The 455,334-nt window shown below is 39.6% G+C and overlaps 52 protein-coding genes, 1 non-coding gene and 1 pseudogene across 107 annotated transcripts; 23 read left to right on the forward strand and 31 right to left on the reverse strand.

Annotated features, from left to right (window-relative positions):
• The first annotated feature begins 1,122 nt into the window (after positions 1–1,122).
• On the forward strand, positions 1,123–16,357 carry LOC133848191 (monocarboxylate transporter 12). The gene is made up of 9 exons (XM_062283644.1): positions 1,123–1,560; positions 8,167–8,532; positions 10,150–10,269; positions 10,331–10,923; positions 10,981–11,166; positions 11,228–11,353; positions 14,509–14,839; positions 15,197–15,397; positions 15,489–16,357. Exons 2-9 carry the CDS (start codon positions 8,382–8,384, stop codon positions 15,650–15,652), a joined length of 1,872 nt encoding a protein of 623 aa, XP_062139628.1. The 5' UTR covers positions 1,123–1,560; positions 8,167–8,381; the 3' UTR covers positions 15,653–16,357.
• On the reverse strand, positions 10,602–13,729 carry LOC133848196 (putative fatty acyl-CoA reductase CG8306). Its single transcript, XM_062283649.1, has 7 exons — positions 13,178–13,729; positions 12,978–13,066; positions 12,784–12,893; positions 12,518–12,719; positions 12,084–12,452; positions 11,874–12,023; positions 10,602–11,658 (listed from the first exon to the last, which is right to left on the reverse strand). The coding sequence occupies exons 1-7, from the start codon at positions 13,667–13,669 to the stop codon at positions 11,577–11,579; spliced, it is 1,494 nt and encodes a 497-aa protein (XP_062139633.1). The 5' UTR covers positions 13,670–13,729; the 3' UTR covers positions 10,602–11,576.
• A 310-nt stretch (positions 16,358–16,667) lies between the features above and the next one.
• LOC133848197 (SET domain-containing protein SmydA-8) lies at positions 16,668–22,179 on the reverse strand. Its single transcript, XM_062283650.1, has 2 exons — positions 20,873–22,179; positions 16,668–17,338 (listed from the first exon to the last, which is right to left on the reverse strand). Exons 1-2 carry the CDS (start codon positions 21,866–21,868, stop codon positions 16,901–16,903), a joined length of 1,434 nt encoding a protein of 477 aa, XP_062139634.1. The 5' UTR covers positions 21,869–22,179; the 3' UTR covers positions 16,668–16,900.
• A 1,176-nt stretch (positions 22,180–23,355) lies between these two features.
• Positions 23,356–27,667, forward strand: LOC133847739 (uncharacterized; annotated as a pseudogene).
• A 389-nt stretch (positions 27,668–28,056) lies between these two features.
• On the reverse strand, positions 28,057–47,205 carry LOC133848187 (vinculin). 2 transcript variants are annotated; one of them, XM_062283640.1, is made up of 6 exons: positions 46,956–47,205; positions 43,855–44,062; positions 29,911–32,101; positions 29,716–29,846; positions 29,244–29,642; positions 28,057–29,166 (listed from the first exon to the last, which is right to left on the reverse strand). In XM_062283640.1, the coding sequence occupies exons 3-6, from the start codon at positions 32,051–32,053 to the stop codon at positions 29,059–29,061; spliced, it is 2,781 nt and encodes a 926-aa protein (XP_062139624.1). In that variant the 5' UTR covers positions 32,054–32,101; positions 43,855–44,062; positions 46,956–47,205; the 3' UTR covers positions 28,057–29,058. The 2 variants fall into 2 exon arrangements, with proteins under 2 accessions (XP_062139624.1, XP_062139623.1); XM_062283639.1 differs by lacking the exon at positions 46,956–47,205 and adding an exon at positions 46,833–46,946.
• Positions 47,206–48,004: 799 nt separating this feature from the next.
• On the forward strand, positions 48,005–57,543 carry LOC133848185 (serine/threonine-protein kinase Tao). 4 transcript variants are annotated; one of them, XM_062283634.1, is made up of 13 exons: positions 48,019–48,350; positions 50,202–50,590; positions 50,655–51,159; positions 51,228–51,584; positions 51,755–52,363; positions 53,991–54,164; positions 54,235–54,597; positions 54,658–54,780; positions 54,840–54,956; positions 55,030–55,203; positions 55,276–55,497; positions 55,570–55,688; positions 55,759–57,543. In XM_062283634.1, exons 2-13 carry the CDS (start codon positions 50,361–50,363, stop codon positions 55,880–55,882), a joined length of 3,117 nt encoding a protein of 1,038 aa, XP_062139618.1. In that variant the 5' UTR covers positions 48,019–48,350; positions 50,202–50,360; the 3' UTR covers positions 55,883–57,543. The 4 variants fall into 4 exon arrangements, with proteins under 4 accessions (XP_062139619.1, XP_062139618.1, XP_062139617.1 ...); XM_062283633.1 differs by having other exon boundaries at positions 48,019–48,335; XM_062283636.1 differs by lacking the exons at positions 48,019–48,350; positions 50,202–50,590; positions 50,655–51,159; positions 51,228–51,584; positions 51,755–52,363 and adding an exon at positions 53,667–53,882 and having other exon boundaries at positions 55,759–57,099.
• Positions 57,544–58,583: 1,040 nt separating this feature from the next.
• LOC133848193 (vacuolar protein sorting-associated protein 33A-like) lies at positions 58,584–61,088 on the reverse strand. Its single transcript, XM_062283645.1, has 2 exons — positions 59,619–61,088; positions 58,584–59,509 (listed from the first exon to the last, which is right to left on the reverse strand). Exons 1-2 carry the CDS (start codon positions 61,053–61,055, stop codon positions 59,096–59,098), a joined length of 1,851 nt encoding a protein of 616 aa, XP_062139629.1. The 5' UTR covers positions 61,056–61,088; the 3' UTR covers positions 58,584–59,095.
• Positions 61,089–69,596: 8,508 nt separating this feature from the next.
• LOC133848190 (vacuolar protein sorting-associated protein 33A-like) lies at positions 69,597–72,300 on the reverse strand. The gene is given in 3 exon segments (XM_062283643.1): positions 69,597–70,337; positions 70,339–70,520; positions 70,630–72,300. Coding segments are annotated over 3 exon segments (1,944 nt in total). The 5' UTR covers positions 72,070–72,300; the 3' UTR covers positions 69,597–70,015.
• Positions 72,301–72,754: 454 nt separating this feature from the next.
• Positions 72,755–75,743, forward strand: LOC133848195 (DNA-binding protein K10). Its single transcript, XM_062283647.1, has 2 exons — positions 72,755–74,141; positions 74,768–75,743. The coding sequence occupies exons 1-2, from the start codon at positions 72,903–72,905 to the stop codon at positions 75,026–75,028; spliced, it is 1,500 nt and encodes a 499-aa protein (XP_062139631.1). The 5' UTR covers positions 72,755–72,902; the 3' UTR covers positions 75,029–75,743.
• A 1,668-nt stretch (positions 75,744–77,411) lies between these two features.
• Positions 77,412–79,002, forward strand: LOC133848198 (odorant receptor 2a). The gene is made up of 2 exons (XM_062283651.1): positions 77,412–78,696; positions 78,767–79,002. Exons 1-2 carry the CDS (start codon positions 77,452–77,454, stop codon positions 78,815–78,817), a joined length of 1,296 nt encoding a protein of 431 aa, XP_062139635.1. The 5' UTR covers positions 77,412–77,451; the 3' UTR covers positions 78,818–79,002.
• Positions 79,003–79,685: 683 nt separating this feature from the next.
• On the reverse strand, positions 79,686–82,036 carry LOC133848189 (protein crooked neck). Its single transcript, XM_062283642.1, has 2 exons — positions 81,879–82,036; positions 79,686–81,816 (listed from the first exon to the last, which is right to left on the reverse strand). The coding sequence occupies exons 1-2, from the start codon at positions 81,912–81,914 to the stop codon at positions 79,744–79,746; spliced, it is 2,109 nt and encodes a 702-aa protein (XP_062139626.1). The 5' UTR covers positions 81,915–82,036; the 3' UTR covers positions 79,686–79,743.
• Positions 82,037–82,258: 222 nt separating this feature from the next.
• On the reverse strand, positions 82,259–83,864 carry LOC133848206 (alpha-tocopherol transfer protein-like). 3 transcript variants are annotated; one of them, XM_062283683.1, is made up of 6 exons: positions 83,603–83,864; positions 83,224–83,383; positions 83,074–83,155; positions 82,718–83,020; positions 82,525–82,661; positions 82,259–82,463 (listed from the first exon to the last, which is right to left on the reverse strand). In XM_062283683.1, the coding sequence occupies exons 1-6, from the start codon at positions 83,709–83,711 to the stop codon at positions 82,385–82,387; spliced, it is 870 nt and encodes a 289-aa protein (XP_062139667.1). In that variant the 5' UTR covers positions 83,712–83,864; the 3' UTR covers positions 82,259–82,384. The 3 variants fall into 3 exon arrangements, with proteins under 3 accessions (XP_062139667.1, XP_062139668.1, XP_062139670.1); XM_062283684.1 differs by having other exon boundaries at positions 82,260–82,463; positions 83,546–83,639; XM_062283686.1 differs by lacking the exon at positions 83,603–83,864 and adding an exon at positions 83,478–83,495 and having other exon boundaries at positions 82,260–82,463.
• A 4,152-nt stretch (positions 83,865–88,016) lies between these two features.
• LOC133848212 (alpha-tocopherol transfer protein-like) lies at positions 88,017–90,775 on the reverse strand. Its single transcript, XM_062283694.1, has 6 exons — positions 90,530–90,775; positions 89,909–90,068; positions 89,024–89,105; positions 88,610–88,963; positions 88,412–88,548; positions 88,017–88,342 (listed from the first exon to the last, which is right to left on the reverse strand). Exons 1-6 carry the CDS (start codon positions 90,627–90,629, stop codon positions 88,273–88,275), a joined length of 903 nt encoding a protein of 300 aa, XP_062139678.1. The 5' UTR covers positions 90,630–90,775; the 3' UTR covers positions 88,017–88,272.
• Positions 90,776–92,247: 1,472 nt separating this feature from the next.
• Positions 92,248–101,012, reverse strand: LOC133848188 (UNC93-like protein). The gene is made up of 5 exons (XM_062283641.1): positions 100,349–101,012; positions 98,420–99,271; positions 97,175–97,714; positions 94,768–96,160; positions 92,248–93,347 (listed from the first exon to the last, which is right to left on the reverse strand). The coding sequence occupies exons 2-5, from the start codon at positions 98,564–98,566 to the stop codon at positions 92,980–92,982; spliced, it is 2,448 nt and encodes an 815-aa protein (XP_062139625.1). The 5' UTR covers positions 98,567–99,271; positions 100,349–101,012; the 3' UTR covers positions 92,248–92,979.
• A 424-nt stretch (positions 101,013–101,436) lies between these two features.
• Positions 101,437–104,760, reverse strand: LOC133848199 (protein prenyltransferase alpha subunit repeat-containing protein 1). The gene is made up of 3 exons (XM_062283652.1): positions 103,906–104,760; positions 103,451–103,839; positions 101,437–102,723 (listed from the first exon to the last, which is right to left on the reverse strand). The coding sequence occupies exons 1-3, from the start codon at positions 103,998–104,000 to the stop codon at positions 101,957–101,959; spliced, it is 1,251 nt and encodes a 416-aa protein (XP_062139636.1). The 5' UTR covers positions 104,001–104,760; the 3' UTR covers positions 101,437–101,956.
• Positions 104,761–105,106: 346 nt separating this feature from the next.
• Positions 105,107–107,253, forward strand: LOC133848194 (U3 small nucleolar RNA-associated protein 15 homolog). Its single transcript, XM_062283646.1, has 2 exons — positions 105,107–105,295; positions 105,378–107,253. Exons 1-2 carry the CDS (start codon positions 105,206–105,208, stop codon positions 106,902–106,904), a joined length of 1,617 nt encoding a protein of 538 aa, XP_062139630.1. The 5' UTR covers positions 105,107–105,205; the 3' UTR covers positions 106,905–107,253.
• A 1,359-nt stretch (positions 107,254–108,612) lies between these two features.
• Positions 108,613–115,306, reverse strand: LOC133848201 (ubiquitin-conjugating enzyme E2 Q2). Of its 5 annotated transcripts, none has more exons than XM_062283655.1 (9): positions 115,214–115,306; positions 111,903–112,737; positions 110,861–110,977; positions 109,939–110,232; positions 109,787–109,861; positions 109,294–109,585; positions 109,080–109,228; positions 108,933–109,011; positions 108,613–108,866 (listed from the first exon to the last, which is right to left on the reverse strand). In XM_062283655.1, the coding sequence occupies exons 2-9, from the start codon at positions 112,062–112,064 to the stop codon at positions 108,835–108,837; spliced, it is 1,200 nt and encodes a 399-aa protein (XP_062139639.1). In that variant the 5' UTR covers positions 112,065–112,737; positions 115,214–115,306; the 3' UTR covers positions 108,613–108,834. The 5 variants fall into 5 exon arrangements, with proteins under 5 accessions (XP_062139639.1, XP_062139638.1, XP_062139640.1 ...); XM_062283654.1 differs by having other exon boundaries at positions 114,858–115,296; XM_062283656.1 differs by lacking the exon at positions 115,214–115,306 and adding an exon at positions 113,920–114,097.
• A 427-nt stretch (positions 115,307–115,733) lies between these two features.
• Positions 115,734–120,275, reverse strand: LOC133848186 (hypoxia up-regulated protein 1). The gene is made up of 3 exons (XM_062283638.1): positions 120,064–120,275; positions 119,464–119,824; positions 115,734–119,051 (listed from the first exon to the last, which is right to left on the reverse strand). Exons 2-3 carry the CDS (start codon positions 119,808–119,810, stop codon positions 116,510–116,512), a joined length of 2,889 nt encoding a protein of 962 aa, XP_062139622.1. The 5' UTR covers positions 119,811–119,824; positions 120,064–120,275; the 3' UTR covers positions 115,734–116,509.
• A 1,014-nt stretch (positions 120,276–121,289) lies between these two features.
• Positions 121,290–123,523, reverse strand: LOC133848204 (leucine-rich repeat and immunoglobulin-like domain-containing nogo receptor-interacting protein 1). 24 transcript variants are annotated; one of them, XM_062283674.1, is made up of 7 exons: positions 123,093–123,523; positions 123,021–123,044; positions 122,757–122,924; positions 122,493–122,708; positions 122,109–122,252; positions 121,869–121,988; positions 121,290–121,796 (listed from the first exon to the last, which is right to left on the reverse strand). In XM_062283674.1, the coding sequence occupies exons 1-7, from the start codon at positions 123,102–123,104 to the stop codon at positions 121,590–121,592; spliced, it is 891 nt and encodes a 296-aa protein (XP_062139658.1). In that variant the 5' UTR covers positions 123,105–123,523; the 3' UTR covers positions 121,290–121,589. The 24 variants fall into 24 exon arrangements, 21 of the variants coding, with proteins under 21 accessions (XP_062139658.1, XP_062139661.1, XP_062139657.1 ...); XM_062283677.1 differs by lacking the exon at positions 123,021–123,044 and having other exon boundaries at positions 123,141–123,523; XM_062283673.1 differs by having other exon boundaries at positions 122,757–123,044; positions 123,141–123,523.
• A 5,770-nt stretch (positions 123,524–129,293) lies between these two features.
• Positions 129,294–141,865, reverse strand: LOC133849130 (signal transducer and activator of transcription B). The gene is made up of 2 exons (XM_062285023.1): positions 140,543–141,865; positions 129,294–131,924 (listed from the first exon to the last, which is right to left on the reverse strand). The coding sequence occupies exons 1-2, from the start codon at positions 140,872–140,874 to the stop codon at positions 131,015–131,017; spliced, it is 1,242 nt and encodes a 413-aa protein (XP_062141007.1). The 5' UTR covers positions 140,875–141,865; the 3' UTR covers positions 129,294–131,014.
• Positions 141,866–172,916: 31,051 nt separating this feature from the next.
• On the reverse strand, positions 172,917–174,919 carry LOC133849132 (uncharacterized). The gene is made up of 3 exons (XM_062285025.1): positions 174,357–174,919; positions 174,180–174,227; positions 172,917–173,569 (listed from the first exon to the last, which is right to left on the reverse strand). The coding sequence occupies exons 1-3, from the start codon at positions 174,723–174,725 to the stop codon at positions 173,048–173,050; spliced, it is 939 nt and encodes a 312-aa protein (XP_062141009.1). The 5' UTR covers positions 174,726–174,919; the 3' UTR covers positions 172,917–173,047.
• An 8,043-nt stretch (positions 174,920–182,962) lies between these two features.
• On the reverse strand, positions 182,963–188,133 carry LOC133849137 (uncharacterized). The gene is made up of 3 exons (XM_062285032.1): positions 186,314–188,133; positions 183,483–183,690; positions 182,963–183,419 (listed from the first exon to the last, which is right to left on the reverse strand). Exons 2-3 carry the CDS (start codon positions 183,688–183,690, stop codon positions 183,277–183,279), a joined length of 351 nt encoding a protein of 116 aa, XP_062141016.1. The 5' UTR covers positions 186,314–188,133; the 3' UTR covers positions 182,963–183,276.
• A 5,890-nt stretch (positions 188,134–194,023) lies between these two features.
• Positions 194,024–205,822, forward strand: LOC133849124 (apoptosis-inducing factor 3-like). 5 transcript variants are annotated; one of them, XM_062285014.1, is made up of 4 exons: positions 194,024–194,149; positions 196,919–196,990; positions 197,059–197,200; positions 203,861–205,822. In XM_062285014.1, exons 3-4 carry the CDS (start codon positions 197,131–197,133, stop codon positions 205,552–205,554), a joined length of 1,764 nt encoding a protein of 587 aa, XP_062140998.1. In that variant the 5' UTR covers positions 194,024–194,149; positions 196,919–196,990; positions 197,059–197,130; the 3' UTR covers positions 205,555–205,822. The 5 variants fall into 5 exon arrangements, with proteins under 5 accessions (XP_062140998.1, XP_062140996.1, XP_062140997.1 ...); XM_062285012.1 differs by having other exon boundaries at positions 197,064–197,200; XM_062285013.1 differs by lacking the exon at positions 194,024–194,149 and adding an exon at positions 196,250–196,408.
• Positions 201,364–202,685, reverse strand: LOC133849093 (uncharacterized). The gene has a single exon (XM_062284967.1). The coding sequence runs from the start codon at positions 202,449–202,451 to the stop codon at positions 201,630–201,632; it is 822 nt and encodes a 273-aa protein (XP_062140951.1). The 5' UTR covers positions 202,452–202,685; the 3' UTR covers positions 201,364–201,629.
• A 213-nt stretch (positions 205,823–206,035) lies between the features above and the next one.
• LOC133849133 (uncharacterized) lies at positions 206,036–207,711 on the forward strand. 3 transcript variants are annotated; one of them, XM_062285026.1, is made up of 4 exons: positions 206,039–206,268; positions 206,320–206,664; positions 207,155–207,288; positions 207,349–207,711. In XM_062285026.1, exons 1-4 carry the CDS (start codon positions 206,122–206,124, stop codon positions 207,566–207,568), a joined length of 846 nt encoding a protein of 281 aa, XP_062141010.1. In that variant the 5' UTR covers positions 206,039–206,121; the 3' UTR covers positions 207,569–207,711. The 3 variants fall into 3 exon arrangements, with proteins under 3 accessions (XP_062141012.1, XP_062141010.1, XP_062141011.1); XM_062285027.1 differs by having other exon boundaries at positions 206,126–206,268; positions 206,333–206,664; XM_062285028.1 differs by lacking the exons at positions 207,155–207,288; positions 207,349–207,711 and adding an exon at positions 206,876–206,988 and having other exon boundaries at positions 206,036–206,268.
• A 491-nt stretch (positions 207,712–208,202) lies between these two features.
• LOC133849125 (vacuolar protein sorting-associated protein 26) lies at positions 208,203–210,592 on the forward strand. The gene is made up of 2 exons (XM_062285017.1): positions 208,203–208,569; positions 208,877–210,592. The coding sequence occupies exons 1-2, from the start codon at positions 208,423–208,425 to the stop codon at positions 210,350–210,352; spliced, it is 1,623 nt and encodes a 540-aa protein (XP_062141001.1). The 5' UTR covers positions 208,203–208,422; the 3' UTR covers positions 210,353–210,592.
• Positions 210,593–210,817: 225 nt separating this feature from the next.
• On the reverse strand, positions 210,818–212,408 carry LOC133849138 (large ribosomal subunit protein mL63). The gene is made up of 2 exons (XM_062285033.1): positions 212,139–212,408; positions 210,818–212,068 (listed from the first exon to the last, which is right to left on the reverse strand). Exons 1-2 carry the CDS (start codon positions 212,307–212,309, stop codon positions 211,919–211,921), a joined length of 321 nt encoding a protein of 106 aa, XP_062141017.1. The 5' UTR covers positions 212,310–212,408; the 3' UTR covers positions 210,818–211,918.
• A 355-nt stretch (positions 212,409–212,763) lies between these two features.
• LOC133849128 (required for meiotic nuclear division protein 1 homolog) lies at positions 212,764–214,296 on the reverse strand. The gene has a single exon (XM_062285021.1). It carries the CDS (start codon positions 214,156–214,158, stop codon positions 212,842–212,844), a length of 1,317 nt encoding a protein of 438 aa, XP_062141005.1. The 5' UTR covers positions 214,159–214,296; the 3' UTR covers positions 212,764–212,841.
• A 520-nt stretch (positions 214,297–214,816) lies between these two features.
• Positions 214,817–218,842, forward strand: LOC133847976 (anaphase-promoting complex subunit 7). Its single transcript, XM_062283333.1, has 4 exons — positions 214,817–215,002; positions 215,132–215,627; positions 215,688–216,636; positions 217,998–218,842. The coding sequence occupies exons 1-4, from the start codon at positions 214,931–214,933 to the stop codon at positions 218,530–218,532; spliced, it is 2,052 nt and encodes a 683-aa protein (XP_062139317.1). The 5' UTR covers positions 214,817–214,930; the 3' UTR covers positions 218,533–218,842.
• Positions 218,843–218,994: 152 nt separating this feature from the next.
• Positions 218,995–219,067, forward strand: Trnar-ccu (transfer RNA arginine (anticodon CCU)). Its single transcript has one exon. It is a non-coding gene; the product is annotated as a tRNA-Arg (tRNA).
• A 309-nt stretch (positions 219,068–219,376) lies between these two features.
• Positions 219,377–303,794, forward strand: LOC133849121 (GAS2-like protein pickled eggs). Its single transcript, XM_062285009.1, has 11 exons — positions 219,377–219,849; positions 226,091–226,128; positions 251,074–251,157; positions 265,816–266,271; positions 289,678–289,874; positions 293,003–293,121; positions 293,217–293,545; positions 298,406–298,513; positions 298,616–298,830; positions 299,932–300,551; positions 300,913–303,794. The coding sequence occupies exons 4-11, from the start codon at positions 266,104–266,106 to the stop codon at positions 302,196–302,198; spliced, it is 3,042 nt and encodes a 1,013-aa protein (XP_062140993.1). The 5' UTR covers positions 219,377–219,849; positions 226,091–226,128; positions 251,074–251,157; positions 265,816–266,103; the 3' UTR covers positions 302,199–303,794.
• Positions 303,795–306,813: 3,019 nt separating this feature from the next.
• Positions 306,814–307,957, reverse strand: LOC133848902 (calcyclin-binding protein). The gene is made up of 3 exons (XM_062284636.1): positions 307,798–307,957; positions 307,543–307,724; positions 306,814–307,468 (listed from the first exon to the last, which is right to left on the reverse strand). The coding sequence occupies exons 1-3, from the start codon at positions 307,810–307,812 to the stop codon at positions 306,931–306,933; spliced, it is 735 nt and encodes a 244-aa protein (XP_062140620.1). The 5' UTR covers positions 307,813–307,957; the 3' UTR covers positions 306,814–306,930.
• A 259-nt stretch (positions 307,958–308,216) lies between these two features.
• LOC133848900 (protein swallow) lies at positions 308,217–310,792 on the forward strand. Of its 2 annotated transcripts, XM_062284633.1 has the most exons (4): positions 308,217–308,565; positions 308,622–309,049; positions 309,080–309,590; positions 309,656–310,792. In XM_062284633.1, exons 1-4 carry the CDS (start codon positions 308,298–308,300, stop codon positions 310,174–310,176), a joined length of 1,728 nt encoding a protein of 575 aa, XP_062140617.1. In that variant the 5' UTR covers positions 308,217–308,297; the 3' UTR covers positions 310,177–310,792. The 2 variants fall into 2 exon arrangements, with proteins under 2 accessions (XP_062140617.1, XP_062140616.1); XM_062284632.1 differs by having other exon boundaries at positions 308,622–309,590.
• Positions 310,793–311,108: 316 nt separating this feature from the next.
• Positions 311,109–316,227, forward strand: LOC133848899 (cell division cycle 7-related protein kinase). The gene is made up of 3 exons (XM_062284631.1): positions 311,109–311,678; positions 311,990–312,212; positions 314,015–316,227. Exons 1-3 carry the CDS (start codon positions 311,222–311,224, stop codon positions 315,582–315,584), a joined length of 2,250 nt encoding a protein of 749 aa, XP_062140615.1. The 5' UTR covers positions 311,109–311,221; the 3' UTR covers positions 315,585–316,227.
• A 108-nt stretch (positions 316,228–316,335) lies between these two features.
• LOC133848904 (zinc finger protein 593 homolog) lies at positions 316,336–317,392 on the reverse strand. Of its 2 annotated transcripts, none has more exons than XM_062284643.1 (2): positions 317,243–317,392; positions 316,336–317,175 (listed from the first exon to the last, which is right to left on the reverse strand). In XM_062284643.1, exon 2 carries the CDS (start codon positions 317,006–317,008, stop codon positions 316,466–316,468), a length of 543 nt encoding a protein of 180 aa, XP_062140627.1. In that variant the 5' UTR covers positions 317,009–317,175; positions 317,243–317,392; the 3' UTR covers positions 316,336–316,465. The 2 variants fall into 2 exon arrangements, with proteins under 2 accessions (XP_062140627.1, XP_062140628.1); XM_062284644.1 differs by having other exon boundaries at positions 316,336–317,191; positions 317,243–317,341.
• Positions 317,393–317,628: 236 nt separating this feature from the next.
• Positions 317,629–325,103, forward strand: LOC133848903 (high affinity copper uptake protein 1). Of its 6 annotated transcripts, none has more exons than XM_062284637.1 (7): positions 317,629–317,770; positions 318,300–318,409; positions 322,671–322,768; positions 322,824–322,975; positions 323,045–323,292; positions 324,022–324,051; positions 324,780–325,103. In XM_062284637.1, the coding sequence occupies exons 3-7, from the start codon at positions 322,717–322,719 to the stop codon at positions 324,979–324,981; spliced, it is 684 nt and encodes a 227-aa protein (XP_062140621.1). In that variant the 5' UTR covers positions 317,629–317,770; positions 318,300–318,409; positions 322,671–322,716; the 3' UTR covers positions 324,982–325,103. The 6 variants fall into 6 exon arrangements, with proteins under 6 accessions (XP_062140621.1, XP_062140622.1, XP_062140626.1 ...); XM_062284638.1 differs by having other exon boundaries at positions 322,679–322,768; XM_062284639.1 differs by lacking the exon at positions 317,629–317,770 and adding an exon at positions 317,800–317,974.
• Positions 325,104–330,375: 5,272 nt separating this feature from the next.
• On the reverse strand, positions 330,376–333,138 carry LOC133848901 (luc7-like protein 3). Its single transcript, XM_062284635.1, has 4 exons — positions 332,792–333,138; positions 331,537–332,567; positions 331,043–331,119; positions 330,376–330,955 (listed from the first exon to the last, which is right to left on the reverse strand). The coding sequence occupies exons 1-4, from the start codon at positions 332,891–332,893 to the stop codon at positions 330,813–330,815; spliced, it is 1,353 nt and encodes a 450-aa protein (XP_062140619.1). The 5' UTR covers positions 332,894–333,138; the 3' UTR covers positions 330,376–330,812.
• Positions 333,139–333,700: 562 nt separating this feature from the next.
• On the forward strand, positions 333,701–336,751 carry LOC133849122 (DNA replication licensing factor Mcm6). The gene has a single exon (XM_062285010.1). The coding sequence runs from the start codon at positions 333,798–333,800 to the stop codon at positions 336,261–336,263; it is 2,466 nt and encodes an 821-aa protein (XP_062140994.1). The 5' UTR covers positions 333,701–333,797; the 3' UTR covers positions 336,264–336,751.
• Positions 336,459–337,346, reverse strand: LOC133849135 (NADH dehydrogenase [ubiquinone] 1 beta subcomplex subunit 8, mitochondrial). Its single transcript, XM_062285029.1, has 3 exons — positions 337,204–337,346; positions 336,901–337,130; positions 336,459–336,838 (listed from the first exon to the last, which is right to left on the reverse strand). The coding sequence occupies exons 1-3, from the start codon at positions 337,286–337,288 to the stop codon at positions 336,626–336,628; spliced, it is 528 nt and encodes a 175-aa protein (XP_062141013.1). The 5' UTR covers positions 337,289–337,346; the 3' UTR covers positions 336,459–336,625.
• Positions 337,347–337,665: 319 nt separating this feature from the next.
• Positions 337,666–341,797, forward strand: LOC133849127 (fumarate hydratase, mitochondrial). 2 transcript variants are annotated; one of them, XM_062285019.1, is made up of 5 exons: positions 337,666–337,865; positions 340,133–340,270; positions 340,332–340,532; positions 340,590–341,394; positions 341,454–341,797. In XM_062285019.1, exons 1-5 carry the CDS (start codon positions 337,776–337,778, stop codon positions 341,714–341,716), a joined length of 1,497 nt encoding a protein of 498 aa, XP_062141003.1. In that variant the 5' UTR covers positions 337,666–337,775; the 3' UTR covers positions 341,717–341,797. The 2 variants fall into 2 exon arrangements, with proteins under 2 accessions (XP_062141003.1, XP_062141004.1); XM_062285020.1 differs by lacking the exon at positions 337,666–337,865 and adding an exon at positions 339,926–340,059.
• A 79-nt stretch (positions 341,798–341,876) lies between these two features.
• Positions 341,877–343,848, forward strand: LOC133849126 (probable fumarate hydratase, mitochondrial). Its single transcript, XM_062285018.1, has 5 exons — positions 341,877–342,112; positions 342,178–342,321; positions 342,384–342,587; positions 342,640–343,444; positions 343,511–343,848. The coding sequence occupies exons 1-5, from the start codon at positions 342,011–342,013 to the stop codon at positions 343,768–343,770; spliced, it is 1,515 nt and encodes a 504-aa protein (XP_062141002.1). The 5' UTR covers positions 341,877–342,010; the 3' UTR covers positions 343,771–343,848.
• A 929-nt stretch (positions 343,849–344,777) lies between these two features.
• Positions 344,778–347,711, forward strand: LOC133849123 (serine/threonine-protein kinase Pink1, mitochondrial). The gene is made up of 4 exons (XM_062285011.1): positions 344,778–345,000; positions 345,081–345,381; positions 345,454–347,259; positions 347,327–347,711. The coding sequence occupies exons 2-4, from the start codon at positions 345,220–345,222 to the stop codon at positions 347,519–347,521; spliced, it is 2,163 nt and encodes a 720-aa protein (XP_062140995.1). The 5' UTR covers positions 344,778–345,000; positions 345,081–345,219; the 3' UTR covers positions 347,522–347,711.
• Positions 347,465–348,479, reverse strand: LOC133849136 (uncharacterized). Its single transcript, XM_062285031.1, has 2 exons — positions 348,236–348,479; positions 347,465–348,167 (listed from the first exon to the last, which is right to left on the reverse strand). The coding sequence occupies exons 1-2, from the start codon at positions 348,462–348,464 to the stop codon at positions 347,896–347,898; spliced, it is 501 nt and encodes a 166-aa protein (XP_062141015.1). The 5' UTR covers positions 348,465–348,479; the 3' UTR covers positions 347,465–347,895.
• Positions 348,480–348,917: 438 nt separating this feature from the next.
• LOC133849129 (diphthine methyltransferase) lies at positions 348,918–350,250 on the reverse strand. Its single transcript, XM_062285022.1, has one exon. The coding sequence runs from the start codon at positions 350,248–350,250 to the stop codon at positions 349,000–349,002; it is 1,251 nt and encodes a 416-aa protein (XP_062141006.1). The 3' UTR covers positions 348,918–348,999.
• Positions 350,251–350,780: 530 nt separating this feature from the next.
• Positions 350,781–357,017, reverse strand: LOC133849120 (neurogenic protein mastermind). Of its 3 annotated transcripts, XM_062285008.1 has the most exons (4): positions 356,727–357,016; positions 354,722–356,155; positions 353,945–354,451; positions 350,781–352,895 (listed from the first exon to the last, which is right to left on the reverse strand). In XM_062285008.1, the coding sequence occupies exons 2-4, from the start codon at positions 355,646–355,648 to the stop codon at positions 351,384–351,386; spliced, it is 2,946 nt and encodes a 981-aa protein (XP_062140992.1). In that variant the 5' UTR covers positions 355,649–356,155; positions 356,727–357,016; the 3' UTR covers positions 350,781–351,383. The 3 variants fall into 3 exon arrangements, with proteins under 3 accessions (XP_062140992.1, XP_062140990.1, XP_062140989.1); XM_062285006.1 differs by having other exon boundaries at positions 353,945–356,155; positions 356,763–357,017; XM_062285005.1 differs by having other exon boundaries at positions 353,945–356,155; positions 356,727–357,017.
• A 1,196-nt stretch (positions 357,018–358,213) lies between these two features.
• LOC133849131 (protein kinase 4) lies at positions 358,214–361,735 on the reverse strand. Its single transcript, XM_062285024.1, has one exon. It carries the CDS (start codon positions 361,247–361,249, stop codon positions 360,212–360,214), a length of 1,038 nt encoding a protein of 345 aa, XP_062141008.1. The 5' UTR covers positions 361,250–361,735; the 3' UTR covers positions 358,214–360,211.
• Positions 361,736–363,131: 1,396 nt separating this feature from the next.
• On the forward strand, positions 363,132–388,125 carry LOC133847119 (putative uncharacterized protein DDB_G0271606). Its single transcript, XM_062281920.1, has 10 exons — positions 363,132–363,908; positions 373,017–373,756; positions 379,405–379,560; positions 379,709–380,625; positions 380,702–380,800; positions 382,063–382,176; positions 382,256–383,134; positions 384,271–384,330; positions 384,407–385,753; positions 385,848–388,125. Exons 2-9 carry the CDS (start codon positions 373,625–373,627, stop codon positions 385,488–385,490), a joined length of 3,441 nt encoding a protein of 1,146 aa, XP_062137904.1. The 5' UTR covers positions 363,132–363,908; positions 373,017–373,624; the 3' UTR covers positions 385,491–385,753; positions 385,848–388,125.
• Positions 388,126–390,186: 2,061 nt separating this feature from the next.
• LOC133848932 (uncharacterized) lies at positions 390,187–392,077 on the forward strand. Its single transcript, XM_062284682.1, has 2 exons — positions 390,187–391,608; positions 391,774–392,077. The coding sequence occupies exons 1-2, from the start codon at positions 391,293–391,295 to the stop codon at positions 391,953–391,955; spliced, it is 498 nt and encodes a 165-aa protein (XP_062140666.1). The 5' UTR covers positions 390,187–391,292; the 3' UTR covers positions 391,956–392,077.
• Positions 392,078–401,250: 9,173 nt separating this feature from the next.
• LOC133849320 (uncharacterized oxidoreductase SAR2567) lies at positions 401,251–425,024 on the forward strand. Of its 3 annotated transcripts, none has more exons than XM_062285317.1 (4): positions 401,251–401,442; positions 401,854–401,953; positions 423,942–424,714; positions 424,801–425,024. In XM_062285317.1, the coding sequence occupies exons 3-4, from the start codon at positions 423,952–423,954 to the stop codon at positions 425,019–425,021; spliced, it is 984 nt and encodes a 327-aa protein (XP_062141301.1). In that variant the 5' UTR covers positions 401,251–401,442; positions 401,854–401,953; positions 423,942–423,951; the 3' UTR covers positions 425,022–425,024. The 3 variants fall into 3 exon arrangements, with proteins under 3 accessions (XP_062141301.1, XP_062141300.1, XP_062141299.1); XM_062285316.1 differs by having other exon boundaries at positions 401,251–401,428; positions 401,826–401,953; XM_062285315.1 differs by having other exon boundaries at positions 401,251–401,428.
• A 36-nt stretch (positions 425,025–425,060) lies between these two features.
• LOC133849319 (molybdenum cofactor synthesis protein cinnamon) lies at positions 425,061–429,018 on the reverse strand. Its single transcript, XM_062285314.1, has 7 exons — positions 428,841–429,018; positions 427,988–428,769; positions 427,479–427,927; positions 427,259–427,417; positions 427,036–427,198; positions 425,838–425,939; positions 425,061–425,748 (listed from the first exon to the last, which is right to left on the reverse strand). The coding sequence occupies exons 1-7, from the start codon at positions 428,869–428,871 to the stop codon at positions 425,605–425,607; spliced, it is 1,830 nt and encodes a 609-aa protein (XP_062141298.1). The 5' UTR covers positions 428,872–429,018; the 3' UTR covers positions 425,061–425,604.
• A 159-nt stretch (positions 429,019–429,177) lies between these two features.
• Positions 429,178–429,894, reverse strand: LOC133849321 (cytochrome c oxidase assembly factor 6 homolog). Its single transcript, XM_062285318.1, has 2 exons — positions 429,810–429,894; positions 429,178–429,732 (listed from the first exon to the last, which is right to left on the reverse strand). Exon 2 carries the CDS (start codon positions 429,596–429,598, stop codon positions 429,299–429,301), a length of 300 nt encoding a protein of 99 aa, XP_062141302.1. The 5' UTR covers positions 429,599–429,732; positions 429,810–429,894; the 3' UTR covers positions 429,178–429,298.
• Positions 429,895–430,954: 1,060 nt separating this feature from the next.
• On the reverse strand, positions 430,955–445,326 carry LOC133849318 (mucin-5AC). 4 transcript variants are annotated; one of them, XM_062285310.1, is made up of 11 exons: positions 445,196–445,326; positions 442,316–443,898; positions 438,310–440,475; positions 436,924–437,174; positions 436,432–436,856; positions 435,341–435,582; positions 435,082–435,272; positions 433,863–434,024; positions 433,260–433,797; positions 432,824–433,197; positions 430,955–432,755 (listed from the first exon to the last, which is right to left on the reverse strand). In XM_062285310.1, the coding sequence occupies exons 2-11, from the start codon at positions 443,708–443,710 to the stop codon at positions 432,554–432,556; spliced, it is 5,946 nt and encodes a 1,981-aa protein (XP_062141294.1). In that variant the 5' UTR covers positions 443,711–443,898; positions 445,196–445,326; the 3' UTR covers positions 430,955–432,553. The 4 variants fall into 4 exon arrangements, with proteins under 4 accessions (XP_062141294.1, XP_062141295.1, XP_062141296.1 ...); XM_062285311.1 differs by having other exon boundaries at positions 445,122–445,317; XM_062285312.1 differs by having other exon boundaries at positions 445,072–445,317.
• Positions 445,327–448,209: 2,883 nt separating this feature from the next.
• LOC133848262 (uncharacterized) lies at positions 448,210–450,368 on the reverse strand. Its single transcript, XM_062283756.1, has 2 exons — positions 450,061–450,368; positions 448,210–450,003 (listed from the first exon to the last, which is right to left on the reverse strand). Exons 1-2 carry the CDS (start codon positions 450,135–450,137, stop codon positions 448,314–448,316), a joined length of 1,767 nt encoding a protein of 588 aa, XP_062139740.1. The 5' UTR covers positions 450,138–450,368; the 3' UTR covers positions 448,210–448,313.
• Positions 450,369–451,185: 817 nt separating this feature from the next.
• On the forward strand, positions 451,186–452,850 carry LOC133848521 (beta-1,3-galactosyltransferase brn). Its single transcript, XM_062284138.1, has 2 exons — positions 451,186–451,620; positions 451,679–452,850. Exons 1-2 carry the CDS (start codon positions 451,341–451,343, stop codon positions 452,587–452,589), a joined length of 1,191 nt encoding a protein of 396 aa, XP_062140122.1. The 5' UTR covers positions 451,186–451,340; the 3' UTR covers positions 452,590–452,850.
• Positions 452,851–455,334: the final 2,484 nt, after the last annotated feature.

The following is a 455,334-nucleotide window of genomic DNA, read 5'->3' on the forward strand; positions in this document are numbered from 1 at the left end:
AAGCACACTCCACTGTAGCTTGTTTAATGTTAATCGTTTGTTCATTAATTTTCTTACATTTTTATTCAATTTACAAATATTTTGTAAATATTGTATGCGAAATAATAGATCGGAATAATAGATCGAAATGAGAGATTGCAGCTTTAATTTGAAAAATCAATTTCAAATGTAAGGTCCTATATTGTTTAGTATTTATTTGGCGGATCAGCTTAGGGAGTTAATTTAGAAAAATGCTAAAACAAAGAGTAAAATGCAAATTAAAGTTAGATAGTTGTATTTATATCGCTTTGTCTATAAATTAAATTTTACAAAAATTTGGCATTTCAACATATTTGTTAATTAATAATACTTAACGCAAATTCCAATTAGCTTCACACTCCTTAACTCTTCAACCCTCCCCAGCAGCAGTTAGCGTTGCCGTCTCCGAAATAGAAATAAATAAAACTAACAAAAAACAAGTAAGACTGTGGTCGACTGTGAGATACTCGCTGCTTTGTATTAATAAAAGCAAAAATATGTCGGTATTACTCCTAAAATGTATCAAACTAATATACCAAAAAATAGTACAAGTTACCAAAAGGTTCGTTTAGTATATCAATATACCAGTAGGTACAAAATGTACCAGAAAGTAAGCTAAAGCAACTAAGACCCGACACAACTGGCATTTACTGTCAATGTAAAAACGTTTCTTCAATAATGATGATATATACTGAAAATATATATATCAAAAATCACCCTATTAAATTCTTTTTAATTTGATAGGCCGAAAGTGGGCACAGCAAAAATCAACAGACAGACGTGGCTATATCGTTTCTAAAAGTTATAATACCCTTTTACCCAATGGGTACTGGGTATAAAAAAAAAGAAGAAATTTTGTTACGAACAGCAGAAATTTGAATAGATTTGAGAATCGCTGTGATAAGACTCTCTAATTCACAACGCTCGCAGTGATAAGAAACGTGAGAGCGAGAGCGAGAGCGAAAGAGAGAGAGAGAGAGAGAGTGCGAGTGCGCGAGCGAGAGAGTGCTGTGATAGCAAGAGAAAAAGAGAACGAACTGTTGATTTATGTGGCGTCGCGCCTCGATTTCGTTAGTCGGCGAAACAATTATTAAATGCTCGCTCACTCACAGCGGCAACGGCTGTGTTCACTCCACAAAACCGAACCGACGAATTCCTTCTCTCGTCGAAATTTAAAATACAATTTAATAATCCAGCTAGTCAAACAGTGTCTTCAATAACCGTTATAAGCTTCTGTCGCGCTAAATAAAATATATATAAATATATTTCGATATTTTCGTGTGGCGTTTCTTATTATTTTTTTTTCTGTTGTTCTGCATTATTTAAAAAGCGGTGCATCTGCAAAGCACATTGAGTGGCAAAAGTGAAGTGAAGCATCTATAAAAAGGACACAATACAATCAATGAATAAATAATACAAAAACCAAAATCAATATTTAACTTCAATACAAAAAAAAAGTGCAAGCACAAAACATAAATAATTGAAACAAACATAAGAACGTGTAAATAGAACTTTCAGCTTTAGAAAAAAACTGAAAAACAGGTAAGCAATGAAGCGAACTACACAAATTTGAATTTGAAAAGTGCCAAACGATATTTATTTATATTTTTGAAAATTCTGTCGAGTGTCCAAAAATAAGCGACACAAATAGAGCAATAAAGTGGGGAGAAGAAACTGACATGCGGAATTCACATTGACTGACATGTGGACTGCAAATGATTGCCGCTGGGTGTATTTTGTTATTTTATATAGTAAATGCAGTGCTTGATACGTTTTATCGATATTGCAAATAATGAAGAGGTGTGCGACAAAGCGAATAGCGTAAGCTCTTTCAAATGCTCATGCTGATGGCAATGAACTTGCTAGAACAAAGCAAACAAAATCCGTATATTAAGAAAGATAGAGTCTCTATATGTTATGTGTATATAGCTTGCTTTCCTATAGCTTATATAGATAAAAGTGATGTGAGAATAATCTAATTTGTCAATTAAAAAAAAACAACAACAACAAAAACAAAAATACATGCTTTAAAAATAAGCATGGGGAAATATTAATATCTGGCAATTCTTTAAACTTCTTTAAGAATAAAACAAATAAATTGGAATATCAGACAAAAATGTGCAAAAATAATTATCATATATTTGTAAATTTTTCGAAATATATTTTGCACTTTTTAATGACAACACAACAAGTTGATTAATGCCAAAATAATTATACTTGTCAATTCTTAAAGCGTCATAAACAAACTTAAATAAATAAATATAATATTCCAATAAAATTCGAGTTGTTTTAAACATATATTATTAAAGAGTTGTTAAGTGAAAACTGTTGACTAAGTTGATTAACTTTTATTCATATTTGTTAGTTTCGTAGCGAACACAAAAAGTTATGCACAGAAAACACACAGCCTTAATGTTAACCCGATTAATGCAGAACAATAACATTATTAATCCAATAAGTTGATGTTTTTCATGACCCAAAGTGACCATAACCTCATTTCGGTGAACTTAACCTCACTTATAGAGACTAATTGCATTGATGGCAGTGGGTCAATAGGCTGGCCAAAAGGATGCCAAGAGCAACAGGTGAAATGAGGGCGAGAGTAAAGAAGTGTGAGAAAGAAAGAGAGAGCGAGAAAGAGAGTGAAAGAAAGAAAGATGTCACATTGCGTTAAATCAAAAGCAAGGCCAAAGTAATTAAATTGTGTGACCGCAAATTTCGACTGCATTATTGAGACAGACATGTAAATTAATAAAATGCTAATTATTGCTATCTGTAGTAATGAACAAAGTGCAAATGCGACAGCGACAGCGACAATAACAACAACGGCGACAGAGATAGCGCGATGCGAGTGCAAGCGAGATAGCAGCGAAGACAAAGGCGATTGAAGCGCAATTAGTCGCCATGCTCTTTATTCTAGTTCTTTATTCCGATCATAAAAATGTCATTCATTTGCAAGCATTTGCATATCCATGAGCACAATTTTCACCGTTTCCTGCATTTTCCAACGCATTCAACAAAATGCGTCGGGCAAGGTGAGAAAACTCTAGAGAAAGAAAATGTAAGAGCGAGAGCTAATTTTACAGCAATCTGACAACAGTGCTGCACTTCTATCACAGAAAACTCTCTCTCTCTCTCTCTCTCTCGCTTTCTCTATCTCAGTCTAACTGTCTCTTGGTAATACTCACGACATTGACATTTTGCTAATTTGTTTTTGCGAGTTCAATGACATTGTCAATAAAATTGAACAACGCAAAAGCTGCCAAAAGCTGCAGCAAACAAACTGCAACACTTCCCACCCCTCGCTGCCTTCACCCTAACCTCTCTCTATTTTCTCTCTCACTCTTGCTTTCTTCCCTTCCTCTCGCCTACTTCATTGCTCACCTGTTGCTCTTGACTATTCGGCACTTAAGCTTTACTCGTTTGTTAGTTGTGTGCATTTTGCATTTGGGGTAGGTCAGTGTTGCACTCGGCATTAAACTTCAGCCTCTCCCTCTCTCTCTCCCTCTCGCCACTCTCTTCTTACCCCTTCCACGCCTTGATAATAGTTAAAAGCTGAGCGTTGCTAACTGCGAAGCTGTTATCGACGGACTCCAAGAAATAGCCAAAGAGCAAAGAGCAGAGACTGCTTTATTGTTAGACGGAGATAGCGACAAAGGCTGTCGTCCGGCTATCAGAATATATTATGTGTATATTACTTATTACTTATTACTTATAAAAGCAGTCTATTTACTTAGTCGCGCTCAGATAAACTGCATATCGATCTGAACTCCACTCGAGCATTTCTAAGATATAATTATGCATTTCTATTGTAACAAATTCCCAGACTTTAAAAATAAAAAAAAATAAACGTATTCGTTTTAAATTTATCACTTTTGTGAAACAGTTTACTAAAGATTTCTTTACTTAATTGTAAAGAAACAATTTAATTTTTATTGAATACTCTTCGCTTGTTTAAATTCTTTAAATGCTAAGGCTTTACAATAAATTCAAACGTAGACATAGATTTCCTGATGATGAAATTAAATCTAATAATCTAATGAATCTGACGAGCCGCACTCAATTATGAGATGACGCTACACGCGATCTAAGAGCTGCTCTTTTTTTTTTGTTTGTTTGCGGAACTTTTGATCATCATTTCGAGTGGGCGTTAAAAGTGCGCGATAAATGATATTACGAGCTTATGTTATATAGTTATAGTATACAACTATCATATGGTAGTTGTGACAGGCGAGTAGGTTTCTCAGATCTCAATATCTTTCAATGAGTGGGCGATGAAAAAGAGACAGCAACGCAGATGGAGACGAAGACTGAGCTCTCAATTAGTGCACGCTGCGTATGCGCAATGTTTTTGTTGGTTGCGTTGAGATTAGGAGCATCATAATCAAGTCTATCAACATAGAACCTACTTATACATAAGCATATATATTCATACATATACTGTACAGTATATTTGCAATGTCCGAGCGTCAAAGTCATGGTCAAAAGTTTGCTCTGATTTCATTTTTGACACAGATCACAGAGCAAGTGACAAAGATGATTAAATGGAGAGGGAGGTGAGTGAAGGGAGAGGGAGACAGTGAGAGAAAGAGAAAGAGAGAGTGAGGGGAGGGAATTTTAATAGTCGCTGATTATACAAAAGTTGCGCGCCGCCGCATGAAGAGTCACGTGACTCGAAAGTCCTCAATCTTAAGCCGTAAGGCATAAGACATGTGCCGTAAGGCGTAACGTGCAAGCCGTAAGGCGTAAGGCGTAAGTCCTAAGACGTGACTGTGATAGTTACACGTGAGTCACTTGTTGATTGCAAGCGTCATTTCCTGTTGTTGTTTGTTGTTGTTTTAGACGCTTTGTTCTTGTTGTTGCTGTCGCCGACGCCCCTAAACTCATTCTCTAATCGCGTTGCCTTTGTTGCGCTACCGCTTAAAGTTTAACGTTGTTATTGTTGCAGCTTTTGTCCACGCCTGCATGTGTGTGTGTGTGTGTGTGTCTCATGCGAACAGTTGCTGATAGCCTGAGAGGGGAGGACAGCACTTTTGTTCCCATTTCAATTTTCCATTTACATTGTGGTTCATCCGATTGCGCTGCTGCTGCGCCTCTCTCTCTCTCTCTCTCTCTCTGTATCTCACTCACTCCCTATCTGTCTTTCTCTATCTCTCTGAAACACTCTGTCTCTCTCTTTCGTTGTCTACCCTTTGCAACTGCATCTTTTTTTTGTGTTTTATCGTGTCGTCATTATTATCAACGTTTTGCTTTGTTGCAACTTTTTGCGTATTGTTTTCACTTGACGGCAGCAACATACACACACACACACACACACACACACACACATACACATACACACACACACCTATATGTAAGTAATGCAAGGTATGCTGAAGCATGCAAACTATGTCTGCATAACACTTTAAACTCGCTGACGACAACTAAATATTTGCAAACAACTGCGAGTCTAATCGACTTGCCGAGACCCTTTAAATACTTGCAATTGAAATTCTATTAGAAATCTTTCGAGCCTCCAATTACATAAATACCATACCATTTATTTTTTATGTGAACTCTACTTGAACTTTTTTCGTTAAGTTTGTAATAATTTGTCTTTATTTGTTTGGTTTAAGGTTTGAAATTACCCTGTAGAAGGTGCTTAGTTCAAAAATATCCCACGGCCTTGTGATTCAAATATTGTGTTGCACTTTGCTACGCAAGTTGACAGCAAAGTCTAAACCAATTGTTAAGCTCAACTCAGCTAAGCGGACAAATAAAGAATAGGATGCAAATGCAGTTAAGACGACAGTTAGACATTAAGATGACAAGTCAACTAAGTTGACACTAGAACTAAAGTAACAAAGCAAATAATAGTTGAAGATATTCTCAGCAAGTTGACAGTCTTACCTCAGCAAGTTGACAGCTCTTTAGATATTAAGTTGACAATTCAGCTAAGTTGACACTACAACTAAAGTAACAAAGCAATTAATAGTTTATTCTTAGCAAGTTGGCAGCCTCAGCAAAGCATTAAGTTGACAAGTCAGCCAAGTTGACACTAGAACTAAAATAACCAAGCAATTAACAGTTTATTCTTAGCAAGTTGGCAGCCTTAGCAAAGCAAGTTGGTAGCTCTTCAAACATTAAGTTGACAAGTCAGCTAAGTTGTACCTACAACTAAAGTAACCAAGCAATTAACAGTTTATTCTTAGCAAGTTGGCAGCCTTAGCTCAGCAAGTTGGTAGCTCTTAAAACATTAAGTTGGCAAGTCAGCCAAGTTGTCACTACAACTAAAGTAACAAAGCAGTTAATTGTTGAAGATATTCTCACCAAGTTGTCAGCCTTAGCTCAGCAAGTTGGCAGCTCTTTGTGCTTGGTGAATATCACGAGATCTGTGTACGCATGAACATGGCTTGACTTTGGCTCCGTTTACGATTGTTTTTCAACAATTCCCAATGCCCATAATAATATTATTATTGTACTCATATATGTATATATGAATATTCTATATACGTGTTTGTGAAGATGTTTGTATATATGCTTTTTATTGCCTGAATACGAGGGGGGTCCATATATTCACATACTCGTCGTTATTGTCGTCTCGGATTGTCGGCTGATAATCCAAATGAGTTTCATTAAATATAATGAAACTGTTTTCACTTTGCACATTTCGCTGATCGCTGCGGAAAGTCGGGGAGGGGAGGAGCAGCATGGAGGATTGTGTCACGCCCTCCTCGGATTCTTCAATCTCCATTTCCCATTCTCTCCCCCCGCTCGGATTGTCTGCGCCCGCGCAGTTCAAAAAGTCGCTGATAAGAAGTGAGGAAAACAACAAACTACTCGTATTCATGTTATTCATATTCATATTTATATTCATTCCATCCATCAGTCTCCTTCTCCTTCCACTTCCACTTCTCCTCGTAACGCAGATTGACAACGTTACGTCTGTTCTCCCCCTCATCCCCTGCACCGACCTGCTGCTGTTGTCGTCTGATTGACAGGACGGTTCAAAAGGTGGCGCCGCAACTTGATAACCGCTTCGATTCGGTTCTCGTTTCCCATCAGCACGAATCAAATAATTGCAATCCACGTCCAAGTCCAAGTGCAAGTCCACATCAACATCCACATCAACATCAACTGAAATTGCCATTCACAATGCACTTATCACTTTTACCTCGCACTCGCTTTGCAAAGCGGGTATATTGATTACCGACAAAGTGCTGCAACACTTTTGTTGTAGATATTCTTTTCTACTTTAAATTCTTTCAAAATAATAATTCCTTTTTAATTTTTTGTAATTTTTTATAAGTTTCTCAGAATATTATATATCTATGCGAGAATATATTTTATTTGATTTTACTTTTTACCTTCACAAGTATTTGTTTCTCTTTATTCACATCTGATTTCAGTATAAGTTCTACCACCTAATGTTTCTTTATGTTGCACTAATTTAATAATACAACAGCAAAACTTCATTATTTTTAACTTTTTTAATCATATTGCCTTCTATATGATTATTTTCATATAATATTTATATAACATATGACTTCGACATCACCACCCCTATAAAGGTTTTGTAACACGTTTTCTACAATGCTTTTACATTTTTTATTTAGTATTACCATCTCAATATAAATATTACATACATATACATATATTATTTATATGTATATGACTTATGCCGGCAAGACTCACTCCATATACAGAGTCATATATTCTATATTTCATTTGTGAAATCATTCGATTCAACATAAAAAAATTTACATAATTAAAATCAAATTGTTTATGTAAAAATGTAAAAAAAAGTATAGTATTTTATTTCGCAATTCGAAAAATGCAATATTTGAAATACGTCTTGTTTTACTTGATCAACTTTCAGTTTTGTTTTGATTACGAATGCTGTTGAGAATATAGTTCATGAACCTTTTATAATGCCAACGTTCGGGAGAATCACATAACACATACTTTACACTTATACTTTACATAATCTACAAGGATTTGTCATTCCTAATTAATTAGAGGTTGCAATAGATATTTTGCATTATTAACAATTTAGAAGCCAAGTGCTTTCGTAATTGAATTAAGAACTGACAGTGGCAGCTGCTTTATTGATGTTTCACTGTAGCCATGTTGTGCTAATTGCTTGTCTCAAATGTAATCCCATTTCAGCTGTTGCCGTCCTCCCACGCTCGAAGTTCTACGTGCAACATGTTGCAGCACTCCAAGCCGTCGCGCAGCTAAAACAATCTTCACACCGCAAGCACAAAAAAACCGAAGAAGGAGTGAGAGAGAGAGAAAGAGATTGACAAGTGATGTAAGAGAGAGAGAGAGAAAGAGAGTGAGAGATAGAAAAACCGCACAGCACATTCCACAAGAACAACAAAATGGTGCACGGTCCACCGGCGAGAAGAAAATCCCAGCAGGCGGAAAATGGAAATGCAAACTGTGAAATGGAAATGGACGCGATGCCAACGCCTCCCGATGGCGGATGGGGCTGGGTTGTCGTCTTTGGCTCCTTCATGATCCACATTGTCAGTAAGTGTTCTGTGCATTCTCTCAGTCAATCAATTAACCAGACATTGTCACTTGACCTGGACACACGCGCACCGTGGTGCAAACACCATTTGTCATGGCAATAAACACGAGTGACAACGATAAGCCAGAAATCCTTGAGATATCTAATCTAAGCTATAGGGTTCTTTATATACACATATATAGAAAGACCTCAAGCAGATAATGCTGTGCTATATTCCATATCGATTGAGGAACACAATAAAAAACTGTGCCCATAAATAAGTGAATACGTTTCGCTGTATACTGTTGTCGAGTTAATAATATAGCACTTCGGAATGTTAGGAATTTCATTTTATTCTTCCTATATACATATATTTTATACCTAGTTGACTTTAGTAGCACCGTACATTTAAAATTTTTATCAAATAGTTCTTATTAAAAAGAATAAAAATCTTGAACAGATTTTGAAATTCCCCCAATTGCTGCAAGGAAAATACACCTTGAACATGCTCTAAAAAAACACTTGCAATGCTTGCTTTCAATGTTGGCGATGACGCATATCTATCAAATCGGTAAACAAGTATAATCTAATATACTAATGGAACTCTATCAAAGACTAAACTGATCTGATTAGAGCACTAAAGACTCTCTTGATATAGTATATATTATATGTTAAGTGAATGAGATAAAGTGTTTGTGTGTGTTCAAAGAGCGATTATTTGTGTACGATAAACATCGAGAGTCGAGAGAATTTGATGGCGTTATCATCAACTGGCAACCACTGTGCACACAACTCTGCTGGATTTTGATTTGATTTGAAGTAGCGCCTGTTGCTGTCTTTTGTGAGCTTCTTTGCCGCCGCCTGGCAACCGAAGTCGACTACTGCTGTAGCTCTAGCTGCATTCATAAATTAATAAAAAACAAAACCAACACCTTGGACGGCTTATGGCATATGGACATGTGCTTAGCACTCCCCATTCTCCCTTCCTTCTCACGTGGTCATAAAAGAGCGTGCGAATCAAATCATTGTTTTCTGCGCCAGCAATAAGTCATAAATTCGTTGCCCAACTACTAAATTTACGACTGCTAGACGGCAAAAAACCATGCAAAACGATATGAAGAGCGACGAGGAGAAAGAGGTGCCCACTAAAATGTAATGGGTTAATACATAATAATTAATTGGCTAATTGGCCAAGTGGTCGACTAGCCTAATCTTATCAAATAGCGGCTAATTGCCCCCGCGTCCCCATAAGAAGCTCCCGAGTGTCGGGGCCTATAACTGGGTTAGTTTTTTTTTAGCCATATAAATGCCAGGCCAACCACAGAGTAGGTAGCTGATAAACAACACAACCACGTTTTTCAATACTCTTATTAATTGCCAACTAAACTGATTTATGACATTAGATTTCGTTTCGATTCGATTTGTGTTGCATACTTTCGAGCGCAGCGGAAAAATTGAAGTTTGGCAACGTCGCCTACATAAATTGGCTGAAAATGTGTTTGAAATTGATTTTAACGCGCATGAAAAGGTTGTTCAGCAACAAGTTAATAAAGTAAAACATAATTAGGTTGTTATTAATGAAATTATTGATTGTGAAACGAGATTACCCCATTTGTTATAACTTCTTTTATCCACAGCCGATGGCATGACATACTCTTTTGGCATCTTCTACAACGAGTTTCTCACGTACTTCAATGAGGGCAAGGGCTACACGGCCTGGATAGCCTCCATAATGGTGGGCGTGACCTTCTCCTCGGGTAAGTGAACTTCAACCCTTGCCTCTCCACACATACTTATCCACTTTAATGCATTTGGTAGGACCCATCAGCTCTTCGTTTGTGAATCGATACGGTTGTCGCACGGTGACAATTGCGGGCGCTCTTCTTGCGGCTGGTTGCATCATTGCCAGCGTGTTTGCTCAAAATGTTGCCACATTGATCATCACAATTGGCGTAGGCACTGGCCTGGGATTCGGTCTCATCTATTTGCCGGCCATTGTGAGTGTGACGCAATACTTTGAATCGAAGCGTTCCCTGGCCACAGGCATTGCGGTCTGTGGCTCTGGCTTTGGCACGTTTGTGTTTGCCCCGCTGACGGAAACGCTGATCGCTGGCTATGGGTGGCGTGGAGCCATGCTCATCATTGGCGGCTTGATGCTCAACTGCATCATCTTTGGTGCCATGTTTCGACCCTTGGAGGCGCCTCAGCCCAAGGCCGCAAAGTTGGGCAACAAATCGAGCATCAAGGATCAGAATGTAACGCCCGCTGAGCTGGAACCGCTCAAGGCAAAACCCGTCACAGATCAGTATCTGCAGCTGCCGCAACGTAACGATGCACCAACAATTGGCGGAGGCGCTGGCAACGGACTCTGTCGGTCCAATAGCGTAGGACACAACCTCAAGCCGGGACTGGTAAGTTGAGCAACAGTTGTCGACTTACAAAAGAGATTTAATCCGATATCCGCACAGAACAACAACTCGAATGGATTGCTCAACGGACAGGCGGTGAACAATAGCACAACGTTGGTGAAGAGCAACAGCAACGATGACATCACCAGGACCTTTGCCAGCCAGCCGCAGTTGATGCCGCTGCGTGATTCGCATCGTGAGCACAGCGCCAGCGGCACAATGTATCGACCCGATGCCCTCTATCAGGTATGTGAGAATCTTGTGAATCCCCGCCAGTCTCATTCTGTATGATTTCCAATAATTTCAGGGCTCGCTGCACAATATTCCCGAGTACACCAGTTCACGCAATGATCTGTCCCGTTCGCGTTCCGGTTCCGGGGTCATCAAGCGCTATGGATCGCTGCGTCAGAGTCATCCGTTGGGTCAGAGTCAGGTCAGTTTTTGATACATTTTATTTTATTTGCATACAAAATATTGTTTGGCAGCTTAGCGACTAGGAACAAAAAAAAAACCAAAAAATTTGCGCAATTCCTTCGATAAACCGAAGCCGATATCTCCCATACAAAGTACTATATCAGATAAAGCCTCAGATAGATCTAAGAATATCTATCCCAGCGATTTGGGTAGCATAAATAACCCTGTAGTCGACCGAGCAGCTAAACGAGGTAGGAATACCAGAGCCAGCAACAGAGCTTATAGAGCAGATAGAGGCGCACGGCAATATTGATGTATTCCTTGCTGATAGAGAAGAATTACAGAGGGAAAAAATATCATAATAAGGGAATATAATTAAGCAATATATGCTATATAAAGTGAAAGTGTTGAAAAGAAAAGACTAAAGAAGAGAAACTGTAGCGTTTTAATTGAATTAATCTGAGGACAAAAAGAAACCTATCCTCTAGCTAAGGAAGCAGTAGAAAGAAAACCTCAGGAACGAGGGGAGAGCTACTTACATGCGCAAAATGATCTGAGCCCGTGGCAGCGACTGTGGACTCTCGCCTAGTAAATCGTGTCGAATGCTGAGTATCATGTTCTTGCAAGCGGTGATTAGACGTTCCTCCGAATGCGCATAACGATATTCATCGTACAGACAAAATTCCGTGCTGCAAACGAAAAAGAATTAAGAGAACCCATCAAATGCATCTTCACTGCAGTTAGCTTACTTTCGATTTACGTCTAGAACGGTGTCGATATCAGTGCAACCGGGACTGTCGTAGTTGTTGAACATGAAGGGTTTCATCACCTCCAGCGTTTGATAGGACTTGCGCGCGATACGCATGAGCGCTGGCGGACGTCCGAAGAGCCTCAGCAGCATGTCCACAAGCAAAGCTGGTATAATTTGTTTGGTGAACACTAGGAATTTATAGACTAAACGATTGTCCGTGTAATGACAGCCGGGAGCCAATAGGTTCATCAAGAAGGCGCCCTTGTGCCACAGATCGATGACGTCCATGTTCTCAGCCATGTGGAGGAAAGTATGCGGAATATGTGTGCGGGAGGAGCTCTGATAGACGATCAAATCCTTCGGAGCGCTTTAGGAAAATCAAAACACAGAACTAAGCTTGGCACAGAACTCAACTACCATTAGCAATATTACCCATTGCGATAGGCCTCACAGCCAGCATAGGCGTAGTAGCACAAACCCTTGATTCCCATGTCCTGGGGCGTAATGTCCAGATGCACATCCTTGCGTATGTAGACGGTCTTCAGCACTCCGGCGCCCACCAGCGAGAAAAGTCCCATGGCGCCCATCAATGAGGGTGCATATCCCGGCAACGGATCACGCACAGCAAACAACACTAACCGAAGGCAAAACATGTTTTAGTTAGTCAATAGGGAAGATAAGGGAAATCAGAAACTCACATATTGAGGGACGATAGACAATCACGGGCAGTCGAGTATGGTAGTCATTGATTAGGGACTCGGCGAGGTTCTTGGTAAACGTGTATGTATTGGGGAAACCCACGGTCAGTCTGCAAAGAGAGCCAGAGAGGGAGAGGAAGTCGTTAGTTTAGCTTGAGGATGAGGTAGAGAAAGTGGAAACTGGAAACACTTACTTGGAGGTGAGGGCATCTAGCACGTCGTCATCCTTGATCTCGTCCAACAGACGCAAACACACACGCCAGTCCATGGGCGAGGAATAGTACTGTGTGAAGAAGAGATTAAGGATTAGATAGAGAACATTTATCTCGCTACCCGATTCCCTGACTGACTACTTAACTGACTAGCTGAATGATTACCGGACAGACTGACTTACCCTGGGCTCCACACGCTCCAGGTACGGATTGCTGAAGAACGTAGAGACGTGCACAAAAATGCGCAGCTGGTGCAGTTGTTCGGCAAACTTTAGGGCCTCCAAGGTGCCGCCCACGTTGAGTCGCAATGCGATGCGCAGCGGCTCATCGAAGCGCACTGTGGCCGCACAGTGGAACACAATCGAGACATTCGAGAGCAGCTGGCGATGCTCGGACGAAATGCCCAACTGGGGCAGCGAGACATCGCCTGGTATGGCAACAAGTTTGTCTACCTCGTGAGGCTTTTGAAGGCGCAGCACCTGAAAGATGTTGGCCTGTCGCAGTTTGTCCAAACGCTGCTCGGCGTTCAGCTGCTTCTTGGGGCGGAGCAGCACATAGATACGCTTCACATTGCAGGAGCGTAGCAGCTTCTCGATCAGCGCCTTGCCCACCACACCTGAGCCGCCGGTAACGAAGATTTCGCAGCCCTCGTAGAATCCATCCACAACGCCCATGGTAGTCGTAGTCGGGTAGTCGATAGCAGTCGCAGTTCCACGCAATTCCACGTCCAACTGAAGACTAAGCTTCTAAGCAGACGCGCAGCGGACCCTAAGCCATTTGCCATTTGAAGTGACCTCTCCCCAAAAAGAAATTATGCATTATTCACAATCCGCTAGACGCAAAAGCGAACGCAGACGCGTACGCAATCAGAATTGTATTCACTAGTTCAGTGGTCAACAAAACTAGAATGCGATACTTACAAACAAGTTCACCTGTTCACATGCAAATCGCGCGAACACTTTCGATTACACAATACTCTGCGCATAAATGACGCTTTCTTACAATGACAGCAACATTATAGTTTAGCATAAAAAGCGACCGTTCACCCTTGATAGGAATCGGGGAAAATAAAACGTTCTACTTTGTCGTAAATTAGTTCAAGATGGAAGAACAAGTGGAGAACAACAAGTGAAGTAAAACAAGTGGAAAGGAAAAAGTAAAGAGTAAAAAGTGAAGAAGATCAAGTGAAGAAGCATAAGTAGAGTAGATCAGGTGGAAAAGATCGAGGGGTAAAGATCAAGTGGAGAAGATCGAGTCGTAAAGGCCAAATGGAAACGAACAACTGAAAACTAAAGCAGAAAATCAGAAAAACATTATAGCAACTTAATAACTATTACTTATTAACTAGTTAGTGCTGCATTTAATGTTATGTAAATTCGATAAACTGTGTTCAGGTTTAGTTTTAGAACCAACAATGTTGCCTTTGCTCACTTGCAAGTGCGCTTTACGGTCTATGCTCATATCTGAAATACCTTGCCCCAAATATTGAACTAGTTCTTTTTGCTATCCACAGGAGTTGACAAAATGCTGCGGTTGCATCACATGCTCCAAGGAGACACGCGACACCTTCGCCGAAATGATGAACTTCTCGCTGCTGAAGGACGCCGTGTTTGTCATTTTCTCCATCTCGAACTTTTGCACCAGTATCGGCTTCAACGTGCCCTATCTTTATGTCGCTGCCCACTGCGAAACCTTGGGCATCAACAAACAGCAGGCAAGCTTCCTCATCGCCACCATCGGCGTGGCGAATACAGTGGGTCGAATCATCCTCGGCTACATTGCGGACAAGCCGTGGGTTAATCGCCTGCTCGTCTACAACGTCTGCCTTACTGCCTGTGGCATAGGTAAGTCAAGCTTTGTCCCTGCTAGATGGCGCCAGCCTCGGAGAGTTTCGGTCGCTTAATTCAATTCCTGTGCTCAGACTAAGTGAGATTAAGTCTCTTAAAACACTCAGATTAAATTTCAGTGCTTTTTTCGCTTGCATATTTATTATGAATTCTATAGTTTTGGGAAATGTACTTTTTGTTTTCATAACTTCTAAAAGCTTCACAGTCAAGCATTCGCCATTACATGGCGCTAATAAATCACTTGAATATTAAGCATGAACATACTTTGTTAACGGTTTAAAATGTGTTTATTTTTAATGACAAATTTATGTTTTGATTATTTCTGAATAATGAGAATGAAATTTCGTATTGCAGCTACCGCGATGGTGCCACTGTGCACGGACTACAACTCGTTGTTGGTCTACTGTTCGGTGTTCGGTTTCACGATCGGTGCCTACGTGGGTCTCACATCGGTGATCCTCGTCGATCTGCTCGGCCTGGAGAAGCTGACCAATGCCTTTGGTCTGCTGCTGCTGTTCCAGGGCATCGCCAGCTTCATCGGTCCCCCAATTGGCGGTAAGGGAACAACTCCCATCGAAACGCAATGATGGCACATTAATCATTCTCTCTCTGTCTCTCTCTCTCTCTCTCTCTGCTCATTCGGCAGGCTGGATGTACGATATCACAAACACGTATTCACCGGCTTTCCTCATGGCCGGCATAATGATTGCGATCAGTGGCCTGGTCATGTTTGGCATTCCGCCGCTGCAACGCTGTCAGTCGCGCCAGCTTGAACGCAAGCTCAACTCGGAGCAGCTGGCGCTCAGTTAGTTGCGCTGCTCGCCGGCAGGGGACGCATGTAGACTCTAGCGGGTTACAGGATGTGGGGAGCGCACAAAACCATGACGCTCAACTCCAATTATATTGACTTTTCTTACCGATTATTACTAATTGTTAACTATGCTAGTTATTTACGTCATATTTTTTTCATTTTTTATCTTAAGAGAAATATTGTAAATGTTTTTTTTTTTTTAATAATTGCGAGAAAAAAGCTGCAATGCATAACAAAAAAAGATATATACATTGAAATAGTGATAAATGTACTCGTATGTAAGTAGGCAGAAAAACATATATGTATTCTATATAGCAGTAGCCATAATTTATTTATAAACAACAAGAAAAACAAGGAGTGGAAGAAAAGACGAAACAGGAACAAAATCAAAGCAAGCAAAAATTATGCTCCTCTTTCGTTAGCTGTGTTGTGAACACACACATATTTACGACTAGCTCTGACATTATTATGCTTATGGCCTTATATACCGATCTGGCGCTGATCTAGTACAGACATACACATATACATATATACAAACCATATATATACGGATATATATATATATTCATTCCATATAAGGTCCGTGTGTTGATTTTTTTATTTGTTTTAGTTCTAAGCATATTGACTTTTATTTGTACTCTTATTATATTTGTTATGACATTAAAGATGAGAACCCAAGAAGAACACCAACAACCAAATTTTATACTTTTACCACAAAACATTTATGTACTTTAAAATTTTGGGAGAGTGGAAATTCTATATTACTTTTTAGTTGATCTTTTAAACAGCTTTAGCTTTTGGCAGCGCTTTAAGATTGCCTTTAACTTTCAGCTTTGGAATAATGGTTTCCAAAACTTGTAAAATATAAAGCAAATTTTAGATGTTTAGCCTTCTTCTTATTAATTTATATTTAGTTAACTTACTTTATTCCATGTCTATCCATAATATCTTGTTCTTTTATGTAGATACTGAAAACAATGCAATTTTTTTCGGATTTCAAAAAAATACTTTCAATTTCGAATTCACTTTCAATAGCTTTATTTTTATTATAATATTTCTAATGAGAAAAAAAAAAGCAATTTTTACTAGCTACAACAATTGATTTGGCCAAAAACAGCTGAACCCGCCAGCATTAACACACACACACACACACGCACACATGGACACAGCAAGACAATCACACGCACACACATTCACACACAGCTGGGGTCATTCACCTTGGTTGTTTTGATTGTTTTTGGCATCGCTCACTGTATCTCCTCGGTGATGAGCTTCTTCAGCGTGCACTCGCCGGCGCCCAGCTTATGCAGAATGGCAAGGATCTCCTCGCGATAGCGATCCTTGTGAGCCAACTCCTCGGGCGCATACTCTTCAGCACCGAGGCGCGTCATGCGCCAGATCACATTCAACTTGGCCTCGATCAGCACATAATTCGAGGGCGGACAGAAGCGCGGGCACAGCTCGTTGATGAAGTGAATCATGTCACGCACACTGCACGTGTTGATCCGATTGTTGATCGTGTTGAGGGCAAAGTCCTGATACCGCGCCATCTTCGCATGCGGAAAGACATTCTCGCAGCTGAGACAACGCCAGTCCGGTTGCAGTGTCTTCGTCTGCACGGGTATCACGAGTCCCTTGCAGCCCTGTTCCCGGCAGAACAGCGCCGACAAATACGTGCCATTCTCCTGCAAAATGTACAGAGACTGCATTAGTGGAAAGTCTTCGAAAGAGGCAAACGAACGACCATGCAGTCGATAACTCAAAAGCTGGAAAAGAGATTGGCAAAAATATAAAAAATAATAAGAACAATTCATGCTTAAATCTTTGACATTATCAACTACGAGTCATTGAAAATGATCTGCCTCAAATCTGTTCAAATTGTAGAAATAAATAGTAGAAACAATCCATGCTTAAATCTTTGACAATATTCACTCCTGAATTATTTAAAATGTTCTGCGAGAATTGAAAAAAATAATATAGTTAGATAATATGTTGAAGAAATCTTCCTCAATAGACAATAGATATATAAAATATATATACATTTTCAAATATATCAAGTCAGTTAAAATGTATTTAAATTTCGAAGAAAATCCATTCACATAAAGCAACAAAAGTCTGCTGCATCAAAGAATTAATTTCGCATTAATAAAAGCAAAGAATACGAATCACAATGCGAAATTCCCTTGAGAAATCAAACATTTTGCACTGACTGACTGACAAGTGTTGCACAGTCGAGCACGCCCACACACAACAGCAGGGAACAAAAAGTAGAATAAGAACTTGAAAAGCTCGCGCAATGAAATGAAACTTTTGTTAAAAGCATTCGAATCGATAAACGATTATTAATTCAACGCTAACTATACGCAGTTCGTATGAAATGGCCACAATGGGATGCTATACCCTGTGCAGAATGCCACGAAAGGGTATGCACACCTCAATGTGGCGATACGTTTCCTTGTGTATTCATATAAACACTTTAATTTAAATCATGAAGACTAAAGCTATTAAATTTAAGGTAAATAAAATTTAAAGTTGTTGATGTTATTCATGAATAGATCACAAATCAGTTAGAACCTTTTATTTGCTTTGGTCACACTTAATTTGATTTTCATTCTCTAATTAAGTAGGGACATGACAATTACAAAAGTCAGAACAATCACTTTTAAATAGTTAAGTTATAAACTTGATAGTTTCTTTACACATCAGTTGTAGCTGCTTTTGGTCACACTTAATTTTCTTTTTTTTTTTTGCATTATCTAAATAAAAATTTTCAAATTTTGCATTCAAAAAAATATGTATAAGATAGCTCTGCCACATATAAAAAGTTAGTGAAAAAAACTTGCTTGTTTTCTAAGCAATGATTTGAAATTGGCATTTGCTTTGGTCACACTTAATTATATTTTCATTTTCAAATTAAGTGCAGCAAGTAAATTGAAGTTGTACAAAATATGAAAGCTAAAACTAATTTAATTAAATAGATTTATTTAAATAGATATGGAAACCTTGCTACTTCTTGTGATACCTGCATTTGCTTTGGTCACACTTAATTATGTTATCAATTTGAATTATAGGCAACTTGATTTTTGCTTAACATATCGTGTATTTGTCTGTCTACATATTTTGTACAGAGCGAAGTGCAAATAATTGTCAAGTGTAGGGTATGCAACTAGTCGACTACCTCAACTAATCTGTTGCGCATTAAGAGACCGCTCTTCTGCACCTGTGGCGGCATGCTCGTATACTCGCATACTTATACATAGTAAGCATGTGTGTGTGTGTGTGTGTGTGTGTGTGTGTGGGACGAAGCTGCTGCTGTTGTTGTTTCGGCAGCGGCGCCATTTGCATAACCCGCCCGCGTCCGCATTGGTGTCGCCTAGAGACGCCAAGCGGCGTCAGTCGAGGGGGTGGTCGATGGTTGAGAGATGCAGGGAGCCGGGTGCGGGGGGAGGCAGGTGAAACTGTCATACGACTATCAAATGCGACTGGGAACTAGGGACTGTGCAACAACGACCACGGACATTGCGACATTGCGACAATGCGTGGTGGCAAGAGGGGCGACACACACACACACACACGAAAATGACACCCCTGCCTCCCAGTCTCCCTCCTCCCACCTCTTGCACACACACACACACACACACACACACAAAGAGCAATATCACCTCTCCCCCCTTCGCACCTTCCTCGCACTTTTCTCATTCCCCGCGGCAGCTGTCTTGGTGTCCGGGTTCGGGTCTCTGGCTCTGGGTCTGGGTCTGGTCATGTTGCACTAATGAGCTCACGCTCATGTTCATGCCCCTCTTGTGAGGAGAGGCGGTGAGGGTGAGGAGGAGGAGGAGGAGGGCTATTCTGTTCTGCATCATCAGAGCAAGTTCATGCAAAAATCATGCAACTAATCTAATTAAGCGCATTTTTGTCATGTCTCTGCCAAATGCTATTATTCATCTAATCCAACAGATATATACAGCACATATAGATAGATAGATACATCGTATATAATGCTCCGAGCATAGATATATATGTATGTATACTAAGCACTTAGATAGCTATCTAAAGATTGAGATACAAACACAGATACAACTACAGTTTGGGATACGGATAAAACACACACACTCACACACTCACACACACACACACACACACACACATACGGTGTGACAGCTGTAGACTCTTTCGAATCTATTCAAAGATCTTTTCCCTCGAGTGACAAAGACAATTCAGAAAACATTTCAGAAATTCCAATAATTGTTTTATGTCTGGCGAATTTGTTGTTGTTCTTGTTGTTAATGTTGTTTTTGTTTTTGTTAGTGTTATTGTTATTGATGCTGTGCTTATCATAATGCCCAGGGCAGTAATGTTTTTGATCTTTAATGGAACCGACGCACACTTCTGGGAGATCAACCAAGTTAAGTCCGAGTAATCTCTCTATTCATGATTTCTTAAGAATTCAAATTTACATTGGAAAATGTGGCCACCTGCCTTCTCTAATATTACCCAAGAAACTGCTCTGTCAAGAAGTTAATTAATGAGCGTATCAAAATATGCAATAAAATCCCAAAATAATCAGCAACTATTCCGTTCTCTGCCCTCTCTTCTATCGGTATCAATATTTACCGCACTAAAGTGTATTCTGTGAAGTCTGCCATAGACTTCTTGAACATTTGTACCAGATTCAATTTGCTGCTTATATCCGATCATTGAGCAGAAGTTTTTCTTTACAATACTTCAACTTGCACCACAAATAACATTTTTGATTAGGGAATTATTTGGCTACTTCTTAAGTAGCTTCCTGAATCTTATGATTTTTGTATGGTACTTCAAAATAATTTTTTAAATTAATTAAAAGATCAAATAGGGAATCATAACCTAGCAAAACTATTTAAGAGGATCTTCAACCCCCTCATTTCAAAATAATTCCCCAATCTTATCAAAAAATCCTTAGGTCTTAACTTAAGTAGAAGAATATAATGATAATGATAACAAAATCCTTCAGTTAATCAAAAGACGCTTCCGCCTAAACTTAATAATAAAATATGTATTCTTCGCTTTGCAATGACATTTCCTATATTAAAGATGATCTTTAGTACCTTTAAAAGGTTCCTTACATTACTATAAAATGCATACATCACAAAAGAAGATTCTTCAAACGTTCTTTAAGATAAAGATTAAGAGGAAAAAGGTGTGGAAGGAAGAGAAGGGAAGTGAAGCGTTACACTCACAGAGTTGTCGTTGCATCTGTCGCAGTTGCACACAAAGTACTTGGTCATCTTGAGGAAGATGCCGCGCGTGAGATTGCTCCAGAGGATCTTCGTGTACGTGGTTGTGATCTCGCCGCCCTTGGGAATATCCCTCGCTGCTCTCACCACCGCCAGCCGTCCGTTCTCAAAGTAATGGCTGGCATTCGGGGTGCACTCGTGATTCATGATCGCCGTCAGCGGGAAGAGGCCACGGAGCAGTGTCTCGTGCTTGTCGACGCGACACGGCGCCTCAAAGGCATTCGTATTGAGGACGCCGACAACGCGGAAGAGCTGATCCATGAACGGTTTGTCGGTGGTGGGGAATTTGCGAAAGCATTGCGCCGCCTTGATGATCTCCTGGCGATAGCCACGCTCCGCATTCGCCTGCATGGCATCGACCAGCGCCCGCTGCTCCTTGCTGAGGTAAAACACGCGCACCGCGGTCAAAATGCGCAGCGACAGCGGATTGACGACATCGCCCAGCGGCTCCTTTGTTGCCACGTCCTGAGGATCACTCTCTGCGGATGGCGGCTCCTTGGCTGGTGGCTGATCTTCGCTCGCTGTCAGATCCTTGGGCATCCAGCGCTGAAAGTGTTCGCACTCATTCCGATGCGCAGCGGAGTCGACGCATTCACCGCAAACGGGCAGCGTGCAGTGATGTGGACAGAGGAAGTGTTTGCTGGCCAGCAGACGATGGCAGCAGACGCATGTGTTCAGCTGCGAACCCTTGCGCGCTGTGGGACCCACGACGAGGGCACGCTCCCGAAAGATTAGCTCGCCGGCGGCAATGTCGCGTGTGGCAAAGACGCCGCGTCCCGCCACCGGCGAGGGGGCGAGCATCCAGTTGGGCTGCTCCTCGCGCAGATCGCCCAGATGCACATCGATGAGGCGGGCCAGCTGATCGGGCGTTGTGCTCCGACTGGGCGCCATGTGGGCGACCATTGCAGCCGTTGTATTCATGCGTTCAGCACTCGCCATGCTGCTAATGCTGCTGCTGTGTGTAGGAGAGCACTCTGTTTGTCACTCTCTTTCTCTCACTCTTGCACACGCACACGCACCGAACTGTTCACTTACTTGCTCTCGCTCTCGCTCACGCTCACGCAGGATCGTTACAACAATTACAGGCGATTGTCAACACAAGAAAAAAAAACAAACGTAAACAGGCGAATGGCAAAACGACAGCAGCACGCAGAAGAACGACCAAACGAAAAACGAAAAACGAGACGAGGCGACGCGACGACGACGACGCAACGCAGCGCGCGGCAAGTTTGCGAGTGATGAAGCAGGCGACAAAAGACCAGGCGAAGGCGACTGCCGCGACAACGCCAACGACGACGGCGACGACGAGACCTCAGCGGCAGCGCAGTCGCGAGCGACGCCGTTAGCAGCGACTGCGACGCCCTCAGAGAGCATTAAACGCAGCGCGCAACTAAAAAACACAAATTAGATGGCGGCCGCAATGGGCAACAACAACAAACATTTATGATGTTCCAAGGCGCCACACACAAGCACACACACACACACACACACTTTTACACTATGGCCACACACAAAGCACACACTTTGGCGCTTTGGTCACACTCAGCACAATACTCATTTGTACACTGAAATACAGTCGCACACACGCACACACACTTAGAACACTCAGCCTCGCTCACACTCTCTCACACACTCATGTGTGTGTGTGTGTGTGTAAAGCGGCTTTTGCTTTCGCCTTTTGCTTTTGACTCTTATTCAATTTGCTGTTGCATTCAATTGGATTGGCTACAACAATGCGTGCAGGCCAGCAATCCGCCTGCCCTCCTCCTTCCCCCTCTCTATTCGTACAAGTGCTCTTCCTTCATCACCATCATCATCTTCTTCGCTCACACACACGCTGTGGTTCTCTCTCTCGCTCCCTCGCTCGCTCGCTTGCCTAGAGCTCGCTTTGCCTTGCCTTGCGTTGCGCTGTCTTGCTTTGCTTTGCTGTCGTCTTTTGCCTTTTGCCTGTCACTTCGATTTGTCATTTCAATTTGTAGCCTTCCCCCCGCTACACCTTGCACTGCCTATTCCCCTCTCGCCCACAGTTCCCCCACTCGCTGTCTTTCTTTGCCTGCGGTTATGAGCCGCCTATAAATACACATAACAAAACAGCAGCAACAGCAACAACAACTCTGGGCAAGAATCACGCGCGCCACGTGGCAACAAGCAGTAACAACAACGCAACTTGTACGGCTTCCCACCTCCCACCTCCCATCTCCCACCTTCCATCTCTCTCTCCCTCTTATACAACACTCCGCTTTCGCTCTGCACTTTAAAGCTGCGAATGTTGCTCAGATTTCGTAGCAAAAACTGCAGCTCACATTAAGGCAGCGCGTGAGAGAAAGTGATAGAGAGAGAGCGAGAGCGAGAGGGGGAATATGGGGATGGGGGAAGAGAACTGCTCCAGGTGACGACTGCGTGTTGACGCTTCATAAATTGGGAGCATGAAGCGACAAAGCCGATTGCGTGACGACGACGACGACGACGGCGACGATGGCCAACTGACAATGCCAATGCCAAAAATGCCATCATCACAACAGCAGCTGCTGAAGGCGCCGCCTGTGTCGACTGTGTCGACTGTGACACGTGACCAGGTCGCACAGGTGACTGGCGCACGTTGTCACCAATGTTGCCATTGAACACGCATGCCACGCCAAACACAACACACAACGCACGCCACGGCACGCATTGCGTATACGCAACGTGACAAGAAATTGAGACTTTGCCCAGCAGGCAAATATCCTGTAAACAAACATTACGTATACGCATACTTAGAGCAAAATGTGTAGCGAAGTAAATCTTAATTCAAAATAATAATTATATATTTAAAAAGAAATGGTTTACGAATATTAAATTTATCTATCTTTATCGCTCAGAAAAAAAAGTTTGTTAGAGCTTCACTTCTAAGCATCAATTTCGAGTACTACATAAATTACTTTCTGATCTTGACATTCTATCAAAATATTCAAATTAATTGTTTAAATTTGTAGGCAATTTTGTTTAATTATAGTTATTTTAGTTATTTTAGTTTCACATACAATTTTTCAAATATATATCAAAAATTATTTACCAATTCTTTATTTATACAAAAATATACAAATTTCATTCAAATAATAATTTGATTAAAAGTTTTATTGAATCATCAAACCTTTGTAAAATGTTTATAATCTAAACTCAGCAGCAGTCCTACAAAAATATCTATCAAAATACTTAATAACCCCTAAAATATTGCTACACTTCCTATACTGTTATACCCTCTATCGTTATATTTAGTATACAGAAGGCCCCAACCGTAAATCAGATGAGGATTTCTTTTATGACTTCACCACATTAACTTACCCCAAACCTCACCCCTTAATAACTGCCTAGTTGCCCTCTTTAACGCAACTCAAAATCAATTGAAAAACGCTTTTAAGCAATTTTCCAAATGCCCCAAAGCAATGAAAAGCAAAGATGAAAACGCACAAGAAATGTTTCTCTGAGCGCCCTGAAGATTTTGCACAACATTTATTTCTATTTAAAACGGCAATAGAAGAAAACATGAAAATAGCAAAGAGAAAAAAAACAACAAGAAAAACTGAAAGAAAGACGAAAATGAAACGAACTGAGAATCGGACGTCAAATGAGTTTCGCGTTTGTTTTAGCCTAACCCAAAACTGCTTACAGCGCCCCCCTGGCGTCCCAAATGTGCGTGCATGTTTTCGGCCATATGTGTGCGTGCGTGCGTGTGTGTGTGTGTGTGTGTGTGCGTGTGTATTTGTACTTGAACTAGTTTGGGCCTCCATTAGCTCTAACTGGCAATTTGCCCAGGCCCATAGGAATATGCATTATGACAGCGAAGCGCTGTCAAAGAGACAGAGAATGAACAGATGGCTGAGCAGGTGGCGGGGAGGTGGCGGAGGGGGATGGGACAGGCAGGAAGACAGGCGGCGAAGCGGACAAGCGAGAAGACAAGAACGGAACGGAGGAAGGCGGTTGGATTAGGCGCATTCATTGAAAGCAAACGTAGACCCGTGAGAGGCGAGCGAGCGAGCGAATGAGATGAAAGCCATGCCATTTAGCCATGCAACAAGTTGTCATTCAGAGCACTCATTCACTCACTCATTCGCATATTCATCCATTCATTCAGACATTCAGTCATTCACTCAGCTTTGCGGATTTATTTTGCTCTGTCGCCAAAGGGGATTATGATTTATGTTAAAGATAGAATGTTGTTTTTTAAACAAATATCTCTATGTAGTATATGAAATATTACTGATTACCTATATATATAATATCTTAATACTAATTAAGTTTAGTGGAGGTATCGCATAGTCGAGCATTCCGCGTTGTAACTTGCGATTTGCATTCTTTGTGGCGACCCACAATGCCAATTGAGTGTGTGAATAGCTCACGAGTGCAATATGAATATTTGAGCTGAATTATATTCGTAATTACCCAACGGAGTAGCCGATAAAAAATAAGAAAGGTATTTCAAATCGGGGGCAAGAAAAAAAAACAAATAGAAAATAGGAAAATCGTATTCAAGAACATGTCTGTATGCTTTTATGAATAACTCGAGAAACAATTAAAAAAAAACAATTGCAAGTGAATATAGTTGTTCTGTGGACTTGTATTCACTCGCCGAAATCGAGCACTTAAGAGGTAGCTTAATCATTCGACAAATTCATTTGAAAACACAATAACCACATCAATATGCATTCGGTTGCTCAAATCACATTCGACAAAACGTTTCATTCAATGAATCGCATTCAAAAAATGCTTAATATGTTCGTAGTCTTACCATAGTACTCATAGTAGTTAAGTTGGCTGCGCCTGGAAACGCGACTTATTAAGTTGGCTGCGCCTTGAAACGCGACTTATTAAGTTGGCTGCGCCTGCAGCTCAAACAATTTCAAATGCGTATTTTCATTCATTAGTTGGCCACTCATAAATATATAAATGGACAGACAGACAGAGAGAGAGACAGACAGTCAGGTGAATAACCTGCTGTTAAGTAATTGGCCGCGTGTTGAAACGATCAGCTTCGATTCATTGATGAGCAGAGTGCGAGCATCAGTATCTTGTGGCCCAGATGCAAATATAGACAGATAGATGGGGCGAGTGTGTGTCTATTTTGGTGAGATTGCAACACACCGAAATAGAGAGATACAGATACAGATCGAGATCGAGAGAGATGGACTGACTCACCGTCGGATCCTGGCATCGGGGACACTGGCACATGAAGTGCTTCGTCATGCCGAGAAACATTTTCCGCGCCAGCGTCGACCACAACAGCTTCGTGTAGGACATGGTGATCTCGCTGCCCGCGGCAATGTTCTCGGTGGCGCACACAACGATCGTCTCGCCATCCTCAAAGTGATGTGCCGCATTCGGGGTGCACTGATGATTGAGCATGCCAGCCAACGGGAACAAGGCGCGCGCCACAATCTCCTGACCATCCACCTGGCAGCGGCTCTCGAAGGCATTCGTGTTGAAGGCACAGACGGTGCGATAGAAGTACTCCAGCATCTCGGGATCGTGAGGAAAGTGCTCGAAACACTCGGCGGCACGTTGCACCTCACGCATGTAGTAACGATCGGCGTTCGCCTGCATGGCGTAGAGAAGCTTGCGCTGCGACTCGTTGAGGAAAAAGCAACGCACCACGCTCAGTATGCGCAGGGCACGCGGATCAATGTGTTGCACATCCTTTGGCTGCCACTTGCGAAACAGCTGACACTCGAGCGCATGTCGCGGCGACTCGACGCACTCGCCACACACGGGCAGGCCACAACCGGAGGAGCACAGCGCCTCGGCATCCGTATCGCCAGCGGGCAGATGATAGCAATTGATGCAAGTGCGCAGATTGCGACCCCGATGCGCTGTCGGACCCACGAGCAGTGTGTGCTCCCGGAACAGTTGCTCGCCCTTGGCGATGCGACGCACTGCGAAGATGCCACGCCCCGAGATCGGAGAGTCTGCGACTTGCCAGGCGGGCGAGGTGGGACGCAGCGGGCCCAGATGATCGTCGATTAGGGTGGCCAACTCCTGTGTAGAGGCGCTGATTTCCATTTGCGGCACATCCTCCGTCAGCACTTGCAATTGCGACATTACCGATTAAGCAATCGTCTCTCAGCTTCCCAATATGTGTGTGTTTGGCGGAAACTGTTGCGCCCGATTGACGCTGCTCGGCTAACTAATTAGCGATTGCTCGCCGCTCGAGCAACGCGCTGCCATGGAGGCTGCGGGCAGCCTGTGGGCTGTGGGCTGTGGGCGGGGCAGCAACGGCAATGGCAACAGAGCAAACCACAAGCCGCAACAGCTGCCGTCGCATGCAGTCAACGAGCCTACATATGTATGTAGTCTATTATTAGTTACAAGTTTCGCGTAGTTCGCAGCACTCGGCAGCAGACGTCATGCGCTCGCCTCTCCAATTTCCCAGCACTTGTCCAGCCACGAAGCGCGAGGGCCATGGAGCGAGCAATTGGATGACCATCGTTTGCCATCGTTAGCTTTTTCAGCTGCTGCTCTCAGTTGCGTTTACTTATTAAGTTGCAGCCAGCAAGAATGCTACACTTTTTCTGGCTTAGCTGCGCACACTTTTCAAGTTTCAGCCTGTAAGTATGCTACACTTTTTCTCATACACCTGCGAATATTTCTATTGCATCTCGAAAGTATGCTACACTTTTTTTACACTTTCATTCTACATGTTCACTGCACTAACTTCTTTACTATATTATTTTCTAAATTGCTTTAAATAACTTTAAGCAATACTACTGAATTAAAGCACATGAAATAAATTCAAAATAAAGTGTGTTCAGTCATCACATCTTAAGCTTCTCTCCTATGTTGCGTATACGCCAAGTGTACAAACTTAATTGGGTAACAACATAACAAAAAAAAAAAATACTTCTATCATAAGATAATTAAATTTTATTGGCAATTTAAAAGGCTTTCTAGTTCGCAGTCGACTTGCGTCATTTTAATCATCTTGAACACATCTTACATTAAATTATTAGTTTAGTTTGTATTCCTTTTAAAATCAAATCGTATGATTTACTATATATATTAAGTATATTAACATATACTCGCATCTCGTATATAATATGTATGTATGCAATACAATAGTTAACACTTGATATAGTTTTTTATTTCAATTATTTTAGTTTTTCTTTTTTTTCTTGAACATGACACACAACGCGTTGATCATTTTAGGCTTAGTTTGTTAAGTGGGGGAGGAGCGACGCGGCGGGAGCGGAGGCGGGGGCAACTACTTCTAGTTATAAACTATGCAAGTACAATGTGAATAAGGCACTCATTATTCAAAAATATAATATAGTTGTAGATGTTATTCGAACTTGTTTTCAGTAGTTAGTCGAAAGTTGAATGAACAAAAAAGTTGTGTATTACTTTTCCAACAAAGTTTGTTTGTTGTTTTCAGGGGGATGCAGGACGTAAGGTAGGTGTTCAATTTTAGCTTTGTAAATGCTTCTTCTTCTTAGGCTTCTGCTTCTCTTGGTGGTGTTTGTGTTTCTCATATTCAGCTAGCCGCTTTTGGGGGCAGCTAGTCAAGTTGTCATAGTTGTCGGCTTATCGCGAGGTGCTTCCCTCGAGTGCTTTGCTCGCTTCTCAAGTTCTCAAGTTTCTCAATTGCTTTCTCTACATTTTGTATTCTCTATATACATTGCACCTTCCTCTGCGAGTGTGTGTTTCTGTGTATGTGTGTGTGTGTGTGTGTGTGTTTCTGTATGTACATTTATTTATTGCACGCTTAAACATTAACTTTATAAATATAAATATAGAATTACAAAAAAAAAGAAGACATATTTAGTACATATGAATAATAACGAAAAGGGAGTTCAGAGTCTGCAAAAGTTATTCAAAGTGTTATGCACACAAGACACTGTGGCGTAAGTATTTTCAAGTACTCAACATATATTCAGAGTGCACAGCACAGCGGGAAAAACATTGATGCAACAGCTCCGGGAGCATTTTGTTGTTTCGCAAGCGATTAAAAATAGTTTTGAAATTCACGTTTTTCTTCGAGTTTAAGATTAGTTTATGTTACACGAAAGGCACGAACGAACGAACGAGTGGGAGAGGGAAAGTGGGGGGGAAAGAGGCTTTAGCTTTGGCAGCTGGCTAGAAAAGATCCCTGGTGCTGGATTCTAGTACTGATACCAGGGCTGGCGACGCACCCATTGCAGTCGATTGCTGGTCTGATCCGAGCGAATCTTGATGCTAGCTCCCTCCGCAGCGCGCACCGTCTCCTTCACCTATAAACAACAAAAAGTGGGAAATTGTAGAGAGATTAGAGATTGTTAGCTAGGGAAAAGCTATGCTCGGTGCTTACGCTCTGCATCAGATTCTGGGCATTGCCCACCAACATCTCGGTGGCCTCGCGATCCTCATCGGATCCCTGGGCGCCCAGCATCGTTGCCTTCACCGTCGACAGAATCTTGAGCTGTGTGCCAATGGTGGGAATGCGTTCGCACACCTGCAACAGATTCGTGCGGATGCGTCGATCCGTGCACTGACGTGCCAGCTCCTTGGCCAGCCGCGTCACATCCTCCGATGCCTCGGCGATCTTCTTGGCCGTCGCAATCAGCTCGCGTTTGCTGCCCCGCGACTCCGAGAGCACCAGCTCACTGAGCCGGGCCATGAGGATGGCCATGCGCTTGGCCGCCGCAATGATCTCGTTGTCCTTGGACGACCACTGACGCACCTCCTGATGCAGTCCACGCGCCGCTATCTGCAAGACAACCGCATATAGCATATAGTACAAAGAGTCCCAAAGGGAAGCAATTTCAAGTTAAGTTACTTACCAGAATCGGCTGGTTGGCATGCGGCATAGTGCGGAACACGCCCTCGTCCTCGTCGTCCGTCTCCGGTGGCGGAGGACGCACCGGGGCAAGACCCTCGCGTGGCAGTGGTGGACGTGGTGGCGCACGTTCAGCTAAAGCAAACCAAGGAATCACATTAGGGACAACTTGGAATTGAGAGAAATGCCCAAAACTTACCATTCTGATTGGACAGATGGAGAGCGCTGAGCTCAGGGATCGGCGGTGGCAGCGAGGTGGGCAATGGTGGCGGCTGTGGCGGCGCAATGGCATCGCGCACTTCGCGCACATCGCCCAGCAGACGCTGGAATGACTTCTTCCAGGCCGCCGCTGCTGCCGGATCGGCAATGTTGGTGGCCACCAATTTGGCATCGCCAACCATGGCGGGCAACGATCTCTCCAGGTTATTGGCGGCGGCATTAAGACGTTCGGTGAACACTGGATCCTCCGAATTGTCCGCCTCCTGCTTGGCGACGAGCAACACCCGATTGATCAAACGCGCAATATTCGAGGTGTTGTCCACCATCTTCTGTGGCTGCCGCCCGTGGATGGCATCCTCGCAGAGCTTGGCATACACCTGCATATGCTCCTCGGAGGTCTTGATAAAGTCAGCCGGATCGGTGGCCTGATCGCAGAGCGTACGCATGCGCAACACCGTGTCGGCATACTGTTGTTTCAGGTTCTGCAGATGCTCGTCGGCCGCCTTGCTGGCGGGATAATTCATGCGGATGCGTCCCGCATTGATCAGTTGTGGCGTCAGCGAATCCACCTGGGCCGCCGATGAGAGCAGGATTTCGGCAATCTTCTTGTTGCCACAGGCGCCACCGGCAGCTACCATGCGCGATGTCTTCGATGCCCGATCGCTGAACGCTTGCAGATTATTCGATTTCTGATTAAAGTTCTGCTCGCGTCCCGGCGTTCCCTCGGGCAGCATCACAGCCTCGGTGAACTGCTTGAGCGGTGTGCTAACGTCCATAAAGTCCTGCACGATGCGATTCACCAGAGCGTTCTGTATGGCCGCCTTCAGTTCGTAGAGCTTTTGGGTCAATTGCTTGGCCGCCTGCTTGGCAGCGGGACCACTGCCCGCCGCCTGACGCTTGAGACGCTCCACTTCATCGCACAGCTGCATGATCTCGGCCTTCTGATGGCCCGGACAACCCTCGGCCACCTTGCGACCCTCCTCGACAATCAGATTGATGGCACGCTCGCCCAGCCCGCCATCGTTGAGCTCCGGATGCTGCAGCCACTTGACCGCCTGCTCCAATCGTCCCTGAATGGTGTGCGCCGTCTGCTGCACCCCCGCCTTGTCCACACCGGAGACAGCTTGGCGCACCAGGCCTTGCAGCTCCCCGAGACGTCCTCGGATGCCAGTGGCCAGGGCGAGAGCTTGGGGCGAGTTGCCTTTGCCGTCTTGGCGGAGTTCGCACAGATTGTTGGCCATGGCGCTTATCTCGTCCGCGAGCTTGCGTATGGGATACGAGTCCTGGGGCAGGCAACGCTCCGAGATCTCGTTGGCATTGTCGATGACCTGACGCAGCGCCTTCTCGCCGACGCCGCCGCGCAGCGCATACGGATTCGATAGCCATTCGCTGGCCAATTCCATTTTGTTGCTAATCGCATTGCTGAGCTTCTTCAGCACGGTGAGATTGTCCAGTTCGCTGGTGTCCTCGTCGTAGGTGGTCAACTGCAGCACCCGAATGATCTCCTGCAGCTCGTCGCTCATACGAGCGGCGAGGTAATTGCGATTCTCGGCCGCCTCCTCGGCTCCCTTGCCCTGTTGCTCGACAATGTGTATGTAGACCTTCATGCTGCAGATGAGGATGGGTGCCAGGGTCTTGACCTGTTCGAGGCAACGCACCAGTATCTCGCTGTGCACCTGATGCGTCAGCTCCTTCTCACGGGCGCCAACCTCGCGGGACACTTTGCTCAGGCAGGGCGAGAGATCCTTGAGGAATTGCACCAGCTGCTCCATGGTGCCAATGACTTCGGCAACGGCGAGATAGTCGAGGACACGCTTGCACTCCTGGATGATCTTGCGCACCTCGCTCTCGTCGAAGCAGAGCAGCAGCGAGGAGGTGCCCTGCAGTATGCCGCGGCTTCCCTCAATTAGCTTCTTGCGCGCTGGTCCCGAATAGGGATCGGCACGCAACATATCCGAAGCCTCCTCGAGCAACTGCGAGGCAGTCTCCACGCGATGCAATGCCGACGGCATGTCCTGCCTCAGTATCTTGTCATCCGAACTGTTGATCGTCTCCCTGCCCACCTTCACCAGGTTCGCCACCGCCGCCGAGACCACTTGAACGGGCCGGCTGAGATCGGGCATGGCGTTGCCATCCTCGGCCTCCTCGTGTAAGATGACCAAGCGAGATACCTAATTGAATACATAAGAATCGATTTAATAACGTTCCAAAGTGATAGTTACCCATTAGCTAACTAATCTAAGCTCAAAAATATTCTCTAGACAGAGATTAATAATACTATGGATACAAATGTGAAGGGTCTAATAGGGTCTAATAGAACCTAATCAATATAACTTTATTGTGTTGATAATAAAGTTGGTTTTGATTTTCCTTCCCGCAAAAAAAAGCAAAATCTTTTAGCATTTGTTTCAACGAACTACAGGGTCTAATAAAATCTAATGTAGATATATAAGGTTGGCAATAAAGTCTTGCGGTATTTTTATTGAATTTTCAATAGTTCATAAAATTGGTTATAATAATGCGATTTAAGTCAAATATGCACCGTTTTGTTCGATGACGAGTTCCCAACGCGATGACAACTTCATAATGCCCCTATTATAGAAGCTCGCTTCCCTATTGGCAAAAAACTCGGAGATCCAATACCGCAAGACTTTTTTGCCAACCTTATATTTTATATTATTAGAAATCTTGTTCAAAGACAGTACAAATAAAATGAATGAACGAGTTCAGGACAGTTGAATATAAATAAAATTTAGGATTAACTATTTATTCAATAATGTAGAGTTTTTAAACGAATGTTTAGCTTTTCAAACTAATTTTAATAAAAGGTCCAGGGAATGTACGATCCGAAGAGTTCGCTTTAGATTAAAGTTAAGCATGTAAATGACTTAACTTAAAACATTCTCAATTTTAAATAGTGATTTGCAACTAACTATTTAGTTCACATTTGATTAAGTTGTAGTTAAACTGAGCTCTTTTCACAGTGCAGCAAGTGTCATTGGGGCAGAGCCAAAAGTGGCAAGCGTTAGACGCTCGTTCGTTATCGACACAGCCATAAAAGAGACGCCACAAAGTTGGCGATGGAGAGGAGGAGATACAGTTAAACCGGCAGTCGGACAAACAGACAGATCGTCGATAGCATTGCGAATGACATCGCGTGGGCATCAACACTTGGCATCGACTTTTAGACCTGCTAGTTTTTTTTTTTCTGTTTATCTTGGACTTGGACTTGTTGAGATCAACACCTGCTCTACAACTGGCGGCAAACTGTAGCGTAGCTTGACTTGCTGTTATTTTTAGGCATGAACAGTTCAATGCTTTGTGCCCCCGCAAAATCGGATCGTTGTCTATCTCTCTCCCTGACTTTCCACAAGCTTACAGCAGGTCTCATTGATAAGCGACTTGAGTAACGGAAGCTTCAAGAGTAGTGAAGAATGAGGAAGCTGTAGAATATCTTAAATTCGTGAAAGCTAAAGATAAATCAATTAAAATAATTAAAATTTCTCTACATTAACCTCATTGATTCACAAGTTTTTTTGTTGCCCGCAAGAATATTGTTTTGGCTCCCCAAATGGGAGAAGAGCACATTCAACACAATTTATGTGGCATTTCGATATATTTTTTGGCCATTCTCTTGATGAATTAATTATGTAATTAATTTGATGTGCCCCCGCCCCATCCTCCAAAGTTTCCCTTTTGCATTTTCCATGGCTGTTTGTTTCTTGCTCCATCAGAGCAGAGCGCGAATCTCTTGGGACATTTGCCGACTGACCAATTTGCCAGCGTATCTAATTTTAACCAACCCATCTCATTATTTCAGATCGCAGAGTGTGTGTGTCTGTGTGTGTGTGTGTCTGTGTATCAATGTGTTGATTGATGTGCTGAATGATCATTTTTAATTCGTTTTTGTTTTTGCCTGCCATTCAAGCCATCTAGCCACCTAGCCACCATATTCGACAATAGTTGGTGGAAGAATTCTTTAGCTTTTTTAAGTTTAATTGAATTAACACATGCACGTCAGTGCAGTTTTGGTTTGGTTTTCATAATGTTCATTTATTCTAAGTAAAATATTCTCTTACCCTAAGTACATAAGTTCAGCGCGCACTGCGCTGCCGGTTCGGCCGGCAGCGGCGCGGCTGCATTATATATTACTTATATGTATATACTTATATGTCAATGGACAAGCATGCTTTTGTCTTACATAAATTCTTTAGAGTGAGAGAGTGTATTATGCACTTATGCATAGGGCACTGGCGGTCAGCGTGCATATGCTGACTTAGCCGAATTCGCACAAGCGGCGGATCATGTTACGCGCTCACTTGATTTTGTTATTGTTTATTATGATTTGTATGTGGCTGCACAAAGTGTTGCCGCCACATAAGTGCCAAACACAGTGTACACTCGATACAAATGGTAATCACAGTGTACACCCGATATGTATGACATATGTGCATATTACATCTCCCTCCTTTTGAAAATAACGTAATATAATGAAGTTATTTTAATTTATTGTTTTAAAATGTTTACAAATTTAAAATTGAAATTTTAAAAGGATTTTACTTTATCGTTTTTTTTTTAATTGAAATTGAAATATAAAATTTGATTTTTTAGTTTAAAACGCGATTATATATTTTTAATGTAAATAATAAAGTAATTATATATATATTTTTTTTGTGTTTTGGTTGATCAGGCCAAGTTCTTTTTTTTTTAAATTTTTTTTAATTGAAAATTTTTAACCTATCCTTATGGACCTTTTGGGTTTTATTTTTCTCGCCTTTAATTACTACGTTATCTCTGTCTTCTATTTTAACTACTGTATAGGGTCCTAAATATACTGGGTCCAATTTATGGCCAGTTTCGTTTTTTAATATAACTTTATCTCCTATTTGTAGTTCGAAATCTACAGCCTTTTTGTCATAAATTTCTTTATTCTTAGTTTTGTATTTGTCGAGCATTATTCTCGCTCTTTTATAGGCTGATTCTAACCTAAACTTAACTTCTTTAGCGTAATCATCTATGTTATATAAAGGATCTATTCTATTTATAGTACTAAAATCATTTGGTAAATTGTGCAATTTTCCAAAAACTAACTCATATGGACAATAGTTATGTGCCATAGAGGGGGTCGTGTTGAAACAGTATACGAAATATTGAATCCATACGTCCCAATCAGTTTTATCAGCTGATATATAAGATCGTATATATTCATTGAAAGTTCTGTGACTTCTTTCGACTGTTCCAACGGTCTGGTGGTGGTGTGCAGTAGATGTTATGTTATTAATCTTTAAGTATTTGCACAAGTCATTTATAATTGAATTCTTATATTCCGTTCCCATGTCCGAAATGAACGTCTTCATTGGACCGTACTTGAGAATAAAAGATTCAAATATTGCTTTTGCTATTGTTGTTGCACTTTTGTTTGCAACTGGTATAGCTACTAAGTATTTAGTCAAGTCACATATAAGCGTGACTGCATATTCATTTCCATGCTCTGACTTTGGTAATGGACCAATTGTATCCACTATAACTCTGTCAAAAGCTTGTACTGGTGTTTCAGTAATTGTTAGCGGGGTCTTATTATGTTTAACTGTTTTTGATTTTTGGCATTTTTGACATTTCTGGATGTGCTGTGTTATATCACGAGTCATACCTTTCCAGTAATAATGTCTTTTGACCTTGGCCAAGGTTTTTGTAATGCCTGTGTGACCTCCTTGTATTGGATCGTCATGTAGTGTAGACAGTATAGCTTCTTTCTCTTTATTTGTATTTATTGTAGTCACCGGGTTGAGTAGCGCTACTCTTAATGTATTCAATTTTTCATTGCCCATTATTTTGAAATTATCTATTGAAATTTTCTCAAAGATATTTTCCCACGGTGCTATTTTTAATTGGCTTATTTGTAATATACCGGCTTCTTTCTCGAGCCTTGGAAATAGTTGACCTAAATCAATATTTCCATTTGTATATATGTCACCAATATCTATTCTTGCAATAATTTTCTTACCATGTTTAAAGAAACATAGCGAATCTTTTATATGCAAGGTCACTACTTTTCGTATTTCGTCATTGTTTATGACGTTGTATACGTTGGGCTGAGAAGCTTTTTCTGTAGATTGCCTTGGCAATTCTACTTTTTCATTTTCTGCGCAGAAATTCTGTCTACTTTGGTACCTGGTAGTGACTTTCAGGATTTTATTTTGTATGTCTTTAAATTCTTGGATGGTTATTCTTGATAACGCATCGGCTACAAAGTTGTCCTTTCCTTCAGATATTCCACAGTGAAATTATATTCTTCCAGCTCAAGTCGCATGCGCGTTAGCTTGGAGCTTGGATTAGTCATTGAAAACAGGTAAGTTAGAGGTCTATGATCAGTCTTGACAGTGAAGTGTCTACCATAAATATATGGTCTGAAATAAGTTATTGCCCAATGAATTGCTGTCAATTCTTGTTCTGTTGTACTTTTATTACTTTCACCCTTAGTAAACGATTTTGATGCATAAGCTACTGGAAGTTGGAGGCCATTTTTGTTTTGAGTTAAAACTGCTCCACACGCTTGCTTACTTGCATCCGTTATTATGCAAAATTCTTTGCTGAAGTCTGGGTATTGTAATAAATTCGGATTTACTAGTGCCGATTTGAGATGTTCGAAGGCATTCTGGCAATCAGTTGACCATTCGAATTTAACATCTTTTTACATAATCTTGTTATGTGACGAGCATAGTCGGCAAAATTTTTGATAAAGCGTCTATAGTAATTGCAAAATGCAACAAATCTTCTAGCGCTGTCCGCATCATGAGGGACTGGGTAATTTTTAATGACGTCGTATTTTTTGTCGTCTGGCAAGATTCCTTTATCTGTGCATTTATGTCCCAGAAAGGTGACTTCATGCATGAAAAATGAGCATTTTTCAGGATGTAACTTAAGGTTGTATTCCTGCATTTCTCAAAAACATCAGTTAAGTTTTTAAGCATATGGTTTTCGGAACAACCTATAACTATTAAGTCATCCATATAAAGGAATGCTTGTGAAGGTTCTAATCCAGAGAATGCAATAGTCATCATTCTCTGAAATGAATTAGGCGCTATTTTTAAACCGAAAGGTAATCGTGTGAAACGATACGAGCCATTGCTCGTTGAAAATGACGTTATATCTCTTGAACCTTTTCAAGTTCAATTTGATGAAAGCCAGACATTAAGTCCAGACATGAGAAATATTTCGCTCTTCCTAGTTGATCCAAAATATCATCAATTCTAGGTAGCGGGAATTTATCCGACAACAGTTTTTTATTAATTTGACGATAGTCAATTACTAATCGCCATTTTTCGTATCAGATCCGGGAAGTGATTTCTTCGGAACTAATAAAAGTGGGCTGTTATATGCTGATACAGACGGTTCTACTATTTTATTATTTATTAATTTTTGTACCTGTATATTGATTTCGTCTTTCTGACTATGTGGACTTCTATAATTCTTTATGTATACTGGTTCATCATCTTTCAATCTTAACTTTTGCTTGTAGAAATTGTTGGTAGTGATTGATTCGGTTTCGAGTCCGAATACGTCACTAAACTGGGTGCATAAATTGGTCAATTCCTTTTGAATTGTGGTGGGAAATTTTTAGCTAATTGAGATAAGACAGTTTTTTCTCTATTTTCTTGATTTTCGTGAACTATGTCATAGTTCGAAAGTGGTTCATATTTTAGGCTATGAATATTTACTATTTGATCATTACTGGTTGTATTCAGTAATCGGACAAATGCATTTTTGGTTGTTGCGACAGTGTTCGCAACATAAATGCCATGTTGAATTTCCTGATTGGGTATTAATATAGCTTCTTCATCTGATGACAGATGAATCTTTCGGACAACTTGGGATCTTGCTGGTAGAACAATGGAATTATTACCAGAACTGTATGTTATTGGAACATAAATTGGGAAATTCAAATTATTTGGTCTCATTATGAGCCAATCTTCATTTGGTTTGAAGTCTAACTGGCAATTGAATTTTTTGATAAAGTCAATGCCTATTATTCCATCACAAGGTATTGCGAAGTGCAAATTTACTAAGTGAAAATCGTGTGGAATTATGTATTTACCTGTCTGTATCTCTATTGAAATCAGTCCGTTTGACTGTATTATATCTTGGCTTATGCCTTGGATATTGATTTTTTTGTTCATTTGGATATCATGAAAGATATCAGAATTTTCTTTTAACAGTGATATGTCTGCACCAGTATCTATTAAAACACAAGCTTTTTATTAGTTTTACATTGTAGAAATCTACAAATATATTTAAATTAAGATTGATGGTATGAACCGTATGTCCTATTGCTGAACATCTGAAGGTTGAGAGTTTCCCGAATTATTCTGGGCAACTCTAACATTGTTTGTATAGTTATTGTGGCCTCTATTCGAGTTGCCACGGCCTCTAGAGTTTCCTCTATTTTGGCCTCGTCCATTATTGTTATAATTGGAACCGTTGTAGTTGTTGTAATTGTAATTACGACTACGCGAGTTTCCTCTGAAACCTCCACGTCCGCGGTTTCCACCACGCTGTGAAGAATTTCTAAAATAAAGGACTGTATTTTGCTGTCCAGTTGCTTCTGTGCAACTGTTTACAAATTTCGATACAGCTTCATTCATGGTGTTGAAGGTGCCAGCCTGCATGATAAGTTTTACCTTATCAATTGCGCAATTCTTTGTCATTGCCTTAACTGCAGACTGTGTAGAATAACTTCTGGCTAACGCAAGTGGTAGGCCGTCCGTTATGTACGCACTTTCTAAAGCTTTTGTCATCTGCTCAACCTCTGCTGTGTATTGGTTAGCAGTTTTGTTGCGTTGCTGTAGATTCATCAGTTTAGCTGATAATACTTCTACAGTTTCGCCTTTGACATTGCTCTGTAGTCCGGAAATGATTTCTGATATAGTTGTTTCATTTCCGACTAAATTTCTGGCAACACCTTTTAGCTTGGTCTTTATCATTGACACAGCTAATTGTTCGTGTTCGCCTTTTATTGCATCGACAATGTTTAACGCATCAAGAAAACTTGTTAAGTTTTCCGCTTTACCATCGAAAAATGGTATAAGCTTTGATGCTGTATTAATGAATTCAATATTGGATTGTGCCATTGTGACTGTTTTGATTTCTATTACACTTGAATGTGTATCAGAATCAGAATCTACAGTTGACATTAGAATGGCTGGGATGGTAAGATTTGCCAAGTCTTGTTCTTGGACTTGTATATCCTCCTCTGTACTAGCCTCAAATTTTACTGGGGTATTCAGAATAGATGGCACAGTTAGATTAAGATTATGTTTCTCCTTTATACTTTGGAGATTATTTCTTAATCTTGTCAATAACCTTGACGTTTCTGACCAATGTTGATCGGTTAATACGTCTTTATGATTATAGATTAATATTCGTGCTTCATTAAAGCAGTCGATTAGGGTTATTGCGTGTCTATCTACTGTATCTCTGTGAGTTGGTCTATTCTGAGTTAAGCATTTGTATGCTTTTTCAAATCTGATTTTTATATTATGGATTCGTTCAGAAAGTTCTGACCATTCCATAATATGGGCTAGTAAGTGGTTCCTATACGAGGTTTAGTATTTGAATACCTCGTAGTTAATTTCCTCAGATTTCTCGTTAAATACCGTCATAATTTCGATGCCAGGTATTAACTTTAATAATTGAGCCTTTTCTTTATTAGATAGGCCAATAAATGGGGAGAAATCTAGGTCATATGTCCTTATATATATACTTTCGAAATTACATATATACGTGGGACTATATGACACGATGAAATTAACTCTTTTGATTAAGTCTGGGTCTCTTAACAAGACTTTCTTTAAACTTCTCTTTGCTAATTTACTCATAGCTTTTTTTTTGGAGTATTTTTATTTTACTTCATCAATTGACACGAGAGTGTCTGTACATATGGCCGAGAGTCTCTTAAAACTCCGACTCATATTTCAAAATACTACCTATTAAGATTGTGTGTTTTGCTCTAGTGAGATTATTTTTCTTGATCAGATATATATATATATAATTCAATTTTTCAATTCATTTTTCTTTATTAATAATCATTAATCATTCTACGATTTTCTTCATTTTTGTTCGTTCGCTTAATTATATTTCATTATATTTAACTTCATTTATAGTTATAATATGTGCCTTGCTTTTTTTTAAATTCTGTCCAAGTCGTTTGCTTGGCTCGCGTATCTTTTCTTTAAGCATTTATTATGAAGTTTATACAGTTTGTAAAAGCAATTGGCACACATTATTATGACAATTATTAATAACATTATATTGACGAATTCCAAATCTATGTTATTTGGTTCGACTTTATTTATTACGTTAGCAGTGGAATCCACTGTCTTAACGTCTACTAACCCCATATTAGTTGGATTAATTTCTTTTAATTCAACTATGTTTTTATATGGGTCTTCTTCAGAATATTTACTTATTCTATTTGTCTCTATAGACATTAATTTTTTCTTAAGAATTTTGTCTTTAATAAAAATTCTGTTTCTGAATGCTATTGTTACATTTGAAAATTCTCATTTAGTTATGTTTAACAATTTCCTACCTAATTTTTCGTACAGCTATACGGGCTGCACTACTATCGAGCAAAAAGGTGTTTCGCACGATTATATAATTTGTTTTTATCTTAATTAATTATATTATGTTATATTATATTCATTAGTTGATTCCTGCACTCTTTGTAGTGCTGCCAGCTTCTGTGCCCTCTGTGGCACTGTCGGTTCCTCGGCCAGCTTGACGTGCGTGGCGTTGCCGGTGCTGGGTTGGCACAGGCTTGTTGCTTCCTCTATTCGCTTGTTGTTTCTTCTCTTTGATTGTTGTTGGCCAGCGTGATGCGCGTGGCGTTGCCGGTGCTGGGCTGGCACAGGCTGCTATTTCTTCTACTTCTTCGTAGGGGCACCGGTGCTGGCTGCACAGGTGAACTCACATTGCGGTGAGCTTAGTGGTCCCTCGCAGTCGTTTGGGCATGTCTTCATCAGGGCTGGTATCTTCTTTGCTGGCGGTGGTTGAGATTTGTTATTGATTTGTCGTTAACAACTTTGATATTTTTGATATTCACTGAGTGAGTATGTGGTGTAGGGTTTTCTTTTATCTTTTCAGCTATTGCTGATAAAGGTCAAGCATGGTCTGTAGCCTTGCTGTTGCCTTCCACGGTGTCGGCCTCAGGTGAAATTTTTTAACCCGGCCACTGCGACCCATAACACTCACTACACTCTACTCACTCAGATTTTCTTTAATTTTTGTTCCAGTTGTTGTTAGCGCATCGCCGGTTGCGTTTCGTTGTTTGCTTATGTTGTCTTCGTTATTTGAGATAGAGATCCTGGAGTCCTGGTCTTTCCTAGACCCACGTCACGGTCGCCATGTTATATTCGACAATAGTTGGTGGAAGAATTCTTTAGCTTTTTTAAGTTTAATTGAATTAACACATGCACGTCAGTGCAGTTTTGGTTTGGTTTTCATAATGTTCATTTATTCTAAGTAAAATATTCTCTTACCCTAAGTACATAAGTTCAGCGCGCACTGCGCTGCCGGTTCGGCCGGCAGCGGCGCGGCTGCATTATATATTACTTATATGTATATACTTATATGTCAATGGACAAGCATGCTTTTGTCTTACATAAATTCTTTAGAGTGAGAGAGTGTATTATGCACTTATGCATAGGGCACTGGCGGTCAGCGTGCATATGCTGACTTAGCCGAATTCGCACAAGCGGCGGATCATGTTACGCGCTCACTTGATTTTGTTATTGTTTATTATGATTTGTATGTGGCTGCACAAAGTGTTGCCGCCACATAAGTGCCAAACACAGTGTACACTCGATACAAATGGTAATCACAGTGTACACCCGATATGTATGACATATGTGCATATTACAGCAGCAACCTCCCCCTCTTTGCTCCCCTCTTTGCTCCACCCCATTAGGGGGCGATGACTAATGCTTTGGGTTTGCTTTTTTGGCACAATTTTCCCTCAACTATAATCTTCAGTCATCCGCATCAGCACCTAGACTACATCTCCTACACCTCCTACAAAGACTACACCTACACCTTTTTCCCGTCCTCCTCTCTATCTCTCTTTCTCACCCCCTTCTCTTTCGCTTTTCTCTCTCTCGCAATGATTTCATTTTCATGCCTTTCGTTCGACTCGTAAATGTTTTTTATTTTGTATTTCGTATTTTGTATATTTTTGTTCGCCTTTTTCTTCACGTTTATGTGTGTGTGTGTGTGTGTGTGTGTGTTTTATACAGTTATTTTTGGACCATGAATCTCTAGACTTGATACCCTTTCAATGGGGTATTTAAATTTAAGCGCAACATGTGTTTCAAATTGACAGCTGACATGTGACTTCATTGCTTTACTTTTGGTGCTGCTGACAGTTTAAAAATGATCGATAGATTCGATAAATTAACCAATCGATAAGGTTAGTAAGAAAAAAATACTCAAAAATGTTAGTAAAAAATAAATACTCAAGCAAATAGCAAAATTTAAAAACATGTTTTGATAAACTGCAAATATTTAAATACTATATATGAAATAATTTAATAAATTATAGAAAATTTAAATTAATATTATAAATTAATACATTCAAAAAAAAGTACAAACGAAAAAATGAAGTTAAAAAAAATTTATAATAAAAATGCTGAATTATGTTTTAGAAATATTAAGTAAAATAGTTGTAATAATAGTTCTGAATTTCTTATTAATTCTGTCCTTCAAATGTAATAATCTTGAAGATCAGAAGACCATTTAAAATTAATCCCATGCTTCTATAGGGTATTACATTGTCACGACTAAATTGCTTTTAATACTATGTTTTCGTCAAATCGTTTTTCATTCTGTTCTTTTTTCTTTTTTGATTTTTGGTTTGTTTTCATTTGTTGTTTTATTAAATTAAAATTTTGCTTGTCCTCAGGTTCAGCAGGCCAGTCCAATATCATATCTTGTTTGCCTTTGACTCTGCTTTTTGTTCTTCAGCTCTTTCTACATATCGTATAGTATTATGATTATTATTATTTCCCACCTTAGCTATTTTTAGAGACCCGCAGCAACATTTGTTAAGTAACAACAACAACAAGTTTTGTTTTTGTGATCATAAATTCGAAAATGGGTTCTAAATGTCGTCTATATATAAAGCATAAAGTATATAGTATAGTTTGTCGCCTTGTAAAGACTATAACCATAATATAATACATATAGCAACTACACATGACCCACAGCTGGGAGAAGCTGCCTGTCATATTGTGTTTATTTTTACTCTCGTCAGGTAGCAAAAATTATTATGATGCACGAAAATAAATCAAATCAACGAGTCGAGTAAACTAAACGAGCCAAAAACGTATACACAAAATACAACTAAAACTTGGTTTATGCCATGAACACTTTATCATGTCAGAGAAATAAACCGGAAATCGAAGGAATAAACCGGACTTTCAAAAAAAAAAGAAGGTAACAACCAGCAATAACTGTACTAAATTCATAATAAATCAAGTTTTATATTCGATATTAAAGTGAATGTCTTTTTTTATTTAAAATTTAGTACACATCAGAATTCTATTATTATTTCGAAGTAATCGCTACAACTTTGTGATAAGCTTCCTCGCATAAACAGCGTCAACAGCAGTCAACTACTTAACTGCCTCATAAAAATACTTAAATAATACGTTAACTACTGGGAAAGGGGGGTGGGGGAAGGGGACGACTAGGTTTACAGTTGTTTGAGATTTACCTTCTTGGGCGCCAATATGCACAGTAGTTATAGCTATAAAAGACATAACACTAGTACTTAAGGCATCAACAATTTCTTTATCAACTACCCACATTTCCCCAGCTTCATCTCTTCTCTCACTTTCACTCTCACGCACTCATGCTGTCTCGCTCTTACCTGCTGGGCAACAGGATCTAAAATGCTTTCGATGGTTTTTTGTGTGGAAGACGGGCATTTTATTGTCTCAGCTTCAGCTTCTCCTAGACTGAGTGTGTGTGTGTGTGGGTGTGTCTGTGTGTGTGCGAAGTGTGCCTGTGTGTGTGTCACAGTTTTGGCGTGTGTGTGTGTGTGTGTGTTTCTCCTTTACTCCAATGCGTTGAGAATGCTGTAATGAGCAATTAAATATAGATATTAGTACCAAAGTATGTAAATTCCAGCAGTTGCTTAAACAACAAACAAGTTTTCGAGCTACAGAAAAGTGGAATATGTCTGTGTGTGTGTAAGTATATGTACATATGTGTGTGTTATCTCTACATGCTGCTGATTGAGGTCGCAGATAATGCCACCTGTAGGAACATGGAAACATCCAAGAGTATCTCCCACTGTATCCAAAGCTGATAGCAAATGACTGACAAAGTCGAAACAGTCGAGATTGCTCGACCATTTGCTACCCGTTCACATTCCTTATGGGAGAATATTATTGATTAAGCTAAGAAAACTAGTGGCAGATTAATATTTCAAATTAAAATTGTATAACTGAATCCTACTGCTTGGATTTTAGTTTGAAGAAATCATAACACAAAAAAGAGAACACTCCAAAAATGATTAATCTGATCGTGACAATCATAAAAAACAATACTGATATATAAATTTTATATATGCAAACACCAATCGAGTTACTAATTTATAATACCCCGTATTATCGCAGTCATCAAAATACTGGAATCTCTTAAAGAGATTCTTCAATACAATTCAATTCAATTCATTTCAATTTCAATTTCAATTTGGGGCGGCGTCTGCTTTAATAATTCTTTTCCAAATTCGTCTGTGCTTTCGGTGCCTTGTGCTTTGGCTGTTTCATTAATGATGACGCACACTGTGAGGTCATTGCGAGACAATTCAGTCTCAGTGTTGTCGCTGTCGCTGTCGCTGTGTTTAGTAAGCAACGAGGGGGAGCAACGAGGGGGAAGCGGAAAACGGACTACGTTAGACACAACACTGATGACGCACTGTTTACAAGCCTTAAATGGTCAGTGTATGTATATGTGAGTGTGCGTGTGATTTTGTTTTTGTGTGTTGTGTGAGTGTGAGTGTGAATGCGGCACTTTTGCGATAGGTCGACTTCCGCACCCTTTGCTAAATACCACGTAATTGGCAATGATTTACAGTGAAAGTGAGAAATGGAAAAGCATCATGAGAAACGGCATTGAAAACACAAGTTCCGTTTGCTACGCGGACAGGTGGGTGGCCTCTCTCTCTCTCTCTCTCTCTCTCTAGGTGTGTGTGTGGGGGGGGGTGTATATGTGTGGGTGTGCCATAGCCACATCAAAGCAAAAGCAAAGCACCAAACTGGCGCCAAGGCGTTTTCAAGCACCTTGCTAAACCGAAAATACTTGAGAATTATGCTTGAAAACGCAACGGAAAATCGTTCGCATTACACGGCCGATCGCATGCACTGCGAGAAAAACAATTATACGTTTCAAATATTCTTACAATATTGTTCTGAGCTGTACATATGAATGCAGTCAAGCTTTTGGAGCAATGTCTGACTATAATGTGTGTGTATTAATTTCGATATTTGCTTAGAAAGAAATAGGAAGAATGTGTGCACATTCATTTTGTATTGATATCAATAATGTATGTATGTATTGGTATTTGCACAAATATAGAAATGTGTGCAAACTCATTTTGTATTGATTGACCGCCACTTATGGCCTTAGTAAGCGATTGATTTCTAAAATGCTCAAATATAAAACAGAAATAAACAAAACAAAGCAACAACACACAAAATACAAATATTATTGTGGCGGCGGCGTGTTGTTTTTAATTTTTGTGTGGGACGCGGGGTTTATTGACTGGCTGCGTCCATTTATGGTCAACAAATTGTTGCAACTAATAATATGCCGCACACACACACACACACACACACACACACACACTGGAACGCGCACACACACGCACGTTGTGCATACCAAATCGATAGCGTAACAGGTTATTTTTCGTTGAATTGTCAACGAGGCTCATCTTGAATTAATCGCTCGATATGTATAAATTGCATTAAGCTGTGTTATCGATAAGCAACAGCTGTTCCAAGCGAAGCTGCAGCAATGCTGCCCATAACAAAAACAATCCGCCGTCGATCTACGCAGAGCATAGGGTGAGGAGAGGTTTGTGTGTTGCGGTTGTTGTGGTTTCTTTTTGTTATTTTGTCGTCGTTAATTGTACATTTGCTTTGCATTGCATTTTGATTGCTGCTAATGTGCAGAGAACAATGAAATCATAAATTGAAAACAGCAGCAACAACAATTCCCCGTTGAATTGACAGAGTGCCCCACTGTGGCATATTTAGAGCTGCTGCTGCTGCTTCTGGAATTGAAATTGGAATTGGAGCAGCGATCGCAGCGCGCGCAAAACGATACAAAAAATATACATATGTACATATATCCACATTAAAGTGTTCATTTGAACGCATATTATTTAATTTAGGGCAGGCGGCAGCGCCAAAGCTTTAACGTCTTGCCTCATACACATTGGCAGCACTTTTTTTTGATTATGTACACACACACAGACACATGGCCATATAAATACACATATATACTGCAAATATGTGCGTGAGTTATGTTCACATGGCTCTTTTGCATTACTTCATGCATATTTCACTGATTATCGTGTTTGGGGCTTTTGCGTTTCTTAGCACGTAGCAGCAAACATACACACATAGCAAACCAAAAAAAAGAACAACAAAAAATATCGAGCAAGAGAAGAAGCTCTAAACACAAACACGAAGCCTGATGACAAATGCAATTTAATGCGATTTTTGACAACTGAACGATTCATAAGCTTCTCCACACACGCATATACATACATATGTATATGTATATACATTTGTGTATAAGCAGTGAGCACACATGTTGTGTGTATTGCCCGTTATTTACTTTAAACTTTTGCCTTTTTTCCGTTTCGCTTTTTTGCTCTCGCTCTCTCGCAGCGCCTTTTACTTGCTTGCCCGACAGTTCTTTAAATACTAAAAAAATGATTGTGGCCCACAATCTATCTACCTTGCTTTGCTTGGCGCTGCTTTGCTTGCGCCGACGGCGGCGTTGCGACGCTTTTGTTCTGCGGTACGTGCCTAGACTCTTCTTCTTCTGCTGCTGGTACAACTGCTTCTTCTTATATTGCTCTCCATCTCGCCATCACTTCGCTGGCGCTCCAACATTCTCTCTTGTTCTCTCCGGGGGCTTTTAGCACTTGCATGTGTGCGTATGTATAGCGTGTGAATAGGCATTTTTTTTATTATGCCCTCTGCACCGACCCTCCCTACATCTTTATAATCTTGTTTTGTAGCTATTTTTGCACAGAACATTTCGACTGTCAAAACTCTAGTAAAAAGAAGCAACACCCAAAAAACTTACTAATGTATATTAGCAAAGTTTTAAGCTGTTAAAATTAAATCGTATATGTAAAATACGGTTTTCATACACAATTACAAACGTCTTTCTTGTGCCATAAGAGTGAGGATCGTTAAGCGGGAAAAAACAGTGTGACTGCATGTAAAGTTTAGAGATTCATTATTTGTCTATAATATACCAAATATACTGTTTTCCTTATTTCTAGTTGGTCACACTTTATCAGTATATTCCAAAAATGCGCCATCTATTGAACGCTTTTTTCGCCCTTGCTTTTTTCATGCTGATCAAAACTGGTTGTAATAGCATTTTGAAGATCTTTATAATATTTTAATACGTTAACAACGTAATATTAATAATCAAATACTTTTAAGGTTATTAAAAAACTTTGTTATAACTAAATTTTGTTTTTTTTTTATATAAATCGATTTATTTATGTAAAAAAATAAAAGCAGCCAATCTAATAAACTACAATTTGGTTACACTTTATACAAGATATGTTCAACATTTAAGGTCACACTTGTGAAAACGAAGGCAAACTATGGAAGGTAACAGCTGTTAATGCTCACAGTACTGATAAACAACATTTTAAAGCATTTGAACAAATTTGGTATTTTCAGTATTTCGGACTGCCAACTTGTTGCAAAAAATGAAAAAAGTGTGCAAAATGAAATTGCACAACACTTGACTCGCAATACATATATACTTATACATATATACGTAACTCATACAAATTAATTGAAGGAAAATTGGGAAAACGAAATGCAATGAGCAAAGTGAATATAATTGATCATATTTCGCTGTAACTTTAAACGGTATGCATTGCCAGTGTAAATATGTAAAACGCAACGCGTGTGCAGTGCAAGGCGATACATAGCAAAGCAAACAATACCCAGCAGCAGCAGCAAGCAGGCAGAGGCAGAGCAGCAGCAGAAAGCAGAGGCCGATCTGACGTGAAAGAAAAACGACGCATGCAGATGAAAAATGCCGCAGCCGTGTTGATAAATTAGCGAAAAGTGTTTAATTGCAAAAGTAAGCGGCATAAATGTAAGGAAAACATAATTTTCCATCGTTTTATCACATTTTCCACATGCATTTTGTTGCTGGCGCAGGCAGGCGAATGTCTAAATGTATGCGTGCGTGCGTGTGTGTTTGTTCCGTGCCTGAGTCTGTGTCTGTGTGCGTATTTTTGTGTGCGGGTGTGAGTAGATGAGTGCGCCGCAGCCGCTCAGCGAGAAAGAGCACGCACCATAGTTGTCTACATATAACTTCTGTTGTGTGTGTGTGTGTGCAATGTGCAAGCAAAACAATTTTATAATTGTACAAATTTGCCTTAAGACTCAAGTGACCCATATTACATAAAAAAAAAACACACACACATACAAATAAAACAACAAACGGCAAAATCAATTCGCATTTCTAAGGGCCACAAAAATTGCAAGCCGTCAAACAGCAACAAAAACAGCGACCCGCTGCTAACAGCGACGACAACGTCGACGTTGACTTCGCTGCCGTCGATGACGACGATGTCGCACTAGCAGCAGCGTCGTCGTCGTCGTGCGATTCGCCGTTTTGTATGTGTTTGTCCGCACCCAAAAAAAAAAAAGAAACGAGAAAAACGAAAAGAAATAGCACATACTACAAAACAAAAAGCAAAGAATATATCGCAGCAAATAAACATAAATGAAATCTAATTAATTAATGGAAAATTAAGAGGCGAGCATAATAAGACAAAAAGCCGTCAAATTAAATGAAAAAGCAACGTTACACAAAACTCAATTGAATGGGCTGCTGCTGTCGTCGCGGCGGCGCTGCGACGTAGACTGCGGCAGCGGCTGAGGAGTAAAGAGACAAAAAGACGGGGCGAATGCAAAACAACAACCGACACCGAACGTACATGCACACACACACATATGTTCACACTTACACACATGCATACACTCTTATTTATATGCGACTGTGAGCGAGAACGAGACATGGCTGCCTCTGTATGTGTGTGTGTGTATGAAAAATAGGCGTGTTACCGTTTTGCTTTTAAACAAAAAAAAAATCAGAATTCCAAACAAATCAAATACATAGTTTTAACAATTAGCACAACGGTTTGCCAATTTGTGTTAACCTAAAAAGTTCATTCAACAATCATTCAACAGTGACAAAAAGACGGCGCACAATGGAAAAAAATGCCAAGTGCTGCAACCCTTTTTTTTTCTGCTAGTTCTGTTGTTTTTTTTTTTCGTCTGCATGCGGTAGCCGCTAATAATTTCATGCCCATTATGAATTACGCAGGCACACATACATACATAAGTGTACATAGAGAAACATGCATAAACTATGCAATACATACAAACACGACAACATAAATATAAGGGGGAGAGAGTCATAAATATGCACGTGTGTTGATCGCTCGTCTGTCTCTGGTGGACAAAACAAAAGCTAAAGCTCGAACTCTGAATTTGAAGCTCGCGACACATGAATAAGAAGATTGCCCACAGATTTGTGTGTGTGTGTGAGTGTGTGGAGTCATGCGACGACTCTCTTTGGCATTCAAATATGCGTAGCTGGATGATGCACCGTTATTTTGGATCTCTCTCGCGGATTTGGTGAAAATAGTGCCAAAAGAGCGAAGCAAAAACATACACTCGCACACACAAAAGAACAATAAAAATAACACACATATTTTGTGATAAGCGGCTGCTCGTGTCGAATACTGAATGAGATACCGACTATGCATGTGTGTATGTGTGTGTGTGTGTGTGTGAATCATTTGATAGATCCGAAGGCGGCATACCAAAAAATAAAGTGTAAACTCCTTTTATCACTACAAAAATCATAGCAAGTGTGTACACACTGGCCAATGCACTCGCTAACTCACAGCTTTCAAATACTTTCGTTTTGCAGGATAGGGAAACATTGAACAAGAGGAATCATCAGAAGAAGACGAACAACAAAGCCAAACAAACGCGTTGTATTTACAACTAAAGAACAAGACAAGAATTAAAGCGAGCAGGAGAACAAGAGAGTGCTGGTGGTAAGGGAGGCATAACATGAATAACAGAGATGCCATCGGCACGTCCTGGTAGTCTCAAAGATCCGGAAATAGCCGATCTATTCAACAAACATGATCCGGAGAAAATCTTTGAGGATTTGCGTGAAATTGGCCATGGCTCCTTTGGGGCCGTCTACTATGCTCGCTGCAATCTCAACAAGGAGATTGTGGCCATCAAGAAGATGTCCTACACCGGCAAGCAGAGCCAAGAGAAATGGCAGGACATCCTCAAGGAGATACGGTAAGATAAACATGAGATCATTTCATTGAATTACAATTAACTTACTTTGGTTTTGCTTGGCCAGGTTCTTGCGTCAATTGAATCATCCGAATACGATTGAATACAAGGGTTGCTATCTCCGAGAATCTACAGCCTGGCTGGTGATGGAATACTGTGTGGGTTCCGCCTCCGACATCATTGAGGTACACAAGAAGCCATTGCACGAGGATGAGATCGCTGCCATTTGCCTGGGCGTGCTCAGTGGATTGAGTTATCTGCACTCCCTTGGGCGCATTCATCGCGACATCAAAGCGGGCAACATATTGTTGACGGACAACGGTGTCGTGAAACTGGCGGATTTTGGTAGTGCAGCCATCAAATGCCCAGCAAATAGTTTCGTCGGCACACCATATTGGATGGCGCCAGAGGTGATACTGGCCATGGATGAGGGTCAATACGATGGCAAAGTGGATGTCTGGTCGCTGGGCATTACGTGCATTGAGTTGGCCGAACGCAAGCCTCCATACTTCAATATGAATGCCATGTCCGCACTTTATCACATTGCCCAGAACGAATCGCCCACGTTGCCCGTAATTATCAAACATTTATCACTTTATGACAGTTGTATTCTAATCGAATCCCAATTGAAATTGTGCAGAAAAACGACTGGTCGGATACGTTCTACAATTTTGTGGACCTCTGCCTAAAGAAGACGCCAGCGGAGCGACCCTCATCGGCCAAACTGTTGCAGCATGCGTATGTGACGCGTCCGCGATCGGAGACGGTGCTGCTCGAGCTGATTGCACGCACCAAATCGGCGGTGCGTGAGCTGGACAACCTCAACTATCGCAAAATGAAGAAGATACTCATGGTGGACACATGCGAAACGGAGAGCGCTGTCGGCGACACCGATGATCAGCAGGACGACCATGCCGGAGGCGACAGCAGCAAGAGCAATAGTATTACTTCCGAACACTCCATACACTCCGTGGGTGTATCGGCGGCCAGTAGTCAGGTGAGGATGGACAGGGCATGTATAGAGAGAGATCCGATCTATCTGCACGTTTAAATTGCTGCAATGTTGAAGTAGATCATTTGGCCAGTTAACATTCATTGTATAGCTTGCTTTTATTTACAAACTGAATATTGAAAGCTAATCAAAAGAACTTGGTTGCGTCTCCACAGAGCTCCTCGTCGAATTCCATACCGGCTGCAGCGCAAAATCACCACCATATCGGAGCGCATCACCATCAGGCTGCCGCTGTGGCCGCCGCCATGCATCATCAGCGCGAGCTGCAGCAGCAACAGCATCAGCATCTGGGCAACTGGTCCAATGCCCAGCAGCAGTCGCAGTCTGTTGTGGCCGGTGGAGGAGGCGGCGGCGCCGTTTCGCGCAACTCGTCGCGACATCGCAATCTGCCGCCGTTGCCCAACATCATGCACAGCATGAACAACAATGTGACGCCTACGAATTCGGCATCTGTGGTGCCGGCGCCAGCTCCAGCGCCGTCCTCCATGTCCGTGATGCCGCCCCATTTGGGCGTCGCCCTCGGCCATGGCACCGTGGGAGGCGGTAGCAGCAGCGGCGGTTCGCCGGCAGGCGGAGATCATCGCTTGCCGGGATTGGGACCGCGCTATCTATCAACGCCAGCCGCACAGGCGGCGGTGTATGCGGCCACATCGGCATCCTCGCAGGCGGCCATCTCCAATGCGGTCAACGATCATGGACCCAACAATTTTGCCACCATACGGACCACCAGCATTGTGACCAAGCAGCAGAAGGAGCACATGCAGGTGCGTTTAAATATTTTTCGTATTTTTTTAAACATGCAGTGTGGTGCACTCAAAAATGTTGTCTGTTGTGCCCACTGTAGTAGTTACAAGAACAACAACAACTACAAAAATTCATTGCGTGTGTCTGTTTTAGTATATTTTAGAATTTCGTATTTAAGCTGTAGTTTAGTATTTAGTTAAGGGCTGCTTTGCATTCACACAACATTGATGCATCGATATCGCTGTTAAAGATCGCTCGAAATCAAAATCTATCGATAATCAACTCTCGCTCTTTCATCGCTGTCATCGTCACTCTTTCGTGAATGCTCTGTGTGTACTCATGTCCTTTCCAGCAGCTCCCCCCTCGTCATACCACCCACCAACCATTCCCTGTTGCCCGTTTTTTTTGCTTTCCTTGATCGTTGCTCTCGCTCGCTCGCTCGTTCGTTCGTTTCGTACACGTTCCTCGTTCTAACTATTGCTCTCTGTCTCTCTACTACTACATGCAATTCTCTCTCTCTTTGTTGTTGTTTTTATTGTATATCCCGCATAACAAATATAGGCGCGCTATAACTTCTGTTCACATCTGCTGTGTGGTGGCGGCAGCGACGCGAGCGGGAGTGGAAAGGGGAACGGGGGCTGTAGCTCTTATTGCTGTTGTTGTTACTGCTGCTGTTGCTTCTTCAGCGAGCCGGAAGCTGCTGCTGATCTTGATGACCATGATGACGGTGGCGACTTCTTCCACAAGAAGCACACAAAGCAAATCCACAGCCAAAGCCAAAGCCAACATCAACACAAACTAAACCATTTCCCCTGTGTGATTTCCTAAAAACCAATCAAGATAAAAAGAAAAGACAATTGCAGAAAATACAATAGAAATTAATAGTATTAATGTGCATGCACATGCGTGTGTGTGTGTGTGTGACGAGTCCATGACAATAAAATGCGAAATAAATAAATTTAAGTAAACAAATTAAAAAACAAAAACACAAATTGTTGAATTGTTTGCAAATGAAGTGAGTGCATCACACGCACCACACATCCAAGCACTTAAACCCACTTGCACTCACACATGCACACTTTCACCCAAACAGCAGAGCACACACAGACACACAGAAATACGCCCCCTCTTTCGCACTCGATGCACCGTTGTGTCGTTCTCTTTAACTCCCATCCACGCACACTACTCACTCTCTTTTCCTTTTGCACTGCGCTTGCACACGCACACATACACACACGCAGCTTGAGCTTGAGCTTCACTTTGAGCTTTGACATCTGTCCGCCATTTGTCGTGTCGCATTTTGTATTTTGCGCTATGCGAAAATTGTTCAAGTTTTATTTGTTGGTTTAGTGTTTAGTGTTTCATTGTTGTTATCACTATGTTCCTTGTTTCCTAGTTATTATTATTGTTTTAAGCAAAAATATTACAAACCGGAAACATTCTTGATAGTATAGTCTAATCTAAAATATGCATTTCTTTGCTCGTTGCCTTTGCTCCAGTTTGGAGGTTAAGGCCGATTGGGCGCTTAACGAAAGTTTTGTAAGTTAAATGTTTATGTTGAATGTTGTTTACTATTAATGTTAATGCACCACACACACTTTGTTAACTTGCTTATGTTTGAACTGTACAAATGGCTTTGAAATGCAGGAGGAGATGCACGAACAAATGTCGGGATACAAGCGGATGCGACGTGAGCATCAGGCGACGCTCCTGAAGCTCGAGGAGAAGTGCAAGGTGGAGATGGAAACGCACAAATCGGCGCTGGACAAGGAGTATGATAATCTATTGCATAATTTCACCAGAGAACTGGATCGTCTCGGGGTAAGTTTTGAAGAAAAACTGTTTTTGTATACTATAATTAATCCTTTATCATGTTGGTATCATGTGACAGGCCAAGCATCAGCAGGACTTGGAGCGACGCTCGAAGCAGACGACAACGGCCGAGAAGAAACTACATAAAGAGATTACGTTGAAGCAGGAGGGAGATCGCAAGGCGTACGATTTGAATCGCAAAAAGGAATACAAAGCGAACAAGGAGCGCTGGAAACGTGAACTCTCGATGGACGAGTCGACGCCAAAGCGACAGCGTGATTTAACCTTGCAATCGCAAAAGGATAATCTAAAGCAGCACGAGGCACAGGAGGAGCAACGCATGCTGCAGGCCCAAAAGCAATACATTGAGCTCGAGATGCGCAAATTCAAGCGAAGACGCATGATTCTGTTGCACGATCTGGAGAATCAGCTTTTGCGCGATGTAAGTGACGATTTAGCTATCTTAATACAACCATTGCACTCATTATATGCTTTTTTGCAGGAGCTGAGCAAGAAACAACATCAGCTGGAACAGGCGCATGGCATGCTGTTGAAACACCACGAAAAGACACAGGAGCTGGAGTATCGCCAACAGAAGAGCGTGCATCAGTTGCGCGAGGAACAGGTGCGCATTCTTATTATCCCTATAATTCTCTCATAACTAATTCGATGTGTATTTCGCAGATAAACAAGCAACACGACACGGAGTTGCACAATCAAAAAGACTATATGGATCGCATCAAGAAGGAGCTGGTGCGCAAGCATGCGCTCGAGCTAAGACAACAGCCCAAGAGCCTTAAGGTAACGATACAAAGATAGAGTTCGGATCACAAATAACTATGCTAATACATAAATTATTGCTTGTGCTTTGCAGCAAAAGGAGCTGCAGATACGTAAACAGTTTCGCGAGACGTGCAAAACGCAAACGAAACAATATAAACGCTACAAGGCGCAAGTGCTGCAAACGACACCCAAAGAACAGCAGAAGGAGGTTATCAAGCAGCTTAAGGAGGAGAAGCATCGCAAGCTCACGCTGCTGGGTGAACAGGTGCGTCTGCCCGTCTACTTATTAACTTGTCATATAAAATTAAACTAATCTGTGTATCGTTTTTCTTCACAGTATGAACAAAGCATTTCCGACATGCTCCAAAGTCAAAGTTATAAACTGGACGAGAGTCAAGTGATCGAGTGCCAACGTACCAATGAGCAATTGGAATACGAACTGGATATGCTCACAGCCTATCAGAACAAGAACAAGAAGCAGGCGCAGGAGCAGCGCGATCGTGAGCGTCGCGAGCTCGAGAATCGTGTTAGCGTGCGGCGTGGCCTCTTGGAGAATAAGGTAGACAGACATCTGAATCATTGATATACCATTTCATTCCATATTAATATCTATCGTATCTGCCTCCATTAGATGGATGGCGAACTGCAGCAATTCAATCTGGAACGTGCCGAGCGATTGCGTATGAAACACGAGAAGCATTCGAAAGAATTGGAAGCTTTTGATAATGAATCAATAGCCTTAGGTTTCAGGTTAGTTTCAATATATATTATACACTGTAATTTGTCAATTAATAATAACTGTTTCATATTCATTCCACAGCACTTTATCACTAACTGAGGTATCACGCGAGACCTATCCGGATGAGGAGGGTAGTCTGTCTGGTTCCATGATTAGTTTAGCCCATAGCAATAGTTCAACAAGTTTTCCGGCTGGTTCGCTATAGCATAGACAACAACAACAGCAACCGCAACCATATAGTAATATGAACTATTATAATTTTAATGGAAATTTTAAAGCAAACACTACATCAACAACAACAAATGCAACTGCAACAGCAACAACAACAACAACATCAACAACAAATAAAGCCCGACATAAGCAACTATAACAAGAATTAATAATAGCAATAATAATACTAAATAATACATACATAATGACATCATATTCAATCTAAAAAAGCTATGCGACTTTTGCAGCAGCATTCAGCAGGACAACAAAAGAAATTTATATAAATCATTGCAACACAAGTATTTTCTAATCGTTAAAAATAACAACAAGATCAACCACAACAATGACGCTGCAATAATTTTGTATTGAACTAAAAGACGAAATCAATTCAACCAACCACACATAACAAATTTAACACAATTTAATACAAAACAAATATTACAACAAACAAAACAAAAAAGATGAATACATCATTTAAATGTAAGCCTTTATTGTCATACATAAACGAAAAACAAAACAAATCGCAATAATATAACAACAACAAACATACAGGCAGCAACAAAATTATCGAGAGACAAACACACAAAAATGATAAGAAAATGTTTAAGTTTTTATTTAGAAATTTTGATATTACCATAACAATTAAATTAATTTCTTTGTTATTATCGCGAATTGCAAAAATGTTTGAAATGTGTGTTGTTTTTATCTTTTGTTGCTCGCAATTCCTAACAACAACAACAACAAATATAACAAGCACGAAAAGAGAAGGCATGAAAATCTCCAACGGGAGCAGCAGGATATACACGAATTCGTGTATTCCCTAAAGGATCGACCCGACTGTAATCGCAGCGAAGAAAATGATAAAATAAATAAAAAAAGAGAATGAAAGAAACTCCTCCATTCCGACGAGGCAACAAGAGGAGGAGAAAAGGGGAAGGATAAAGGATAATTGCTTAGCGCCATTTTTGCATGTTGTTGAATTCAAATTTTGCAATTTTCAATTTTTTATGTTACGTTTTCGTTCGTTCAGACTTGCTATACATAACAAAAAAAAAAAAAAGAAAAAAAACACAATTAAGTAAACAAAAAACTGAGAAATAAAAGAAAAGATAAATAACTAAAAGTAAGCCTATTATAGACTTAATTAATGCAAATTGCAAAATGCTTAGTCAAAAACAATAAAAATTGTATAGAGAATTAAATGCATATAAATGTTTAATTAATTACAATTTATGTTTATGTGAGAAGTTCTTTTTTTTTTGTTGTCGTATACATAATACAAATAAAAAATAAAAATACAAAATAATTATACACACACACAACACTTACACTTACACTTACACATACACACACACAATCCCCCGGATCTTAAGATATAAAATTTAACATTTGTAGCAATAAAATTTTTAGTAAACAAAAAATGATAACAAATGATAAAAAGCGAAAAACAAAACAAACAAAAAAAGAAAAGAAAACAATTTTTCCGTTAGCAATTAATGAATAATTTTATCTATCAATCGATAAAGACGTGAGCGAATGGTTTAGATATGTATGAGAAAGAAAAAAAAACAAAAGAAACAAACATAAAGAAAATAAAACTGACATTGGGGTGGCACTAATATGATATAATATATGAGAATATGATAATTATGAGAATATTATTATGATTTTGAATGTGTATTAGTATTATTCTAGTTACTTTTACATGGATTTATTAACAACAACTGCAACAGAAACAACAACAATCACTGAAATTAACAAATTCAAAGAACATTAACCTCCTTGTAACATGGGTTAGACAGAGACAGAGACAGCAACAGTTCGCTGATGAGTGAGAGTGGGAGCGAGAGCGCGATGAGAAGGAAGAAGCAGTTGGATAAATATGGGAAAATGCAAGAGGGGAACAGAAAACAAAACAGAACATACATATGTAATATTTTTTATGTTTATAAAATTGTTTTTTTTTTTTTTTTATATAATTATTATTATTATTATTGATAAATTGTATTTTTGAAGTGGACAAAACGAATAACAATTTAATTGATACACACGTCAATAAAATAAAACAAAATAAAAAATACAACATACAAAAAAACGAAAGCAAACATGACTACGCACATGCATTTTTAATAACATCGATGAAGATCAAATATCTCTGGAGGAATACTGGGCCATAGGAAATCGTCAATCTATTAATTCATATCGCTGGAGGAATCAAAACTGGTCATCTATGGGTAAGGATTAAGAATCTAATCTATATAGGATTTATATGAAATATCATATAATTGATGTTTTTCTACGTGAATGTCTACATATGTATAAGTTTTTTCTTCTCACTTCTATATCCGTCACAAAGAAAACCTTGGGGTTTCTATGTCTGAGCTGGACTTTGAATTTACATTTATTGAACTCAATAAACTTATGCATAGTGTTTATATATAGCATATAGGTTTAACAATACAATTCTTCAAAAAGTATACAAAGATATACTTAAGTGTGTTTCAGTTTGTGTAGTTTTTAATTCTTTGTTGTATGCAATAAGCTGACCGCGGAATGTTTTTGCCAAGCAATTCCCTAAGGAGTATTCACTCTATCTTTCTCTGTCGTTCTCTCGATGTCTTTCTTACTTTACAAGTGTATAAAGATTATATAAATATATATGTATATATATGTTTTTAGATGTAATTTGTGTGTGGGGGATTTCATGGTTATATTTATGTAGTATCTGTAATAACATCTAGAGAGGTTGTATCTACAAATCGCGAGTTGCAAGAGCCCCATTCAAACTGTACACATATAAAATATATAGTATGACATATATGGTATTTAGGAGTTATCATCTATAATCTGGATATACATAAATAGTTGATTAATAATAAGAATTATTATATGCCGTTATCGAATCTTCGCGTTGTGTATAGAAAAATAACATTTATACACACAGAATATATCTATTTATATATGTTTGTGTGTATATATATATATATATAATTTAGAGCAGACATCTTCTATGTGTGGTGGTCTACTCTGGCATCGGTTGCTTTACTGTCGTCATCGGCTTGGGTTTGTAGCCAGCACTGCGCTGTTTGGGCTGCTTTGGCTGGCACATTTTTGGTCATGGCTTCAACGGGATGGAGGCGTTGCGACCCCGCGACATGCCGCAGCTGACGGACAAGCGATGCGCCTCCAGGCGACTGAGGCGCTGCCTTCACGATCCCATCACGCTCTCGAGGAACGTGCGCTTATTGATGATCTTCGTTGTCGCAATCAGAAACTGCACATTGTTGTCCTCCTGCGCCGCCAAGAATCGCAGCGCCGCAATCTCCGCAAACGTGCAGCCGCCCACGAAGAGCACGAGCACCACACGTCGCGCATGCAATAGCGATGTCTCGCTGGGCGTGCCGCCGCCTCCATGACGTCCCCCGATGCCAATTAGAGGCACTTGGAAGTCCTCGAACGTCGGGCCGGGCAGATTGTTGATCTGGCTCTTGAGCGACTGCCAGCCAAGCGGCTTCAGCGAGTGCTCGACGAGGCGAGCGGTCAACGGAGCATAGAAGCTGTGCACGTAGCTGATGTCCTTGGGATTCACCTCGACGCTGTCGTCCACGGTCAGGTGAAGTGTCTGCAAAAAGGTTGAAATGTTTTAGCTGAAGTCTACAAAAGTCTAATAAGAGTGGCAACTGCACGAATCTAAACACGGACTGTGGATGCTATAATCCCTGGATAATCACCTTGCGCAGCACGGCGTAAGCACGCAATTTGGTCTGGGCATGCAGCAGACCCGCCTTCTCTAAATTGCTGATGGTCAGCAGCACCTCCAGCCCATAGACGTGGGCCAGTTCGCGCTTGTAATGGTTGAGCACGCGCTCCTTGAAACCGGAGGCGGCGGCACACTGCAGACAAATCAGGCGCAGCACATTGTGTAGCTCCGAGTGGCGAGCAATGAGATCCTCAATGTACGAGCTCGGCTTGTCGATGTCCGCACACACCATGAACTCCTGCTCGGCGGCGAGGTCATCGTTGAAGGCATAGCTCTTCAGTTGCTCATCGATCAGACCCGCGATGGCTGTGTGATCCGAGGGGGCACGCTTCTGTTCTGTCAACTGTTCCAAACGATCGTAAAAGCTGCTGAGATTTATCTTTTGCTGCTGGGAATTCGAATTCAACTGCTCCCGGATTTCCTTCACCTTGCGCACGAGCAGCATGCGGACCTCGTTAAAGTTCTTGTTGCGCAACTCCGCATACAGCTCCTCGCCCGAGTGCAGCATCAGCGTCTTGCGCTGTCCTCTGTCCGACAGCAAGCGTTCCGACTCCTCAGCAGCACGGACAGCAGTCGCAGCTGTGGACGACGAATTGACTGCATTGTAGGAGGGAAAATGCTCAGCGGGGAGCGTCAGTTGATTCTGTCGTATGCCATAGAACTCATCAATCAGTCCCTCGTATGTTAATTGGGTGGCCAGCGGCGACAGAAGATCGATGCCACGATCCAACAGAATGAGCTGATCGATGGCGCCCTTATCGCCGTTGTACAGTGACTTCTCATCGATGGCCAGCTGCTTGGCATGATCCCACACCAGCTGCGCCTGCACACCCTTGCCATAGATCTTGGGTATGCGTCCGTAGAGACGCTGCAGTTGCACCAATCCAATGGCCGCCTGATACAGCGCTGTGGTGTCGCCATCGATGCTGACATCACGATATGCATGCAGCATTTCCATGCTCACCACATCCGCATCGAGGGGCAGAAAGTTCCAGGGCAACTCCTCAAGCCGTCCAAATGCGCCCATCACCTCTTTGTTCTCCAGATGCTTGATGCACAGACACGAGCGCCGTGGCATGAAGAGAATGTGAAATTGCCGGCCATGTTGACTGTTGGTTTTCACATGCGCAACCAGCTGATCCATGAGCGCCACCTGTGGCCGCACAATGTACACAATGTTGCTTAGCTTCTTGGGGAAACGCATCTCCGGCTTAAGGGGCAACAAATCAATAGAGCGCTCTGTAAAGAGATTCAGTTTGGTCACCAGACCGAGTGGCCCAATCATTGCCTCGTCCAGCACAATCACTTTGGAGCCATGGATGGCGTCGAGCTGTTGCACCAGCTCGCGGCATGCGGACTCCTGCAGCAGTTGCAGATTGACGCGGTCACTCTTCAAGTGAGGAAACATAATTTGCTATGTTTGTTTTGTTGTTGTTTACACTGTTTGATGTTCCTTTTACTTTTCTATTCGCTTTTTGTGGGTGGGTGGCAAACTCTCCAGTTCTAGCTGTAACTGCAACTTGCTACGTCCACGTACCGACCGAGCGCTCACTCATTACTGTGCCCAAGCAAATAGCTGATAAGCAACTATAACAAGAATTAATACTAGCATAATATTCAATCTAAAAAAAGCTATGCTGCTTTTGCACCAGCATTCAGCAGGACTTCTAAAGAAATTTATATTAATCATTGCAACACAAGTGTTGAGGCTAGCGTATTGTAGGTGAGTGGCACATGCTTTTCGCTCACCAACAATGGGCTCGAGCGTAAGAAAGCACTCAAGTTCTAGTGTTCTCAACTTCTCTCTCTCCCACAACTCTCCACCGCAGAGCGCCGCTCGGCACTAGATCAGCGAAATGCCGTCGGCATTTTGCTAGGTCAGTGTCAAATTTCGTTTCTTGAACAGCGGTCACTTAATCTACCCCCTGTGCGATTTTCTTTGTATGATAATAACCCGCAAGTTTAAATATATATATTGTGATAAAAACGCGAGTGTTTTATTTCTCAACGGGAAAAGCTTATGTCGGGATTTTCAGCGCAACCGCATTCACTGGTCCTTCGAGCTGGATCTGAACCAGCGACCTATGGACCTTCCGGGATTTATTCACGACTATTTACATCCAGAACCCGAGACTGTCGGAAGTTCAGAAACTTTTCAATCTCAACTCCAAGATCAGCGGTGAAGCCCATGCCATTGTGTCAAAGTCTCCTTTGACAAAAGATGGGTTTCAGTCGGCGTGGTCCAGCTTGACTGAGTGTTTCGAGATCAAACGGGTTCAGCTATTCAGGAGCTGCAGAACACCATTCAAGGGTGCCTGACAGCCTTAGAGCACTCGAAGATTAACATAGAGAATTGGGATTGAATCCTGGTTTTCTTGTGTTCTTCGAAGCTCCCCAAGTTGACCCTTTCTCTCTGGGAACACTCGATCCAAAACAAGAGCGACATTCTAACGTGGGTTGACATGTACGCTTTTCTTCTAGAGCGGTATCGTACCCTATAAGCGATAGCGGAAGTGTCATCCAGCACGAACGCTCCGACGGTTTCACGAGCCTCACGCCTCTTTTGAGAGTAGGGTGACTTCGAAAACCCAGTCCTGCAAATTGGGTTCCCGGGAGAATTATCCGATTCGCTAGTGCCCTCGTTTTCTTCAGATGGGTGTCAACGATAGGGTCAATCACATTAAGCAATAAAAGCTGTGTTCGAATTGATTCGCACGAGGCCATATCTTGGCCGAGTGCACAAGTGCGCACAGCTGCTGTACATGCAAGGGTCGTCATCATCGAGTGAACCCGACGCCGACAGTCACAACCCCCACTCCATCTCCGATACAGTCCACTCCTTCCCAGTCAGCTAACGTCCAGTCATTCCTGGCAGTTAACACACAAGGTGTTCTGCTGAGCACAGCTGTTATTCACGTCTGCCATCTCGGCGTCCGCTATACAGCTCGGCCTCTGATCGATTCCGGATCAGAGGCCATCTTCCTTTCTGAGAGAATGTTCAAGCACTTGAGGATGTCATATACATCCGTGCAAGCCCACGTCTCTGGGCTGACTCAAGCTGTGACAGCCCAGCCCCGGAAGTATTGCCAATTCTTAATTGGCTCCCCTGTCAGACCAGATTTGCACATTGAGGCGTCGGCGTACGTCCTTCCCCAGTAAGCGGAGAATCTGCTCTCATGCACCATCCCACAAGCAATCCTCGATAATCTGCCAAGCATCCAGCTGGCAGACCCCAAGTTTTTTGAGAGTTCGCAGATTGATGTGTTCCTAGGCGCTGATATCCTCCCGTCCATTCTGCTCGGCGGCTCTCATCCTAACGTTTGTGGGACCCTCCTTGGCTAAGAGACCATTTTCGGTTGGATCCTGACTGGCCCTGTGTTGAGCGAACTCCGCCATTAGAGGAACTCCTCTCCAAATATTGGGAGGTGGAGGACCTTCCGGCTAGCCCATCGAAAGAGTCTGACCTTGTCTGTGAGGCTAATTTCAACGCCACGACCGTGCGAACCTCAACTGGTCGCTATATGGTCACGCTCCCATTTTGCGATCCTGGTCACATTGACCTGGGTCCCTCGAGAACTACCGCTCTCGCTCAGTTCCTGAGAAACGAGAGCCGTTAAAGAGAAACGACTCTCTGAAGGAACAATAAAGCACCGCAAAGCTTCGCGTTGTTTTTAACGCCTCCAGCCCGACATCAAACGGGAAGAGTCTGAACGACATCCTTCACACTGGGCCGATCCTTCAATCTAACCTAACCATTCAAATCCTGAATTGGAGGTTCTTCCAATTCGTTTTCAATGTCGACATCACCAAGATGTATCGGCAAATCCTTGTAGACTCCAAACACACCCGGTTTCAAAGGTTGCTCTTCCGTACGCGAGACGAAAAGTTGTGCGACTTTTAACTCAACACAGTCACCTTCACCTGAGCTTCGAACAGCGCTCGAAAGTGCTGGGTTCCCCTTGCGTAAGTGGACCTCGATCTCGAAAGATGTGCTGAAGAGCATCCCTAAGGAACACTTGCTCAGTGCAGACTTCCTCGAAATCGATGTCGCAGATCGCCAAGCCGTTCGACCCAGCAGGTTGGCTTGCTCCCGTGATCATTTGGGCCAAGATTTTCATGCAGGAAAGCTCTCCTGCTGGCAGATTTGTCCGCCACCCTCCTTCCACACCTTCCCACACCCGAGACTGAGACGTACCTGAGGACAGATTCCACAATAGTTCTAGCGTGGCTGGATAAGCAGCCATGCAAGTGGACCTCTTTCGTGGCTAACCGAGTGGCTAAGATTCACTCGGTGAATGGCACTTGGCAACTTGTTCGTTCCGAACATAATCCAGCCGATTTGGCGACGCGCGGCGTCTCGCCGCAAGAGCTATTGGCCAGTCGCCTTTGGTGGCAGGGGCCTGAGTGGCTAACGCACTCACCAGCGCAGTGGCCTTCACCAGTCATCGGACTCGATACTGAATTGGAGGGTCGAGCGGTGAAGGTCCAAGCAGCGCAAGTCCTGTGTGAGGTTCGATCGAGCGCTCAGGGTGTTTGCGTATGTGCGGAGGTTTGCCCAGCGTTGCCGCCATCCCAAAATCTCGTTTCCAGAGACGCTCAGCTCTCAAGAGCTTGCTGAAGCTCAGAAGAAGCTGGTAGTACAGGCTCAGAATCGGGTATACACGAAAGAGTGTGCTTCGTTTAAACGGGTCAAGTGATATTCTGAGCTTGAATCCGTTCCTTGACAAGCAAGGGGTTCTGCGTTCCTGTGGACGCGTAAGAGCGTCCACCTCCTTATCGTACGACGAACGGCATCCCGTAATACTCCCGTTCAATTGCGTGTTTTCGCGCCTCCTGGTTTCCTTCACGCATCAAGCCATCCTCCATGGAGGCAACCAATTGGTGATGCGGCTGGTCCGAACCAAGTACTGGATTCCCAAGCTAAGGAGTTTGGTGAAGAGAGTAATTGGAGCATGCAAGTCCTGTGTGATACATCGCCGCAAGCTCCAGTGGCAGCTGATGGGCGATCTTCCAATTGCTCGGTCGACCTTTTCGTGATAATTTACCAACACCGGAGTAGACTTCGCCGGTCCCTTCGAGATTACGAAGGGTTATGTATGTGTCTTTGTGTGCTTCAGCACCAAAGCAATCCATCTTGAGCGACCATGGATCTGACAGCGGAGAAGTTCTTGGAAGCTTTTTCCCGGTTGGTGGCACGGCGTGGGTGCGCTCTTCACATTTACTCTGACAACAACGGTCGGAGCCTCCTTAATTTTGTCCAAAGATCTTATGGAGAGCACCCGCAATCTGGTCCTCACCAAACACAGCCATTAAGGTCCTGCATGACATTTCAACCCACCTGGTGCCCCTCATATGGGGGTCTCTGGGAAGCAGACGTCAAGAGTTTCAAGACGCATTTCTACAAAACGGTTTCCTCCGTAAAATATACGTACGAGGACCTCTCAACCCTCCTGGCGAAGATTGAAGCGTGCCTCAATTCGCGGCCTCTGTCTCCCATGTCAGAGGATGTAAGCGACTTGGTGGCCCTCAGTCCCGGTCTTTTCCTGATCGGGGGTCTGCTACTCTCCATGGCGGAGCCAGAATCAAGAGAGGATGTGGAGTCCATCCGCAATCGCTAGCAACGGCTCAAGGCTCTCCATCAGCATATCTGAGTGCGATGGAAGAATGAGTATTTGAAGGAGTTGCATAAGCGGAATAAGTGGCAGTCACCCTCACGCGACCTCTAAATCGGTGACATGGTGATTATCAGAGAGGAGAATATCCCACCACAAGAATGGCGCCTTGGTCGTGTGCCCGGGCGCAGACGAAAGGGTCCGCGTGGTGGACATTAAGACATGTCGTGGTGTTTTCCGTCGACCAGTTGCAAAGCTGATCCTCCTTCCACTCTTCTCTCTACTGCCATCCACTATCCTGTGGTTTCTCATCCGGCTTAGACCGGGCCATATTCATTAAATCCATTGTTTTCTTCTTTTTCTATTCCTTTCTTTTTTCTTTTTTTTCTCTTTTCTTGTTCTTCCTTTTCATCCCATTACAGTTCACCATGGCGTCCTCCAGAAGCTCATCCTGATCCCTCTCCGATGAGGTGTGCTTGAGAAGGCTTTTCTCACCAGCACGCCCCATTTCGCCTCCAACAGCCGTCTCTCCGCCGAGACAAATCGCCCCGATGGAGACAGAGCCCACCGGTTACTCCGCGTGGGGTTTCCCTGCCTCGCCAGGTCACCCTCCAGCGGGGCGGGTATGTGCCTTCCGGCACAGACTCGTTCCGCTGTAGGGTGTGCCGCGGTGTCCACGCACTGCGCAAGTGTCCGCGGTTTGCCCAGCTGACGCCAGAGAAGCGGCTCCAGGCAGTACTTGTCAATAAGTACTGTCCCAACTGCTTGGCTCATCAGCAGTCCGGGGGCACTTGCCGCAGCGGTGGACGGTGCGCCAACCCAGGGGCCGACGCGACAACCGGCACCCTCCCGAGGAAGACCACCAATCTCGACCCAGATCAACAGGCCCACTGCCCCACACACCAGGCCCATGTCTAGCCCTGCCATGACGTTGACGGCACTACTTCAGTGCAAGGGAGTGAGCATTCTCCCCACCGCGGCGGTCTGGCTAGACACGGGGAAGACGGCCTTCGAAGCACGAGTGCTCTTGGATCCGTGCTGTCCAGTAAGCCCCATAAGCAAGTCGATGGCAGTGGCCATGGGCCTCTCAATCACTCGCGTGGGCGCTGAAGGAGTTTGCACGGCGACGTTGCGCTCCAAGACGTCACCCATGAGCAAGGAGGTCGTCTTGAAGACGGATCCACAGTTGCGGACATCGACGGCCACCAGGACTGTCACGCCGTCCTAGCCCAGTTTTTTCAGCAACCTCGTGTTGGCTGACAAGGACTGGTTCCGCTCGGCATCGGTCTCTGCGGTCTTCGGGGCTGACGTGTACCCGGAAATAGTGTTGCCGGGTATCCTCCCTAGCCAACGCGGACTTTCTATGGCGCATAATTCCCCACTGGGGTCTTGCAATCCCAATATTGCAAGGGGGGAGAATGTTGAGGCACACTCTCCGCTCCACCGACCGAAAAGCACTCAATGCTTTTCGCTCACCAACAATGCGTTAGAGCGTAAGAAAGCACTCAAGTTCCAGTGCTCTCAACTTCTCTCTCTCCCACAACTCTCCACCACAGAGCGCGGCTCGGCACTAGATCAGCGAAATGCTATCGACATTTTGATAGGTCAGTCTCAAATTTCGTTTCTTGAACAGCGGTCACTTAATCTACCCCCCTGTGCGATTTTCTTTATATGGGTAATTCCAAAACGGAATAAACTGAAACAATTTTGAAAATGAGAAAAGTTTATTTTTATAGCTCTAGATAAGTACTTTAATTAGAGCTAAGAATGGTTTTTGAATTTTTTTTCTGTTTTGTTTTCTGTTGTGATAATTGCAAAAATTAACCAATTCGTACTCAAAACCAAAAAATTAACGAAATTATATATTTTATCGGAAAACAGATCAAGTTCCTAAAATCAATCTTAGCTCTAAATATAGTGCTTATCTAGAGCTTTAAGAAATAAAGTGAATGTTTATTCACTTATTTTTAACATTGTTTCAGTTTATGTTATTTTCACTGCAGTGCACTGTAAAGTCTCGTACGGGACAAATTTCGCCATGGAATTACCCATATGATAATAACCCGCACGTTTAAATATATATATTGTGATGTAAACGCGAGTATTTTTATTTCTCAACGGGAAAAGCTTTTGTCGGGATTTTCAGCGTCACCACATGCAACAATTATTTTCTAATCTTTAAAAATAACAACAAGATCAACCACAAAAATGACGCTGCAATAATTTTGTATTAAACTAAAAGACGAAATCAATTCAACAAACCACACATAACACATTTAACAGAATTTAATACAAAACAAATATTACAACAAGCAAAAAAAAAGCAAGCAAGTTAGAAAGCTACAGTCGAGCCTACTTGAAACAAACTTGATCTTCGTGCAAACATAACAAATGCTGTCGAGAAAAAAAATATAGCTCTATCTCTTATTGAGTCTGAGATCTAGGTCTTCATACGGACAGACACACAGACGGACATGGCTAGATCGTCTCGGCTGTTGACGCTGATCAAGAATATATATACTTTATAGGGTCGGAGATGCCTCCTTCTACCTGTTACATACATTTCCTGTCGGCACAAAGTTATAATACCCTTCTACCCTATGGGAAGCGGGTATAAAAAGAGAATGAAAGAAACTCCTCCATTCCGACGAGACAACAAGAGGAGGAGAAAAGAGAAAGGATAATTCCTTAGCGCCATTTTTGCATGTTGTTGAATTCAAATTTTGCAATTTTCTATTTTTTATGTTACGTTTCGTTCGTTCAGACTTGCTATACATAACAAAAAAACAAAAAGAAAAGAAGGGAATAAACCCAATTAAGTAAACAAAAAACTGAAATATAAAAGAAAAGATAAATAACTAAAAGTAAGCCTGTAGACTTAATTAATGCAAATTGCAAAATGCTTAGTCAAAAACAATAAAAATTGTATAGAGAATTAAATGCATATAAATGTTTAATTAATTACAATTTATGTTTATGTGAGAAGTTCTTTTTCTTTGTTGTCGTATACATAATACAAATAAAAAATAAAAATACAAAATAATTATAAACACACACAACACTTACACTTACACATACACACACACACAATCCCCGGGATCTTAAGATATAAAATTTAACATTTGTAGCAATAAAATTTTTAGTAAACAAAAAATGATAACAAATGATAAAAAGCAAAAAACAAAACAAACAAAAACAAAAAAAGAAAAGAAAACAATTTTTCCGTTAGCAATTAATGAATAATTTTATCTATCAATCGATAAAGACGTGAGCGAATGGTTTAGATATGTATGAAAAAAAAAAAACAAAAGAAACAAACATAAAGAAAATAAAACTGACATTGGGGTGGCACTAATATGATATAATATATGAGAATATGATAATTATGAGAATATTATAATGATTTTGAATGTGTATTAGTATTATTCTAGTTACTTTTACATGGATTTATTAACAACAACTGCAACAGAAACAACAAAAACAACAACAAACAATCACTGAAATTAACTAATTCAAAGAACATTAACCTCCTTGTAACATGGGTTAGACAGAGACAGCAACAGTTCGCTGATGAGTGAGAGTGGGAGCGAGAGCGCGATGGGAAGGAAGAAGCAGTTGGATAAATATGGGAAAATGCAAGAGGGGAACAGAAAACAAAACAGAACATACATATGTAATATTTTTTATGTTTATAAAATTGTTTTTTTTTTTATATAATTATTATTATTATTACATGACTACGCACATGCATTTTTAATAACATCGATGAAGATCAAATATCTCTGGAGGAATACTGGGCCATAGGAAATCGTCAATCTATTAATTCATATCGCTGGAGGAATCAAAACTGGCCATCTATGGGTAAGGATTAAGAATCTAATCTATATAGGATTTATATGAAATATCATATAATTGATGTTTTTCTATCAAGTATAAACTAGAATGTCTACATATGTATGTATAAGTTTTTTCTTCTCACTTCTATATCCGTCACAAAGAAAACCTTGGGGTTTCTATGTCTGAGCTGGACTTTGAATTTACATTTATTGAACTCAATAAACTTATGCATAGTGTATATATATAGCATATAGGTTTAACAATACAATTCTTCAAAAAGTATACAAAGATATACTTAAGTGTGTTTCAGTTTGTGTAGTTTTTAATTCTTTGTTGTATGCAATAAGCTGACCGCGGAATGTTTTTGCCAAGCAATTCCCTAAGGAGTATTCACTCTATCTTTCTCTGTCGTTCTCTCGATGTCTTTCTTACTTTACAAGTGTATAAAGATTATATAAATATATATGTATATATATGTTTTAGATGTAATTTGTGTGTGGGGGATTTCATGGTTATATTTATGTAGTATCTGTAATAACATCTAGAGAGGTTGTATCTACAAATCGCGAGTTGCAAGAGCCCCATTCAAACTGTACACATATAAAATATATAGTATGACATATATGATATATAGGAGTTATCATCTATAATCTGGATATACATAAATAGTTGATTAATAATAAGAATTATTATATGCCGTTATCGAATCTTCGCGTTGTGTATAGAAAAATAACATTTATACACACAGAATATATCTATTTATATATGTTTGTGTGTATATATATATATATATAATTTAGAGCAGACATCTTCTATGTGTGGTGGTCTACTCTGGCATCGGTTGCTTTACTGTCGTCATCGGCTTGGGTTTGTAGCCAGCACTGCGCTGTTTGGGCTGCTTTGGCTGGCACATTTTTGGTCATGGCTTCAACGGGATGGAGGCGTTGCGACCCCGCGACATGCCGCAGCTGACGGACAAGCGATGCGCCTCCAGGCGACTGAGGCGCTGCCTTCACGATCCCATCACGCTCTCGAGGAACGTGCGCTTATTGATGATCTTCGTTGTCGCAATCAGAAACTGCACATTGTTGTCCTCCTGCGCCGCCAAGAATCGCAGCGCCGCAATCTCCGCAAACGTGCAGCCGCCCACGAAGAGCACGAGCACCACACGTCGCGCATGCAATAGCGATGTCTCGCTGGGCGTGCCGCCGCCTCCATGACGTCCCCCGATGCCAATTAGAGGCGCGGAAGTCCTCGAACGTCGGGCCGGGCAGATTGTTGATCTGGCTCTTGAGCGACTGCCAGCCAAGCGGCTTCAGCGAGTGCTCGACGAGGCGAGCGGTCAACGGAGCATAGAAGCTGTGCACGTAGCTGATGTCCTTGGGATTCACCTCGACGCTGTCGTCCACGGTCAGGTGAAGTGTCTGCAAAAAGGTTGAAATGTTTTAGCTGAAGTCTACAAAAGTCTAATAAGAGTGGCAACTGCACGAATCTAAACACGGACTGTGGATGCTATAATCCCTGGATAATCACCTTGCGCAGCACGGCGTAAGCACGCGATTCGGTCTGGGCATGCAGCAGACCCGCCTTCTCCAAATTACTGATGGTCAGCAGCACCTCCAGCCCATAGACGTGGGCCAGTTCGCGCTTGTAATGGTTGAGCACACGCTCCTTGAAACCGGAGGCGGCGGCGCACTGCAGACAAATCAGGCGCAGCACATTGTGCAGCTCCGAGTGGCGAGCAATGAGATCCTCAATGTACGAGCTCGACTTGTCGATGTCCGCACACACCATGAACTCCTGCTCGGCGGCGAGGTCATCGTTGAAGGCATAGCTCTTCAGTTGCTCATCGATCAGACCCGCGATGGCTGTGTGATCCGAGGTGGCACGCTTCTGTTCCAGCATCTGTGGCATACGCTCGACAAAGCTCTTGATCTCCTGCACCGATTGCTGCTGGGAATTCAAATTCATCTGCTCCTGGATTTCCTTCACCTTGCGCACGAGCAGCATGCGCACCTCGTTAAAGTTCTTGTTGCGCAACTCCGCATACAACTCCTCGCCCGAGTGCAGCATCAGCGTCTTCCGCTGTCCTCTGTCCGACAGCAAGCGTTCCGACTCCTCAGCAGCACGGACAGCAGTCGCAGCTGTGGACGACGAATTGACTGCATTGTAGGAGGGAAAATGCTCAGCGGGGAGCGTCAGTTGATTCTGTCGTATGCCATAGAACTCATCAATCAGTCCCTCGTATGTTAATTGGGTGGCCAGCGGCGACAGAAGATCGATGCCACGATCCAACAGAATGAGCTGATCGATGGCGCCCTTATCGCCGTTGTACAGTGACTTCTCATCGATGGCCAGCTGCTTGGCATGATCCCACACCAGCTGCGCCTGCACACCCTTGCCATAGATCTTGGGTATGCGTCCGTAGAGACGCTGCAGTTGCACCAATCCAATGGCCGCCTGATACAGTGCAGTGGTGTCGCCATCGATGCTGACATCACGATATGCATGCAGCATTTCCATGCTCACCACATCCGCATCGAGGGGCAGAAAGTTCCAGGGCAACTCCTCAAGCCGTCCAAATGCGCCCATCACCTCTTTGTTCTCCAGCTGCTTGATGCACAGACACGAGCGCCGTGGCACGAAGAGAATGTGAAATTGCCGGCCATGTTGACTGTTGGTTTTCACATGCGCAACCAGCTGATCCATGAGTGCCACCTGTGGCCGCACAATGTACACAATGTTGCTTAGCTCCTTGGGGAAACGCATCTCCGGCTTAAGGGGCAACAAATCAATAGAGCGCTCCCTGAAGAGATTCGGTTTGGTCACCAGACCGAGTGGCCCAATCATTGCCTCGTCCAGCACAATCACTTTGGAGCCATGTATGGCGTCGAGCTGTTGCACCAGCTCGCGGCATGCGGACTCCTGCAGCAGTTGCAGATTGACGCGGTCACTCTTCAAGTGAGGAAACATAATTTGCTATGTTTGTTTTGTTGTTGTTTACACTGTTTATCTGCGAGCGAGCGACTTTGCAGCCGTCGTTGTGGATGGCGAGATGTTCCTTTTGCTTTTCTATTCGCTTTTTCTGGGTGGGTGGCAAACTCTCCAGTTCTAGCTGTAACTGCAACTTGCAACGCCCACGTACCGACCGAGCGCTCACTCATTACTGTGGCCAAGCAAAACAGCTGATTTGGGCCTGCGCAGAAAACAGTGTGTGCATACCAGCAAGTGAGCAATTAATTTTAATACAATTTGCAAATGATCCTTAAAAATATTAGTATCGAATTTGCCATAAATACCGTTAAATTTCCTATTTAATGCTATTCATTCCATGTGTATAGTGCAATAAAAATGATGTACAATAGACAATGGATAAGCAAAACAGCTGATATGATTCTGCGCATAAAACAGTGTGTGCATATCACCAATTTATTGTGTTATAATTTTTGTTTGCAATATTTGACTGATGTAATTATGCAACTGTGCTGCTGTTGACTACGCATATGTATTAGCAATTTAATAATTTGCATTGTCATATATCGTTAATTCAGCAAAATAAAACAAGTGCCCAGCTTATTTAAAATCGGCGCTCAAACTTGCAAGTTGTTGTCCAATTTTAGTACATTATTGCGTGACAACGTGTGTGCACACTGGCTGACGACTAGAACTAGCAGCTAGCAACACAACAACATTGAAAGCGTGTGATAGAATTTTGTGTGTGGTGTGTGTTTTTTTTTCCATCCATTTCTGACAGTCGGTCGGGTGCGTAGTGTTTAAAGTACAAAACTCTCGCAATTGCATTTGAGATGGCATCGAAGGGCGGCAATCAGCAATTCCAAGGTAACAACCGTGGCATGCAGCGCCAGCGACAGCAGCAACAACAGCAGCAGCGTGCCAACGTTCGTGCGGCTATTGCACCTTATCGTATGCCTTTCCGTCCGCACGGCCCGGGCCAGGGCCATGCACAGGGACAGGGGCAGGGTCAGGCACAGATGTACACGTCCTGCCAGATGCCCAGTGATCCGCTCTACGTTGACTTCAATGGTCCGCCACCGGAGCCAGTTCCACCGCCGCCGACAACCGCAGCAGGAAATGCGGGAGGCGCAACTTTGGCTGCGGGTGGCAAGAAGAAGGCGATGAAGGGTAAACAGCTGAAGGGCAACAATAACAACAAACAGCAACAGTTGCAGCAACAACAACAGCAACAGGGACACAATTCGCAGTTTGCACATCAAATGCCCCCTATGATGATGCAAGGCGGCGATAACGGCTGGCATCCGCATCAGCAGCGTTTCCACACACCGCTCAATGGCAGTCGGTTCAATGCACCGCATCGCAATCGCGCCCAGGGACCAGCAAATGGACGCTCCGCCCGCCATATGATGGGCGGCGGCGGCGTCGGCGGACCAATGGGCGGTCCTCGACGGGGCCCGGGACCAGTTAATGGCGGTGGTAATGGACCAATGCCACCATTTCCACCGATGCCACCATTCCAAGGACCAATGCCGCCCATGCACTGCCCCATGCCACACATGGGTGGGCCACCGCCACCACCGCCGCCACCATTTATGCGTCGCAATGGTCGCGGTCTGCCCAATCATCCACATCATCCGCACCATCATCATCATCCGCCCATGGCGCTGCCCTTGATGGGGCCACACATGATGGGCGGGCCACGCGGCATGCGTCCGTTGCGTGGCATGCCACCGAGTGGCATTCCGGGTGCACCGTTCAACATGGCGCATATGAATGGCAGGAAGATCACCAAACCGAATGCACAGCTGGTAAAGCAGGCGGTGCGGGGGAAGAGCAGTATCAAGACATTGGAGGATCTGGTTAATCAATATCCCATCGATAAGCCGTGGGTCAACGATGAGATACGTGCCGTCCACGGGGAGAAACTGGATATTGAGAACCGGCTGAAGGGCAACAAGGACGATGAGCTCTTTGCCAAGTTCAAAGTGCAACGCGATCGTTTTGTCGCGCTCTATGAGGCGGCGCGGGAGAGTTACCTAAAGCGAGAAGCCGCCTCGGTGATGGCCAAGGTAAGCTAGCCACTGCACATCTATTAATCCTCTTTAGCGGTGTTGCTAGATTTCATTAACATCAACCCAATATCGATCAATATTGCGCTACGAATTCTTTGCGTTCCCATCTCTAACTGTCTTTTTCCCGATAACACAATACACACAGATCTTCACATAAACACAAAGACACATTCATTCACAATTTGTTTTAGGCTGTCCACTTTCATTTGAAGTTCCGTTTTACGCTTTTTCCTTTATTTTTACCCATTTTGTCTTAACCGATTATCGATAAATGTGATAAATTTGTTCATCTCTGACGCCTTGATCGTTGATTGTTGTTTGTTGATCGCTAGTTAACTCTGTTTCCAACTCTTAAGTAAATATATCCTTTAAGCGATTTCTGACGAATTAAAATATTTGTAACGTAGCTGTCCATTTGTCAATAACAGTGCAAATTTTTGATTGATCGATACTTTATCGAAATCCTGTAAATGATTTTTGCCTAAATTGTTGCTGATCGATAACATTAATGTTATTGGCTCTTGCATTCCATTGATTACAAAAAAAATTAAAAGTGAAATGTTTAAAGATTTTATTGTTTGTTTGGCATACACAAGATACATCCTTACATTATTCTTTTGCAGGATGCCACAGACAAAGATAAAGACAATGAGAAAAAAGCAGATTTAAATCAGAACGCCGTCGCGACTAAGATCGAAAAGTCAGAGCTGTCGAAAGAGACAGAGACAGACAAAGAGAAAGAGAAAGAAACAGAAACTGATCATGAAACTGAAAACGATAATGAGAATGAGAATGAGAATGAGAAAGAGAAAGAGAGCGATGGGTCAAGTCCAATAACTACCATAAGAATTACAACAATATTCAATAAATACAATAACTATTAGCGCCAGCAACAATAATTCAAATAAATCAAATAACAACACAAAACAAAGGATTGAAGAAAGAAACTACAACTGCAAAGCATGTGAAAAAGAATAGTTCATAAATAAATGCAATTTGTTAACTGCAAATGCAACAGACAACAAATCAGAAGTTAAGAACACTACAATTAAAAAACACAAACACAATGCAAAAACACATGTTTCAAATAAAGCAAAACACAAATTAAAAAAAAAAATAATACACTACCACACACACACAACATAGAAGGATAACGAATATGAAAAATTGCAAAATTCGATTTATAATGATAATTATTATAAGAGAATGTCAGCCAAATAGATTTTTGTGTCGTACTCTTTGATTTTGCGACTGAGAACTGAGCTTAATTAAACCAATTACAAAAATTACATGATAACAAATAAATCAAATAGTTGTACATTTTTGCGACAAGAGAGAAAGAAAACTAACTATTGCCTCCATTATTAAATATTAAACATAATTACGCTAATTACGATAATATTAATAATTAATGAATTATTTATTTTAAACTTAAATGCTGCTATGCAATTCAAATCAATTTAAATTCATTGTTGATTGTATCTTTAGCTACGTAACGTTGCACTTAACGTAACGTAACGTTGTCACGTAACGTCACGTATTGTATTTGTCTGTTAAATATTAAGTGAACAAAATAAGAATTGAAAAACAAAAAAATAAGTCCTCAACAATGCCAGTTTGTATCCTAGTTAATATGTATTTCACACACTGCTAAAGTGCATTTCCCCTTCTTGATATTTATCTATCTACACATATGTAAATGTTGTGTATATATATCCTTTAAAACACTTTAATTATTTCCGGGGAAATACACTTTATTTTGCAAATTGTTCGCATTTCGTGACACCAACGAAAACAGTAAAAAAAAAGGAATACAATGAAAATGAATAGAAATAGAAAGTGAATTAATTTCCGTTTAATTGTATTTTTAAATTAATTCTTAAAAATTACAAATTAAGATATGAGTTAACACTAAATTCTGATTGTTCCCACTGTGCGCATCGACTTTTTTTTTTGGTGTTTTCTCTTTCAAATCCTCCCCCAACCCCGCTCTCTATTTAAGTCTCCTACATTTACTTGTTCTTCGTTATGCTTATAAAACATATTTGTATGTTTTTCGTTATTGTGTTATTATATTCCCCTACGTTCCCACGTCCTTTCCCTAAATTAGCTTTAGCTTTCCGCAATAATTTCAAACATAAACAAAAAAACAAAACAAAAAAAAATGCTTATTAGCTTCAATCATTTTTGGCAATTCCTAAATGTAAATATTTATTGAGATTGAGATTATTGTATAAATTCAATTGAAAACAAAAGAAAAAAAAAACGAAAAAGCCACAAACAAACATATACACACACTTGTATTTAGCGATATATAAATATACACACAACATACAACAAATTAAACACATATTACACAAATGCATTATTCATCTTTGTTGTTGATACATACTTCTCATCTCAGCACAAGCGCAAGCGGGTATTCAGGGCACTTTATCCCATTGGGTATTTTTTGCTGCCTCTCACTCTCACTGTCCGTCCTGGCGTCCGTCTGTTTACAGTTTGAAAGCCACCGTTAAGATAATTAGTACAGTTGCGTGTTTTTATCCAGCAAGAAAGGAAAACACTCGAAAATCAATGTACAGCTAGTTAGTTAAATTGCCTAAATTGCGTAGCGTTTATTGGTCTCATTATACCCGGGCACTCAGTGGACAGCAGAAGTGCATATTAGTGTGATAGCATAGTGTGATTGCTAACCTAAATCGAAATATGCAAACTATGGTTTCAATAGACAATTCTTTGTGCTGACCTGACTGATTAAAAAAAAACAACAAGAAAGCTAAAACACTGAAATTTGCACACAGCTTAGCTGTAGGAATTCGATCTCGGAGGAATTGAAGTTGCGACGCTGCTACGAAAACTCTTGTTGTGCTGCGGGTATTCGATAGTCGAGTGTAGCCTAAGGACTTTTTCGTTATTACGCATATGAAGTACTGCTGTCAATTGCAATTGTTGTCAACACCCACAACACACGCCTAACACAAAGACACACCCGTAAACACACACACCCAGAGAGATAGTTGTGTATCATATCAAATAATTGGCACAAGTTTGATAAGTTCGTCCTTTAGTGGCGCATCGGACATGCAAATCGTCCAGCGATTAGATTGGTCTCAGCTTGATCCCTTCACACACACCCACACACCTAAACACACACACACTGCAAACTTGATCAACTCGTGAGAAATAAAAACGACAAATTTCTATAAAATGAAAATCCACTGCAGATGTTTTCAATTGGGGAGGGGGGGCAGCTCAGCGGCAGCTATAAAAACCACTTGCTGCAACTGGGGCAAGGCAACAAGAGATGCAACGTCGTCGCATACAAGAGCTGATGAGCGAGCTCGAAGCTGAGGCACAACGCGAACTCGAGATGCAACGCATTGGGGCTGCAGCACTTCAGGAACTTGAGGACAACATCGTGGCGCAGTCAGAGCCGAACTTGCCGGACATCAACTCGGAGCTGGACACGCACAGTGCGGTCAGCTATCATTGGCGTGTGTGGCAACTGATGGGTTTGATACGGCCACCAGGTGCGTCACGTTTGGGATTCGTGTTGCGCTCGCTGATCATCAATGTGCTGGTCACGCTGCTGTTTCCCATCACGCTGCTGGCCAAGCTCTTCTACACGTATTCGTTGCGTGAACTCTGCGAGAATCTTACCATCACCATCACGGACATTGTGGCGAATCTGAAGTTCATCAATGTGTTCCACGTGCGTCGCCAGCTGCACGAGATCAAACAACTGCTGGCGGTGCTCGATGGACGTGCTCTCGCCGTGAATAACGCCGATGAGTTGGCTGTGCTCCGTCAGGCGGTGCACACGGCTCGTCTTAGTTTTCGCACCTTTGGGGGCATCTTTGTGTTTGGCACCACGTTGAGCTGCCTGCGTGTGGCCATCGCCAAGGAGCGCCAGCTGCTGTATCCGGCATGGTTCGGCATCGATTGGCAGTACTCGAATGTCGCCTATGTGCTCATCTATGTGTATCAGCTCTTCGGTCTGATTGTCCAGGCCATTCAGGACTGTGCCAACGACTCGTATCCGCCGGCATATCTCTGCATACTCACCGGTCACATGCGTGCCCTGGAGTTGCGTGTGCGTCGCATTGGTTATCATGTTCCACATCAGCATGTCGCGTACTTTGAGCTCACCGCCTGCATTGAGGATTATGTGAATATTCTGCGGCTGCATGCCATCATCCAGCAGATACTCTCAGTCGCCTGTTTCGCTCAGTTCATGTGCTCCGCTGCCGTTCAGTGCACGGTGGCGATGCACTTTCTGTATGTGGCGGATTCCCATGATTTGAGTGCCATGATCCTGTCGCTGGTGTTCTTCAGCGCTGTCACCTTGGAGGTGTTCATCATCTGCTACTTTGGCGATCGCATGCGCACCCAGAGCGAGGCCCTCCTTAATGCCTTCTACGCCTGCAACTGGATGGATCAGAATACGCGCTTCAAGCGCAACCTCATCATCACCCTGATGCGCACTCAGCGACCGTCGTACATTCTCGCTGGTGGCTACATCGCCGTCACCCTGGAGACCTTTGTGCAGGTACAGTTGTGTTGTCCCGTTTCCGTATTCCCAATTCAAATTCAAAGTTTTCTATTTACGTGTCTCGCAGGTCAACCGACTCACTTATTCAGTATTTACGCTGCTGCTGCGCGCCAAGTAAACACCGGGAACTATTTATGTTAGTCATGGCTGCCTGAGGAACGTTCCAGCTTCAGTCTATATGATGACTTCACTTCTGCACATGTCACAAATTGGGATTGCAACCAAAAGTATTCAATTACTCACTGAATACACACAAATCTCGCTTAGCGGTCACCTCGCCTTACACTTAATTGCCACTTTTAACAGCAGATTATTTAGCTAGAAAACATGATATGGAATTGCCAATATGTTCAACAGACTAAATATCACATTAGACTAACATGTTAAAGAGTCGTCGAGAGGAAATTCATTTCAAATAAGAAAAAGGTGCAAAACAGTTAACATTTTGAAGCAACATATGCAATGTTAACAATTTGAAAATTGCTAAGCCGTAAATGCAGTAAGAGGCTCGAAACCTTCCTCGGAGATTCTCAAATAGTTAACTTGGTAAAGGGTACTGAAAAATCAGAAGAGTTTTTGCTTTCGCGATAAAGGAGCAATATTAAAGCTTTATTGTGCTCTCTTTTCGCCCTAATTCTATGAACTTCATTGATCCTCTTTTAAGTACAGCCAACTGCTCCAATAGGAACATGAATTTGTTTGCTGCTCAATTTCGAGATTGGTAAACTCCCTGGTCGTCAATTCTCAAGTTGTTAAGCTAATATAGAGTTGATTATCTTGGCTGTTCTTTTACTTTCAGCAGCCTTAGGAACTGCCCCTGCTGCCCCTGTGGTGGACGCCTGGACCGAATCTATTTTGCTTTGGGCCTAGAAGTTGGCAAAGGTTTTTTGGTGGCCAATGCACTCAGCATATAATAAACAGATACTAACGTCGAAGAGTATTCGCTACGCATTACAATCCACAGTAAAAGGACGACAAGAGAACGGTTTAATTTTTTTGCAATTCTTTATTCTAATTTTGTGGATACGAGCTGGAGTTTTAATTCTACGTTGGAATAGGAGGCGGCTGTAATGACGTCGACTGAACCGTGTCAGCTGTTTGTTGTTCTCCGCTGGGCTCTTGTTCGTCACCATTCTCCGGCTCGTTGTCCTTTTTCTTCTTCCACATCTTTGCGGCGGCAAGCAGCTTGAGATTTGGACGTGCCATCTCATCCTCTGGAAAGATGTAATCAAAGACCTCCTCCCAGCCCTCCTCGACGCCATCCTCGGAGACAATCTTCTGGCGGCGCTTAATGCGTCGCGGCATCTTATCGAGCACCTTCTGCAAGGCGTGCGTATCGTTGATGTCTCGCTCAAAGTCTCGCCACGCCTCCAGCAGGACGACACGCGACTCCTTGTCGCCCAGCTGTCGCATCATCTCGTTGGCACGCTCGTAAATGCGTCGAGCCAGCTTCGCACTCAGTTCCGGATCATCGCCGCCGTGACTGATGCTCATCTCGAACTTAGCAAACGACATCCAGACCTTCACATGCTGTGTGCGTTCCAGCAGACGTTCGTAGAGCTGACGCGCCAGTTCGGTTTCGCCCAGTGCCACCTCGAAATCGATGTACGCCTTCCACAGCAGCTCGGGCATATCGAGACGCACCTGCTGCACGGCCAGCTCATAAATGGCCCGAGCACGTTCCGTGTCGCCGAGCAGATTCTCCAGTTCGGCAAACTTCATCCAGGTGACACAGTTCTCCGGCCCAAACTCCAAGAACTTCTCGTACAGCAAGCGACAGCGTTCGAACTCACGCAGCTGTATCTCCAGATCGATATAGCCGCGAAAGAGTTTATCCCGCGGACACATGCCAATCGCCATGCCCAGCGCCTTGCGAGCCGCCTGCAGTTGCTTGCAACGGAGCTCGAACTGAGCGTAGAGCAGCCACAGTTTGCTGAACGTGAACTGCTTGTGTGGCAAGAGCTCCAAGCATGTCTTGTAGATTTGCCTGGTGCGCTCAACGTCCTCCGCCTCGAGTTCCTCGTACAGCGCATAGTTGATCCACATGTAAATGTAGCGACGCCAATAGTTCTTCTCATTCGCCGGCGGCACATTCGCAATCGCTCGCTCGTAGGTCTCGCGTATCTGGTCGCGATCACCCTCGGATTCGATGAGGCGGAGGTAATCGAACCAGGCATCGTAGTTGGTGGGATTGGCGGCCACCTCCTGTTCGTATTGATGCTTGCGCTTTGACACAATCACATCCTCGATGCCCGCCCGATCGCCGTACTTCTTCTCGTGTATGGTGTAGGCCTTGAACAGATCCGGCGTCCGATCCTTGGGCAGATGATCCAGCGCATACTTGTATATGGTGCGCGCCCGATCATGCTCCTTTTGCCCCTCCTCAAAACGTGCAAACGCTATAAACAGCCGCTCCTCGATGTAATCGTCGCCAAAGAATTCCACCGCGCGTTCAAAGACACGTCGAGCGCCATGGATGAAGCCATGCGTTTCCTCGAAGCGTGCGAACTTGATCCAGTTCTTCACGTCGGGATGCACGTATACAAAGCGCTCGTAGATCTCCCGTGCCCGATCGATCTCCTTATAGCGCAACTCAAAGTTCACATACGTCTGCCACGCCTGCTCCTCGGGTTGCCATTCCATCCAACGCTCGAATACCTGTCGTGCTCCCGCCACATTTTCCAGCATCTCCTCCATGTAGGTGTACTTGTACCAGAACTGATTGACCCGCGGCATTATGGTCACAGCGCGATCCCACAGATTGCGAGCATGGTTCACCTGTTTGTTCTTCATTTCCATTTCAGCGTATTTCAGCCACAGCGTCACATTGCGATGCTCGTTGTCCAGCGCACGCTCCCAGATGGAGCGGGCACGATGAATCTCCTGCTGTTGCTCCTCCCATTGTGCGTATTTGATCCAGTGACTGACGACCATGCGATTCTTGCGCAGATTATCCTCAAATGTTTTGCGTTTGCGCTGCTGGTAATCGGCTAATTCTGCTGGATCGGAAATCTTTTGTTTCGGCGGCGGTGGCAGAATCTCCAAGTCACGCTCCTTCGCCTCGCGCAGCAACTGTTCTGCCGTAATTTGCACCTCGGCTGGCGCCTTATTCTTCACCTGCATCACGAATAACACGTTTAAACTTTTTCTATTTTTTGCATAGGACCTGATTTACTTACCTTGGCCACCTTGGGCATTTTCTGTGGACGATCCATTGTTGCTTAGTGTTTGCTACTTTTATTTATTAATTGATTGGCGAGATGGCTCCTACAGATTTATATGTACAGCATATCAATTCGAATTCTAGCGGAGACCAAAATTCAACAATCCAATGCACAAAAACCAAAACACAAGACCCAAAGATGCTTAAACGTTTCTGCTTCCAACTACCTTGCCACTCACAATGAAACGGCGACAATAAGTGTGACCATTTTGCACTAATCACGAATACAATCGATATCGAAACGGTTGTAACCGCTTAAAATCTTTTTTCAAATTTCCATAACAATTAAAGACAAACTGTGATTTTTAATCAAATGTAACAAATATATAGACACATATGTTTATTAAATACATATAAAAAAAATAACTACACAATTAGAAACAAAGTACGACGCCATAAAAAAAATATATAATAAAATAAACGCTGTCAGTTGAGATTCCTATGGGGATCATTTTGGCTGAGCTAAAACAATTTCCACGACCTGCCACTGCGCTTCTCCTGCTTCTCGACATGCCAATGATTCGGATTCATCAAATACTCCCTGAAATCAATACAAACGAATTTGTCAACCGAGCTAATCATGAGCAGTAATTTTCGCACACCTTTTGTCGGCCAAATCCTGTTGGGTTTGTGCACGTAAAGTTGCCAACGGTCCGGCCAATCCGCCGTATTCCTCGGGCAACATTTGGCGCGGCACAAAGCTGTACAGCGTGTCAATGCTGGACGTGTGAAAGCGTATCTATAAAAGGATTGCATGTGGATGATTTGAGCACGGAACTGAAGTGGAAGACGCACCAATTTGAAGACTTCTTCGCTGATGAACGGTTTCACTACGCTAACGATGCGATCCAGATACGTAGGACAGTTGACCATGTGTATGGCCTTGAGGCGCACAGGAAATGCCAGCTGCAGGAACTTGACATATGCGCGCAGTGTGCTAATTGTAAGTCGTGAGATGTGCCGCATTGTGGTGCCCTTCATATCGAAGATTTGCACCTCGCCCACCGACAACACTTCCGGCTGTGCGGCATCGTCGGGCGTAATGAAGCGACAGTCGGTGACCATGAAGAAGGCACGTGTATCCTCCGTGTGATGCATCTGCAAAACATGGCTTACTTGACAGCAAATGAGGCATGCAACAATCCGCTCACCTTGGAAGGTTCAAAGTCACGAAAGCAATAGAGCGAGACCTTGTATTTGTCCGGCGTCAAGCCGGGCAGCGGTAGAATATCTCTGTAAATGGTTGCGACAAGTTGATTTAATTGCTATTCTAGTAATTAGTGCATAGTTAATTGAGTTACGCATAGTCAAAGGTGCGACGACTGTCGGCATCGAGTGGATCCCGTTGGATGAACAGATGCGGATGCTTGTTGCGCAGCGCATAGTTCACCTCGATGAGTTGCTTGGTGTCCTCCACATTGCCGTACATGCACTGATAGAAGCGACGCAGCAGCAGCGGCTCTGCATAACAAGAAATAGAAAGAAAGCGTTGCCCATCAAAACATTGTACTATGTGCATATAATATATGCGCTTGCTTCTTTGCCTACAAACGACCTCATTAAAATATTATTGGCGACGCTTGCAGCATTTCAACAAGTTGTCGCCGCCGAATTTTGCATTACATCAGCACGCTTCTTCTCTTCTCTTTTATTCTCTTTTGTTTGTGTGTGTTTGTTTACCGATTTCCTGCGGCAAATTCTCGTTGTTTTGAAACCATTCGAGCAGCTCGGCCAAATCATGATCGCGTCTCAGCTGATTTGCACTTTCACTATCGTCGTTTGTGCTCATTGCAGTTAATCGTTAATCGTAATCGAAAATAACCGGCAGCTGGTATTTACGACGCTTATCGAAATTCAAACTTTGTTTTTATTTTGTCGGTTTTTATCTGACAATCGATTGCGTGCGCAACAAGAACCGTTGTGTTTGAAGTCTGCTCAGCAACTGGCAGGCTTGCGAGTGCCGAGCTTATTTGATTCATTGTATGTGAAATGTGTCTGTGAGTGATTATTGATTATTGATATTATCAATGCGTATACTTCAGTATGACTGTGTGTGCGTGTGTGTGCGTATTTAAATGCTAGAGTACACTTTCTGTTTGGCAATTAAACACGTAATTGTTTAATTGCTTTCCGGCCATACATTTGGTCGCGTTAATAGTGCCTAAATTTGTGCGATTACACAGCTTCTGCGCAGCCATCTAATCACCAGCTCGTGCACAGAATTCTACAATTCTTTCCAGACAGCCCGAAAAAAACAAAACAAAAATTCAAAATATTTGTGATCAACTGCGACCGAAATCAAAAGCGAAACCATTTGCCACAATTATGAATGACAATAAAATGTGATTAAACTTTGTTTATGGTCAACACTGCGTATGTTACACTAAATAGCAAACATTAGAGCCATTATCACGATCATCTACAACCGATTAGAGAGCTTGAACATCGACACGCAATATCAATATATCAACATCAATTGAATGGCCCCAAGGAGTGAGTTGATGAGTCTCCAGCTTCCTGAATCATTACTCGAGAAGGCAGTCGAAGGAGCAGCGAATGAACAAACCGTAACGTGCTTAAACCGAAGATAAACAATTGCTGCTGCAATCGAAAATTATCCAGCTTGGGCAGCTCAGAGAGCAACTTCGATGTGACTATCAACAGCGACAGAACACAGCCCCAAATGCTGCCAGTTCTTTTAACAGTTGCCAATACTGCTCCCCGCACCAGACCGAAGACAAGCATAGACGACACGATACCAGTTCTCAGCAGGCGTATTTCATTTTGCGCCACGTTCACATTCACATTCTCAAATGAATGCCACAACCAGAGAACAATCAGGAGGCAGATTAGCAGCAACTTTAACCACAAACCATTTTGACATCGTGGCACAGCATGCGAACAAAAGAATCCCAGTAAACCGAGACTCAGCATCAGACTTGTGCCATTTATAATCATCATCAGCAGATCCTCACGTAGCTGGGCGAAACGCATGCCGAGCACAGACAGCAGCAGACCACCGAATATGGACCTCAAGCTGAGCTTATCGTTACGATATTCTGAGTTTAACTGGCACAGAAAGTTGAAGCGTCGCACCAACTTGACAGAGATCAGCAGCATCTCCAGATGCTTCAGCTGCTCGGTATATGGCTGCAGTAGATTTCCTAACCTTGGCATCGCAATCTCCAGCAGTCAATGATTAAGAAACAACATAAATTTTGATCAAAAATGTAAAAGGGTAAAAACTAAAACATAAAATTACAAATTTTTTACATTACACCAAAAAATCGGAAATTGCAAAGCTTAGAATACTAGATGAGAGTGGAGAACACACATTTAAAATTCACCTTTTTCGATTTCTTTTTTTTTGTTAAATCATTGTCATACACCAATATGTTACTAGGCTTTATTATATTCTATTCAACAAAAAACGATCAGAATAAGTATAAGCATACACAAAACAAAGCATAATAATTTACATATTTAAATAAACAATATGAATACCGAATAAAAACTTTGCTTTATTTGGCCACTTGAAGACTAGTAACGTAAGTATTGAATTTTGAAATTTCCATGCTTTACATTTACTTACTACTTCAAAAAAATGAATATTTGAAATATTCTACCAGGCCAGCAAGTACCCACGCAGAAAACCACTTACTTAGGATCCACATACGATCCTTCATGCGGGCGATCTTCTCTGAGACGACCACGGAGTTCTTAGTATTTCTCTACTCCTGAATTTGCCTGTGGTTGTTGTCTTTGCCGATGTAGTTGTTGTTTTTATAGTAGTCGATGGAGTTGTTGTTGTACTCGATGCAGCTGCTGTTGACCATGGCAGTTAAAAAATTAATATTTGAAATATTCTACCAGGCCAACAGAAGTGGGTAGCAAGTAGCCACGCAGAAAGCCACTTACTTAGGATCCACATACCATCCACAAAATAGCCGACAAACTTTGAGAGAACCTGAGTTCTCAGCAGTGCTGCCAACTTTTGACCAGCAAAAAAAGCTGTTTTTGACGGAATGAATGGAGAAAAAAGCTCAAAAAAAATATTAAAAAATCCACAAAAAAAGCTAAAAACAAATGTATAAAAAAAAAGAGAAAAAAATGTCTTCAAAAATGACAATTTATTAAGTTCATTTTTGTTTAAAAGATAAAGATTTGCATTATTTTATCGTTATCTCCTTAGTCTGTCTCATTTGCGTATGACATATTAGTGCCTATCATCTGCAGATATTTTATAGGCACTTCATAGTCGACGCAGCATTTTTCCATCCGTCACAATCCGATTCTCTATATTACAATAAAAATGAATAGAGTATATCTTTTGCTTGAAATTAATACTTTAACTTATGCTTAGAATGCATTCCTTAAATTGGATTTAATTAGGTTAACCTGGCAAATAGCCAGAAATCGCGTATGACCAGGGCAAACACAACTGTGGATTGCCACAGTTGCCAACTCAAAAAATCTCCGGTTTTCACCAGAATCTTTAAAGACCAAAATTTGTTTGTGTTGCTGATGTTGGCCCACTTGATCAAATTGAAATGGAAACACTAAGCGAGTGATGAAATTAGCGTATTTCGAGAAAACAATCGATACGCCAACACATTTTTGATTGTTTATAAGTGACTATCGTAAATCTGCCACTTTTTCATATTTTGTACTTTTTGTACTTTTGTGTTAACAACACAAAAAAAGTTGGGAAAAAGCCAACAGAATTTCTAAAAAAGCTAGAATTCCCGCTTTTCACAATTCCCGCAATTCACAAATTTTTCCCGCATTTAGCCTTCAAAAAAAGCCAGTTTTGACGGGAAAAAATCCAAATTGGCAGCACTGGTTCTCAGCTTCTTTACAACTAAATTTGAAGTGGTTGTTGTTGTTGTTGCTGATGTAGTTGTTGTTGTAGTGGTCGATATAGTTCTTGTTGTAGTGGTCAATGAAGTTGTTGTTATTGTTGTTAGCGTTTGATTAAAATGTTTCAATTCAATATATGAAATACCAGGCGAACATCAGTAAGCGGAAAGACCGAAAATAACTTGCTTACTGACTGGCGCCAACTTTCAAAATACAATGAAATTTTTTTTTTCAACCTGAAAGTATGCCACACAAAATAGATTGCTTCTGACTTGCTTGCTGCTTTTCACAAATTTTTATTGCATACTTTCAGAATGTACAAATGTTATGGTGTTTGCAGTAGCAAACCATAGATGGCGCTGCAAATGATTTTTTCTAAATTTGCTTGCTGCTGATTTATGTTTGCCTGGTATTTCACTTGCTGAATTGACACTTTTTAATCTTTCCTGGCAGCATCAAATAACCAACAACAACAACAACTGCATCGACCATTACAACAACAACAACTACATCAGCAGCAACAACAACAACAACAACCACAGGTAAATTTAGGAGTAGAGAGAAGGTCGTCTCAGAGAAGGCCGACCGCATAGAGGATCGTATGTGGATCCTAAGCAAGTGACATTCTGCGTGGCTACTTGCTGCCTACTTCTGTTGTCCTGGTAGAATATTTAAAATGTTCAATTTTAACTGGCATGGTCAACAACAACGCCATCGACTACAACAACAACTACATCGACTACTACAACAACTGCATCGACCACATTAACAACAACAATTACATCAGCAACAACAACAACCACAGGTAAATTCAGGAGTAGAGAGATACTAAGAGCTCGGTGGTCATCTCAGAGAAGATCGCCCGCATGAAGGATCGTATGTGGATCCTAAGCAAGTGACTTTCTTCGTGGCTACTTGCTGCGTAATTCTGTTGACCTGGTAGAATATTTCAAATATTAACTTTTTTTGAAGTAGTAAGTAAACGTAAAGCATGGAAATTTCAAAATTCATTACTTACGTTACATGTCTTTAAGTGCTTTTTATATTATTTATTTAAATATATAAATTATTTAAATTCAAAAATTAAATTCCAATATCCAAAGCCTATTGATAAATAGCATATTGCAATATGATAATGAATGAATTGTTAATCCTTGAATGCCAATCGATATGGACATATTTGAACTGAAAAATACGGCTTCCTTCGAAATATCCATTGACATCCTTCCGAGTTATAGCTACAATCAACATGTCCTGGATAAATATTATATTTCCGCTATGTTTTCCATAGTTTAATTCTTTATTGTTCTTAGTGAATGTATATCAAATAATGCACAGTCAAAAAAAAAAAAGACTTATAAATGTATACCCTTTTACAATTTGAAATATCATAGGTTCTAAATTTCCCCCTGACAACGTTCGTTGTTTCCCACTCTCTCAAATTAATAATCACAATTTTGGCAATAGAGATAAATGATACTATTGGGGTATTAGAACCACGACCAACGACTTTTGGTCGCCGATGTGATGCGCCAGTATTTATCATCCCTGAGATACGGGCTGCAATCGAAAACAAATAATTTCATTATACTATTCAAAGGTGAGGGCTTAAAGGTCAATTCGACTTACGTCTTTTCTTTCATGTTTTGTATCCATTGGGCTTTTAGCTCGGTCATGGAACCAGCTTTTCCGCCATATTCATTTGGCAGCATATCCCTGGGTATTTTCTCATAAAGACTGTCCAAGCCCTCGGTGTGATAGTGCATCTACAGAAAAGAGAAATAATGGCTACAGTTGGGGTTTGAATACAGATCGATGAGACTTTACCAACTGAAGAATCTCTTCGCGAATAAAAGGCTTCATCATGGCCATCATGCGATCGAGAAACGACGGACAGTTGATAATGTGCACAGCTTTGAGTCTCGATGGATATGCTTCCTGTAGAAATTTCATCTGGACGCGCAGCACAAAGATGGAAACATATGCCAGATGTCGCATCGTATAGCCATTGATGTCGACAATGTGTATATCGCCATCGGCGATATCGGCATCAGCTTGATCGCTCATTCGTTGCACTTCATCCGCATCCAAATTCGTGTCAATGTCCAGGGGAATGTCTGGTTCCGTAAAGCGCGTGTCACTCACCATAAAGAACACTTTGGCCTCCTGCTCCGTGTTGCGCTGCACAAAGAGAGATATCATTAAGTATGATATTAAAACCTGTAATTATTACTATATTACCGAGCGGGGATCGTAGTCAACCATGCGGAAGAATAGCAGCTTGTGGCGTTCCGGTGTTACGCCCGGCAGTAAAACCAGATCGCTGCAAAACGTTGAGGATTAGTTAGAGATTACTTGTGTACTTTCGAATAGTCATGATTAAGTCTGTCCATTAGCTATCTTTATGCCTCGGTAGAGCGTACTAAAACTTTATTGATCCACATTCCCCTCTGCCTTAAGTTTCTGTCTTTCGAATTACCCACTTTGTGTTATTCTCTATGAAAAATACTAAAATTATTTTCAAAATATAGGCTTACAAATTCTTTTTCGTTGTTACATCAATACCTTATAATCTTTTTGTAATGGAATATATTTTTCTTTGTCGCCTTGGAACGATTAAAAGTGAAAGAAGTTTACCCACAATTTAATATAAATATGTTTGCAATTAAATAAACTTTTTTACATTTGGAAATAACGTTGAAATAAATTCAATTTGATGTGATTATCTTGGAATCCAACAATCGCCTAAAAACATTATTATTATAATTATATTGCTATACAAGAACAATTATTTGCTTTCTGCCTCTTATCAAAACGAAATAATATTGTGGCATATGTTTTATTTCAGTTTTAAAGCGTTATAATCTCGTATTCGACACCAGTGAAATCGTAATATGAAAAAAAATATGTAATTCATTCAGAAAAACAATTCTAGAATTACTTCGAACTCATGCTGTTAATCAATTATTTGCATAACATATTTCACGTTTCCTCGTTAATACTATATTTAAAAGCCATAACAAGTTCGATTGAAATGATTGCACTGCAACTTTAGCTAGCAAGTTATTTTTTTTTACTAGAACGATATCTAAGATTTGAGCTATATGTATAATAAAGACTACTTACGATGCTTTCAACGCCTGCGCTGTTTTCTCGTCGTCCAAATCGCGATCTATGTAGATATTTGTATTTTTATTGCGTAGATTGTAGTTGAGCTCAATGAGAGCTTTCGTCTTCTTCACATCATAGTCCATGCACTTGAGAAATCGTCGCAACACAATGGGATCTACAATAGTTAGTGGGTTATGATGACAATGATTAGAATTTTATGAAATTTAAAAAATATACATATATTTATATGGTATATCAATTAAAGTTGTCTAGCCGTGTATTGTAATCGTATATGAGTCAAATGTGTTGATTTATCTTTACAATCCTCAATGCCAGAGCTGATAAAATAGTTATCAGCTATCATTTTGAAGTTCCCAGTTCGATTACGCTCCATAAGTAGCTATAATATTGCCTAGAAACTAAATATAAACGTAATTTACAACGCACTTGCTAGACTAGCTGCGCACTATGTACATATACTATACGTATAGAAAGTATCTATTAATTGCTTCCCCAACCTATCCCATTAAAATTCTTGAAAGCTCAAGATATAATACATACATTCATATGTATGTACATAATTGTTATGATTAGAACGACAACAAAAGTGACTATGATCAGAGAGAGTTTACTTACGTATTTTTTCGGGTAAGTTTGGATTGGCTTCGAACCATTCCCGCACTTCAGTTTGCACAGCTTCCAATGCTTGACCCTTTGGTGGTGTTGCCATCTTCATCCAGTTCCAGTTCTCGTTCCAGTTCACTTCCCGCGCTTCTCCACAAAGTAGCTGCTTAGACCTGTTGAGAGGCGCAATGCGACTCGGTTCGTCTACCCTGCGCAACTGTGTCCATAATTCGCGCCGTTCAATTGATAAAGCACCAAAAAGCTTATTTACTGCATATCAACTAAACACGCAAATACACTTGTTCTATCTCTCTCTCTCCCTTATAGCTTTTAAGTTGCCGGCACGCGAGTGTGAATGGCATTGAGAGTGGGAGTGTGAACAGCGAGTGCGAGTGCGAGCGAGAGCGGGAAAGCAAGGTGTCAAGCGTGTCTAATAAGCTGTGTTTAGAAATTAAGACGAGGCGCAGCTTTGTGCTCTCGCTCTCTTACTGTTTGGGAGAGATCGAAATAGAGAGTGAGAGGCTGTGTTGAGTGTGAGTGTAAAGCTGTCTGCTATGACGTCACATGTCAAGTTGAAAGCTCAATTTAATTGCAGAATTGCAAACAAGTTCAATGTGGATAATCGGTTTATTCAATTTGTACACATATAAAGTATTTATTTATTTATAAATTATTTATGTGTATTTGTGTGTCTCTGTGTCTGTATTTGTATGTGTGTGTGTGTGTGTGAGTGGAATGTGATTAGCATTTTGCTGTTTAATTTCAAAAAGTAACTATTTATCTCATATTTAAGATTTAATTTTTAACTCGGTTTTTTCTTACTATTGTATTTTCAACATTTCGATCTTATATATTTGTGTCTGTCTGGTGTTCGAATTCTAACAAAAAAAAACATAACGAACTGTTTTTGCATACATATATCCATATATATATATATATATATATCTCTGCCTTTGGTAATATAGTTTTTATATGTATATATTAGTTAATATCTGATCGATTTGCGAAAGCTGTTGCTTGTAAAGTTTCAGTTACAAAATTGTTTTAAAAATTTATTTCGATTTTTTTGTTTTTCACTTGTATTTTAATTTCATTTATCAGCAGCATAAAATGTTAACATTGTTCTTAGATCTTAGGATTTTTCACCTTTATCATTTTCAATATGTTTATCATATTTGTGTGTGTATGTGTGTATTATGGAGAGGGGACGGGGAAGGAAACTTTGGAGACTTCTCTTCCTTCGATCGACTGGCTATGGATTCTTACTTCTGCTTTAACAAACGAAACCTAAGGACATTTGACAACACTGCTAAACTGTATTCGCACATTCACATTAGAGTATAGTACGTATATCATGAAAATTGTTAGTAGAACGATGTGACATCCAAAACACATGCATAGATCGTACATTTCTAGGAGCTAACAACAAAATTTTGTTCACAGCTTTTTCAGAGCTTTTAAGTTTTTCGTTTTCGTTTCCGATTTCATTTTTTTTTTTTTTTTTTGGTTTTTTTGTTTTCCTTTTTTGGCTGTCCGTATTCAGTCATGGGGCTCAATGTCGAGGGAGGGACATTGAGATAACAATACAATTGAATATCATTTTTGGATCTAGGATCTAGAGACATGCATAGGGTTATATCTAAAAATGTGTATGTATGAGTGTGTTTTTGGTTGAGTGTAGAATATTACGTTTAGATTTACATCGAGGAATACGTTTTTGATGGCACAAAGTTGTCGCTTAATCATACATATACATCTACGAGTATAATCCATTTTAAGCTAAGGCTAATTTAAACACATGCTATCCAAACGCATGCCATAACATTAAGGAGAGCATCCTTACTCTCTCTTTCATTCTCTCTACCTCTACCTCTCCCTCTTTCGTCTTTTAGTTTTTCTCTTGTCAAAATTTCGATTTGCAAACGTAGGCAAAAGGATTCTGGAACAACATTAATGGCACTGGTATTATGAATATGTTTCTTTGCTCTTCTTCTACTTCTTTTCTCTTGTTGTTGTTGTTGTTGTTGTTGTTATACCTTTCAATCTTTCAATTTCCAAATGATCTGTTTGATCTCAGTGAACTCTCAACATCAAATTTGTAGACAATGCTTCTCTAGATACATCTGAAGATGCAGTTAACTTGTTCTTTTGCTGATTAGCATTACATACATAGAATAACAGTTACATTAAGAATTACAGTTACAAAGTACATACATACAGTATGGTAGACAGCTATGGACTTGGATCTATCTCTAAGCATGGACTAACTGCTGCAAATCCTTGACAACAACAAAAAAAAACAATACTGACTGTAATTTCGCCTTCGCTCTTTCTCTTTTTGTCTCTTCTCCCTCTCTCGCTCCCTGGAATACTGTGCGTGCTTTTCGAATTCGAATTCCATTTCACATGGTATGGGTGCGGGCCACAGTGCCCCGCCGCCGGGACTAGCTGAAGTAGCTGCGTCATAAGCTGATCAACGTCGCCTTGCGCTGCGCCTCCAAGCGCATCTCGAGCATCGCATACGGCGGCACACTGATCACCAGCAGCACCACCAACGCTATGATCTTCATCGATTCGCAGAGAAATCCGTGAGCCGCAAATGTGACGCCCAATCCAAGGAATCGCAGTGCTTGCAGCGGCGCCGTCACCTCCGTCACATGCTCGTGCTGCACGTGATTGAGGGTGACCAGCGAGAGCAAGAGCGTCTCCCACATCCCGTTGCAGGCGCCCCACGATGCGGCTATCACATAGAAGAGTGCGCTGTCGTCGCTCGACGGCTTCCAGCTGGACAGCGCCAGCAGCAGACACGAGTGAAAGAAGAAGCCAGCCACTGTAAGTAAAAGAGAAAAGAATTAGTGACTGTGTGTATGTAGAGCAAGTAAGAATTAGAGGCTGAAAATATGTAGAACAAGTAAGAAAGCTACCCGCTACACATTTTGAATAAAAACAAAATATTGTGGTATTATTTTCAAAAATACCAAAAATACTACAAAAATACTGACCATATACCAAATCGTAACACGTTCAAAATATACCATAGACGGCACAATATACCAGATTTTCAGCCAAAGCAACTAAGACCCCTAGTAAGTAGGCGTTTTTGCCCATACAAAAGTATTTCTTTAATAACTTCGACAATTTTTATCTGATCGCAACCAAAATCACAAAATCAGGAATCACAATTACTATAGTTATAGTTATTATTGTATATACCAAACTTCGCGACTCTAGCTTTAAAATTACGCTTGTTATTCGATCTTTGTTGATTTGCGGAGGCGGAAATGGGCGTGGTAAAATTTTGAAACAAACTTGATCTGCGTGCAAACCTAACAAATGCTGTCGAAAAAAAATATAGCTCTATCTCTTATAGTCTCTGAGATCCAGTGTTTTATATGGACAGTCGGACAGATCGGATAGATCGTCTCGGCTGTTGACGCTGATCAAGAATATATATACTTTATAGGGTCGGAGATGCCTCCTTCTACCTGTTACATACATTTCCTGTCGGCATAAAGTTATTATACCCCTTATCCTAAGGGTAGCGGGTATAAAAATATGTTGCTAACTGCTTGAAAATTTCTTTCTCTAAAGTATATACATATGTATAAACAACGCAAATATTACTAACTGAAGTGATGGCTTGAACTGTTGTTGGATCAAAATTGAAAATAACTAAACAAACTGAGGCAGATTAAATACTAATTTAATGGGGATCTATTTATCATAACGGCGCAATTGAAACGTCAAGCAAAGGTCTCTTAAACGGAACAGACGAAACTGAACTGCCATACAACAGTCCAAGTGCATTTGCCCCAAAAAGTATGCTAATTTTTTTTTGCTTAAAAAATGTACTGAGCCTTTGAAGCACTTTTTCTCATTTTTTTTTTAGATCAGAAGGAATGGGGGTAAATTAATGCAATTAAGATATGTTATAAAACATATATTTAACGGTACAAAAAATTGTTTTTTCATAAAAATAAACAAAATGGCAGTGCTGTAAATTTCAAAGTCGTAATTTCGCTATAAACTAGTGTAGTTTCTTGCCAACTAAAAATTACCCAAACAACTTTAAAAAAAACCGTACGACCGTCGAAATTTCGAACGAAAATGCTGAAAATCGTTTGAATTATAGTGGATGTCAATTTCAAGAACCGTGTTTCGAGTAAAACGCATTTAAAGTATAGATTTCTCATTACTTGTGACGCTCCCCTTAAATTTACTTATTTCGACGATAGATTTTTTGTACTCACAGATGACGACAATGCGCTTGGTGTGTCGCAGCAGCATGCTCAGCGTGCAGGAGACAATGAGCTGCATCAATCCCATGCCGATGAGAGCACCGGCGATCATGCCAATGCCCAAGGAGCAGGAGACAAAGGCGCGCAAGAAATCGCCCAGCATGTAGCTCTGTTCGGTGCCCACAAAATAGGCCAAGGGTCCGGCAAAGAGCAACGTATCAGTGACATCCTTGGCGGCGCGCTCCTGTCTACCGCTAGTGGCTAGTCCCTGTCGACCCTGGATCAGAGAGAGGAGCAGCGCAATCAGCGAGAGCAGCACATAGAGCCAGAGCAGCGATTGGCCGCCAGCTCGACTGCCGCTCTCAATGAAGCCGGCATAAATCGAAGACGACGACGATGTCGTGCTGCTGTTGCTCTCCAGCTGTGTCGTCCAGCTGAGCTGAGACTGCTGCAGCGGACACATGTCGGCGCCACAGATGCGTTCGCCATGCTCGTTGCGATTGTAAAAGTCCTCAAACTGTGGCAGATTGGTCGGCAATGTGGCATTCCCCAGCTGTTGCTGCTGCTTCTCCTCGTTGGCCGACGAGCAGCTCCAATCGTTGGCATTGCAGGCCAACAACAACGAGGCCAACAACGCACCCAAAATGAGGCCCAGATCCTGCGAGGCACGAAACCAGCGAGCCAAACGCCGCACCTTCTGATCCCGATTGCAGAACATCTTGTGCTCCTCGTGCAGCGCATCCGCTGGCGTCCCCGACGACGCCGCCGTCAACGTCTGAGCCGCACCCAAGGCGCACTCGTGTTGCGAGCAACTCAACCGGCCGCCATAGTGGACAATCAAGGCGGCCTTGCAACTGTTCGCCGCACTCAAAGTGAGGCCGAGCAGCAAGTACGCCGGCAACAGCGTGTAGATCGAAGCATAAAGATGTGACAGCAGAAACAGTGTGACGGCCACACAATTGCCGGCCAGCAGTGGAGCGTAACCATATCGTCGAATGAGTCGAGTGCTGGGCAAGCACATCGCTGCCGCCAGCAGAAAGAGTGCACTCAACAGCAGCGATCCAATGTTGGGTCCAATCTGCAGCCACTGCTCGCGATGATGCCACACCGAACTGGAGCCCTGCAGCGCCATCACCGGCAGCAGCACAGCACTCATCAAGCCATGGGCGATGGTCAGGCAGGTGAATTGACGCCACACCTTTTGACGCACATGGGCGGGCACCTTGTGGCGGCAGTTGCGATTGTTCAGCGTGATCAGGCGACGTATCGAGGTCGCCCCAATCGAGCTGTTGATCGATTCGCGACGTCGCGATGCCGCCAGCGCCGCCTGCACCTGATACGACGACACAGGATTGATGCGATGCGAACGCGTCGAGATCGGCGATGGTGAGTAAGCGGTCAAATGCTGCAAGTAAACGAAAAACCAAGTTAAAGTTAGAGCGTGTTATTTGTGTACTCTTAGCAAGGGAGAGAAAGAGAGGCAGAGAAGGAGCAGACAGAGGGAAGCCTTGTTTTTCCTGTTGCCCCTAGTTAAGCAATAATGCACTTCTATCTATGGATTCCTATGCGACACAATTGTAAGCCTCTTAAAAGTTATCTCATAAGAATACTAAACTTATTCAATTAAGTTTCTTTAATAGAGAGCGGCATTGATGAAACGCTCACATTCCCGATATATTTCTAGGGCTATGTTTATTACTAGCAAACAAAAAAAACCTAAACACATTACTTCACTACGCCGAAAACAAAGCTTGCTTCTTAGACCACAACTTTCATAGCATACTTTTTGGGGCCAAATAAAAAGTTAAGATTATATGAGTGCCGCAGGAAATTGACTATAGACAATACAAATTTAAAACCATTTCTACTTTTAGCCAGTCAGGATTAAATAAATACCTAATGTCACATTTGAGAGCTTAAATTATGAAATATTTTAAAAGTAAACTAAACCCAAACGTGGCAATCATTCAATGCATTGCTTCTAGCATACAAATAAACTAATTTTATAACAAATAAGCTTTGGCTGTGTGTGTATTCTAATCCAAATCCAAATGCAGTTGCATTTATTTAGCCTTGAGCCAATCGCAACAAATGTCGATTGTGAGTCTCGAGAGAGAGAAATGCGTCTTTGTTTAAGTTTTAATTAGATATTGTGCAACTACTGTGGAAATTAATCCGATAGCTTCGACGCTTCGACATTTGCGTATCTCGCCCGCTACCCTCACATCGCACTTTAATACAATTCCAAGCATTTCAAGTTGCTGATTGAGTGACATTGAGCTAAATTGAAGCTGAAGCACTGTGAGTTCTATAAATAAATGACGAGTGTTGTTGCCGCTGGCTCTGTCTCCTTCTCCCTCTCCGTCTCCCTCTCCATCTCTGTTTGTGGCTGTTTACATTTTCCCAGTTGCCCACTCACCTCCATCATTTGCTCATCCCAGATATTCTGGCCTCCACCCGAGCTGCGCGTCCTTGTTCGCAGCACGCGATGTCGTGTGGTCAGCGAGTGTCGATGTTGTTGCTGATGCTGTTGCTGCTGCTGCTGCTGTTGTTGCTGTTGCTGCTGCTGCGCATGATGATGCGAATGCTGATGTTGATGCTGATGCTGATACGTGTGTGAATGGAACGGATGCGGATACTTTTTGCCAGCCATTCCCAGCATGGCAAGGCCAGTCAGTGTTGTCATTGTTGTTGCCGATGCGGTTGTCGCCACTGTTGTCGTTGCCGTTGCGGTTGTTGTTGTTGCCGTCGCTGCTGCTGCTGCTGCTGTCGAAGTCGATTGATTCTTGGTACCATGACCACTACTCAGCTCACCATTGCCATTACCACCAGCTCCTCCTCCCAGTCCGTTAACAGCCGTCGTATTTGTGCCCGTCGTTGTCGTGGTGGTCAGACTTAGAGAACCGCCGCCACCGCCGATGCCTAGACCAGCCATGATATAGGCGTTATACGACGATTGCTGCAACAGAAAGTAACAAAAGTTATTCAGCGCATATATTATACAAAGTGCGATTCAATTGAAATCATTATTTGGATAGCGTATTGCACTTAGTACACTTATTTAGGCCAAGTTTAATTTAGCTTTCTGTGCAACTGACAGGCAAATTGGCATATAAATAAACCCACAAATTCATATTGATTAGAATTGCAAATATTGTCAAATTTAAGATCTTTTAAGAGCATCATTTTGTTACCCCATCATCTTCAGCATCATTTTGTAATGATTCCAACTAATAACGATCCAAATCATATCGATTATGAAATGAAAACAATAATTTAATAATTCAAATATAAATAAAACAAAATAAATATATGTACAAAATAATAACTAAAATAATGTCATATTTCAAATTAAAATAAAACAAAATAAATAGACATAATAAAACTCAAATAATTTCGTAATTAAAATATAAATAAAACATAATGAAAAGAATAATAAATATACCATTGATATTCCTAATATAACTTTAATAAATTAATAATTTCAATAAAAAAAATAATAATAAATAACTTGCAAAAGGTTCACAACGACTCCTAGTTTGACTTGTAAAATGCACTCACATTCGAAACTGAAGAAATAATCGGTGATCGACAGTACTGCACTTATCGATAACAGCGATTTTCTATCGCCTACACATAGATTAAGAAGAAGAGTCACACTCACCTTTCGCTGTTGCGCAAACATTGAGAGACGCTCGCGCTCGCGACTCGTGTCCATGACACGTTGCTCCAACAACAGTTCATACTCCCTTCGCTTCTCCCGCTTGCGTTCCGCCTCCTCGAGTTCATGCAAATTTGGTAGGCTGCCCATTTTGTCTCCTTGCTTGTTGTTGTCGTGTTATATCCTATTTGCCAAATTGCGCAAGTTTCAATGACCTTTCTATGAATATTTCGCTCAGCTCAGCTCCGTTGTTGTTGTTGTTGTATTTGTAGTTATGGTTCTATTTGGTGCTGTTGCTGTTGTTGTTGTTGTCTCTGTTGCTTCAGTTTGTCTACTTTGCATGCCGGAAACGAAAAGCAGAGAACGGCCATGACTTAAAATTCAATTTTGCAATTTCCATGCATATGCATACACAGACACAATCACATGCATACAGATGCAATTCTATGTTGTTGCTGTGAAGTTAACTGTTGGCGCTTTTGTTCGTCGTCAACTTCGCTGCCATCGTCATCGACATCGTTATCGTCATTGTGGCTCTTGCTGTCGCCGCCATTTTATTGCCGCTGCACTCGGCCCAAATGCAAACTCTATTCACGTATACGTATACGTATGCGTATGTGTGCGTGCATATGAATATGCATGAGTGTTGTTGTCTCTGTTGTTGTTGTTGTTGTTATTTGGCGTACTCCGCGAACGAGTTCATTGCACTCAGCAGTGAGCTGCCAACTACAGCAGCAGAGCAGGGGCTGCAAAACTGTTGATGATGAGGGAGGGGGGGGATATGCACCAGTTGCTGTCTCTGTTTATCGATATGTTACATAGACTGTAGAGTAGTTGATGCTGTTGCCGTGTTCTCTGTAATGCAATGTAGATTATGTTAAGTTAATACATATGTATGTACCATAGACATATTTTCATATACATATGTATGTATGTATATGTAAGTAGAACAATTTGCGTCAAAGTAAGTCAAGAATGAATGCGATAGCGAAACGACGACAGCTTGACTTCCGCGCATAAATGCAAACAAACAAACTTATTGCGTTGATTTGCATACTGCCATACACTAACACACACGCACTATGCATATACATACATGCATAATAAACATGTTTGTGTGTATTTATTTATGAGCTGCTGCATAAATAGTTTATAGGCCAATGCCAATGTGATAGTCCTCCCCTTGCTCTCTCCCTCATCCTCTTTCAATGGCTTGCTTGCCTATTCAAATACACACGCACACACTCGAAGGCGTTCAGAAAAAATCATCAGGTGTGTCCATTGCCTGTGCACACACATATGTACAGGCACGCTTATATGTACATACGCACACATTGAAAACTCTCATGAGAAGCAAAACGCAAAAAGCTCAATGCAAGAGGACGGACGAACGGACAGACTAAGAGGCAGACAGACGACTAGGGGGCGTCGGCGCTGGCAATTGTGCGTAGTTAACTGTAAATGCAGCCATCTTAAAAACTCATCTCTATTTAATTTGCATTTATTGCTGGAATTGCCAACTGTCAAAGATTTTTCAGGAAATTTAAATGGGAAGACGACCTTCGGACAATAAGACACAACTTGACTTGCCCCGCGTCCTCCCCCTCCTTCATCATACAACCGAAGGCTGTGCGAGTTACTCAGGCGTAGTTAACTGATTGGCCGCCACTCCACCTCATTTCTCTTTCTCTCTCACGTATCATAAATATATTAAAGCAGAGAACGAAAAACTAATATTTTAAAAGCCAAACCACACACACACACACACATACACACCAGGCACTTGCACTGATAGCACACATACAAAATGGCACACACATATTTTACACAAGCCTACGCGTATGCATGTGTGCGTGGTTTTCTATTGGTGTGTGTGCGCCATGTTTATTTGCATTACATTTCGAAAAAGTTATGTTTTATTTCAGCGCTTACCTTCTTGTTGATGTATTAATTTATACAGCCGAGATAAAATTTTAAATAAAATGTATTGCAATCACTATTTTTGACACGAAACGCGCTTAGAAGAGACTGCTGAAAGAAATGTCCGTTCTCGTTTTGTGTCTGGCTGTTTCTGTTTTACTGTTTTCCTTTTTTTTTTTTTTTTGCTTGATGCTTTCGCCTCGTCGTCTCGTTGTTTCCTTCTAATACTCTTCTCTCGCTCTCTACCAGTGCTGCTGCCTCTTCTTCTTCTAATTTGACTAGTACTGCTTCTTCTTCTTCTGCCTCTGCTTCTAAGTCTTCGTCTTCAGCCTCACGCAAACACTGAACCAAAGCCAAACCCTCTGCTGCTGCTGCTGCTGTGACTTTCACTGCTGCTGCTTCTTCTTCAACTGCTGGATGCTGCTTTTACTGCTGCTTCTGCTGCTATTGTTGTTGTTGTTGTTGTTGCCATCGCAGCTGACATGCGCAGTGATTGATGTTGATGCCATGCCCATGTAAGCAGCCATCGCCCACCCCGTCCCTCGCCCATCTATTTAATGAAGCTGCTGCTTTGTGGTTCCATTGAGAAAATTGAATTTCCTTGGTATGAAACATGAGCTTACGGCTCTGAAATCCTCTTTTCAAATCAATCAATATTTTCCAACACACATTTTAAACTCAATTTCCAGAATATCGACAAAAAAAAACTGCAATTCAATTACGAAAATTTCATTAATTGTAAATGAAATGTAGCAAACATTACTGTAAAATCCTAAATTCAATTGCGCGCATTTTTTAAATTACGCAGTAATAATTATCATAAAAATGAAAAAGCTTCAAAACGTATTTGAATATCTGTTAAATTGAAATTGAATAATAAAAATAAAATTTTTAAATGTAAATTAAAACTTTGAAACAATTGAAATTGAAATTGAAATACGCAAAATTAATGGAACAAAATTATATGAATGATATTTGGTAAAGGAAAATAAATTAACAATTTAAATTGATGTGAAATAAATAAAAAAATGTTTGGAATATTAAAACCAATAATTGGAAATTTTGAATCTGAAAAAATGTGTATACAAAAATCAAATGAATAAAAAAATGAACCATCAGTAAATTATGAATAAATCTTTGAGAACTTTTCCACCACACATGAAATATTTGAAAACAGAACTAAAACACAGAGGATTAGCACATTAGTTTGCTATTTACTGAATTTATTAAAAACTATTTGCAAAATTGGCTAACAGACATGCACTACACATGATTATTGAATTGAAATAGAGCATCAAAGATCTACTAAACAATTAAAAAATACAACTAACAAGAGCAATATTCAAATATTTAAACGTACGTCGAGATATATGTACTATATAGTATTTAAACTGAATTGTCTATTTGATCTCGATTCAAATGCAATTGTCATTAATATGTATCGAGTTTGCAATTACTTTGTTTTGTTGCTTTTTGGAATTCAGAATTGGACTAAAATGAGTTGTGCTTTGAGCTGAATCTTAATAAGAGAGGGGATAACAAGATAGTTCCATATATGATGTCGCTGCTTGGCTTTACGGCACATGTTGAACAAATATTTTGTTTAGACGTCGCTAACATTTAGCTAGTGTCCTCCTCCTCCTGCTCCTGCTCCTGTTCCGGCTCTTCCGTCTCCGCCTGCTGCTGTCCAAAATTCAAATGAATCTGACACCAGCGCTTATGCTTCTCCCCCAACCGACTCTCCACACGTCGCACAGCGATCAGAAATGGATGCGCCTCGTAATCGGATTGCGGCGGCAAAGGAGGTAGATACAACGATGACGACGACGATGTCATGCCACTGCGAGCGACGCCGATCAGCAGACGCACCGACTGCTCCACAATGAACTTGAGGGCGGCGCGTCGATGCAGCTCAAAGCAATCGCGATGCCCATAAATCGTTCGCTGCTCCACACACAGACGCACATCGCTGGCGGCCACATTGCAGCAGTAGAGAAACGATCGCAAGCGTTGCGCGCTCACGCTGCTGCGCTTGAAATCCGGCAACAGCAGTTGCAACACTGCCTCCTCGGCACTCTCGTCAGCATCCGCAGCAGTTAGTTCGTACTCGGCGAGCAGCTGTAGCAAGCAACTCGGCTGCTCCTCGGCCGCATGGTAGCCCAGCTCGTAGGCACGCAAGAGCAGCGCCTGGCGATAGTGATAGCTGCTGTAGTCGCTGATGTGCTTGCGCATGAACTTCTCGGTGCGCATCAGCTCCGATTGCAGCAAACACGGCGCATTCTGCAGCACCCACTGGCGATGCGACCAGGCGTGATAGTTGCTGGCACAGCGATCCGCGGCACGCTCACAAATGCTGATCTCATGCGGCCAGTCGATGGCATCTGCACCTGCAATCGACGCAAAAAAGTATGCTATGAATTTTTCATGTTTGATTTGAAGCAAATGGGAATGCAAATACTTGTTCGACCATGAGATACCCTGCATATCAACTAAACTTACTATTAACACTAAGTTTTACTTTATGAAACTTACGTTTTATGAGAGGGTTTAAATTGGTATTAAAAAACCAAAAAAAAATAAATATTACTGCTAGTTAAAATCGGAAATAATCTAAACGTAATTTTGAAACGTGTGTTGCGATTTTTGGTATAGTATATACAATAATGACTATAATTTTGATCTGCGATCAGACAAATGTAGAAATTATTTCAGAAAGTTTCTTATTAAGCTTTGGTTTTGACCATCTGGTATGTATTTTGTACTCTATGGTATATATTTTGAATGTAGTACCTATATAAATATACCAAGTATGGATTTGGTATAATATAATTTGGTATATTATAAACTGTTCGCATATGCATTTGAAGTATTAATATCAATGTTCTTGTGCTTGTAAAGGATAAGATAAGTCAACTCTCAGCAAGTCAATTAAATTGCAAATATTTATCTGACTACAAGGAGTACAAAATTCGAAAATAGTTATTATTGCAAATAAACTTGAGCTAAAGAAATCGTATCAACAAACTTGGAAAGCATAGATCTTATAGTTCCTAAGCAACAGACACTTAAATGAACAGACGGACAGACGGATTAAGAGACAAAGAAGCAACGTACTTTGAAAGGAGTAGAGCCAACGACGATAGGCGAATGCCTCGTTGGACTTGGGCTTCATGGAGAGCACCAGAGCGGAGAACTGCAGCTCCTTGTTGATGGTCAGACGATTCTTCTGGACCAGCTGGCGACGAATGTGCCAGAACGTCGTCACATCCGGATTGATGAGAAGCGCCACATTCAGGTACTTGGCCAGGGCATCGCTCTGCTGTTGCTGCTGGAGCGTGCGCAGCTGTTGTTGCGTCGTCTGGCGACGATGCGTGATGAGCGTACGATGGGCATGATCGTACACATGGCGGGCACACCACGATTCCAGGCCCAGATTATGCTCCACATGCACCACCGGTGACTTGTTGCAATTAGTCTCTTTGGGTATTATTTCGAACGAGGAGCTGCAATCAATAAGGCGATAATGAATACAAATGTAGAACTGGGTTGTATGACGACTTTTTACTCACAGATCGGCATCCTTGAGAAAAACGGCATTAATGTCACGTATGATCTTCTCGCAGAGCACTTTCTTCTCATTGTTGAACTCCACATTGATCTCCATAGTTTTGGTTTTCCTTCTTCACCAGCTGCCGAACGACGATCGATTGATCGTTGATCGTTGATGTTCCTGTTGCTGTTGATGATATGATGATGGTGTTGTTTTGTTTCTTTTGGCTCGATTCAATTGTATTAGGCACATTTATTACTGCCAATTGATAATTGTGGTCTGTCAATTGTGGCACATCGCTCTCTTCATTTCGTTCATCACATAGCAGCCTAAGGCAGTCGCATCATTCTCCGTCTCGTTCTTTCGCTCTCCGGTTAATTAAAAGATTCACTTTGGCGATTTAATCGGTGGTCAGCGCAGCAGGAGGAGGGAGCAGCAGGGGGGGAAGGTGATGGTCACACTCAGTGGCTGAAATATGTCGCCAACAGTAGCACCATTCAAAACGAGAGCACAGCACAGAACAGCGCACAGCAGCCGGACAGTGCTGATAAATTTCAATTAAAATTGAATCTATTTGTTGATTACAGCTGTTGTTGTTGTTGTTGTTTCGCTACCGCTCACAATGTTGTTGTTCCTCTTGTTATTGCTATTGTTATTTTTGTTGTTGTCGTTTGTGCGGACATGCGCCACATTTATTTAGTCAATCACGCATCGCCCGCTGCCGCCGCTTCTGCTGTTGCTACTGTGCACTGTTGTTTGCGGCATCAATTCACATAAAGCGCTAACGAAACACGTTAAACAAATTAGTTTGTAAATAAATGTGCCAGCCTCCTGTTGTTGTTTTCGTTCGTCGCTGCTCTAACATCGATACTTCATGTCTACCATCGATTACAGCCGCTTAACATAGCTCTGTTAAACTCTAGTAAGCCGCATAGCATAACTGTTAAAAGTAAACATACCGTCTGTTAATGTGCATGAAAAATACTGAAAGTACCAAATGGCAGTTTAATTTGAACTTTGCGACCACACTTTGGCACAGATTTTTTTTATTTTTTCAACTTTTCTGTTACGCAAAAGAATCTCACATAATATTTCAAATAATAAAAGTTATATAAATAAACACTTGTAATTCATTATATTATTTGGCTGCAAAACAACATCGATGGTCCCCATACAAAAATTCGATATTTTTAAAAACTAACAGAAACATCGATACATCGCAAAACGCCCGCGATGTTTCTCCATCACTATTTCGTTCCTTCGCACGTGTGCGCGCGTTGTTTCGTTGACGCCGCAATTATTATTAATAATTAGGAAATATGAGCCACTTTCAGGCCACAAACGTGCGACGGTTTCAACAGAAAGCCCAAGTTGTCACACCCGACTCAATATACTGGGATCGGTTAGGGGTAAGTGTGATATTGAGGAGTTTCCACATGTAAAGCTGTCTAAATATTGTTCTTTATTTATCAAAAACCAAAAATACAACAGAAAGAAGAGCTTCTGAAGGAACATTCCACCATTGACTATGTGGACTTCAGTCCTAGTGATCCCGATAACTTTGTGCTAACGTGTTCGGTGCGTGTGCAAATCTACAATCTGGTCACCAAGCTGGTGGTCAAGAATCTGTCACGTTTCCAAAAGACCGCCTATGGAGCATCGTTTCGTCAAGACGGCCGCTTGCTGGCTGCCGGCGACGAGGAGGGACACGTCAAGCTCTTCGACACGACCAGCCGTAACATCTTGCGTCTATTCAAGGGTCACACAGCGCCGGTACATCGGACATTCTTCACCGCCGACAAATTGCAGTTGGCCAGCTTTGCGGATGACAAATCGGTGCGACTGTGGGATGTGGCCAACGAGAAGGTGGTGAAGACCTATGACGATGTGCACACAGATTACATACGCGCCGGTGCGATGCATCCGCAAGCCAGTCATCTCTTTGTTTCCGGCGGCTACGATGGCAAAATCAATGTCTACGACACACGCACTGCGGACGCGATCACGAGCACCTTGGATCACGGCAGTCCCGTTGAATCGATGCTGTTCCTGCCCAATGGCTCCATCTTCATCACCGCCGGCGGCACACAGGTGCGTGTCTGGGACATGATCAGCGGCTGCCGTCTGCTCACCACGATGTCACAGCACCACAAAACTGTCACGTGTTTGCGTCTGGGTTCGGATGGCAAACGCTTGTTCTCGGGCGGTTTAGATCGCCATGTTAAGATCTATGATGTGAGCACGTACAAAACGGTCCATACGATAACCTATCCCAATGCCGTTGTCAGTCTGGGTGTGGCCGCCAAGGATCAAGCAGTTGTTGTGGGCATGGTCGATGGTCTGGTGTCCATACGTCGCATGGTCGATGACAGCAGCAAGTCCAGCCAGCTGACGACCAACAAGTTTGCCCAGCGGCGGAGACAACGGCTCAAACAACGCATGGCGCCGCCCAACAACACCGAGCCAGCGGATCATGTGGTGCGCCATGGTCGACAGCGCTTGGCACAGCAACTCTTTGATAAACATTTGCGACAATTCAATTATATTCAGGCACTCGACGCGGTGCTCATACCCCTGTACATTGACCAGCAACCGGAGATGGTTGTGGCGCTAATCAATGAGCTGTTGCATCGCAAGGGTTTGCAGCAGGCGCTGGTCAATCGGTCAGAGGAGTCGACCATACGATTCATCAAATTCCTGTCCATGCACATTGGCGAGGTGCGTTACATGCGTGTCCTATTAAATGCGGCCTCCAATGTGCTGGATGTGTTTGAGAAAACAAATTTTGGCTACAGCAACAATTTATTCAATGCCCTCGTGGAGCTGCGTCGCGTGATGAGGGCAGAGATTGATTTAACCACCGATTTGTTGCAGCTGAAAGGTGCACTCGAGATGATCATCGGCGGAGCGTTGGACAACAATGAGGCAACAGAGACGAAGATCAGCTATGTGCAATCAAAGACGACCAAAATGCTGCCGTCCAAGGCTGCCGCGAACTATGTGGTAGTTGTCGATTAATCGATCGCAATGCGATCGCTGATCGATGATAGTGGATCTAGATTTGGTGGCGCGCTCCTCGCTTGAAGAACTCGATCTATTGACCAGGCCCCAAGGCGACCAAAAAGCATTTTGGGAGCCAAGTCACGATGTCCGAGAGCTGTTGCTGGTGTTTTAATAATCGTTGTGATCGATACGTTTAGTTGTAAGAACATTTCTACAAAACTTGGCATCTTTTGCGATTTACAATACGACTTGCAAATTGTACAAAATTCACATAGTTTGTTTTAATAATATAAGAAAAAAAAATGATAAAACAATATTAATGATAATAAAAAAAAAAACAGCAAGTTTTACGCTTATGTTAAAAGTTTTTCGTATTTTTTTTGTTTGTTTTGTTTTCATCAACTTTATACGTTACGTTGTTTTGCTTTTCTGTTTATTGTATTTATCATTTATGGTACGATTATTTGGAAAGACGAATTTACAGTTAGAATTTGCTTATGCTCATCTCCTTTTTCTTGATCTTGTTGTTGTTTTCGTTTCGTTAAACTTTTCTAATTGTATATATGCTACATTATGTATACATAGATATATACTATATATTTATATATATACTCTATGTATTTGTATAACTACATCCTCGCATTTAGCATTTTCCTTAAAGTCTAGAGAGAAAAAATAAAGTTATATGCGTTTTTGTTTTGCATTTGTTGCACAACTTAGAAAAATATTAGTTAATATTTATATATATATATAATAATAATAATATGTATATGTATATGTTCGATTAAACTAATTTTACAAATAGGTATGTATGTATGTGGCTCTGAAGGTATGCGTATATATATATATTATATGGGATTGTGTACTGTGTGTGTGTGTGTGTTTGTCAGCTGTATGCCTGTGTTTGTGTGTGTGAATGTGTGTGTGTGTTGCATTTGTCAACGCTCCAAGCGAGAAGGAGAAGAAACTAAACGAAAAACATTTGCAGGCGGGTGATGTAAAATAGTGAACACACCACAACACAACACAAAAATGACAGCGACAACAGCTGCCATAATCGTTTACAATTTTCATTTTCATCTTCATTTACATGTTACATTTACAACTGCTATCGCTATTGCTATTTTCATATATCGTCGATGTGTTAGCATGAATGATGATCGATATGCTAGCGATCGATTAGACAACGCTTCACGTTCTCTCACACAATATTCTCTTTCTCTTTTGGGGATAGTAATTGTTAAATTATTCATTATTCTTGCTAGCTGTACAATGTTATCTTTTACACTTACAAACATACATATATTTTTATATATGTATATGTATATAATTATCATATATTTAATTCTATGCGTTTTCAGCTTAACTCTAGTGGGGACTGCCGAGGGAATTGGTGAGGGGTTGGGGGGAGAAAAGTACATGCAGAATTATTAACAAAATGATGCCAGGTTAAATGGATGCGGTGGCGGCGGCGGTAACGGCGGACACAAAATAATACAAAGGATACGCATTAAAAAAAAACATCACACACAGGATATTCGTGGTCTTATACTTGCATCTTAAGTATACCCTACATATATATCTATCTGTCTGTCTCTGTTTGTAGTGCATACACAACACAAAACTATAGAACACTAGAAAATCGCAAGTAATCAAAAAGAAATAGCGGGTTGTCGATTTGTTGCTGCTGTTGATCCGTTTCGTTTTCTTTTTGCTGCTGATGTTGGTGTTGGTGTTGGTGTTGGATAATATGTGTAGTTAGCCAAGTTGTTGTGTGTTCTCTATAGTCTAGAGTTGGTTGTGTGTGTTCAAGAAACTGCCTTTTGATTGCATGTATGCTGCTGCGACGATGACGACATTTGGCAAAAACATCCACATCCACATCCATAATCCACATCCATGACCGTTTGCTCCTTTAACTTTAAGCCATACAACCCTACGAATCTTAACCATCCTCCTTGGGCGGCGTAAACCAACCTGCAAAGTAAACAATACATTTTTTTAATAACACTATAAAGATTGAGAGCAGAGCGTTAAGCGAACCGTTCTTCTCGTGGATCTGCACCAGGGATTTGAAGCTTTGCTGGGCCCGTGCTAAACTGTATTGTCCCTGGTTGAGCGCCTGATGATGTAGATAAATGTTATTAGTTTGGTGTCTATAATAGGCTTGTAACATTCAATCATTCGTACCTTGGTAGCACCAAATTGTATGCGCGCCTTGCCTTTGACCAGCGTTGCAGCAATTTGCATGATCACGGCCTCCACTGTGTAGGCGGAACTCCAGCCTTGTTTCGTCAGCAGTTCCATGCAAATGGCGCCGCCAATGAGCACATAGCCACCTAGGAAAATGCAGCATAAGGTAAGTATTTCAAATGTTATTTGTATAGGAAGAAGTGAGACGCACCTGAGATGATTGGATGCACAACACGCACAAAGGGTGGCTCAAAGGGATACGTCTCCTTGAACAGTATGTTGAGCAATATGCTGTCCTTGCCCTCCTTCTCCTTCAGCTGCAAAAGATCGCTGTGCAGCGGACTATCGGGATCAACGGACTTGAGGCGTATATTCCACTCGTAAATGGAATCGTTGACGAGCTCAATCGAGTACATGTTCTTCTTGAATGCATCGGACCGATAAATATCACGCAGTTCTTTCATCAGACGATCTGTTGCCTGCACGGAACCAGAAACTGAACCCTGTTTGTTTTGTTTTGTTTTTTGTTCATCGCAAACACCAATTCAACAGAGAAAGCGAGACAGTAGCATGAAAGAGAAATAGAGATATGCATTGTGTGTGAGTGAAATAACAAAACAAGTTCTTGATAATAAAAGTTCCTAAATTGGAAATCCAATAGTTTCCCAACTAGGAAAGCATCGTCGACAGCACTTTGTACTTACTTTTAAATAGTCTTGTCTTTGACTTTGACGCAGTCTTTCTAAAGTCGCTAAATGTTCCACCTCCATGTCGTCTTTCTGTAAATACCGAATCGAATATATATAGGCAATCAATCATATAATTGAATAGCATAGAAATGATATGTGATACTCACTTTGTTTGTACTCCGTACATCATCCATTTCCAGTGGCAGATCCTCGTCGCCTTCGCTCTCCTGTTCGCTCTCACCGATGGGATCCTCGATCTCATCCTGATCCGAATCGGTTTCCTCGTTACCATGTGGACCCGGTCCAACGCCTCCGCCTCCACCACCGCCGCCGCCGGAACGATCCAAGCGCAGGGGTGATGCGGAGGGTGGCGGTGTTTGCAGCGGCAGCGTTAAATTATCGATATCGGGTGGCAGTGGAACATTGTGTAAACGGCATAGCTCACGCAGCAATATGCCAACCTGTAAGGCAATAGACGGACAATGACATTAGCATTCGAGATACGACATTACTAACATTACATCATTAATATACAATCAAAATTAGGCCAACAATGGTTAAACTTTTCGATAATTAAGTTCGTTAACTGCAAAATTAATTCAAAGCCTAATTATCAATCATCGTCTGCGTATATTGAGTATTGCTTAATTAACAATTAAGAAAACCCTACAATTAAATATCTCAGCGTAAAGCTGTGGTTTCCCCCTAATTTGTAATTTAGCTATAACTACCCAATGACATAACTATAATTCATCACTTATATATTTACTTCATTTTTAGGAAAAGAAAATTACTTAGTCAAGCCAAATTAAAAATAAAATTACTTGTCAGTTTATAGCGTATTCGTAATACAAATCCCACAAAGTATTAGGAAACTGTATACTCGAGAACTAGGAATGTTGTCACCAAATTTTACTTCCCTAGCTACTTTAGACTTACGAGATCTAGGAGATTATGCGATGGGACAGACAGACAGACTAATCAATATATCGACAAGTTTTAATGCCTGTTTCTCCTCAACTATTCCTATAGGAATACCCTTTGAAGAGTGGGGAAGTGGGGGAGTGTACATTCATATGTATTGCTTACCTGATTAATCACGTGATTATCACGACCATTTGTGTTGCTAAGGATTTGCACGGCATTTGTAACACTCGTCTCCTCGCTCTCGGCAAACCAAACTGGCGGCGATGATGGATACGTTTCCTATAACGACAAAAAAAAAACAACCACATAATAATGAGATGCAAGATCAAGTACATCAAGAGAAAACATCAGCATCAAAGAGGGAACGGTGGAAAGGTGGGGAGGGGGGAACAGCGACAACAAAAGCAGCGTCAATGAAATTACGCATATAACCTTTAATTAGATCGTTGAACCAAACGACAGAGTTGACTTGAGAGCAGCCGGAACACAGCCGCTAACTTGGCAAGTTGTTGGCAACTTGGAACGGACACACACACACACATTAACACATACAAGAGACAGCACAGGGGCAATGAATCATAAATTATTGAAGCACGCTGCCCCCTAAAATAAGAATCAAACACAGCAACAACAGCAATGGCAAGAAGAAGAGATGCAGCCATTGACAGCGTGAGAGAGAGAGAGGGCAACAAAATAAAGGTGCAAAATGTACAACGAAAAGTGGGATCAACAAAATAAGAAAAAAAATCAAATTGCGTGAAAGCTGCACAATACTTTTAGGTTAGAGGGAAAGGGACAGATAACAGACAGCGACTAAGCTGCGGCTTAGCTGACAAAGTCAAGAGCAGAGTAGAAAGAGAGCTTTCGCCGAGGATTAATGTAGCAGAAAGGTTGGCAAGGCAGCTTTTAAGCACAAACAGTGGAAATTTACCAGCACTATTTATGTTGTTTCTGTTCTTGTCGCTCGCTCGCAGGAAGCATTCAACAACGTACGATGGTATCGATAAACGATATGCGATACGATCGTCTAATTGGTGGTGCAAACAACTCGATATATGTATATACAAACATAAACAACGTCGTTGCTCGTTAATCGCATTGCATTGCAGTTGGCAACAAAGCTGAACTGATAAGGCAAATGGTATTGGGGCAGGTAGGAGAATGAGGCAGATAAGTAGTTAGGAGAAGCAGCAGCTTTACTTACCGTTATGTTCGCATGGATGTCGTAACGCTTGCCATTCTTATCGATGAACCTGCAGAGCAGCTCGTCTACGCTGGAATTGAGTATCTGAAAGCGTTCGTGATTCTTCGGAAAGATTTTCTCCAGTGTTTTGATCTCCTGCTTGAGTGTGTTAAGGCACGCCATATTGGCGGGCGAAAAGGCAACGTGACGACCGACGCAAGTCAGTCACGGATTCGTCGCCTCCGCTTTCGTTCGTTGCGCTTGATGTTTTGTTATTGCACACTCGCACACACTCGAGACTGACTTACACTTACACAGCAAATGCAAGCGCCGTTGTCGTCGCTGTGTCTAAGTTTTGTTTCAGAATATTGCTTGTTTTTATTGTTGTTGTGGTGTAGCCCTTTCTCTCTTGCTCGCTCTTGTATTTGTCTTGTGCGTTTGCTGCTGTTGTTCGACGATAGATGGCGTTATAGAAAGCTGCGCTTTGCCAGTTGTTCTTCGATTATTCTTGTTTATTGTGGTTTGTTGTTGTTGTTTGGAGGTAGATTGTATTATAATTTCCTCAAGAGCTCAGCAAATGGCAGCAATATCATCATCACCATCATGTTATCATCATTTCACACACGCGTTGTTGCCAATATTATCCTGTTGTTGTTGTTATTCCTTGTCTTTGCTTTTACTGCACTTCACTACACTTCTTTTTCTTCAGCGCCCCCTCCGCACAGCATGCGCTCAGCTTCGGCCGCGAACGCTTTTATGCTTTTGCTTTGCGATTAGTGCTTTGACTTTGAGCAATGTCCTCTCTCTCTCTCTTTCTCGCTCTCCCTCAGGTGTCCTTTGATTGGTGGGGCGCACTCTATATATTTGAAAACGATAAAAGCACGTGGTTTATTTAAGTTTAATCGTTGCAAAAAACACATACTCTGTACACATATGCAATCACTTTTAGTTTTGTGAAACTCTACTTAACAAAAACATAAACAAAAAAAAAAAAAAAAAAATTTGCAAATGGAAACAAAACTTTTACTATGCTCGACGTTTTGTTTCATTAGCATTTTGATGTTTGGCAAACAGTTCGCTTTGTTTTTTATTGTTCGGACTTGCGCATCTTTTAATTTTCATACTGCTACCAGCTTGTTTTTATTTTGTATTTTTTTCTATTTGAATTTTACCGATTTTATGCTGTCTTCCATTTCAATTACAATTTCGTTGTAAAACGATTTTGCAAATCGCACAAAGAAATCGTACAACAACAACAGAGAAAAAAAACAAGAAGTCTGTAAATGCTGTCAGCTGTAGCGGCGACAGTAGAACAAAAGTCATTTGCAGCAAACGAAACGTAGCCAAAGTTGCGACTCTCTCTCAACTTCACCATAGGAAAGAAAAGACAACAACACAATGCAAACAACGCTGAACTGTGCTTTCCTTTTTTGGCGCCTCCGGCGCCACTGTGCACTCTGCTCAGGTTGTGTGTGTGAGTGAGTACGAGAGAGAGCCGAGAGGCCGCCAGCTTTGACAGCTGCTGGACTGACAACTGAAGGCGAATTCAATGTAAAATCTACATGCACTCACACACTCATATGTACGCACAAATAAACACACATTCACACACTTATAACGCTGGAAGCATGGAAGTTTACTGTGACTGTCAACGCTTTAATAATTTTTAATGTTTATCTATGAGCACACACACACACATGCATTGCACGTAGCAGTAAATTGACTTTTTACTGTCGCTGCATCGCCGCCATTCTTCTGCACTTTGTTTTATTCAATTTACCTTGTCCTGCACTTTACACACATTCAAAACAGAAAGAGAGGCGAGATGAAAAATGCCAAAGCCAAAGAGCAGCTCCTTTGTTTCCCCGTATTTACCCCACACGCACACACACAGACACGCACATTCACTGTTAACTCGTTCGCAATATGAGTTCTAAATGTGACCAGCACATAACAAAAAAATCAAAGAAAACAAAAACAAGTGCAAATAAAAGAAAATTGTAAAGACAACAATAAACACACGCACTCACGCACGCACATTATGATAAAAAGAAACGGAGTCAGTCGCACGCCGCCCGCTTGGCACCTTTACGACAACGACATCGACTTCGACATCATCAACATCGTCGTCGATCATCGACCAGCAGTTTAAGTGCAGCGCTGCCTCTCTTTCACGCTCACTCGCTCTCTTATTCACACACTCCGTCGTCTCCGTCCGTCGACTTGAAGCTGCGAAATTTTTCTGAAAAATCACTTTCGCCAGACAGGCGCCGTCGCCGTGCAAGCGACACACACACGCATACGTATGTACGTAGTACGTACGTAAAAAAAAAGTATAAGTATGTATGTACGTGCCGAAAGCAGTCGCAACAGAATCAGTCAGCAGAGCCAGCAATGACAATCGAAAGAAGTTATCGGTGCGCTTGCGTTGCCTATCGAAAGGAAATTCGCACTCTGCACTATCCCACACACACACATGCATATTTATGGCATAAACATACACACACACACGCACGCATATGTACATGCAGATGAACGTATGTGTGTATGTAAACGTTGGATCCACTAACGAATTGTGCTTGGCTGGTCATTCGCTCCCTCTCACTCACTCACTACAAACAGACGACACCACAGCAAGAAGTTGGTAGATTCATCATTGTTTTCAGCACAAAATTCCCACTGTTTTTTATTTCTTTTTCTTTTTGAAGCCTAACGAAATGGCTGTTTTGGCTGCTGTGCTGTTTTTCTCTTTTTTTCCATCTCGGCTGCGAGCAAAATCAATTGCTTGCTATACTACATACATACATTTGCACGAAAACCGAACGTACATAATATGTATGTATGGATGTACGTACATACACACATGTTTTCGTTACCCTCCAAACATTACAATAGATCACACAAAACATCTACGAAAGTGTCCGTGTGTGTATGGTATGCAGACACGCACTCATTTACACCTATGCAGGCATTTACCTGAGCACAATATGTATATATTTTAAGCTGTTTGTATGTGTGCATATGTATATATTTGAAAGTTTGCAAGATTGCACTAATTCGCCTTCGCCATATTTTTTGTGGCAATGGCTCTTTTTGTTTGGCTGTGTGTGTGTGTTTCGTCGTCGTCGCAGCAGTTGTTTCACTTGTATTTGTGTGCGGACGCGAATTGCCTTTTTTTGTATTTGTATTTGTTATTGTTCTTGGTTGGTTTTAGTCCGCACGCTTTTTTCTTCGCAGTTCGCGTGTTGTATAATTGTTGTTGGTAGTTGTTGCGCACACACATTCAAAATATACAGATAGATATGGCGTTAACTAAAATTATTATATGCTACCGAATCTTAGCAATCACGTAGGCGTGTAAAAGTCTCCGGAATTATAATCTATGTACATCGTCTTCCGCGAACGTCTGACGATATTTCTTGCTAAAAGCAGTGTGACCGCATCACGATTACCACACAAATGCCAAGCGATACAAATGCCAAGTGAAGCCAAAACAAAAAAAAATAAAAACTTTAGCATCTCAGTTGAATTAAATATTGATAGAACCTAAAAATGAAAAGAAATATAATAAATTATATATCGATAGACACGACGAGTGCAGTGTTGATGCCATTAATAATTGCTATCATTATGTGCTATCGGAATTCGGCACAGCAGTAACATCAGCTGGTATCGCTGCTCCACTCTCACACACACACATTTATGGCGGAGACTGCTTACTAAAATGTCCTTATCAAAATGGATGAAATAAAACATTTACTAATAATTTATAATAATAAACTACTTTGTTTTGTTTAATTTATTTTTGAGCTTTTCCCAGTATTTTACGCTTTGTTTTTCGTTTTTTCATAATGATACAATTATTATGTTTTTTGTTTTTGTATTGTGTTTTACATTCTGTAATGCTGATTGGCTATTCAAAGGGAATTTGTTGTTGGTAGTGGTGTGGGGGAGGATCACATAAAATAAATGTCCTATATTTATGTATGTACTATTTGTTTGATTAGGAAGGGGTGGGGAGTACTTCAAGTCTTTGTATTTTATTTAAGTTTATTTAGATAATATATCCAGGCATATTAAATCGAAGAACTTAAAGCACAACGGAATGAAACTTGAATATTAAATGTTATGTTTTCGTTTTGTGTTTTCATTAAATTTTCTTTTTAGATTTATATGTAGCACAATTGAATGCCTCGCCATTAGCTAGTTTGAACAAAATAATTTACAAAAAAATGCTAGAATCGCTTAAGTTTTGTTTTTTTTTTTTTTCTTTTTGTGTTTGTTTGTTGGGCACGTCAAGCAATGGGCATCCCCGCCCCGTACCCCTTCTGTGATCATCCTATCAGTCCACCTTCTGCTATCGATTGTCAAACCCCGCTCCCCCTTCCCTGGTTGTAGAAAAAAAGAAGTCATCGAGTGTGATCGATGGCACATCGATGCCCAAATGCAAGCGTGCTCCACAATCAAATTATGTCCCCGCCCACTGACTGTAAACATGTGCAAAGTGTATGTGTGTGAGTGTGTTCCTTCTAGCTCTCCTACGCTCTTCCTCTATCTCTATATCTCTCTCTCTCTTTCCCTCTTTCGATCTGTTGCCAATGATGTGCTGAAGTGTTTTTGTCATGCATTTAAAGTTCACTGTGTGGCGTATTTGCATCCACCGTAGGCGTGGCAGTCACTGTCTCCTTCTCCTGCTCCTCCTTCTTCTCATCCTCCTCGGCTACTGTTGCCTCCTCCGCCGTGTTGGGCGCCTCAGCCTGCTCAGCATTCTCCGACGTCGCCGCCTCCTCCGTTCGCTCCTCCTCAGCATTGCTGCCATTTCCGCTGCCTGAAGACGCCTCAGCTTCCTCGCCGCCCGCCGTTGTTGTTGTCTCCTTGGGTTTCTTGGCTTCGGGTTTGGCCTTAGGCTTCCAGTTCTTGATCTTATTCATCAGATACTTGACCTCACGATCCAGGACCGACATCTTATCGGTGATATCCTTGACGGTCAAACGGACATCGTCACTGCGACTTAGCTTCTTTTGGGCAGCCACCTCGGTTTTTAGCCACGCGTTCGTTTCATCAATCACCTTGGTCAATGTATCAATCTCCACTTGCGTGTAGACATCCTTGTCGGGATTCGTTTCCTTGGTGAGATTGCGGGCCGAAGTCATAAACTTCTCGGCACCCTCAATCATGCCCTTAAGTGCCTTGATGGCATCCGGTCGCTCCTCATGCTCCCAGTGACGGGCCAAGAACACATTCGAAAGCTTCTGCAGTTTGGCCAGCTTATTCTCGTAGAGCTCCGGCTTGGGATTCTCCACATCCTCGTATAGCCAATCCGCCAGTTTGGCGCACTCGGCCAACAATTTCTCCTTCTCCTCGGCGGTGGCGCAGTCGGCATATGGAGCCTCTTCGAGCTTCTGTTGCACTTCACCAATATGGGATTCGAGGGCATTGAATGCGGACTCGAGACGTATGCGTTGCTCCTCCACCTTGTTGATGGCCAGCAGCTTGGCCAGCGAACTGTCGTAACCCGCACCGCTCAATGGAGCTGTAAACTTGAGCTCTGATGTATGCACCACCGGTGTCTTAATCGTCACCAGTTTAACTGTCTCATTTTTAGCCTCCGCTGTCGTCGTCGTTGGCTCCTCTGTTTTGCTGCCTGTCGCCGCCTCCTCATCGGACTTCTTGGGCTTTGCGGACTCCTCGCTGTTGGGCGCCTCCTCCTCAGCGGTTGGCTGTTCGCCTTGCTGGGTTTCGCTATCGGCAGTCTTCTCGGCCTCCTTGGTGAACAGTTTGCTGATGGTGCTGCCCAACTTGGCCAGCGTGCTGTCCTCGTCGAGTTCCTCGTCCAGCTTCTGCTTGTCGTAGACATACTCAACGCCCGTGCAACGGAAGATGCCCGATTCGTCCAGGTAGAAGTACGCCTTGATGCCCTTGTTGTCGACGATGTCCTTCTTGGACTTCTCCAGCAGCTCCTTCACCTGCTGCAGCTGCACACGCGTCACATTCAGGCTGCCAAGCGCGGCCACTTCGGCGGCACTGTAACGTTCCAGATCGCCATAGTTCACATAGAATTCAAAGTCATCCGTATGCTTGTTGAAGGTGATGACCTTCTTCTGGGGATAGGGATTCATTTGAGCGAAAAGCACACGCTTCACATGCTTAACGGCGCCTCCATCTCCGGGATCACGCTCAAAGGCCACTTGCAGGGGGAAGACAACCGCATCCTTAACGATAAACTTTTGCACCTTGAAGCCACTGGAGAGATCGGCTGCCTTGTAAACGGCACCCATTGTGGCGGACTCATCGGCATTCAGATTCTTGCCCAGCTCCTGTTTGATCAGCGCCTTGATGGTCTCCTGAACACGTGGCACACGTGTGCCGCCGCCGAACAGAATCACCTGATTGATCACATCCAATGACAGATTCGAGGAGGCCAAAGCATCCTCCAGGGGTTTTGTGGTGCGTGGCCACAGATCGGCGCACAACTCTTCGAGTTTCTCGCGTGAAACCGGCAGCTTAAAGTCATGATCCTCGAGCAGATTCTCGATCTGTGCATAATGATCGTTGTTGGCCGACAGCACGTTCTTAAGGCGTCCCGCCTCCTTGAATAGTTTAGCCAGGGCTCGCGGACTCGTTGTCACATCGGTCTTGGTCTTCTTCAGCGCATTAAATTCGCTGGCCAAATAGTCGCGCAAACGCAACTGAATCTCTAGGCCACCAAGAGTGCGATCGTAGCCAACGCCCAGCACTTGCACCACCGGATTCGTTTCCTTGGTCTGCTTATCCTTCACCACCTGATAGCTGACAACGGCCGCCGACGTTTTGTAGGCACCCATGTCATAGAACAGGAAATACTGAGCCGTCTCGTTGATCTCGCCACGATGAAAGACACCATAGTTGAGAGCAACGGCAGCGTAGTCATTGATTAGCTGCAGCACCTTCAGGTTCGCCAGCTGAGCGGCGACGAGAAGCGCTTCACGTTCCGCCTGGCCAAAGTAGCCGGGTACGGTGAGGACGCATTCGGTTATCTGCTGTTCGGTCGATTCCTGAGCGTATTCCTTGGCCTTGGCCAGCAGTTGGGCGATCAACTCCTCCACGCTGAACTCCTCGGTGTCGCTCTTCTTGAACACAACCGTGTTGCGCTCCTTGTCACCCACAATCGTGTAGTAGGGAAAACGTTTTCTGAAATTAAAAATTCAAATTACATTAACACGTAAAAGCTTAATTTCAAATTACTACCATAACTCCGTAGGTTAAGCGTTAATTTGGAATTTAATGATAAATAATAAACTATCTAATGTAATCGATCACTAACGCACTTTAAAGCCAAAACGGGTCGAATAAAAGGACAAATTACAAATTACAGTGAGCTGCGCTGTTAAGTTAACATGCGACATTGCAGGCTGCAATTACAGTGTGTGTGTTTAACAGCACCATGTAAATGCGTGCACTGTACATTAACATAAGTGTTAGCGTTAGCATAACATTAACGTAACGTCACACAGCAACTTAACATGACGTGGCCCAGTCTCGCTCGCACACAAACACACGCACACATATGTGCATATATAGCACACTTTATTCTCGCGCTCACCTGTATAGATCAACAATGGGATTGTCAATGGTCTTGCCCAGCAGATCGAGCAGATAACCATAAGCTGCCGTCGGGTCACGAATACCAATCGTTTGAGCATCCTCGCCAATGGTCCGAACGCCATCACGGAATGCAATGATTGCCGGCGTTTTGCGTTTCGATTCACGATTCAAAGCGATTTCCATTGGGACGCCGGGCGATACGACGCCCACTTTAAACCATTCGGTACCCAGATCCACGCTCATCACAGCTGCCGACTGGACAAAAGTTGTGTGCGGCTGGAATGCCATGATGCACAGCATCAGCAGCACACCGCCGAAGCCTAGTTGCAACTTTTGCTGCAACATTTTAACAAGTCACTCTGTGTGAGCGAGAGCGAAAGAGACAGGCAGAAACGGAAATGACAAAAAATTAGTTAAAATGTGGGTGAAATAAAAGAATCCACAATTTGGCAAGAGAGAGAGCAATAACCTTTTAACACAGCACATTTGATTTTCTGCCAACGCAAGCAAAGAACCAAAGCAGCTGGTAGAAAAGCGGCAACCCTTCACTTTCCCCCCTCCACAATCATTCACTAAGGTAATTGTAATTCGTACTTACGTGTCGTATTCAGTTAGTTAGTTGGTATGCGCGTTGTTCGCAACAATGAGTATTTGATGCCACACACTTGGCTTCTGTTATTTTATTTCAGCAATTCTGTGATAATTAACAACATCTACAATTTACTAATGCCGAAACTGCTGCGAGTTTAAGTAGCCGCTGCTTGCTCTGCTGCTTTCAGTCAGATGTTGGGGGAAAGAAAACGTAGAAGAAGCAGAAAGCGTTGACGTGTAGAGGTGGAGAATAGAGATGGCACAAACATCGATGGCAAAAATAGTGCTTTTTTTAAGGCTCCATTATTTGTCGGCGTGTGTCAACAAACAACAATTTTTTTATGCAGCTGAATAACATACATAAATATAAAGAAATTATTCTTTCAGCTGCGTTACATTATTCTTCAATTTTTATTAATTTTTTTCACACTTAAAAAAAACCATTGTAATTACCAACACATGGTTACACTCCTTATGGTATTTTGGTATATTTCCAATACGCGTTAATTTCAACAGCATGATAGTTAATATCGATATACCTAAATCTTAAACCACTAACCATTTAATACGTAAACGCTGATTGGTGTATGCCGAAAAAAACGGCAGGTGGCGCCACCATTAACAGTGCCCTTTAATGTTAGCTAACATTTAAGTTGAAATCCGTTAAATTTGAAGCGAATTAAACTCCTTACACAGCAAATTTTTTAATTTTGCAAATCAAGTCATAGTTTGACCTTAAGAGTAAAAGTCAATAGCAAATTTTATTGACCCACATACTTCTGGCATACTGTCCATTCAGCATGCACCTCAATTAACGACGATATTAAACATACATGGACTTTTCTTACCAACACAACTTGTCTGCGCCTCAAATGCTGACATATGTCAAAATATATTATTACGATACTCTACAATAAAAGCATTATCGCTGGGCAATATTGTAAAACTGGATGAGTTAATGTATTAAACAGAAAACTTCAGCAAAATAATGGAGAATATTTTTTAATATTCTTGTATAGATTAAAGCTTACCGATTTGTGTGGTTGTAGAGTTTACGATAATCGGATTCGCTTAGTTTTACGGTTTGCGGAATTAGAGCACCCGCGATTTCATCACAAGACCGCCAACTCAATGGAATAAAAAAAAACGACATTTTGACTTTCGCAATTTGACAACGTTAAGAATTTGTTTTTTTGCTGACTGAAGGGTTCCGACCTCATAAAAGATCTATCCAACCGCATGCTCTTGCATAGTTTCGACCAACCCACCGATAACTGAGCATGCACGGAACGCGTCTTTTAACTTTTGCGGCCATCAGCTGCCTCGTGGCATTTGCTTCCTCCTCCGAGTACTTCGTCGAGAGCAACGAGGTACTCGAGGATCTTAATATCCCGGAGAGCAACGTCGAGGATCGCATCTCACGCTCGTCCCAGGCTATTCCCTCGCAGGCCTATGGACCTCCAGTCATCTACAACTCTCAGTCCAGCTACTCACCTCCAGCAGCAGCGCCAAGTTATTCAGCTCCAGCTTCATCTAGCTACTCTGCACCTGCATCATCAAGCTATTCAGCGCCCAAGGCAACATCTTACTCTGCTCCAGCCGCTTCAAGCTATTCAGCACCTGCAGCTTCAAGCTATTCAGCTTCAGCTGCACCAAGCTATTCACCACCTGCAGCTCCAAGCTATTCAGCGCCCAAGGCAACATCTTACTCGGCTCCAGTTGCTCCAAGTTATTCAGCACCTGCAGCTCCAAGCTATTCAGCTCCAGCTGCTCCAAGCTATTCAGCGCCTAAGGCATCATCTTACTCGGCACCTGCTGCTCCAAGTTATTCAGCTCCAGCTGCACCAAGCTATTCAGCACCTGCAGCTCCAAGCTATTCAGCACCTGCCGCTCCAAGCTATTCAGCTCCAGCTGCTCCAAGCTATTCAGCGCCTAAGGCATCATCTTACTCGGCACCTGCTGCTCCAAGTTATTCAGCTCCAGCTGCACCAAGCTATTCAGCACCTGCAGCTTCAAGCTATTCAGCTTCAGCTGCACCAAGCAATTCACCACCTGCAGCTCCAAGCTATTCAGCGCCCAAGGCAACATCTTACTCGGCTCCAGTTGCTCCAAGTTATTCAGCACCTGCAGCTCCAAGCTATTCCGCTCCAGCTGCTCCAAGCTATTCAGCACCTGCTGCTCCAAGCTATTCAGCACCTGCAGCTCAAAGTTATTCAGCGCCTAAGGCATCATCTTACTCGGCTCCAGCTTCTCCAAGTTATTCAGCACCTGCCGCTCCAAGTTATTCAGCACCTGCTGCTCCAAGTTATTCAGCTCCAGCTGCACCAAGCTATTCCGCTCCAGCTGCTCCAAGCTATTCAGCTCCTGCTGCTCCAAGCTATTCAGCGCCTAAGGCATCATCTTACTCGGCTCCAGCTGCTCCAAGTTATTCAGCACCAGCAGCTCCAAGCTATTCAGCTCCAGCTGCTCCAAGCTATTCAGCACCTGCAGCTCCAAGCTATTCAGCTCCAGCGGCTCCAAGTTATTCAGCACCAGCAGCTCCAAGTTATTCAGCACCTGCTGCTCCAAGTTATTCAGCTCCAGCTGCACCAAGCTATTCCGCTCCAGCTGCTCCAAGCTATTCAGCTCCTGCTGCTCCAAGCTATTCAGCGCCTAAGGCATCATCTTACTCGGCTCCAGCTGCTCCAAGTTATTCAGCACCAGCAGCTCCAAGCTATTCAGCTCCAGCTGCTTCAAGTTATTCAGCACCCAAGGCATCATCTTACTCGGCTCCAGCTGCTCCAAGTTATTCAGCACCAGCAGCCCCAAGCTATTCAGCACCTGCAGCTCCAAGCTATTCAGCTCCAGCGGCTCCAAGTTATTCAGCACCTGCTGCTCCAAGCTATTCCGCTCCAGCTGCTCCAAGTTATTCAGCACCCAAGGCATCATCTTACTCGGCTCCAGCTGCTCCAAGTTATTCAGCACCAGCAGCCCCAAGCTATTCAGCACCTGCAGCTCCAAACTATTCAGCTCCAGCTGCTTCAAGTTATTCAGCACCCAAGGCATCATCTTACTCGGCTCCAGCTGCTCCAAGCTATTCAGCACCTGCTGCTCCAAGCTATTCAGCACCTAAGGCACCATCTTACTCTGCGCCTGCTGCTGCAAGCTATTCAGCACCAGCTGCGCCAAGCTATTCAGCGCCTAAGTCTTCTGGATATTCAGCCCCGTCCGTTACAAGCTATTCAGCGCCCCAATCCTCGGGATACGCTCGTATGCTTAATGCACTGTTGGGCTCACCTCAGGCGTCCAGTTACGGAGGATCATCATCCGGTGGTGGTTACAGTGGATCTTCAGTTGCGGCGCCACCGTGTCCAACCAGTTATTTGTTCAGCTGCGACAGCGTATTCCAGCCAGCGCCATGCAGCCAAGGATCAGCAGCATATTGAACACCAAATCGATAACAGACAAATAAAACTTTTAACTAAATGCCGTTGTTTGATTTTTTAAATTTATCGATGCCACAAGAGTTGCAGAAGTGAGTAAGAAAGAGCTTCTAAGCTATCGATAAAATCGATAACTTTGTATTTGAGAATGCCAAAATAATTAAACGATTCTTCTTTTTGGTTGGTATCAATTTTATTTTTGCAAATGTTCTTATGTCGTTTTACTAAGAATTATCACACTAAAAGCAACTCATAATAAATACGTACAATTATATATATGTGGTGTATATATGTTTTGTTGTATATATAGTTTGATATACTACATATAAATACCTGCACCTGCACACACATGCACGTGCATGTTCAAACGTGTATATGTGCAATACATATTCATATATGGTATATAAGAATGTATTTTTTTGTTCGGTTTTATTATGCACTTTTTATTTCATTCTTTTTACTTATTTTCCTCATTTTTGTTGCTGTATTTTACAAATAATTTCTTATAATAAGTATGTTTGTTCATTATTCTCATTTTATTTTTGTTTGCGGTCTATATATTCCATTAAAAAGCACTTATGTATCCTTAAATGTCATCGTTATTATGCTACAACTACGATGTGTATATATATTTGTTGTATATGTATGTATGTATGTATGCGTGTATGTATGTATGTATGTATTTGTTGTATATAGTATGTATGTTTGTATGTATGCACTTAGCCTAGCATGTAAGTTTGTTTGTATGTATGTATGAGTGAGTATTCATTGCGCTTCTTTCTACATACTAAACGTAAACGTAATCATCAAAAAGGAAGTAAGAAAAACGTTTCTTTCTACGATATACACGATAGTTACACGGCATCGATAGCTGCTGATATCGACGTTATCGATGATAACATCTAATAAGCAAGTGTTTGTTTGTTTATATGTATGTGTTTGTGTTGTTTTAATTGGTTTATTTCCCGGTTTACTTAATAAAACTCAAGTAAATTTACGCAGAGAAAAACGTCATAAAACTGGTCCATAGATTAAGAGGTATTATTTTAGTGTTGTGTATGTGTGTGTGTGTGTCAAAAACATAGTTTCAAAAAGGAAGCAAATTAGCTGGAAGCTTGGAATATTAATTTGGTATTATTTTTTATTATTTATTTTTGTTTGTTTTGGAAATGGAATGCTTAATTGGAAGATACGGGCATTGAAATAATAAAAACAAAACAAGTAAAGCATAGAAATCAAAATAAAACTACAGATTGAAGCGAGCGTTAAGATCGTTTCGATTAATCGATATCGATTATCATTGGCAGCATCTAAGAGCTAATTAGCGAACACACAACAAACTTGTTGTTTATTTTTGAATTTCATTTTATTCCGTTTTGTTAAAGGTTCAAGCTCATCATCGTGTCGTTGAACGACAGTCGACATTGGCAATGCCAAACAATGCTCCCCTTCCTCTTCCACCCACCTCTGTCTGTCTCGCTCGCACTCGCGCCAACCACGCAAACTGAAACTCACCGACTTCCCTCACCTTATTGGCTTGCCGAAAAAAAACAAAACAAAACAAAATTTGAAGCAAGCTTTGAAATTTGGCATTCAAAACAAAACGAAATGCAATCAGTCAACGGAACAATTTGTATTGTTGTTGCCTTCTCGCTCTCACGCGCACTCACTATCTCTTCCTCTCCCTGTCTGCCATTCACTCTACTGTTGCTGTTGCGTTGGTATGTGAGCATATGGCACAGTGCTTTGCATTTGTATATGTATGTACAGTATGTCAAGAAACTCTTTACACACTGAAAAAAACACATATTTTTTGACTTTGCATGCAAAAATAACGCCTTTAGTTATTATTTTTCAATTTTTTTTTAATGCAGATCTATTATTTAGCAAATTTCAAATTAGTATGTACAAAAATAAAAACAATATAACGAAAGGGAAAATTTTAAATCAACAAAATATTAGTTTACACATTTTTGACACTGTCAAGAAAGTGTTTACACACTTTAGTTTTCGATTCTGCTTTGTTCTATTTTTCGGAAAAACTGTACTTTATTGTTATCTATGCTTCTGCACTATTCGCTATTTTTGCATTCCTTTTCATTCAATTGCGAAATCTTGCTACGCACTTGTCAAAAAGCTGATTTTTAAATTATTTAACATGTCTGGAGCTGGTTTGACTTTTGACGTTACCCAATTGACTTATTATAGTCACAAAATTGGAAAATCTGTAGCTTAGCTAGTGGAGCTTATTGGGGTATCCCAAAAAATAACTTATAATGCTCCAAATCGAGCCGAAAATGAAGACAAACTGCAAGCAAAGTGTGGAAATGGTCGAAAAATGGATATTGACGAGCGGGCAGACCGCCTTATTATTGGCATGGTTCGTCAAAACCCCAAATTTTGATCAGAACCCATGCCAAGGAGTTGGAAGAAGGGTGTGACACGGTCAATTCACATGAAACCGTCCGCTAACTAATTCTGAGGAGCAAACACTTTTCAACCGTTGAAACGGTTGCGCGTAAGAAGCCGCTGCTTTCGAAAGTAAATGTTGAAAACGCTTAAATTTTGGCTTTTAACATGAGGATCACGCCGGACAACTATTGGGATGACGTCGTACTCTATGTCCAAACCAAAAAAATGCTATACTACAATGATGGACCAACTAGAGTATGACGCAAGTCGTTAACAGCCTTACATCAGCGCAACATCATTCTGACAGTAAAATTGGGAAAATAGTATTTGTTCCGCAGAATTAGTTAGCGGACGGTTTCATGTGAATTGACCGTGTCACACCCTTCTTCCAACTCCTTGGCATGGGTTCTGATCAAAATTTGGGGGTTTTGACGAACCATGCCCATAATAAGGCGGTCTGCCCGCTCGTCAATATCCATTTTCGACCATTTCCACACTTTGCTTGCAGTTTGTCTTCATTTTCGGCTCGATTTGGAGCATTATAAGTTATTTTTTGGGATACCCCAATAAGCTCCACTAGCTAAGCTACAGATTTTCCAATTTTGTGACTATAATAAGTCAATTGGGTAACGTCAAAAGTCAAACCAGCTCCAGACATGTTAAATAATTTAAAAATCAGCTTTTTGACAAGTGCGTAGCAAGATTTCGCAATTGAATGAAAAGGAATGCAAAAATAGCGAATAGTGCAGAAGCATAGATAACAATAAAGTACAGTTTTTCCGAAAAATAGAACAAAGCAGAATCGAAAACTAAAGTGTGTAAACACTTTCTTGACAGTGTCAAAAATGTGTAAACTAATATTTTGTTGATTTAAAATTTTCCCTTTCGTTATATTGTTTTTATTTTTGTACATACTAATTTGAAATTTGCTAAATAATAGATCTGCATTAAAAAAAAATTGAAAAATAATAACTAAAGGCGTTATTTTTGCATGCAAAGTCAAAAAATATGTGTTTTTTTCAGTGTGTAAAGAGTTTCTTGACATACTGTATGTGTGTGTGTGCGTGTGTGTTTGACCCCCAAAAATACAGCAGTGGAGACATAACCCTGAGCTGGGTCGCAAAACCACGCAGAGTTCAGTTCAGCTAAGCAAATCGCCGAAAATATTATTTCTATAGCACACGGGGATGATCTCATGAGAGAGCAACAGAAAATTAAAAAAAAAAAGAGTAACAACACTTGAACAAGGTTATGAAAGCTGCTTACGCATGCACTATAGTTACACTCTCACACACACATACATATGTACATATACACACACAAAAATGTGCGACGGCGCTGCCAACTTAGTCGAAGCTCAAGTCAAGGTTTGCTCACAAAGTGTAATGGAAATTCCAGCAGATAGAATTGATCATTATTTTTGGTTGCTAAAGAATTGAAAACTGAAACAAAGAAAACGTACATACGTAGCTAATAAAAAATAATAATGAAAAATAAAATAATGGTTTTTGCATTTTTTGTATATAATTTATTTTGTAGCTCTGAACGCTTAGTAGAATTGCTCCTAGGCATAAAGTATATATGTATATTAACTAAAATGGAAATATAATTGTCATAAGCATTTATAATAATAATCATAATAATAATAATAATCATAATAATAATAATAATCATCATAATAATAATATATGTAGTACGTCTAAAATTTTTCTAGTTAAACACGAAAAATAAAATAATACAATAAAAAAAATAGGACAAAAAAAAAAACGTTAATAGATTTAATGGTAAAGGAAAGACTCCAATAATTGTCTTTTCCACTATGATCATCTTTTCACATTCTCAAAATTTGTATAGTGGGAAAGAAGCCTTTATGATGATGTACGGCATTTTTTTTTGCAGTTTTGTTAACGATACAATTGTTTAAAATTTAAGCTTAAAACTTAAGCAATGAGCTTTGTTTTTGCCACTAATAATAATCATTGTTTTTACGTTTTTTGTTTCTTTTTTTTTTTGGCAATCAAAACAATACTAAATAATAATAATCATATCAATAATAATGCGAATAATGTGTATGGTATATACTAGATTGTATGTGTGTGTGTGTGTGTGTGTAAAGTTTAACTAGGCTAGAAGACTTCTTTGGAACGACGCTCCGCCAAAGTATCATCATAAAAAATACAATAATAATAATGATAATGATAGTTACATATTAATAATAATTAGTTGGTAATATTTGCCAACAGGCATCAAGTTTGTGTTGGTTTTTTTTTTGTTTTTTTTTTTTTTGTTTTGTTTTCTTTTCTTTGTTCTCTTATATTCTCTTTTGAGGCGTTTTTTTGGCGCTGCAGCTGAAAAAACGGGATAACAACAAAATGAAACCGAAAAACAACCAAAACAAAAACACAAACGAAAGCTTACAAATTTGATAGAGAAATGCGCGAATGCGAAAAATATATATATAAAAATCAATGAAAGCTGCGAGCGAAAGTTGCATACTAGAGACGTGCGAGAGAGAGAGACAGAGAGAGGGAAAATGAGAGAGGCACTCTCTTATTGCTCTTTTTGAAGCTCGGCTTGCAACTTTTGCTTATTTTGTTGTTGTTGTTGTTCGTTCGTTTGTTCTTCGCTTCGTATATACCCGCTACGCTATGTGGGGTAGAAATATGTTAATAACGTGCTAAACGATAATCTCAATAGCATGATTCAATTATACAAGGTAGTCTTGTCGGCAAAAGCTGGTACCCTAGTAATCTTGACAATGAGTGCGAGTGAAAGAATCTCAGCACAGCAGTGTGAGCGAGACGACAATGAAATGCGCATTAACCCTTAGACGATGATGTTAATATTTACATATTTTGAAGTTAATATAAATGTCTCCTTGACATATTTTTAAAATGTAAATTGTTTATGAACAATATTAATAATATATGTATATGAGAATTCTCCAATTCTCTAAATGTTTTTATTCTATCCGTGTCTACGGCATACATTACAAAATGTCATTTTGCATAAGGGTTAATTGCGCTAAAAACGACGACGAGACTACCTTCTATAATTGTATCATGCTCAATGGTTTCTGCAAAAAGTTTGTTACGAATCGGACAATGTTAACTGGAAAGTTATTTAAGATTTGGTCACATTTGTGTATTCTCTACAAATAGGTGGCGGGTATTTCACAGTCGAGCACACTCGACTGTAGCTTTCTTATTTCTCGTTTTTCTGTTTCTCTGATTACTAATACTAAATGCTGTTGATAATATATATGTATATGTACATAGATCATCATTTTGTTGTTGTTGTTTTTGTTGAATTCTTTTCATTTTGTTTGATTTTGTTGTTTTGTTTTTGTTGTTTGTTGTATTTATAACTCTTAAGCAAAAAACTTAAATTTCTATCACAGCCATTTCTTTTTTTTTTTCGAAGAAAAAAATTGTTTTTGTTTTTGTAGTATTTTTTTTTTTGCATTTTTTTGTTTTGTTGTTTGCCTTAAATTGATGTTTGTTTGTTTGTTGTTGCTTTCCCATTTATGTTCAATTTGTTTTTAAATACTATATTTTTATTTGTTTACATAATTCTCTTTTGAATGCACTTTTGTTGATTTTCTTTCTTTCTTTCATCATTTTTTTTGTTTTTGTTTCTTTGTTTGCGTCAATATTTTAAAAAATTCTAATTGCACTTTTTGTATGTTTTTATTTTGCTTTTTTCTTTAATTGCTATTTAATTCATTTTGTTGTTGTTTGTTACAAATGTTTGTTTTGTTCTTGTTCTTGTTGTTGTTGTTGTGCACAGTAGTTCAAAAAGTTTGTAGCAAATTAGAAAATTTCTTGTTTTGTATATAAAAAGGAAAATGAAACCGTTATCCTTGCCTACATTCGCTTCCAGTTATCGAAAAAAAAGAGTGTGCCCGTTTTGTTAAAACTAAAAACAAAAATCTCTCTATTTAATAGGTGCGACGTGACCTACGATCACAGTTTGTTTTTTTTTTTTTTGTTTGTTGGATTGTATTTTTCATGTTTTTTTCTTTCTTTTCATTTTGATGCTTCACTGGAATTCGAATTGGAATTTGCTTGGAAGCGAATGCGGGACGAGTCAAATAAAGTGTATCATCATCATCATATCCCCATCATAAAAAACTCCTCTTCGATTTTTGCGTTTGCTTTTTGTGACTAGCAGAATTGGAAAAAGAAAAAAAAAAAAAAAATTCTGTCTGAAAGTGAAAAGAAACGTGGAAAATTCTTTAGCGGCAGGAACTGATTTTCTTTTCGATATATATTGTTTTCTTTTTTGTTGACATTTTTTTCTTCACTTTTGTTTTGTTTTGGATTTGGATTTGGAAGCACAGCAACAAGCAAATGACAGTGTTTGTAATCGATAAACGTTGCCTATCGATCGGGAAGAAGCGAGCGCACACGACGCGAGTATTAAAGCCTGGAATGTGCAAAATTGGAAGTTGAGTCGCGGGCGCTTTTCCCTCTTCCCCTTCTTCACCCTACAAACTGAAAGTGCTCTGTTGCTGTCTTTGTCTGGCGCTCTCACTGTTTTTGTATTTTTTTTTTGTTTTGTTTTGTTTTTGATATTGATTGGTTTTTGTTTTTTTTTGACTACAAATTCTTTGATTTTTGTTATTGTGTTTTCCTCTCGCTTACATGCTAATAAATATATATGTGTATAAAAAAAATACAATACAATAGAATTAAACAAAGCAACAAACAAAGTTTGTACACAATTTGCGAGACGCGTTTTGCAGCAAGTCGGCTATATCTCGCTATATATACTATATAGAGTATATACGATCTATATAGCTGGGTAATACTGACCGACCTGTGTTGTATTTGTTTTTTTGCTTTTCAACTGTACTTTTTACTTTAAACGTTTTTTACGTTTTTACCCCCCGCATGTTCCCTGCCCGCTTGAGTCTAGACTAAAACTATAGGCTTAGATGCTAGAACTTACGACTAAAAAACTTAACCTAAAAACTCTTTGCTCTTTGTCTTGTTTTGAAATTGTTGTAAATTTTTGTTTGTTTTGTTTTATTATTGGTTGTTGGTTTTTCTTTTTTGTGGAGCATGTTGCACCTGTGCTACCTGCTTTACTGCCTTACTGCATTACTGCTTACTGATACTTTCATGTCTCCAGCGAGGTGACCACAAGATTGTGAAACACGCTCGCCGATTCGCTCATCATGGCCGCCTGTCCACATGAATCGCTGCTGGCGCCGCTCGGCGGACTTGGCGTCCCCAGACGCAGTGCATCCATGATCACCTCAAAGTCCTTTTGATTCTGATTCATATCGAAATCGACCAGATCAAGATGATCACTTGCCACCCCACCAACGTTGCTGCTCAGCTTGATGCGTTTGCTGCTGCTGATGTTGTTGCCGCTGCCGTCTAGCAAATTGGTGGCGCCAGCGCCTGCTCCTCCACCGCCGACCACCATGTTCATGCCCATGCCGACAACATCGAGCGGACAATCCTCGATCGCCGAGATGAGACGCTGCGGCGGCATATAGAACTGTGAGAGAGCCTCGCGGACCAAACGATCGCTTTCGTCCTCGCTGCTGTTGCTGCGCAATCGCTTGCGGGCAGCGGAAAGCGCCGCCTTTTCCAGCTGCTCGGCGCCTTGGGTAATTTCCGGATCAATTAACGGCATTGGGGCATTGATGGCGCTCAGTTCGCGATCGAGTATCTCCAGATCGTTGACCAGATTGCTGTTCGATAGATGGCGCTTGCGTGCCGCTGTCGACGAGACAGAACACACTGAGGACGCTGAGGAGGATGACGAGGAGGAGGAGGAGGAGTTGTTCGTATTGCAGTTGGGACGATGTGGCGACTGATGATTCTCAATGGAGCAGATGGTGCGTTGTTGTTGTTGTTGCAGCTGCTGTTGTTGTTGTTGTCCTGTTGTGGCATTCGCGACATTATTATCGCCATATAACGACTTGTTGTTGTTGTTGTTCATGTTGGGCTTGGCGTCGTCCATGTTGGGCTGGAAGAGATTCTCACGCGCCAATTCCGTCGTGCTGCTGTTTTCGGTTCTGCGAGCGAGCGAGAAAGAGAGAGAAAGTGGTAGGGAAAGTTAGTTACGTGTGGAAAAAACTGTATAAAAAAGGTAAATACGAGAAAAACCTGTGCGACAATCGAACACAACTCACACACACACACTCATGTGTGTGTATATTTGTAATGCTACTTGCCCCCCTCTTCACCCTTCGATAAACACCAAATTGATTATCATAACAAGTAATTAACCACAGCCGAAATATCTTACAGATTAATTAATAGATTTAAACTATCTATAAATATTAAGAAAAAAAAATGAAAGTGACTGTAAAAGTTAAAATTTGTTGTAAAATCTTTGCACAGTACTAAATTAATGAGTACGAGTTATCGATAAGCAATAAGCAATGGCAATTATCGATAACATATTGCTTGCTTTATTTTATCGTTGTCAGTTTTGAAGGCAGTTTCGCTCTGTTGCTGTGCTGAATTGTTTTGTCTGTCTGTCTGTCTGTCCGTGGGTCGCACTTTAATTAACTGGGCCAACTGTGCGCACCGTTATACGATGTACGATGTACGTTGTCGGCGGCAGCGGCAGCGGCGACCAGCAGCGAAATAAGTTTCAAGCTAATTTCTCTTTCAATAAAAGCAGCGACTGACACGCCTGCGCCGCCTCCCCCTTGGGGCACCGCCCCAGGCGGCAACAGCAGCAGCAGCAGCAGCACATTCAACCACCTTGCGACTTCAGTCAGTCAGTCAGTCAGTCAAGACAGTTGGTCGACAGTCAATATGGCAAACTGTTTGAAGAAGCAAAGCAACAACAGCAGCAGAGAAGAAAAAGCTGAACAGCAAAAAAAAAAAAAAAATGTGAATTAAGTCAGCGAAGGCAGAAGAAGACAAAAGCCATCAAGAGTGGGACGACGACGTCAACGGCAACGGCAACGACGACGGCGACAGCGACGCATTAAAATGCGCAGCTAAGCATGTCAATGTTCACTATTAAAGCAGAAAAAAAAGCAGCACACACACACACACACACACACACAAACAAACACACGCACGCAAACATACGCACACACAATAAGCGACAAGAAGAAGAATGGCACAGAGCACAACAGAGAAGCAAGGTGCATGAGGAGAGCACACACACACACACACACAGTGCAAAGAGGGGAGAAGAGCAGAGAAAGGGGAGCGCGAAAAAAATAAAAAGCGAAAGTACGTAGAGGAATCTGTACAAAAACAATAACAAAACACACAAAAAACATAACGAAGAAATACAACACAACGAAATGAAACGCCGAAGAAGCGGCAAAAAAAAAACACAAATCGCGCTCTGAAGCTTTATAGAAACCAAAACCAAAAACCAGAAAGCGTACAACAACAAACGGTAACTCAAAGCACAAGCAGCGTTATGTGCGGTGTGGGATGGGGGGCTAGGGGAGAGTGGAGAGGGGAGGAGGCGAACAAAGTATGTTAGTCAAGTTGTTGTTGCTGTGTGTTGCTATTATTGCTTGTTGACTGTTAACTTGAACATTGTTGAACGAACCAGGGAAATGGGAGCAAGTAAAAAGGGTAAAACGCAGCGCGTCAGGCAACCAAAAACAAAAACCAAAAACATAGTAAATGAAAAACTGACCAAAAAGCATAGAGCGCAGCGAACAGTCATTGCACAAGTGGCAAAATGACCCCAAAATAAAAATAAGAGTTACCAACTGCAAAAGTTGCGAGCGCATTATGTAAAATATAAACACACAGACATACATGCATACATAATTATGTCAATCCTGTAGCAAAGTTTGCAATTTCTTAGTCATTAAAGCTTTACTTTTCACTTTGCCTACTTTGACAACAACGATGACATCAAAGAGAGCGCGCGACGTTGCTTGCCACTCTCACTTACACACACACACTCGCACTCTCGCAATGCTTTTAAGTTATTCTTTGACAACAGCAATTAATAGTAATAAAGCTTTTGTCAATGTTTTGGGACGCCATCAAACTGACATTGAGCAAAGCATCAAGCAGCGCAATGTGACTGCAAGTGTGTGTGTGTGTGTGTGTACGTATCTCTCTTCTGTTGTGTTTGTGTTTGTATTTGCATTTGTATGGCATGGCATGCGACCGATAAGCAAACGGTACATTGTCCACTCTCCAATGGCAAACGTGTGTGACGACGAAGGTGAAGAGTGGAGAGTGAGAGAATTGGCTAAGCTGAAGCGTTGCTGTTGTTGCTGCGATTTGATTTTTTTTTTTTTTGCTCTTTGTCTTATCTGTGTTTTCGTTTTGCGCACGTTTTCGATGGTCCGTGGCCGCCGTTGTTGTATGGCGAAATATGTCGTCGACTCTTTCTCTCTGTCTCTCCCCACGACCCACTGTATGGTTTGTTTGTGTGTTTGTCTCCCTCCCCCACATCTAGATTGCCGATTGCTTATGGAAATTGGAGCATATTATGCGCTTCACCTGTGCCGTGCTCTTCACTTCACATACATCTAGTTTTTTTTCGGTTTTTTTCCTCCTCTGGATCAGTATTGTTTCGAGTTCAAGGCTGTTTTTGATTTCATAATTTGCGTTACGAGAAATATGGCCCAAAAACTTGCAAGTAAACTAAAGTGATAGAGGAGGAGAGGCTCATAAAAGGAGGAGAGATTTAGGAAAATAGAAAACTGCACTGCACTGCGCTACACTGCAAGTGGAATAAAGAAGCAGCAACAAAAATGTTAAATAAAATAATGAGTAGGAAGCAAACAGAGAGGTTGTGCTTGACTGTCAAATACCCGGCGGAGTATGCAAATTACCAATATGGCCAAAGCAACCGAAAAATGTCTTGAAATATGTTACTATTAGATTATTAAGGAATAGAATTAAGTTCAAAATCAAGGAAATATTGCGAAACAATTAAGAAATTCATAATTGGAAAATCATGAACTAATGAAATTTCAATTTGGATTTCAAAGTTAGATCACAACACTTTAAAATGTTGGCTATTTTCTTGTTCCCCATACATTTATAATACCCTTTTGGAGCTTATAACGTGCAGAAGAAAAAAAAAAATGTCGCACAATCGAACAAGTGCAAGCGCCAAAGAAGGGGGCAAACAAGGGACACAAAAGTAGAAGCAGTAGAAAGACATAAAGGGGGCCACCACAGCACAGCACACAGAGAGAGAGAGAGAGAGAGAGAGAGCGTGAGAGCGGGGAAGAGGAAGAGGGATGGTTGGCTAGCAGGCGGCATAAAGTCGCGAATGTAGGACGCGCACTTCTCGCTTTTCGCTGTTGGGGGTTCGACGACGACGACGACGCTTCGCTTGCTTCAGAGCCGCAGGAGGCGGCGTATGTCGGAGACAACTTCATTTGATGTGCAAGCACAGCAAACACACACAGCCATCTCCCTCTACCTCTTCCTCTTACACTAGCCAACCTCTAGCCCATCTGCCATGGTGTTGACTTGGGTTGGTTGTGGCGGCTTCGCTTCGTTTCGCTTCGCTTCGTGTGATATGCGCGTTGCTTTGCCCCATGCAAATTCAATTGAAAGCTGTTTTTTTTCTTCTTCTTTTTTAAAGAGCACTCGTTGCGGTTCTTCAACCACACACACACAGTCTACGCGGTGGCTATCTCGCTCTCGCTTTCTTATCTGCCTTTAATTGTTAAATATGTGACTGATAAGCAATTACACAAATAGCAACAACTATTCTCACAAAAATAAGTAAAAAACAAAAAATTATACACACGCGTGTGTTTAACAAGTAGAAGAAGAAGAAGAATATAATAAAACTGTTTAATCATCGATGCGAAATTTCTAGGGTTATAACTGACTGATCATAAATTTGATTAACACGATTACAAAATGCAAGTTATTTGCTAATACTTTGTGTTCTTATCACGAAATAACTATTCTTTTATTTCATTCATTTTATTTTCAAGTAAACCATAAAATTATTAATTTTCTGCATTTAATCTAACATTTCCCCCTGATTTCCCCTCATTCATATAAAACTATTTTCATAATAACAAGTTTAAATACAAATGATTTCTTTGCAGTTCATTTATTCTTTATTGACTTTAAAGCTCTCCCTCTCTTTCTCTCCTCTCTCTCTCTCACACACTTGCAGCTGCATCAGCATATGCTTCAATCAAGTAATTGTATAATCTAATTGTTCTAGATATTTTAAATGCGCGCCCAGACAACAACAAGAATAATACACACACACACGCGTACAGAGAGACTAAATGCAAATGGCACACGACCATCGTCGTCTCCCCTTTGTGCACACACACACACAGAGACACTCACACATTCAATCACTCGCCATCTCCCTCTGAAGTAGGCGGCAATCGCTGCTCGCTGCTTGCTGCTTTTGCTTTGCTTGTGGTGCAATCGTCGTTACCGAATAGATGTGAGATGCGCAACACACAAAAGCAGCAGCCTCAGCAGCAGCCGCGACAACGAATGACAACTACAACAACAACAACAACAACAACAAGAAGAAGAGAAGCAGCAACAGCACGTACGAATAACAACAAAAGGCAATAGAAACACACAGCCAAGATAACAGAAACACAGAAAAAACTATAAAAACGTCGTCGTAGTCGCGAATTATTACGACGCCGCAGCAGCAACAGCAACAGCAAAAAAAAAATAATAATAATACTAAACGAAACGAAACAAAACGAAAATGGGGCGGCGGTGGGTTACAAAATGTGTGCAAAGAGCTAAAGAGGTGGAAGAGACGCAATAGATGGGGGTGGACGAGGGGAATGTAATAGTAGATAATATTAGGATGCAGTAAGCAATTGAATAAGCGTTATGCTCTTGATGCTGTTTTGTTTTCGTCGCACAAAATTCAACTCGTCACCGATAAATGCAAATCGATAACGAGTTTGTTGCCAATTTCTTGCATATTCAGAATGCACACATACATATGTACATATAGAAATACGCTCTAATGAGTGACAAAGTCACCGCGCTGCTTATTGTTCATAAATTTCTCCTTTATGCATTTATCGTTGTGTTTTAATTAATTTATCGATTGGCGTTGCCGCCGCATGAAAACTTCAAAGTAATAAGCACACACACAAACGTATAAGGCTTATGCAGGCGTTTGCGACGTCAAGAGAAAACATGTCAAACAAAGCAAAGCGAAACACAAAAACAAAAAAAACAAAAACGGAAACGCAGCGCACGAAACGACGCCAACAGCAACGTCGGCAGCGCAGCAGCGAGCCGATGGCAGCCAAAGAAGAAGCGAATCAAAAGCCAAAAGCAAAAACTGCTATTGCGATGAATTAAGTTTTTGGGTGCGCGCAAAACACGAAAAAAAAACTTCAACCGTGTCTTAGTATGTCTGTAACGGCATTTCGTTTGTCTGCTCTCCTTGCAAGTGAAACACAACAGAGGAAAGAGGAAACAGCAGCAGAAGCGAAAAAAAAAGAAAGGCAAAGCGTGGACAATGTCCAAACGACGTTAGACACACACACACACACAAAAGCATAGACAACACACATAGACAAATGACAGATGACAGTTGAACGCGTTATCTAAATATGGCAGCGCAAGGGGAGAAGGGGAGCTCTGCTTACTTGCTAGTTCCACGTAAACGCAACATGCGTACGTAGCACATTGAAAAATTTATGTATGTTGTGTGTATGTACATATGTATATACAAAACAAAAAATAAGAGGCAAAAACACAAATCAAATAGCAGCTGAAGCAGCAGCCGCCGCTTCGTTGATTACAAATTAACGGTAAAACAAATGGCAAAGTCAGAGAGAGAGCGAGAGAAGCGAAGAAATACAATTAAATAGACTGACTGCAAGCAGCAAGCACAAACCAGCAACAACAATAATAAATTCTCAGCAGCTACCTAAAGCAGCGCACAGTGTGCCAAACTATTTAACGGTCGGTCAACAACTACAACAGCGAACAAAGTAGTAGCTTTGAATTCACTACGATTACAAAATTTCACAATTTTCTGCAATTAATTAAGGTGAATAAATTGTATTCACAATTTGCTGCTATTGCTGATAAGCATTGAAATTATTAGATACAAATACGTAAGGCAAGCCTCCCAAACACCCCCTTCTTCCACTACCACTCGCTCTCTCTCACGATCCACGAGCTCGTAGGGACTCGGCTGCTACACACTTCGGCAAACCGAACACAAACGAAAGCGCAAGAGAGCGAGAGCACAAAAATTGCATTGACAAAAACATTGCAATAAGGCAGCATAGAAAAAGCAACAACAACAAAGCTGCGGCTGCTGCTGTCGATGATGATCAGCGGCCAATACATTCTCTCACCAATACAAGCAAACACTTAAAGAGAGCGAAAGAGCGATTACATGATACCGATAGCCCATTCGGACTTTTGCCCATTGAATAACCATATAATTATTGCATGCGATTTTTGCAAACACAACAACAAACCCAAATACACAATTACTAAAAAACACACACACACACACACACACACACACACACACACACACACACACACACACACACGCGCGCTTCTTCGACGATTATTTATCACGAGGATTCACAATTTGCAATATCCGAAAAGAGAGAGAGAAAAAAAAGCAGCTCTTGTGTTAAAATTATAATAACTCTAGCAGCAACTTCGCAAGGCTAAAAATAATTATAAACGTAAAGTATGCGAGTGTGTGTGTGTGTGTCAGTGCGAGCAATGTTTGTATATGTGTTTGCAAAGTCTGAAGGTTTTAGTTACGTTGCGTCTTGTTGCCGTTGTTGTTGTTGGCATGTGCTGGCTTCAACTTTGTGGTATTACTGTGTGTGTGTGTGTGTTGTATGAACATGTGGCGTATACGAAATGCTTGACGAGGAGAGGGGGTAAGAGCGTGGAGAGCGACTCTAGAGGTGCACAACACACACAGCAACAACAACAACAACAGCAACAAACATTGCTGGCTATCTCAGTGCTGTTGCTGTTGTTGTTGTTATGGTTGCTTTTTGTTGCAAGTGGAACGTGATTATTTCAACGAGCGCAACGTTTTTTAGCACACACAAACACACACACATAGATAGATACATAAAAACACACACACACACATATGTTTATTTCTACAGCTCTTTGCTTTGATTTCTTTTGGTTTTCGCTGCCTCTGCCTCTGCCTGCGTCGCTATCTCTTTAATCGCCCCGTCTCCCGTCTGTATCTCTGCTCACACAACACAGCGAAGGTTGTTCCCCAACTGTATTTTGCTGCTGCTGTTGTTGTTGTTGTTGTTGCCGTTTTATGGTTGTTTAATTTTTTTGTGTTCCTGTCTTTTTTGATTTGGTTTGCTGATTGACGCGTCAATAACTTGATTATTGACTCGCCATTCACACACACACATACACACACCCCACACACTCAACCATTTATCGCATTGTCTGACGATAATTTGCAATCGATTTCATCTGCCATTTGTAATCGAAATCTCGCTGCGAACTGCATTTTAATATTTATCGCACCCCGTTTTGTTGTTGTTGTTGTTGTTTCGTTTGACAAAATGCGCCTCTTACTTTTCCTCTTCTTTCCACACGCCCTTCTTTCACAAACATTTTCGTCGCTGCCTCGCTGCCCGTCTGTCTCTCTGTCTGTCTGTCTGTCTTTCAGTCTCAGTATTTCTGTCTGTCTACCTTTTTTTCTTGTTGTTGCTGCTGTCTCTTTAGTTTCGCTTTGTATTTTGTATCGTTGCTGTTGTTTAATGTCTCTTGAGTATCTCTGCTTTGCTTTGCTTTGCGCTTGGCCTGATTGAACAACACAACTAAACTAAACTATGTTAATAAGTCGTTATATCCAGTGTACACTGTAGTTGTACTTGCAGTTGCCTCCTTGTCTGTCTTTTTGACCACAACATCCTCAACGGAAATATCCGTTTATAAACCTCAAGTTTATTTTCATTCGTTTCCTTTTTTTTTTGGACTACGATATATGAAAACTAAAATTGATTTAATGATTATTTTAAATTCAGTTTTTCTCTGATATTTACATATGCAACTATTAAAATAAATATTGCACTTTTAAAATTAGATCACAATGTTTATTTTTGTACCTTTTTTTTATTATTATACACTTAATATATTTATTTTGAATATTATAAAATAAATGTCATATAATTCATTTTCATTTACTGATTTGTATTTCGCAAATGATTTGGAACTTGCCGTCTTTCTCTCAAACTTGCAATTTGTATTTCGTCATTTTATATTTGACCCCCTCTCTCCCCCTCTTCTACAGCGACAACACAATACTCCACCTAGACAAAGAACTCTGCGATTGTCTGCTGCGCTTTTTCTCTTTGCTTCAAATAAACCTCTCTCGCTTGTTTTTCTCTCTTACATTGATCACAGCGTAGGCTGCTGATGATGACGTATATTTGATGTGAACGCATAATTGTGTGCTCTCTTTTGGGATCACGCACTTTGCCCTTTCTGCATGTGTGTGTGTGTGTGTGTGTGTCGGTTTTGTCGTACTGCCCCCGCAACAACATTTGAAGGTTGCGCACACACACGCACAATTTTTAAAGGGCAATGCGTGGGCAAATTAACAAGAGACGGACAGAGACACGTGCGCTCTCTCACTCCTACATACACACACAGACTTAATGCAGTATATTTATTTTTGGTATATTTCATAAAATGACTGATGACTTACTTTGGCAGATTTTGAACGTAGCGCAATTGCTTCTCACGTCGCAGCTCGTCGGTGAGACGGCAATAGGTGTTGTTGATGCAAACGCTGCGTCGCAGATTCGTCTCTGAGTCCTTAATTCGCTCCAGTTTGTGAGCGCACAGTTGCAGGATGCGTTTGCGCTCCTCGCGCTGACGCAGCTTTGGCGAGATCATTGGAACGCGTGACCGATGGTGATGATAACCAATGGGTGGCGAGCAGCGCGGCGGTCCAAACATGTCCGAGTCATCGTCGCTGCCGCTGCCACTGCCAGCGCCGCTGCCGCCGTTCGAATTTGTATTTGTTGGCAAGGTCATTGTGCGAGCGAGCGTCTCTTTCAATGTGTGTGTGTGTGTGTGTGAAATAACTTTTGGAGTTGTCTTGCTGCTTCTTCTTGTATTGCTTCTTCACAGCTTCGCTTGGTCTGCTGCTGCTTCTTCTTCTTTCTGCTGCTGCAATTGCTCAAACTGCACACCAACAACCACACAAGGTAAACTACAAATCGTTCATATGCTCGTCTCCTCTCTCTCACACTGCTTTACTCTCTTAGCGTGTTCGCTCTCTTAGTTTGCAATGCAATTTTTAGGAAGCAAACTTTTGCAATGACTTCTTATGCATGTGTGTGTTTGTTTGTGTGTGCGCTGCTCCTCCTCTGCTGCTGCGCTGCTGCTGTGTAAGATTTCACTTTGCTTTTGCATTCACGTTTGTCTTTCTTTTGTTTTTGTTTCTTGCGTGAGTTCAAAATTCAAAATAATCCAGGACTTTTGAATTTAGAACAATTTTATTTTTTCATAACAAAAAAAATCACACACACTTTTACTTGTTGTTTACTACAATTGCAACAAAAAAACAAAAAAAAAATAAAACTGTTTCCAGGGGCAGCAGAAAATTGGATAATTGCTTCTTCTTCTTGATTTTCACCTTTTCCCCAGCTGATTGTTTTTTGTGTTTGATTTGTAGTTGTAAGTTAATTTTATTTGGAACGCGCGGTGGGCAGCAATGCAACTGTTTTTGTTATGTTTTTTAAGGACACAAACAAAGTCTTGTTTTAGCAAAATTATTGTTTTTTTTATTTTTATATTTGTTGTAAGCGCGCCTGTTGAAGTTTTGTTGCGAGTTTTTTAGCGTAAAGAGAATGCAAAGAGAAGAGCGCGACGACGTGGAGTGTTTTTTTTTACTCTGTATATTATTTGCCGTTACTGTTTTGTGTTACTAGGCCGAACGTTTTTCAGTTTGTCGTTTGTTTCGCCGCTCTGCCGCTTTGCACGTCCGCACAGTTCTCGCGTTCGAAGTGAACTGACAAACTGACAACTGAAAACTGAATGAAATCGCAGCAAGCACCAGCAGAGCGCTGACAACAGCGACGTCGGCAGCGAGCACAGATGTTCGAACTAACTTCGGTTCGGCAACGCTCGCTGCCCGGCGGCATCTTACTCACACACACATACACATACATAGTACGTACAAACGGAAGTAGCTAGCTAACAGCATGCAGCAGCGGTAGACGTCGGCTTAGCCGAGCGCCACAGTCAGTTAAAGAGCGCACTACACTAAAGAGAATAACATACATACATAGTATGTAGATACAAAGAGAGTGAACGAATGCGAGAGCGCGCGAGTGGTGAGAGAGCGCATTGCATGGCGTACGTGCGTGCTGACGCTGTCTATGTAGTGGGGCGCGTGTCTGTGTTTCTCAGGCATCCCAATGGGCAGGCAAGTGGCTTCTAAAGCCAGACAAACGCCAGACTATCGTGTTCAAAAGTTTTGCATGGACAAACTGTGCGACTAGAGTTTAGTTTGCGCATCACCATCGCATTTACAGGCGATAGTTTTCAATTTTCTATTTTGTCTTCTGGGTTGTAAGATTTTGGCACTCTATGCTGTATATGTGTGGGGAGCATTTTCTTAGATTGTGTGTGTGTGTGCGTGTTTTTATTGTTGTTGTTGTTTGTCTGCTGTGCCATTTGTAACGGAAGCAAAATGCAAACACACGCGCCGCTGGGTCGTGAAGAGCCAAAGGGTGGGTGGGTGTACGAAGGGGCAGCGGACGACGCCGGACAGCTTGCAAAATTTAAGAGGCTCTTGCTATGTTGTCTGTCGACAACGTCAAAGTCGCCATAGCTTGGCACGCGCTTTGGCACTCGCTGCGGCCAATGAGCATAAATTTTATAGTTTTCTTTTTGAATATAGTATATACATACATCTGTTTATATGAATGTGTGCGTGTATTTTTTTTTTCTTAGTTGAGCTTTGTTTGTGTTTTTTTATTATGTAAAAAGTAACTGGCCTTAAGCGTTAGTAGCAACATTTATTAAGTTGCCGCTGTCAGAGAAATGGCCGCCATCATTAGAGTAATTGTTGTTGTCGTTGTTGTTGTTATTGACTCTATCAGCATTTTTGGCAACTGCATGTGCATTACATATGTATGTGTGTGTTTGTGTTCCTTTTGACCATCGCTTCGTGTTTGTGTGCGTGTGTTTTTATTGGTCAGTCAAGCGCACTCTCTCACACACACACACATACTCAAACGCAAGCCATGCAAATGAGAGTGATCTTTGCGATAATTACGATGTCTTTATTTTTCTCGCTTGCACTCATTGTGCTAAACACATTGGCGTATTGTTCGCACTAAATGCTCATGACTCAAATGTTTACACCACATTTAACTGTGCATTGAGTGAGCGGGCGGGCGAGTGGGAGAGAGATGAGTAGCTTCGCGCTGGAAGTAAAAACCCCCGTCAGCCACCCACCCAACACCTGATTCGCAGTTCGAGTGAATTTTTGTATAGCCTAAAAATAAAATGCACAAATACATATATTGCTGTATATTGACTTAACCTAGAAGAGGGTTTTCCTTTGGGCAACAAAAAAAAAAAAAAAAAATATAAAGAACACGGCTAACCTCATTTCGCATGGCGCAAAAAAACAAAATATATATGGCTTTTTGTTGTTGCCTCGACCTTGTGGGCATGTGTATTATTATCAGACTTTTACTTGGCCTGTTTATTTGCAGAAGTAATCATCACTAGAACGCTACAAAATGCCGCCGCCATATTATTCGCTTTCAGTTCAATGTCACACACACACACACACAGAGCGCAAGACAGAGACAGTGTGATGGTGCGTTAGTATCCTTTTACATTGCACATTGACCTTTAGTGGCCTTCGAAATGCCCCTGGCCTCAATCGTTCGTTCCCTCTCCCTCGCTCTTTCACTCACTCGCGCGCCATCTGCATTGCTTTTGTTTTGTGTTCGTTTGGCACGTAACACACACACACTAACAAATGCAACGGACTTGCTGCATTCTTCAAGATAAATTCAAATTACGTAATTAAGCAGGGCTAACAATTAAGTATTTATTGCTTTCAATTTGCTTGCTGAGCGATAAGTCTGAAAAAACCACCCAAAAAAACAACCAAAAAACAACGAAACTGAAACGTCGTCTCTTACACGCACACAAGCCTACGCTTCACACACACGCGTACACAGAAACAGACAAGCAGAGGCCTGACGCACGCTGAGCCGTCAGCAGCAGCAGCAGCAGCGACTACCTGCGGCGACTTGGCGCAAAACGAAATCACCGCGCTGTATTTCAAGATGGTGTTTCGTTCTTTGGCGCGTGATTAGTGTGCGAGGGGGTGAAGAGGGGGATGGCCATGCATGCCTTGCTTTTGACAGCAGCAACAACGCACACACACACACACACACTAACAGCAGCAACAACAAACAAAAGGTAACGTAACGAAAACGAAAACAAAAGGCAACAAAACTACAACTACAACTACAGCAACAACAACAGCACACTAGAAACAAGTGTAACTCATACGAATATGCAGTCAGCGTTGGTGTCGCGACGTCTGCATTTCACACAAATTCGCCAGCAAAAACAACAAGCAAAAGCGACAAACCTCAAAGGTAGACACGCCGCCCATGCACCGTAGTTGCATACACTCACACACAATCACACGCACAAGCAAATGGGCGCGCGCTTAAGCATCGCAACAACAATTTAATTATCAATAACATATTTAAGTTTTGTTTGTCTCTTGCTCTACACTTTATCAACGTACACATACGTATGTATGTATGTATGTACGTGTGTATGTGTGTTGTATATTTTTTTTGCGCGCGCGCTCTCTTTTGCTGCTTGCTGTGCGCTCTTTGCATTTGCCAAAACAGCCGCAGTCGCAGCGACGCAGACACAAACACCGTGTGTCATGAATTACATTTTACTAAAACTTATTAATAAATTTCCTCTCAGTTTACTATTTTTGTTGTTTTATTAGTTGTTATATTTGTTTATTATTAGCAATAATAAATAATAAGTAATCACTAATAAATCATAAAATATGAATATTTTGTTATTAATACTAATACTAATCATTCGTAGCGCACACAAATCATATGCGACTCACTGTGCGCCGTGTGAATGAACGTATAAAAAGTGAGAGCGCGTCGCCGTCGCCGTCACCGTCGCGCTCATAAACGAAAATCAATGACTCCCAATGCGCGCCGCCGACGCCGATTCCGATTCCGACTGTTGAGCGTTCTCCCCTGCCTCTTCTCCTGTTCATGATCCTACTCCAGTCTGCTGATGCTCCACCGCTACAACCATTGGCTAGCTACAAACGTACAAACAAACGCGTTGCTGGCTGCTGTAGTTGTAGCTGAGCTGCTGCTGCTTGTTGTTGGCGGTTACTATTTGTTGCTGTGTGGCTGTGTGGTGCCTTCTTCTTGTTGTTCTTGTTCTTATTCTTGTTGTTTGGCAGGCCAAAGCAGCGTAGTGATAAATGCGTCAGCGTCAGCAGTTTTCGATGGCACTGCATGCGTATGTACGCGTGTGTGTGTGTGTACGTTTTGTTGTTGTTGCTGTGTGCATTAAAAATGAGTTGTATTTGGAGCTAAGTATTTAAAGTCAATGCTGCCCACACACATACATACATACATATGTATGTATGTACATACACACTGGGGACAGCGCAGTTGTCGTTATTGTTATTGTTGTTGCCATTTTACAGCGACGTCTGTGGCTGCGGGCGACGCTGCTTTTTACAGTGTGGCCTGCCCTTCACAAAAAGTGGTTGTAGTTGTTATTGTTGTCACTTTGCCTACATTTCATATGTATGTATGTATGTACATAGTATGAGCATATTACTATGCATGTGTGTGCGTGTTTGTATTTGTATATTATACACATAAATTTTCGGTCATGTTTGCAATACACAGCGAATCTATTGCAAAGCCAAAAGGCGCAACAACAAAAAAGGGTAATGCAAAGAGGGACCCAGGGACCGGCGAAAGCATATTCCCATACATACTCCACCCCTCCCCCAACAACACTCGACACTCTACACTTCCCTTTTAGACTTTTTCCTCTCGCTCTCTCTCGCTCTTCGGCAACTCTCTTTGCGTTTGACGCTCTTCGTGTTTATGCTTTCAACATTGATACGTGCCAGATAGATACACACACACACACACATCCATATAGAGCATAGCAGAGCAAAACGGCTGCAGAGGGACACGGACAGCTGGCTAAGTTTGTAATTAATTGCGGCCTTGCCACACACATACACACGCAACTCTCTTTTACTCTCCTTCTCTGTCTTCCCCTCACCGTCAACTACAATAACATAACCATAGAAAGACTGCGACGTGAGAAAGCCACAGTCAAAGCGCTTCTTGTCTTTGTCCATTTGTCCGCCTCAAGTCGCGTAGAGAAAGCACGCTAGTTACAGTTGACTCCCTCAATCCACAGTCCCCCTTCCCATAAACACATTCAATAATTGAGCAAACAGTTGCTTAAGAGCGTTTGCTCTCTGGCTCTCTCTCTCTCTCTCTCTCGTTGCTCGTCGCATCTCAGCGTGATCATCTACTAATTAATTGTGCACAAAATTCTTTGTTCCATCGAAACCAGAAAGTGCCATAAAAAGCAACAAAATAATATTATCACACTCACGCTTTTGTATTTATGATGCTTACTGATGCTCTCTTTGCTCTTTGCGCTAAAAGTGCACTTAAAACCCCAATAGTGCCTCCCCCTTGCCAATATCATAAATCTTTTTTGTTTCTAGATCACCTCTAGCACTTCCTTCGTTCCATGCGCTTTAGTGCATATGCTGCTGCTGCTTCAGCTGTCTGTCGTTCCTGAGGTCTCTCTTTATGTGTGTGCTTGTATGTGTGTTTACCTCTCACTCAAGCCTGTGTTGTCAATGCCGTATTTTTGGAGTCAAATCTGGCCTTTTCTAGCACGATCGATTGCTGGCAGTACTGAAAAATGGCGAACACTGAAATTTATGTTAATTTCGAAAGCATTATTTTATATTCTTTTTTTAGGTGTGCTTAAAAATACTAGCTGTTATAAACACTCCAGGTTGGCTTCTCTTTTTTTGCAGTATTTTGGCTTTTTTCAATAGGTACTTTTTTGTACGTTCGCAACACTGCTCAACCTATGTACATATATACATACATACGTACATATGTATGTATGTATATCGCATAATCGCAACGTATTGTCAAGACTGCGACTGACTCAACAAACACACACACATACATATGTACATAATTACTGTTGTTGTTCGGTCTTTTGCTATTTGTTATTGTTTTGCTTTGACACGCTTTGATTTTGATTTGCTTTTTGCTTGTAGCGTAAGCGCAAAACGTAAGAACGCTCGTTCGCGTAAAGTAGGTGTGTGTGTGTGTGTGCCTTTAACTTAATAAATATGGTTCAAGGCACAAATAATGCGATTTCGTAATCTTAATAAGCAGATGCGTGTGTTTGTATATTTACTTGTTAATCAATCAGCTTGTTCCATTTCCACTACGTTTCGTTTCGCTGGAATTTTGATCATTGCTAAATTCACAATTCGAGTTCCCTTGTTCCAAATTGATTGTCAAGTTTGTTTGGCGACAATTTCAAATCATTCCGGAATTAAACATACATACATACATACATACATACGAAAATACATACACATGTATGTATGAACGTACATATGTATATACATTTATATATGGATGGGTGTATGTACGTGTGGATGGGTTATGTTGTGTGTGTACACATGTTGAAAAGATTTCCATTTTCATTTATTGTGTTATTGCTTTTACTGTCGTGGTCGCTGCTTGCGTTGCGTTGCGTCGCGTCGCGTCGCGTCGCTGACTTCGCGGTTGCTTCTGTTATTGTAATTTCTGTTTGCCGTTTGCGTAGTTTAAACCTGTTGGCTCTAGTTGTTGTTTTTATTGTCGATGTTGGCATCGAATATGCTACGTTATGTTACATTGCGTATATACATACAAGCACATATGTGTGTACATACTTAATGCATATTCATGCAATAGATGAAGCTATTTGGCATAGCATACTTATTGGCTTACAGGGTGCGTTTATAGCAAAAATAATTGCACCAACCAGATAAAGCGCATTAACTATAGCCACGGCAACAACAACAGTCAATGCGAGAAAAGCAAACACAAAAGAAAAAGAAAACGCAGCAGCTACAGCAACAGCAAACGGTAAACAAATAGCAACAGCAAACACAAAAGCAAAAGCAAAAACAACGAACGCAGAAAAGGCAGTAAATGCAAATGTCATAGAAAAAGCAACTATGCAAAAGCAAAAACAAACGCAGAAGAAATATAAGCAGCTACAATTATAGCAAGCAAAAGCAACAACTACAGCAACAGCAGCTAATGTTAAAGCGAAAGAAACAACTACAACACTACGACAGCAAAAGCAGAAGCAAAAGCAACAATAACGAACGCAAATGAAAAAGCAACAACTACAGCAACAGCAGGCGCTAAGCAAAAAAAAAAAGAAAGAAAAATGAAAGAAGCAGCAATAACATAAAACCGAAACAATTTCGGGAGACGCACACACATACATACATACTTACATGCATATGTACACAATCGACGTCAAGAGCTGAGCTTGCTGTTGTATTTTTGTGTGCCAGCATTGATTTCCATACATACACAATCACACATACAGACAGAATGTACGTCGCATAGACAAAATATCAAATTTGGCAATTTTGGGCAGCGCAATTGATAAGCACTTGTGACGTCATTTGCAGGGAGCAGGTGAGCTGTTGTTGTTGTTGTTGCCAAATGGTGGGTGGAAAGGGGAGGGAGTAGAAGAGCAAACGCAAATGATTGAAAACAAAAAGCAAACCAGTTTTTCAAAACACGCACATGGGTTAAGCGAGCGTTGCCAGACAAAAGCAAAACCAAAGACAAATGGTGTGAGGTAGAGGGAAGGGAGAGGGAGTGAAGCTATTAACATTAACATAATTATGTTGGGTTTAGCTTAAGTTGTACACACTCACACACATACATATACAAACACGCATAGATAGCTTGCTCATTGGAGCAAAGACAAATTGATTTAATTACATTTCAAATATGTTAACAAGCTACACACAAGCAACACAACAACCACAAATAAAAACTGTAGCGATAACGAATAACGAAAAATGCACACGAAATGGAATTTCCGAAAATCATAAACATAGTCGACCGCAACAAGAAGCTACTCTACACAACAGACAGCGCTGCCGACGTCAACGATAGCGTCGCCGTCAACGTTGACGTCGATGCCTATGCCCGAGCGTCGACCTGTATTCGCGCGCGCTTTTTACGTTTGCTTTGTTTGTATGCAGGCACATACATACACACATTGTATGTATGTATGGATGCTTGTACCTGCGCCAGGCCGTGACTGCCTGTGTGTGTGTGTGTGTGTGCACTGTGTCTGAATGTGCATATGTTGCCATTTAGCTTGGCCACTGAGACTGACGTTTGTTTTTTTTTTTGTATTTTGTATTTTGTGCCTGACCATTGTTGCTGTTGTCATGCCACAGAGAGTGTGAAGAAGCAGCAGTAGCGGGAGCAGCGACAGCGACAGCGCCAACATCAACGTCAACAGCTGGCGGCTGTCGGACAGGCCAAAGCGGCTTTATGACCATAAAAGCCATAAAAAAGCATGAAGAGCAACCAACAACAACACGAACAACAAAGCAGTAAACTCCGAAGAGAGCGCCAACAACAACAACAACTACACTCATTGCGCACAAAATGAGCGTGCGAGAGAAGTAGCTACATGCGGAGAGCAACGAGTGAGAGTGAGAGAGCGAGTAAGCAAGAGAGAGAGAGGAGAGCGACGACGTTAGCGTTGACAATTTTATTCGATTTGCCTGCCTGTTGTTGTTGTTGTTGCTAGTCTCTCATCTTCTGTGCTCTGCTTGGTGTTTTGTTCTTGTAGAAGGGTTGTGGGTGAGTAAGTGTGTGTATATTAAATGCGGGGAGCCATAACGGGCAAGGTTGTAAGCATGTGGCGTCGCTTCTTGTGCGTACGCGTGTACAATAAATAGCTGTGTGTATGTATGAGTGTGTGCTTGCGTTTATTTCGAACATTTTCGCTGGCGTTGTTTTTGGGTTTCCATTATACTTTGTTTTTTTTTTTGTTTTGTGTTGCTTTTATTGCCACTTGCGTGTGCTGCCATTTAGCGCATTTAATTTAATAATTAAGTCGCTGATGAAGTCGCGAGCGCTCTTCAACGCCCATACAAGCACATACACACAGATACATCTGTATGTATGTATGTATGTATGTACGTCACACTGGCGCTCCACTTGTGAGTTCCACACAACACCACCTGGCGGGCAATGCGTGCGTATCAATGATTGAGTGAGTGATTGCAAATGAGTTAGAGAGAGAGAGAGGTGGGGGAGAGAACAACATACGATCAAGTCTGCAATAGACAATGTGTAAAAGGGATAAATGCAGATTACGTCAAACTGTCGCTCGTTATCAGCTGACGTCACAGCGACTGCTGCTGCTGTTGATGATGTATTGGAAACGCGTCGCGTGCCAAAAGCGTAATCTCTCAATAACAACAATAAATACATTTAGCAAACCAAATGAAATAAAAATCTAATCTCGCCTTAAGTATTGTTTTTCTTTCTTTTTGTGGATTTCAAAATGGCTGCCATTTAAACCGATTTGCAGCTTGCAGTTTTTTTTATATCGATAACTTTATTGGTGTTTGGTCTCATTGTGTTGTTGATCTTGCTGCAGCCATTTTGCTCATCGATAAGACACGTTGTTTTGGTGGCTTGGGCATTAATTTTATATTTTTTGCATGTGTAGCTCGCAGTTAAAAGTTTAGAAAACATTTCATTGTCGTACAATGGCCTAAATACCAACAAAAAAACAAAACCAAACCAAACCAAACCGAAGCAACCAAAAATTGTTAAATAAATATTACCTTGAAACGAGTATTTTATACAAGGGGCTAATGGCCGAAATATTGTTGATGTTTTTTGCAGTTTTGTGATGTTGTTGTTGGCATGGATGTGACATTGATATAACTGCTGAGTCAAAATGTTGGGTCATTCGCCTATCCGCAGTTCGGAGTCTAACGTGCTTAAAGTTTTCAGGGCTGCCAGTTTTTGGCATTTGCATTTAATTATATTGCAGATCTACCAGCACAAAAACAAAGCAGACGACAACAACAACTTTAACGATTATCACACACACACACACAGGCAAATTGGCGGATCAATTCAGGGGCGAATTACCAAACACTTTCCCATTGGACGCACACACACACCAACAATTATCTTGTCACCCATCTCGCTGCTTATTTTGCAAGGTACACACACGCACACAAGCATACACGCGCATAAACCAGCAGACACACAATCGCACGCACACATAAATACAGACAGACAGGGAGACAGTGGTGGGAGACAGACAGACAGATTGAAACGCACGTTCACCCACATGCACCACCCCATCACTACTACTATTACTACTACTACTGCTGCTCCTCCACTGTTTTTTTTTTCGCTCACACGTGTGTGCGTCGTCCTCGGCAGTACCCCCCACGTACCACCCCACAAGCCAACAGGCAAACCCGTTGGGCCATCCACACTTAAAATCATCAACACTCAACACTAACCGAAACAGAGCGCAACCGTTTGTGCTCTCTCGCACGCGCTCTCTCTCTTGTTCACTTCGTGTGTACTTCGATTTTGGCTTTGGCTTCTCTTTGCTTTGCTTTGCTTTGCCTTGTGGTTTCAGTTTGTGTGTGTGTCCAATACACTTTGGCAGGCAAGCGGCCATATCAGCTGCTTAATGTACTTACGACGTGTTTTGGGTGTGTATGCATGTAAGTTGCCCTCTTGGCTTGCCTACAAAAAGGGTTCGTTAAAAGAGAGCGCCTAAAACACATGGAGAGAGCGAGCATGAGTAAGTGTATGCGAGTTTCGGTGTGCTATAGTATTTGTTATGGTATTTACTGGTTGTTGTTGCTTTTTATTGCGGTTTTGCATTTAGAAATTGATGATGATGCCTCTTTGTGTGTTTGGTGTGAGTATATGAATGAGTGTGCGTGCGTATGTGTGTGTGTTTGTGTGGGAACATTTTCCTTTTAAATTGAAAGTGTAACACGAAATGTGCGTATGTATTTGTGTGTGTGATACGCAAGTGGCCTGTGTCCGTCCCCCTTCCCCTCACCAGAGCAAACGATGCCTGGCGGCGTGAAAAAACATTTTATGGTCTTCTGTTTAGCTTTTGAGTGGCTTTAAATGCGTTCTTCGACTGATTTTTATTTGCCTCGTGTCCCTTACACATACGCACTGACACATACACAAATGCTCAACTATGTATGAAGCATTCTTAGCATATTTTCGATTGATATGTATCTTTGCTTGCAATGCTGCCGGAGCAAAAGGCAGGTACGCAACATACATACATATATACACTCACTCACAGTTATGTATGTATGTATGTATGCTTGTATGGCTGGGATAGTGTATTTTATTTTATTTGATTACATTTCATTTTCGAATGTGTTTCTCTTTATTTTATGCACTTTCAAAGTTTGCTGCGCGTGTTATTGCTGTTGTTGTCGCTCTTGCTGTTAATATTATTATTGCAATACGTGTTAACTTGTATGACAACAGCAACAGCAACAACAACAATAACAATAACGACGACGACCGCAACGTTGAGCGTTGAGATGAGCAAGAAAATGCCGGAAGTTAACGACGCAGTCAATAACTACGTCAGCGTCGCTGATGGCATCGCTTACGCTACGCTAACTGGCTGACGTCGACGTTGACGTTGACGCTGGCGCTGACTGCGACAGGCGTGTGTTGTGTTGTGATGCTGTCGCCTTTGCCGTCACCTTCGACGTCGCCGTCGCCAATGAAAGCGTTGACATTGTTTTTTGTGCTTTTTTGTTGTTTTCGATTTTCGTTTTCACTGTTCTGCTTATTGTTGTTGTTGTTGTTGTTCTTGTTGCTGCTGCGAAAAAACAGCTACAATGAGCAACAATTATTGTTGCGGCGCATTTCGAATTCAAATTGAATAAATGGAGACGAAAATGAAAGACGAAAAACAAAAAACACGCGATAGCATTCTTTTTGTTTATTGTTTTTATTACGAACAAAAACAATTTATGCATATCACAACAAAATATATTGTATCTACATGATGAACAACATGACACCCTCCCCCTCACCATGACCATATTTTATTTAATCCTCTCTCTCTCTGTCCACCTCAAGAGCAAAGTATTTTCAGTAAATTGAAACCAAGATCAACTCAGTTAAGAGAGCTGCTTAATGTTTGTCAGCTTATCCTCGATACACACACACGCAACGCATGCTTACGTGCAAACGTAAGTTATTACGTTTTACGTAACGGCGGCCGTATCCCGGATGCAAATAACTGCCAGCTGCAAAATTTTGCGCTTTGTTCACGTAAAACAGACAACACACTAACATACGCACATATGTACATAAATATATATATACATATATACATAATTATATGCATGTACTATTTTGTCTATTTGTTTGTTTGTCTTTGCATTTGGGTCAGAACCTGTTGACATAAAACATTTAACACACTTAAATGGGTTAAAATGCTAAACACAATTTCATCAACAACAAAAAAAAACTACAACAACTAATAACATTAAGCAGCAAATAGGCGAAGACAACAACAGTGTAGCAATGAGCGAGAGCGAGAAGGGGAGACAGTGAAAAAACCCAAAGCGAAACAAAGAAGTGGAAAAAAATTATGCCTTTGGCATGAAGAAGTTTAAATACTCCTGTAAAACTATGAAAATTATACACACACGCACACATCCATACATACACACATATTTAGCTATAAGCTAACATAACATAACAAAAACAACAAAGCAAAACCGCTAAATTACAACAACAAAACCAACAACAACAACAACAGCTACAAACATCAACAACTCATTCGTGTGACGATTATCTTGAAATGAGACCATAGCACACACACACTCACACAAAGTTAAACGGCCGCGCGGAACAATGACGACGACGACGACGACGTTAGCGTCGCTGCCAACAACAAGTCCAAGTCCCACAAGTCATTGCGCTGAGCAACACAGCAAACAAGGGCGGAAGCAAGAGAAAAACCAAAAACCAACAACAAAAAAAGCCTAGCTAAAAGAGAACGAAACGCACAAAACAAAGAGCTGTTGTAGTAGTGTATGTATTACGCTCTAGCAACGTCGGCAGCGACGCCGAGGTCAGCATACAAACACACACACACACACACAGACAAACGCACACGTATAAAATATACTACACATAATACAAATGAGCGAACATTTTTCAGCCGCGTGCTGTCGGCGGCCCCCAATGAGAGAGAGTGGCCACAAGAGCAAAGTAGCAGCATGGTGGGAGAGGGGGTGGCCCTGTTACTTGAATTGGGACGCCCGCTTGCAGCGCTTTGCTTGATGCTTAGCTTCCATTTGATTATTATTTCTTTGCTTTTGTTTTTTTGTGCTTGTTTTATTTGTATTTGGTTTTCATTTTGTGTTTGTGAATTTTTATGCTGCCTGCGTTGCTGCTGTCCTTAGGTCCAAAGAGAGCGCCCTTCACTCGCCAGTCAATTTGAGCCCGTCTCTTCAAGCGAATGGCTGTGTGTGTGTATGTGTGTGTGCTTGTGCAATTATACTGGTTTGTTGTGCATAGCCGACAACGAAGCCGACAATCAAATGCTGCTCTGTGTCTTTGCATGCGCTCTGCCTGCCAGTCTCCGTCTGTCACCCTCTCTCTTTGTCTGCCAGCCTTTCTGTCTGTCTGTTTGTCTGCCTCCGTGTGTGTGTCTGTGTGTGTGTAAGAGTGCAACGATATTGCTTTTAGCATTGCTGGCTCTGCTTCCTCTGTCCACTCTGGCTATGTCATCACCTATGCCCCCATTCCCCTCCCCGTCCCCTGCTTATCTTTCTGTTAGTCTAGCACTCAACTCACCTTATTCCGCCTTTCCTCCCCCTCTCCATTACTTTTTGCACGTTGGTTGTTGTTGTTGTTGTTGTTGGTTCGTGTTCGTTTTGGAAATTTGCTGAGACGCTTCGTTGCCATTGGTATTTGTATTTGTATTGGTATTGAGTTACTTTTCTGGGCTAATCCCGTCGATACAAGACAACAACAAAAAAATAAGTAAAATAACTTTCTAAGGTTTCTGCGGCCCTTTGAAGTAATCACATTGACCATTTTTGCTTCATAATTAATAATCAACGCGTTTGTGTATCTATCACGCACATACATACGTACACCATAGAAACCAGCGTCTGTGTAAGTGTGTGTGGATGGCGTCAACATTGCCAGCGAAGTCTTGCCAACGGGAGGAGGAGGATGTTAAAGACATTTTGTAGGGTGGCCAGACAATTAAGCAATGATTTATTTGGTGCAGCGTTGCCGGATTACGCTAGTGACAGCTGCATACAGGTATGCACACATACACATACACGCGCACTCTCAGCTGTTTGGCCAAACAACTTTGATCACAACTTAAGACAGACAGCATGATCCTACAAGTCGGAAGTCAAAAGCTTCACCCCATCCACCCCCCACACGACAAAAATACAAGCGCAGACAGACAACAACAATTTAACAAGCGGGCAGAGCAAAGAGCAGAGAGCAAAGCAATGGCAGCGCTGTCACTTAAGTAAAGAGCGTCGTCAAAGAGAGCGTCGCATTTGACGAAGTGTGTTGTGTGAGCGCGTCTAAGAGCGCTCTGACTGCGTTTTTTTTTGGGGAGGCTGAGTGAGGACGCTGTGTGATTGTGAAGTGAGTCTCTTGGCGGCGTCGTCGTCATAAATTTCAAATGCTATCAGCTGTTAAAAATTCATATATGTAATATGTATGAATGCGTGCGTGTGTGTGTGTGTGTGCGTACATCTGCTATTGTTGCGGCTGCTGCAACTTCACTTGCAATGCGGGAAAGCCGCAATGCAATCGCACGCTCTTACTCTTAACATGTGTGTGTGCTCGTACGCGCGAGTGTGTGTATGTGTGTGTTTATGCTCTCAGTACAAAGTGTCGTTGCCGTTGCAGTCTTTGTGGGGGGAGAGAGAGAACGTTTACAAACTAAATGGGGAGGGGTGGGATGCGATGAAACCAATTAAACTACAAAACGCATTTTTATTCTCTGCTACGGCGACGCCAACGCAATCGTCACTTCTTATCGCTGCTTGGGCATCATTTCACAGTTTCAGGGGCAGCAGCGACTTCGACGTCTACGTCTACGTCGATGCCGACGTCGACAGCGGTAGCCCAATTTTAATTGGAAATTATTTGGAAGGTATACAAATTGATGCCGCAGCAACTGCGTCTTAATGGAGAGTTTTGTGCCCTTTTCAGATTGCCATAGATAATAACGGACAACGATTAACAGTTCTCTCTTCCCAATTTCCTCTCTCTCTCTCACTCTATCTCTCTCACTACTTTACACTCTGCACATGTGTTTTGCGTTTATCCCACCCCCCTGCTTCATCACCACACACACACACTCTTTGGGACATTAGATAAGCGCGTCCACTTTTGACAACGGTTATTTGAAGGCGTAAGCAGTTCAACTTTATCAAATGTTTAGTGCGTGGAGGAAAGTGAGAGGGATGTGTGTATGTATGTATTCATGTGTGTGAGTGTGGGGAAGGGAATGGGGAGGGGAGACCTGAAATTCCTTGGCTCAAAACAAATTGTTTTTGTTTCTATTCCACATTGGGGCAACTATAATTAGAAAATCATTTTCTATCGCATTTTCTCACTGTATATCAACACGTAAGCGTGTGTGTGTGTGCGTGTGAGATGGAGAAAGAGCGAATGTGTGGAAGAGAGGAAGGGCGGTAGAGTGTTAGCGTGAGTGCGCTTGGATATTTTTGTTTTTTTTTGGTGTTTTTGGATGTTATCTATTATGGATTTTTAAATGAGCATTTCTGGGAATCAAAGAAACAAACCAAGAAAGATATAAGGCGTTTTTCAACACTGAGCAAGAGTAGTAAACGAAAGTGACTTCTTATAATAATAAAGTTATTGATGTCAGTAAATTTAATTGTAATAAGCAGTTATATGTACATATGTATTGGGACAGTTAAGAAACTTAACCTTTGCCAATCTATATCTCTATATCTCACCTCAAAAAAAACGTCAGCTAAGTAAAAAGATATTAAAATTGTTTAGGTTGAGGTGGCCACAATTTAGCTACAGTCATTAAATAGGAATGACGTAAAGCGAGAATCGCTTTACAGATAGTATTGGAAAGGGGAATTACTTACTTACTACTGGAAAAGCCATAAGATGGTTCTATAATTGTGGTGAGTAATCGGGAATTTTGTTCCCAAAAAAGAAAAAGAAAAGCAAATTTATGTGCATTTTAGAAGGCAATGAAAAAAACCAACAATTTGTTAAACAAAAATATAAATTATAAATTAGTATTAATTACAAATACCAAAGAAGTACTTCATTTAGAAACATTTCAAATCGAAAAGAGAAGCTATTAAAAATGGAAAATCTATTAGCATAAAGATATTTCCCTTGCGATTTCAGTTCACATTGCAAATGTTGAAAAGCGTGACAGAAGTTGAGGAACAAAGAAAAGGGATGTTTACTATATAGAGAGAGTATTTGGTAAAATTTCGCAGTTGTTCTATAGGTTTAATGCATGGATTAGATTTGCTTTTGGGGATAATTACGTGCGCTTCAGGGAAATCGATGACATTATATGGAAGACTGCTCGATGTTTCTGTTTTGTGTTTCTGGGTTCAGAGCGAGGGCAATGCTCCCTTAACTAAGCAGTACACGTTTCATTTCTTCTTCATTTTGGTTTGTCGCTCTTTCGTTGAATTCGAATTGTATTTCGTTTTTTTGGGGGGTATGTAGAGCGATTTTAACATGTGCTCGTCACAAATTTGTCTTCTAAATTCTCAAGTTGTGTTTTTTTTTTTTCGGTGTGTCTTGTCTTCAAACAATCTCCAAAATCTTCTAAGAAGCCCCTCAGGTAAGCCTACCCCGAATACAGAGCCTAAAAATAGAATGAAGCGAAGAATTGACGCCACTTGGGCACAAACACAGCTCGCATCACGTTTTCGTTTCCGCATTGTTATCGCCGCGTTACATATTTATCGACGCACATCGATAGATAATGCATAAATAATCAAAAAAGACCGAGAGATGCTACGTGTTTAGCACAATGTAAAGCCAACAATGCGCGATTTGCATGTGAGTCGCAAAAGAAATCGCCCACTTACGATTCGACAATGCAATAAAATGGGGTTGATATACCATAGCATAACACACGTAACATTCATGGAATATCGCTGCCACTTCAACTAATTAGTAGACCTACTTTTGTACCCAGGGATGAGGGCTGTCCATCATAAGTCAGAGGGGTAGTGAAGCATTTAAATATAATGATGCGTAATTGTCTATTTTGATGATATTCTGAAAGTTTTATCGTCCGGGTGTCTGTCTGTCCGCCCGTATGAACTACAACAACTCGATGTCCACTGCTGGGAGCGTTACCAAATTTGTTAATAGCATTCCTAAGGATTAAATGTATTTTAAAACTAGTTGTGGAAATTTGCTACATAAAACGAAATGTCCAGGAATAGTCTATGAAGGGTGTTATAACTTTGTGCTTGCAGGAAATGTATGTTAAAAACAGAAGAAGTCATCTCCGACCCTGTCCGTCTGACTGTCTGTCCGTCTGTATGAAGACCTAGATTTCTGAAACTATAAGAGATAGAGCTATAGTTTTTTTTCGATAGCATTTGTTATGTTTGCACGCAATTGAAGTTTGAATTGAATTGAAATCGACAACAATTTTGAAGCTAAAGCGAAGATTTTAGGTACATACTATAATAACTATAATATTTATGATTACTAAAATATTGTTAAATTTGGTGAAGATATAATTTTGTATGGAAAAAATCGCCTACCTATCTGACAATTTGGTATATTTGGAATTTAGTACTATAATAATATACCAACTATAGCACATGTTATATTTTATTATTTTTGCAGTAAATTTTTGGTATATTCGTGGTATCTGGTTTTATTGAAAATATTTAACTGGACTGTAACTTTCTAAATTGTTTTCTTTCTAATATTCAATAATATTCTACAACCATTACGTCACTTAGTTAGCACTTAAAGTAATTAAAGTGTGATACATGAAAGGAAACTAGCAAAAATAGTCGAATCTACATACATGCATATGTATCTATAAAATGTCGATTGTAATTTGCAATAATGCTGTAAACCCTTTTTTTGTGATACGTATGTAACTTAATTAGTCCTTTAAGTAATACATAAAAAGAAATAACCAAGATCGTAATCGTATATAAACTATCGATGTATGTATCTATGAGTTTTTGTTTCTAATTTTTAATAATATTCTAAAACCTTTCTTTTGTGATACGTAATTTAGTTAGTCCTTAAAGTAATTAAAGTTAAAGAATAGTCTATGGGCTATCGATGTATCTATAAGTTTTCTTCATCCAATTTTCTAAATATATAATATTCTAAAACTGTGATGCGTAATTTAATTAGTCCTTAAAGAACAGTCTATGGATTATCGATGTACTATATCTATAAGTTTTTCTTCTTCCAATTTTCAATAATATTCTAAAACTGTGATACGTAACTTAGTTAGTGCTTAAAGTAATAAATTTAAATTGTATTGTTATATTTTTCTTCCTCTTGAATATTTGTATAAACTTGTATTATACCCAAGTTGAAAGCTGTATATATGTTAATTGCTGGATGAAAGACATAATACGCTACTCGGGATTTATTTCAATTAATTTTGGACTTTGTGTATTGCGTATTATGCTTTACCTTGTTGTTGTGGCAAGAGTGCCAAAATGGGCGTAATGAAAGCGAAAAGCCCCGTAAATGATTCGGCGGACTGGCAACACCCACGAGGAGAGCGCCGTGCTGCCCACTCCACTCTTCCCCTGGCCTGTCCACTCGTCGCTTTGCTTGAACGGTTTTTCTCACACAACTTTGCGAAAATGCGGCCACCCGTTGGGAGTTTTTTATACCCGCTACCCATAGGGTAGAAGGGTATTATAACTTTGTGCCGGCAGGAAATGTATGTAACAGGTAGAAGGAGGCATCTCCGACCCTATAAAGTATATATATTCTTGATCAGCGTCAACAGCCGAGACGATATAGCCATGTCCGTCTGTCCGTCTGTCCGTCTGTCCGTCCGTCCGTCCGTCCGTATGAACACCTAGATCTCAGAGACTATAAGAGATAGAGCTATAATTTTTTTTCGACAGCATTTGTTATGTTTGCACGCAGATCAAGTTTGTTTCAAATTTTTGCCACGCCCACTTCCGCCCCCGCAAATCAAAAAAATCGAATAACAAGTGTAATTTTAAAGCTAGAGCTACGAATTTTGGTATATACAATAACTACTGTAATAGTTATGATTCCTGAAAATTTGGTTGCGATCAGATAAAAATTGTGGAAGTTATTAAGGAAATACTTTTGTATGGGAAAAACGCCTACTTACTAGGGGTCTGAGTTGCTTTGGCCGACAATCTGGCACATTGTGCCGTCTATGGTATACTTTGAATGGTGTACTATATCGATATACCAAATATACCATTTGGTATATTTTTATACCCGCTACCCATAGGGTAGAAGGGTATTATAACTTTGTGCCGGCAGGAAATGTATGTAACAGGTAGAAGGAGGCATCTCCGACCCTATAAAGTATATATATTCTTGATCAGCGTCAACAGCCGAGTCGATATAGCCATGTCCGTCTGTCCGTCTGTCCGTCTGTCCGTCTGTCCGTCTGTGTGTCTGTCCGTCTGTCCGTCTGTCCGTCCGTCCGTATGAAACACTGGATCTCAGAGACTATAAGAGATAGAGCTATAATTTTTTTTCGACAGCATTTGTTATGTTTGCACGCAGATCAAGTTTGTTTCAAATTTTGCCACGCCCACTTCCGCCCCCGCAAATCAAAAAAATCGAATAACAAGCGTAATTTTAAAGCTAGAGTCACGAATTTTGGTATATGCAATAATTACTGTAATAATTATGATTCCTGAAAATTTGGTTGCGATCAGATAAAAATTGTGGAAGTTATTAAAGAAATACTTTCGTATGGGCAAAAACTCCTACTTACTAGGGGTCTGAGTTGCTTTGGCCGACAATCTGGTACATTGTGCCGTCTATGGTATATTTTGAATGCGGTACTATATCGATATACCACATATACCATTTGGTATATTTTTTAGTATTTTTTTTAGTATTTTCGGTATATTTTGAAAATGATACCGCAATATTTTGCCTTTATTTAAAATGGGTAGCGGGTATCTCACAGTCGAGCACACTCGACTGTAACTTTCTTACTTGTTAGTATTTTTTTAGTATTTTCGGTATATTTTGAAAATGATACCGCAATATTTTGCCTTTATTAAAAATGGGTAGCGGGTATCTCACAGTCGAGCACACTCGACTGTAACTTTCTTACTTGTTTTTTTTTGTAGTTGTTGTTGTTGTTTGTCATGCTGTGAGAGGGTTGTTTTTGCGTGGGGGGTGCATTGGAGTGTGGAGGGGAGTGTGCAGAATCAACACATACTTATTTTGAATTCGTTGTAATTACTTCGAATCAAGCAACAAGCAACGATGATGTTGTCGTGGCAACTTCTCTCAGCTCGCATCGCATCGCATTTGAGAAAGCAAAACAGGAAAGACACAAAGAAATAACAAAATAGGTATAGTTACGGGTATAATGATAGTAAAAGCCAGAGGGGTGGGGGATACGGCTTAGGCTCAGGCTCAGGCTCATTCTCAGGGGTAGGGGCAGGTGTGTGTGTGTGTGTGTGTGTGTGTGTGTGTGTGTGTGTGTGGTGTAAGTACCAGCAGGTAAGTGCAGGTAAAACTCAAAATGAGGCTACTGTAAAACCCGAAATCTCTTCCATTTGCCAGCTGAGTCAAGGGTCGTCCAAGAAAGAATGTGATTGAGACAGAGACAGAGACAGAGAGGAGAGTGGGAGAGAGAGAGAGATTGGGCAGTAATAGTTTTGGGTAGAATGTAATCTGCCAACTCGCACAGATAAGTAATGGATTTCCTTAAAACACATTACAACCGATTACGGCAAGTTTTCGCATTCAAATTGACTTTCTTTATTTCGAAAAGGAAATCTAATAAATAAATGAAATATTTCTTATTTCTTCGTTTTATTTTTAATTCCAAATGGAACCAAATCAAGTCTAATTCTAAGAGAAACTTCATATTGTTATAGTATTGAAAAGAGCATTAAAGGTTAAAGTAAATGTAAAATAATATACATATTTAATTGATTTGAATTTTACTAAACAATCGATTAAGGAACATTTTCGCTTTGAAATTGACTTTCTTTATTTCGAAAAGGAAATGTTATATCAATATTCGAAAATTTTCTTAATTCTTTATTTTATTTTTAATTCTAAATGAAACTAAATCAATTCTAATTCTAAGAGAAACTACATATTGTTGCTGTATTCAATATAACTTCAATGATTAAAGTAAAACGAAAAATATTCTAAAATTTAATATTTATATTTCCTTCAGCGTGATTACAAATTATATATTAATGTATATTATATAATTATATATTTATATTATAAATAAAGAAGTTATATTATTTTGTACTAAACGTAATGTAGTTGAACTAATTTAAAAATAATTTGAATTTAAATTTAAAATGAAAATAAAAAAATCAAAATACTTTAAATTTAATATATTTCTTTTATATTTTCTTCAGCGAAATTATTCTGAGTTATCATCTCTATGGAGAATATTATATATTAATGTCTATTATAATAATTATCATTAAATCAAATAAAGAAGTTATATTATTTTGTGCTTAACGTAGAGTAGTTGAACTAATTTTTCAATAATTTGAATTTAAATTTAAAATGAAAAAAAAAAATCAAAATACTTTAAAGTTAATGTATTCCATTTATATTTTCTTCAGTGTGATTATTCTAGATTCGTTTTTATTTCGAAAAAAAAGATATATTGATGTCTATTATAATAATATTATAATAATTAACACTAAATTAACTAAAGAAATTATATTATTTTGTACTACACGTAAAATAGTTAGTAAATAGTAAAAATGCAATATTTTGTTATCCAAATTTGTATTTTATTTATTTCTTCAGAATGTCTATATTAGAGTCATTCCTATATGGAAGTTGATATATTAATAAACACCTGATTCTGAATTTATGTATTGTGTGTATTTTATATAAATAACAGTTTCTTTTTTTAAAGCCTACAAAGCGTCAACTTAACTCTGGATTGGCAACTGCACGATTAGCTGTAGAAGTGTGTTTCTGGGTTAGTTTTAGACCTGACATACTCTATAGACATACATACATACATATATGCGTGTCCATATGCCTGCAGAGTTGTGCTCGCAAGTAGAGCTTCATTTTAACGCCTTTTCAACTCAAAATCAGCATCCAAATCAAAATCAGGCAACTTCTTGGCTGCATTTCAGTTGGACAGATGCTGTAAGCAAATTGAAATGCGCACAATTGAAAGGGATGCAACGCTGAGATACCCTGGAATACATAAAAAATTACTACAATTTGTTTTAATTTTCCTTTCTTCCTTTTTTTCCTTTGATAAATATAAAATTCAAATAAACAAGTTCAACTTTCTTTTATGTATCTCAAATCATTTTTCATAGCTTAATGTCATATTAAAATAAATATTCAAGCAGACAAAAGAATGAAATGAAAATTTTAATATTTTTTTAAATAGTTCCGATCAAGAGAGAAATTTATTTGAGGAGCATAATACGAGTATTGAAGGGAAACAACATATACGAAAGTCGCAATGTTTTCTACACTGCAAAAAAAAATATATATATATATACCAAGTTATATACACCAGTTATATATACCAACAAATTCTTAGAACTAAGAACATTAGACCAAAAATTCGAAATTTAATTTTGAAAATTCTGTAATCTATTGAAATTCCTATAAAGTTTTAGATTTCAGTGTTTTCATTCATAGCTTAGTTATTCGAGCTGTCGAGCAAACTATTCTTGTAGTTTATGAAAGGAGGTCCTGAGTTTAAATGCTGCGCGAATCGATGATAAAGATTTTGTAAGTAAAGAAAAGTGATTAACGTACTACTGAATAACTGAATGGCGCTAATTAAAAATCATAAAATGGTTAAATAATAAATATGTAAAAAAATACAAAACAATAAAATATAATTTACAATTTTTTTGCTCTTTAAATACGATTTTTGGTCTTAAAACTATATCATTAAATGGTAAAATAATAAATTGTTAAAAAAAGAAAACAAAACAATAAAATAAAATATGCAATTTAAAACTATAAAAATCATAAAATGGCAAAATAGTAAATTGGTAAAAAAAAAAACAAAACAATAAAATATAATATACATTTTTTTTTGCTATTTTAATAAGAATTTTGTGCCTTAAAACTGTAAAATTTGATCTTTTTAATAATATTGTAAATGTTATTGCGTTTTAGCATTGGGAATGTTTATGTTCTTGACGCACTTTCAATACTATCGATAGTGAGCGTCATCGATACTCGACGATAGTTAATTTTCAGCCATCGATAGTGTCGACCAAAAGATCAAAATCTTGATTTTATAGCTGTGTAAACGTAAAATCTACTGTCAATAAATCAAACTTTTTGCTGGCTTAGTCATGCATACCCCACCACTGATTGTGTGGCTGCAATTTACAGGGTATGCGAAAAAAATAGTTTCGCTGTGCGCTGAGCTCAGTTCGTTTGCCTGCTGTCCTGAGTTCACTGGTTCCTGGGACTCCTTTGTTGCAGCAGCAGCAGCAGTTGTTGTTGTTGTTGTTAGTGTTGTTGCAGCAGTTGTCGTTGTAGTTGTTGTTGTTGTTACTGGTTGCCTTTTGTGCTTGAGATGTCTCCTCGTCTCCCGTCTCGTTTTGCTGCTGCAAAGCATTTTCGTCTCATTTTATTGTTTTCTAGTTGCGTTTGCAACCCCCCACTTCACTACCCTCCCCTCCCCTCCCCTTCCCCTCTGGTTGGTTGCATCCCCTCCACGGTATGCGGGGCAATGATGATGACGATGTTGATGATGCTTGTCTTTTGTTGTTGTTGTTGTTGTTAGTTCATGACGATTTGTACATTGTTGTGCTTTGACTTTGCCTCTGACTGACTGACTGAATGAATGACTGACTGACTGCTTGACTGCCTGGGCGCTGATTGACAAGCAACGGCTGCCGCTTTTTGCTTTTTTGCTGTTTGCTGTCAGTAGATTTTCAGAGTTTACCTTTCGGAAATCGAATTGCAATGCAAACTCATTCAAAAATATATTCTATATGATGATGAAATGAATTAAAAACTTTGATGGAAATGAAGACATGTGACACACACACACACACACACACACTCACACACAAGTAACATAAATACAACAAAACAGAGACATTCCATAATCTCAGTTGACAAAGGGCAAATGACACACACTCGACTCTATACTGGAATCCAAATGAAATATCATTGTACTTTGTACGAGAATATTTTTATAATGGGCGTGGCAAGATTGTAAAACACGCTCTTCATTTGCCTATGATATGATATCATAGCCATCAAGTTGTCAGCAAATTGAAATAGCTGCAACTTAGTTGGGATCATATGTGAAGCACTTCAATCCTGAGAGATTACTTTGAAAAGAAAGATTACATAAATAATCTAAACAACGAAATGTCGAAATTTTCGAATCTAAAAGACATTTTCTACATTCAATATCAATGAAAGCAAGCCAAGCCAATAAATGTATAAATAAAAGTCATTATTATTGATAATTTCTTAAATTTAATTAAAAAAAAAAATTATCACTTCCGTTATTATATAAGAATTGAAAAGAATAAAATTCTATTATACCTAAAGAGATAATTAAAAAAAAAAGTTTAATTAATTAACATATTATATTATAAGAATTGAAAGCAAAAAATTATATTATTATATTATACCTTATGAGGGAATTTAAGAAAAAATTTATGAAAAAAATAATAAATAAAAAAATGCAAGATATTTATTAACATATTTTATATGCCTAGTAATATAAAAGAAACTAATGCCAACTTATGAAAAAAAATGTAAGTTTAATTTTAACACAAAAAAAGAATAATAAAAGAGCTATTCACAAATGTAATGTTAATAAGAATTCAAATAAGTATCATCTTGACTTAATAACATAATATTACATTTTACAGTTTGTTAGTTATAATAATAATAATAAAAATAAGCGAAGAATACATTACATTTAAAATATATGTTTAAAGAAAATGAAATGAAAGAAAATCTTTTTAAAAATAAATTAATTACTAAATAAAATTAAACACTAAATATCAAAACTAAATAATCAATAAAGAATCATATTGAATACATTGGAAATCTATAAAATAAAATAGATAAAAATGCTGAACGAATTATATAAAAGCCAAATAAAATATTAAAATCATAAAAAAAGTAAAATAAAACCAAATTTATTGAATTTTAAAGAAAAACACATTTCTTAAAGCAAATCATATAAATAATCAACAAAATATTGCTAAAAAAAATACGCAATATAATTGAAAATCTTAAATCAAGAAAAATAAAAGCAATTTCATTGAATTTGAAAGAAACACGTATTTCCTAAAGTAAATAATAGGAATAATCAATAAAATATTGTACTGAATAGAAGAATTCAAATAATATAAGATTAATCAATATTCAAAGAATGAATTGAATTGATGATGTATTTGATCAGTGACAACCAAGCGCAAATGATAATAAATTTGTTAGATAACATGCGTGAACAAAAGAAGCAATAAAATCAACGAAAAGTGAAAACCGAAAACAGAAAATAGAAAATGAGAATTGATCTAGTTTTGAAAAAACAATCCAATTAACATACAATATTCTGGCGGAATCTTTGCGTTCGTTCTCATTCTCGATTCCCACACGTTTCCTAAACAAGTACGATGTGTGTATGTGTATGTGTGTGTGTGTAATGAATACCCCTACTCATACGCTACGCTTTTCATGTCACACACACACTCACACACTGAAGCACGCACATTTGTTATTCCATTTAAATGGTAAAAAGATTGATGTAATTATTAAATGCCGTAACCCCTGCGCTTCCCACACTCCCCACTCCACGCCACACACACACACTCACACACTTGACACTCGAAAACTCTACACTTACCTTGCTTGCTTGCTGTTAGCCATCCCTTAAGGCTAGGTAAATCTCAAATTTTGACTTTTATTCATCAAAAATGTTTGTCGCCAGCATTCGGAACACACACACACACATGCACCACGCTGTGTGCTCTCCATTCGTCTCTCCTCTCCATCACCACTGCTCTGCTCTCAGCTACTCACCACTTCGTTGTGTGTGCTCCTTGTCTCCACCCCATCATCAACATCATCGTTCGGCCCACACGCCGCAGTTGTGCTGTTGCTCTCCCCACACTTACATTTTGCATTTTTTTTCTCCATTTCTGCTGTGTCTCGCTCGCTCGCGCTTATTGCCTTGCTTGCTGTCTTACCGCCCCCCCCGCCCAACGTTCCCCATACAGCAACGATGACGACGCCGTCGACTCATCGTTCGTTTGCCTTGTTCTTGCTGCCTGCTGCTTGCCTGCCGTTTTTTTTTTTTTTTTTGTAAAACGAGTTCTTTAAACCTTAAACAGAATTCAAGACACGTCAAATTGATTTTCATCTATTTTATTTACACAAAAAAAAAAAAGAAAAGACGGAGTGGAAGAAAAAGAAAAAAAAAAAGAAACTAAAGCGAATTACATGGAAAGCAAAGAGGGAACAAATGTCAGGCGACACATTTCGTGTACCTTCTCAAATGTTGACTGCCTGGCATGCGTGTGTGTGTGTGCGAGTGTGTGTGTGTGTGTGTGCACATCCCTCTCTGCTCGACTTGTACCGAAAACGTGCTTACATTTTTAGCTACACACAGGCGCACGTTCATCTAGTTTGCATGTATTGAATAACTGCAACTGTAATACAGTTCGTTTCCCTTTCATTCCCATATTGACTGGCCAGTGCCACGCCTCACGCCCCCGCCCCCGCCTCTACCACCGCCTGCGCTGCTGTTAAACGTAACTCAAATCAATCAGCACAGCACAATCGTCGTCTCTTATCGCTCACTCCTCGACCAGCTCTTCCTCTTCTTCTTCGTCTTCTCCCTCCACCCCTCGAAAGTCGCTAATCCCGCCAACATATGTTCGCAATGAAACCCAGGCGAGCAACAACCCTTACCACACATTCACACACACACACATACACTTGAGATAAACTTCCACTAAACCATTCCCATTTCGATTTCAATTTCGATTTCTATTTCCACTTCTCCACTTAATCCACAGATAAGAGCTCTATGAAACCAGTTTAAGATTCAAAATCAAGTTCAATATCAACTCGCTCATATTATGCGGACAATTCACTCTACATATAACCTTTCATTGAACTTCTCTTAATCCCTGTCATTATCCGATTTGGAAAGATACAAAAAAAAAAATGCCAATTCAACTCGTTCAATAGATATGCCACTTAAATGCACTTTAAAGCTTATTGTAATCTGCAATTTAATGGCAATCTATTGCAATTGTAATAACATTTAATTTGTTCTGCCTTCAACTAATATTATTTAGCTTTATTTCTTTATTATTACTTGCATAAAATATAAATTATTTAGTTTTATTTCACTTCTATGAAATGCAAATTTTGTGATTATTATTTTAGAGTATTTATCGCTAAAATAAAATTAATTTTTTCTTTTTAAAATAATGTAAATATTGTTTAATATAATATAATAATAATATTTCACAATCTTCCATTTTGTTTATATATAATTTTTATCAGAATGTAATGTAATGTTATTTATATTTATAAATAGTAAATTCTGGTGTTTAATATAAATATCTTTGCTTCTTCAGCTGCACAAATTAGTTAAATGGGAATAAATAAATGTACTATGTTATGCCAGGTTATTATTCTTTAAGTATAGTATATAAAAAATGGGGTTAGTATATTCTTTTCTTAGTTCAGTAAAAAATTTCGAATTCTACAATAATGCCACGTAGATATAATTAAAACTTGAGTTAATGGAGTCAATGCTCTATATATAACTTACCTTCTTCAGTTTTCATTTTAAGCTAATTAAATTTGTTATTATAAACTAACTAACGAGAAATAAATAAATTAATATTTAATATGTAATAAGAATATATTCATTTTTTTAAAACAAAAGAAATATTTGAATGTTTTTTTGTATTTCAGTAAAAACATGTATTACAAAGTTATAATATAATATAATTAAAGTCAAAGATTTTAATAACTAGTGTTTTAAATACTTTATAAATTAACTTCCTACCATATTTATAATGTGATGAAAAATCTTAATTGATTCAAAGTTTTTATTATTAAATTTAAAGAGGTTTTCGTAAATACTTTTTGTGTACAAAATTGTGTGTTAAGTTTCATAAATTTATATAATTTTGTTGAAGCATATCATTTTTTTCTTTATATTTTCTCTTCTTTTCCTATTATTCTACGTAGCATATTTGTAGTATAAAAAAATTTCTTGACTTATTCAAGGTTTGTATTCTTTGAATTAAAGAGGTTTTCGTAAATACTTGTTCCTGTACAAAAATCTTATGATATGCTTCATACTTTGTTATTTTTTTGAATAATCTTTTTAAGCATGTCATTTTTTCTTTTCCTTTTGTAATATTATATAAAGAAATATCTTGACTGATTCAAAGTTGTTATTATTTAATTTCAAGAACTTTTCGTAAATACTTTTTCGTATAAAAATCTTAGAAAAAACATGTACAAATGAAACAAAATATAAGATTTGTACTATAAACGAAATAAAAGAAAAAACTTGCATGAAACGTAATAGTTTTGAAATTAATGTGTTTAAGAGTAATGGAGCTAAAACTAAGACTAGTTAGATTTTTATTTTTCATTTCTTTTCGTATTATTCTATTATTATTTTTTTTAATTTATGAACCATTCCTGCTTTCCGCTCAACTTCTCAATCTCATTACAAATCTAGGACACATATTATACATATGCACATGGGGAGCATTTGGTAATCGGGCACTACTTGCACCCTAGTGTTAAGTGGTCCATTGAGTGGCAACAGCAGTTGCCGCAAGTGGAGCAACAACGCGATGCGATGCGAAGCTGGGCGCAAAAAAAAGGAAAAATGAAGAAAAAGGTTCAGCTCAGTGCATTGGCCTCCTCGCTGGGGTTGTGCGTATCACACTAAATGCTTGCTGCGAGTGTGTGTGTGTGTGTGACAACAACAACAGCGAGTACAAAAGACGGCAGGTGTGTGAGCCGAAATGCAGCTAAGTAAACTGCTTTGGTATGTTTTGTTGTTGTTGTTGTTGTTGTGTGTTTTGTTTGCATTGCAACAGCTCTGGTTCTGGCTTTGGCTCTGGCTCTCGCTCTGCCCCATGCCACATGCCCCATGCAGGCAGGCAGCAAGCAGCTACTCGACAACCAACTCGCATCCGACATATTTGATAATGAACCTTTAATAACCGTCAAGACTGAAGCAAGCGAAGCCCATCGCAACTGAAGCTGAGACTGCGGCTGCGGCTGCGGCTGAGTTCGCGCTGTACGCGTCTGTGTTTGTGTGTGTGTGTGTTTTTGACTCAGGCACAATCCCAAAACCGAGGGGTTAACTTCGTAGCCAGGGCAGCCCCTATGACAACGACACACTTACACACACGCACACGCACACGCACACGCGAGCGAACACACACACACACACAGGCGCACATATTGAGAAATTTCGCAGGAAAGGCAACCAAAGAAGCCGAAGCCGAAACCGAAGCCGAAGGCCTAAAACGTTTGCCGAAGCCAGACGGTGGTTGTGTCTCTTCATACATGCACACATACATACGTACACATACCATATCTATATTTACTTATATGTATGTATGTGTGGCAACTTTAGCTGGCTCTTTTTCTTTGCCACGCCTTTTGTTGCCCAGTTTTTGCGACAATGATGTCGCCTCCCCATTGCCAGAGGGTTGCGTGGGGGAGGAGGAGGGGGGGTGAGGAGGGTGCTTTCTGTCTAGCTAGACGTGCATTGTAACCTATCGAACAATTATCAGTTAAGCTGTCCCATTGAGAGCCACACAACGCCACATACAGCATGCCACATGCCACATGCCACACGTTGTACTCATAATCCCAGCTAGTTTTCAATTAAACGCGCAATTTTCGTTCATGTTGTCTGTTGAGATGATTGAAGCCAAACACTACACGGATCTTCCCTGTGGAGTTGGTATTATCTTTTTATTCTTCTATATAGCACAGAGGATTCAAAAGGGTCACTTTCGTACATATAACAAAAACAGTTTGCAATAATAACCAATAATAATACTGAATAACTTCTTACAGCTGTCAACATTGAAATAGCAGTGCAATAGAAAGAAAGCTACATAACATTTTTTTTTCATATTCCTTTTTGTTAAAAATGAATGGTTTTAGTTTTTGTAAAATGAAATATAGAGATAGGAAAGAAGCAAAAACTCAGTTGGATTTGTTCAGTTTTTCTGCTATTTTAATATTTTGCAATAATAACCAAAAATAATACTAAATAATTACTTATGACTTCAATATTGAGTAGCTGATTACTCTATATAAGAAATCTTGACTGTCTAGATCAGCTAGATGATATAATATCGGGAGTGAAGAGGAATAAAATGGAAGCTCAAATTCTGAATAAAAGCAAAACAGTGTGGTATTCATTTTAAAATATACTAAATTAATATACCAAATGTTATATTTGGTATATTGATATAATACTACATTCAAAATATACCATAGAGTGCAAAATATACCAGATTGTTAGCCAAAGCAATTAAAACAATTAACTAGGCGAAGTTTCCCATGCAAAAGTATATCTTGAATAATTCTAAAATTTTCGTCTGATCGCAACCAAATTTCCAGAAATCATAAAAACTATATATATTATTGCATGTACCACAATTCGCAAGTCTAGCTTTAAAATTACACTTGTTATTAGATTTTGATCAATTTGCTGGTGCGGAAGTGGGCGTGACAAATATTTACAACAAATTTGATATGCGTGCAAACATAACAAATGCTGTCGAAATACAATTATAGCTCTATCTCTTATAGTCTCTGAGATCTAGGTGTTCATACGGACAGACAGGCAGACGAAGAAGAAGAATATACATATGTATATACTTTATAGGGTCGGTAATGACTTCTTCTGCCTGTCACATACATTTCATAAAGGCACAAAGTTATAATACCCTTCCACCCAAATTTATACCCGCTAGCTAGGTATAAAAATAACGAAGTTCTTACAAATTGTTCCTATTTACATACTTTTGTTTAAGTCCTATAGCAGAAATTTGATACTATATCAGACTTTTCAGCAGCAGTCAGCTACATAAATATTTTCATCGATAAATTTACAAACATCTAAGGGTCGCAATAAAATCTGCATTTTCGATGACAGTTCATATCGCTAACGAATATTCACCAAATTTTGTGAAATTTATAAAAAAAGTACCGAACAAGCAACAAAATTCTTTATTCTATTGAGTTATTGCATGAAATCTTTTCAATTGTGACAGTAAATTATATATAACTAATTTCTAAGCAGATTTTTTAGACTAGTCTTTAAAGTGCATGACAGATATAACGGATAAATAAAAACCTGCATTTGTTATGACAGTTCTTCTGTTCAATAGTTGTTCTGTATAAACCCAATTTTCTGGAACATATATAAGATAGCACCATCTTTTATATAAGACATCTTTTATACTTGCTTGTTCTATAAACTCAAGTAATGATAAGTAAAATGTGTATATAAGGTATACATATATTGCATATCACAAGCTAAGCACACTTACCGATTAGTTTCAGAGGCTGACAGCTCGGTTCTAAAAAGTGTGCGGGTCAACAAAACATATGTGCATATCGATAAGTCCCCAAGGGTTAAGTCCCAGTTTTTGTTTTTTTTTTTGGTTTTTGTTTATCACTACCTTAATGATATTCCTTTAGTTTTAACACATGTCATTTATTATCCACTTAAAATCGAAATGTTGTGCTTAAGTAAGTATTTAAATATCCGCCGCATCGGACAACTTGGATACATCGCCATTTTCATAGCATCCCATGTCCGCCTTATAGAGTATGCGATTAATATGAAACTGCACCGTATTGCGGGTATTCTCGGAATATTTGCCAAACTTATTGCCCAGATATTGTAGGAAAAATGCATCATCCGGATTGGAACAACTCGCTGCAATCGCTCCACAATTCGGCACCGTTGTCGTTGCGGTCGCCGTTGAGGATACCGATGAGTTCGGGTTGGGCATGGGAAGCGCACTTGTGTTCGATGAGGAGGAAGTATTTGCCGGGGTCTCGGAACTGTGTTGCGTTAAATTGGTGATGATGAAGGCATTCTCCTCGGCATGACTGTCCTGATATGTGATCGATTCGCAGGAATCGTTCAAGTGACTGTCGCGCAGCTCAGTTTTGGTCAGAAAAACGCTCTCGAATTGTCCATTGGGCGTTGGATCCTCGGCGTCCTCGTCTTCGTCGTCATCGAAGCCATTGGAACAGGTCTCCGACATGGGCATCTGCAAGATTTTGGGTAGGCATTAGTAATTGTGAAACGGAATCAGAGCTTATGCTTAAGGGAATTCTTTCTTCTTCTTGGGTTTCCCCATTTAAATCATTATGGGAATTCTTTAAAACAATTCATATTGATGTTAAGCGTAATCTGATTTTAATTTGTAGTGAGAAAAAAAAAAAAAAAACAACAGCTCAGCGGGGTTGCTTTCATGCATCTATAATGATCCATTTAGGGGTTGATAAGGGTTTTTTCAAGTGAAGAGATGTTTTTTTTTTGTAATTTATTTATTTTTATGACTACAATTTCAGAAGTTGCTTGGGAAATGGTTTTGTTAGTAGGAAATGCAAATGAATAAAACACCAAAAATTCGGTTGGAAAGAAATCCAATCTAAGTTTCTAAACAACGAACCCATTAATTGGTAGTTAAACGTAAATCTGCAGAATAAAATATAAAGGGTTTCTCAAGATTATTGATAAAGCTGATCTATACTGCAGTGAAAACTGGGGGATGTCCACTTAAAAGAGGCGAAATTGTTCAGGAAACATACTAAGAGGAATTAACCGGCTAAAGGAGGTGTCCATTAAAGGAGTTTAGCATAGTATGTTGTTGTTACCTGTTGCGGTTGTTGGCCAGGTTCATCAAGTCGGAATGTCAATTTTTCCTGTAGTTGAAAAAGAATCGTGAATTAGCTGATAAGGTTCGACAAATGTGGAACATAACCTCGAAAACAAGAGTACGGTTCAACCTCTCTCGCTCTCTTTCTCTCTCTCCCTCGCTCTATCACACTTACTGATTTGATGAACAATTTATGCGGTTCCGTTTCGAATTTGAACATGGATGACAACGGACCACCGGCTGCTGCTGCTGCTGCTGTGGAAGTCGACGTCGACGTCGCCGCCGTCGTCGTTGACGTTGCTGTTGTCGAATCGGTTGCTGCTTTTGAACCGGTTTGATGCGGCGGATTGGCGGATCGACGTCGCTGCCTTTCGATCATCACCTCGCCGTACGTGGCCGGGTGCTTGCGCTTCAGATGTCGCATCAGGTTCTCCGAATGGCGACCGGCCATATCGAAATAGCAAATTTTGCATGTGCTCTTGCGTATATCATCGTTATAGATGAAATGATTGTTAACGGGATTCTTGTATTTGCGCTGCGACATCTCGATAAATGAATCGAAACCGAAACCAAATACATACGTTCAATAATCAAATATAAATAATAGTTATTGTAATAACAATAATAACAAGAAACAATAACAACAACAAGAGCAACAACAACAACAAGAACAACAACAACTAGCTTGAACAAGAGCAAAGCGTGCGTCGTATTTGAGTATCGTTCGTTTACTGAACAACAGAGACGCACCGTACCAGTTGGGAGCGAACGAGAGAGCGCTAGTAGTAGCCAGACTCAGTCAGTGAAGTGAGCGAACGTAAAAAAAAAAAACGAAACGAAAACAACTACAAAAAACCAGAGCAGAAACCAATTTATGAACCGGTGCCAGGCAATCGCAATCACAGTTAGCCTCGCAGCCACAGTATATTGCTCGCTCGCTCGCACGCACTTGGCTTGTCGCTCTACAATTCTGCAATGAGCGCGTTGCGTTCAGAGAGAGAGCGGTTCACAGCCAGACACAACGGTTCGAACTTCGAAGAGGAACAACACACACACACTCACACGTACACATTGCAAAAACAGCAACAGAAACACAATCGCAGACACACACACACAAACAGACGCTGGCAGACAGAAATCGAAATACAGGCGCATTGCCTAAGCTCACACACACACACACATATATATAGAGCCATAAGAAGCGCACACGAGGCAATATGACGCCGACGTCGACGTCGACGAAAGCAGCGACGCGCTGAACCGGTTTGAAACGGTTTGTGTGTTGTGGCGAGCCATCGTTGCTGCTGTTGTTTTTGTTGTAGTTGCCTTGCCTCGCTTTGCTTTGCTTGCTCTTCTGTCTGTCTGTCTGTCGGTGTGTCTACCTGCTTCTCGTGTTGTTGTTATTGTTGCTCTTTGTCTGCCGCTGTCGACTGCGCTGCCGCTTAACACGTTGCGGCATCTGAGGGTCATTTGTGTATGTTTCGTTCTGTTGCTGCTGCTGCCGTTGTTGTTGTTGTTAAACAGTCTTATTAAACCAAACAAAATAAACGAAACAAGTCCAATTTGATATGCGACAAACCAGGATCAACATGCAAATACCCTGCTAATTACTTTACACGGTTTGCATATATGCGAATTCAGTTTAGTATAAAGTATATTCAATGCCCTAATTTTAGTACTAAATAATATACCAAACTGCAGTAATATTTGTATGCAAATGAGACTCGTATTTTTATATAGCAAAAGTTAAGTCTTATTGCAGTAAAACAATATTAAGCTGTATTTGCTGAGAGTGATCTTTAGTATAATAGTATTACCTTTTTTAACTCTAGCTGCTTTGTTATACTGAACCCACTAACTAAAGGTCAGTCATGCCCACACAACTGTTCAACTTTACAGGGTATAAGCGAAAAGCACACTAAAAAATTAAATAAATGAAAACAGCTGGGACAGTTGAAGTCAAAGCATTATGGTTCAGCTTTAGCTTATGAAAGCAGGTGGGCAGCAATGGCAAGAAGAAGCAGCTAGCAAAAGAAAAGGAGGGTGAGTTTTGAGGGCAGGCACAGAAGCACAGAAGCTGACTGAGTGTGTGTGTTATATGTGTGTGTGCGAGCGAGAGGGATGGGTTTGCTGTGTTTTGAGGTGGCAAGTTAGCGGGGTTGGGCGTGATAATTCCAGCTAGCATTTCATTACGCGGGCTTTTGTTGGTTTTGCTTGCGGTAGCCGCGGGACTTATTGCGGCCAAGCGCGACACCAGAAGGGGTAGAACTATTGAATGTTATCGATAACAGCGTGGCAAGGGGAAGAACGCAACACAATAGCAGTAGAAAATAAACCCCTCTTAATTAATTGGCAAATAATGAGAAGTTAATATAATTATAGAATGAATTCAGTAAAAGGATATTTTCATGCGCTACTTATTAACATTAATTTTGAGTGAAATGTGCTGTAAATATTTGTTTATTTAAATGCATTTACCATCTGTTGAAAAATCCAGCGGAGCAACTGCAGAGACATCTTTAGTGTACGATGGTCAACGACGAAAGATATAGAGATTAAGAAAAAGTGAGACCATGTAAGGCCAAACATCAATCGATATTCGATATATAATATATACTGATTTAATATATTAGTGATGAGATGTTGCAATAACATATGTACTATATATATATACTGTTTTTGCATCCAGTTTGATGCTACATTTCCAAACCATCGATAACGAATAGCTTTCTCAAATGATTCTGGGAAAACTTATTTGTTTAAGTGATTTTAAAGTTTTTGTTTATTTTCCTTTTTTTTTTTTGTTTTTGGGGAAGTGTTGTTTATTTGAAATTTCTCAATTTAGGGGGGGGATATTCATAAACACTATAATGCTGGGGAAATGACAGCAGCTGAGGGGGGAAGGAAACTGATTGAATGATACACGAATTAGATAGATAGATATCGAAATTGTGGCATGGCGCACATCCGATTAATGCGATGGTTACCATAGAATTAATCATAGGAAATTGAAATCTCTCGCACATCATATTCAAATCAAATCAAATGTCTGAGCAGCAACAACACCAAGCAAAGGAAACACACGGATGGGGGAATGAGCACTGCGACACACTTAGTGAGTGTATGTGCTTGTGTGTGTGTGTGTGTGTGTATGTGTGTGTGTGTGTGTATGTGTGTGTGTGTGTGGGGAGGGGAGGAAGAGGCGGGATGTGACCACGCCCAGCTGTAAAGCTTTGAAGTTAGTCGCTCAGTCGTCGCCGGTTTGCCAAATGCTTTTGTGGAGTGTCACTTCATCTCTTTCTTGTATACCCGGCAATCACAAAGGGTATACACATTTGCTGGCCATTCTTACTTGGCTGTCTGTCTGTCCGTCCTAGTTTACTAAAGATAAGTAACTAAGTAAAGATAAGTAACACAAATAAATCTAATTTAGGGGTAAAATTATAATTAGAGTAAAAGCTCCCTTAATGGAAATTTCTATACAGCGGATACCTCCATCAGGCGGACATTTGTTATGGGTTTCCTACGTAGTTCACTCTTTTGAGCAAACACCCCCCTGAACGGACAACAAGATAAGTAACTTTGCGATTGCAGTCTTTTAGATAGACAAAAAATGGTAATTTAAGGGTACAAATAATGATTGGAGTCAAAATTTCCATAATTAACAACCCTATTCAGCGGATACCTCCATCAGGCGGACAATTGTTATGGGTTTCCCACATAGTTCACTCTTTTAAGCGTACGCCCTTTTGAATGGACAGGACGATATGTAATTATAAGAGTTCAATCTTTCGCAATAATAATGTATTTTAGGCTAAAAATTAAATAAGAGTAAGAACTTCCCTAATGGACAGTTCTATTCAGCCGATATCTTCATTAGACGGACACTTGTTATGGGCTTCATACATATTTGACTCTTGACAAAAAGACAGGTAACCATAACAGTACACTCTTTCAGATACACAAAAATAAGTAATTAAAGGGTAACAATATGATAAGATTAAAAATTCCCTTAGGGGACTGCTCTATTCAAGGGATACCTTCATAAGGCGGACACTTGTGATTCTTTTAAATGTACATTGAGAGTTCAGGAAGAGATTGCTGACTGCATATAATGTTGTTGGGTATTAGATAGTCGAGCACAGTTGTCAGCCTCCCATTTACTTGTTGTTTTGCCAATGGGGTCGGTTTCGGTTCAGCACGGTTCGGTTCGGTTCAGTTTGACGGCAAGGCGACAGGGAGCAGCGGGGGGTGCTTGGGATTGTCCTTGTACGACTTCTGTTGCTTCAGCGCCATCCCTAACTCGCTCTGTGTGAGTGTGAGTGTTTGTATTTAGTGTGTGTGTGTGGGTGTGGGTGTGGGTGGTTGTGCTGTGTGGGTTGTCTGGGTTCAGCGCGCAAACAAACACACGCTCACTCACTCACGTAGTGCTAAATTTTTGCAAGTATTTGGCTAATGTTCATGGGCTCGTTTCATCAATGTCACTTTCGACGACGAAACCGCTTTCCACCTTCCCACTCCAGTTACTAGCTCTTGAACTCGCACTCAGCTTGTCCGGCTTTATCTTTGACTGACTTTACCAACAAAAAAAATCATGAATTGAAAAACAGAAGAAACCCAAAAATTTGGCTACACCAACCGAAAGTTGTACAATCTCATATCATATATAGTCGCTCGATTCGGCTCAGAGGCTGAGAGATTTGCAGGCGGACATTGAGGAATATGTTGCATTGATGTGTTACCCTCGGCGTGACAAACATTGTAATACTCCTCAGCAAAGGGCATTAAAAAGAATAAGCACAAACTTCTCGACACCAGGCAAACAACTTCGTCGTACTCCTTCCTTCCTTCCTTCCATCCAACCATCTATCCATCTATCTTTGCAAACGCAACTCCTCTGACTCCAGTCGACAGTCGACAGTCGACAACAGGGACTGCCCACTCTATCCCCCAGTCCTGCCGTCAGCTCAGTTGCAATTTCCGCATAAACACAAAGACAAGGCAAACACACACACACGTACAGAGGCAAACAAAGACAGACAGCAAGCGATGTGTGTGTGTGTGTGCGGCGTCGTCCTTTTGTTGACGTAGACTGAGAGAGAGGGAGAGGGAGAGAGAGAGAGGGAAACGAAGACCATGTCAGTCGCCCCCTTTCTTTGTATTGCGAAATGATTCGGGGTGCGCTCTTATTACAGCCTGTATACCCTTTTAGATGGGCGGGCACGAGAGAGAGGAACCAGAAGAAAGCGAGCGAGAGAGAGAGAAAGAGAGAGAGGGGGAATCATGAGCAGTGCTTGGGTCTATCAACTACTACTTTGCCTGCAAGTTGAGCGCAATTGTTAAGGCACAAATTTGTGCTGGCTGTCTGGCAGCCCCAGAGAGACAATTGGCAGTCCCTTATTAAAAAGTGGCCAGTCCCGTTGCAGCACATTTTAGCCATCTACATATCATTCTAATTAGCATTTGTTTCATTTGAATTGTATGGCTGAAAGCGTGAGTGGTTGGCATTCGAATTTGTCATTACATAGTTACTATATTAAAATACTTTACGCAAAAAACGAAAAAGTTCTTAGTACTAAGAATTTTGGTCTCAAAAGTGGTCTCAAAAGATGAAAATCTTAATGTTAGAAAACTTGATCTTGATTTTAAGCACATTTGATATAGGACCCAAGTTCTTATATATTGAAGATCGAAAATTTTATTATAAGATAATATTTATGATATTTTATTGTTTTTTAATTTAACTACTTTTTTATTATTTTAGTATTTTATGATTTAATGAGCATATTCAGTTATTCAGTGGTATGTTGATCACTTTATTATCAATACCTTCTCTCTTAGACTACGATTAAGAATGGTTCGTGACAGCTCGACTAACAAAGCTATGAATGAAAACATTTAAAGTTAGAATAAGAGTTTCGATGGAATACAAAATGTTGTAAACTAAATATAGAATTTTTGGTCTTATTTTCAAAATTTGGCATTTTTTAGACTAATGTTCTTAGTTTTAAGAATTTGTTCTTAAAGTTAACTTATTTTTTGAACACAATTCTTAACTTATGAATCTCAAGACAAAGGTTCTTAATTTTAAAACTTGATATTTTTTTCAGTGTAGATATATTTATTTAATCTAAGCCTTTGACTTTACTAAACTATTGTTTTAAAGTGTGATCATTATTCCCTTTCATTTAAATAAATCTCAACCAACAAACATTTTCAATAAGTAAAATAAAAATAAAAAATACACAGAGTGAAAAAAATCTCCAAAGAAAAGTAAGAGAAAAACGAAGTTTGTTTTAGTTTCTTAATATTTTGGAATTGCCTTCCTTTAAAATTAGAACCTATGACCTCTTGATTTTAGAATAAACCTTCTTGGTTCAATTTTGGCATCAAATAATCTTAATATATGTATGTGTATGTAATCCTCATATTTGAGTTGAGGTTTGGTTTATTTTTTTATATTTGCTATCCCTGTGTACGGTAAGGTAAGGTACTTTCAATATGCTGTACAGATTATCCAATTAATAAGTAAAAGATTGAAAAAAAAACAAGCTTGATTCAAGATTTTATTCTTGATTTTAGCACGTTATTTCTTTATGTGTAGTAAAGTGTAAAAGTTATTTATTTATATAATTTATCCTACCTCATTGAAGAAGAATGCACTGTAGAATATTTTACAAACATTGAGTTAGGCAAATAGACAAATAGTGCGTAAATTATTAATTGGCACTGGAAAGATATCGAAAGATTAAGGTGACAGCATTCCTTTAAATACTTTTAGTTAAATGTAATCGCCGAGGCGATGACTCTGCATTTGTTGATTGTAAAATATATAGATGCAAACATATGTATAGTGGTCGTTTTTATTTTGGAGGTTTGAGTCTTGAGGGTTGAGGTTTGAGGGTCAACTCCCATGAGTCGTAGTTGATTTGCACCATCATTAAAATCATCTGAAATTGCCGCCTGTGACATAATTTGCAGTCATGTGACCCCATTCAACGGTGTCCAATGTCCAGAGTCCTTTCTCAAAGGTTTCACTGCACACACAAGTGCGAGTGTGAGTGCGTGGTGGATGGGGAGGGTGATGGGGAGGGGGAGGTGTAGCATCCACCCCCAACCATGTTGTAAAAAAAAGGTCAACGTTGCGTATTTTATGAATAGATTGAAACCGCCCTCTCGTCCCATCAAACGCCCATCCCAAATGGCAATGATGTTAAATGCCGTTCTCTCTCTTTTCCTCCCCCCTCGCTCTCTCTCTCTCTCTCTTTCTCTCTCACTCTCTCTCTCCTACTCGACAACTTTTTTTGTAGGTTAAAAAGCTAAAGCACTTTAATGAACAGCCGAGTGTGAGCGAGCGAGCGAGAGAGAGAGCGAAATGGAGATAGATTGCAAAGAAGAAAAAAAAAGATGGGGACGGTGTTCGTTTTAAAGGACACTACAATTTCAATACTTGACTATTTGAGGCCCATATTTGTTCGCCTTGTGTCATAGATACCCTGTAGTTTTCAAATATGTGCAAAATTAGTCTGAAATTCTTGAACGAAGTCATTCAAAAGGGAACAAATTGAATTATGTTAACAATAACAATTTTACACTTTTCATATACAAAAAGGCATGCACAATTTATTACAGGGTATAGCTTAAGCAGCTACTCACTTTTTTACTCTGCTTTTTTTCAACATTTAATCGAAACTTGTAGCTTTGTCCACTTTTTGGCCACAATATCATATTTCAAAGTATCTTTTAGGCAATTTCACTCATTTTGCGAAAACTTTTTGATTAGGTAAAAATCGAAACTTGTTTTGCATTATTTTTGAACTCCTTGTATTTAGTATATAGTTTTTTTTTTATATAGTTTAAAGAGGTTTTAATTATGACATCTAATCTTTGAAGCAATTTCACTCATTTAACACTCATTTCGCTTAATTTAAAGGAAAGGAAGCCAGATCTATGGCAAAGATGTGTGGGTGAGAGAGATGGCACTGAGTAAATCAGCAAGATTATGAGAGATGAGACTAAACGAAACTGGATAAAACTCAAGTACTTATCAAGTGGCATAGATTGCATTAATGGCCTGCGCTCGCTATAAATAAACCCTGTACGTAGGGTGCAAAAAAAAAAAAACAAGTAAGAAAGCTTCAGTCGAGTGTGCTCAACTTTGAGATTCCCGCTACCCGTTTTGAATAAAAGCAAAACGGTGCAGTATTAATTTTAAAATATACTACTATAAACCGAAAGGCTACATTTGGTATATTGATATAGTACTACATTTAAAATATACCATAGAGTGCAGGATATACCATACAAAAGTATAAATAAATTCTACAATTTTTGTCTGATCGCAACGAAATTTTCAAGAATCATAAAAAGTGTAGTTAGTGTTGTATATACTAAAAATCACAAATCTAACTTTAAAATTACACTTGGTATTAGGTTTTTATCATTTTGTGGAGGTGGCAAAGGGCGTGGCAAAGATTTGAAACAAATTTGATCTGCGTAAAATTATAACGAGTATTGTCGAAAAAAATTATATATTTATCTCTTATAGTCTCGGAGATTTAGGTGTTCATATAGACGGACGAACAGACAGACGGACGTAAAGACTCGACTGTTGTCACTGATCACGAATATATTGTATACACTTTATATGGTTGGAGGTGCTTTCTTCTGCCTGTCACAAAGTTATAATACCCTTCTATCCTATGGGTATCGGGTATAAAAAGCGGGGTTGCACCTCCTCCTCTCGCATCTCTGGTTGGTCAGTCACAACTCGCATTGCTCTCATAATTGTATAAATTTTTATTAGTGCATAGCTTAAATTAGTACAATATACTTAATGTAGTGCGGGGCGTAGTGGGGATAAGTGCCACGTTTGGCATATGTGGCATATACATACATACAAAATCATACAAATAGTTATACATATATATATATAAAGATATATATAGATTAGGATTCAATGGAACAGTATTGTGGAATTGTATAGGTAGCTAGGTAAAGGCGGTAAAGTGTATCTCTCTCTCTCTCTCTCTCTCTCTCTCTTTCTCTCTCATTCTCTCTCACATCATTGTTGAGGGTCATTTCGGTGGCGTTTCCTAATCGGGCGCACAGAATTGATTTAAGTCTTCCTTAGTGCAGCGATGAATACAGCACATGTGGACGGAGCCTTCCTGTCGGGGATTGTGTAAGAACTGCCCGGAACTGAAGCGTTTCGCTCGCGACGGTCCAAAACTGTTTGCTGCAGAACCAAGAATTCAATTAATCATCACGATCGATATATCGACTTTTAGATATCACTTACGATAGAGCTGGGCGAGCGAGAGTGTGCGACCATTGCATATTAATTGTATGGCTTCGTTCAGATTATCGCTGCACAGCTTCATCAGCCTCTCATTATGCGGAGGTGCCATGGTGACAGGCACAGCTGCCACCTGGGACACGCTCAATGCCACGCACACCAATGTGGCAAGCAGCGCCAACAGACAAGATTTGGGCAGAGCGGAAATCATCTGCAAACGACAAGAAAAAAATGTCCTTTAATAATTATGTCTTCCTCTAACCCAGCTAATATAACATAAATACTAGATTTATCATATTTGGTGAGCGAATTTCTTGGGAACACAAAAGTTTACCCCCCAACTTGGTTGAATTTAAATTTCTGGCATGAATTCTGAATTTCTTATTATTATAACACTTTTTTTCAAACTAACTTAACTCAGCTCCTCTAAATCTTGAATGTATCAAATTTGGTGAGCAAATTTCTTGACACGATCTTTGAGTGTCTATCCCACACCTCTTACCTTTAACTGAGTTTTTGTCAATCTTAAATCGAAATTTCTGTTAGTATAACACTTTCTTAAAATAACCTTCAACTCAGCTGTTCTAAATCTTAAATATATAAAATTTGTGAGCAAATTGCTAGACATCACAAAGCTTCTCTCACGATTTCTATCTCTCTATCCCACACCTCTTACCTTTAACTTAACTTTTCTAAATCTCAAATTAGAATTTATGTTACCATAACACTTCTTTTAACTAACCTCTAGTCTAAATCATAAATCTATATAATTTTTGAGCGAATTTCTAGAGAAAACAAAATTTCCTCCACGATTTCTGTTTGTCTATTCAACATCTCTTACCTTTAACGTAGCTTTTCTTAATCTTAAATCGGAATTTCCGTTGTTATAACGCTTTTTTCAAACTAACCTCTAAATCAGCTCCTCCATATCTTAAATCAATCACATTTTGTTTAGCCAATTTTGTAATTAACCTAAATTTTCCTCTCTTCCTTTGTCTGTCTGTCCATAAGTTTATACACCTCTATCTCAGTAGCCCAATATCCGAAATCTATCAAATTTGCTAGTGAAAACAGAAAAGTTTCCCCACAATCTTTTGACGGTCTGTCTGTCGGTCTGTCCGTTAATTTCAGCACCTCTAACTCAGTTACCATAACATATATATTATTGCTATCAAAATGCGAGCAATACTAAATAGCGGGTTTGTTGTTTTTAATAGACCCCTGCACGAAGTCGAGTATTAGAGGAGCTAACCGTCTTTCAGCTGACTGTTCTCAGCATGTCACTCGTCTCGGAGGCGTCTCTTATCAATATCAAATATTATTGTGTTTTCCGATTTTGTTTTTGTTTGCGTCGCACGCGTCGCTTTGGTCGCGGCCCAGGAAATATTTACATAAACTTCAATGTTTAAAAATAAACCCGAGCTTATCATTTGGAACATGAATTTAATAAAGACCAAATCGACAAAACAAAAAGTGCGTTAGTGTTTGTTTATTCTTGTGCGGCTGCTGTTTGTGTTGTTGTTGTTGTTGTTGTTATTGTTGTTGTTGAGAGAACTACTACTATAAACATCTCAAAAGCAACGCCTATGTGGTTCAATGTTGTTTGTTTCACAGCATATCAACGAGTCCGGAGCTAGGTTATGTGTGTGTGTGTATGTGTGTGAAATGTCTCGAGTGACGAATGTCAGATAGAGGAGCATAGGATTGTGTTTCATGGGGAATTCACCATTCGGAGATATTCAAAACACAAAAATAACTTTGGTCTCTGATAATGTCGAGAGCTAAATATAGTTGTATATGTAGGATTCATCTGAAATGAAAAGCTTTTGCCTGATAACGAAACCTCGTTAGATCATGCAGTGTAAGCTTTACATCCACGTGGCTATTTCTTTGTCGACAGATTTTCCCAACTAATTTTGATCTATTGGAACAGTTAACTATTCTAATATGTATAATTTTTTTAGAGTGATGATCAGTAGAGTATTTGTTTTTAAAAGAAATAGAATGACAACCAAGAAACTTGTGTATGTTGATCTTCTAGAACATTAGATATTATTTAATTTTATATTAAAATTCATTTCATTTTATATTAAATATTTTTTAAATAAAGTAAATAAAAAGATAAACAAGAAATTTATGTTGATCTTTAAAAACTATAGATATTATTTCAATTTCAATTTAAAATAAATAGAGAGATAACCAAGAAATTTCTGTTGATCTTCAAGAACTATGGATTATATTTTATATGAAAGTTCTTCAAATAAAATAAATAGAACGATAGCCAAGAAATGTATGATGATTTTTAAAACCTATAGATATTATTTCAATTTCCTTTAGGGCTCTTAAAATAAAGAACTTATATTTCTTTTTAACTCTATATAATGCATAAGTTTAAGTTATTCATTTTTATAATTAGTATTTCTATCAAATTTGTACTTAGAGGTTTAGGATGCAGTTGATTACGCGAATAGTATAATTTTAGCTATTTCACAGAATGAATCGATATTCGTTTATTCTCTAAAATATACATTTAAAAACTCCATCTAACGTTTGTTTCAACTTCCTTGTTTTGTGTTCCTTAAACTGCTTCGATATTCTTCTATTTTGTAAACCCTTTAAAACCCCGATTTAACGTTTATTTTAACTTCCTTTTTTTGTGTTCTTCAATCTTTTGTTACTCATTTATTTGATACTTTATTGTAGCATACTTTCGATAGCACGTTCACTTGAATTGAGAACGCTCCAGAAGTATGCAATAGACAAAAGGTGAAAATTCCCCAAAAAAAGAACAAAAAAAAGCGTAATATATAATCAATTATATAAGCTGGACTTACTGTTGCATGCCTTGGTTTGATGGTTGTTGAGGGAAAGACTCCGGTAACGATCTCAATGCTGATCCTGTGCACAAGGTTTTGAATTCTAAACTTATCACGTTGCTTAAGGAACTTTCTTTAAAGTTTTGTGCTAAATGTTTAATTTGTTTTTTTTTTTTTGGTTTTTGTTTTTCGCTTTTTCGCAATCACACACAGTTTCAGAAATCACAATATTTTGTCACAAAAAAAAAAAAAATTAAGATTAAAAACAAGGGATAACAAATTGTCCTCGTACGTGCAAACAAAAAGAAATTATAATGGGAATTGACTACTATATAGTAAATTGGTTGTGCAGCTAATTGGTGTCGATGATGATGCCGATGAAGATGAAGACAGGCGAGGAGTCGGGAACGTTGTGCGGGAGAGTCTTTGGTGTACAACGAGTTTTAATATTCGACACACGCGATGTTTGGCGATTTTCTTGCATTATTCGTTGTTGTGTTGGTGTTCTTTTATATTGTTGGTTTCTGTTTGATCCTAAGTTCGAACGAACACACGATCGAGGACTTAAGATGGCGACGGCGCGGTCGGAGCGCACGACCTAACGATGCGGCTGGTTGACTTGGATTTGGAACGCGCTTTGATGATCAGGCTCGGGCCCGTTGATCAATCGTCAACTCTGCGCTGTGCGCACGCTCTCTCTCTCTCTTTCTCTCGCCCACACTCTCTCTCGCGCACACACTTGCACTCGACTCTCTCTCTCTATCTCTCTCGCAGTTCAATCCAATCGCTTGGGCTTGCTTGCTGACTAAGCTTGGCAAATTTTTGCCAGCGTTTTTCTTTTTCCCCCTTTATTTGCTGTCTTGCTGGTTTGTTTTGTTTGTTGTTGTTGTTGTTGTTATTGCCCTTGCACCCGTTAGTGACTGTTCAATCAGGCCGGCAATCGATGATCACGCCTTTGGCTTTTTGTATCAACTTGTCGCTATCGTTATCGGCAAATATCAAAAGCACTCAAAGAGTCAGCTGTGCTTCGTTCACTTATTACGAAATCTATTTCGCTCTCAGCAGCTTACGCTCTCGTCTTTTGAATGCGCTCTCTTGTCCACTTTCGCTCTCTCTCTTTCTCTCTCTGTCTTGGTGTTCGTTGGGGCGTTTGCTCTCACCCTTTAATGCTATTGATGCAGTCGTTGTTGTTGCTTAGATGGGCTTGCCTGTTGATGCTTCTCGTATGTTTGCCAGTGTTTGTGCCGAGATGCTGCTGCTTCTTCTGCTTCTGCTGCTTCTTCTGCTTCTGCTGGGCAACGGCATCAGAATTGTATTTTTAGCGAACAGTGCGCTATAATTAGACTCCAGATTCCGACTCAGACACAGATACAGATGCAGACAGACGGGTGAAGGCGACAACGACGACAACAGTGGGGAGAGGAAGACTGAAGCTGTTGTTGCGTCTGCTGGGCGTCTTGTTCTTATCTCATTTACACGCACACACACTAACGAACTCAAGGCACTTACAAGAAGTTTATTTGTTTATTTGCTGTTGTCGGTTTCGAGTTCGGTTTCGGTTTCGGTTTCGGTTTCTAGTGGCGGCGGGGGTGGGGTGTCTGATTGGTTTGCTTGACTTTTGTTTGCTTTCGTTGTTGCGTTTGCTTATTTTTTTTGTTTAGCAAGCCTGGCGTTTCCTGTATGCAATATGTGTCTTTCTTTGATATCATCAGTTTTGATATTTATTAATATTTTTTTTTTGTTTTAATTCGTTTTTCATTACAATTGAATTTCACACGCAAACGATTTTTTAATTTGCAGTTGCAGTTAATGCTAGTTGTTTTTTTTTGTTATTATAGTTTAAGCAGTCAGCTTGTTGCTCGTTGTTTCACAGCCAAATTGAAAAAGAATTCTCAGTGTGTTGCAAGCGCCGCACGAAGCTTTCGCAAGTCGATCTCAAAAGCTGATACACAAAACGCACTCACACACACACACATACACACAGGCGCGCATTGCATGCAGGCTTAATACATAATTCGCCTGTGGATATGTGTGTGAGTACGCACAGTGTGTCCAAGCATATGAAACCGTTAAACATTCGGTTGCTTTAGTCATTGCCCAGCGGCCATCTTTAAAACTGCCAAAACGTTGCATGACTTGTCAAAAAAATATTTGCATTGAAGTATGGCGAGTAATATATGTATCTACATATATATTTTTACTTTTGTTCTATCGAAAAACTCATATACATAAAATATATAATAATAATATAATATATATAAAACAAAATAAATATTAATAAACGTACTTGCTTACCTTTCTTTTATAGCAAATATCGAGTCTCCGTTACGCATAGAAAGTCAGCAGCAACTGGCCACTGTGGCCACACACACACCCGCGCGTGTTTTGTGCTATATTCAGCATTAATAACTATAACAATGACAATATTAATAATAATATTTGCTGTTGAACAAAGTACACAGGCGCGCATACCGACAGCAAGTGCATTTCATATACTTGTTTATATACATACATATGTATGTATGTTATCTGTTTAAGTAAACGACAAGAGCAGCAACGATGCAAACAAAAAGAAACAACAACTAGAGTGAATCCATCAGTGTACGACAATAGCGTCGTACTCACTTGCTCCAACACACGCACACAGGCAACACATGACGATCTCACCCTCGCTTTGTAACCTGCTCACTCTGATTGTCCTTATTCGTTGTGTGCGCGCGTGTGTGTGTGTGTGTGGTTCTGTTATTTCTCTGACATCTGGCATGCAATTAGCAGTCGATAAAAGGCGACAGTCTGTTATGCGACAACAGGTGTTATCGACTCTGTTATCGATATACATTGTATTTGCATGTTATTTAAAAACAATTCAAGTCACTGCGCTGATAAGCGCCTTATCAGCATTCGCTACTATTGTTGTTATGGTTGCCGATTAATTATTATTATTATTGTTTGATTTGTATTTAAAGCGGGGTTTCCCTCGATACTCTATTAATTAGCCCAAAACTGGCTACAAATAAAATGAAGTCAAGATCGTTTGCTGATTTCTGTGGAGTCTGTGTATTGTATTTAGTAGTCGGGTCCTTGGCTTGTTGTGGATCATCTATTACGCGCTCACACATATGCATATGTATGTACATGTATTTGTGAATTGCGTATGTGTATGCGTACTACTCCTGATAATGTTAAAACGCTGTGCGCTTTGGCTGATAAGACATGTTGTTGATGTTTTGGTTGCTTGGACTACACACAGCTGTTGTTGCTGTTGTTGTTTGTTGCAGCCAGCCGTGAACGAAAAACGGAAACGACGACAACGACAACAACTGCAAGCGTCGACGCCTGGTGGGCGTAACGGCAGAGCGCGAACGTAAACAACGGCAACGTGAATTCAACGTGATCTAGTTTCTATTAAAATAATAATAACAACAACGCGCGCGTCCAATCGTCGACTCTCCTATTTTTAGCACAATCTGTTAATATGCGAGAGCGAGCCTCGCAGCCTCAACATATGTTGCTCTCTCTCCGCATTACATTTCGTTTTGTTTCCATGGAATTCTGTGTCTGTGTGTGTGTGTGAGATAAGCGTGGGTTGTACTACGACTTTTAGGGTGACTGCGCGGGGGGTTGGCTGATGTACTGCATTGTGTACGCAATACGGTACAAAGTCTGACACGATGATGAGCAAGACTTTTATTTTGGAAAGCTTTTGCACACTTCTGCTTGTGATCTGCCGTTATTGAGGTCAAAGCTGCGCTCACAAAGCTCAAAGTGAAGCTTAGCTCAATTAGTGCTAATTTTGACCTAAATACTTTGCGTGCTATTCATCGAATATTTCGATAAATGGTACAAAACTTTCCTTTCAGCCGAGCAGCAGACAAAGAAACAGACAGTAAAAGAGGCTGGGTGGCAAAGGGAGGGAAGGGGGTGGCAAAGGGAGAGAGTGAGAGAGAAAGAGAGAGGGAGAGGGCATGCTGATAAGGTCGCGGCACTTGTGGGCGTGGCTACCCCAGTTGAGTCTACAATGATGATGATGATGACTGTTCGACTTCGTCTTCGACTTCGGCTTCGTCTTCGGCTCGTTTCGTCTCGACTCGTCTTCGTGCAAATATTGTTTACTTGTGCTAAAATTGGATCTTCATTGATTGACATGCGCGACAAATGGGCGCCAAGAACAAAAACAACAACAACAAGAGTGAAACGCAGACTCAGACGCAGATTATTGACCCAGAAGCGTGCGCAGGGCGCGATACCAGGCCAGGCCAGGCCTAGATGAGAGTCCACTCCCCGGTCCGGTCCAGTCGAGTCCAGATCCCAGCCAGACATTATAATAATAACAACAACTCGAAATGTAAACAAATAACAAACATTATATACTGAACTTTGCTTTCTTCATTTAACTTCAAACTGCGTTCTTTCGCAAAAAAATTCTGGTCACACTTTACATGATTATAAATGTTAACATGTTTTTTGTAGTAGGCCCTGCTTTTGGAATTACCTTAAAAAGGCTTTGTTTGAGTTGCCTTATCATTTACCGCCAGTTGAATGCTAGACATTAAACTTCAATCGAGTTTTTTTTTTTTCGAGCGAGAATTGAGAGAAGCGTAGAATTTCAAAATAAAATCTCAAAAACTATCTGAAAGAAAAAGTAATATATTCAAAATGTTGCGTAAGTCTTTTGATATGTAGCAAGTTGTAAAGCTATCATTCATTCTATCCTTGTCATATTCGTAATCGCTTTCAGTTCCATATCCAATAAACCAAGATGATTCAGACGAAGATAAGGAAGAAGGCAATTATTTATTTATTGATGTAGATATTCATGGTAATTATATAATTACTATAAATGGAGAGGAAGTAGAGTTAAACTCTGATGAGGAGCTAGAAGAAAATGAAGATGGAGAAGACAACTCTTAATATAATAAAATCAAAAATAAAAATAATAACATAAAATATAATAATAATAAAATGAAGATGGAGATGAAGAAGCCGATTCTTAAAATAATAAAATCAAAATAAAAAAAATAACATAAATAATCAACAATAAAAAATTAAAATAACAATTAAATGAAGATGGAGATGATGAGGCGGATCTTTAAAATAATAAAATCAAAATAAAAATAATAACATAAATAATCAACAATAAAAAATAATATCAATAAAATGAAGATGGAGATGAAGATGAAGAGGCGGATTTTTAAAATAATAATATTAAAATAAAAATAGCATAAATAATTATCAATAACAAATAATAATAATAAGAAGACAAGATGGAGATGAAGAAGCGGATCTTTAAAATAATAAAATCAAAATAAAAATAATAGCATAAATAATCAACAATAACAAATAATAATAATAAAATGAAGATGGAGATGATGAGGCGGATCTTTCAAATAATAAAATCATAAAAATAATAACATAAATAATCAACAATAACAAATAATAACAATAAAATGAAGATGGAGATGATGAGGCGGATTTTTAAAATAATAAAATCAAAATAAAAATACTAACATAAATAATCAACAATAACAAATAATAATAATAAGATGTATAATTTTTATTTCATTGCTTCATTTGAAAGAAAATTATTAAAATAAAATAACGAAAATAATAATATTATTAATAAATACACAAAATTATAAATGTTTTGTTTTTCCTTTTTAAATTCTTGTGCTTCATTTTAGCGATTATCTTGTGCGAAAAAAAAAAAAAACCAATTCGGAATTCGTAAAATTATCGCGAGTGTCAATAAACTGCGCAGCGACCAAGTTGACCTCTGACAACAACAACAACAACAACAGCAAAAACGATAAAAACAACAACAACCAAAAATGAAGCTTTAACGGCATCAGTTGTCGCGTCGTTGACATCCCCCCATCCCCATCGATGGCATTGCGACTCCTTCTTAAACAGCGACGCCGACGCCGACAGCGACTGCGGCTGCGGCTGCTGACCGACCTTAACCGAGCGTCACCAGCGGCCATAGACACACATTCCGTTCATGACACACACACACACACACACGCACACATACACGCAGGCGACACACACATAAGTTGGGAGTTGTGTGAGACAGACAGACAGAGAGAGAGTATTTTGGGCCGCCCAATTGCAATGGGCACACTGAACTGTGAACTGACTCTCTGAGCAGTGCATTGGCAGCACCGGCCCTTTGCACAGTGGTGCCAAATGCTACAAAATTGTCATGTTATCTCTTTATTCTTTTCCACATGGCAAACTGAAGATGCTACTATATTTTATATAAGTACTAAATAATTTATGTGTAATGTTGTTAAATAAAAGGATTAAATAAAAAATCAAAAACGTTTTCTTAGCTTAATTTGTGTTATTGGTTCTACAATTTTGTTGGTAAGATATTAAAGAATTGCTTTGTAATAGGTAAATAAGTTGATTCTGAATATTTTAATTAAAGTCGATTATATTAATTTAGAGCATTTCTAAGCATTCAATGTTTGACAGCTAAGCTTGAATTGAATTTAAAATGAAATGTTTCTTAACAGCCACAAAAAAGCTGCTGCAGAGTTTTATGCTTAATAAATTTGATTTGCAATACGATATGAAATTGAGCAAAGCTTGCACTCAATTGAGTTTGCGCTCGAAAATTGCGAAGGTGCCACAGTGCGACAACGTTCAAAGGCCTTCAACGTCAAGGTCAATGTTTGGCACACAAAAAAAAAAAGAAGCACAGCAACAACAACAAAATACGACGAAAGTTACGTTTTTATTTTCGTTGTTGTTGTTGTTGTTGTTGCTTGCGAGGCTCGTTTCGTTTAGGAAGGAGGAGAGTTTGAGGTAAATTGTGATTTGGAAACTGTGAGAATTAGGCACTTGAACTATTGAGGACGTCGCACTGTCTGGCCGAGATGTGACCTTGGCCACACGCACCCAAAAAACCGTTTGGCCATTGCACTCCACAACAAATGAAGGCAGCAGTATTAACAACAACAACAACAACAAAAGGAGCATCATCATCATAATCATCGTGTGTTATGCGTGCGCCTGTGTGACCTTTGAACTTGGTGCAGTGCTCTGCTCATCAAATGGAATTGAAATTGGAAATCGCAGAAGTCAACATCTGTAATCGGCACACGGCAATCACTTGAACGACGCGTGGAAGCCGCAGTTGTAAACAAACAACAATAACAACAATATATGTACATACATATATTATAAATACATAATATAAACAAAATACCTACAATATATGTATATACTGTGTACTTAGATTAGAATTGAATTCTATCGCAAGCATTAATCAGTTATTAATTGAATCAATATAGTAAACACATGCTGAAGCACACGCTGACCTTTGAGAATATATTTTTATACTATATACATATAATATATGCAAAGAGTAATACATAATATATTTACAAATAATAATGCCAATCAAATCATTAATTAATAATAATAACAATATTAATTAGACAACATTAAAACGTGCCACGAGCACACATACTGACCCTGTTCCATAAAAATCTATAGACTATACAATTGAGAAGTTGTTACAAAACAAATGCGTTAAATTTCAATTTCAAATGTTGGCGCCCAACACAAAGCAGCGCCATCTGCTGGCAATTGTGTTGTACCGTAACAGCGCTGTTATTAAAGCATAACATACTCAACGGGCAACCGTTAACTGCGCAACTATCGATAAAAAGTGTGGCCTTAAATGGAATTTGTATTGTACTTCACCGGTATATTTTAAAATCCAACTTGCGGTCACGCTGAGTCACCAACTACAAAAAAAACTATTGTAAATAAACAATGCCGGCAGAGCACCAAATTGACATAACAACACAATTCAAAGAGCAGCTAAATTCCGGAGCGCAAAATGTACGTATTAAAAACGTTTTTAAACGTTCGAAATTGTGCCTAATTATTAAGATAGATTACTGTGTGTGTGTGTGTGTGTGTGTGTGAGTGTGCGAGAGTGTATCAATTTCATTGACTAATGAGAATTTCACATTTCCATATGCCAATAAGCCTCCTTATCGGCGACGTGCTAGCGAGTGCACAGGCCGTAGCTAAAAAAACAGTAGTTAGTCAATAGGAGACGAACAAACTTAAGGCACTTCGACATCGACACATGTATGTACATGTGTATGTTTGTTTGTTCAAGTGCTGCGCTTACATGTGTTAATGTGTGTGTGCGCGTATAGTGAATACTCAGAAGTTCAGCTGTCCGTGTCCTAGTTAATTTGGTAAAAAGAAACTCGACAATTGCCGTTGATTTTGTATCTTCAATCTAACTAATTGTTTTGCTTGTTCATTGTCGCTATCGTTTCGCTATAAATAATTATTACTTGAAATTTGATTTTGTTTTTTTTTTTCGTATTCTTATGGTTTTGGTATAAGTAAAAGATCAGGTTAATGTGGGCAATTGCTTTCAGTGCTGTGCTAACAACTAACTGGTTATGCATTTAAGCTCAAAAAATTCAGAGGTCGTTTTTCCTTTTTTTTTTTGTGTTGCTTTGTGTTCTTACTTTGTAACCTGTTGCTTGCTGTTGTATTGTGTTGTGTTCTTGTGATTACTCTCTGGGTACTTGACAATTGCTGAATGGTGTGGAGCCTTACGCGTGTCGTGACACGAGCTGAGTGTTGCATGTATCAGCAGCATTTGTGCAGTGTTGCCAATTCTTCTGTTCATAAAATAGCGAAAGTAACATATGAAAAACGCTAGAAACCGCCAGAAAATAAGGATGATAGCCAAAATATAAAGCTACGTTAGTAAAACAATATTTTTATTAAGTATTTTTGAGTAGTAAATTTCATCAATCATGCCCTATTCTGGTGCACTTTGTTCTGCAAAAATTGTTCCCTCACAACAATCCCAAATGGTCAATGGGGCTGACCAATGAATGCGTCGTTTTTTTAGAGACAGTCGGAACAAACGTTATTTTGTTCGACTGTGAAAACGCAGATGACGAAGACTTTTAGTTGTTTGTCTTGGCATGTGCTTGCAAATCACAAAGTTTCGCATTAATGGTACATTTGCAATATTTTCATTTTAGATCATCGGCTGCATCTAGAGCTAACCAATTCTTAAAGAAGGAGTTATAAGTCTTGGGCATTTTAACTGCCACACACGATCGTTTTGGAAATTGTGAAATACACAGATGGTCATGTATATCTAGTATAAAACTAGTAAAAACTATAAATCGATAAAAATGCAAAGATCTTTTGGCATATCGATGTTTTTTACCATTGCAATGCAAAAATACTGAAAGGTTTTAAAGTGTGGCATACTAAAACATAAAAATACACAAAAGTACCAGATATTTTTAAAAAACTAAAGTTCCATCAGTTTTGTTTTGAAAATAGCTATATTTCCCGCTAGCCGCTAGTTTTCAATTTATCCCGCATTTTGCTTTTGAAAACCGTCAGATGTAGCGGGGAAATAGCTAAATTGGCAACGCTGCATTTGTGCCCGGCTTAATAATGAGCACTGCAACCTGTTGATTGCACTACGCTCAGTTGACAATTGCTGAATGCTGCGGTGCTGAGCATGTGTCGTGACACGAGCAGAATGTTTGCAAATTCAAAATCCATACGCAGTATAAAATTATAAAAGTGTACAAAAACGTTAATGTGACGGGGCGTGGTTAATAATGTTGGCCACATGTTGCGAGTTGCTGGCATGCTCATTACTATTACTATTATTATTATTATTATTATGATTGGTATTGTTGCGGTTGTTCGCGAGCGTCGACAAGGTCAAAACGATTCGTTAGTCACACACAGGTTAGCTGCTTGCATAGGCTCCAATTTTGACCAAACATACAAAAGCATACATATACATACATATGTGCATGTGGGTATGGGTGTGTCTGTGTTTGTGTATTAAGGCGCAGGCAATACACAGATGTAAGCAGTTTTTGCCGCCATCGCCGCCGCCGCGACGTTGTTACTATCGAAGTTAGTTTGAAGCATACTCGATTCGCAGCTCATGAACGTCGGACGTGTGTTCGTCGCTGTTCTCTGCACAATCCGATCCAAGTGACTTGGCCGTTTTAACCCTAAAGTCTCTCAACGCGTCCGTCATTCAATAGTTTAATCTTAGCTGTTGCATGCTGTCGTCGTCTGTCGCGCCGGGTTTGTTTTTGTTTTTTTGTTTTGTGTTTGGGTTTCTCCCATTGTGTGTGAATCACACACACACACTCATAACAATCAGAACTTGAGAGCGTCAAGCGCATTCCAAGTGTGTGGACGAGAACGAACGTGTGTGCGTGTGTGTGAGACTATAAGAGAACGAAGACTCCGAGAGAGAGAGAGAGAGAGAAAATTGGCAAATATGGCGTAATCCCATGGAAAAGCAAAAAGCCAGCACATAATACAACAAACTTAAATTGCAATGTGACGACTTTTGCATGCCCTAACTTTTTTTTTTGTGTCTTTACTAATTTGGGTATAATGCTAATTTCGGTTAATTAGCACAGTGTGTGTTGTTGTCTGAGCGTGCAAAATAAATAAATACATTTTTGTGATGAATCATTGCGATCTTTTTTTGTGTGTGTGTGTGTGTGTGATGTTTTGTGTTGTGTTGTGTCGGTGTGTTAATAAATGCTCTCAATTAAATTTAACATTTTTTGTTATTAATTTCAGGTTGCGCTCGAAAAATTGTTCAGTTTTAACATTGTTTAAGCAATTTCAAGTTTTACGCGGTTCACACGCTAGGTACGTATCTCTGCTTCAAATTTATTTTTCACTCTTTTGGTTTAAAATATGCTTATCTTGATTTGTAGTATAGAACGCGACAATTGTTAGTGCAACAAAATACTCATAGACATCTACTAATACAACAACAAATACACAACATGGGTTCGATGCTCTGCAAAGAATACAAGACAACGGGAAAAGTAACCCCAAAGCCGGAACAGGCAACAGGTAATTAAAATAATACAAAATTCTAAAAAAGAGTTGGGAAACTTTTCAAATTAAAATATGAACGATTTAGTTCAAATATGAACGAACTCTTTGAAATAAGAACGAACTAGTTCAATCTGAAAGTTGCGCAACTCTTTGGTTGTCTATATTTCAAGGTCGTTGTGGTCTGTATAGGGCTTCTTTGTTTTTCTAAAATATTTCAATTTATATGATATTACTATTATTACATTAAAGTATATTTGATTTTAATATTCTATCACAAATTTCAAACAAACAGTAAAAGTAATTGGTGAGTTTTCTAACAATGACAGCTTTCTGATTATTAGGGTGACCATGTTACAGCTCATTTGAGCGTAAGATCTCAGCCAACGATTGTGAAAATAATTAAACTAATTACAGTTATTTCTGGAATTTCTGCTTGTGACAGACGGAGGCTTTCTCCAAGTCAACTGGAGAGTGGGGGTTTTGCCTTTCCAATTGTACATACTACTTTATTTATTAAAGACGGTTTATCGGCGAGGTTGATTGTAAATCAATAATTACAATTTCCATTTTTCAAAATTCTTTAGTACAACAAACATTTTCGTGTGCTGTTGAGCTATAATCATTTAGTTTAACCTCAATTCGTGGTCTAATCGAGAAAGAAAGAGTGTGCAGGCAGAATGCAAAGAGCGATAGCGTGCGAGAATAAGCGATAGCATGCGAGAAAGAGCGTGTGGAGAAATAGGCGAAGAGAATGAGTGATTGAGTGCAGAGAAAACGGGCGAAAACGTAAAGCTAAAGCTCTCTCTTTTTCTTTTTATGCGGCCATACGACATTAGGTTTTGACTTATTCGCTTGTTTCACGTTCAGTTTACACTCTGAACTTAGCTGACACGGTCTCTATTTTGTTTTTTATTTCGTGTGTCTATCATAGACAGCAATCAAAAGCAACTGGAGACATTCCCACAAATATCCATATCCATAAAACATACTTAAAACTGCGTCATATCAGTGTCAAGCAAATCTGAAATCTTTTCAAAGTAATTTCGAGTGGATTTTTTTGTTGTTTTCTTTCAAAGGTAAGCAAGCCCAAAAAACACATATTTGCTGATTGTTTTTTTTCGCTTTTATTACAATTGTTTAAGTGTGTCCGTGACAAGGCCAACAGGTTCGTTGTATGTGTGTTGTGTGAGTGTGTGTGTGTGTGTATGTGAGTGTGTGTGCATTTGCAATAGCAGTAAATCGTAGCAAATTCACACACATTTACATTGGTTAACATCCAAATTAACAACTAATTAGATTGTACACCGGTTTCAGTCAGCATCAAAACTCACAATTACTTTGAAGTCAATTCAAGTATTATTTTTGTGGAACCTATCGAGGGTCTGAATCACATAAGATCTTTCGCTCTTTCTCGTTCTCTCTCTCTCTCTCTCTCGTTCTCTTTATCAAGATTTAGCTTCGTCACTAGCTCTGACGTCATAACAGTTTCTCGAAGTTTTTTCTTTTATCATGAGTTTGCGGTTTTCATATTTTGATATCTGGTGCATATGCCAAATGTTATTAAATGTTGCGTAGTTTTCATTTTTATCGCTTTTCTTTGGTCAGTCTTAAGTAACGTTGTTAAAGTGACTTAAGCAATTATTTTATAGTTTGTGGTTAAGCTAAGTTTGTGGTTTAAAGTTTATGAATTCTTTGAAATGTGGGAACTTTAATTATTTCTAAAATATTAAAAAATACAACAACTTTAAAGGTTTGTTTTGCATTGTTTGAAGTTTTTTGTTCATTATTTGATGATTTTTAGCAAAATTTTAGTTTAGTCAATATAACTTTATAATTATTTTACAGTTTTTATAATATTATGCTATATTTTATTTCTAAATTTGATCGAATAAATAAGTTATTACACTTTATTCGATTTGAAAATAAAATGTGGCATATCATAAGAACTGTGAAATAATTATAGTCTTATTGGCGCATCTAAAAATTTACTACAAAATTATTAATTCATTAACAATAATATTAAGACAGATAAATTTTCAAATGTAATATTCTTATATTTATTTTATTTAGTTTTCACAAAATAATAAATAAATAAAAAAAAAAATAATCTTTCTCAAGATACTTTATGATAATATAATTTCAAAAATTAAAATTTGAAATTAAAAATTAATCTTTCTCAAGATTGTTTTAAAAAACTAAATATAACATTTTTGTGAATCCAAATTTTTTTCTATGTTAAAACTATTTTTTACACTTCTTGGTTTCAACTTGATATTTTTATTGCGATTTGTTTCCTTATTTGCTGAATTTAGCCTTTTATTCCCCACTGGCAGCTCAATCTGCCAGCAATCTAATTGAAGTATTGACATTTTGATAGATATCTGATTACCCATTGGCCCCAATAAGTGCCCTCTTTTAGTTCTTTTAGTTCTTGCCCAACCCACTTGCTGAATGACGCATCTAATTGTTAAAGGCGCTCGAGTCGAGTTTCCTTGCTAGCACATTGATTAGTTTTGTTGTTTTGGCCACATTCAAAATCAATAACTGAAACAGGTTCAAATCGGTTTCCAAAGGCAACAACGTAACGCGAGTTATAAATAGTTAGAAAGTGCTAGTAAATACTTTATTATAGTTGGACATGTGTCCACACTTTTCCCAGTGATGTTTGTATTCATGACATGCATGTTTTCATTATTGTGTTCCTTAGGCTTATCAACAGTTATCGCTAGAGTGATTGAGCACTTCAAACTTGCATATCATTTTTTTTTGTTTTGTATTTATCAATAAAATCCCTTATCACAAAAGCTATGTCACTGACATTCAGCCGGAAAATTCCACGATAAGGTCTTGTTTCACTCGAATTTAAGAGATGCTTATATAATGCATGCAACTAGTTAAAGTCGAAGTCAAAGAGAATGTTGCAAGGTTTAAATAGGAATATTTGCTTATTTTTTCAAAAGTTTACAGTACATTGATTTAAGCATAGGATTAAAAAAAAATAGGAATAAATAATTGCATGTTAGGAAATTGTGGCTAAATTGGCTGTCGGGTTTTCAGGGGGATTTTTTCTCTGCCAATATTTCAACAGTTTACATCCATTAATTTCAAGTTTTTTTTTTAAACCAAAGTACATTTACTTAAGAAGTACAAAAAAATGAATAGATCTTGAGAAATTGTGGCTGAATGGGATGTCGGGTTTTCATTTAGGAAATTGTGGCTGAATTGGCTGTTGGGTTTTCAAGAGTTCTTTTCTTTGTTATACTCAACTGTTTCTATAACGAATAAAATAGTTTAACAGTTTTACATCCATTCATTTTATGGTTTTTTTTACCAAAGTACATTTATTTAAGAAGTACAAAGAAAAAAACAAGTAAGAAAGCTACAGTCGAGTGTACTCGAATGTTAGATACCCGCTACCCATTTTGAATAAAAGCAATATATTTTGCGGTATTATTCTCAAAATATACTGAATATACTGCAAAAATACTAAAAATATACCAAATGATATATGTGGTATATCGATATAGTACCGCATTCAAAATATACCATAGACGGTACAATGTACCAGATTGTCAGCCAAAGGAACTCAGACCCCTAGTAAGTAGGCGTTTTTGCCCATACAAAAGTATTTCTTTAATAACTTCGACGATTTATATGATCGCAGCCTAATTTTCAGTAATCATAACTACTATAGTTATTATTATATACCAAAATTCGCAACTTTAGCTTTAAATTTACGCTTGTTATTCGATTGTTTTGATTTGAAACAAACTTGATCTGCGTGCAATCATAACAAATGCTGTCGAAAAAAAAATTATAACTCTATCTCTCGTAGTCTCTGAGATCTAGGTGTTCATACGGACAGACGGACAGACACACAGACGGACATGGCTAGATCGTCTCGGCTGTTGACGCTGATCAAGAATATATATACTTTATAGGGTCGGAGATGCCTCCTTCTACCTGTTACATACATTTCCTGTCGGCACAAAGTTATAATACCCTTCTACTCTATGGGTAGCGGGTATAATAAATAAGTAGATGTTGGGAAATTGTGGCTGAATTGGCTGATGAGTTTTCAACGGTTCTTTTTTCTGGTAATATTTCAACAGTTTACTTCAAGTATTTTGAAGTTTTTTCCAAAAGTCCATTTATTTAAACGACTAGACAAAAAGAGAATAAATAATTGGATGTTAGGAAATTGTGGTTGAATTGGTTGTTGTCTTTTCAGTTAGGAAATTGTGGCTGAACTTAATGTTGGGGTTTCAGGAGTTCATTTCTCTGTTATATTCATGTGTTTCTATAACGAATAAAATAGTTGAACAGCTTACATCCATTAATTTAAAGTTTTTTGTTAACGAAAGAACATTTATTTAATAAGTACAAAAAAAAAGAATAAATAAGTAGATGTTGGGAAATTGTGGCTGACTTGGCTGTTGGGTTTTCAGGGGTTCTTGTCGCTCTTCTTTCCCGCTGCCAGCTGCTCGAGTCTCGTGATGGCATCGTCGAGAAATTGTCGTTGCAACTGCAGCTGAGGCAGCAGCTCTTCGGCACTGAGTAGCTGCACTTTCTGCTGCGGTTTGCTCGACTGTCCACGCAAAAAGCTCAACGATGCCGATGAGAAAGTGGAAGTGGAAGATGATGCACTGGGTCGCAGCATGGCGAGCAGTCGCTTGATTAGCGATGGGGTAGCATTGGAGGCGGCTGCGGATTGCGCAATGCTGCCGCTGGGGAACTCGGGCATCGCCAGCAACGGTGTCCAGAAGTAGGAGCTGACTGCTGTGGGCGTTGTGGGCGTGTCGTCGCGTTGTGCCTCGCCAGGTGGCAGCTTGGCAGCAGTGTGATTGCCTTGCGACATCGTGGCATCCAGTTGCTGCAGCTGCTGCTTGAGTTCGTCCAACTTGTGCTGCAGATACTCAAAGTCGGCGGCCAAATGGATGGCCAACTGTTGGGCATCCTGTTCGTGTTGCGCCTTCCCCTCCAGCGTCTCGATCTGCAGCTGCACCTCCTGCTGGCGTTGCTGCAGCTCCTCCAGCAGCAGCGGCGTCTCTGGTCGGAAATTCTCCATGTAGAGTCGTGCTATCTCCGATTGCAGCAGCTGGCGATGCACTCGCAATGCGCTTAGCTTCAGTTCCAGCTGTTGCTCGGGGCTGGTCACACTGCCACTGACACTTCCACTGGCATTTCCATCACTTCCAGCTGCCACCAGATGGTGGAGCATGACCAGCACGATCAGCGCAACAAGTTCTCGACGCGACCACGACATCTTTTCAACTGATCTCGTCAGCACGTCAGCTCATCAACAGCTGCCCCCGTCTCCTTCTTAAGGGCTTGGCCGTCGTCACTTTCTTTCCAGTCAACCGCTAGTGTTGTCAGCCGAAAAGATAGATAGCTAAGTTTTGTTGGCCGAAAAATGGCTAAAGCCGAAAACATTAAAGATAGATAGCTACATTTTAGTGGCCGAAAAATTGCTAAAGTTTGAAGTTGATGAGAATTCTTTTCTACGTTGCTTCTTTAACTTTCGTCTTTTTCTATATATATTTCATAAACTAATTTATTAAATTAAAAATAAGTGCAACTGTAAAATGAAAAATTGTATCTTAAAATTTTAATTCTAATCTAAAATTTCTTGCTTTAACGTTAATCGTTTATATATATTTCTCAAACTAAGTTATTCAATTCAAAATTAGTAAAACTATATAAATTAAAATTTCTAAATTATTAAATTTTCATCAAAATACCATTTCTTTTATTATTGAAAATTTGTATATTATTTGAAAGTATTATTTATTAAAAGTTAAGTAGCTATGTTGCTTATTGAACTTTCATCTTTTTCTATAAACTAATAAATAAATAATAAATTCAAAATAAGTAAAACTATAAAATTAACATTTGAATTCTAATCTAAAAATCCTTGCTTCTAAGTTGCTTCTTTGACTTTCATCTTTTTCAATATATTTCTCAAACTAAATTATTAATTTCAAATTTGGTAGAACTCTAAAATAAAAATTTGTGTATTTTTATATAAAAATTCTGCGTTGCTTCTTTAACGTTGATTTTTTTATATACAATATTTCTAATACTTAGTTATTCAATTCAAAATTAGTAAAACTATAAAATTATTTTTTTTTAAATTTAACTTTCATCTTTTTCCAAATATTTATCAAACTAAATTATGTATTTCAAAATTAGTAAAATTAATATTTTTTAAATTATTCAATTATTATTTCATCAAAATACCATTTCTTATATTATTGAAATTTTGTAGTTTATTTTAAATTATATAAAATTGGATTTCTTAATAGTTAGTTATCTAATTAGCATAACTTCTTTATAGCCGTCCATTTGTATTTCTAAAACTAATATTCACAGAGTTTGGTTTTAAACAAAAGATCGTATTTTAATAAAGAACAGAAAAAACAGCTGTTGTGGCAACACTGAGCACTAAAAGTTGATGCTCAAGCTGAAGTTTGGGCTGAAGCACAGCAGGCGACACTTTCTAAGTTTATCTTCTAAACGAATTTCGATTGCCATTAAACGGGAAAAATTTTTATGTGTTTGTTTTAAATTTAGAAAGAGAGAGAGTGAGAGTGAGAGAGAGGGAGGGAGTTTTTAGACAAGAGTGGAAGAAAAAAGTGCTTAAGACAATGTCTAACAAACGAAATGTCGTTGCAGGTGCCGTTGGTTCTTATCAGTCGAAGTGCAGCACGGAGAAGATGTCGCCGCCATCAAATGTGGAAGATGTTGAATACACGGCGCCCGTTGCCGTTTGCAAGACCACCGATCTTGCCGATAACGAGATGAAGCAGCTGGAATTCGACGAGGACACCAACATATTGCTGGTGAAGCAGAATGGACGCTTCCAGGCGGTCGGTGCCAAGTGCACGCATTACGGAGCTCCGATGCATACGGGCGCCTTGGGTCAGGGACGTGTGCGTTGTCCCTGGCATGGGGCCTGCTTCAATCTGGAGACGGGCGACATTGAGGATTTCCCCGGACTCGATTCGTTGCCCTGCTACAAGGTCGATGTGAGCGATGGTCAGGTGTTGGTGCGTGCCAAGCACACTGATTTGGCCAAAAGCAAACGCTTCAAGAACATGGTCAAGCGGGATCCCAGCGACGAGCGTTGCTTCATCGTTGTGGGCGGCGGTCCGTCGGGTGCCGTTTGTGTGGAGGCATTGCGTCAGGAGGGCTACACGGGCCGATTGATCTTTGTGTGTCGCGAGGACGTCTTGCCCTATGATCGTGTCAAAGTGTCGAAGGCAATGGGCCTGAAGATTGAGGCGTTGCAATTCCGTGACGAACAATTCTACAAGGATCACGACATTGAGTTGTGGTTGGGCGTTAGCGCTGATCAATTGGTCACGGCCAGCAAGGAACTGCATTGCTCCAATGGCTATGTGGTCAAGTACGATAAGATCTACATTGCTACCGGTTGTTCGGCCTTTAAGCCCCCGATTCCTGGCGCTGATTTGCAGAATGTGATGACGGTGCGTGATTTTGCCGATGGCCAAAAGATTGTCGCTTCCATCACACCAGAGACGCGTGTTGTTTGCCTCGGCTCCAGTTTCATTGCCCTCGAGGCGGCCGCATTCCTCGTCTCGAAGACGGCCAGCGTGACGGTCGTGGGACGTGAAAATGTGCCACTGAAAGCAGCGTTTGGCGAACAGATCGGTGCACGCATGCTCAAGCTGTTCGAGGACAACAAAGTTCACATGCAAATGGAGAGCGGCATCACGGAGATTATTGGCAACGACGATGGCAAAGTCGTGGAGGTTCAACTCACGGATGGCTCCCGATTGCCGTGTGATCTCTTGATCATGGGCACCGGCTCAACGCTCAACACACAGTTCATGGCCAAGTCTGGAGTGAGGCTGAACAAGAACGGTTCGGTGGATGTCACCGATTTCATGGAGAGCAATGTGCCCGATGTCTATGTGGGCGGTGATATTGCCAATGCTCACATTTATGGCTTGTCGCAGTCGCGTGTCAATATCGGACATTATCAGTTGGCGCAATATCATGCTCGCATCGCTGCGATCAATATGTGCGGTAGTGTCAAGAAGGCTGAATCGGTGCCGTTCTTCTTTACGATGGTCTTCGGCAAGGGCATACGCTATGCCGGACATGGCGCCTACACCGATGTCGTCATCGATGGCAGCCTCGAGGATTTGTCCTTCATCGCGTATTTCATCAATCATGCGGACACTGTCACTGCGGTGGCATCGTGTGGTCGTGATCCGATTGTCGCCCAATTCGCCGAACTCTTGTCGCAGGGCAAGTGCTTGGGACGCAATCACATTGCGAACCCGGAGAATCGTCAGGCGTGGACGGCGATGCTCAAAGAGCCGCTGCCCAAAGTGCGCTAGGATAACTACAACTACTTTGCTCACTATATAAATACATATATATATATATACTTATTGTTACAATTTGTTAAACCGTACGGGATCAAAAGCGACACATCCATCCCAGATTAGGGAGGGCGTCAACAGTATTTTTGTATTATCTCCACCCAACAAATTATTTGCTCTATTTTCGAATTCAATGTCATGAGTGTGTGTTGTAATGTATTAACTCTGCTTGTACCAAAGCAAATTGAGATTTGTACAATAAATACGTTGCATTTTCTTAAAAGCTTGTGTCATTTTTGTTTTTTAATTATAAGATTTCACGTTTAGCGGTCACTCGGAAGCTTATTTGTCCGCTTAACGCAAAAAAAAAAAGCTAGAAAACTTGTAGAAAACCGAAATATAATTCACTTTTCACTTAGCGGCCACTTTTGTTCGCTTCCACTTGAGGCCGTTAAGTGAGAAATGCTTGTTAAATAGAAATTGGAATGGAAATTGAGTCGAATCAAGAAACTTCCGATGACTGCATGCAAAACATGTCAAAATTCCAAATTTTGAAAAACAATTCTCAATCCACATACCAAGATGACGACTAATCAATTGAAATTAGCTGAACAAGAGCCTCAAGAAATGCAACTCAGACTTGTTCTATGCCATAGACTTGCTGCTTGGCGTGCCCTCAACGAGGATTACCAACAAGTGCAGACAATAGCTCTGGAATTTCGACAATGGGTACGTTTCATCAGAAAATTATGCCTTTATATAGGGAATTTTCTCAATTAGTTTGAAATGGCAGCTGAGAAAATTGAATGTTTTGAGCAAGTGCTAAAACAACGCAAGGAAATGCGCGATGATCACATTCAAAGTCTAACTAATGCCGGCGAAATCTCTAGAAATTGGAGCATGAAATACTTTCAGTTACAGCGGAAGCGCAAAGAGCTGCGTTGCCTCAGAGATGAGCTCTTGAAAGCCAAAGAAACGTTGCGAAATCGACAATTGCAGCTTGAGCTTGTTAAAAAGCAACTGCTGCAACAGACAATCGATTCGCACCGTGCTATGCACAGTCTAAAAAGGTGTAAAGCCATGAATGCACATTTGCGGGAACGCAATCTAAAGCTCGAAACGGTGGTAAGTACCAATGATCGCACCCGCTACTACCAAAAAAGTAGAAGGCAGTGAATACAACAGGCAGAAGTCTCTGTTAAGAGAAATTATGTTGATTGCATCGCTTTAACACACAACTGCGCTGTTAGCGCCCATATAATAGGCAGAAGACGGCCTGTTAAACTAGTTACGATCGAGTCACTCTCTGTTAACACAGCTTACGTTAATTGCATAGCTTTAACAGACAACTGCGCTGTTAACATTGTTAGCTCTGCAAATAACAGTTTTGACAATGTAACCAGTAGAGAACAGCTAATTGGAATTTTGTCCCTTACGATCGGAATCCTGCAGGCAAGTCGCTATTAATAGAGATTATGTTAAATACATTGCGTTAACAGACAACTGTCATGTTAACACTGCAATCCCTGCAACTAACAGTTTTGACTATGTAAACACAAGAGAGTAGCGATTTGTTCTTATTCTTTTGTATATCTTCTCCTATAATTATTTGTAGTCTTTGGAGGTCATGGAGTTGTATAGATGTCGTGCTCTGATGTTGGCCAATCAAACAATGGATATGGAACAGGAATTGATTGCGGCGCAGAGCAAATCGCAAGTCATTTCGGATGCTACCACGCATCTGCAATCGTAATCCAAAAATGTAATGTTCTACATCGAATAATTCATAACTATTCACTTTGTCAACAGTAACATTAAGCAAATACAATTGCGAGAAAGTCGACTTATTGAACAACTGGCAAAGTATTCAAAGCTGGAGCTAGAGCTGAAGCAAAAGGCTGTTGGAAGACTGATTTCGAATGTCCTGTACTATTTACGCTTCTTGTGGGAATGTGTTTCTAGTTTGTCGCATTATCCGCAGTTAAAAGGCTCATATTACAAGTTCCAGAGCGCTTTGGCATTTTTATAAATTAAATTTTGAATTGGCGCGCAACAGCAGCACGATTTGTTGCACGGAATGCAAGGCGACAGAAATATTAATATTGTAATAGAATTTGATAATACTTATGCAAATGTCCCATATTGACTATAAACCATTATTTATTGTATGCAGTTTATTATTTTTGCATATTTCACCAAAAATTTAAAATATTGTGACGTCACAATTGCTCAGTTGCATTGTCGTTGTCATCAAACCGGCATTTATGTGTCATCGGCGATATATGTACATATATTGACATGTAGACACGGCGTGTGACCATAATAGTAGTAATAGTATACTTTGTGGTAAGATAAAAAAAGAAATACCAATGAATGTACACTGCCCCTATATTTCAATGTGGTAAGTGGTATTTTTCGTTGCAGCAAAGCAGTATATTTTCAAAATCGCACTTACGTGTATATGGTGTTTTCGCTAAGCGATGAATCGTTGTCGATATATTTGAGAAAAAAGTTATTATTCCACACAACAGCAGCAGCCAGCACACACACAGACACGCGAACACGTACACACACACATATAAAAACGCCCAATAAATTACAAGTTGCAGAACCATACAAGCGACAAGTAACTAGCAGCATTAATATAGGCAAGCAAGCAGTAAAAAATATATAAATATAAAAAAAAAACAGTTTTATAACGTATTCATATTGTACTCAAACTGGCAGGACGCTGCGCCGATCGTAACAACAACATAAAGAGCAATAACATTCCACATTACAAAATTATTTCGACTGCTGCTGGCCAGTGTAACTCAACATAACACATACGAAAAAAAGGAAAAAGAAAACTAAATTGTGAATCACAAACAATCATTAGCAATAATGAATTTCTTGGGTTTTGGCCAATCAGCCGAAATTGAGATAGTTTTCGATGGTGCGGAAAGCCGGAAAACAGCCGAGGTCAAGGGCGAGGATGGCAAAGTGGAGAAGATGCTGCTCTTCTATGACGGCGAAACAGTATCCGGCAAGGTACGTGCAAGTGCAAGTCCAGAGGGGGCGGTCACACTGTGTGCTACAATGACCGTCAATGAGAGCGTCAGCGGGCGGAGGCTGCGAAGAATGCGATAACAAAAGCGTATATCGGCAATCGTTTCCGTTGCCGTTGCTTCCTTCTTTCGTTCGCTGTTCGTTGTTGTTATTGTTCTTGTGCCACCCCTCCAGCGACAATTAACAATCAACAACTCCCCACCCGCACCCGCACTCACAACCACATCGACACATACAATTGCAATATTTGTTTGTTTATCGGTATTTTTGTGTGCTTATCGATTTGCAGGTAAATGTAACGCTTAAGAAGCCGGGCAGCAAACTGGAACATCAGGGCATCAAGATCGAGTTCATTGGCCAAATTGAATTGTTCTACGATCGCGGCAATCATCACGAGTTCAAATGCCTATCCAAAGCACTGGCCCGACCCGGCGATCTCATACAGAACAACAGCTATCCGTTCGATTTCCCCAATGTGGAGAAACAATTCGAAGTCTATGCCGGCTCCAATGTGCGTCTGCGTTATTTTCTGCGCGCGACAATTGTGCGACGGATTAGCGACATCACCCGAGAGGTGGACATTGCGGTGCACACGTTGTGCAGCTATCCGGAAATGAATAATCCCATCAAAATGGAGGTGGGCATCGAGGATTGTCTGCACATCGAATTCGAATACAACAAGAGCAAATATCACTTGAAGGACACGATCATTGGGAAAATCTATTTTCTGCTCGTACGCATCAAGATCAAACACATGGAGATTGCGATCATAAAACGTGAATCCACCGGCACCGGACCGAATGTCTTCAACGAGAACGAAACAATTGCCAAATATGAGATTATGGACGGAGCACCGGTGAAGGGTGAAAGTATTCCGATACGTGTATTCCTCGCTGGCTATAATCTCACGCCCACGATGCGGGACATTAACAAGAAGTTTTCGGTTAAGTATTTCTTGAATCTGGTTCTCATGGACACCGAGGATCGTCGCTATTTCAAGCAACAGGAGATTACATTGTGGCGCAAAGCGGACATCCCACGCTATCATGTTGCCCAGCAACAACAGCAGCAGCAGCAACACCAGCAGCACCAACAGCAACAACAGCATCTGCATCAGCAGTCGCATCATCAGCAACACCAACATGTGCCGTTGCATGCGCCGCCGCACTTGGTCAGCGGTCCAGCGGCGCCCACAGTGGCCCACTCGCTGATCGCCGAGCAAGCTGCTCAGGCTGCAGCAGCGGCCGCTGCTGCCGGTGACAGCAAGCTGGCAACAACAACAACAACAACAGGTACAGCAGACGGCGCCGGTGAGTCCAAGATGGGTCTGTTTACACGCGAGAGTCCGAATCAGGAGTTTAGCCAACAGCAGCTCGATTCACCGCTGCCCAACTCACCATCGACACCGCCACCGATGTCGTCGTTGTCAGCTGTTGATGATGACGATAATGGCGAAAGGGAACGTGGCATTGGCGATGGTGCTGCAGCGGCCACAACGAGCGCCTCGCCTGTGGCCATGTTGTCCAGCACGCCGCCGCCATTACCAAGTGCTGGAGGAGGCGGAGGCGGAGGAGTAACTGGAGCGGCGAGCGATGATGCAGTTGCAGCTGCTGGCGAGGAGCGACAACTGCTTGCTGAGGATGAGGAGGAGGAGGAACTGACGGATGTTGCGTTGCCATCGCCGCCAGCGCCATCACCAGCGCCCACTGCAGCAGCAGCAGCAGCCAAGAAGACGACGAATGTGGCGCCGTTGAGTGCGGATTAAAAATCGCGTTTATCAAACAACAGCAAGATCAACAACAACTACATATATTTAACAACAACACAGCAACAACAGCAAAATATGCATATATATTTTTTTTAAAACACAACAGCGTTAATTTACAAATTGTTACGATAATGTTTTTATTGAGGTTATGCGCGCACATACAAAAAAAAAGAAAAAAAACAAAAAAGAAAAGGAAAATCACTTTACAGAATGCGTTTCTGTTTTCGAGAACACCCCCACAAAAAGAAAAAGAAAAGAAGCAGCGCTTAAATACTCTCCCTCTCTCGCTCGCACACACCTATAAGCTTAGCTCTATTTCGGCAAATTGTAATCACGAGAAATTATTATATTATATATACAGATATATATATATATATAACGCTATTGAGTATTTGTTGTGATCCCAACTCATTCCTTTCCCTTTTCTCCTCATCCCCAAAACGCTACTTTTTGGAAAATTGAATTTTTCAATTTTGTTTAGCGAAAAGCATAAAACAATTCAAGAACAAAATGCTTTCTAAAAGTAAATAAAAACAAAAATAATAATGAAAATAAAGCAAATCGCAGCGTAGGCATAACTAAAATTAAATAAAAATTAGAGAATATATTATATATAAAAAAAACAAAAACAAAACAAAATAGAAAACAAGAAAATACAAAAAGAAAACGAAGCTGCCCGGAGTTGTTCTGAGTGCGCCTAGAAAAAAACATGTTACATGCATAATATATATACGATATGTATATATGTATATGACCGATCTGCATATATATATGTGTGTGTATATATTTGCTTGCATATGTACATAACATAATTCATATTAATATACAACAACAAACAAATATACATATATAATACAAATATATATATTATATATTAAATTTATCAAATTAATAAAAACGAATTGAAAATGACGTCATCAATAAGGAGTTACTGGTTTCGTAGCAGGGTCACACTTAAAACAAAAGCTTAACACCATGAAACTGAGTGAAAACAAGAGAGAGAGAGAGAGAGAAGGAAGAAAGAGAGAGTTGACTCTGTTGATTCTCAGTTTAGAATTTGATTGGAAAGGAATTATCCTCTCTTGGCATTAATAAAGTTGTACAATTTTGTTACAAATGCGAAATACAATGTATCTTTTAATAAACCCCGAAATATTTATAGTCTACATTAAATCATCATTCGAAAAACTAATATTTCTTTAACTGATCATTAGGAAGTATAAGGTGACAGCAAAAGAAATAGAAATCGCTAATAGTACAGACAAGTTTTAAAAACAATTGATCATCAAATAATAATATTCATTAATTCAACTCAACATTTGAAATACTAATTGGATCAACAACGAAATTTATCAATATAAACGTATAAAGAAATACATATGTATAGGATTTAAAGAAGCAAATAGAACAATTCTAGAGATAATATAATATTATCCGCTCGAATTCCAAACTTCTCGAGCAGCAAAAAAACAATAGTAGACAGAAGATTCCACAAAATTACATAAGTAATAGTTATGTGTAACTGTGATTTATTCTAAAAATGTAAATTGTGTTGAACAAGTTCTAATCCCACGCCTCCTTGACCTTCAGCTGATTGAGACGCTCCTCGATCGTCACATGTGGCTTCATCTTGCTCAACGTTTGTGCCTCCGTCCACTTGGTGACCAATTTCTCGTGCTTCTGCAGCTCCTTGGCATGGCCCGCTGATTGTTCCTACACACGAATGAATAATAAACACTCCTTCACTGATTGATTAATGGTAGTATTACTTAAGGTGATTTACCTGTGTAAGATAGGGATGCCGCAACAGAAACATGATCTGCTCCTGGCGTTCATATTCACGGGTCAGTGTCTCCATGGCACGTTTGCTCACTGGTTTGACAAGACGCCGCTTGCCACGGAATATGTGACCCGGCACCGTCTTTTTAAAGAAATTCACTATAGTTAAATGCATTGTGTGGGTGCAAAATTTTTATTGAAGATTTTTTGGTTTTTGCTCGCGAGCGCACGTTCAATGTTGTTGCACAAGTCTCCCCACCAAAACAGCTGATAGTTACTGCTGCTACTGTTGTTATCGATTGTGCAGGCAACTAGTTCGATAACAGTTGCAATCATTTGTTGGTATTACATGCACTACTCATTGTCTTGCTTCTACTCAAAAAAAAAATCCAAATAATGTTCTCCGTGGATCAACGGCAATTTTGAAGTACTATACCAGACAAACATCCGACGGTTACTCCTATCATTGATGGAGCTGACCACTACCTAGATAACTTAGGTGTTATCGATGAAGCAGCTGTTGCGCCGGCTCACATCGCTACAACAATGCAAACGACAATCGATAACTTTAATATTGAGCGCTCAATTCAAACAGACCCAAAAAGTGAACAATTAATGTTGTAAAAGTATATATATATATATGTATATATATATACAAATGTATTCATATAACAAACTTATACACTGCAAATACAAAAACATACTAGCTAAGCGCTATCTTGGGAAATGGGATAAGCAGTCACCGCTTCGTTCTGATGAAATGCACCATCGACAAAATGTAATATCTCGAATCCCACCTCGACCATAATCAGTATAATGATCATCCACTCCAGGCGTATGTGATGGGCATCGTTCAAATTATGTGACACCAACTCCGCCAGCTCCACGCAATGATTGATCTTCTCGTTCATCACCTTGGTGCGACGCGAAATGCTAAAATATGAGCACACCTGCAAATACAATCCCTCCAGTTCCTCGCGATCCCAATAGAAATCGGGTGCATCCAAAAGATCCGATGACAAGTTAATGGAATGCCGCAAGGCAAACAATTCGCCCGTTTTGCGCAACATGGCCGCACGTGAAATGCGCAAACGTCGTCCACGCTTCAGATCTTCGGTAAGATACTCCATAGAATCGATATAGCGATCCAATGTGGCTTCCCACAGACCCAGCTTAATCGACTGGGCGATCGCATTGGAGAATGTGTATTTGTAGAGGAAATTATCGCTGTCCGGCGTCACATAGAATTTGCCATTCTGAAAGAAGGCACGCGATGCCACATCCAAATCGCCGGACGAATCCACTACCGGATCACCTTCGACATCGACAGCTGTCGATGCTATGTACGTGTATGGCATCATTTCACTTTCTCCATGGACCAAAGCGCTCACATACGATTCTCGTTCGAAGCTGCGTAGGAAATTGAGCACATTATTCGTTTCGATGTCGGTGCAATTCCAAAACACCACAGATCCTTCACGGAAAAAGAATATTTCACGTGGCTGTTCGCCTGTCGGATATTTCGCTGTGACAAACAGAACATTCTGTTCGACGCCCAAATTGTCGGTGGAGAAGAAACGTTTCGTTTCGTATAGATTCTGTTGGCGCAGTGCCGCATGCAACTCCTCCAGATTGTATTCATCGGCCGTCGTATATCCGCGTGTCTTGAGAAATCCCAGTGCTGACAACTCATCGATGGCCAAACGCTTCTTGCGCAACGCTCGTGTGCGACTTGGCGATAGTGCCGTCTCCAACGGTTCGTCCACCTGTGGCAGCGTCTTTACGCGTCCTTTAAGCGGCGCTTTGGCTACAGACTCGGTGGGGCCAGTTGCTGCTGGTGATTCGGTTGTCTCCTTGATTATACTCGAGGCGAAGAACCGTTTGTTTATTTGCATGCTACCAATTGTTGTTGCTGTTGCTGTTCTTGTTGTTGTCCAGTTCAAGTTGCGTTGTAGTTGTAGTTGTGTGTGTGTTCGCAGAGTGCGTAGACTGTTGCAGAGCGTTAGACGTGTCGCCAGCATCATTATGAGTTTCTTTATTTACTTATACGTTTTGTTTTGCGCAATAATTAAAATTAAATACAAAAGCACTACCTAATTGCCATAACTCTGAATTCGATAACGAGTTGTTTATCGACTTGCAAGACATGAGCCGGCTACTTGGAATTGAATCAAAATAACGCAGTGTTCACTGAACTAGTTCGAAATATGAAATGCAGGAGTTTCGAATTGAAAAATATAATCTTTTTGCTATTCGATAAATGTTTAGGTCATACTATTTATCGAATTGCCATATTGAGAAATTTTCCGTTGCCCATATTTTTCGGTTCGTGCCAATGGAAACCCCAAAACGGGACTTTGAAAAACGTAAAAAACTGATTGCAGTGGAAATGGACTATTAGTTCACATGGCAATCTTAGACATTGCAAATGTAACAATTCAAATTCAACTGCTACAAATCGGTATTCCGATATTAGTATTTGTTTATTATTTGCTTGAATTTATTTTTGTATGCGCATTCATGTAGAAAGCTCTTAACAAAACTAAATAACCAACGTCTCGAGTGGCAGTTGAAACACAAATAAAAAAAACACCGCAATTGCACTCAGTCGATTTCTCGATAAAATACCAAACGCAACGCGATAGCAGGGCCATTAACAATCACGTTATCGATATTGTGGTGGACTCAACAGTCCTTTTGTGCAGCGGCGGCGGCTGGTTGTTGTCTGTGGCGACAACGCACAAACATATATATATACATATATATATATAAGCACAGCGGACAAGTAAAGCAATTATGGAGAACGTACTATTTGCCAATGTGCAAAACCTGTATGATAATGGGCTCTACGAGTGCACAATACCCGTGGTAAGTAAGCATTCAAAATACACAGCCTTGAGCAAAGGAGGAAAAAAAGTTTTCACTCACACACACTAACGTATGTGCATGTAACTGTGCAATTGCAATTGTAACACACACACACACGCTCACGGACAGGCAAGCCTGCTGGCTACGGTACTGAAGAACGATCGCAATGTGGCAACACTGGAAATGGAGTACCAAACGATGCTGTATTTGAGCAGTGCCAATTACAAGGAGCGCAACTATCGGATCGCCTGCAGTCAGCTGGAGGCCGTGCTGAAGCAACGCAAGACAATGTGGCGCCACAAGAGCTACCATCTATCGGACATCGAAAGATCCTACACACAGTTCCAGGATGCAGAGCTCCGTTATCGCATAGCGAAATGTTATCGCGAGATGGGTGACAACCAAATGGCGATCAGTGTACTGCAGGCGACCAAAAGTCGGACACCAAAGTTAAATATGCTGATGGCCAAGCTGCAGCTGCATCATGCACGCTACTTGACCAAAACGGAAAAAGCCGCCGCCTACAAGGATGTGTTGCGTGATTGTCCCATGTCCTTGACGGCCATCGAGGCGCTTATCGAACTGGGCATCGAAGGCAGCGAGGTGCATTCCATGGTGGTGAATGGTGAGTTGAGGTTTTTGTTTTCTACTCCTGTCGTAATGGACGCATTTAATTTGTTTGCAGCTTCCAACATGTCCAAGCCCATCGAATGGCTGAGCAGCTGGATCAAGGCACACGCCCAAATGTATGGCTGCAAGCATCTGGAGGCGGCCAAGACATTTCAGCAGCTCAATGAGACGACATTGCTGCACCATAACTATCATCTGTTGACCAACATTGGCAAGTGTCTCTACTACTATGGCAACTTTATACAGGCGGAACTGTGTCTGGAAACGGCCGCCCGGAATAATGTATACAATATGAACGCGATATGCCTGCTCGCCGTTGTCTATGAGTACAATGGCAAAAAGAATGTGGAGCAGGAGACATTGATTGCACCAATTAGGACACGCAGCACCGGTGAATTCAAGTCGCCGCATTGGTTCCTCTTGGCCCAATTGGCCTACGCCAATTCCAAGTATGAGCGTGCCCTGACCTACACGGATCGCGCTCTCGATATCGATCCGCGCAACATAGAAGCACTGCTGTTGCGTGGCAAACTCTTTGGCGGCCTCGGAAACAACGAGGAGGCAATTCAGGCGTTCCGCAGCGCCCAATGTATGGCGCCGTATCGCTTTGAGATCTACAAGGGGCTGTTGGCCTGCTACATCAGACAGAAGCGCATAAAGGAGGCACACAATATGTGTGCGCTTGCAGTGCGCTATTTTAGCACCTCACCGCGCAGCTACACCATGTTTGGTGGCACACTCTTTCACTCCAGCAATCCGCAGGTGAAGAAGAGCGCCAAGAAATTCGTAGAGAAGGCCCTGCAAATCGATGAGCACTATGCCCCGGGCATTGCACTGATGGCGGGCATCTTTCAGCATGAGGGAGCCGCACAGGAGGCGATTGGTTTGCTCCGCAAGCATGTCACCAATTATCCGCATCCAAAGCTATTTGCCATGCTCGCCGAGCTGTTGAGCAGCGAAAAGGATCTCGATGGTGCCCTGCACTTTTACATGAAGGCACTCAGGTTCGTCTTAAAAATCATATTTTCATAGTTTTGTTCTAAGGCGGTGTAAGAGCTGGAAGTCTGCAATTTTCCCACAACAACTACTGACTAATTGGCTTACAAAACAATTGTTAGGTTTATATATACTCACAGTATAAACTGAGCAAGAGCTGGAAGACTGAAAAAATCAGACTATTCTTTATTATTGTTGTAGTACCGACTGATCAACTTTGTGATTACCTGACTTAGAATTAGAAGCGCACAGTGTAAACTGGGTAAGAGCTAGGAGGCTACAATTTTGCAACTTTGTTTTTGTGTAAGGCGGTGTAAGAGCTGGAAGGCTGCAATTTATAACAACAACTACTGACTGATAAACCGACTTACTGTTTATTACGTTTATAAACGCACAATGAAAACTGGGTAAGAGCTAGAAGGCTGAAATTTTTAGTGTAAACTGTTAGAGCTGGAAGGCTAAAATTAACATCTAACAATATTTTTGGGTTTCATTGTTATTGTTGATTTACCGACTGATCAACGGACTTGCTAACTAATTGTTAGATTTATAAGCGCACATTATAAACTGAGTTAAAGCTGAACGGCTGCAATTTCTAACTGGATGAAAGCAGAAGGCTGCGTATTTAACACAACAATATCTTTGGGGGTCATTGTAATTGTTTCGTTTCCGACTTATCAATAGTGTGACTGGTAAAATTATGTGTGCACATTTTAAATTGGATAAGAGCTGGGTGGCTGCAATTTTTAGTGTAAACTGTAAGAGCTGGAAGGCTGCGTTTTTAGCACAACAATACCTTTGGGTTTCATTGCTATTGCTCGACTGCTGATTATTGTTTAACTAACTTACTAAATAATTGTGAGGTTTATAAGCGCACAATGCAAGCAGGGTAGGAGCTGGAAGGCTACAACTTTGCAGACAGCAGTACCGAAAGTTTCATTGCTGAATTCGTGACTGAACACTGACTGTTTGTTTTATAAATGCCCACTCTAAGTGATGTATGAGTGAGGAGGCTGTCTGTTTGCATTATAAATTCCCAGTTTAAGGTAAAGTAAGACTGAGAAGGCTGAACATTGTTAGGCAGTTTTTAGAATTTCAATTGCAGCTTATTTCAACCACCAAATCAGTATACTGGCCAAACTAAGAGAGGCATTTAATTTATTTAAACGCAGGATATTAGTTTTAAAGTTTTAACATAAAACATATTACATATTTCGTGATGCTTATAATTTGCTAGGCTTGCCTTTAATGAATGGGTAATCATGATTACTGAGTAGTTATAGTTAAATGACAAAATTGGAGCATAGCTTAAGGATAATGAAGACTTGTTGTGCACTTCTTATAAATCTCTTTCTTTTCCTTTTACCAGAATGGAGCCCACTTTCCGACGCGCCTTGGACGGCTTCGACGCACTGACGAAGGTGGCACGCAGCGCCAACGCCGCCACCGCCACCGCCAATGCGGCCGCCAACAAGCCAAGCGAGACAAGCGCCGCCAGCTGCGTCAGCGGGAGTGGAAGTGGGAGTGGCAACATCAGTGTTACGGCGAGTACAAGCAGCAGCAGTTCCAGCAATCAAAATGCAAACAATGTGACGAGCAGCGGTGGTCAGAGTTCTGGCAGCGGAATGAATACGTCGGCGGCATCGACGGCATCGACGGCGACGACGACAACAGCAGCAACATCAGGGTCAGCTTCGGCGACGGCGACGACGACGACGACGGCGTCAGGAACAATGGCAACGCCATGTGGGACACCGAATCATGAGTGGCTGCTCGACTGCGAAGAGATGTCCAATGATGCGCTAGAGTTGTCATCGCCGGCGGTGGCCCAAGAGGATGGCGATTTCGATACGTTCTCCGATGATCCCTTTTGGCAGGACATCGATGTGGATATAACAAATTAATTTCGTCGTTTTTCATCATCATTTATATTATTTTTTTTCTTATTTATAATTGTATAAGCTAGAATTGCATTCATTCCGCGCAAAACAAAAACAAATTCCTCATGAATCTCCTTTTCGCCAACTTTTAACATATTCTCCCCATTCCTTCTCGCCAAGTGCGCGCAAAAGAGAAAAAAAATCCACACACAGAAAACGATTTGCAAAATCCGTTTTGAAAAATGTTCCATATTTATGCATTAAGTTCTCGCGATTGTTACAGCCTTTTACGGTATTATGAAAAAAATTGAATAAACATTGAATTCAAACTGAATTTTTTGTTTCATCTGAAGTTCTTCCCTCTCTCTCTTTTCTTCCATGAGAACAACAACATTATTTGCACAGTTGGTAGAATTTTTGGTGTTTTTGTTGTTACTCACGCACTTGCCTTAGTTTATCAACGCCTTTTGTCACTGGCATAGACAAGCCCCAGTGGCCTAATGGATAAGGCATCGGCCTCCTAAGCCGGGGATTGTGGGTTCGAGTCCCATCTGGGGTAAAGAGTTGTAATATTTTGTCTTTTTTTTTTTTACTTTTTTTAATTTTGAACAAGTTTTAAATTTAATAATTTTTTTGCATTTAAACTTAAATACAATAATTAAATTAAATTTATAAATAAATCTCAAATACATTGCAATCGTTTGTACATTGCCGTTAAGTGAGGAGCTGATCATTGGCATCTAACATTAACAGCGCACTGTTAGCTAACATGCAGTGTGCGGTGTGACCAGCGTGTCGCTTTTGCTTTGGCATTTTCCGTTAATTGCTGGGCTGGTCGCATAACTACGCTGCTCGCGCGCCAAAAACATCAGTTGTTTATCAATCGCGTGCACCGTTGCATGTGCGTTGCCGCTAAACGCAATTTACCGACGGCCTTTTTCTGTTACAATTTTTGAGTTGTTTTCTTTTTTTGAAATATTTTTTGTTTGTTCTTGTGATCTGTGAACGAAATTTATTCTAACAATACAAATAATATTAACAATATCGACAGTCGAAACATACGAATAGCATCAAGAAAATAAAACGGTGAAAAATTACTGTGCTTGTTTTCGAATTAGCATCAAAATAATTTACAAGCTGCGAATTAGAATTGAGCTAAACAATACATGTTATTGGCATTTATTAATGCCTATCAATGAATTAATTAATTCAAACACTGAGCTAATTTCGCGTGTGTTCTGTGTGTGAGTGTTTTTTTTTTATTGTGTGAAATTTGCATTTGATTTGCATAAAATTGACATTCAGCGGTTTCGATTTTTGCTGAAAAACTAAAGCAGAAAGGTGAGTTGAAAATATGAAAAAATAAATATTAACTGGAAGTTAAATCAATTCAATTTTTAACCTACTCACAAAATTATAACAAACATAAATTGCATTAAAATTGTCAGTGAGACTTTAAAAATGGCGCGACACTATAACGGTTTTTATCTTAGTTTCCCCCATCTTCTGTTTCTTCTTCTGCTGCCGTTGCCAAAATGTGCCGTTACACATGTTCCATGTTCAATTTGATTGCACTGAATATTGTTTGTTGTGTTGTTTGCTGTCACACTCTCTCGATAAGCTAAACAGCAGCATCGCATCAGAGCAACAAAAGCAATTCTCGTACATGTGTACAAAATATGCTTTGGCGCAAAAAAAATAACAGAGTTTCTTGTACGACGCACACGTTTGCAGCCCCCCTCTCACCCTCTTTGTTCTCTACTCTGCTCCCCCTTCCGACTGATGATACTACTTATTTACTCGTATTTACTATATGCCTTTGTTTGACTGACTATCTGTAGGTCACTTGACTGTATCAACAACACTAGAGCTCGAGCTCCATTTATCGGTTTAGTTCTCTTGCACTCTCTATCACACTTTCGAGCTTCACTTGTTCCTACTCTTTCTTACACGCACTTGTTGATTAGAAAGATCTGAACTGTGAACAAAAAAACATTGAAATCGCTTAAACTCTTTTTACATCAAGTAAAGCTTGATTCAATTCAAATAAAACACTTGGTTTTAAATTAACTAAGTGCAATCAGTTTATTAACAACTCATAAAATATAATTTTACTAAAATAAAATATTTATCTATGGTAATATAAAGGAAGAGACGCTAGAAACGTATTAAAGTGGCCATAATATTGTTGACAAAAAATTTGTTGAAAAAAATCTTCAATTGAAAAACTCTATAAAAAGCTTGCACTAATTTCAGCTTTAAGTAGCATTAACCTTGCGCAGTGTTCCCCGAATATTTATAGCTCTTTAAACTTGTATTTTGTTTATGTCGAAATTATCAACAAAATGACAAAAATTAACATTTTTTTTTTTTGCACAGTCAACAATTCACAGTTGGTTGTGGGTCACTGTGCGGCCAGGAAGTGCAATAGCACCCACACCTTACTCATATACACACAAACACATAGTCACAAACATACACACACAGTCAGACTAATACAACACGGGCATAACTCATACAGCTGCTAATTAAAAACAGCAATCAGCGAATGACAAATGACACAGAAAAAAGCAATCAAAACGTAATGAAACAGGATACATTTTGATAAGAGAGACGACACCCGACAATAACAGAAAAAAATACAAATGTTTAATTTGCATGGCCCTTTTATGCGGGTGTGAGCATGTGTGTGTGTGTCCACAAACATTACAAACAATTGACAGCTGTTTACGCCTGTTGCAATCACAATGGTCTCCACAGTCCACAAGAGCCAAGGATGGTGTCAAGCGCGAGCGTGAGAGTGAGAGAGCGACAGTCTGAGAGCGGCTTTTGCTGATGAGTTTGTCATCATCGCATAAAGTTGAAGCTGCTGCTGTTTTAATTCCGCCTTACATTTCTTTCACAACGTAACGGCGAATGCAACAACTACTGATAAGCTAAAGGGCTGCGGGGCATTCTCATTCACACGCACACACATACTTACTGTCTCTCTCTCCAAAAGCAAAGACTGATAAATAGACACGCACTCGCACAAACACACACACGCACACGCGAGCCCTGCGAACTGAACTGAGCTGAGCCAAAGAGTCTGAGTCAGTGCTCTCTCTTTGGCATACATATGTTTCTATGTCGCCTTTGTGAACGCATGCGCCTGTTTCATTCCCACCCACTCGCTCTCCCCACATCCATTTACAACTATTTCACCCAAAAAACAACAACACAGATAGCGTTTTATGGATTACATTTTAATATTCAAGCAAGAACAAGTCCATTGCACTGTGGTTTGTAATTGAACAACAAATGGAAAATGACTAATCGAGTGTTGTTTTGCGATATGTTGTAAATGTATAAATAGATTTATGATTTATTTTTTTACTAATACTATTAGAAAATATATAATATGAAAGGCCATTAAATGTATTATCTAATATACCAAAGTAAAATTAAAAATAATTGCAATTGTAGTGTTAGAAATTTGCAAATTCAGTTGAAAAAGAATTACAGCAGCCATTTTAAAATTGGTTTTAGTTGTCCCACTGTCTGCATTCGCACTATTTGTCTTCAGGACTTGCGCGGAAGCTGCTATTTGTGAACTCACTCTCTCTCTCTCTTTATTCACTCTTGAGCCGAAGTTGGAAACGAAGCTAGGCACGAAGCAAAACCGAGAGTCAACCCTTGCTGCCCTGCCCTGTGTTCTCTATGTAGTCTGTGTGCAGTCATATGGTCGCAAAAATCTAATTGGAATTGGAAATCGTAGTTGGCAGTTGTTGTCGCAGTTTCGTTTCGTCCTGTGGTCGCTGCTCTCTGCCGACGTTGTCGCTGTTTTCGCGATTTGTCTGCGGCTTTGCACAGACGTCGCCAGCGTCCAGCAGCAACGTCAGCGTCGTCGTTGCCGTTTCTTGTGCCGTTTGTTTGTGTTTTTTGCACTTTTTTTTCGTGTGTTGTTTTTTGTTTTTTGGGGGGTGGGGAGCCAAAGAAATACTACCAACAACATTTAGCACAATAATAACGTGCTTCCTAGTCGATAGACGATTTTTCTCTCTCCAAAACTGTTGTTGTTGTGTATGTGTGTGTGTGTTTTTTTGCATTGTGTTAATCGCGATTTTTTTCGGCGTTTGCGTCGCGTGCAGTAAACTAAGCGCAGAATTTAAACGTAAGTTTTCGATATTTCTTATTGTTGTTGTTGTTGTTGTTATTGCGGTTGTAGTTGTAGCTGTAGCTGTATTTTTTTTGTTATAGGGTGGCAACCATCGATTTGCGTGTCGCGCAGTCAAACAAATCAAATGGGAAAACGCGATTCGATTGTGTATATAAAACAATTCGATTGTCTATTTTGGGTGCTAAAATTATTGTTATTATTGCCCATTATCCATTTACCAGGCCACCCAATAACTGTCTGTCTGTCCGTCTGCCAGTCTGTCAATCTAGCAGTCTGTCAGTTTGACAGACAGAGACTATACTATGTGCCACTCTCTTTCTTTCTCTCTTTCCCATCGGAATTTTGTGCTTGTGCAAAATGCACCAACTTTTACAATGCAGTAAAAACTATCGTAACTTATAAAGTATTGACATCGAAGAAACGTTTGCGATTATAAGCCATAAATGCCTCTTGGGGTTTCCAATATTTCTTTGTTCAGTATATTACACTTGTAGTGATAACACTACAGTTGCTGCTATAATATGGTATAATGTTTTTATACCCGCTGCCCATAGGGTAGAAGGGTATTATAACTTTGTGCCGGCAGGAAATGTATGTAACAATTAGAAGGAGGCATCTCTGACCCTATAAAGTATATATATTCATGAGCAGCGTCAACAGCCGAGATGATCTAGCCATGTCCGTCTGTCCGTATGAACTCCTAGATCTCAGAGACTATAAGAGATAGAGTTATAATTTTTTTTCGACAGCATTTGTTATGTTTACACGCAGATCAAGTTTGTTTCAAACTGTTGCCACGCCCACTTCCGCCCCCGCAAATCAAAAAAATCGAATAACAAGCGTAATTTTAAAGCTATAGTTGCGAATTTTGGTATATACAATAATAATTTTAGTAGTTATAGTAGTAGTAGTAGTCGAGTACACTAGATTGAAGGGGCGTAATAATACCGATAATAATAATAAAGTGCCAATGCAGTTATATACAATTTTACTTATTATTGTACGATAATCGTAAATGCACACTATGAGTAAATAGCGCTTTGTTTGTTTGTTCGATTTGCAATTTATCTAAAAGTTGTCAAGGTTCTGTGCCAACATTCCCGAATAAATTCCATATGGAAATCGCCATCAAATATTTATACTATAAACAAGATAGCTTAGAAATAGTCCAATAACTCTTTAGGTAAAACAAGGATGTCGAGGGGAGTTTGGGGAGCCTTGGGGAAAATTGCCATGAGTCATATGCTGCTGCTTAGCATGCAATGTTGTTGTTTGCAAAAGGAGCGAGAGCATGGAGAGGGGAGGGTGAAGGCCAAACGGCGATTGAGTCATGTCAGCTGTTCAAAGTCGGGCGGCGACCTTGATGACCGCATGCGCAGGCATTTCTGAACAATTTTGTCAGGCCTATAACGCACCCACACATCGAAGAGCACTTCACAAACACACACTCCACTCACAAATCATAAAAACTGGTAGCAAAACAACAAATCGAGCATGCTCGACTGACAAATATGCGCTAGTCAAAATACAAACTTGAATAAAACTTAAAGTTCTATTATATATCTTTCAAAATATCTCATTTAAGAATGAAGGTTCTAAAAACAACGACCAAGTTGATCGCTAACAAAAACTCTCAGCTATACCCTAACATTTCTGTAGCTAGCGGAAATATCCGCTATACAAAATACAATAATAGTACACACAAAACTTAAAGTACAACCTTATATCTTTGAAAATATCTCGGTTTAGATACTTGATCTTTCTTGATCATTCAATAAAAAAGGTTCTAGAAACAACGATAAAGTTGATTACTAATAAAGAATCTCAGCTATACCCAAACATATCTTTAGCTACCGGGTATAAGCACACACATGGCACCTCCATGGCTCTGGCTGACGTAGCAAGGACTAGGCGTGAAAGGTCAACTTTTAATGCACGCCAGGGGCTCGCACAAATTATGAAAATGTTATGACAATGACCTTGCCACAGGCACGACTCTCATGCTACCTGATGCTCGCAACCTCAAGGAGCGACAATCAACCGTTGAAATCATCAAACAGTTTTAACACTATTTCAATGGAAATGCAGCGCTCATTGGAAGCCAAAGGTGTCAAGGCGGCGTGGCTGGAATGCGCAAAAGTTCTCAATGAGTGCTATACTAAATCAGCTTTGTGCCTAGGAATATTACTATGTTCAAACTCTTAATGCGAAATTGGTAGCATATTCCATGAATGCTTGGAAATTCCATTACATAACTGATTTTTCACTTTCCATTAACTGGAAGTAGTTGCTATTCCCACAGCGTCTTTTTCTATCTTTTTTGTATACTGCTAGAATGAATAGCTCAGCTGGAAGTGATTTGCAATCACTTTTAATTTGATTTCCTTTGCGTAAAGTCGCATTATTCTACTGGAAGAAGCTTTATTCCACTGACAGTTGCCATATATTAATATGTTACCACTGGAAGTAGCTTAATTATACTGCAAGTCGAGTGAAGCTTTGTACAATTTGCAATCAATATGAACTTAATATTTCTCTTATATTTAAGACTATGCTTTGCTTGTTTCAATCGCTCTACTGGAAGCATCATTGGCTAACTTCCAGCCTGGAAGTAAGCTGAAGAGCTTTTAAGTTGTAGTTAACTGCAAGACACTTCTTTTGGATTCCTGGAAATCGGGAGGACTTGGGTCTAACTTCCTCTTCTTGTGATCGTCTTTTTTTTTGCGTTTTGTTTTTTTTTTTTTTTTGCATTTTGGATGGGTTTGATGGATCGGTCTCTTTTCATTCGGTTGTTGTTCTGCATGTATTTGCTGTGCTTTTTGCCATTTCCGCTTGTCAAACATTTGTCGGCTTTTAGCTTATTACCAACGAGTGTGGCGAGAGTCTGTGTGTTTGATATTTGCAAAACAAACCTACACGAAGCTGACGAGTTGTATCGGTTTTACTCGTATCTGTCCGTCTATACATTTAAATATGTACATATATGTTTTATATATATGTATATATACATATATATAATGCCAATCTGTCTGTCTGTCCCACGGCGTATTCATCATGAGTTGTCGTCTCGTATTCGTAGTTTTCGCGCATTTCATCGCATATTTACGTAGGCCATTCGAGCCAAGTTAACGCCTTTATTTATTGACTTATTTGTTTAGAGCACCTCGCACTGTGTACTATACAAATGTGCGTGTGTGTGTATGTGTGTGTGTGTGTGTGCGGTGTGCGTGTGTAACGTTCAATGACAAAAAGCAAATAAAACTCCATTTACCGTTTTCCACTTACAGACTCATTTCTGATGATGTCACACAATGCCTTCGCATACTTTTTGCACAAATAACAACAATAGTTGCTAATAAACGCAATATATTCTCACACTTTCTTACACGTTCTTAATCTTCCCTCTCTTTCTTTCTTTTCCAGGGCGATTCCAAAAAGCCATAAACTCCAAGCACTGAACGGTAAGTTTAAGAAATGTTTAAACTAAAGTTTATTTAAAATATTATATAAAATTAATTAAAAAATAAATGAATTTAGAAATTTAGTTAAACTAAACATAATTTCAAAGTATGCAGGATGTTATAAATGTATTTGAAATATGATAATATTTAAAATCAATCTATCAAAAGATTTCTTTCTCAGCTGAAATCGTATAACATCGTTAATCTCAGAAATTAGAGATTTCGTTAAACTATACTTATATTTTCTAAATTAAATAATAAATATAAATAAATTATAAATTTATTTGATAAATAGAATGTTGCTTTTTAGATAATATTTTCAATAATTCTATCAAACGATTTCTTTGTTAGCTAATTTCAATATTTTCTAAAGTAAATTCAAAATTTATTTGCAAAATTTAAGATTTGCTTTTATAGACCTTATTTCCAATCAATCTATCAAAAGACTTCTTTCCCAGTTGAATTCGTATAACTTTGTTAATCACAGACCTGAAATTAGAAATTTGGTGAAACTAAACTTATAAAGTTTTTTTTTTCAAATATTCTCTTAATGAAATGATCATTTTATTTGCATCCAACTTAATTTCAATTTCGAAATTTATTTGAAAAATTTCAGATTGCTTTTATAGATATTGTTTCCCATCAATATATCAAAAGTCTTTCTCAGCTTATTTCAATATTTTCTAGGGGAACTTAAAAATTTATTTGAAACATTTAATATCGTAACTATCAAAAGACTTCTTCTGAAATCGTATAACTTTACTAATCTCCGACTTGTCGCTGACTAAGCTGCACACACGGCTTTATCTTATCCGCTATTTAGACTATTCGTAATACTCCCGGTTCATAGTTGCTTTTTTGGGGGTTTCATTCATAAAATATTGACGCTGGTAAACAACGTGGTTCGTAATAGTTTTAACCCAAAAAGTGAGACGCTCTATGTTGTCGTAGTGCTTATCGCACCCCCCCAGCACGATATAGGCATATAGATATACAATCCATCGGAGAGACGGACTCGTCATTGAGTGATTCTCTTGTGTGTTGGCAATATACATACGAGTAGGTATAAAAACGCCTCCACACTAATCACTTGACTTCTGGCGAAAATCACGCTGAATCATCAGAGAGAGAGAGAGAGAGAGAGACGAAGAGAATCCAAGCGACAAAAATACCAGAGCATTTCGTCATATAGCTGAATCGTGTGCAATATATATCTATATGGTATATATCTGTCTCGTCTGTTTGTGTCGTAGGTCAAGAATTTTCGGCGTTGCGCCAACAATTTTGTGACGCATCGAAAACACTTTAAAACGGTTTGGTTTCGATTTCGTTTCAATTTGATGTCGATTTCGACTTCGATTTCATTTCGATTTCTTGTCGCTTTTCCTGTTGTTGTGCTTATCATAACTTGGCTCAATTGTTATTCAAACGAGGCAACAATAAAGCAAACGACAAATTGGGCACAACGAAGCGACGTGGCAATAAATGAATGCATCGATCGAAAGAGACGTTAAAGGTGAACACCAACAAAAATATAAAAAAAACACAATCGATAGATAGATAGATAGATAGAAAAAAACAATAAACAATAAATGACAATCCCAACGATCCAAACAATCCATCGATTCTCCAAACGAATTTTGATTTGATTTGACTGATGCCAAAGCGAATGATTCGAAGTGATTCGAACGATTGCTCAATCGCCTGGCAAACGATTTGTCGTCGTTTGTCATTTGTTTTTTTCCTCAACCATTTTCCTAGCCATATTTCAATATTTATTAATATCTATGGCACGATTGGACAAACTCAATTGATGTATTTGTCTCTGTATGTGCCTGTGTCTGTGTGTGTCAAGTGCTTAGCCAAGGGTTGCGGCCAAGGCGACGATAATGATGCATCGATTTTGTATTTTCCGAGATCTTCCAAGTTAGATAATATTACATCGACAACGACAACGACAACGAAAACGAAAACGATTGCAACGAGTGCGAGACTTGGACTACAAGTTGTCTTCTTGAACATGTCAATTGAGGCAGATCATTGACAAAAGATAGCTCTAAGAGGGGACAGCAAAAACGAAAGGGACACAATGAGGTTTAATGAAAAAGAAAGTGACTTTTGATTACGACAGATCTTAAAATCATTATGGTTTAGGCAATCGTACAATAATTTAGAACAACTTTCCGCGATCTATTGTAATTAGAAATAATTTCCATATTCAATTTTAAACAAAAAATGTTGTTTGAACATAGAATATGCCTTCAATGAAGAAGAAAATGACTCTTGGCTTCTACAGATCTTAAAATTAATATGGTTTAGGAAATCGTACAGAAATTTAGAAAAACTTTAATGTCCAAGTATTCGCGATCATAAAAAGATGTTTTGTTGGCTTTCTTTTTTTTTTAATTTAAATTTTAATTATTAGTAATAAATTCTATACTCAATACAAAATAACAAAATTTGGATTTGGATTTTTTTCAAATTTTAATTTTAATACAATGAGAAGCCTAAAATTGAATCATATCATTAAATAACCATTAATGTTTTTTTATGGCTATTTTAATACAATGTGAAGCTTAAAATTGAATCATTAAACTACATAAAAATAAATTTTTTTTTGACAAATGCTGGCTTTGAATCATTTATTATTTACTATTTTTGTATAATCGTATTCAACTCAAGTTAAATCCTTTAACTGAAGGGCGCTTTCTTTAATTTTGATTAATATATCTAACAAAATTCCAATTGTTAAGAAGTTGCAATAAATTTGTCGATCAGTGATCCTCAGTTTGTTGTTTGTCATTAGCGTCTTTCGTTTTTTTTTCAAGGTCTTACTCCAAAGCTGAGTGTCAAATATTGATCGCTAAAGCAAAGAAAAGGATTTCTTTAATTTTGATTATTGTTCCTAACAAAGTTCAGTTCACAACTTGCAATAAATTTGAGGATCAGTGATCCTCAGTTTGCATAGCTCATTTATCTTTAGCGCTAATCGAGCTGGTGTTTGTCATGAGTGATTTTCACGCTTTTTAAAGTTCTTACTCCGAAATTGAGTGTCATATATTGATCGCTAAAGCGAAGAAGATCACTGAAGATTGTGATCCATTTGGCTTCAGCTGCAGTTGATCGGTTGATTGAATTAATATGCCTGGAATGTCCATGAGATTCCTGGAGCTTTGTCTTAGTCATTGAATCTGGCAAATGGCGAGAGATTGAAGCGTGAAGATTGCCCTTGTAGCTTCTTTTTTTTGCAGCAGCAGCAACAGCAACAGCAGCAGATGACGAGTAGTCAGTCCGTTGTTGTCTTGTGGCAGCTGCCACATTGTGTTGCTGCCACGTTAGTCTTTGTCGTCGTTGTTTTCTTTCTTTCGTTTTTTTTCACTTCATTTCAATTAATTGCGCAGACGCATCTTCGTTTGGCTTCCCAGCACAAAAAAAAATTGATGGCATCATCGTTATCATTATCATTATGACTGTGATTATGATTACGTTGACGATGATGATAATGATGATGATCATCCAGCGAATTCCCAGCATATTGTAAATTTAGTTGTTCGCGCACACAATTTGCCAGCGATGAGGGGCGTCTTGTTGTCGTTGTAGTTGTTGTTGTGTTGTGGTCATGGACCCGCATTGTTGTTGCCATTTTTATTTGTTTATTAATTGCTCACCACTCTTGGGTTATACACACAGATCTGCAGATCACACTGATCACACACAGATCGCAGATCGCGGATCGCGGATCGCATGTTGCCCATCGCCATTCCCATTCCCATTCCCATTTACCATTTGAGTTCGGTTGATGGATGCCTCCTCATAATATGTGGGCTGTGGGTGAAATAAAATCATTCAGTTGCCTCACTCACAAAACACTCAAACAATGGCGAGATGACAAAGTTTCACTTGAAGTGAAAAGCAAGTTGAATGTCGAGTCAGCGTCATAAAGCTCATAAAGGATGTAGTTGCTAAAAACAATTCAATGCACACTCTCTAGTAGTTATAAAACTATGCTGTGAAAGAAATATGCAAATAATATTCAATTAATAAGTATGGTTTGTTTATAAGAAAACTTGAAAACGAAAAAAAGCTTTTTCGGTATTTCAATATTGAATTACAAATAGCTTTTGAGATAAATTTCATGTTAAGTATGCACAAGTAAAGAAAAGACGTGCTAAAACTTAGAATATTATCTTGAATCCAGATTGTTTGATGTCAAAATTGAACCAAGAAGGTTTATTCTTAAATCAAGTTCAAAAATATTTAAAAAAATCTGTATATCTAATATGTACAGTTCTCGAAAGAGATTACCTTCCTTTAATTTTTTTTCTCCTATCCTAACTCTTTGTGGATCTACAATCTTATAGATTGTGTTTATAGATTTCGCTATCTCATTGCTGATCAAAAGAATTGCTTTTGTTGATCTCTCAAAGTTTTTCTTTTGCATTTAAACTTGACAATAGGAATAGGAAAGTTCTTTTTTTAATATATAAATAAAAAGTTATTTCCAATGTCAACAATCTTTAGTTTTGTTTTCCCATCGTAGCTGTTTGACGATCTCTCATCTTTATAGATCGTTTTTATAGATCTTGCCGTGATCTTTTTAGGGATCTCATTTAAATATAGTTGCTGCTTTGGGCTATTTTTTTGGAGACACCCCTTGGCGCTCTCAAGTTAAGTTGTGGTGGCAAAGTGATCAAGCTGTTGATCTGCAGCTCAAGATCAGAGCTCTGAGATCTGAGATCACTTGATGATTGTTTTGTAAGTAGTCAATTTGAGTTACCTGCGGCTTTTCAACTTCACACAGTCAGCAAGCAAGCAAGCCAGCCACAACAACTTCAAGTTGGGCGCATTGTTGAGGCAATTGTCAAATTAACACTCTATGGGGCCTAATCATTTAAACCGCTCAATGCTGGGCGTGGCATCGGGGAGTGGCTGGGGGGGAGTTTCGATTAAATGCCTCGCCACGATTGTTGCCTATTAAATAAAATCAACTGCGATGCGGGCGGCTGGCGGCTCTAATCAAAAGCATATTTATGCGATATGAACAAGTCGTATCTCTGTGTGTGTAAGTGTGAGTGTGATCAGTGTGTGTGTGTGTGTGTGTGTGTGTGTGTCTGTGTGTGTGTTCCTATTACAAACTCGTTAGTGGGTCAGGGGTAGCAAACGACAACGGCGCGTACTTAAATTTCATTACATTTAATAACGTTTAGTCATCAACGGATTTTTTTCTTGTTGTTGTTGTTGTTTTTGTTTTTTTTTTTAAATACCCTGTAAGCAGCATAAGTGTGAGAAAAGCAGTTATTATGTGCGGGTTGTGCGCATTAAACTGTATAATTTATGCCAAATTCAATTTTATAATAGATCTTTCAGCTGCAAAACTTGTTGTTGTAGATATTTTAAACCCTTAAGTAAAGTTAAACTTCTTATAATCAAATAATAATAAAAGAAGATTGTTAACTCTTGCTAATTTTCTAACTGTACTTAGTTGTATTAAACAGTTCCTTAATTATTCTCAAACTTTCATGCAAATCAATCACTAAATACAAAAGTTATAGGCAAAATTATATAAGGAAAACAATCGGTGCAATCTCTTTATAACGCTTGAACATCAAACTGACTAATTTATGCCAAATTCATTTTTATAATAATTCCTTTCAGCTGCTTGTTGTTATAGCTGTTATTATTTTGATTTCTATACAGATTAGATTATATGAAAAAGGAAGATTTTCAACTCTTGCTAATTTTCTTCTTGCACTTTGTTATATTAAGCAGTTCTTTAACTATTCTCAAAGTTTCATGACTATCGATTAGTAATTACCAAAGTTATATAAGGAAAAGGATTTAAGCCATCGCTTTATAACGCTGCTTGCTGTTGTAGCTGTTATTATTTCTACTCCTATACACTTTAAAATATAAGAAACATAAATATTTTAAACTCTTGCTAATTTTCTTTCTGTACTTAGCTATATTAAACAGTTCTTTAACTATTCTAAAAGTTTCATGACTATCGATTGGTAAATACCAAAGTAATAGGCAAAGTTATATAAGGAAAAGTAATATAAGCAAAGTTATAAAGGAAAAGGGTGTATAAGGAAATCGATTTCCACACTCACGGAATATGTAAATTTATTGTACTAAATTTAACTTAACTGAGTTCAGGGTATGCTGTAGTCGAGCAGCCTTTTCTAAATGCCTTTTTGCTGGGTGGTTGCACTCTGTAAGCGAGTGGTAAGCTCATTGAACATAATGAAACACCATCAAATGCCATGCGAATGAATGATGAATGAATGAATACATTGCCTCAATATGAATGACTGCGAGAGCGAGATGGAGACACTAAGCGAAAATTGTGCAAAAGCTGATGAATTATGATGGAACCCCACAGAAAAAGCCAAAAAACAAAACCAAACCGAAAAAAAAACCGAACCGGACGAACCTGATGAATAAAAGGTGAAGACAAATTAGGCGGCTTACATCATGATCTTGCCGACGACTCAAAAAGCGGAGTTTTTGAGAGTTGTGCGAAAATAACGACGCCAGCAACAACAAAAACAACAACAACAGCAGCGACAACTTGAGACAACAACTTTGAACAACAAACAACCAAATTGCGCCAAAGGCGCGCAATTAAGAATTTTGTGCTTTTTTTTTTGGCTAAAGTTTCGTTGGGTGGGCGATCGGTTTGGTTTGGGGTTACTCAACGACAACGATCAAGAAGAACAGCCAAGCTGAAGTAGGAGCAGAAGAGGGAGTGGGGGGGGGGGGAAAGACAGACAGCAACTAAATACATGGCCTCAAGTGTCTTGCTCATTAAGTTGTTCAGTTTCGCTCGGACGCCAAAAAATGATGAAGGCAATAGAGTTGAGAGTCTAACAGACGCTTGAATACGCTGACAACTGACAAAGTTAAATAGAACTAAGAAAAAGAGAAGTTGATACAATAAAGAAAAACACAATAGCAGCAATCATAATTTTATTTCTCTTTTGATTGAACAGAACTAAGAAAAATAACTTGGCACTATAAAGAAAAAAAAAAAAATTATCAAAAATAGTAGCAAGGTATCATATTTTTATTTTTCTTTTTATCTTGCAAATGTTTCTTTTGCACTAAATTTACAGTAAGCTTGAAAATACCAAAATAATCCTTTGATTTTTAGTTAAAGTGTTTCGTAGAGTATTGTATATCTATTTTGAAAGAATGTGGTTTTTATTTTTAAAGAATTTGTTAAGCTTATCGATGGATGCTAAATAACTCTCTAAACATTGCTGAATATCAAAATATTTTAACTATTTATTTATTTATTTATTTTTACATTTTTAACATATAATTCGTGTTTTTAGAGAGCTGGCTACTATATTAATGTTTTTCTTTATAGAATGTAATTTTTATACCCGCTACCCATAGGGTAGAAGGGTATTATAACTTTGTGCCGGCAGGAAATGTATGTAACAGGTAGAAGGAGGCATCTCCGACCCTATAAAGTATATATATTCTTGATCAGCGTCAACAGCTGAGACGATCTAGCCATGTCCGTCTGTCCGTCTGTGTGTCTGTCCGTCTGTCCGTCTGTCCGTCCGTCCGTATGAACACCTAGATCTCAGAGACTATAAGAGATAGAGCTATAATTTTTTTCGACAGCATTTGTTATGTTTGCACGCAGATCAAGTTTGTTTCAAATTTTTGCCACGCCCACTTCCGCCCCCGTAAATCAAATAAATCGAATAACAAGCGTAATTGTAAAGCTAGAATTGCGAATTTTGGTATATACAATAATAACTATAGTATTTATGATTCCTGAAAATTTGGTTGCGATCAGATAAAAATTGTGGAAGTTATTAAAGAAATACTTTTGTATGGGCAAAAACGCCTACTTACTAGGGGTCTGAGTTGCTTTGGCTGACAATCTGGTATTTTGAGCCGTATATGGTATATTTTGAATGCGGTACTATATCGATATACCAAACATACCATTTGGTATATTTTTAGTATTTTTTAAGTATTTTCGGTATATTTTGAAAATGATACCGCAATTTTTTGCCTTTATTAAAAATGGGTAGCGGGTATCTCACAGTCGAGCACACTCGACTGTAACTTTCTTACTTGTTATTTGTAGTTTGAATTACCATCGACTTTTTTCGATGTGCGGAAAAACTTTTAACAGTTATTTATAGTTAGTATTTTTTATAGAGTGCTGGCAACCATGAATATGTATTTTTACAGAATATAGTTTTTATTTTGAAAGAATTTATAAAGTTTGAAGATAGATTGAATTACACATAAGTACCTTTCGATTTGCTGAATGACTCTTGACACAAGTTTATTTTAAATTTATTTATTTATTTTTAACATTTTTCATTTTAACTCTTAAATTTTTTTCTTTTTAATAGAGTTTTGGTATTAGAATGTAATCTTTATTTTTGAAGAATTTATCAAATTTTTAGCTAGATTGAATTTATCATAGGTTTTTTTTTGGATGAGTGGAATAATTTTCAACGCTGTATTACTGAACAGAAATTTCATATAGTAACTAATCAATAGTTATTGCTTATGATCACATTTCCTAGCTGCGTTTTGCCAAAGTCTTCAGTTCACAATAGTACAAAGCGATTCTTCAAATGGTTAGCAAAGCGTGCTAAAAATAGACAACTAGCTGTCGATATAAGATACTGCTGTCCCCCTTCCCCCTACACAATTGAGTGCTGCAGGGTATGCAAATGTGAGAAGAAACAAAACACACAAATAAAACAAAACAAAGTGAGAAGACAGAAGACAGAAGACAGACGAAATAAAACTTGTCAAAAGTCTCGCAAGCGACACACGCCGGAACACAGTTGCCGTCACATTGAAAGACGCCAACAGCAACAACAAAAACTAAAGAAGAAGAATAAGAAGAAGCAGCAGCAGCAATAACAACAATAGCTACAACAACAATGGCAACAAGTTTGAAATTGTAAACGCTAACTAAGAATCATTATGTCAATGTCATTTCTGTTGTTGTTGTTGTTTGCGATGCGGCTCTTTTTGGGCTCGCCTCTATTTACCCCGCTCCGCTCTCCGCCCCCATCGTTGCTCTCCCCCCGCTCTCTCTCTCTCTCTCTGTTGCTCTCTTCGTGCTCCTCTCAACTGTATCCAGCTGCTTGTCTGTCAGTTTGTATTTATCTAATTTGTTGTGTGTTGTTTGAATTACCTCATAGTAGTTTCATCTTCTTCTTCTTGCTTGCACTTCACACTCTTCAATTGCCCATGTGTGTGTGTGTGTGTGCGTGTGTGCGTTAACTTCAGCTTCAGTTCAAAGCCAACTTCCATTCTATTCTTGCAGCTTTTGCCAGCTACAATTACGATCTGACATTGTTTTTCTTTTTTTGTTTTTGCTTTTTTCATCTTGATGATCATTTTTCAGCATATTACTGCTTCTTCTTCTTCTTCTTCTTGCTAATTTTCCGGCATATCTTGGTGAATGTCAAGTGCAACAACAACAACAACAACGACATCAACAAAACAATAAGAGTTGAACCACCATCTCATAAATGAAACGAGCTCAAGAGCACTTGACCGGGTTTTAACTTACAACAGAATACGAGCGACTCAGATCCATACGAAAGTGTGTGAGAAAGAGAGAGAGAGAGAGGGGAGCAACCCTCGCTGTTAATCCCTGGGGGATCAATCCATTGTGTCCAACACGATCCCAAGTCTATTAAAAGACTCTTGATATGAATAAACTGCAGCAAGCAGAGACAGCTTAGGGAAAACAAGTGTCAAGTGAGTAAACTCGACTTGCAGTGACGCCGAAATAAAGTTGGAAAATGTAGAAGACAAATCTTGGGTTATGAAAATCTGGATTTAGCCAGTTCATAACATAGCTTCAGTTTATTTTTTGTCTGTTATATATTGAAATGGAAAATGAAAAGCAGTGTTAATTCATTAATGCATTCAAATCTAGTATTTTTCAGACTTGGGTTCTAAAAATCTGGAATTATCCAGTTATAGACATCGCTTCAGTTGGGTTATATTATTAATTTGCGAATGCATTTAAATTCATTTAAGCGTCTTCATAAAGTCTTGATGTTTTAATAGAAATTAAAATTAAATAATTTTTAATTTTGATTATTTTATTTGGTATGATCGAAAATGTAAATACAAAAATAAAAATTATGCAAAATTGAGGCATAAGATAATTTCGTTGATCTGATGTAACTTCCATTCATTGCTGCCATATTCTGATCACACTTTTGTTGCCTCAGCAACGTTGAGTGTCAAGTGTCAAGTGCTTTGTTGCCTGCGACCTTCAGGGAATCCTCTCGAGCTCTACCTGAGTCCATAACACATATAGTATTTAGTTGTAGACAACACCTTAATCGCTTGCTCGACGTCTTAGCCCGTTCAGCTGGTCGTAAAAAAAGGTGAAGCGTCAACATCTGTATTTTATATAGTTTGTAGTATGTGTGGCACGCCCACTTAGCCCAGTTTATGTGTTTTGTTTTTTTTTTACGTTCATTTTTATATTTTTTTTTGTGGAAGCTTAAGCCACAACAGTGGCTCTTAATTGAGCCAAAAGCTTAGGCTGGCCGAACAAATGCACGAGTTAAACTCTTTATGGCTGTTTTATTGGGCTCCCAAGTGGATTTGCATAGACTGCTCGCACTCACATACTCACATACTCACACTCTCACACACACTCAAATCCACTCATAAGGCTATCGCAATTTTGGCTAAAACTTTCCATTTTCAATAACGAGCGTTTACCAAAGATGGCCCATAGAAAAACCATCAAATGGTTATCAAATGCGCCTCGTTTTTGTTTATGGCATTTGAAGTTGTTATCTTGTAACGGAATAGAGTCGGAAAATGTTCAGTTTAAACCAACTAACGAGGCTGTTGCATTGACTAAAAGAATTCTGAGATACTTTGTTCATATGTGAGATGAATTTAATAAACAAGATGGAGTATTAATTCATAATATATATAAAGTATCTGAAAGTGAGAGAAGAATTTACTAAAGTAAAACTTGTAGTAAAACACAAAGAATAAAGCAAAATATTAATATATAATATTATTAATATTAATATATAAAATTATATAAAGACTATTGGCAATATCTAAAAGTTAATTATAAAATGCTTTTTCCAAATATGAGATGAATTTCATAAAACAAACAATTTTACTAGAGTACAGACATTAAAGCTTAATATTAGTTTAAAATATATAGATTATCTGAAATATCTGTAAAGTGAATTTTAAGATACTTTGTTATATTAGTTTATAATATATAGAGTTCTGAAATATCTGTACTAGAATACAAAGATTAAATATGAATATAAGCTTATAGATAGATTATCTGAAATATCTGAGAAATAAATTCTAAAATACTTTGTAGTAGAATTCAAAGATGAAAGCTGAACTATCTGAAAGTGAATTCGAAACTATTGTGTTTTAATGTGCGAGGAATTTCATAAAGTTAATTTTGTAGTAGAAAACAATCAATAAAAGAAAGTATTAATATATAGCAAAATACATATATATAGACTATCTTTGCTTAAGGAAAAGGATTTTCATAAAGTAAAACTTATAGAAAAAAGTAAAGTATTTATATGAAATATCTGTGAAAGTGAGTTTAAATGTGGGAAGAATTCCATAAAAGGGTTATAATTGAATATGAAGATTAAATCTGAATAAAACCCACTAAAAAGAATAGAAAAATCATAGTTGATAGGTTGCTAAATACATATCGGATATCTATAAACCTATATGCTTATATGGGAGACAAGTTGAATGTGTTTTAATCAGTATTGTCTTAAGGGCTTTAGATACGCTGGAATAAACAGTAGCTGGCTTCTATTGTTTTTGGTGAAGAGTAGGAAAAGTGAGTGTGAATGTGAATGTGAGTGTGAGAGTGAGTATACTATGAGTACTCGCATATTCAGTGTCTAATCGCAGGTCGTATCAATCAAGCCACAAGGCAAATAGCATTGGAATTTGAACTGAATGTAAACAGCGAATGCTCGTGGCTGCTTTTTTTCTTATCTTATCTATGCTGTTTGGTAAGCTGTGAGAGTGTGTGTGTGTGTGTGTGTGTGTGTTGGTATTGATGTTGTTGTTTTCCATATGCCGATGACGACATGTGCTGGATCACATGCAACAACAACAATGGAAAAATGGAAAACGTTTAACGCATTTGTCTTTTCCGGGCTGTTTATTAAGTTGGCTTCTCTCCCCTGTCTGTCTGTCTGTCTGTCTATAATTCTTCGCACTCTATCGACTCTTGCGGCTTTCCCAATATGTTTGCTACTTGAACCACTTGTGGCCCAATGCGTGTCCATAAAGTTGTCTAAACTGTTTTTGTATAGAATCGAGATACATCTCTCTTGCTCTCGCTTTGCTTTGCTTTGCTTTTGGTTCTTTGGTATTTCGATGTATGGTATTTTTGTATTTTTATTTTTATTATGTTTATGCTTTGGTGGAGAGCAATTAGCACGCTTTCAGCACATACCACACACAACATTTGGGTCAAGGTTATTAGCCCAAAACCCAACCCAATCCAACTCAACTCGACAGAAACTTGCAACCAATTGGTATCGAGTCGAACCCAACCCAAGCATCGACAAACAACCCAACCCAATGCATCATCTGCATCTGCTTCAGCTTCAGCTTCAGCATCTGCATCGATTGGGTGGGTGTTGTGCTGTAAATACACTGACTGCCAGACTGACTGATTGACTGACTGCCAGACTGACTGACTGTCTGTCTAGCTGGTTGAGAGTAAACTCCACACACCACTTGAGGCATCTGTCAATGTTGCCTCCAACTTTAACTTCAACTGCAACTGCAACTGCAACACCCTTAATCTCTCTCCATCGCAACTTCATTTCTCATCAGTCAGTCACTCGACTCGACTGTGGGCTAGGCCAATGCAGATCATTGCGATCGAGAAATAGGCTAAACTCCGGGAACTAGGACAACAAACAACAACAACTGTTACAACTTAATGAGATGACTAATTGAATGCATAATTTTCATTAATAAGCGATTACACGATCACTTTGCAAACACTGGGCTAGGCCAATGCAAGATCACTGCTTTCAGTTCATCAGCCTCAGAAATAGGCTAAACTCCGGGAACTAGGACAACAAACAACTACAACAACTACAACAACTACAACTGCTACAACTTAATGAGATGACTAATTGAATGCATAATTTCATTAACAAGCGATTACACGATCACTTGGCAAACAATCTGAATGATCTTTCAAACACACTCATTACCCATTGATTTAATGTAATGACTAGAACTGCGCTTGCTACATTAAGTTCTCATTTTTATTTGTGTCAATTGCGATGCACAGTTAGTGATCCAGAAAGTGTCAATTGATCACTTAACAGATCTATGAATTGATTAAGCGATCGCTATGTTGATCTATTAGTAATCAGCGTATTACAAATCGATTGTGCGATCGCGAAATGTGGCACAAGAATTGATGAATTCATGCAGAATTTAATTGATGATCACTTTAATTGGATGATCGTCAAGCTGTTGATCATCTGCTGTGATATATTTGTGGTGTAAACTGTTCCAAAAGAAACCGATTGATTAATCGATTAATTGGTTGACGATAGTTTAATAAAAACAACTCATGATCAGCTTAAGTTCAGCCAGATCAGAGTGTTATAAATTGATGAACCCCATCACCCCGATAACTTCAAATTTTCAGCACTAATGATAATTAATTGTTGAGTCTAGCAAAACAGTTCATTAGAATAGCCCTAGATTGATCAGTATGCGATTAGTATACGAGTGAAATCAGCTGGCGAAACGCTTAATCATAGTCTTTACTCGGTTTTAATCTGTAGCTGGAAATCAAATCCGGATTTTGCACGAGTTCTACAAAAAAAAAAAATAAATAAGCGAAAGAGTTGGCAGCATACGTTTAGCTCTCACTGTTGTGTGCGTATTGGGGAAATTTTGCCTTGAACCCGAACGAACCCCTAATTGCGACTCCCCACACTTAACATTCACTTCTTTCTACCCCTTTGGTATTTTTTTTTCTGTTTTGTGTATGCATTTCTTGCCTCGAAATTGAAATTGAAGAGGCTGCAGCTGTATTTTGCTCCCCCCAATTTGCTGTTGGCTACCGCTTCCCTTCCCTTTTCCACTGGCTTTTCCACAGTACAGCACAGCAGCAGCAGCAGCAGCAGGCTTTCATCTTTTGTGCAACGACTTCTTTCACATCTAGTCTGGGCATGGTTCTGCATGTTGACGTTAATTAGAACGATGCACCATGCGTGGCTGCAGCTATGGATCGCTCGTATTTCAAAAATCTTTTGTGGGGGAAGAAGTCGACGCAGAAGAAGAAGAAGAAGAAGAAGAAGCAGCACGAGAAGAAGGGGTTATACCGAAAGGGGGCTTCGCTGTTGGGTCTCGGTGCGTGTTCCTCATTTGCTTTGCCGGGATTAACAACAGCAACAGCAACAGCAACGGCAACGGCAACGGCACACGTGTCCGTGCGTTTCTCCGTTTGCGTCCGCATCGAGCGCTTATTTATTACCTTTCAGCACCCAGCACCGAATTTGTATTTTTCTTTTGCCTTTCGCGTTCATTTCATTATTTTCATTTTTATGCTTTTCCTTTCCTTTTTCCGCCTTTTCAATTTTAATGAATCTGCGTTTTTGCCATGCTTTGAATTCTTTTCTCTGGTGTTCTCCAACCCCTTTTTTTCCTTCGGGTTCCTTCGAGTTTTGTGTCACATATTCCCGGTCGGAAAATCACTTTGGTGGAAAATGTACAATATTTTTGTGGCCATTGCATTTTATTGGTTTTTAGCTAGTGCTGCACACGTGTCTCCCCAACTCTCCCCCTTTCCTATTCCCTTTCCCTTTGTCTTTCCCCTCTTTCGGGGTTACGAACTCAACCAAGTGGAAGCACATTTGTCGTCGTCGTCGTCGTCGTCGTCTCGTTATTCGTGTCTCGACTGCAATTCCAATTTCAATTGCGATTGCATTTATTTCATTTAAACTACTTGCCACACTGTGGCACCTCCCTCCACCTTCTCCTCCCCAACGTCTTTGCCCTGCCCCAAGCTGGCGTGTAATCTCCCCTTTTGTGGTCTGACATTTGGGGTGGCTTTACTTTAATACGCCATCACATTTACACATTCACATCCACATCGGTAAATTCCCAATTTCAACACACCGGATATCATCGTTTAAGCCTCGTTCGAATCGAGATCTTGGCCAAGACTTTGACTTGATCATTAGCATTAGCATTAGCATTGGCATTGATTGATCAGCTGAACTCATCACTGTAATTAAGCATAATTAACGTGGCACGTGCAGCATATTAACATTTTCTTCATATTTCATATTTCATATTTTCGGTCTCGAATCCAAACCATGTGAACTCAACTCCGCGATCATCAAATTAGCTGAAACTTGGCACAGAGATATCTTAGCGTCGAAAAGTGAAGATCAATAATATGTTAAAGTATTTCAGATTATAGCAAAGTTTGTAAAAATACGATTTATATATGATACAGTGCATAGATTCGGTTAGTTCTAACACAGCTAACAAATCAGAGAATGTAGAGCATAGAAAGCGATGAGCAGATGGATATTTATTTTGATACAAATTAAGGAATTTCAATTGAACATTAATTCAACACATTTCAGAATTCAAACTATGTGAACTCAACTCGGCGATCAACAAATTAGCTGAAACTTGGCACAGAGATGTCTTAGAGTCGAAAAGTGAAGATCAGTAATATGTTGAAGTATTTCACACTATAGTAAAGTTGTAAAGCTACGTTTTATATATAATATAGTGCACAGATTCGGTTAGTTCTAACACAGCTAACAAATCAGAGAATGTAGAGCATAGAAAGCGATGAACAGATGGATATTTATTTTGATACAAATTAAGGAATTTCAATTGAACATTAATGCAACACATTTCCGAATTCAAACTATGTGAACTCAGATTAGCTGAAACTTTGTCTAAAGCTGTCTTAGAGTCTAAAAATGGAAATCGATTATATAATATCTTCAAGTATTCAGATACCATTTGTATATGATAATGTCAATAGATTGGGTTAGTTCTAGAGATGAAAAAAGAAACAGATGGATGTTTATTTTGATAAAAACGTACTAAAAATTAAAGAATATCATTTCAGCATTCTTTGAGCACCTCCCATAGAGTTAGAAAATCGTGTTGTACACAAATTTGCTCTCTAGCTGAGATATCTAATAGAGTTGTTAATGAATATATCTTAAATACGTTAGCTCTAGAAAGCTTTAATCACCTGCTGCTGCTGTTGTTGCTGCTGTTGTTGTTTTTCCTATTGCTAGTCATTAAAGTTCACATTCTTAAGTGTCGTGTGTTAGTTTTGAAATACAGTGTATTTTTAATTGCCATTTATGCGTCTGCACAAAAGTATCTCACTTGCATCTTGAGATGCATTTTTGCTCGGCTTTGGCATGAGATTATATATTTAGCAGCTGTCTGTTCTTTCCGTTCTGTGTGCTCTGTATTCTGTGCTGTTTTTTTTTTTTTTGTGGTGCTCAAACTGATTGACTTATGGATTTTAATAGTTCATTAGTTGCAGTCGCATTTGATTTGACAACTGTCTCTCCATCTCCATCTCCATCTCCCTCTATCTCTTTCTCTTTCTCTGTCTGTCAACAGCTTGTTACCGTTAGACGCGACTAAAATTGACTTGTCAAGGCATCCGAGTTGCAGACGCAGTCGCAGTCGTAGTCACAGATACAGATACAGAAACAGATACAAATGTATAGATATAGATACAGCTACATAGCTGCAAGACGCCCATTTCCATGTCTGTCTAGTCTCTATCTCTTTCTATGTATATTGTGTGTATGTGTGTGTGTGTGTGTGTGATTGCAACTGTGTGTGTGGCCAAGTCGATGGCCCTGAATGCAAAGTGGCATTTGGCTTAAATCATTTGAAAAGTTCAATTTAGTCACTGAAACTTGCCGCCTGCCAACGACAACTTGGTGCGTTGTTTGTTTGCTGTTGCTGTTGTTGATGTTGTCTGTTGTTGTTGTTGTCTGCGTTGTTAGTGTTGCTTTTGTGGCTGCATTAATTAACGAAAACCAACAACACAACGCAACCACGAGTGGCCAAGCTGCTCGCCAGCTACACTCAGCGAAAACAGCGGTCAACAAAAGAGCATAAAATATTCTATTCAATAGAAAAGGAAATAAATGAAAAAAGTTTGAGTGTTAAAGTGTTCGCTCTGTGTAGAGATACATTAAGTATCTTGCAGATACATATGCTACTATAGTTGGCAGATAGTGCGAATGCACTTCTTGTGGCCAGTTTTGCGGAGGAGATTTATTTAATTATGTGGACACATGTTGCATGCAACCTCATTAGTTGCCCAAAAAAAAATAATACACACTCTCAAGAATAACTACTGCAATTTTAACCGTTGTTGTTGTTGTCGTTGTTGCCACAACAAGTTGCCGCCAATGTCGAAGTTGCAAGTAAAACAAATCGGTAGCCAAATGCCTTTGACAAATGCCGACAACAGACGCCCCCGTTTGCTCCATGAGTGTGAGTTTGGCTACATGAATGAGTATGGGTACGAGTATGAATATGAGTAGTAGTATGAGTATGAGTGTGAGTGTGTGTGAGTATGAGTGTGAGTGTGAGTACCCACGCCCCCCAAGCGCAGAGACCCGACGCGACTTGACTCGAACTTAACGCAATGCAACTCAACTCAACTCAACTCGATTCGATGCGATTCGTTTCAAGTTGCAAAAGCGAAACTCAAAGTGCATTAAGCACACACACACACACACATATACTCATTTAATGCCACACAGATTTATGCTGTTATCACACATATGTGCACATTTATATACATATTTATTATACATACACATTTTTTTATTATTGTCATGAAAATGCAAGCGTTACTTTTTTTTTTCTCTTTTGCGTTTGCGCATAAAATTTGCATAAATAATTCGATTGCAGTGGCGGAGTAAGTGAATAAGTGCATGCGGGTAATATTCACTATCACTAAATGAATACACTCACAGGACTCGAGGGGTGAACGCAGTGCACAAAGGTTTCTCGTCTGCGGATGCTGCGCGGAAAGTTCATTAAAAGTATGACAGAAAAGGGAGAGGGAAAGGGGGATGAGGGAGAAATATGCAGAGCAAAGGGCACCTTGGAGTCTCATAATGTGGCAGGCAAGACCGAGAGTTTGTCTTGAATAAATGTCTGAATGAGCTGAATACACACATATGTACGTGTATTTATAAAAAGTATCTTTTTTAAAAGCATCTGCATAAAAGTATCTCTCGCAGAAAAGATGTCGCAAAATTGTTGCATTTAATTGCAATTTTTCATGAAATTTATTTTTAATTAGAAAATGAGTATTCATTTAAATTATTTTAGTAAAATTTCTGTTTCAATTGAAAAGAAATTGAGCTAAAAAAATTGCTCTACTTTAATATTGCTCTATTGCTCATATCAAATTTTAATAAAAATGTGTACCAAGAAATTAATGCAAAAGATTACATTTAATTGCAATTTTAATGGAATTTCTTTTTGATTTTGTTAGTTAAATTTATTTTTTAAATTGCAAGTGAGATGCTTAAGTTAAATTTTAATAGAATTTATTATTAGATTTAAAAGTAATTAATATATACTATATACTATAAATACACAGTTTTTTCTGTCAGATTATGTTACAAATTTTTGATTTAATAAGTTAGAAAGCTACAGTCGAATGTGCTTAACTAAAATATACCTAATTAATGTACCACAAAAATATACCAAAATCTATATTTGGAATTTTTTTTATTTCAAATATACCATAGCAAATACATACCGTGCAAAATATACCAGATTATACCAGACAAGTAGGCTTAACAATACATTTTACTAAACTTGCGATTGTACTGTGCTATTAAAGTCAAATTTGTAGTTAAATTTCTATCAAATTCTGAAGAAATATATGCCATGAAAATGAAAGAAGGTTGCATTTAATTACAATTTTAACATTATTTAAAGATTGTGAAGAGCTACAAAATATTTCATCACCTCTTATTTCTTATTTCATATCTAACTCTTTTATTTTTTAATGGATTAATTCGTCTGCCTTTCCTCTCTTGAACAATTACAATTACTTTTTTCTCTCATTAAGTTCATTCTTTATTATGGTTTTAAAGTTATAAAATTATATTTTTGAAAAACCAAAAATGTATTTGAATTAAGATTTAATTTCAGTTCATTTCGTGTGCTGAAGTCTAATTCTTATTTACTTTGTATCGCATTAACTTTGTCAATTCCCTTTTCATTTCGCTCTCTCTCTCTCTCCAAATGCATTTCTGTATTATCGTTTAGTTACTTTTCTATCACACACACACACTCAATACACACACACACAGTTAATTGCCCTCAATTCTGTGGGCCACCTCGTTTTCCCACACTCTCAAGACAGGCGTTTTGCAACACTGGCGAAATTCCTCGGCTGTCGCCTTCGTTACGCCTCGTTTTGGGGACGTTTGGGCGTTGCGAATTCCTTTTGTAATTTATCGCTGCGCAATTCGTTTGGGCTTTGGTCATTCATTCGTTACACAGTAACAACTGTGCTACGTATGCGATGTGTGTGTGTGTGTGTGTGTGTGTGTGTGTGTGTGTGTGTGTGTGTGTGCGCGCTGTGGGGTGGAATAGATTGTTATACTGCAGATTGAGGAAATCGTTGTTGATGTTGGGGGAGGAGAGAGAGAGATCGGTGTCGTTAGTCGTTAATATTTATCTATGCATGCGCGGCGAGTTCTCGCTGTTTGCGGCAATTAATCGGCGAGCATTTTCCCTCCAACTTGCATTATCATCAATATTTAACCCGTTCTCAGTTGCGTCCCCCCAAACTTCGCTCTCACTGATATATTAATGCAATTGGCGCCGTTGTCGTTCTTCTCCACCTCCACCTCCGCCTCCTCCTTTTATTCCTGTCGTTGCCAATTGGCAATGATATATGACGGAACAATTACATATATGTATATTTGCATATAGTATCTGTATCTGCATCTGAATACACACTCGCATAGCATGCAGCGGCGATCGATGACCAAATGGGCGTTGGTTGACAAATATGGTTAAAGCCGCGATATGCATGCGAATGCGATTCGCGATTCGCGACTCGAGATATTCGTGATATGCGAATGGGGAATGTGGCGAGAAGACGACGCGGAAATCACATGACAATGAAATGTTGCCGGCGATCATCGATATCGATAACACGCGTCACTGCCTATCGATAGGCATTGCGATCCTAACGATCACCAATCAATAGTTAGCAAACTTAATAAAAATGTCATTTAAGAAATAAAATAACATAAAAAGTAAGAAGAAGTGAATGCGTTGATACATAAATTAAAAATATAAAATAAAACTATTTTTTTCGTGCTCGATTTTTCATTATTGAGTAATTGAACCAGTGCAGCAATAAAGTATTAAAAGAAAATTCAAATTATTTTATGTGTAATGCAGAACAACAGTTAAAAAATGAATTTACTTCGAACGAGCTAAATTAATAAGTTGATCAATTAATAAAAACAAAACAATAAGTAATATTTATTAAAAACAAGTGAAAAAGCTACAGTAGAGTGTGCTCCACTGCAAGACACTCGCTATCTATGGCGAATAAAAGCAAAAGAGTGCGGTATTAATATATACCAAATTAATATATCGTAAATATACCAACACACGAAATTATTATTATTATTATTTTAAAATATAATAAATTCAATATACGGTATATTGATACAGTATTCAAAATATACCATGTATTGTAAAATATACCATAGCATGCGAAATATACCAGATTGTCAGCCAAATCTGTAATTTTTCTGAGAATTTTTCCAGTTGAAGTGCATAATAAAGTAAATGCATTAATTCTACAATAAATGAACATTTCTTTAAATAATAATTTGAATAGCAAAGATGGAACATATTGTTTACCCGAAGAATTTCTCTTAGACAGTAAAAATCTCAAATGTGTGTTTAACAAAATTTGTGCGTTAATAATCAAGAGGTTTGTTTTTGTCCAATCTTACATAATTTAGTACTTGTTAAACGATCATGTCAAACGATTTGAGTGACAGATACACGAAACAAGTCATTATGCAAATGAGAATCCAGAATCCAAAACAACTTATTTGATATTTGAATGTTGAATGAATGCATCTGTTGCCCAATGCGACAAAATGGGATCGTAAAGCTTGTTATATGGCCCAATAACAACGAAAGCGGGCAAAAAGCTAAATTCAAATCCAAATACAAATCCAAATCCGAAGTCAAACAAATTAAACTTTCTACGATGCGTGTAAAAGATGGCTGTAAAGCCTTCAACATGATTTAATTGCTGCGAGACAAACTTGTAAAATGTAAATGTGGAGTTGAAGTTTAAGTTGGAGTTGGTCAATCCAATCGATAGCCTGCTGAGTTGAAATTGATTTGGATTTCGATTTGGTTTTGGTTTTGGTTTTCCGACTTAGGTATGGGTTGTTCATTATAATGCCATTGGCATGTTTATTATGTTTATTAGGTTTGTTGCTTTTCTTGAACCTTTAATTGATCAGCGCACGCTGTCTTGACCATTTGGCCATTTGGCCACTTGAAAACTTGACCTGGTCATTTGACATGCCATTGACTTGGCATTCACACACTTGGTTTTTCTTCATTTTTTTTTTTTTTTTTGATTACCCATGTGATCATTATCGCTAATGATTCAACTCAAACTGAACTGCAGACTGATGTTTGCTCTGTCCTCGAACAAAAACAAAAAAAAGCCCTTCCCAACAACTAAGCAAAATGTGTCGCTCTTTTCGGTAATTGCCCTTTAAAGCGTCATCAATTAATTACTCAAACAGCAATAACAAATAACAAATATCGAAATCGAAAGTTAATTTTTATTTAATTTACGATCATTTGAGTGCGCGCACATGCGCAACACTTGTGATCACAGTTGGACACAGAGTCCAACTCGGTAGACGCCTAAGGTCAGTCTCCGTCTGTCTGTCCGTCTGTCCGTCCGTCCGTCTGTCTGATCGGACCATCCCACCACTTGCTTAACTTTTGTTGATTTTTCTTCTATTTCGTTTGTCGACAAAAGTTTACAAAACAAAAAGCCGCAAAACATAACGAATTAATTGTTCTAAAGCCAAAGCGACCAAATTTGTCATTTTGCTGCAGATGAAAGACCTTTTAAAGCGAGACCCCCAAAAAGCAAGTCCGAGACCCCAGCGCCAAGACCTTTAGCAGCTTTGGCAAGGTCACACTCATATATTTCAGTCTCCAACTCGTTGACTTATTTATTTGACTACAAACAAAAAACTTGATCTACTTTGAACTTATTGCCTGGGAAGTAGTTCAAAATTGTTTATGGCTTTGACTTTGACAATTTATCAATACAATTTCTTAGAGTTCTTGCCATATTTTCTATTTAATTTCTCAGCAAATTACGATCACTTTTTTTTTGGTTTTTGTTAGTCTTTCTTCACTTTTTTGCCTCTTCATTAGCTGTTAATACGCCATCATATTAGTTCATTCATTCAGTCATTTATATGTTTTTTGTGGGTCAGCGCATTTGTGGATTTTGTGGTTGATCTTTTGCTCTCTCTTTGTCTTTGCATCTGCAATTCGTTCAAATCGAATTCTGCGATCAATTACCTGTTCCCCAAATCATTCTGCAAGTGTCGAAATTACCTTTTAGAGTAGAAGGAGGCGGAGGATGAGGATGAGGGAAAAAAGGCATTCAATTAGGGCAAGAGGTCAGTTGCGGTTGTTGCGGTTGCGTTTGCCAAAGGGAAGCAGACAAAGAGAGAGAGAGAGAGAGAAGGAGAAACTAAGAGAGAGATCACATTAAAGCGAGTAATGATGATGATCAATGAAACTAATAAACAACAACAACAGCAACAATCGACAGACGGCAGTCGACAAGCAAGACGGCAACAACAACAACAACGCCAACAAGACTCATGCCGGAAATTGTAGAACGTGTTTATGCCACAATTTCAAGTTGTTGAGCCACGCACAATGCGTCAGACGGCGACCAACGAGACATGCGTGCCAAACAGCAACAGCCAGAGAGAGAGAGAGAGAGACAGAGAGAGAGAAACACAGCTACAGATACAGATAGAGTCGCAATTGCAGATACATCCTATGGTGGCATGCCACATGCAGCCAAGGCAGCCAAGGCAGCCAGTCATTCAGTCAAGACGTCAGCTGCCGTTGCACAGTAGCCAAGAGCAACCTTTGAGTGCCACAACAAACGGTGGGCGTAGCGGAAATTTCAGCAGCCAAAAGTGTGGGGAAGAGTATGGGGAAAGGGGTGCAGAGAGAGGGGGGAGAGGGAGGGCGGGAGTTGCTAATCGACGGAGCAACTATGCGCTGTGATTAGCTTTTTTATTGATAATCGCTTGGCACGTGCGAAAAGATACATTTGTATCTTTGTATCTTAGCAGCTTGCTGAGCTGCGTTGAGCTAGTGATCCTCCAACGTGCGAGACACATACACACACACACACAGCGACTCATACACACACACACAGTCATAGCACTCGGTGATTGTGGCTTCGCTCACGCATCAGCTTCATTCATAAATTCTTCATTCAGATTTGGTACGCAGCTCGTTCGTTCAGTCTGCACATCACGTGCGTGCTATCAACTTGGTGGGCAACAGCAAAAGGTAGCAAACCAGGCAAACAAGACCGTAAGCGGGGTGTCGAGGGGGAGCAGGCAAAAGGGGAGCCAAGCCAAGCGACGTGTCTTGTCTTGTTTTGTTCTGTCTGCTGGCCAGTTGATTGACCCGATTTGCTGTCAGCTCTTCACACTGCGAGAAATTACTACCCAAAAACAGAGTTAGTTATTGCTATAAGGAAAGCAAAGATATTTTCCTAACAAGTAGCAATATTGAAATAACGAAGCATAAATGCAATTAGTTGAAATGAAGATCAAACAGTAAATATTAAATAAGCAATGTCATAAAACAAAACTGAAACTTTCGAGAGATAATTGTGAAGAATATTACAAACATAAAAATACCGAATGATATACCATACAGAAATGCTATATAGTATTAACTAAATACCAATACCAAATGACTTAGTATAGGGAAATTTAAAATACCAAAAAAATATAATATATGGAAATATAATATACCAATTCCAATAAAAAAATAAACATGTAGAAAAAAATACCACTAAGACAAATATAGCATACAAAAATTATATATGGGATTAAATAAATACAAATACTTAGAATATAAAAATACTAAAAGAATATACGGAATGTTATATAATGTTTATATTTATGGTAATAAATAACTACCAATAAGAATAGTATTCACAAATTATTAAATACCAAAAGACGTAGTATATGGAAATTTATAATACCAAAACAAAAAGTAGATATGTATAAAAAAAACAATTTTAATTTATTTTAGACTTATTTAGATTTTAGCTAAAATATCAAATAAATATATAATATTTATAAAGAGCAAATTAGAATTCAATAGCAAAAATCAGTCAAGCAAATTTCAGCTAGATTTCGAGTATAAGCTTTCATTTGTTTGTCGATCACATTGATATTTTCTCGCAGTGTACTCGTGCGTTACATTTATTTACGAGTGGCACGACTGTGGTGCATGTGCTCTGCACTTCACTCCACTTTCCGCAGCAGAGGGGAGTCGCCTCATCGGCTGTCAACGCCCCCGAAAAAAAAGAGAGAAAACAATCGAAAAGAAAAACGTCATTTGAAATGCGAGTGCGTTTTTTCAGCTTGACATATCGCTGCATCAATTGGATTGATTCAAGTGCCAAGTGTGCAGTGCATATTAATTAAAGAAATCGAAGTGGACAAATCAACCAAATAAATTAATCGATATATTCACTAATTCTTTCTCTTTCTCTCTGTTTCTTTGCAGTTGTGCTTCTTCATTTTACTTGCAGCAATATGCGCAACAAGTGCAACAACAACAACAACGACCTATACTGGAAACTGTCGTAAAGTAAGTTGACGAAATTTCTTATTTCTTAATTAAAAAACTTGAAGCAAATTAATCGATCCATTGCAATTGAAACTGTCTAATAACTGAGTGCATATTAAATGTGGGTTAGGCAAGATCTTGTTTATTAATAGCGAATTTTCTATTCGAATTCTTAATTCAATTAATTGACGAATTTATCGATTCACGATAAACGGGACTGACTACCTATATAAGTATTTTATAAAATGAGTACCTCAGTACCTGTCTTACGCTTGATCGATAACTTGATCGATAGTATATTATTCTCAAGTATCTATTATTTATTGAGAGTATTGTAATACTCCGCATTTCCCCATTTTCCATGACTTCTTTGCACATATCTATCGTTTATCGATATTATCGTTATAGTTATTCTCACATGTCTGTCACTTATCGATAGTAGTGTGATAACACTCGCACATGTTTATCGTTTATCGATAGTATTGTTGTAGTTATTCTGACATGCATGTCTCTTATCGATAGTATTGCAATGATACTGTGCACATATCTATCGTTTATCGATAGTATCGTTATAGTTATTCTGACATGCATGTCTCTTATCGATAGTATTGCAATGATACTGTGCTCATGTCTATCGTTTATCGATAGTATCGTTATAGTTATTATCACATGCCTGTCACTTATCGATAGTATTGCGATGACACTGAATACGTTGCTTGTTGAGTGCTCAGCCCTTGGTGGCGCTTCCCTGACCTGCTTGCAGAGAGATTCGCTTGGCTTCTTCGCTTGCTTTTGCCACCAGCTGCTTGCAACTGACCTCGTTACACTTGCAGCCAACAACAGCTGCAACTGTCTGTCTGTCTGCCTGTCTGTGCTGTTTGTTTGTTTGTCTTGCTCTCCTGTCTGTCTGTCTGTCTGACCGTCCGACTGTTTGACTGTCTGATTGTCTGTCATTCTGCAATCAGTCCGTAAATGGTTAATTAACAACAGCGCATAACTCTCACCTGATATTGAGTATACGCCGTGTGGTTGTTGGTTTTTGCTGCTTCGTTGTTGGTTGTTGGCTAATGCAACAATGCCAATTATGTGCATGTCCATGTCCAGTCTCAAGTCTCCACTTCAGTCTTAATCTCATGTTGTCGCTTTTGCTCTGCTCCAAAGAATTAGCAAAAGGCTGTGGCTGCTGCTGCTTCTTCTTCTTGCTGTTGTTTTAGTTCTTGTTGCTCTTGTTGTTCTTGCTGTTATTGTTGTTGTCATTTGATAGCGAACAATTGTGTCACACCTCTGGACCTGGTTCCAGTTACACATAAAGCTGCTGCTTCTTGCCACTTGTCCAATGTCATTTGTCATAGATTGTTGTGTCTCCCTCATGCTGTCTCTTTCACACTTTACTCTTTCCGTCTCTTTCTGTTGTGCACTTGAAATTGCTTCTACTTCTGCCTTTAAGTGCTCCACTTAAGTCGCTGTCGCTGTCGCTGTCGAAGTCGAAGTCACAGTCGCCCATCCCTGCAGCCTCAGCCTCAACCCCAAGGCTCTATCTGTCTTTGTCTTTATCTCGCTCTGTCTCTCTCACTCAGCATCTTGTCTAGCTCACCTAGATCTGACGGTGTCTGTAATTGAGATTGAGTTGCAGCTTAAGATTGTCAGCGACACACACGCTCCTCTCTGCATAAGGCAAAATTCGCTCATGAGGAAAATGTCACGCTTCGTCCAACACTCGACTTGTATATGCGAGTGTGTGTGTGTGTGTGCGTGTGTGTACATATCTTCCATATGGCCACATCTTTCCATTTATGCCAATTGCTGTGCTGTAACACTAGCCCATATATCATGTTTTTGCTTTTGCGCTCAGAAACTCATTTCAAGAGAACTAAACGCAGACAGAACTACAAAACTTGTAACTAACAGATAAATTCGACTTACAACTAACAGCAATTATTGAGAAAAGATGTTTAAGGTAGATGTATATAGAACAGATATAGGGCTGAGCAGACACTATCTATTTCATCAAAGTCAATTGAAACACAACTTTTTTGAGAAAACATGAAAGAAAAAGCTTTTAAAAAGTTGATTGAAAATAAACAAAAATTTAGAAATTGATTATTATGTTTTTTTACATAAAAAGTAAACAATTTATTTTATATTATTATACATAACTTTATGTTATTTATAATTTTATAATTTTTGTATCATTAAATATAAAAACTTAATAAAAAAAAAACAAACATAACAAAGCTATGCCTATTTATGTATTACTTGCTATTCTATATATCTTCTTATTTACGAATGTGAATTTAGTCTTTTGTAACTTCACTTCTTTAAACGAATCTATCTATGGTTTATAGATAGTACTGAAATGTCTTTTCTCAGGTGTTTATCGTTTATCGATAGTATTGAAATGATTATTCTTAGGTGTTTAACTTTGATTAATAGTATTTTAATGGCTTTTCTCATTAATATATTCTTATTTATACATTCGTTTAATATACTTTATATATTCTTATTTATATGTGTGACTTAAGTCTTTAAGTACAAATTCTCTTTAAGAAAATACGCAAACTTCTTGCTGCAAAGCCAACAACAAAAGAATCTTTTGAATTTGCAAAAACTATTCATGTTATTAATGCTTCAATCGAATAAGACTTCAAATGGTCTTCTACCTGATCAAATGCCAAGGCAAAAGCAAAGGCGAAATCAAACTTCAGAAATGTGAAAAATCCTTGAGTATATACATACATATATTCAAAGAGATTCCTAACTCGAATTCTTTGCTGCACAAATAAATCTTAAAATAGATATTGCGATATTGTTATTTAACTCGTGTTGCTGTTGTTGTTTGTTGCCTCAACTTGACGCACAAAGGCAACAAAAGAAGATTGCGCTTCTTTATTTAGACTGGCTTTCCGGGGAATCTGTAGATCAAGCCAAAGATATTAATGCTTCTTGAAGTTGTGTTCTTTTTTTTTTGCCATAAATCGCATAAATCTCTTTAGCATACGAGTGGAGTATAAATATATAAATTAAGTACGTATCGAATTGAGTTCTGCATAAGTCTGAGGCGATGAGGCTGTAAAATGATTCCTGGAAGCAACAATCCTAGTGCGATCAAACGTGAGAGAGTGAGTGAGTGAGAGCAATAAACTGAACGGCATTAAGCCTGATTAGGTTCACGCGCCGCAAAAGTCGAAAGGCCAAAATCAAAAAAACAGAAAGAAACTGAAGAAAGGAAAGGCAAATCTTCAGAGTTGAGAAAAGTTGAAGAGCGAACGAACAAAAAACGGCCAAAGTCAAAGACGAAGATGAAGTCGAAGTCCAAGTCGAAGTCAAAGTCAAGCCAAAGAAAACAAAAGTAAACCTGTACAAGTTCAAGGTCAAGTGCGGGTCTGTCTCGCATACAACGGCAACGGCAACAGCAACAGCTACAGATACAGATACAAAGCTGCAGATACAATGTTGTTTGAGATGCGCAGCTGCGTCCAAGCGAAGCAACCAGGCCAAAATACACAGATACAAACAAAGCGAGACTTGAGGCAGCGCAGACAAAGCTCAGAACAGTAAATAACGAGTATGCTCGACTCTTTCAAACTGCGTTAGTCAAATTTTTTGTATATGTTTATATGATTAAAGAGAAAATGGTTTCAGTTGAAAAGTGTTTTGATTTTAGAATTTTCAAATACGATAAATATAAATTATTCATTTTTGAAAAGTATTTGATCTATATATATTTGCACTCTTAACATATTCAATATTTCTTTGACAATAATTTCTTTTGAAAAGTATTTTATACTTACATATACATATTCGAGTATTTAAATAATTATTTATCCTTTCTAACTATATTTAATATTTATTACTTACGCAATTATTTCATATTAAAAGTAATTATATTCTTATTTACTTATAATAATAATAAGTAATTACCTAAGAAACCAAGAAGTCATACAAATTGCACATTAAAATATTCTAAAATCAAAATGACAACATCGTAATTTATTAGTTTAATAAATGAATACTTTAAAGTTTTGCCCACAAACTTTGCCACTCACTTAGCACACTTTGTTTTACTGCGCCTTTGCTGGTTGGTAACAAAAAAAAGTATCTCTTGCATTTTGCCGCCTGACAGCGGCGTCTTGGGTCAGTTCTTCTTTCACTCGCATTATGTTGAAGGTATTTTGCAGTCTTGATAAATTGATTGTCTGCCATATACTCGTAACATATAAGGTATAAAGCATTTGAAGTCCGATTCTTTAGGCGCACTTCAAATGCTATCAATGCAAAGTTGACTGCTTAGCACGACTCCTACAAGAAGTCATTTATTTTTTGTTGTTTTTTGTTTTTTGTTTTTTGTTGTTTGCTGCTTGTTGTGCCACCCAGGCAGCGAGGCATGCAACAACAAGCGGCTGCTTGTCGATTATTTATCGCGCGAATAATGCGAACGACAGCTACAGTTTACAGATACAGCTGCAGCTACAGATGCAGATACAGATACAAATACAAATGCAGATACAGATGCAGAGTTAAAAGAAAACGCATGCAGCTAAGTCCTGTTTGTTTATGTGTTTGCTCGCTTCGATTGTTCATTAAACGCAAGAGACAAAAACCCAAAAAAAATATAATAAATGTTGCTTGAGAAATGCCTTTGGCAATTAAAGAACTCGTAATACACTTGCCACTGACCAAAAAAACGCAGAGCTTGAAAATATGTTTTTGAAATATAAATTTATATTTAGTATTTATTGCTTTTATAAATTTCATTTAATATAATTTTTTTTTTTTTATTTTATTTTTTCAGTTTTCATATTATTTAAAATGTATGAATTTCATCTGTTTGTAGTTAAAAATATTTTCATTTTTCACCTACTACAATATTTTATAGTTGAGTTTGTGTTTCTAACTTTATTTTTGGCGTGTAGGAATTTTTGACCATATTTTGTATGTATAATATATATATATACTACATATATAATTCTTTTTCTTTTTGTATAAAATTTTACTTTATGGTCAAAATAATTAAACTTGCTTTGAATTTACTTTTATCGTTATGAGTTTCTATATGCTTTTATCTGTTCAATAATTGAGTTTAAATTTAATTTTATCGTGGAGCATATCTATCAGTTTTTATATTATATTTTTTGAGCATTCTATTTTGATGTTATTTCAGTTTCTTTATTTTTTAAGCATTCTTATTCTTACTTCAATTTATTTTCGATTTTCTCTTTCTTGAAAATTAAATTCATTTAAATTCACCATTTCAGAAATTTGAGTTTTTATTATTCCGAATTATTACTTGAAATAATTTTAGTTTCATTTTTTTAGCTTCTCTCTCTTGAAAATTAATGTAATATTTGAAACAAACGTCTAGAAATTTGGTATTTTAAAATAGTTTTGTTTCTCAAAATTAAAGTTTACATTTAAATTTTTTTTTAGTTTCTCTCTCTTGAACATTAAAGTAATATTTGAAATGAACGTCTAGAAAATGGATTTTTTATTACTCGTAATTTTTGCTTTACTTTAAATTATTGGAGTTTCGTTTTTTTTTTTCATTTTTATCTCTCTATCTATCTTTCAAATTAAAGTAATATATCAAATGAACTTCTGGAAGCTCGATTTTTTATTAGACGTAATCTTTTTGCATTGTAGTTGAACATGAAATAATAATTAAGTAGATGACAGCGTTGTGAATTGTGTTTGATTTAAGATCGCAGATCGTAGATAACAGTTAGAATCGCGTGGATTCGTTGATTGTTGATCGTTGATCGTTGATGTTGTGTCGCACATTAGTATGCACTGAAGATGCTATTAGGGCAATCAATGTGCGACTTTAATTAGCTGTTAGCCAACTGGCATTGTGTATGCCACAAACGGCGGCAGTTTCTCCACAAGTTCTCCAGTTCTCCCGCTCTCCAGCTCTTCAGGTCTTTGGTCTCTGGTCTCAATGCTCGATTCGATTCGATACGATTCTCAATTCCTCTGGCGAGGTCTTTTGATTCAACCCACACTGCGACTGCGCAAATGAGTTGACTTGGGTTCGAGTTCGGCTTCGAGTTCGACTTCGAGTTGGACTTCGACTTCGACTTGGCCTGCGCCATTTGGCATTCACACAGCTTTTGTTGTTGTTGTCGCTGTTGTTGTTGTTTCGTTGTTTGCTTCTTTGGTTGTTGTTGTTGTCATTTAAAGTCTAATCAAAACATTTGAAGTTACTTAAGAAACCTACGCAGCTTAAGTTGCGTTTCTTGTTTCGAATTCTTAACTTGTCGCTGTCACACACACACACACACACACACACACACTCACACACACATACGTATGAGTGTGGCTTATTGTAAGCAAAGTGTGTGCGACATTTTCGTGTTGTTGTTCTTAAGTTTCGACAACAAAATGCAAACAAAAAGACTTAGACAAGCTTTTATTTTGTATTTATTGTAAACGAAGGTTATTGAAATACACATGAATGTGAATGTGACTGTGAATGTGAATGTGACTGTGACTGTGAATGATGTTGTCGTTGGAACATGCAACACACGCTGTGACTCAATTTTACAGCAGCTGCAACACACAACACTCTTCCCTCTCTCTCTCTCTCTCTCTCAGTCCTTCTCTTTCTGTCTTTGTCTGTCTGGCATTGTGCCCAATGGACTTTTAGCCAAGGTCGTCGTCCTGAGACCTCATGATGAGTCAAAGTCGCCGCCGCAACAAATGAAATTGTCAACTAATTTTCTTAGCCAGCAAAACTAAAGTAAAAAAAACTAAAAAACACAGCTGGAGATCCTTTGTCTGCGGCGCCGACGTCGCGTGGGCGTCGTCTATTGATTTTCCTTTTAGCCACGCAGTGCATTTACCCTGGAAATCAAATAAGGCAAGAATGAAGTGACGACATTTATGGCAACACTTCATAATACGTGCAATGCTCATCATGAAGTTTCTCTCTCTCTCTCTCTCTCGATTCCCATCACTTCTCACCCAAATGAAGTTGTTCATAATGTTGAGAATGACGATGACAATGCTCGTGAAATGCATAAAAAACAAAATAACAACGAAACAACGACGCACTAAGCCGACTAAGGGAAAAGCCAAGATAAAGTGCATAGAAGTCAACGCGACTGTTACAGACCCTGTAAAAATGCAATCGATCACTTGAAAGCATTTATTCAGAGACTGAGACTGAGTTGTAATGTTTCTTTAGGTCTATTAATGCAATGCAGTAAATAAAATAGCTATTGATTACTATCGATAAACTAAATGAATCGATTTACTTTCGAACTTTCACCACGTTTCGATCCAATTATTATTGCAAAGTATTGAAAACTTGCATATTTGTAACACACTTAAAGCAAATGCTGTCTAGAATTAGAAAACGATACATAAAAGTTATCGATTGTATTGACTACTATCGATTAACAGCTAAACTTTGGTCCACTTGTTAGAGTTTTGGAAATATCATTCATTCTACACATTCAAGACTTTTTTATTTGCAACACAGTTAAAGCAAATGTAGTCTAGAATTAGCAAATGATAAATAAAAGATATCGATAGTGTTAACTACTATCGATTGATAGGTAAACTTTTGCCAATTATTATTATTGTTTTGAATAATTCATTGTAACATATTTAAGACTTGCGTATTTGTAACAAAATGAATGCAAATGCAGTCTTGAATTAGCAAACTATAAATAAAAGTTATCGATAGTGTTGACTACTATCGATCAAATAAAAGAGTCGACTAAGTGAATCATGTTATTATTGGTTTGATGAGCAACATATTCACGACTTTGTTCCTCACAAATGACATTAATTCAATTCTAATTAAATTGCGTGTTAGTCACGAACACCCGCTGAATCCATATGTAGTCCAGGGTATGGGGGAAAAGAGCAACAGCCGCAACACATAGTGAACGCATCCATCACAGGGCTTTAAATGCCACACTCGCTGTGTGAGTGTGTGTGTCTGTGTGTCTGTGTGTGGATGCATTTGTTGTGCGAGTGTCGACTGAAGTGCTGCACAAAAGACAAGGCATTGCTGCAGTCAAGGGAGCGGCAAGGGGAGCAGCCAACACCGTCAGACAGAGAGAGAGAGGGAGAGGAGATGGAGAGGAGGAGATGCACTTGGAGACGGGGTAAGCAGCACGCTGGGGGGTGCAGAGCAGTTTAGCTGTTGTTGGTTCAATGGATAAATGGATAGATAATAACTTGTGAAAATAACTCTTGCACTTGACGATGTCAGCCACGTATACCCTGTAAATGCGGTGCACAGCAGTGGGTAGCTGCGAGTTAAATGAAAGTTGAAATAAAGATCATATGTAAAAAAAGCAAAAATATATCGTTGCCATTTTGGCTATTTATTTATCATTTGTTTTACGATTATTTTACAATTTGTACTACAATTGCACTTAGTTGCGAATTTAATTCGTTTAGTGGAAACATGCTAAATGTTGAAAAAAATAACTATTTATTATATTACTTGCATGACATTATGTTTATGTGTTGCTTGACTTAAATACTCTTACATATATCTCACTTAACGGCCACACTTTACTAATGGTCATTGTATGTTATCTTGATCAACGGTCCACAATTAATGATATTTATTTTAGTTTATTATTTAATTTTCGTTTTGTTATTTATTTATACCAAAACTCACTTAGTGGCACATCATTATTCACTGAGTAAACAAAAATATATTGTTGCTTTCATTAAAGCCATTTTGGCTTTTAATTTATTATTTATTTTGGGATTATTTTACATTTATTACAAAATTTACACTTACCTGCAGTTTATCACGTTTAACGGCAATATGCTAAAAAAAAATAAGTAAAAAAATGTTGTTGGCTGCATTAAACGTAATTTTGCTTAGCATCCTATTTTGTCAACTTCCTTCCTTAGGCCGTTAAGCGAGGTATGCGAGTAATTATTTTATACTACAGCAAGTGTTTGTTGGTCGATGACACCTCGTTGTTTTTGCGTGGCATTTACATTGATTTCACCGCGTGAACAGAGGACAAAGCGGCTGTGGGGATCTGTCAAAATCATGGTCCATGGGTTGTCGTCTGCTCTCTTTGCTCCGTTTGCAGCCTCAACAACTTTCCGTTACCCCTTCCTTATCCAATCCCTTTCATATTGCATGCAACCTAAAATGAAAAGCAAAAACAAAAGGGGGAAAAAAAAGCCTCGACACTGAAATCTGACAGATGCGAAGAAGTGCAACAAATGCTTCAAATTCGTGCTCCACATGTGTTGAGCAGATATGCACATAGATAGAGAGAGAGAGCGAGAGAGAGAGAGAGAGAGAGGGGAGGGCTAAGGGAGTGAGATGTATGAATATGGGATTGGAAATGGGAATGTCTCTGTTGCCATTGATGTCATTTTGGCTTGAAACAAAATCGTTTCGATTGTCGCTTCAAGTGTCATTCAAACTTGAGTTTGGAAATTGAAATTGGAAATGGAGTTGAATTGAAGTTGGAGATGGAGAAGGAGTAGAAATTGAAGCGTTTGGCAGGAGTTGTAGTTGGCGCTTCAAGTTCAAGGGTTGAGCAGAGAAAGAGAGAGGGAGAGAGAGAGGGGAAAGAGATAGAGAGCAGGCAGTCCTTTGCCTCCCATCGAAATGACAGCTCAACAAGCCGACGATGTAACAACAATAACTACATGTGTATATATTTTTGAATATACATATATAGATATACAATATAGTAAAGTATTACGATTGCAGCAACCTGTCCCATCGATCAAACGGCAATTGTTAATTGCAAGAGTCAACATCTATTTTTTGTGTGATACGAGCAAACGAATTGAAAGTGCTTTTGTTGCTCTCGTTTGGTGTTGTTGTTATGATTGTTGTTGTTGTTGCTGGCACTCTTTCTGTCTGTCATTTGGCAATTCACACTTAACAACCTTTCTGAAGCAGCCCATCGAGAGACAGGCACTCGTATAGTACATGCATACCACCAATTTCGTAAAGACTTCGCCGTCATTTGATAATGAAAAACCGTTCGACGACACAACACAGCACAACACTCGTAATACTACAACAAAACAATATTTAAAAAGTCGCAACAACAAGGCAAACAAACATTGCACACATCGTATCATATCATACCATATCATATACAAAAAGACTCGCTCAACATTGAGGCCTAATAATTTCATTAGCGTTATTGTTTTCTGCCTCTATCATTTATTAACACATTTTCCCAAAAAACATTTCATTTCATTTCATTAAACGCAACTCAACTACTTGAAGTTGCGAAACGCAAAACAACTTCAACAGTTACAGAACAGCACTTGAGTTCTTCCGATTTACTGTTGCCTAATCATTGTTATTATTGCACAATTCAAACAATTTACTTTTCACAAGCTTAATGCCAACTTTTAACAGTACTTATGTGAGAGTATTATTATTGAAAAGCACTAAAAAACACTATAAAAATAACAGAAACTATATTTGGTATATTTATATACCACTACATTCAAAAAATATTATATAGAGTAAAGAAAACAGTATTACCATTGAAACACACTAAATGAATATACATACGTAAAAATATATCAGAAACTGCATTCAAAATATACTATAGAGTACTTAGTGAAAAACAAGAACGAAGGCAGTATTATTAAAACATAGCAAATGAATATTCCTAAAAATACTGTAAAAATATCAGACACTACATTTGGTATATTTAAGTATATACTACTACGTTCAAAATATACTATACAGTACTTAGTGAAAAACAAAAAGTAAGCAGTATTACTATTGAAACACACCAAATGAATATTCGTAAAAGTACAGCAAAAATATCATTTGGTATATCTATATACTACAACTTTCAACATATACTATATATTGTCTACCAATGAAATTGAGCGGGCTATAAAAATTGATTTATTCGAAAGTTGTTTCGCTTTTAATTATTTGATTTGACAAATACTAAAAATTTGAGCTCTTATATAAGCGTAGTGTTATATTATTGCAAAAGTCACAAAAGACAAATTCGAAATAACAATTACCAAATTTGCAAGGCAAAAACACAAAAATTCAATTACGATATGGAGAGGGAACCCAGTTAAAGGGGTTGCTGAGGGGATCGGAGATGGAGATGGAGACGGAGACGGGTAACTGGCGATTGGCCTTATAAGCATAAGCATTTGGCTGGTTGACGATGGTGCATCCTATGCACAATTTGGTTTTTAATTAAATTCACTTTCAAAAATACCGCTAATCATTAAAACCGAAAATTCAAATACGAAATACGTAAAGAGGAAAGAAATGAAATGAAATGAAATGAGGCAGAAGAAGAAGAAGAAGAAACACATGCAAATAAATAATCATAATATGGTCAAATTTGCATATTTGTTTCACTGTTTTCACTCACTCAATGGGTGGGATTGATTCCATCCATCCATCTATCCATCTATCGATCTCATCGATCACAATTTATAAAGTCATTCACTGATCGATGCCAAAAATACAAAACAACAACAATAGCGAATAGCGAATAGCGAACAACAAAATTTGCGAAACATTGAGGAATCGAAATCGTAATCGAAAATCGAACACTAAATTGCTTATACGACCCGCAAGTTGTGCGACTTATGCGATCCATCTATCCATCTCATCATCGAACCCATCAACACTTCCTCCTCTCCCCTCCCCTCTCCCTCTCCCGCTCTCTCACTCTTGCACCGCGGGGCGTTGTGTTTTGCTACAATTTCCAATCAAAAGTTGCACAAAACAAAATAACTTATCAAAACTATTAGTCCACCACCCAGAGCACACGTTTTTTTCTTTCCTCCATTTTTTTTGCTTACGCAGCACATGCATGTGGCAATCCTAACTTCCATCTGATCCAATCGAATCCCAATCCCAAATCCAATTCCAATCCCCATGATCAATACCACTAATTAGGCAATAGAGTTGTGGCTATATAACGCGCTGCAAAGCGAAGCGAGGGTTGTCCAATTAGTTGGCCTATTTACAGGATATTAAAGCGCAAATGATTTGGCGCAATTTTCAATTTTGTATTCAACTTGAATTACGAGTAGTACATCTGCTAATGCTGATATAATATTTAGTATGGGATGCGATAACATCCAGGGTTTTGCCCCAAGTTGCCTAATATTATGGTGCTCTATAACTTATTTAGAATTGTTACACATTTAGTTTACCTTTACTTTTTCTCAGCTCTGGAATATTTCTGACTCTGCCAACACTCTTTTAAACCTTTTAGTTTTGGAATTTACCGCACTCTTTAAAAAATAAAAAGAAGTGTATTTACGCTTCGTTGTGCACACACAAATTGCATACTACATTTAGCTTTCCTTTATTGCTTCGCATTAAGTTGCGAACTGCGAGTTAAGTAAACCGAGCAAAGCTGGAGCTTAATTAAGACCACGTCGTCGTCGTCGTCGTTGCCGTTTCATCGGATTGGATTGCCGGGAACGTTACATAAATGGCAAAAGCAAAAACAACAGCAACTAACGGCGGCGTATTTAAATGCTCTCAACGCTTAGCTACCCTGTAAACCAAGATTGTTGTGGGGAATTCAAGAACTTTCAGGTCATCACTCGACAATTTTTTTAGAATAATTACATAAAATCACATATGCAACCTAATGACTGAAAACGAAGTAGATATGTTATAGAAATAGTAATGCAAAGAAAAAAGACAGGTAGGTATATTATAGAAAAAGTTGGTAAAAAGAAATTCTATAAAAGAATGTATAGTAAATTCTTTTATAGAATTTCTTTTCTTTTTAAGCAAGAAAAATATAAGAATCAATAGTATTCTCACATATCAAACTATTAAAAGAATTTTTATTGGAACAATTTTGTTAATTATTCGTATTCTTTTCGCTTAAATTATTAAATAAATTTAAATTAATTTTTCTATGGACTATCTTATTATGACGTATAATAATATAAAATTCGATGTTAGTTTTTTAGAATTGTCGTATTTTATTCATAAAATGTCTTTTTACTAACTTTTTCTATAACATATCTACCCCACTTTCACTCATTATAGAGCATTAAGATTGCATATGTGATTGTTTTTCTTTTCTTTACATTTTTTTTTTTTGGCAAAATCGAAATAAGCTTTTCAATTTTATTGTTGGGCTTTGTTGGTGCGAGAAAGTTGCGTTGTAGATCGAGAAGTTTTAATGGCTAAAGAAAGTTTGAATTGAGGATTATATGGAAGTGAGACGTGATGGCGCAAACGTAGGAGAACGAAAAAGAAAAGGTAAAAAAAGAGCAAAGAAGATTATTAGAATTGAAGGATAAATCAAGCAGAAGAACATAATATAATATATGTAATGTGAAAGATGAATCAGAACTGTAGAAGAGAGTTCTACGCCCCCAACAAGGTCATTCGAATGGGATTCGAACTGAGATTCGACTCGACGAATTCGAATTCGAGTTTGCCTCGAAGTGAGCGTGCAACACAATAACAACACAGCTCGGAGGTTATGCAAGTTGTTTTTTGCAACAGCAACAACACTTTGATAAATAGATAAGCGATAAGTTTTATGAGCATCGTAGCCTTGGATACCTCGACTGCCATCCCATAAATATTGTATTTTATATGGTACTACAATAAATGTGCAGAGATTTGCCTCGCACTCAAAACTGACAACAACAACAGCGACAACAGCGACAGCGACAACACATTGCATGTTGCAGCCACAATTCGATGCGGTGGCATTAATCTTGCGACTGCCCAGTTGACTCTGCTCCTTGTTCACGGCAAGTTCACAGTTCAATTGAGCTTACCGCTAATTAGCTCTGCAGCTAAGAGTGAAGTGTAGGCGGGGAGGGAGGAGAAGAAGTATGACTACTAGTTGCCGCTGGCATTGCCATTAACCTGGCGCCCAACAGCAACCGTTGTTGCTGCTGTCGCTGTTGCTGTCGTTGCTGTTGCTGGCGGCTTTTAAAGTAACCGACTGCCACTTTTATGTTTTATTTATTGATTTTATTTCTATAATCTTTGTTGTTGTTATTGCTGTTGCTGTTGCTATTGTAGTTGGTTGCTGTTGCTCTTGTTGTTGTTGTTGCTGTTGCTGTTGTGGCTTTGTGTCCCATAATTATGTCAGCTGCAGTGCCAAAGTCATAAAGTTGCGCCGTCTTTCAATGCACATTCATTCATTTGTTCAGCAAAGAAACGTACTTAGCCCGACAACAACAGCAACAACAGCAACAACAACAACAACAGGAACAGAGAGCAATCCATTAAGTGCAAATATGTATACGGAATGCAGATTTAATGGGAAATGTGCATATTGAAATTTATGATTCCACTTTTAACTTGCTGTCGCCGCCCCCTCTTTACATACCCTTCTCTTTTCCACCCTATCTCCTTTCGTTTTTCCCCCCCTCAATGTTTATACTTCACTTTACTGCACTTTTTAGTTGTTATATCTTAATCAAATTCCGAAACGTGCAGTTCATTTGTTATGGCTGCCGATTCTCATTTGCAGCTGGAATACACGTTCGCTTTACGTTCCATTTCATTCCATTCCAGTTCGTTATATTGACAATGTAACGATTATTTTGTAATGCATGAAAGAGAACCCGGTTTTTTTTGCATTCATAACGTTTCTTGAGAAATAATAAGATATTTATAATACACATTACTGCATTATTTTTCATAGCCTTGCTAATTTTGAATTTCATTGTTTTATTTGCAATTTGCAGAACTGATTAAAGACGAGCTTGCGATTGCGGCAACAACAACAGCATAAACTACAAACAAGAGAAACGATGTACGAGTTTTTGCTGTTACCCGAGCCATAAGTAACGAGAGATTTTAATTCAAAGAATCCCTATATCCAATATAACGAGAAGAGCAAAACATATAACAACGATTTAACGAGAGAACGAAATAGAAGAGAAAGAGAGAGAGAAATACAGCAAGCAAGCGATCGAATAGAAACGCGATTAACGAGTAAAGTGTAACGAGTAACGAGTGACGAGTGAGGCGCCATGGCAATGCTCGAGGCGCGGCCTTACAGGCCATTCAAATCCAGCGAGGAGTATCTGGAGGCTATGAAAGAGGATCTTGCCGAATGGCTGAGCACACTGTATCCCGATCTCAGGATCAATGCGGAAAACTTTATGGATCGCCTCGACACGGGCGTCGCCCTCTGCAAGGTAAGTCAGTCAATCATCAATCATCACAGACACATAGACAATCAATCGCATAATCAATCAAAGCAAACGTTTTGTTTGCGCAATTGCAAGCAGTTCTTTTACGATCTGCAGCAGTCATAAAAACGAAAACACACACAAAAACAAAAACCTAAAAAAAAAAAAGCTCTGGCACACATTTGCAGCAGATGCTGCAGCTGCAGTTATTTCCCGGGGGGAAATTCCCCAGCGCCTAAATATCTACGCTATATCCGACTACCTTTTGGGGATTGTGTGCCTTCGAGTTCATAAAACAAATTCACACATGGCATCGATCGTTGTTGTTGTTTGGTGGGCGTCTAATGCGATAGTTGCTAGAGATGACAGCAATAGCGATAGTAAGCTGATAACAACGAGATGTTTTTGTGTAGAAGTTTGAAGTTTAAAAGGTTTTCGGAAAACCCTATTATTGTGTTTCTGACATTCTTTTTCTTTAACGGCTTATTAAATTCTTGTGCGAGTTGAAACGAATACCGATAGTTAGCTGACAAATAGCGATGGTAAACTGATAATAACGAGATGTTTTCGTGTACAAGCTTGTGCGTTTATAAAGTTTGTACAAGTACACTTGTCGTCATAAAACATATTGTGTTTCTTCAAATTTACATAAAAAACAAATTTGGTGGCAGTCTAATGCGATTGTTGCTAGAGATGACAGTAATAGCGATAGTAAGCTGATAATAACGAGAAGTTTGATGTTTAATTAAGGTTTTTGGGGCTACATTTTTCCACATTACATGATTCTTATTCGAGTTGAAACGAATACCGATAGTTAGCTGACAAGTATGCTCCTTGAATTATTTTTGATCATTTTCATCACTTTTGATTGATAAATTTCTTTTCATAGTATTTTAAAAAAGCGTTGTAATTATCTTTATCAAAAGTTTGATCAACTCATACCCTTTCTTGGTGTTATAGAGTATTTAAATTGAGCATGCAGATGAGCAGCATTTGAAATTGCCATCTCTATTAGCTGCTGCATCTGTTTACCTCGATTGCTGTTGTGGCTGCTGCCTCGCTGCATTGATGTTTGTTTGGTTAGGTGTTAAAAGCGCTGGCGATTTACGGATTTAGGTGCATTCGACTTTTATGGCTCCCCCCCTAAAAACTCACGACGAGGCGCACAATCAGTCAGTCAGTCAGTAAGTAAGGCAGTCAGTCAAGCAGTCAGTCAGTCAGTCAGTCGACTGTTTGTTGTGGACTAAATGCAGTCAAAAGCATGCTCCACTGCATCGCGGCACATTATCAAAGCCATCCGGCTTTGGGCCTAAGCCTCTCTGTGCATTGGTGAAGAGCATGGGAAGCGAGGTTGAGTCCGCTTGAGTTGGGCACATCCTGACAGTCGCTTTCGTTATGCATTTGCATTATCCTCCTTTTCGTCGTCGTTGTTGTCGTTGTCGTCATCGCCTTTGGGGCAGGTCAAAGCTCCTTACTAGCCCACAATCACACCTACCTGGCAAGCAACCAGCAACGAGCAACCTGCAATCTGGCCACCAACAGCTCCATTGGTATATTGAGGTTACCTTCGTTCGTTGTGCCAGCTGCCTGCCAACGTTGCAGTTGAGAGCTGAGCATAGCCAAAAGGCTCCAGCTAGCCAGCTATTCATCCCATCCATTCCATTCCATTCCATGCCAAACCAAGCCATCCACCTGGCTAAATGCAAATCCAAATGTAAATGCAAATGTTCTGCTTGTTCTTGTTAAGTGCTTTAAATGTTGCACTTTGTGTGTGGCGAATGGGAAGTGAAGTGAAGCACACACAACTTTATGCTTCATTCTGTCCCACTTTTGCGCAAAAAGGATACTTATAGACCTTTCAAGCCGTAGCTCCACTTTAACTGATTTTAAATCAACTGCAAAAACTTTTACTAAAGAAATTGCTATAGAAAAATCAATAAGGATTTCCCTTAGGAAAGGGGAAGGGAAAAGGTAATCAGTTGGAAACTTTGGCACTTTCATTAAAGATTTCATCTTATGTTAAAGAAGAACTCCCAAAATATGACTCAAGAAATTGCTATAGAAAAATCATTAAGGATCTCCCTTAGGAAAGGGGAAGGGAAAAGGTAAGCAGTTGCGGCATTTGCTGTATTGTTTTTGCTGTGTGTGGCACAAACGAGGCTTGCCACTGTCAAGCGTGGTGGTGCTCCTTCTCCGCTCCAAACCCCCTCTCCTTCATTTTGTTTGTGCCCCTCGTTTGACTGCTGCAAATTCCACGATGCCACTTTTAATTACCGATGCGTTGCCGTTGCCTGTTTTGGTTTTGGTTTCGGTTTCGGTTACGTGGCGCATGCCACAAAACCTCTGCCCATTGCCAGTGCAATTGCCACTCCTCACCTCTCTCTCTCTCTGGCACTCTTATGCTTCATCTCTGTCGCTCTCTGTGTGGTTTGTGGCATTGCCATGTTTGTTGTGATTATGGCGCTGAGTGGCGCTGCCCGCGGCTACTGGCGCCAATGTCTGTGCTCGACTCCCAACTCCCGACTTCGTCTTCATCTTCGTCTTCGTCTTCGTCTTCATCTCTCATCTGTGACTGGGACTCTGCAACTGCAAGTAGTGGAGATGCCGACAACGTCATGCTCATGCTCATGCTGGAGGCCAATAGCCAAGACCTCAACGCGTAGACAATTTGTCTTGACTCGACTTGTTGTTGTTGTCGTTCGTTGTCGTTGTTCGTTGTCGTTGTCGGCAAAGCAGACGAGCTGAAAAGTGCAGACCAACTGCAATGCAATGCTCAACGGCTGCACTGCAACAATGTAAGGCGTTATAATTGGATTACTAAAGTGACAAATACAAATTCTTTTTCTGATTTTCTTGCTCGTTCATTCTGTTGATTTCAAGGGGATTTATTCGTATTTAGTTTTGAATAATTTGCTTATACGGCTGTGAACTTTGAAATAGCAGTGTTAAAATGAAAAAATTATATTGCAAACACAACAAAAAAACGTTATGTAGTTTTGTGTCTGTCGCACTGCTATTTCAAAGTTCACAGCTGTAGATTATTGAATTTGATTTTTAATGCTTTGTTTTATTTAGTGGTAATTCAAAAATATAAGCTACTACTACATAACAATTTTGAAAATTAATATAGTAAACATTTTATTTTATTATTTATTTATTTTTATTTTATTTTGAAGACTGTGCATCGAGTTTATTGATATTTTATATCCCGAAAAAAGACGATAAAATTGCGGTAATAAGATATTTTTCATTACAAAGAGTTTCGTGTTGTTAAATCGAAAGTAGTAGCACGTTTCTCTCAGTGTATGCGGCTGCGTATTGGCAAAGTTACATCGCATCTTCCTGCCTTGCATTGCTTTGTGGGCTCTCCCGCTGTGCAATGTGTGTTGAGTGTGTGTTTGTGTGTTTGTGTGATGCATTGTTGTGGCTATTCCTGAAAGTAAAAACAGACAAAAAGCGAGCAAGCGAGCGAGCGAGAGAGAGAGAGTGGGTGAGTGAGAGGCGAATAGAACTTGAGGCGTTTACATATTTGCACCTTCTAAACTCGTTGATGCAGGAACTCTTTTGTCTCAGCGCCTGGCTTTCCGTCTATCTTTCCGCATGTCCATCCGTCCGTCCGTCTGTCCGTCTATCTGTCTGTCTTTCTGTCTTTGTTGGGCTGCTCGATCTGCTTTGAGATGATCAGCAACAGCAACAGCAGCAGCTCCATATGGTGATGGATATGCATGGAGAGCATAATCATAAAGTTGCTTTGATCTTCGGTGTCTTTAAATGCATTGCATTGCATTTATTTATTTATTTATTTAGTCACACACACACACACACACACACACACTCGCTGCATGCGTCACATTTCGATTTTGCATGGAGGGAAAGGAAGAAAGGGAGGGAGAAAGAGAAGTTTTGCCTTCTGCTGGCTGCCGGAAATGTCATAAGCATAAATTTAATTTTTGATAATTGTGTGTGTCGCGAAGCGTTAATGGAACTTTAATTGAAACTCGCAATGTGGCTGCGCAACATGTATGAATGTATCTAGATGCATTTTGTATCTCGTGGATGCGTTGAATGAAAATAAAGCAAACTTTGTTTATCATGTCTTCATCTCCAGTCAGCAGAAAAAATGAAAGAATGAAAGAGAGAGATATATAATTATATAGTATGTTTTTAGCCATATCTCATTTGGCTCTGTTCTGTATGCCAATTAGCAGCACCAGGTCGTTAGTTGGCATCATTAGCGAATTGTCTAACGATCCACAACAACGTCCACAACGATCCCAGCAGCAGCATCCACCACAACGCATAGAGCACAATTTGCCACTAACTAATTAATATGCCACCTGGCTTTAACTGCACATTACTTGTCGTATTCTAGTCGTAGATACATAACATAGATACACATCTATTCTCAACCATTATCATTATTTTAATTATTAGCATTCCCCGTCAAATAATTAGTAACTCAACTTGACCTCAACTTTGAGTAGAAATCTCTTCATTTTGGATGACTCAAAACATTGTTTTCGCATGATATCATAACATTTTAATGTTTGCAATTTCTTCAGACTTGACTTTGACTTTAAAATGTAAATACATTTTTTTATAAACAAAGCAAGTAAAGCAATGAATATAATTCGGTATAATTATAATTTTTTTTATATATTCTTTATTTATTTACAATCTATCTATCTAAAGATAATAAGTAAATTCTATGAGTATAATTATAATGCAATAGTATTTTAGAAACATGATTTTATTTAGAAAATCTCACTTATAACTAAAATTCAAATAATGCAGCTCATGTTTTAACAATTTAATAGATGCAATACATTTTTATACCGAAAATAGTATTTTGTAGAGAAAAGGAGTAAAATACTGTTTGTTAGTTTATTTTGACTAATTAAAAGATATTAACTTATTCCGAAGAAATTCATAATATTTATAATGCAATGAATTTTATAACCTCTTTTTTTGAGTACATAAATAATGCAGTTCATTTCATTTCAAATTTGTTCCTATTTTCAGTGGTGTAATAAATTTGTTTACTGAAAACATTATTTTGTAGAGAAAAATAGTAAAATACTGCTGATTAAAAGTATTTGACTCTCTACCAAATTACTTACCAAATTATTACTTTTAAATTTGAACAAAAAATCTGAACCCTTGCAATCGTTTTCCTTCTATTCCATCATATTCTTTTAATGTTTCAATACATTTGTTAGGTATCTGCTAGTCAGGCAGTTTTATACTTGTTTATTTTTTTTTTGGGATGCTGAAAGTCAGCTAGCTCTACTAATTGAATTTGATAAAGCCGACGAGTGCTTTTAATTGGCCAAACACTCACACTGCCAATTATCGCCCCCAGTGCTCACTCGTTATCCCTCCCCCTTCCCCTCTTGCTCCACCCCGTTGAAGTTGAACGGTGAACTGATAATAAATGCATTTCATTGCCTCCTCGAGTCGAAGCGCCAAGCTGCAGCAATTTGCTTAGGCAACAGCAACAAACAGCTTTAGCTTGCTCCAATTAAATGCAGCGCATTGTGCTTTTGATTGTGGCAAGTGCCGCAAGTTGATTTCCCGGGGCAAACTCTCATATCATATCAACAATGGCAGCAGCGACTCAAGAGAGACAAGAGAGAAGCAGAAGAAGAGAAATAAAGTAGGAATATGATAAGGAAATTGCGGCACAATTGGGTTACTTCCGTTTTCTACAATTATGCTCAATTCAACTTTAGAGCTGAAGATCCATAGTATTATATTTATCTCTCTCTCTGTCTCTCGAAAATTTGGAAATGCTGAATACATCAATAAAAATCATTTGATTGATCAATTTTACCATACGATACTATTTTGATTTTTGATTTTTCTCCCATTGTCGATATGTATCTGTAACAGATTCGACATTGACATTAAATGAAGGAATTCTTCAAGCATTCAGTTCAGTTCAGTTCAGTTCATCAGTCAGTCGTGACTCAATGGCTCAATGGACACTTCGTGAGCCCATCCAATTTTATAGTCCAACTTCGGTCGTTGCCTTCTTAATTGAGACTCGACATCAGACGTCAGTCGACTCTCGACTCTTCTGCCAGCTAGAGCTACTATCTCTCCCTCTCTCTCTTTCTTCGTATCTTTGTCTTTGTCATGTTGGCCACCTTCGTGCATACAAAGTGGCCGCAAGTTATTGGGAAATTCGCAGCTAAATGCCTGGACACGGACTTGAACACGGACGTAAACGTGAACGCGAACGCGAACGTGGCACAATGCGATGAGATTGACAGCGATGATTGTTTTGCTCTTAAATATGTAAACTCAATAAATGTATATGAACATTGAGGATCATTGATTGATCCTCAGTTGACACATTCCTGAATGCTTCTTGCCTTCGAGAAATGTTCCTTACTATTTATAGAAATACTTTGGAAACTTTGTTGGTTTTTGGATTTCTTAAAACTTCTCCAAACTTCAGTTATGCAACAACTATTTATATTATAAGATTTAAATAAGTTAACAGAATATATGAGCATTGCTTAATCCTCAGTTGACACATTCCTGAATGCTTCTTTCATTCTAGAAAAGTTCTTTCCTATTGATTGAAACTTTGTAGGCTTTTGAATTTCTTAAGGCTTATCAAAACTTTAGTTATGCAACAACTATTTATATAATATTATAGGATTTAAATAAGTTAACACAATATATGTATGAGCATTGATTGATCCTCAGAGAAATGTTCTTTACTATTTATAGAAATACTTTGGAAAAGTTGTTGGCTTTTGAATTTCTTAAAACTTCTCCAAACCTTAGTTGTGCATCAACTACCTATGTTATATTATAAGATTTAAATATGTAAACACAATATATGAGCATTGATTGATCCTCAGTTGACACATTCCTGAATTCTTCTTTCCTTCTAGAAAAGTTCTTTCTTAATGAACGAAACTTTGTAGGCTTTGAATTTCTTAATCAAAACTTATCAAAACTTATCAAAACTTTAGTTATGCAACAAGTATTTATATTATAAGATTTGTCCAGCTGTTGCCCAATCAAATGTTTTGGCTTTGTAATTAAGGCAACTTCGCGTATGCAAAGGTTTTTCCTTTCGATTTTCAATTCGATTGCAATCACTTTGCACTGCCCCCACCTCGTGGACACATATGGGTCAGTCTCGCTAGTCACCTAGTGTCGAGTGTCCGAGTGTTTTGCCTTATGACAACTGTCATATTTCTAATGGAACGCCCTCCCTCTCTGTTCCCCCAGTTCAAGTGTCGTGGAGCTTGATTTAGTTATTGCCCAAAAGCAAATCGAAATGAATCAAATTCATTAGTGTCAATTTATTGTTTGGCATTTTTTGTTATCGTTTCATATATATATTTTTGTCATTTTTTTTTGGTTCGAACTGAAATCAAATATCTTTTCTGCATCTGCGAGACGGGATCTGCAAGATCTGCAAGTGTGTCCAGTTGGCAACTGGATGGCGTGCAGCTGAGATCGCCGATCGCCTATCGCGGATTGGGGCAGGCAGGGCTCAGGTTGAGTCTGAGGTTGAGGCGTGTCTAATCCGATTTTGACTTTATTAACGGTGCAATTTGTACGACACACTGTATGCCACAGCAGCAGCAGCAGCAACAACAACAGCAATAACAATAACAACTACAACAGCAACCACAACAACAGCAACTGCAACAGCAGCAACAACATCACAAGAGTCTGCAGTCTGCAGTTATATTTTATGTTCCTCTATAACAGCCAGCTCCAGCTCTCCACTTCGCATTACTCGCCAAAGCCCTGTTGTCTGCCACCCTCTAAGCGCCAAGCGCCGCAGCACGACATTTCAATACCCTGTAAAATGTGTAGAAGATTTTGTCGCGTTGCCTAAATTAAATACCTAACATAGAAACACAAAAATAATAAATCAAATAAGATGAATAAATAAAATATATAATATAAAATAATAAAAATTAAAAAAGAATAAAACTATTCAAATATATTTAATACAAAAATGAAAAGTGAAGTAAAGTAATTTCAATTCGAGGCTCTTAAATATTTTGTATTCACTTTTGTTTAAGGGATACAACAGTTTGCCTTTTAATGCTGTTCAATCTTCTTGAGGTGATTAAATATATATACATTTGTATATATATTCACATTCTGTATGTTAAGCTGTTCCAATTCCTCTCATTTGTACGCACATAACCATTAAAGTTAACCTGTTTAGTCGCGTTGGCAACAATAAATGTTTGTGTTCTAATTCCATTCAAAAACTTTAGCTCAGTAAATTGGCTTTTATTGTTTCATTTCCATATGTTTCACCATTTTATTCATTTTTAACGCAATAGGTTTCGTACTGTTTCATTTCCACATGTTTCACTGCCTGCTTATGTGTCAATTCTGTTCGTTCCGCTAAGTAACATTTAACATTTTATTAATTTAAAAATGATTTTCTTGCTCAATAATATTTTTCCTATAGGTTTCAATTCCACATCCACTATTCTAATTCCGTTCGTTTCGTTTGGAAATTTAAACATTTTATTTCATTGATAATGATTTTGTAGCTCAATAATAGTTTTGGTTCTGTTTTAATTCCACATTGATTTGTTAAGGTTGCGTTCTTTCACTGTTCTAGTTCCATTCGTTTCCATTCGATTTATCAAACTCATGTCTCGCTGCTTGCCAGATAAGCTTTATCAGAAGCGAGCGCCATTGCAAGGGTATCGCAATGCAATTTGATTATTTATTGCTGTCAATGCAACGTGCAGCGTGCAGCGTGGAACAACAACGGCAGCAGCAGTGGCAACAACAAGTTGCCACACAAATTGTATGCTAATCGCTCGACCCGGCAACAGCAGGCGGTCGCAACTCGATTGGCCAGTTCCCCAGTTCGTTTTTCTGTGGTGGCAGCTGTCCAGCAGACCCCCAGCATGGCGCTGGCTGCTGCAACCAAGTTTGGGGCACGAACTGTGCCTGCTGCTGCTGCTGCTGCTGCTGCTGGCGAGCGGCCTTTTTATGATTGTTTTGCGTTGTCTGATTTATGGAGTGTGGCTGACTAATTTGAACTCTGGCGTGTTAAAGTTCTTGTAAGTGGTGCGCCACTGTGCGCCACCTCCTTCTTGGTAATTGCATTTTGGCCATTGTTTTTCGGCCCAGATGCAGTCTCCCTCCACAGTTTGTGGCATGTGCCGCAACAGCTGCAATGACAAAATTACTACAACAATTGATTGCTTTACATTTGATGGTAGATGGTAAACAAAAAATAACAGTTTACATACATTTGGCTAATAAAAATCATTGATTTATTCTAAAATTTTACATAACATTTTAATCACTTTAACAATTTAAGCTTTACCTTATGAAGAAAAGAAGTTGCTTCTTTTGAGGGAAAATAAAAAAATCAAGAATAATAGAATCAGACAATTGACTTTTAAGATTCTTAAATTCAAAATAATTACCCTAAGGAAAAGGAACTAAATTATGAAATAGAAAATACGATAAATTGTCAAAAAAAAAATGTTCTTTAACAATCAATGTGAGGAAAAGAATTTGCATTATATTGGCCAATATAAACCATTGATTGATTCTAAATGTAGACTTTAATTTAGTTACTTTAACATTTGAAAAGAATTTGCTATTTTCAATGTGAAGAAAGTAGTTGTGAAGCAAGAATATTTAAATCAAATAATCGACAATTAAGATTCTAAAATTCAAAATGTAAAATAATTACATTAGAAACAAAGATTAGGTTAGGACAGCTCAGAATTGGTCAATGAAATATAATGAATTCTTAAAACAAAATTCTTTAACAATTAATATGAGGAATAGAGGTTGGCTTATAAAAATCATGGATTGATTTTGCATCAAATTTAATTACTTTAACAAATAAATAATTGAATCTATCTCACGAAGAAAAGAATTGGCTGCTTTCAGTTTGAAGAAAATATAAGAACAATAGAAGCAGACAATTGACAATTAAGATTCTTAAATTCAACTAAGTAAAAGTAATTATTAGATTAGTGCGCATTCTTAAAGAATTTAAAGTAAGAATTGCTTAATGAAGTAAAACGAAATACAATAAATTCTTAAGAAAAAGTTCCTTAACAATCTTTAGTTCTCCACATGTGAATGTAATATTTAAAACAAGTCTTTAACAATTGATTCTTTATAGGAAGATAAGATTGATTTTCAAATGTGATTTATAAGTGTGTTTTGTGGCAGCAGCTGCCATGTGATTTAGCTTATAAATAGTTTTGAAGTTGCACCCTCTCTTCGTTCCCCTCTTGCTTTGTGATCCCGTCCCGCCCCTTTGCGGAGTTGTGTCTCCATTAGCGGTCATCATGAGTCTCAGTTTCGTCGCATTCTAAATTTGTCGACAGTTGAAAATAGAAAAGGAAACCATCGCGGGGGGAAAGGTCAAAGAGCGACTATTGCACCCTCGCCCCCTCCTCCCCCCTCCACGCTCCCAACCCATATGTGCTGCAATGTGTCGCAGTCGCAGTCGCATTCGTTGTTGCAACTTGGTCGCGGAGGGCGGCGCTGTTCATGCGTCACGTTGCCAGTTGTCGTGCAGTCTCAATGGCGACAATCATTTGCCCGCCGCCGCCGTCGCTGCCACAAAAGGAAGTCCAAATCGTTGTCGAGAGTCGCCTACGAAATGTGACGACTATTGTTGCTGTTGTTGTTGTTGTTGTTGTTGTTGCTGCTGCTGTTGCCATTGTCGTAGTTGTTGCTGTTGCTGTCGTCGATGAATCACTTTTAGCCAATTAAAGTCGCAAGTCCCAAGCCAAGATTCAAGCATTGTGTCGATTATATGACAATTATTATGCTTCTTTAGCCATATTTGCCAACCATTTGTTCTTCGTTCTTTTTGTTTTTGCTCTTTGCTTCTTTTTTCGCACAGCGCCGCGTTGCCAACCATCCATATTGCGATATCCAAAAATAGCTAATTTCATCCATCAAATTAGCTGTAAACTAGCTGAAAAGACAGTAAAAGTGACAATGAAAATGCTAAACACTTTATTTGAATAGTCAGTTTGGAAAAGCGAATAAAATGCTTTATTTGTCATTTATTAGCACTCATCAAATTAAACAAATTAAATACGAACATAATCCGAAACATTTCCGCAAAAAAGTAAAAAAAAAACTAAAATTTAAAGTTGCTCTTTATTGTTGCTATAATCTTGGTTAAAGTTATTGAAAAGAATCTAAATAAATATATTATTTAATTATGAATATTTCAGAAATTTATCTAGATATTCTGTTGATTGTATTAATTTAACTTATATTATTAAATTATTAATTTTAAAGCAATTTATCTAGTTGATTACTATGAGCACTTAAGCTAGCCATATTCTGATTACCCACAAAAAAAAGTTAAGTTGGCAACAACAACAGAAAAAGTTAATTTGGCAACACTGTCGCATAATTGCAGCTACATAGCAGGGTTACACTTGTAATGACCGCCAGTGTGTACACACTCATAGCTTTCACTGCTCGAGAGTGTGTGTGTGTGTGTGTTTGTGAGCGATGAGTGCACAGCTTTTGCGTTTGAAATTCCGCAAATAGCCTTTTTTTTGTTGCAAGCAGACTTCAAAGCAAGGCCGGCACAATTCCCACGCATTTTGGATGCGTTTTGCGATTGCCTTGTTGATGAACTGCCTCCGATTTGAAGTCGTCCACGTCTCCGCTTAGGCGGAGCTACATAAGCACGGACAACGATGACGATGACGATGTCACCGACTCTGTTTTTGTTGTTTTTTTTTTTGCGAAACGAGTCCAAGTCCAAAGCACAAAAAAACAAAGTAAACAAAAAGCAAAACAATTGTCGGGGCCAGAGTCGCATTCGCATTCACGATAAACCGTATTTTTGCTGGCATCCGATATTGTGAATTGAAAAGCCAAATATGAAAAGCGCGCACTGTTTAATCTATTTTTTTTTTTTTGCGCGCTTGCGTTTGCTGCTCCCAGAGTTGAAATTTCAGTTTCAGTTTGAGTTGAGTTAGCGTCACGTTTGTTTAATAAAATTAATATTTACATATGCTCGTATTTACTTGGCCAAAACGCTTTAGACGTCGCCAATTCTTCCACTTCCTCTTTCTCCTCCGCCTCCACCTCCATCACCACGTCTTTAGCTTGTTATTGTTGTGGCTGTGCCCAAAAGTGGACAAATAGCCAAACGACGAGCCAAAAATAAACGACAAAAAGATAGACATGTCGCGGCAATTTGCACGATTCCGCCAAAAGTTATGCCACATCTCAAATCTCAGATCCCAGATCGGTTTTCAACACAATTGTTATAGGTATTCCCTGAACAGCAATCAAGACTAAGATAGGAAATTATAATAGAACAATATTAAAAAAAAAGAAAACCAAATGAAATATTCCCTAATGGAAAACAGTCTCTTCGTCTTTAATTTGTTAATCTGCCACAACAGGAAGCACAACACCAAAAACGAAACTGAATTAGAATGTTAATCTCGATGAATTAATGACACTGGAAATGAGTATTCATTTAATTTGCTTGCGTTCTTTATAGTCCGATCCCATTTTTATTTGATGACTGTGTTTCACTTTATTTCCTATTGTTTCGCAAACATTTCATTTTGTGACTGCAAAATGAAACGCAAAAGTGTGTGAAACAATAGGAAATAAAGTGAAACAGTCATAAGAATTATTTACTCTGATTTCATTGCATGTGCGTTCTTATTTCACTTTTATAATAGATTATCGAAGATTTTTTCTTTTTTTTTGCATAACATTTTGCTAATTTTGAGGTTAAACTGTTTTTTTAATGATTCCTATTTAAAGTTGACTTCATTTATTGAGTATTTTATTTCATTCTTCGCTCTCACCGCGTGGCCCAATAGTCAAAGTCGATCTATCTAATTTGGGCCGCGTCTAAATTCAAGTTTATAACTAAATATGCGCTTAGCGGGCCAAAAATGGGGGGTGTGGCATTACTTAGCTGGGGAGGGGGAGAGAGGAGAGGGTGTTTTGCTTGTCGGGAAGCTGAGATCGAGACCGAAACCGAGACGGAGATAGAGACGAAGACGAAGACATCGACTCTAGAGACTGGCCTCGATTGCGTTTGCCACATTTTTAACAACTTCACCCACATTCAAAATTCGTTTTGGCTTTGGAAAATAGCAACAACAACTATATTTTTTGTTAATAGAAACCTGTTCAGTTTGGTTCAGTGTTGCTTTTGTCTTGTTTTCAAGTTGTTGTCGCTTAGCTTAAGACTTCTCTGTCTTATTACCTGGCGTCTCTTAATGAGCATACAACATGTTATAGATAACAAAATAGCGATCTAAATATGCATGCTAAAAACAAAAGTTACTTGAAATTTCAAGAACAAAAATTAATGTCAATGTTTAATGGTTACTACAAATTTTTAATCCAGAAACACATACTATATATGTATGTATATACAATATATGTGATCGAAGTATAATCGAAGTGTCAAAGATTCTTTGGCAAACTGTGGGAAATGCGAAATACTTAAATCGCACCAGCAACCAACCAACAAAACTTGCATGCCCCAAGTATGTGTGCAGCAAGTGTTGCGGCATGTATCAATTACCAATGTTAAGACTCTTGTGTTGTTGTTATTGTTGTTGTGCCTGCTGCCCACACACACACACTCATACTAAGAGAACCACACTCGCTTGCTAATGATCAACGATGCAATCAGGCGATCAATGATCTCATCGTCTCTCATCCATCTTGTGTCTTGTGATGTCCATGGTTGTTTCCCACAGCACAAGGAGAGAGAGAGAGAGAGAGGAGAGGGAGAGCAACAAACTTTGGCAGCATTATGGAAATACCGTTAGTGGCAATCAAATGGAACCAAGATCAAAAGCAAGCACCGAGACAGGTGACCGATCAATCGTTAGATCTATTCGACGCTCGTAGCTGTTGCTGTTGTTGTTATGGTTATGGTTATTGTGGGTGCAACAATCAGTTGGCAGCAATCGATCATTGCCAAATGGTCAGCTAGGAAGTTGTCCAACAGAACCTTGAACCCCACAAGACAAGCCAACAAGACAACAGTTAAGCACAGTTGTTGTTTGTGTTGTGTTGTGTTGATGACGGCAACGTCGACACGGCTTTGAATTCAACATTGTGAATGGTAAATTGTGGACAGTTTTGAATTTGATTGAGTTGAACAACAACAACAACAATGACAACAACACTAACGTGCTTTGTTGGCCATGCTAGGTGTTAGCTGTTAGCCGTTTGCTGTTATGGCCAATCTGGCAATTGGCAATCGGCAATCGGTGGCAGCTCTTTAAGCCTTTTTGTCTATTTCTTTTTGGCTCATTGCTCATTGTTAGCAAATCCGCTTAGGCGTTGCCGCGCTTTTGGCCAAATCAATCGAAGCTCAACTCTCAGATACCCGCTCTCAAGCTTAAATATATCCTTTACCTTTGGGTATACAAATATTTTTTATTTAATATTCATATTCACATTCGATTACGTTGTCAGTCTTCACCTCCTACTTCTGCTCCTTAAATACATCCTTCGGGTATACAAATTCGATTACGTTGTCATCAGCCTTCACCTCCTCCTACTTCTGCTCCTCACTGCTGAGCAGCTGTTTGAGTCGCTCCGGGGACAAGAGCTCGCCATTGGCATCCACTAGCTTCATCTTCTTGTCACTGGCCAACTTGAGTTCCTCCATTAGATATTGCGCAAATTCCGTGGAATTGATCACAAAACTGTTGCGTTTGCTCACCACTTCGATGGCCAACTTTAGCGTATCGAACACCTTAAACTCATGTGCGTTTTCCACTGCGTCCTTCGATTGATCGAGTGACTGCAGCATCCCATCGTCATTACGCTTTTCGTTGTTCATTTTGAAGTTTATTAAAAGAACAAAAAATAATTGAGAATACAGTCAGAATTTGCCAGACACAGCGTTGCTTTGCAAACAGTTGTATTCTCAAATTAGAGATGACAGTTGAGACGCTAGAGATGAGACAAACATCACGTGGCCTGCTAGAACTAGAACTAGAATGTGATTGACAACTCTCAACAAGAAGAAGAATAAAAATGTGGTTGTCAACATGTGTTAGAAGTAATTGAGGTTATGTTACTAATTTTTCTATTAGTTGCGATTAAAAATGAGGTTAAATCAGAGAATTGCGTTTGGTTAATGCATTTTAATAGTGTTATATGATTAGACCATTTTATAATAATAATAATCATAATTAGTCCGTTAGTGGGTTAGGTGAGGTCATCAGAGTTTGCTTTTGTCTGTTACCCATGGCTGAAATCCCGGACGTCTGGTCCTATCATCACATTTTTAACGCCATTTGCGGTCGCGTGAGACTCGGACGCGCTTGGATTTGGGTTCGCCGTCATCATTGTCGTCATCGCTTTCTTCCGACTCCTCACTGTTCTCGTCCTCTTCTTCCTCATGTTCTTCATCCTCTTCTTCTTCCTCTTCTCCTTCATCTTTTTCTTCCTCGTCTTCCTCATCATCTTCTTCCTCGTCTTCTTCATCTTTTTCTTCCTCGTCGCCCTCATCTTTTTCTTCTTCGTCATCAGCCTCCTGTGATTTCTCGTCCTCCTCATTAGACGACTCAGACTCCGGAGATTCTGGGGCCTTCACAGGTTTGGGCACCACAAACTCATTGTCCAGAGACGAATCCGAATTTGACGAATACGTGTCCTCATTAGGGTTTGTCTCCAATTTTTTTGGAATTCTCATCGTTAGCCTTATTCATTTTGCTCGAAGTTTTTTTTTTTGTTCGACCGAGACCAAAAGAAAAAATTAAGAAAATGTTGGAAAAAGTTTTCGTTGTCGTCGCGTTGACACTCGAAATGAAAAGACAAAGCTGGGAGATCTAGAGATGTTCGTAGCTTTTAGTTAGAGATGGACAATCGACCAATATGTTGGCAGCGTTAACCAACACTATTTGTGCAGTAATGCAGTTTGATAAATCGAATTTTCATGTATGCAAACTATTTTAGTAATATTTAATTGCTTATTATTTAAAAAAAAAAACGCGAAAAATAACAGTTGGATAAAGTTTTTTTAAATTTGTTATTTTAATGATAACGCGATAAATTGCTCACTATTAATCGAATGGAATGATTAGTGTTAATCAGATCTTGATATTTGCAATATTTAAGCGCTTAACAACAATGTACTTATTATGTTAAAAAAACGCAAAAAATAACAGTTGGATAAAGTTTTTTAAATCGTTTTTTTAATGATAATACGATAAATGGGTCACTATTAATCGAATGGAATGAATAGTGTTAATCAGATCTTGATATTATCAATATTTAAGCGCTTAACAATAAAGTACTTTATATGTTAAAAAAAAAAAACGTTAAAAATAACAGTTGGATAAAGTTTTTTAAATTTGTTATTTTAATAAAGTTCTCACTATTAATCGAATGGAATGAATAGTGTTAATCAGAGCTTGATATTTGCAATATTTATGCGCTTAACAACACTGTGCGAACAACAGCAACACAGTGATTTGCATATGTATACATATGTATATATGTATTTTATTTATAATAATTAAATATCATTTGCATTTGTTGGATACTTTTTTCGTTTTATTAATAATAATTTATGTATGCAATCTAGAATTTATGAAATCAGTTTCAATTATGAATTTATGGGACAATAATTTGTCTTCCATGTATGTAGTTAGTTGTGCATAGCCACTTTGTGAGTGGCTTTTGCAGGGTATGCGCAGTGCGCATACTTTTGATAATTGCGTTGAAATCCGGCAATTTTACAATAAACATTATGCTCGCCCCGTTAGCTGTTGTTGTTGCTGATATCATTTATTGTTGTTGTCGCTGTTGATTTTCGGTTTTTGCAATGTCATTTCGATTGTGGTCGTTGTTGTTGTTGTTGTTGCTGCTGTTTGTTTGATTTAATTTGGCGTCTCTTTTTTTTCGCTGCTTTTGCGGAAGCAAAAAGCTGTTACGGCCATTACGCTATACATACATATGTATGCTCCACATACAACAATATAGTATATCGGTGTATATATCTTGTATCTGTATAATGCGAAAGACACGTTGCTGTGCGCTGCTGCCTTTTGTTGCTTTTTGCAATTGCCTTTTACCTAATGTTATTAACGCCATATTGACACACATTTTCGGGCAAGCGAGCAAAAAATACAAAATAAAATGGAAAATGAAAAAAAATCTAAGCTAATTACGTGACGATGATGATGATGATGATGCCCCACCTCCAAACACCCGCATTATGCATAACGCCAAGTCGCAACCTATGTATGTATTCCCCATCTCTCTCTCTCTCTGTCTCTGTCTCTCTTTGTGGCACGTTGCAACATGAGGCGCTTCCTTAACCGCTTTCGCTCTCGTTTCTTCTACCTGTCACGTACTTGAGTCGCATTTGTGCCACAGTTGCATGGCAATCAGTTGCGCCAACGTTATGAGCTGCTTGTTGCCTCACCCTCAACCTCCCCCTTCTCCTCCTTGCCCTCTTCATCCCCTTGGCAGTCTCTGGTTTTGCTGTTTTGCCCCACTTACAGGGCGACTCTTGACTCCCAAAGTCACGTTAATTGCTTCGACAGCTTCGACACTTGACGCTGCCTCTCCGTCTGCCACACGACGAGGCACGAGGCCTCTGACCCCTCTCAGTCTATGTGTGTGTGTGTGTGTTGGTGTGTTGCACACGCAAAAAGTCACTTTTGTAGACAATTCTTAATACTATTATGCAAAACTAATACCCTTCAGAAGGTACATGATACAGTACTATTTCCACCCCTATATAACAAACTGAAATATAATAATATAAATATAAACTAATATTGTAATAATACATTACAATATAATATAATAATACATAAAATAACTTTATCTGTGCCTACAAATTCGTATTCGTTTTTTATTTGTATAATTTGAAAAACGTTTCTCAACAAGGTTCTAATGTTGAATATATTATGTTAAATACGTTTCCAATGCTTCTTCGTCTTGTAATGAGATCAACATTTTGGATTGGTTTTTCAATTTGTTGGTGTCATAAGAACACGTTAAAGCCATTTAGAATATAATATATTCGCTTATAAGCTAATCCCTAATATTCCTCTTCGCATTCGCCATCTTCTTTAGCTTTGGTAGGTTGAGTCTATCACGGATGCTTCGTATTGTGCATTAGCTGCTCTTACATTTGGCGAGATCGATCTTCGATGTCCAGCTTATGCTGGTGCTCAAAGCACTCGATGCGACTGCGCTGCAAGAGTCGCTGATACTCGCGATCCGAGATCTCCAGCTGCAGCGTTGATTCGGACTTATCGGAGCACAAGGTCTTCGATCCGCTCCAATTGGATCCGCAGTCGGAATCCAATTCCATGTCCACAGCAACCGTATTGTCAACAGAGTGAAGATTATTCCAATCGGTCTCGATATGATCGTTATACACATCAAATGGGTTTTCCACCTCCACAGCATTCGTATTATTGTTATTTCTATTAGCTTCGATGTTATTATCGCCATCATCATTGCTTTGATCCTCGCTATCGTTGTCGTAGTCAGATGGGGAAGGATATTCCTGATAGTGCTCCGTTTCCGGATCGATCGATTGCTGTTCGATCCATTGCTCCGTACGCGGTTTGCAGTCATCCTCCCGCCTCTCGCTTTGTTTCGTCATGGATGTCCTCAAGTGCATTGGCATTAGGGGCTCCACTCTGATGCTCATGATGCCCTCCTTGCTGCTCTTGACAATCACCTTGCTATCGCTGCCATATGGCAAACACCAAGTCTCATCAAGTTTCTTCGGATTGAACGTTTCTTGCGTCGGTGCTTTTCCGCTCAATTCCTTGGTTATCTCAACGGAGACTTGGCGCAGCAATTTGATTAGCATCTTCTGAAAGGTCTTAAGCATGTCTTCATGTTTTTGGGCAAGCTTCTCGTGCAACGTTTCGTACTTCTTCAACTGCAGTTGCAGCAGCTGCTGTTCTTTCCGCTGCTGCTGCTGTAGTTGATTTGCTTTCGATTCGCTTAGGAGAAGTTCCTCGGACTTCTTGGGCTTTACCATCGGCTTTGGTTTGTTCTCGCTGTCGCTGTCGCTGTTTTCTCCGAAGAGCTCTTCTTCGTTTAGTTGTGCAAAACTCTTCGACTTTTCAGCGGCGAAATAGTTGGCAAAGAACGACGTCGATGTCGTTGACATATTTGTGCTCACGTATTGAGAGATGCGATCGTAAAGCCTGCCTTCAGGTCGCTGTGTTTGTTCCTCATCGTCTTCCTGTTGCTCCTGCTTTGTCTGCCCAACATCCGCTGTAAATTTATGCATCTCCCAGTCAAGATCATATTGGAATGTTTCTTCTGCTGGCGCCATTTTTGAGGGCGTGCAATCGGCTCTCGGAGAGTCCGGGCGACGCTTCCGAGAGCGAATCAAACACTCCTCCTCCGGTTGGGTCGATGGGTCAGAAGACTCCTTAAGCACTTTATATTCCTTTGACCTTTCCTCCTTTTCATGGCTGTGCTTCTCCGACATGGATGACTTGCTGCGTTCGGTATCCATCAGTTTCTTATAAATATTTTGCTTCTTGTCGTCGTCAATCAGCTCGATTTTCTCCTGGTCCTGCTTCTGATACTCTAACGGTTCAGTTTCCATTGTTGGCATCTGAAAAACAGAGAAATGCAATTTAAAACAATCAACGACACTTTTCTTTGACTTACGTTGAGAAAATTGTGATACAAATTATTTAACAGGATCAACGTTAAGCTTGACAGTTGCACACAACATTGAAATGTCACCGTCAATGACAATACTTTGTTATCGAAAGCACGTGCAAAGCTCGACTAGTTATCGATGAATGTACTTAGAAATATTGGCAGCATGGTTGAGAATATATCGTCATTAAAGAAGCTAGTTCTGATTGGCTTGTTATCAATTAATGTTATTAATTAATTTATGTGGCCATACATTTTTGTTTTTAAAAATTTCCATGCCAAATTTAAGGTCATAAAGTTGGCTGAGAAACTATCGATATATTTATTTCAATTTCGCCTGTCTTCGTAGAAATTTATTTAAATATGGCAAAGAAACACAGAAAATATATGATGTGAATTCAAAATACACTTAATTTTTTAGATTTCAATTATTATACGTAAAAATTAAATTCTATAGTAAAATAATATAGCTAGAAAAACTTGGGATATAAGACGAACTAAACATACAATATTAGTCGAAGAATATAATTTTCAATGAATAATTGACAATCAATTTAAAAAGCATGATCAAAGATATTAATTGAAACTAATTAATTCAAATAAGTGCATAAATCGCTAATAGCTGATGACATTTTGTGTCATCTCTGGTAGAAAGCACTCAGTGCATCTCTAAGCTCCCTTTTGCACACTTTCCAACACTGTCATGAGTGTGTGATGTCATAATAGTAGTTTTATCTTACGAAAGTGAAAAGTGACAGCGATTCTCGATGCATATTTTGAGATCGTTTGAGATCAAAAATACGAGTATTACAGCTCAACTTGCAGCTCATAAATTTGATGGGAAGCGAAGAGGCGAACAGGAGAAGAAGGCTAAATGCCAAATGCCGATTATTGAATGCTTAATGCTGAATGAATGAATGGTGGTGAATAGTATTCGATTCACTGAATAATCGTGGGCAGAGGAGAAGCCGAGCTATTTAACGCCTCTGGCCAACTGCAACGTGGGCGTCTTGCTCGGTGCCCAGCTCAATGATAAGAGTCAAAGCAAAGCAAAGCAGATGATGCAGTGCGAAGAGCGAAGAAGAGCTGAAGATGAAGACACAAGAAATGCGACGGACATCGATGGTATGACCTCGACTAACATATACTCTTACTTAATTCGACTAAATACTAAATAGAGAATGTAGCTTGGCTTTGGCTTATCCTGTTTACAACCAAAGAAGGGAGTAAATGCCACGCCCACGCCACAGACGTCAGAGCTGTTTGATGTTGATGATGATGTTGCCCTTCTATGGATCGGTTAGGGTAAACAATAAACACCAAATAAAGCACACTACAATGCAGTTCGAGAAGATAACCATAAACAAAAAAAAACCGCAAAAGCAAAACACGACACATCATAATAACAATAATAATAATCGACTGTGGAGGAGAGAAGGAAATATTGAAATTGTTTAAATATTAAATTATTACAAAAATGTGCATAAATGAATATCGAATGCATGTAAATGGAAATCGAAACCGAAATCGAAATGGAAATGGAAATGCATTACACGTCTCGCGATCTCTCGATCGTCGTGCATCGCATCGCATCGCATCGCCTCGAAGTCGAATTGGGATTGAATCGTTTTTGGCATCGCATCAAGAGAGAGAGTGAGAAGGGGGGAGAGTGAGACAGGTGGAGAGTTGATGGCGAGCACGCGCGCGCGACTTCGATGATGATGATGACGATGATGATGACATAAGCTGCAGCTCAACTCAACTCGACTCGAGACGATCAATGCCAACGAGGGCGTCGAAATGGAGGCAACAAGTGTCAACACTTGCAACAACGGGCGGCGAGAAATGAGAAATGCAACACAACAATCGCCAGCAGTCAGCAGCCAGCAGAAATACTACAAACTGAAATAACGAGTCTATATAAGGAAATGCTTAACACGATTGTGACTAAAAGTTCATTTTAGTTGTGGTTAGAATATGATGCGGATGCGGATTAAAGTACTCGACTAATTATAAAATCAAATTAATATTTTAAGAACAATTCTTTATCACAAACTCAACGATTGAATCATATATCAAATATTTCCAAAGCTACAGCTTGAGTAATTCATATTTAAAAAGTAATTTATGATACTGATTTTTATACATAATGCGACTGTATAAGAAATCAGGTAACAAGTTTGGCTGTTTGCCAAACTTTCATGGAATTTGAAATGTTTCAAAAAATTTACAAAACTTAAAGATGTAACTTACGGTCTTATTACAATTGAAATAATAATGAAATAGTAATCAATTCGTTGATCTATTTGCATTTCGCTTAAAGTACAAATATGAGTTGAAAAAAAAAAACAAGGAACAAAGCTATAGCCAAGTGAGTGTATTCAACAAATATTCCAAACAAATACCGCAAAAATACTCTAATTTATGTGACTCAAACTACAGATATGAAAATGAACAAATATACTAAAAATATACCACAAAGCTTAGTTACTTTGGCTGACAATTTGGTTTATTTTGAATGTAGTCCTGCATATATCAATATACCAACTTAAGCTTCAATCTTTTTTCAGTATTTTAGTTCGGTATATTTTTAGAAATTTGTTTTATTCAAAGTGTAGCGGGTATCTCCACTCCACTGAAGTTTTCTTACTTGTTTCATATAATTGTAGCAAGAATTGTGTTTCTTTGATCTGTCATAAATTGCGCTTTATTGAAGCTTCAACTGTGATTTTTTTTAAATTTTCTTCAAGCTTCAACTGTGATTTTGCTTTGTTAATGTATTCTGAATATAATATTATATATATTATTTTTGTTAGCTTCTTTATTTACAATCTGTCTGCTTAGGCAATAAGTGAATTGTTTAATTAATTAATACTAAATTAATAGAATTAGCCCTGCTAATTTTTTTCATATATAACATCTTATCAGTTGGATGACAATTGTGAACACAAATACAAAGTGAGATGGTTAAACGAAAGACGATACTTGAATATTTGATGAGCGCATCTCTTTAGTTAGTTATTTAATCTTATTTATGCGCTTGAGCTATAAAATACCTGAAATGCAATAGAGAGAGAGACGGAAAGATAGATAGAAAGAGAAGGAGAAGAGTATTTGTGTCAGGTGCCCATTCTTTTGGGCCATTCACAAAATAAATTTGTGAATGCGAATGCGAATGCGACTGCGATGACTGATGAGTGACGAGTGTTGTGAGTGTGTCTGAGTTTTTTTTTTTTTTTTGCACTGGCTGCGTGTTAATTAATTATGCGTAACATTGCGGCGCCAACAAACATTCCCCCTTCCCCCCCCCTTTCTTCCCACGCAATTTGCGGTACTTCCCCTTTTTAATCAAAGCAAAGTTGAACTGTTGATTGCAATGGCCAAACTTTTGAAAAGAGAGAGGGAAAGTTGTTTGGGGGCTAGAGGAAAAAGGTGTGTAGCTGCCTCTCTCCCTTCTCCCCCCCCCTCTCCCTGTTCCCCGTCGCCAGCTTCTTGGCCGCCGTCAGCCTAAAAATGCTGCGCTAAATTCTTGCGACACTTAAAAATAAACGTTTTTTCTAGATTTTTGTCGCGCTTTTGAATAAGCCAAAAATATTTCATTTTGACTTTCACTCGAATCGCAATGCGATTTGCAGTCGCACATTGCACATTGCATTCATGTCTCTCTCTCTCTCTCTCTCTTTATCTTTTGTCTCTAATTTATTGTTGTTGGTGCACTCGTTTAATTTGGTGTTTATTTGCTTTTATTTGCAGCACGCAAATTATGTGCGGCAAGCAGCCGAGGATTATTTGGCCCGGCGACAGGCGCGCAACAAATCAATGACACGCTCGATGACTTCCGGATTAGCTGGCCCCATCCTCGCCCTGGGCAATGTCCACTTTCTGCCGACCGCCAAGAGCGGCACCTTCTTCTCCCGCGACAACGTGTCCAACTTCATAACCTGGTGCAGGTGAGTTTAAAGCACATCATCAATCAGAGATCAAAGCAAGTTGCTGCGATTGATCTTTGATTGATGATTGATGGATGCAGGCACAACAACAACTCAAAGATCAAGCACAAAAACTTGTACAATATGCAAAGTGTGTGTCTAGAGAATGCAGCTGAAAAGAAGAAGAATTACATATTATATGTCGCAAAACTTTATTTTATTTGAATATTAAATTTCTTAACGTTTATTTGATTATCATTTAAAAATATGTGTATAATCTGAAAATTTATATACTATATACATACTTAAAATTAGTATGTACACGCATCAGTAGTGAGAAAAAGAATGAAGAACACATTTTGAATTTAAAATAAATAAATTTTAAAAAACTATAATTCTGCCACACCATACAGTCAACGCCACAAAAAAAGCCGCACTTTTAAGGGTTACGAATTTGTAACTTTCAGGGCCTGTGGTTTCATTATATGATTTCGGAATCGCCCAATTTTTTTTTTAACAAGTTAATTGATGATATGTTAATAAAAGTGCATACCAACTTTTATTTTAAATTTGCTTTTAATATTAAAAAAAATGTTGTTTTTGGTTTCTCCCTAGTTTTAACGACTTTTCACTATTATGGCAAACTTAATGAAAAAAATCATAAAAGTTATAATAATGAAAAAATTCAACAAAATCTATTTTTTTCTAATTAAACACCTTACTAACTATAAAAAAAATTAAATCTAGGCAATTTAACATTAGACATATTTTTTTAATTTAGCTTAATACTTAGAAATGCCGCCTTTGGCCTTAATTAAAGATTTTACCCTATTGGGCATAGAATCGTAAATGGAACACAAATATTCCTTCGTTATATCGTGTATCCATACTTTTTCTATAATATGTTTTAGCTCCTCCATAGTTTTGGGCTTTCGCTTTCTTATTTTGGCCCCCATATAGGCCCCAACATTCTCGATTGGACTAAGGTCTGGGCTGTTTTCTGGCCAATCTAAGAACTTAATGTCCAATTCTTTCTTCAAATTGGACTGATTCTGATTGGTCAAGAGTGCTATTTTCAGATGAGTCCAAATTTAATCTCATTGGATCTGATGGAATTCTCAAGGTGCGCCGTAGACGTGGGTAACGGTTTTCTGAAAATTGCTGCATAGCCACAGTAAAGCATTCACCGTATGTTATGGTATGGGGATGCATATCCAAATATAAAACGGAATCAATTTTAATGGTTCAGGGTATGATCAATGCAGAAAAATACAAAGAAATAATTTTAAGTGGAGTTGTGCCTAGCATTGAGTCCATAAGTGAAGAAGAAGAAGAAGAACCCATTTTTCAGGATGATTCTGCACCTTGCAATCGAGCGCGATCTGTGAGTTACTCAGTGTCCGATTGTAACCAAAACAACTTATTCAGATAAATCGAACATTTTTCTATCTAAAAATAATAATTTTGATGGAAGAATTGGGCATTAAGTCCTTAGATTGGCCAGAAAACAGCCCAGACCTTAGTCCAATCAAGAATGTTGGGGCCTATATGGGGGCCAAAATAAGAAAGCGAAAGCCCAAAACTATGGAGGAGCTAAAACATATTATAGAAAAAGTATGGATACACGATATAACGAAGGAATATTTGTGTTCCATTTACGATTCTATGCCCAATAGGGTAAAATCTTTAATTAAGGCCAAAGGCGGCATTTCTAAGTATTAAGCTAAATTAAAAAAATATGTCTAATGTTAAATTGCCTAGATTTAATTTTTTTTTATAGTTAGTAAGGTGTTTAATTAGAAAAAAATAGATTTTGTTGAATTTTTTCATTATTATAACTTTTATGATTTTTTTCATTAAGTTTGCCATAATAGTGAAAAGTCGTTAAAACTAGGGAGAAACCAAAAACAACATTTTTTTTAATATTAAAAGCAAATTTAAAATAAAAGTTGGTATGCACTTTTATTAACATATCATCAATTAACTTGTTAAAAAAAAAATTGGGCGATTCCGAAATCATATAATGAAACCACAGGCCCTGAAAGTTACAAATTCGTAACCCTTAAAAGTGCGGCTTTTTTTGTGGCGCTGACTGTATATTGCAAGTTATTGATAGTTCAAATATGACAAAGAAGTTAGAAAGTGAATAAACGCAAAAAGAATGCGGTATTATTCATAAAATATACCAAATTATTTTTTATTCTATTATATTAGATTAAATACTATATTAATACCACATTTAAATACAAAAGAGAATACTTGCTGCTGTGGCCTTCGACTCGATACCTAATTAATATACCGCAAAAATACTTAAATATAGCGTAGCCTATATTTGGTATATAGATATTGTCCTACCACCAAATTTTCAGAGCAGAATCTTCTGCTATGTTATATCACATACATAATTGTCATTGAATAAAGATCGAAAAATAAATTTGTAATATCATCAGCTGCAATAGAGATTTGAGTTAGTTTCAATAAATGTTTCTAGATTGCTCTTTCAATTCACTAAGAAATATACTTTAAATTAAAAAACTGTATATAAAAAATATATTAAGTGAAATAATAATTAAATACAAAATTTGATATATAGTAAGACAAATTTTTAAAACTAACTAAGCTTATCAAATATAATTACTTACTTGTTAGCTGTATGTCAATAAATAATGGCTAAATTAGCTCTTCTAAAGCCGTAAAATATGTGACTTTAATTAGTATTAAGTAAATGACAATACTCAGCTTAAGTATTAAATATATGTATGTCATAAATGATTTCAATAGTTGAAAGCCAAAAATTACATGAAATAATATTAATATTAATATAAAGGTCCGAAATTTAGTGTCCACAAATTAGAGAACTAAAACTGCAGCACATAAAAACAAAATATAAATATGCAATAAATGATTTGAATAGTTGAAAGCCAAAAATGACATAAAATAACAGAATTATATATTAATGTAAAGTTTCTTTGAACTAAAATCGAAACATATTCATAACGAAATATTATGTGAAAAGTACAAACTAATATTACCAAATATAAATACGATATGTAACTAATACAAATTAAGAAACTCCTAACATTGATCGATAACTTATGTGGCAACATCACTAATAAATGTGTTATCAATTACCCATTCTTAATTCGCAGAAAGAGCCTTAAAATCATCGAGTGCCTGCTGTTCGAAACGGACGATCTGATAATGCGCAAGAACGAGAAGCATGTGATTCTCTGTCTGCTCGAGGTGGCGCGACGTGGCGCCAAGTTCGGTAAGTGATCGATTAATCGATCCAGCGATGCTGACTGACTGTCGACTGATCGATAACTAATCGAGTGACGATGCTTGTGTTAATATATAATATAGGTATGCTAGCGCCCATGCTGGTGCAAATGGAGCGACAAATCGATCGCGAAATTGCCGCCGACAACAAGGCGAATGGCGTCGGCATCGGCGTTGGCAGCGGCAACGGTAACGGTAATGGGATTGGCTGTGGCACCCAGACGAGCAACGGCTGTGCGGAGAGCGGTACACAAACGGAAGCGACACCAGTTGGCGCCGAGTGTGTGGCCAGCGAAACGGATCTGTACGACAGCGATACGGAGAACGAGGATGAGAACGACAAGGATCCGGTGCTGATGTATGGACCACAGCCACAGATCGTTACCAACGATCTCAAGAGTCTCGATGAGATGGTGAGTCAACCTATCGAATCTGCTATCGATTACTGCGTCTATCGCTCGCTAGTTGTGTTTTCGCTATTCCCTTGTTCTTCATCTTGTTGCTGTTTGCATTAGTTTTTGTCTTTGTGGTGACTGCTCATGAGTTTTTTTTTTTTTTTTTTTTTTTTGTATTTCTCTCCGATTGTGTGCAGCGACTTTTCTCATGTCCATTTTTAGCCATGGCTTCAAGTTTCCAGTTTCAAACTTGGTCAAAACAAATCAAAAGCAAGAACAGCAACAAATGCAACGCTTAATTGTGGGGTGGGAGACTTTGGCTATAAACGGATATCGGATATTGTATGTGCATTACCCATTACCCCCAAAGTCAACAATCATTGATATCGCCCGCCCGCTGCAACCATAAAACGTAGCCACAAATCGTGATCTGTGTGAGCACACAACTGTTTGCCTCTTTTGGGGGGATCCAACAGATTCTGATTCACACTTTATGCATACGAAATTTCTCTCTAGTCTTTTCAATAGATGAATATTGACAACAAATTGTAGCACAGAAAATAGAAACCAAATGAAATGCTTCTTTGCCTAGCTTAATGCGGTTTCGTTGTATCCCAAAAACTTCACAAAATGTCCAACCACAGAGAATTTAAAACATAGTAAACTACCGATTGAAGTTCAATTTAAGTTGAGCATTATTTCTCTACTTTATGTAGACTGTAGTTTTATAAAGTTAGTGTAAAACATGTTAGTTTTTTATTTCTGTATTTATTTTGTATTTTATCAACTTGAAAATAGTATGAAATATTTGATCGAATATAAAGTATATATATATATATAATTGATCAGCATCAACAGCCAGGACGATGTAGCCATGTCCGTCTGTCTGGCTGCCTGTCCGTCCGTCGTCCGTATGAACAGCATTTGTTATGTTTCCACGCAGATCAAGTTTGTTTCCAAATTTTGCCACGCCTCCATCGATACAAATCGATTAACAAGCGTAATCTGAAACTATTTTAGATACATACAATAACAACTACAGTATTTATAATTCCTGAAAATTTGGTTGCGAACAGAAAGTTAATGAGGAAAAAGTTTGGTATATACCAAATAAAGCTTTTAGTATTTTTGTTGTATATTATGCGTTTTGCTTTCAATCACAATGGGTACCTTTCTTACTTGTTTTGAATTTTGGGTTGAAATATTTGAAATCGATAAATAAGTTCTTTAACTAAACACATTTAAATAAGGATAAATTGTGGCTTTAATAGATCGAAACTCTCAAAAATAACCAATGCAATTTGGAGTTAATTGTATTGATTAATCTATTGATGTTTATTGCTGCTAAGTGTTGCAATTGCAATTGGTTGCAGTTGCAGTTACAGTTGCAATTCAATTTCAATTTCAATTGTTGCTGATGCTGTTGCTTATGTCACATTTGTGGTCTCATCACATTGTTAATTAATTTGACAAGATGTTCGAGGCGTGTTGTCGTGTTACACTGTTGCACTGTTGCTGCTGCTGCTGCTGCGGCTGCTGCTGCCCGGTGGCGCCACAATGTTGCCTGCCGATGTGCCAACAACAATTACAACAAATCGCAATTGGCAATGTAATTGCAAGTGTGACTGCGAGCAGCGATTGCGCGATGACAACAAGAAACGAGCAACGGCCAAACAAGCAACAAACGACGACAACATGCAGCAGCAGCCACAGCAGCGGCAACAATGTACAATGTGCAGCAAGCAACAAAACAACAAAACAACGGCAGCGCCCAAGGATTGAGGAGCAAAATCGCCAAAATCGGCAAAAATCGGAAAACTAATGAAAAGCCATGCACAAACATTTCCTCACGCCGCCAGCAACATTGACATCAATGCAACAGCAACGGCAACAGCAACATTGGTTGCTGCTGCTTCGGCTGCTGTCAATGGGTTGCCACAATCGACAGCAGTTGGATGGATGGCTGGTTAAATCGTTGCGCATTTATTGGACGCAACATGGACATGCCTCGCTGTCTGCCACATGCTGCCACAAACATTGTCAGCAGCAACAGCAACAGCCACCGCAACAATGGCAAAGTGGCCCGGCGGGCGGACATGCTCAATGGTTGCTGAAGCTGAGCTGAGCTTGACTTGCAATTGCGACTACAACAACTTCGATTTCGACTTCGTAGTTGGAGTCTCCTGCCTCCTGCTTGTTGTCTGCGGCGATCACTCAGTCGGCCAATCAATTTGTTTGGCAACGGCAACGGCAACCGGGCACGGCAACGACAACGGCAACAGTTGCTGCCGCTGCTGCTGCTGCCAAATCAGCAAATAGCCTCAACAACTTGTCGAAAATCAAATGATGTGCCACCACGGCCAAAAAAAAACGAGCCACGAATCATTTGTCGCTGCCGTTTGGCACGTCCGCGTCGTCAACATTGCTGTGGCTGCTGTTTGTTGTTGCTGTGTTGTTGTTGTTGCTGCTGCTGCTTACGATTTATGGCCTGGCCAGGATCACAGCGCCATTGCCAGCGCCAGCTAATCTCGCATGCGTCACAGTCATGCCAAGATTGTTGCTTGTTGCTGCTGCTGCCATTGATGTTGTTGCTGGTTGTTGCTGTTGCTGTTGCTGTTGCCATTGCCGTGTTGTCGATGGCCAGATCTCTTTTTGCGGCTTATCGCCAAATGCTAGATTTATTGTGATGTCGACTTACCACACAAAAGGCACCCACCAAACAGCAACTCCACCTCCCTCTCCTCTCTCCTGCTTCCCCTGACCCCACACCGCAGCAACAGTTGCTGCTGTGGCACGCATACAGCTGTGGCACAGTTCCCAATCATTCCTGCAATCCTGTCGTTAGCTAACTTCAGCTGACAATGCTCGACTCACGAATACGCTGTAGATATCCTGTTTAATGTGTTCCTCCTTTGACAGCAGCAACCATTCAGTACTCTTAAGAGATCGATTTAGTTACTTGATGCAAAGTAATAAATGATTACCTCACTATTGCATATTTGAATATATTTTTCAAGTTTTAAGATTGCTGAATTGTGATGACAAAGTTAAGTTATTGTTTAGTTGAATAGTTGTAGTTGTTGTTGTTGTTGCTGTGCATGCCCCGCTGACAGTTGACTTGATTGCTGGGTATTTTGGCTTGCAACTAGCGAAGTTCAAAGGTGCAAATGCGTTTTGTCTGTTTGCTTTTTTGTCTCGTTGTTCGTGTTGCAGTTGTTGTTAGCCTGGCCAAAAGTTGAGCTTTGTTAGCGCAGTCCAAAGCAAAGTCGCAGTCGCAGTCGAAGGCCTGTCAAAGGCGACGTCGCCGGCACAGTAGCTAACTTGGCCAACAGACGCTGCTCAAGCAGCTCCCTACAGACACGAATCAACAACAACATCGACAACGACAACAGCAACAGCAATAGCAACAGCAATACCAACAAGAAGGAGCCAGTTGCCCTGGGCTTTGGTCCAGCTGTCTGTCTGTCTGTCTGGCTGACTGTTGACTGCCGAATGGAAGCCAAGTCGATTCGTTTGCTGTTCCGCTCATTTGTTTGATCATTTGCTCGGCCATCGGACAATGGCAGCGCGTGAATTTATGCAGTCGCAATGCATTGCCCACAGCCCATTGATCCACAGCAGCAGCAGCAGCAGCACTCGGAACATCGCTGCAGATGAGCGCGTGACACGACTGCCGCATGCGCGTGACAGGCAACAAAGTGGATGACAAAAAGAATAAATGAAACTGCACAAGCATCAGCAATAGTTGTGGCTGTAGATAAAGAAGATAGTATAGTAAAAAGGTATAAGACACATATTTCAAATGCAGCTGAGACGCTAGAGATGCAACTGTGCTTTATACTTTATAACAGCAATGGAGTCTAGTCAATACTTCCTATCGGTATTGGTTGGCATTAGCAATTTGATAGTAGTTAATAATCAGCTGTTTGAAGCTGTAGAGAGTGAGAACTATCGATAGTGGGCGCCATCGATATTCGACGATAGTCAATTGTGTACCATCGATAGTGTTTGCTACTATCGATTTTGATTCGATGGCGCCCAACTATCAGTAGTGTCGATAGTGCCAACGATTGTTCTCCACCTCTAGTTGGAAACAGATGAGAAGTCTTAAGAATTTGGTCAGCAGTCGTCAAAAGTAGAACAGTAGCAGCAATTGTCCTCAGCAGGAAACAGTATTATTTCAGTTTATTATACTGTACCATTATTATTATTATTATCTTCGAATATAATATAAATTATAAACATTACATAAATGTGTATATAGATAGAAGGCTTTCGATATATATTGAAATTTTCTTTGTATTTATGATTATCTAGTCGAAGTTTTGAGCCCCTACAAAATATAATTGCAGACTGTAGAATTGAATGTGAAAATAAGTCATTTCGAAATGAAAAAAACAATAATGTTTTTGGATTAATGATTAAAAATAAGCAATAATGATTTTAAACACGAATTATCGGTGATAAAAATTATACCAATTCAATATTTGAAATCAAATGTTATTATACAATAACTTTCTCTGGTTCAAAGACTTTCTTTTGAGAGATCTTTTGGCTAGTCTCACTTCGTGCTCATCTCAACTGTTGCACATCTCTAATGTCGCGTCCAGTTTACAGTCCACAGTTCACAGTCGATAGATAGCTTTGTGGTCGTTGGGATTGCATTTGTTTGGCGTTGTGATCGCCTGTGGCTCTTGATCTTATGCAATGCCCTACGGGGTCACGCCGCGGGTTGACTATAAACACAGAAAGAGAGAGAGAGAGATAGAGAGAGAGGAGAGCGACAGAGATGGGCGCGAGAGCTGACACATTTTTATACATTTTCTAACATTTGCTTGCTTGCTTTTTTTTTTGTTGTCTTTTCGTTTTGGATTGCAGGTCAGAGATTTGGTGGAGAAATGCACGTGCCCCTCACAGTTTCCCATGGTGCGCGTCTCCGAGGGCAAATATCGCATTGGCGACACCAAAGTGCTCATCTTTGTGCGCGTAAGTAAAGGCCAAAGCAACAACTCCATACATATAAAAGAAGTTGCCGATGCCATTGAATGCTCCTCTACATTTGCATGCATTTGTGTTCTCTCTTTGCAGATCCTGCGATCCCATGTGATGGTGCGTGTGGGCGGCGGTTGGGATACGTTGTCGCATTATCTGGACAAGCACGATCCTTGCCGTTGTCGCGCCCAGCATCGCAGCTCCATCACCGCTCGTCTGCTGCCCCGCAACAGCAACTCGCAGTCGCCCAATGGAACCGGAGGAGGAGGCGGCGGCATCGAACTGCACAATGCGCAGGTGATATACGAACGGTGAGTCAAATCAGTGACAACGACAGCGAGAGACAGCTTCGCATTAATGTGGAAAACTAAACCGAAAAGGGGGCGGAAGGTGAAGAGAAGGGAGCAGAACATGCATTAAGTTGTTATCGCCAGCGTTAATTGCATGCATAAAGCCGCATAATGATGGTAGAGCGAGCAGCAGCTCACAATGATGCCACTTGAGTGCTCCATTAGTAGCTCCATTATAAGAGAAGAGTGGGAGGGGAGAGGGAAAGAGGAGCAGATGCGTTGCAGTTAAGCTAGACAAAATGCACGCCACTTATTCATTTAGCTGGCACTTTAATAGTACATTTGCATAGTTAGCACAAAGTTAACTGCGAGTGCAGCTTCCCGATTTCATTTCAGAGAAATTTGCTTCATCCTATGAATCATTTCATGAATATATGTGTATTTAGTTAGGTTTGCCAAGAAGTCTTTTAAAATGTACCACATTAATATAATGCAAAATACTAAAATGTTCCGTTGCACTCGATTCCATCCTCCGCTAGGCAATTCACTCCAAATATTGTTTCCTTATTCGAGTTCCCTACGTGCCAAGTACTGTTGACAACAAGTAAAATATTAATATTAAAAAAATATACCATATTAACATAGTGAAAAATACCAAAATTTAACACAGTGCTTGTGCATTGTGTTCCATTCCATTCGTTTCACTATTTGAGTTCCCTACGTCCCAAAACATTTATTTTCTTGTGAAGGCTGCAATCAATAATTGTAGTTTGATTGGCTCCATAACTATTTATAGCTGTGTGTTGTACGCCGACTCATACGACGGAAATACGGTGAAACTATCATCGCTAGTCACTCGTTATCAGTCAAGAGAATTGACCACACTAATCGCTTGAAGATTAGAATTGAAAGGCCTGTTTCAATTGTTATTTGTAGTTGACAATGCACACGTGAAATGTGATAACAAATGGCTTTATAATCGATCCGCATAGATCACGTTGTTAATTGTAAATGTTTACTCATCGTAATATTGATCGGCTATAAGTCGATGGGAGAATATCATTGTCATGTTTTGCATTCGCTTCCTCTAATTTTGCATCTGTATCTCATTAAATTTTTCAGTTCACCGCATGCAGCTCGTCGCATCATCTCCACAACTTCCCCTGGAAACGCAACTGGAGCTGGAGCTGGAGCTGGAACTGGAACTGGAGCTGGTTCCGCCTCGCCCACAGCTAACACCGGAGTTGGTGTCGTATCGAATCTATCGCCTAGTGCTGGCTTCACAAACAAGCATCGCAGTCGCAGTCCAACACCACAGCGCAAGTTCCTCAACCAAACGAGCAACGGAAATACAAATGGAATCGGAAACGGAATGGGAGGCGGAATCGGAGGCGGAGGCGCAACAACGACAGCGACAACAATGGAGACATTGCAGGGATCTCCGAGTCTGGCGAGACGCAGCATGTCGCCAAGTCAGCGTCGTCTGATGAGTGACATGCGCAAGCAGCAGAAACAGAACTCACAGGATGTGCCCAAGGAGGAGACAGCAGCTGGAGTTGCAGCCACAACAACAGGCTCGGCAGGAGCACAGCCGGAACAGAATAGCAAATTCGAGAATATCAGCGACAATGGCAGCGAAATAAGCGATGAGGGCTATCGCAGTCTGGGCGTCATTCAGTCGAACGCACAGAAGCGCGAGTCGCTCCACAGTCAGGCCTCCATCGAGGACGCTGAAAGCCAAGGTATGTTCCTTATGTTCCCTAACTATACCCCAAGCTAAACATAGCCTAAAAATAAGAGTTGAGTGATGTCGGGGATTATTTCTCGCCTATGATAATATGAGAACTGACAAATTTCTGAGACAAACAAAATGCAATTCCTAAATAAAAGAAAAAATAACTTTCTCATCCGTCTTGCGGTGTCGGAATATTTGCTTTAGTACTTATGTGAAATGTTTTGTTTTTGTTAACTTAACAGTTAGTTAGATTACTATGTAGGTTAAGGTTTCCTATGTATGTCATCCATTAAGAGGACATTTTCTCCCTAAGCTAACACCGAGTAATTATCCTAACTGATAACTTTTTTCTGTCTTTCTTTTCATAGCGCGTCTAGATCAAACGTCGAGCGACTCGCAAATTTCGCCCACAGATGACGCTGAGCCGGAGCAATCAAAGCAACTGCAGCAGCATCAGCAGCAGCTGGAGGAGCAACCCGAGGAGGGAGAAGAGGAGGAGGAGGACGATGAGCCGGACTACATCGATGGTCCGCAATCTCTGCCTGCAGTGTTGGCGCTGCCCAAGCCCAAGTTAAAGTCCAAGTTTAAGCCCGCCTATACTGTCGACAACAAGTTTGCGCAGTCGGGTGTCTACATCACCGACGACGTGATCACGGTGACCACAGAGCAGGAACAGGATCAGGAGCCGGAACAGGAGCCAGAGCGGGAACACATCAAGGTGGCCACCACACAGGCCTCAAGCAAAATACCACGATCGCCGCTGGCGCAGCGACGTCGTCGCAGCAGCATCGATAACAGCACCTGCAGCGGCGCCGGCGGCAGTCTTCAGGATCTGAGCACGCGTTCCGGTGTTGCCACCGCCAGCGGGAGCAGCAGCAGCAGCAACAACTTCAGTCGCAAACAGCCTGTGTATCGCTCGGTGCGACGTCCGCCAACAACAGCAACAGCCACGACAACGGCAGCACGGGGTAACAAGGCATCGCAGTTGCCGCTGGTGCGCGATGTGACGAACACGTGGAGCGGACGCAGTGCAGCGAGTGCGCTGCCCAGCAAGAAGCGTCCCACAATCAGCAGCGATACGTTTACGCCGCCAACAACAACAACGTCGCCGTTTGAGCGTAATGCCAAGACGCGCTCCTCTCAGATCCTCTACGATAGCAACGGACGTCGTGTGCGCGGCTGCAGCAGCTCGCTGACCACATCGCCGGTAAAGAATCATGCCTCATCGCCGCTCGCACAGCAGCTGCTGGAAGCGGCGAGCAGTGCCAAGAACGATGCCCAGATACTCGAAAAGATGAAGACGCTGCTCTCGCGTTACGCCGCCGGCAATCAGCAGCAACACCACAGCAAGGATGCCAAGGAGCAACAGCAACAACAGCAGCAGCAGCCAAGGCCCAGCAGCAATGGGAAAAAGACCCCGGTGTATGAGGACTTTACCAGCGCCTGGGTGCACAGCAATGGCAATCCGGAGCGTTCCGAGAGCTGCTCACCGCCGGCCAAGGCGCGCTCTAAGCGCTCCAGCTCGGCGGCCTCCTCGTGTGGCAGCAATCATTCAGCAGGGGCGGCAGCTGCAGCGGCCGTCATTTCGCCGCGTCGGGAACGTGGCATGTCCAAGATTCCGGCGCCGGTGCGTCATCATACGGAGCTTTATTAACGGCACGTGCGGACGCCCAGCGTCCGGACAATTGCGCTCGCCCGTCTGCGGCCAAGGCCCCGGTCAATGTCGCAGGTCAATGTGAAACTACTTCCGAGCGTTTTCTGAAAACCCCCCAAAAAAGAAAAGAACAATAATGAAACTGGACGAAAGGGGAATGGGATTGGGAATGGGCATATGGGGGGTTAGTTAAGGTGTTATGCTAATGTTAGGGTCAAGTTGGAATTGTCCGTCTGTGCGTGCGTGCGTGTGTGTGTGGTTGTGCGTTGAACCGAACCAAAAACCAGAATACAGTCGAACCGAACCGAACCGAAGCGAATCAGATGCAAACGAAGCGAACGGAACCGTTCCAATGAACCTCATACACAACATACGAGAGTAGAACTATCTATATCCATGTACAGTATAGTACCGTATCTATCTACACATACATACATATATACATATATTTAAAGCGTAATCAATAACAATGCAATTAGAACTGCCTCATCAGGTATCCACAGATGGCGCAACAACAAATCGAAAAAGTTAAACAGAAAAACACCCAACAGCACTGTGTTGCATTTTGTACTACACAACAACTACTACTCGCCACTCGTTACTTTCAACCAGTAGTGGGGCACACGTTGGCACACGTCTTCTAATCACAACGCCTCACTCGTTACTTCTGTTCTTGTATTATTTTACTTGCCACTCGTTACTTTCGCGTGTGCACTCATTGCCTTGCTGACCTGTCACTCGTTATTTTGCATATCAATAATTTATTTTGTAACTCCGCTACATTCCGATAACTCGCACTCGTTGCATTTCTTTTCTATACGCTAACTCGTTTTATTACTCGCTGCACATTATTATTTGTTGCATTTGCGAGCTGCGTACTCGCCACTCGTTAACCAGCATTCGTTGCTTCATCACTCGCCACCCGCTAGTCGTTGATCTCGTTGCTAGCGAGCAGTGAAAACTGTTTTATTTTCTTTTTTGTTTTTTTGTTTGTTTGGGTACTTTGATTGTTGTTGCGCCAAGTGAACCAAACATTTACAATCCAAAATTGAGACTTTCAACAAACAAAATTTTACAAATTTCCAGCTATAATCGATTTTTTTAATAGCACTAAGAAGAGAGTGAAACATTTTAAAATACATATATATACATATATATATATATGAGAATGCATAACTGTCGTGATAGAACTTAGTAGAATCCCCTCAAGATCCCCTCAGATTCCCATATATAAAGGAGAATGCATAATTTTCTAGAAGTTTTATGATTAGAAAAAAAACACATACACAGCAATATCACACACACACACACACAGATACACAGACAGAGACACGCACATGAATGTAGTGTATATAGAAGTGGAAATTCGTAGGACTGATTGTTGTGCGTGTATTTGCGTGTGTGGTTGTGTGTGTGTGCGATGTGTGTGTGTGTGTATGTGTGCGATGTGTGAGTGTGTGTGCAAGTGCTTGCTATTTTCCAGCATAGTCTTAGAAAAGGAACATTTATTTTTATATACAAAGCAAGCGAGAGAAAGGGAAAAGCTTTTAACACAAGAAAATGCGATTTTACAGCAAAAAAAAAAAAGAAAAGAAACGAAGCGGAAAAGAGAAGAGAGTATCATAGTACGATTTGATATGGTATTTAGAGTATACTAATTATGGTATGTTAGTATATGCAGTAGTTAGGCAACAAGGTTCCGATCACAGAGCGTAGAACAAACGAATTTGGTGCTTTACTTAGGTCAAGGCAAACACACACTTACAACACAGATATACAGACACAATATCTTTATCTTTATTGATATCTAATTCCGATTTCCCCCCTAAAAAAAAAAAAACAAGTCACAAAATCTTTTCGAATCTTACAAACACTTATAATGGATACTACTTACTTATAATACTATCTATATCGCAGCCCATAACCTTACTATCGATAATGTCGACAAAGGGACAAGAGACGAAGGGAGAGAGAGAAACAGTTATCAGAGAGATCAGTAATATATTTGCTTAGTTTAACTGCAATGATGTCGTATTATTGCATATAAATAATTTGGTTTTTTTTTTAATGTTTTTTTTTTTAATTGTGTGGATTAAAGTTAACCCATAATTAGTACGTCGTACCTTTTACATGATATACATACATTGTATATTATATATATTGCATATGCTTTGTTTAATCTTTGTTGGAATCGGCCTTAATAATATCTTCAAACTTGACGTGTTCTGTTCGATGTTTGTTAAATGATTTCCGAGTTGAGTGTAAACCAAACATACATAATTATTCTATAATTATATATATATATATATAGACAACATACACATATACTTAAACAATTAAACACACATACATATATGCTCTATATACATATATATACTATATACAAATCGAGAGCTCTGGCTCCTAACTATGCTAATTCACAACCAATTATTACGAGACATATATTTAGATCAAATCAAAACACAACAATTAATGATTTCTGCAATGAAGAGAGAGGTGAACAATTTAATTGTTTACAACACACGCACATACAAAATGTAAGAATTGAAATTGCTTAACTATAATTGAATAAATATAACAATAAGAACGGACGGACAGACGGACGGACGAACCGATAGACAAAGCATCTGCTGATGTGTTTCTCCTTTTCTCTCAATTATATTTTGCTCTAACTTCCTTTTTTTTTTTAATTGTTATTTTCGGGGAAATTGATAAAATGCAAAAAAACATATATGAAAATGTATTTAAAATACAATTAATTAATACGAAACCATTTAAAGCAAACTAACTATTAAAAATGGAATAGATTACATTACGAGTACATGTATTGCAAGCAAAACAGCAAACAACATTATTGATTTTAATCACAAGAATTTAATACAAATAAATACGAGTATATACGCTATACCAAATCTGTTCTTCTTTATGATGATTATTCATATACATATATATATTTCGATATGGTTCGCACTTGTTTTCGTGGCATTCCGTAAGTAGAAGTCGCCTGTCTGCATAATAATTATAGAAAAATGGAGTCATTACGCACGATGGATGACATCTCGCTACACTTGGCTGCGAAATTTGTGCGCAACGAGTCATCGCTGTGCTCACCACCTGTCTCTCGTCAAGGTAAATTAGCGAGTGCATCTAATTAGCTAAAATCAGACGTTTTGCTTTCTCAACATTTTTGACAGCTAATTAATGCATTCAAATTCGAATTCGGATTTTAATTAACGATTTTACGTTGCCTATCACCAAGGCGCTAAATTGGGTATCAATTATTATTTGCAAATAGACGATCGAAATTAAAACTACATAAATTTGATTAAACTTCAAAAACCCATTTGAAAAAAAAAGACTTTTAGTGATGGTGAGACCGAAAGAGGGAAAACCCTAAGGTAAGTTTAAATATCAATGAGGTATCCTCAATATATAGTATAAAAAGTAAATAATAAAAGAATTAATTATAGTCTTTAACAGGTTGTCAAGTAAATATTTTATATTGACTAAGTTGCTAACTTTTTTATAAATTCTTTTCGGGGAATTGTTCACACACACGTGGTATTAGTTGTTGTAGAAGGTGTTGTTTTTATTATTTCAGTGCTTGTAGTTGTTATTGTTGTTGTTAAATTTAATTCACTGCCAACGGCTAGAGCCACGTCAGCAAGTAAAATGCCAGGCGAACGTAAACAAGCAGCAAGCAGAAATACTCACCTGACGCCATCTATGCGTTGCTATATCAGTGAATTAGTTTTTGTTGTTAAGACTCGATGCTGCTGCAATCGGCTCAAAAGTGGCATATCAGCAAGTGAAATACCAGGCGAACATAAATCAGCAGCAAGCAAATTTACAAAAAATTATTTGTGGCGCCATCTATGGTTTGCTACTGAAAACACAATAATATTTGTTCATCCTTAAAGTATGCTACAAAAAAATTGTATAGCGCAGCAAGCAGTTCATCAGCAAAATAATTTGTGTAGCATACTTTCAGGATGAGCAAAATTTAATTGTATTTTCAAATTTGGCGCCACTCAGTAAGCAAATGATTTTCGGCATTTCTGCTTGCTGCTGATTTATGTTCGCCTGGTATTTTACTTGCTGACTTGCTACTTTTTAGCCGTTTCTGGTGAGATCGTACAACAACAACAACAACAACTGCATCGTCCACTACAACAACAACAACTGCATCGACCATTACAACAACTACATCAGTAGCAACAACCACAGCCAAATTCAGGAGAAGAGAAGCTGACAACTCTGTGGTCATCTCAGAGAAGGCTTGCTGCGTTTGTGGATCCTAAGCAAGTAACTTTCTACGTAACTACTTGCTGCCCACTTCTGTTGGCCTGGTAGAATATTTCAAATATTGATTTCTTTACTAAAAATTGCAACAATATATATCTGTCAAATGGGTAACAACAACAACTGCATCTACTACTGCGTCAACAGTTCCCCTTTAAAACATTTGAACAGGACTTTTAGATACTTACCTTACCTACTTACCTTTTTAAGGATATAAATGATCCTTTTAATATCTTCCTCAGTTTTCTATATTTTCCTTACCTTTTTCAATATCAGCTTCAATATTTCTTCTTGAAGTTTTTATATTTGCACATTATTGTATTGTTATTTTAGTTTTATTTTAAACTTGTGGAATTTTACGCCAGCATCGCCACACATACATTTATTAATTTTGTGCATATCACATTAAGTATGTGAATACGTCTCCTATCTACAAATTTCCCAGACTGCCGAGATCCCCAAGTCCGCCTAGGCCACCACCAGGACCACTGTTAGCATCCGGACCAAAACGCGCCTTCTCCTGACTTTCAGTCCAGGCCTTGGCAATGACCTGTTTCGTCTTTGAATCGCCGCTGTTGTACATTTTCTTCATAATGTTGACCAGCGCCTCCTCTGGATTTGCATTATCCTTGGCCAATTCGTTGTCCGCCTTCTGCTTCAAGCGCTTCTGTATGGATGTGAGCACGTCCCAGTTTTGGCCCTCCTCTGCTTTCTTCAAATAAATGGCCACCATGTCGGTCTTTATTTTGCGGTAACTCTTCGCTACATCGATGGCAAACAACAGATTGTTGACGCTCAATCCAAAGTCCTTCCCATTAAGATCGCGCACGTGCAGCTGCAGTGAGTGTTCTGTGTAGTTGACAGTGACCGCATCTTCTTGGCATTGCTGTACGCCATTTAGCGTAATGAATAGCTTCACAAACTTGGCACTCTGATCCCAGCCATAGTCGGTTAATTCGTGCAAATATCTACAAATCAGTAAAATTGCGCATTTAGTCTTAGTTGATTTCAACTATATACATACATATGCGCACTTACTTACCTTTTGGTATCGCTGCCAGCTGTGCCACCAGATGCCTGGCGTTCAGCAGCCAGGCGAGCCTTAATCTCCAAATTGATAATTTCCCGATCCACTTCGGCTTTGGCCTGCGTTAAAGCCGCCTTAACACGCGCTCCCTTCGCCTGCTCCAACAACGCGCCGAATTCACTAGAATCCGCCTTGAGCTGTTTGTTTGTAATACAAAATATAAAAATATCAGATAGCTTTAACACGTAGTTAATAGCAAGTATAACTCACCTGTTCTAGAGACATTGTTAAATTGTCTGTAAATTTAGCTGGGGACCTTACAAAACAAAAAATTTACGTACTATCAGAAATTTCGAGCAACTATGATGCCGGCTCGTGCAGAAAAGCAGGGCTGTCATTCAGCTGCAGTGTGACTGCAGCTTTTATCTAAGAAAAAACACTAAAATATACCATCTGCATTATTAGACAGTATAAATGTTTATCGGTAAAATATATTGCGCGACCATATTTAAAATTGCCCTTTCTACTTAATTAGTGTTTATACGAAATGTAGTAATTTATTAGTTGATTGATATTGATATGATACGTATTTACAATTAATCGATTATAGCTATTATTAAACAGTATATTCGATTGTATACAGTATTTCAGCTTGCTGGTCACACCCCTCGAGCTTTCTAACTAACTGTAACGGCGCCCTTCCAACTGTAATCATAAAGGTTAAATGTGAAACGTGCAGTGCAAGTGAAAATTTATGTATTTTTTGTAATATGAGTTTGATGGATGAAAGTTTTCCCTCAGATGAACTCTTCGACGAGTTGAACAACACAGCTAGCAGATCAAACAGCTTGCAGCGGCAATACAGCGTTTGCCACAATATTCCCACCACATCAGGATCGGTAGCAACGGGCAACGAACATTTCCAGATTTCCGGAAACAATGAGACGCCATTTCTAAACAGCGATTGCTCGGAGGAAACTTGCGCCAGCGATCCTGTGGGACTCGGACATGATCACGATCGCGATGAGGCCAAGAATGGTGAGTTGGCATAACAGATAAATGTTATGATCGAGAGTTAACAACAATTTTCACAGACTTGGGCAACAATGAGGGGCAACAACTGGGCAGGGCGAGGAACAGCAAAGCGATATCCTATCAGGACATTCACTCAGCATACACGAAGCGACGCTATAAGCATGTGACCAGCAAGGTGGCAAAATATATTGCCGAATTGGATGGCAAAGGCAGCAAGGGAAAAGGCGGACAGTTGGGCAGCAATGCCAACTCTGCTGGGGCATTTCAACGGCATCGTTCGATGCCCGAAACATTGACGCCGCGAGACGATAACGACGATCGTCACCATCAGCAGCATCAGGAGGAATCCATGTCTGTGGCAAACAGCAGCGATACAAACACAGCACATGCTCGAGACGAAAGTTACGAACGTCTGATGAATGAAAATGACTTTTTGGATTCACGAAAAAACTTCTTGGAGACAATGCTGCGCGAATCTAACGACAAGCTGCAGCGACAGTCTGGCCATAACAACTACTTGCAGTCGCGACTCTATAAGGAGATGGACGAAAACATTACTCTGCGGAACAACATTGATCTGCTTCGCAACGAACTAATCGAATACAAGAACAAACAGCAATGGCAGCAGTCCAATAAGTTTTTGGCAGGAACACAAACAGGAACAGGAAACGGGCACTCTTTGCACTCTTTCATGTACTATCCGATTGCGGCGAGCAGTGACAACACAGTGGTCACGACGGCCACACAAACCGATCTGCCAACGCATCTTTCGCCTCTGTACAATTTGTCGGACATGACTGCGATTGCGGCAACTGCAACACCGCACTTCAATGCCAATATTAATGACATCACTTACGATAGTCGCGATGGTTCCATCGAAATACCATTGCTCAGTGTGCAGCCCACAACACGACACCGGGACACCATGATGACCAATAACAACAACCACAATATGATGAGACTTGCGTTAAACTTTAGCAATGACAGCGCTGAAGTGGATGCCAATGGCAATTCTATCAACATTATTGGTAAAGTCATCTTATATATAATAGAATTCAATCAATAGACAATAAACCTAGCAATCCACCTACAGCAATTCGTAGCGATGCCAATGGCAATCTGTTGCAGCCTAGCAGATCATCAAATCTCAATGGCAACACAACAACCAACAACTCGGACAGCAGCCAACCTAGTAGCAATGATTCTGCCATCGAGATTGCGGAACGCCATGAAGAGATGCATTCACCGCAGCCGCGTTTTCGTGGAGAGACAATCACATTTCGTCCAGCGGGCAATTGGAATCAACGCAAGATCCTTTATTTTGATAATCACAGTAATCGTGTCACCGATCTAATACCATTAAATGTGGTCCAAACGTCCAGCAGTTCCACTGAGAATGCCCACAATTCTAACAACTCAAACCAATCCATTATCTTTAGCCACCACACGACAAACACATTTGGGCGACGTCTGAGGAAATCGTTCGCATCCCGTATTTTGCGAATCCTTGGACCTTGTGCAAGTTGCGACGATCCCAATCAAACTTTGGATGCATCCAATGGCACATATATGGTTGGCATTCCACTTCTAAACGAAAATTCTAGTCGTGTATAATTTGTATTTCTTGTTTGCTTACGTTACGCTGGCCGTTTGGAAGAATAGTTTACGTTTTATTATCTCATCGTTTTTTGAAGATGATCCAAATCGTTTGTATTCATTTTTATGTTTTGTAGTATTTATATGTATTTATGCATTTATTTAATTATTTTAGTTAATATTTAAATGTAGTTTGTTCCTCAATTTTCTCAAATACAAGTATTCTTATTGCAATGTACGAGACACTTTGAATATTCTGTTTGAAAAATTGCGCCTTGTTTGTGGTGTGTATTGAAATACTTAAATATACCAATGTGTCAAGATATTAGTATATTCTCCTATATACAGCAAAAAGTGTAACCAGCTGGCTATTATGCAAGTGATACCAATGGCAGTATTTCGAGAAATCAAGTTTCGGTTACACTGACTGGCGGTTTCCCATAGCCAGAATAAATAAAATATTTGTGCCCTATGGTCGCTTTTAATTAGAGGATGATAGTACTGTAAGTGCGGCGGCTGTCTAGTGCTCCTCCAGCTGATATTCGCCAACATCGTGGTTCACAACATACCGTTCATATGACGTAGAAGGCGGCGGCGGCGGCGGCGAGTGACGGCGGCAGCAGCAGCGACGCAACAAACACAACAACAAAAATATACATATAGCAAAAAAGTAAGCGGTTCAATTTTCGAGACTAGCCGAGAAAAGCTCGTCGTCGTCAGTTATCAGACATCATTCAACACTTTCGTTTGGCAAAACTCAAAAAAGAAATGCACTAAATTCGAAGAACGTTTGGACAAAATTTTCATGTATTTATAGAGCACACAAATCATCATCCTCCTTCACATCAACAAGAACAACAACGTTATTCAAGAGGGTGGCGATAAAAACAACAGCACGACAATAACAATAACGTAATCTCTTGGAAGGGAGCAGCAACAACCAGAATAAACCAGACATATTTCCAACTTCATCCGGTCGCGCAACCTTTCATAGGCAGGACACGCCGATGCTGCTCTCGACGGCTGGAACTGTAACGGTAACTGCAACTGGAACGCCTGGCAAATGGATAAATTCATCAATTCCGGATCCGTATCCGGATCAGGCTGCTACGGTCATCACAATGCAAATGCAACGCTCGTAGCGGCAGCTCCAACAATAGCAGCAACAAAGCATTGTCAGAGACTGTCCAACAACAACAACTTCAGAGCCAGGCAGCAGCAACAACAACAGCAACTTATCAATACAACAGTTGGACGTGCTGGAAATTCCAGTCCCAAATTGGCAGCGACATTTCAAGGTATGAGTGTGAATGTTGTGCAGAGTGCTGCTACAATCCTGCCAAAGCAGGCGCAAATCATTGGACAACAGCGGCAAGCGACACCAAACAACAACAACAATCTAAATCACAATCAGAAACTGCTCAAACCGCCTGGAATGATAGAACAGCAGCAGCAGCAGCCGACAATTGTTGGCAGCGTCAGCGGCATCATCAGGACGAAACCGCGCAACAAAAGCGAAGGTAGGCAACCATTTTGATTTTTTCTTTTCGATTTCTTGGCAGCACTGATTTTTGTCGTGTGTGCGTGCATGCATGCGTATGTGTGTGTGTGCGTCTTTCAAATCTATTTTTGTGCACAACTTGCGTTGTACTTATGTGGCGAGAGCAAGAGCATGAGTGACAAATGAGAGCAAGAGAGAGGGGTAGGAGTAGGGTTAGAGGGTATGCTAGCAAAACGAAGTGAGAGAAACTTATTACACATATGTTTTGTACATAATATACTAATTATTGATAATTCAATTGTCTTCTCTTGCTATCTCTGTTTTATATAGAAGCCATCGGTGATTTACTGCAGCGCATTCCAGACATTGGTCACATCTTCGATGTGCACAGCCGCATTGGCAACGGCACTTTTAGCACCGTGCTGCTGGCCACACTCAAACGCGAGTCCTATTTGCCGGACAGCAAACGGCGCAAGTTTGCGATCAAACATCATATACCCACTAGCCATCCTGATCGCATTATGAAGGAGCTGCAGTGCATGACCGATATGGGGTATGTATAATACATATATTGCATATCTATGCATATGCCATATGCCATAACCAAATTCAAATTAAAATCCTCCATATATGTACGAATGTACATACAAACATATATACTACAACAAACGACCCCAAACAGCTTTCATAATTTGTGTGGTATGTGCGGTGGTGGCCACCTTAAAACGTTAAGAGAGCGCGTCACGAACTACGTCAGTCGGCAGCCAAAGCCATGTAGACACATCTCCTCCATTCTACGTGCCTACGTCAATACGTCATTGCAATTTATTTAAGTTGCCGTTGCCGTTGTCGTTGTCGTCGTTGCCATTGGCCCCACACAACAACGTTTATTGCACTTTCACACACCATTCACGTGCCCTGCTCTCTCAGTTACACAGACTCTCTATCTCCCTCTCTGCCTGCTTACTCGCTCTTGCTCTCTGTGGTGCGACGCATTTCGCATTTGGTTTGCTCGTGTAACGTTTGTTTACAAATCATACAAACAATAAATACTAACACATGTCTGTCTGTGCTAGTATGAGAGCCGTAAATATGTACATATATTCATTTATCGATAAATGATGCAAAGTGTGTGGTGGGAGGTAGAGAGGTGGGAACATGTCCTGTCTAGCCGCATTTATCGATTATGCTTATGCTTATCGATAGACGGCATGCTACTTAGCTGAGCGATTAGATAAGCTCCAAAAACAAACACTGACCACATACCTTCCGTATGCGTGTGTACATGCGCGTTTGCATGTGTGTTGCTGTCTTGCTGTCTGTTTTTGTTTGTTTGTTTGTGTATTTAGCTAAACTGTTCAATTCCGCTTTGAACTACCTTGAACAAGGTTATCATCATTAAAGTTTTAAACCATTAACGAGAAGCCAGCTGGCTGCGTTCGATATATTCCGTTAGGGATTGTGCGCTGTCGATTGTTTGTGTTTGTTGTCTTGCATTATTTATTAATGTGCTTCGCCTCGCCTCAGCCAATTGTTTCGTGAGAAAGAGACGGAGAGGCAGAAAGATAGATGCAGACAGGCGACAGCGTGACGCTTTGTGCGTGGGCAGAGCCAGAGCAGGTGGGCGAGCGGTGCTGGGTGGGTGGCTGTTTCTGTTTGGGTGACTACACAGCATACTTATTAGTCAGGCAAGACAAGCCAACCGGCCGGCCGGCTAAAGCTCTCCTTGCTTGCACTCTGCTCTCTCTCTCTTTCTCTAAAAGTATATGTAAGTGTTTGAGTGCGTTTGTATGTGTGTGTGTGTTTGTGTCTGTTTTTTTTTTGTTGCCTGGGTCCCCTGTCTTTCGCTCTCGCATTCGTTTTCTATATCGTTCTCTATCCGTGTTCAATTTGCGCAAATTCCGTTTGCCCAATTGCGTCATAGCACCGTCGTCCGTCGCTCGTTGATGATAATTATGACTATTGGGCCCCGCGGCTTGGGTCGTGCGCAATGCTAGGCGAGAAATTATCATCGCTGTGACGTCGGTCACATTGCTGTCGTCGCGACGTGGGCGGCATGGACATCTTACGTTGTTTCTTTACGCGCTTACGTTCTAAGCTCTAACGTCACTGCAAAACTTCAAGATGGCGTCCTTTGAAAATAGTACGCAATTGCTTAGCAGTAACCTAAAATCTTTAAATCGAAATGTATTACGTCAAAATGTATCCTTTTTTGACGTAACTTTTAATTCGTTGTAGTTAGGGGAAAAGTTAAATATCAAACTATAGTAATTACCATGTAATTTCATCCTATTTCGTGCAGCGATGACAATTTCTGAACTAATCCCATACTCCTTTTCCTCTCTCTCTGTCTAGCGGCACGGATAATGTGGTAGGGATCCACTGTTGCCTGCGCTGCGATGCCTCGGCTGCCTTTGTGATGCCGTACATGCCCCACGATCGCTTCCACGACTTCTACACCAAAATGGATGTGCCCGAGATACGAATGTATATGCGCAATCTACTCCTTGCTCTGCGTCACGTGCACAAGTTCAACATCATCCATCGGGATGTGAAGCCCAGCAATTTCCTCTACAATCGTCGCCAGGGGCAATTTCTGCTCGTCGACTTTGGGCTGGCGCAGCATGTGAATGTGAATAGCAGCAGTACCACAGCATCAATGTTAAACGCTGGCAGCCAGCAACCAACGCTCCAGGTGCAGAAATCCTGCACGGGTATCCTAAGCAGCAAGCGGCCACGGGAACGAGATTCTTTGGTGTCAGCATCGCAGCAGCAGCAACAACAACAGCAGCAGGGGGCAAGTGCCACCGATGTGCAATTGGGTGGCGCCGTGAAGCGCATGCGTTTAATCGAGGAGACGACGTCCGCGTCGAGCAACTGCTGGAGCAAGATGCCACTGAAGCCGGTCAATGAGATTGCGCAGAGCAGTAGCCGCGCAGCTGCTGCCGAGCTGCCTTCGGATAATCCCAAGCAGAGCGATGCGATCAATGCCAGTCAATCGCAGATCCAGGCCCAGACAGTGCCGACAACAATAGCCCCAGCTGCAACAGCAGTGGGAGCAGAAGCTGGAGCTGGAGCTGGAGCAACTCCAGCAACCGCTGCCAACAAGTACAACACAAATCGCGGAGCTGGCGGAGGCGGCGCTGTGGGTAGCGGTGGCAAGTGTTATTGCTTTGCCAATCCCTCGGTGTGCCTCAACTGCCTGATGAAGAAGGAGGTGCATGCATCCAGGGCCGGCACACCAGGCTATCGTCCACCCGAGGTGCTGCTGAAGTATGCGGATCAAACAACCGCTGTGGATGTCTGGGCAGCCGGTGTCATCTTTCTATCGATACTCTCCTCGGTCTATCCATTCTTTAAGGCGCCCAATGATTTTGTGGCCCTCGCCGAGATTGTCACGATATTCGGAGATCGGGCGATCAGGAAGACAGCATTGGCGCTGGAGCGCATGGTGACGATCAGTCAACGCTCGAAGCCGTTGAATTTGCGCAAGCTGTGCCTGCGTTTTCGGCATCGTCAGATCTTCAGCGATGCGCAAATGATACGCAAATATGAGACGCCCGATGGCCGATGCGATGTGTGCAAGAACTGTGATCAATACTTCTTCAATTGCCTGTGCGAGGATAGCGAGTATGTGACGGAACCACTCGATCCCTATGAATGCTTTCCAAGCAGTGCATACGATCTGCTTGCCCGCCTGCTTGAGATCAATCCGCATCAGCGGATCAGTGCCGAGGAGGCGCTGCAGCATCCCTTCTTCAACGAGCCGCCGTTGCCCAACAACAATGCAATCAGGCAATCATCGTTGGCATTGACAACGTCGCGCAGGCGCGCTCCTAAGGCGCCAGAGGGAATCGCAGTGGATATGGCAGCGGTTGCTGGAGCCGCCGAGGAGCAACTGCATCCGGCTCTGAACAAACTGTGAAACTAGTCGAAACTACACAACAATCTGCAACACATAAAAACTATCTATATAGTATATATTTGTATGTGTATGTGAACCACCTTAGAACTTAATCTTCACCAGTGTCCAGGTGATGTATATATGTACATATGTATATATATCATCATCACAATTCATCAAGCAACTCACTCATCTTTGATCTAAGTCCTTAAAGTTTTTCGTAGAGAACGTCGTGTTATACTCAAGAAATATGCGCAAATCCCCAGCATGGATTTTCCATATCATCATCTACACCAAATAAAACATGTAATCTTAAATCGTAAAATGTAAGCTAAGTTAAAAATGTTTTTTTTTTCTTCTTTTGTAAGTAAAAAATGTTATGTTGGCAGCGTATAACAGTATAATATCAGCTATACCTATTTGTATTATATAGAATGTATACCATGTTGTATAATTCGAATAGTTATTAAAACACACACACACACACAGATATACACAAAGAAAAACATATTAATACATAAGCCCATTTATAGGGTAAAACAAGCTATTGAGCTGACATCATTATACTGATACATATGTGTATATATATACAAGTATATGTAACTCTTGATGTGTATATACAAAACAAATATATTTATACGATGCTATTTGAAATGAATCCAAAATGCGTGTTTATCCTCAATCTCCTATCGTAAGTGTGATCCAAATAATTCAACTGGTCTTGTCAGGTTTTTAACGATTATGTCGAACGTTAATTGAAATATTGCAAATATTTGCAGTCTAGTTAACAAATTAAGTTTATTTTTTGAAAAGATTTTACATGTCATATGTAAAAAAAAAAAGAATTGTAATCTATACTAAGAGTTGGGTTTACTGACGCTTAAGAACTGTTTATGACATTTTTATGTGGCCATTTTCTTGGTTCGCTTTCTGGACGCTTTCTTCGTCTTTGTTGTCGTCACCGGTTCATCCTTCTCCTTCTCCTCTTCTTGTTCCTGCTCCATGGCATTGCTGCTCGCGGCATTGTCATCGGGTACCTCCTCGACTTTAATGCGTTTGCCGGCGATGACATCTTCCTTGCTGGGCTGTGTGGTGATTACGCGCTTCTTGGGCTTTTGGAAGCTGCCGCGACCCGCCGCACGCTCCGATTCCTCGATGCTGTATGGCTCCGTTTCAAGTGCCTTCATGCGACGCTTGTGGACTTTGGTGCGAAAATGCGCTTGCATCGCTGTGTCATCGATGAAGTATTTGGCGCAGTGCACACAATAGAATTGGGCAAAGCCCGGCTTATCCAGGTCCACGTTTTGATTGATCAATTCGCCGCTGCGCGTCTTCAGATCATCATCGATCTGATCGAGATCCCGGCGACGATTACGCACACGCCAGCGACGCTGCAGATGCGTATCGCCATAGTGCATCTTCTTACGCTTCTGTACCATACCCATCTTGAAAGAGTTTTTCCTTTTCCTCTTCGCACAAACACAAAAAAAAAAATTCAGTCCCGGTTTGTGATTGCGACTACACGTGTTTTGTTTTGAAGCACTTCGCTTGCGCAGAATTATTATACACCAGTTGCTCAAACTCAGTCCAAGGATTCAACAAATCTTTAAAGCTATTCAAAGAAAACACTAATCAGACAATTTGTATTGAATAACAATTGCGTTTGTTTTTTTACTCACACGAATAATTAATAAACAATATCTTAGGCAATTTACTGCGCATAAATAGTTATACAAAAATAAATCAATAGGTACACACTGTCACAGCTGCCTGCTGATGGCATTTCAGTGCGTACACACTCTATGCAGTCGCAATGTAAACGAAACGCCACCTGTGTGTATGCACGGCACAGCTGTTTTTTATTTATTTATCGATATGACATAATTAATGCACAAATATTTAAATAATTGTATATCTCTTTCGTAGCAAGGTGAGCATTTATTGAATGAACGCATTTCAACGACACTTTGATTTCCTGCCTGTCAATATATACGATAATTAACAATCGATAATATGACATCGACAGCGCGCCAGTGCCAAGTACAAATCTATTTTCGACATAAAATAGCACATTTTGAACTACAGCTTGCGGTCACGCTAGCCCCAGATTTAGTTTTCTTTATTTAATCGTGCGAATAAGTTGTCTGCGGGCGGACGTGCGCATTTTTTGTTGGTTTCATAAATAATCGCAAATACGGCAAAAATAAGTAAATAAATGCAGAATTGTAAAATAAACAGCAACTCAATTGCAGCCAGATAATGCAACTAAGTCCTACATAACTGTTCAATGCAACCCATATCGCAGTGCAAACATGTGTGATTAAATAACCGAAGTCTCCTTTGGACAGTGCATTTTGTGTTAAATAATTGTATTTTTTTCTTTTATGTTTTGTTGCGCGTACCACACAAAAGTGAGCAACAAAACCGTGTGTGTGAAAGCATTAACAGTAAAGATCGACAACAGTTTGTTATGCTAATGAAAGTAGAGATCCCCTCTCTCGTTTCGTTCCTGAGCAAAACAGCTGTTCTTATTGTGCATCTCTATGCAAGTAGCAGCAGCTTCCATTAATCGGGAGAAAGTGAAACGTCAAAGTGACAGAGTGACCGACATCAACTACGATTAAACCACATCATTGGGTTGTGTGTGTGTGTCTCTATGTTTGACTGTCAATCAATCTGGCATTTGTGTTGTTTTTTTGCTTAATTAATTTGATTTTGAAATGGTATCTGTTACAGCTTTGCACACATTCCGTTGGAGTTGTTGTACCCGGCACATTTGTTAGTTGCATTCACAGTTGCAGTTGTGTATGCAATAAATAATCGCATCAAGTGCAGCAATATACAATGTAAGTTTGTCAACAACAAGAACAATGTGTAATTGATTTGTAGTTTTTGCTTTCTGTCCACACACAAATACACACACTTGTACACTTATCATCAATAATATAAAAGAACGTGCGAAGACCTGTTTATCAGTTGGGCTCGCTCGTTAATCAGACGATTCGCCATTTAACACTTGCATACACACGCACACACACATATATATGTATGTATATCAATGCTATTTATGCGTGCGTATGTGTGTCATGCATTGTTGATATTAATATGTATAGTCAAGCACGTTAACCGTCGTCGCATCTGTTCGCATTCCGAATCTTATTGATCGATTTCGAATTTAGATCGAATCGTGTAATATTTGCAATTGTCTCGAAACTCATTTTTTCTTTTGTGCGCTTACTGTGACGTAACGCACACACGTACGCTTAAGAGCTGCCCCTATCCCTGCCTCTTTGGTGTTCATCAACCTGTTTCAGCAATTCAACCAAACGCACTCACAAACACACACATAATTGCTCACACAGTCTCCGCCGTCAGCTGGCATTCGCTCGCTCTCTCACTCGTTAGGACTGCGAGCAGTGTTTGCACATCAAAAAATAACAGAAACAATTACTTTTTGCATAGCGATGCAACAGATCCAAAAATATTAAATTTAACGTTTCTAAAAATGACAAGACACTTGTGATTAATGTAGTTTAAATAATTTGCACACATAGATACAAATATGTATATATGTATGTACATACACTTGTATGTTGCATTAGCAATGCTGTTTATCCATAATTGATAATTGTGAGCGCTTGCATGTTCGCCATCTTTGATTCTCTTACGTTTCCCTTTCATATAACGGCACAGCCGAGTTGCCATATCAACGAATAAAGCACACAATAATGTTGCTAATGGCTGCTAAATGATTGTGTGTCCAGTTGAAAACGAAAGTCTTCAGCTACAGCCAAGATGTGAGAGAGAGGGAGAAGAAAAGACAAACGAACATGTAAAGTGGAATTGCAAAATCAAAAGACAGCTGCTGATCTTTGCAACTGGCACGATGTTGAATGGGGTGGAAAACAGTGTTGCCCAATCGTGACTGTGGGTCACCGTTCAGTGTTGGCAAAGTATAGGGGAGTCCCCCCAACATATACCACGTAATATGCAGTAATTAGTTGGCAGTAGTTTTTGTTTTGGTATTTTACGCAATTCCAATTCTCAATTATGCTTTGCTCTTTAATAGTTATGCAAGTCGAAAATTAAGAAAATACCAAAACTAAGAAATTAATGATCGTAAGCCGAAGTCGAATTGGCAGGATTTGAGCTGCAAGCAATCCAATCGTCTAGATCGTTCAAACTATGATGGCTATATCGAGGAGTATCGTCAAGCGATATTGATGCATTGCGAACTGCATTCAAGCATTGTGAATACCCAATTTCAATCGGTCGCTCGTCAGCAGGGCGCCTTACCCAAGAAGGTCATTCCAGAGAAGCAGCGCGATGTGCAATCCCGGTTTCAATTGTTTTAAGGAGGGTGTCACTAGCATTCCCATTTAGGAAATACCTGACATCAATGAACTCCATTACCGATCCACAATCAATATCAATTCAGGAAACTGTCCCTTAGATGCCGATCCAGTCAAGCTTAAGTCGAGCTTTGTTTCGATATTACGTCTTCGTAAAGCTAGGTGCTTCTTAGAGAACAGTGAAGGCCCGCGATGTATCCCATTATTATGACGTTAATAAGTATGCCATGGGTGGCACAGAACAGGCAGCACACGTTGTCTCTATTTCAATTGTCGGCTTTTCAATAAGGCTGGCAGTGCCAAAACACGTAAGCGCTATTACGAACAGCTAATGCGTCAAATGGATCTCCGAGCAAAGTAATTAACGGTGTGATTTCATCTAGTCATGATTAAAGCTTTATATCAACAGGTGTCAGTAGTGATTTCCTTAGCGAGCAGCTGAGGACTTGTTAACTCGACTATATTTCAATTTATAAAATACATCAAACTTTGCACGGAATTTCTCAATAATGCACAAAAATAAATTACTTTCTAGAGCTACTTAATTTTGTAATAAGTTTTGAGTAGTATTCAAAAAAAAAATGAAATATGGGTAGCTTTAAGTCGTACCCACTTATCTATAGCTAACTTATACTGGTTGTTTGATTCGATTTGTTTTGTGTCTTGTGTGCAGCCAGTTGGGTGAGTTGGCACTTTCAAGGTGAACGTCTTATGCGCGCCCGTTATGGGTTATTTGGTAGTTGGCTCTTAGCGGTGGGGTCAGTGTTTGGCAGCAGCTAAAAAATGTGCTTAGAATTGAGGGCCTGTACTTAACTCGATTTGCCTTATCTTAAGCAGCACAGCCGAAATTCCAAAAAAAGAACCTCAGCTGCTTTTTATTGCGGTTCTTTGTTAGAGTGAGAGATAGACGCTTATAATTATTATAAAGTATGTGTGTTGCGAGACTTGTTTTTTGTATGTTTGTTTTATAGACAGTACGCTCTCTTGTGGTTAACCTGGTCAGTTTGAATTGCTATCATCACATTAAATGTGGAACGCGAATCGCAGCTCACAACTCGTTTCTTATTACTGGGTAAATACGTGCCTTCCTCTCTTCCTCTCCCGCGGATACCCGGATATATGGCGGCAAGTCGCGTGACTCGATCGAAAAAGCAGAGGAGATCGGAGGAGGGGCAAGCAAGTCGACATACTGAGTATTTGAATTTCCCCAGAAACTCATTATAGCGTTGACTTCTATGTACTTGCATGTACATGCAATGTGAAACGATCTGACAATCTGTTTCTGCAATTGTTTTCAACGATCGTTGGTTAAGTCAAACCATGTAGCGGGTTATCTGGTCCGATCGCAACAGAGTGAGATACGTAGTATAGCATATTTATGCTGAAATCACGGTTCCCATTCATTTGTTCGTTACCCTCGCTGATTGTGCACTACACATGCACTACAACCAACCATAGAGAACTACAGGGAGAAAACCCTCTCTAATGCACCTTATCAACGTTCAGTGTCGTTTGCTGTCTTTATGTCTGCTTTTCTGTGATATGCACGAACCGCAAAACAACACGATGAATTCCCCCGATTATTGCTGTTGTCGTTATTATTATTATTGTAGTTGTTGTTGTTGTTGCCGTAACTACCCACAAACAGATACACAACTCAACTGAAACAAAGAGGCTTCCACGCCCAAATTCCTCACTTGCGGTTGATCAAACTCTAATTTATGTCCGCCAACTGGCATTATCACATAGAATGCACATTTTTCGATATCTAAAGCACAGTCGAAAAAGTGAACTGCTTCGGGGATTACATTCGTGCAAAGCTCATAACAAATTATCCAAATATATCCTTAACCAAATGTCAACATAACCTCACAGTGAGTCAGTGAAGTTCTTTATCACTGTTCCCAGAGTAATATACATTAAATTGTTATTATTCTGAAACATTTATTTGGAAATAGTTTAACTGTGCTCAATAAGACTTAAAATTTTTGATATAGTATAAGAAAATGCTTATAAAGATTAATATCTTTAAATTTGGAAACTATATTTTAGTAGAAATTCAGATTCATTGAACCTTCAGCCTTCAAACGCTATGAAAAGATATAAACTGATGTATGAATGCATAAATATCCAAAATAAATGGTTTGTGGAGTGGTTAATAAATATTTTATTAATGCATAGAAGAAGTAACCTCAAATCTCAGCGAATTGATATCATCATATGCATAAAGTCCAAGTGCCATAAATATTTAACTTGAGTTGAAGATTGCCGAGCAATTTGCCAGCACCATAATCGATTTGTGAGGTTGGAATGAAGCTGGATGGAAGCTGTCGCTGACGCCCCTCCAACGAGTTGAATGAGGCAGGCAAACACGCTTCGCAATGCTGAGAATTTCATTAAACTTCATTCGAGCTGCAGAAAATGCGTACAGCAGTAGTACAGGGGAATGTGTGACCTTTATTATAATGGTTTGGAATGGGCAAAGAGATAATGGGAGCATTTGGGAAAGTATTCCGCGATTGAGCGGCGGGTGAAAGGTGTGTGTATGTGCTGTGCTGTGCTGCTGAGTCAGGGCAACAGTCATTGAATGATTGACTTTCTAGTCTGACAGCCAGCTGTGCAATTGATTGGGGCTGGGTCCCATGAACCCACAAAGTGCCCCTTCATTTCTCTACCTTTTGTGTGTGCTCCATTTTTGATTTAATTGTTTTGTTGTTACCAATTTGGCACTTAACTTTCACTATTCGCCACACAGATATACAGATAATAAAGGGACCCCGCTTCCGTAGCCTACAGTCGAAATGGACGCACATGCTCATCACGCACACCACGCCCACGCAGATCCCAATGTTGGTGAGTAATCCTATTCGCTCGCTACTCGCAACCCTCTAAACACATTTGCCCACAGAGCTGATTGATCATTCCTTGCACATGATGGATTCAACGACGCTGAGTCCACCACTGGTGACGCCACACGCTGATCCCGATATGAGCATGCATGCGCATCATCATCATGCTGGCGGCACAGGCACCGGAATGGAGCACATGATGTCCATGGCGGTAAGTCCCAGTTCCCAGTTCCCTCTCCTAAGTATCTCTGCTTTATTGAAACGTTTTCGACAATTGCAGTTCCACTTTGGCTACAATGAGACCATATTGTTCTCGTGGTGGCACATCGAAACAGTGGCTGGTCTCGTTGGCTCCATGATCGCCATTTTTCTGCTGGCGCTGCTCTATGAGGGTCTCAAATACTATCGCGAGTATCTCTTCTGGAAGACGTACAATCTGCTGGAGTATCGCCCGGTTACGGGGCCGCAACGCAATCCCGAAGCACCCCGCATGCCCCCTGCAGCTGCCGCAGCGCCTTCTCCCGTGCAGTGAGTATCAACCCTGGCTATGCGCCGGCCCTGGACATGCTCAAGCCTTGGCCTTGATGTTTGCCGTTAAATTTGCTGCTTCAGTTTCTTTTTTTTTGCATGTCCTTTCTATATTTTTGAATTAGTTCGCTCATGCTGTCCGTCGTTCTTTATGTAAATATTAATGCTAATGCCTTTATTTCTCTCATTTTTCTCTTCTTTCTATTTCGTTTTCGTTGCCGTCTTTATCGCCCTCTTGTGTGTATCATTCGCAACAATATCGCAAAATACGCTTTCCGCTCGCTCGTTCGCTCGATCCAACGTCATCTGTACCATAATCACAACAAATAATATATTTATATATCGCGCATTCATGTAAATTTTCATCATTATCTTCTATACATAACACAACACTCGGCTGTACAAAATCCAAAACAAAAACAAAATCAAAAACAAAACCACCAAAATAATAATCTCTAATTATAATTATAACACTATTATTGATATTGTTGATTGAAAACAATAACAAAATATCGCGAAACCTTGCAAAAATACGCTTACAAATTGATAACGATAACGATAACAATTTGATATTGATCTCCCCCCTCCTAAATCTATCTGTATTTCGTACACTCACACACACACACACACACACGCAAACAAACAAACGCAACCGTTCCGTTTACCGTTACCGTAACTGCTTCCTGTGTTACCGTTACCCGTTACCTGTGCCCACGCCACGCCCTTCAGATATGTTGGCGAAGTTGTGCACAAGCAACCGTAAGTATGCCAAGAGTCCAGAACCACGTAACGCATCCTACATACTATGTACTATATGTTTATAAATGTGCACATACAATACAAATTATATAAATACATATACATTCATATATACATAAGTCAAGTGTGTCCGTTTGCAGCCGAATGTGTGGCGCCATCTGTTGCCCGTTATCCGATACTCCAGACAGCCGTCAGCTGTGCACTTCCTCCCCCTCCACCAACCCAGAAATTAATAATAATTATAAGCATACTAATTATGTAGATGTAGTTTATTGCACTGTGAATCTTAAGTTGTACACAAAAACGTAATTAGAATATTTAACACTTGCACTAAGTATCTAGTTTCGCGTGAAAGAAATGATATGGCAATTGCAGGCCTTGCATATAACAGCAACACACCTGTGACGTCACAGCTGCAGTCGCAATGCACATTCCACTAACTCAAGCACAACTGCTCCTCTCTAGCAGTCGGGCAATATCACATCGTGCTCGTGCTTTTATGCATAAGTTAAACTCGATACACGTATCGATATCGATAACTTGATGGCTTGCATGCGCAATGCGCAGAATGTTTAAACCCGTTTATTGCAGGCAGTCCAACATTGTTGTTTGTTTAATTGTTAAATTTCCGTTCATGTTTTCGTCTTTTAAAATGGGGAAAATTGCACAATTTCAACGTCCTTTTTTGTTATGGTATCCTAATGAAATCTATTTGAACATTTGAACAGACCGACGATGCTGTCCATCAATCATTTGTACCAGACGCTGCTGCACGTGCTCCAGGTGACGCTCTCCTTCCTGCTCATGTTAATCTTTATGACATACAATGTGTGGCTCTGCCTAATGGTTGTGTTGGGCGCCGGCATTGGATATTTTCTATTCTGCTGGAAGAAATCGGTCATTGTCGATGTGACGGAGCATTGTCACTAGCAGCGAACTACCAGGGACACAGATAACAACACAACCAGGGAGCCGTTCATCCACTCCAGCCAGCTGTGTCTCACAGATGAAGCATCGCCATGAGAGCAGCGAAACGGAGCCAGAAAAGAAAACTAAGACAGAACTGGAACTGGAAACGTCTAACAACTGAAAACTGGAAAGCTGAAGTTATCAGTGTAACGCTGAATAATGCCGCATTATCTCGAAATGTCAACAATCCAACATACACACACACATTTGTAAACACAGCAACACACACACACACACACATTTTTAGGTATCAACGTATTTTTTTATTAGTGCAAAAAGCATTTGCCAGCGCACTCAATTTTTATATACCACACACACGACAAACTGTGAATTTTTTCAAAAGGATATTTCTAAAACTGTATACTGCAACACTACAGCGCTTTGGGTACACATTTAATGCCAGCATCATACTTTTTTGAGGTTAAGTTTCAAAAGTGCAAAAGAACAAAATTCAATAATTTTTTAAGTTGCCCAGCAAATATTGTAAAAATTGTATAAAAGAACAAGAAAAATAGGGAAAGCAAACTAAAACTAAACAGTGACATTGTTATTAGTTCTCAAAGTAAGTTAGTAAAAGCAAAAACAAACAAATTTCTCAATTTGCTCAACATCTTTTTACTTTTTGTATTGATTTTTTTTTTCTTTCAACATCAATATTATTATTATACTTATACTTATTTTATACAAAAAAACAAAAATAACTGTTAATAAATGCAATTTTTTATTTAAAATATATATATATGCATGCATATATATTTGATATTATATTCGCAGAAGACATAATTTTGCAAGTATTTGGCAATTAATTTCTTAATTTTGCTTTCATAGATGTTGAAAATTCCGGTTTGAACATGATATTGACTACCGAAATTGATATAAGCATGCATAGATTATGGAAAGTTGTAGATATTAAATATATATATATATACAGAAAATGCAAAAAAAAAATGCTAAAGTTAATGGCAACAAAAAATTATACTACTTATAGTACATAATGAAAATATACAAAATAAATATACATACAATTGCTAAAAGAAAATCCAATTTAAAGTCATTTTTCTTCAACAACAAGGAATTTTTGGGAAAAACAGTGGATCTCTAGATCTTCAGAATGAACGAGAGCAATATTATTGCTCGTTTGCAACAATACACAATCTTGAAATATCCAAGTTTCCAATCTCTGTTTCAACATTTGCCAGAAACAATAAAATTTGTTTTCCACTTTGGCTAATTTAATGCCTCAATTCATTCAGAAACGTCGCTTGCAGTTCCACATCATTGGGTTAAGAAATTGAAATTTGAGATTTAGTTGAAATTCGAGTGTCGATTACCATGTCGTACCACATGTCGTATGAGTAATAATATGATTACATTTTTCATCCGCCCCGTTAACAAGAAAAAAAACTCAATTTTTTTTTTTTTTTGCAAATTTTGCAAATGGCTTTTATCTTTTAAAATTGTTGTTTTCATTCGTTTTATGCGTTTGGTTTTTTTTTATTAGAAAATTATTGCGAGTCTCAAATTGAATGTTATTAATATTATTATTATTATTATTATTATTATTAATTGTAAATGTAGGTTATATATGTAATAATTAAAAACTTGCTTTACATGACTACATTTGTTGTTTGTTTGTTGGTTGCTTGGTTGTTGTTGTTGTTGTTAATAAGTTGTTGTTTTATTCGTGTATGTTTACTTATGTTTTTCTGTTGTATGCGAATTAAAATAAAACTAAAATATTTTTACTAAATACATAACGAAAGGCGGGTGTGCGACGCGTTATCCTTCACAAACGCGGAAGATCAATGAACAAAAAATAAATAAACAAGAAAAGAAAAAGGAACATAAAAAAAAGAAGCGTAATCGACGCATCGACACACTGCGAATCGATATACAAACATATCGATAAACAAAATGCGTGTCTATTGTGTATGTTTAATGTTTGTGAAAGATACTACGATGCCAATTGAATAAAATAGATATATAGTATATATATAAATATATATAACAATTGTTGTTGTTGTTGCGATGTTGATGTGTCTTCGTGAAAACAGACAGATAAAGGCAGAGGAAGCAATATATAGGATAAGATACACACGCATACGCATATATAGTATACATATATGTATATGTATATGTATATGTATCACATATGCGTGTGTATATGTATAGAGATAAAAGGAGAGCAATTGAAATTCACCTCGTATCTCATGCGGTTATTACAGTTAACATGAGTGTGGTAATCGTTACGATGTGAGCCTGTCACTCGCTACGCGCCGCGCCGTCATTCCTTACTCGCTATTCGCTACTCGTTGCTCGTTGCTCGTTACTCGTTACTGGACCCGTCAACACAGTATTCGTCTGTTTTGAAGAAACATTACTGGGTGTTGTGGGCATAGAAGTTACCTGCAGATATTCTTTCCGCATCTCAACACACACATCTTTTTTTGTTTGGGCCTCGCTTCGGTTGCCATCACGACGATTCCTGCAATGTTTGGAGAGAAGAGCATGAGTACACAAGATGGCGGCATTGCAACACACATGTATGTTTATCGATAACAATCGCCCAAAGTGTAAGCTAACCCAACCCCAGCTGTGGGAGATATCAACTCAAGTGAACTGTTTTTGGTTTATTGTTGTATTTCATTTTCTTTTCTTTTCTTTTTTTTTAGGGATAGTATTTTTGAGAGTAGTATGTATGAGAATAAAGATACGAGTAAGATTGTTACGAGATCAGCTCGAATGTCGTAAGTAGAGTTACGTTTACTTTTACATAGAGTTATCCAAAACATTTCGTGAGTACAAAAACCAAATTGAATTGATCCCCCGAAAACAAGAAATAAAAACAAAGTAAGAAGCAGAGCATGGGCTAGGCAAAAAACTCAAACTAAATGCTTATCATTGTCGATTTACCATCGCTGTAATTACCTGTAAAGGCGTTGAAGATGTTGCGATGTTACCACATATTACACATTAATAAGTACTACAGAGCAGGGGAGTTTTTAAGTTTTGGGACTGGGAGTTATTAGTGGGTTGATTCGAAAAATAAAACAAATGAAATAAGTATAGATTATCGTGTTATCGATTGTCTGCATTACTTGCTGATCACTCCTAATTAAAAAAAAAGCATAAATGAACAAAATTGATTTTCTTTCGTTTTGATTTCAAATTGCAATTACCTCGTCTCATCTTCATCATTCTTCATCAGCTTTTGTCGCTTTGTCGATAACCGAATTTATCGATCACTGCTTCAGTTCGCATTGGGTATTTTTGCAGTAATTCATTTGGTATTAATTATGTATGTATGTACATGGGAAAGTACAACAGCAATAAACATGAAGCCAAATTCGGCATAGCCGAAGCGTGTATGCGCTTTCCAAGCAATTTCGAAATTCAAATGAAAAACAAACTATTTACTTTATGCTTGCAGAACTTTTGGAGAGCGCATAAATATTAGTTTGTAAGAAAATGTACCTGAGTCGCGAGAGCCGGTTTTAATCTGGTAGGATTTCTTTTCTTTTTTTTTTGAGGAAAGAGAAGGCCTACTACATAGACTACAAGAGAGATTCACACAGAGATACGAGAGTATAGTAGATATAGAGCGAGATTTGAGTTAGAAAGTGAAAGTATAACGGTGAGAACGACTTCGTAACCTCTGGGAGAGGAAACGGGAAATTAAGCTGGAGTGGATTTGGAGTTGAAAGGGGGTTAAGGTTAGGGTGGAGGACTAAGGAGCCCTGATCCAATGGACGCGAATCCCTGATGTCAAAATCATTTCAAAATAAAATTAAAAAAAAAACCCTGCCCGTTGCGCGGTTTAAAAACAATGGAGAAAAAACACCACAAAGCACATGCCATTCCCATGCATAAAGGCGATCGATCTGTGTATGTGTGTTCATTGTTTTTGTTTTTGTTTTTTTCATTAAGCTAGATCATAATAATGATATGTTTGGTGTATGCTAGATGTGGTATAAATACTTAACAAATTCTGGTAGCTTGTTTCAATAATTATTGTTGTTGTTGTTGTTGAGGTTAGTTTTGATTTGAGTCGAGAGTTGAGTTGAGTAGAGTTTTAAATACCTGGTAACAATCAATTGAATTGCTTATCTCCAATAACAAGTACAAGTACGAGTACAACAAGGACACACACCTTTGCGTTTCCCATCGTTCAGTGAGTATTATTTATCTGTTTATGTGGTTGTTTGTGTGTGTGTGTGATTCATTTATACAAAGGTGTTTGTGTAGGTGTAGTTTTCGGTGGTAGAGAGAGAGAGAGGGAGGAGGGCAGACGAGGTTGCGAGTTGATCACCATTAACCATCAGTCGAATGTTCACATAATTCAACTAACCTGATTCCATAACGTTTATGTTTACGCACTTTTCTCCTCATTTCAATACGGCAACCGTTCCTAACCCTGGGTATATGGTAACGGTAATCGTAACCGTAACCGTAACGGTAACGGGTACGAGTTTCGGTCTGGGTCCCTGTTTCGTCTCCGGTTCGGTTTGTTTCGTTTCGTTTCAGTTGCTGTCTTGTCAAGTTAAGGGTTTTGTGCAATCCATGAGACTTTAGGGAACCTGTTCCGCATTATATTATTTAAATCTCATTTCTTTCTCAGATATTTAATGCATTGATTTATCCATAGTCATAACATATTCGAATGGACAGAAAATAGTCGTAGACGAATTCTTGTTTAAGAGATTCATAATAGAATTTATAGTTAAGTTAAATAGATAAATTCCTGCGCAATCGATTTTTCTTTTAAAAAGGAATACAACGGAATTGGAATACTCTTAGATTAGTGACGGCTTGGCTTTAATTTAAACCGGAACAGGCTCCGCATAGATCTCGTGCAACTCTCTATTCTACAAGTACAAATGTAGCTCGGTGTATGTGTGTGTGTGTGTGAGGTGCAACTGTGTGTGTGCGTCTATATGATGTGGTTTTTAAGAGGGGGGGAGGAGGAAAGTTTGTGTTTCAGTTTCAGTTTTGTATCTCTTTCATTGTGGGGGTTTTCTTTAGATTTTTAATTTAGCAAGCGTTAGAAAGCCTTTTTTGTGCCTGTCTGAAATATATATACACATGTATATATATATTTAAATATTGAGATTGTCATATTGGACTACGAGTACGTGTGTACGGCGTGTTCGAAAGTAGAGTGAGAGTAAGAGTAGAGAGTAGGTAGGTAAGATTTGCTTTTTATATAGTAGTAGTGGGGGAGAAGGAGGAGGAGATGGGTTTTATGGTACCGAGATTATATTGTGTTCAACTCACCTCCAATCGCATATTTGATTTATTGGTAAGCTCACATGTGTGTGTCCACATGTGCCTTCTACATTTTTAAGCCTGTCTGAATTTGTTTTTTTTTTTTTATAGTATTATTGAAATGTGTTATATTATTATTGTTTTGGAGTACCTCGATGCTGCATGGAGACAGAGACAGAGACAGGGGCAGCGCGTGACGTTTTGGAAGTTTACCCGATAGCGAGCGAGAAAGACAGATAGCGAGGGAGCGAGCGAGAGCGCGTGATGTTCTGTTGTGCTCCTCGTTGCGTTGTCGTTGTAATTGTTGTAGTTCTTAGTAGTGCAGTTGTTGTAGTTGTGTTTATCATTTTCTTTAATTCATTTGATCATTTTTCAACTTTCATTCTCTTTCATTGTTCCACTCTTTGTCTTGTAGATCTCTTTACTTTATTCTTTAATTAGTATTTTGTTTTTCTCCTTTCGTTTTCTTCTTCGTTATATCCATTTTGTTTTGTTTTGTGTTTTTGTTTTTTTGGTATCCTCGTCCTCTAGTAACGACTGCGACTGCGGCTGCGACAATGTCGCTCCCGACTATCGTGACGATAATGATTATGCCGACTGCGACTGCTGCTGCCGCTGCTGTGGCTCCCGCTACGCGAATACGAATGCCCATGGTGCGACTTGTGGTGATCTGCAAGAGAGAATGAGGAAATACATCAGAATTTGAATCTCCAGTTAGCATCTCCACCTCCAAAGCTGTGCCGTGTGCAAAACTTACGATGCCTGCGATCCGAAGACTGTCGACTGTTATTGGGCGCATAGTCACGGCTGCGTTCCCGATGTTCACGTTGATCGCTGATCACCGAATAGAAAGAGAGAGCGAGATTAGTGTTTTGTTTCTATTTTTTTTTTAGATATGAAATGAAGCAACATATTTCATCTAATCTTTGCATAGCTTCTACTTTTCCTAACCCCTTTACTAACTTTGCTTTATAATTGATCTATCATCTAACCTTATCTTACAACACAGAAAAAATTAAATAGATATTTAAATTGAAATACATATTTAAAAATCCCTATAAAAATATCTTGACTTTTTCTACAGTAGTTCAAATTTCTCAATTATAAATTTCGAAATACAAATACGAACCTTACTTTAAATTTCATTTCACGATCATTGACTATGACTTTCTAATTCTGCTTTAATCTTGATGCTTCTTCCATGTTATTCTCTATAACACATTCATCTACAACTTAAGTATTCTAGCTCACCGTCTATTGTCGTAGTTATTGTGAAAGCGTTGAACGCGATCATCGCGACGCCTTCGCTCGTCCTCCTCGCGTTCCTTTTGCCGCCGCTCGTTGATTTCGGCCACAGCATTGCGCAACTTGGAGTAACCCAAATGCTGTTTCCCCATCAGATGATCCTCGATGCGTTGCTGCGCATCGCCGACAATGAGAAATGCGCCGCAGATTTCACAGACTTTCATCTGTTTCTCGGGCACCTCGTGAGACCAATTCGCTGGCGTTTTGCCCGCGTCTGCTTTAGCATCTGACTTGTCAGCATCGGAGGACGTGGCCGCATCTGTGGATGCTGCAGAATCTGGAGCTGCTGCCGTTGCCGTCGTCGTCTCTTTACTGGACTCCTCCGACGATTTTGGCGTGCCAATGCTCTCGCTGATGAGCGTTTCGTTGTGACTGTTTGAAGCTGGAGTGGCTGCTGTTGTTGTTGTTGATGTAATTGATGCTGGAGTGGTGTTGTTGCTGGCCAAAGCCTCGTCCCCGCTTGGCGTTTCCGTGCCTGGGGCGGACGTGATTGCAACTGGCGGCTGTTGGGGACGCAATTTATGCAATTGCTTCACACTCGCATCATACTGTTGCTGCAACGTTTCCTTCTCCTCCTTCAGCTCCTCACAGATGGTCATCAGATCCTGGGCCTGATCCACATCGCCACGTATGCCCGCCTCCTCGGCCTCTGCCAACAATTTGTGAATTCGTGCATTCAAATTGCTTAGCTGCTCTTCGAATTTAGCTGCTTGTTGTGCCGGCGGTGGCGGATGATCGCGTTGCATCAGTTGCAAACGCTGTTTACCCTTCTGGATCTTGCGATCCACATCGTGCAGCATCACATTGCAGAAGCGTAGAAACTCATCCTCGGTGTGGCGTTTGCGTTGCGAGGGTCGCGCCTCCTCATACAGATGTTTCGCCTCCTCGTCATGGATGCGCACACAGGGTCCCAGATCGGCGCGCGTGTTGATAAACAGATCGTGCGGACAGAATTTCACATTGTAGAATTGACAGAACTGCAACCAAACAATTTAATTAGCTAATGGCAAAGAATTATATGGAATCAAACGTTTGCTTTTGAGTACAACAACTGACAGCGCTCACAGTATTTTTCTTTTTATTTTGATCACCGGCTAAATAGAATGAAATGTCGCAGCCATGCCAAGAATTTCGATTATATCACAAACGAAAGGAGAGCGCTATTGTTCGCGGAATGATTCATGCGCTTCATTACACTTACCTCTGGATCTTCCCAGTTGACCGCCTGCCCGGCCTCTGAAGGATGCAAATTTCGATTGCGCCCCATTAGCTCATCGAGCATTTGTCTGGCAGCGTCCACCATTTTGTACCTGTGTGTGTGTGTGTGAGTGTTGTTGTTGGGGCCTATACTCTCGTTGTAATTTGAAAAAACCAAAAACAGCTCGTTGACAACTGTTGGTAGCTGCTTAGCAAAACGTTACACAGCTCTTATTGTTGCTTGTTTGTTATCACACAATTTGCAAAACGTGGTCCATTAAATTGTTTTGGTTTTTTTTTGCGCGTGTGTATTTCAGATTACACCGCAGAATTGTTGCAATCAATAATAGAGGTGGAGAAACATCGATGGCGCCATATATCGATGCATCGGTATTTTTATAAAATCGATTATTTTTGCCGATGCCTTGGGAAGCCATAAAATATATCATTAATTAACTTAAATAATGATAACCAATTACTATTGTTTTTTTTAATAATATATGCTTTCAGAGGAATTTAAATTTGTTCTTTAGAAAAAACATAAATAAAATCAAAACCCTGTTAAAACCCTGCAGCTTAACAGTTTTAGTATTTTGTGACGGTGTGTTAACAGTGCTGTTCAGTAGTTAACAGAACATGGCGCGCAAATATCAATTTAATGTTAAGCGCGCTAGAATGTGAATTTCGTCACTCAAATCGTCAGAGCAAATAAGTGGGATTAGCCAATAATAAAAACAAATAAATAATAAATTAAAGTGCATACAGTATGCTGATATGGATGTTTAACTGATATGCGTAGAAAGTGTAATTTTTAATAGTATTTTATATAGTCAAACAGTATATTTTTAAAAACGATCTACACAAGATCTGTGGTCACTTTGTTCTTGCAAAAAGGCGCGAAAATTGGCAATACACGCAGCTGCCCAACACACAAACGCATCAGCATCAGTTTACATTTTTTTGCACTTACTTATTTATTGCATTCTGTGTAAAACAAACAAACGAACGAAATGGATGTTGCGGATGCACAAATTGGTCAGCTGCGCGTTAAAGACGAGGTGGGCATCAGGACACAAAAACTGTTCCAAGACTTCCTCGAGGAATTCAAAGAGGATGGCGAAATCAAATATACGCGTCCCGCTGCCAACTTGGAATCGCCTGATCGCTGTACGCTCGAGGTGAGCTTCGAGGATGTGGAGAAATACGATCAAAATCTGGCCACCGCCATCATTGAGGAATACTATCATGTGTATCCATTTTTGTGCCAATCCGTTTCGAACTATGTGAAAGATCGCATTGGCCTCAAGACCAATAAGGATTGCTATGTGGCCTTCACCGAGGTGCCGACACGCCACAAAGTGCGCGATCTAACCACCTCGAAGATTGGCACCCTCATCCGCATCTCCGGCCAAGTGGTGCGCACACATCCCGTGCATCCGGAGCTGGTGTCGGGCACATTCATGTGTCTCGATTGCCAGACCGAAATACGCAATGTGGAGCAGCAGTTTAAGTTCACCAATCCGACCATTTGTCGCAATCCCGTCTGCTCGAATCGCAGACGCTTCATGCTCGACGTGGAGAAGTCGCTGTTCCTTGACTTTCAGAAGATACGCATACAGGAGACGCAAGCGGAGCTGCCACGAGGTTGCATACCGCGTGCCGTCGAGATCATCTTGCGCTCGGAGCTGGTCGAGACGGTGCAGGCAGGAGATCGCTATGATTTCACCGGTACGCTCATTGTGGTGCCCGATGTCAGTGTGCTGGCGACGCCCGGCACCAAGGCGGACATGGGATCACGGCACAAGCCCGGCGAAGGTGCCGAGGGTGTCACCGGTCTGAAGGCGTTGGGTGTGCGTGAGCTCAACTATCGCATGGCATTCCTCGCGTGCAGTGTGCAGGCGACAACGGCACGCTTTGGCGGCACCGATTTGCCCATGTCCGAGGTGACGGCGGAGGATATGAAGAAGCAGATGACCGATGCCGAATGGCAAAAGATCTATGAAATGTCCAAGGATCGGAATTTGTATCAGCATTTGATTACCTCACTCTTCCCATCCATCTATGGCAACGATGAGGTGAAACGTGGCATTCTGCTGCAGTTGTTTGGTGGCGTTGCCAAGACCACCACCGAGAAGACATCGTTGCGTGGCGATGTCAACGTGTGCATTGTCGGTGATCCCAGCACGGCCAAGTCGCAGTTCCTCAAACAGGTCTCGGACTTTTCGCCCCGTGCCATCTACACATCGGGCAAAGCATCCTCGGCAGCGGGTCTAACGGCGGCTGTGGTGCGCGACGAGGAGAGCTTCGACTTTGTGATCGAGGCGGGCGCCTTGATGTTGGCCGACAACGGGATCTGTTGCATCGACGAGTTCGACAAGATGGATCAACGCGATCAGGTTGCCATCCACGAGGCCATGGAACAGCAGACCATTTCGATAGCTCGCGCCGGTGTTCGTGCCACTTTGAATGCACGTACCTCCATTCTGGCGGCCGCCAATCCCATCAATGGACGCTACGATCGCTCCAAGAGTTTGCAGCAAAATATTCAACTGTCGGCGCCGATTATGTCGCGTTTCGATTTGTTCTTCATACTGGTGGACGAATGCAACGAGGTGGTGGACTATGCCATTGCCCGCAAGATTGTCGATTTGCACTCGAACATCGAGGAGTCGGTGGAGCGTGCCTATACCCGGGAGGAGGTGCTGCGCTATGTGACCTTCGCGCGACAATTCAAACCGATCATCGGCAGCGAAGCGGGCAAAATGCTCGTGGAGAACTACGGACATTTGCGACAACGTGACACGGGCTCGGCGGGACGCAGCACCTGGCGCATTACGGTGCGTCAGCTGGAGTCCATGATACGCCTGAGCGAGGCGATGGCCAAGTTGGAGTGCTCCAACCGTGTCCTGGAGCGTCATGTGAAGGAAGCCTTCCGCTTGCTGAACAAATCGATCATACGCGTCGAGCAGCCGGACATCCATTTGGATGACGATGAACAGCACATGCTGGGGGAGACAGATGATGGCATTGAGCATGACATTGATATGGAGAACAATGGTTCGGCGGCCAACATTAACGCCGACGACTTGGACAGCTCGGCAAGCGGAGTGCAGAAAAAGAAATTCACACTCTCATTTGAGGACTATAAGAATCTGTCCACGATGCTGGTGCTGCACATGCGTGGCGAGGAGGCGCGCTGTGAGGTCGAGGGCAGCGATACGGGCATGAAGCGCAGCGATGTTGTCACCTGGTATCTGGAGCAGGTCGCCGAACAAATTGAGAGCGAGGATGAGCTTATTTCACGCAAGAACCTTATCGAGAAGTTAATCGATCGTTTGATCTATCACGATCAGGTCATAATACCGCTAAAGACATCGAATTTAAAGCCACCGGGCAAGGGAACACATGCCGGCCACGATGATGAGCTGGAGAACGATCCGCTGCTCGTCGTGCATCCCAACTACATTGTGGAATGAGCGTCATTCTCATCATCATCATCGTCGAACCACAATCATCTCATATCTCATTTTTTTTTTGCTTTCATTCAACTTATTACTCTCCCTAAGTTAAGTTTAGTTGTAACACGTTTTAGGCTAAACATTGTGTAAGTTTAAGTATTCATTTTGTATGCTGTTTTCAAAATTTTTTGTAATAAATACAACATTTGCTGCTTCTAATCCTTTCAGATAGACTTTTTTCCTTTAATTGGTACGTTGTTGATAAATTGCCTAATTGGTTAACAAATGTGAAGGCGCGCATCAAAACATGAAATGACAAATCGTTAGCAAAGCCTCATCCTCATTCCATGCCCATACTCCCATCCCTCCAGTCCTGCCGTTTAACGCTCAAAAGTGTAGTGTTTGACGCCATCGGCGGGATATTGCTTAGCGGCAACGGGGCGATACATTTTCTTGTCCTCCAGCCAGTAATAGAGCGCCAGGCAGCCGGACATCACGCCCAGGAAGGTGAGGAAGTAGTAGGAATTGCTATAGCGTGGCTGTTCCGCCTGTGAGTAACGATCCTCACTATACAGATCATGATCAACGGACACCTACAAATAAAATCATTTAATTGGGAGATTGGCAAATTGGAAAGTGTAAATGCGATACTCACGGGCTCATTGAAATTACGCTTGTGTTCGGGGTAATCGTAGGGATAGTAGGAATCCTTGTTCTCGACACCAAGACCGCCGCCCACCTTGGGATAGTCACCATAGCCCAAGCCATTGTCCGCATATGGTTTGTACTCCTCGGGCAGCAGATAGTATTTCTTGGCAGCCGCATCGCGCTCCTTTTGCGTCTTGGGATATGGGGCCGGAGTGTAATCCTTATTCCAGCCGGCAACTGTTTGTGTGGAATGCAATTTGCAATTTATTTCAAAAGTTACGTAAACAACACACAAACAACAGCTACTTACGATTGCGCGCAATGTGGAGCGACAGTCGTGGATTGGTGGCGCTCAGTTGCTTGGCCAAGCACAGAGATTTCATTAACGCTGACATTCTGCTGGCGATGGCTTTGTTGACTTTTCAATTTCCCGAAATTTTTGTACGCGCACTAAACGATTCGCTTGCCTCAAACAGGGAATTCGGCAGACAGCTTGCAAAACAGCTGTTACCTAGTGATGGGCGATAAACGATAAGCAAATAAATGTCGATATAGCTGTTGTGTTGTAGGTATTTTAATATTAGGCCTACTTGCTATTTAAACGAATTTACATTTGTGAATTTTTTTGTTTTAAATGAAACAAATTGTGAATATTTTATTTCTATATATTTGTGCAAACTCAACTAAATAATGCACGATGAGTGTCTATTCGATATGCGCGCTTGAATTGTTGTGCAATCGCCTATCGAGCTTTTTTTGGTTTTGTTGTGTTGCCTCTGCCTGGTCCGCTAGTTCTGTGGGGCGAGTGAAATATACGCGGCTTTATTTCCTTTGGCAAATTTGATATAGTTAACTACTATTTGAAATAATAACAAAATAAAGATGGTGTTACCTCTATTGCAACGCTCCACGCTACGCGGCGTGCAACAGCTGACCAAGCCATGGGCGAGCGCTACCTGCAGTCTTCGCTTGGTAAGGAACTTTATATCGTGGGATATTTGTGTGTGACGCTTATGTAATTGTTTTGCATTTCTCTTTTGGCCTGCACTTTTTACTGATGGCAGTGAAATAAAACAGCACATCGCCGTTAGACAGGCTTCCTGAATATATATTAAAAGTTGCAGATATAGATAGAGTTACATATAGAATTCAGTGCGGCCGGCATTTCGTAATCATGGTGTCACCTGAGAAAAAATCATTTTACTTTGAGAATTGGAGACTCGGCTAATAGGAGTCGCATCAACAAGTCTTTCCAGCTGCACAAACATTGGAAAGCTTTGCATTCCAGTCAGAACGATTGGCGAGTCCCATAAGCAAATGCAGTGGCAAGCAGTGCAACTCCCATTTATCTGCAAGCAGTGCTTCTCTAGCAGTAATTATTTAAGCACTTTACTGGCTAATATGTCGATCAATCATGTTGCCGGCTCTAATTAATTAATACTATGTAAAATTATATCACTCCGATATAGAAGTTAAGCGTTGTGTTATGAAACTACCCGCTGATACGAATGTGCCAAGCCCATCACATTCAATTTGGTCAAATAAGAATTCTTCGAATGAGAATTTAGTTAGATTTTTTGTATGACACTTGAAGACTTATTTGTGTTAGTTGCTAATTGTTTATTATATTTATTTCGTGCGTTTTGGTAAACGGTTTCTTTGTTCTTGATTTTTTACAACTTATTCGTAATAAAAAAAATAGAAAAAAAAAATAGATTTCTCGCACTTTCAACTAATAAATGGCAATGACCAACTGCCAATTGATGGCAATAATTAAAAATGCAATCAACCGGCACTCATTCAAGTTTTGCCATATTAAACCGGTTAAATAATATTATACGAAAAACAATGTTCTAATTGCAAAAGGATCGTCACGTATGTATGTGTGTACACTGTACACACAACCGTATGCATGTGTGTGCGTGCAAGTGCGAGACGTTTAACCTACTGTCCACAACACAACGGTTAGCATCCACTTACTACCGTTTCTGATTAATTGTTGCTGTCGCTGCTTCTGTTTCTGTCGCACTTGCTTTGCCTAATCGCGCCTCTTTAGCTTAACTGTGGCATTTATTAGTTTGCCTTTTAGCACTTGCTTGTGGATCGTGTATGTTTGTGCTTTTATACATATGTATGTATGTATGTACATACACAAGTACTTATGAATATTTATGTATGAGGTCTTGTAAAGTGGGATTCTAAAATACACACACACACACACACACGCGTTTATACATAAGTGCGCAAAATAAAACGCGCAATCACTGCTATTCACATACACGCACACACATGCAGACTTACCTACAGGCTGAGCAGAACTAAAATCGACCCCCCATTGGTCGTCTTAGGTGGTTTGTGTTTTGGCTTCAACGCACTTCGTTCACTCTACAGTAGGAGATTAAACTTGTAAATTTCGCAAAGAATTTCATAGAGATAAGTACAAATAATCAAATAAAATGTACAATTCAAATGTATTCATATAAAAGTATTATTATTGTTATCATTATTATTAAGAAATTACCAGCAATTATAAAGTGCGGGTAATTTTTGCTTTGTGTAAAGTGATAGCTACAATGGCCTTCTGCTTAAAATCTATTTTATAATATGAGATGACTTAAATAGGTATTTACATATATACAAATGTGTGCACTTATTCTAGTTATGTATGTACAGTAAGGATAAACTTACATATATGCTTTTGTAAAGGCTTATGGATTTAAGGAATTGGATAGTTGTGGTTATATTCATAGGATCTAATATTTCTTCTAAAGTTTTTTTGGAGGAATTTATGTCTGTGTTCAATGTAGGTAGGGCATTCAAGGAATATGTCAGATATGGTGAGGTTATAAAAGTATACAATCTGAATTGCATTATTTTATTGACTGTATTACTTTATGGGCTTGTAATGTGGTGTAGGTGAGCCAAGAGTCTCGCTGGCCGGCGCTGTCTGGCCGCTGGCTGCCTGGCTGGAACAGGCTTTACTTGTTGAGCTTGCTCTTTCGGGTGTCGAATCAGCGGCAGCAGTATTTTTGTATTTTATGGCCGCGACCGTCAGCAGCAGATAAGCAACCGCCTCGCCACATTCATCCAACAGCCAACGAGCAGAGCGGAGCAGTGGACTCACATCATCTCCACAGCGCTTTAATTACGACATCTCCCCACAATGGTCGCGTTTTTCAAAAACTCTCGCACTCTTGTCCAGCACATTGAATATTGAACCGATTTCATTTGCTTTGCAGGCCTCATCATCGCAAGAGTTTCGCGTGGAGAGCGATACATTCGGTGAGCTGAAGGTGCCAGCTGATAAATACTATGGTGCCCAAACAATGCGATCCCAGATCAACTTCCCCATTGGCGGACCAACGGAACGCATGCCCGTAAGTGATGAACACATCCAATCCTCTGCAGCTGTCAGTGTTTAACCATCTTGGATTGCAGAAACCCGTGGTGCAGGCCATGGGCATCCTGAAGAAGGCTGCCGCCGAGGTGAACAAGGAGTTTGGACTCGACCAAAAGGTCAGCGAGGCCATCTCCAAGGCCGCCGACGATGTCATTTCCGGCAAGCTCTACGACGATCACTTCCCGCTGGTCATCTGGCAAACTGGCTCCGGCACCCAGAGCAACATGAACGTCAACGAGGTGAGTCTCTCTCTAGCTATCATCAGAGTGGAATTTCAAGTATAATCTCATTGACAGGTCATCAGCAATCGCGCCATCGAACTGCTGGGCGGCAAGCTGGGCTCCAAGACGCCCGTGCATCCCAACGATCATGTGAACAAGTCGCAGAGCTCCAACGACACCTTCCCCACGGCCATTCACATCTCCGTTGCCCTCGAGCTGAACAACAACCTCAAGCCCGCCATCAAGATACTGCACGATGCCTTGGCTGCCAAGTCGAATGAGTTCAAGGACATCATCAAGATTGGACGCACGCACACCATGGACGCCGTGCCGCTGACACTGGGCCAGGAGTTCGGTGGTTATGCCCAGCAGTTGGCCTACGCCCTGGAACGCATCGATGCCTGCCTGCCCCGTGTCTATGAGCTTGCCTTGGGCGGCACAGCCGTCGGCACTGGCCTCAATACCCGCAAAGGCTTCGCCGAAAAGTGTGCTGCCAAGATCGCCGAGCTCACCAAGCTGCCATTTGTGACGGCGCCCAACAAGTTCGAGGCGCTGGCTGCCCGCGATGCCATGGTCGAGGTGCATGGTGTCCTTAATACCATCGCTGTTAGCTTGATGAAGATTGCCAATGATATACGCTTCTTGGGTTCGGGACCACGTTGCGGTCTCGGCGAACTCTCGCTGCCAGAGAACGAGCCGGGTAGCTCCATCATGCCGGGCAAGGTGAATCCCACACAGTGCGAGTCGCTGACAATGTTAGCCGCTCAGGTAATGGGCAACCAGGTGGCTGTGACTGTTGGCGGCGCCAATGGACACTTTGAGCTGAACGTGTTCAAGCCTCTGATTGTGTCGAATGTGCTGCGCTCCATTCGTCTGCTGTGTAAGTTGGCACTTAGTCACAATTGTGTTAAGTTTGCTTTAATCTCCGTCTCTCTTTAGCTGATGGCAGTCGCACCTTCACCGCCAACTGCGTGGATGGCATCCAGGCGAACAAGGATCGCATTGCCAAGATCATGAACGAGTCGCTGATGTTGGTCACCGCCTTGAATCCACACATTGGCTACGACAAGGCCGCAAAGATTGCCAAGACAGCGCACAAGAATGGCACCACGCTCAAAGAGGAGGCCATCAATCTGGGCTACTTGACCGAACAGCAGTTCAACGAATGGGTGCGTCCCGAGCAGATGCTGGGACCCAAGTAGGCGACGACTCACATCCTCCAAACACCAAACTCAACTTTGTCCTCTTTTCACCAACATAATAAAAAGCTTAAAACAACCAAATGAGTTAAAGGCTACTTTGTTTTGGATTCAACTGTTACTTAAGCTCTCAAAGTAGGCCAAGTTAATTCATCCAGCTTGAGGAGCTTCACATTTGTTCACTTTTCGTCAATCGTCAAAAGTTGCTCAACTAAAAAGCTAGAAAAAGAATTATTGAAAAATATTATAAAATTTTAAAAGAACGAAACTTTTACTTTTGATTCGTTTCCTTTCGAGATGTTGCGCGGTTCATTGATGTTTCTGCAGACGCAGCACAAGCTGTTCACCAACAGCTGTCGTGGCGTCACCAGCACAATGGTGTTGCATGATAAGGGCAAGGTAAGCCAGCGTTCACTCTTCTTCACTCTTAGGGAGCAACCTAAACTCGCTTCTCTTCACTCCAGAACGGGGGCAAGGGCGAGGGAAAGTTTCGCGTGGAACGCGACACATTCGGAGAGCTAAAAGTGCCGGCGGATAAGCTTTATGGCGCCCAGACTATGCGCTCGGTGATCAATTTTCCCATTGGCGACATTGCCGAACGCATGCCGGTAAAGTTTCTTGCAAATCCTTGTTCAGTAGCTCTGCTTTCTTCATAGCTAAACTTCTGCAGATGCCGGTTATCCAAGCCATGGGCATTCTGAAGAAGGCTTGCGCCGATGTGAACAAGGAATTCGGCATGGATGCCAAGCTCTCGGATGCCGTGTCCAAGGCCTGCGATGAGGTCATCACCGGCAAGTACTACAAGGAGGGACACTTTCCGCTGGTCATCTGGCAAACGGGATCCGGCACCCAGAGCAACATGAATGCCAATGAGGTGGGTGCAATCTCGAATCGGGAGCCAGCTCATCTTAATTCTCCTTACTTAGGTCATTAGCAATGCTGCCATTAAGGAAATGGGCGGCGAACTGGGCTCCAAGAAGCCGGTGCATCCCAACGATCATGTGAACAAGTCGCAGAGCTCCAACGACACCTTTCCCACGGCCATACACATTTGTGTGGGCATGGAGCTGAATGAGCGCCTCATGCCCGCCATTACACATCTGCGCGATGCCCTCGAATGCAAGTCCATCGAGTTCAAGGACATCATCAAGATCGGTCGCACCCATGTCATGGACGCCGTGCCGCTAACATTGGGCCAGGAGTTCAGCGGTTATGCCCAGCAGTTAAGCTATGCCCTGGATCGCATTGATGCCTGCTTGCCGCGTGTCTATGAGCTTGCCTTGGGCGGCACAGCCGTCGGCACTGGCCTCAATGCACCCAAGGGCTTCGATGTGAAGGTCGCTGCCCGCATTGCCGAGCTCACCAAGCTGCCATTTGTGACGGCGCCCAACAAGTTCGAGGCGCTGGCTGCCCGCGATGCCATGGTCGAGGTGCATGGTGTCCTTAATACCATCGCTGTTAGTTTGATGAAGATTGCCAATGATATACGCTTCTTGGGCTCGGGACCACGTTGCGGTCTCGGCGAACTGATGTTGCCGGAGAACGAGCCGGGTAGCTCCATTATGCCGGGCAAGGTGAATCCCACACAGTGTGAATCAATGACCATGTTGTGTGCCCAGGTTATGGGCAATCAGGTGGCTGTTAGCATTGGTGGCTCCAATGGGCATTTTGAGCTGAACGTCTTCAAGCCCTTAATTGTGTCCAATGTGTTGCGCTCCTTGCGCTTATTGGGTGAGTTTCACTTGATTCCTGTTCTATGATCCAACTTTGATTTGATTCCTTGTTTTTTGGGTGCAGCCGATGGCAGCGTCAACTTTAGCAAGAACTGTGTGGAAGGCATTCAGCCGAACTCAGAGCGCATTGCCAAGATCATGAACGAGTCGCTTATGTTGGTCACGGCCTTGAATCCACACATTGGCTACGACAAGGCCGCAAAGATTGCCAAGACTGCGCATGAGAATGGCACCACGCTCAAGGAGGAGGCCTTGAAGGAGGGCGTTACCGAGGAGCAATTCAAGGAGTGGGTTGATCCCACCAAGATGCTGGGTCCCAAGTAAATGGCACAATTAAATAGAAAATTTTTTTCTTTTCTCGTTAAAATTTAAATAAAACGCAATGTTGGCAAGCGATAAAAAGCAGCGGTTGGTAATTTGCGATTATCGATTAGGCACACAAATAATCGATCTAAGTAACACAACTTTACTGCTTAGTAGAGGCATGTCATGCAAATTTGAATTATTGATAACTCAATTATTGATAGAGATAACAAGAAAATCTCTTATATATAACAAAAAATAGTATCCGTTATGTTTTCTTTTAAATTGTTCCATATCTAGCAAAGTGTAACCATGCTTCTAAATATGGAAGTAGTATATTTGGTATATTTTTAACTGCCAATTACGGTCACGCTGGCAACAGCACACAGCTGTTTTGCCACTGTTTGTGAGTTTTCCTTTGTTTTTATTGTTAAATTGATGCAAAATCAATCTTGGTGCTAAAAATATCATTAAAAATTGCAAGTTTTTCGGCTATATTATGTTAGTAAATTTAAACGTTTCGTAAGCAGAATTTTTTTATATGTTTTATTCGACGCATGTGGCATGTGATAAACAGAGAGACGTGATTATCTAATTTTTCTACCACAAACTCGACAACCGCAACTGCGAAATAATATTATCGATGTTTAACAAATTGGTAACAGCGACAAAAACATAAATAGAATAAATAAGTGCACACACCCACGCAGCGAACGAGTGGGTGAGAGAGAGCGAGATAGACAGAGTGAGAGAGGGGCAGTGGCAGCCGGAAAATCAATCAACAAGGCGAGTTAATAATTTTGTTTTTGGGAAAAATTAATCGTACTTAAATCATAGAACAAAATCGAATTTCTCATACACGTGAAAAAAAATAGAATAAGTATCGAAAATAAACTTTTGAGGACATTCCATTCATTTCAACTTAAAACACTATATATTTATATATATAATATATCTACAACTTGACCATATATTTCGTTATGTGTGCGTTATTTGTATTATATTTATCATCTACTAAATAACTACAGTGTGACGGACGGCAACAAACAAATTTCTACGACGCAATTTACCACAGAGAATAATCGGGCAACGACCAATCGACAACAGTGCTATCGATTCGCTCATCGATATTGATAGCCGGCGGCTATCACAGCCAAAACGCATGAGAGCAAATTTGTAAACACAAGGCAAGGACAAGGACCGACAAAAAGCAGGAAACAGAGAACGAGAGGCGCGGCAGTAAAATAAAAGGTGAGCTCATAGCATTATATTAAAATGTTTAATTGTGGGGCACCAACCAAAACAAAAACCCTATACCATATGGGCCATAGGCGTCGTGCTGCCAGTTGTTGGTTTCGACTCAAGCAACACAAGCAGGCAAAGCAACTACAACTACAACAACAACAACACCACCATCAACATCAACAACAGCAGCAACTGCAACAGGGCTGTGTTGGTGCAGCGGATAAAATGTCTGTGAGACTGTTAACAGTGCGACTGGTCAAACATGGTCGCTACGTTCTACGCAGCTATTGGAATCGTGAAATACACTCCAACATTTTGGAACAAAGCCATTTAAAGACACGCAGCAGCAAGCGAGGCTTTCCCCTTTCATCTGTCAATGTTCTGCGGGTGAGTTGCAATGTTGCAATGCTATCCTGCTAACTGCATAACTATAATTTATTTACGTTTTGCTTCTTTCAGAACACAGCTGCATCGCCGCCTACAGCTAATGTGGTGCCACGGTACTGCCCATCAACGGGCAGCAGCAGCAGTCCATCGCATGGCGGCCTCTTTCGTTTTGGCCAGCATGCTCGCAAATTGTTTATTGATAACATTTTGAATCGTGTCACCACTGGCTACTCAGAGGAGCTGCGCAAGCGCGCCACACGCAAACTCTTCTATGGCGATTCAGCGCCCTTCTTTGCCCTGGTTGGCGTCAGTTTGGCCACCGGCAGCGGGGTGCTGAGCAAAGAGGATGAACTGGAGGGCGTTTGCTGGGAGATCCGTGAGGCGGCAAGTCGCTTGCAGGCTGCCTGGAATCACGACGAGATCTCCGAGACTTTGAATAGCAACTTCAACATTGATCAATTGGATGTGGGACCGCCCATTGCCAAGGGCTGTGCTGCCGTTGTCTATGCGGCGAATTTCAAAACCGAAACGGAACCCTCGCTGTCCAGTCGATCGGCGACGAGCAGCGACAGCAATATCAGCAGTCCACGTCCAGTGCCGGCGTCAGCGACAACGTTGAGCAACAGCAGCTCCAACTGGAATCACGAGATGATGTCGCCGCTGCAGAATATGTCGCGTTTTGTGCATAACTTTGGCGGTTCGGTGGACAACATTTACAACTACAGTCAGCCGACGGCGGCAGCAGCGTTTGTCGAAGGTCTGCATACGCTGCACGAGCGGCAGCGTGAGGAGCAAGAGCCAGGACAGCAGCCCCAGCAGCAGCAGCAATCGCGTCCTTCTACCACTGACTACAATTATACGCCTAGCAGCAGCAGCAGCAACGACACCGATTCAATTGAACGCTATCCACTGGCGCTTAAAATGATGTTCAACTATGATATCCAAAGCAATGCCTTGTCCATATTGCGTGCCATGTACAAGGAGACAGTGCCGGCGCGTCAGCGTCGGATGAATCCCAGTGCCGATGAGTGGGAACGCTTGCTGCAACATCAAACGCTCGCCCTGCCTCCGCATCCCAATGTCGTTTGCATGTTTGGCTTCTTTTGCGACGAGGTCAAGAACTTTACCGATGGTCATCTGTTGTATCCGATTGCGCAGCCGCAACGCATCAATCCGCAGGGCTACGGCCGGAATATGTCGTTGTATTTGCTGATGAAACGCTACGATCACAGTTTGCGTGGTCTGCTCGATGCCAGCGAGTTGAGCACACGCACCAAAATCCTTCTGTTCGCCCAAATGCTCGAGGCTGTCACGCATCTGAGTCGTCATGGCGTTGCGCATCGCGATTTAAAGTCGGACAATGTGCTCATCGAACTGCAACCGAACGAGGAGTCGCCGCTGCTGGTGCTCTCCGATTTTGGTTGCTGTCTGGCGGACAAAGTGCACGGCTTGCGATTGCCGTATGCGGCGAATGATATCGATAAAGGCGGCAATGCAGCGCTGATGGCACCCGAAATATTCAACACACAGCCGGGCCCATTTGCTGTGCTCAACTACAGCAAGGCGGATTTGTGGGCGTGCGGCGCCTTGGCCTACGAGATCTTTGGCCTGCCCAATCCCTTCTATTCGGCCAGTGGAGGCATGGCACGGGCCCAGGGCGAGCTCACCTATTCGCTGAGAAATTGCGATTATCGGCACGAGCAATTGCCGCCGCTGGGCGATGCGTGTCCGCCGCTGCTGCAGCAGCTCATCACCAACATACTTAATCCCAACCCCTCGAAGCGTGTCAGTCCGGACATTGCGGCCAATGTGCTGCAGCTGTTCCTCTGGGCGCCATCCAAGTGGCTCAAGGCTGGCGGCATGCCCAACAGCCCCGAGGTGAGTGTGTGACAATTTAATTTGCTCCTCATTGTCTAATGGCTAATTGCATTCACTTTCTTTGCAGATACTGCAGTGGCTGCTGTCGTTGACCACGAAGATCATGTGCGAAGGAAGACCTCAGAGTGGCGTCGATAGCCACAAGCAAAGCGGACGTCGCGCCTATGTCGAGTATTTGTTGATCTGCAGCTTTTTGGTTCGCGCACGCTTGCGTCGCATTCGCGGCGCCCTCAACTGGATACAGAATGTGGTGACACCATAGAAGATGGAACTGAAACTGGAAACGTGGTAGCGAAGCTGGGGTAGAGTGACAGTCAACATTATTTAGAGCAGCTGGAAGAGATGATGATGATGGTTGGAGATATTTGTTGCAAATAGAAAAATGAAAATGATACAAGCGTGTGATACCTAAAATATATAGTACATATACATATATATACAGCAAATATATACGAGAGCAATGCCTTTTATATTTTTTGCGAATAATAACGAGATAAAAACATAATTGATGATGCCCAAAAAAGTCTTTTCATTTGTAATTCTCGGTAGCGGTAAAAACTACCTTTATTGTTGTGTATATTTACTATCTAATATATTTTGCCAATAATATAAAAATGCTAAATTACTTATGGTTCGTTATTGTGCACTGCCAAAACTTCCAAGTAAACCGATTAAATCCTGCGATTCACTGAAAAACTCCTTGATGTTGTCAAAGTTTGGATGCGCCGGCGATATTTGCAGCAACGTCAGCTGACCATTCTCAAAGCCGAACATCAAATAACGATTTGTTATGAAGTCGAACCTAAAAAGCGTTCGTTCATCGGCGGAGTCGCGACTTATGGACAAATTACATCCCAGCTTGTGAATACTTTGCATTAATATTTCCAGTAGCTGTTCGTCATTGCTTGCTGTCAGCACAATGAAATATAAGAATGATTATCATTGTAATATTTAATTATATGGTAGAGTGATTTACCCAATGCAGACATTTGTTTTTGCAGTACTTGATGCTCGACTTCTGTTTGGCGCAGTTCCTCGTACATTTCGAAGAGACGCTGTGTCAACGACGCAGCTGGTGTTGGTTGTCTTCTCCATTCGTCGGCTGTGTCCTGCATACGGCAACTAATAGTGTCAATATCAGATAATGTTGTCAGCATGTTGGCGATCCTTTTGTTTAGCGATTTTGTGCATTCTTCCACCAACATGGTGAACGCGTTAAAAAAACAAAATCAAAACAATTTGCAAATTGGTCGCGCTGTACACGATGACGATTACAAAGCGGCGATAACCGTTTTACGGCTTGGGCCCAAAAATATACTGAATTTGTGCGTAAACACTGTTATCGATAGAGCACAACGTTTTTCCGATTATATGTAAAATGATCATTTTAACGGAGTAAAACGAACTTCAAATAAATAAATAAAATTTAAGCTGTGCAGTTTTGCAAATTAAGAGAAAACTATGACCAAATGCAACACAATGCAATTAATCGATAGACTGAAGCAGTTAACAATATGAATTCAAAGTAGTTAAGGGTTTTGATTAACAAATTTTGCAATAACAATTGCATTTTTCAAAATTTGTATAATGTCTTGCTATAATTAATAAAAATGACATTCATTTGACCACAGTTTTATTAAAAATGTATTTACAAAATTAAACCAAGACTGTTTTACTTTGTAAACAAACAATTTACATGCTGCTAAGCGTTTATTTGATAAACCATTAACAATAAATTAACTAAATATTTGCGTCCACTCGGCTAAGACACAGTTTGTGATCATAAAAGGAGCAAGTGGCCAGGTGCAGTCTCGATGCAGTGTCCTCTGATACATTGCTATCGATAAATGGTGCCCAATCGGCGCCATAACAAATGCTTTTGTGCTCCAGATAAGTTCCCAGCAGTTTGGGGTTTGCACTCAAATTGTCGCCGCCGGCGGCAGCCAAATCGACCACACTAAAATTGGTGTACATGCAGGCGGCCAATATCAGATCGTTGCGCTTGGGATGCGCTTTCAGACGCCAAATCCCACCATTCAAATTCAGCTCGGCAATCGTGCGTTTCATGGCGCGCGTGTCGAACACACGCAATCGCTCATCATAGCTGCCTGTGAGCAGCAGATGCTCGTGCAGTGGATGACTGAGCAAGGCCGTAACGCCAGCATCATGTGCCCGATTCGTCCAGATGCGTTGCGTTGGCTCCACGCGCAAATCGTGAGCATGCAACAGGCAATCATCGCCACCGCTGTACACAACACCACGCGTCCAGCGATCAAAGGCGCACGTCCAAGCCTCAAAGTCGTGGGCATGCCAGTGGTCTTGATGTCGTAGTTCATCCTGCGATGTGTAGTGCAGTCGATGCACATTGCCCAGCGAATCGGAGACAAGTAATTCCACGACATCCTCATCAGCCTTACGCTGCCAATCCAGCGCCAACGCCAAAGCAGGCACATCTTCAACTGTCTTGGTTCCCAGTTCGCAGCTGGCACGAGACACCAGGCGACGCTCTTGATGCAGCAATTCGTATATCTCCAGCTGACCCAATGCATTGACGGTGGCCAACAGTGGACCAGTGTCCTGTGTCCAAGCAGGCAGCCATTTCATGTCCAGTATGGCAGCAGTTTCTGTGCTCTGCAGTTTGTTGAGTTCGCCGCATTGTCGATCGAAGGCAAACAAATATATGCGTCCTTTGCGTGACCGTTGCGTTTGCGATTCGGCTTCGGCCTCGATTAGCTGATAGGTACCGCAGGCAAAGTACTCTGCATGGTGTTCATCCTGTGTACTGCACCATTCCACCGAATCCGCAGAGTATTCGGTGTCCACACTGTGCAGCGTTGTGAACTCCATGCTGACGATAAATCGAATAAACACAAATTGAAATCGATAACGGAATGATTCGAGCCGGTTAGAATGGTCACACCGTGCGCATTCCGATAACAGTGATTCGAAATGCGTAACTGCCCACTGCTTAAATATGTCATCGATATGCATTATGGTTTCTTATTGCTCATTAAATTTATTTTGTATGTTTTGCTACTTTAAAAAATTAATACGTACTTTCTACTTAGTGTGCTCGGTTTATGGGCTACAAATTATTATTATTATGAAATTAGGCTTAGTTCACTTTCTCTTTTTCTTCTTTTTGCTTATTACATTACATAAAAGGGTTTAGACGGTAATCGGGCATCGATTACCGTTACACTTGTTTTGTTTTTTTAAAGATTACATTTTCTATACCTATTTTATATGCAATACATTGTTACTTGTTTCATTTTCGTTCTGTTTAGTTATGTTTCTTTTAGCTGCAGAGTTAATGTATACGTATAGTGCATATGTGTGTGTGTGTCGGTGTGTTGGTGCGTTTTGTTACATTTCATTTTCTCTTTTTCACACTGTCCTGGATATTGGACTGCCATCATTTTGTCGCCATATTTATTGCACACACTCATACATGTGTGGGTGTGCATACAACGACAATTTGAAAGCAGCTTTTGTTTAATTAGGTTCATTCTTTTTACAGGTGTTTTTGTTTTGTTATGATATTGCACTGTCTATTACTATTGCACTAGCATATCCTTAGAGTACTCGTTAAATTTAAACAATTAAGTCGATTTGTAAGACGATTCTAAATTAAAAAAAAAAACAAAATAAATTGCAAACGCACAATATACAAATACACATACACAGGCATGCATACATATCTGTATGTATAGATGCATATGCATGTGTAGCATCAGAATTTAAATGGCATTAAGGCCAAAGAGAACGCGAGCCTTAAGGGATATCTTATTTGTTGCAAATCTTCATTTCATTTTCTTGTTTTTAGTTTTCTCTTCTTTGTACAAACGCATCAATAGCCAAAAAGGGATGGGGCGGGGGAGCGGGGAATAGAGTTTATACTACAATAAAAATGTTCGCCATCTTTGCCAAACAGAGAGCGAAGTTGTTGCTGTGATGGTGTAGAAACGGGGGAGCGGGGTTCATTTTCGATGTCACCGACACAGCAGCGAGAGTGAGAGCGCCAACAATAGCCCACAACTATGTATGTGTGTGTGTGTTTATGTGTGTGTATAGCTGCCTTTCTTTTAGCGTTGCGTGGGCTGATTGTGACGCTTTCGCGATACTCATTTGGTTTTCATGACAATGATCGGTTCGAGTATCTTAAGCATATCATTATTCTCAGCTGTGCCGCTCGCTGCACCTCCACCGCCTGCCCCTCCGCCGCCACCACCCGTCGAAGCAGACGTCTGCAATTTACTGTATCCCTGCTGATGCTGACTAAGTGTAACCAGTCGCTGCTGCTGCTGATTGATGACAATGGCTTCGTGATGCGGTTGCTGCTGCTGTTGCAGAGTGCTCGTCATTTGCTGCAGCTCGTGCTGCTCCAGCTGCAGCGCTGCTAATTGCTGATCGTTGGAGCCCTCGCCATCCAACTGCGAATCGCTTTTCACTACAAAACTATCACCACCATCGGTATCGTTATCGTTATCGTACAACTGCTCATTCGTCTCATCCTCGGTTTTCGCATGAAACTCAGCGCTCGCCGTGCTGCTGCTATTCCTTGGCGTATGGCTGCGCATGCGTCGCAAGCGCGCGTATTCCGCCTGCTTTGACAGTCGCTCTTTGCGTTCCTCCACGTTTTCAGTGGCTCTGATTTGAGCGCGCTTTAAGCGCGCACGTTCGCTCAACTTTTGCAGGCGCACAGTTCGCTGTTCGGGCGATTCATTGGCACGCACCGCTCTCTGATGAGCCGCCATTTTGTCGAGACGCACACGTTTCTCCTCTTCCGTTTCATATTTGTTGGCAGCGCTGCGTCGCGGCGTTGACGTTGCTGCTGGCGTTGTTACTACGACAACGCCGCCGCCGCCATCGCCATCTGCCGTGGAATGTGCATGTATGTGACTCTGGTCACGTCCGCCACGTCGTTGTCCCCCGCCGCCACCACCTGTTAAGTGGGGACCGGCGAGCATTTGATTTAGCTCCTGCTCCAGCAGCGTATTCGCCTTGAGATCCTCATGCGATGTCAGCAGACTCGTTTTACGTGGTCTGCCGCGTCCCATTTTGGGAAATTCTTGCACCAGTTGTTGTTGCTGCTGTTGCTGCACCTGTTGCACCTGCTGCTGCTGTTGTTGTTGCTGCTGATCCTGTTGCATGGCGGCAACTGTTAGCGTGGGATTTGTGCCCGCCGGCGCCGTTGTCAAGATGTTGTATTGTTGCGCCCCCGTTGCCGTTGGGCTGCTCCCGCCGCTGACATTGGCAAAGTGCACCGGCGTAAATGGCGGCGGCACCGCATTCGGTCCGATGCCCAACTGGAAGCCATTGTGATACATGGGATAGTAGGCGGTTGTTGTTGTTGTCGTTGTGCCAGCGGCGGTGCCATTTGTCACAACGGTGGCGCCAGCTGCAGCAGCGGTGCCCGCTGTACCGCCGCCCCCGCTGCCGGCTGGAAACGTTGCCAGATAGGGAAACTGATTGTAGAGCTGTGTCGTCGTCGTTGTTGTTGTCGTTGCACCACCGGCGGCGACGGTTTGTCCTGATTTCAGTGTCTTTTGCTGCTCGGCGGCGGCCACAATCACTTTGGCCTCGTTCTGGGCCAGACTAACAGACCCGCTGTTATCGTTCGCCTCGTTGCCAGACTGTTGGGGAAAAACAAAAAAAAAATACCAAAAATGTAAATACGCCAAAAACAATTCAAATTGCAGTAAGCCCTCCCTCGCGCTCTCTCTCTCTCTCTCTGTCCCTCATATACATATATGCATAGTAAAGCACAGCTTGCAGTCCTGGCCGCCATATTTAACTATTCGCTCTCTCGACTCTGCTAAAGTTAGTTGCGCCTGCGCCCTCTCCATAAATCTGCACAATTAGTGTGAGGTAAGCTTACAACTTAAGTTTTAAAATCAAATATCCTTAAGTTTTAGCTGTTTTTTTTTAAATAAAAATTTAAAATACTTAATTTCCTGCCTAAAATAGCAAAGTTGAAGCATGGTCGCAATATTTGACTCTCCTCTCTGCTTGAAGTTGGCTGCGATTCCGCTTTGCAAACTTCTGAATGGCTCTGACTCTCAATCACATTGACTGAAAGCAACTTATTAGATTAACATCTTGAGAATTGCCGAGAAAGGAATGGACATTTTAAGATTTAACTCTAATTGGCCATTTAGCAGCCCAAAAGTGTACAACTCACATTTGCCAGTTAACCCTTTGTGAACTTTGTACCACACAAAAATAAAAAGAAAAGTAAAAAGAAAAGACTAATGAATGTTTTTCTTAGAACAAAATAACAATTTTCTAGCTAAAGAGAGGCAGCCGAAATGAATTGAACACATGTTGAAGATTGGTTTTTCTTTTTGTTCTGGGCTTTTCACAGCAAAAATTTTTTGTTTTAATTACGTAAAATTTCTGTTAACGAATTTCCTTTTTTACAACAAATTGTAGTGAGTTTTTTTTTGTTTTACAGTTTTTAGTCTAAATTTAGTTAAAATAAAAAATAGGTGAAATTAAAGCTTGCTCTCTCTCTCTCTCTCTCTCTTTCTGTTTCTCTCGCTCTCTCATGTGGATAACAAAGGAACTAATGAAAACTTTGGCATATAATAATAGTAGTAATAGTAATTTATAGTGATCTCTCGCTTTCTCTCTCTCTCTGTCGCACTTGTGATGACTAATCTGGCGTTGTCTGGATACGCACCTGAAGTTCCTGCTTCTTAGCGTATTTGTGCTGATAGAACTCGAGCGGATTGGCAATGCTAAAGTGCGGCACATGCGCCTGCAGCAATTTACCAGTTTTGCCCCCTCCACCAGCTCCCGGCTCCTCGCCATAGATCTGTTGCACAAATATGCTGCCCGCTTCAGCTGCACCACTTCCACCCGCAACTCCATCGATCAGCTGCTGGGCGCCTAATGAATAGCGTGGTTGCTGCTGTTGTTGTTGGAGCTGTTGCTGCTGCTGCTGTTGTTGTTGTTGCTGCTGCTGCTGTTGCGGCTCCTGCTTCAGTTGCATGGTGGGACGCAATCCAACGCCCGGTGTGATAAACATATTCTGTCCCATATACTCGATCGCCTGATGCTGTTGATACGCTGCCGTTGCGGCCGCAGTCACCAAATGTTCATCACCGGCTGCAACAGTGGCTGCTGGTGGACTACTGCTGTTGTTGTTGATGTTGATGGTTGCAGGCGCGGACGCAGTCACGTTAGCCTGATTTAAATTAATATTATGCTCATTATTACAATTGGGCGCTGCGCCAGCTGCGGAGGCGGCAGCGGCGGCGGCGGCAGCAGCAGCCGCTGCTGCGGCTGAAGCCACAGCTAGCACTTGCTGCTGCTGTTGCTGCTGCTGCTGGGTGAGTGAATTGGTGGAATTGGTGGTCGAATTGGTCGATGATGAGGACGACGAATTCGGTGGCACGCCGCCATGCAATTGCACGCCATGCTGCACCTGTTTGTATATCTTTTTCTTTTCTCTGACCTTTTTCGCATAATCGTTCAGTTTTCTCAGTCTTTCCTTGCGCTCCTCCACCGATTCGCTGGCAATCCGTTGACGCGCTCTCGCCGCCATCTCAGCGAGTCGAATCTTACGCTGATCGGGCGTCTCGCTCGCCCGATACATACGCATGCGTTCGGCCAATTTGGCCAGTCGCTTTGCTCGCTGATCCGGTGATTCCATGGCGCGTCGCAAACGCTGACGGGCGGCATTGCGCACCAGACGCATGGCGCGCTCGATATCGGATTCGTTTTGCCGACGCTGGCGATTTGCTTCGGCGTTGCGCAACAAACGCTTGCGATACTCGTCTTCGCTTTCACGCTGTCGTCGCTCTCGCATCCTTTCAGCATTGCGTGCCAAGCGGCGCTGTCGTGCCTCAGGACTCTCGTTCCAACGCTGCTGATGCTGATGGTGTTGTTGTTGCTGCTGCTGCTGTTGTTGCTGTTGAAGTTCCTGTTGTTGCTGCTGTTGCTGCTGTTGATGATGTTGCTGCTGCTGTTGTTGTTGTGTGTTGACGGACACCGAACTGACGCTGGAGACAGGACCAAGGGGCGTCGGTGGCGGTTGTTGCTTCAGTGACAAGGGCTGTGAATAAGCGGGTAATGTTATTTGCAATTGTTGTTGATGAAATTGTTGCTGCTGTAGATGATGATGTTGTTGCTGCTGTTGTTGGAACTGCTGCTGCTGTTGTTGTTGCTGTTGCACTTGTTGCTGCTGCTGCTGTTGCAATTGCAATTGTTGCTGCTGATGGGTCGATAAAGGTACCAAGAGCGCTGACTGATGATCGATAAGTAGCCGCCCATTTGGACCGTTAATTGCCAGCACATGCGTTGCGTATTGTTGTTGCTGCTGCTGCTGATGATGGTGATCAAGTGTCGGCTCTATCTTTATCCCATTGGGATCTGGTTCCATTATTTGGCAAAGCCTGAACAACAATCGAAATTGTCGTCAACTCGTTGTCGCTGCTTTTTCTTCTTCTTCGTCTTCTTCTTCGATTTGCTCGTCGTCGTCGCTGTTGTTGTTCTTGCTGCTGTTTTGATCGATATTTCGTGAACGAAACTGACAGCAGTCAACAACGATAAACGATAAGCGTATCCCTGTCCTCCACTGGACGATATCGATAACTGTGGCTGTGGCTGTAACTGTTGCTTTTGCTGCTATTGCTGGGGCGGCGTTGGCGTTTTGATCGCCGCATTTAACAGCCGTTTTCGTTTTGCTCCTCGATCAATTGCTGCCGTCCTGCTTCCTCTTCCGCTCCTGCTCCTTCCTTCGCCTGCTCACCCACACTCGCTCTCGCTGTCTCGCTTCCTCTTTTGAGTACGGGCAGGCAGTTGTGTCTGGGTGTGTGTAGTTATATAAAGAAATGCGCTCCAAAACTATCGTTATCGCAAGAATCGCAATCGGTATCGATATCGCCGCCTATATATAAATATGGACATATATTTATATTAAATATATAATTTAAATTGATATATATGAATAAATATATATAAATATATGTGTGTGCTTGTGTGTGTATTTATATAGTTTTGTTTTTTTGTGTGCGTTTTTGCTGCTCGCTTTTTAGCAACTTTCGACGGCTGCTTATGATGATGCTACTCTCTCTTTCTCGTTCACACTACATTCACTCACACACTTGTCTCTCTCACCGCTCGCTCTCTTGTTTCGATTTGCTATTTTGCGCATCACCTTTTTTTTTGTTGCTTCTTCCACTTTTTTGCTTGCTTGTCAATCAATTTGCAATATGCTTCTAAAAAAAAAATATTATATATATAGAGTGTTGATCGTCGTCTCTTGACGCTGCTGCTGTCTCAGCTATTTTTTTTGTTCTCCTTATTCGTGTGCTGTTGCTGCTTCTTCTTTTTAGGCCTCGCGCCGTTGCCGCTGCCGCCTGCACATGCAAATGTCAAAAATCATTCATACACACACACATGTACACAGAGAGAGAGATAGATGGCAACACACAACAAAATGGAAATAACACACATACGGTATGGTTCGTGTCTCCGCTAAACGTATTGCGCACCTTTCACTGTATTTAGAGTCTGCCGCAAAAATGTTGCAATTTTTTTTTGGGACGTCGCGATTTTGTTTTGCATTTACAATTTTATTGTTTGTTGCGCGTTTTCTTTTTATTGGTTCGCCCCTTGTTTAATATTTGTTCTCTTATTGTTTTTTGTGGCTACTTTTGGTGCGTGCGCACGTTTCTTCTTCTTCTGTTTGATAGTAAATGACAATTGGCGCCGCCACCGCCGCCGCTTTGCTTTCCAATGCCTGCGGCTTCCAGTCGCTTCCAATCGATTTTTCACATGATTATATTGTACACACATACACTCTCATCTCTAGCTTGCAGCCCATAGACGGCACACTCAACACCTACAAATATTTATATACGTACATGTGTATGTATGTATGTAGGTATATTACGTATATACACTTGCATTTGGTATTTAGTATATTTTTACAAATTTACAATCATACATATGCACATACATATTTTTCAATACGACTTTTTGGCTACAAATTGTTGCACGAATTTAAGTTTTTCGCCGCTTCAACAATTTTCGTCAATATTTCACACACACACACACACATCACATGCATGCAAGGTGATTAGTCCTATTTTAATGTATTTCACACTCACACACCGTATGCAATATTTTTTATTCTATAAGAATTAATAATAATAATGCGGCTCACATTTTTTGCACAATTGATTTTGATGAGTGGCGCGACGAATAAAAAGGCGAAAAGTCTCAACAATCTTGTTTGTCTTTTTTTTCAATTTAATTTTTTATTTTTGTGTTGAAATTGGTTTGTTGAAAAAAAAAACGCGCTAAAATTTCCGGCAAGCGAAATTCTCGGGCCAGTTTTCTGTACCAACAACGCACACAACAACACACATTAAAAAATAAATACAACTGGAAAGGGGTATGGAAACTGGATGTATGTGTGCGTGTGTGTATGTATACATGTAGCTCGCAGCGATAGCTCACGTATTTCCAGTACAAAAAAATTGAAGTGCTATCGCGAAAGATTGCGCGCAATTTCGATACATTCCGATAGCTTGCGCTCGCAGACTTATCGATATGCCGCGTATTCAAATGCGACCACTAAAATCTTTTGTTTTTGTTTTTAGTTTTGTTTATTTATTTTAGCTATACAAATTGAAAATGCTGTTAACCATTTTAAAAATTGTGAATGCAACTTTATTCATGTATTCATTTTTGTTTTTCGTTTGCTTCTTGTGTGTGTATTTTCTTGTTGTTGTTTTTGTGTTTGTTTTGTTTGTTTCTTTTTAGTGTACATAGAATATTACAATTACATAAAATGTATATTTCATAATTTTACATCGAAAACAATTTTGTGGGGAGGGGGGAAAGGTTTTTTTTTGGGTTAAAAATATTAAAGAAAAAACAATTTGAAATTTCGACTAGAACTTAAATGTTACATTAATCATTTTTTTTTTGTTATCGCTTTTTGATTTGTTTTTGTTCTTTTTTTTGTTGCTTTTTGTTTTATTTTTATTATTTTTTTTTTGTGGGCGTGTTTGCAAAGGTATTAGTGTGTGTGAGCATGTGTGGAGTGGGAGTGGAAGGGGGGAGGCCTGTACTGTTGCTATAACAAACTGCCATTCTACCATACATGTGTTTTGTTTGCTTGCTTGCATGTGTGTGTGTGTATGTTTGAGTGTGCTTAAGTGTTTGTGTCCATGTGTGAGTGTGTATGTGTGTGTATACACATAATCCTGCTTGGGATTGCTGGTGTTGATTTTCATGTGTGCTCTGACTATTTGTATTACAGCACAGCACGCACACAAACACACAGACCCAGACAGACACGCACTCGTTATCAATTTTTGTTTTTTTTTTTTTTTTGTTGGGTGTAGGGGAGAAGGATAACCAACTGCAATTCGTATTGAATTTGATATTTGCCTGGCAAACTGACAGCTTGCGCGATTGACCGCAAGATGTCGCACCTGTTGCAGCTAACGGAGAAGTTTGTTGTTGTTGTTTTTTTGTTGTTGCGCTTATTGGAAGCATGCAAAATGCAGTTAGAGAATCTGGCAATTGGACCGGCCAATTTTTGTTGTGGTCGCAAATTGTTGTTGCCGCTGCTGCTGTGTTGGTTGTGAGCCACCCTTTTGTGTGGTGGAGCACACACACACACACACATATGTGGGCACATACACGCACACACACATGAGCATGTGTGTGTTTGTGTCTGTGTGGGGATGAAGTTGACTTTCTTTTGCATTGCTTTTTTTTTTGGTTGATGAGAAGTAGATTGGTGTGGGGGAGGAGGGGGAATTTGGCGCACTCGCTCCATCTCACTCTGGCGCGTATGTGTCTCGTTCATATGTCTGTCTGCGTGTGTGTGTGTGTGTGTGAGTGCTTTGAGTGACGTGCATACATTCACACATGACTATTTTCTAGGCGTTCTGCTGTGTCTGTGTGTGTGTGTGTGTATCTCTATATATTTATATATATGTGTGAGTGTATTTTGTATATATAACTATATATACTATATATTTTTATATATGTATATGTGTGTAAGAATATAATGCATGCATTATAAAAATACTTTTCTTTCATCTTCTGCTTATTTCTTTTTTTTTGTTTTGTTTTGTTTTTCTTCATTTCTTGTTTGTTTTTGTTTTTGTTTTTTTTTAATTATAACTTAAAAAGATTTACCGACACTTTTTTTCTTTCTTTCTTTCTACATATTGTATATTATGTATATCCAAAAAATTAAAAAAAAAATTGCCATTTCTTGATTTACTTTCCGCTCTCTCTCTCTTCATCTTTGCATTATGTATATATGTAGCTTGCAGCCGATCTGGCAACTCTGCCTGCCTATCTCACTTCCGCATCCACTTCCTTGTCCTTGTCTAAGCTTTTGCTCGCTCTTCTTTCGCTCTAGCTTAACATCTTATTCTGCTGCGGCTCGCTCTTCTTCTTGCTCTAGCTCCTATGTAAATGTTGTATGTTTCTTTCTTCTTTATGTATACAATATATATTATTTATATGTTTTGCTTTCTTGCTTTCTTTTTGCTGCTTCTTAGCTCATTTCTTTTTTTTAATTTTTTAATAATTTTTTTTTTGTTTTGTTGCTGTCTAAAACGACGACGTTGATGACGTTGCTCCTGGCGCTCACACATACACATATGTATGTACGTATGTACATGTGCATGCCTTGCTCTGCTTGCTCTTCTTCAATTGCTGCAGCTCCTTCTTCTTCTTCATCTTCTCTGTGGTTTGTGTTTCCTGGGTTCTGATTAGATTCTGTCTGATTAGCTGTTAGCTGGCTACTCTCTTTCTCTGTGTGTAGGGTGAGGGTGTGTGTGTGTGTGTGTGTGTAGGTGTATAGTGTAGTGTGCTGCTGTTGGTGTTGTCTCTGTCTGACCTCAGCTCAACTTGCTGGAGCCAGCTCCAGTGCGCTCGCTCCATCTCGCTTTCGCCCCCATACAAACTTTTAGTAGCCCTTTAGGCGATCCTCAAGCGGCGGCTTAATGACCTTGGGCGCCGAAGCACGCGCCACACGCATCCTTTCGGCTGCTTTGGCCAAACGCTTTTTACGCTCATCGCTCGATTCGCTGGCGCGCCGCAAACGCTGCCTGGCCGCATTCTTCATCAGTCTTAGGGTTCTTTGTACTTCGTTTTCGTTTTGGCGTCGCACGCGATTCGCCTCCGCATTTTTGGCCAAACGCAATCGATACTCCGCCTCGGATTCCTTCGAACGCTTGTCCCGCATTCTCGCCGCGTTCCGTTCCAAGCGACGTTCGCGTGCCTCGACAGATTCGTTGCTGCGTCGTCTCGCTGCTTTCTGGGCACGCGACGATTGATGGCCAAGTGCGACGCCGGTGACAACGATGCCGCTGGACAAATGATGATGCAGGGGATGCTGTTGTTGTTGTTGTTGCTGTGAATGCTGCTGCTGCTGCTGCTGATGTTGTTGGTGTTGTTGTTGCTGCTGCTGCGGATGTTGATGCGGATGCTGCGTATGCTGCGGATGATGATGTTGTTGTTGTTGTGGCTGGAAGTTCTCACTGTTATTGTTGCTGTTATTGCTACTGCTGTTGTTGTTGTTGTTGCTGCTGTTATTAGCAGCACTGCTGCTGTTATTATTATTATTGTTGTTACTACTGCTGTTATTATTGTTATTGTTACTGTTACTACTACTACTATTGTTGTTGTTGTTGTTGCTGGCACTGTTACTGCTACTAACGGCAGCAGCGGCTGCAGCGGCGGCAGCGGCAGCAGCAGCGACGCCTGTACTCGCTGAGGCAGCAGCAGCGGCCGCAACTGTTGTCGTATAATTGTTATATTCTATAAGTCCCCGATTGCTCGGATACAAATGGTGCATGGGATTCTCATAGTTGAGGTATTCCGGTTTGATGAAGAACGGATCGCGACCGCTTAGCGGCGTTGTTGTTGGCGAATTGAGGAAATATAAGCGGCTGTGATGATCTGTCGTTATGCTGCCTCCGCCGCCGCCGACGCCCGCGGACATCGAGGGTTTGTGTGATCGCTGGGTCGCGATTTTGGGTTGCGCCTATCGATTGCACGAGTGCTGCTTCTTCTCGCACTAGCTCGCTGTCCCTCTCCCTCTCTTTCGCACTCCTTCGCCGTCGCCGTCGCCTTTGCCTTCTCCTTCGCCTCCTCCACCGCCAATCAACCGCTTTCTAATTCGATTTACTTTCGTCAATTTTTTTGTATTTTGTTTTGCTGGCGTTTCCCTTTTTTGCGTTTTTTCCTCGTTTTTCGGATTGCTTGTCTTTCGCTCTTGCCAAATTATACGATTTATTTATATATTTATGCGCTTTGGATTTTTTTTTCGATTGTTGTTTTTAATTTTTTTTTGCCGCGTATTTGTGGGAAAAAGCGCACACAAAACACACACAAGTTAACTGGCCAAAAAAATGTAGCGAGTAAACAACAAAAGCGACATAACTAATCAATATGGAAAAAACTTCCAAATTCTGATTGGAAGCAGCATTTCCACGATACACTTTGCTCATATGCACGTACAACACGCACACACACAAATACGCATGCACCAATATTTCGCGTGGAACGGCAAATGTTCTCTCTCTTTCTCTCTCTTTTTTCGCCCACACACGCACACATATATGTATATATATATGGTTGACTCTCTGCGTATTCCAATTGGCGGAGGGGGAGGTGGCGCCTTCCAATTGTCAAAATCTAGCCGGCACGGTTGCATGGCGCTCGAAGTGTTGCTTCGATTGCAATTATCGATTATCGATAGTCATATTTAGTGTAATTCAATTTAAATTAAGAATTGCCAACTGCAGAACGCAATTTTTTTTTAATAATTTAATAAAAAAAAAACATAATTAATTGTTTAATAGTTGTATAGCAATTTTAAGAACGATTTTAATTATATGCACATATGTACATATTAATCGAAAATTATTGCTAATCGAATTGTTTACAACTGTTTTTTAAAATTAGACAGTGAAAAGTAAATTATTATTGTTTTTAATTATTTAATAAACCCAAATACTATTTTTATTTGTAAAAGAGTATAGATAAAAGAGTATAGATAACTATCGGAAATTGTTTCTAACTGAATTTTCTCAAATTGTCTAATTGGCATAAGCTATACCATTAAGCATTTAAATATTTAATACATTAAATTAAAAATATTTACAAACATATGTCAAATTTTTTTATAAACATGTACTGAATGAATTTCTGCCTAAAGGAAACATACAAAAACGATTAATAAAAATATATAAGTATATAAATAGTATTTGTATTAAACATCAAATTACAAAATATAAAAATAGATAATGTGATTTTTAAAAACATAATAATCTAAATTGTTTAAGCTAATTTCTAATTGAATTGTATTGTGCACTTCTGGAATAATCGATATCGATAGCAACAACCTGTGTTCTTTAACATTCTAATCGGAGCATCAGATATTCTAGCTTGCGACAATAACAGACAGTTGAGTGGTATAAACGCTGCCACTTGAGTTTAACAGTGGCTTAACAGTCAAAGTGGCGCCTAACAAGGTGGCGCAAAGGTGCAAGTGACGTAACAATTTCCTGTGATATTTACAGCATATGTAATTACAATTGAGAAGGAATAGAAATGCAATAATGGTTTCTTAACAATTTTTAACAACATCACACCAAATAATGTGCACACTGTCAGAAATTGGTTTTCATTCTTTTTGCTGACAAAAGGCAGTGAGCAGCTGTGACGTCACACGCTTTGGTGGCGAGCGCGCGTTCTCAGAGAGAGCGTGAGCGCTGTGAGGAGCAACACATGAAGTTGGGCAACCTTGTACAATGTTTTGTGGTCTCTTTGCGCTGCGCTGATGTTTTTGATTGTTGATTGTTGTTTTTTTGTTTTGTCTTGTTGGATTTTTGCCGTGAACGGACGTCTCTTGTGCTCTTGTGCGCTGCTGCGTCGCAGTTGGCGTAGTTTGACTCAAAACAATTCAAGAAAACTACAGCAGCAATAACATCAACAATAACAACAATAACAACAACGACTGCAGCAACGAAAATAATTACAACTGTAACAGCATTCTGAGTTGTGTTTACATTTTATTTTTTTATAGTATGTCAAAATTTATGAAATAAGCAATTCAAGCTTCAAAAAAGTAACTTTTGTGCGTCGTCGTGTAAATTATTGATAGTATTATTATTATTTCGTTTTTTTTTGGTTTATTTATTTTTTTTTGTTGTTGACAAATTAAATGTGCAATAAAAACGGGCGAAGGAACAAAAAAACAGCAAAAAGATAAATTCGAAACGCAAAATCAAAATCGCAATCGCAAGACGAAATTGAAATAAATTTTATGTAAGCAGCAAATGTAGAAAAATGGCACATAACATAAATTACTTAGCATACAATATACATAATAATAATAAATGAAATACATGCAAATGATAAATGTGTGCGTGTGTGTGTGCGGTGTACTCATGGATACATATTTACACGAACAATAAGGCAACTTTACACATTCCAATTGGATTCTGTTTGTGTGTGAAAATCTAATAAGTAAAAAGAGACGGCGAAGTAACAACAACAACGACGACGACGACAACGGCGGCAGTAACAACAACAACAACAAGAAAACCATAGGCACGGCAAAGAAGAAAATAAATAGCAATTTCGACTAAATAAAGGTATGTATGTATGAATGTATGTGAATGTGTGTACGACGTTTACTTTACATACAAACACTATATTGAGCTAAAGATATGAATGTCGGCGTGTATATGGATGTGGTATGTGTGTTTGTTTGTTTGTATGTATGCATATTTCGTTATTAGTTTAACTCTTCAATTTATTATTGTTATTATTACTGCCTGTCGCTCTTCTCTGCTCACTCTGCATACGTGCGTGTGTGTGTGTGTGTGTGTGCGTGAATGCGTCTGTGTGAGTTGGCCCCGGTTCTTGTTGTTTTGCTATTAACTATGCTCACTGGAATAGTTACGTTAAATCAGTGCGTTACTTCTCTCTCTCTCTCTCTCTTTCGCTCTCTTTCTATATTTTGTAGTTAAATGTGTATGCGTGTGTGTGTGTGTGTTTAGCATGCAAAGACAGTTGATGGTTGCTGAAGAGTTGGTTACGGGGAGGGGGTGGAGAGCTGAGATTACGTTGATAATGCTCAAGAAATGTGAAGAGAACTTTTGTGTGCGTGTGTATTTGTTTATTGTTCTTTTCGCATTTGATCACCCACATGATAAAGTACACAAAAAAACAAACAACGTCAGGTTAAAATACACACACACACAAACACTAATACTAGCGCGCCATACAAATATTAAATTGAATTAAGTGAAATTTCTTTATGTGGTGGAATTTTTTACTGTTGTCATATAATAGTACATTTTTGAGTTTGCAGAGAAACTAAACTTGCAAAGTTTAATGACCTCGACTAAGAATTTCAAACTTTGTTTTTTACGTTTCTCGCTAAGAATGCATTAAATCGATTAATCTTGAAACTGTTGCAGTTGTAGAACAATTGCAGCAAGCGCTTACCTACAGTTGGAGAGCAATTGAGAGCTAGTTAGAATGTTGCGCAGATCCAATTAAATTGGAATTTATTAAAAGCTTTGCTTAAGTCTACAATCTTATTGGAACGATAAGCAGGCAGCATTCGTGTTGTAAAAGGAGTCGCTCTGTCTCTCTCTCTCTCGCTCTCGCTCTGGCATTTTTAATGATCCTGTGGCCTGCCTTTGTTTGCCATTTTACGAGACATGCAAAGAAACTCGCTATTTAACATTACCATATCCATTTCCATCCTCTGAGTCACAAACACACACACACACACACACATCTAAGTGGCTGCATAGTTGATGAGCGAGCGAGAGAGAAAGAGACATGCACATGTGTATAACAGAGTATCATTAAATGCAGATCTCTATAAAAAATTCACACACACATACTCACAATTTATAGTGTGGTTTTTGCGTTCGAAAAAAGGAAAAAAATAATAAAAGCCAAAAGCAAAAGCAAAACCAAAACCGAACCAAGCCAAACCAACAAAACCAACACACACACACACATACACAAGCATGCATTCACACCGACACACACACACACAGAGGCAGCCCAAGCAGCAATCCATAATAATCTTCCCGTAATTTATAGTCCAAGACAATTTATGTAATTTACAAATACCAAAAATGACAGAGACGGCAAATGACGAACGCGCTGCATACGGCAATGCGAAAGAGCAGTAAAGCAGCAGAGAGCGCGAGAGCGAATGCAACTGCAACTAACGATAATAACAATAACTGAAAGACAGAAAATACAAAAAACAAAAAAAACAACAACGACAGCGTACTAAATAAACAATTCAACAAATTTGATCCGAGGCAAACACACACACACACACACACACATACACGTATACACATAAAACAAAACGTCGTCGACTCACACGCACATAAAACTGCATATGAAGAAAAATAGCAAGAGCAACAACAACAGCAACTTACTTTGCAGCCAGCATTACAAGGGGGCGGGGCGGGTGGTCGCGCAAAGCAAAGCAAAGCACATGAAACGGCTCGCCGTTCAAACAAACAGCGACGTCGACTGCAGCAGCGACGCGTATACAGAAAATGTCGTTCGTTTTGCTGTAGTTGTTGTTGCTTCTCAAGTTTTGTGAACGCATAAAACAACAAGAAGCTTGGAAACTAAGAATGCAACGCACCGAAGCGTACATACTCTCCCTCTCTCTCTATCTCTCTTTCTAAACAGGTGCTAGAATAATCGATAGACCAAAAACAGTTGATAGTGTACGTGTGTGTGTGTGTGTGTTGTAAAACATTAGAATATCAGTTAGAATGTTTGATGACGGTGATAAGATCTGGCATGCCTTATCAACTCAAATATACACACATAATTTTTTGTAGCCCAAAGAAAAACTACAGAAATATTATTGAGAAAAAAAATACACACACATGCATAGAAGAAGTCAAAGCCAAAGTAGTCGCTCAGTAACTCACACACACACACATACACAAATACTTATGCAAGCACGACTCATTCGCGCGTTGAATGCGGTAATTGCATTTATTGCACGTGTATATTCTACGCTCGCTCTTATGCTGCTCCCTCTCTCTCTCGCTCTCGCACGCTCTCTCGCACACACATACTCTCTCTCACTTGAGGCTCAAGAACGAAAGGCGACAACAAAAACGAAACGAAATGAAACAAGAAAGCTGCTGCGGCAGTCGACAGAGTGTTCGACTTTGTAATATCCGGTAACCACATTTTGAGCCTGCAAAAGAATATTGAGAGTGTTAAGCACATTTATGCAGGACTGCTTTTTAAAAATTCAATTTATATTATAATTAATATTATTATCCTTATTTATAAATTTGAATTGGTTAATTGTTAGGTTAGGGCATTGCAAGTGCGACTTGTAGTTGACTTTGTTGTCTTTACTCTTGCGGTTTAACTTTGCATTGCGTTGCATTAATGACGATAATGATGAAGGCGATGATGATGATGATGCTGCTGCTGGGTGGAGAGTTACCTACACACACATACTCACACACACACACACATGCATGTTGGGTGAGAGGACTCACTAGGCTAGCATCATTTATGGCATTGCCTCCCCTCCCCCTTTCGCCTACCTGCTGGGATAAACTTGTCTATGCGGTTGGTTCATTTGAACCGCTTCGTTTCATTCCCGGTTCCTCTTCTCATTCCAGATTCCAAGTTCTTACTTCGCAATTGCTGCGCTCTCTCTCTCAGAGCGCGCTCTCGTTCTTGCTGTTGTTGTTGTTGTTGCTGTTTTATGCTTATCTTTACTGCCGTCGTTTGCCATTGCCAAGTTTTCGTCTAGTTTTGGTTTTCAACTTGTCAGCTTTTGTCTCGCTCTTGCATGGTTACGATCTACCTTTGGCCCCCCTTTTCCCCCTGTTGCTCTTTCAGCACTTTATACACACCCACCGCCCACACGCATTTGTGTGAGAGCAAGAAGAAGATAGAGAAGAAGAAGGAGAGAATCTGTGTTCTTGTTTAACTGCTTCAACTGTTTTCATTTGCCTTTGACTCGCATCCTACCCATAATCATCATCATCATCACCATCATCATCATCGTCGTCGTCATCGTTGTCGTCATCGGAATTATGATAATCGTCATTATCGGGCAATGTTTATTTTTGGCTTGCTTTAACGCATTCCTTTTGCGCCCCAACCGATTCCATGTTAGATAGAGATAGATGTATTCACTGTATTTGTATTGTGTTTGTGTGTGTGTGTGTGTATGTGTATCTTTGCAATTTGATTTCTTCTACACATAATAATTCCCATATCCATTTTCGATTTCCCAAGAATTCGTAATATTTATTTGTTCACTCGATTCTTGTGTTTTCTTTTTTTGTTTTGCGAAACAATATACCGCAGAAACTTGTGTATTATTATTATTATTTGGAAAATGTTTACACAATTTAAAACACGAAGTTTTGTGTGTGGGATCTGCAATCGAATATCATTCGATATTGTACAATATACATATGTATATAAATGCTTATCAAGCAATTTCTATTTATTACTTGGATTCCATCTTCACCAGCTGTGTTCTTTTTGTTTTCGCATTATTTCTATCATTATCCATGTGGTTTTTTATTATTTCATTATTATTCTTCTTGTTTTTTGTGGGGCGTTGCTTTACACTGGAGCCACACCTTGTACATAAAACGCATGATGCGAACGATTGTCAATCTTTCAGTCTTCCGATATACGATTACGTACCAGAGATGTCTCAATGCCTTTGTGTGTGTGTGTTTAGTTGTTGTAGGTGTTGAATTTCCACTTACCTCCCTTCCTCTTCTTCAGTCGGTTTCACCATCTCGCTCTTCTTTGGTATCTCGCCATCTATAGCTATATCATATAATAAATATATTCACATATGCGAGAGGCGGCTCAACTCTTCTTCCGGACCCATTGTTATAGCAAGTACATGTAAATTATTGTTCACGTTGAGCTTTGTCGTCGTGAGTTTGTAATTACCACGCACTCTTCGAAATCGAAATGCTCTATCATCGAAAAGCGCAGACGGATGGACAGACAGACGGACGGACGGACGGACAGACCGACAGACAGACGAAGCACCCACCACTGAAAGTAGATTAATCTTTGACTAAGCTAAATACACAATACAAATTACCCACATAATACGACAACATTGCGTTTTAATGCTGAATCAATAAATTGTACATTTATTATTAATGGCATTTTCCCAACTTTTGTAGACTTTATTTTCTCTGAAAAATCACAAAAACACAAAAACACATAAAATTCTGTCAAATTTTGTATATTTCTATATAATTTTCATAATTTATTATAATTCGTATCTGCAATTTATATTTATTATTCTTCGTAACTTGAAATTACATTTAATAGCGCATTTAATTTGTATAGCGTGCTGACATTAATAAAAAAACAAAAACAATTTATATGCATAATTTGACCTCTAAACGCTACTTTAAATTTCTGATTTCGAAATTTATAGTTCTGCTGTGCAATATTATCAATTTGAAAAATGATCAACAAAGTTCAACGAAATAAAAGAGAATACAATTTGCTTAAAACTACTTAATTGTCGTTTTTCAAGGGAACAATTAAAATAATATTTTTAACTAATTCATGAAACGAGTTTTTTTTATTAAATCTATTTTTACAATTTCATTAAAATTAGATTTTTAGAAACAAGTAATTAGATCTAATTAAACCAATTTGATAACTAATTCATGAAACTAGTTTTTTTTTTATTATTGCTAATTTTGTTGTGTAATTTAAATATATATTTTTATTATTCCATTTGTTAGTTCAGTGTTTCCCTAATTCATGAAACTCGTTTGTTTTTATTCTTGTCGTTTTTCCTGTGTAATTTAAAATTCATCAATTAAAATTATCATTTTAGTTGGGGATTTGATCTTAAATTTTCTTGAATTTCGAACTTGATTTCCACCCTGCTTTCATTTTTCCACATACTGATATTTATCTACGAATGGAATAGAACTTCAAGAAAGAGGCAGCAATAATAATAAATAATAATAGCGAAGGGCATAACTTTGTGATGGAATTGAAGTTTGTGTTGGGTTTATTATGCCCATTAATGGACTATCCAAAAGGGGGCGGAGAGGGGGACAGAGAGAAGCGCAACTGCGTCTTCAATAGATACTTTCTAAGTCAACGACAGCGTTTAGAATTTATCTAGTGCGCACACACACACACACATACGTGCAGAGAGAGAGAGACTGCAAACACACACACACACACGCATACACATGCTTGGCAAGTTTGTCTTCTGGTCTTCAAGTCGTTCTCTTTACTTGCCGTTGTTGTTTTTGTTGTTGTCCGTTCTATGTTCTCGCTCGGAAATATTAAATTGTACGTACCACCTCTCTCTCTAACCCCACCACCCCTTCTCCTAACCTCCTCCTTAAGAGTCACCGTCCGTGCGTTGTATAAATTTTCTGTGGAACTGTACAATAGCTAAATAAGAAAAAAAAAGAAAAATAAAAACCATACAAATAAAGAAAAAAAAGTTAAAGCACACAGACAACACACAAGAGTTGAGTTAAGTATTAAATGTACGTGAGCTCCACTCACACACACACACACGCACACATTTCCACTCGCTCACAAACACACACAGATTGAGCAATTGCATGTGTATTGTAGTTATGTATGGATATGGATAGTAAGTGTAAGTAGCGTGTATTTGTTTTTCTCGTCCGTAGTCTTCTGCTTGTTGTTGTTTCTTTAATAGTTGTCGGTTGGGCACTTCGACTTTAGCACACTGGGAGCAACCAACAACAACAACAACATCGGGCAACAGGAACACAGCGAACTAGCAAAAACAAACTGCAATGCTCGACTGTTGCAATGTTGCTCGACTTGCAGATACCCGCTATCGATCGTAATAATAATATTTGTGGGAAGCTTTTATGTTCGTTTGCCACAAATGGTAATACCCTTTAAATGTGAGGCAAGCGCGGGTATGAAAAAAAAATGTTGAGTTTCTTGACTTTTCTGCCATTACAATTTAGTATTAAGGCGCTGCTGTTGCTGCTGCTGCAGCGCTGTTGCTGCGCTTGGCTCTCTTTGACTCTCTTAGCGGCTACGCCGTGCTGTCTGGCCGGCTGTTGCTCTTTGTCTTCTATTATCCATGTCCATGCATTCGTATTCGTGTTGGTTTTGTTGTTATAAATTGTAATATTTCCTCATATGTAAACCGCGATGTTGACGCTGACGCTGATGTTGACGTCGATGTCGACGTCGACGTCAGCAGCGACGTTAACGTCGTATTTGCTGCTATTATTATTATTGTGCTGTTTGCTGTTTTTTTTTCTTCTTTACTATGGTTTCAATTTTATTTAATTTTATTTTAAACTCTAAACAAAAGACTCAAGCCGAGCTGCAGACTCGACTTGTACTTTGTTGTGGTTGCTACAAGGTGAGGAAGGGGGGATGTAGTGCCATATGCGGGTAGGGCACAAACACAAGCATGACTTTGCTTATGAATGCTTGCTTTGGTGTGTGTGTGTGTGTGTGTGTGTGTGTAAATTATACAGATATTCAACCGTGTGTATTGTAGTTATATTCAGACAAGAAAAAGAGATGGAGACGGGAATTGTATGTATGAATGTGTGTATGTAGCAAGTACTCGTCTCGTACAAATATGTATTGCAAATTGGTTGGGTTTTCAGTTCCAGTTTCCAGGTCGTTGCTAGTGTCTCTCTCTAACTGTGTGTGTGTGTGCGTGCATATCTTGCTCTCAACATGTGTGTGTGTGTGTATGTGTGTTTGCGTAGTTATTGCATGTTCTTATTTCTATTTGAGGCTTGACTGCAGTTTCTAGATCTTATGATTTCGTTCTTCTCTCATCGCGATCTCCCCCAGCATACGACCGTGTGTGTGTGAGCGAGAGGGAGCGAGCGAGCGCGCGCGCATCCCAATTTGACTTTGCCATTTGTTGTTTTTGCACTGCTTCTGCTGTTGTTGTTGTTGTTGTTGTTGGGTTGTGCGTTCTCTGCTCTCTTGATTTCCATCATTTGAATAGTACAAGAAGTTGTTTTGTCATTTGAGCTTGGCGTGTTTCTGCATGAGTGTGTGTGTGTGAACTGGTTCCAAGCATTTCACATTCCTTACTCTGTTTTTCCTTGATTTATTTTTTTATTGCATTTTAATTGGTATTTTTTGTAATGCTAGCTTACATGCATTCCCAATAAGACTGCGATTTGATGGCTTTTTATGCATAGTTTGTTTTTAAGTACATATATTTATATATGTAATTATAGTTAATGCACAGCTATTGGAATGTTATATTTGTTGGTTATTAATATTTTTAAAAGCCTGTTAACTTGTTGTGTGTAATTATTTGAGACAAGTCGGTCTTATTTAATGTTTTTTTTTTTTGTAATTTAAAATCGTTTTTTGGTGCATCTTTATTTTTACGATGTGAATATATTTGTTCTCATTCTAGTGAATTTAATTTTGCTATTTATGGAACATATTTTTTAATTTTGTAAAATGTAATTATTACATTTTATTAAGCGACTTTAAGTAGTTTATTTTCATATTTTGCGCTTAATTAATTTTCTAAAGGACTCTGGTCACTCCTTCAGCTGCCAGCTGCACTCTTTCTTGCTCTTTTACCCTTCTATAGCACACAGGATGCATTGCCCTTGGCATTTTGCGTAGTTTTGTTTTGTTTACCTATCGCCCCCGTTCTCCGCCCCCACCAATTGACCGACCGTCCTTGCTTACCCTTTACAGCGTAAGCACACACACAGACACACACACACACTTACAGAGTGTATATTAAAAGAGAGATGTGGCTAGATAGGCGACGGCGAGTGAGTGCGAGAGGGAGATAGTGCGCACAACACAACGCTGGGAGAACATGAATTTATCGTTGTAGTTTTCTGTGTGGCGGTTAACCTCACCTCACCTCGCACCACATTGAGCTTACCACCACTCCGTCCCCCCTCCCCCGCCTTTGCCATGGCCAAGCTAGTGCCACTTGCCCAGACGTCATCCGGCTTCATAGAGTTTTTATTTTATTTCGTTTCGTTACGATTTTTGCTATTATTTATTTGTTCGCTTGCTTCTCTCTCTCTGTGGTATCTATCTCACTCGCACTCTGCTCTCGCTGCCTGCCGCTCTGCAAGTATGCATGCATGTGTTAGTGTGTGTGTGTGAATGTTTTTAAGTTTTGTGTTTTTTTTTTTGTATTTAGTTTCGACTTGTTTTCTTTTGTGTAATTTTATTTACGTTTGCGCTCGCTTATGTGTGTGTGTGTGTATCAAGTTCGTATCTTTGTGTACTATGTGTGTGTGTGCGCGCTACGACAGTAAGAATTGTATTACCGTCGTGGTCGTTGTTGTTGTTTCTGAATCTACACAATAATAAAATATAGAAAGAAAAAAAATACCTCATATATAGATTGAGTTTGCTTTTGTTGCTGACAGACGGCAGAGGGAGGGTTGGATTGTGGGGGGCGGGGGTAGTTTTATTATGTCTCTATCTATGTGTAAGTATGTGTGTGTGCGTGTTTTTATTTTCTTGAATTTCAATTTTTCTGTTTTATTTTTTTCCATTCGTTCTCTTCTCTCTTTTTCCCTACTGTTATTTATTTAGTTTTCGTCTACGTTTGTTTTTTTCTGTGTGTGTGTGTGTGTGTGTGTGTGTAGATATTTATTTATTTGTTCGTCTTTCTCATTATTAATAAAATAGTTTCTTGTTCTCTTTTCTTCGTTCAGTTCCCAAATCAACGCCAATCCAGTCGCGTGACCGTGTTTTTCCGTCCTCTTTATTTTTTTGTGTGTGTGTTTTTTTTTCGGTGGTTTTGCGGAACACTTGTTGAACTCATCATCATCGGAAGTCTCATTCTCGCTCGCTCTATCGCTCTCAACAAACTACACCACCCACCAAATGTCGTTGCGAACCGGCGGCAAAGGTTAAACCAACAACAACAACAACTGCAAGAAAGGAATCACGCAGAGAGCCAAAAAGAGTTGCGAGTGAGAGAGACCGCGTGAAAAACGTGTGTGCGTGAAACGTGAGAGAGGCCAACGACGAGAGAGAGAGAGACGCCAGAGAGGAAGTTCTGGCATGCAGCTGGCTGGCTGGCCGGCTGGCTGCTCATACGCCTCCAACTCCAATTCGAATTCCGACTCCAATAACAACAACGTCGTCAACTCTAATTCCAATTCCAACAGCAATTCCAATAGGAATTGTCATTCCATTGCCACGATCACGGCACCAACATCATCATCATCATCAGCATCATTAACATCACGGGATACAATCTCCATCTCCATATCAATCAGCTCGTGATTGGCGGCAACTCGCGGATACATCATCCAACATGGACGACGAGATATGCAATCCACAACTATGTCGCATTTGCATCACATCGCACACAAACTCCATGCAAATGATATCCATATTCGGCGAGGATTCTCTTTGGCAAAAGATCACCACGCTCGCCGATGTCAAGGTGAGCTAACATACAATATCCATATCCATAGTATTTATAATAAGAACCACAAAATGTTCCGATCAAATGTAAGAACAAGACATTTTTGGAGGCTCAATTGTAGTTGAAATTTTGGAAAGGAAACCGGTTAAATTATAATAACTACATATATGACTAGGAAACAAAAATCATAAAAACATAAACATATACATATATCATTGATGATTTTTAAAACAAGCAAGAACATTCTATTACAAAAAAAATCCAATTAATTTGAACAACAAAAACAATAAGAGAACCAAGGAAATTGAATTTGTACATCAATGGGTAAAAAGATGAGTCATATTATTCAAGAATAGAATAAGGGTTGTAAAAACTTGTTTATTGAATTAGTTGATTCATTTTATATTTCACTAATATACTACATACATACATATCAAGAAAACTAAATACCATTTTAACCATATGGTATTTTTTATATGATTCATTTGAATTAAGTAGAATAACAAGTCAAAATTACATTAAATATACAGAAAAGTATAAAGAAAGAAAAAAATCAATCGAAACTGTTGAATAGATGATTTAACTAATTGGCATTCGAGGGGAAATAGTAAATATTTGTTTGCCAGTTTATTGGATTATCATCAATATTCGATTTTTGTCTTTATATTTAATAGTTTACTAATATTATTAGCTTTTTTTCGCATATTTTTTTTTTGGCTATGATAAATATTCAAAATCTTGCGGAGCATATTTGTTTCTTTCATTGTGCCCACACATACCAAATGTCAATTAATCATTGACAGGAATGATTCATTTGATACTTAAACCTTATCAAATTGGTTTTTCAAATTCGATTAAGAATTTATTATCTAATTATTTGAAACAAAGATTAAAAATATGAATAGAAAACAAGATAACGCAGTTGTTTTTTTTTATAATACAATAACATGCGGAAACATGAAAATAATCAGATTGTAAATAATATATTGAAAGTCAATATGTAGCGTATACGTATCGAATTCCATTGGAAATTGAACGAAAATATTGTGCCATTTATTTGCTTGGGAAAATGCCAATTGGAATGATGTGCATTCCCCTCTCTCCCAATCACCACTCACTGCAACAATGTAAGCTGCCATTACGGTCTCTGTCTCTCTCTTTCTCTCGCACGCTTGCAAAGAAGCTTATAACTCAATAACGTGATATTCACATATCACACATGCATACATATGTACATACCTTTGGCATGTGTGTGTGTATTAACATATTTCATAGAATACTCGCAATTCACAACATTTTTATTTATTTTTTTTTTTTATCTTTTTCACGGTAACTGGCATTAAAATGAAACACAAGGGGGGAAGAGAGGCAGCGTTTTTATTCATTTCTGTTTGTTTTGTTGAGCTTCGTTGTGTTGTTTAGTCTACACTTTTTAACGAAGGAATCATATTTATTTTCTTACCCCCTCCCTTCCCGCCCCACGCTCTTAATATACTGTGTCTATGTGTATTTCTTGTATGGAATTTCTTGCTGCTTGTTTCGTATTTGGTTTTCTTTTGCTGCTTTTGTAAAATAATTTACCGTTTGAATTGCTGCTTTTGTTTGTCGTCGACGTCGTCGTCGCTCTCTTTGCTTCTCTCACGCACACACACTAACGTGCTCATATGTGAATGTATGTATGGATGTATGTGTATATGAATGTATAATTCATATGTTTGGTTTAATTCCATAAATTTTTCTTTTACAATTTTGTGCTGTCAGTTTGTTTTTTTTTGCCGCTGTTCGGCTGCTTCCTCTGCTTGCTTCTTTGACTTGATTCTCTCACACAACACAGCCTGACTGAGACTAAGACTAAGTGAGAGAGCTTGGCGTGCGCTCTCTTGGTTGCTCTGGCCTCTCTCTCTCTCACTCGCTCATTCATTTAGTCGGCTTAGACGTTCGTTGGCCCCCAATGGGGCGGCACGACGATGACGATGATGGCGACGAAGACAACGACGACGACGAAGATGTTGTCGACGAGGAGGAGGTGCGAGGAGGCGCGCAAGACGCAGACATAGTCGTAGATGATGGGGGCGGGGGGAACTCTTGTTGAATTTTTATTTCATTCCATTCATGCATTTTCGTTGTTGTTGTTGTTGCTGCTGGTGCTGTTTATTATTATTATTTCGCTGCTGCTTTTTTTTTTGTAGTTGTTTTGTGTAATTTTTCCTGAATGTGAAATGTTTTCTGGTTTGCGCCGTTCAATTTGAGCTCAGCTTAGCTTAGTTTTATTCATTTTTATTCAGTTTATACATTTTTCATTTCTCATTATTCATTTGTGTGCTGTTTTTTTTCTATCTCAGTTCGTATTTGCTTGTGTTTCTCTGTATGTATTTGTGTACATAGTACATTTTTTTCTTCTCCTTTTTATGAGTTGTTTGTGTTTATGGGCCAAGTCTCTTTGGAAATATGAGATCGCTGCGGATCCGTGTTTATAATATACTATTATATGTATGTACACTCACATACATACATACATCGTCTGTACATATTTATGAATGTTGTAGTACCTACATCTATCTGTGCATATATTTACATACTTGGTTGTCTCTCTTGCTAATTCTTGTTTAAATAAAACAGTTTTTCCGTTTCGAGATTTCTCAAAAGCGTTGAATAATAACTATATACATACATATATGTATTTGTATTGTATGTACAATATCTACTACACACATTTATCATGTGCCCAACAATAATTCGTAATATTCCTATTTATGGGCAGTTTTATTAAGTTGAATATATTTTTTTGAGGTTAGTTGCATTGCAAAATATTACAAGCAAGTGTTTGGAGAGTGCTGCCAAATAGAGTTGAAAGATTATTGACCTCGCCGCTCGGAGAATTAAGAGCAAAGAACAAATTTGAGAAGAATAATAAAAAAACTTTGTATAACCTGAAATTTTAGCAATCTTTTTTATTTATTTCCAAATGGAAGTCGACATTGAAATAAATGAATGTAGTTAAATTAAACGACAAACTAGATAATAGCAAAGTTTTAAATCATTATTATAATAAAGCGAACGATGCGAAGTTTGAGAAAAACTTCGATGCATAAAAAAAATCTCAATTAGATCAGATTTTTGGTTGAGGTTGTTAAAAATTATCTTCGAGTAGTTTGTTGTACATAGCTTTAGGCATAAGTGAATTAACTATGAACATAATTATAAGTGAAGATTAATTGAGCAGAATCTACTACATTAATTGGATGAAATGAAAGAAATTCCCGTTGTCCAAAGTCGAAGCAAAAACTAGTTTTATTTTATAAGGGTCATCAGATTCCCCAGAGATTGTAATAAATACCCTTATGTATAGTAGTATTACAAAATAATAATTACATGTTAACATCATGAAAAGAAAAGAAATGTATTAGATTTATTTTTAAGGGTGAATAATTATTTCAAAATTAATTAAAACTAATTATAGGGTATTTGTTAATGTAATATTCTTGAGACCTTTATAAATTTGTGGAATTTCCCACTTATAAATATTGTTATGCAACTAACTTGAATTAGAAAAGTTATTTCATCAATCTGTCTCGTAGACTATTAAATTGATTGTTATTAATTCAGTAATCAATTCAGTCTACGTTATAAAGTAAATAATAGAGGTAAGAGTCGGATACATCAGAATATTTAAGGGTTCTATTCATTTTTGTTGACTGCATTTGTTTTATTATTTCACATTTATTAATATAGCTATGAAATCATAAAAATACATTTATTCAAAAGCTTAGAGCAGCTTTTTTTTTATGAGTCTGTTTTTGCTGTACGTGAGTAGAAACATCTCTATTAAATTTATTTTCAAAATGTAATCTTCTCAATCATATAATTAGCGCCATAAAATCAATAATAGATTTAACTGGAAGGTGCATCATTATTTTTAATTAATTGTTAGCGCATTATTCTTATTCTTTTTATATTCATGTATGCTGAGAGTTCTTTCAAAATTAAATGTAGTCTGAAATAAAAAAAAATATTTGTATCCGCCTAATATACCATCGAATTTCCATGACGTTTGTTTTATTTAAATATACTCATTTTACATTTAACTTTTTCTAGTGAAACAGATTCAAATAAAGGTTTTTTTTTAAAGAAAGAGGAAAATAGTTTAATCTTTAAGAATTATTTAAGGTGCAACTTCTTAAACTAAATAGTAAATTTTGCAAAAACAAAAAACAAAAAAGCAATACAAAAAAAATAATATACCAAATTAATGTACCGCCAAAGTTCTAAAAACATTCCAAAGGATATTTAAGGTATATTGATACGTACTACTGTATATACCAAAATATACCATAGAGTGCAAAATATACCAGGTTGACAAACTGTTAGTAGGAGTTTTTCCCAAACAAAAGTTTTCTTTAATATCTTCGACATTTTTAACCGAATCACAATCAAACTTTCAGGAATCATAAATATTATTGTATGTACCTATACTCTAGCTATAGAATTATACTTCTTATTTGATTTTTGTCGATTTGGAAGGGCGGAAGTGGGCGTGGGCAAAATTTGAAACAACCTTGATCAGCCTGCAAATATAACAAGTGCTATTGAAAAAATGTATATCTCGATCTCTTATAATCTCTGAGATCTACGTGCTAATACAGACGGACAGACTGACAGACGGGCATGGCTATATCGTTTCGGCTGTTGACGCTGATCAAGATTATTCTTCTGCCTGTTACATACATTTTCTGCCAGCCCAAGGTTATAAGGTTCTAACCTATGGGAAGCGGGTATTAAAAGGAATACTGTGATTCTACTATATATCAATTTTTAGCTAAGAAGAACTATCATTATCAACGAATTATTATTATTTATCAAAGTGAACAATAAATGTATTGATAATATTTTAAAGAATCCGAAATGTTCTTGTTGAATACTTTAAAATATTTGCATATTTATACCCGCTACCCTTAGGGAAGAAGGGTATTATAACTTTATGCCGGCAGGAAATGTATGTAACAGGTTGAAGGAGGCATCTCCGACCCTATAAAGTATATATATTCTTGATCAGTGTCAACAGCCGAGACGATATAGCCATGTCCGTCTGTCCGTCCGTCCGTATGAAACACTGGATCTCAGAGACTATAAGAGATAGAGCTATAATGTGTTTTCGACAGCATTTGTTATGTTTGCATGCAGATCAAGTTTGTTTCAAATTTTTTCCACGCCCACTTCCACCCACGCAAATCAACAAAAATCGAATAACAAGCGTAATTTTCAAGCTACATCTGCGAATTTTGGTGTATACAATAATAACAATGGTAGTTATGATTTTTTTTATTGCGATCAGATACAAATTGTGGTATTTATTAAAGAAATACTGTTGTATGACCAAAAACGACTACTACGGATAGGGGTACTATATCAATATACTAAATAGTATATTTGGTATATTTTTTTTTTTTTTTAGTATTTTTGGTATATTTTGAGAATAATACCGCAATATTTAGCTTTTATTAAAAATGCGTAGCGGGTATCTCACAGTCGAGCAGACTCGATTGTAGCTTTCTGACTTGTTTTCAACTCTTGTTGCCGATGAGACGAATCTTAGTGTACTGAATATTGATCTATAAAAATATGCAATATCTTATTAACTAACAAATTTGTTGTTGGTTCACTTGCAGATCACGAAGAACGACACGCTGCCACAGCAGGTGTGCGTGAGCTGTGCGAAGACGGCGATCTCGGCGTGTCTGTTCAAAAAGAAGTGCGAGGATGCGGATAACTTTTATCGCCAGCAGTTGCTGATCAAGAAGATCGAGGGCCACAGTCAAGGCGATGTAGCCAAGGATGAGGTGGAGGCAGAGGAGGAGGAGGAGGATCAGGAGCATGAGCAAGCGGATGCAGATGAAGCGATGAGAACGACGACGGCGTCGGCATCAGGGGGGATGCACCTGTGGGGGGGGAGGACAGCGACAGGTGAAGAAGCGGAGCAGCAGCAGCAGAGGCAGCGTTGCAAGCAGCAGCAGCAGTGGCAGCGGCAGCAGCAGCGGCGGCAGCAGCAGCAGCAGTAGCAGCAGCTCCGACGACGACGATGACGAGGACAATGACAATGACAACGATAACGACAATGAGAATGAGAATGACAACGATAACGAGAATGGGAATGAGCACGGTAACGATAACGATCATCTTAATGGGACAACGCATGCCAATGGCGAAAGTTTGCCGCTGCTGGATGAGGAAGCAGCGCTTGAGGAGCACGCACAGAATGGCCATGGACTGAGCAATGGCCACCAGCACCACGATGAGCAGCTGCAGCTGCAGCAGCAGCATCAGCAACTGGAACAGCTCGAAGGGAATGCGCCAGATGATGGCGAGATGCCGGAGCACATGGCATTCAATTCGATACGCCTGATGCAGGAATATATGCAGCAGCGAATGAAGAAATTCCCCAATGGCCACAACAGTCAGGTGGATGGTCAACACGAGCACGATCACGACCACGAGCACGAGCATCGAAGCAACGTCGATGACGATGATGATGATGACGACGAGGAGATGTCGCTGCCGTTGATACCAGAGATTGAGCTGATCACACCATCGGATGATGCCGCCGGCGTTGGTCACCTTTCCAATGGCCATCATTTGAATAACAATGGGCCAACGGCATCATCATCATCGGCGGCCATGCATCCAGTGACTGGGGTCCATGGGTTTCAGTGTCCGCACTGTTATCTCGTCTTTGAGATGAAACAGATACTCAAGGCGCACATGCAGAGTGTCCATGGGGCGCCAGGACCCGTCTACGAATGCACCAATTGCCGCAAGACATACTTCTATAAGCGATTCCTCGAGAAGCACATTCGACGCGGTCGCTGCGTCAAAAAGCGACGCAATCAGACGTGAGTAGCTCTATTCTCGATTCTCTACTCTTTGCTGGCACTCAACTTTTATTAACTCTCTCTCTCTCTTTTGCAGCCGTCCCATGCAGTGCTCCGATTGCCATGTCCTGTTTCCCACCGGCCATCATTTGGGCTGGCACAAACGCACCGGCTGCCCATCGAAGGCAGCCAAAATGTAAGTAGACAAAGTGATTAAAAAGTTTCTTTTTGCGTAAAGCTGGCTGATTTTGGTATAAGCTTTAACCGAATACTATATATTATGAGCAACTGTAGCAAATTTGAACGAGATAGTTTTAAAACTGCGGAAATTGTAAACATTGAAGGCGGACGGACGGACGGACGAACGTTTGCAATATGACTGCTATGTTATAGTTGTCTGATCTGACTGATTTTGGCATAGGCATTAACTAAACAAATATAAAGCGACTGTTTCAAATTTTATGCAGATAGCTTTAAAACTGCGGAAGTTTTGGGCATAGAAACAGACGGACAGACAGACAGAACGCGTGCAATTTGCTAGTTGGAATATCAGCCATGGGTTATAGTTGTCTGATCTGGTTGATTTTCATATACATACTTACTAACTAAACACCTAATACGCAGCATCAGTAACTTTTATTAATATAGCTTTAAAATTGTGGTTACAATGGGTTATAGTTGCTTGATCTGACCGATTCTTGCAAAGTTTCTACCTACATAAATGAGATGTAACTGCAGCAAATTTCATAAACATAGCTAAAAAACTGTCCATGTTGGAGACAGAAAGAGGCGGACAGACGGATGAACGTTAACAATATGACAGTTATGGATTATAGTTATATCGGAATATGGCTGATTTTCACATAATTACTAACTAAATATATAACAAGCAGTTGCTGAGAGTTTCATCAAGGCAACTTTAAATTTGCGAAAAATGTAGACACAGAAACAAACGAACAGATGACAGCTATGGGTTATAGTTGTCTAATATGGCTGATTTTTGCACTCTTATTAACTTAATGCAGCTAAAGTAAATTTCATGAAGATAACTTTGCGGAAGTTGGAGGTATCGAAATAAGCGGACAGACGGATGAACGTTTCCAGTATGACAGCTAGGGGTTGTAGATGTCGAATTTGTCTGATTTTTATATAGTTTTTAACTACATAAATGAGATGTAGCTGCAGCAAATTTCATAAAGATAGCTTGCAAACTGTGGAAGTTGCAGGCTTGGAAGCAGGTGGACAGACAGATGAACGTCTGCAATATGACAGTAATAGATTAGAGCTGTCTTATATGGCTAAATTTTACATACTTACTAAGTAAATACATAATAAGCAGCTATAGCAAATTTCATGAAAATAACTTGAAAGCTATGAAAGTTATAAGCATTAAAACACTCGGACAGACGGACGAAATTTAAATAGCAACCCTTTAACTCTCTCTGTTTACTTTTGCAGGCCATTGCAGCAGCTCTTCAAGCAGAACATTGTGCAGTTCAACAACTTTCCGAAGCGCATGGTCGCCCGCAAACCGCCAACGGATAATGCTGCAGTGCATCTGAATAATCGCAAGTGAGTAGAAAAGCAAAGCAAAACACTGTTAATATTGACATTTAACTTATGTGTTATTGTTGTCGTTTTGCCCTCGTAGACTCAGCCTGACAAACAAGCGCAAGGGACGCACTCGCATCAAACTGGATGCCAAGAAGATTGCGCTCGCCAAGCAGCTGATATTGCGGGAAGCAACCACGACGGTGATTGCCAACGAGCTGAATATATCGCGCACGTTCGCTTGGCGTTTGCGCAAGAGTCTCGTCAATGGTGTCAGTTTGCACGAGCGTGTTGTCGATCAGTCTGGCGAGGAGCAACAGTTGCAGCTGCAACAGCAACTGCAACAGCAACAACAGCAGCAGCAACAGCAACTGCAACAGCAACTGGAGGAGCAACAACAACAACAGCAACAGTTGTCGCTTCCCTTCGGCCATCTGGGCCTGGGTCTCATCAAGGAGGAGCAGCTGGACAGCGAGGATGAGCAGCACGCTGGACTGACCATCGATGATGAGCTCGATCACGATGCCATCGATGGCGATCACGATGCCGACGGAGATGTCGAGGGCGATGTGGATGGCGCCGCTGAAATTGGAGCCGAGGAGACGGCCGGGTATGCGGGCGACGATGATGTCTGCGGTCTGCTGCACAATGGCTACGACATGCGCGCCCAGCTGGGCGATGAGCACAGTCCCATGGCCGAGATGGTGGAGCACGAGCAGCAGCATCGTGGCATCGGTGGCAAGCAGCGTGGCGTCTCCATGTCGCCCACGCCCATGTTGCCGGCACGCGCCGATGTCGAGGCCTATCAGCGTCTGTTGGCCGAATCGCAACGCTTTCCCCACATCGTCAATGCCCAGCAATTGCAGTTGCAACAACAACAACAACAACAGCAGCAGCAGCAACAGCAGCAGAAGGCCGCACACAATGGAACAATGCCGATGCTGACGCGTTATCCGCCCTCCGTTGTCGCTGCAGCCAAGTGAGTTATCGATAAATCGATAAATATTTATCAATTGTTCACAGTTAACACCTAAGTGAAAAGCGTTCATCATACGCAGTAAATATTTAGTATTGTAGTTAAAAATGATCGATTCATCGATAAACATGTATCGATTGTTCACAAACAGTTAACACTGAAATGCAAAGTGACAATTATGTACAGTAATCATGTAGTACTGATAGTTAAAATTGAAAATCGTTTATCGTATATCAAAGCGTTTATCATACGCAGCTACGCAGTAAATATATAGTGTTGTAGTTAAAAATTATCGATTAATCGATAAACATATATAGATTGTTCACAAACAGTTAACACTGAAATGCAAAGTGTCAATTATGTACAGTAAATATGTAGTACTAATAGTTAAAATTGATCGATAAATCGATAAAATCATCGTTTATCGATAAAGTAAATACTAGCAATTCTATGCATTAGGCACCTTTTAGCTCCATTTTTATACTTGTGCAATAGACGATAGCTCTCACTTATATGGAAATCGATAAAGATAATAATCATTGTGATTTCAAATTGTTCACATAATTAATTTCATAGTAGATCTCGATTTTGTACTTAAATGGTAACTTTCTTACACTAATAAGGATTAATCTATAACGATTACTATTAACTGATGTCGATTAGAGTGTCGATCTATGCTTTAGACAGTTATCGATAACAGTTTCGTTAATATTAGGAATGTACGCATATAGCGACAATAGTCTATTGGACAATAGTCTACTTATTTAAAGTTGTGTGTTAATCTTATGTTTCTACAACCTATATTCTTCTTTTCGATAAGTATGAGAGTTATCGATGATTGCTTTATTTTTAAAGTTTTACATTTTGGCTAAACCACAAAAAAATAACAGGATTCGTTTGATTCATTATGAATTAGCTAACCATATAGTAATAGTAAGTTTTGATTTATTCTTATGAGCATACAATTGAAGTTTACTTCTTGTTCGATTGCTTTATCGATTATTGCTTATTTGCAGCATTAGCTGACTTTATTAATGCATTTAGTTCTTTGTTTACATCTCAGAGGTCAATGACTGCGTTTCTATTGCCTTCTCTTTTGCTTTAACCTGCTCTTTCTAAAACATTCTAAACATTTACAGCCATGCTCTGCCCGTCAATCTGTCCCTCCGCTCGATGCCGCCAATGAACAGCAACGAGAGGTAAGTTCTCTCCCTCTCTCTCTCTCTCTCTCTCACTGTCTTTATATAACTGTCTTGCTCTCTTTCGCTTTGGCAGCAATGGCAGCAACAGCAGCAATGCCACAGCAGCGAATCAGCAACAACAGCAGCAACATCTGCAACAGCAGCAGCAACAGCAACCATTGTCGCAGTTGCATCAGCCGGGCAAAAAGCCGCGTAAACCGAATGTGTTTATCGACGATGAGAAGTACGCAATGGCCAAGTTGCTGGTGGCACAAAACTCATCGACAATGGAGATTGCTCGCGCTTTGAACGTATCACAGATGACGGCCTGGAAGGTGCGCGATGCCATACTGAAGGGAGTGCCGCTCTCGTATCGCAACAAGCGGGCGGAGGCACGCGACGAGGTGCGTCTCAGCGATGCAGCCGCAGCAATTGCAGCCAAGGAGCAGCAGCAGCAGCAGCACCAGTTGCAGCAACAGCAACAGGAGCAACAGCAGCGTCATCAACAGGAGTTGCAGCGTCAACAGCAACAGCAGCAGCAACAGCTGCAAGAATTGCAGCAGCAACAGTTGCTACTAAAGCAACAGCAGCAGCAGCAACAGAAACGTCAGCAGCAACAGCAGGAATTGTTGCTGCAGCAGCAGCAACAGCAACAACAACAGCAGCAACAATTGCGTCACACGCCAGCAGCAGAAGCATCACATTATCAGCAACAGCAACAACAGCAGCAGCAGCAACATAATGGCGGCAAACTGTTACATCCACGTCGCCGCTTAAAGGCCGCTGAGCGTGAGCTGCGCGACAAGGAGATCACACGCGAAATACTCGAACTGATCAAGGAGGACAGCAACATACAATACTGGAAGGTGTCCGCTCGCCTCGCCGAGAAGGGCATCAACATATCGCCGTCATCCGTTTGCCAGAAACTCAAATCGATGGGCATCCATCGTCGCTGGAAGCCCGGCGATAAGCCGCGCACCTTGCTCGACATTAGTCAGCTGAAAGCGGCAACAGTTGCTGCCGCGGCGGCAGCATCGCTGGCCGCAAACGGGGGCAACTTTGCTGGCAACATGCATAATGGCGTCAATGTTGTTGGGCCGATGGTCGATGAGGCCTACGAGCAGCAGCAACTCGATTTGGGCGTACCACATTTTCTCAGTGCCTTTACGCTACGATAACGCGGACGATGACGATAACGATAACATGCGACGATTACATAACGATAACAACTAACTACGACTAATAACGCCCAAGAAGCAGCTAAGGTTGAGAAGATTTATTAACAAATTGACTATGACAAAGACTAAGACGATAACGATAACGATTGCAGCTAATCGATAACCGATAACCATGGCAGTTGTCAGTTAATATGCAAAATAACGATAACGATGACAATGGTTATACCGATAACGATTTCAGCTAATTGATAACCGATAACCATGTCAGTTGTCAGTTCATATGCAAAATGACGATAGCGATGACAATGGTTGTACCGATAAAGATTGCAGCTAATCGATTACCATGGCAGTTGTCAGTTAATATGCAAAATAACGATAACGATGACAATGGTTATACCGCTAACGATTTCAGCTAATTGATAACCGATAACCATTGCAGTTGTCAGTTAATATGCAAAATAATCAACTTTATTGCAAGTAACGTTAAAAATGGCATAAAAGCGATGGCGATGGCGATAGCGATTGCAATCGATAACGATAACAGCACAAGACGGACACACACGATGACTGTGACTGTGATTATGACAGATGATGATGATGCCTCCCGGTCCCGCCCAACGCACTTTCCCTACTTGTTTAAGTATTACACACACATAAGCACGCACCACACACACACACACACACACACACACACACCGCATACACCCAACACACAGACGCTTGCACGGCAGCAACTACAACAATTTGTATTTTTATATAGTATTTAAATGTGCAAAATCACGCGTTGCATAAGAAAACTACATCAAATGTATTCGATTTATATATTTAGATATATATATTCATATTATGAAGCAATGCATATATATTTATCAATATATATGTATGTATTTTTTTTTTGTATTAGGTCGATAAAAAGCAACAACAACAAGAGAAACAACGCTTTTATATAGCGCTTATAATATGCATTCCTAGAATGTAAGAAACACACACACACACACATACTTGAAAAGCGGTCATTCCAAAAAAAAAAAACAGAAACAAAAGAAAACAAGAGAGAAAAACACATTCACCATTTGGTTTAGTTTCCATACATATATATAACATATAATTTAATATTATATATTTGTCGGTATTTTAATTTTATTTTATTTTCAATTTGAACATGTTTTTTTTTCGTCGTTTTCGTTTTGAATTCTAGCGCCGCGAATAATTATAGATGAAAAACAAGCTAAACATAATCTTTAATGTAGGTAAATGCATAATTGTCTAGTATTTATTATATACTGAATGCACATACTGAAATCAAAACGTATGTGTTGTATGTGTGCGCATAATGTGAATGTGAATGGTTATTGTTAACTGAACATTTATTTATTTACACATTTTCTGTTCGCTTCAAATAAGGACAAAACGTTAAGAAAAGAAGGCTAAGCAGAGAGAAACAATGAAATAGTCGATGATGATGAAAAAGAAGAAGATGAAGAAGAGGTAGAGATTGCGATTGCAATTTTTGCAAATTGCTGAAAGTACTGAATTTTTGATTTTAGTAAAAATATTATTAATACGATTATTATTATTATGATTATTATAAATAATTACATTCTGATTATTATGAAAGGAACAAAATAACAGACAGAACAAAACAAAACAACAACAAACAAAAAAAGTGAAGAAAACTAAAAAAACAAAAACAAAAGAAAACAAGCAACAATTTAACAATATTAAGACATTTATATATTGTGTTATAAATTAGCTAACATAAGTGCAATTACAACAACAACAATAATAGCAAGAACAACAAAAACAACAGCCGATAACAGAAATCACATTTGGCCTGGCCTAATCGACAGGGTGCAATAGCAAAAATAAAAACAAAAACAAATTTGTTAAGACATTTAGATAAGTAACACATAACTCCACCTCCCCCCTTTCCACCTCCTCACCCACACACACTCCTCTCACACTCACGACAAGCGAACAATGTTGAATTAGCCAATTGAAAAATAAGAAGAAAGCAAGCAAGTAAAGCATTACATTTAATATTGCTAAGATTTGTATTTATTTACAGTAAAGACACCCACACACCCACATAGCTATATATCAATATACACAACACATATACATACATATATATATTTATAAACAAAACAAGGTTTATTTTTTTGATCGTCTGCGCAGCTATGCTTGTATTAAATCCTTTTGTACCCCCAAAACAAAACAAAACAAAACAAAACAAAAAAGACAGAGAACGAGAGAGATAGCGCGAGAACGCAAAAGCGAGCACGCAACGCAAAAATGAGAGCATCGATGTGCGCTTGCGCAAATGCGAGACCGATATGTAGATATCGATAACTGCAATGTCGATAATTAGTATTTTTGTAAACAATTTGAAATTGTAACTGGCAGCACTGCATAACCACGAGTATATACTACCATTATATTACTTAAAGCAAAAACAAAAACAAAATCAAAAAAAACATAAAAAAAAACAATGATAATGTGTATATAGTTAGTATTTTTTTTGTTTAACTATATAATTATTATGATTATTATTATACTTTTTCCAGCTTTTGTATGCAATACAAGAAATTATTTATAAGCAAAAAAAAAGAACAACAAAAACAAACAAATAGAACTGACGTGCCTATGTAGCGATTAAAACTGAAACTTTCCTCTCCACATTTAAAGAATATAAATAAAAAATATACATAAAAAACATTACATTTAAAAAATTTGAAATGAGAAATCAACACACACACACACACACACACACACACACACACACACACACTGACTTCATTTAGTTGTAATGATGAAATACATACATATAATCATTCCAAAATGTCATAAACAAAAACAACAAGAAGAACAACAAGAAATACATATACATATATAGCATATATATCGATATGTATATTCTATATATAAACATGCCTATATATATATACATATATATATTTTATAAAATAACCGAGCAATGTTTTTATTCTTTCAACGAGATTTGCATAAATCAAAGCGAATCAAGGGGAACTTTTTGGGGGACTTCGTGGGCTTTCCCTAAAAATTGATATCCCTATTCGAACAGCGCACATCTAGTTGTAAATTCTTTGCATTGTTTGCAGCTGTGCAGTCCCCCAGGTGATTAATGCAATGCAATAATACTCTCAGAGGTTCCCTCCAGCTGAAACTTCAGCTCTAAAGCTGAGCATATGCGACTTATCAGAGGAAAATATGAGATGGAAATACGAGAAGAAAATATGGGATTTGGTATATTTTCTATTATGTGGTACATTTTGAATACAGTATTGTTTCAATATACCAAATATAGCAACCAAATATGACATTTAATATATTTTAGTATTTTTGTGGTATATCAATTTGGTATATTTTAAAAGTAATACCGCACTGTTTTGATTTAATTTATTATATATAATTTATTGTATATAAATTTATTATTTTATTGATATTTATTAGTGACTGCCTCATTGCAGAGTGAGAGGTACAATTTGGTATATTTCGCGCTCTATGGTATTTTTTGAATGCAGAACTATATAAACATACCAAATATAGATCTTCGTATATTTGAGTATGTTTGGTATATTTGAAAATAAATACCGCAATGTTATCATTTTATTTTATATGAGAGATTAGGTTATAATGTAAAGATTATATTTCTGTTCTGACTTTTCTTTATAATATATAAATATTATATTAAATTATTTGTATTTATTAGTAGTTGTCTTTTTTCCGAATTTAGTAAGTGAATTTCATGGTCTACTAGTTAACTGAGAGTTACGAAAAAATTACTTTACTAATGCTCAAAGAGATGAGAGCTGATGAGAGGGCGTGACATTAAGAGAACGAGAATTTTAATGCCGCACTGCTGTAAGTATCATCTTTTTTTGATTGCGCTAGCATGACAGAGATGAGTAAGAGGGTTTTTCCTATCTACAACAACAGGCAATGTGCATGTAATTGATTATGATAGTTATATATTTTTGAACTTTTGCAATTGCGCTACAACAAAAGGCTTGTTGGCTGAACAAATCGTAAATGAGTGGGGAAGTTTTGATGTTATTTGCGTTTAAAACAAGCAAAATTAGCTAGCCCAAAAAATGTGCAAACATGGCGTATGCGTAATATTCCAAGCAGGTATTTAGAATAAAATCTTCATCTAAGATTATAAAAAATTATGTTGCTTAAATTATTCTGAAATGTTGTTTGTTTATTTAGGTTCCAGAAAACTACACACATTTGTTAAGTGTATCGTTAGTATAACATGACGTATACGTGATATGGTCTTTTGGCATTGCAGCATCAAATTAAAGGAAATTAAATGAAAGCAATTTTGAAATGCATTTGAAATATGAGAAATTAGCTAAAATTATTGAAATTTGTGCTTCACATTTGAATGAATAAAAATGGATTGTCGGCATTAACGTATGCGTAATATTTGAAACTAGGCGCTTGTTTTATTTTGAATTAAATACAACCGAAGGTGAATAATTGTAGTTCATTCATGAAAAGAGTTTTTATTACTAACAAAAAAAAAGTGTCTTAGTTAATTGAATGTGAATTTGTTGTAATATAGTGCGTATGCGCAATTTTTCATAGTGGGATGCAGCTGCTCATAATATTTTTCAAAAATTGTTGAGTTGAATAGAAGAATTCTTTCAACATTTTAAAAATATAAAAAAAAACATTTAAAAAATTTAAAATATGTAGAACAATTTTTATTTGTTGTTCGGTGGGTCGTATGCGTAATATTGTAATCAAATGGGAACATTTCTTGAGCATTTTAAAATATTTTAAGATATTGTAGTTGAATGGGAACATGTTCTGAACATTTGGAAAATATTAAAAAAAAAAACAATTAAAAAATTTAAAATACGTGGTAAAATTTGTATTTGTTGTTCAGAGGGTCGTATGCGTAATATTGTAATTAAATGCGAATATTTTCTGAACATTTGAAAATATTGTAATTAATTAGTCAAATTTTCTGGACATTTGGAATAATATAAAGAACATTTTAAGAAAGGTAAAAAATGAAAACAATTTTAATCGACTGTTCAGTGGGTCGTATGCGTAATATTGTAATTAAATGGGAATATAATTTCTGAAGAGTTGGAAAATATGAGAAACATTTTCAAAATTTAAAATGTGGAGTAAAATTTGTAGTAAAATTTGTATTTGTTGTTCAGCGGGTCGTATGCGTAATCAGTGTAATCAGTGTGTAATAAATAGAAATTGTGTTGGAAAAAATGTTGGAAAAAGATAAAAATAACTGATGAGCAAACTAAAACTGGCTTAATTAAGGAGAGGAGAGCTGCAAGTTGTCAAAGTCCGTTCCGTTGGCTCGCTTGATGAGATTGATGCGCTGATCCATTGATTAACAAATGCCAGCAGCAAAGTTGTTCTGGCTCTTATTGTTGTACTAATTGTTAATGCAGTAGCTGTAGTAATTGTTGTTGTTGTTGTTGTTGTCAGTGCTAGTAGTTGTATTTCGTTGTTGTTGTTGTTGTTGTTGCTGAGAGTGCAAATATGTGTTGCATCCGGCGAAAAAAAAACAAAAACCAAAAACTAAACACAGCCAGTTGATGACGATTTTAACGGGCCGAAAACAATGGGGATGAGTCGTTGAGTTGATCTCAGCTGAGTTGCGTTGAGTTCAGGTGAGAGCACCCTTATAAATGGGCATGTGATGAGCGGCAGCTCGATTAGTTTGGTCCACACAGTTGTCACTTAACTTTACTGTTAATCTCTAGCCAAGTTCAAGTTTAGTTACACTTTTTTTTGGTTACTATGCGGCACTCGAAATTGCTGCTTAGCGCGCTGCTTTTGGCCAGTTGCTTGGCTTTGGCGACGCCTTCATTGCTGCAGCTCAAGAAGAAGCTGCTCTTTGGCCATGGCGGTGGCGGTGGCGGTGGCGGTGGCTTTGGCGGTGGTTTTGGCGGTGGCGGTGGATTTGGTGGCGGAGGCGGCTTTGGAGGTGGCGGTGGCTATGGTGGAGGCGGTGGCTATGGCGGTGGAGGAGGCGGAGGTGGTAACTACCATGGAGGAGGAGGAGGAGGCAACTATCATGGCGGAGGAGGAGGAGGCAACTATCATGGAGGGGGAGGTGGCTATGGACGCAAGCAGCCCAGCTATGAAATTTATGTGGTGAAGCAAGTGCCTGTTTATCATGGTGGAGGAGGCGGAGGAGGTAACTATCATGGTGGGGGAGGAGGAGGTAACTATCACGGAGGAGGAGGAGGAGGAGGCAATTATCATGGAGGAGGCGGAGGAGGAGGCAATTATGGAGGCGGCGGCGGCGGTTATCCTCAGTGGGGAGGCGGCGGCGGAGGTGGAGGAGGCAACAGCTACGCCAGCAGCAGCGCCAACAGCTACAGCTATGGATCCGGAGGCGGAGGGAGCAGCAATGCTTATGCCAAGGCATCGGCCAACGCCTATTCGGGCAGCTGGTAAACCACAAAGAAGTGGAAGCCACAAAGCAAACTTCAAATTTATTATTATTTTATAAGTTGTTTTTTTGCGTTTTTTTTTGAGTGTTGTTTATTAGTTTGGCGAATAAAAGAAATGAAATTTAATTGTGGTGGCAGTAAAAGCTAATCGAAGTGGCTTGGCAACCCTGGCAAGAGCGCGACCACAAATGAAATGTAATGTAATGGAAGGAAAGGGAAAGAGAAGGGAGCAACAGAGTTCAGGCAGCAGGTGAAGGTGAAACAGCAGCAGCAGCTGCGAGTGCGATGGAAATTGGCAAGGAAAACATGTTTCGGCGAAGAATACACACTAGAATGTGAAACCAGAGAGAGAGAGAGAGAGAGAAGGCACGACTAGAAAATACTCTGGAAATTAAGTGAAAGAGAGAGGTGAATGAATGCTTGGATAATGTTTGTATAAGGAAATGTTGAAGCATTAACATGAGTGCACCGAGTTAGCCTTAGACTAAATAAATATATGTGCATATGGTGTTATTTCTATATCGTAAAAACACAGGACAAAAATTATAAGATCCTAATAATTACAACTACTTCAAAGTGCACTTGTGTATGTCAAATGTTCATGTGTTGCATTACATAAAGATAAAACAAGTCAGAAAGCTACAGTCGAGTGTGCTCGACTGTGAGATACCCGGTACCCATTTTGAATAAAAGCAAAATATTGCGGTATTAAAAATACTTTAAAAATACTAACAATATACCAGGCGGTGTACTTGGTATATCGATATATGTAGTACCGCATTCAAAATATACCACTACCACTACGCTTGTTATTTGATTTTTTGATTTGCGGGGGCGGAAGTGGGCGTGGCAAAAATTTGAAACAATCTTGCTCTGCATGCAAGCATAACAAATGCTGTCGAAAAAATTAGAGCTCTATCTCTTATAGTCTCTGAGATCCAGTGTTTCATACAGACGGACGGACAGACGCACAGACGGACAGACGGACATGGCTAGATGGTCTTGTCTGTTGATACTGATCAAAATTTATATGCTTTATAGGGTCGGAGATGCCTTCTTCTACCTGTTACATACATTTCCTGCCGGCACAAATTTATAATACCCTTCTACACTATGGGTAGAGGGTATAAATAGAATAGGGGTTCTTCTATGCTGGTCCCTTAGAGATAAGAAAATTTGTTAGGGTTTTAAAAAATAAATGTCAGTTCAATGACATAATTGACCCGATTCGTTGTGTCCAATCAAGAAGTGAGTGAAGTTAATGTGGTTTCGGATAACTAAGAAAGATTTAAAGCTTCGTTATGTGTTTAACTTTATGCTTTATGCTCTCATTTTGTTCAGTTTCGCAAATAATTTATGAAGGTTTCTATAGGCACCCTTCACAAAGGAGTTGTACAATAATAACTTACCTTAGTTTAATGCAGTATTAACTAGAATCGGACCAAAGGTGGCTATTAAGCGAAAAGATGTAAATAATAATGAAACAAATTTCTATATTTCTGTTTTCATTTTTATTACATTTTTTATAACAGGAAAATGATTTAAAAAAACTTTGCACTCTGCAGCTTATTTTGCTACTAATTTATTAAGAGCATTTTTATTAGCATATATAAATAATAACAAATAACAAATTAAGGTTTACCCCAAAAGCTTTCCCAGCGACTTCTCAACTGTGTTTCCATGCAAATTGCGAGCTTAAATTTGACCCACTTGCAATCAAAAATTGCCAACGCTTCTAAAACTAAGTTTTATATTAAAATTGTTCTACAATTTAACAACATCAATTCATTCCCTCTCAAAATGTTAATTATTAATATTGAGTTTCTTTATTATTTATTTCTTATTGCAATAAGATGACCCAAAGGCTATTCAGTCTATTTTTTCTTATTAATTAAGCTTTAGTTGCTAGTTTATTAAATTTAATTATGTTAGTGTGATTTCAGATAGGAGTTGGTTTGTAACGTTTGGTTTCTTGCTTCGACAGAACATATTCTAAAATATGATATATTATTATTATTATTTCTTTAATTATTATACAAAATAATATAATAACTAAAAGAAGGGAGTGCTAGTTACTAAGTAATATATGATATAGTCAGAAAATTGTTCTTTAAAATGCGAGGTATCCAATAATTCCAACAAAAGCAGTTCAACATTTTTTCTTTCACATTTTATTTCATATTCTCTTCGCTTTATAACCATATCTATTACAGGGTATTACAAAAAAGAAGAAGTAGAAAAAAAACATGAACAACTAATACGAAATTATTAACAAGTTGCAAAGATTTCGAAACCAGTTTGCTGCGAAAATACTCGTATGTAAACAACAACAACAACAACAACAGCAGCAGCAACAACAACAACAGAAACAACGCGCTGTAAACGTGTTTCAAAATGCCAACAACTTGGCAAGAGAAAGAAAGATGCGAGTATTTTCATAAATTTATTTATTGCTCTTGCTGCTACTTTAGCTGTTGGCTGACATATAAACAACAACAAAAAAAAAATAACCAAGTGCGTGGGTGAGTCAAATTCCAATTCGAATCACGAATTCCAATAAGAACAAGTGAGCTGCGTCAGCAGTTGGCATTGCTCGAATTCCAAGACGATTCTATCAGCTGCTTGAACAGATTAATCTACTTCACAGATTGAGATATTATACTCTAGATTATAAGAGGTCTTAAGAGTATATAAGTGGGGCAATATGACAGTCGAAGATATAAGTATGTCAATGCTGAAATCTTTCATTACTTATGTTATAATATAACCAAAGAATATAGAGATCGAGAAGGCTTATAACATAATAAATGATGTAAGCGATCGATTTGTTTTCAATACTTCTACCTAAGGTTTAGAGAATTTGCAATAAGCTTTTGGTCAAATTCATTTGAATCCCTTACGGTGTTTTACCTTGGAGTTTTGTCATATTTTTTGACTCAATTTCGGTGTGCATTACTTTTTTTATTATAAAATTATTTCATTACTCCTTTGAGTTTTTTTTTAATTATTTAGGATGTAGAACACAAAAATAATATAAAAATATGGAAAATACGCTTTTATTTGCCGAATTTAAGTTAAGTAAGTAAATAAATAAGCAATATTTATTTGGTATTCAAGTAGTCTACGTTGTTGCACTTTTTTTTGTTGTCGGCCATTTGATCCCAAAATAAACGGCTAAAAAGTGTCAAGGCAGTGGAGAATATACCAGGCGAACATAAATCAGCAGGAAGCAGAAATGCTGCAGGTCACTTTTTTAGCGCCATCTATGTTTCGTTGTCGAAACGACAATTCAAATTGGGTCATCCTCAAACAGTTTGGTATAAAATAAGTACTACGAATCCACTTGCTATTCTATTATGTTTGCATGGTATTTCAGCTGCTCGACGAAACAGTTTCCAAGGAATCTCGTAGAAATTTCTCAAGCACAGTTGTAGTTGTAGTTGTTGTTGTTGTAATATATGGGGTTGTTTTTGTTGTTGTTCCTGTAGATGATGCTGTAATTGTTGTTGGAATATTATATGTATTTGTGGTTGTTGTTGGCCCCCCTCGATGCCGCCATGAGCTGCTAAAAACAGCTCTATCAGCCAAAGAAATACCAGGCGAACAGAAATCGGCAGCAAGTAAAAATACAACAAGTCACTTGCTTAATTTGTGGCTCCATCTATGGGTCATCCTTAAGGTATGCTACAAAAAATTATTCTCTGCACATACAGTGGCGTGCAAGTGTGAGTACATGTTTGCAACTACTGACTTTGGGTTCGCATAAAAAAGTTATTAGTAAAGTAAATGAGTCCAAATTTTTTGTGTTTATTCTTTGAATATTTATTAACAAAATCTTATACAAAATATACCAAAAAAATCGAATTGGTTTATTTACGAAATAAAAAACAAAAAAAACTCGCATGTACTCAGTTATGCTCATTTTGAACACTTTTCACCAAAGGTTTTTTTTTTAATACTTGGTCCAAAGATCGATATTTGTAATTGTGATATTTATTCATTCTGGTATATTTTCTACCAAATTTGGTATTATTTATTTTAGAATAGCTCTCCATTCTTGCTGGACTCGGCGCTGCATCTCGCGCTAGCTTGCTGGTACTGATTCGTAGAGTTCCAATCGATTTTTCATTATCGACCAAAAATTTTCGATCGGATTGAGATCAGGACTCTGTGCTGGCCACTCCTTTAACTTAAAATGGTGTTTTGCGATCCATTCCTTGAAGATTTTGGACGTGTGTTTTGGACCTCCATCTTGTTGAAATGTGATGTCTCTCCCCTTATATGCCCATTTGTCAACAAAATCGCAAATATGGGTTTGCAAAATATCTGGAAAGTCTTCCTTTTGCATAGTATCATCTATTTTCATAATTGGTTCAACGCTCCACCAAGTAGAACAGCTCCAGGTCATGACATTTCCTCCTCAGTGTTTCGCAGTTCCTTGTACGTGGCCTATCTGCAACGACTCTTCTGGCTTCTTCCATAAAACTTGGGAATTGGACGACTGGAAAATAGTTATATGGTCTTATGAAACGAAATTCAATCGATTCCAGTCGGATTGTAAACAATATTGTTTGAAGAAGCCAGAAGAGTCGTTGCAGATAGGCCACGTACAAGGAACTGCGAAACACTGAGGAGGAAATGTCATGACCTGGAGCTGTTCTACTTGGTGGAGCGTTGAACCAATTATGAAAATAGATGATACTATGCAAAAGGAAGACTTTCCAGATATTTTGCAAACCCATATTTGCGATTTTGTTGACAAATGGGCATATAAGGGGAGAGACATCACATTTCAACAAGATGGAGGTCCAAAACACACGTCCAAAATCTTCAAGGAATGGATCGCAAAACACCATTTTAAGTTAAAGGAGTGGCCAGCACAGAGTCCTGATCTCAATCCGATCGAAAATTTTTGGTCGATAATGAAAAATCGATTGGGAACTCTACGAATCAGTACCAGCAAGCTAGCGCGAGATGCAGCGCCGAGTCCAGCAAGAATGGAGAGCTATTCTAAAATAAATAATACCAAATTTGGTAGAAAATATACCAGAATGAATAAATATCACAATTACAAATATCGATCTTTGGACCAAGTATTAAAAAAAAAACCTTTGGTGAAAAGTGTTCAAAATGAGCATAACTGAGTACATGCGAGTTTTTTTTGTTTTTTATTTCGTAAATAAACCAATTCGATTTTTTTGGTATATTTTGTATAAGATTTTGTTAATAAATATTCAAAGAATAAACACAAAAAATTTGGACTCATTTACTTTACTAATAACTTTTTTATGCGAACCCAAAGTCAGTAGTTGCAAACATGTACTCACACTTGCACGCCACTGTACGTCACAGCTGAATCCACTTGCTTTTCTATTATGATCGCCTGGTATTTGAGTTGCTTGATGCATTAGTTTCCAGTAGTTGTTGTTGTTTTTTGTTCCAGAAAATTGTGTACTAGTTGTTGTTGTAACATTATAGGTATTCGTTCTTGTTGTTGGCCACTCGATGCCGCGATGAGCGGTTAAAACCTGCACTATCAGCAAGTGAAATACCAGGCGAACATGAATCGGCAGCAAGCAGAAATACAGCAACTCACTTAATTTGTGGCGCCATCTATGGGTCATCATCAAAGTATGCTACGAAATTGTTTTTAATGCACATACGTCACAACTGCGCTACTTCTGGTATTTTGTGGGAATCTCGAAATTACTTGCTATTCTATTATGATCGCCTGGTATTTGAGCTGCTCGACGAAGCAGTTTCCAAGGGATCTCGTTGAAATTTTTTGAAACTTTGCTCAAGTACATGCGCAGTTGTTGTTGTTGTAATAGATGTAGTTGTTGTTATTGTTGTTCCGGTAGATGATGTAGTAGTTGTTGTTGTAATATTATATGCATTTATTGTTGTTGTTGGCCCCTCGATGCCGCGATGAGCGGCTAAAAACTGAACCGTCAGCAAGTGAAATACCAGGCGAACATAAATCAGCAGCAAGTTACTTGCTCAATTTTGTGGCGCCATCTATGGTTTGTTGTCGCAACAGCCACGTCAATTTGTGTCATCCTTAAAGTATGCAACAAATGTTGTTCGCTGGATATTGATTAATTATCTACAAATTAGAAAAATGATTCAAGTTCGGCCATATCTTTACGGATTTTGACCCAATTTGTTGCGTTTGATTCGCTGCCACGAAATCTATCGATTGGGGTCATATAAGAATGCAACACTTGGAAAATTTCGGATTCAAAGCGATCCTGATCCCGACAAAAAATGAATATTCAGGAGCACAGCAGTAATCAGATGGATAAAATATATTCATAAATAATAATGAAACCTTTATTTATGTATATATTTTATCTATCTGATTACTTATCTTTTGCTGCGATTTATTATTTTTTCTGTTTTTTATATTTTACTTTTATTATTATTTTCTAAAAATGTTGTTTTTTTGTTTATTTAATCTTTAACATTATATTTATAATTTGTTTAGTTTTCTATATAGTATTTAAGTTTTATTATTAGTTATAAAACTAATTTTGTTGCATCATAAATTGTTTCCTTATAAAATGTATTATATATTTTATCTTTAATTCTCTTCATTACAAATTGAAACAATGAAAGATACACACATAATAATAAAATGTTTTCTTTACATTTATATTTCGGAGAAGTGCAATAAAAAAGCGGTTAACGGGAAGTTTTGTAAGTGGGGTAAAAACATCAACAACTTTGGACCGTAAAAATAAGAATCTTATAAAAAAAGATTGTAAAAGCAAAAATGTATTTTATTTAATTACATAATAAATTGCTGAAATGCAGTTCAACAATTTTAAAAGTATATAAAGTGTGTCATTTAAACGCACTAAAACGAATATTCAAAAGGAATATTGTAGGATCTTTCATAAAAATACATTTCTGCTTTTAGTACAATGTTTTAGTGAGTTATAAACATGTTTATAAGATGTTTAAAAGCATCTAAAATGCGTAATTTGAATCTGCATTTTCATTTGTATTCAAATCTCTAATCTCAGATCTCTAAAAGTACTAAAATCGTTTTCTCTAACTGCAAGTGGCTTCATCTTTAAGTACCTCAAGTATCTTTAGCTTTATTTACGTTCGTAAATATCTGCATTTGTATCTATCGTTGCCAAAGTATCTGTATTTGTATCTGTATCTGTATCTGCATCTACATCAGCATCTGCAGCTATGTGTTGTGTGATGGCTTCACTTCGTTTTGCCACTGCAAATCCTTGCTGCATTTTCTGCAGATTGACATTCGCACTGGAAAAACGAGTTTTGTTGCTGCTTGTTGTTGATTGTTGATTGTTGTTTTTGCTTTTTGTTATTTATCGTTAGTGCTTGTTTTGTTTATGTGTTTGCCATTTGTTGTAGTTGTTGTTTTTGCTGTTGCTGATGATCAAAGCCAATAGCAAAAGCTAATTTGAGACGTTTCCCAATCTCTTGGCACGGGCTTTATTGAAAGTTTTTCGAATTTCCACCACACACACACACACACATGCACATCGTGTGACTTTGTGTGTGTGAAATATATATTTCACAGTTTGCAGTCACATGAGATTTTCCTCAAATCGATAACAGGTTTTTGGGCCTCTTGGCCTGGCCAATTTCAACGGCTGCAGCAACAGCAGAAAGTTTTTCTCTTTGCTGTTTTTCCATTGCTCTTTCTCCTTCTTTGTATACTTCTCCTCTTCTCGCATCTTTTCTATTTGCTTCTTGGCCCGGACCTGAAGCTCATTGAAGTGCAGCCAAGTTGCGGTCAGAAATATGCGGATGACAAGCGACCAAATGTTGTCGCTCTACCAACTCATTCCAGCTCTTTCTCTCTCTCTCTTTTACTCTCGTTCACACTCTCGTTCTCTGTCTCTTTCTTGATGTGCAAGTCTATTTGCTATCGCTTAGCCTTCGCTATGTTCCGTTCCAGCCTAACTGCAACTCAGTGTCAGCGTTCAAGTCTGAAAATTGTCCGTCATCATCGGATGCATTCCAAAGTGCCCAGGTTCTGTTTGGCCCACTTCGACTCTGGCTTGTTGGCTTGTCTCTTGGCCAACTCAGTTGCTGTTGCTGCGGCTGCAGTCGCGGGGCAATCCGCTTAAATGGGCGTGCCATTGCCACACTGCAATTGGAGCAAACGGTTTCAGATATGGCACAACTGCAACTTACTCCATCCGCAAGTCATAGGCCCAATTTTCAGCTACATCGGTTTTTCAATTACAATTTCCTAAAATGAAAAAAAGATTAATCATCGATTGTTAATTGTTTTTCTTCTACAACAAAACCTCTAGCTGAATTCCTCTATATCAACAAATAAAGAATACTTGGTAAAATGGGTCAATTCAATAAAATTGCAATAAACTTTGAGAAGATATAGCAATGGAAAGGCTTCAGAATTTAAAAGAATTTGTACTTTCATAAACTTTACATAATTTAATACATTTACATTTACATTTTTGTTATTTTTTTTTATTAATTTTTAGAGACCTGCCTTAATGTGAACTTTTGTTGCAAGTTCAAATTTCACCACTGATCTATAGAGTAACCAAAAATGATTTCGTATTGTTGACAAAAATCATATCTTATGTATTTTTATAATAAAAATATTAGTATCCATATTATAGAATGGATGTTTACGTTGTTGTATTTCTATAATTGCAAAATTTGACACAGTTTTAAATGTAAAACTGTGCTTACCGAACTAAAACAATAAATTAAACTTGGTCAAGTTTACACTCTCAACACAGAAAGGCTATTTAAAGATTATGTTGCTGTAAATGTATCAATCAGCTTTTGTTCGACTCTAAACACAGCAAGGAGTTGGCTACACACAAATATTGTTACTGTGTCTGTATCAATCAGCTTTTGACAGTCGTGAGTGATACAGTTATATTATTATATATTATGCAGGGCAAGCACGTACACCTAAAAAAAAATACTTATTGGCAAATGTTTTGGTTATGGCCAAAAACAAAACTGGCACATTGCGAGGAACTGCGAAACAGTAAAACCAGTTGAAAAAACAACAACAATATGAAAAATAAACGAAAAAAGAGGAAGGCAATCAAAAAAAAAAACAGAAACAGTGGCCAAACATGAAATCTGCACTGAGGAGGATCACCTGGCTGTGGCGATGGCGATTGCCGATGGCGTTGATATGACATTTTGTCGCCTTTAGCCGACAATTGCCGAATGCCGTAGCGAACGACGACGACGAAGCTTCGCACGAACGAAGTTGAGCACGAACGAAGCGAGTGTGCAGCGCGCGCAGCTGAGCTCAACTTGCAGTTGCCTTTCAGACAGTCTTCGGTACGAACTCAAAGCGCCAAGTCGAAGCTCAGCTCAGCTCAAGTCGCGGCAGTTTTTGCGTGTCGCGTAACGTTCAACACACACACACACACGCATAACAAAAATAGACGAAGCCGAACACATACGAATCGTCGTCGTCGTCAAGTTGCTGACCAAACTGTGCGTGAAATTTGGTAAACAGCAAAGGCAAAAAGCAAAAACAAAACGAAGCGAACCGAATACAAGAAAAGCAAAAAACAGAAACCGAAACTCGTACGGTTACATTCCACATGCCGACAACGAAACTCAAGACCATTTTAATGTGATTTGTTGTTATTTTCGTTTAATTTTTTTGTTTTTTTTTTTTTAATTTTTGTTGTTGTTTTCGTACGCGTCGCGTGTTTTAAAAATCAAACACAAAAATTGCTTGTTTTTATTTTTTTTTTCCTTTTTTTTTATTGCATTTATCAAACGTTTTTATTTATTAGTTTTCAATATCAAGCTGAAGACGCGTCGCCAAAAACTCGCTTAGTGTTTAAATTATTTGTTGAATTTTGATTTTGTTTACATTATTTAGGTTGTTTTTTCTCTAAATTTATTAATAGCTAATGTGCGAATGAGATAAAGAGAGAGAGCACTATATAAAAAACATCTAAACTAGGAATTAAACTTGATCTTCTTTTGCCGCACGCGTCTCTATCAAGGGTAAGTCTCTCTTCAAGCACACCACAACAAATACGTACTTAAATGTGTGTTATATTATTTTAATTGACTGCCAAGAAATCGGGCCAGTAAGACAACCCTCCGCACTCCCCTTCCTCCACAACTCAACTCTTTCCTAGCCTCCGCCCTTGCGCACTTACAGTCAATGTCAATGGGGGGTTTTGACTTTCAAAAGCAACTACAATAACTCAATGGAAACAATCGGCATTCAATCAAATCGTATCGATAGACACCTGTCGGCGCCCAGCCAAGCATAACCTATCGATAGGTTCGATAACAATGGCCATCCTATCCAGCTGCATTTCGAAATGCGAAGAGCCAAGCAAAAGCAAACGAACAATATGTCGCATAACCATTTGACCCCAACTTCGTAATCATCTTCGTCCCTCATTTCTCATTCCTCATTCCACTTCCCCCACCCTTCGCCACGCCCCTTTGATGCTTACGCAGTCATCATTTCGGGCAGCAGCAGAATAAAGCGAGACAACAACAACAACAACAACGACGACATGCTGCGTTGTCTCGCTCGTGCCAAATCGCTGGAATTATCATCAATCTTAAGTTAAACAATCCAACAATACCTGTATGCAAATGAATGTGGCATAAAAGCAGCCACTTTGTCTTGGGCAGTTCTTGTTTTAATGTCGTCTCAAAGTCAAGACAACTCAGTTCACCTCAACTCAAGTTAGCGCGACTAAGAGATACCTAAACGATTAAAAAAAAACTTCCTGAACTTTTAAAAGCCAACAATATTGCAAGAACACTTTAATTTGCTTTGCTTTAACTTAAGTTGTCTTTAAATCATTTGTGAAATTTGTGAGTTCAAATCACATTTAGTGCATGTTTATTTTTAAGATATTTTTCCTAGCTTTCTTTATGTATTTCAAATAATTGAATGTTGATGATGATGTTCATATTCCAGTTATACAATATTGATTATTGTTTAAACTTTAAACAAAACATGACTAAGAGAAAAAACATACTTTCTTTGTATTCGATAATTCAGCTTTTTTATTATAATAAAAAAAATGCTAAAGTTCAAATAAGTTCTTATGCTTTAAATTCCAAAGATTAAAGAATGAAGCTTATTGATTTTTGTATGGATGTTTTAGTGTATGATTTGTCAACTTTCAAATTAGAGTTTAAGCTTAAATTCCAGAGATTAAAGTCTTTGATTTTATTATTTTCGTTGTAGTAACGTTTTTAACACGATTACTTTCTCAAGTTCGAAATAAGTTTTGATGCTTAAATTCCAGAAATTAAAGAATCGAGCTCTTTGATTTTATGGAAATTGTAATATATTATTTTCTTTGTAAAAAAGTTTTAAAAAGATTACTTGTCAAAGTTGAAATAAGTTCTGATGCTTAAATTTCAGAGATAAAAAAAAGCAGCTCTGTAATGTATTATTTTTTAACTTCTTTATTATAAATAAAAAGTCATATGGTTAAATTCCAGAGATTAAAGAAAGGAACTATTCGATTTTGTTATGAAAATTGTAAAAAGATCATTTTACTTTGGTAAATGCTAAGCAGAACATTGACATTTGAATTACAACATAAATTGTGCAAGTTTATTACCCAATTGCTAATTGCTACCCTATATGGCAAGCAGCGACGCCAAGGGTATAAGATGGTATATGGTTGAGATGAACAAATGAGTTGTTGAAAAGGTCAGCGAGAAAAATCAAAGCACTTGACCAACATTTAGTGAATAATCTCCTGTGCTGTGATGCGCTGTCTGCATTCAGCTGTCACTCGATCAACTCGATTCAACTGGTCTTTAGCTGTAAATGTTGTTGTTGATCTTAAGTATGCTGAACTTTGATCTCTATTATTGCAGTATTTCACAGCTACAGTTAAGCATTGTTTTCCACATGCCTCCCAATTTATGTGTATGTTATTTTTTTTTTTGGAGTCTGAGCTGAACATCTCTTAGAAATGCCGTACAAACAAAAAAAAAACATCACGCACGGCGACGACGACACAAATAAAAAGTGTGAAATGAGGAAAAAAGAAAAGAAAACTGAAATTAAGGTAAAGAAAAACAATAAACAAACAGTTGAGGTCATTGCTCAAAACATGCGAGATGCGAAGCTGAGCTCTACAAATAGACAACTTGAAGCTTGTCTTCGCATAACTTTAACTCCAACTACAAGTTTATCTTAATTTTTGTATCTCTGTATCTGCCGCTGTGTATCTGTATCTGTATCTGTACCTGTATCTGCTGTATCCGCAGCTTTGTCTGCGTTTTCGTATTTGCATCTGTGCGTTTTTAGCTACACGAAATTCTACAATCAACATGCGTGTCTCAACTTAATTCTGGCGAATTGACAGCTTCATTTGTTGTTTGTAATTTTCTTTTTTTTTACTTTTCACTGCTGTCATTTTGAATGCTGACTTTGAGCTGTGGGCTGGAGGGCGATGGCTTGACCCACAACTGTGACCACCCAGTGGGATGAGTCGATTCAAAGAGATCTGAACTGAAGACACATCAAGAATTTCGCTGTTTACAACTTCGCTTACAGAGTTTGAAAAGCTTAGCTTAAAAACTGTGTTATCTGTAAAACCAAAATGTTAGAAGAGCAACATTTTGTATTGAAATAATATATGTTAATAGATTGCTTGAAATATCAAATTAGAAACCAATCTATATAACTAAACTACAGAATGCTTAAGAATGTTATATAACGTAACTTAACATAAAACTTAACTTTAACTGTAACTTTAGCAGAATTTGTATAACATTTTCTCACATTTCTAAAATCAGTTAAAAAGTTATCGCAAAAAAAAAAAAAATTAATTTATTATAACCGCTACCCATAGGGTAAAAGTAGTGGGCTAGAGTGTCGAATTTACAAACAATAATAACTATATGTTAGTTTTTATGATTTCTGAAAATTTGGTTAAGATCGAATACAAATTGTAGAAATGATATAAAAAACACTTTTGTATAGGGCAAAACTCCTACTTACTGGCTGACAATCTGGTATATTTTGCACTCTATGGTATATTCTGACTATATGCTATATATATATATATATATATATATATACACATATATACTATATCAATATACCAAATATAGCCTTTAGTATATATTTTTAAAGTATTTCTGTATTCTATTCAATTGGCACAATTTAAAACATGTTGGTATATTTGCAGTATTTTTTGTGGTATATTAATTCGGTATATTTTAGAATTAATAGCTCATTGATTAGCTTTCATTAAAAATGAGTGGCGCATATCTTATAGTCGAGCACACTCAACTGTAGTTTTCTTATTTGTTTTTGTTATAAACTCTTGGTTATTTTTTGGCTTCGTATAGTTTGAAATATTTATGCTTTGCTTTACATAATTATATATGTAAATTTTAATATTATATAATTTAAGCTACTAAACTTTGTGTGCACATTATTAATCATTTTATTGTCAGCTCTCTGCTTTGTGCTCTTTAATTGTTAAATATTTGCATAAAACATGCTGAAAATTTCATATAAAGTGCAGTATTCAGTACCAAATAGCTTCCTAGGGTAACTAACAAGTGTGGCATGCTCGGCGAATGCATTCTAAGTGGTTTGCTGTAAGTACTGCTAAGTATTCGACAATTGGTTTTGTGGTGAAAGCGAAGCTTTAATTATAACTTTGGTCGGTTTGCTTGGCTGACTCACATGCTGCACTTGCTGCAACTCGCTGTTGCAAGTTGTTGCTGCACGTTGCACGTAGTTGTTGGTGCTGCCGCTGCTGCTGTAGCGGATCTGGCTATTAGGCATATTGCAAATCATCCTATTCCCAAGCAGCACGTAGTACTACGCTCCAAATGCCAAGTGACGAACTAAAAAAGTTCAAACGCAACGCACAAATACAAAAATCAAAGCAAAAACAAAAACAAAAACAAAAGCGAAGAGTGAACAAACAGAAAAAAAAAAGTGAAATTTTCAAATCGAACAACGTCTTTGAAGTTGTCCATAATTGGCAGCAAAGCAAAGCAGCTCCAAGTAGGACGCTTGGGTGGATGCCCCCAAGCTGCAGGCAGGTCTCCCCATTCCCCCTCCCCTCCCCCCTGCCACTTTTCGCTGCTGCAGTTTGCACCCCGCGTGCTCTTGAGGTTTCAATTTCAACTGCGGCCCGGAATTGAAATTGGCATTCGCATTTTTATTTATAGACTCTTTGCAATCCATAAACGAAAACATTTTTGTTTTCTATCGAATTGAAATGGAAATCGAATTGCCAACGCACAAAACACATAAAAACAAACAATTAATTAATCAATATATATATATATATACATATATAAATGGATGGAGGCAAGAAAATAAAAGTAAAACAAATGCAGCACAAAAAAGTGATTAAAATTCCTGAAGCGTACGCGTAAAGACTGCGACTTTGCCAGTTAATAACACTAACAAAAATAACAACAACAACACCAACAAAATAACAACAAAAATAGCAATAACAATGCCAGCGGTTACAACCAAAAAAAAAGCTAAACAACAAATTTTTATTGTTCATAAATATTTGCAATGCTTTTGAAAGTGTTTTTTTTTGTTGTTGTTGTTTTCAATTTTAATTTCTTCCATTTTTTTAATTTAATTTTTTGCACGCATGCGCAACGAAGTGAGGCTAAAACTGAGGGGCGAGACGAAGTGAGTGAGTGACTAAATTGATGACTTCCAGTTAAAGTCACCTCAAAACTCTTAACACACTGCCATGAAAATGCCAATCGCAAAAAAAAAAAAAAATAAAACCATTTAAAAACTCATAAATCTTTGGCATTACTTGGAGCTAACATTCATTTTTTTTATGATTATTTTTAACAATTCAATCTAGTAGCTGGTAGTAAAATTTAGTATTTACTGTCAGGGCCTTCGATTCAATAATCTATTTCGCAACAAACTTAAAGTTAATGAATAAAGTGTTTGAGCAAACTCAGTGGCAAATAATGAAATTCTATTTTAAAGCTAACAACACAATCATAATTTAATGGGAGTGCCGTTAAAGCAAAGTGTTGAAGAATTTATCTTAAACTTTAGAAAAGAAACAAAAAAAAAGATTTCATTCTAAGAATTTGGATAAAGTTAAAGCAAAGTCTTAAAGAATTTATCTTAAACTATGCAAACTTAAAAAGAAAAGAGAAAATATTGCACACTAAGTTAAAGCAAATTGTTAAAGAAGTTATCCTAAGCTAAGAATAGTTAATAAAGTTAAATCAAGGTGTTAAAGAATTTATCTTAAACTTTGGAAAAGAAGCGAAAAAAAAATGCATACTAAGAATAGTTAAGCAGGCATTTGGATAAAATTAAAGTAAAGTGTTAAAGAATGTATCCTAAATTAAAAAAAAAAAAGATTGCATACTCAAAATAGTTAATAAAGTTAAAGCAAACCGCTAAAGAATTTATTCTAAACTTGAAAAAAAAATGAAAAAAAGATTGCATAGTAAGAATAGTTTAGAAAGCATTTGGATAAAGTTTTAAAGAATTTATCGTAAACTTAAACAAGTAAGAAAGTTACAGTCGAGTGTGCTCGACTGTGAGATACCCGCTACCCATTTTTAATAAAGGCAAAATATTGCGGTATCATTTTGAAAATATACCGAAAATACTTAAAAAATACTAAAAATATACCAAATGGTATGTTTGGTATATCAATATAGTACCACATTCAAAATATACCATAGACGGCTCAATATACCAGATTGTCAGCCAAAGTAACTAAGACCCTTATAAGTAGGCGTTTTTGCCCATACAAAAGTATTTCTTTTATAACTTCCACAATTTTTATCTGATCGCAACCAAATTTTCAGGAATCATAACTACTATAGTTATTATTATATATACCAAAATTCGCAACTCTAGCTTTAAAATTACGCTTGTTATTCGATTTTTTTGATTTGCGGGGGCGGAAGTGGGCGTGGCAAAAATTTGAAACAAACTTGATCTGCGTGCAAACATAACAAATGCTGTCGAAAAAAAATTATAGCTCTATCTCTCGTAGTCTCTGAGATCTAGGTGTTCATACGGACAGACGGACGGACACACAGACACACAGACGGACAGACGGACATGGCTATATCGTCTCGGCTGTTGACGCTGATCAAGAATATATATACTTTATAGGGTCGGAGATGCCTCCTTCTACCTGTTACATACATTTCCTGCCGGCACAAAGTTATAATACCCTTCTACCCTATGGGTAGCGGGTATAAAAAGAGAAGAAAAAAGATTGCACATTATTTGGATAAAGTTAAAGCAAATTGTCAAAGAAGTTATCCTAAGCTTTGGAAACTTGAAAAAAAGTTGCATACTAAGTGTAGTTAAGCGGGCATTTGGATAAAGCGCAAATCTAACTAAGATTCTCTCTTTTTTTTCTTTACTCTAACAAACATGACCCATTTATTGTGCCGCACAGAAAAAAAAAGAAGAGAGAGAGGGCGAAATGTGGGTGATTCGCGTTAGTGGAACGTGACTTTTAGTGACATTTCTTAGCAATTGCCGTTGCTGATTGTATGGCAGATCGCATCCGTATGAAGCATATCGCACTTACTTACACTATGTATGCAAACTCAGGAACGAGATACAAACTACTCCCCAAAAAGTGAATGCAAACTCTGCACCTGCTGCAATTGAAGTTGGCAGCTGATTTGAACTCGTTGTTGTTAAATGCAATTGACGATTTAGTAACACAAAACAAAAAAAAAAAAGAAACGAAACTCAGACAAAACAATGGTAAAGTCTAGCTAGAAGACGATGTCGTAGAAGCAGCACAAATAGAAGGTAAATTAAAAATAAAAATGATGAAAAACAAAAAAAAAAAACAATTCCACTTGAAAGTGGCACAAAGCAATTTTAAAGCTGAATGGAGCGTTAAGTTTTTCAACTGCAATTGCAGTTTGGCTTTTCAACGAAACTAACAAGAAAACACAATACAAACACACACACAAATAAAACAAAAGAATTCAGCAAAATGAAAAATGAGAATGAAAATGTACGAAATATGAAAAAGGCGAATGCAAACTGCAGACTGTAATTAAAATTGGCAAACACTTCCCCAGTGCAATATAACGGAAGCGAGTAATTTCGTGACTAGAACCTAAAAAGAAATGTTAATGGCCGAAATGATATGCGAGTTCATTCAGCTCAAAATTTGCCACAAATAAAAGACAAAAATATGTCTGTTGTGTTTTAAACTTGTTGCCAAAGTTGTAGCGTATCTAAAAGTCGAAGCAAGAACACAACACATACAATTATCAGAATCCAAATCCGACAATTAAGAACTGAGTTTCCGTTCCGCAAAAGACAAAAAAACAGAAAAACAAAACATGACTGTGCGTGTCGCTGCAAGTATAGACGTGTTTCTGCACATATACAATATAGATAGCGACCACACACACACACAAACACAGAGAGCAAGCTTGTCGCGTCGATAGTTTGCATAATTGATCAAACTATATCGTGAAAATGATCATCATAAAAGCACGCCGCATCGCCATGGAATGAGGGCTATTCATTAACATGAGAAAGCGCTCAAGGGGGGTGAGCACAAAATGCGGTAATATCTGGTAAATAGGCGATAAAGCGCCCAGCGTTCATCGTCCAGTCAAAAATGATCAAATTTACAAAACCGAAACAGTTAAGATAACAATAACATCAACAGCATTCAAGAGTTGGCCAATAAAACGGCTCTAAATCAAATGCTTTAGTCAAGAGGTTGCGATGACATTACACTGCGAGAAAAAATAGTTTAGTTTAGTTTTAGTAAAAATAACTACATTTTAATATTATTTATACTACTACTGCATTCCTCTTTCCTTTCTTTCTTCCTTATATACGTTTTCCTATTCCTATTCCTATTCCTATTCCTATTCCTATTCCTATTCCTATTCCTATTCCTATTCCTATTCCTATTCCTATTCCTATTCCTATTCCTATTCCTATTCCTATTCCTATTCCTATTCCTATTCCTATTCCTATTCCTATTCCTATTCCTATTCCTATTCCTATTCCTATTCCTATTCCTATTCCTATTCCTATTCCTATTCCTATTCCTATTCCTATTCCTATTCCTATTCCTATTCCTATTCCTATTCCTATTCCTATTCCTATTCCTAGTCCTATTCCTATTCCTATTCCTATTCCTATTCCTATTCCTATTCCTATTCCTATTCCTATTCCTATTCCTATTCCTATTCCTATTCCTATTCCTATTCCTATTCCTATTCCTATTCCTATTCCTATTCCTATTCCTATTCCTATTCCTATTCCTATTCCTATTCCTATTCCTATTCCTATTCCTATTCCTATTCCTATTCCTATTCCTATTCCTATTCCTATTCCTATTCCTATTCCTATTCCTATTCCTATTCCTATTCCTATTCCTATTCCTATTCCTATTCCTATTCCTATTCCTATTCCTATTCCTATTCCTATTCCTATTCCTATTCCTATTCCTATTCCTATTCCTATTCCTATTCCTATTCCTATTCCTATTCCTATTCCTATTCCTATTCCTATTCCTATTCCTATTCCTATTCCTATTCCTATTCCTATTCCTATTCCTATTCCTATTCCTATTCCTATTCCTATTCCTATTCCTATTCCTATTCCCATTTTTCTGTCTGTACATTAAAAACAAAAAAGCTATCAAAGCGACACTAGAGAGCGACTCGAATGGCACATAAAGAAAACAACTTAATTTTGAAGTGTTGAAAAGAAATGCGGAGCGCGAGTCGGGGAGCGTGTGAAAATGCTCGGTTTAGTGTTGTGTAGGGTAAATCGCATATATGAAGTCAGTCGTACTTCACCACTAAGTATTACCTCATAAAATTCCATATGCGATAATGATAATGCGATGCACTGTGACGAGACATGCGATTTGTGTGAAAAATGCTGCGAAGAGAGCTCATGAAGTTATAGCATAGCTTAAGCTGATTAACTGACGGAATTCACATATACATATATATATATATAGTATTATGTATGTTTGTACACTCAAGTGCGAGCTCTCACAGTTAATGCGTCAGTCCATTAATGAAATCTTTACTCAATCGGTTCATTAAGCATTTCAAGACACACACTCGTTTTGTTTTGTTCTCTTTTTCTTTTTATATACATTCAGTTTTTTATGCTTTCTTCGCTTTAAATCAATCTACATTTTTATTGCCATTGTGCTGACATTTATGGCTTTTGCCACTTTACATAGTTTTTGTTCTTTTATTTGCTTCGAATTGTGAATATTTTTAGTCAACCCTCAAATTTGCATAATATAGATTAAAAATAAAAAAATAAATGAATTTCGTAAGCATGTAAACTTAAAATTTGAACTTTTTCTAGCACATAAACTAAATTTGCATAAATTTATACTTTAAGTCAGCTGCAATCTTATAATCTTGTCAATCAACTGACCCACAAATAAATTACATTTGTCACACATAACCTCACTTTTTTGTCTCTTCAAAATTACACTAAAAGAGTTTACAATTACATTACAAAAACTAACATTTGCAATAAGTTGGTCACTCGTTAGTCATTTTGTGCACTTGCAATTATAAGCAACAATTATATTTACTTTTTGTTTTTTGTTGACACTCCCTTTTATTCACACACCTAACCTCACATTCTTCACAAGTTGTCTATAAAAACCCAACACTTTGACGTTTAATGAAATGCATTTTGCATTTTACCAACTATCTATCAATTAACTGGCAATTTAAATGGTATTTGCGACCAAGTCGCTTTATTTAGTACGAATTGCCGAACATAACCTCACATTTAAAAGACCTTAGCACTATAATTAAGGCATTTACCAAGCAGTCGCTCGGTTAGCTTCATAATTAATTGCTGGCAAACAAAACAATACAATAAACGACTGACTTAAGTCATTCTAAATGGAACTCAAGAGATAGACGAGTCTACACGAGTGTAAATCTCAATTCGCTTGCCTCTAATTTTGCCATCTTCTCGCTGTCATGTGGCTGGTGTCATCTTGAAGCTGTAATTTGTCATCAGTCTTTGAGATGAGGGGGATGTTGGATGGAAGTGTGCCGTCATCTCGAGAGCGTCGTCAACGCCCTCGCTTAGCTCACCTCGTCGCGACGATGATCTAATCTCAAGACTTTGTGTTGACAAAGGAAAGCGTTGCAAATGTTTTCATTTTATTATCAACTATATTTCACTCTCCCCCTCGTTTTTTCTTTGTTTTTCGCAATTTTACACCGCATTTCACAGCGGTTGAACTTGAAAATGCGGTAGTCAAGGGACAAGGACAGCATTAAGGTCGACTTTTGGGTGGCGGTGCAAAAACACACAACTCTATGCAAGGCGGGTCTTATTACCCCCCTCCATTCATCTCTTTCCCTTTCAATCTTCTCCTCTTTCTCTCACTTTCGTCTCAAAACATCATCAACAGCAAAGAAGACAATGCGAAGACAGCGAAGACAACGCGAGTTGATGTTGCGGGTAAACGCTTTCAAGAGTTCAGCGAACTTCAGTGAAAATTGCTGAGTGTTTATTGTCGTTGTTGTTGTTGTTGTTGTTAATGTTGTTGTTATTGTTGCTTAAATTGTTGTTGTCGAGTCAAACAAGCAGACTGACTATAAGGAGAGTAAACAGACAGACACAGCGAAACGGCGGCGTCATTGTGATCATTATTGATACCTTGAAACGCCCGTTGAAATGTAAAAATATCTCGTCAAATATTTACAAGTATCTTTGAGATCTAAAACTTTATCCACATCTACATAATACATTGCCTGCTATCATCAAAATGAAGTTGTCATTATGTCATTATAAAATCAATCGAATGGAATCGAATGCAATTGCATCAAGTTCGGTTCGTTGAGTTGAGCTGGTCACGTTTATTAATGAACGCCAGGGACGAATGTAAAGTATATACTATATGTACTATATAGTATATACCAGCTAAACCCTGAGACTACGGTGCAGCAACGCATTTCAAGCAGTTTATAGAGAAACACGTAAGAAAACTACAGACGAGTGTGCTCGACTATGAGATACTCGCACTTTAGTCAAAAGAGCGCAGTATAAAATATACCAAAATAACATAGCGAAAAAATACTAAAATATACCGAAAACAAAATTATCACTCTGTCTCATAATGATTACATGCTAATAATACCAAATTATATACCGAAAGAATACTAAAATATACCGAAGACAAAATTATAGCTGTCTCATAATGATTACATGGAAATCAGTGCGGTGTTGTGCTTAAATCACACCTAATTAATATACCGAAAAAATACTAAATATACCAAATACACTATACTTGATTTGCTCTATCTTTTATAGAGATACCCTTCTTTCCTTTGGGTAGCGGGTATAAAAACAAAAGTTTCGTAAACGTAACCAAACCCGAAACTTAATAAATCTATTAAAATTCATAACAAGTTTACACCTACACAGCGGGAGAGCGATAGAGAGAGAGAGAGAGAGAGAGAGTGTGTGAGATGGCAAGCTAGTCGAAAGATATCTGCATATTTTCACCTTTGTTTGTCTGGAGAGAGATCCGCGTATTTAGGCCAAACTCAAAGGTGGGCCCAGGAATAATGACTGACTGAGAGACGAAGGTGCAGTAGGCAGTCGAAAAGTTGAGTTGAGTCGCGTCTCTGTCTCCAGCGAAATTAGCGCTCTCGTAGGTTACAAACGTCGCGATTCCCCCTCCTTTGCAATGCGTGTCTAAAATGTGTTAAACCGAAAGAAATCGCCAAGCCGAACGGGCCGAAAACAAACCAAACAAACATCAAAATACCAAAAGGTAGAAAAACAAAAAAACAAATACAAACTGAAATCGCTGAGTTATGCGAGTGTCCATATAAGCGAGAGACTCGTACTACTTATAGACATGCTCGGCATATGTAAATCCGTTGAGTGCCAAACTGCTGGCGACCCATTGGCACCTGTTGCCATACCTTGGTTAAAAATACCCTGCAATAACCAAGTCTGTCCATATAAGGTATAACATATGCTTGAGTTAGGAGCAGCTCTGGAAACTGGGAAACTGGGAAATTTGCCAAATTTGGCTTGTAGGTTAATTTGAAATTTACAAAATTGCCAAATAATTTATATATATGTATATATCTAAGACAGCTTGTAAACATATTCAAAAAAATTCAAATCATGCTAATAATAATTCAAGCGACATTCTAGAATGTATTGGAATACAAAAAGGAAATAAAGACGAAATGACAAGGGAAAATGAATACAAATAAGAAATTAAAAAGAAACAGCCAGGGAAGCTATAATTATAACAATAACAAGAATAATAACAACTAAAAGTTATAATGTGAAACTCTAATGAAATTATGCAAAAATAAAGGAATACAAATAAGAAATAAGGAAGAAACGGCAAGGTACATGTTATTTGCAAGAATAATAATAATGATATTTGCAAGAATAATAAGAATTAAAATATATATTATGCAATTATAATTATAATAATTAAAAGAATAATAAGAAATAAAAGTTGTAATTTGAAAGTAATAAATTAAAATTATTAAGAATACTGCAAAAAAGGTTTAAAAGTTTTTTTTTAATTTTGTTTTATATAAGATCCTAATATTATGTTTATAATGGTGAAACTAATCCCCACAATATTGACAATGAAAAACTATCTCAATTTAACAGCGCAGTTATTATTTCTACACAAAATAGAAAATCAGGAATAAATACGCAATAGCTGGATAATTTCGAAATTACTTGAATTACAAAAATGGTTGATTTTTATAATCTCTAGAATCTTAAAAAAGCTCAAAAATGATTAATCTTTCTTGAAATATCAAAGTTTTACAAAAAAAATTTAACTATTAAAAACAATATACTTGTTTAATGTATCTTGTTTTATGTAGAGTATCTTAGAGTCGAGTACAATACGCTGGCTACGTTCTTGGCTTGCAATTGTTATTTTGAAGTTTGTTGTTGCTTTCAGCTTTCGAGGTGCAAATTAATTGGGCTACTCGAGTTTCGTATTTCATTTCGTTGCGTTTCGTTTCGTTTACCACGATCATAATAAAGTTTTTTTTTTCTTGTATCTTTTCTTTGCATCGATTCTTTAATTATGGCAATTTGCCAATTTCGTGCGCGGCAAAACGCCAAAACCAAAACGAAGCCAGGCCACAAAAAAAAAAGCAAAACAAAAACCAAACAAAATAAAAGTCCAAAGAAAAGAAATAATTGCAATTGCAATTGCGGTCTGAATTTTGCGGCATTAGAGTTTTTCAATTTTGCACATTTGCTTTGCGCACTTAATAAACAATTTTCACTATTTTTACACCATCAATTTCCATCAAGCATTCCATTGCAATACCAAACCAATTACAATTGAAAATCGAAATATATATATCGGAAGATATTTTACCCAATTATACAAGTCTCAACTAATCAAAAAGAAATGCCTTTCGGCCATAGACGCGTAACACTTGCGATTTTTCAGGAAACAAACTTCAGAGAGTTTACTTTATAATCCAGTTGAAAGTTAAAGCAAATAGCAAACTATCTTTAAAGATAGTCCGAATGCCAAAGAAAGGAGAATTAGACAACAAACTGAACTGAATTTGATGTACAAGAAAATGTTAATCACTATAAGTGTAACTACAAATGTTAACTTAATTAGAGAGGTCGCAATTAAAACCGCAATTGAAGCATGTTTTTTGAATGTGCAGCTAATGAAAGTAATTAGGGAAATTATTGTGGTGCTAAACATGCATTTTAAGTAAGAGTGAAATTTAGTATTTCATTCCAGAGTAAAGTCAACAAAAATTAACTAAATTAATCGCTAAGAATTTTGTTATGAGAAATTTCTACTACTTGGCTATATATGTACATAAAAAAAATATATATATCAAATGCAAACTAATAAAAAAATATAGTATAAAATTGATACAATTTAACGTTGCACAATTTGAAAAATTTATATAAAGCACTGAAAGTTTTTACTACTCGACAGAATATAAAAAAAGGTTATTAAGAATTATTTGAATTGCAAATTAATAATTGAAAATATAAAAAAATTAGATATTTGTCAAAAGAGCAATGAAAAATGTTAGCTACTCGGCTGTATGTATAAAAAATATATATGAAATGCAAACTATCAATTAATTACAAAAACAAAAAATTACATAAATTATGTAAATTAAAAAAAGTAATAAGAATTTTCAACTACTATATGTATAAAAGATATATAAGAAATTCAATATTTAATTACAAATAGAATGAAATTATACAACAATTATAGTTAGAAATTCCTAATACTTGATTGAATATATTGAAAAAGATTATTAAGATTTATAAGAATTGTAAATTAATCGACATAATATTAGGAGCATTGAACAAATTTGTTTATGAAAAGCAAATATCAGATTTCTTATTATTTCTACGCAATAAATAAAATCAAGAATAAATGCGCAATATTTAGTGAATTACAGATTTACTCAATTGATTTACGAATCTTAATACTCGTTTAATAAGTATTATAATATTTGAATTAAAAAAGGAAGAAATATTAACTGAAAGTTACAAAATAGTAGAAAAGAGTTTCTAGTATTTAGAGTTTCAATATTTTAGATGAAAGACATCATTTTCCAATTTTTGTATATCTACATCTCAATGTTATATATTTCTATGTATTTATTGACATATTTTGATAGATAATGCAATATTAATATGCATCAATTCAGTTAGTTTTAAAGTCAATCTCAAACTACTTTTTTCTATCTCTCTTATCCTAAGGGAAGGATTAATTGCTCACTCTCTATATCTTGCTCACTTTCTTTCTCTCTCTCTTTCTCTCTCGATCTCTCTCTTTAATTGCAGCTTTACCTCAATGCTGACTCATTGGGGGCGTGGGGAGGGGCAGAGTCAACTTGTAACTTGATATCTCTAATCATTTAAGCAAACGATTTTAAATTTTTGTTAAGTTTTGTTTTAGAGTTTTTTGGCTTTTTGTATGTTAAAATGTAGTGTCAAAATCGTGTCTTACTCACATGTTTGAACAGAGTCGTGTCTCCGCTGCTGTTGTTGTTGTTGTTGTTTGCATTACGACGATGGCTTCATGGCAGCCATGTTGTGCAGGGTGTGTTAGCAACACACACACACACACACACACATAGACACTTGCACACACTCACACACACACATCGCACATACCTTTAAAATATGTTAATTGCGACATTTGCCGATTTGTTGCGGCGATTTCAGCAGCAGCAATTGTTGTTGTTGTTGTTGTCGTCGTTCGTTGTTGTTGTTGTTGTTGTTAACATTCAACCCAAATATGTCAGCCTTGTCTCGCCGCATACTCAACTGGCATCCATAATGCACATCCATATTAATCCCAATGGCAAAAGATGCTTATTATTAAGCATTATTAATCATACGTACAACGTATGATTATTGCGTATACGCAGTGGGCTGCAAGCAAGCAGCATCATCATCAAGCCTTGCTTTTGCTTTTGCCAGACAGCGTGAGTTTAATTAACATTATTTGCCTGGCATTATTATGATTTCATTGATGATAGATTAAAGTCTCATTTATGAGCGAAGAGTGCGCAAGAAAGTTGTTGCTCAAGTGCTTTCCAAGTGATTGTCAAGTGCATGACAGAGATGACTGAGTTCCAGCTGAGCAGCTGTAAATTGAATGAAGATGAAGAGAAAAACGTTGTTGTTAATATTACATATATAAATAATATTTCGCTGAGACACAAATGGATTCAAATGTTGACTAACTAAAATGATTCACAAAGATACTTTGTTTATCTTTGTTTGTTTTTTTGGGCTGACATAGATAACATTTATTCATGCCAAGTATGCGGCCTAAAAGATACATCTCGAGACGCTGACAGATACATTTTTGTGTGTTTACTTTTTAATGAGCCGCACTTTGTGTGCAGAAAATTAGCTGCGACAGCGACAGCGGCTCACTAAAAGCCAAACTTGAACTCAAAAGAGAGTCAAGACTCTTTGTGTGGCTCTAATTGCCAACAACTATTTGTATCTGTATCTACGAAATGTACATATATCTATATGTGTCTACGTCTAAGCTTGAGTTCTATGAAAACGTTGCTAATTTTGTGGCTGACTTTGACTTGATGATGTCAAAAAATGTGAGCTAAGCTCGCAGCTTACTTATTTTATGAATGTATCTGCGGCTGCTGCTGTAATTGTATCTTGCTATCTGTACCTGAGTTTGGTTTTGTATGCCTTTGGCCAACTTCTCTCTCTCCCAGTCTCTCTTTTCTACTCTATTTCTTCTGCTCTACCTGTTTTTCCCTCCTCACTCTCTCGCTTTCCTCTATTCCTTGACTTAAGCTGAACTGTAGTCGAAAACATTTCAATTAGCGTTGATTTTTTTTGGGCTTCGCGATTAGCATAAAAGGAAATAAACAGTAGAGCAATTGTTTGAGTTATGTGTGAATGCATTCACATAAATCTTGATGAATATGTATGAGTGTAACGAATAACGAATACATGAATGCGAATTGGCAAGCAAACAAATCTGCGCCACAACAAACAATGAAGCGTCACACAAAACAGGTGCCCAAAGCTAAACTCAATGTTATAGTTGAGTATGGATTGTTGAGAGAGAGAGAGAGAGAGAGAGAGAGAGAGAGAAAGGGAGACAGAGTATAGTTTACATAGTCATTAAATTTAAAGTTAAAGTCCCCAAGACTTTGCTTATAAAACTGTCCAGTAAAAGAGACTTTGAGTTGTTAAAGCCATGTGAAGCATTAATGATATTTTTACAAAGTGATTTTAAATAATGATGAATTTTTGTATTTTCACAGCCTCTATTAACATAAATTATTTAGTATATTTGAAAGGAATTAAATATGGATTTTAAGGAGATTTAATTGAATTATTAAATCAAGTTAAAATATAATACAAAATAGAGTTAGTTTAGAGCTTTAAACCTTGTAGAAAGTCATCACTTTAAGCTCATAATTGCAGACAACTATCTTTGTATCTTTATCTGCAGCTGTTTCTTCAACTGTTGCCAGTAGCTGTATCTGAACTGGCTTCTTAATCACTCACAATCAGCAATAAACAATTAAAATCAGATTGCAATTGGCTCATTACTGACACAGTCTCGCTGCCACTCTACAACTTGTGGCAAGTTCAACGCATTGAAAATGACCAATTAACTTGGTCAACTGTTGTTGACTCAAATCGTGCAGATTTTCTTGTCGTGTGTTGTGCAGCAACTGTTAGAACTGCTTGACATAAGCAGCCAAGTGACAGGCAACATACAAAGTGCAACATGCAACATGCGAACGTGATGCAAGACGACGCACTCGATTATGCAACACATCAACATCAAGACAGCTAAGCACATTATGTTAATGGTCAATCTGCAAAGCAAGCATTCCAAATTGGCCACAGAACTGAGTCAACGCTGTGGCAGTTGCAGTTGCAGCCAACTGCCGCTAACTGGTTGCCACTCAACTGGGTGCACTTGCTATAGCTGTGCCTGTTGCTGTTGCTGCTGACAGACACGATGTTGCCCAAAATAAAACTGCAGCAACTGCTTCAAAAAATTAAAAGCTCAATGAACTTTAAGCGCAATTTAATTGCACACAACTTAATCAGCAAGCAAGGGGAAAGAACTGTATATATATATATATATAAAAGATACAGTAACTACTTATATTATACTATTATGTATACTATATATACCATACTATATAGTGAGTATATATAATCACCTTATCTTTGCCATGAAAAGTTATTCAGTGATTACCAAATCAAAAATCTATAATTCAGATTAAAATATAATATAAGAGAAATAGATTGGAGGAAACTAGATAGTACAAAAATTTGTGAAATATGAGTTTATATTTTTACATTCTAATCGATTTTTGGTAATTACATCTATAGTATTTATTCTTCAAAAATTGTCGAAGTTATCAAAGAAATACTTTTGTATTGGCAAAACCGTCAGATTTGGCGACAATCTAGTATATTTTTAATTCTATGGTGTATATGGTATAATTTTAGTATTCTTGTGGTATATTAATCAGTATATTTTAAAAATTATACCGAATTATTTTGCTTTTATTCAAAATAGGTCGCGAGTATCTCGAGCACACGCGATTGTTGCTTTTTTACTTGCTTTATTTCTATTTGAATCTGAACTATCACTGAATAATTTTTCATAGAAAAGATATAGTTACTTTATATATAATATATATAAAATTTATCTGCCCATGTCTATCTACTACTTAAATATTTAACATATACTTTCTGGTTTCATCTAATCGGTTTTTTTCTTTCTTTTCTATTTGTATCTCTTTCATAAATTTTGAATTGTGCTTCACTCATTGATATTTTTCCAAAGCTATTAATCCATAACTATTTTGTATTCACTTAACTAGCCCTCATCTAATAAAGTAAATCACTCTTTTCAAAAGTGGAGCAATCAATCATTTTAAGTGTTTTTTAAAGATGCAAATGTCAATGCGGTTAAACTATATTTTCGACCTGCTGCTATAAACATAAATTGTTTTACATTTAAAACAGGCATCGCAAATAATAACAATGTTTAAATTTTAAATAGATTTAAATGTGGAATTTTTAGGATATTAGTTTAACGTAATTTTAGTCATTGAATATTTGATCATTAAATACTTTTCTAGTATGCATTTTATACTTTTTCTACAGCTTCTACTGACATAAATTATTTTGCATATTTAAAGTGAGTTAAATATGGAATTTAAGGATATTAGTTATTACTTTTTGGGATGAATGAATTTTCCTGTGTTTTAAAAAGAGTTAAATATGAAATTTACGTATATTAGTTAAATGTAAATTGAACAATTGAAAGTCGTGCTTATTTCATTTTATCTACAGCATAAATCTTTCCACTGGTTAAGTTTACTTTTTTTTTGAGTTGCAATGCAATTTTGACATGACAAAACGCAATTATAATCTTGTGATATCTAATTGTAACTTGAGCAGTTTGTAACTGCACGAAAAGTATCTCGTTGAGAGAGAGAGAGACGGAGAAAGAGATACAAATGTATCTAATGTACATTTTCACTTTAATTATGAGTTGCAGTTACGACGACAGCAACGCATCAAGTTACAGCGACTGCGACTGCGATGCGTTTGCTTTTAACTACGTATGAAATATGTATTATATTTAGTTAGTTCGTCTGTTGCTTGGCTTAATTATTTCGCTTTTTTTTACAATTTACGAGGCAGTTAGCTCGACCCTCTCAGTATCTCAGTCCTCTGCTTGTCAGTCTGTCTTTCTACCCCTCTACCTATCTATCTATCTGTCTGTCTGTCTGTCTGTTGGTTTGGTCATAGCAAGCTTCGGTCTTCCCTTTGCCAGAAATCGAAAAGCGACTTCACTTTTCCAAGCGGCAGACCATATACATAGACTACAACTTGGCTGGCTCTTTGTGGCGTCTCTCTTCACGTGGCCAGCAATGCGTGTCCAGCCCCCCATTTCGTGCATTTGGCAATAAATTATGTCTACGTGCTTCACAAGTTTTCACTGCACGCGCCAAAGCAGAAGCTCGTTCTCTCTCCCTCTCCTTGTCTATCTCTTTCTTGATCTAGCTAACTCGTCAGTAAAAGTTGTTGTGGGCGAATGCCCAACCCAAAAAAAACAACAAATGAAAAAAATGATAAAAAAGAAATATGCCATCCAGAAGATCGACAACAGCCGCATATCTCGGTGCATCCATCTTTACATCATTCATGCCCCCAAAATGCGGCAAGTTGCAACTCCATAATGTTGCAAATGTTTCGAGCATGTTCCGGTGGTTTTTTTTTAATTTTAATGAATTTCACTGCAAATGAAACGCATGGCAAACGACGTCGACGACGTTCGAGTTGTCGACATGCGGAAATGGCTTTGCCATATGCGATGTGCCACGCCCACTCGCAGTAACACTCCCACTCCCACTTGCACTCCCCCAACCCCTCGTGGCCAAAGCGTTACATCCGCCAGCGGCAACCGTTACGCAATTAAACGTCGCTAATATGCGTCGTCAAGCGGCAACATTCACGCACTTTCTTCCGCAACCAAAATGCACAAAATATTAAATACTTAAAACCCTAGCAAAGTGGTGACAAATTAAAGACATAATACGAGTATAAAATAATATTCAATTATATTATTTTATATTACATCTTTAGTGAAAGAACTTAATGCTACTTTTAAGTTTGTAGAAATGTTTAGAGAAATGATGACAAATGAAATATATAATACAAATTATATAGTTAAATATTATTTTATATTATATCTTGAAAATGGTGACAAATGTAAAATATAATATAATAATAATACAGTTGCTGATTGTGAACGATAACAAATGAATGATATAATCATAAATTATATTGTGAAATATTTTCAATATTAATATAGTTAAATATTATTTTACATTATATCTTCAATTTGTCATAATTCTTCTAAATATTTATTCGGAATTCTTTTCAATACACAACTACAAACTTTATTCGCTAAGGAAGTTTCTCATTTGAAATGTTACCACATTAAGGGTTAACTAAATTGTGCATTACATTTTATGGGCTTATGTATTGTATCATTTTTATGGAATACTTATTATCAGAACTATTCGTTGTAGTTTTATTATAGGACCGTTTGTTATAGCAAACCACAAAAAGAGATTAAATAAAATCTGATGCTACTTTAAAATTTCACAACTTATTTCATTCCACTTTTAATGACATTTGTTAATGTTTAAAAGTTTTCTTCGCAAAAAGAGTTTCACAGTTTAATATGTAATAACTAAATTGTGTATTCAATATTATAGAATTACATATTAGTTATTATTATTTTTATGGAATGTATATTGTAAGAACTATCCGTTGGTGTTTTTGTAATAGTTATTAATAAAATCATACGTTATACTTTTTTTGGAATAGTTATGAATGGTTAGAATAGTTAGAATGGTTCTTATACCATTCCACAAAAATATATTAACTAACAAACTTGCTGCTATTTTTAATTTCACAGCTGATTTATTTCAATTTTTGAAGACATGAAAATCTTTTCTGCTTAACAAAAGTGAAAAAGCTATGAAGTCAACTTGATGTCATCAATCTATTACTCATAACTGAAATGTAATCAAGCTGTTTATGGCATTTCTGTGACCTTAAAGTAGCTAAATTCCAGCACAAATGAATGCATTAAGTCAATTCAACAGCTACTTTAGGCATTTTTATTGCCTTAAATTTGCCTTTTGCTAATGCAGATGAAGTTCACTTTTTGATAGGCTCTATAAATTCGAATTTAAGCAGCTAATGAAATCTGAATTATTAAAAAATATACATAAAATTGCCATATACAAAAGCAACTAGCAATTGATTTTTATAGTGTGCGGCATAATTTCTTTGAATCTAAATTTTAAGTAGCATCTAAAAATGCATATATGATATATTCCTCGCATTACTTTTCTTTCAATTACGATTGAGGGTTTAAAAATCATAAAGAGAGACGGAGAGGCGTATTAAATTTAGAAGTCAGCAGTTGAAAATTATCGCTTTGATGCTAGTCCTTCAATAATTCATTATTAGTTTGCCAAATGAGGTATTTGTAAATAGTTATCCCAAAAGAAATATCTATACTTATTATAGATGCGATGCTAGTTTCAAAATTACGCTGTCTATTGGGTTTTTCCTATTTTCGGGAGAAATGTTGCATGCAACATATAGAGTGCTGTCGAAAAAGAATGAGAACTCCAGCTCTTAAAGTCTCTGCGGTCGAGGTGTTCATACGGACGGACAGACAGACAGATGTGGCTATAGAGTCTCAGCTGTTCAAGCTGATAAAGATACTTTATAGGGAGATGCTTCTTTCTGCCTGTTGCATACATTTCCTTCAGGCACAAATTTATATTAGCCATCAACCCTATCTATAAGTTGAGGGTATAAATATGTTCTTAAGCTCTTTTACAAATCAATGACTAATGGAAAATCGTTACCTTTTCATTGCAGCGATGCCATAATGGAGCCAATGACCATGCTGGTGTTGGCCTTCCAGCTGCTGGCGCTCTTCTCGATCGCCGGCGCGCTGTTGATCTATCTGATATGCAAGGTGCGCGAGGAGAGTCAGGCGTGCAACGCGGAGCAGCCCGTCAGCCGTGTGGTGCTGGTGACCAGCGCTGACACCGCACTCGGTCTGCAGCTGTGCACGTATCTGGCGAACAAGGGATGCCGAGTGTTTGCTGGAATGAAGGAGGCAAAGGACTCGCTGCCAGCGAAACTGCTCTGTGGCTGGATGAAGATACGCGAGTACAGTGAGGAGCCCATAAGTGGCACAATCATTCCGATGCGACTGGACGTGACACGCGAGGATGTGCTGCGTGAGGCAACGATTGCCATGGGCGCCCATTTGAATGCCAACGAACGTGGCATTGCGGCGGTGATCAATACGAGTGGCAGCGTTTATCGTGGACGTGTCGAGTCGCAGGATGTGCAGCAATGGGAGCACATGCTGAAGACCAACATCCTCGGCACATTGCGTGTGGCCAAGGCATTTGTCGGCTTCCTGCGTCCGACGCGTGGTCGTCTACTTTATTTGGGAGGCAGCACAGCGGGCGCCAGCATGGGTGGAGATGGTCTGGTGGCGTTCAATGCATCGCGTGTAGCGGTCGAGAAGTGTGCCGATGAGCTGCGCAAGGAACTGCAGCCGTATGGCGTCAATATTGTGGCACTCGACACTTGCGGCATGACCGTTGAGTCGCTCTACAAGGCGCCCGTGGCCCAGAGTGAGTAGAGAACAACTTTTGCAATTTCAATTCCCGTTAATTCCTTTCCTCATTCTCATTCTCATGCTCATTCCCATATTTTACAGCCATCTCGCAGGTGCCCGGCGCTCCGACACAGTATACGGCGGATGTTTTAAGTGCCAGCGCCCTGCAGGTCATTGAGCGGGCGCTGTGGGATTATACGCCGCAGCAGCGCTACACGTTGCTCTCCCACAACAAGTATCAATTCACGTTGCCATGCCGCTCATCCTTGCGTCTACATCGTCCCAGCAGCGAGTCGCCGGTCGCCGCCACGCAGTCCGTCTAAACAGCAAGCAAAGAGAAAAGCACAATTTTTTTGGAAGAGAATTCGCAATCGAAGCCGAAACTGAAACCGCAACTGAAACCGAAACCGAAACCGGAAATTACGATTGCAGCAGCTAAACAACTTTCTTTCTTTCTGTACATATGTTAAACGCGTTTCAATTGTGCAACTGCAACACTGCAAACTCTGCATCTTTCGTCCTTCGTCTAAAGCATCCTTGTCTGTATCCTTATGCATCTGCAGCTTCGATCTTCTACGGATTTTTTTTGTTTGCTGATTATTATTAATATTATTACGATGATTTTTATACGCGTTTTTTTTTTGTGCATATTTTTTTTTGAAGGCTACAATATTTTTATTTGTAGTCCTGCTGCCGGTGTTCGGTAAATTTCGGCAACCATTGCGTATACATAATGTTACGATTTATACACAATAAATATTATACAAACATATCAATATATAAATACATATATAGTTATATGTATCTTCCATGTATGTATACAAAAAAATTAGTAACGTTTATTGTCATTTTGTTTGTGATGCTTTGATTGTTTTGGGATTGGGATTGCGATTGATTTGTCGCAATCTATTCGTATTTTGAGATGAAATCGTAGCGCAGCACGGAGGCGCTGTAAACGTCACCCGAACGTGCCTGCGTCTTGTCCGCTGTGCGTCCAGGCAAATGGATGACCACATCGGCGCCCACAATGCTCTGCAGTCGACTGCTGATCTGTTGATGATGGAAAGAGAAATGCGATTAGAGAGGGAGTGAAAAGTGGAATGAAGTGGAGAGCTGTCCTCTCTAGACTCTAGACTTACCTGATCCCCATTGACGCTGGCATGCAGCTGGCCTTTAATGCTGCTCACTGCGGCACGCACGTATTCCGGACGACCATCCAAGTCGATGGCATCGTTCAGCAGCTGCAAAGGAGTGAAAAAAGAGGTTTTGCTAAAAGATTTACTTTTATAATACATAATAGAATGAAAAGCAAACAAGTAAGAAACCTTAAACGCAAACAGTGCGGTATTAATTTGAAAATATACCGAATTAATATACCAATAATATACTAAAATATATAGCACATGCTATATTTGGTATATTGATATGGTACTACACTGAAAATATATCATAGACTGCAGAATATACAAGATTATCAGCCAAATCAACCAAGTCTCCTACCCTTTGGGTATCGGATATATGCACAAAAGAGTTTACTAAAGAAAGCTACTACTTCAAAGCTACATAATAAACTATCTGCTCTTGTCTTGTGCATGCAAATCGACATAAATACCTATTTTACAATGCAACTGGACTATTAATAAAAAAAAAAGCTGAAATTAAACTACTAATTTGCTGCCTGTGAAACATTAAATCATTGACAAAGCAAAATTGAATCGTTGACTTGCCAACTAAATTCCAACATCCAAAAACTAGCTCATTTAATTAAATCAAAATTGACAATAAACTAAATTCACTGCGCTTTTAAATGTTCCAGTTTGTGCCAAGGTTATTCAAGCATTTAAAGAATAGTCTTATCTACATTTATCTAGCCATAAATCAATTTTACGTATGTTTTTGGCCAACATTTCTGCATTAGCATAGTGAACGTAATCGTAAAGTTAACTAGTTAACTTATAAACACTTGTGAAAGTCATATTTGTTTATGTGCTAGCCCGATAAGAGGCAAACACTTCAAGTTGCTGCATCATTTTGACGAAAGCCTTTAAGACGCTCTGGGGCTTATCGGAAGCAACTTAAGAAAAAAGATAACGACGCAACGCAATAGCGTCATAGAATTGAGTGTGCGGGGGGAATGCGCATAGGAAATTGATTGATTGGTTTTTGGCTTTCTCAATTGTCTGCGATATGTGGTCGAGTGCTTTCTACACACACTACGCGTCTAATCTACGCTCAGCTCAGAATATGCTGGCAAAAAGGTCGCGCGATAACGACGCCGACAACTGCAATTTCACAACATATTTTTGTATTAATAATTGAAACGTGTGTGTTTCATACCGTCACATTAATCACGGGCAGGGAGCATTTGGCACGCGGCCAGCCGGCGGCCCAGCGTATCGCTGGCAATGCAAACAGATGGAATGTGACAAAGGCGGAGACGGGATTGCCGGGCAGGCCAAAGAAATATTTGCAATCCTTGCTCGCAAATGTCATCGGTTTGCTAGAGAGATAGAAAACATTTCAAATTCAATGCTTTTTGCTGCTGCTTCTTAAAGCTTACCCGGGCTTCATGTTGACGCGTCCGAAATGTAACTTAAAGTTAAGCGCCTGCAATGCGGGCTTAATGAAATCCTTGTCGCCCATGGAGACGCCACCGCTGCAAATGATAAAGTCCGCAGTCTTAAACAGTTCCGACAGCGTCTGCTCAATATTGTCCAAGCTAAAAGAGAGCATATGTTTAGTTGACAAATTCCCTTTGGTAATACTCGTCTTTGACTTACTCGTCGCTCAGTACACGATGCTGCAGACAATCGAAGCCAAAATATGCTAATAGCTCCTCCAGCATTGTGGTATTCGAATCATAGATTTTTCCATCAGCTGCCGGCTGATTGGGTGCCAGCAGTTCGCTGCCCGTTGAGATTATGGTAACGATTGGCTTGCGCTGACTCAACTGGCTGCCAACGGATGCCAGCAGCGAATTGCTGACAACGGGTGAAGCATCGTAGGCGGGGAACACACGCTCACCCCTGGCCAGATCATGACCGACAGGGCGCACATCCTGGCCAGCCTTGGGCTCGACGAGAATGTCCACCAGACTCTCGTCGCCGTATTTGTCGCGCTGCAGCAGTTTGGTGTCCTCCACCTGCACTACACAATCCGCATCCAAGGGCAACGGTGCACCCGTATTGATCTTAAAGCACTCATCTTCCTGCAGGTGATGTTCAACGATCTGCATCGAAATATAGTATTAAAAACACATGAAGTTGATGAGGTCAATCATTAAGCTTACCTTATCACCAGCTGCAATGCAGCCCAGCACGCGTTTAGTGCCCGAGAAGCCTGTCGACTTCATGGCATAGCCATCCTTGATCGAAGCACGAAACGGCGGAATATTCACCGGTGACACCAGCGCTTCCAGTTGCTGCACATCCTTGTAATTGAGGCGCTGCACAATGCTCAGTATGGTGTCGAGTGCCTGTCGCACGGGCAACATTGGATACGGTGAATTGCGATCCGTATCGTTGCCAGCGCCAGTTTTATGTGGACAAACATGTCGATGATGCTGACGCTGTTCCGGTTGATTAGTTTGCTGCAGTGCAGCATGCGTGCGCTGCACTAGACGCAGATTGTTGCGCATAAGATGGACGGCATGCGGCAACAGATCACGCACCACATCAAAACATTCGATGACAGCCTTCTCGCTGCCCGGGAAATTCAATATCAACGTGTTGCCAGCAATGCCGCATATGCCGCGCGATAATGCCGCGAATTTCGTCTTTTGCAGCGAGGCCATTGCAATGGCCAGCGTCAGTTGATTGCACTCGCGGTCGATCAGCGGTCTAGTTGCCTCCGGTGTGACGTCACGTGGCGCAAAACCGGTGCCGCCGGTGGTCAGAATGATGTGGACATCGCCGCGATCGATCCACTTGCGTAGCTCGCGTTGTATCAGATCGCGTTCATCCGGTAGCACGCTGGCAATAACATCGGCATTGTCGAAGGATTCACCAATCAGCGCCACCAGCCGTGGTCCGCTGCGATCCTTTGCAGGCTCCTCATAACAGCTGTCACTAACTGTGCCCCAAAAAAAAAAACAGTTTGTAGATCGTTCTCATAGAATTGAAGTTTTGAGAAGTTCTACTTACTTGTTAATACAGCAAATGTGATGGCATCCATGGCGACATTTATGTAAGCTCTGTTGCGCAGTTGCTCACTACTTGATGCTACCAATTAAATTAAATTGTGTTTAATAAAGCGTTTAGCACTCAAAACGAAACACGCACCAAAAAAAGTTTTCGATTGCTTCGACCGTTTTTGTAAGCCACAACGCGTTTTGGGGATTTTTAGTGCGTTTCTCTCTTTACTTCTGATTCTAGGCGCGTGTACACACTGGCAAGGCAACATTTCAAAAAATTGCCAATTGGAATTTTATATTTCACTTAAATAATGGGATTTACCAACTTGCATATAGTTGTTGTACAATCGTAATGTTAATTTATGTTTTATTTACACTACACTACAACAATAAAAAAAAATAATAAAGATTTATATAGCGTAACAATTAACCGAACATCACGAATTCCACTGGGTCATTTTTATGTATTTATTTGCCTGGTGTTGCGCCAGCTCCAGCTCCGCCAGCAGCCCTTGCGCGCTCCTCAAGAGGATCGTAGCCGGACGCCATCTTCTCTTTGAACTGTTCATACGTCCGCTTGCGATCGAAATGTTTCACCCATTGGCCAGGGCAGGATTTCTCAAAGGCCTTGCGCATTGCTTGACAGGCACTGGGCACTTTTTCGCCGCTTGTCGAACTGTGCTTGGGCGCATTCTCGTCCAAACACTTCCAGTATTCATCACGATTCGACCAGCACTTGGCACGCTCCGCTTTGTCCGGAAAACTCATATTGGCAGTGACCGATTTGTTTTGATACGATGGGGGGATGTGCTGCGATTTTGTAGTCTGCTTCTTAGTCCACTATCTGGTTTTGCATGCTACACAGTCGTCAAATCGTGTCCTGTTATTGCAGTCTTGCACGTCTGCGTTGTAAAACATTTTAAATACACGTAAATTAATATATAAGTTTAGTGTTTAACAAATATTCATCAGAACCAACCTCAAAAAATTACAAAACATACAATTTGCCGAAACTGTGTGGCCAGCTGTGCGGTAATATTGCCCTAACAGCTGTACGGCAAAATTAAATGACTGGCAATATTGCACGCAGGGTTGCACTAAGAAATCGATGCGCGCAATCGATATCGAGATTTTGAATTTAAAATATGACTGTTGCACACAGCACACACATTTGATTTGATTAAACGCATGATTTTTCAGTTGTATTACAATTTTATTTGATTTAATATCTCTGTGACCTATATTTAACATTATTGGTTTTCAATTTCAACTAATCAGTGTTTGTGTGGTCTATCCAAAATAATAAAAATATTATACTTGCTTATCAATTCCAAAAATAAAAATAAAATATATGTATATGGAACAAAACAAATAATCGCATACCGATAACAATAAAAACGTGAGTGTATCTACTTAATTGGTAAATGTCGTGCGTGGAAACCGTTATACATATACATACATACACATATTGTATTTATGCAAATATTGTTTATATATATGATACATAAATTACGTATTGAAAATGCTGCTCTCCGGTTCATATGCAAAATAGGGGGGCGCAATAACTGCCCCGTTTTAATTGAGCAAATGGCCACGACGAGCTCTCTAGACATACATAATACAATATAATAATAATAATGATAATAAAATGTGTGTGATGTGTGAACTCTAGGAACACTGCAAATCTCAATGCGGTGATGTTCGTTCGTATTACAAATTGGATTTCTTTTTTTCTCTTCCTTTCGATTCTCAAATGACATTTTGATATCGTTAGATATAGCATAGTTATACAATTATATTTGATTAACAGTTGTGGATCTCTCTATAGTGTGTGGATTTATTTCAGCAATGATTACTTATCATTAATGTGTATATATATTTTTTTATATTTATATATATCTATTGTACATATAAACATTTACACAAATACATTTATTAAGTTGGGAGGCCACGCTGTAAACGCTGCAATACCTCTATGTACATCTATGTATATATATATTGTATATATATTCTATATTTCTTAATAGATCTCAAATGATGTGATTCGTTAGACGCAAGGATATGGTTGAAACTCAAAGATTAAGTAAGATGATTAAGATGATGATGATGCTGCTTTAAGTGGTCACATCTCAAAATGCATTGCAGTCAATGTATTGTATTGTATTTTTTTTTTTATGTTGTATTATTCCTGTAGTACCTTGTGTCCTGGCCTCCACACGTAATATTGAACTCGATCCAGTCGAGGGAATGAGCCATACAGTGGGGCGGCGCGGGGTTCTTTGAAAGCTTTTGAGGCACTTGTGGCTTTCTTGCGCAAAGCGAAAATGCAGCAGCCATTACAGTTCAATTAACCATAACAGTAGCGACCAGGCTGTAACTTCGACGTCAGCATCCGCCGTTAACTGTTACAGTTGCTTTGCCGTTTAAACTACAAAACCAAAAATAAAACAAAAAAAAAGTAACAAAAAGAATTCGGAAATGGGCGACACGACAATGGGCAACACCTCTTTTATCTCTCGCACACAATCTCAATTTCTGCATTCAAAACTAGTTTTTTTCGTTTGCTTCGCTATGTATGAATCTGTGTATGTGTGTGTGTGAGTATTTATGGCTAAAATACAATGTTCAATGTAACAAGTATTAACGACTATCAGTACTTTGCCCAGCACAAACATTCAATTATCAATTTTGATTCTTTTGTTGTTGTGTATAATTTGTTATAGATTTATGTTTAGTTTGAATGCATGCTCGATGCTCCATCGAATTGGTCTAAATAATGTTTGCCAAAGAAACACATACACAAACATAGATACATACACATGCATATTAGATATAACTAGTTATATATTGTAGTAGAAAACAAGTTACAATTTATTGTTAAATTCACGTCGTTAGTGCGATTGGTTGTTGGTTGTTGCTTTTGCTGTTGTTGTTGTCTCGCTATTGTGTGTTGCATTGTTGCTGCTTGTTAAAGCTCATTTAACAATTCCAATTACATACATACATATAGTATATAGTAGTATATAGTATCTGTACATACGTATTATATATATGTATGTGCTTTCTATATGCTTATGTATTGTTGCCTATGACTAGATACAAAATTCTCTCTGCTTTTCGCGTTTGTTCTTCGCTCTCTCAATCGTTTAGCTTAACATTTAAACAATACAAAAAAAAAGGGATGTCTTAAATATTTATGTATACATATATCTTGTATATATATATATTTATAGATTGTTTTGTTTTGCCATTATTTTTGTATTGCACAATGCGGCATGCAGCTTATTGTATGATTTTGTGTGTTTTTGTTTTGTCATTAAAAGTAGTAAAAAGAAAACGTATTTAATTAGCTCATAAAAACAAATACATAATAATAATAATAAAAAAAAAAATAATGTGTGTCAACACATACATGCTACATACATATACATTCATGTATAAACAAATAACTAAATTAAATGTGTAGGTAGATAAAACCTTCAAACATATTTTGGCAGTCGCAGATTGCCAACACATCAACAATTTGCATATTGTTGCTGCTGCTGCTGCTATTCTTGTTGTTTTTTTGTGTTGTATTTTGCATATTTATTTGTAATATGGCGCTTGCAATTCCTTTTTCCTTTGTGTGTGATGCTTGGCAACTTGGCTTGGCCAAGAGAGTCCTTGTCGAATTGATTTGTTTTGATTTGACTTATCCCGTTCACTGTTTGTTGTGTCCTCTGTTTAAAGTGTTGGCGTTTGGCATTGCTCTTGTCGCACAGCCTCCGCAGCCACTGGCAGCGCTTCCTCCTCGCCGCCCGTCACTGTGGGCGAAGCATTCGAGCTGCCGCTATGCAACGCGTACTTGCAGCTGGCTGTGAGACAACGACAACCGCCGCCGCTGGCACGTTGCTCCGCACGCCAGAACTTGTCACCATAATCGTAGCTAGAAGAGTTGGAGAAGTAAATAATCAAGCTGCAAGTGAATGGATATCCTACTAGCTTAGAGCTTACCAGATTTCCTCGCCGGCGTCGATGTCGCGGCAGGCGAAAAAGGCAATTTTGGGAAAGCGATAATCCTGATGCTCGTAAAAGACACGCACAGGCAATATATTTGGTTCGCACGAATGATTGAAGAAGCGACTGACATTGCCGTAATAATTCGCATCGATGCAATGCCCATTGTCCAGATCAAAGTAGTAGCTATCATCAGTGCGTCGATCCGCCTCCGGTGCGGTGAGAATCTCGCCCGTATAGCTGGCCACAAAGGTGCCCTTGGGCACATTGGCCAACGCACGCACTCCCCAGCCCTTGGCTGGCTCCTCGCACTCCACAATCTGCAGCGGCGTTCGTGTACCATTCTGCACCACGCGATTCTTGCACGACAACTAGAGAAGCGAAAGAGAGGTGTTAGTTAATGTTGAGAATGATTCCCCATCAGCACACTCACCTGATTGCAGCCACAGACATCGTTGCATTCAAAGATCACCGCCGGATCGTCGTAGTTAAAGTCACAATTGAGTCGACTCTCGGCCGTGTACCAGTTCTGCGATGAGGCGCCGTTGCACTGGCAAAGATCACTGCTGCAACTGTCGAGGCAGGAGCAGATGCGCATCTGCGACACCCGACGATCGATCTGCACCGGATTCTGCAATATTATGCAATTGGTAATGTACTTGAAATCGGGCCACATCAATGCGTCCGCCTCGTCCTCGTGCTCCGACATTGTCAGCTCATTGCGGACCGCCTGAATCGGACGCGATTCACGGCCATTCGAGGCATCGGCGCACACAACTCGCGTCCTCAGTCCGAGCGGACGGAAGCTGCGCATCTGCATGTTGAAGCCAACGGTTCGTCCGCATTCCGACTCCTCATTGGGTATGCAATCGAAGGGCAGCTGCTCCGCCTTGTTCTTGATCATCAGATCGGCGCCATTCGCTATCAATGCGATGCACATACGCGTCACCGAATGACGACACGCAATGTGACTGTGAAGATGATAAACATTAATGCAAGTTTCTTTTCTTTTTTCACCGTCTCTGGTTCTACTTACAGCGGCGTATCGCCCTCGACATTCTGCACATTGCAATCGGCGCCCGCTTGCAGCAGCACCGTGATCGTCTCGAGGCCATCGTTGTGCAGCGTCGACCAATGCAACACCGTGTTGTTGTCATTGTCGCAAATGTTCGCATCTGCGCCATGATTAAGTAGCAAACTAAATAAAAAAATACATATTATAAGAATTGAACTTCAAAGTGTTAGTTTACTTTTGTAACTAAATTTTAAGAAAATAATATTCCAATATATTATTCAATTCTTGCTTAAATTGTGACTAATTGTTTCTATATGATATTAAAATTTGTTGCAGTCACGTGATACATCTAACTAAGCTATTATTGCACTATCTTATCTATTTATATCCAGGGTAATCATAAATTGAGTACTACATTTGAATAAGTAATAAGTTTACTAAACAAAAACATAATTAAAGTAGAATAATACAAGGCGAACAGCCTAAGCTAATAGGAAATTGCACAAGTAAGAAAGTACACTCGACTGTAGTGTACTCGACTTTGAGATATCCGCTACCCATTGCATAAAAGCAAAAACCAAAGGAATATACCGCAAAATATTTAAAAAGAATATCGAATTATAAATTTTGTACCAAATTAATATACCGCTAAAATACTAGAAATATACCAACGGCTATATATTTAGCATATTGATACAATACTGCATTGCAAAATATACAATAAAATGCCAACAATACCATATTGTAAGCCAAAGCAAAACTAACTACAAAAGTATTTCTTAAATAACTTATATCTGTATCTGACTGCAACCAAATTTCCAAGAATCACAAAAACTATAGTTATTATTCATCTCGACTCTAGCTTCTTACGCTTGTTATTCGATTTGTATCGATTTGCGGGGGCGGAAGTGAACATGGCAAAAATTTTGATACGTGATCTGCGTACAAACATTACAAGTGGTGTCGATAAAATTATATTTCTATATCTTATAGTCTCTGAGATCTAGGTGCTCATATGGATGGACACACAGACAGACGGACATGACTAGGGTGTTGATGCTGATCTTTCTGGCTATTACACACATTTCCTGGAGGAACAAAGTTATAATACCCTTCTAATCTATAAGTATCTAGTATAGTTACAAATAAATTGTATTTAGCTATAAACTGACGACAATATAAAATGACTGATAGTTTTGAAAATTGAGAAACTCAGTTCACTAGAGAGTAGACCACACACCTGACGATATCCGTGTGTCCCAGCTCAGCTGCCCAGACCATCGCCGTCCAGCCGCCCTCGTCTTGGGTGTCGATGAAGCTCAGAAAGTTGGCAATATTGCGCGAAGCGCGATAGCTGTCCACAATGAGCTGTGCCGCATCCAGATTACCCAGCTTGGCTGCAATATGCAGACTCGTCATGCCATCTGGACCCTGTAACATGAACAGATAAATGTCAGATAAGTCAAAGCAATACACAAAAAGAATGTCTCCCCACTTACCTTGATGGCCACATCGGCGCCGCATTGCAGAAACAAATTGAGCATATCGCATTTGTCATTGGTGACAGCGCACATCAATGCGGTGCGCAATTCGCTGTCCACGATGTTGACGAAATCCTGCGAGCTGGCGCCCTTGCAGAGCAGCAAATAAGCCATCTGGAGAGTGCCAGAGTGAGCGACCAGATGCAGGCAGGTACCGTTAAGATATTCACGCATTCGAGTCAGCACATTGTAATCGGCAGCTGGAAGTGCGAGGGAGAGGAAGATGGAAATACAATGAATTAGAGCGAGAAAGTTGAAATAGATTGGGGAAGATAGCGAGAGCTGCTTTTACAGTTTCTCTAACGAAATTACAAATTAACAATAAGTTCAGTGCAATCAGTTATGTTTCATTTTAGAAACAAATTATTCTGTTTTTCTATAAGCATTGGAATTCTTTATAATTTGGTATTGATTATACAAAATAATGAAAGCTGCTTTTATAGCTTCTCTGACAAAATTACAATTTAAGAATAAGTTAATTGACTGAGAAGATTGCAATTAGTTATCTTTGCATTTTATAAACAAATTGGTTTTAGTTCGGTTTTTCTATAAGAATTGAAGTTTTTCATAATTTGGTACAAAATAATGAAAGCTGCTTTTACAAATTAACATTGGTAAGTTAAGTCGATCAATACGGAGACGTCTGTAATCAGTTATTTGAAGCATTGCAATTCTATAAATAAATTGGATTGAGTTGTGTTTTGCTACATGAATTGGAATTCTACATAATTTGGCACACTTTTTAAGTTAGTTAATAGTTGTTGCTAATAATACAGTTGCACATATAACAATCCAAATAAATGTTGACGCCAGTTTTTAGTTTGCAAATTGACTGACTAAACAAGATTGCAAAATGCATAGAGCAAGCTACAATGAACTATTAATTATAGTAGCCAAAATTGTAAATTTTTCTAACTTGGTTTTAGAAATGTTACCAAATTTAGCTAAAACGGAACGAACGCTAATATAATTCATTTGACTTTAGAGAATGTTTATCTACAGCAATTAGCTAAACCGGAATGCAGTTTGTGCGTGTGTGTTCTATCTACCTAGTATCTCGGCCACACGCTCCAGATCATCGTTCTGCACCGCGTAGTACATGTCGCGTGAGTTGAACTCGGTGGTGACGCGACCGCTGGAGGAAACCATGCGACCACGTTGCACCACATTCATCACGGACTCGGGTATCAGCTGTTCAAAGTTGATGACGTTGAGTGCATTTCCCGCACTATTACCGCCACTCGCTCCTGCTGCTGTTGTTGCCGCTGTTGACGATGCCGTCGAGGCTGCTGTCGATGCCTTGCCATTGCTGCTGCTGTTGGCACGCGTGCCATTCGATTTGCTGGACGTGGAGGCGACGTTGCCGATAACTGCGCTGTTCTTGCCACGTGTGGCACTCGATGTTGAGGCTCCTTTGGCGCTGGGCTTAGCGAACTGCGTGAGATGCGCTGACGTCGTCAGCTTGGCGGGTTTGCTGTGAGAATAATTACAAAAGATGTCGTTAAAAGTTCAACTTTTGGTAATCAAAAACATCAACTTACATTTTGGTCTTCTGGGCGGGCAGAAAGACGGGCAATGTTTGGCATTTCATGGTTACGGTTGAGGTGCGCTCCGGCGTATCGAGACCGCAGTGCGGACACTTAAGCACCAGCAGCGGACTGGGATAACTGTGTGAGGAGGAGGAGGAGCCGTTGTTATTGCTGGCGCCATTGTCGTAGGGACTGTTCAAGATGAAGCGTTGCGCGCAGTCCGGATGAAAGAAGTGCTGTTGCTTGCATAGCACGAATTTGCCCTGCAAAAACAAATGATTGATTGAGTGATTGACTGATTGAGGTACTAAACATTCACGGCTGTCGTTCAACAGTATTCATTAACTGCAATTAGCTAAGCGATATGATTGATGACGATTTTTTGTAGAATTAGCTTTGATTGATCACTTGTTCAATCATATAGTAAGCATTGATTGCTTGAATGATGAAGGCTTTCAAGAATTACCAACATGTTTTTATTGATTGATTATTTATTCAATCATAAGTATAGTAGAGCATCTTTAAGGGTTAATTGTTTGATTGATTATTTGCTCAATGAAATTGTAAGCATCAATGGCTTGATCAATTGAGTCTTAGAATTAACAACATATTTTGAATGATTGATGAATCGTTCAATCAAAATTATGGTAAAGTACTTAAAATTTAATATTAATATATTGAAACAAATATTTGGTTATAATTATTCGCATTACTATATGTCTTTAAAGCAACCATTATTTGGTAGATTTTTGATAAATGTGTAAGGCTATCCAAAAAAAAAGCTTTAGTCGAGTGTGCTCGATTGTGAGATACTCGCTATCTATTTTAAATCAAATCAAAACAGTGTGGTATTAATTTTAAAATATACAAATTTCATAAACCACAAAAATACTATGCAAAAAATATACCAAAGGATATATTTGGTATATTGATATAGGACTACATTCAAAATATACCATATTATCAACCAAAGCACCCAAATTTTGAAAAGTTTAAAGAATTTTGAAAAAAAGCCAGTCTGGCAATTTACGTTACCCGAGCAAAATTCAGCTTTCTAGCTGCTACCGCTTAAAAAAGTAAGGATTTTTACCATAATTTAAATGCGCGATTTTAAAAAGTTGAAGAGTGGGAATATTGAAGAAAAAAAACCTTACAAATGATGTAAACTGTGCTGTGAGCAAAATTCAGCTTATATGGGTTATAAAAGTAAGACTTTTTACCCCAATTTTAAAGTTTAAGAGTTTTCATTTTGAAGAATATTGTGTACAAAATTCAGCTTTCTAACTGCTTCCGCTTATAAAAGTAGAGATTTTAACCCTATTTTAAAAAAAGGTTACAAAATGCAGCCTCCTAGTTGCTGCCGCTTGAGCGCGTTAATTAGTCAGTCAGTGCACTCACCTGTGTGCAAAAAATGCCACAGCCGGCGCAGCAATTGTGGGACTGCAATCGCTTCTTGTGCTCATCACAGAGTATCATGTAGCCCACTCGCTGGCTGGGACGCAAGAGATTGTGGACGCCGGCAGAGAGCTCATTGCAGCAGCCAATCTTCTGCTCATCAATGTTGTCGATGGCACAGCAATACGAAGCATCCGGAGCATTGGGCGCATAATACGGCGAACTCTTCTGGCACAAACAGATGAATTTGACAACAGCAGCCGCTGCGGCAGCGGCAGCCGAGGTGCTGGCCACAGCATCGCTCGCATCATGGGCAGCGGCCAAAATGGCGCTATTCAAGGCCTGCAACTGAGCATGATCCAGCGTCGTGGTCGTCGCTCCTCCTCCTCCACCTCCAGCTGCAGCAGCTGCTGCTGCGTTGGCGCCACGCACGCCAACGCGTCGACTTAGCTTGCCACTCGCTGTGGTTGTTGCTGGAGGCGGTGCAATCGTGGCTGCTGCTGCTGCGGATGGCGGTGGCAACGAAAGCGATTGCTTCGTCCGGCTGCCGACGGTCGTCTCCTTGCTGGCATTGCGCAGTCGCAGCGTTACACTTGGTTTGCCCACTTGGACTCGGGTGGTGGGCACAAACTCCTCGTTGTCCGTGTTGGAGCTATCGTTGTCGCTGGCCTCCTCGCTGTTGTTGCGCCGCAAGCCCAGCGTCTTCAGATGCTTCTCCTTTTGCTTGGCAAGCTTGCGTTGCTGCTTCTTGTTCAGCTTGCGCTCCTCGGGCGAGCGATTCGCATTCAGTTTGGCCGCCTTGATGTCGCTGATGAACTGCTCGAGATCGGGACACGGCGGCAGCAGACTTTGCGCCAACAATGCCGCCCCAGAGTTGTCAATGTCACGCTGTGACTTAGAGAACAGACGCTTCTTAATCGAATTACTCCCAGCCGGATGCTGCTCGAAGCCGCTTCCCCCGCCATCCGATTTGTCGCTCTTCTGACGCGACGTCGATGAACCTCCATTCGATCCTGCGCCACCTCCACATGATTGCAACGGCGTCTCAAAGTGTGCGGCAGCGGCAGCTTCGCCTTCGGCAGCTGCCTCCCAGTGGGTCAAGCGTTCGATGCGCTTCGTCTCGAATTCGCAGCGCAGCTCGTCGTTCTCCAGTATCTTGGGCGTTGGCTTGATGCGTCGCTTCGAGCGCTTTGGCAGCTGGACATCGCTCACGCTGCTGCCGGACATCGAGCTAAGCGCACGCTTATTGCCATTGGACAGCGCTGCAGCTGTTGCTGTTGTGTTGCCCATGTTGCTGCTGGCAGCTGCAACACTTGCCGCTTGTGACGTTGATTGAACGATTGTCGCCGCTGGCGCTGTGGCTGGCAATTTGGCCTTGCGTCCGCGCTTCTTTGGTGGCGTCTTTTCGTCCAGCACCGTCGCAACAGCGGGCAGCGCTTCCACAACAGAAGCTGGAGGAGCTGCAGCAGCCACTGTTGCCACTGACAGCTGCTGGGTGTTGGATGGCTGCACCTGCTCCTGGGCTGTTGTCGTCAGTGGCTCCGCTTTGATCTCATCCGGCCAGCAGACTGCAACAGCCGCAGCGGAGAGATCATGACGATTGCCCAGACGCACGCTGCGTCGCATGCGCTTTGCATCGCCACTGGGTGCAGTTGTTGTGGCTCCAGCTGTTGTGTTGCTGTCATCCTCGTGCTCCAGTTTCACCACCAGCAACTCCGTTGACAACTCATCCTCTGGCAGCTTGCGTCGTCGTCCCACTTTACGCTCTGGCTGCGTGGGTGTTGGCGTCGGCGTCGGCGATGTTGTCTCCTCAGCTGTTGGCTGCTCCGTTTCGGCAACTGTGATTTGATCCGCATCGGTTTTTATCTTTTTGGCACGTCCACGTCCGCGTTTTGGCGCTGGCGTTGCGGCTGGCGTCGCCTCCTCGACAGCCGTCTTTTCTGGCTCCTTCTTCACATCGCTGACCAGCGGCGTTTGGTTGTTCTCCTCGGTGGCCAACTCTACCGACGCCGTAGCCTGCTCCAACTCCGGTATTGGCTGCTCCTCTTCCTGCTTCTGCTGCTGCTCCTGTTCCACTGGCAGCGATGTCTGTTCCGGTTGCAGTTCTGCGTCGTCTGTGGGACGCGGCGTGCCACGAAGTCGCCGCATGCTGCCTGCAGCATTTTGTTCCTGCGTAGAAGAAGCAACCGATGTTTAAATCTTTTGTATCTGTCTAAATTTTATTATTTTCTATTCATGTTTTTCATTTTCAAAGCTTTCGCACTTCCTAACTTCTTTTATTTCAAACCACCTACTGACTCTCTCCTTTCCTTTACCACTGACTTTTCCTCACCACATAGCAAATTTCCTTTTATTTTACCTTCTCTAAATTTCTGTGTAACTTTTAGTGCACTTCATTCATATAAAAACAAAATACACATTTCACTTTCTATGCCACATGTTCTCTACTTTCTTCTTTTTCTTTGTTTTTACTCATCTACAAACCATTTGCTCCTATTGCTGTGGGAATTTGTTTGAGCTTTGTGACTCCTCGACCAGCAGCAGACCAAATGGAGTTCCAGCTGCAGCTGCAGCGTCCAACTGCTGCTCTCAGGCTACTCCCTCAATACCACAACTCAACTCAACTCAACTCAATTCAGCAATTCCAACAATTGCGAATTCCAGCTAACAACTGCTGCTGCCATGTCCTGGCTGATATGACGCCACAGCGTTGTTATGACAACAGCACTTGCCCCAACACACATGCCAAAACGCTGTGGCACCGCAAAAAGGGGGCGGCACTCAGTACACAAGCTGCCACATTGCCACTCTTTGCTCTTTGCTCTTTGCTTTGCAATGCTGCCACACTCAGGTGCAGCTTAGCTAATTGAATCATTTGCTGTGCGGTTAAAGCAAAGGATGCTTTTGCCTTTTTGGTTTTTGAGGGATATTCGAGCATAGCAAAGTTAATGCGGTTCAGAGCATTAATTATGCTAAATAATAAAGAATTTGCAGAAACTTTATTTAAAAAAAAAAAAAACAGACGAGAAAATGTATTTGGTAAATTTGCAATAATCTGTCAGTGTAAATTTTCCCAGAACTTTCTTATGTCAGCATTAGACAGTTTTAAATTACCAAAGTTTTTTTGAGTTGATGCTCAGCATTCAAATTGAATTTACTCAATGTGTTTCTCTCTTTGCTCTGTCAAATTTCCTTCGTTGTTTTTCACATTGATTGAAAGATTTATTAGCGCTTAGCGAAGCCGATTTCATCATCAATTTGATGATGTGCGCGTAGTTCTCTTTGTTTTCGGTTGCGACTCTTTATTTCCCTTGCTAACATTAAAATTAACTGTGGAATTTCGGAATTTTGTAATTTTGCCAAATTTATCTATAACCTAAATTCTCTGCTAATCCCATATAACTTTCATTTACTATTACCGTCTTTGAATATATTTTTTATCATTCACTTTGCAATGTCAAGTTCCATATTTTACTAATTAAACGAAAATCGAAAAAATCCTATATGAACAATGAGCACGTATTCCTCGAAATCTCCATAAATAATCTGTCTATAGTATAAATTTGCTCTGAATATAATTGAATCAAGCTTAGCGCTGTTATCGCTTTTTTTTGATTTGCAGTGAATTATTTCTGCAGTTATTTTTAGTCTCAATAAACCGTTGCAACTATACACAGACTATTTAGTTATCTGTATATACATAGTTACATTACATATGAATCATATTCCTAGCCTAAATTCGAATAATTTGCAAATTATATTTGATGTCTGGGGGGAAATCCCAGTTTCATACCATTTACATGCTCTGTCTTACTCACACACACACACAAGCGCACACAGTGAGCCCTTCTCTATGTGCAGTGTGGCCAGCTTGTGTTGTGTATGTGTCTAATTGGGACGCAAAAGTAAAACGGAAAGTGAATCAAACACAAAATAAAAGAATTCGAACATTACCAATTTACACACCCGCACATACATAGCGCAAGCACGCACACGCGCACACACTTACGTTTTTATCAGCAGTCACCGCTGCCTCTGCGGCTGCTTCTGCTTCTGCTGTCACTGTTGTAGTTGTAGTTTCTGCTGCTGGCGCTGGTTCGGCTGTGACGTCGTCGCTGCCAGCGTCGCCCTGAGCAGCTTTCGTTGATGTTGAATCTGTTGCGTCAGCAGCGACGTCGGCAGCGTTGACAACAAGTGGAGCGTCGTCCAGTAACATTGGGGATGCCGTTGATGCTATTTCTGCTGCTGCGGTTGTTGTTGTTGTGACCTCGACTCCAACTTCAGCAGCAGCAGCCGCCGCTGACGTTTGCTGCTCCTGCGTTTCATCCAAAAACTCTTCTTTAGGTGTTGTTGCGGTTGCGTTTGCGGTTTCCAATTCATTTTCATGTTCAGTCTTAATGCTTTCGGCTGTTGTTGTAATTGGTGCTGCTGCTGCTGTACTTGTTGTTGTTGCTGATGCACTTTCTGTAGCAGCTGCTGCTACGGTCACAGCTGCTGCTGCTTCTGTTGTTGTTGTTGTAGTTGTTGTTTCTGCTATTTTGCACGCTTCCTGCTCCACTTTGACTGCAGTTGTTGTTGTTGCCGTTGCCGTTGCTGTTGACTCTTTTTCTTCTTCGATAGCATTTACTTTATTTGCATTTGTTGTTGTCGCCGCAGCAGCGTCGATGTCATCGCTGCCATTGGCGTCGGCGTCGCCTTCGCCTTTTGCTTCGGGTGCGCATTCGGCAACGTCATCGTCATCATCGTCGGCTGTCGTTTCGTTAGGCGGCGCTGCCGCTGCCGCTGTCGACGTCGACGTCGCTGCTGCTGTTGCTGCTTCAGCAAACTTTGTTTCGTGTGTGTCTGCTGCTGCTACTGCGGCTGCTGTTGCTTTCGACGCATCATCTTCTGCTGCTGCTGCAATTTGTGTTATTTCTGCAGTGGCGGCTACATTGGCGCCTTGGCTTTGGCGCTGGCCTTGAGGCGACTGCGACGCCGACGGCGACTGTAAAAGCTCAGCGCCAGCATCGGTAGCAGCGATTGTTGCTTCCGTCTCCACTTTAACATCCGCATCGAGTTGTTCTGTTGTTGTTGTTGCCGTCGTCTCCTGTTGCTTCTCGTTGTTATGGGCAGCACTGGCATCGGCATTTGCATTACTCGCATTGGCAGCACTGCTGGCAGCAGAAGCAGCAGCATCGTTATTTTGTTGTTGTTGCTGCTGCTGACTGTTGTGCTGCTGCTGCTGCTGCTGCTTCTTCTCCTTATCCTTGCACGCAAATTGATTGTTGGCCAAATTGCGCCACTTGAGCGTTTTATCCTCGGCCAAATCCAAATTGAGCAGCGTATCGCCTTCGGCAGTGCTTGTGGCGCAGTCGCTGTTAAATTTGCTCGACATGCTGTTCATCAGCTCCACAAAGTCCGTCATCTTGTCCCCTGCTTCTGCTTCTTCTTGCTATTGCTATAGCAGCAAAATTTGTTATTGTCCTTCGTTGTATTTACTATGTTATACTTTCTGTCTTTTGTTCACGTTTTGTGTGTTTGCTTTGTTTTGATTTGATTTCATTTATATTGCAGTTCATTTAAGCTGCGCTTCTGCTGCGATATCGCGTCGCGCTACATTAAAAATCAGAAACGGAATCGGAATCAGAATCAATATTCGGTATTTTCCACCACACGAATAGTTGAATGGGCCAAGGGGAGGGGGTTTTAATGCGATAAGATTTGAAGTCACTTCGCGTTCAACGATTTATCTATTTTTTTTTCACTTGCTATACAACCATTTTTCAGAATGAAAATATACTAAATAGCTAAAACTATAACAACTAAAGCAGCAGCTCAAGCAACGGTAAATAGCAATCTGGCTCTCGCTCTAACAAACACAGGCAAAGCCACAAGCACACAGACACACACACACGCGCAGCCATATGCATATCAGTGTTTGTGTGTGTGTGCGACAGGAGGCGCCTTTTTACGAGCAGCCCACCTTCGCAGGCAAAAGGGGCCACGCACACACACACATCTGAAGGCACACACGCGAACGCTCACTCACACATACACACACACTGGCACGCAGAGCAGCAGCGCGGTTGGAGTTGACGTTGACACCACGAGACGACGTCGACGTCGCCTTTTGCTTTTGCCTTTTTTTTTGTTGTTTTTGCTTTGCGCGTACATTTTATAAATACTACCATATAAAACATGTCGTTTCAATTGCAATATACATATGCATATAATACTTATTAATTACATTTCAATATTCAACTCAACAAACAGCAAGGAAAAAAAAAAGAAATACACCTCTCTCACTTCACTTCACTGAGCTGATTCTGATTAGCTCACAACATGCTGTTTTTTTTTTTCTTTGCATGAATATGGCCAGCTTTATTGTTGTTTTACTTTTCGTCTTCTGCTAAACGACGACCGTGGTGGCTGCTCAGTTGCTGCGCTGCTGCTGCTGCGGCGCTGCTGCTTTAGAGCAGTTATACATAGTTTGTAATTGTAATTGTTAATTTGGATTTTTCAGCTGCACTTTTTCGCCCCCTCCCACAATTTGGATATTGAGACATTTAGATGCAAATTTCATGTTGATTATATTTCTTTTTTGCTGATATTTAAGTTCGTCATTTTCACACCTAATCACAGCGAAATCAATTTGCACTCACACATACAGAGGCAGAAAAGTGTGTTCAATACCCTGACTGCAGTTGCGTCGTTTTCGATAATATTAATTATGATTTAAGTAATGTTGTTTTGTTGTTACAAAAGAAAATAAAGAAAAACACGCACACACACACGACGAGCCACACACGCACATGCACACACACACGCGCACGCACACTTTGTTGTTTCGCTTCTTTCTGTTTTTTTTTTGTTGGTCCGTCGTTCGCCGTTATCCGCCGCCAGCACATACTCAGTGCGTAACTCTTAGCGAGCCGTCTTCTTCGTCTCCTCGCTCACTCTCACTCACTGGCCTGCTACTCTGTTGATAGAGCTCTGCTCTGGCTACCGCCGTGCCTTCTTACACACTACATACATATGGCCGTATAATTCAACACACATTTTAATGTCAATTTGGTATTTTTTGTTTCTGGTATTTTTGCTTGTCAATTTTGATTGGACAGGTGGTCATTAGTGGAGTTCAATTCCTATGCTGGGGTGTGTGACAAGAAAACATTAATCCATTAAAGCAATCTATGATTATTTTATATGGACTTTTTTGGTGCCACATTTCTAAATGCAATAAAATGTCAGAGACATAATCAATATTGTATTACTTGTAGCAAGGCATTGAGTGAAATTAATTTGGTATAACGTGCGTACTAATTTACTAATTCTGGCCTCACACAAGTATATTCGTAATGGCGTCAAATGAACCGCGCACATTAGCAGACAATTTGGCACTTGACATTGCACAAAATTGGAATTATGGTATTTTCTGTAATCTAGCGTTAACATAAAAGTGCGTATATATGTGCTCGCGTGCTGTTAGCTCAATTTAGCGTTAACAGGCTTTTTCCTTCGTTTGGAAAATATACCGATATACCACACAAAGTTTGATAACATTAAGGCAATTATTGGGGGTTTTGTGTTTTCGCTTGGCTAATAGACAATAATTCGTCAATCAATCAATTGATTGCTGTATTATGTTCATTACTAAATAATAATAATTGTTAAATATTGTAATTTTATATTATTTGGCTGGGAAACAACCGTCAAAATCGATAGCTCCAAAAATGTAAAAAAAAAATCGAAACTTAATCGATAATCCTCATTGTTATCAGTTGTGCGCCCTATATTTGAATACGTGAAAGGATGATAAATGGTAATTGAAGGGGGAAACACACTGCTCAAATGACAAGACAGGAATAATAGTAAGCTTTAATACAAACATAAGTAAAATGTACATAAGTAAAACATAAGTAAATGACAAATTGATTTCTGGGGCATCACTCACAAAGTAGACACATAGTAGGCGCCACCGCAGACGTTACAATAGTATTGACTGCTCTTGCCCTGCTCTGTTTTCGGATCGGGTTGCAATGACACAAAATATTTGTTGATCGCGTCGAGAATTTCCTGACGACGTTGCTCTAGAAAGTCGACGGCCTGCTGCTGATAATTTTTGATGCAGTGCATCAGCATGCGATACAGCACCAGTTCGGTGGAGACAAACGTGTTGAGCCGGCGATCAATGCCATCCACCTGCTGCTCCATAAAAGTGCGCGTCAATCGCAACAGAAACTGTGTTGCCTGCTCACTGTAGGAAAGTGACGTGGCATCCAGCACATCCATAAAGCTGCCCAAATTGCCAATTTCCTGCACAAACTTCTGTCCAAATTGTGCGTCCAACTGATTCACATCCAGACGCACCTCGCCATCTTCAGTAGTCACAACCAAACTGGGCAACAAAGCAGCGGTAGCTTTACCGGTCGGCAACTTGGTGGCACCTTGGGTGCGACGTGAGTATAGCTTAAGCAGCCCCAGCAGCGTCGCCTTCACGGGAATATCGTTCAAAATGCGCACAATGTCCAGCTTAATATTGTTGCCTCCACCATGCATGAGCCATGATACAATTATAGAAGGTAGTGTCATGATACAATTATAGAAGGTAATCTGAGGGTTAATGCACAAATTCATTGTCGTCTCACTCACATTACTACGCTGAGACCCTTTCACTCGCACTCATTGTCATGATTGTAGAGGGACAGCTTTTGCCGATGAGACTACCTTGTATTATTGTATCAAGGTGTGAGCGATCAAATACGTCAAGAAAGCTTAAATGAATATTCTATTACCAATATACCAACGCAAAAACTTAACAGCAAATTATATATTTATTATTTTGTTGTATTTAGTATACCCCCGCACCAATAAATTTGGTTCTTTTCCATTCAGTTCGAATGTTACGTTCGACCCATGTAAATACCCATAAGAAAAGGAATTCAATTTTTCTGCAATCGTGAGATACGTGAACATATCCATAACGAATGTAGAAATATCGAGCACACTTTTTGGGAAATCACGCAATATTTTATCGATGTGACAACGAAAAAGAGCTCACCACTTAACAAACAGCTGACAATTAAGTGCGATAAGGTATGATAATAGATAATAATAATAAATAATATTTGTTTTAATAAATTTTGTTTTTTTAAACAAATCTCCAGCAATGTCGTGTATTGGTGCTTACGAATAAATGGGTAAACGAATGGGCAACGGTAAATCTCTTAATATGGCCGCTCTGAAATGACAGCTGTTTAAATGTGAACAAGAGTTGGCGAACAATTTAATAAACTGTACGCGCATTTATAAAATATAAAACTTTTTTAAATGTCAATGTCTTGATAAATATTTGGACAAAGTGGAAGATCTAATATAAGGTAGGCATTTTTAAAAAGAATTGCTGGAGGCTATGTAATATTTACATATGTGTGTGAGTTTTTTTTACGCACACTTCATTGTAGTCAAATTTTCCTCGCACAACTCAAATAACATTTCTTCGTGAATGCCAATCCACGATATGGGTGGAGATTTGTTTGAATAAACAAAATAAATTTGTGTATTATTTTCATACTGCTATTTTCATACCTTGGCGTTCGTTATCGATATTTTCATGAAGCTCACGAAGATAGATAAACCGTTTTTACATGGGGCGAACGTAAAATTCGAACTGAACGGAAAAGAACCGAGTTTTTGAAGGCAGTAGAAACGGGGCATTGGACGGATATTGAGTGGCAGTGGAAACGGGCCATAAAAAAAACTATATTTAGTCAGTTATTGAATTATGGTAATCATTTAAAAAAGTGCAATGTATTATTTGGCTGAAAAACAGCATAATTGGTAACCGTCAAAATTGTTAACTCATAATAATCGATAACAACATAATAAGGAAAACGATAAATGGTAATTGAAGGGGAAACACACTCAAATGACAAGACAAGAAAAATAGTCGGCTTTAATACAAACATAAGTAAAATGTAGGAGTTAGCTTAATCTCTAAATGACAAATTGATTTCTGAGACACACGTTCACAAAGTAGACACATAGTAGATGCCTTGGCAGACGTTACAATTGTGTCGCCTGCTCTGGCTCTGCTCCGTTTCCGGATCGGGTTGTAGTGATTCGAAATAGTTGCTGACCACGTCGAGAATGTGCTGACGACGTCGCTCCAGAAAGTCAGCGGCGTGCTGCTGATAATTTTTGATGCAGTGCATCAGGATGCGATACAGCACTAGTTCGGTGGAGACAAACGTGTTGAGCCGGCGATCAATGCCATCCACCTGCTGCTCCATAAAAGTACGCGTCAAGCGCAACAGAAACTGTGTTGCCTGCTCGCTGTAGTAACGCGACGTGGCATCCAGCACATCCATAAAGCTGCCCAAATTGCCAATTTGTCGTACAAACTTGAGCCCAAATTGGGCGGCCAACTGTTCCACGTCAAGACGCATCTCGCCATCTTCAGTAGTCACAACAAAACTGGGTAACAAACCAGCGGCAGCTGCTCCAACGGCTGTTAATACGGTGGCACCTTGGGCGAGATGTGAGTGTAGCTTGTGCAGCCCCAGCAGCGCCTCCTTCACGGGAATATCGTTCAAAGTGCGCACAATGTCCAGCTTAAACTTCTTGCCGCCACCTTGCAGCTTGCTCGACTCCTGCGAAATGCGATTCAGGGCTTTGCGCGTCTGCTGTCGCAAAGCACGACGCAAACTTGCGCCATTCGAGACCTTGGCAGCGATGCGGAGGTTGTTGACAGAGTGGGTAAAAATGAGCAAACTGCTAGCCACCTGCAGCACATCGTAACGCGTCAAGGGCTCCTCATCGCGTAGCTTCAGATACAACTCAAAGACACCGTTGAGCACACCACCACCCGATACCAGTACGGACGACACATTGATGCCACGCACCGCCAGCTGTGTGCCTAAACTTGCCCGGCTCGCAAATGCTGTCAGCGCTGTGGTGGCTCCTGTGGCGCCGAGACCCACCACGCCTCCGGCCACGCCCAGCCAGCTGGTGCGTGCATCGCGATCACGCAGCGATGTGGACTGTGCGTGCCAGCGACGATCGATCAGACGTCCCACCGAACGTATTGTGCTGTAGGCGGCCGTTGACACGCCCACCACGGTGGCAGCAATTAGTAGCGGCGCCGCCACTGGCAACGCCAACGTGGCAGCCACGGGCACAGTGGCCACTAGACCACCCATAGTGGCAATGTTGTCGCCCACATGCAGCAGTTGCTGCTTGAGACACGAAGCTGGCGTAGCTTGCACTGTGAGCAGCATCTGATCCTCGCCAGCTCCGCCAAATGTGTAGATGCCCAATTGAGGGGCTATCATCAGGCCTTTGGGTAGCGAGTTGTTGCCCAGATAGCTTGACCAGTTCGGATAGACGCGACCCAGCTCATCGATGAAGATCATGCAACAGTTTTCACTGCTGTCTCGGTTACCCGTCGAAGGTTGAATGCATTTCCTGGTGCGCACCACGGGATGACAGCTGAAGCTGGTGGACTGCAGTGCTAGCTGGGCATTCGATTCGCTAGTGACCAGCACATAGATAATGCTGGAGAGCAGTGTGCCATTGGTGTAGATCCTTTGTTTCCAAACGTTGTCGAAGAGCTGTTGGCGCTGCCTCTCCAATTGTTTGACATTTTTGCTTGCATTTGACTCGCAAATTATGTTGGTAATCTTTTGTTTCAGCACCTCAGACTGTTGCGCCGACAGGCTGAAACAATTACAAGTAGTTAGAGTAGTTTTTGATTAGATTTTCTCTTCAACTTACGAGTCCCAAATAATTTCCGAGCGCAGCCCGCTACTGAGAGCAAAGTCCCGTTGCACATCAAACGCAGTGCGCGCCATATTTAAAACACATACACACACAATCGCACAACACAAGTAAACACCAGTGAGCCAGGTGCTTCAACAGCATTATATGTAGTTTATTATTTTTATTGAATATTTGTATGCGGTCTCTTTGTACGTCACTTATTTAAAACAAAGTAAGATAAAATGCACAATAGGAACTGAATTTCACACTGAAGTGCTACTGCAACAGCAACGGAACCAGTCAACGGTTATTGGCAGTGTGACCGCAGCTTTTCAGCTCAAATATGCCAAAGAAGCTTAAATGAATATTCTACTATAAATATACCATCGCGAAAACTTAACAGCAATTTATATACATATTTTTTTTGTATCAGTAGTCAACATATTAATAATAAAATAATAGTTTGGCTTTTAGCCAACATTAAATACATCTAATTAAATATATTATTATTTGCTTACTTTATTTTGGCTTATTATAATACTTTGATTTTGTATTATGATATGCTGCTGAATTGAAAACTTGTTTTTCTCCTAATACAGATCATTGAGAATATTAAATTTAACAAGAAAAACTGTAAACGTGCTATGATCTACAAATTAGCTAACTAACAACTACTAGTTAATTGAAAGAATATGCTAATCGCTTGTTACTTGTATATTTCTCTATTGTTTTTTTGTTTTATCTACGTTGTGCAATGAATTGAAATATCCTATAAGCAAGTATATTTTTACAATCGACACATAAATGCAAACAGCAAATTAATAATTTTACACACATTCGTTTCATTTATATTTAATAATGCATCTACCTAATCAACTATTAATTTATTTGAATAGCGATACTCAGCTTTGCTTCCAAACTCTACAAACTTACTATAAATAAATACAACATTTTCCATGCTTATTTATTTGTTTTGCATTTTTTGCTAATTTAAATAGTCAACTGAAAAACATGCTTCATAGAAAAACGTTCGCATTGATTGTTGTGACGTCACAGCGTATAAGACATATCGATAACGCAGTCTTTTGGTTGAGCTGCATTTCGCTGTGTATCGATATTAGTACACAGTACATTGTTGTTGGTATTGCAGTGGTGCGTGTGTGTGTGTGTGATGTAGTTTTGAATAATTGTGATTTGTTTGCATACAAAGCGCCTAATTGTTTACTAAACTAAAAGAAGTAAGCATCGACATAGTAGAAATACACACACACACACTAGTAGCGTAATGTTCGAAGATGCGCATGCGCGGCCGCAGATTGCTACCAATTGTGCTATCGCTAATCGTCATCATTATCTTGTGCATCAGCTACATATCGAATCATTTGCATCGTGATGACGATAATGATGAACAAGATGAGTTCCTCGTTCATCTGCCTCCCGCCCCCGCTACTGCCACAGCTGCAGATGAAAATAGAGTCATCACGCCCTCTGCTCCTGGTGCACTGCTCAATCTGAGCAACTTTGAGTATCTGCTGGCCAGCGACGTTTGTCGTCGTGCCGAGCGAGAATTGCTAGGTGAGCACTTGAAATCCACTTGAATTGATCACAATAACGTATAAGCAACACTTTGCAGCCGTGCTCATTGTCACCTCGTATGCCGGACACGATGCACTGCGTGCCGCTCACCGTCAGGCGATTCCACAGAGCAAGCTGGCCGAGATGGGACTGCAGCGTGTCTTTCTGCTGGCAGCGCTGCCGCCGCGCGAAAAGTTTGTGACACAGCCGCAGCTGGCGTCGGAACAGACACGCTTCGGGGATCTGCTGCAGGGCAACTTTGTGGAGGACTATCGCAATCTGAGCTACAAGCATGTGATGGGATTGCGTTGGGCGGCCAACGAATGCGGCAGCGGGCGCAGCAAGTTTATCATCAAGCTGGACGATGACATCATCTACGATGTGTTCCATCTGCGACGCTACTTGGAGTCCCTAGAAGTGGATGCCCCGGCGCTGGCCACAAGCAGCACTCTCCTGGCTGGCTATGTGCTCGATGCCAAGCCGCCCATACGCAATCAGGCCAACAAATGGTATGTAACCAGGCAGGAGTATCCACATGCCCTGTATCCCGCCTATCTGTCGGGTTGGCTCTACATCACCAATGGGGCAACGGCAGCGCGTCTTGTGGCGGAGGCGGAACGCGTGGCCATCTTCTGGATCGATGACACTTGGCTGACGGGCGTGGTGCGCACTCGTCTGGGGATTCCGCTCAAGCGGCACAATTCTTGGTATTCGGCCAATGCCGAGTTCCTCGACTGTTGTGTACGGGATCTCAAACAGCATGGCTACGAGTGTGAATACTTTGCCGGGCCCAATGGTGGCGATGCCAAGCTCCTGGTCGAGTTTCTGCACAACGTCGAGAAGTGCTATTTCGATGAGTGCAGCAAGCGGCCAGCGGAAAAATCCCTCAAGAAGACGTGCCTAGCCAGCGTCAAGTCGCCAGCTCCCGAGCACGGTGTCGCCCATGTGGAGCCGCTAAAGCTGAGATGACCACCGAGCAATATTACTTAAGGGTACCGTCCACAAAATACAACCGAGTCCAGCGCAATACTAATCTATAACTATACAAATACATATATGTATATACTACATACATATGTACATATATACTCGTATATATACTCACATACACAGACTAAGAGAATCGTAGGCTTAGGCATATTCCATTGTGCAAGCTGAAGTCCAGCCATAGTTTTAAGTTGCAAACGTAAACTGTAATTTATATTTATACATAAATTTTTTCTAACTGGATCTGGCGTGTTTTATTTCTTTAAAAATGTGTATGTATGCATGTTTGTAGAATGAAGTTTTTATTAGATGACTTTAATTGTAATAATTAAATCGAAGCAGAACGTTTACAAATTGGTAATTATGTATGTATATATGTATTTGTATAAAATATCATGTTTAATGAGATAGTGGATAGATCATCAACACTGGAAATTGCTGATGGATTCTTTTATCATATTTAAATGGTGAGTCTATTTCAAAAAGTGTAAGAGATTTATACATATTAACTATTAACCCGGGATTAATCCTAAAAAAAATGTTACTGAGGGCATAGCGACATACATACATATGTATGTACATACATGCATATGCCCACTTCCGCCCCGCAAATCAAAAAAATCGAATAACAAGCGTAATTTTAAAGCTAGAGTTACGAATTTTGGTATATACAGTAATAACTATAGTAGTTATGATCCCTGAAAATTTGGTTGATATACCACATATACCATTTGGAATATTTTTAGTATTTTTGTAGTATATTTGGTATATTTTGAGAATAATACCGCAAAATATATTGCTTTTATTAAAAATGTAGCTTTCTTACTTGTTTTATTAATAGTTTACATCCAATACAAATTAATAATAAGATTCTAATACACAAGGAGGTTCCTTCTGCTTGACTTAAATAATACATATGTACATATATATTTTTTAAACAAGTTGTCTTGGATATTTTTATATATTTTTTAAAATCAGCTTTTACAAAAAGCAAAATACGAGTACAATACGAAATAATCAAAATATTGGTCAGAGAGCGACAAATGCTGTGATTACATGTAAAATTACAAAAACAAATTGCGAGCAAAGCGAAAAGCCATAAAAGCAATTACCATTAATCACACACACATACACACACACACACACACATGCACACGCACGTTTGGACATAAAGCGGCCTTTTTATACCCGCTACCCAAAGGGTAGAAGGGTATTATAACTTTGTGCCGGCAGGAAATGTATGTAACAGGTAGACGGAGGCATTTCCTATAAAGTATATATATTCTTAATCAGCGTCAACAGCCGAGACGATCTAGCCATGTCCGTCTGTCCGACAGTCCGCCAGTCCGTCAGTCCGTATAAAACACTGGATTTCAGAGATTATAAGAGATATAGCTGCTGCGGTTCCGCTGCGATTTATTCGTGCCGCGATTTATTCGCGCCGCTGCGAAATAATACCGAAATATTTTGCTTGTACTCAAAATGGGTAGCGGGTAGCTCACAGTCGAGCATACTCGACTCTAGCTTTCTTACTTGTTTTTGTAGCGTTTTCATAAGGTTCTCGTCGTTGAAGAGCTGCGAGGGTCCAACGGGTTTCCTGGCCGGTTCCTTCTGGCTTAGGGCTCTTCGGATTCGGTTTCAGTTGCTCAGTTCACTCTGCATTTCTTATGCAGCATTTATAAGCGTTGATTTTTGTCAACCAGCGCGGTGGATCCAACAAATTGTTGCAATTGGAAATGCGCTCTTCTTCGTCTTCTGTTGCTGTTCAATTTATTTCATTGCTTTTCTTACGCTGTCCTCAAAGCCAATAAGAGTGTGCTATTTGATGGTAATTTCATTTTAGACATTTCAGCTTTATAATTATTTTCCTTCTCTAAAATGTATATGAATACATATTTTAAATCTATAGTTGTATCTTAAATTTATGTACAATATTTAATATTACATATTTATTTAGCTAAATAAATATACTTTTGGTGACACTTTTGAGCTTCAATATTTTGGTAGTTAAAATCATAATTAACATAACATGAAAAGAATATTTTGTATGCATCTAAAAAGAAATTTCAAAATCTAAAGCAACATTTTATCATTTTTATTTATTATATGTATGTGTTTTTTAAATATATATATATATATATTTCAATGCATTTTGTATATTTCATTTCGATTTTTGAATTTTCTTAATTTTTAAATTCATTTTATACATTCAATTTTGATTATTGAATTCAATTGATTCAATTTCGATTTATGAATATTCTTCATTTTTTGTTAAAGACGACGTATCCAGCTGTTGAGCACACTGATCTGCACGCACACTTGTTGCTTTTGTGGGGCAACTGGCAACGTGCAACAGGCGGAGACTCACGCAGCGCTTTGACAAATGATCGCTGATAACAAAAAAGTGCAGTTTATTGAATAAGGCAAAAGGTGCTGGAGGAAATAAAGCAACTATATACACAGCATACACGTATGTATGTATGTATATGTATATGTATGTATATATGTACATATATGCTTGTAGTAAGTGCACTGGAAAAATACATTCGTCATCAAAATTGTGTTCTGGAATTAAGACCACTTTAAGAACATATTCTGAGAACATTAGTCTTAAAAATGCCATATTTTCAAAATAAAACCAAAAATTATAAATTTAGGATAAACAAATTCAGTAATCCATGAACATTTTTTTAAAGTTGTTATTTGAGTGTTTTGTTTGACCAGTTA

Source organism: Drosophila sulfurigaster, chromosome X (genome assembly GCF_023558435.1).
Source record: "Drosophila sulfurigaster albostrigata strain 15112-1811.04 chromosome X, ASM2355843v2, whole genome shotgun sequence".
In the NCBI taxonomy this organism is placed as follows: domain Eukaryota; kingdom Metazoa; phylum Arthropoda; class Insecta; order Diptera; family Drosophilidae; genus Drosophila; species Drosophila sulfurigaster.

Coding starts and splice junctions, on each gene's coding strand:
- LOC133848191 (XM_062283644.1), top strand. CDS start 8,382: ATGGTGCACGGTCCACCGGCGAGAAGAAAATCCCAGCAGGCGGAAAAT. Junction 8,533..10,149: donor CTTCATGATCCACATTGTCA/GTAAGTGTTCTG, acceptor TTTTATCCACAG/CCGATGGCATGACATACTCT. Junction 11,354..14,508: donor ATCCGTTGGGTCAGAGTCAG/GTCAGTTTTTGA, acceptor TGCTATCCACAG/GAGTTGACAAAATGCTGCGG.
- LOC133848196 (XM_062283649.1), bottom strand. CDS start 13,669: ATGGGCGTTGTGGATGGATTCTACGAGGGCTGCGAAATCTTCGTTACC. Junction 12,894..12,977: donor CTAGATGCCCTCACCTCCAA/GTAAGTGTTTCC, acceptor CTCTCTTTGCAG/ACTGACCGTGGGTTTCCCCA. Junction 12,453..12,517: donor TGTGAGGCCTATCGCAATGG/GTAATATTGCTA, acceptor ATTTTCCTAAAG/CGCTCCGAAGGATTTGATCG.
- LOC133848197 (XM_062283650.1), bottom strand. CDS start 21,868: ATGGCGAGTGCTGAACGCATGAATACAACGGCTGCAATGGTCGCCCAC. Junction 17,339..20,872: donor ACAGATGCAACGACAACTCT/GTGAGTGTAACG, acceptor TACATTTTGCAG/GAGAATGGCACGTATTTGTC.
- LOC133848187 (XM_062283640.1), bottom strand. CDS start 32,053: ATGCCCGATCTCAGCCGGCCCGTTCAAGTGGTCTCGGCGGCGGTGGCG. Junction 29,643..29,715: donor ATGCCAACCAGCCGATTCTG/GTAAGTAACTTA, acceptor GTTGTCTTGCAG/ATAGCGGCGCGTGGACTGCA. Junction 29,167..29,243: donor CCCAGAATCTGATGCAGAGC/GTAAGCACCGAG, acceptor TGTTGTTTATAG/GTGAAGGAGACGGTGCGCGC.
- LOC133848185 (XM_062283634.1), top strand. CDS start 50,361: ATGCCATCGGCACGTCCTGGTAGTCTCAAAGATCCGGAAATAGCCGAT. Junction 50,591..50,654: donor GACATCCTCAAGGAGATACG/GTAAGATAAACA, acceptor TTGCTTGGCCAG/GTTCTTGCGTCAATTGAATC. Junction 51,160..51,227: donor ACGAATCGCCCACGTTGCCC/GTAATTATCAAA, acceptor GAAATTGTGCAG/AAAAACGACTGGTCGGATAC.
- LOC133848193 (XM_062283645.1), bottom strand. CDS start 61,055: ATGTTTCCTCACTTGAAGAGTGACCGCGTCAATCTGCAACTGCTGCAG. Junction 59,510..59,618: donor CTTACGCCGTGCTGCGCAAG/GTGATTATCCAG, acceptor ACCTTTTTGCAG/ACACTTCACCTGACCGTGGA.
- LOC133848195 (XM_062283647.1), top strand. CDS start 72,903: ATGGCATCGAAGGGCGGCAATCAGCAATTCCAAGGTAACAACCGTGGC. Junction 74,142..74,767: donor CCGCCTCGGTGATGGCCAAG/GTAAGCTAGCCA, acceptor ATTCTTTTGCAG/GATGCCACAGACAAAGATAA.
- LOC133848198 (XM_062283651.1), top strand. CDS start 77,452: ATGCAACGTCGTCGCATACAAGAGCTGATGAGCGAGCTCGAAGCTGAG. Junction 78,697..78,766: donor CCCTGGAGACCTTTGTGCAG/GTACAGTTGTGT, acceptor CGTGTCTCGCAG/GTCAACCGACTCACTTATTC.
- LOC133848189 (XM_062283642.1), bottom strand. CDS start 81,914: ATGGATCGTCCACAGAAAATGCCCAAGGTGGCCAAG. Junction 81,817..81,878: donor AAATGCCCAAGGTGGCCAAG/GTAAGTAAATCA, acceptor TTCGTGATGCAG/GTGAAGAATAAGGCGCCAGC.
- LOC133848206 (XM_062283683.1), bottom strand. CDS start 83,711: ATGAGCACAAACGACGATAGTGAAAGTGCAAATCAGCTGAGACGCGAT. Junction 83,156..83,223: donor CGTCGCACCTTTGACTATGC/GTAACTCAATTA, acceptor AACCATTTACAG/AGATATTCTACCGCTGCCCG. Junction 82,464..82,524: donor CAGGATTTGGCCGACAAAAG/GTGTGCGAAAAT, acceptor TATTGATTTCAG/GGAGTATTTGATGAATCCGA.
- LOC133848212 (XM_062283694.1), bottom strand. CDS start 90,629: ATGAAGATGGCAACACCACCAAAGGGTCAAGCATTGGAAGCTGTGCAA. Junction 88,964..89,023: donor TTGACTACGATCCCCGCTCG/GTAATATAGTAA, acceptor CTCTTTGTGCAG/CGCAACACGGAGCAGGAGGC. Junction 88,549..88,609: donor GCGAAGAGATTCTTCAGTTG/GTAAAGTCTCAT, acceptor TCTTTTCTGTAG/ATGCACTATCACACCGAGGG.
- LOC133848188 (XM_062283641.1), bottom strand. CDS start 98,566: ATGGGCAGCCTACCAAATTTGCATGAACTCGAGGAGGCGGAACGCAAG. Junction 96,161..97,174: donor GGGATGAGCAAATGATGGAG/GTGAGTGGGCAA, acceptor GTTTACTTGCAG/CATTTGACCGCTTACTCACC. Junction 93,348..94,767: donor CAAGCGCATTGTCGTCATCT/GTGAGTACAAAA, acceptor TTTTACTTACAG/TGGCTGGCTTCTTCTTTCAC.
- LOC133848199 (XM_062283652.1), bottom strand. CDS start 104,000: ATGGAGATCAATGTGGAGTTCAACAATGAGAAGAAAGTGCTCTGCGAG. Junction 103,840..103,905: donor TTTCTCAAGGATGCCGATCT/GTGAGTAAAAAG, acceptor TATTGATTGCAG/CTCCTCGTTCGAAATAATAC. Junction 102,724..103,450: donor TTGGCTCTACTCCTTTCAAA/GTACGTTGCTTC, acceptor CGTCGATTGCAG/GTGCAGATGCCATCGACTGG.
- LOC133848194 (XM_062283646.1), top strand. CDS start 105,206: ATGAGCCACTTTCAGGCCACAAACGTGCGACGGTTTCAACAGAAAGCC. Junction 105,296..105,377: donor TATACTGGGATCGGTTAGGG/GTAAGTGTGATA, acceptor AAAATACAACAG/AAAGAAGAGCTTCTGAAGGA.
- LOC133848201 (XM_062283655.1), bottom strand. CDS start 112,064: ATGGCGTGCCTTAACACACTCAAGCAGGAGATCAAAACACTGGAGAAA. Junction 109,862..109,938: donor ATGTACGGAGTACAAACAAA/GTGAGTATCACA, acceptor CGGTATTTACAG/AAAGACGACATGGAGGTGGA. Junction 108,867..108,932: donor GCAGATCCACGAGAAGAACG/GTTCGCTTAACG, acceptor TTTACTTTGCAG/GTTGGTTTACGCCGCCCAAG.
- LOC133848186 (XM_062283638.1), bottom strand. CDS start 119,810: ATGTTGCAGCAAAAGTTGCAACTAGGCTTCGGCGGTGTGCTGCTGATG. Junction 119,052..119,463: donor CCCATTGTTGATCTATACAG/GTGAGCGCGAGA, acceptor TTTTAATTTCAG/AAAACGTTTTCCCTACTACA.
- LOC133848204 (XM_062283662.1), bottom strand. CDS start 123,104: ATGATGCCTTGGGTGCTGAATAACTTGAAGCAGCTGGAGCTGAATAGT. Junction 122,709..122,756: donor TGAATAGCTTGGAGCTGCTG/GTGCTGAATAAC, acceptor ATGATGCCTTAG/GCGCTGAATAGCTTGGAGCA. Junction 122,253..122,492: donor TGAATAGCTTGGAGCTGCTG/GTGCTGAATAAC, acceptor TTTGAGCTGCAG/GTGCTGAATAGCTTGGAGCA.
- LOC133849130 (XM_062285023.1), bottom strand. CDS start 140,874: ATGACCTTGCCAACAAATACAAATTCGAACGGCGGCAGCGGCGCTGGC. Junction 131,925..140,542: donor TACGTTCAAAATCTGCCAAA/GTAAGTCATCAG, acceptor GCTCGCTCGCAG/AACCGAAAACAGCAGCACGA.
- LOC133849132 (XM_062285025.1), bottom strand. CDS start 174,725: ATGTCGCAGCGCAAATACAAGAATCCCGTTAACAATCATTTCATCTAT. Junction 174,228..174,356: donor ATAAATTGTTCATCAAATCA/GTAAGTGTGATA, acceptor TTTCAACTACAG/GAAAAATTGACATTCCGACT. Junction 173,570..174,179: donor CTGGCCAACAACCGCAACAG/GTAACAACAACA, acceptor AAAATCTTGCAG/ATGCCCATGTCGGAGACCTG.
- LOC133849137 (XM_062285032.1), bottom strand. CDS start 183,690: ATGATTTCCGCTCTGCCCAAATCTTGTCTGTTGGCGCTGCTTGCCACA. Junction 183,420..183,482: donor CTCGCTCGCCCAGCTCTATC/GTAAGTGATATC, acceptor TTGGTTCTGCAG/CAAACAGTTTTGGACCGTCG.
- LOC133849124 (XM_062285012.1), top strand. Junction 196,991..197,063: donor TTACGCGGTTCACACGCTAG/GTACGTATCTCT, acceptor TTTGTAGTATAG/AACGCGACAATTGTTAGTGC. Junction 197,201..203,860: donor AAAGCCGGAACAGGCAACAG/GTAATTAAAATA, acceptor ATGTCGTTGCAG/GTGCCGTTGGTTCTTATCAG.
- LOC133849093 (XM_062284967.1), bottom strand. CDS start 202,451: ATGTCGTGGTCGCGTCGAGAACTTGTTGCGCTGATCGTGCTGGTCATG.
- LOC133849133 (XM_062285026.1), top strand. CDS start 206,122: ATGACGACTAATCAATTGAAATTAGCTGAACAAGAGCCTCAAGAAATG. Junction 206,665..207,154: donor ATCTAAAGCTCGAAACGGTG/GTAAGTACCAAT, acceptor AATTATTTGTAG/TCTTTGGAGGTCATGGAGTT. Junction 207,289..207,348: donor GCTACCACGCATCTGCAATC/GTAATCCAAAAA, acceptor CTTTGTCAACAG/TAACATTAAGCAAATACAAT.
- LOC133849125 (XM_062285017.1), top strand. CDS start 208,423: ATGAATTTCTTGGGTTTTGGCCAATCAGCCGAAATTGAGATAGTTTTC. Junction 208,570..208,876: donor GCGAAACAGTATCCGGCAAG/GTACGTGCAAGT, acceptor ATCGATTTGCAG/GTAAATGTAACGCTTAAGAA.
- LOC133849138 (XM_062285033.1), bottom strand. CDS start 212,309: ATGCATTTAACTATAGTGAATTTCTTTAAAAAGACGGTGCCGGGTCAC. Junction 212,069..212,138: donor GGCATCCCTATCTTACACAG/GTAAATCACCTT, acceptor ATTCGTGTGTAG/GAACAATCAGCGGGCCATGC.
- LOC133849128 (XM_062285021.1), bottom strand. CDS start 214,158: ATGATGCTGGCGACACGTCTAACGCTCTGCAACAGTCTACGCACTCTG.
- LOC133847976 (XM_062283333.1), top strand. CDS start 214,931: ATGGAGAACGTACTATTTGCCAATGTGCAAAACCTGTATGATAATGGG. Junction 215,003..215,131: donor ACGAGTGCACAATACCCGTG/GTAAGTAAGCAT, acceptor GCTCACGGACAG/GCAAGCCTGCTGGCTACGGT. Junction 216,637..217,997: donor TTTTACATGAAGGCACTCAG/GTTCGTCTTAAA, acceptor TCCTTTTACCAG/AATGGAGCCCACTTTCCGAC.
- LOC133849121 (XM_062285009.1), top strand. CDS start 266,104: ATGGCAATGCTCGAGGCGCGGCCTTACAGGCCATTCAAATCCAGCGAG. Junction 293,546..298,405: donor TCAAGAGTCTCGATGAGATG/GTGAGTCAACCT, acceptor TTTGGATTGCAG/GTCAGAGATTTGGTGGAGAA. Junction 298,831..299,931: donor GCGCAGGTGATATACGAACG/GTGAGTCAAATC, acceptor TAAATTTTTCAG/TTCACCGCATGCAGCTCGTC.
- LOC133848902 (XM_062284636.1), bottom strand. Junction 307,469..307,542: donor GCTGGCAGCGATACCAAAAG/GTAAGTAAGTGC, acceptor ACTGATTTGTAG/ATATTTGCACGAATTAACCG.
- LOC133848900 (XM_062284632.1), top strand. CDS start 308,298: ATGAGTTTGATGGATGAAAGTTTTCCCTCAGATGAACTCTTCGACGAG. Junction 308,566..308,621: donor TCGCGATGAGGCCAAGAATG/GTGAGTTGGCAT, acceptor CAATTTTCACAG/ACTTGGGCAACAATGAGGGG. Junction 309,591..309,655: donor CAATTCTATCAACATTATTG/GTAAAGTCATCT, acceptor ATCCACCTACAG/CAATTCGTAGCGATGCCAAT.
- LOC133848899 (XM_062284631.1), top strand. CDS start 311,222: ATGGATAAATTCATCAATTCCGGATCCGTATCCGGATCAGGCTGCTAC. Junction 311,679..311,989: donor ACCGCGCAACAAAAGCGAAG/GTAGGCAACCAT, acceptor TGTTTTATATAG/AAGCCATCGGTGATTTACTG. Junction 312,213..314,014: donor CAGTGCATGACCGATATGGG/GTATGTATAATA, acceptor CTCTCTGTCTAG/CGGCACGGATAATGTGGTAG.
- LOC133848904 (XM_062284643.1), bottom strand. CDS start 317,008: ATGGGTATGGTACAGAAGCGTAAGAAGATGCACTATGGCGATACGCAT.
- LOC133848903 (XM_062284637.1), top strand. CDS start 322,717: ATGGACGCACATGCTCATCACGCACACCACGCCCACGCAGATCCCAAT. Junction 322,976..323,044: donor AGCACATGATGTCCATGGCG/GTAAGTCCCAGT, acceptor CGACAATTGCAG/TTCCACTTTGGCTACAATGA. Junction 324,052..324,779: donor GAAGTTGTGCACAAGCAACC/GTAAGTATGCCA, acceptor ACATTTGAACAG/ACCGACGATGCTGTCCATCA.
- LOC133848901 (XM_062284635.1), bottom strand. CDS start 332,893: ATGGTGGACGCTGCCAGACAAATGCTCGATGAGCTAATGGGGCGCAAT. Junction 332,568..332,791: donor TCAACTGGGAAGATCCAGAG/GTAAGTGTAATG, acceptor GTTTGGTTGCAG/TTCTGTCAATTCTACAATGT. Junction 330,956..331,042: donor GTCTTCGGATCGCAGGCATC/GTAAGTTTTGCA, acceptor TCTCTCTTGCAG/ATCACCACAAGTCGCACCAT.
- LOC133849122 (XM_062285010.1), top strand. CDS start 333,798: ATGGATGTTGCGGATGCACAAATTGGTCAGCTGCGCGTTAAAGACGAG.
- LOC133849135 (XM_062285029.1), bottom strand. CDS start 337,288: ATGTCAGCGTTAATGAAATCTCTGTGCTTGGCCAAGCAACTGAGCGCC. Junction 337,131..337,203: donor GCTCCACATTGCGCGCAATC/GTAAGTAGCTGT, acceptor CCACACAAACAG/TTGCCGGCTGGAATAAGGAT. Junction 336,839..336,900: donor AGCGTAATTTCAATGAGCCC/GTGAGTATCGCA, acceptor TTTTATTTGTAG/GTGTCCGTTGATCATGATCT.
- LOC133849127 (XM_062285019.1), top strand. CDS start 337,776: ATGGTGTTACCTCTATTGCAACGCTCCACGCTACGCGGCGTGCAACAG. Junction 340,271..340,331: donor GACCAACGGAACGCATGCCC/GTAAGTGATGAA, acceptor CTTGGATTGCAG/AAACCCGTGGTGCAGGCCAT. Junction 341,395..341,453: donor GCGCTCCATTCGTCTGCTGT/GTAAGTTGGCAC, acceptor GTCTCTCTTTAG/CTGATGGCAGTCGCACCTTC.
- LOC133849126 (XM_062285018.1), top strand. CDS start 342,011: ATGTTGCGCGGTTCATTGATGTTTCTGCAGACGCAGCACAAGCTGTTC. Junction 342,322..342,383: donor ACATTGCCGAACGCATGCCG/GTAAAGTTTCTT, acceptor AAACTTCTGCAG/ATGCCGGTTATCCAAGCCAT. Junction 343,445..343,510: donor GCGCTCCTTGCGCTTATTGG/GTGAGTTTCACT, acceptor TTTTGGGTGCAG/CCGATGGCAGCGTCAACTTT.
- LOC133849123 (XM_062285011.1), top strand. CDS start 345,220: ATGTCTGTGAGACTGTTAACAGTGCGACTGGTCAAACATGGTCGCTAC. Junction 345,382..345,453: donor CATCTGTCAATGTTCTGCGG/GTGAGTTGCAAT, acceptor TGCTTCTTTCAG/AACACAGCTGCATCGCCGCC. Junction 347,260..347,326: donor GCATGCCCAACAGCCCCGAG/GTGAGTGTGTGA, acceptor CTTTCTTTGCAG/ATACTGCAGTGGCTGCTGTC.
- LOC133849136 (XM_062285031.1), bottom strand. CDS start 348,464: ATGTTGGTGGAAGAATGCACAAAATCGCTAAACAAAAGGATCGCCAAC. Junction 348,168..348,235: donor AAAACAAATGTCTGCATTGG/GTAAATCACTCT, acceptor TTGTGCTGACAG/CAAGCAATGACGAACAGCTA.
- LOC133849129 (XM_062285022.1), bottom strand. CDS start 350,250: ATGCATATCGATGACATATTTAAGCAGTGGGCAGTTACGCATTTCGAA.
- LOC133849120 (XM_062285006.1), bottom strand. CDS start 355,648: ATGGAACCAGATCCCAATGGGATAAAGATAGAGCCGACACTTGATCAC. Junction 352,896..353,944: donor CTAAGAAGCAGGAACTTCAG/GTGCGTATCCAG, acceptor TTTCCCCAACAG/TCTGGCAACGAGGCGAACGA.
- LOC133849131 (XM_062285024.1), bottom strand. CDS start 361,249: ATGTCCGCGGGCGTCGGCGGCGGCGGAGGCAGCATAACGACAGATCAT.
- LOC133847119 (XM_062281920.1), top strand. CDS start 373,625: ATGGACGACGAGATATGCAATCCACAACTATGTCGCATTTGCATCACA. Junction 373,757..379,404: donor CCACGCTCGCCGATGTCAAG/GTGAGCTAACAT, acceptor GTTCACTTGCAG/ATCACGAAGAACGACACGCT. Junction 380,626..380,701: donor AAAAAGCGACGCAATCAGAC/GTGAGTAGCTCT, acceptor TCTCTTTTGCAG/CCGTCCCATGCAGTGCTCCG.
- LOC133848932 (XM_062284682.1), top strand. CDS start 391,293: ATGCGGCACTCGAAATTGCTGCTTAGCGCGCTGCTTTTGGCCAGTTGC. Junction 391,609..391,773: donor CAACTATCATGGAGGGGGAG/GTGGCTATGGAC, acceptor GAGGAGGCGGAG/GAGGAGGCAATTATGGAGGC.
- LOC133849320 (XM_062285317.1), top strand. CDS start 423,952: ATGGAGCCAATGACCATGCTGGTGTTGGCCTTCCAGCTGCTGGCGCTC. Junction 424,715..424,800: donor CAAGGCGCCCGTGGCCCAGA/GTGAGTAGAGAA, acceptor CATATTTTACAG/CCATCTCGCAGGTGCCCGGC.
- LOC133849319 (XM_062285314.1), bottom strand. CDS start 428,871: ATGGATGCCATCACATTTGCTGTATTAACAA. Junction 427,418..427,478: donor CATCGTGTACTGAGCGACGA/GTAAGTCAAAGA, acceptor GCTCTCTTTTAG/CTTGGACAATATTGAGCAGA. Junction 425,749..425,837: donor CCAGCGTCAATGGGGATCAG/GTAAGTCTAGAG, acceptor CATCATCAACAG/ATCAGCAGTCGACTGCAGAG.
- LOC133849321 (XM_062285318.1), bottom strand. CDS start 429,598: ATGAGTTTTCCGGACAAAGCGGAGCGTGCCAAGTGCTGGTCGAATCGT.
- LOC133849318 (XM_062285310.1), bottom strand. CDS start 443,710: ATGACGGACTTTGTGGAGCTGATGAACAGCATGTCGAGCAAATTTAAC. Junction 437,175..438,309: donor GTGGCATTTTTTGCACACAG/GTGAGTGCACTG, acceptor TTGTTTTTGCAG/GGCAAATTCGTGCTATGCAA. Junction 436,857..436,923: donor CCCGCCCAGAAGACCAAAAT/GTAAGTTGATGT, acceptor TTATTCTCACAG/CAAACCCGCCAAGCTGACGA.
- LOC133848262 (XM_062283756.1), bottom strand. CDS start 450,137: ATGGCGCGCACTGCGTTTGATGTGCAACGGGACTTTGCTCTCAGTAGC. Junction 450,004..450,060: donor TCGGAAATTATTTGGGACTC/GTAAGTTGAAGA, acceptor TAATTGTTTCAG/CCTGTCGGCGCAACAGTCTG.
- LOC133848521 (XM_062284138.1), top strand. CDS start 451,341: ATGCGCATGCGCGGCCGCAGATTGCTACCAATTGTGCTATCGCTAATC. Junction 451,621..451,678: donor TGCCGAGCGAGAATTGCTAG/GTGAGCACTTGA, acceptor AACACTTTGCAG/CCGTGCTCATTGTCACCTCG.